The 463,930-nt window shown below is 36.3% G+C and overlaps 1 protein-coding gene across 1 annotated transcript; it reads right to left on the bottom strand.

Annotated features, from left to right (window-relative positions):
• Positions 1-50,810: 50,810 nt before the first annotated feature.
• On the bottom strand, positions 50,811-382,446 carry RALYL (RALY RNA binding protein like). Its single transcript, XM_026495820.2, has 7 exons — positions 382,176-382,446; positions 150,102-150,177; positions 126,299-126,331; positions 98,694-98,741; positions 88,122-88,285; positions 65,567-65,680; positions 50,811-51,055 (listed from the first exon to the last, which is right to left on the bottom strand). The coding sequence occupies exons 1-7, from the start codon at positions 382,429-382,431 to the stop codon at positions 50,811-50,813; spliced, it is 936 nt and encodes a 311-aa protein (XP_026351605.2). The 5' UTR covers positions 382,432-382,446.
• Between the last annotated feature and the right edge of the window lie 81,484 nt (positions 382,447-463,930).

Raw genomic sequence — 463,930 nt, 5'->3', positions numbered from 1 at the left:
TTTCAGTCAATTCCTTAAATTGTAAATTCTTAAAAACAGAGCTTTTGTCTTACTAGACTTTGTGTCTGCAGGATGCACTCAGGAGATGTGCATTGAATGAATGAGTGAATGAATAAACAATTATAAACAGTGCTCACCTTAAATCCTAATAAAATGGAGTGTATAGAAATGGATATGTAACAGACATAGTTTTATTAAATATAAGTGGGGGGAATCTAAGCATTGGCAGCTCCTAGAACAGAGAGAGGTTTTCTAACCAAAATAATACGCAAGTCATAATGGATATTACATAAATAGTTTTAAATATTTGTTCAATTGTATTGTGAGAAAGAGAGACTAAAGTGTGCTTGTTTTTGCTATCAACACTGTGCCTACATGGAAGGAAATGGGAAAAGAGAAATTGGATGTGTATGTTGATTTCAGATTACTTTGGACCTTAAATGCTGGATTGAGTATTTAGGTAATGGCAAGTCATTCAGGTTTTAAAACGTAATTTTTTTTTTTTTTTAAGCAGGGAAAATGATGCGATCATATCTGTGCATCAGAGAGCTTTAGATGGCAAGAATCTGTATTCTATTTAATGGAGAAGGTTGCAGATTAATAAATGGAAAATATACTGAGATGATAAAAGGCCTTTTTTTTAAATGCCAGACTGAGTAACTTGCACTGCATTACCAGTTAGTAGAGCAAGGTAAAAGAGTAAGTAATAAATGTCAGTAAAAATGTATTTGGTTTCTGGGAGTTTCTGATAATAGTTTTGACACTTTTTAAAAGATAAAGCTTTTTGTATTAACCACAATGAGCTAATCTCATTTGAATTGCTTTGAATCCTACAGTTGTCAAGAAGGAATTTAATGCATTAGTAAAAATACAATTCAGAAAAGCTAAAAAGAAAGGCAATCTTCTACATAGACTTAGGATAAATTGTAAGACAGTGACAATGGCTACATATTTTTTACTATTTGTCTATAAAGAATAGATGCTTTCAGCTTTAGAGCCTAACAAACAAAAATCATTAAAAAGTTAATAATACTTTCTCCCAAATATAAGGCTAAAACTAGAATTTTTAAGATATCTAAAAATAACATAAACAGAACACAATTCATAAAGAGAAGTTATGACTCCAGAGAGGATTTTTACTTCAAAGATTCTTTCACTAGAACAGAAAATTGACAGCAAAGCTAATCTTAGAGAGATGCTCTTTTTGTTTGTTTGTTTGGAGGCGATCAGAGAGAAGTGAAGTTGAGAGGGATGAGTGGCTTTAAATGGGACTTCTTTCTAAACTTTTAAAATTAGTCTGGCTCAAATAGTAGTAATGCTATATGGCAAGGGATCAGAAAACTGTGAAATCCGTGGAGGGCTTTCTTCCAAAGGCTTTCAGCCTCAACCTGAAAAGGAGCTATGTATTGGATTTGGGGGCATGGGAAGGACTTGTAGGCAGGATCATGTTTAGAAGGCATATTGTGGGCAGATTTCAGGTTATTTGGCATTTTATTTGTGACCAAAATAGTCAAGGCAAGTGTATCTTTCGTAGGACTTGTCTTACCTATGAACCCTCTAGGAGGCATATAACTTGGCTATATACCTGGGACAGCCTAATAATTTTGGACATTTTCTAGTAGGTGATCATTACAGATTTCTTTGACACAAATGTGTTCATGTGTGTATGTGTGTGCGTGTTGATGTGAAGGTGAACGCAAGAAGTATGGATAAGGATATCTGGAGGTTTGGACCCTCTTTTAAATATTGCTTGCACAAAACAGAAGATCTGTATTTGTAGAATTCCCCCTCTCCTTTGTTACTGGTATTACAAGAGGCAGATCGTGGCAATCCTTGCAACTGCCTGCAGTTCTCTTTCCAAGAGAAGTCATGGTAAATAAAATTTTTGTCCTTCTTCCATTTCCAGTAAATCAATTTAGCACACTTTATGGATTTTTGCTTTATTGTCTTGACCTTATCTTCCACCCCTTAATTCAGCCCTGATCCCCAATGAATAAGATCTTTTTCTACTTAAGATTAGCTCTGAGTGTTGAATGGTTTCCAAGGGGAAATTAGGAAGTAGGAATTGAGGACTGAGATTTGAAGAGAAAATGCATTTTCCAAGAAAGAATGTGAACTGATGGGTAAGTGGTACTTTGCTATCTATACTAATTGGGCAACATTGTTTGCTATGTCCCTAATCCCTAGGAGGGCTTTATTTCAAAAGTTTAGGAATACTTGTAACAATTTATAACAAGGTGTTAAAGTCTGCTGATTGTTCTTTCTGATAGGTACCTTACCCCAATTGCATTGATGTAATAAAATGACCATCTGTGGGTTTAATGTAAAGGTTTTTGGTTCAGGGAAACCAACATGTACCGTTAATACATGCAGTAGGGATACCACAGGCACCACTTTCTATTTCAATCACCTAATTTCTCTGCCTTCTCCATTTCTGCCAGTAACGTTTCAAGAGATTAACCCCTTCACTCTCTTTGTTCCCAGATCCTTGAAGGTTTTGTTCATTCCTTCAGTTTTCCATGATGTCTCTGTAGATGACTTTCAAAACAACACCTTCAGTCCTGGTCACTTTCATGATATTTAATCCACATGCTAGGAAATTTCACACTGGATGTGTTGATATTTTCTAAAAGCTAGCATGTCTAAAATAAAAAAAAAAACATTGTCTATCTCTTAATCCCTTCTTGATTCATCCATTTTTGTAAACAATAATACCATCTTCCAGTTACCAGGACTTGAATGATATATTTAAAGTGCTAAAAAGTGTAAAGATGGAAGAAAAATCATATATAATCCCACATTTTTTTCAATGCATTTTGTTTTTTTATAAAGGTGAGGTAACCCTGTGTATATAATTTTTATCCTTTTTAATTCTAAATTGTCTATGCTATCATTAGAAATTCTACATAATTTTAATTTAATGATTATACAATTTGTGAATGCTCTTGAGACATACTTAGATATATTGTCGAATTAATTCCCCAAACATTTGCCAGTTAGTACTCCCACTAGAATTCTATGGGAGTGATTATATATAAGAATTTAACCCCCACTGCTTCCTAGCCCCTTCAAATATTATTATTTTAATATTTGCTATTTTTGTCATTGTTAAACAGAATCTCAATGTTACTTTAACTCGCATTCTTATATTTATTAGCTAGTCATTGCAGTATTATAGTTGTATTATGGATTGGTCAGAGGAGATAACACAAACACATTGCTATAAAGTCCCAGTCTGGCCAAGGTTGCAGAATTTATCGGAAAAGAGATGGCTACAGAGAGCTGAAGCAGATGTGGTGTATCTCCTTGCGACTTTCTCATTAATCCTCATTTCCTGTGTGGCTGATGATTGTAGGGTTTTTCCAAAGGTGAGAAAGAATCAGAATTATCATTTCATCAGTTTCTGTTATACTCAGGATTACATCACCACTACTAAAGAATCATACCAACAGCTTTCCTGTAAGGTTATCTTGACAAATATCAAGCTCTCCTGGTTCCTGAGCCAACACATCATTAGCAAGGCCATATCCTCTTCCAGAAGGAGTCAGTGCTCAGGTGAACCGAAACAAGGTCCCTGCTACCAGGTAGCTGAAGTTCAAGAAAAGACTGATTGTCAGATTTTGTGAGTTGCCTATTTATGCCATTTGCCCAGATATCTACTGATGTGCTTAAAGTTTATTATCATTTTGATCTTTATCTAAATTAAGAATTTGAATTTTAATGTTCAAAACTTCTTATAGTTCATTTGATATTATTAACTTATAGATGTTCAATATTTTTTTTGTAATAAAATCTTTTCCCATGTGAGTTCTTTCTGCTTTTATGCATAGAAAGTTCCATCCAGAGAAGAGATAGTGTTAGTGAAGATCTTAAACAGAGAGTTTTAAAAATCTGATTAAAAATATTGACTCTATATACATTTGTCTGTTGAAAGGCATCTCGACTCCTTCCACGGTTTGGCTACTGTGGACATTGCTTTTGTGAACATTGGCGTGCATGTGGCCCTTCTTTTCACATCTGTGGGGTAAATACTCAGTAGTGCAATTGCTGGGTCATAGGCTAGCTCTCAATGGAATATTACTCAGAAATCAGAAAGGATGAATACCCACCATTTGCATCAACATGGATGTAACTGGAGGGGATTATGCTAAGTGAAATAAGTCAAGGAGAGAAAGAAAATTATATGGTTTCACTTATATGTGGAACATAAGGAATAGCATGGAGAACATTAGGAGAAGGAAGGGAAAAATGAAGAGGGTAAGTCAGAAGGGGAGACGAACCACGAGAGACTATGGACTCCAGGAAAGAAATTGAGGGTTTCAGAGGGGAGGGGGGTAGGGGATGAGTTAGCCCAGTGATGGGTATTAAGGAGGGCAAGTATTGCATGGAGCACTGGGTGTTATACACAAACAATGAATTATGGAACACTACATCAAAAACTAATGATGTACTGTATGGTGACTAACATAACATAATAAAATTTAAAAAAATAAAAATATTGACTCTAAGAGCAAATCTTTATTGTAATGAGTAATGTAAGGAGTGGTGTGTGTGTGTGTGTGTGTGTGTTAGTTTGTTTGCTTATTTATTTATTTAAGGTAGTCTCCATGCCAAGTGTGGAGCCCAATGCAGGGCTTGAACTTACAACCCTGAGGTCAAGATCAAGACCTGAGCTGAAATCAAGAGTCAGATATTTAACCAATGGAGCCATCCAGGCACCCCAAATTTTAGATATTTTTAAAAGTGCCTAAATAATTGCCCCAGATACATTTATTAAGTATTGTACCATTTTCATTGGTATAATAAACACGATAAATTATTAAGTTCTTATATATAAGCAGGGTGATCTATTCAAAAACTTACCTGCCATTTTTTCTTTCTTTTGTTCTCTTTTTCTTTGATTTCTTAACACTCTGGTTTAATTATTATGCAATGGCAAGTTTTCCTTTCTTCATTGCTTTCCTTCAAAATTCTTTTATTAATTATTACTGTATTTCTTTTTTATTTTATTTGTTATTGGTCCAGATGGAATTTAGAATAAACAAGAGTTCCATCAGAATACAAGTTCCATGATACTATCATTACTTTCCTCCTATGTGCAAGGCATGAGCTGGATGCTGGATGATGAAAAGCTAGAATAACATGCTGGTCTTCTCAAGACCTGTCATTTAGTCTGGAAGACAGACAGTACAACAATAAACAGGTACACAAAATTACAAATCAGGAAGTTCAGTGAAACATGCAACCAAGGTGTTTTGATAAAGAATAATAAGGTCAGGGCAAAGGATGGGGAGACCTGCCTCAGAATGGCATTTACCCTTAAGCTGGAAACTGGTGAGTGGGTGCGTGCTGCCCTTACAAAGAGATGGAGGAAGAGCATTCTAGACATGGGATTAGCAAAGGCAAAGCCCTAACAAAAAAGCCCTACAAAAAAGCTCAGTGCGTTGAAGAAACAGATAGAAGAGGTAGTGAGGTCAGCAGAACTAGACATCAGGGCCTCATCGGCGATAACAAGGGCTTTGGATTTACTCTAATGGCATTGAGATGGATTAAGTTTTTAAACAAAGATGTAACAATTTACATTAACATTTTTAAAAGATGACATTTAATTGCAGCTGCAGGTAGAAAAGAAGCAAGGAGATAAATTAAGAGGTGGTTTCTGGAATATTGGAGATGGATTTGAGAAAAGTAGAGGGTTGCAGGGTATATTTGGAGTTAGAAACACAAAATGCAACAAAATGTGGTAGACTGCAGATGGGAGGTGAGAGAGAAGAAATCTAAGATGACTCCTAGGTTTCTTGGTTAAGTAAATGAGTAGACAGACATGCCACTTACAGAGATGGTACTCTAGAAATAGGATCCACTTTAGGTGGAAAAACAGTTAAATTTTGACTCATGAGACATCCAAGTGAAATGTCCAATGAGAAGTTGGCTGTACAAAAAGAGAGGTCAGGACTGTAAGAATACTCTTAGGACTCATTACCATATAAAATGGCATTAAAAGCCAAAGGAGTGGATGAGATCTTTGAGGCTTAGGGAAAAATGTATATTGAATTAATGTATAAAGAATTGGTTTATTTATAACTTCAAACTTACCATCTAGGAGCATCTTATATCTATTCATATATTCATGCCTTTTATTCTATGAATAAAATTTTGTGGTGTGTGCTATGTAGCTTTGTACATTTCTTATCGATTTTATTCCCAAGTATTTTAACATTATAAAATGGAAGTTTTTCATTATATTTCCACAGTTATTATTATTATTTGTAAATTACGAAGTTGTGTAAGTTTTTACTTTTATTGGATATTTAAATTTCTTTAAACTCATAATTAAGCCTGATAGGGTTTCTTCCTACTTTCTTGAGCCATGGAGGTTGCTAATCACATTCTATCCAAACAAAAAAATGTTCTCATCCTTTCTAATGGTCACACTATTCATTACTGTTTCTTCTTTGTTGTCTTAGCTCTCTCTTCTAGAATGAATTAGAAATATTAATTTAAGTAAACAGTATTCTTATTTTAAATGCAAGTCCAATTGTAATATGTTTTCAGTATGAAGTAGAATGTTGTTTTAAGATGCATATTGTATGTATGTGTTTGCATGTGTGCACATGCACAAGTGTGTACGTGTGTGTATGTAAATTTTTGTCATAAGCCCTACTTGGTCATGGGGAATATTTTATATTTTGTTGAAATTTTTTTGCTAGTATTTTGATTTCTTCCAGATTTTTACATCTATATTAATGTTATTTTTTTGGTCAGGTTTTTGTATGAGAGTCACGGTAGTTTCATAAAATGTAAGGAAAAGGACTTTGGCATGCAGTGTTCTTTTTAATTTTCAATATTTTTTAAAACTTTTTTATTCTTGCCATCTTTATTCAGCATTTCCTATTGTTGTTAGCTAGACTAAGGGCCTTGAGAAAAGAAAATGTGTCTATGTTCACCACTGCATGCCCATTGTCAAGTACACATATGGAATATGGTAAGGGCTCAACAGACATTTGATGAGTGAATGAGCAGGTTTCTCTCAGTCTAGCCTCAGCTCAAACTCACATGGCTGTTTCTCAACCTAGAATGCAGGGATTTTTGGATTCTCTTCTTTATGGTCTATTCAGGGCTTAACAACCCAAATGATTCTTTTAATCTTTGAGTTAGATCCTATCATTCCTGTGCTCACAATCTTCTGCTGTTTTCCCATCTAATGCAGCATAAAACCTGTGAACTCTGAATCACCTCTAAGTCTCTATGATCTGAAATCTTGGCTTTTCTCTGGCCTCATTTGTTTTTCTTATCCTTGCTTATTTCAATCCAGCTACACTCCCTCCTTGTTGTTCCTGAACACACCAAGTACATTCCCACCTCAGGGAATTTACTTGATGTCTCCCCAGCTCAGGACACTTTCCCCGTAAATGGCCAAATGGCTCACCCCCTTACCTACTCCACATCTTTGCCTAAATGCAAAGGTAAAAACCTAGAACACACCCCGTTTCTTTTAATTCTCCAAACATTTATGGAGAAATAACCTGTTATGCACAAGGTAACATATATTCAGGATATAAAAGTAGAGAAGGTAGTCTTTATTCTTACAGATGCAACCAGATAAATGTGGGGACTATTTTGCATGCTCAGGCACCCCAAATCCTTGCAAAAATCATAATTAGATTCCTAGAGTGACTCTAAATATCTCAAGGGCTGAAAGGGAGCCTTTTCAATAACAAATAGGAAATTCACTTATAAATTCCTCCTCTGCAAAAATGCCTTTGAACATTAAAGTAGCGCGTCTTTCTTTCTCTAAATCATATTCTTTTCTGGGAATCTGCACATCTCTAGGAAAGGTAGATCACAAACTTGCAAACTTCTGATGGACCCAAAGGTCCAAATCTCCACCTCTTTATATGCTACTTATACTACTCACATCTCTATATAATCTGTGTGTACATCTATATCTACCCATGTATAAACATTGAGATATAAAGCAATACTTCTATTATGAAATATTAGAAGCCTACAAAACAACATAGAAATAATATAATGAGCACCAGTGTAACTTAGACTTTTATCAAACCTTAACATTTGATACCTGTTTGATTCAAAATATTTGATTCAAATAGATTTCCTAATAGATTAAGTATTACAGATGTTATTCGATACCCCCATTCTATTCACCCTTCTTTTTCTCACCACAGGTAATCCTGAATTTGTTGTTTTTCATTATTGCAAGTTTATTTTTTTAACTTTTACAACTACTAAATCCTGAATATAAATCACAGCTATGGTTTCCTTCACCTTCAGATTCATATGAAAACAAAACAAAACAAAAATAGAATTAAATTCCTATTTCATTTAAAATTCTCGATGTCTGGGGCGCCTGGGTAGCACAGTCGTTAAGCTTCTGCCTTCGGCTCAGGACGTGATCCCGGCGTTCCGGGATCGAGTCCCACATCGGGCTCCTCCTCTGGGAGCCTGCTTCTTCCTCTCCCACTCCCCTGCTGTGTTCCCTCTCTCGCTGGCTGTCTCTCTGTCACATAAATAAATAAAATCTTTAAAAAAAAAAATTCTCGATGTCTACCTTCTCTTGAAAATCAGGACACCTGGCCAATCTTTTGGATTGGTCGCGTTTCTGGATCAGGCAGCCAGTTGGAACTGGGAGGTGGCCTGTCCTCATCAGCACGGTTGTATTTAATGTCTACTAAGTGGCTTCATGCCTGTTTCTTTCATTTATATTTATCAGGCCTCTATAGGTGTTTGAATTTGTAATTTCTGTCCTCTGCACTTTAACCCATTTAAAATAGTTTCCTTCTTATTTATCTTCTGCTTCATTTCTATGTCAATTTATTTTGTCGTGTGTTTCTGCTTTGAATTTTTTGTTTAAAAGATGGAAGCAAAATGTGTACTTTCCCTTTCACATTGTCACCAGTGACTAGTTGACCTAGCTTCACAAGCAGTGGGTCTGTTTTCCCACATTTTTCTTGAGTTGAATGCAGTGAGTAGTAACTCTTTTCTTTCCCTTAGCATTTCTTTTTTAATGGAACTGGTGTCATTTGGAGTTAGAAGTCTGCACTCCCTTTGTCATCTCTTAAAAGTTCCCTTTTAAATTATTACACTAAATCCTCAGGGATTATAATCCCATATAATCTATACTTTGTTGATCTGGTATATATTTTATTCCATCTTTGTCATCAAAAGAAAATCTTAAGCCAGGAATGGGTAATGAATTAAGGGAAAAATACATGATTTCATACTGCCAGGCCTGTGTGGAGAAAATTAAATCCAATAACAAAGAATTATACATTTTAATTATTCATTTTACTTTGAGAATAGTTAATGAACATCTGGGAAAGTATGATACTCTTAATTTATGATAATGTCTGTTATAAATGCTACACTCTATTGAATATTAAGGACCTTGAAGGCTGGGAAAAATATCCACATGTGCATTTTCCTCATACACTGTACCTGCAACATTTCCTTTCTGGAGCATCAGACTATCCCAGGCAAATGTATTATTTGGCAACAAACCAAGAAATCACTCTGCTGATTTTTTTCCCTTGTAGAACTGTATGCAGCTTCTTTTCAGCTTCACTATTCAGTCGCAGCAGTCGCAAATTCTCCAATACTCATCATGGCCATGAAAAATAGTATACCACATTGTGATTTTCACATTTCTTCGAAAGGCAAGTACATTCCTGATCCAGCCCCTAGGTCCTAGCGTGTGAATTTTTAATTTTTGCTTTCATGATTTAATTTTAGGTGACCTTTATTGGGTGGAATTGTATAATTTTTCATTAGCTTTTATTTGAAACACATAAAGAAAGAGGATGAATTACCATAAAGAATTTAAAATAGGAAAATAAGAAAACATACCAAGGTGATTTTATTTATTTTATTCTTAAGATTTTATTTTTTTATTTGAGAGAGAAAGAGAGAGAGAGTATGAGAAGGGAGAAGGGGAACAGGGGGAGGGAGAAGCAGGTTCCCGCTGAGCAGGGAGCCTGATGTGGGGCTCCATCCCAGGACCCTGGGATCATGACCTGAGCTGAAGGCAGATGGTTAGCCGACTGAGCCACCCAGGCACCCCTCCAAGGTGATTTTAGATTGTCTTTAGTTTCTTTGAAAAAAAGAGGCCTTAATTCCACTAAGTGTTCTTGGTGACGTTACACGTTGTCTCTCTGCTCTTAATGAGGAGCTTGTAGCCATTAGCAGCAGACTTGTCTCACATAGCAAAAATGCCTCTGTTGAGGTAGTTTTGCTTTCTGTCCTAGAATATTTTCTCAAAATTCTACATTTGAATGAAAAAATGTGCCTTTTAGAAGGTAAACCAGAATGTGACGTCTGTCAAGAATTGAGGGCCATCTTGCTTTGTGTTACATAGCAAATTAATGTGTTCCAGAATACAGGTCACTCCATGAGAAGTGTGGGCATATAAAACATATAATATACATTTTAGTAAAGTTATGCTACTTTCATTATCACACTAATTTTATGGCATTACAGGGACAGAAAGAGTCAAACTGAATATTAAAACGAAGTGCACCCCCAAAAGAAAGATACACACCAACTTTGTTTTAAAAGAAACAGTATTTATTAAGAAATTATATGCTGAGCTCTCCTACAGTCTGTGAAGATGGCTTCTTCCATTTCCACAGCACAAGACAACAGCAAAGAGCGTTCGGAAAATACTTGCAATGCTTGGGAATGGAGCGTTCCTAGTAATAGGAGATGAAATGAAGTGATATACGCACTGTTGAAACTTTTGGAAACAAAGACAAGACAATCTTTTCTTTGCCAATATACTTTTCACCTGTATTGGCACTAAAACCTGTCCACGGGATCTCCTACCCAGACTGAAGTATTGGGTAATAACTGGACCATTTCAGTTGAGTAGAGAATGCTCAATTTAATCACAGGTCAAAGCAACAGAGTCCTTTAGCTATGGAATCACATCTGAAATATTTGCATTCTTTATTAATAAAAATGGTGCTTATGGAGGGCAGAAATATAACATTTTCAAGTATTTTATCATTATGATCTGAAGTACTTTAAACTATAAATTAAAGATAAATTATAAAAACTAGCTTACGATGTATCTTTTCTTACATGACATTGTTGGAAATAAGCTTTAAAGATAGAATTGCAGTATCACCTGACTTTATATATGATCAACAGTAAAACATGCTAATCATAAAAATAGCTTTTACAAATATACATTTGTATACAGTGTCTCCCTTACCATTCATAAATGTCCTTCACATTTTAAGACTTGAAAAACACAACATAATTAGCAAAGGGGAAAACACATTTACAATCTAAACCATAAAAACCTGACAATTATATAGCTTAGAACATAGAAGAAATGGAATTTCTAAAATTGAACAATACTGTCCATTTTATTTATTTGGGTATTTTTTAAATAAATTGAACCAAAGATGCTGCTATCCAGTAAGAAACCTCCTTTCACATTTCTGGGGGTTGTCACAGTTTCTCTTTTCTGCTTTTGTGGCATCATTCATTACTTCATATCACTTTATCTGTAGAAACTGAGAAAAGAAAAAAAAGTATTTTAAAATATTGAGATTTAGGTTTCATTGTTGATAGAATGCATATATGTAAGTTGGATTTAAGTTAGATTTTCAGGCTGAATCAGGAGATGATTAAAGAAGGACTTGATCTTTAGGAAAAATACTTTTGAGAACTCTAGGCTTTTAGATCCTTTGTTGTAGGCAATGCTAAAATTATTTACACTTACAGTATGCTATAATTTTTAAAAATCCAGTCCATTTATTGCCTGAGATCAGCAATTATCTTGCAACCGGAGCTCTTGACCAAGTCAGAGGGGAAACACTTGAAGTTCTAGGCTAGGAAAAGAGATTTGGGTTGCTTTTGACTTTTTGTGGCTCCTCAGAAGAGCGACCGTGGAATACTTTCCCCCTCTAACAGGCTTCGAACAGTGCAGTCGTAAGCCTTATACACATGGGATGGAGAAAAAGCAATACAGACCTTTAATCTGAGTTACATAACCTTGGTTGTAAAAGAAGAAAGCTACATGTGGGGTGCCAGGGTGCCTCAGTTGGGTAAGCGGCTGTTTTTGGCTCAGGTCATGGTCTCAGGGTCCAGGGATTGAGCCCCATATTGGGCTTCCTGCTCAGTGGGGAGTCTGCCTCTCTTCCCCCTCCCCCTCCCACGTGCATGCATGTGCTTTCTCTTTCTCAAATAAATAATTAAAATCTTAAAAAAAAAAGCTAGATGCAAGAAGGGCAGTGAAAGACTCATGGTGCAACCATGAAGCAGAGACACCATACAAGAGCCAAAATTCAATTGGTAGAAGCATCGAATTGAGAAAGTGAATATGAATATGAATATGAGGGTAAAATAACACAAGATTTCAGTAGTGGGAATAGGCATGGAAAAGACATGTATTTATCTTAGAATCCTATCAAGCAAAAAGTTTATATTAGATAGAAAATATAATTACACCTATTATCTCATCAACTTCAAGGTTTTTCAGTTAGGTGGAAAATCTGTGTATATGTCTTAAGAATCAAAGACAGGCAAATCGAGGTATCCATTTGGCTGGGAACTGCTGTTGAGAAAAACATCATGCATCAGTTACCCATCTCGGAGCAAATACCCTCTACCACCGGTTATCAAATCCCAGGAAAGGTCTCCAAATGTTTTTGTCCATTGTACTTTGGTATTAAAGTTGTCAGGGAAAACAAAGCGCAGTCAGCATTGGATGCACACAGTGCTTTACAGCTCCAGGAGTGTGCCTTGCTCCCTCACGGCTCGTGCGTCCCCGAGGTGGCAGAGGCAGGGCAACTGGCCTATGCAGAGCCCTCTCTTGCTGGGTAGTAGGACCCTGAACTCTCCCCCATGGAGGCTGAAATACTGAAAGTTGTGTCCAACAATCATTACCATACACATTTAAGCAGAACAAAGAGACACTCCTCCCATCTGAACCGGGAAAAATATTTCCATATAGGTGATAAAACAGACAGGCTTTGTGGGCTCTTTGTTTCTTGGTAAGGAAGTATTCCAGGCCCAAGACCTGTTCCCATGACTAAGCGGATGTTGAAAGACTGCGTGCACAGGCTGCTTTTCTCAACAGTTGCTGACTCCTGTGAATAGCTGGATGATTGGGTAACATGACCGTTAGAGTTTTGACGCCCATGATAGAGAGACTATGAAAAAGACTGAGTCTGGCAGTTGGGGTGGTGAGAATAGCTCTGGAAGTCTGCAGCTCCAGATCTCACCTGGCCAAGAGCCCTGGCTGAAAGGTATAAGTGATCTAGGATGGTACTTTTTCTTCCTTCATGGCTATGCATTTGTCACACTCAAAAACATATACATCTGAGTAATTTCAGTTAACTGAGATGTCTTCTTCCTTAGTGAGTACATATCTTAATTCTAGGAAGACATAGAATTAAATGTAAACTATTTGCAGAACTAGAAATCACAGTACTAATATTTTTGTGTTAAGAAAAAGTATTTGAACATTTGTTACTATAAATAGCTGTGTTACATAAGAGAATTTAGCCCATTAGTGTGACAGTCCTCGGATTTCAGTTTAGAAAATCCCATTAAAAAGTAGATTGAGACACAGGATTTCAGTTTTATGATTTGAAATCTTATGACCAAATCTTATGTTTGTGCATGATACTGGAAAGTCTAAGAAAACCTTAGGCCATGTTGATACATTGAATTCATTAAATTTTAAGAATTATTTCATTCTTAGAGAGATTTTGTTAAACTAGACAAGTGAATTACTTAAAAACACAATATAAAAATATATTAAATTTACAAATGTTCACAATGTTCGAATGCTATTTAATTAAGCAATCTGGGACAGCCATTTTTCAGAGGACTCGCAGTACTTTGTAAATCCTGCTATACTTAATCTTAATAATAAATGCCTAATAATTTTTATTTTAAAACTTTCATAAATCAAACAACTAAAAATAAAATATATACCCTAAATAGTCTATTTTCCAGACAAAAGCATTTAAAACTTATATCCTTAGGAAAAAAACTTTAAGGCCTAAGTACATTTTGATACTGTAATATCCTCTCTCTCTCACTCTCACTTTTGCTTCTCTCCCACTCCCTCTTTCCTTTGCTCGTTCCCTCTTCTTCCTCACTCAGTCTATACTATATGCTTACTGGTCACACATACATGTATTTCTAAAAATGAAAATGTTATTCAAATGTGTTCTTCATGCAGTTGCAAGAAGAGTTCATGTACACAGAGTCAGCCTTTAAAGCACAAAGTCCAAAGCAGGCGTGCCCTGTGTTGTGTGGTATAAAGGAAGCTTTATACATTCCCTGTATGCACGTACCCAAAATGATCCATTACCAATGTGAAAATGAAAGTCCTAACAAATACAATTAAATTTAACCTATAGAATGATGCTGACATGTGACCATAAGGCATAGTGGGTTTGGGTTTGGATTGGAAACAGTTGTGTGCAGGGAGGAACTAAAGCTCACTCTTTATATGATTGCCGTCGCCTTCTTTCCTGCGAGGCCTTCATTGATCTCTCTTATTACAGATGGAACATGCTTAAACCGCTGCAGCAGCTGTGTATGTAAAATTTACTAATTATTGTGTTTCTTCAGGTTAAGTCATGGCAGATGACATTAATTTAGTATATTCTTACACCATCGTGCTTGCCTCAAAAGAGGTAATGAATGGTTGTTTAGCAGCTATACATTTTAAGAAGAGAAAAACAGCCTGCAGATTTTTTGTGCATATTCCATTACCCCTGGTATGATTTCTCTTTACCCCTTCCTTTGCTCCTTGATTGTAAATGATTACATAAAAATAATTATCCTGGGAAGAAGAAAAGGAGGTTTGAAAATAATATATTGAAGTCTTACTTCCTTGCCATAAAGCTTCAAAGCATTTGCCCGTCCCTAGTACGAAACAAAAGCTTCATTAACTTTGCTTTGTGAGGTAGGTGTTATTAACCATACGGATACAAGTAATGAATATAATTCTCCTTATCTAAAAACAATGGCAAAATATATTCACTATGCTTTCCATAGATCTTCTAGTCTGAGAAAAGGATTGCTTTTGCTTCTAAAGGCATGGAAGAAAGGGGACAACTATGACATTCTTGTTGCCTTTTTCTCAAGAATGACAGTCATTTAAGGAGCTGATTGGTTTACTATAATGTGAAACTAATTGTGCTTTCCTTCTCTTGAATAGTGGGTAATTTATCTAGTGGCTATATAGAAGCCTGGATGCTTTTAAAACAAATTATCCTGATGATGAATGCTTTTCCAGCTCTCAATCTCTCCCATTTCTGAAAAATAACAAAAAACCACTCAGATGGGCCTGGATTGTACTGAACCAAGCAATTTACTTCTACTTGACAAAGATAATAAGGATAGTATTAATCCAAGAGAAAGCACATTTAATTTTAAACCTCATGAATTAATATATATATATATTTATTGATGTAAGATTGGTATATAACATTATATTAGTTTCAGGTGTAAAACAAAATAATTCAGTCTTTGCATATACTACAAGGTGATGACAATTAATCTAGTTACCATCGTCACCATACAATTGATCTCCTTCAGCCTTTTTGCCCCCAAGCCCCCTTTCCCCCTCTATAACCACCAACCTATTCTCTGTATCTATGAGTTTCACTTTATTTCTTTTTTTTTAGATTCCAAATATAAGTGAGATCACATGCATGGTATTTGTCTTTCTCTGTCTTATTTCACTTAGCATAATACCTTCCGGGTCCACTCATGTTGTTGCAAATGACAAGATTTCCTTCTTTTTTATGGCTGAATAGTATTGTGTGTATATATATATATATATATATATATAGTACATATATATATATATATATATATCCATCCACGGATACTTAAGTTGCTTCCATTCTCAGCTATTGTAAACAATGCTACAATGAACACAGGGGTGCCTATATCTTTTTGAATCAGTGTTTTCATTTTCTTCAGATAAATACCTGGAAGTGGCATAGCTGGATCACATGGTAATTCTATTTTTAATTTTTTGAGGAAACTCCATTTTGTTTTCCATGATGGCTGCACCAGTTTATGTTCCTACCAACAGTACACGAAGGTTCCCTTTCTCCACATCCTCTCCAACACTTGTTTTTTTCCTTTCAGATAACAGCTATTTTAACAGGCGTGAGGTGATAATCTCATTGTGGTTCTGATTTGCATTTCCCTGATGATTAGTGATGTTGAACATCTTTTTATAGGTACAGCAATATGTGGAATAAATACACTTTATTAACAGCTCTACAAAAAAATCATATTTTTAAAGAAGTCTTCTGACTTTTTAAAATATTTTATGTATTTACATGAGAGAGAGAGTGAGTGAGCAACAGAGAGCGAGCACAAGTGAGGGAGGAGCAGACTCTCCGCTGAGCAGGGAGTCCGATGCAGGGCTCCATCCCGGGACTCCAGGATCATGACCTGGGCCTAAGGCAGATGCTTAACTGACTGAGCCACCCAAGTGCCCTAATCTTCTGACTTTTTAATATCAGAAATGCTTCTGTTATTTTTTTTCTAATTGAGACTTATAACTAAAAAGTAATTAGAGAAATATAGATGACCCACATTTTCAGATAACATCTATAAAAGCAAAAAAACATGTGGAAAATATAGACTGTATAACATTTCGCAGAAAAGCAGAGTCTTGCAAGCAGGAATTATCTGTATTTGTTGCCATCACTGATCATGTTTGTTGAGTAACTGTTCAGCCATTCACTTTTTACAGACAATGTGAATACATTCGGCTTTTGCAAACCCTTTACTACAAAAAGATACAATTCAATTCAAATTTCTAAATAACACAAACAGGTTCCTGGCTGCTACTGTTGATTATAAGTTAAACTTGCCTTCTATTAATAAGGTCTTGGGACCAAAATTGCATTATACTTTCAGGCTAAAAGAGTCATATCACAAGAACCATAAATGGCATGAAAACTGAGATGGCTACTAACTCACTGAGATGGCTACAAGTGAAGGCAACTGCTCCGTTATGTAGTTCTTAGAGGCTTAATAGTCTCTGTTCCTGAGATGACGGCTATTTAGGATGTAGGGGCTGTGCGGATACAGGAAATACAGGCAAAGACAAACGTGTAGTAGCCCATCAGAAACCTGGAAATAAGATAATCAAGCTGCCTTCTGAGATTTTAACTCTAAAATCAAGACTTAAATGATCAGGGTAGAGAATATGCAGTGTCACTTAAGAGAGGCAGAAAGTTTCTAGGTCTTTGAGTCTTGACTACAACATAACTGAAACTTATTAAATCTGCCAAAGAAAAGTGTTGATCTAAAAGAGACTTGTTTGGCACTGCAAGTACAGAAAAACAGGGGAGTCTTAGGGGTCACGATCTTGGGGGTTGTGGGACTGAGCCCTGCGTAGGGTTCCATGCTCAGTGTTGAGTCTGCTTGTCTCTCTCCCTCCCCCTCTGTCCCTTCCCTTTCTCTCTTTCAAGATGAATAAATAAAATCTTAAAAAAAATAGGACAGTCTAGGAGGGTAACTCAGTTGTGCCCATTCAGGATAAGGTGTTCTCCACAGGAGAAGGCATCCAAATTCTGAAAGTGAATCCAGCCTGTGATGACAGATGTGGACACATCAGGCAATCTCAGAACATTCGATCAACTCTCCATAGGCAAAACTTCTGATTATAATTCTTACCAGTTTGTCTTTTGGAAGAGAATGCTCAAGCCAGAGGGCACAAGACTGGATGGACTCCCTTTAAGGGGTAGGTCCCACTATAAATTCATAACAGATCTTCTGATATACCAGATATTACTTTGCATTTGTCTGAGGTACTGTTCTACTCCCAGCATGCTGACAAATAAGTTTTGTGAGCCTATGAGGCTATGAATCCTTGGGGATCTGCCCTTCTGGCTGTCTCTCGTGGCTTCTCAGTACTTGCCGAGTACATTTCAAGGTCTTTCGTCGAGGCAATATTTATAAAGCTACATCTCAAGAAATACAGAACTTCATTGAATATGAGCAATAAGCAATCAGAAATTATCTAACCCTCTCCTGTTATAATAGGTGAAGATACTAAGGCCCAGACAGTTTGAAAGGCACACCAAGGTAGTTGGTAGAAGCCCTAACTAGACCCAGAATCTTGACTGCGATCAAGAATTCTTTCCATTACATGTCTGGTTCTCAAACTTCAATAGGCCTCAGAATTACTGAGTGGGCATAGTGAATCAGATTACTAAATTTCTGATTCACTAATGCTATGGTCTGAATGTTTGTGTCTCCTCTAAGCTCCTATGTTGAAATCCTAACCCCCAATGTGATAGTATTAGGAGGCAGGGTTTTGTGAAGATGATTAGGTCATGAGGCCAGAGCCCTCATAAATGGGATCAGTGTCCTTTTAAAAGGGGTCCCAGAAAGTTCCCTCACTTCTTCCACCATATGAGGACACAGCAAAAGACTGCCATCAATAAACTAGGAAATGGGCTCTCAGTAGATACCTAAGGCTGCCATGATTTTGGACTTCTCAGCTTCCAGAACTCTGAGAAATAAATGTTGATTGCTTATAAGTTGCCTAGCCTGTAGTATTTTGTTATAACAGTCCAAATGCACTGAGACAACTAGGTCTGGAATGAGGCCCAGGAAGCTGTATTTCTGATAAGTTTCTGAGTGATGCGGATCAGGGCATCCCACTCTTGGAGAACTACGTCACTCCACTGTTGAGCAGCAGTCTTCTGTGAGTGGGCCGTCTGCATTCCTACATGTCTCGCTGTGTGCTAACATCACGAAACTGTTTCTTCCCCAAGACCAATTCTTAGAATTATTTATTTGGCTGGCAATTCTGAGAAGTAAGGTAACTCATCTCTGGAATGCACCACATAGTTCTGCAATAAGTCTTGTCTGGACAAAAACAGGCTTGCTTACTGCTTGCTAGCTGGATTCTCTCTACTCGAGATCTCTCTCCTGTAGGGCACTGCACTGCACGCGGGCTTCATCTGGCCTTCTATCTTGGACTTGGGTCTTGAGTTTGGGGAACCAAGACAACTATCCAGATACTCCTACGTCTTTTGCCATGAATAGCAAAGTCTTTTGTCTCAGGAGTCTCCTGTCTTCCTATCAGCATCCATGGAACTATGGATATTTAACTTGTTAGGCTGAGTAGTTATTTTGGTACGATTTCTCCTGCTTCAGTTCTCCTACATACCATCAAACTTATTTAAGTTGGGTCAATTCTTGATTAGCTATAGGGACACTTGGCAAGTCATGACTCCACTGGCAAACTGTCTTGGGACATCCTCACTTCTTTTCTGTCTTCATAGCAACTTCTCTCTCCTTACTTATTATTATTATTTTTGCTTCTAATTCCTAACAGTTGTTTTATAATCCACACCCATTATCCTGCCCAATAATTTCCATGTTTTTATCTGATTCTCCATCTGTCTCTCAATGTTCAAGAAATAAGTGTAACTAAAAGACAAAATGGTCTTTTTATACTCTAGTGGATCACAAATATTCCAGTCGGTGGGCTTTGTTATTCCATAATCAAATGGAAAGATGAAAAGACTGGAAAAATCAGTCATTTACTATAATACAATAGACTTAAGTTACTGCATGTGTAATGTTAAGATATTTTATTTCCTCTCCTAAAACTGAAGAAAATATAATAGAGTATTATAAAACCAGCATAAGTAAAAGAAAAAAATTAATGTTAAAATAATTTAACTCCATGTACCAAGTCCAAATACACTGTGTTCCTCCAAATATTAGTGACTGCCAAGCTTTTGCATCATTCCTATTTTAGGTTAGTTTATGAGATTTACTTACAGACACAAGTTTTGATATTGAAGTGAAAATAGTGTGTTTACTAATGTAAAAGTACAATTAGAAATACCATGGATGTTTGGTTTGGTACATGACTTACTATATGTGATTTTAAAAAACCCACTGTTTTCAGAGTTAATGACATCATTTCCTATAACTAATTATAGCTCGCTCTAACAAGGACATTAGTGCAGTAACAGTTTTTAACAACTAAATAAAAGAACATTTGTGTTTTTGGAGTACATTTCATTTAACTAAAATCACACATAAAATGCAAGTAAGGTAAATAGTATGTTGTCTCTTGGATTCATTTTAGGAATAATTTTTTAGTGTAGTAGGATGCCATGATTTCAGGAGCTGTATATTGTCTTAACCATTCTCGCTCTGAAGCATCAGAGAACCAGAGTAGCAGAGTGGTTAATCAAGCAGGTGACCCAGGACTGTAGAGTGATTGTGTCCAACCTCCCAATCAGGGCAGCAGTGCCTTCCATGGTAATCATGGCTGATCGGTATGGAAGCTTTGGCCTGATTATCCTAGGGGATACAGAACTGTTTACCTCATAAGGCATCTTGCTCCTTTTGTAGAAAATCATAGAAAAGAATTTGCTGCCTTGAATCTAAATCTGCTAAATGGCTGGATTATATATTGAGTTGAAACCTGGAGAGTGTGGTGACAAGCCAGGAAGCTAGGCAGAATTTGAATGTTCTAGAAGTACTAGGAGGGTCCCATCTATGGGGTATGGATTAAGGTCAGATACCTGAGATGGCAGGAGAGAGGACGGCAGAGATCTACTGCAGGGAGAAGTGGATTGGTATAGAACTTTAAAGCAGGCAACTGAAGAATAAGACTTTCTGGTTTTGATTTATTTATTCATTTAATTTTGGGGACCCTGTTTGTTCCCAGGAATAAAGGAGGATCCAGTTATTAGAAAAAGCCTGGAGCAACTGTAATAAGCTTACAGCAAGAGAAACAGCAAGACTGTTTTAGAGTCTGAGGCGTTTGAATTACTTAGCTGAGGCTTCCTTAATTCATTCCATATAGAGACTGGGTTTGGGTTATTCTTAGAATCTGGGACTGGGCTAAATCTGTGGCATGGACCACAAATCATCATAATAACTCTTATTTGTGTTTAGAAGCTTATGAAACACTTTATATGTATAGTCTCATTTGATTTTCTTTATAAACCAGCAAGGTAGCTTGTTGGGCAAGAATCATCCTCGTATTATAGATTAATCCTTGGATCGGAAAATGTGTCTTGCCTTAATCAAACCCAGGCTGTTTTTGTTGTTGTTGTTGTTTTGTTTTTTAAAGGCCAGTGCTTTTCTTAATATTCTATTCTGCCCAGTTGTGGGAAGGAAGACAGTAGGGAAGCAGACTGGGTACATCATCAATTTTAGTTCTGGTGATCTCAACTGAGATATGAAAATACACTGGTGCCCTGATGATGAGAAGGAGAAAAGAGACAGAATTATTGGGAATGTACCAGGATTTGCACACAACTTGCTACCTGCCTTTCCTTGATTTGTAGCAGATTTGCCTGGATTTTCTTTTTAAAGTTCCATCTTGAACTAATTTAAAAACCATTTTAATTAAAAATTTGCTTTAGTCATCTGTCTAAAGGAGAACTTTTGTGTTATAAAAATGCATTTGATTAAGAAAAAAGAACATTTAACTTTACAGTAAAATTATCTAATGTGGGTTACAAAATTTTATTTAAAATATCTGTGTAAAATTTAATTAACACTGAAAAGGAGTTAATCATATTGCTAAATTATATGATTTACCAGAACTCGGATGCTCTGTTACACATACATAACACATTAACGTTTCTCTTATTTTTCCCCAAACTGCTCCCTGATACTTTCTGAAAATAATTATGATTGTGTTTCGAGTGTTCTGGGCTCACTGACAATCACATTTGACTAGTTGAATTGATAAAATATAGCAATTTTATTTGGCATATAACTTGTGTTTGATCACGCATCGATTTCTGACTTCTCATGCTAATTATACAGTATCCAAACAACCGCTGGTGACTCTCGATGTTGGAAATGATAATGATAATTTTAGGATAATACTCCGAATTGCATAAATTAATTCCAGTGCTCGAAGCCAAATGCTGATTAATGCTTAAGATTATTATGAACTTTGAAATTTCCCATATCTTACTGCCTTCTGTAGTTCTTTTAGTAATTAGTTTTGGCACTACAAGAAGAAATATTTAGAAATCATTTCATGTCTAACAGAAAAATGTGATTTGAAATTGATTGATTTAGAGGAATAATTTTAAAAGTCCTTGGAAATTGCATCGTTAATTCGTGATCCTTCAGAATAGCTGAGGTAAGGGCTGTCCTAGTTATTTAACAGTTCTCATTTAATTAAATTTGCCGTATACACCAAAGCATTAGAATATAAAAAATAGCTTCAACTTTAAAATTGAGTGAAATTAATCTGAGAGATCAACTGACATAGTAAAGTGATGACATACTTATACTATTATTCTACTAATAAACTCTTGTTTTTAATCAGCATATTTGAGAAACATAATTAATTTCAAAAAAGAAACCTTAGGACTTTAAGCTTTGGAATAGTTCCCAGTAATAGTATTATCAAAATACTCTTAGCATTCAAATTAAGCTGGATATAATAGAATCCTGGATGATTCAGAAGAGATTTCAGAGTTTTGTAGTACCTAGGACTATCGTGATTTTGAAAAATTCCAGAATTGTAACATAGATAGGAGGAATCAAAATTGGACTTAATCTGTTCTTTGTGTGACTGATTATGTCATATCCTCTGTAAGTTACCTTTTTGAAATAGGTTTTGGATATCAGCCCACTTATCTGTGTTTTCGGGGTTTTTTTAATTATAAAAGAATAGAGAATTGAAGAACAGTGTCAGTTATATGATTCTGTATGGGTCCAGATAAATAACCGCTGAGAGAATTTAATTCAATAAATTGATGAAATAATTCAATGTAAGCAGAGTTCTCTTCTAAAAGATTTCTATGAGCAAATCTTTCCCAAATCAAACTTTTTATTTGAAGAGGTTTTTTCCTTTATAATTAAATTTCTCTGGTAAGTCACACTTTATGGACCCGTACAGAATGCTATAACATTATCTGTTCATCGGATCTGACTGTGATAAGGCACGGAAGACTAACGATCACTACACTGGTTGTGTGCGAAAGAGAAGGGCCCCGTGTCTGCTTCATTTTCTGTTCTTTCACCTACACCTGGCGTTTTTTGCTGAGTGAACATGTTGTGGTATTACTTGGCACATAAATATATCTTACATCTGCACTGTACACCTGAAGCTATAAATTATTTCTGTAGCATTTTACAGACATCTTAATGAAGTGAAGTCTGAGGCATAAGGAAAAAAAGTCACTTGCCCAGGGTCTTAATGGAGTAGTAAAAGAAATCTAGTCCAGAATCACATTATTCTGCTCTTACTTGAGGGTCACGTTAAATAGATACTTGATTTGAAATAGACATCACAGAATGGATGCCCCATTCTGAAGGTAGGCAACACCACGCTCTCCCAACAAAGCTGCCTCTAAACACTTGGGCTGTTGGGGAGAGGTACTGGGAAAATAATGTTCAACTGAAGTTTTAGGCAGAATATCTCCACTGACTTTGTTTCTTTGTTTGGGCTGTAGGAACTGCATTTTGATGAATGGGGTTTTGGTAGATGAGTGCTGGGAAGCTGATAGGGCAGGCACCTATGACACTATTCTAGAAATTCTCTGTTTTGCTGAGATAAATATGGGTAAGTGAAAGAGAACAGAGAATTCATTTCTGGGTCAGAAAGAATTGCTTTACTTGTATTTACTTATATGTGCACATAGCTGTAATACATTTTAAATAAACTTTATTACTTTTTTAGGGGGCAATGGATAATGATATATTATAACTAGATTTCTATATCTTTTTTTTTTCTCATTGACTGAACCCATTTTGGATATGAAAAGAAATAACCAATTTTATCACTTTATATGCCGTAAGAAAATACCATACCTCATATAGAAAAAAAATCATTGAATGAGTGAACTCTTCCAACCTAATTTACTTCCAGATATAGTTACTTGATTTATGTTTACAGAGACGGTTTCAATAACAACATCCTTGCTTAGCATCAGCACATATGGAGATCAAATGTGGCCACAAATATCAGGAAAAAAAATGTATTTTGAATTTTGAAACCACTTAAAATTCTGGGCAAAAGTTAAAAATAATTGGCCTTGGTTTCATAGTTATTACTTTTTATGTGACTATTATGAGATTTCAAGCTACTTAAATTCATATTAATATTATTTTTCTTAGCACAAAGGTTAAGGACAATTTTTAAAAACAGATGACATTAAATATTTTTTACAGGACAAAAATTATCTCTCTTTAGCATACAGATACATTTCAGAGGAAAAAGATGCAGTTTAGATACTGAAAATGAGAAGCTATGTATGTGATTAAAAAAGAGCATTTTCAAATTATCATTAGACAAGTCACTATTTTTTGTGTAGAATTCGTACTTAATTCATATACACATTACTTTATAACCTTTCAACCTTTAACTTTTCTAATCAGGGAAGGTAACAGATTTTTTTGTCTTGAGATATGAAAGCTATCTGATTTACTTGTAATAATACATGACACCTATCACTGTAATTAATTATGAAATGTTTGTGTGACTGTGTTTTAGGGAACCTCCGTTGATATTAGATCATTTCTTTTGAGCTGTTAACTTCTTCCAGCCTATGGGTTTTATAGGTTCACCAAAAAGGTGAAAAAGGTAGATTTTTATCTGATAGTCATGTTTTTCTTTATTTACAGTTTCTATTTGATTAAAAAATTCTTTTTTTTAAACGATTTTTGTTTTTAATTCGTATCTACACCCAACATGGGGCTTGAACTTACAACCCAGAGATCAAGAGTCACGTGCTCCATGGACTGAGACAGCCAGGCTCCCCTTTATTAAAAAGTTCTTATTAAAGGCAGAGCATAAGGAATACGGTTGGTGATTCCGTATTCGCAGTGTATGGTGACAGAGGTAGCCGCTCTAGGGTGAGCACAGCATAATGCAGAAACTTGTCTAATCACTATGTGTACACCTTGTGTGTCAACTATACTCAAAAAAGAACGAAATCCTTATTTTTCTACTGTTGCATACAAATAGAACTCTGCCATGTTCAGAATTTATGTACCTAATTTCATGTACCATTGTGCTTCATGTTTGATTGCAATTTCAAGTGTTACCAAAAGTGTTTTTCTCTCGATGCAAAGTATTATGTTCATGTGCTAGGGAGCATGTTATGTTATGTGGCCTGTATGCCTCCCTCCCGCAACATTGTTTCCTAATGTGCACATGCTTTCCTGCACCTCATTTTGTTATTAAAGCCTAGCTAGCTATTGGCTGAAAATAAACTGTCTAATTCTCTTGGTTAAAATGGGAGAGTAGTAATTGTAAATCAGTTGTTAAAAAGAACATCAAACTGAAACTTTCTCCTTAATATATCTGGCTTCTTTTTTTTTTTTATTTAAAGATTTTATTTATTTATTTGATGGAGAGAGAGAGAGACAGGCAGCGAGAGAGGGAGCACAAGTAGGGGGAGCGGGAGAGGAAGAAGCAGGCTCCCAGTGGAGGAGCCTGATGTGGGGCTCGATCCCAGAACGCTGGAATCACGCCCTGAGCTGAAGGCAGATGCTTAACGACTGAGCCACCCAGGCGCCCCAATATATCTGGCTTCTTTAAGTAGTTTTGCCACTGTTCATTTCTCAACAATAAAGCTTTTATGCTTGACTTATTTGGCTAAGAATTAACGTGTGCTGAGGGCTTGCTACATGCCAAGCACTCTTTTGAGTACTTTAAGCGTTTTATTCCATTTCTTATTCACACCAACACCATGAGGAAAGTGCCATTATTATCCCCATTTTATGGATAAGAAAAACCGAGGCACACAGAAGTCAGTCACTTGCTCAAGTCACATAGTTTTTCATATCTGACTGATGCTAACCCAGGGCTTTATCTATACAGGATTTATTCCTTAACACTGTGTTATATATACTCTCTTCTGCTTTGTTTAAGGCAATTTAGATCAAGCCTAAGCTCTCAACATCATTTTTAATGGAATAGTTATACTGCAATATTTTAGTAGCTAATGCTCAACTACTTTTGTGCTATACACAGAATGTTTATGCAAAATTAATCGTATATAATTCAGTATTTTTGGTTATTTTTTTCCCATTCCCTTTGGACATAGTCTATGATATCAGCTAAGAATGTTGAACCCTTACCTTACATCTACTGAAAATAACACTAACAATAACAGGCCTCTAAAGAAGATATTTATCGAACTATCCCAGGAGCATTTGGGCAAGAGGCCAGCAGCTTCTTTGTGGACAATCAACCTATTCTACAAAAACAAATGTGTATAAAATATGTATATCTGTGTCCTTTTCCTTATACCATAAACGTTCCCTGTGAAAAATGAAACGGTCTGAGAAGGCAATGTCTGATTTTGATGGAAATCATTTGGCATTTTTAAAAGCATGTGGCAGACGGCGGCAAGGTGAGGGCTTCCCGGCTGCCAGCAGTGGGTAGGAACCCAGAGGGCCACCTTCCTCCTGAGAGTCTCAGGGCTCTGGGGATACACCACATGGAAACATTTTCGTTTTGATCAGTTCTGAGGCATCTAATTCTGTAAAGTTGGGAGTACTTTTCCAATGTAATGTCACAAGTCAATTTGCACGTGGAGTTCCCGCCAACTTCAAGTAGAAAATTGTGCAAGGCACGTGACTGCAGGAGGTTGATGGCCAATCAGGATGTCATCAGAATTACCATTTCATCAAGCGTGAGGTGCCGGTCAGCATGATTGAGCTCCGTGTTCCCAGAGAGGTGCGCAAAACTGCTAACGGCACCCAAGATATTGTTAGGTGGGAAGACACGTTAAAAACATTGACTCATAGAGTGAGAAAATTACCCTTCTCAGTGTTCTTTCAGTTTTCTGACTGCTTTAAAGAGAAAGTTTCTGCTGGTGCTAGTTCTGACATTTCTCTGTTACTGTCTTTTTTTGAACAAGAGAGAGAGATAAGAGATAGAGATAGAGGTACAGAGACAGAGAGAGAGAGATTGATCATGAGAAGCAGGAGGACAAGGTTTTTTGTCATATGAAAGTACTGAGCTGAATTTAAAAAATGTTCTGTTTTTTCATGCTATTTATCTTAAATATACCTCCTACTTATGAAAAGCAATACTTGGTTTTTCATTTTTTGGAATGGACTAAAGTTTAGTTTTAAAGATACATTTACTTTAAGTAAAAAAAAAGTCAACTTAATTTTTAAAATTAAGTTAAATTTAGTTAAAAATACGGTGGTACACCATTATACCAGTGGTGTATAGATATGACAAAAATCATAAGGGTACAACAAAAATTAAAATTAATGGAATTTGTAAGCACTAATATGTGAAAATATCTAAGGGCACTGGAAGCTTATAGACCCTGACTGAATCGTGATTCTGCCTTTTATTATCAGTATGACCTTGGGGAAGTCTCGTAGCCTTTCTAAAATCAGTTAGTTCTAAAATATCTATCCTTTAAGTTATTTTAAGCAATAAAGAAAATTATGTATACAAAAAACTCAGTGTTATTCCTGGAAGGTAGTGAAAATGAAAAAAAAATTATTGTTTTCTTTCCCCCCTTTTTATTGTTTTGACTCAGAACGAAATAAACATCTCTGTCTCCCCTCCTGTGTGTGTATGTGTACGTGTGTACACATTATATCCTACTTTCTCAGCTTTTCTGCCTTTAAAAATAAGCTATTTTCCACCTTTTTGAGACAACGAAGGTCCAGCTTGATTTCACAACCTATTTCATTCACATAGCTTTAAATGGCAGTGGTAGATGTTACTTCCAGTAGACCAGTAGACCAGAGGCTAGCAAAGTTTGCTTTTAGAAGCTGCTACTGAACATTATTAAAATGTATTCCTAAAAATGCGGCAAGATAGGAAATATTAAATATGCATGAGGTATCCAGAATACTTATCAGGTTCCAGTTGATAAGCTTTCTTATCAGGTTTCTGAAGGGCTGTACTTGCATTTCATCTCAGGCTACCCCAGAGCTTGTGATTTTTCCATGTTCAGAACCATTCTAAAGACAGTGAAGGTTTATAAAGGAAGAGCCTGAAGTAGAGTGTGGCTGATGGTGTGGCCTGGTTTGCACCTGTGAGAATTTTCATGGGTAGTGAAACAGCCAGAGTCCCTGACTGCTTCGGTGATAACGGTGCACAGAACAGTTGGGTGAACTAGAAGCTTCCCCTTTGCAACTTGAATACTGCCTGGCTTAACACTTCCACGCATTGCATGAAATGCATTATTTAAGCAATTAACTTCTAGAATATGGGGTAGGAATTTTAAAAGGTCAGCATCATTTAAACGATTAATCTCTTTTCCACTGTGATCCTGTCTGTTGAGCTATGAATAAAATTGGAAAAAAAAAGTGCCACTTTTTCCTTTCTTTCAATTTTGATTTAATGAAGTGCTTTCATACCTTTTCCCATTTCTTCTCTCACAGATTATTAGATTCAGTGTAGCTCGAGTAGGTATAACATTGGTTTCATCAGAAATACTGCTGTTAATGACTTTCTCAGCTCGCCCAAGTACAAGTTTCTTGCACTGGTATTTATCAAATGAAGGTAGTCTTTTATCTACTCATTTATTTTTATTCTGAAGAGTTTTTAAAGTTCATTATACTCAATAACTTTAAAACCAGCCAGGCAAAAAAAAAAAAAAATCAGTAAGTTTTATGCATAGGACACACTTGGTAATGGGTCAACTCTCTTTGGATCATTAAAAAAACCTGAAACTTGAAACAATATTGCTAGTCATTTGGCAGATAAAATGCTCAGCACTAAGTTCAACAACCTCTGGAAAAGGCAATGAGAGGTGAGTATCTATTACTAACTAACCCTTCGCCAGAAAGTTTATTAATCTATCCAGTAAATATAATGTTGGAAAATCAACTCCTGTAATTTGAATATACTTTAAGACTTTAGATGAATGAATTAACTGATGTATCTAAGAAAGAGCTGCTGATATTTTCATATAGAATATTACTTGTGCTTAACATTTTAAATTTAGAATAAAGAAACATATAGCTAAGGGTTCCAATGTGTTTATAGAGTCAGTATTATAGAAAATAGGAAGTATTACTAATACGCAGACCTGGGAAGAATAAAATGCTGAAATTTTTTAAAAAATTCAGTATTCATATACTGAGTTAGTGCCAGAAAATTCAAGGAATATATCACTATTGTGTCAGGAATCCAACATTCATTCTTTAATAGGATGAATGGGATTACTGCTATGTGCATTCTTTGAATATAAAGATAGTTAGGCAAGGTTGAAGACACTAATTTTCACCTGGTTAAACAAATGTGGTGAACACACTCACCTGAAGTGTTTGTGCTTCAGTGTCTGCCGTCTTCACTGACACACAATTGTCCGTGAAACAGGAAAGAGTGAAAAGGCGCCAGAGAATTGAACAGAATATGTCTCTAATACGCCAGGGTGCACAAAGGCAGCATTAGAAACCAGGGAGGGAATATAGACTAAGTGTGGTTTAAATTTTATGACTCTAAATGATATTACCATGGTTACAGTGCCATTTTTTATAATGCCCTTTTAACCAGTGCAATTTGTGGAATCTTTATGTTTCCCCCTAAACTGGAGGTAATTCTAGTTAAAATGATTCTTTAAAAGTCAAATGAAGCAAATCTACACCTACTAGGCAATCAGTGAATTATTTCTTTCTCATGAGTGGCTTAGAGAAAAATGGAAACATTTTCAAACATCGGTAATAAGCTTTGCTAAGCATATTCATAAGAAAAGGGTTCACATATTTTGGAATTATTTTCTTATAGAAATAAAATTCTTTTGTTCTCATGCTTTACATTAATTGCTCAAATTATTTTCATTTCTTAAAAATACTGTGCAAATATTAGCATTTCAAAACTTCACATATTGTTTTAATACTTTAATACATATTGTTTCCCTAAAGCTAGAAATTTAGAAAGCACTAGTCAACTATTGGTGGTTAACAAAATTTACCTTGTACTTATATTCCTATTTACCCATAAAAGGCCCTGTATTTAAAATATCTATCATATCTGTTTTCTTCAGTGAATTCCAAGTAGACCTTTTAATTGGAAAATTCAACTTTAAGTAACAATGATAGGGGCGCTTAACAACAAACTGTGTAACAATGAATTAATACTCTAGTCACTGTATTAGTTTTATGGAATATGTGCAGATTGAAGAATATGTTTTAGGATATAAATCTTTAACTCGAATGTAAGCTTCATCTGTGAATGAGGCACCCTCCACCCCTAAAAGAGGCATTTTCTTCCTTCCTTCCTTCCTTCCTTCCTTCCTTCCTTCCTTCCTTCCTTTCTTTCTTTCTTTTTCTTTCTTTTTCTCTTTCTTTCCTTCTTTATTCCTTTCTCCCTTCCTTTCTCCCTTTCTCCTTTTCTCCCTTTCTTTCTTTCTTTCTTTCTTTCTTTTTCTTTCTCTTTCAGCAAGGGAATGGAGAGGGGCAGAGGGAGAAGGAGAGGGAGCATCCCAAGCAGGCTCCATGCCCAGCGTGGATCCCAACAGGGGCTCAATCTCACAACCTCAAGAGACCAAGATCCCATTGATGAGGGTTAGGAGATGGGGATTGAGTAAGATCTAAAGATTAAAATACAAAAATCTAGAATTTGTTAAGTGTGATTTTGTATGGATAAGTAGATGATAGACAAATTCTTCTTCCTAAGATCATTATGTACCCTCTTTTATTTCTTGACTAGTTCCTTTCTTCGTAGTATCCCCACAGAAATGAAAATAATTTCTCCAAATTTGAAATCACTGTAATGTTCTCAGATTTCAAATGGTTCTCTTAGCCTACACACTCCTATACCTCAGTTCAACAGAGATGATCTCAAGAGTATCTTCATGTATGCTAAAAAAATATGCTGGAATTTTAAGACGACATAAGTTGAAAGGGACATGTATAAACCCTGTAATGAAATCTTTAAAATGTTTTCCTTTCAAAGTTATTAAAATTTCCTACAACTGGTACTTCCATTAAATTTTGTTACTTGAGGGAAGAGATTAAGTTTGCCAAACACATATACTTACAGCAGGGATTTTTATAAACATGATCTTATTTAATCCTTTCAATAACCTGCAAAAATTTCCTTTAACAGATGTGGAAGTAAGCCTCAGAGAGGCAGTGATTTGCCTAAGGTCCTGTAGTTATTAAAAGGCTTGCCCATCTGAATCTAAAACCCAAATAACCCTTCTGAATTGCTAACCATACATCTGGCACTTTGTAAGGGTAAATGAAAACACTTTTCTCCATTAAAAAAAAGGCAAAGAGACCAATTTCCTCTTGCCTTTTTTCTTAGAGTGTCTTTTTGGAGGTTTAGTGAATCTGGGTCTTTCCTCTAACCTTTGACCTAAAGATAAATCCCATTAGGGGCAAATCCCATTCTCCAATGATCACAGTGTAGCACCGCTTCAAGATCAGCGGCCAGATAACATCTAGGTATATGATCATGTTGAAGTTTACATGAGCCCTGTAATCCTGAAAAACAGTGAAGGTTAAGGACAACCCTCTTCCCTGTCCCCCCATTCCACCCTTTGTGTTTTGGGAAATGGCTTACCACAAAGAACCATCCTTCCCCATTTGACTTAGATAAGACCTAGTGAAGCCTGCTTGTTTACCCATGACACAGTTGGACACAGACCCTCCAAATTCCCATTCTTGGTCTCATAAATGATTAGCTGAATGATTCCATCTTAATGATCAATGAGAATAAAAGTCCTGTTAACTAAACTTTGGTTAAGTTCCTCTTCTTTTTCCAGGACTCTGAACTTTGGCCCACTATCAGCCTGAGCCAATATACAACTACTCTGGAAGGGCCCCTCTGGGACAATAGGCTGGCCCAAGGGTAAAACTTTGCCTGATCTATTATTCACTTTGCCACCCTTTCACCTAGTTTCCCCACATTCAGTTAGCTCTAGCTTTGTTTACTCTTCTCCATAAAAGGAAAACTCTTGTAGTTTAACTCGTGAGATGCTTGCAGAGCTTACTGTCATGGCTCTCTATTGCAACAACCCCATCCTCCCTTGCAATAATCCTTCCAAATAAAGCATCTTTTTACTAAATTTATATTTGTGTTTAATTTGACATATGTAAAAGGATAGCTCTGGATTTGGCTCTGAGAACTCTTCAGAGCTGTACATTGTCATAAGGTTCAGCTTTTGTCTCTTGGGGAGATAAATGTTCTGCTTTGCTGCATAAAATGCATGAGCTTTTGTCCAAATGACCAAGGTGGCCTTAACATTCTCCCCAGCTTGATTAAACTTTAGGCGGGTTTCTTCCTGTCTGGAGGACCCTGACCTCCATTTTCTTAGAGGATTTACTTTAGAGAATTTGTATTTGCAAATTCTCTCTGCCCCTTTGAGATGTAAATCTCCCAGCTTCTTGTCAATGTCACAATTTAGTTATTTCTTTCTCAAGAAAGAATTATTTCTTTGAAATGTACTCATCAAGGAAAGGAAGATAGCGCCCCTTACTCCCAATCTCTTTGAGAGGGTAGGAGCCTAATTTGGATAAGTGACAATTAACTAACATAGATGGCCTAATCACCTTGATCAACGTCCCTGCTAAGGTCTTCTAGTACTTTTCCACCAACTCACCCCAGGCTTAAAAACTCTGCTGCCTCTCATTTCAACAGAATTGAGTTCAGTCTTTTTCTTCCATTGCCGTAGTCTTGAATAAAGTCTTCCTTACCTGTTGAATTCTATCCAGTGCAATTTTTCTTTGGCACTAATATTATGGTCACTTTGGTGCTAGCTTACATGCAAGTAAATCTGTGAATATTTACTTAAAAATTACATTTTCTGTTCTATACTGGGAGGGAAGTGTCTTTCTGTTGGCAGGATTGTTTTATTTCTGCAACAACTTTCATCATTAGCCTTTAGTACTTCAGATTGCTCTATTTTCCTCTAGAACATTCTAGCATTTCTAGAAAAGCAGTTCTTTGTTTTTGTAAATTTAAGGCTTATTTTTGGACTGCCTCTCATTTCTAAGACTTTAGAACCTTTCTATTCTCTTCCTCTTTTGTTTTCCTCTGTACAGATACTCTGGGATGGTGAAAATATTTTATTTTGTTTGGATCTATACTCTAGATTTATTACTCTGCCTTTTAGCACCATTGCAGGCAGTTTGGAAATTACATGTCTACCACAATACTTTTCACATCTCAGAGCCCGTAGCTCTCCAGCCCACTTGCTAGTGACCACGTTGCTGTCCTAGCTGCAGTTGGAACCATAGCATCTACGTACTTACCCGGGCATGCTTTAGTTCTGAATTCTCTGAAGTTTATTTTCTTACACACTTGTGACTTTCAGCTTTTTGTGGGCTTAAAAATTGCAGATTGGGAGTGAGAGAGAGGCTTATTTCTTGGTTTGTTTTATAACGGTGTCCTAGCTTTGCTAACTAAATTCAGGTTACTTCAAATTTGCATTTTTATCACTCATGGGAGGTAATAATACAGAACCACTGAAAACTGACAGGACGAGTCAATACTGCTGTGTTGACTTTGATGTGTTGGTTTTAAGCCTCCTTCTGTTGTTCCTCGTCAGTGCCTTTAAGATGCACAGAAAGCTGCCTGAATGACCTAGTGACTAAGTTATAATGAAAACTGTTTGCTTCTCTGCTTTGTATAATAACCCTCTAAATCACAGAGGGCATGCATACAAAAGTAATATTTAGAACACGATCTGATTAGAATACACAATAAAATGTGCTTAAAAATGGGTGGGGGCTCATAGTTTGAGGGAATCTGAGGATATTTTCCTCTCTTTATTAATATTCATTAACATTAACATGTGCTAAACACCGTACTAAGGAAAACTACAAAATAAATTAATCTTCGAGAAATTCACAAATCAGTAAGCAAGGAAAATCACTCATTACAATATAGCAAGTTAAGTATGATGCGATACGTATACAGTGTGGTCTGAAGAAAGAAGCAAACTCAAATGTATCCGGGATAGGTTGGGGGCTTTGTTCAGGGATGGATTCATGACATGTGACAAGGCTCTTGAAGACACAGAATGTGTTGAGGAACCAGACAAAATAAAGAATGGGGAAGGATATTCAAGTTAGAAGTAACAGCATATACATATAGCATGACATAGCATGTCAAGGACCATCAAGTAATCCAGCATCCCTCTATCTACCCACCTCATCCACCCCCCATTCCCTACCATATGCTGGATACTATGTTCTGTGTGAGGGACCCAAAACCAAAAGACAGGAGAAAAAAAAAGATGGCGGAAGAGTAGGGGACCCCTTTTTCAGCTGGTCCCCTGAGTCGAGCTGGATATCTACAAGACCATCCTGAATACCACAGAATCAGCCTGAGACGCAGGAAGATATATCTGGATCTCCACAAATGAACATCTCCAGTGCTGAGTATTGAAGTACAAAGTGGGGAGCTGTGAATCTGTGCACAGATATCGGAAGATAAATGGAAGGGGGAGGGAGCCACTGTGCTCTGGCACCGGGAAGCAGTAGCCACCTGCACTGGGGAGTGGGCCAGACTCGCGGACCAGCACCTGTGAGAGAGCAGACTGAGACCGTGAGCCGGAGAACGCGGGTGTGACCAGACTGAAAACAGGAGCTCTGGAGCACACCCTCGAACTAGACTGAAACTGGGAGCTCGGGAGCCCACGTGGGAACCAGGGGCGGCTGGCGGTGTTAGAAGCACAAAGGACAGAGACGTGCCGGCGCTGGAAGCGAGGGCTGGGAGACTGGCTGTGGGGCGCACAACCCGGGATGCTGCAGGGATTTTAGCAGCACTGACAGAAACAGAGTTAAAGTGGCCAGGAGAGCTCAGTAGAGAGTGGACTGCAGTCTCTCTGTTCTGAGACAGAGGCTAGGATACGGCCACTGCTGCTCTGACTCTCAGAAGAGGCACAGCAAACTGCCAGGGAAAGCCGCCACAGAACAAAAGCCCAGAAATACCAGCTCACATTGTGCCCATCCCCACCCCCTCTCACAGGGGACAGGGCGACTCTACCCAAATAGGGTTGCCTGAATATCAGCATGGCAGGCCCCTCCCCCAGAAGGCAGCCTGAAAGAACAAGAAGCCCACATCCCTAAGGTCCTATAAAACAGGTGCATCTTGCTTGGGTGCTGGCAATAATTTGGGCTCTAAACATCCACGCAACCTCTCCTCATCAGAATTATAGGAAGGAGGAATCCCCCCCCACAAAGAAAAGAAACAGAGACTGTGGCCTCTGCCACAGAAATAATGGATATGGATATAACCAAATTGTCAGAAATGGAGTTCAGAGTAACAATAGTCAAGATGATGTGTAGGCTTGAAAAAAATATTAACAAAAATATTAACAAAAATATAGAATCTCTAAGGCCAGAAATGAGAGTGAATCTGGCAGAAATTAAAAATGCTATGAATCAAACGCAGTCTAAACTGGATGCTCTGATGGCCAAGGTAAATGAGGCAGAAGAACGAATTAGTGAACTGGAAGATGGGATGATAGAAAAGAAGGAAAAAATGGGAACTTGGCTCAAAAAAAATCCAATCTCAAGAATGTAGATTACGGGAGATTACTGACTCAACGAAACGTTCCAATGTCAGAATCATCGGCATCCTTGAGGGGGTGGAGAAAGAGAGAGGCCTAGAAGAGATATTTGAACAAATTGTAGCTGAAAACTTCCCTAATCTGGCAAAGGAAACAAGCATTCGTGTCCAAGAGGCAGAGAGGACCCCTCCCAAGGACAATCACAGCAAACTTACACCACTTCACGTCATAGTGCAATTTGCAAATATTAGATCCAAGGATACAATCTTGAAAGTGGCCAGGGGGAAGAGAATCTTCACCTATGGAGGGAGGAACATCAGAATAATGTCAGACCTGTCTACAGAGACCTGGCAAGCCAGGAAAAGCTGGCAAGTCATATTCAGAGCACTAAGTGAGAAGAACGTGCAGCCAAGGATCCTTTATCCAGCAAGGCTGTCATTCAGAATTGATGAAGAGACAAGGACCTTCGAAGACCGGCAGAAACTGAAAGAATATGTGACCACCAAGCCAGCCCTACAGGAAATATTAAGGGGGGGGGGTTCTATAAAAGTAAAAAGACCCCAAGAGTGATATAGAACAGAACTTTACAATCTATAGAAACAAAGACTACACAGGCAACCTGACATCATTAAAATCATCTCTCTCAATAATCACTCTCAATGTGAATGGCCTAAATGCTCCCATAAAGTGCCACAGGGTTACAGATTGGATAAAAAGACATGACCCATTCATTTGCTGTCTACAAGAGACTCATCTTGAACCTAAAGATACATCCAGACTGAAAGTGAAGGGATGGAGAACCATTTTTTATGCCAATGGATCTCAAAAGAAAGCTGGAGGACCAATTCTCATATCAGACAGATTAGATTTTAAACTAAAGACTGTAGTTAGAGATACAGAAAGACACCATATTATTCTTAAAGGATGTATCCAACAAGTGGATATGACAATTATAAATATCTACGCCACCAACAGGGGAGGAGCTAGATACACATGCCAACTCCTAACCAGAATAAAGAGACATATAGATAATAATACATTAATAGTAGGGGACCTCAACACTCCACTATCAGCAATAGACAGATCACCTAAGCAGAAAATCAACAAATAAACAAGAGCTTTGAATGACATATTGGACCAGATGGACCTCATGTGCGGGTTAGGTCCATCACCAGATGGACCACTACATTCCAGAATAACAGAATACTCATTCTTTTCGAATGCACATGGAACTTTCTCCAGAATAGACCATATACTGAGTCACAAAACAGGTCTCAACTGATACCAAAAGACTGAAATTATTCCCTGCATATTCTCAGACCACAATGCTTTGAAATTGGAACTCAGTCACAAGGAAAAATTTGGAAGAAACTCAAACACTTGGAAACTAAGAACCATCCTGCTTAAGAATGATTGGGTAAACCAGGGAATTAAAGATGAGCTTAAGCAATTTATAGAAACCAATGAGAAGGAAAACACATCGGTCCAAAACCTGTGGGAAACTACAAAGGCAGTCCTAAGGGGAAAATACGTAGTCATCCAAGCCTCACTCAAAAGAATAGAAAATTCTAAAATGCAGATTTTATATTCTCACCTCAAGAAGCTGGAGCTGGAACAGAACAGGCCTAACCCGCACATGAGAAGGCAGTTAATCACAATTATAGCAGAGAACAATGAATTAGAAACCAGGAGCACAGTAGAGCAGATCAACAATCAGAAGCTGGTTCTCTGAAAGAATAAATAAGATCGATAAGCCACTGGCCAGACTTATTCAAAAGAATAGAGAAAGGATCCAAATTAATAAAATTGTGAATGAAAGGGGAGAGATCACGACCAACACCATGGTAATAGGAAGAATCATTAGAAACTATTATCAACAACCATATGTCAATAAATTAAACAACCTGGAAGAAATGGATGCCTTCCTGGAAACCTATAAACTACCAAGACTGAAACAGGAAGAAACTGATTATCTAAACAGACTGATCAATTATGAAGAGATTGAAGCAGTTATCAAAAACCTCCCCAAAAACAAGAGTCCAGGGCCTGACGGATTCCCCGGGGAATTCTACCTAACATTCGAAGAAGAAATAACACCTATTCTCCTGAAGCTGTTTCAAAAAATAGAGACAGTAGGAAAACTACCAAACTCATTTTTGAGGCCAGTATTACCTTGATCCCCAAACCAGGCAAAGACCCCATCAAGAAGGAGAATTACAGACCGATATCCCTGATGAATATGGATGCCAAAATTCTCAACAAGATCCTAGCTGATAGGATCCAACACTATATTAAAAGGATTGTCCATCATGACCAAGTGGGATTCATCCCTGGGATGCAAGGTGGTTCAACATTCGCAAATCGATCAATGTGATAGGTCATATCAATAAGAAAAGAGTCAAGAACCATATGATCCTCTCAATTCATGCAGAAAAAGCATTTGACAAAATACAGCATCCTTTCCTGATTAAACCCTTCAGAGTGTAGGGATAGAGGGTACATTCCTCAATTTCATAAAAACCAACTATGAAAAGCCTACAGCGAATATCATTCTCAATGGGGAAAAGCTGGAAGCCTTTCCCTTAAGTTCAGGAACACGACAAGGATGCCCACTCTCGCCATTATTATTCAACATAGTACTAGATGTCCTTGCAACAGCAATCAGACAACAAAAAGTGATAAAACGTATCCAAATTGGCAAAGAAGAAGTCAAACTGTCTCTCTTCACAGATGACATGATACTCTATATGGAAAACCCAAAAGACTCCACCCCCAAATTACTAGAACTTATAGAACAATTCAGTAATGTGGCAGGATATAAAATCAATGCTCAGAAATCAGTTGCATTTCTATAGACGAACAATGAGACTGAAGAAAGGGAAATTAGGGAATCCATCCCATTTACAATAGCACCCAAAACCATACGTTACCTTGGAATTAACTGAACCAGAGACGTAAAGGACCTATATTCTAGAAACTATAAATCGCTCTTGAAAGACATTGAAGAAGTCACAAAAAGAAAGAAAAACATTCCATGCTCATGGATTGGAAGAATAAACATAGTTAAAATGTCTATGCTACGCAGAGCAATCTACACTTTCAATGCTATCCCGATCAAAATACCAATGACATTTTTCAAAGAACTGGAACAAACAGCCCTTAAATTTGTGTGAAACCAGAAAAGGCCCCGACTCGCCAAGGAACTGTTGAAAAGGAAAAACAAAGCTGGGGCATCATGCTGTCTTATTCCAAGCTATACTACAAAGCTGTGATCACCATGCCAGCATGGTACTGGCACAAAAACAGACACATAGACCAATGGAACAGGAGAACCCAGAAATGGACCCTCAGCTCTATGGGCAACTAATCTTTGACAAAGCAGGAAAAAACATCCAGTGGAAAAGACCGTCTCTTCAATAAATGGTGCTGGGAAAATTGGACAGCTACATGCAAAAGAATGAAACTTGACCACTCTCTCACACCATACACAAAGATAAACTCCAAACGGATGAAAGACCTCGATGTGAGACAGGAATCCATCAAAATCCTAGAGGAGAACATAAGCAGCAACCTCTACGACATCGGCCAAAGCAACATTTTTCATGACACATCTCCAAAGGCAAGAGAAACAAAAGAAAAAATGAACTTGTGGGACTTCATCAAGATAAAAAGCTTCTGCACAGCCAAGGAAACAGTCAAAAAAACTAAGAGGCAGCCCATGGAATGGGAGAATATATTTGCAAATGACACTACAGATAAAAGATTAGTATCTAAGATCTACAAAGAACTTCTCAGACTCGAAACACAAGAAACAAATAAACAAATCATAAAATGGGCAGAAGATATGAACAGACACTTTTCCAAGAAAGACATACAAATGGCTAACAGACACATGAAAAAAATGTTCAAAATCATTAGTCATCAGGGAAATTCAAATCAAAACCACCTTGAGATACCACCTTACGCCAGTTAGAATGGCAAAAATTGACGAGGCAGGAAACAACAAATGTTGGAGAGGATGTGGAGAAAGGGGATCCCTCTTACGCTGTTGGTGGGAATGCAAGTCGTTACAGCCACTTTGGAAAACAGTGTGGAGGTCCCTTAAAAAGTTAAAAATTGAGCTACCTTATGATCCAGCCATTACACTACTGGGTGTTTACCCCAAAGATACAGACGTAGTGAAGAGAAGGGACATATGCACCCCAATGTTCATAGCAGCATTTTCCACAATAGCTAAATCGTGGAAGGAGCCAAGATGCCCTTCAACAGATGACTGGATTAAGAAGATGTGGTCCATATATACAATGGAATATTACTCAGCCATCAGAAAGAACGATTACCCAACATTTGCAGCAACATGGACGGGACTGAAGGAGATTATGCTAAGTGAAATAAGTCAAGCAGAGAAAGACAATTATCATATGGTTTCACTCATTTATAGAACATAAGGAATAGCAGGGAGATCGGTAGGAGAAGGAAGGGAAGAATGAGGGGGGGTAAACAGAAGGGGGAATGAACTATGAGAGACTCTGGACTCTGGGAAACAAACTGAGGGCTTCAGAGGGGAGGCAGGTGGGGGATTGGGATAGGTTGGTGATGGGTACTAAGGGCACGTATTGCATGGAGCGCTGAGTGTTATACACAAAAAATTAATCATGGAACACTACATCAAAAACTAAGGATGTACTGTATGGTGACTAACATAACATAATAAAAAATAAAAAGTAAAATAAAATAAAAAACATAAAACAAAAAACAAAAGCAAAACCAAAAGACATCATCCAGCCTGCAAGGCGTTTTTAGTACTGTTGGAGAATGAGACATTTTAAAAAAGTAAGAGCTTGGGGCGCCTGGGTGGCATAGCGGTTAAGCGTCTGCCTTCGGCTCAGGGCGTGATCCCGGCGTTATGGGATCGAGCCCCACATCAGGCTCCTCCGCTATGAGCCTGCTTCTTCCTCTCCCACTCCCCCTGCTTGTGTTCCCTCTCTTGCTGGCTGTCTCTATCTCTGTCAAATAAATAAATAAAATCTTTAAAAAAAATAAAAAATAAAAAATAAAAAAGTAAGAGCAACAACGAAGTGAGTGTTCTAATAGAAGTCTGTGTGAGCAATGGAAATACTTAACTCTCCCTGGGACTATCAGGAAGGTGTCATATTAGAGCTGAGTAATGAAATAAAAATAGATGTTCACCAGTATGAGGAACAGATTGACATTCCAGGAAAGTTAATCCCTGCCCCTAACCCTCACCCAGTAGCCAACCTCTGTTTCATTTAAATGCAATTATGAAGTACTGTACTCATGTACAAAGCATTTTTCACTCAGCATAATTTTTAAAAAATATTTGTCTGCATTGTTGTATGTATCAGTAGCTTGTTCCCCTTTTGTTGCTGAATAGGGCCCAATGTATGAATATATAATCACACTTCATATATCCATTTTCTAATTGATGGACTGTTTCTAGTTTTCGGATATTCTGAGTAAAGCTGCTAAAAGATTCTTACGCAAGCACTGTCTAGACATATATTTTCATTTCTCTTGAATGCTTAAGAGTTGAATTGCTGGCTCATTATATCTAGTTTTATAAGAAATTGCCAGGCTTTTCTAAATGGTTATTACACTGTATCTTCCTACCAACCATGGCGGAGAGTTCGAGTGCTCCACGTCTCCACATCTTTGCCAACATTTCACTGCAGCAGTCCATTTGACCATTTTGCACATCTGGGCATGTGCAGTGTTACCTTTTTGGAGTTTTAATATGTATTTTCCTGAAGACTAATGATTTGGAGTGCGTTTTCATGTGCTTACTTCTTCTTTGGTGAAGTATCTATTTGCCCTTCCTTCTTCATGTACCCCGTGCTCTGTCTCAAGGCTTCTCAACCTTGGGGACTTTTGCTTTGGCGCCACCCCCTCTCTGATATAACTGTTATAGGTCGAGGCCCCTGTCTTTGGTATTTATAAAAAAAGCACTCTCGGTGATTCTACGTGTGCCCATGTTTGAAAACCTTACTGCTGTGGTCCAGTGGTTCTCAACTTCCATAGCTATCAGAATCACCTGGAGGGTTTGTTAAAAAACACAGATTGCTGAGATCCATCTCCAGAGTTTCTGATTCGATGAGTCTGGGTTAGAGTCTGAGAATTTGCCTTTCTTACAAGTTTCCACACGATGTGATGCTGCTGGTCCTGGGACCGCCGTTTGAGAATCACTGCTTTAGCCAAACCAACCAACCAACTTCTCAATAGACACCAAATTCTTTCAAGCTGTTCTTCTTGGTGTATTCTCTTCTCTCTGTTGAGGTCCCATCTCAACTCTTTGTGTTCCTTGCACATGCCTAAGAACCAACATGAGTGTCACAACCTTCATGAAGTCTGCTCGGATTCAGTTTCCTCTCATTTCTCTGCCACACTCTATTACCGTGATTCCTGTGGTAACTGTACTTATCACACTGTTTGGTAAATATCTGTTTATTTGTTCTGGCTGCAGCACTTCCCTCTTCCACACAGTGAGAGTACTGTAAAATCAGAAACCAACTAACAATATCTGCACATTACTGAGTTTCCACTATTTTATTTAAAAATTCCTTTAATTGTTGTTTTAATGAATGAGAGGCTGGATGACTAATGGAACATGTAATATACAAGGCTTCTCACATACTCAGGTTCTTTAAAACTACACTTGACCACTTGTTATTAAATTGGCAGCCAGATCATAGGAGTCAGAGAGCAAATCTACAGCAACAACTAAAAATAAAAGCCACATATCACAGGCTACAGCTAGCATTATCTATTTTTTTTTGAAAAAAAGAAAAAATAAGAAAGGGGACTTGAAAGGAATTCTTTTGAATTGAATAAGCCAGCAAATATAAAATCAAAGAAAACTTTAACAAGATGAAAGTGAAGCATGATTTTTCTCAGAGTATTACATTTGTTTCCCGAAGGCTTTCTTATCAAGTAAGAAGTGCTTTTTAAAAAAATTGAATCTCCAGAGATTTAAAAAAAAAACAAAGTTCCATATGAAGACTGTTGCTAGAAATGTTGTAAGGTTTTATTGAAAGATTCACTTGCGAACTGAGATGGTAGTGCTAATGGCAAGGCTAACAACGTCCTTGCTCTCATTGTGCCGCAGACTTAAAGTGCTATTCATCAGGTATCTCTTTAGCCCTTCCGAGAGCCCTAGAAGGTAGGTAGGATTATTCCAATTTCATAAATGACAAAACAGAGGCTGACGGAAGTTAAATAATTTGTTCAAGGCCAGTATTAAACCCATTTTTATGGAGGGTTGCCAGATGAATTATGGGATGCCCGATGAATTTGAGTTTCGGACAAATAACAGAGGCTTTTGTTTTGTTTTGTTACAAGTGTTTCTCCTGTAATATTTGGGACATGATCATATTAGAAAATTATGCATTGTTTATTTGAAATTCAAATTTAAATGGGTGTCCTGTATTTTTATTTGCTAAATCTGAAAGCCCTACTTTTATCTCACTCCAGAAAAATTGGCATCAGACCACTGCATTGCATTGCTTCCTAATTCTCTCTTACATAAAGGCAATCCCCAATTTACTGACATGAAATTTATGGGCCGAACTTCAAACAGTAAGCACGGCATCAAGGCCCTTTATGATCTGGTCTCCACCTTCCCGTTCTCCCATCCGGGGGCATCACAAGTGCCAAGGCTCGGAGGCAGGAGCTGAATGCTGTGGGCCTGGAGGTCGGAGTAGCTGCCAAGAAGTCGGACCCGGATCAGAGGCTACATGATGCAGGGCTTTGGCGACCACTGTGAGGACACACACGTGTTTCTCCTCTGAGTGAGGCGAGCAGCTCTTGGGGAGTTTCAAACAGAATGACATGACCCGGCTTAAGTTTTAACGGGAGCAAACTGGCTGCTGTTTGGAAAACAGGGATGTATTGCAAATACTCAGGTAGCAACTCAAGTGGCTGCTCTCCTTGATGACGGACTTCTTGTTGGTGGGTTCAGGCTTCCAGCGGTGCTATGCTGTGCTCTGGGTGTCAACTTGCAACTTGGAGCCGAGGAGAGGGGCTCACTGTCCCAGCTTTAAGGCGGAACCTGGTGTTCCATACGGAGACCTGAAGGGATGTGGCTCCAGGGGTACCTTGTGGGTGTTGCATCTTTGGGTGCAGATGAGGCAACGCTAGGCGCAGAGAGCAACGTTCTCTCACAAGGAGGGGCAGCGAAGGCCGTGGGGAGACGGCCCCCTCAAGGGGAGAGCGGGTGGTGGACAGGCAGCGGGAGCACATGACCGGACATGTTCCCGAGCCGAAATGAGACACTTCCTGGGATCCCCAGAAACAACTGGGAGAGAGTGGGGGTGGGGCTGGCAAGGTACTGCAACTGTGCGGGGGTCCAAATGAGGCTGGAAGACTTTGTGGTTAGTCTGACTGTGACCTAATTTATAGCATACCTGGACAGGTCTGGAGACATCAGGGTTAGCCAAATTAAATAAAAGAAGTTAAAAGGGAGAAGAAAACATAAGAGGAGATAGGAAAGGATACAGTGCCATACAAAAACCCCGATAAACACTTAGCAGATTTTTAACTAAATGTCTCCTTTGTGCCAGGCATGCACTTTTTAGACATTACCTCATTCATTGTTCACAACAATCCTCGGGCAGGCATAGATTAGTACCAAGCCCCTTTTACAGATGAAAAAAAGTTGAGCACATAAACAGCTTGTACAAAATCAGGCAGACTTGAACTATTTCTGTCAAACAGTAGGCAGAGTTCATGTTTTTTAAAAAAAAAAATTTTTTTTAAGTAATCTCTATGCTTAACGTGGCGCTCTCACTCATGACCCAGAGATCAAGAGTGAATGCTGTGCCGAGTCAGCCAGGCACCCAAAGTTTATGTTCTTACAAACAACTAAGCCATCAAGCCTCCTGGGGGAAAAATTATCCTAATGAGCTTGGCATAGTTCTGTAGCTAAAATAAAAATGACTGAAATCAAGAGAGATGCCAAGAGCAAGTCTGAAAATCACTATGAGGAACACTTATTACGGAGAGATCAGAGCTCCTGAAGAGGCAGGATTCCAGTGTGGAGAGCAGGAATAGAGATGTACACCGTCACTCCCTTTGCCTCCCACCAAGGGCTTAGCTGTCTCCCATTTCTGTGGAGAAGAGCTGGCCAGTTAGCTTCAGGGGCCGTGGCCATTCATGCCTCAGCAGCAGCCCACCCAGGCCAGGTCATTTGCAGCACACAGGCACCATGATTGCCCATCGTATCCCTAACTCTGTCCAAATTATGGATTGAAGATGAAGTCAAGATGAAGGTCTCTGAATGCTGCATGGAAATACAGACCCAAAACAAACAGGTTAAGTAACCACTCCCTTGCTTCCTTGTGATACATACCTCTAACTAATTCAGTTGACACTACCTTTAAGAGCGTGTCTCCCAAGTTCTTGTTGGTTCCCCAGCTAGCATTCAGCCCAAATGATGAAAATGAAGAGACTGATGCATGGTTGATAAAGGGGAGCATCCAGGTAAAGGATTTCATGTGGAAAAAAACAGAAAGTTTCAAAAAGAAGGTGACATTTTCAGCCTTGTTTATAAAGACCCAAAATAGCAATCGGAATGCTTTATACATTTCAGATCTTCAGGGGCGTATCAGAGTGCTTGCTTAGAGGTCTCTTCAACTATGGGGTTCAATTTGTGGTCCAGACCTTTCCCAATGTGCACAGAAATTCAATACCTTGTAAGCCCAGGTGACTTGCTTAGTTGAATGTTTTGTTAAATGCTGAAAGATGTATTACAACTTAGTACTCAGCTTGCATGCCTAAGTATTACACACTCTAGCCAGGTAATTCTACAGTGGATGCTTACTAGATTGACCTGATCTGACTGTAGGTAGTCAGCAAAAGCAAAAGTAATTACAAGTAGAATTCGAAAGAGCTCAAATTCTTTATAATCCATTTAAATGTTTGGTTTGTCTATAGTTTCCTTTGTGAATTGATGGTTTAGCTCTGCAGTTTCAAACCTCAGCCTGATAAAAGTACAGATTTCTGGGCTCTTTCCCAGATAATCTATATCAGCATTTTCAGCAAGCACCTCAGGTATTTGGGTGTAAGTCAACCAAGATCTTTGCTTTGGAAAACAATGAATAGCCTCTCTAAGGCCCTTTAACATATCTGACAGCTTTGCCTTGTCCTAGAGTGTTTGCAGAAGCCTTTTCCCATACACCTGGTAGAGTTCATTTGCCCTTTGGAATTAGCAGGGCACTAAGCACTTACTTTTCTCTAATTATTTCCCATTATGGCATAGACTACTTTTATTTCGGATCATGTTATTTTGTATAAAAGGCAGTAACAACTTTCGTGGACATGAAAAAACATAAAAGAGCCTGGAAGGTATAAACATCTTATTTGTGAAATTTCTAGTCATTTTATAAAAAAATATGTCTATCATCTATCTACCTATCGATCCATCAGTCTATCCATCCACCCACCTACCTACGTATATGAAGTATCTAATGTATTTTGGATATTAAATATATTTTCTATAAAATGAACTGGGAACAAAGGAGGCTGAGTTGAATACTCTTTTCTCAGCCTCAGTATGTCCCGTCACTTTTGGCATTCTTTGAGGTAACGTTCCAATCTGACTGCTGCCACGAGTCTTTCCTAGCTATGTGTGATTCCCCATTTGTAAACTGTATCTTCATATGGTTCTTACCATAACTTACTTGTCATGTAACTTACTTTTTTTTTTTTTAATCTGTAGCCTTTATCCTCAGTCAGTTTATATCCTTCTTGAGGGAAAACAGGATTTTCCTTCTTTATTTCCATAGCAAAAACCTCAGTGCCATTCATTAGCGTTCAATCAATAAAGATTTGCTAATGGATTTATTCAGAAACAGGAGTAGGGTAGTGGTGTGCTAGGTAAGTATAGTGCATTAATAAAGACTTCAATTTGAAATAATTCAAGTCTTTTTTTTTTTTTTTTTTTTTTTAAAGATTTTATTTATTTCTGTGACAGAGAGACAGCCAGAGAGAGAGGGAACACAGCAGGGGGAGTGGGAGAGGAAGAAGCAGGCTCACAGCGGAGGAGCCTGATGTGGGACTCGATCCCGGTACGCCGGGATCACGCCCTGAGCCGAAGGCAGACGCTTTAACGACTGCGCTACCCAGGCGCCCCTGAAATAATTCAAGTCTTAATTTTTATGCATTAATGAAATATGTAGGCATAGATGATTGCAGAATCACAGATTTTTTTAGCTTTGGCTGGCTGCTTATAAATTATCAAGTGCATGTCTATTATTTTTTACATGAGGAAATCAGTGTTTAGGGCACTAAGCTACCTGATAAAAAGGAATAATTTACTTCAACATTTCATTTCATACATAAAATAATCGTTCTAGTTATCTTTGCATTTTTTTGTAGCACCTAGTTCACACAGAACAGGCACCCAAATGTCAGCTGAATGGAAATCAATTTCACTAACTGGATATTTAGAACTAGCCAACGAATGGACAGCTCGTGCCTTCAGCTTCTCACATGCTCCACAAGGGGTACCACCACCTACAGCTGTCCCATTAGCTCATTTTGCTGGATCTCCCTTGCTTCAGATACAATTCTTGTTTCTTGTTCATTCCAGATTTCCTTTGAGCACCTGCCTCAGCATGTGGATTCTAGCTCTTCTTTCTGACTCCTACTGCATGTGTTAAAAACCTAATTATATTGTATCCTTGCTGAATCTGTAATCATATCTGCCTTTCTGAAAGAGAAGATTTATGCTTTTACTTTCCTTTTTAGGAACCACGGACGGTTTGGTTCATGTGGTCTGGAAAGGAGAAAACAGTGGACACCAGACAGGAATTTTCTCTTGGCCAATCAATCACTAGGAGGGACTCCTCAGTCTCCATTTAGATTGCTCATCCTCACTCATTGTTTTCCAAGTCTTAGAAACAAAGTGAGATACTAGAGCTAGGATTTAATTCTTCAGCACCCTAGCCCCCAGTTATAACACAAGGGACGAGGGAGAAAACTCAAGCATCTCCAGGCAGCCATAGTGCTAATGACTTTCCGTGTGTTTAGAGTGTAAACCAAGCACCATGGTTTGGATTTATTCCCTTGGCTTCATGACCAACCCTTGCTCCTTCAGATGTGGTGCTCCTGGAACACAGACTTAACTCGGAGTAAAGATCAAACAGAATGGATTTTAGATAGTTCTGATCTAACCTTACTATTTTGCAGAGAAGAACACTGAGACTCAGAGAAGTGATTTGTGTTAAGGTGATTCAATCGGATTGGATAGTGACAGATCTGGGACTAACACCAGTCATGCTTTCTCTTTCATGGCAGCTGACTTTTGGTAATTGTCTTTTTCTTTTACTTCTTTTACTTCCTCTTTTACTTTTATCTGATATTTGGAGTGATTTCATGCCCATGTAGATGACCAATCTTGCAGCTGAGTCTCGAAGTTCCTTGAATTCTTCATATGCAGTGACTTTTGCTCTGATCCCACTTCCATCACCTTCTCCTATGGGTCTTATCACTTAACTGTCACATGTCTAAAATATCTCAATCTCTAAGTACAACCTTCACTTTTCTCATATGCACTTCATTTTTTCTCCCTTGAAAGGCAGAGGACTTTCCCTTTATGCCTCTATAATCTCCTTGTCAGCCCCCTCCTATGTTGCCGTCTTCCCTGCTCAGGTTCAACTCCAGGATTCATCTAGTTAGTCAGTCTTTACTAATGTCCTCAGTGCTCTTTATTTGTTGTTTTTCTTTGCACTTATCTGACAAAAATCCAACTGAATGTGTTGGCTTTCTCCATGCTTCTACCAGGGTTGATACAAACCAATGGAGAAAACACCACAGCTGGGCTGATTGATGCCTCTACAACAGTGGTTCTCAAAGTGTGGTCCCCAGACAGGCAGTTCCAGACTCACTCAGCATACTGAATCAGAAACTCTTGGAATGAAACACAACAATCTATTTCAACAAGTTCTCCAGGTAATCCTGATATGCCCTGAAGCTCGAAAAAAAATACTACTGTGTTAAATCTTTTTCTTTAATCTCAATTGGCTATTAATACTAGCTGTCAATCTTTATATGTTTTCTAAATTAGTGATCCTCTTGTTTTACATACTAGCTTCTTTAAATCTCCAATCTCCTCCAATCTGTGGTCCTACCTGTCTCTTCTCACTCTCCAGAGATGATCACCCTCTGACTTATATAGTTTGTGCTTGGACTCCCTTAAACACCTGCCACCAAATCCTCAGACTTATTGCAGTTAGTTGCAGTGGAAGAGTGTTCATCTTCGTGTTGAGGGCCGGCCCCATAAACCTGTCCTCTAGATTCCTTTCCCTTCGGCATCAGGAACTTTCTCCCTTTCTCTTCATCAAGTTCTCTCTCTCCATTGGCATCTTCCACCCAACCTCATCACAATTTACATTCATACACTTGGGGATTTTGCTTTTAAGTATCATAAAAAGCACTATAGGATTTTAAGCAAGGGGGTAACATTATCTGATGTATAGTTTATGAAGATTTTGATCTTTCTTGTGTGGAGAATAGATTGCATGGGCTGAACCAAGAAAATCAGTTTGCCTGTAGTGGAGAGGTAACTAGCTTTGAGTTATGATTTGGAAGTAGAATTAATAGGGGAGGGTGGAGAGAATCAAAGGTAATCCTAGTCTTCTTGGTTTTGACAACTGTGTGGATAATGAAGTTGTTTATCAGAAGGAGGAAGGCTGGGAAGGGATAAGATGACTGGAAAAAAAACAAGAATGTTTTGGTCATGTTGAATTTCAATTGTTTATTGTCTCTCTATGAAGAGACAGGCATTTAAATGCTTGAGTCTAGAATTCTGGGAAGAGATCGGGAATACAAATTTAGATTTAGGAATCTTTGGCCTATAGGAGACATTTGAAGCTCTGTTATTTAATGAAGTCACCCTGGAAAAGTGTGTAGAACGAGAAAGTAGCCTATGACAAAGCCCTGGGCTACTCTAATATTTAAAATGGGAGTATGGAGTGAAAATTTATAACACAGGAAAATGAGAATGAGCAATTGGTATAGTAGGAGAATTTCTCAAAATTCTCCAAATCAATTCTTAGCCAAATTTTGCTGAGAAGTAAATGAAAATAAGAACAGAGAGGTAACCATTGGAAATGGCAACACTGAGGGCTCCAGAGACCTTGGCAAAAGCACTCACAACAGAATGGTAAAAACAGAAGTCTGATTAGAGTGGACTGAGGAAATTAAGTTATTGAATTAAAGTCTGGCCTGAGGAAAAGCTGAAATATCTGTTAGTCCTTCATTCTACCCTGCTTAATAGATTCCTGAAATCAAAACCATTCTAAAAAGTGACTTGAGTCCTTCAAGCTGATGCCAACTTCTGGAGAAAAAAGGGTGGTTATTAAAGACTCTAAAGACTATTTGAAAGGTTTAAATGAAGGTCCCATGCAATTTAAACAGAACTGGAATGTTAAAAATCAATACAGAGCTCCCTAAATGAAACTATTGATAGGGTGGTTACCATACCAAAACAGCCACCACCATGACAAAATTAGTTAAGTAACGATAGGTATTCCAATTTGTTAATTGGAATCTGATATTACCTGGGATAAGTCAAGTTTAATATGATTAGTCCATAGATATTTGAGAGTTGGCAACACGCACGCGCACGCACACACACACACACACACACACTTGCACTCTCATCATTTTTATTAGTCAATCCCTTTAAGATAGTATATTTAATTTCATGGGTGATAAAATATGAGAGATCGCATCCTCATCAGCATATATTTACGAAGTCCCTGATGTACGTACATAGGAAAGGACATCAGAAATGAGCACTATGATTATAACAACATTGGGAAAATAAAATATATAAGGAGTCAAGTCTTGGCTAAATCCCCAACTCATAAAAACTGGCTATCAAGCAGCACATGTACTAACGATGGTGAACTGGCCATATATCAAGGGTCATCTTAGTCTGCAGACTATAGAAACAACTGTTGGCCATACAACTAGTAAAGATAATTATCATCACTGAATGACACTATTTAATAAGAGAGGGAGCCAGGTTAGATGGTTATTTGTTGCCAGAATACTATATCCATGTACCGTTCACATGTAATTGCTCAAATGCAAGATTCCCTTCGTGATGGAGCATTTGGGAAAGAGCAATCTTTCATTTATTTCACTTTAACTACAACTAATCTCATATATAATATTTCAATTGTCTATTCATTTACTGTCATATTTTAAATTAGCAGAAATGTATTGAGCACTTATTATGTGCAAAGCACTGTACTGATGTTGCCTTACATATATGCATATAAGAATGAAATAAGCCCCAAATATTAAATCTTTATTTTAGAATGAATGAGTTGCTGACATGCTGGTGCTGTTACCAAAGGGTGTGAACACCAAATGTTTAGTTCCTACCAGCTCATGACCCCCATCTTCATCGAAGTCCTCCTCTATCCCATCAGTCATCTCTTCTCCATCCGCATCTGGCCCTCCTTCAGCAGGCTCCTCTGTAGAGTGATCTGCATTCTCTGACACACATTCATCTTGGATCAGCTCTATACTCTCTTCCAATTGCTTCTTCTGAGCTTCTGGGGGGGAGAAAGCAAATGACTACTACCTTGGGTTGCTCATGAGCCATTTGGATAAACCATGAAAAAACAGTCTATGAAAGGGTAAACTCTGTGTGAGGAAGATAAGGTAATATTATGTTCCAGTTGAATGTCTTCAGTCACGTAAATTAAGTACCTATACGTATCTATGTGCATGTTTATGTAAGTAATTTATTTTTAAATGGAATTATCAAAAATTAGGAAGTCCAGATGGCACTAGTATATAAAGAAATAAAGATTTACATAAATAGATGGATCTTCCTGGCTATATATATTCTTTTCTAATAGGGATAGTCTCTCTGAGGAGAAGATACAGCAAAAACAAAGGGCAAAAATCACATAAAACATAGAACTTGTTCACTCAAGAAGGGAAGATGAAGAAAGTTCATTGACAAGTTCAAATCTAGTGAAAAAGACAAAAATTCACTGAGGGGAAAAAAGTACAAAAGCACATGGGTTGTCTTTCAGACAACTTGTCTATGTGAACAATACTCGGACATTTTAGAGTCTAAATTCTGTTGGCAGTGTGGTTAACTGCAATGGTTAAGAATAAAATTCTGGTGTTAGATTTACTAGCTTTGTGATGCAAAGCCAAAATGGATAACCCTCCTTGTGCCTCAGTTTTCTCATCCTTACAATTAGGATAATTGCTTCTTAACTTCCAGGGTTTGGAATGGTAAATCAATGAGTTTAGTAGAGTTATTTGCAAATAGTAAGTGCTCAACAAATGAAGCTACATTCTACATTAATAGAATACCCTCTAATTACCAGGGTGTGCGCGTTCCATTTACAGAAATTCGCCCAGATGGGAATTATGCTGACAACATAATAAGTATTTCCCCTAGTGGTTGGTTTTCATTTCCTGTGACAATATCAAGAAGCATTGGGCATTGACTAAACAAGATCATTTACTGTACCTCCTTCTCTAACTTACCCCTCTGTATGCGTGGTTATCTCAAAAGCTGGGTGGGTTTCACTCATTTTGATTGTTATTTTACCAGACGATTATCCCATTATTTGATTTGAGTTTTAAGAGATGCTACTTCTTAAGCTTATTTATTTATATTTTATGGCAATAAAGATTGTTTATAGAGCCAAATAAATTGAGGCACATTCATTCCTAGTCTTTTTCATAATGTGAGTTAAAAAGAAAGTAAGCATTGGTATACATATATTTTGACTCAGCACAAATCTTTCCAACACAACTAACACGTAAATCAATAAACTGATAAAAATGATGTATAAATAAGCAGGTATCCTCTTCTATAAGTTGTATAAAATTTTAAATATAGCTACTCATATAAATACATGTGTTCTTATATTTTAATTCTCCAAATACTAAAGATTATGTATTGAGAATCAGGCAGAAGGGTAAGGCTGTGCCTGGCCCTGCTGTCAGAGCACAGGATTCTAGGTCCAGCTTAGCTACTTGCCAGTGGAATCATGCGCACTGGGCTTGAGTCTGTTTTGGCCACTTGATCAGGTCTTTGAAACATAGTAGGTCAACCTTTCCTCATCTATATAAAAGCTTTCATAAAAATACCTATCTCTGGGGTTTGCTGTGAGGATTAACAGGGCTTAGTTGGGAAATGTTTTGCACACTATGAAGGGAGACTACATAAATGTGTACTGTTACATACAAAACAGGAGACTGCACATTCCTCATTGAGAATATGTCAAGATAACAACAACACCAGTAAGCACGGAACGAGAGGCCTGGGCAAATCAGGGAATAACAGCGAAAATCTTGGGGGGCTGAGGCTCCATTCCAGAGGAGGAGAAGAGCTGGTGTGGGTCCAAAAAGGTTAAAAGTAATTACTACAGCCATCTTAAAATGACAAACCCTAGGCTCTTTTTCTTCACATTTGCTTCCCACATGTAGACACAGACTATACATTCCGTGATGTTTTTCTGTCAACTTGTTAGTTTCCCTTTTCTCCATAGAACATAACTAATGTAGTGATGATGTAAATTCTGATTTAAAGCTGCATCTTTCTCTTTGTGTATGTGAGTGTCCATATGAAAGCAAGTAGCATAAATTCCCTTTTCTCTGATGTTTACGTTACTTTTAGCATAGAAAGTCCTATAAAGATTCTAAACTGATTATTGTCAAACTTAAACAAAAAGGTTTAGTCTGGAGAAGATGACCCAAGTATCTGAATTAAAAGGAAGGCAAATCAGAAAAAAAAAAAAAACAAAAATAAAAATAAAAGTAAAGATAAAGATAAAAATAAAAATAAAAGGAAGGCAAATCAGGCAAGAGATACAGACCAAACATGCTGAACTTAACTGTTACTGAAAATTGCTCGGTTTTATTCATCTCGCCTTCCTTCCACGTATCATTGTCTTCTACAGGTCTTGACCTTTAACCTACCTACACACCTCTGGCGAGCACCGAGAGGAAGCTGTGATCCGCAGACTAGCTTGAGCCCTGAAGTTTTGAGTCTCCTGACGTTAATCACACCCCATGCTCTACCCTATGGTCTCTCCTCCTGCTGACGTCTTGGGAAGCACAATGTATCAGGCAGCTCTGATTTCGACCCTTCAGTCTTTCTTCTAAGACTGATTTTTTGTCACCTGGTCCCTCCCATTTTGCCACTCTGGGTCACCATGCTATTTGTTCAAAATACCCTTGCTCGGGGCGCCTGGGTGGCTCGGTTGGTTAAAGTGTTTGCCTTCAGGTCAGGTCATGATCTCGGGGTCCTGGGCTGGAGTCCCACATTGGGATCCCTGCTCAGTGGGGAGTTTGGTTCTCCCTCTGCCCCTCTCCCTGCTCGTGCTCTCTCTCTCTCTCTCTCTCAAATAAACAAATAAAATCTTTAAAAAAATACCACTGTTCCCACAACCTGGTTTTGGTATTTCGAGAGTGAGAGAGTAATGGACGTTTGGGATTGGACAGTTATTATCCTATACAGTGAAAAAAATGTCTTGAATTTTACAACTTTTCCTAAAGCCAGACTTTCTCAATTTTAGATTATTATGTTTATTTTTTGTTATGATACATAACTGTACTTTTGTGTAGGATTAATATTTTTTTTTTTTTTAAAGATTTTATTTATTTATTCGACAGGATAGAGACAGCCAGCGAGAGAGGGAACACAAGCAGGGGGAGTGGGAGAGGAAGAAGCAGGCTCATAGCAGAGGAGCCTGATGTGGGGCTCGATCCCAGAACGCCGGGATCACGCCCTGAGCCGAAAGCAAATGCTTAACCGCTGTGCCACCCAGGCGCCCCAGGATTAATATTATTTTGGAAATTCATTTGGTCTGACATACACATTTCCTCTTTAATGATTTCGGAAATATTTGTTCTCTGGGAACCCTTCATTTTTAATGTTGAAATTAATATTCCGGGTTTTCTCCCCTCTGAAAAATCTTTGACCAAAGAAGCATGGAAGATTTTCAGAGAACCCAGGTAGGATCAGAACTTAAAGATGAGTAGCCCTCATTTGGCTTTGTGTATCAATTTGTTGCAGTTGTATTTGAAATCCAAGCTGACCCTCCTGATTTTCCTACCTGAATGGGGTCCCTTCTCTCCCAATCAACCAAAGCCCAGATCAAATGCTGTCTTATAGTCTACTGTTATCTTATCCTCTTCTCAGTGGTGTTTAAGTTTCCTTACTATTTGAGCTATTGTCTCAAAAGGTCATTATCACACTCAAAGGGGATAATATGGATGTTAATCTTTTGTAAAGTGAAAGCGCAATACAAGTCAGTTACCAAGAATTGTTTAATTTACTCCGTACCCCTTACTAAGTGCCTTGCACATAGAAGAGATAACATAAGCTATTAGAGAGGATATAGGATTTGAGATCCATAATTCTGTTAATTACTAGTCCTATTAACTATGGCTTTCTTCTCTAAAAGATGAGCATGAAAATAACATCTTTCAGAGAGTTTTTGTGTACCCAAATGAGGAAAAAGAGGCGAATGTGTTTTCTAAAGTGTAAAGGCCACAAAAACATGTTATCATTACAGGGTCAAAAATAGTTCTTGAGTTGAATCTATACCGATTATTTGCTACAGACAAGAAGTTGATGTCAAGATCATTCATCACTACTGACCATTAAGAACCATACAGTACAAAGACAATTTTGGCTTCATTTCTGTTTAGATAGGCATAGGGTTTTAAGTTATTCCCTGCTTTTGTGTTTGTGTTACATATCATACACGGGACTCCTCTGACAGCCTATTTCAAAGCCCAGGGTGTATTAGAGTTCAATGCAAAAAAACTTAGGACTTATCCTCATTCGTTAACTTGAAGGCTAAATGCATGGAAAACATTATCTGGTTTGAGAAAAAAAAAAAAAACCTTTAATTACAATGGTAATCAATTCATCGCAGTTTAACCGAAATACAATCAACCTGTGATATGGTAATATGTAGTCATCATAGATTTTTGTCATTACCTCAGTGAGCAATGTTATAATCACTAAACAATGATAGATTCCAGGAATAAAATAACACAAGAAAGCACATCTTGTTTATGAAACTGTTGGTTCACAGTTTAACAAGCAGTTTTGATCCAGTAATTATCTTGTTGAAATAGAAACAAAGCAACTTGTTCTATTTTTTATGAATAATTAATTTTACTTCTACTAGGAGTGAGTAATATTTTTTAGTTTACTCCTGACTTTATAACGTTTCTTTATCTGCATAATCCTTTTCCACTTATCACTTTTCCTTTTTATTGGGAGTGTTGAATGTATATGTCGTCTGTATGTGTGTGCATACACATTTATGACTCTGTTACTTTGGGGCAGAAACATTTTTATTCATCTTTGTAGCCCTGATGGTTAACTCAGAGCCTTACATGCAAATGAAATATTTGCTGAATATATTCATGAATTGTTGTGGAACGCAAAAATGAACATAAATGTCTGGGTGTTAAATTCTTTTCAGAGTCAAAGTGATTGCTGAATTTGGCATCATGGTAGCAAAAATATGAAGCCACAGAGGTTAAAAGAAACATCTTTGCTACATATTCCATGAGAGCCCCATACCACTAAGGCAAAGTAAGATGTGGGGTCTGACAGTTTCTTAGAATAGTGTTCGATTTCACACGGCTAAGTCCTCAGGAGAAAAAGTACGAAGTCTGCAAGGGCTTACAAGAGGAGGTTTGTTTTTGAACCTGTTGTCTTCTAAGTCAGAGTGACGGGTGACCATAGCATTTCTTTTGTGGGTGAAGTGAGATTTAGATTTTTTTTTTTTTAAAGAATGGATTAGGAACCAAAAAGCTAGCAGCTTATGCTTAAAGGATATCTCTAATATTACAGAAATTATGGATTTCAACAAAAGAAAAGATTTATTATGGCTCCAAGTGAGTGAGTGCTTACGAAGTGCTGACCATGCAATATTCATTACCTCTAGGCCTTGAAACACCCTGCAGGGGGGGGCTTCCTTATCATTTTACAGATGGAGAAACAGGTGCTCAGGGTCACACCGTGCGTGCAAGAGTCAGAATCCCCACTTCAGCTTTTCTGACTCCAGAGCCTGGGCTGTTTCCTAATATTTCTCTGGAAGAAAGGCCTAATTTGACAGAGCTTTGAATCTCTTCAGTAACCAGGCAGTTTTAAATTAAAGAATGAAGAAAGTCTGTTTAGTTAGGGGCACACGCTCCAACTAAAGAATGGCTGTCAGAGGAAAAGAAGTGCAAGTGGTAGGTAGGTGCTTCTGTCTACGTGAAAATGCCTCAGGCTTCAGAAAGCCGTGAAAGAAAAGAATTTGATACTAAATTTCAACCCTCCTATTCAAAAGTTTTTTTGCACATCGCATGTCTATTTCAAAAGCTATATATGATTGAGAAAACAAGTTAGAATTGTTGGGATTTATGTTCAAAGCATTTTTATTAAATTCAGTTTGCTGCATAGCTATTATCATTAATATAACTCTGAAAATTGGTTGAGTTGGCAATTAAGTTTTTTGACAGGCCGGCTTAATTGCTAGCTAATTGCTAGCTCAATTGTACTTAGCAGATGGTTGGAAAGAATGTTGATACAAAACAGTCACATTATTCATTAGAGCCTGGAACTATTGTTTTTGCATACCAGTATAAGCTGTATTTTTTTTTAAATTCTACATTATGACACCTGTATATAATATGAATTTAACTCAATGATTCCAATAAATGCTATTTAAAAAGATGCAACTTATTATGGATGGTGTTACTAATAATGACATAAATGAGCATCAGGAAATTTACATAGGAGGATTGCTTTCCAGTTAAAATGTCAGTTACATAAGTACATTCCTGGAGAAGATGACCTCAAAGTTGTTCTCACGGAGTACTCTGGATTGTTGAGGTCACCACGAGTTCAATATAAATGATTTTAAAAATTACAAAGATACTGGGCTATTTAAACCTCACAGTAATTTTAAGGGATAGGTATTAATCCTCCCCCGCCCCCCATTTTATAGATTTCATAAAGACCTTTTCAAATATCACACAACTAGTAAGTTCTGGGACTAGATCTCTAATAGGATTGAACCTAGTTCTGTTTGATTCTTAGCCTGGGGCCTTTGATGTTTGGCTAGTAATCTATTTGCCACAAGGAAAATGAATTAAGGAGGAAGCAACTAGAAGTGGGGAGACCAGCTATCAGGTGAGGCATTGGAGGATGAGTGTTCTAACTGATTTGTGGTGATGGTTATACTGCTCGGTAAAATTACTAAGAAGTCATTGAATTGCACTCTTGGGATGGGTAAGTTTTGTGCTATGTAAAATATACCTCAATAAAGTTAAAAAATAAGAGTGCATCAGAGCAAGTGAGAGATGATGAGGCTTTGGCTACAGGTAATAGTATTGGGAAAATAGAAGGGATGGAGTAAAAAGATGCTAAGGTAAGGTTTTGGAACACTGGCTGTGGAAGGAATAGAAGATGTTCAGTTTGGCAATTTTGATTGACAGGCTTTATGTAGTGGTGATGTGAATAGAGCCAGGACATAGAGAGTAGCGTATATGAGATAAGGAAGTGAGGAGAAGAATTTCAATTTTGAAAGACCATGATTGAGTTATTACCAAGGACCTCAATGCACCCCTCAGCTTGACCAAACTTTAGACAGGCTTCTTCCTAACTATAGGCTCCTGACCTCCTTTTTCTTAGAGCGTTTACTTTAGAAAACTTGGCGATTGTAAATTCTTTCCATGCTCCTTTAAGATGTAAATCTTATACAACCTAGGCCTGTCTTTCTTAAGACCTAGAAGTCATTCCCTTGAAATGCAATCATCAAGAAAGATAGCCTCTGTGGGAGAATAGAAGCTTATCTTCCATAACAGTCAATTAGCAAACACAGATGGCCCAATCATACCGCCCAGCCTCCGTACTAATGTCCTCTAATACTGTTCCATTAGCTTAGCATTTAAAAATTATCCTGCCTTTTGTTTTAGTAGAGTGCGATTTCCATCCCATATTGCACTAGTCTTGACCCCTATTGCAACAGTCTAGAATAAAGTCTTCCTTGCCATTTTTAGTAAGTGTCCCGTGCAATTTTTCTTTTACAATTATCCTACGGATAACCATAGAAGTTTTCCATTAAGCAGAGGGAAAAGCTTTGATCCAGTTGCTGAACACAACTCACTCTCTTTTCATCCCTTTAAATTTAGCTTCTTTAAAGCATTTAATTTTTGTAGCCAAATATTTCCATAAGACTTGTTATGAAAAATAGCAGTTTTCTGTTCCTACCTGCTCACCATTTTCAGTTTTTTAAAGACTTTCCACTCAGCTCATTCTTTTAAATATATGTCCTCATATTTCTAAATAATATGCTTATACTGTGATTCTTTTTTCTTTTCCTTTTTTTTTTTTTTTTAAACAATACAGCTTTATTACATCACTGTTTCCATTGGTCAAGAGACCAATCACAGTCTAGCAGGAGTCTCTGTTTCAGGGTTTCATTGGCTATAATCCACTGAGGAACCCAAATTCTTATTGGCTGTGGGTTTCTTGATCAATTTTATGCTCTGTTGATATCATACTTAGAAAGCTGAAGATTGAGTTCTGTCATACAGTCCCCACTTACTTCCCCAACACTCTAGGGAGTTATACTGTAAATTAGATCAATTTTCTGTTTTTAAATACTTTTAGGTATGTAAATGCTTTGTGCAGCTAAACTGTTAGTATATAATAGATAATTTCTCTTTCCTGAACAATACTATTTTCTTTGGTGTTAAAAACTGCCTTAGGTGTTTTGTTTTGTCTTTTTCAATTTAGTTCTCTATCTACTTTAGATGTGTAAATCTCATTTCAACTAATTCACATCCCCACCCATTATCCATTAGATCAATTTCTTTTCTGGGCCTGTTGCACAGCTCATGCCAGAATCTCCTTTACCACCATCCTAAGGGTTCTTCTTGCTCTTGCCTTTGGGTTCCCCTGCTTTGGGAAAGCCAGGTGTCCCCTTTCTTGGTTTACCTCCTCGTTTTGGTGAAGTACTTCCTCCAGTACTTTTCAGAGAAAGAATGAATTGGAGGTACACTTTTTGATATTGATCTATCTGAAAATGTCTTTAATCTAGCCTCACAATTAAGAGTTTGGGTATTGGGTGCAGAATGGTAGCTTGTAAACCATCTTCCCTCAGAATTTTTAGGGCATGTTTTCATTGCCTTCTAGCTTTCAGTGTGGGGGCTGAGAAGCCCATTGGTATTCTGATTCCTGTTTCTTTAAGAAAACTATTTTCTCTCTTTTCCTGTCTCTCTGAAGTTGGTAGAACCTTCTCTTTGCCCTCACGTTCTGAAATATCACAATAAGATGCTTCGATGTGCATCTATTTTCATGCATTGTTTCGGGCACTCAGTGGATTCTTTCAATCTGATTAGCTGTTCTTCATTTTGTCCGTTTGTTTTTCTAAAAAAATGTTTTTGATGATCTCCCCTCTTTCTTTCTGAAACCCTGTTATTCAGATATTCATCCAATGATTTTCATATCCTTTCCCTCCTATTTTCTGTATCTATTTTCTTCTATGTTTTCTGGGAGAGTTTTGTCAACTTTATCTTTCAATCCTGTATTGAGTTATTTCTTTGTGCTATCATATGTTAATTTCTAAAAGCTCTTTTATCATCTTCTGAATATTCAAGTTTTAGTTTCATGTTCTTATTTGGTGAATGTAATTTCTTTCTTTCTGAGTGTATTAATCAGTGTTTTTTTCTTTTTAATGTTTTATTCTTTTGCATGATCTGTTTCCTCCAATCTCTTTTCATTTTTCTTTCCTTTTCTGATATCTTCTTTTATGTTAAGTGTTTTCTATTACTAGGTGATGCTTGTCCATTCATATTACTGGTGGGGTATTAAAATATCAATGGGAAGTTTTGTAAGCATAGGATATTGTTTTTGCAGTGTGACTTGGTTGACCATTTCCTTGGGTGACACCTATGCCGCCATCTTTAAATCTTTCCTTTTAGGATGATCATATTTCCAGTGAAAGCTTCTAGTGTCTTGCCAGTAGTCTGGCAGCTAAGGGGGAGGAGAATGCGTGGAATTTCTACAGTAATTGTGTAAACTCAGTTCTCTCCTTAATCTGCAACTGCATTCAGATTTGCTGTTTACCAGCTCTGAGATCTACTGTTGTAGCTTTTCTGTAGGAAACTTCATCAGCTTTCTAGTGGGTCAGGGACAGTTAGGAATGGTGATATAGGAATTTGATTCCTCAACAGACTTGCAGCCACTTATACCTCCTTTTCCAGAAGAATATGATGTCTTTAATTTTGAGCCTTTTGGCTCAAATTAAATTTCTTTAATTTTGAGCCTTTTGGGATTTCTGTGGTTAAAACTGGACTCAGATTTCTAGGATGTGCTAAGTCAGGTACATTTTTCCATCTGCTGCCTAGATTCTACAATTCTGTTCCCATTCTCTTTATGTCTAGCGGTTTTTGTTTTTAAATCCTATCATTTTAACGCAGTTTCAGGAGACAACAAAGCTCAATTTATAAATTTAATCCAATATCTGCAACCAGAAACATCACCAATTTAATCCAGAGTGCAAATGCTAGCAGTAAGGTATTCAGAACAGAGATAGTCACGTTACAGGTGTCAGAAATAGTCAAATTATGGTGAGCACGTTATAGGTGCTCCAGATCAGATCTGGAGCAAAGTTTTCCATTCTGAGTACCTCAATATATGGTAGACAAACTACAGAATGACCAGAGAAGAGAGATGACAATGGTTCAAGATGCAAAACCAAATTACATGAGAAGCAGCTGCAAAAATTATTGATACTTATCTAGAGAAAAGACAGCTTCAAAGATGCTGTGACAAAAATTTAAATGCAGCTAAGTTGAACATCTGTGAGCCAATTATGTTGACTCTCCATTCAAAGGTTGGGAGTGAGAATATTATAGCTCTTTTTAAATATGTAATTGGCCGTTATGTTCACAATGGATGAGACATTCGTTTGGTTTCAGGGGACATAAAAAGGATGACCAAACCAAGTGAAAACAAAAGACCTTTCGGTTTGGTGCCTTATCAGGAGAACCTATCGCAGGCGTCTGAGACATAGATATAAATAGGGACCAACCAAGTAAATAACATTCATGTGTGAACTGGCTAAATAAAAATATCAGCAAACAGAAGAGCGTGCCCTGTGTAAAGTGACAGCAATACTGAAAGATCCCAACTTTTCAAAAGCAGTTATGTATTTTGATATTTATTTGTAATACCATAATTCTTGGACATTATTGTTTAAAATTGTGTCTTTTACCAAACATATTGGGGGGATAAATTTATCTTATGGGACCTGGTTTGTGACCTCTCCAATGCTTAGGTCAAACTTTGTCTATTATCATTGGAACGTCCAAGCGAGACTGGATGGCCATGTATCAGGCACACCGCTGAGAATAAAATCGAATTAAATAATGTCTACTTGCCTTTTCACATCAAAGACTTTATGCCTGAACTTTGATTTTTTAAAAAATGTAGTTGCCCATGGATTAATTGTGCCTATTGCATGATACCCAGTTTCTAGTTTTCTTTCCTGTCTCTTTTATCCTTTTTGGTCATTTAACATCGCTGTGTAAACCACATGTAAATTGTGCCATTCATATGTGGCCATTTATATGTGGCTCTTTTAGAAGAATCATCCAGGAATGAGGCAGAACTGTAGGCTACATTGACATATAAGTGTTGATAAGTGTTTTTGTTGTTTTCAATAATCTACATAGTCACCATATTCCAAAGTTGTGTTTATTGAATTATTCAATAGAGAAAAATAACATAAGCCTCGTGGATTTATGCTAACTGTAACTTAAAAGTTGGGATAGTATGTTTGAGATCATAATCCATTCCTCTAGTTTATATTTGAGGGGTTGAGACCAGAGAAGTTCAATGACTTGTCAGGTTGTGCCTGGTACATAGTACAAGGTGTTGGGGAGTTGGAGAAGGAAGAGAAGACGTGACCTTATGCTCAGGAAGTTTACAGTCTCAAAGTAAGAGTCAGGACACCATACAAATATCTATTCGAAACAATTGAAGGTATAAGAATCCCCAATCAAGTAGTTATACTTCATTACAATTATTCCTCATAGCTTGGAAATGCACTACAAACAAAAAAGAAAAAAAATGGTAGTATGAAACTTGAATACTGGACAATCTCCATGTTGTGTGGTTTCCCCATCTTTGGTTCATGATCTTCCATCTCCTTCCTGCCAGTACTTTATGCTGGAAGCTTTCGTTAACAAATGACTAAGATTGGGAATGAGAGATGTATGAAACAGTAATAATGAAGAGTAAACGTTAGTTAGCTATGAAATAATTAGCTTAACAACCAAATAAGTATTAAAATGTGTGCTGCCTTAAATTCAGGAAGGAGATACTGAGTATTTTTTTCAAGAATTTTATTATATTTCTCTCCACTTTCTATAATCTAGTCTTGACTCTTTCCTTACAACCCTGATTTCTTTTCATAAAGAAAATATAGAAAGTAATCATCTTATCTCCATAAGTACAAATGCTGCTCAGGAGACAATTACTAAGTGAATGAAATTACAAATTAAATAATTCCATTTTCTTCCTAACATGTTAAAGTAAGAAAGACATAAATATCAAAAGACTAAGCCTATCATTTTAAAAATAACTCTCTCATGACTGGGAAAGTTTAAACACGTACAAAAATAAGGTGACAGTCTTTCATGAAAAGAAAATTCAAGCTTTGAATTTTGGCGTTACATTTATAGATGATCTCCCAAGAAGATATGTGAAAGGTATTATTCATTGCAGGAAACTGGAAAGTATAATATGATAGAATAAGGATCACATTTTTCTCTTTGAGGTGATTTATATTTAAATGAGTTCTCCATAATCCTTTAAACTGAAGTGCAAATTGGTTATCAAAGTCCTTTGCTGTAAGGGTTGTTTTACATAATAACGAATTTCACAGAAGTTCCTCAAAGGGAAATATTGATTTAGGCGACATCACAGGATATTTCAGTTACAGCAACACTTTAGATTAGTGCCACAGACAGCATATAAAAAACTTTCTAAAATCTAAATTTCTCTATTAAAAGGTGTAGGCAGTGTTTTGTTTTCTTCAAAGAAATACCCAGTAGCGTGATTTTTGGATCATATGGTAGTTCCATTTTTAATCTTTTGAGGACCCTCCATCTGTTTTCCATACTGGAAAGTTACAATCCCACCAACAGGGCACCAGGGTTCCCTTTTTTCCATCTCCATACCAGCCCTTGTTGTTTCTTGTCTTTTTGATACTAGCCATTCTGACAAGCGTGAGGTGACATTACCTGGTAGTTTTGATTTGCATTTCCCTGGTGATTAGTGATGCTGAGTCTCTTTTCATGTACCTGACGGCCATTTCTGTATGGCTTCTTTAGAAAAATGTCTACTCCGATCTTTTGCCCATATCTTTTCTCAATAGAAAATATGTTGACAATAGAAATTTTTAATAAAATGATTGTTTTATCTACTGTTTCTCATCCACGTTTAGTGAGAATCTGCCATCCATGTGCTAGGTATAGGGCTCATGTTTTTAAAAAATGGGTTGTGTGACTGAGTCTTTACTCTGTGCTAATTACTGTGCTATCCATATAAGTTACATCTGATACTTTGTTTCTTGCAATGTGAGGTAGGGATTACTATCTTTATTTTATAAAAGAGAAAACTGAGGCAAATTCAGTGGCACATGAAAATCTGAACCAGAGTTTCTCTCTCTCATTCACTAGGCTATACCACCAACTCACATCTGCTTTTTTTTTTAATCTTTGAGTCCTACTGGCTTATCACCAGAAGGTAAAAGCTCTAGTCCTCACCCCAGTGATACAGTGAACGCACAGGCAGGTTCCTCTTTGTTGTGTAGCTCAGAGGCGCCAGGATCCCAACCAGTTCTCATCAGTGAGGAGTAACCCGGGCGGCCTCATGTCAGTGAAATCCTGGGACCAGGTCCTGGCTGGAACCTGAGATTGCAACTATCAATGGGAAGAGCCCTGGATTCACTCATGAGACGGGTTGGAGACCAGGTCTATCACTCACTCACTAGTTTAGTGACTACTGAAAAATCAGTTTACTTCCTTGAACTTTTATTTTTTCATCTGTGAAATGAGGAGGCCGGATTTGATCAATGGCTTTCAAAACTGTATTTTTAAAAAAGTGACGCTTTTTCTTCCCCCCTGAGATGGAGAGTTGGACGCTTAACCGACTGAGCTGCCCAGGCACCCCTGAAAAGTGAAGATCTTTCAGCAAATGAAGTCTTATGTTGAAACCCAGTAATAAAATAGATACACAGGTAGAGCAAGGGCTGGACTTGGAGGAGGCATGAGTTCATGTACCTCCTGGGCCTCCTTATAACCCTCATCCTATCTCCAGGGAGCCCTTGGGGCACATGAGAACACGATTTTCAAACTGTGTACTCACTCATCTCTAACTTCATCCCAGTTCTCATGTTCTGTGATTTAAAGAATATCTGTAGCCACATGACAAGGGCATTAGAATTGTATTAGAAGAGAAATAGGGTGAAGGCTGATAATTCAAAGGAGAAGGGACATTAAATTGTAAAAGATATAATCAAATGACTTGGCCAGGGGTGGCCAGGGGTATGCTTTTGATGTGGAGGACCCTGAAACCGGGTACTGGTTTTACAGGGCCGTAGAATGTAGGAGCTGGGCTTTATAATCCTCATTTTTGAAATCTGTTATATTTCTACAGTTTATTTAAATACGAATATTATTTTAGTCTGACAGTGTTTTTCCAGTAATTGATTTTATTTTCTTAAAGGATCCTTGATATTGAGCTATTAACTTTTAATTACGATACTATTATTGCCATCAAAATATTTTTCCTTTTTAAAAAATATGAAGTTTAGACAAATTGGTTCATGTTCTCTAAAGAGTAAAAGCTCAGATTTGCATTGTTAATTCTTGGCTTAGAGACTTTCTTCATGTGTCTGTATTAACCTGCTAAACTGGGCCAGTGTCCCCTTGGCCCTGAGCTGCCCCTGTGATTGACACCGTTTCACTGGTTTAACTGCGACATGTGGCCACAGATCCTTTTCACTTACCTGCCTCCGCCTTCTGCTGCTTCTCAATTTTCTCCAGGCGCCCTAGCAAGGAGTCAATTTTCGTTTTGATCTGGGTTAATTCTTTCTTGATTGTCTGTAACTCATCTGATTTCACTGGAAAGGGGAAAAGGCAAAGAGCAACAGAATATGAAATGTACCATTACCCACGTAGAGCACAACTCACAGACACCCCGTGTTTTTTCAAGGTGGTGTCAAATCACATAGGATACTTTTCAATCTTATCAGTTTCTCGTTACTTCCAGTGATCCTGGAATACCGGAAGACATTGGCAATTACAGTGATTTTCAGTGACGTGGGCATTTGATACTAAATCTTTTCACTGAAAGTTATGCAAAGGGATGGAGTAATCCGGAAACATCTTATCATATAACTAAATGACACAAAACTCAGTTTTGGCAAGTAGTACAGTCAATCTGCACTGTCAAATGGGTTCAGACTGAGGAATGATGAAATCATGACAGGGATGTTAATACTGCTTTGAGGTCTACGCTGTAATACATATTTCAGTAGTAATTGATATTTGTAATCTAGTCCCCTGGTGTTTCATTGAAACCAGGATATAACGTTTATCTTCTGAAGAAATGTCTTAGATGCTAGAGAAAGTCTAACAGAACTCTTGCTACTTCACCAACTCTCAAAAAAAAAAAAAAAAAAAGAGGCAATGGGTTGTACATGTCCCTTGTTAAGCTGTGGGGCTGGAGGGAAGAAAATTCACTTAAGTTCCCACTGGTATTTGCTACAGTAATGGTTCCCATTCCAGGTTTTTTGGTACTTAGCATGGTTTCAAACAAAAGCAAGTGAGGACGAACACGAGGCTAGCTAACTGTTCATTTTGCCAAGCAAGTAAGGATGTTAAAAACAACAACAAACATCCTACTATCAACAATAATAATTATTTTAAAAAGAAGGGTTTGATAAAAAGACAATCTCCTATTTAAAGGACAGTACTCTAAATGACATATATTGTCATATATGTTTATGAACAATTCATGGCACTGGTCCTATTTCTCATTTTCTGAGAACCATTGGGAAATTTGCCATGAACCCACAATAACGAGAGATTGAAGATTTCAAAGCTATCGCTACAGAACATCTTCGAGTTTCCTAGAGCTTTCAGTGGGTGGGGATTCAGGGGTCCAGGCCTCAGCAGAGATGCCTCAAGATCGGGGGCACCGAGCTTGGCGTCAGCCGATTAATTCTTCTCTGTCACTTTTGCTTCAAGTTTATGATCTCAGCTTGGAGAGTCCCCAGAAATTCTGGAAGACACTGAGCATTTAACTTGGTTCTTTAGTCCTCAGGAAAGTTTTTCAATAAATAATAAAAACTAAATGCAATCTATGTTCGCTTGGGAGAGAGCTATTTGCCAACTAAGATATGTGATATAATATAGATGATAACGTATGCATCAATATATATTAATTGCTCAAAGGAAGCACAGACTTTTTTTCCAGTATAAAAATGAGAAAACTTTTTATTATAAAATCAGAATTTTTTTTTTTTACAAAAAGCAGATTTTTATTTATGATGCAAAGTAGCTTGCAAAATAAAAACTGCAAGAATCCAGGACCCCGTGGAGTGTTCCTATTATGAAGAATCAAACTGAAAGTAGAACACAGTTGAAAATAGAGAATTGCTTCTTATGTCAATTATTTCAGAGACATCAAAGCAGCATTGTGGAACTGCAGCTAAATTTGAAAAACATCATCTGTCACAATTGCAAATTGATTCCACTTTGAAAAATGATTTTCATTTCCTTTGATGGAAGCACGTCATGTAGTTTTACTTAAACCTATCAAATTTAATAGAAAATATTTTATCTTATAACATTAGATTTCAATGCAGGAGAAATGGGACTGTGGCTGGAACCTAATAGAATACATTTTTTAGTAAGTAGAGCCACTCCTCAGCCCAGGGATGAAGTTGACTAATTTTAATGTCTTTATCTCCTTAAAAAAAAAAATAAACAAAACCCCCACCAATACCCCATTTAATAGAAACTACATTACAAACCACTAGAAATCTGGGATCACTACATAGGAACTTAACATGTATCCAGGAAGTCAAGGTTGGCTTTAAGTCTCAACTCACGTCTAGCATTGTAGGAACACCTTTTATGATCTGAGTCAGACCATTAGAAGGTGTGGGTTTAGTTAGTTAATGGTATTTAAGCTTAGAGGCAACAAGGATCTGATCTGCACAAGTTCTGTCTGCTCTTTCTTGCCTCTACCAGGAAATTCTAAACCCATCTCCAGCCCTATGCAACTTGCCCACCTTCAATCTTGGAATGGCTAGCAGCAAAGGCTCATGAAGGTCCTGTAAAGCACAGGTTAAAAATAGTTTTGGCAGCTTCTTGAGCAATAGTGAAAGCTGTTTTCTTACTGCACTTCAGTGCTGTCCTTGGGAGAAGGCCTGCCACTTACCTGGCCTGGGTGGCTATCGTCCTGTTTCTACCTTTCTTCAGTTGGATTCACTATCTATAGATTGGGTATGGCTCTGTGCTATTGTGTCTGGTTTCCCGATGGAATTCTGGGATAAGCCACTCTGTATCTGATGTGCTTCCCTTCCGAACTCTTCTCTGCCTTTTTTCTCCTTTTTTTTTTTTGCTCCTGTTAACAATTTCTCTACTGCTCTGTGGATTACATTAATCCCCTACTCCATCAAAATAGATGTGCATGGATTTCTAAACTTAGAGTTTAAAACATTTTTGCAACTTTCATTTCTGATATTTTTTCAAAAAATAAAAGTGAGCACAGAATTAAGGAGAGCTTTAGATCCAAAGCTTCCCAGTTCACTTTCCTTTCTTTTTACATTTTCTTTCCCCTGCCCATTCTCTGCCCTCTCTTAATTGGGCTTCTACCTTCAATTTGCCCAGCCTATAGCATAGTGCCTTCATAGTAATAAGTCATAAACATTTTCTAATGAACACCACAAGAATGTCCCCATTTCTACAGGAAAAAGGCCAGAAACTCACACACATGTGCACAAACCAAACTCTACGACTGGTATTCAGGGTCTGCTTCAAAGTATATTTCCAGCTGTATATTCCATTTCCTCTCAAAGCATACTCTTCACATGGACAGAAAAGCTTAGGGCTTAATCAAGTAATGCATGGAACCAGGAAGACTCTAGTTCATATCAATGTCCCTTTGGGGAGCCACTTGTAATCACTAAGATTCAAGTTCAACATCTATAATTTTCATCCTTTGCCTTAGAGGCTTCTTATAAAAATTTAATGAGGTAATTCACATAAAACACTTAGCACCATGCCCAGAACATCATCACACCCAATAAATGATAGTAGCAGAAGACATTATTTCTATTACTATTATTATTTTTATTGATATGCTTATCCCAGCAAAGACTGCCTATCAAAATCTTATATGCCTTTTAGAGGTTCATTTAAGTCTCCCCCCCATGGATCCTTCTTTGACTAACCCTCTGGAGGGTGCATCTTTCACCTGTAAATTACTTAATGGCATCTCATATTTACTGCTAGACACATACCGTCTATTGATTTTTACTTAGTATGTCCGCTTTTCATTCTAAATTGTGGGCTTCAGGAGAGTCAAGACCTGATTAGATATTGAAGAATTTCAAAAGTCATGCTTTTGAATATTTTCTGTGTTTTAATAAGCTCCTTCTTATATTATTGATCGTTGAGACTCCTGATGCTTACCATGAGGTCCTGGGTTTTGAAGTCTGTCCTCCTTAATTAGAAAATTATATTAACAGGTTTAAGAAGATATCCTAAAATTGGATTAGTAAATAGTGAAAATTTTCTGGCTTTTCATCATAAACCAGATCCATAAAAATTATTCAGATTCCATATTAATAAACTAATCTGATCTCTGACAATACAACATTTCAAATAGAAGGAATTTTGGACAGTTGTTTGAAGCAAGACATAATAATGAATTTACCCCATCATAGACTCTCAACAACCAAACTTTCTTGAATGGAGAGACGACATCCAATTTCTTTTTTTCTTCCTTCCTTCTCTCCTTTCCCTTCCTTCCTTCCTCCCTTCCTTCCTTGTTTCCTTCTTCCCTCCCTCCCTCCCTTCCTTCCTCTTTCTTTCTCTTTCTTTAGCTCTTCTTTTCTTTTCTCTTTCTTTCTGTCATTCTTTTCCTCCTTGCTCAGTGTCTTAAATTTAGCTCAGTGTCTTAAATACAGCAAGAAATGAGCAAATTTCAGAAGATCTGTAGGTATGTGTGTAAGTAGGGAGAGCACTGGATGCAATTTCAACCCAACAACAAATCTTATTAAAAGCTTTGTGCATGTACCAGACACTAAGTTGGAATTGACTATCTAATGCAGAGACAGATAAACAAACAAGAAGCGCAAGAAGAAAATTAGCATGGAAATATACCCCACAGGCACTATGATAAAAGAATAAGAAGGCCCCATACTTTTGGCAGCCACACTTTTGTATTTTCTCCCTAATTCCACCTCAGTGGAATTCAAAATCTAATATCCTTATCTTCAAAGATGCACTGCATAGAATATAGTGCCTTTATTTTTATATAGAGTATTAGATCATGAGAGTCCGGAGTATTTTTTACTAAGAATGATATGGAATAATTTTAATTAATTAACTTGTGGCTACATAATTGTTATGTAAAAGTAACCTAATGTAGGTTACTTAAGCTAGGGGCTTGGGAAAATTAGAGCCAATTACTAAAGATTACAAATTCTACAATTTAAAATTTATTAATTTGAGAGTTTGAGAAAATTACTTTATTTCCCAGTCAGCTGCAAATTACGTTCCCTTGACTCATCTGCTTGCCTTTCTAATTGTCTTAAGCTCTAGTCACAACTGTTCATTGTTCCTTTAATGTGTCTTGTGTTTTCAGACATCTATACCTGTGTCTCTGTTGTTTTTGTCTGCCCTACACTCTCATCCCCTCCACCTGGTAAATGCCATTTAATTTTTAAATACTCAGCTCAGTTGTTGCCTACAGAGTAAAGTCATCCTCAACCCTTGAGCCTCTTCTTTGAAAAGCTCATCCTCTTTGTACTCATACTTCTTGCAAATGATACTTTAAATGATCTTTTCTTTAAATGTCTCTCTCCATGACAAGAGCAGGAACTGCTCTCATTTTTGACTCAAGTGTCTAATATATTTATTCAACAATATTCATGAAGATCTGCTATTGCTGGGCTCCTTCCCAAGAGCTGGGGATATATTCATAAACAGCAGAGACAAAAGTCCGTGAAATGATGGAACAGCCATCTAGCAGTGAAAGAAGACAACTAACAAATATCTTTTATATGTTTATAAATATAAATATAAAATGCAGACAAGAGGTTAGGGAAGAGCTAGCTAGGGAGTAAAATTTGTCACAGTAGTAAGGGAAAGTTTCACTGGTAAGGTGACATTTGAGCAAAAGTCTTAATATAGGGAGGCAGCAAGTCATGGGACTATCAAGAGATAGTGGGATGGAGGACTATATGAGGCTGAGGAATGGTAAGTGCAAGGGCCTGACACAGTAGTATACTTGATGTGCTTTACGGACAGCCAAGAGGACAATGTGGCTGGAGTGGAATGAGCAAATGGGAGAAGAATATAAAGAAGTCAAGGGGTAAGGGAGAGAGAGAAGAAGAGGGAAGAGGGATATGGAGAAGACTGTATAGAATCTTGTTGGTCAAAGTAAGTACCGTAAGTTTTATTCTAAGTAATATTAGGGGCTAATTGCTGCATTTAAAATTTTTATTTTTAAAAAATTCACATATAAGTAACATACAGTGTTATATTAGTTTCAGGTGTACATTATAATGACTCCAGAATTTTATACAGAACTCAGTGCTCACCATGACAAGTGTACCCTTAGTCTTCTTTATCGATTCCACGCGTCCCCTACCCACCTCCCCTCTGGTAACCACCAGTTTGTTCTCTGTATTTAAGAGTCTGGATAGCAATATGCAAAAGAATGAAACTGGACCACTGGCTTACACCATACACAAAAATAAATTCAAAATGAATGAAAGACCTAAATGTGAGAAAATAAACCATCAAAATCCTAGAGGAGAACATAGGCAACAACGTCTGTGACCTCGGCCATAAAAACTTCTTCTTTTTTTTTTTTTAAGATTTTATTTATTTATTTGACAGAGAGACAGCGAGAGAGGGAACACAAGCAAGGGGAGTGTGAGAGGGAGAAGCCGGCTTCCTGCTGAGCAGGAAGCCTGATGCAGGGGCTCGATCCCAGCACCCTGGGATCATGACCTGAGCTGAAGGCGGATGCTTAACGGCTGAGCCACCCAGGTGCCCCAGCCATAGCAACTTCTTACTAGACACGTCTTCAGAGGCAAGGGAAACAAAAGCAAAAAAATGAACTATTAGGACTTCATAAGATAAAAAGCTTCTGTACAGTGAAGGAAACAATCAACAAAATTAAAAGGCAACTGATGGAATGGGAGAAGATATTTGCAAATGACATATCTGATAAAGGGTTAGTATTCAAAGTCTATATAGAACTTATCAAACTCAGCAACCCCCAAAAAATAATCTAGTTAAAAATGGGCAGAAGACATAAACAGACATTTTCCCAAAGAAGACATAAAGATGGCTAACAGTTACATGGAAAGATATGCAGCATCACTCATCATCAGGGAAGCACAAATCAAAACCACCATGACAGGATGCCTGGGTGGCTCAGTCCGTAAAACGTCTGCCTTCGGCTCAGATCATGATCCCAGCATCCTGGGATTGAGTCCTGCATTGGGCTCCCTGCACAGTGGGGAGCCTGCTTCTCCCTCTGCCTGCTGCTCCCCCTGCTTGTGCTCTCTCTTTCTCTGTCTGACAAATAAATAATAAAGAAAAATCTTTAAAAAAGAACCACAATGACATAACACCTCACACCTGTCAGAATGGCTAAAATTAACAACACAAGAAACAACAGATGTTGGCGAGGATGCAGAGAAAGGGAACCCTCTCACACTGTTGATGGGAATGCAAACTTGTGCAACCACTCTGGGAAATAGTATGAAGGTTCCTCAAAAAGTTAAAAATAGAACTACCCTATGATCCAGCAATTACAATACTAGATATTTACCTAAAGGATCACTGATTTGAAGGGATACGAGAACCCCGATGTTTATAGCAGTATTGTCAACAATAGCCAAATTATGGAAAGAGCCCAAATGTCCATCAACTGATGAATGGATAAAAAAGAGGTGATACACACACACACACACACAACACATGCACACACACTGAAATATTACTCAACCATCAAAAAGAAAGAAATCTTGCCATTTGCAGTGACGTGGATGGAAGTAGAGACTATTAGGCTAAGCAAAATAAATCAGAGGAAGACCAATACCATATGCTTTCACTCATATGTAGAATTTAAGAAACAAAACAGATGAATATAAGGGGAAGAAAAAAAAGGCAAACTGGAAAACAAACTCATAACTATAGAGAACAAACAGGGTTGCTGGAGGGGAGGTGGGCAGGGGATGGGCTAAATGGGTAACAGACATTAAGTGGCACTTGTGATGAGCACTGAGTGTTGTATGTAAGTGATGAATCACTAAATTCTACTCCTGAAACTAATATTACACTGTATGTAAAATAACTAGAATTTAAATAAAAACTAGAAACAAACCAAAAGGATACTGTCTTCAAAGGAAAAATATCTTTTCCTCTTTTCTTTTAGCTAAATTTTATAATAAAAACTGCAAAAGAAAATTACAGACAAAAGAAAATATACTGTCAAAATAAAAAATATTTGGTTTTCCAGCTGCTGATACTTTGTTTTTCTCTGGGTGATTATGGGGCTTGAATTTAGAATTATTTTTCAGGATCAGCAAAATGATAAATGAATAAAAGTAAAGTCCCTGGAATATGTTACTCTAGCTGGCTTTTAGGCAAGGAGGTTACTAGCGAAACTAGGAATCAGTTTCCGTCCTATGGGTAATCTCAAATATTTTCCTAAACCGTCACTGTAGTTAGTATTTTACTCAGGAAAAAAAGGAAAAAGAAGCCACATTAAATCATTTCAGACATGCTCTCTCTAAAGAGTTCATTGATTTGCTGATAAATGTTATTACATTCTGATACAGTCAACAAGATAATGTTTGTGCTTTTTCCTGCAAGATGAGATATAATCCAAAAAGGAAATTAGGCATATGAGATGATACCATCTGTTTATATCAAAGAATGTGTGCATCTCTGATTTATGTGGTGAAAAATATTTCAATTTATTTTAGTCACCTGTGGGTCAAGTCTATTCTGGGACAAATAAAGAAGCTTCAGCTAACTGCCTAGATCAGTGGTTCTTAACAGAGGGTAATGCCCGCCTGGGATATTTGCAATATCTGGAGACATTTTTGATTGTCACGACTCAGAAAGGGTGGTGTTACTGGCATCTAGTGGGCATCTGGTCTCCAAAACATCATAAAACATACAGGACAGCTACCCCCCTCCAACACTACACCAAAGAATTATCTGATTAAAAATGTCAATAGCGTCAAACCTTAGAAACCCTGGTCTAAATAATTATATACCCTCCTTCACCAACACCATGCTTCTTGGGAACAATTTTGAAAATTTAAAACCATTTGTAAGCAAGTGGACTTCAGCAATAATTCACATTAATTTGTTTCTCTTTTTATTTATTCCCCCAGCCTTTGATAAATTATTTAAATATAAAAAATAAAGGAATAAACATAATTTGCACAGAACTTAATTTATCAATCACTTTTACATTTACTACTTCATCAGTAAAGGAACTTGGGAATCTGACAATTTATTTACATGACATTCTCAAGATCATATAACGACTGTGCGATGTAAGAATCCGAACAGGTAGAGTTCAGGCTCAAACCCAAGTCTTTTGACAAGGAGTTCTATACTCTTTATTGTGCCAGAGAGCTTCATTTGATGGAAGAAGTATGATGGGCAGTTCTAGCTCTCTCCTTCCTGATGCACTAAGGAACCATATTATTTTTAATTCAGTTACATCCAGAAAAAATGAAGACCACTGATTTCCATAAAATAGATTTTAAGAAATCTTTATCATTATCACTTCAATTTTTCTACTTCAGCTTCTTTTTGTCCTTTTCCACTTATTCATATATTTTAAGCTAGTTTAATATGCAGAAGCTAATTTGCCAACTTTGTAAATAGTTTTCAAAAGTCAGACTTTAGGGGTGCCTGGGCGGCTTAGCTGGTTAAGTGTCTACATTTGGCTCAGGTCATGATCCCAGGGTCCTGGGATTGAGTCTCACATCGGGTTCCCTGCTCAGCGGGGAGTCTGCTTCTCCCTGTCCCTCTGCCTCTCTTCCCAGCTTGTAGTCTCTCTCTCTCAAATTAAAAAAAAATCTTAAAAAAAACAAAACCCCCCAAAATCAGACTTTAAAAAATCTTGCTAAAATAAATTGAAGCAACTTGTGTAATTCTCCATTTATATATGTGAATGTAGTTTGGCAATTACCACATTCATGGATGGAATTTCCTAGAAAAAAAGAATTACACAATGTGCATATGTGTGCATTCATAATACCTATGCCTGCATACATCTATACCAATTCTTTCTATATATTTTTAGAAAGAGAAAATGAAATGAAAAATGAGGGCATTTTTCTATTTTATTCAATAGCTATTATTCAAATACCTGCTGTAGGCATCCATGCATCTAGTATACTGTTACCAGCCACACATATACCATCTTAATTAATCTTTATGATAAAAATACAAAAGTTGTATTATTAAAATTGTTTCATGGACTAGAACAGTGAATGTTAGAGAAGCTGAATAATGTTTAAGACTGCCTAACAATATGTCTAACCCTTAAACCCTTACCCTAACACTAACGCTAAACCTAACACTCTGGAGGGCTCTCTGAACTACAGGATCCCAGGCACATACCCTCACTCTGGCCCTACACCTAACCCTCACCCTGTCCCTAACCCTAACCCTAATACTGGCCCTAACCTGAGCCCTAACCCTAGATCTGTAGGACAAAAAGGAAGATGTGCTATATATATATTAGATGTAGTATATCAGATGTGGTGTGTGTGTGTGTGTGTGTGTGTATATATATATATATATATATATATATATATAATGTATATATGTGGTGTGTATATATATATATATATATATATATATATATATATATATATATATAATGGAATATTACTCAGACATAAAAAAGTATGAAATCTTGACATTTGCAATAACATGGATGGGGCTAAAGAGTATTATGTTAAGTGAAGTAAGTCAAAGAAAGACGAATACCATATGATTTCACTCATATTTGGAAATTAAGAAACAAAATAAATGAACAAAGGGATAAAAAAGAGGGAGAGGCAAACCATGAAACAGACTCTTAACTACAGAGAACAAACTGAGGGTTACCAGAGGGGAGGTGGGTGGGGGGATGGGTGAGATAGGTGATGGGGATGATGGAGGGCACTTGTGATGAGCACAGGTGTTGTATGGAAGTGCTGAATCACTATATTGTACACCTGAAATGAATTACACTGTATGTTAACTGGAATTTAAATAAAAAATAAAAAATAAAAAAATAATCTATTTGCACATTCCTAAAAAAAAAAAAAAGACTGCCTAACAAAGAGGCAATAAAATCAAGTTTAGAGTAGGCTTCCGGACTCCAAAACCATGCTTCACTTTTGTTTGATTCTTCCCCTGCCTCTCCAGGACATGAGCTGCTCATTATAATGAACTGCCTCCTTAACCTCATGGACTTCATAATTAGTGGAGGAAGTAAATGTGTAAGCAACTTATTATAATACATATGAACATGAAATCTGTAAAATAATGGAGGAGTAGGTGAAATGTACCTATCGCTTGATAAGGAAGTTATCTCCTACTTTTTGGTTTCCCCCACCAGATCGTAAGAACCTGAAACCACGTCTGTTTCATTTACGGAATATTAGTTTGGTGGTTATGTAGTCACGTAGTAGGAGCTGATGAATTGAACTTATGTCAACAATATGGGGAAAGACAAGTAAAATTCGTTTTCATGGGGCTAGAAGGCTGTGAAAATATTCATGAAAGAATGGGTCCTTGAACTGTGACTGGAAGGATGATTTAAATTTCAGCAAGCAAAAGAGATCTTCCAAGTAAAGGAAGCAGCAAATCTTAAATTATGGAGGTTGAAAATGAGCATCAACATTCTGGCTTCTTTCAGACCCAGGGGTGTAGGCCAGAATTTGTCCCCTTGTTTTCCTAACTCAGAATTCCAGAACTAATTTTCTCTGAGTTGTAGCATTTTTAAAGATGTAGTTCATAGTCAACTATGAAATATGTGAAAAACAAGAAGTAAAATGTGCAAGGCAAAAATAATACTGGTGACAAATATTCCACAAATATTGGAAGAGTATACTCTGCAGTGCGAAAGTAACTGAAAGAATGAATCTGTAATTTAAAACGGAGAGAGTAGATGCGCATACAGGTGACCATCACGTGAAGTCAGGGGTTTAAATCCTGTAATAGGAAGATGAACAACTGGTTTGGCTTTATGATGATGCCCTTGTAGCACAGAGGGGTCCAAACTTGTTTCATGTGAGTGCTATCACCTGAGCTGGGCCTTGAGAACCAGGCAAAATTATTAATAATGTTTGTCTATGTATGAGGTAGATAACACAGCTGATAACACATTTCTTGAGAGAAAGGAAAGGGCTTTCAGGTGGAGGTATATGAACATGCGTTTAAAAGCATTTAAATAAGAGTGCAATTAAGCTGGGGGAAGGGTGGTGGCAAATGAAGGACCAGATCAGATACATCTTGAAAAGTCACTGAAGAGTTTCGATTCTTATTAGGTAAATGGTAGCAATTTTGAGTTTTGAGTGAGGAATTGACATAAGTAATTTGTTTTGAATAATCCCGCAGTTGGGCATGGAATTAATGGGCTTGGAGGAGAGCATGGAGCCCAGAGAAGTAGTCAAGAGACCAGAAGAGTAGTCAGGGCTCTGCCTGTCAGCACATGATCTGGGAAGAAGCAGCACAAGCAGCAGCAGAGGTAAAAAATGTTATTAAGATCTTTTGATAGGATTTAATGCTCACAAACTTTTATAATCCCGCAGTGGACAGATTAGATCCTTTCTGGAACTTTTAGTGGAGCACAAAGAAAAACCTAACTTGTATAGAAGAACTGAGAAAACCATCTTAAATGCTCACAAGCTATATTGGTATTAGGAATTTATCAAATATTTTGCTATTTGCCTCCTTTTCTGGTTATATTAATGAGCCACATTAAAGCCCAGTGAAAAAAAGCCAAGAAGAGATGCTCACAAATGCATTTATTTATGATAAATACATTATAATATTTTGGTTGGGCTGCTTTGTATCTAAATATTAAGTTGTGATGTTAGCAAGGATTTATTACTCTGTTTATATAAAGTGCTAGTCAGTGTTCAGACTGCAAAGCCATGTGCATCTGAGAAACCAAGATGAGCTAAATGGGCCTGAATCTCATTCTCCTAAATTAATTACTGAACTAAATAATATCCAAGAATTTGGCTCTTTTTTTTTTAAAGATTTTATTTATTTATTTGACAGAGAGAGAGAGAGACAGCCAATGAGGGAGGGAACACAAGCAGGGGGAGTGGGAGAGGAAGAAGCAGGCTCCCAGCAGAGCAGGAAGCCCAGTGCGGGGCTTGATCCCAGGACCTCGGGATCACGTCCTGAGCCGAAGGCAGACGTTTAACGACTGAGCCACGCAGGCGCCCCAAGAATTTGCCTCTTAAAATAAGAAAGCATTGAAGGATATGCCAAGATCTGCATACTTTGTTCAGGTTTTATAAGCATATTACATCCATGTTATGGGTTGAATTCTGTCCCCTGCAAAATTTGTATGTTGCAGTCCTAACCCCTGATACTGTATTCATGAGACTGTATTCATGGATGGGGCCTTCGAAGAGGTAATCAAGTTAAAACAAGGTCACTAGATCCAATATTCCCCACTCCAATATGACTAGTGGACTTACAAGAAGGAAATTCGGACACACACACACAGAAGGAAGATGATGTGAAGACACAGAGAGAAGACGGCCATGGACAAACCATGGAGAGCTAATGCAGCCCCTTCCCTCACGGCCCCTGAAGAAATACACATGACACCGTGATCTCCAGAACTGTGAAAGGATAGATTTCTGCTCTTTAAGTCACCCAGACTATGGTATTTTACTGTGGCAGCCCTGGCAAAGAAATATAGTCATCATATAAATTTCTTAAACTATTATTTTTGATCAGATAGCACTTTGCTGAGAGTCTTCTCCCTCAGGCCAGGATGAAATTCAAACCCTTCAAAACTCTCCACAGTCTTCCATTGTCCTGTTACCCAACTTTATCTTTTGCTCTGCTTAATTACAATATCCTCATTTTCTTAACTGACATATCTAGCACTAAGTTTTTGTTTTAGAAAATAATAGTAATTAATAATAATAACAACCATTATTATTGCTATTATAGCTTATAATTAAGACTTATAATTAAAGCTTCTAAGAGCTTTATGTGTGTTGGTTCATTTAATCCTCACAGAAACTTTATGGAGAGGGCAATTAGGTGATCATTCTTATTTCCCAAACCAAGGTACAGCAAACAAGGTATCTTGCCCCAAAACACACAATTAGTAAATGGCAGAGCCACTGTTGGATTCCAGTTAAAGCAATTTCATACATCATACCCTTAACTACTGTACTCTGTTGTAACAACAACGATAATAATAACAAAACCCCTCCCTGAACATTGACTATGTGACAAGACTTGCCTAAGAACTTTATGAGCATAAGTAATTTAATTCCCACGACAACCTAGTGGATACATAGTATTGTTATTTCCATTTTCCAGATAGAAAATGGAGGAATACAGGGATTAAAGGATTTTTCCAAGGCCAAAAGTGAGTATGTTGTCTAACACGGATTGCACCCAAGGCAATCTGACAGCAAAGCCTCTGCTCCTCACCTAAGTACTGTGTCCTGGAAAGTAGGAGTCTTTCTGGTTCTATCTTTTCAAATCCACTTATCCTTCTAAACTTAACTCAAAATCTTCTATTAAGCTTTCTTTAAACCCTCCAGCCAACAGTAATTTCTTTCCTTAAAACCTAAAAGCAGAAGATATATTTTGGCCAAGGTAATGGTTGGATGGGGGTGTTTAATGATATTTTGCTGGATATTAACATTGTATCTCTGGTTGATGCTTTGTCTCTATATTTAAAAACATGCTTTTGAGGGGGGAAAACAACACCCAACACACTTCCTTAGCCTTGGGGTAAGTTCTCAACAACTGCTTCTTAAATTTAATTGAACTGTTTGTAATTTCCTATTAGGCGCTTCAGGGCTTTTGTGTTAGTCTATCACCTATTCTGTCATCAAAAGTACATTGACAGGACCCCAGAGACAACAAAACTTACTATGATTTTTCTTGATAGTAAAATAAATAAATAAATAAAAATTTAAAAAAATGGGGAGCCTGGGTGACTCAGTCGGTTAAGTGGCCAACTCTTGATTTTGGCTCAGGTCATGATCTCAGGGTGGTGAGACTGAGCCCCACACTGGGCTTCACGCTGGGTGTGGAGTTTGCTGAATATCCTCTCTCACTTCCTCTCCCTTTGCCCCTCCCCCCTTGCTTGCGTGTGCATGCACTCTCTCTATTTAAAAAAACCCAAAACTTAAAAAAATGATTTTTCTTGTTAGACATTAGAATTTAAATTAATTATTTTAAAATTGATTTAATATTTTTTTCCAGAGGGCACTCATTTTTCCACTAAGAAACTACAGCTAGAGCTTATAAGTATTCATGTCTTCTCTTTTGCAAAATGCTTAAATACAACTTCACATTTTGTTTATCTTATGATTCCACGGGACAGCACAAATTGATTACAATAGTTGAGGGGTACATTCCAAGACCCCCAGTGGATACTTGAAACTGCAGATAGTACTGAACCCTATTATACTTTGTTTTTTCCTATACATACTTACATACCTTTGATAAAGCTTAATTTGTAAACTAGGCACAGAAGAGGTTAACAAATAAAGAGAACAATTATAACAATATTCTTTAATAAAGTTATGTGAAAGTGGTCTCTGTCTTTCAAAATATTTTATTATATTACACTCATCCTTCCTGCGATGATGTGAGATGACAAAATGCCTACGTGAGGGATGAAGTGAAAGGGAAGACGCAGACGTTGTGAGGCAGCGTTAGGCCACTATTGACCTTCTGATGATATGTCAGAAGGAGGAGCATCTGCTTTGGCACCCTGGTTGGCCATGGGCAGCAAACTGTGGAAAGTGAAAGCACAGGTAAGTGGCGGGGGGGGGGGGGGGTAATTGCATAGTTCTAGTTCAATTTGATTTGTAAAGGGACAAATACCTAGTGGTAATTTAATTTTTTAAAAGAGCAATCCATTTTCAACACTTATCAGCATTCAACTTAGGCAAATTATAGTGCTAATGTATTTTTTCTTTGTATGCTTTTTTTCCACAGCAGAATTTAGTCATATTAAAATTCTGAAATAAGAAATGACAAATTGTCCAAGCTATAACATTAATTTCCTCTTCTGTACTTGCCAAGTCATTAAATATTAGGAAACAACTATTAAGAAAAGAGCAATGTACCTCAGTAAATATTCATTCACTTAAGCCAATATTAACATAGTATATTTTACATTTCACTAGAATTTTTCATTTATGATTTAAATTTGAAAATTATTGTTATTCCCAGGCACCAGGCTAATTATAAAAGTACTATTAAATAATAACACACATATATGTGTGTGTGTATAATATAGTCTGCCTATATGATTCTGGAAAGAATGTGCAATTGTGATTCTAGTTTTGCTTGCTAGTGAATTATATATAAATATTGTTTAGATTTATATTTCACTAAAATAACACTAATCTATAGTTAATTTTTATGAATTGAGCCTCTAAAAGTATAGAATATATGAAATGAAACATATATAGAATATTTGTTCTCTGTTGTCTTCCTATACTAATAATTTTGTTAAGATTAACATAACTTGAGAATTAATATATCCATGGTAAGTTTCAAATAATTATTTTACTAGATGGTCCCCTTACAAAATATTTTCATCCCATAAGTTATCTAATATTTCTACTTATTACTTAGTCTCATCTTTCCTGAGAAACAAAGATACTCTGGAATGTACACTTCCAAATGACTACTGGTAGAAAAAAAAACCCCTCAATTTATTTCCAAACATCTCTGGTTTATATTAAGAAGTCTAGTTTCACTTAGTCTTCCTGGAAGACTATCACATCTGTCACACAAAACCAGGGAGAGAAGATCAAATTAAACCACTGATTCTATCACTGGATTTAGGAATAGATTCTTATCAGGGTAGCTGGGTGGCTCAGCCAGTTAAGAGTCAGACTCTTGGTTTCTGCTCCGGCCACGATCTCAGGGTTGTGAGAGCAAGCCTCCTGCTGAGCCCCTAGTAGACCCAAGTTGAGCCCCGCCCCCCCCCCCCAGCCCTGTGTGGGATTCTTCCCCCTTCTTCCCCCTCCCCCTCTGCTCCTCCCCCTGCTCATGTGTGAATGTGTGCATGCTCTCTCTCTCTCAAATAATAAATAAACAAATAAAATCTAAAAAAAAAAAAAAAAGAATAGATTCTTATCTTACATATAGTTTATCAACAAACCATAAAGCTAGTTTGGATTATTTTTCCGAGTAACTGACTTTAGAGATTTGCTTTCCTATAAACATCCTTTCAGTATTTATTCCAATGTAAGAAAAAAAGTCATTAGATTTTTCAATACTTGGAGATTTATGAGGGGTACAAACTTCCAAAAAATAATATTAATTAAATTCTAAAATAAAATTAATCACTTAGGGCTGACATGGAAACCGGGAGAACATCCATATATACCTGGCCTCCTGTCTCCTGAAAGGAGGCAGAGGAATGGGAGCACAGCATCTGTACATGTGGAGGTGGTGGAGGGCTCTAAGTGTACAGGTGGTTTGGAAAAGAACTTGCTTGCCTCTACTAGAATGCAGAGAAGAATGTTACTGATCTCTGGGTTGGTGGGAGAGGAGGAAGGGGCTCCAGTAAATTCTTTTAGAGTGAACAGAAGGACTATACCTTGCACCTTGCAATATATAATCCTTGGAGAATCTGAGGGTCCCACTGACTCCAAAAGTGTTTCTTGAGGGAGGATGCATTGTTGGGTGTAGACAGCCTATCTCAATTTACACCTGAGAACAAAAAGGCCTTCTCAACACGTCAAAAGAGAGGTCCAAGATAGCTACCAGTCAATTTTATGAAAGATTCTATTGGCTCTTAGTCCCTCACTGCCCACGAGAAAAAAAACAGCTTCATGTGTGGTTTTGAGGAGTTGAGGAGTTCTATAAGAAAGCAAACAAGGGAGCACAGCTTTTTGTAGGAGAGAGATGAGGCCAACAACTAGAATAGGTGGACATTGTGGATGCAAAACCAATGTTCGAAAATGTTAATAAAAATGTCATGGCGACCTTTAAACGGAAAGACACGATTTATAATGGTTCAACTTATGATTTTTCGATTTTATGATGGTGCAAAGGCTATACACATTCAGTAGAAACTGTACTTTGAATTTTGAATTTTGGGGGCGCCTGGGTAGCGCAGTCGTTAAAGCGTCTGCCTTTGGCTCAGGGTGTGATCCCGGCGTTCTGGGATCGAGTCCCACATTAGGCTCCTCTGCTGGGAGCCTGCTTCTTCCTCTCTCACTCGCCTGCTGTGTTCCCTCTCTTGCTGGCTCTCTCTCTGTCACATAAATGAATTTTGAATTTTGGTCTTTTCCCGAGGTAGTGATATGTGGTACTATAGTCTCTCCTGATGAGGGACAGTGGCAGTAAACCATAGCTCCCAGCCGGCCATGTGATCACGAGGGTAAACAACTGATACACTTAACCATTCTGTACCCATGCAACCATTCTGTTTTTGACTTTCAGTACAATATTCATTAAATTACATGAGATATTCATTTTACTATAAATAGGCCTTGTGTTAGATGATTTAGCCCAACTGGACATGAATGTATGTGTTCTGAGCACATTTAAAGTAGGCTAAGCTAAGCTATGATGTTCAGTAGGTTAAGTGTATTAAATACATTTTCTACTTATGATATTTTCAATTTACCACGGGTTAATCCCCAGAAGTGATAAGATGTTGGAATATAAAAAAATGTTGAAATAATGTATGTAGAATATTAAGGGGGAAAAGAAACGTAATTTAAAAATTCTAGATCAATTCAAAATATACATATGTGAGGGAAACAAAAACTTTTTGGGATATGTATAGATTCAGAAATTATGCTATTAATTTACCCAAGAAAATTATTTTAGAAGCAACCTAAAAACTAAGAATTAAAGAATAGTAGACATAAATAATGAATTTTATAAAATTTTATATTGAGTCCTAATGGGTAGTAATGATGACAGACCCTGGGAGTTGACAAATAAGTACTAGGTACAGAATATTTGAAAAAGAAAAGATATATAATATATAAACATGCAACAGAAGCTGGGAATTAAAACTGTAATGTTTATGTATAAAACCTGAGCTTTTTGGTGGGGTAAGGGGTATAGAGGTAAGGTGGTTGGTGTAGAGAAAGTGATGAAAAGCTTTCAAAAGTTCGTCTTGGATGGCAGTTAGAATAGCTGTCTTTTGACTTTAAGAGATTAATTGGTAAGTATAGATTTATTTACAACTATTTAATATGTTAATATAACCATTAAGGAAATAGAGAGGCCCTAGTAGAATATCCAAATTAAGGCAGTTGTGATGGAAGAGATACGAATTAAACGAAAATTCATTAAGCAAGCATAAGGAAAGGTAAAAAAGAGGAAATAATAAATTATATACTTGAAAAAAGGATGGAAGGAATATAATTACCAATATATTAATCATTAAATGTTGAAGGATCAAATTTCCCTATAAAAAACAAAGAATTTCATATTGCTTTCAAAAACAAAATCCAGATATATGTTGTTTTTAGGAAATATACAAAAATAAAGTGGCAGCATGGGGCACCTGGGTGGTGCAGTCAGTTGAGCATCTGACTCTTGATTTTAGCTCAGGTCATGATCTCAGGGTCGTGAGATCGAGCCCCACGTTGCGCTCCACGCTGGATGTGGCGTCTGCTTAAGATTCTCTCTCTCCCTCTCTCCCTGCCCCTCCTTCCTTCTCTCTCTCTCTCCCTCCATCCTTCTCTAAATAAATAAATAAATAAATAAAGTGAGAGGGTTATGGGTTAAAATATGTTCCCCCAAAAGATTTGTTGAAGTACCTGTGAATGTGACCTTATTTGAAAATAGATCTCTGCCGATGTATTCAAGATGAAGTCATTTAGGGTAAGCCCTAATCTGATATGACTGGTGTCCCCTTAAGAAGAGAAGAGACACAGACTCAAAGACTCAAAGACTCGGGGTGGGTGGGGAAGCCATAGGACAGTGGAGACAGAGACTGGAGCGGTGCATCTGTAAACCAAGGAATGCCAAGGATTGCCAGCACACCAGAAGCTAAGTGGAAGGAACAGAACAGATTTGTCCTCTACAACTTCCAGAGACAGCACAGTTCTGCCGACACTCTGATTTCAGACTTCTAGCCTCCAAATATCTGTGGTTTTAAGCCATTCAGTTTATAATAATTTATTATAGCTGCCCAAGGAAACGAATACACATAAAAAGACCAAAAAAATAAATGGATATAGGAGGGAAATGTGAGTCAAAAGAAAGCCTTATCAGTAAAGGATCAAAGTATCGGACAAAGCGGAATTCAAAGCTAACAATAGTAAATGGAATATCACATAAACGTGAAAGTTACAATTCTACAAGAGGTTCCAGAGAGTCAGTATTGAAAAGGCCACATACTCAAGAGACTATGTTATGGAACCAGATGCTCTAGAACCTTCCTGGCTCTGTTACTGAATGGCTCTGTGACTTTAGAGATAGTACTTAACTTTTCTATGCCTTGTTTTCCATATCCATAAAATGAGAATATTAATAATACTTCATTCATTAGGCAGTTATAAGGAATAAATGAATTTATATATGTAAAATTAATAATGTAAAATGAATTAATATATGTATTTATGTATGATTGAAACAATAGCTGTCATAGAGTAAACACCAAAAAAAGTATTAGTGATTATTCTTTCTCCTATTATTAATATAAAACACTATTTAAAAACCATCCAAGCAACATGGGACATAAAACCAAACCACAAGAAAAGAAAAACTTTATAAAGTCACTATCATTACAGGGGATTTTAAGTATTTAACATAATTTTCCACAAAGCAGCAAATCGAGAGTAGACTGTATAATAAAACCAACAAGGTAAAACACACTCTGTTCTATACGAAAAGCAGAAAATATATTCTATTTTTCATTTAGAAAATCTGATTATTATGGAATCAAAAGAAACTCTTAATAAGATCCTCAAAAAAGATTTTTATAATCCCTATTCTCTCTCCATGATCTAAGAAAACTAGAAATCAAAAATAAAAAGGCCCAAACCAATGTGACCAGTTAAATACTAAGATATCTACTTTCAAATAACTTCTGGAACCTATTCCTATTCTCTGCAACAGTGGGTTATATGACAGTCAAGTGGCTGGTCCTACTCAGTTGCACTTACCAAAGAAAGGCCATCACCCAGTGGTTCTAAACCAGGGTGGTACTATCTCCTTAGGGAAGATTTAGAAATGTATAACGGTACACACAGTTGTTACAAAAACTGAGGAATGCTATTGGCATTTAGGGTTTGGGGGTCAAGAACACTAAAGTTCTACAAAGCTCAGAATATTCTTACACGGTATAGAACTTCCATGGTCAAAGTGCCAATAGAGCTCCCATTGATAAACACTGTTTTAACAGTGATACAGGGCAGAGACTCCACAGATGCTTACGATATTTCTATTGGAAATGAAGTTAGTATCACTATGTAAAAAAGTCTTCTATAAAACTAGCAGGCAATTCAATGTTCAATTTTTCATGGCAAGAACCAAATTCAAGAACTTTCTTTGCTTTTGATGGTAATCTGAGAGAGACTCTGTTTAGAGATTGCTGCAGAAACTAATTTTCTTTTATTACTAAGACTCAAAAAGGGAATTCATGTTTATCCACAAAATAGATAGATAAGTGGATAAATAAGTACATAGGGAACTGTAAATCAATTTAATTTGTTCTTTAGCTTTTATTAGCTAAGTCAAATTCCGAGCAAACCAAACTTGTGTCATTTACCAGAAGCATCAGTGCTTCTGGTAACTGTTTTTGCACATTCTCATGTAAAAACAAAATATTGCCCGGGTGTCCTTTCTTAGTATTTCTTAAGGTAAAAGGCAATGTCCTATAGTAGATAGTATGTGGGGGTGAAAATGAAGAGACATGGGTTCTAGTCTGGGCTATGTGACCTTCTCTGTGTTTACTCATCAATTTAAAATCGGGATAACAGTATTTGCCTTACTTGTCTTAAAAGGCTGGCATGCATAGTAACTACAAAGTCCCTACAATGGCCTGCCAATCTGGACTTGCCCTCTCTCTACCTCTCTCACCTTATTTCCAGCTACATTTTCCCTCCCTTACTCTGCTACAGCCACATTGGTTTCCCTGTTGTTCCCTGACGATTAACCTGAGGTCTCAGCACCGACCATTCCCCTGGCAGAACGCTCTGTCCTGAGAGTTTCAGGTTCACTCTCTCACTTCCGTACTTCCATCAAGTCTCTGTTCTAATGCCACTTTCATCGGAGAGAGGTAGCCATATACCATCCTACGAAACTTTCTCTTTCGCTTTATTTATTCTTTGATGTAGTGATGATCTACCGTGTAACGTCTCATATTCTAATTTGTTTGCTTATTGTCTGTCTCCTCTCTGCTACAAAGTAATCTCAAGGAATGCAAGAAAATTTTCCATCTTGTCCTTATGAATAATATTCTAATAACAAATTAGTTTTTCTGAAGCCCTCTGTATAAAAATTGAGCAGTGTGTTTAGTCAGAAAGTTTATATCTCTACTTTTCACTAATTAACGTGAAATTATGTTATTTTATTTTTTGTGACATAACATATACTTTCAGACACATAACCATAATGATTTAGCATAGTATGGGAAGTTACATTTTTAACATCTCTATTATGTCATTTGCCTATCTTAATTATCCCAGTGCTCAAATATTCGAAGCATGCACTAATTTTGCATACTATTTCCCTGAAAAGATAGTGTATGCACTCTCTTTTGAAGTGATTTTTTTTCTTCCCTAAAAGCACCATGTTCTATTTCGCAACTTTAATATGTTACAAACCAGGCGGGCCTAAAGCATGTTACTTGCTCTGATAAAAGTTTTCAAATTTGTCCTGGGTTTTTGTTAGTCACGTCTGTCTCCCCTACTGCAATGTAATATGATGCAAGGCTGAGTCTCTTTCTTAGCCATTTTATGTTTCTCTCATACTTTGTAACTAACAGAAACTCCATAATTATTAATTTATTGAATATAGGCATTAGTGCAATGATATGTCACCCCTCCCTTCTTAAACAGAAATAAAATAAGGAAGATTACTTACATTTAGAGCCTGATGAAGATGACCCACTGACGGTAGATCTCGATCCCCCTTTCATGGAAAAGACTCCTTTTCCCCTGCGAGTCGTTGTGACGGCCACTCGGGGACGCTTCAGCGGAATTACTGCACGGGGAGGTGGAGGCACGCGCCCGTGGTAATCGAATAACCTTCAAAAACACAAGCATGGCTGTGAGTTGGTTTATGCCTCAGTGTTCTGTCAAACGTGTGAAATGATTAAGAAAATGGCCTTGGAAAAACCGTCGATAAACATTTTTGTTACTGTTGTTCTCACACGGGTATTCATCAGAAATAGGATTCTAATACAGTCTCTGCGCTCTGGACATTAGAATCTGCCTCTCCAAAATGTATGAGAGGACAGGGAACTTGGCTCCAATGGTACTCTGCCATTTGTTGAAATCATGACCTTGTTCCAAGTATATTTCTTCGCTCAGTCTCACAGATTTATCCTTCTTAGAATAGAAATCTTCCTCTTACACATCAACACTTATTAACGCGCTAGTTTGAAAGGAGGAAAAGATCATGCAGAATCAAGAACAAGGCAAAGCAAATTATCGTCCCATCATGAAACAGCTCGTAAGGAAAATCATTTTGAAGTCAGTGTAGATTAACGAGAACAGCTGTGAGGGACAAATCAACATGGTACCACACCTGTCTCTAAGGACTTTTTAAGTAACAAAGGACTCTTGTGACTGTAGGAAAAGGGAGACTGGGTTTGAATAAAACGGCACCAGCAAGAGAATAAGATTTTGTTGACTGGAGTACAGTGGAAATATGTGTCAGGGTCTCTTTTTATTATACTGACCATTGCTAGGCATGCTAATTGAGACCAGTGATATTTGTATAATAAGCTACTGAAAATTTCTCTAACCAAAAAAGGTACCAATAAAAATTCTAGACGCTTTTACCAAAAAGTGAAAAATGATATTCACCACAATCAATGCATTTCCACTAAACAATGAAAGGACTAAAAGTATGAGAATATTTACTCATTTATATAAATACGTATTTCATAGATTCAAAAGCTTCATATTGTTCATACTGCGTACTCATAAACAACACATTTTTGCATACTTAGCACATTTGAGAAGCATAAAAAGTCAGAGAAAAACTATAAGGATATATTTACTCACTCATTTTTTTAAAAAAACTATTTACCAGTGAACCAGATGTGTTATCTTATCCACTATAAAGAGAATAGTGTTATTGACTTACAATGATCATTGATAGTATTTTATTGTGACATCATTATATGAATTACATTCTCATAATTGTTTTAAAACAGTCAATAAGAATAATCTAATATGAAAGTTAGAAAGGAATTTCTATAATAGGAAGAGAACAGTTTCTATAATAGGTCATTTTATAAAATTACATCTTATTTACGCATACAGCTGAATCCCCTTTAAGAAAACAATATATGAAATATAATAAAAATTAAGATAGGCAGGCTTCCAAATATTCATTCAGAAACATTCAAAACTATGATACTATGGGGGTAAAAAAGTAGCATATAAACCACGCTTAAAGCAGGACTTAGTACTGGGGCTGTCTCCTACATTAGAGAGCTAAAGTGTTCAAAAACTATTTGGAAGCATGCTGGGGAGAAACTAAGAGATGTCTGGAAAGGAAAAGAAATGAAATGAGACAGAGGTCAAGAGAGGTGCCATCCTCTGTGAATAAGCAAAGTCCATTAGAGCTGAAGAACTGCTAGCAAAGAACAGGTCATGATGTCAACACATTATGGTTTACTTCAAAAAGTGTAGGAGGATGAAGCTGGAAAGGGTTATGAATATCATCCATGCCACTAGGGGCTGGAAACTCAACAAGGTCAACTAAACCTGCCCCTCATTTCAATCACAAAACAAGGACTCCATTACTTATTTATAAGTTGAATTCACACAGCACCTTAAGCTAGTGAACCAAAACACGAATGCACTTTTTACGAGCTATAACACCCAGAGCTATCGAGGGGGAAAAATATGGCAATGACTCATCTCTTCCAGGGTAGATGCTGCCGCTTCAGATGAAAGGCAAGCTCTTTTGGAGGGACCATTTCCCCGGGCCATGAAAATGCAATTTAGCTCGTTCGTTAATTAAGCTAATCTATAAGTTGGGTTGAGAACATCTCTAAAGCACAACTAAAATATACAATAATGGAGGAAAGCTCTAATGAAAAGGCAGGCAAAGTAAAGCCACCGTCCTCTCCGCTACTTCAGTGACAACGTAATTCGAGAATATTTTACAGGAAAGTGTAATGTTTCTCACTATTTCTTATTGCTTCTCCCAGCCAAGGATTACAAAGCTTCCAGTGTCGGGCAGGCCTCATAGTATGTTGAGAAAACAGAGCTGCATTTGCTCATTGTATTTGTGACATACTTTTAGTACGCGACATACATTTTAGTCACATACTCAGTATGTGTCATGCGTGTCCTTTCCTGTCAATTCCTATAGTGTAGCCCTTGTTCTCTGAATATTTTGGTGATTTGCTTCAGAGGGCAAGGACTCTTTTCTCATCAAGGAATCAGGTAAGGTTTTACCAATTCTTTCTGCCACTCTGATGGGAAGATGTGCAATATCAGAACTTAAATTTTAAAACGAGATATGTCATTTATAAAACAACAACAACTAAAGGAGGGTATGGACACTTCACATGACAGCATAATTTTGAATTTTACAAAAGTTAATGGAGTTGAGGAGTTTCTTAATTTTCATTGGTTACACTTGAGTTTACCAGAAATAAAAGGAGGGAAAACTGGGTATTGTCCTAATGCACAAAAACATAACAAGATAAGGATGGGAAGTGGGGGCGAATTTTCTGGGATTCAGGGTAAGATGTAGGGTTCTTCTAAATGCAGGAGGAAGTAGGTGAGAGGTAACGCATGAAGGTAGACACAATCATTGGCTTTCTCATCAGAATTCTGTTTATAGAAAATCCAAGAAATTTTACATTTATAAAGTATTAGATCAGCAAAATTGTTGAGACAAAGGAAATTATAGACTGACAACAAAGATTGCAATGCAATAGAATTAAATGGAATCCAACTCCCAAAGGTGAGTTAAAAGCTTTAAATTTCTTCCTTCTTATTTTTTTGGTTCCTTCCACTCTTAGAATTACATTTCTTCTCCTTTTCTTTAATGATTCTTCATTTTCCCTAGTATGTGTAGAATATTGTTTTCCTCCTAATATTTATTGGTCAAATAGATTATGATTTATAAGGAAGCCAAACACACAAATTTTCCTTCCTCAGGCCTATTTTATTTTATTTTATTTTATTTTTAAAGATTTTATTTATACGACAGAGATAGAGACAGCCAGCGAGGAGGGAACACAAGCAGGGGGAGTGGGAGAGGAAGAAGCAGGCTCATAGCAGAGGAGCCTGACGTGGGGCTTGATCCCAGGCCTATTTTAAAATAAGAACACTAGGGGCGCCTGGGTGGCACAGCGGTTAAGCGTCTGCCTTCGGCTCAGGGTGTGATCCCGGCGTTATGGGATCGAGTCCCACATCAGGCTCCTCCGCTATGAGCCTGCTTCTTCCTCTCCCACTCCCCCTGCTTGTGTTCCCTCTCTTGCTGGTTGTCTCTATCTCTGTTAAATAAATAAATAAAATCTTTAAAAAATAAAATAAAATAAAATAAGAACACTAAAAGACCTACTCTCAAGCAGTAAATAAAATAAATGTACCCAGATTTTACTAAAACAACCCATTAAAGAAATCTGAGAATTTAATTTGCTTTATTTAAAAAACATTTCTACTTTTCAAGAGCTCATTTCTTGTTTGGAATTCTGTTTGTTTTAATAATAGCTGAGATATGTATTTTTATTACCTAGCTAAAGGTAAAATCTGGTAAATAATATTTATGTACCTGATAAAAATAAATATAGCTTGTCTCTAAGAAGAATATGGATAGTGGCTATTAAAAATTAGCTGTGTTTTAGACAAAGGCAATTTAATGGCATATTGACATATAAAATGAATATAATTTTGAGTGCTTGTTTTAGTAAAAGCTTGTTAGTATTATGCTTAATAATAATAAAGCAACATTTTTGAAAAAATACATGAAAAAACATAACTCCAATCTCATATTCTAAAACAACTACAATATGGGGCATGTGGGTGGCTCAGTCAGTTAAGCATCTGACTCTTGATTTTGGCTCAGATCATAATCTCAGTGTTGTAAGATCAAGCCCCATGTCAAGCTCCACACTGGGAATGGAGCCTGCCTAAGATTCTTTCTCTCCCTCTCTATAAATAAATAAACAAATAATAAATAAATAAAATAAAAATAAAAAACTACTATCATTTTCTAATCTTTTTTCCGCAACTATCCATATCTTTCACATAGTTGAGAACATAATATATGCATGGTCATGTATTCTGGCTAATTCTCCTTGGTTTATATTAAAAACATTTCTCAAGCCTGCTAACTGGTCTTCCTAATGTTTATTTTAATTGCTGTGGTGCATTTTCTCAAGCAGATATACCATATTCTAATAATCATTACCTGATTTACTTTGACGTAATACCTATTTTTCACTGTCAACTAATGTGATTTTAAAATTAAAAAATTCTTAATGTAATATTTGCATACTATTTTGTCACTGAGCACTGAATTTTATTTTTATATAAATTATTTAGATAAATAGATTTCAAGAATTGGTAATTACCTGTTTTTTTTTTTTTCTAAATTTCCCTCATGAAAAGAGCTCTTCGCTTTCCTTACTTGTGAATCAAAGGTTATAGTCACCATGTGCTTAATGCTAACAAAACAGGTTGTCTGGACTAAGGGCTAGGAAACTAGGCTGCCTACAGCCCGAACCCGAGAACAAGTTCGCCTCACTGGGGCTTTGCAGCGTATGTGAAGATCAGTAATTAAAGGATGAGAGATCGTCCTCTGTGTCTTGATTCAGCCTTGAACCCTTCTCTTCAGCGTGCGGAACTTCATTTTTAAGAAGGGATATATCTGAAATCCACGTGAATGATTCTTATAGCCTGCTCATTCTATCTGTTTTCTATACTCCTTGAATTACTCAAAATTCATAAAATCTGTCTATAATTTCCACCCTGACTTCAAGTAACTTTTGGTTTCAACTGAATTAGAAGATTTCAAAGGCACACTTAACTGGAGACCAGTAAATGAATAATTTACTATTGTTTTTTGTTATTAAAATTTTCTAAGATTTTCGGTGAAGTTGTCTTCTTGGATCTTGTGTAGATATTTCTTGAACATGCTTTTAAAGGCAAGCTGGTCAAAATCCTGAATGATCTTTTCTGCAATTTTTTGACCTTAATATAAACTTTACATTTTGCACAACTTTGCTATCTGCTATATTTTGTATATAGCTTTGGGTGATGAAAAAGTTAATACATTCAAAGAGCAGTTTTGGGGTTATAAATCGGTAAAATGATTCTCTTATGTATTGCTTATAATTCTGTAATGTGGGTATTGTTAGGTCATTTTGCCCCTGAAGAAAAAAAATAAAAAGATGAAGTCACTTGCCCAAGTTTAATCAGTCGGCACATCCACAGCTAGGCCTGAAACTCATGTCCTCTGCCTCTAAATCATATGCCCCTTGTCAAGTGTACCAGACCGTTATTTCCAAATGTTTTAAGTGGGATACTATTCTATTAGATGGTAATTTAAACTTGCATAATGAAACAAACATTGCCTCTTGCTAATACGTTTTTCCAATATTCATTAATATATGCTGTGCTCTGTAATTGATAAAATAACTGTAACTTGACGTGGAGTTTTTTTCATTAATTACAACTCTAGTAGCTTCTCTTCTGTTAAGTTACACAAGGTCAAAATTGTGCCAGAGTTGAACAACGCCCATTTTGCATCATTTAATATGCATATGTGTTTTCTATATGGTAAAGCACTTCCGGCATTTCTTTTTCTCTATTAACAGAAGTTTACTTATACTGGGGGTTATAAGCTGCTCAGTGCTGTTCCTGATACTACTGAAAAAAGATTGGATTAACACTGCTAATATCTCAGAAATTGAAAACATTCCCTGAGGGCATTCAATATAATTTTAGGTATTTATCTCCTTTTACTTCACTTGGAAGAATATAAATATTTATGTTTAGTTTTAATAACATGTAATGTCCTTCATTTAAAGTCAGACTTGACCTTTTAGAAGAAAATGCCATTTAATGCTGTAAATTATTGAGCAGTGCTTTGTGTAATATAAAAAAATATTTAGAATAACCATTCTAGTCTATTATTTAGTGATACTTTTCATGATCCCTGAAACCAGGAACAGACATTAACTTAGTCATCAGGAAAGTTACTGCTGGGCCAACATATCAAAATAATGACAATATGATGGTATTTTGTGTAAAGCAGTTTTCTAAGCTGAAACTATCTGAGGGTTGAAATCCCCAATCACATTAGAATTCTCAAGCCTGGCAGAAATCAGCTAGCCATAGGATAAGGATATATGGCAGTGACTAAGCTATCATGCCCTGGGAGCAGAAGGGAAAACAGTAAAAATAGAATAATCCAGAGGTGTCACAATGCACTATTTTGGAACAACTGGCCAACCAGTTTATTTCTCAGTCATAGGAACAATGCTATATGAATATTAGTAATAAAAAATGCATTCACCATCATTGTTACTGGTTACTGTTAGCTGTTATTGATAGCTAACTTTGACTATGCAGCAAAAATATGCCAGGATACACCAGGCACAATGCTGATCATTATTCATATGTTACTTCATTTAATCCTTAGAACAATCCTATGAGGCAGGAATTATTTTCTTACTCACTTCATGGATGAGACAACATGTTTTGTGGTATTAAATAACTCGCCCAAGTTTGCACCACTAGTAAAAAGAGAAAAAAAAAATAACCACAAATTCAAGCACAGTGTAATTTACAAGAAATTACTGTGGATAAAACTTAGCACTTTGTAAGCTATTTATATCGTCCAGCCTTCTTCATTCTGTTTCCCTTTTGTGATAATCTATTTTCATAGGGAACTCCTGACTCTATTCACTAGTGGCGGACACTTACATCTTTCTAAGCCAAGTGCAAAAAATGGAAAATAAATTATAAGAGAACAGATTGTTCAGACAGTCTGTTAGCAATACAACCATACTGATCTTTTGTACCCTTATAAGTCAAACAGATTTTATATAAGACAAATAAATGATTTGGGGAATTGTTCAGAGTTAGCTTTTTTGTGTAGTGAAGAATCATCTGAAAACTGTAAGCTCTATAACTCTTTGGCTGATAAATGCTCTTGCTCTTTGGCATGTAGGACAGATCTATCTATATCTATCTATCTATCTATCTATCTATCTATCTATCTATCTATCTATCATCTATCTATCTATCTATCATCTATCTATATCTATCTATCATCTATCAATCATCTGTCTTTCTATCTGTCTACCTACTTACCTACCTACCTAATGAATTTATTGAGCTGTAATTTATATAGAAACTCCATTTTAGGTAGAAATTCTTTAAATGTGGAAGGAAATAACAAGAGAGAAAACACCTAAGGGACTACAGTGCCAAAACAGTTTCATATTGACAGACTAAAAGACAATTGTATGTTGAATACTTTTGAAAAGACAATGTATACTGAATACATATTGAAAACTTTATCCATAGCAATTAGGACATTGTTTTGCATCCTGAAAAAAAAAGATGTATTAAAAAATGTCTTTAAGACATTTAAGACTGAGTGGCTCAGTCGGTTAAGCGTCTGCCTTCAGCTCAGGTCATGATCTCAGGGTTCTGGGATGGAGTCCTGCCTCGGGCTCCCTGCTCATCAGGGAGTATGCTTCTCCCTCTGCCCTTCAACCCGCTCATGCTCTCCCTGTCTCAAATAAATAAATAAAAATGTTTTTTAAAAAGTCTTTAGAATTGTCAAAACGTAAGATTTTCAAATAGTATGCAGACTATTTAAATGTTGTCTTTTCTTAATAGTAAATGGTATTGTTTTACGCTGCCAGATTTTCAGATCATTTTTGGGACAAGTTATTACGAACTATTTAATATTTACAATAAAATACTGTATTTTGTAGAAATTATAAAAATGATTTGAGAAAAGTATCTTTTAAAATTCATGCTCGATCACACAGGCAGACCTAGTGGAACAACTTGCTAAACTGCGTAGTTGCACATAGTGGTGATGAAGGTATGGTTGTGGTCTGATCTCCCTTTGGGTAAGGCTGCCTCCTTTTATTTTACTCCATAGACTAATATTACTCCCCTTCTGTTCTGCATACTCACATAGTTGGTTATCGAATCTAAATGAATAGTTTATAATTGTAGTTTTGTCATGAATTTACTGTATGACCTTGGGAAAACCAAAGTCTCTCTAAATCCAAGGAGATGAATTAAGAACACAAATTGAGTATCTACCATGTTTGAGACTTAATGATATTGCCTGAGGATACAATACTACGCAAACCTGAGCATCTTCCCTGCCTTCATGGAGGAAGAGAGGCAGACATGAATCAAATACTGTCATCACAAAGAAAGACAGCAGTAAAAAGCAGAAGTGTTATGAAGGAGCAACGCTGGGTGCTGAGAGAGGGGAACAGAGGAACCTAATTTCGTCTGAGAGTGGTGTTCATGCTGAGATTTGAGGGAGGAAGGCAAGTTAACTAGATGGCAGAGGGAGGAATGAGGAGAAGCAGCAGCTCGGAAGAGGGTGCTGAGGGAGGAGGGTACGTGGTGCTCTTGTGGAGCTGAGAAAGGAGCCGCGTGGCTGGAGCAAACAGAACCAGGCCCTTTCAAGGGATCATGAAGTTTCTTCCCCATTTAAAATGTCCATTACGAGCTATTTTTCCAAGTTTGCATTTTTATACCTTGGGATTTGTTTTTGTTTGTTTGACGAGAACTTACAATTAAAAAGCTTAAAAGATATTTACTTCATTTTTGTGTGTGTGGTCTAACGATCTATGTACAGTTGGCCCTTGATTTGCATATCTTAGAATTTCAATTACCCATGTTTTGTTAAATAACATGTCTCCCCACAGCACAGATCAAATTTGAGTTGCCACAATATATTAACTGTGGGTAATTTCATAAAGTCCAAACTTTGCTGCTAGTTTTTCAGTCCACAAAGCACTGTGCAAATAACAGCGGCAGATCAGGATCAGTTATCGGTCCCATCAGTTCATTCAAAGTCTGTCTGGTTGTCGTGCATCTGTAATTCAGCGCACATGCAGACGGTAACTGTGTAGTCGTATTGTCTCTTTGTTGCCAGTGATAAACCCACGTGGCCCTTGACAAAAATGGATAATCAAAAGAGGAAATTGGTCAACAAAGATGAAAGTGCAGCAAGGAGGAGAAGAGGGGTAACACTGGAAGTGAAATAAAATTAAATGGGACGGAACTGTAGGAGAGACAGCTGACTGAGGACTGTTGACACTTCTACCGGAGAGACTCTAGGTATCGAACCAGAGGAACTTCGGAAAAGCATACATATTGACATAAATGAGGAAAACAGTTGTGAAGTGATAAAAAAAAGAAGTGACATTGGCAAAAGAGCACACACTGAAGACCCCCTCTGAGACCGTTCACAACGCTGGCAAACTGTCGAAGCTGGTCCAGCCTTAGAAAGGAGTCTGACACCTCACTGAGGCACAAGATGGGTGCTAGCTCTGTACTGTACGTTGTACAAGAAGGCAAGCCCTGCTCAAACTGCTTTTGGGGAGGTCTTTTTACAAAGAACCAAAACAGGCTAATTCTCGGTATTCTGCTTTAAATTATAGTGTACTTAAAACGATTTTACTGTATTTCCCTATTATTTATACCAATAGTAAGAGAGTTTTTAATGTTTTTACAAACATTTCTAGAAGTGATGGAAAATTCTATTTTTTCCACAGATTATTAACATCATTTTGTATGGTTTCCTTTATGATCCAACACTATTATGCAAAGCAAAACTGCCTGTAATTTTTATAGAATCTAACCAATCTAACCAACTAACATTGCAATGTGTTATATTGAAAACAGATGTATTTTGGAAGGCTGGAGTCATTTTCCGAGTTTACAAAATCTCAGTCTTGAAGACTCCTAAGACATGGAAAACAATATTGGTTCATTACATTTTTAGAATGTTATTCAAATATTCCATAACTGAACTTTTGCCTTGAGAACCTCAGAAGTCCTGAAAGTCCAAGATGTACTATGCTTCAGTAAGCACAATGAAAATAAGAAAATCTGCCTATATTATATTTTTTGGGACTTAGTAAAGAATTTCCTTTAGTTTAGGGGCGCCTGGGTGGCACAGCGGTTAAGCGTCTGCCTTCGGCTCAGGGAGTGATCCTGGCGTTATGGGATCGAGCCCCACATCAGGCTCCTCCGCTATGAGCCTGCTTCTTCCTCTCCCACTCCCCCTGCTTGTGTTCCCTCTCTCGCTGGCTGTCTCTATCTCTGTCAAATAAATAAATAAAATCTTAAAAAAAAAAAAAAAAGAATTTCCTTTAGTTTAAACATCAGTCAAGAATACTTAGGAATGAAATCTACAAAACAGTTTAAAGAATTTAAATCAAAGGGAAACAAGAATGAAAAATTTACATACCGATTGTAGAAATCTTCTCTGTAGTAATCATAGTCAAAGACATAACCACTAAGGAGGAAACAAAAAATTAGTTGACATTTGTTCAACCACACTAATTTTGGTATTAAATTGTGAGGTTATAACAAGAAACTTATGTTATTTTTTAAATATTTATTTTTCAATTATGTATCCAAAGTGTTTTACAAAATAATGTCCAATTGGATATAGTACCATGTTAAACTACCATATGGCTGACAATGCAAAGACTGATAGTGGTTTGTATGGTTTGGAATGGAAGATGAGAGGCAGTAGCAAAAGAAAATGTTTTAATACTTGTAATTACGTATGAATGAAGGCCATTTTATCCTTTCTTCCTAAGGTATGTACAGTGAGGCTACACGATGAACTAAAGGCATGGAAAGGAAAGGCTTAATGACCCATTTGCTATAAGAATGCTAAACAGATATGTGGTTTCCTTAGAAATTCAGCATTCCTTTTCGTTCTAAAAATTTATAATTTAATACCCAGAGGAAAAAAATCCACCATGGCTGAATCTTAGCAACAATAATTTAATATTTTAGGGTACTTAAATAGCAATTAATAAGCACATTGCAGTGAAAAGATTAAGCTTCTAAAAGGAATATATAGTAAAAACTGCTCCCATCTACTTATATAATTCTTGGAATTTACAAAAAAGCCCTTTATATGGATTATTTCCGTTAATTTTAGTACACAATACAACTCTGTTGGATACAGTACCTAGAAGAAACTAAGGTGCAAAGGACAAAAGTGACTTGCTCAAATTTTTATCCCTAGTAAGTGATAGAGCCGAGACGGGAGAAAAACAAATCTTCTGAATCCATGTCTGGGGCAGTTTTTCATGGCACTGTGCAACCCTCCCCAGCCTACAAGAAGTTTACTCATAATAAAGGAAATATCTATACTACAGGGGAATCATTATTTTTAATGTGTATTCACTAATTTTTTATTGGTATGAAACACACATAACAAAATTTACCATTCTAACCATTTTAAGTATACAACTCAGTGGCATTAAGTATATTCACAATGTTGTTTAAAGATCACCAATATCCATTTCCAGCATTTTTCATTACCCCACACAGAAATTCCATACCCATTAAACAGTAACTCCCCATCCCCTGCTCCCCCTCAGCTCCTGGTACTTTCTGAATTTGCCTCTTCTAGGTACCGCATAGAAGTGGAATCATACAGGGGCGCCTGGGTGGCACAGCGGTTAAGCGTCTGCCTTTGGCTCAGGGCGTGATCCTGGCGTTCTGGGATCGAGCCCCACATCAGGCTCCTCCACTATGAGCCTGCTTCTTCCTCTCCCATTCCCCTTGCTTGTGTTCCCTCTCTCGCTGGCTGTCTCTAACTCTGTTGAATAAATAAATAAAATCCTAAAAAAAAAAAAAAAAAAAAGAAGTGGAATCATACAATATTTGTCCCTCTTAGCCTGGCTTATTTCAGTTAGCATAACATTTTCGAAATTTATCCATACTGTACCATGCATGAGAATTGCATTCCTTTTTATGACTGAAAAATATAATACTGTACATATGTACACATTGCTTTTTGTTTATTCCTCTATTGATAGACATTTGAGTTTTTTCCACCTCTTGGCTGTTGTGAATAGTGATAGTATGAACACCGGTGTGCAAGTATAGAGTCACTGCCTTCTTCTGTTTGGGGTATCTACCTAGAAGCGGAATTGCTGGATCATAAAGTAGTTTTATGTTTAACTTTTTGAAGAGCCACTGTATGACAAGCAAGTAATTTTATATTCCCCAATTGATCAATTTAACAGTCCTTTAGTTTGTAACTATTCTTATGTCAGGAGAATTGAAAGAACATATTATATAATCTTAACAACAACCTATAAGATGTAGAGTATTGTTCCAATTTTATAGGACGCTGAGGCCTAGAAATATTAAATACCCTATATAACACAGGTTAAGTATTCTAGTACGGCATAGTCATTCATGTGCTCATTTATCAGAATCTGATTAAGGACATGTGTGTCAGGAACTGTACTTGGCACTTAGGTTTAGAAGCAAAGTAGATGTCTAACTTTGATTAAGCACGAATTAGCAAACACAGATGACCTAATCAAATTGATTCATTTCCCTGCTATTGCCACTAGCTCACCCCAGCATTTTGTTTCAGCAGAGTTGAGTTCAATCTCTGTCCTCTATTTAGATAGTCTTGAATACAGTCTTTTCCTTACCTATTTAATCTTTATGTTGCAATTTTTTTTCTTTGACAGCGGTGGAGACAGATAAAAAGCTAATAAGAAAAACATTTTAAACAGAAAATACTTAGAAGTACATGAATGGGACAGAGAGAAACAGAAGGGGAGAACTATTAAAAGGGATTAATCAGGGCTGGCTGCTCTGAGGAGGTGACATGTAACTGGAGGCTTGAAGGATGAGCAAGGTCCGATCAAAAGCCAGGGGAGAAAAGGAACCGAGGGAATAGAAAGCACAAAGGTGCAAGTCAGGAAAAACCCTATGGATTCAGCAAAGCAAGAAGGCTCGTCCGGGGCTACGGCCATCACACCGACAAGAAATAACAGCGTCTTAGGCAACACTGCAGACAAGACGGACAGGGCTAGACAGATTCAGGACATGTTTTGGAGGCAGACCCAACTGAATTTATCACTGAGTCAGTTTAAGAAACTGGGCAGACTGTGTTATCCTTTCTCAACTGGGGAAAGATTGGGAGGAAGAGGTCCTAGAGGAAAATCTCGAGTTCAGTTTTGGATAAGATAGCATTTGGATGCTTGTGAGACAATCAAGAAACACTTTCACCGGTGCCTGAATGCTGTCTTACTGAGTGCAGCCCCAAAGAGAGGGCTCACTGGGGAAGTAAGTCTGGGAGGTGTGAGCATGTTGATGGCAATAAAGACATTAAAAGGTGAGATCTTTTTCAGGAGTGAGTGTAGAGAGAGGAAGTAGAGGCTGGTCCTAGGGATTCTAGAATTGTAGAGGTCAAGGGAAGAGGAGAAGATACAAAATAGTTAGGTCAGATGTGGATAGGAGACAGAGCTTGAGAGTAAAGAGCTCTGAGTCCGGGCCCTGGCTTGCCACTTGGTATGACATTTGTATTACTTTCCTAGGGCTGCCATAATGGAATACCACACAGTAGGAGGCTTAAAGAACAAAAATTTATTTCCTCACAATTTTGGAAGGTAGGAGTTCAAGGTCAAAGTGTCAACAGTTTTTGTTTCTTCTGAGGTCACTTTCTTTACCTTGCAGATCATACCTTCTTGCTGTCTCCTCACATAGCTGTCCCTCTGTAATGTCTGAGTCCTAATCTCTTCTGACAAGAACACCTGTCATATTGGATCAGGGCCCACCAATATGGCCTCATTTTAACTTTCTCACCTCTTTAAAGACTCTCTCTCCCAATATAGTCACGTTCTGAGGAACTGGGAGTTAGGGCTTCAACAGGTGAATTCTGGAGGAACACAATTAGCTTAAAACAACATTGAACAATGTATTTAATCTTTGCAGACCGCATCTGCAAAATGGAATAGCACAGCTTCTAGCACACTGTAATAAGTCAGTGAATTTTTAAATATTTTTCATAGAGCTGATATTTAAACACAGATTTATCTGAATCAAAAGTTAGTGATTTTTTCGATTGTGTCACATTTCATCAGACATTTGTTAATTTAAATAAGTTTAATAATCTTAATGCTTTAGCATATATAACTTTCTTTTTCCTCAGATGTTTAAAAGAGCATTTTGAAAGTTTATGAACATGATGATGAGAACATTTAATTAAAGATGTATAAATTCATCTTGATTTTTATATATGTCCTCTCTCTCGCTCTTTTTTTTTAAAGATTTTATTTACTTATTTGACACACACACACACACACACACACACACACACACACACAGATCGCAGAAGCAGGGGGAGCTGCAGAGGGAGAGAGAGAAGCAGGCTCCCGCAGAGCAGGGAGCCGGATGTCCGGCTTGATCCCAGGACCCCGAGATCATGACTTGAGCTGAAGGCAGACGCTTAGCCAACTGAGCCACCCAGGCGCTCCTCCTCTCTCTTTTTAAACTCCCCGAGTACCAAATATGACACATGGACCAATTAATAAATATGCTATTAATGTGGCTGACAATGATGATTCCACCCATGTATTTTATACCTTTAGGAAATACTTCAATAATTTATTAGCCTTCTGGAAATTTAAAAATGCATGAGAAAAGAGAAATCATTTTTGTTTTTCTTAGTAGCTGCTTAAATTATCTTGTCCAATCTGCTTATTTTTCGTTCAGTCCTGCCTGCTAAGACATATTTGCAAGAACAGGCTGTAGCCAAGCATCCTGAACCATTTGATCTCCGAGTCCCACTGTCTGCCATCAGGAACTCAATTTTACCTGTCACAGTTAAAATGAAAGGAAATGCACAAACAGACCTGTCTTGGTAATCACGACAAGACTGTTTTTGCCTTAATGGTTTGGGCTTTTAGCAGAAATGCCATGGTTGTAGTTGGCTCAGGTCATAAGCTGTAAAATCACGCTGGATTTCCAAGGAAGAGAAAGAGATTCAAAGAAATGAAAAGAGATAACCACAGGGCAAGTATGATTTGTGACAATTATGCTTTTCCAGTGTTCCTGCCGCCAGCTTTCTTTTTTTTCCCTCTTTCCCCAGATTTTGTCTCTCTTAAAAATCCCTTCATTCTCTTTCTGTGTGAAACTCTATTTGAAATTACCTGTCAAAAAATGGCATTTCCAGAAGCCATATTCAGGTTTTTGAGGCGTTTTATGTATTCTAGGATTTTACTGGAAGGAAAAACTTGTCTTTAAAGTTAAAAAAAAAAAAAAGATAGCCTTTCCTTTCCTCATAAACTGTTCTGTTCATGGGCTAATCTACTTTTTTCTTTTTTGGGGGGGCTTTTAAGGGAGGAACCTTTGCCACTTTCATTGTAGCAGCTTTGTATGACAGTCTGGTTCTTAGGCTACTGAAACAAAATGGTCATAAATCAGATGTTTTAGGCACTTTTTAAGAAGAAACTAAATCTAGGAACTGTCAAGGCTTCTGTTGTTTGGAGGCATGCCCCACGGCAAGGGGCAGGTACTCAACTTTTTAGAAAAGTGAAACAATAGTTTTGAATGTTTCACACAAATAATTTATATTTTTATTTTTTAAATCTGGTACACCTTCATGACTTTTATTCTACTTTTCAGTGTACTTTTATTCTAACTGCTCGGGTTCCCTCAAAACTTAATGGGAAATGGGAATTAGTAAAGTAATTGTTTAGAGTTGCACACTCATAGTCTTTATTTTATTACTGAAGATTAAATGACACCAAGTAACTTCCCTGGAATTTAATTTAAGCTTTTTCATTTACAGAAGAAGAAATCACAACTCATTAGGTTTTGCAATATATGAGATCAATTTTATCTAATCCCTTTAAGTTCATAAAACCAGCTTCATATGAATAGACTAATACACACAAGTATTTCTTTTTATTTTCCATTGCAGAACTTCATTAAAATATAATCTGACGAAAATGAATAAACTTCCCAGCACAAGGAGGGAGCATGTTAATGGTTTCATTACAGACATGCTGCCAATAGTAAGTCCTACTGAAGCCTTCTCAGTGACTATCTCTGGCTTCCCAGATTAAACCGGATAATCAATTACTGAGTATTTTAAGTTAGGCACAATACTGGGAGTTGTGGATAATAGTATGAGCAGAACATGGGTTCTGACCTCAAGGAGTGACAGTCTAAGTATAAGGGATTAGATAAATATACATATGACTATAATTTAAACAGAATTTGAAAAATGCCAAAACAGATATAAAAACTGCTAAGAGAGCTTATAGGCAGAAGAAATAGGATGTGGTTGGTGGGACAAGGTCTCAAACAAGGCTTTATGAAAGAGATGGCATTTGAATTGGTCTTTGTAAAGGTTAGGAATCAACAAGTGAATGTTCAAAAGGAGGCCCTTCCTGGGGGCGCCTGGGTGGCTCAGTGGTTAAGCGTCTGCCTTCGGCTCAGGGCGTGATCCCGGCGTTATGGGATTGAGCCCCACATCAGGCTCCTCCGCTAGGAGCCTGCTTCTTCCTCTCCCACTCCCCCTGCTTGTGTTCCCTCTCTCGCTGGCTGTCTCTATCTCTGTCAAATAAATAAATAAAATCTTTAAAAAAAATAAAAAAAAAAGGAGGCCCTTCCTGAAAGCCAAGAATTGGTGGTAGAAAAACGTGGAATAAATTCGTAGAATAGTGTTTCATGACGATTAGTCTCTGTCATTAGCACAACTTTTCTTCAGAGTACCTGTGGAAGTCATGATTGCAGAAGTCATAAGGTAGGCTAACAGACTGAATTTCCAGAGCATACTTCTCCAGGATTATTAGTAGAAGTATCCGCAGAGGTTCCCACAGGATCCTATTTCTACCTTGCCATAAAATCTGGTGTAGGTTTCCAAATGTCAGGGTATATATAGTTGAACAGATGTATAAATTTTGTCAAGATAATAAGTGGACAAAATCTATTTTCTCTTAGGGAATACACATAAAACTTAAATTTTACTTTGGAGCGTGTGTGTGTTGTGTATATGTGTGTGTGTGTAGTGGGTACACACACACACATACGTTAAAAATTCAAAAAGAGTGGAAAAAGCTACTTAGTCTAGGTTGCATTGACAGGATGGTTTACTACTAAGGACTTCGGAATTGAGGGAGGATGTGAGTGGGAACCTAAAGAATTATGACACATTCGTAGAGTTTCTGGCTAATGGTGGATCAGGACCCGGGAGCTCAGGAAGATGCGGTGACTAAGGCATTCACAAGGACAAAAACAATCCACCCAGCCCAGTTATGAGTTCTGATCTCTTACTTGCTGGGAGTCAAGCTTACTGTTTCACACACTTAAAGGATAATTACTTTAAGGTAGGTGTAGATAGTGAATTCAGGGAACAGGAGAGAAAAAGGAGGGAAAAAATTATTTTTCTGTCTTCTGGCTGAGTTAACACATGGATTGTGATTTTGGAAGTATCTTCCAGAATGGGGTTTGCTTGTTACCCTTCTCTATGCTGTGTTCTGTCAGGAAAGATGTTTACACATGGGATTCCACAATTGTGTTTAGTTGTCAATTCTGTCTTTTGATCTAGAATAAATGAAAAAAAAAAAGATTCCCTTCAATTCATGATTCCTTGATAAAGCTACAGTGAAAATGAAAACTTATTTTTTTTTTTTTTTGCCAACTGCATGACATAACTGGTAAGAGAACTATAAATGTGAAAGCAGGAGAACGAAGAACCGAGCTATTCTGAAGATCTGGCCTACAGATAAAGAGTCCTGACTGGACCAGTGAAATGGTCACCCAACAGGTATTCCTCGTCCCAAGTATATCCACATCGCCTATCCACGATATATGCTGCTAGTAACTTGAAAGCATTCTTTTTCCAAAATATCAAAAACAGGGGCGCCTGGGTGGCTCAGTCGTTAAGCGTCTACCTCGGCTCAGGGCGTGATCCTGGAGTCCTGGGATCGAGCCCTGCATCAGGCTCCCTGCTTGTGTTCCCTCTCTCACTGGCTGTCTCTCTCTCTGTCAAATAAATAAATAAAAACTTTAAAAGAAGAAAATCAAAAACAAAACAAAACCAACAAACTCTTCCATTACTCCCTGTGGCTTACAACGTAATACTCAGACTCTTCAATATTCAGTGCTCTCTGAAATGGGGCTCCTTCTTCAAATATGCTTTAATAATTCGCTCAACTACTTTTTCAACCATTCGGCGTTTCCCTGCACCCACTGTGGGTGGCAGAGAAACACTCCTTGCTGTCACAAGCAGACTTTCTTGGATCTCTACACAGTCTTCTGTATTAGCCAACTGATTGCTCAACAGTTTCCTGTTATAGGGTTTTGCTCAAGCTCTTCATCTATAACATGCTGTATCTTCTTTCAGTTGAATGGTATCCATTCTTTTTTTTTTTTTTAAAGATTTTATTTATTTATTCGACAGGATAGAGACAGCCAGCAAGAGAGGGAACACAAGCAGGGGGAGTGGGAGAGGAAGAAGCAGGCTCCTAGCGGAGGAGCCTGATGTGGGGCTCGATCCCATAACACCGGGATCATGCCCTGAGCCGAAAGCAAATGCTTAACCGCTGTGCCACCCAGGCGCCCCAGAATGTTATCCATTCTTGAGGGCCAAACTCAAGCCCCACGTCTTCCCCAATTATAAAGCTGTGGGGTTAGACTAAATTCCATGTATTCTGTTATTCTTTTTGCATTTACATTTAATTCTTGCTGGTCAGCTTTCTGCTTTTCCTGTCACTTAGTGAATCTATATAGATTTATTTCTGTTAACCTTTCCCTTCTCAAACCAATTTCTCTATTCCATTCATCATTCTTATCTTCCTTCTTTGAACTTAATCTAATATGTCTTAATTTCTTGACACTGGAGTTTCCAGAGTAAAATATTCCGGGAGGACTCATGTCAAAATCCTGTAGAGTATTATCTGTCTCTTTGTTTTAACTGAATTCGGCCATAAATACGCAGATTTCATTCTTACAGATTCTTATGCATACTTCTGTCTGAACATATTATGTAACAATTGACATCCAGGAGTGTATTTCACTAGATCGTGAGTTTTGAAAAGGCAGAGTGTTTGCAGTCACACATCTGAAATTATTTAAATTGAATGTTACATGTCTGTGGCAATTTCTGCAATAATATTTATTGTTATTACTTTTTGTAAGAAAACAAATATCTATATTAGAGTTTTCAAATACCTGAATATTAATATTAGAATGTTTAGACCATTATGGGGGTGCCTGGGTGGCACAGTTGGTTAGGCATATGACTTTTGTTTTTGGCTCAGGTCGTAATCTGAGAGTGGTGAGATCAAGCCCCACTTTGGGCTCTGCACTCAGTGTGGAATCTGCTTAAGACTCTCTCCTCTGCCCCTCCTCCCACTTGCTCTCTCTCTCTCTCTCTCTCAAGTAAATAAATCTTAAAAAAAAAAAAAGAATGTTTAGGCCATTATGATTGCTTTGTTGGGTTAGCCCTCTCTGTCAATAAATTGATATTTATTGCCTCTCAATTCTAAATCTTTTTTTTTTTTTTTTGGACTGGAGGAAAACCACAAGGCAAAGAAGAGGAAGCAGCTTCTTTTTCCAGGTTCCCATATGCTTTTCTTCTTGCTCATCTTGCACTGTTGTCAGCAGGATGTGGGAGAGCCAGTGATGCTCACTGGCACCCCAGCAGGAGGGTGCCTACCCATTATCCCTAGTCCACCAACACCCCAACAAACTTCTCTGCCATCCAGGAGGCTGCAGTCACACCCTCTCCTATGGGGGTGTGAATTTCATCCTCTGAGAGAGAGGCTCCTCATTTATTCCTTCCTTGGGTATTCTCCCTCAGCCACAGAGATAGTAGCTGTTCCCTACATTTTCCACTCTAATACTCTTTCGTAGTCTTTCTTTTACCCTTTTAAAGTAGTTAGCCATGTATTTTACTAGTTAATAATTCCTTATATTAAATTTTCTCTGTTAAAATGACTGGTGTGGTTTCCATCTTCTGTCTCCTGACTGGGCCTTGCTTGATACAACCCTGTTTAGGTATCCTTTTTTCTACATGTTGAGAATGATCAAATGTGATATACAGTCAAAGGGCACAGGTTGTCCATTTATAGACAAATGCTTTTCATAGCTTGTATAGTTGATAGTTTTATTATTATAATTTTTATCTTATTGGGTTACAATAATTTTTTAAAAGTTTTCCTTCAAGACTAAATATATCAACTGCACATATTCTTCATGGTAGAGTCTAGCTTATAAAAATGTTTGGGACTGATGTCAAAAGGGATAATAACAAGAGTAACAACGATGTTAATAGTTCTAACAATTAACATTTATTGAATGCTTAGCATTTATCACTAGTTTAACTGCTTTGCATATGTCAAATCATTTAATTGTCTTAAAAGTCCTATGAATTAGTGTTAATATTATCCCAATTGTATAAATGAGAGAACCAAAGCAATGATATGATTAATTAGAGTCCAGAGTATAAACCACATTGTCTATGGCTTACCAGATATTGGTGTTAAGAAATATTAGGTATTTTTAGCAATTGCTACCACTACCAGAAGTAGAAGCCAGGAATGTGCTACCACTACCATAAAGCTAGTGAAATCTTAGTGGGCATTAACTAAAGTGCAGGGTCTTTCGAAAAGAAGATAATAATTCCACTGGACTCTCACTTTTGAGACATCCCTGGAAACAGTTTAGTGTATTTCAGTAAAGTTTCATAAGGATATTAACCAACTGGAATGCATACAAATGAAAGAAATTAGGATAGCAAGAAATCTCAAAAATGACTCTGTATGAAAAAGGTTGAATTAAATAAGGCTGTTTGGTCTAGAGAAGAAAGCCTTTGGGAAAGAAGGCAGCTAACTGTTTAAATATTTGAAAGGTTTTCTAGTGGAAAAGGCACTGAATTTATTCACTGTGGTTCCAGAAGGCAAAACAAGTCTTAAAGAGTAGTAATTACAAGGAACAATGTTACTGCTAACTATAACAAAGAAATAGAATAATGAGTTCCAAATATCTTGAGTGTCTAGTAGTTTTGGAAAGAAAATAGGATCATGAAAAGAGAAATACCATGACAAAACACTGTAAGATCTAGTATAACACAGAGTAACAGATACATGTGCTTCAAGAAGAGCCTGAAAATCATTTGTTAGGGATTTTGTAGAGAAGAGAATTGATGCATTACATAGTTCTGGGATATCTTCCAAGTTGAAATTTCATGATTTTATTGAATCAAATTACTTCGTTAAAATGTAACATTTAACTCTTCACCTACAGGTTTTGGGAACATGGTGACCTGAATCCGGCTCCTTTTCTGTTGAGCACCAGTTGTGATCTGTTGGACTCTCCTCAGTCAAACTGATGCAGAATTAAAGAAGAAATCAAAATTGGACTTTCATATTATCTAGAAAGAAATAAAAAGAATGCTTCTTCCAAAACCTATGGGACATAGTAGGAACTTAACTCAGAAAAAGGTATGGTTTAAATGGGTTCATTGTTAAAGACGAAAGATGAAAGAGAAAAGAAATTAGCCTTAATCTTACTAGAAAAAGAGCAACACAATAGGCCAAAATAAACCAGAAAACTAATGTCAGGTTCAAGTCTGAAAATCTATTAGCATACTCTGGCACAAAAACAAAGGAAAGGAGAAAAAACATGATTTTTATCAGTAGGTACTGAAGAGGTATTTGATAAAATTAAGAGGCAATCCTTATAATATATTCTAAATAAAATAGTAAGAAGAGAACTATTTAAATAGATATGTGCCAAAAACAAGAAGGAATATTGAATGATTCTTCCACTCCTTATTGTCTTGGTTTGCACTCTGTCCGTTATTACCTTCATGTATAAACATGGCTGATTGTTGTAGTCTGTATTTTATCCTCACTGAATTGCCAGTTCTTATCCCCAAATGACACATTTGTAGAAGAGATCGTCTCCTTCATAACTATGATTCTTCAAAATTTTGTTTATAATATTCTCATCTCTAGATAAACTCTAGAAACATTGTCAAATTTTTCCCACACTGTCATTTTCCCCGTAATCTTTTTTAACAAATCATTTTGTCCCCTTCAAGAACTTTTCAGTTAAAGAACATGACTAAATAGTTGTTAAACATATTTTTATAAATTGAGTTGATTCCTAGGATGCTGGAGTCCAGAATCAAAACAAGGTTAGTAGCTACATGTATAAAATTCTGCCTGGGTTTGGTACGTGGTAAGACGTATTTTCTCTTGATGTCTTTCTGTTACCTTCACAAAAGAAAGATGACGTAGCTAAACACAGGATTCTTGTTACAATCTTTTCCCTCAAAAATATCTCTGTTATAGTCTTCCCAGTAGTACATATCAGAAAGAAAACTGAGTCTAACTTTCGTTTTCCTCTTAAAGTTATAGCTTTCTTTACATTTCAAACTGTAAAAATCTCATTTAAAAAATCAGTGAATTATATTTTTTCATTGTTGACTCTTTCATGATCTGTAAAATTGTTCTCTGTGGAGAACAGAGATTAAACTTATTTATAGATTATTTACAGATTAAACTCTATAAACTTTCATCCATTTCTTTTTCCTTGTTCTTGTTTTGCCACTTTCCTCTATTTTACTCAGGGGATATTTATCAAGGTTTTTCCTAAAATCACTTACCGGGTTTTTTCCCCAGTGTAGTATCAAATGTTCCATTTACTTCTTCGTCTGAGGCATCATATTGAATCTGGAGTTTTAAAGAATCAACTGCTATTTTCTAGATTAGTCTCTTCTTATTACAACCTATGGATATTTCTTAGAGGCACTTTCCTTCTGAACATTACTGAACTAAGTTAACAGACATTTTCTTTAATATTTTTCAGTTTCTAGAATTAAATCTTTTGTTTCTGTTTTTAAATTGAGATAAAATTGTCAAATAACATTGTATCAGTTTTAGGTGTACAGAACAATGATTTGATATTCTGCGAAATGATTACCAGAATAAGTTTAGTTAACATCTATCACCACACATAATTACAAAATTGTTTTTCTTTGTGATGAGAACTTTTAAAATCTACTCTCTTACTAACTTTTGAATATACAATACAGTATAATTAACTATAATCACTATGCTGTACATTACATCCCTGGGGTTTACTTATCTTATATCTGGATGTGTGTACCTTTCAATCACATATTCATTTTGAATAGAATTAAATCTTACTCAGAAGAGTGAGTTCTCTGTGAGCCCTCACAATATTGCTGGGCTTACTTGTAGTGAAGAATTTTTCATAAGCTTCCATGCTTTTTTTCTCATTAGTTCTTTTCTGTTTTAAGTCAATATTCAGTGTTTATGTTATTATGAATACATAAATATTATTTACAGTTGAGCAATATACTATGATTACATTTCTTTCTTGTACAAATTGTGGTTTATTTGCCTTTATAATGGCTTCATTTTTCCATGCTTACTAGAGATCTCCATTGTCCTGCTATAACCCATACAAGTCCTTTCTCGGTCTGCTACAAAGAGACCACCCTGGTACTTCTCTTCACCAGCTACTTGGGGACTTTTTTCTTTCGTGTGTTAGACACTTTCTTTTATTTGTTTATTTATTTGTTTGTTTGTTTGTTTATTCAATGATTTTGGTGAAACAAGCATCAGTAGATTTCTTAGAAAGGATTTGTTGTTAATCCTTAGATTTCTGAAAACACAGTTGATTCTGATTATTTGTGGATTCTATATTTGTGAATTTGCTAAGATTACCTGTAACCCCCAAATCAATACTTGCAGCTCTTTCACGGTCACTCACAGACATGCACAGAGTGGCAAAAAATTTGAGTTGCTGAGGCAGCACATTCCCAACTGAGACTGAGGTGATGTGCTGGCTTCTTTGTTCGGATCTGACACTGCAAATAAGTATACTTTTCATGGTCTACTTAGTGCTGCTTTTTTTTTTTTTTTTTTTTTTGCATTTCTGTGCTTTTCACTGGTGATTTTCCTGCTTTCAATGGCCCCTAAACAGATCCCTGAAGTGCTGCTTGGTGTTCCCAAGCACAAAAGGCTGTGATGTGCCTTAGGGAGAAAATACATGTGTTACATGAGCTTCCTTCAGGCAAGCACTGCAGTGCTGTTGGTCTTGAGTTCAATGTTAATGCATCAACAATATATATGAAATAAACTGTCTTTAAACAGAAAACAGACACTAAGAAAGCTTATGTATTAATTTGTTAACAGAAATGTTGTGACCAGAGGCTCATGGGAACCTAATCCTATATTTCCCTTAGGAGCAATGGTTCAGTATTTGCTAATGTAGTGGCTGCAGTGACCTGATAGAATAGAACTACCACAGAAATCCAAGAATGGAGTGGCTCTTTTCCTATCTTCATGCTTGCCTGATAATGTGTTTGGTAGGGCTGACAGTCTGCTTATATCACTTTCTCTCAGAATTCGGAGGGCATTATTGCATTGTCTGCAAATTCCTAATGTTGAGAAATTTGATGTCATTATGATTCAGAGTCTTTGTATGTAGCTTTTATTCCTCTACTTGAAGGTTGAAGGTCTTCTTCTTCTTCTTCTCCTTCTTCTCCTTCTCCTTCTCCTTCTCCTTCTCCTTCTCCTTCTTCTCCTTCTTCTTCTTCTTCTTCTTCTTCTTCTTCTTCTTCTTCTTCTTCTTCTTCTTCTTCTTCTTCTTCTTCTTCTTCTTCTTCAAGATTTTATGTATTTATTTGAGAGAGAGAGACAGAGGGAGGGAGGACATGGGCAGGGGGAGGGGCAGAGGGAGAGGGAGAAGCAGATTCCCGGCTGAGCAGGGAGCCAGTGGAGCTTGGTCCCAGGACCCCAGGATTATGACTTGAGCCGAAGGCAGACGCCTACAATCAGCCTAAGTGCGAATCATCTTTCGTTCACTGTGCTGAGCATTCTCCCACGCGAAACTTAAATGTTTTAGTTTTAGGACACTTTCTTTGATTACTTATTTGATATTGTCCTCTGTTTTCTCTTTGTGAAACAATTATTACTAGAGCTCTCGGAATAAGCCTCAAAGTATTTAAAATCTTTTCTTTACTATTTTCCATCTCTGTCTTTGTGCTCTTTTAAGTTTGTGTTCTAAGCTTTCATTGAATTTTTCATTTCTGTTAACAGCTTTTAATTTCTAAGAAATTTTTTTGTTTTCCATGTATTCCTTTTTAACAATACATTTTTATATAGATATAGTATCTTATCTCTAGGGATATTAATTACAGGTTTTTAAGAGGGTTTTAGGGTTTTTTGCTCATTTATTTAGTTTAGTTTTGTACTCTGTATATTTCCTCTACTGTGGAGTTCTGATTTTCTCTGGTTTTTTTTTCTTTCATGTTAGAGTATTTTCTCAAATATTTGGTGATCCTTTGCTGGTAGGTCATAATTCAGAGCATGGCACTAAAAACCTGACTGGAAGTAGTATGTGTGTGTGTGTGTGTGTGTGTGTGTGTGTGTGTATGCATGCGTGCACACATATGCAGGGCTTGTTGACTGGAGGGTCTCACTGGAGTGTGACGGGGGCAGAGTCTTAAGGGTTTACTGGGATCATAAAATGTCAGTATCTCCAGATCTTCTGGGATGGTCAGTTTTTTGAGATAATACACTGCTAAGTCTTAAAGAGAAATTTCATTCTGGTCTAATGTTGAAAATTAATGGCATTATAGGGTTGTCCTACTTTTTCCACAGGCCATTAAGATAGTGGCAGGATCTTTTCCCCAACTGTGAAGAGTTGGGTTGGTGTTAGGAATTAATGTGATTTCTGGCACTCAGCAAACATTTCACATATACCAACTTTCCTCCTCACAGTGGAATCTCTTGCAAAGCAAAGGGGGTAGCTGAAGACCAGACACAACGATATGAGCTCTTTTTTGAAGGCATGCTTTTTTTTTTTTTTTAATGAAGAAACAGGAAGAGAGAACAGGGAGGAGAAGGGGGGAGGTAGAGATGGGGGAAGAAGTAAGAGAAGGAGCAGATTGGGAAGAAGGAGAGGAGGAGAGAAGAGAAGGAAAAGGAGGGGAGGGAGAGAAGGGAGAAAAGAACAGGGAGAGGGAAGGAGAGGAAAGAAGAGGCAGGAGAGGGGGAAAAGGGGTGAGTGGAACTGAAGGAAGCTTGAACACGAGGTTTTTCGGTCTCCTGTGATGTGGTTACTAGTTAATTTGCCAGTTCTGTCATTCAGTGTAACTTCTAAGATACCTCTGGTGTAGCCAAATGGTACTACTAGTTATCTCCACAATAGAAACTAAACCTGCCCAACTGTATCCCATCATGACTTTTCATTTATAACCTCTTTCAAGAATTATTAAGTAATGCCTCACATCACAAATATTTGCTTCTTTTTATTTTATCTTAACAGATTAGAGCGGCCAAGCCATGCTCTGTATTAGATACCAACTTCTTTGTTTTTTATCCTCTGCATGAGATGATTAGGTCCTTAAAGGCAAAGACCGACTCTTGTCTACAACTTCTCAATTACTGTAGTGATGGACCAGCTTTTTATTTAAAGAATTTCCCAGTCATCACAGACTGATAATTTCATAAAATACCAAATCATATACTTAGATGCTAAAGTGGCATAAGAATGCAATCAAAGTTTCTAAATGCTTTTTCTTCCTTTCTGTATTTCAGTCATTATCCTGGTAAAAAACAATTCACGGACTGGCACTGTTTTAGTGAATCCACTATGAGAAACACTGCTCTAGGACACCTTTGTACCTTGGTTTGCACCTAGCAATATGATTCAAGAAGAATTTTGTACTGAATAAATTAATTCTCATCCAAATATAATTAAATTGATATTCAGAAATAAAGATAAAGATCTTGGATCTTGATTAGAATGAAATGGCATCATAATATCCATTTCTTGTTTTTAACCCTTGGTTTGTACTTTGAAGGTTTAAATGTTAAGCAATTAGCAATGACCTCAAAAATAATGTGAATTGTAGAATTTTTTTCAATATATTCAACATTTAAGTCTAAATAATTTGGTGCCACCCTTCATCTGCCGTTGTCAAAAGGAATGTTTTACTTTACTAAATTCTCCACCCATGATAATTTGGTGTTGTGATCTTTGTAATACTGAAGGAAAGCTCAATATTCAATCACAGTAATGGCAAACTATTTCTGTCTAGTAGGCTGGTTTTCAAACAGCAGCTGACATTGTTATCACATAATATTTTGCACACACACTTAGAGTGCCCTTCAAATAATGAATTGATGCACTTAATGAAATTAGACAGCTGTTCATTGTACAAAGGGCAGCAACGCTATCAAATTTTTTCTCATGAGCGTCAAACTAAGAACTGGTAACTGAAGAAAATTAGGAATGAATGAATTGATTTATTGGGAAGTGCCCTAATCTTTGACTCGGTGGTCTGACGTGGGAATTTGGAGTACTCCACATGCCAAGGGCCTGCTGAAATTTACGTTAAAAATCAAAGGCCCATGCTTAAGGAACACATTTTAAAAATAACTTCTTTAGAGAGCCTAACTTCTTAAAAGGCTTTCAAGATTTTTAGTATCCAATTGGGCTATAACATATACTTCATCGAAATGCCACTTGCATGATATAATTTAACAAGATCTGGGAGAAATGTCTCATCAAGTGTTTCATCTTTTTTATGCTTTTTACTGAAGCTAAGAGGAAGTTATAGTCGAGGGCTGTCTACTGTTGAGTTAAACCAGAGGCACTGTTACGTTATTTTGAAGTTGAACGTGGCCTGCAGGTTCTAATGGTAAATGTTGAATGTGATCTAATTAAAATTTCACCAAAGAAATCATGGTTTCTAAAAACATGAAACATTTGGGGGCCGATTTTTTATTTTAATAACTACTTTAGTTGGTATGCCAAAATATAGCTCTTCAATGTATTTTTCCCCCTGATAAGCTCCTAAAGCATAAGGGATGCTTGGCTTTTGCTAATAATTGGTAGCTATCGATTATACTGTGATAACTGATTTGTTCTGCAGAGTTAAGTAGGGAATCTTTTAAATCAAAAGTATTCTGTACTTTGAAAATGTCATTAAAAGTGTTGAAAAGGTCACATTTTGAGATTGATGAAAAAAAGATCAGCCATTCTTGGCTGGATGAACAGAATTTAATTGGGAAGTGAGGCTTTAAAACTTTTGCCAGCAGTTTCATAATGCAAATCTGGGATTCACACTGCCTCTGGAAGCAATAAATAACTTTTTATGTACATGATTATTTTCCTGAATAATTAAATTTATCATGTGGATGTTCATGATGATTCGGATGAATAGGAAACTTTGAAGACAGCATGAAAGTGTGAATGAAATTGACAGCTCTTTAAGCAAAAACCCGAGGCTGGGCTCCATTCCATAATGACTACCCATATGCTGTGTGTCTTTGTGGAGATCACATCACATCTCTGTAACTTAGTTTTCCAGTAGTAAAATAATTATAATTCTGTATATGAGAATCAGTATAGATTCATTGAACAACAGAAAATAAAGGCTAATCAATACTTTGAATCCTTTAAGAAGGGCTAATACTGCCAAGAAATTATTTAGATAAGCAAGTGTAATTCCATTGGAAGGCCTATTTTAGGTATATTTAAAAATAGGAAAAATGTTTTTTTTTTTTAAAAAAGATTTATTTATTTATTTGAGAGATAGAGAGAGAGCAAGAGCAGGAGGGGTACAGGGAGAGGAGAGAGAGTCTCAAGCAGACTCTGTGTGAATGTGGAGCCCTGTGTGGGGCTTGATCTCTTGACCCTGAGATCACGACCTGAGCTGAAACCAAGAGTCCCATGCTTAACTGACTGAGGCACTCAGGTGCCCTGGAAAAAGAGTTTCTTATCTTCAAGTAAAGTTAATTAGTTTTCTGTCCTTGGAGATGGGTTGATTTTAACTGAGTGGAATCAAGCACTTTATTTATTTGGAACATTTATTTCTAGTGAGTGTTTTCAGGACAGATTTTAAAAGTATATGAAACTGAGATCTTCCTTCTAACTGAATCAACACTCTTCATGTAGTATTTCTGCATATGACATGTAAGTGATCAGAGCCACCATTTCCATTTTATTCATATGTACATCCAATACACCTCTTTTATTGGTTAGACTATATGCTTACCCTTTTCAGTGTAGCTTGACACCTTAAAAACTCATGTTCCTCAAAAACAGTGCTGGTACTTGTGTATTAAGGAGACAGTGGTACTTGTGTAAGTTAATATACCTGTCAGAACTTTGATTGTTTTAAATTTGATTCCATAACATCATATAAGATTAGTTCTCCTCAGAAGTGAGATTTTATGTATGACAACCTTAGTTATTTATTTTCTTATGTATGGGTGTTTGACGTCTACAAATTAGTTCGGCTAATTTAAAAGTGTATGATATGAAGTGATCATAAATCCTTTGTCGATTTTAAAGGACTTCTTATTAGACTTGCCTTTTTAGAATAATTAAGTGGTGAGGATTGCTATGACTAAAAGTTTAGAGGATACAGTAAGATTATTTAGTCAATATTATTTAAGTTATAATTTTAACAGCATTTTTATCTTAAATAGACATCTAACCTGTATGACATCAGATTTGTTATTGAGTTGAATGGATTTAATGGTTGAATCTCTCTCTTTCTCTCTCTCTCTATCAAATGATAAATGGACTTTTAAATACCTTAATTTATTATGATCAAAGATCTCATCCAAATTTTGGGGGGGGGAGGTTGCCTGGGATATATAATAATACCAATTCTCAAAGTAAAACTGATACGAACTGTGACATTTGGCTTAATGTGACACTTTATTATATGAATGAATGAGACAGTAGTGGAAGTGCTGATAACACTCTTTTGAAATATCATCAGCCATAAAGTCCTGCACCACTGCTTTCTTTATAAGCAGAACTTAAATAAATCTATTTAATGATCCTATGTATTTTCTTCCCTCTAAGTAACACTATACTCCTGCCTGCTATAATCTGCAATTACTTTCTTTTCCCCGAGGAGAACATTTCACTGAAGAAATAAAAGTCGTTTCAGTCACCATGAGTCTCTCTGCTTCCTAAGACATTTTCAAATGGTAAGGACTGAGGAAGACTGTTTTTGATGACTCTACTCTATTTTATTATTGGAGAGTAATGAATTCTTCCTCCTTAAAAATGCGTTCTGGAACCTATGCATTCAAGACACCACTGTCAAAAAATATATATACATGATTGATGACCCAATTTATCGGTGATATTGTATATGCCATCACAGTGCAGTTTAAATGATTTTGACAAGTACAGAAGAGTGGCATTGACAGGTGCAGAAATAAATAATGGGTTTAAGCTTTCAAATGTTTTTACAGCATTTCCCTGAGTGGCAGGTTGATAAATTAAAATTACAGTTGTAGCATCAGGCCTGAGAGCACAACTGCTTTAGATTACAAAAATAGCGCCGTGGAAACTTTGTGTACTCTCCGGAGAAGCAGCCTGGAGGGCCTTGGGAAAAAATGAAACAAGTGCTGTTGCTAAAGGAATCATTAATTTTGTGGTAGCACTGTCTCAGTCTAAACAAATAAAAAAATAGATTTTTAGAAGAGGAAAATTGGCTTTATCCCCTTATCCCTTTTTCCCTGGAGACTCACAGAAAATTGAAACCATACCATCAAAAGATAGGCATTGAGCTGGCCATTAGTGGCTTCAGGATGTCAGATGGGCATATTTAAGAGCTTAGGGACAGTTTCTTGTTAACCTTCCCTTAGTTTTGATGCTACAGCTGGATTTCAGGTTGTCATACTCTCACCCTGATCCCACAAAGTCCAGCTGAGGAATCTGTAACACATCACTCCATCACTCACTGATTCTAATATTCTCAAAAAAAAAATGTTATTTTCATCAGGCATTTCCTTCCCATTATTTTTTTTCTTTACAGATCTTAGTAAATGAAAATTGCAAATATTTAAGGTGCACAACATGACTTTTTGACATATGTACACACTGAAACGACTGCCTTCATGAAAGCTAGTGAACATATTCCTCACCTCACGCGGTTACCTTTTCTGGTGATGAGAACGCTTAAGATCTACTTTTTAAAGCAAATTCAAGTATACATTATAGTATTAATAATTACAGTCATCACATTCTGATTCCCAGAACGTACTCATTCTACGTAACTGAAACTCTGCCTCCCTCATCCTCCCAGTCCCCGGCAGCCACCATTCTACTCCCTGTTTCTGAGTTCAGCTACTTTAGCTTCCAGTCATAAGTGAGATCATGCAGCATTTGTCTTTCAATGTCCGGCATCTGACTTATTTCACTTAGCGTCATGTCCTTCAGGTTCCTCCTTGCTGTCACAAATGGCAGGATTTCCTTCTTTTTAAAGGCTGAACAATATTCTATAATATGGTACTAAATAATATTTCATATATATAATAGTTTCTCTATCCATTCATCTGTTAATGGGCATTTAGGTTGTCTTGGCTATGGTAAATCATGAGACTACGAACATGGGGACACAGGTATCTTTTCAAGTTAGCAGTTTCATTTCATTTGGATAAATACTCAAGTGGAATTGCTGAATTATATGGTAGCTCTATTTTTAGTTTTTGGAGGAACTGCCACACTGTTTTCTGTAGTAGCTGCACCAATTTGCATTCTCCCCAACGGTGCACAAGGGTTCCCCTTCCTCTACATCATCACCAGCATTTATTAGCTTTGATCTTTTTGATGATAGCCGTTGTAACAGGTGTGAGGTGATTTCATTCTGCTCAAGTCATGAGTCTTTTCAAGTCATGCCTGAACTATCGCAGCAGCTTTCTACATGGCTCTACCATGACCTCACTTTGGATAACATCACTCTCCGGTTAAAAATGAAAAAGACAAGCAAACATACAACATCCAATGACTCCACTGAATCCATAGAATGAAAAGAAAGCTCATTTTCTTCCCTCTCTCAATCTTGTACTGAATTCTTAACCTCACCTTGAGGATTAACTCAGGTCCTACTTTTTGTCTAGAAAAATTTCTTGACAATGTGGCCATTTTCTTCAACTTCCCAGTTCTTTTTTTTTTTTTAAGATTTTTATTTATTTATTCGACAGAGGTAGAGACAGCCAGCGAGAGAGGGAACACAAGCAGGGGGAATGGGAGAGGAAGAAGCAGGCTCATAGCGGAGGAGCCTGATGTGGGGCTCGATCCCATAACGCCGGGACCACGCCCTGAGCCGAAGGCAGACGCTTAACTGTTGTGCCACCCAGGAGCCCCTCAACTTCCCAGTTCTTAAATTAAGCTAAACTTTTAATTCCTAAATGACTTTACAGCAGTCATATAATTCTGTTTTATGTTTTGATGCTCTACTGAAACCATCCATAAATTGGTATTGCTTTCCCTTTTTCATGCTCCTATTATTAAAGTTTTTAATATTGTGTGTGATATTTCTATAAATCTAAGTACCTTCTGGAACTATCTTCCTGTCTTAATGCTATTTTATTTTTTCTTGTCAACTGCATTACCAGGAATTGGATATTCAGTTGAATTCTGGGAATAGAGTTCAAAAGAGAGTGAAATCAGCACAGGAATGAAGTTCATTCCTTTAGGAAAAAAACTATTCATATAACTTAATTGTTGCACAGGATATTGATAGTAATTGGTATTTGTTTCCTGTTTACTAGGTGTCAGACACTGTTCTAAGCACTTTGCAATATTATCTCGTTCAAAACAGCCCTAAGAGTAAGTTATTACCTAAGGTGAGGAGATGAGGCTGGAGAGTTAAATTGCCAAAGGCACCTAGCTAGGAAGTAACAGAAGGGAATTCAAACCAAGGAAATCAAATTATAGAATTTAAACTCTTTGGGGCACCTGGGTGGCTCAGTCAGTTAGGCCACTGACTTCAGCCCGGGTCATGATATCAAAGTCCTGCATCGTCAGACTCCCTGCTCAGCAGGGAGCCTGCTTCTCCCTTTGCCAACCCCCCACACTTGTGCTCTCTCTCTCTCAAATAAATAAACAAAATCTTAAAAAAAAAAAAAAAGGAATTTAAGCTCTTAAAACAGGTAGTTAACAGTATAACAATGTATAGCACCTGTTAGTAAATACAAAGACTCCTAAAAGACCTGGGTGAAAGTAAAAGAGTGTAAATATTGGACCAAATAAGAGTGTCAAGATTTTAATAATGTCTTCATAATAACAGCAGAAGTATATTGAATGAAGATTCAAATTCAGTTTCAAGACTGGAAATAAAAGGGGAAAACATCCCCCAAGCAAAACTATTTTAAAAAATATAGCTACCAGCAGTTATATGAGGATCAATTGTAGATGTAAGGTGAGCTTTGCTGTCCTGGCAGTGTTCACTCCCTCTTGTTAGGACTTAGTAGAATGGGTCCACCACATCTCAGGAGATCCAGGAGATCCAGGCTTGACTGGGCCACGATTAGCTCACTCACTGAGCCTCGATGGATATAAATATAGTAATTTTGCTATTTTTATCTTTGATGTGTTTTGAATGTCTCTCAGACAAGCTCGAGAAATACTAATTCTGAGCTTTATCAATATTATTTTAAAATTATTCTGAGTTATTTATTTATTTTTAAAGATTTATTTATTTATTTTGGGAGGAGGGGCAGAGGGAGAAAGAGAGAGAAAATCTCAAGCAGACATCCCACTGAACATGGAGCCCAACTCAGGTTTCAATACTCACCCCACCCCACCCCTACCCTGAGATCATGATCTGAGCTGAAATCGAGAGAGTCAGATGCTTAACTGACTAAGCTACCCAAGCACCCTTGAGTTATTTAAATTAACCTAATACAGTGAAAAAGTCTGAATTTTTTTTACCTGTCTAATAAATAATCCTCATAATAAAGCTACCCATGCAAAAATTCATCAGCTGAAATACTGGTATGAACCAAAATTTCAATTCCAAAATACAACTGATTCATATTAAAAGTCTTCTTTTAAAAGGTCAACTTCATGCTGAAGAGGTAAGAAGAAATAATTCATATGGAAAATTTCATTTAGTGCCTTGAGTGTATTTTTAAAGTGGCTCAGTGTCTGCAAAGCGTCAACAGTCACTTGTACTTGAAGAGAACTCATGCGTCGTCTTGACATGCCCTTTTATACTGTGAATCTTAAACGTCAAACGAACAGGAGCTTCCTTCCCCTCATCTGTATTTTTCATTAAAAAGCTGTAAACGCTTTATCAAGGCAAGACTGGTTTTAAACTAAGATCTATATCTTAGAATCTTCATTGAGAGGATCACTTAGTTCTTGTTCACGTTCCTAAATGCAAACTTGATGTCTGTTTTCTCCCAGCTTATTTCCAAAATCAGAATCTATCTGATGCCACAGAAAGGAAGACATTTGTCAGAAGAGTTTTCTTAATTGCTCTAAAATGGAACGTATGGAGGGCGAGTAGAATATCACAGGCTTAGTATTCTTGTAACACTCAAGCCTAAGCTCCACACTAAAAAACAATTTTGCTTAACTGATGTGTTTCACTGTTGGGTGAGCGAGATGGGAAAGAATTTTAACTTTTTAAAAAGATTTTATTTTATTTATTTATTTGACAGAGAGATAGAGCACAAGCAGAGGGAGCGGGAGAGGGAGAAACAGCCTCCCTGCCTAGCAGGGAACCTGATGAGGGGGCTTGATCCCCGGACCCTGGGATTATGACTTGAGTCAAAGGCAGATGCTTAACTGACTGAGCCACTCAGGCGCCCCAAGAATTTTAATTTTTAAATCGATTATTTAAATTTATTTTACGTATAGTACACATATTTTTGTATCATATATTTATGATAAATGTAATATGTGTAATGCATATATTATATACACATAATATTGATAATATAAAACATAAAACATTTTAATCAACATTTAATAAAATTATTTATTAAATATTAAAATTATATTATTTAATAATTCAAAATTTAATAAATTTCCAGCCTCAGGTCTGGGACGACATCAGAATGAGTTTTGATGCACCTGAGAATAGGTAGTGTGCCCCTTGTGCACCACAGAACCTTCCATGGCATACTATCTGGTCTCTTTACATGTATCCTGGTCTCTGATGGGTGAACTCCAAGACAGTTCTAGATCAATGTGTCAACCTCCACCATATGTATCCCAAACAGGGAAAGACTGTGGGAAGTTATGTTTCAAAGATTTTCTGAGAAAATTCCAGGGACTGTAGATGTCTGTAAGGACAATCTATGTATGTCTGGAGGAGAAGGAGATGGGAGAATGCAACTGTGATGTAGACAGTGGTTTCCAGGCTTGGCTCGACAGCCTGGGAAAACACTGCATTTATTGGCCTACTCTGGGTAAACAGACTCAGACTCTGTGATGAGCCTTCCTGCCTCACTCTAGGCTAATTTTTTTCCTAATGACCTTATTTTATTAATCATTTACTGATGCATGTGAAAGAAAGCTCCCCTCATATCAATCTTTAGTTGAAGGTCTGAGATCTGAGATTTCACTTAACTTCCTTTCACAATTCTGTAACCTTTTTCCATAAGCAAATATTTCCTGTATTATAACTTTCTTTGACAAATTTTCCCATTGCTATATTCAGATTGAATTTATGTTGTGACATTTAAAAATTTTATTTCATAATTACTATAGCACATTTATGAAAGGAAGAATTTTGCTCGCTAATTTATATAAAGAAGAGATGCACATTTTAAAAGTATCAATATTTCTTTCCAGTTAAAAATTTAAATGACAATCATTAGATTTCATCATAAAAATTCAAACCAATTATCTGTACTTATCTTGTTTGATAGCTTATTCCATTCACAATTTTTGTTTTTTTCTCTCCATTATAAAAACATCTTTTGGTTTCCACATGTAACTCAAAGAATGCCCTGTTAAAGTGGAGTTTTATTCTCTGAACTACTTCAGAGCTCTCGGATTGACTCTTTGGAGCATTATAAATGAGCATACCTTCCACATCTGTAATAAAAGCTAATACTTATGAACAATTATGTGCCGAAAACAGTGCTAAGTACTTGATCTAAATTATCTTATTTAATCTCCGTATCACAAATAAGAACCCAAAGCTTGGGGGGTTCAAGTAATCGCCTAAACCAATACACATAGCTTGTAAGTGTCAGAGGCTACCAAGGCAAAAGCAACTTCTAGAGGTACATATTAACGAGTGCTTTCAGACCCTGGTGGGCAGTAGACTGAAGTATGCAATATTTAGCACTGATCTATTCATTAATATGCTTTTTATTCATAGAATTAAAATTAATGTGAGGTGTGCAAGGTCCTACAAAAACTTGATGCTATGGACTTACAGGTCAACTCATACCAAAGACCATGTACCATGCATTAATTCCTTTTGGTAAGTGACAGAATCAAAAGCCACAAATCTGAATAATGGTCCTCTATTAGACTGCCTTTGCCTGGTAGTCTCATATGTGTCCACTATGTTCACAATCATCCTATCCTCTTTACTAACAAGGTCAGGAGAAAGACTCATCCAAACTTTAGACAATTTTATTTAAAATACTTTTCTTGGAAAAAAAATGGAGAAGTTCAGCTCCATATTAAAGTATCCAGTCCACAGAACCATTTGGGTTACATGTTTCACCCCACTTTACTTTTAAGACTCACCTAAGGAACAGCAGTATCTTTCTACTGCCATGCCAGCTCTCCCATGTTGGGTACTTGCTGAGTTATATGGTGAGTTATATGTCATTCTTTTTTGGAAACTTTTTTTTCGTGGCTCTAATACGGAGTTTTAAACTCCTGATATGTTTAAAACAAAGATTACTTAGAGTCTGCCCTTGTAAAATAGAGGTATGAAGTAAAAAATGAATTCCATCTCAAAAAAGCTGGGAGAACAGGAAATGCTGTAGAGAAACTGCAGTAAGTGAGGCATGAAGAGAAGCTATTTCAGCCCTCTTGACTTGAGGGCAGGACACATATGCATTCAAAATAAAAGATTTCTTCAGGCTTAAAGATTTTTAACAATAGGAGCTGATGATCAATGAAGGAAAGAAGCCTGCTCTAACGATTTTTTTGGACCAGATCAACTTGACCTTTCATTTTTTTTCCATAAAATCCTCCAATAAATGCATCTACTCCATTTTTTCTCTCCCAGCATCCCTAACAATTATTTTGATTCTCATGATTCAACTGGCTTTCTCAAATGCTTTTATGAGGAGTCGAAAGGGGAAAGGAAACCATGTTGCTCAGGGAGTGACAGAAATATTCAGAGACTGTGAATAAAGTAATAAAAGAAAACGAATGTGATCATTAAAAAATCTACCCCATCCCATGTGTCTGGTCATTAAGCATGAGTATAATGGCTGCCTGTACGTGATTTTTTCCCCCATCAACTATGGCATGACTGCCTTTAAGCTATCATATCTTCCGGCATTTTTGATATTTTACGACATCAGCCATAATGCTGAGCATGCAAAAGTCCCCTAATGAGACGTTTTAATATATTAGTCAAAGGATTATTTGGTAAATCAAATAACAACTTTGCTGATTCTTAATTAGCAAAATGCTTGAAAACAGTACATGTGTATTCTTGTCAACAATGTATTATTATTAGAACATGTATTGGGACTTGGAGTGTTGGTTTTACTTGATCTGTTTCATGGCTCCTCAGCTTTGCATTCAGAGAAGGAGTGGAGTGGAGAAATAAAAGTGAAATGGGAGAAAAGGAGAAAAGAGAGATACAGATTTTGAAGGGAGGAAAAAAGGGAGAAGAAACATTAGGATAAATTAAGAGAAAATAGTAAAAAAATGAGTAGACAGACTAGATATAGTGAAGCTGCGGTTCAGAGGAATTTTTAAGACCAATCTGAGCATTATCTTTACATGATAAGAATATTGAATATTACTGTATACCTCGTTTGATTTTTTAGAGGATACAGGCTTTCATATGCATTCATTTGCTGAATTTCCAGGGTCATAAAATAGCTTTGTGAACATTTTGGTTAAGTCTTTATAAAACGTAGACAGCAATGTTCCTGGGGATGTGACGCATCCAATGATAGGGGATGACTCTGTATATGGAATTATATGACGATAATACCATCCCAGAAGACCTGGTTAAAAATCGATTAAAGAACTGAGATTTAAAATATTTAGACATATACTCACCCAACAGACAGGAAAGGCTCCTTTGACTCAAGTCTATGAAAAAATATGAAAAATTGATTTTAATATAACAATTTGCTATACACTTAAAAATTGCTTTTATAGGAATCTGACAAAATTATTATACTTGTTTGGAAGAAAATGTATACTTTAGCACTAATAAAAAGCTGTGAATAATACATGAAGATCTAATCTGGACTGATTCAAATTCTGGCTGGACTTGATGCAGAAGCTAATGAGAGAGACTTGGAATGGGAAAGTAGCATTTAAATGATACATTAAAATAATAATACTGTTAATCTAATTCTGATTTGCACTCTCTATATCCTCCTTTTTTTTTACAGTAATTTGTAGAAATTTTGATATATCTGTTTGTAGTTGTTGTAGTAGTAAAGAAGTTTATAATGTATTTAGTTACATATTGGCTGAGTAATTTATTTCCAGTAAATATTCTGTAACGAAGAGAGAAGCAGCATGACATTCATCGTCATGTACCAACAGCAGCGCATCTGGGGGTGTGTCTGGGAGGGAGTTAGGTCATAGTTTAGGATCTTAATGCTTCCTTTTAATGTCTCCTAAGAACCAGGTATTTTTTTGTACCTCCTAATATATTAAAGAAGAATTCTAATTCTGAAGCCTCTGATTAGTTGTGGCATCTTGAGCAAGCAACTTAAAAAACTTTCTGGGAATTACATTTCTCATTGTAAAATAGGCTAGGAGTGCTTCCAGTTAATTTTCTTATTTCATAAATCAATTTCTTTGCAAAAAGCAAATCAGTCAGGAAACTTTCCACTTTAAATATTTCCTAATTAAGAATTAAGGAGACCAGTGGGTAGGTGTATATTGGCCACTTCATTTTTATATAAGTCTCAACATATGATTATGGGTTAAACGTAAGCAAATATTAAAGACATTTTTATCTGAATCCTGGTGTTTTAAGATGATGTAATGAGCACTGGGTGTTCTATGCAACTGATGAATTCTACCTCTGAAACTAATAAAAAAAAAAAGCTCAGAGTTTGGAGATGTACATTTATGCAGTCTTTTTCTTTTCTGAATTCTGATTTTATTTGCACCTCCCTGTAAATTCTTTGCCATACTGTGTATTTGTTGTCCATATATATTTATAATATGAATAAGCAAACAGAACTAAGGGGGAAAAAATTAAAGATAAATATTGAAATATATTTGGATATGCTTGTTTTATAAGACATGACCAATGTTAACGATCAAAAGAAGTGACCTTGAAGAAATGAGGGGGATTCTATACAATGTGATGCAGGGGACTGGTGACCTATTTGGATCATCAACATCTTGACAATATCACTTCTCCCTTACTTTCCACTCAGCAACACTTAATAAACCGTTTCCTGCTGCCTACAGTGTCCCCCTAGCCTCTCACTGCTGCCTGTTTCTTAGTGGCATCGACTAATCCAGTAAAAGAAACACTGAATATCTTGACTCTTCTCTCTTTTTCATCTTCCAGAAGTATCTCAATTAGCAATGTCTTGTCAATTTCTCCTTTATGTGACATCTCCCTCTTCACTCTATTCCCAGGCTAATTCTCATTACTTACCCCAGCCTAGCCGGTCTCTCCAAATGTAAATTCTTTGTTCACAGTTGCTCCAACTTCACATGGTTTCACACTACATCTTCCTTCAATGCCCCCACTCGCATCATTTGTTTAAGGACTGCATACTGCTGCTTTCACTCAAGGTATCATAAACAGCAAGAATAAAAGGAACACCCACCATCTTGCCTTCCCCTGTGCAATTACTAAAATACTGAGTTCCAAATGTATTTGGAGTAGTACTTATTGATTTTCCTTTTCTTTTTTTTCTGAAGGCTTCAGACAAGCTGTTGTTGGATTGGAGCATATAGGGATATACGTTGCCCCACTGACACCAGTGGTTAATATGGTTAGTCCCACTACCTAGTTAATTATCTCCTTCTGCTTCTACCACTTCACTCCCTTCAACTATTTCCTCCCAAATGTTCAACAGAAGAATTCAGGGGAAGATTAAAAATTTTCAAAATTATACCGGATTGAGATTCTGACTGACGTTCTATAAGCCAGGTGTTGGCAAACCCTGCTCTACAGGCCAATTCTTGCTCACCGCCTGATTTTATATAACCCACAAACGAAGAACTGCTTTTACATTTTGTTTTTTATTTGAATATAGTTGACACATAATGTTACATTAGTTTCAGATGTACAACATAGTGATTGACTGAACATCTCTATGGTTATGCTATGCTCACAAGTGGCCATTTTTAAACGGTTGAAAAATATCACAGAAGAATAATGTTTTGTGACACGTGAAAATGATATGAAATTCAAATTTCAGAGTCCATAAATGAAGTTTACTGGGACACAGTCATGCTTATTCATGTACATATTGTTTCACGCTGCTTTTGTGCTATGGCAGTGAGATGAGCAGTTGTAACAGGGACCATATGTCCACAATTTGGAAATATTTACTATATGGCCTTTACAAAAAACTATGCCAATGCATGTCCTATGATGATATGGTTGGAAGGAACTGGAAACAACCTTTCAAAATAGGCACTCTTAATTTGAATACACATCAAGATACTGTTTCAGAACTAGAAGTTCAGAATAATTTGAATTCCTCACTGCATCACCAATTCTCTGTACCTACTACAGACAGGTCAACTCCCCTACAATGATCTTTTCACGTCACCATCTTTCTCGACAATTTTGATACCATAGGATGATGCCCAAACTTTTTGGTGTGTTACTTGAAAGCTTGTCACAAACATGCCTCATGCTAGCTTTCCTTGTTGCTCTTTATCACTTCTCTTACCAACCACGTTATTCCAGGAACTTTGTCTATTTATCACCTAAACAAATCTCCTTTGCTTTGGTGTCTCGACGCATTCTATTTCTATACCAAAATACTATTTTTTCTTCCTTTCCCTATGCATGATCTACTTATCTTATGAGTTTATTTAACTCCTTCACAATGCTAATCCTGACACCTTCATTTTACAGGCACAGTTCTGTCATTAAGCTTCTATTACTTATTATCTCCATTATGATGACATTCTCAGGACAATAGTCCTGGGTTAAATGGCTAGCTTCAAGTTTTAAGACTGGTAAGAATGTTAAACTTGCAAGTCTGCTTAGACAAGAAGCTCCTGGAAGTTCTGTGTTATATCTTCTAATGGCCGGGGGGAGGTGCTGGCTGATACTCTATCAGCCGAACAGAAAAGAAAGATCCTTGTCCATTAGTCATCCTAAGCCACTGAAGATGAGCCCTAGGTACCTGTACCCCAAACATTTTCAATGGTGACACAGAGCAGAAAATCTGTGAGGAGCCACCATCAGGCAATCCTATCTCATGTCTCATCTTCAAAATGATGACACATGGTAGAGGGAGGTGATAACTGGCCCACATTGAACGATGCTCTGTCATGTAACCAACCATGTCCAGTCATGGATTCATTACATAGACTTAACTTCCCTCGCCTTGAGTTGATTCAGAGATTTTTACATTTTTTTTCATTAATTATGTAGCCAACATCATAGCCAACTCAAGAGGCTGTTATGAAGAATATGAGAATATGTACTGAGAGCAAATAACACAGTTCTTGGTATAGAGTAGACTGTGACAGTTAAGACTATGCCAAAGAGAGGTTGTTAGTTCTAAGGGCAGAAACTACCTGAATACATGAAAAGCTCACTTTTGCAATTTTAGTCCTGAAAAGTGAAAAAAGTGCAAAAGAAGAAAACTACCAGGAGAAACATCCCTTTGGAGAAAATTGTTTATCAATGTAGTCCTTAGAAACAGATGATTACATTGTGATATGCCTAGAGAGAACTTTTTCTGAGTTTTTTTTTTTAACAAGGTAATTGTTTTGTGAAAAAAAGGATTGATTTTATCATTCCTGAGATTTACTTTTAACATGAACTGGGTAGAGAATTTAATAATACTTCATTCAGGATCCGCTAGAATGAGGAGTAGAATAAGATAAACAAACCATAGCCTTCAGAAAAATAGGCACAGTAAAGAACTAAGATAGAATGTAAAATGAAGATCAAGATTTGGAGCTAATGGATTTATAATGTTTTGTATTTAACAACAAAAATCTAAGCTGTATTTACTAAAGACCAGGCATTATTAAAAGGGCTTTATAAACACTGATTTATTCAAGCATCATAATATCCTCTGAGATAGATCTCATTTTACAGATGAGGAAACTGATACCCCAAAAATGCCAAGTGTCTTGCCTAAGGTCACATAGCTATAAGTGGCTGAGCTAGAATGTGAATTTCGGCATGCTGTCTCTAAAGTCCATGTGCTCATGTCTTGCCTTGTATATCGCCTTTCATCACTTTATTTTGGTTTGTTTCTGTGTGCCTTATGGCACTGTCACCTTTCCTTTCTTTATTGAGAAATCTAATCTGGTCTCGCATGTGGTCCACATGCTGGATAATCCCAAACTTTTGTCTTTAGTATCACTCTATATATGAAGTGTGGCTGTATCTATCCAACCATATATCTCCAGTTGTAGGTGCCTTCAACTTAACATGTCCCAAACTAAATTCATTGTCTGCCTCCCTCATTCTGTTCTTCATTATCCCTAACTCAATGGCCCAATCAGCCATTCAGGTGACCAAACTAGAAAGATCATAATATCTCTCTGCGACTTCTTTCCAATGACACTCACTTTCAGTAGATCCTCCTAGTTCTGTTGTTTTCTATTGTCAAAAGTCCTTTTAGTTCTTTACTTACTTCTCAATTCTTATTATTACAATTCAAGTGATCATCAACCTGCTATTAGAATAATCTCTTTAATGACCTTCCTTCCTTAATATTTCTTTGAAATAGCCATGTCTACTAGCAGACTCTTCTTTCTAAAATAGCTATCATACAAATATGATCCTGTAATTCCCCTCATTACACATCTCCAAGTGCTTCTAGGAAGTATTTTTTTCATAAAGTACCATAAGTTGGTTAGGAGAGCTTCATAACATTTCATCATAACATACGTAACATTCCCAGGGTATTTTCCAAGTTCCCTATTAAGACTGTATACTCCTTGAAGGTCGGAACCCACTTTACTTCAAGTACCTAGAATCGTGTTTACCTCATTAGGAGGTTGTCAGTAATGATCCTGTCAAATGACCTTCCCCCGTGCCTCACTCCCCTACCCCACTTCCATTATTTATTTATGGAGTAGAGTCTAAACCCTTTAATGTAACTAAAAGTTCATTCACAATCTTGTTCTAGCACCTTCCCAGCCCTTGTCTTCTACCACTTCAGCCTACAAATTCTATGCTCCAGCCAAGCTGAGCCAACTGCTCACCGTCAGGGTGGCATTCTGCTTTCTCACTCCCGGTGTTTGGGCATATACTGTGTTTTTGCAGAAATGACTTTACCTTGTTTTTATCAAACTAGTGGGTTTTTTTAAAAAAAGATTTTATTTATTTATTTGACAGAGATAGAGACAGCCAGCGAGAGAGGGAACACAAGCAGGGGGAGTGGGAGAGGAAGAAGCAGGCTCCCAGTGGAGGAGCCTGATGTGGGGCTCGATCCCATAACGCCGGGATCACGCCCTGAGCCGAAGGCAGATGCTTAACCGCTGTGTCACCCAGGTGCCCCCAAACTAGTGGGTTTTTTTTATGACTCGAAGGTGACTTACAAGTATGTTCCCCTATGGTATTTATATGATTTTGCAGTGATAATTGCAGCAACACCATTTACGACCATTGGATCTATTCTCTTTAGCAATGACAACCTAAGCCTGACCTACATTTAAGATGGATGTTCCAAAGGGCTTAAGGATAAAGATTCTGGAGTCAGAGAGCATGATTCCAGTTCTGACTGTAACATCTTCTGTCTGTGTGGCCTTGAAAAAGTAAGGCATTTTTCTTTGTGCCTCAATTATCTCATCTGCAAAATGGGGTAATAATAGATCTAACTCTTAGGGCTGTTGTGAGAATTGGATAAGTAAATAACTATAGAGAACTTAATAAATTAGGTAAGTAACTAAATGGATAAATACTTAATAGATTTCTGCCTTCATTGTTATTATTTTTTATCCATGAGTGCTCTGATTGTTCCTGAATTCATGGCCAGTTAACAGATAAAGGGAGTCCAGGCTGGGGAACAGGTTGGTGTAGCTGTTCTGTAACAATGAACCATGTGAGGCTATGTTGGTGAAGGAATGCAACAGATGGAAATGTATGCCTGGAACTCAGACAAGATGTTGGGGCTGGAAATACAGATTTAGGAGTCATGACATCTAAGCAGAGTTAGTATGTGCCATCAAAGGAGACAATGGGGGCCCCCAGAGAGAGAATGTGTAGAATAGGAAGAAAAAGATCAAGGCTTATATATAAGATATATCAAGATATATCTAGGCTTAACTAACAGGCCTCTAGGTGTGTAGATGCAAGATTCAGAAAGGGACATGATGGTGGTCCATGTCATTGTGAGTTAACGTTTAGCTAACCAATTGCCTATTATTTATGGAATAATTTGACAAGTTATTTTACAAATAGCTTAATAGCTTTTTTTGAATTATAGGAATCTTATTTTGATATTTAAAATTTAGTCTGCATTTCATCATTAATCATTTGTAATCTAAACATATCCACATGACATTTTCATCATTCCAAGGCCTTCTGATTTAAACAGGGTCTTTTTTTCAAGGTAAATGATTAAATGTGAGCAAAAGATGAGGATTTTGATCAGAGCTAAGCACTTGTAAAGTGATTCTTAGATAACTTCCTTTACTGAACATTTTACATACTAAAATATAACACGATTCTCTCAGTATTCTTAAAAATTCAACTATTGCCAGAAAACTAAAAAGCAAATAAAAGTCTTCCTTATGCAATAGGGGCAGGCTATTCATTGGTAATTGCAGGTGAATCCTCTGACATTCAGTAAAAATCAGAATCTGTCTGCAGTACTTACCTTGGCTATTCTCCTCTTCTCACTTAAAGAGAAAAAAGAAGCAAAAGCAACCAGAGATTACTGTGCTGGCCCACCAGGGCCTTGATGCCTAGAAGCTCTTGCCCGGAAAGCAAGAGGCTTGTTAGGAAGAGCACACGATGTTGGTGCACGGCACCGGAGGAAGCACTGGCCTGCACAGGCACCAACCTCCTTGCCTCCATCTGCCCAAGGAAGTCTGAGTACGACTCATCAGTTAGCGTCTTTGGTTGAACAAGAGCTCAAGATATTTTTGGCACTCACAGTGCATCGACCATAGTCCTTTCCCAGGTGTGGCTCCTACAAGGGTGTAGTGTTATTACAGATACACAAGGATTACCCCAAGTATAGCCTTTTATGGTGTCCTGTCAACCACATGGAGAAATTTGTGGCAAAGCAGGGCTCTGGATGAGACTGTGATGGGACAGTCTGAGATGGCTAAGAGTGGAAGCAATCATTTCCTTAAAAGCTTGTAAGCTCTTAAGCTGAGAGGTCAAATAGGTCTTCATTTTTGTGTCAGTTCTGACTAATCGATGGTGGCTGCTGGGAAGAAAGTGTTGATAAGAATTCTAAAACCTATTCAGGCCTCAGGGTGTAAGATGGTTGTAATTAACCTATGTCTGCCACAGAAATATAAAAGAAAAGGAGAAGAATGTTGTACAAATATGTATTTACCAACTCTGTGCTAATAGCAGCTACAGAAATTTGCTCAAAGATATGAAAGGAATAAAGAGGTACAAAGTCTGCAGCAGAACCCAGACTTCCAGACATATAGTCCACATGGCAATGTGTGCAAATAATCATGTACACGTAATGCCTTATATATGATAATAGCCAGGACTTTTAATTTTTCATGCTATTTTAAGCATTTAAACACATTTAATCTTCATAAGTTCCCTGTGAAGTTGTTACAATTATTTTCTCTATTTTATACATAGCAAATTGAGGCAGAGAGGGATTGAGTAACTTCCCCAAGATCTTAAAAAGCTAAAGAAGTCATACAGCAGGATGACAATTCAGGCAGTCCGATGAAGACGTTATAGTATATTTGTATCACTTTCTAGCGTATCATTCGTTGGCCATTAGAAGAGCGTCAAATTCACCTCAAAGCCGAGGAAAGCCAGGCTTCTTCACTCCTATTGTGAGATCTGTCTACAACGGATTCCATTTCTCTGGAGTAAAACGTAGCTTTCCCCTCAATTTCCTGTGATACCTTTTTGCAAGGGCTTTCATGCTCAATGGAAATTTCTGCTTAAAGCTATCATCAGACCTCTTGGTAAGTCCCATTTGCAGTTACCACCATCTGTGCTCCTAACTCCAGGGACAGCTTAATGGATGGCTGTGGGATCAACCAAGAATCTCAGTGGCAGTTTGGGCACTCACAATCATGACTTTTGCCACATTGGAAATTGAGGCTGCAGGGCTCATCTCCCTCGCACAGAGCGTAATGTATCTTCACAACTCTGTCAGGAGGATGGAGCTGCAGTGAGAGGAAGGGACATGAAGTATAAAGACGAACCTCATGGCCAGAAAGATTATTAACCATTGGCAGATTCTCCTGGGAGACTGGAAACACTTACTTCGAATGCCCTGGGGGTAAGGCTGGGGGGTGTGTGTGGGAGGAGTAGATATTTGGCCAAGGCAGAGTATAGAGTCTCACCCTCGCTCCACTCTGACTCCAGAATTAATGTCCCCACACCTCACATGGGAAAGGAGTACACACAACTGTGTGGATCTTTCCATTCAAATAAGAAAAATAATTTTCTGAAAAGAGAGAGTTTCAAACTCCATTATTTTCATGTTGGAGGATTTGCTCATCTCCGTTCCAAACCTGTGTAATGAAAGGAAGGAGATTTAAGAAAAACTAGCGAGTGGCTGCTCATCTGTCTCTTTCAATTGTTTTATTTAGCTACTTGCTAATAACTGTTAAATCCTACAGAGACCCAGTGGTCTGCCGAGAGCACAGACTGGGAAAGCGGGTGATCAGTCACCGAGTCATCCAGTTTCAAATCTCAATCCTCAGTCCTGCTTTTTGCAGCATCATGATGTCATTTATCTTTTTTCCTCCATTTGAAAGAAGAGATCAGACACAAGACAGTGCTGCACAGTCTTTCGATGCCAGTCCTAGTAAGTTGTGCAGAGGGTGAATGGCGCTGAGGACATAAACCCGCACGCACAGGCCAGCCCCGGTAGGCGGAGAGGAGCAGTTGGCTTTCGTCCTCACGTGCCTGCCTCCACCCCTCCCTCCAGGCCACACGCTGCATCTGGGCCCCACACTCTCACACTCACTCTGTTCCTGGGGGCAGCCGCATCCCCTCCTCTGCCTTCTCTTAGTGAAATGCTGGAAGCTCATTCAGCCCAAGCGGTCGCTGAAGTCGGATACGGGCTGGGGGAACAGCAGTCCATCTGTGCGTTTTGTTTAACTGCCTTGCTGCCCTCTTCCCCGTGATGAACTTGTCTGGCAGATTAACCTCCCGTCTCCGTAACCTCCACCTCTCTCAGACCCGGAATTTTCCCCCCTCAGGTCTTTGAAAACATTAAATCCTGGCACCAAATGTCAGAATTTAATGACCTCAACTGCCACATGCTGACCAAATTGTGGGATGCCCATCACCCATCACGATACGACCTCCTCCGGGACGCTGCTGAAAGTTCTACCTGACTGGCAGGGCTGCACCTCGGCTTCACGTGAGCGTCTCCCTCTAACCCTGCGGCGAGAGCTGTTTCACCAGAGCTTGGGTTTATAATCCCAGGTGCCATCAGTTTCTGCTCCCTGAGTGAACTACGCAGGATTGAGCCAGGACCCTGAGTCTGGTGGATGCAGTCTTGTTGGAAGTCCCCAGCAGTCTCCACAGTGCTGAGACTAGTAGTAAGTCACTAGTTAACCAGGAACTTTGAAGAACACTTCCCCCAACTGATCACGTCTTTCCAAAAACATTTTTATCACTGAGCTTCATACCACTTAGTCTACCTCACTAGTTGTTTCTTTTGAGTCCCCTTTGCTAGATCTTGACTTCAACTGTTGGTGTGTTCTCAAGCTCAGTCCTTGGAATTCTTCTCTCTTCTATCTTTAATTACCCCTGTGGTGTTTGGCGTCATCCAGGCTCATGGTTTTGGATACCGTCTACACAGTGATGACTCACAAATGTGCCCATCCAGTTTGGCCCTCTCCCTGAACTCCGGATTAGGTATTTGACTGTCCACTTGACATTTTCACTTAGATATCTCCACTTTAACAAAAACCAAACTCCCAATCCATACGGCGCGCCTTGGCCAATCCAATCTCTGCCATGAGTATTGCTCATCTCACTTAACTGGAACTTTGTATGTTCAGATGCTCAGTCCAGAAACCTTGGAGATTTCCATGGGAGCTAGTCTGCTCATTATCCATTCCTTCCTTCCACCCATTAAGATCTGGAGTCTCTGTCCCTCATCTTGTATATGAACTGGCCTTATTCCTTGCTCTCATAAATATAATGTGGCAGATGTGACACTGCAGAATTTTCAGCCTAGATTGTAGGAGGACAGGCAGCTTCTTCCTCCTTGAACTTGGTCACTATGAAAAACTGGTTAGTCTGAGACCACTGTGCCATAATGAAGTCTAAGCTAACCGCATGGAGAGACCACATGGAGAAAGATGTTCAGGCATCAGGGCTGTTCTAGCCAGTCCCAGCTGAAGTGCCAGATACGGAAGCACAGAAGCCATTTGGACACCACAAAGAGCAGACCCGCTCAACCAAACCCACCCCAGATTGCTGAATACAACAAATAATATGTTTTTTAAGCCAGTACATGTTATCTAGCAGTAGATAATAATATCCTTGACTTTGCTCCTTCTCTCACAGTCCACATTGTTTGTAATTTTGTTGGCTCTACTTTCAAAATATATCCACCACATAACCACTCTTTTCATCTCAGCTGTTACCACTTTGAGTCATAATCTCTTGCCTGTTTTCCCATGTTCCTCCCTTGCTCTTTCATAACCTATTCTCAACATAAAGCTAAATTGACTATTCAGAATTTAAGTGTTGTCATGGTACTCCTTCGTCTAAAGTCTTCCAAAGGCTCTCGGTTTCACTCTGAGTAAAAGCCAAAGTGCTTCAGTGGTCTGCAAGGCTTTACAAGATTTGGCACCCTCATTGCATCTCTCTGCCTTGGCCTCTCACCTCCTCCCAGCCCTCCGCTTTGCTTCATTCTACTCCAGAAACATCGGCCTTCTTGCTTTTTATTAACACCGGGGTGTGCTTCTGCTTTAAGGATTTTATGCTGCTAGTCCCTCCACCCAGGTGAAACTTTTCCCCAGGTAAAACTTACCTGTTCATCACCTCCTTCAAGTCTTTGCTCGAATATCACCTTCTCAGCTAGGTCTTCACTCACCACCTACTCAAGGTTGCATCTCTTCTCACCTTCCCACTCTCTATCCCTCTTGTCTCGTTTTACTTTTTCTATAACACCTCTTGCCTTCTAATGTATGCTTAATTTAATTATTTATTTTTATTTATTAACATTTACCTCACGCCTGAAGGCGAGGTCAGGGATTTTTGTCCATTTTGTTAACTAATGCATCCTCAGTGCCCAGAACAATGTCCTAGAGGTCCTTAATAATTGATAACAACAGAATTAGTGATTCTGTGTTTCCTTCTCCTCCACTAGATCCACTGAGAATCTCTAATATAGGCTGAATTTGGTAAATCCGTGAGCCAGATCTGTTAATAGAGGCTTAGAGATAAGTTATTCTTTCAGGCTCGAGATGGTGTGGTTCATTTAAAATTGCTGAGATGACAGATTCTTCTCCAAGTCTCTAGCATTCCTCAGAAGACTCTCAGGGCTGACCCCATGTGAAGTCCTTCATTTCTCTTTACCAATTCGTGTTGTCTCTAAACATTGTCTTATAACTGCTTGCCCGCATTATGCTTCACGTACGCATAAAGCTGTTCTTTCTTGCTTTTTGTTTCTTCAGCATCACATTTTTAAAAAATAATATATTTGATTATTCAGTTAAAATGGATGCTTAATATTACTTCTTATTCATAATATCTTTATGTTTTTTCATGCCAAGAGTTTCAACTTTTTTGATACTCTATTTAGTCCATATTTTCACATGCTGATTATGTAATTTTTCTTCCCAAACATTCTAAACATTAGATTTACTCTTTTGAGTTTAGATTAGAAGGAGTAAAAAAAAAAAAAAGACAATCTTCAGGAAATCAAGAAATGAGAAGTTACCATTTGACTTCAATTCTTCCAGAATTCTCACAATATCACAGTAATGTGTACACCCTGACGCTGTGGATAGTTTCATTAAGGTTGCTAAGCAATCCAACTCCAAATGCTATTTCGCACATGATTTTCTGTGGCTTGTGGGTCATGCTCTATTTCTTTTCCCTTTCTTCATAAATACACTCTGATATGTTTACTGTACTTGGACGCATTACCACTGGTTCTCCTGTATTGATTGATCCTCTCCGTTAAGAGTTTGGAACACAGAACCTATCCCCTCTTTCGCTGCCATGTCCCATGCTCTGTATACTAAGGACATAACCTGGGCTTTATTCCAAATTATTCTGTTACTAATTGTAGCTCACGTACGCTATGCCCTTTCAAAGCATCAACAGCAGCAAAACGACTGGATTACAGCTTTCAATACAAAGAGGGACAGTTATTGTCAGACAAATGCCATTGTCTTACTCCTGGTTCACTAATCTGTAGTCAGAAGAACTGCCATCACTACACATTCCTGATGACTTATTTTATTGCATCATTGAAGGGCTCATAAATTTTGACTTTTCATTTTTGAAGATTAGGTGACTTCAGCCGCTCTCCCCTGCACCCCGCTCCTCACTGTCCCCTCTGCACAGGGAGCTTCTAATCCCCTGGTGGCATTGACTGACTGACAGGCCACTTCCCGCAGTTAGCCCTGGCAGTCAACTGCTTCACCACACAAGGCTATTGGCCTGCCCTGAATGTTAATGAAGTTGCCCCTTTTAGAACACTAACTTTTCAAATAACCGCGGTAACTAAAGAAGTGTCGTTCCAAAGATGAAGGGCTGTATCTATTGAATTGATTTTGCACAACACTAAGCACAAAAAATCCTCACTGGTGCCTGTTGCAAGTGCTTCTGTGTGATGTTTATCATCCACCACTGGAAAAATCTGGCTTTTAAATCTCTCTCCCTCTCTCTCCCTCTCCCTTTCCCTTTGGTTATAAAATCCTCATTAAAGAAAATTTGCATAGGTATTAAATTTACAAGAAAAATATCACCCATATCTTCAGTGTCCAAAGAATTACAGCTAATATTTTGATCTCTATTTTTTTTTCTCTGCATATATTTGTTTCATTTGTTAAATAGTTTTGGTTGTGTGTTTATATGATGTTTATATAATTATATGCTGTTATATATACTGTTTATCTAATTTTGTTTCTTTGTTTACTCAAACCTTAAAGTTTTTCCATGCCATTACGATCACTTCATGAACATTGCATCTAATAATGTGCCCATACCCATTATTGCATAATATTTTGGCTGGATCAAATTGTTCAATGTTTTAAATAAAACTCAAAGAATATCTTAAGAATAATTACATATATTTTTACATTGTTTAAATATTCAGAATTATTTTCTTAGACACACTTTTGGAAATGGAATTGTTTAGTCAAAATATATGACTGTTTTAAGATACTGGATAGAGTTTGAAGGAAAAAATAGGAATAAACTTGATAATAAAGCACCTTTGCCTTTCTTTTGTTTTTGGATTAGAAAATAAACAGCAGAATACCAGAGTGTTAGAAACGGGAATGAAGTAAAAAATGGTTCAACTCAATTCCTTCATGTTCTAAGAGAGCTGAACTTAAAAGAGGTTGTATTGCTTATAATCACCTAGCTGGCATGGGCAGGTAGTACCAGATACATGATGTGGTTGTAGGTGTCCTAAGTTCCAATCCAGTGCTTCTTCTAGTGACCACAGAGAGCTTTTTAGGACTGAGTGACTCTGACACATAAGCAGAAGTTTTGCCAGAGAGAAGATATTCAAACAAATATGAAAGGATAAACTATAGAGCATCTCAGTTTCATTTGCGATGTAATATGCTTAACTCAGAACAAGCCTCCTGTCCTTTTATGACACCATCCAGTAAACACAAATGAAATATACATCACTGCTTGGGTTTGGAAGGAGATTCACTAGTACTGTGAGTATTCTGCTATTTAACAATACCGATAAGGTTGAATTATCAATCATGCTATCATTCCACTAGAAAGAAATTTTGAAAGTTTAATAGAGTTAATTAATTTCCAAAAGAACAAATTTTGGTGAGAAACATTCATCATACACGGCTGATTAATAATCTAGTGAGACTATGCTGTCTTTTTTGCCCTCATCTTTCTAGACATCAAAAAAAGAGGCATTTCAATTGGAAGAATTATTCTTGCATTTAGTTTATACAATTTTTATAAGAAATGTGTGGACCGTTTTCTAATTAATATATTTAAAGCCAACCAAAGCTAACAAACTTCACTTTTTTACTGGGCAAACTTGCTCATGAGTAAAATCTCAAAAAATCTTTCTATAGCTCAACATTTTCCATTAGTTTATAATTTGTGGTAAGTTTTTTTCAAACTTTAATTGATCAGGAGAAAATACATTTTTATAAAGATAACAAAATCAGATACTTTTTTTTTCAAAATTAGATACTTCTATAAAATACTTATATGTGATTTAAAAAACATTCACATTGTAAAAGTGAGAATAAATGACAGACGAAAAAAAGCTGTTTGGCTTCTCATTAATCCAATTATATCCACCTAGACTGTAGATATTCATTCATCTTTTCTCCTCTCCCCATTTTTTTTTTTGTACTCAGACATTCATCTACCTCACGGCACTTCTCTTATTACTTTTTTTTTTTAAATCAGAAGATAAGCAGTTGGTATGGTCACAGAGCATCCTTGTATGTGTGCTGGGTATGTTATAGTAAGAGCTGGGACTTCAGAGGAGCAATCAGTGAGGTGGTACACACTGCTCAGGAAGGGACATCATATAAGGCACTTCCCATCAGGTTTACACAAGCAACTCTGTAAATTATCCCTCTCAATTGTACTTCAAGAAAAATGAAAAATGGGACAACACCCTAGGAATTTAAAACTCCCTCCTGAAAATTAGGAAAACTATTTCCCCTCCCTCCTTTTCCCTTGATCATTTACACAAGAAAAGTTGTCATTGTAGACTTTCTTCCTTCTTTGAAATGTACATAAATCTCTTTAAAAACTAGGTAGGTCTTTATGACTTAGGCGTGTCTTTTTTTGAGGATGTGGGAGCCATGTTTTGAGATGTTTTGAGGACATCTCTGAAATGTAAGCATCAAAGGAGATAGCACCCCTATCTTCCAGTTTCTGTGGGAGGGGAGAAGTCTAACTTAGGTGTTGCAGGTTGCTAAACCACCTGTCATAGCGATACGAGAAGCTTAATTTTCATCTGGACAAAGCCAACTGCCAATTAGTTAACACAGATGGTCACCCCAATTACCAGGTGAATTTATAATGAACTATGCCTGACAAATGGTGTTTTCAAGTCCTCTTACTTGAGGATTAGTTATTGTTTTTCTTGAGAACATATATAGACTGGGTTATATCTGCTTTGCTATATTAAAGGGTGAGATTTCTTTCTGTCTTTGTGAACTCTCAGCAGATTACCAGTGATGTGCACCACATTTTGGATGTTTATTCAATAAGAAAGGCGTTTTCCTTCTTTACTACCTTAGTGGAAAGCATTTCTGGGCTGGGAAAAGATCTTGGTTTTCATTATATTAATAACACTGTAAAGAGAGGGTACCACTCCCACACTAAAGATTTTTTGGTCTTTAATTTTATTTGTTTAAAAATAGGACTTGAGACACATTTCAATTTCTTTCATGATCCTTCCATGTAGTCTTGTGGGAAAGGAAACACATCCTGGAATTTTGAACTTAATGTGTAGATTGAGAAGACAGATGAGATATGAGCCCTTGGTGGACAAAAAACAAAAACAAAAACAAAAGGAATGAAATAACTCTTTGAAATGAAAAACAACCAACTTAAATTAGCTTAGGTTGGAAGCTCAGGGCCCAAAGTTCTCTACCAAGACTATTCTAAAAAACAGGTCACTAGATCTAAAGATAATGACCAAGTAGATAAAATGATGAAAACAAATGAAATCAACACTGACAGTGGAGAGAGACACTTCATCTTGTGAACAAGAAGGACATTGTCTTTTGGAAGATAAAAATCCAGAAAGCACCTTCCTCCCAGGCAGGGAGCACTTACACATTGACCCAGCAATGTGAAATGACCATCATCCTCCTACGCTTTGTGGGGACTCGTGGTGTTTCTGTTGGGGCTCTAACCTTAATACCCCATCATGCAATGCAAGAAGAACAAAAACATAGTGAGACACAAAGAGCATATAGCATAAAAGGCCATAACACTTGAGTCCTGCTGATAAGGACGCTTTGGTTCAACAGAAAACCCTGTTTTCACAAATGAAAGAAAGCAACTATTTCAGGAGAGGCTGCAGCTTCTAAAGTACAGTAAAGTTGCCAGCTAGAAGGAAAGAGTTGCATGTCTTCATCTGCACCTGCCAGCTGTGAGGAAGAGGTGAAATTTCAGCCCCTTCTGTCCCATGCTGGGTTTACCATTTCTTTTCTGTTTCTCCCCATCCTAGGGGAGGATTAATTAACAGGTCAAGAGGCCCCTGTGTAGAAGGTCATAAACAACCAAGCATGGTCTTTTTCTTCCTGTCCTTGGTGCTGGGTAGATAAGCCAACCAAGGGGCTCAGCCCACTCTTGCTCTCTGTCTCCTCCTCCCATGCAGCTAATATGGGTAATTTTAATCTAGGCTTCTCTGGAGATGCAGCTATCTCGAAATGTCACTCTTTTTTAGTTTTATGCAATTTGTCATAAGGTGATAAACTGTCTTGGGAGAAGCAGAGAAAAGTCTGTGTGGCTTGCTCTTGGTTTTTACTGAGAGACTCCATAAGGAAAGTTCCATTAGTTTAAAAATATTTTGTGTGCATGAGTGTGTGTGTGTGTTTATTGCATACCTAGTACTGAAGGTACTATCTACCATGCTGTTTAGATATTTTTATATGTGTTAAGTTTCTCTGAGAAGAGAGAGTTAGGGAAAAATAGTTTCTTTTCTTTTTTTTTTTAAGATCTTATTTATTTACTTGAGAGAGAGAGAAAGCATGAGCAGGGGGAGAAGCAGAGGGAGAGGAACAAGCAGACTCCCCACTGAGCAGGGAGCCCAACTTGGGGCTCAATTCGAGGACCCTGAGATCATGACCTGAGCCAAAGGCAGACACTTAACTGACTGAGCCACCCAGGTGCTCTAGGGAAAAATAGTTTCAAACTGAAATACTTGCTTTTAATAGATGGTTACAGACGTTACCGTGCATCCCCTTTTAGCCTTGACTGCTGGGAATCTCATAGTTAAGTCTGATGCTTACTTCTTATTATTGCATAAGTTTTCTAAGTATAATTCGCTTGATCCTATCTGCCACACCCCACCCCTAACTCCCACCTAATTCGTGATCCTTACTATTTATCTCTTTCTAAAATTGTTTGCATGGTTTTGCTTCCTTTGATTTTATCATAAATCACCTCAAATCAAACAAATAGAACTGTACTCTTTCAAAAAGCCTTAGAGATGGATTCTCCGCTTTAAGAAACTGTACCATCCAGTCTCCCTTTACTGATACCACGTTCTTTCCACACGCAAGAAGATATTTATTCATGGATATTTATGCATCAAGAACATCACAGAAGACTGCAAATAGGCCATTCCCTAACCCAGCAGAGAACTTGCCTGCAGCGGAACTATTTTAATAGGGATGGTGTCAGCATTTCTCCAAACATTTTAAATTAAAAGGTTTATAAATTACATGTGCTTAGTGTCAAAATATGAGGGACATACTCTAAGTAAATGTAATTTTTCCCCCCAAAATATCTTTTTATTAGGCAGCTATAGAAAATGTTAACCTGTTTGGCTGACTGTACGAATTTTAGCCACATTATTGTAGCTCAAGGCTCGTTTAAAATAACTTCCTAAAATACCTTATTATAGACCTTTTTCTTTGAATAATCACAATAATGAGAATAACTACAATTTATAGAGCATCCATAACAGTTCCAGACTCCTTAAATATATCGCCTTTCAAGAAATTTTATGTTTCCTTCAAGCAGCTGAAGAAGCTGATGAGTAAGAGATGGAGTTCGAATCATCGATTACACTAAGCCAATTTGAGAAGGCAGCCCTGTCTGACACTCTTTCCACCAAACATACTTACATAAAACATTTGCACAATTTTAAACCATCCTCCAAGTGCGTGCTTGGGACCTTTTTCTGGTTCAACAGCATTTCATGTTCGCTTGAGAAGTGAACTAAAGAGAAGTCACCCTCAATTACCCAGATGTATGGATATTCAGCTTGGAATTTTAGAAGTGGATTTTTTTCTTTTTTTGTATTTTCTCTTGTGGATATCGGCGACCACATTTTTGCATGCTAGCAATTTGCCCAAGATTGAATCAGGAGCTAAAAGAGACTGTGATTGCTACATAGACCCAGCAACAGCTTACTTTCAAATTGAACCTTGTAGACGTGTCAGTACTGGGGCTTGTGCCCATTCCGGAAGGACAGGGTGCAGCAGCACAGGGGGTGGGAGTAACAGTTCCCCGCCCATCTCACATTCCACTTAAAAACCACAGAGTCCGTTCCCAGATGGCTTTCTCAGCGGGCCCACCTGATTAGGTAAGTGAAATGGAAGACTTTACTAGTCTCCCTTTACCAAGGGAGCACTGACACTGGATGTACTAAGCTTCTAAAAATGAAAATGTATGTCTATTATCCTTGACATTATAAAAGGAGACAGAAAATAAATAAAATAATAAACATTCCTCAACAAACAGAGCAAATCAGTGAAGAAGAGGTGTCCAGGATGCTTTTCCTCCATATTGATTTTTGCTATTTAGCATTAGCTGAAATTAACCTCTATTGCTTTTGTTTTAATTGTCAAGGTCCTAAGGAACATTTTGGGTCACTTGAGGGTCCCATGATGTGCCAGAGTCACCATGAAGGATGATAACACAACTCAAAGTAGGTCAAGTAGTAAACGAATCACAGAGATATTTTCCTGCAGAGTCATTTTACTTGGTCCAGGCTCTGAAAGTGTTTTGCTGTTTGAAGTTCCTATAATACAACCTGCCTTCATGGTTATCACATTAATTGTGGCGATCTTAAGACAGTGATGACTGCAGGTCATCCGGGGACAACCTTAAGGAGCCTTAAAGATACTTGTAGTGACAATCTTGATTTCCACGGTCATCTCTGTGAGGTGGGAAGGTTGCTATAAAAGGCAGTGGTCTAACCATATGTGGCATAAAGCCATATTTGGGAATGATACCTAGTGATATCCACGCAATGAGTGGAACGAAGCTTCGTTTCACGTCTTACTGCATTGTGCTCCCTGTGACTGGGAGGGCCGCCTCCAGGTGAGGGAACACCTGTACTTGGTCAGCTCTGATAAATAGTATTTTTGTTCTCTGATTGTCAGCTATACTCACATCAGAGAGGAAAGGTCTGTCTCTTTTACAAGCAGAAACAAAGCCATCATACAATTATTCTCATTTAGCTATTATTTAACATTAATTGGAACTTGGCATGCTGGGAAACTCACTTCCTGGGGGAGAATTTTATTTTAGAGCCGCATAGACACTGTGTGATGCACACAGCACATTTGAAGCAGCAATTTATTAAAAGTTACAATATTTTCCCTAGAGAATTGATTTGCTATTCACCATTAGGACTAGGTCCAATATTTATGGAATGTTCACAAATGATTAATTATGTTTCATTTACAAATAGCCTTTAATGGGAGACATTTTTATTACAAGTGCTATTCTAATGAATTGTCTGTCCTTATGAATTCATGTCTAAGACTGAAATAATTTCTTCTGCCTCCTTTCCCAACCCTGTACTTGAGCCTGCTGTTGCTTATCATGTCTTTCCTATTTCTTCTAACAGACTCATGTGATCATCCCCTCAGCTACCTAAGCTGGAAACCTTGGACATATCTGTGATTCTCACTCATCCTTCCATTCCATTTCCAATTGCTTACCATATTTAAATGGCTCCTTGTTGCCTGGACAATAAAAGCCTAATCTCCGTAATCTGATAAGCAGGCATATTAAAATCCTAATAGCCTGAGCCACCATATCTTCCAGTTATCTGTTCTTCACCAATTGAACTACACTAGTTCTCACCATGATATACTCTTCTTTATTTCTGTGCCTAGGACCCTGTTCACATTTTCTTTGCCTATCATGCCCTTCTTTCTGTCTACTGAGTGAATGCCTGCCTGTTCGGAAGTCCACTCAAGTGTCACCCAGACTTTTCACTCCCCTCCCCCTTGGCAGGATCAGTAACTCTCTCATTTATTTTCTTATAGAACTGAATGTATACATACTTTATTTATGTTCCTTATTTATATGTACATCTAACTCATGTATAACAGTAAATATTTTAAAGCTTTGGTATGTTTTTAAAATTTTTTGTGTCTTCCATGTATACCATGTTAAGTTAGCATGTGATAAATGCTTGGTGAACGTCCTTGGCTAAACTGAAAATCCTGTTAAAAGAAGTAACAGAGCAAAATAATGCCTCAGTGTGTATTCCATATAAATACCATTTTGTGGTTGATGATGGGATGAAATGGATACAGGTGAAGGAGAAAGTCTGATAGCACATCACGCACATCCCCAACAGAGTAAATAGATATAGAGACATAGAGCTTAGAGCACAAAGGTGTATCAGAGGTTACTAGTAACCAGAAAAATAATTTACTTTTATTTCGTTTGCTCTTTCCTTGCCCTGTAGCCTTGGCATTTTCCGTGTCATTTGCCTTGAAAAGGAGCTACCACGGTGTCTAAACCATAGTAGACACACAATAAACACGTCTTGTATGAATGAATGAATGAATGAATGAATGAATGAATAAATGAATGGAGAAATGAAATTATTCCAGCTCTTTCATTTCACAGATAAGGAAAACAGACCCAAGATACAAAGAATAGGAAAGCAGAAACAACCTCTTTTCAAGCTGCTACCATATGACCTACACTAAGGTATGTGCTTTCGCCTCCATTATTTAATTTTATCCTATGAAGGAAATTATACGACCATTATGTGAGATAAAGAACTTGAAGCTCACAAACTGTGTGCCCTATGATCACAAAAATCGGTTGTAACTCTTGTTCTTACACTATGCCTAGTGTAGAGGCTTTCCTTTGCCACCTGCTTGCATGATATTCATGGATAGAAATATAACTAATTATTGGTTTTGGTGGGCAGGAATCTCTGCTTTTTATAATTTGTATTGTTTAGATAGTAGCGAGTGAGTAAATACGGGGAGCTGGAATTTTCTTTGCCCAGCATGCCCTTCTTTCTGTCTACTGAAAGAGCCCTAGAAATGAAGGCTGAATACCAGAGTTCAGTTTCCAATCTTGTTACCTTAGTGGGGGTGAGTCCTTTATTGTCTTGGAAACGTAGTTTTCTCATTTATAATGCAAGGCACATAATACCAACCTTGTGGGGTTCTGTGGTGAACAGATGAACAGTGACTATGAAAGCACAGTTTGCCCACATAAAAAGAAGGTATTACTATTATGAAGCTTATGTGAGAATGAGAAAGTGTGTATAAAAAGGCTTTCTCAGCGGCACATTCGCTCTCTTTTGTTCCCTTTGCTACTGCTTTGTAATTTCACGACATCCTAGCCTTCGTTTGTGTAAACAGATGAGAACAGGATAAGTAAGCATTCTCCACTAATGTGATTTGTATACAATATATCAGACTAAATGAGCTTCTGCTTCTGATTTGTTTGAATTCACAATTCAACATAATTTAGTAATAGAGAAATAATAGTTAAAAAGACATCTGTTTCTTGTCATAAGCTTCTATTTTCATAAGAAAATCTAAACAGTCCGAGAACAGGGAAAATATGAAAACCAACATTACTGCATCGCGGTAACTCTTTGATGAGAAAAATAAGCCACTGGCTGTTTTGTTAATTACTGAAAATTCAACTTTTCAAATGTTCTGTATTAGCACCACTTCTACGCATACATTTAAAAATGAATCTGATCAAAAAAGAACTTGCATTTTTCAGTTTTATTAATATTATCCTTTACCTCAAACAAGGCACAGAAAGTATCACTTGCCTTTGGTTGGTAACTTCATTTCTTTTTTTTTTTTTTTTTTTGGTAACTTCATTTCTGACCTTACATATCAATATTGCCTTATGATCCTCTATCAAATTTGTAAAGACCTGCATCTTTCCATTTTTATATAAATTTTTAAGTTAAAATTAAATAAATCCACACAGTTAAAATAATAAAAGCAATTAAGACATATTTTTAATATATTCTTTAGGATCTCTGATGGTCATACATTAGAGAGCACTGGGGTGTTAGGAAAGAATAGGACCTTGAAACTCATCGAATTCTAACCCTTTTATTTCATAGTTTGGGAAATGAGACTGTGAGTGGCTGAAAAAAAGAGATATGCTAGTTCTCAAGAACAAAGACAAAAAAAACAGCTCCAAGCTATCTTTTGAGTGCTCTTCTTACTGTACTAGATCAGAATATAATCAATTTCGACAAGTGTAACTCAATTCTCCTTTATCCAAATAATATCGGGGGAAAAGGGGGGCCTTGCTCAACACTTACATTAGCTTCTGGGATGTGGACACTGATGGAATGAAGATACGTATCTGGGAGAAGACTAAATAAACTGGATGATAGGAGACCTCAGTAGCTTGGAATAATTGGCTAAATCTAACAAAAGGGAATTGAACAGAGAGAGAAATACAAAATCCACACTTAACAATACAAAAACCAATGGCAAAAGTCCATCAAACACGACATATGGCTTAGCAGCAGAATAGTTTTTGTCAAAAGTGGCTGTTTTTAAAGAACTTAAAGTTCAATGAGTTTACTCTTGTCTTCTTCCCAAAAGGAACTGAATTTTACTTAACATGATAGAAGTTTACCCAGAACAATAAAGAGGCTCAATGCCATCTACTTACCCACCTACACTTGAAATTATGGGTGTGGACACAGATAAACTGGGGCATGCAGAGGGGAAAGACCAGAATGTTAAGTTGATTCAGACCCAAGTATATTAGGAAAAGTTAAAGGTACTTAAGTATGTCTCTCTGGAGAAGGGAAGGACTGCATTTACTGTTTTAGAGAAATAGGGGTGAGATGAACATGTAGTTCGTGACAAAAAGGGCTGAATGATCGGGTGGAAAGAATTCAAGATATAACATCAGAAAGCATGAGTCTGAATTTTGGTGCCATCATTTACAAGTGGTGTGACCTAGGGAAAAATCTCTAAGAAAATGCATTTATCAGGTTCTTGATCTGTAAGATGAGAGTAGCAATATCTACAATGCAGGATGGTTATGAAAATTAAGTTAAATTAAACAACATAGGAAAAATATCTACAGTACAAGGCATACAGTACTCAAAAGATATTGACCTTTCCACCACTTTGTCAGTAGAGTCATGAGAGATTTCTATTAGATTTTACTACAGGAGAATCTTGTACAGGGGTTAAGTGGAGATAGGAAGGTTAGGTGTACAAGATCCCTGCCAATGCTGTGTGATATATTTGTATGTTGATCACCAGCATTTTGTTGTACTTTACGCCAGGAAAGACTGTTCTTTAAAACACTTGATTCCTTATAGGTCATATTGCCTTTTAAAGTCATAACAAGTTTCCATGACTCTGTCTTGCAAAATTGCTTACTTACCTATAAAGTGCAGAAAGGGGCCTCTTGTTTCCAGGTTTTGGTCTGTATGGTTTGGGTTCTCCTGCCATATTGATATCTAAAAGCAAAAAATAATATAGCACTGATTAGGAAAAATTAATCCATTTAAGAAAAGTAAATCATGAGGTTTTCTTTTTCCTTTTGCCATTTGCCTCTACAAATGTTATATGCCATTCTTTATTAAACAGTTATTTATTGAGCACCTACTCCAGCCCAGGCACTGTTTGAGCTATGTCATGTACCAAACAGGTTAGCTCCATGCCCTTGTAAAACTTACTTTCTACTGGGGGAGAAATAGATAGTAAACAACAAACAAAATAAGTAAGAAAAATATATAACATATTAGAAAGTGATAAGAACTATGAAAAAAGACAATGTTAAGTGAGGTAGGGAAATGAGGGATGCTTAGTAAAAATGAGAGAGAGAGAATGAGATATCCTTCTAAATTGGATTTTTGCCAGCAATGTCTCAGTTTGCATAAACATTTGCATGGAATAGAGCTTTGTTCACAAGAGGAATTATTAATTTCCCATGACAGTATCTTCCATCTATGTAGAAAAGGAATGTAGGAGGGTGGAATTGTACTGAGGGAATAACACCATGCACTCAGCAACTAGAATGTGTAGTTATAGTTCTTGGTGGTCAGAAGAAGAGAGAGCACATCCTTGGCCTTCATGAACTAAAACCATGATAAAGTCTCTAAGATAAGACATAGGATACTTAAGTACACGATGAAAGAGTATTTATATACAGTTGACCAACTTCTCTCTTAAAGAAATGTGTAAAACTGTTAGGGGGTTTTAGAAAGTTGGGTGACAAAGGTTCGGAAAATCACATAAAAAACAAGATTTAATAAAGTTAAAATTCCTAAAAATGATAAAAAGGAAAATCTAAAAAAAGGGCAAACTTCAAGAAAAGCTTTGAAAGAAGCAAGGGACATTATTTTGACAGAATAGAAAGGGAATGCTTCTCTGAGAGTGGACTAAATACACTGGTTTAGGGGTGGATGAGCCAACCAGCAGTGAAAACAACCAAAATTTCTATATAAAATACAGCTGACCCTTGAACACTGATGTGAACTGCACTGTCCATTTATGTGCAGATTTTTTTCAGTAAATACAGTACAGTGCTATAGATGAATTTTATGGTTTTCTTAACATTTTCTTTTCTCTAGCTTACTTCTATTGTACGAATACAGCATATAATACCGGTAACATACAAAAAATGTTTACTGTTTATGTTATTGGTATGGTTTCCAGTCAACAGTAGGCTATTAATAGCTGAGTTTTGGGGGAGTCAAACATTATACATGAATTTTTAAAAATATTTACCTATTTATTTTAGAGAGAGGGAGAAAGAGGTGGGGAGGGGCAGAAGGGGAGGGAGAGAGAATCTCGAGCACACTCCTGGCTACACGCAGAGCCCTACATGGGAGCTGGATCTCATGACCCTGAGATCTTGACCTGAGCCAAAATCAAGAGTTGGCCACTTAACCAACTTAGCCACCCAGTCACCCCCATATGTGAATTTTTGACTGCACAAGGGGTCAGTGCCCCTAACTCTCTTGTTGTTCAAGGGTCAACTATAGAATGTAACTTTTTTTTTTCAAAAAAAGACAATATTGAGCTTGTAAGAAAGTAAGGAGTTCATAGAAGCCTACATCTGAATGAAAGCAGGAACTCAGATGGAAGTGGAAGACTGACTCTACCTTATTCCTTGAAGACATTTGTTGAAACCAGAACTTGAACTTTAGCTTTCATGTCCTTGTGAACTAGAGGGGGCGGGAGACAGTGCCCAAAGAACATGACCATATAATCACTAAATTCAACACCCATTTACATTGAAATCCTTAATTAGGAAGAGATAGAAACTTCCTTCTTTTACCTAATTAAGGATATCTACAAAAAACAATCTCTAGAAAATGTCACAGTCAATAGTGAAACACTGGCCACACTTTCTTGAATATCAAGGAATTTTTTTTATTTTATTTATTTTAAAGTTTATTTATTTATTTATTTTTAAGTAATCTCTACACCCAACATGGGGCTCGAACTCATGACCCTGAGATCAAGAGTTGCATGCTCTTCCAACCGAGCCAGCCCCTAATATTAAGAAACTTCAAAGGGCATTCACTATTACCAATTCTGTATAATGCTGTGCTGGATTTCATAGTCAGGGAAGGAAGACAGAAAAACAGTATCAGAAATTGTGAAGGAAGAAATGTCATAATTGCTGATAATAAGTGGATCCACATAAACACTCCAAAGCATCCACAAATTATTATAATTAATAAAAGAGCTTAATAAATTTGTTGGATTCAAAGCCAATATATAAAATTCAACTCCATATCTCTACAAAGCAGTAAATGTTTTTAAAATATAATTCTAAAAGATATAATTTAAATAGTATAAAAGTAAAGTACCTGAGGATAAATACATTATAAAATTTTAAAGATGTTTATACGGAAAATTATAAAACTATATTGGAAGATTTTACAGTTACCTTACATAAACAGAGAAATTGGAAGCCTTGATACAACAAACATTTTAATTCTTCTCAAGTTAATTTTGATTCTATATAATTTCAATTAAATTACCATTCTTTTTATGTCTCTGTGGAGTTGGATAAGTTCATTCTGAAATTTATATGATAGAGCAAAAGGTCAAAACAACCCTTGGGAAAAAACCCAAAGGCGGCAAAGTTGCCTTAGCAAGTTTTATTTTAAGCTGTAGTAATTAAGACTATAGTATTGGTACAGATAGAAAAAGAACCACTGCACCACTGACACACACGGATGTGGATGTTTGAATTAGGACAGAGGTGGCAGAGCCGATCAGTGAGTAAGGATAGGCTTCCAGAGCTGTAATAATTGGTTACCAGTTACTGCAAGGACAAACATGAAATTGGACCTCTACCTTACACTATACAGAAAAATTAATTACCACTGGATTAAGAACCTAAATGTGAGAGGCAAAAATACATAACTTTTAGGAGGAAGGTAGCAGAATATCTTTATGAGATCAGAGTATGGAAGGATAATCTTAAACCAGACATAAAAAGCACCAGCCTTAAAATATAAGATTGATAAATTCTACTACATTGCAATAAAATAAAAAGAATTTCTGCTCATCAAAAGTCACATAAAGACAATGAAAAGAAAGGCCACAAACTAGATGAAGAAATCCTTGAGAAAGGATTTGTTTCTGGAATATATAAAGAACTCATTTACATAATAGGAAAAAGAAACAAACCACCAAATAGAAAATTGGGCAAAATCACAGGAGAGGGGGCGCCTGGGTGGCTCAGTCATTAAGTGTCTGCCTTCAGCTCAGGTCATGATCCCAGGGTTCTGGGATTGAGCCCCACATCAGGCTCCCTGCTCGGCAGGAAGCCTGCTTCTCCCTCTCCCACTCCCCCTGCTTGTGTTCCCTCTCTCGCTGCCTCTCTCTCTCTCTGTTAAATAAATAAATAAATAATCTTTAAAAAAGAAAAAAAAACACAGGAAAGGAACTTTACGGAAGAGGAAAGATGAATGCTAAATAACACATGAAAAGACACCCAACCTCACCAGTAATGGAGAATTCAATAATAGTATATGTGCTGCCGAAGTGAGCATAATAATGGAGAATTCAAATTAAAACACTATGAAACACAATTGATACTCACTAAATTTACAACAATTAACAAATTCTGACAAAATCAAGAGTTGGTGAGGTTTGGGAGCAACTGGAATATGTGTACATTGCAGGTATAAGCATAAACTGGTACGATTATTTTGGAAGATAATTCAGCAGTTTATAGTGAACTTAAAATGCCCAAGCCCTATGAACCAGAAGGTATGCACCTGGAGAAACTCCTGCATATGTGTACCATAAGATATATACAGGAATGTTCATTGCAGTACACCACGATGGAAAAAATTCCTGGATGGAAAAACACAAATATCCATTGATAGGTAACTGGATAAATGAATTGTGATATATTTACAAAATGAAACACTATACAACAGGGGAGAGAGAGAGAGACAGATACAGAGACTTAGAGCCACAGGCAACAACACGGAATCTCAGGAACATAACAGTGACCAAAAAATGATGTCATGGAAAGACACTGACAGAATGAATCCTTTTATGTTAATAAAAATACAAATTTAAACAGACGTTACATAGGAATCAAAATACATGTAATAAAATAAAAGAAGAGCAAGCAGAGATAAACAATAAATTTAGGATGAAGGTTACCTTTAAAGGGCAGAAAAGAATGTGGAACTTGGGTAGGCCATCTAGGAGACTTGAAAATTAATTACAATGTACTATTAAGGGTGCATGTGCAGTGGGAACAGCAGCATTCTTTATAACTCTAATATAGTATAAATTTTATTTTGTATATACTTAATAACTAATAAAGAATTAAAAAAGAAAATGGGAACAATGATGGTAAGTTGTGAATTGATAAATATTCAGGTCAGGGGTAGTGAGTTTTGGTGAACAAGTGGTTTCAGCAAAGATTGTGAACAAGGAAATAGCAGGAAAGAAGAGCAGTTGGGTGGGTGGGTGGATTATTGGATATGAATAGATTAGTAGAGACTCCAATTAGAACTTTACATCTAATTTGACTGGGATATAATTTTGGGTTCTGGGTAGAGGGCAGTTGTGAGAATGAATCATAAAGACAGTGACTCTTGTATGATTTGGGATAAGGCACACCAAAGATCAAGGCTGTCTGAATCTTTCAGATGTGACAGAGTTGGAACAAAAAACTGAGTGAAACAAAAGCAGATTTCTATTATTTTTATAAGCTTTGAAATGATGGTAGAAGACAGGTGTCCATGAAATAGAATAAGACACAATGTGTGTGTCTGTAGCTCAGAACCCATGAGTCTCCATTATGAACTGAAAATGTAAAACTATTCTCATAAATAAATAAAAAGCTTGAGACTTGTCTGTCAACACAAATATTATAACACTTTTTTTTTAATAATATGGTGTCAGTGGTTCTGAGGATAAACTTAGGAGTTTGACAGCATACACATACAATGGAAAGCCTTTCGTGAAAGGCTGTTAAACTCAGTATTTCCAGACATCAGCCTCTGTTCAAAAGTTTTAAAAAATGGAAAAGAAAATTTTTTGTTTCTTATAGACATAAAATAGTGTTCAAAAGTATAATTTTCCTTTGATCTTATTAAAGGAAATACTTGTATTTTATATATTTCATATTGCTATAGTGGAGATCATCCATAACTTGATGTTAATGGACAGGGATGAGGGTGAAAGGGGTTGGATGTGGTCCAGGAAGAAGAAACGGTGGGCAGTGAGCTCAACTAGTAGTGAACATGAAGTCTTGCCAAGCTCTGTATGAACGAGCATTGCCATTGTACTGAACTTTATAAATAACAAGATTTAATTGTATCTTCAGGACACACGGTTTATTTGGAAGCCAAGGCTCAGGTTTTCATGTCTCAAGAGCTGTTGGCCTTGAAGGGACCATGCAAACAGGGCAAATGTCATCTGAACAGTAAACTCTGTGGTCAATGCTGGGGAGACATCTGAGGTTTCCTTCCATGATTGTCGGACACTGGGTAATTTTCCCATAGGTAGAGCAAGAGAACAATAACCAAGGTTCACTCTTCCATCCCTCTTATAAGGTAGGGGCTTTGGAATAAAACATTGAGATACAGAAAATAAAGTTATTTCTTAAATTCCCTAATTTGGAAACAGAGCCATACCAAATACTAATATTTAGAAATCGTGTACTGTCCTCAAGAAAGGCTGTAGGTTTAACCATTCTTAGCAAATCTTTTTGAGATCATCCAAAAAATCCTAGTTAAATTCCTACTTGTTTTGCATAAGAACCTATAAAGGTACTTATATATCAAGAAGGTGGACTCTATTATCTGAGTATTAGAATTATATTCTTGTAAAGAGAGTCAGTAAAGTTAGGTAAGCGCCATTAAAAAGCAGTCTCTTGAAGTGTTTCTGTTTGAATACAATATACATCATACCTGTGTGGAAGAACTCCCCCAACCCCTTTCTGGCCTGAGGGACAAAGCAGAAGGGAGCTAAACTTTTACCCATGGATAGGAGATGAGTGGAGACAGCAGACCTCCACAAAGATGGAGGAAGGGCATCTGCATCTTGTCCTATGACATTGTGAGCCTCAGTAAGGACCAACTAACAGACTTATAGAACAGACCCCCTATCTGTTTTGAAGTTTTGATATTTCAAGTTAGTGTGAAAAAAATAGGTTGAAAAAAAATTCACTCCAAAATTATTCTTCTAATATTAAACCTCAGAATCAAACAACTGAAAAATACCCTGTTGGGCTACAAACTATATAGCTTCACAGTAAACTACTTAAAAAATACATTACACGTTCTAAAAAATTTAATCAGTTTTCCTTTCTTCTTTATATCTAAGCTAAATAAGCAATGCCAATATACCATGACAGAAATAACTATAAAGTCAGAGAACTGGAAAAAGTCAATGAGCTGAACCTATTCTGGTTTGAGGTAAATGAGATGAGGCAAGCAGAGACAGGTGCTGCTCCAAGCGTCATTCTCAGAAATGATATGCAACACACGTTCACGTATTTGTTTCACCGATTCTCGTTAGCATGCGACTAAGATGATGGTAACAGCATTCTATTAGTTTATGCTTTATGACTCTTGGGAAGATACCTCCAGTTCGACACCCAAACCCTGTGACTCTCCCGTCGGCACCCCCATTTTATGTTATGACATTGCTCTAATGGCACAGACAGTGCAGTGCTTGTCTTTGGTCTTGGACTTTTATCCTGCAGTGTTGTTCACCCGATAGGTGTTCAATGAGTCTATTGGTTGATTAAATTCATACAGACCAGAAGGTATATCCTTGCACAGGTTGTAGTGTGTCTAGCCAAACACACTTTGTCAGCACATTTCCTAAAGTGGTATTCGTATGAACTGTTTTGGAAGATGGTAATAGGTATGTTGCCAAACAAATAAATCATGGTAAAATAAGTTCAGTAAAAATGCTATAATATATCTCTTTCTTGGATATTTGTAAGCATATTAAAGGATAAGATTCTGAAAAAAGGGAGCATTCAGTTATGTTTAACTCATATGTTTATATCTCTCTCTATATATCTCTCTCTATATGAACACAGTACGTTTTGGATGGCACACCTGTGAACATCCAACAAAACAGTGTGCTCTCAGAACACTGGTTTATGAGATACCCTGAAATAGTTAGAAAAATATTTTCCATGTATTTCTTTGCCATGTTTCAATTTGGAATATCCTCATGCAAAAAGACAATTTAATCTCTTCAATTACATATTATTTACACTACTACAGTAAATGGACACTTGCTACTTACCTCTACCACTAGTGATCCCTTTTGGCATCTGTCATGTCTGCAGGAATTTCACCTTGATATCAAAGTGATGTCTAACTTACAGTAGAATAAGGCATCCACATTATCAATATCATCTTTTAGATGGAGAAAAAAACTAAAAGAAATATTTTTCAAAAAGAATTAGTTCAAAGCATTCTCTTGATTCTTGAGATTTGTTTGTTTTGTTTCCTTCCCCAGGTTTAAATAAAAGTTTAAATATTTCAGCCATGGCATAGAGACTGCCAGGAATAGTCGTTCAGAGTCTTTTATTGTTCACATTTAAAAGATTTAGGGATTCATTACTATTCCATTGAATAAAAATTCAGGAGATAAAGAAGACAGTCTGTTATGTTTGACAAGGGAATGCATGAGCCCTACAATTCTCTAGTATAAGCACCCTCCGTTAAAGAGTGTTTGTGCCTTTATTAGTTTAGACCCTCAAAACAATCTTGTGAATGAAGCAGAACAGGAATCATTATTCCCACGTCATGTACATAGATGTCTGAAGAACTGAGAAACTAAATGGCATTTATAATAATATCGTTAGCTCAGTTCAGTACAACCGTCTCTATTATTGAGCATGGCCCATGGGCCAGGCACTGACTGATACCTGTCCCTGTCCTGAGAGAGAGGACTGTCTGAGAGTCAGCCGCAGCCTCCAACTAGAGCTGTAAGACTCACCGTCTAGAACCTAGCCTACTCTCTCATTGCTCTTTACCAGATTTTGGATGTCACATTTGCTATGCCACTCAATCCTGGTCTGGCTGTGGAAAGTATTAGGAAAAGTAATATACTCTGAGTCCCCAGGAGTCTTGGCATCACGGAGGGAGGATGTATGATTAAAAGAATGCTGTAAGGAGATCTGTCTGGTGGCAGTGGGGGAAATACATTCGACCCAGTTGATTGCTTGAGATTTCTGGGCCAGGTAGGTTCACAACACTGTGGTTTGATGGAGCTGCCCGGAAGTGCTTTTACTCTAAGGAAAAAAACACGCCAGACTTGCAAATGCAAGCATAGCCTGCCGTGTGCTCTGAAATATGGACATTTGAAGTATTTTTAAGCCTAGAGCTGAAAGTGGAGCTAATTTGGTACAAAAGTAAATGGCTTTCTAATCTTGTTGTTTTTCCTTTCACGGAATCAAAGCTAGTTTTAACACTTGAAATATGTCCTTAATAGTATGTTAAAATATTCACTGTTATGGGAATGAAACTGTAGTCTAATTTTACTGGGCAGTCACTGAATTGTGACCATTTTAATGAGCCTTTGGACCCGGTTTCATAAATTAGTTCTGACACAGCACTATGGCACGTTGGCCTCTGGTTATTAGAATGCTAATGCAAAGATCACTGGTTGGCCAGATTCCCATTTGTTGCCAGAAAATGCTCTGTGCTCCCAGGGTCTGTCTGCAAGGGCAAATAAAAGTGGAAGCTTGAACTTATTACTCATTACTTGGTAAGTCCAATCACTGTATGTGACTTATTTTCCCCAATAGAAACTGAAGTGAAAAAAGTGGGCATGTATAGTTGATGCCCTTTTTTATTTACTGTCTATTGCATTCAATGGTTATATTAAGAAGAAAATAAAAAGGCCACAAATCATTCATTTTCATTGATCAAATAATTATTGAACCTACAGACTGTGCCAGGTACTGTGCTAGGTACTGGGTAAATGTATATGAACATGGTATTCTCCGGGATGTCACAGAAGACGAACCTGCAGCTGACCGCAGCTCATCCGATAAACATCACCATGAGGATGACTACTTCGCACTTTGGGAACGTGGTGTCCCACCCTCTATGACTGAGAATGGTCTCAACTCAAGAGTCCATTCTTGGTACATGATGTGGTTTCCTCCCAAGACACTGCTTATAGTGTTAGCAGTTTCACAGATGTACATCTATCAACCAGCTCTGCAAAAGCCTCAGCTCTATCCATTAAGCTGTACAGACCTGTTTCTGTCCTGTTTATTTTGCTTTTCTCATCAAAACTCCCATTAGCTAATTGTTAGAATACTTTTGGTTTGCCTGAAGTGTAAGTGGCCACGAAACCTGAGGAAATGTTGCGGCATTGGTCCATGTTTCCTCGATGTCTAGTTTGAAGTTACATAACAGCGAATACAAGCACACAGTCACACAGGTACAAAGCAATTTTTAAATCAAATTTGAATTTCTTTAATTCCTCAAACTTTCACCTTGCTTCATTTTTTCTCTATCACTTTATTTCTTATATTACCTTGGGTGTATTTTTTGAACAATGCTTTTCTATATTCTATGAAAATCTCTAAAAATCTCTACAAAGGTAAAAAGGAAGGACTGTATGTTTTATTAAGAGATAAAGGCTCCAGAAACCAAATCTAAATTTTGGATAAACATTCAACAGCAGCACCGTGAACTTAGGATCTTGCTTAACAATTTTACAAATATACTTAATGACCTATTGATATTGGGAGTAGAGATAACTGTTGTGATAAATAAGACCAAAATACCTGGTAAAAAATAATCTAAGCCATATATTCATTATCAGTGTGTGGGCTTAACAGTAGTAATTTCTTTGCATCCCAAGAGTTTAGTTTCATAGTTGAGGACAAAATATTCCTTAAGGAAAGTAAAATTCAGCCACAGAATCTGGATTAACAATTTCCTTGAGAACTCTCAGATTTCCATCAGCGAAGTAAAGCAGATCCCAAACTTTGGGTATTGCTTCTCTCTGTTCCCTTTCTTCTTCTCTAATCTCTCTCTTTTCCTATATGTATAGATAAATTTATTTTCGCCGTTCCTTTCTGTGATGACTTTGCTTTCAGCGTTTAAAACACTAAGGTTACTGTGTTTAGAGTATTTTATAATTCATAAATATAATGAAATGCCAAAGCTAACATTAGGTAGCTAAACACATTTTATGTCGAGATTAGTATACAACTCTGATACTCAAAGTTTGGTTGGCAAACAGACAGCATGTCTATCCTGTAGGAACCTGTTAGAATTGCAGAATCCAGGTTCGATCTCAGATCTAATGAATCAGACTACATTTAACAAGACATCCACGTAACTGCTATGCACATTCAAGTTTGAGAAGCAATGGAATCTAACATACTTAGCTTAAATCCCTTCCTTTAATTATTCTTTAAGGATTTTATTTTTTAAAACAGTTTGAAAATAAAATATTAAGAATTCTGAGCAGACAACATCACCCACCGTCAGAAAAATGCAAATCAAAACCCCAATGAGATATGACCTCACCCCTGTTAAAATGGCCAAAATCAAAGACAGAAGAAACAAGTGTTGGTGAGGAGGTGGGGAAAAAAGGAACCCCTGTGCACTGTGGGTGGGAATGCAAACTGGTGCAGCCACTATGGAAGATAGTATGGAGGTTCCTCAAAACATCAAAAATAAAACTACCCTAAGATCTATTAATCACACTATTGGATATTTACCCAAGGAATACAAAAGCACTAATTCGAAAGGATATATGCACCCCTATGTTTCCTGCAGCACTATTTACAATAACTAAATTATGGAAGCAGCCCAATTGCCCATCAACAAAGTGAATGGATAAAGAGGTGGTACACACACACACACACACACACACACACACACACACACACATGGGACTATTATTCAGCCATAAAAAAGAATAAGATCTTGTCATTTGCAACAACATGGATGGATCTAGACAGTATAATGCTAAGTGAAATAAGCCAGTCAGAGACAAATACCATATGATTTCATTCATATATGGAATTTAAGAAACAAAACAAATGAACAAATGAAAAAAAAAGAAACAAAGCAAAAACAGACTCTTAACTATAGAGAACAATCTGATGGTTACCAGAGGGGAGATGGGTGGGGGGATGGGTGAAATAAGTGATGGAGATTAAGAGTGCACTTAATCCTGATGAGCACTGAGCAATACATGGAATTGTTGAATCACTGTATTGTACACCTGAAATTAATAGAACGCAGTATGATAACTACACTGGAATTAAAAATTGAGCAGAAAAATAAAGCATTTAGGGAAGAAACTTGAAAAATGCTTTTTTAAAGGCTTAGAATGGACTAATGGTATCCTAATGTCAACTTTGATGATAACTACAGTTGCTAGCATTTGTATATCATTTAACATTTGATCACATTTTCACACTCCTTAAAAAATTTTCACAATGATCTTGTGATGTGGGTCTTATTGCAGATTTCCATTTATACAAACGGAAGTTGAGAAAGTATAAGTTATTTGCACAAGATAACATAGCTAATAAGTAGGGTGCCAAGACTCTGTATTCGGGAGTTGTCACTCTAAATAAACATCATGCTTTATAGATGAAGTTTGACTTTTCAATTAAAAATAGATGTATCACTTTTGGCAAGGCTTATAAAATTTATTGGCAAATTACTAAAATATTTCATAATTTCATTTATTAAAATGATAAATTTTTCACAAAGTCTTCATCAACATATATAATGGAGAAAACCATTAAACTCAATCTTACTGTTAAAATTCCATGAGACAGCAAAACTTCAAAGAGCTCTGTGACCCAAAATGCGAGTCTAGAAGAGCCAGAAATCAAGGAAATGCAAAGGATCTGACACCCTTCTCCAGAAGCAGGAAAGAAATAGATTACCTAATATTTAGCAACAAAGCCCAGTCTAAAATACAGATGAGAATACACAAGATTTAATGAGATAAAAATGCTTTTAGATATTGCCATGCAACAATACGTAGAGGATTTTAAAATGACTTCACCTGTATCATATCCTCTCTCTTCACACCTCATAACCTACTCCACTCACCCGCCTTTCCCCCTCCAGGTATACTGGTCTCCTGTTTCTCAGGCACTCCAGGTGTGTCCTCTGCCTTTGGCATTAGCCGCTTCCTCTCTCCCAGCTTCCTCTCCCCCTACATAATTCCACAGCGAATTCCCCCAATCCCTTCAAATCCTTGCTCAAATGTCACCTTCTCACCTATTTAACGTGCAGCATTTCATTTCCCTACACTTCTCACACTCACAATCCCTGTTACTCTGCTTGAATTTTTGTTTTCCAAAGGATTTATCACTTCCTAATGCATGACACAATTTATTTATTCATTATGCCCACTGTTTATCGCTAGGTGATACTCGACCCCACCATGCTAACATGCTGACCCCATGAAGCCAGGGATCTTTGTTTTGTTCACAAATATATTCAAAGCACCTAGAATATTTGGCGAATAGATGGAGTTAATAAGTGTTTGTTAAATACATGAATGACTTAATGAATTAGTGACTGTTTTATCTGAACTTCAGTGGCTCAACATGGCTGTCAAAGGTAGAAAGTAGAATCAAGAACAAGGTTATAATTACAGTGACCATATAGTTTAGTATCTACAGGAGTCAGTTCTGGGTGTGAATAGGGCAATGAAATTATTAAAATTATGTAATTTTGAAAATTTATTTAATTGATCAACAAACTGGCTTATTATATCACTGGTTCTATAAAGAGAGGTAATGAAAAAGATTTTTAAAAATTCTTAATCTGTTTAAAATGAAGAAAAATTAAAACAAATTAAGGTTGATTATCTGAATATGAAATAAAACGAGTAACTTCCCATGGTGCTTTGATCAGTTTATACTGTGTCACATTTTTCTGTAAAATTTGTTTTCAATCATCTTATTTTAAATTCTTCATAAAATTTCACGTCTTCCTCAAAGTGGCACTTTGCCATGAATGATTTTGACATTATTGACACTTTCAAATTATTCCAATCTGTAAATATAATATTTTTAATTGAGAAAATACTTCTAGAGGTGCTGAGGAAGATCAGCTCAGAACTATTTTAAGTGGAAAATATTCTTAATTCTATTTTTATGTCGATACGTGTAACTGTATCAGACCAAATATTTTCATAGGTATTGTCTTTTTACTTCCATTCATAGAGTACATTTCTTGACATTTTTATAAGAAAAAATTGTCAAAAATGTCTTAATGTTCTTTTGAATGTCTTAGGAAAGGTAGATGCCATACAACCATTGGCATTCTCATTTTTTTCTTTAAATTCAATTAGCCAACGTACAGTACATCCTTAGTTTTTGATATAATGTACAATGATTCATTAGTTGCATATAACACCCAGTGCTCATCAGACCACATGCCCTCCTCAATGCCCATCACCCAGCTACCTCATTCCCCCCAACCCCCTCCCTTCTGCCACCCTCAATTTGTTTCCCAGAGTCCAGAGTCTCTCATGGTTTGTCTCCCTCTCTGATTTCTTCCCATTTAGTTTTCCCTTCCTTACTCTATGATCCTCTGCACTATTCTTTATGTTCCACATATTAGTAAAACCATATGATAATTGTCTTTCTTTGCTTGGCTAATTTCACTTAGCATAATCCTCTCCAGTTCCATCCATGTCAATGCAAGTGGTAGGTATTCATCTTTTCTGATGGCTGAGTAATATTGAGTATATGTGAAACATATCTTCTTTATCCATTCATCTGTTGAAGAGCATCTCAGCTCCTTCCACGGTTTGGCTATTGTGGACATTGCTGCTGTGAACATTGGGGTATGTGTGCCCCTTCTTTTCATGACATCTGTATCTTTGGGGGAAATACTTAGTAGTGCAATTGTTGGGTTGTAGGATAGCTCTATTTTTAACATCTTGAGGAACCTCCATACTGTTTTCCAGAGTGGCTATACCAGCTTGCATTCCCACCAACAACTGTAAGAGGGTTCCCCTTTCTCCACATCCTCACCAACATTTGTTGTTTCCTATTCATTAATCTTCATCATTATACTGGTGTAAGGTGGTATCTCATTGTGGTTTTGATTTTACTTCCCCGATGGCAAGTTTCAATTTCATTTCATTTTGGTAAAAATAAAACTCCCTAATTATAAATAAGACTTTATAAAAAGTCAAAAGACTTCTCCCTCAAGTTGAGACATTTCGAAACATTATAATAGAAAAATGAAAATTAAATCTTGTATATCTTTAGAGTTGTCACTGTGTAACTTACTTACTCCATTCATTGCTTTTGTAAGAACTGTCTTCTCACTTAAGAGATTTGCTTTTAATAATCAAAATTCTTTACAGACTTCCAAATTTGAATCTTGCTGAACATGTTTTTTAAAGATTTTCTTTATTTATTTGAGAGAGAGAGAAAGCACAGCAGAGGATGAGGCAGAGGGAGAAGCAGATGCCCCGATGAGCAGGGAGCCCAATGTGGGACTCAGTCCCCGGACCCTGAGATCATGTCCTCAGCCGAAAGCAGACGCTTGACTGAGCCAACCAGGTGCCCCTTGCTGACCATTTTAATTAGAGATTTCCAACTAATTTTGAAGAAAATACAACCAAAATTTAGAGTATTCACAAAGTAGTTCTTTAAAAGCTCAAACATCTGAAATTCAATTGATGGATAGCAGAGAGAGATTTTGTAATGATATGCTAATGTTTTTATTTCGCAATCAGATTCATCACGAAAATTTCTGTAGTTCTGTTTCTTGACTCTATAAACATAAAAATATTTTAAAAATGTGATACTTACAGGTCAGTTTGTATAAACTAGTAGACTATCATAGCTTGTTTGATGCAATTATGATTTATACACCATAACCAGTTCAAAGTACATTTCTGCTTCACAGCTTTCATAATTTGCTAAGAATGTTATTTTTCTACCATGCTGTGTTCTACTCAAATTTGTATTCATATTATCCTGTAGAAATCATATAATTTTATTTTCAATGTTGAATTTTTAAACTAAATTTGCAATACCATTTACAAATAATGTCATCAGTTCCATGGTTTTCATTTAATAGTCAAAAATAAAGGTTTTAATCTTAAAGGCACAAATAAATTAGCCTAGGGCCCATTAAAAATGTATGAACAAAATAATTAATCATTGTTATTAAAAGGCTTTCAGAATAATTATTATGGCTAGAAATTGCCCATAATGTGGGAAGCCAGGACAATGTGATTTTCAAGAAGAATTGTTTCTTTCTGAAATATTTATTTATTTTTTTAATAGAGATATAATTGATGTATAGAATTATAATGATTTAATATATGCATATATGTGAAATGATCATCACGATAAGTCTAGTTAACATTCATCCATCACTACACAGTTACAATTTTTTTTTCTTGTAATGAGAACTTTTAAGATTTACTGTCTTAGCAACTTTCAAATATACAATATAGTACTATTATCTCTAATTGTCATGCTATACATTACATACCCATGACTTATTTATTTTATAATTAGAAGTTTGTACCTTTGACCGCCTTTACCCATTTTGCCTACCCTCCACCCTATCCTGCCTCTGGCAACTACCAATCTGTTTTCTCTATCTATGAGCTAGTTTTTGATTTTTTTTTTAGATTCCCACATATAAGTAGTATCATATAGTATTTGTCTTTATCCGTCTGACTTATTTCACTAAGTATAATGCCTCGAGTTCCATCCATGTTATAACAAATAACAGGATTTCCTTCTTTTTTGTGGATGAAAAATATTCATATATAGACATACACAATAATAGGCACACATATATCTAAATCTATATCTCCCTCTCTCTATCTATCCCATATTTTCTTTATACATTCATCCAGTGATGGACACTTAGTTTGTTTCCATGTTTTGCTACTATAAAAAAATGCTACAATAGACACAGAGATGCAGATATATTTTCGAGTTAGTGTTTTTGTTTCCTTTGGATAAATACCCAGAAGTGGATTTGTTGAATGATATTTTACTTTTTTCCTCAAAAGGAATTCTTGATGTTCTAGGTTAGGTACCAGGCTCAGGGGTTCAGAGGTACAAATCACTTGTGGAGGGCCTAAAATATAACTTTAATTACTGACTTACAGGCATTAAAAGAAAACATTAATATCACATATACATAGTGGGTTAATGGTAGCCATTTTATAAAAATATACTAGATTTTCTCTGAACTATAAATTTCTGAACTATAAACTAATCTGCACAATATCTATGCAATATCAATACTGCTTTCCCCATTGTACAGAGAGTAAAACTTTAGGCAAGAGAGATGAGTAACTTGCATAAGGCCATGCACCCTGTGTTCTGGCAGAACCCACATTCAAACTAGATTCTTTTTGACTCCAGAGGTACATTCCTCAAACTACCCAATTACCTGCTCCTGCTTTAAGGGTAGAAATTTTATCCTATTGCTCTTGGCAACCACAAATGCCTGAGCAAAAGAAAGATAGGGATGTTTATCTCCATTGGATATTGAATGACTACTGCAGGCAGTTTGCTACTTGGGTTAGCGCTTATTAGCTTTTGATGAATATCCTGCAGAGACAGGATCTTCAATGTGTTGTATTTGGGAAAAAGGCAGATCCTAGGAGCATTATTTAATAGTGACTGATTAGTAAGGTAGTTTAGAAAATATGTCTACAAATTCTTTCATACATATAGTAGGCAGAATAATAGTACCCCCGCAAAAAATGCAGAGTGTAATTCCCAGAACCTGTGAATATGTTACATTATATGACAAAGATGAAATAAACTCATTTTAAAATAGGGAGACTATCCAAGGTTATCCGGGTGGGCCCAGTGTAATCAAAGTGGTCCTTAAATTTGGAAGAGGTAGGAAGGAGAGAAGGTCAGAGTGATGTAATGTGAAAAGGACTCAGCTCACCACTGTTGGCTTTGGAGATGGAAGAAGGGAACCATGAGCAAAGGAATGTGGGAAGACTTTAAAAGCTAGGAAAGGCAAAGAAACAAGTTATCCCTGAGAGTCTCCAGCAAGGAACACTGCCCAGCTGAGACCTGTACTTTTACCCAGTGAGATCTACGCTGGACTTCTGAGCTACAGAACTCTAAGATACTAAATTTGCATTACTTAAATCCACTAAGTTTATGGTAATTTGTCACAGCAGCAATAGAAAACTAATACAATAGCCTTTCCTTCAAGAAGTAGAATATAATTCACCTCGGCCTGAGTGTGGGCTGGACTTGCTTCTAATCCATACAATGTGTGACTCACTTCTGAAAAACAGAATGTGGCAAGAAATGGTATATCACTTCCTAGATTAGGTTATAAAAAGACTGTGTCTTCCATTTTGGGTACACTCTCTCTTTCTCTGGGATTTCTTCCTCATTTCAAGGGAGCTGGATGCCGTGTCATCAGGCACTCTATGGAGAGGCCACGTGGTGAAGAGCCAAGCCCTGCCAGCCACCACATGGGTGAAGCTGGAAGAATATCTTTCCCAGTCAAACCTTTAGATGGTTGTACCCCTAACTAAAACTTTGATGGCAGCCTTGTGAGAGACTCTAAACCAGAACCACACAGGTAAGCTATGTTAAGATTTCCTGACCCACAGAAATGGGAGTATAACTAATATAATTACTCTAAAGCTTGTATTTACCTATTGAAAGAGAAGAGAAAAACAGAAAAGGAAAAAAATACTAATTAGGTGAGTATGGCTCCATTTCTCCAAATAAACTCCAATATGAATGTACGTATTTCATTGGAAAGTTGTGAGAAAGTCAATATTTTTAGTGTGACAATGTACACATACAAAAGCTGGCATTTTTATAAATATAATTTAGTCAACTTTCATTCAGATTATAAATGAAATTAAAATCACAATGTGGAGAATAAAATTTTTCAAAACATGCAATTTTACTAAGAATATATTCATCAATTTTTACACATATTTTAGTGGATTAGAGCTGTCAAAACTGTTGAGATCAACAAAGGCAATTAACCTCTAATTTTTTCCCCTGTTCTTTCTTCTATTTTGCTTTTCCCTTGAAGTCTAAACTTAATGGAACAAAGCATGCCATAAACTGAGGTTAAATAATGGGTTTTCTTATGTTGCTATATAGAAATATTCTCTAGACTACAGTTTACAAAATTTAATAACTTCCAGCCAAACATATGTATGTGTGTATATATCCATTAAACGAAGAAAATAACCATTTACTTCATGATACTTTTATGTTGAATTTCAAATTGAATATGATTATTGAAACAGAGCATCATTTTTTTTTCCTTTCTGAGTCTAATTTGTCTTGGCTAACCAAATACATATACTAGCCATGCTAAACTTACTACATGACAAATAGCCAAGTTTTCTTCCCATCCTCTTTTTAAATTTTGCTAACATTCAGATAACATATTTAGTACTCACAGCTTGTTTTAATTTTTTTAATTTTTAAAATTTTTTTTTTACTTTTTTATTTTTATTATTTTTTTAATGTAAAGTTCGATGATTCATTAGTTGCATATAATACCCAGTGTTGTTTTAAATGGAAGTGTTAGTTAATCAAATCCATTGCTCCTCCATTGTTAAAATATAATTTCCCAAATCCAGCTTAAATAATGACTAGTATATAAATCATCTCTACATATGAATATAAAAGAGAGGCATAAAACTGCACACTGGGGATTTTTTTCATAAGGTTGAATGAATTTCCCCATTTAAATGTTACAGTAGGGAAAATAGTATTTTTAAATAAATCAATGTCCATTATTTTCTCTGTGAAATCAGAACTAGTTTTATCTTTTGAAACGAATTCCTAAGGAAATTTCTAGTGGATAGAGATTATGTACTTTTATTTTGTAATGGCCACCACTGCTATAGTAATATTTGATACCACACTTGATTTGAGTTTAATTACCAGGGTATCATCCAATAATCATGCTATTAAATATTCCTAAACTCTATTCATATCCATCAGTAACAAATTGGGGTCTATATTTCTACCTAGAGGATACAGAAGCTCTTTCCTCCTTGATTTAAATTCTCCTTGTTAGTGTATCAATACATATAAGATCATTGCTTAATTAAGAGGGGAAAAGATATAACACCACAGGAAATTTCAAGTAAGAATGGTGGAGTTCAAAAACAAATGAGCAAAGGAAAAAAAAGAGAGAGGGAAGCAAACCAAGAAACAGGCTCCTAACAGAGAACAAGTTGATGGTTACCAGAGGAGAGGTGGCAGTGAAATAGGTGATGGGGATTAAGGAGGGCACTTGTGATGAGCACAGGTGTTGTATGGAAGTGGTGAATCACAATATTGTACGACTAAAACTGTATGTCAACTGAGATTCAAATAAAAACTAAAAAAAAAAAGAATGTTGGGTTCACATTCATTGTCCTTAAATGAAATAAGAAACTGTTAAAGAAGAAAAAAAATTTCTGTACATCTTCAAAAGAAAACAATTGTGGTTTTATTCACAGCGTAATCAAAATATGCTTCATTATGTAAAGGAAAATGTGCTTGTCTACAAATCAATTAGTTCTGCTAATGAAAAAAAAGAACAGCCTTTTAAAATGTATCTTTTATAATGCCTTTGCCTCACATATGAAGCTTAGATAAGAAATCACAAGAAAGCATCATCAGCAATATGAATATTAAAATGTGAATATAACTAATTATGCACAACGACTTCTCTCCTCAGGCTGGAGCTGAAGGATCAGCAGGTGACACTGCAGAAATTATTATGTTAATAGTCTAGTTGTCGGGAAGATAGACATGTGTTACTAGTGAATTCCTAAAATATACATGTAAATAAAATGGTAGTCAGCCATCAATACTTATTCTTGGGGAAGTGTGATTTCTGACTAGGATTTCACTCTCATTAGAACGTTTTCACATGTTTTAGCTTCTATGGGAAAGGGTAGGGTACCACTACTGAGGGGCTGTTACGTGTCCTACAGGATTTTACTGAAGTTGTCCCCATAATTTTGTGTGCTGATCTCATAATCTTTTCTTTTCATTTTGAGAGGTGCCTATCGATAAATTTATATTTCCTCAAGCCTCTTTTATTTGCTTTACTGTTTCTTTTCTTCTTAGAAAAGAAGAGGCACTTAAAAACATTTTATCACTTCATATTTCAAATATTCCTATTGTTTTTTGGGGGTGGGTTGTGGATGCCACAGGGGTAATAAAATCCATGGTATATTGGTCCAGATAATGTATGTCCCTTACACTTTATGAGATTACTAATCTCAAAAATTCAGAAAAATGTAGGTTGCCTCTATTTGTTTATGGCCATAAATTATAACAAATTTTCTGTAAACCTTTTTGGAAAAGCCCAGCTTAACTACAGCTCACATGATTTAAAACTCCGTCTTCAATACTTTTAGCTTAAAGGCATTTCAAATGTCAACACTCAGTAAGAGGCTTTTTTTTTTTTTTACAATATGCTATATTTTACCTTTTTAATAATAGCTGTCAAGTTGTAAAACATTTGCAGTGAAGAATGATTAAAATAAGTGGATTACAAATTTAGTCACAATATTATAGAACTAGAATCTTCTTGGATTTCTACTGTAGCCACATAGTTCTATTATTACCTTTGTATTAATATTTACAACACTTATGGTTCAATATTATAAGATAACATAAGATTGACAGATTACTTTTCGTATCTTACAGAGGCAATTTTTTGTAGACATAATACTCATATACATACTCTAATTCAACCATATTGCAAATTCTACTAATTCAGTAAAAACAATGGTTTGCCAATTCTATCAAGAAAATATTTAAACATTTTAGTTTGACCTCATAAGAGTGAGTTAAAGTCCAGTTTATTTATGGTATGGTGTTTGTTAGACATGTGTGCACAAAGATACTGTAAACATGAAGGAGGGACAATTGAGGTTTAAAGTCCTTGCTATACATCAGTGTCTTTGATATCTTGAAAACGTGCTTCTGTTGACAGCATGTTATTCATGTGTGTAGTTGTGACAGAAAGGACTGACATGGGGTCAACAATGATTTTCACAGTAGGTCTATACAAAAAGACTGCCACTTAGTTTGAGAGAGCATCAATTCATAGGAGAAATGCGGCTTCTTCATCTGATGGGCCACACCTGCATTTTATTCTGATCCATCCCTTCACTGGTAGCCTTATAGTAAGCATACTTACGTAGTTCTGCCATGTTCCAACAGCTCCTTCAAAATGCACATCTGCCCTCTCCCTATGTCATCTTGACAACTAAACCTCAATGTCCCATGGCGCCTAAGCATCGACATATTCATAGCTGGTCTCAGCACCAAGCTCAGAATCTAGACACCTGCAATCAAACTCTAGCTCCAATACTCACTAGACTGGAAACTTGGACAAATTAGCTAACCTCATCCATCAAAAAAATGTACTACCTCATAGTGCTTTGGGGAGTAATTAAATGAATTAGTATGTATAAAACATTTGGAGGTTGGCATGTAATGTAATCACTGGTTAGCTGTTGTTGTGAGTATTATTATTTTAAATCTTTCCTCTTCCTCTTCTCCTCCTTCTCCTCTCCTTCTCCTTCTCCTCCTTTATTTCTTCTCCTCCTCCTTATTCTTATAATAATTATTGTCCTCTACCTCTCCATGGCTCCTGGGTGGTGCCATCTATCACTCCTCTTTACTCCTCATCTCTCAGTCCCTCATTCAATAAAAGAGGAGGTGTTGGGATGGGAAGTGTTGCCTTTTGGGAGTGTGCAATACTTGTGAACTATGTGCACTCACCTTTCCTTTCATCATCACACTGAAAAAGGGGACAGCTATACGTAATTGGGGTATATCTCTGAAGCCAAGGTCAGGACATCCTAAGAAAATCATTGATAAAGTGTGAGGATTTTGACATGAAAGGAAGAATGATATTCAGCTTCACCACCGGATGTCTACATAATCACTAAGCTTGTTTGATTTTCCTGGGGCTACCTGCAGAGGAGAAAGGGAACTGGGAAGAAGGTAAGGTAGGACAAAGAGAGAGGGGCAGGAACGCCTCTTCAAATTCACAATTCAATTCCAGATTCTGCTTGGGCCCCCCAACATGTATGAATTATCCATTATGAGTGGTTCGGATTGGTAGCCATAGGCTTGACTAAAAGTGCCTCAACATGGGGGCAAAAAGATGCATATATCAGAGCATTATGGAGTGATTCCACTGACTGGGTATTAGACCAAAGACACAGTCTCATCAGAAACCAAACTCCTTGTCAAGACAGCCTGTTTAGGCTATACTATACTTATCATAATCACATGAAATAAGCTAAAAAGAAGAATGATATGGCCACAAAAGGACTAACACTTTTTCAAGGTCGGTTATGTAAGAAGACAATGTCCCTTTGTCTTCTCCCCATACAAGCAAAATAAGTGCAGGAAAGAAAGAGGGGACATAAAAGCAGGTGAACCACAGCCCCTCCTTCTGGTTTGAATGGCTGGTTGACCGTTTTCTTTTCTTCTTCTTTTTTTTTTAATAAACATTTTTATTATGTTATGTTAGTCACCATACCGTACATCCCAAGTTTTTGATGTAAAGTTCCATGACCGTTTTCAACCATGAGCAGAAGGGCAACATTCCAGGGTAATGTCACAGTAAAATAGGAAGTGCCCTTGTCCCCACACAAGCCACCACATCAGTTCCAGATAGATGTGTTCAGACTTTAACGTGTAAAAGCAATTTCTATCTTGTTAAAACCATTGCATTTTGTAATAGTTGCCCACTCTCTAACTAATATAGTATTGATATATTCTTTTAAAAATGATTCTTCTCTTTCACCATTTAACCAACAGCTCGTCTTAATCATGTTGAACAAAAACATATTTGCTATGTTGTACGTGCCATGTGATTGCCCCTAAATCCATTATTCTTTCTCTTAATTTATGTGCTGTAAATTTTTGCCTGACAAGGCCAAAACTCAATTTAGCTATCATTTCTTGTGGGCAATTTTTCCTGACTTCTTGGTCAAGATTCTTTGTCTCTGCTGTTTGGGCTTACCTCTTTCATAGTGTATAGAACATGATACTCACTGGTGAGTTACCCTGAGAGATAGTGCCTAAGAGTTTCTCAGCACATTGTAGGTGCTCAAAATTGGTTTGTGAAGTAAATGAACACAGGACTCAGAAGAAGGATAACAAATTCAGAATTACATTTAAGGCAATGCAATTTGGCTACAAATCCACATTTGTTATAAACAAATACATCAGACAGCAAGACCAGTTAGGATACTATTAAAACAATATGGATGCAAAGTAAAAAGGCTATAAACAATGGTAATATCTGGGGTAGGAAACACTGCAGAAAGGTGATAATACTTATTTTCCTACAACTCCCAGTACCAGTTACTTGAAGAATTCTTCTGTCTAGATTTCAATCTGCATTTCTTTGAACATTTGGCATATAAAATTTTTTAACTTCAGTGCCTCACTTAACTAGTTATTAGACAATGGGGAGATTAACTTATTGTGCAGTTCAATCCTCAGAGCAATGCTGCTGCCATTACAGAGAACTCTCTTTTCAAAAAGTAGCAAAACCAAAAATGATCAAGTTAATTGCAGAGAAGCAGATGTTAGGGCAACTGAGGATTGCCAAGGAAAGTAGAAAGGAGATGAAGGACGGCGTAAAGGACAGAAGAGAAAACTGGGGAAAATGCCTGCTTACTGATATTTTGCATTGGATGAAAACCCACATCAAAATATGACCAACAGGATAAACACTAATGTCTTGTATTAATAACAATGTTTGGGGATTTTTGAATATGGTTACATACTTCCATATTATTAATCAACTATTAATTAAACATTTGTATTCAAGTAGAAGCAGATTTTAGATTCTGATCAAAGGATTAAATATTAGCATAGTTTGAAGTCAGGATGCAAAGACAATGTATTTGAAGTGATCTATTCATGTAGAACGCTAACATGAGAAAGATGTTTTACTCTAAGATATATATAGATATCTATAAATTTTTGAATATGGTTACATATACATATATACCATATATATACATATATATGGTTACATATAACCATACATATGGTTATATATATCTATATATAGATAGAGGAGGATATAGATATCTATATAGGTTATCTATAAATATCTATATATATATATAGATATATTTTTTGCTATAGTAGCTACTGGCTTTAAAAACTTTTGAGACAATATATTGCTCCCTTTGTTTCTTAAGTAACTCACAGAATTTCAGATGTAGGAACACGGGGGAGGATTATAATGGATCATCTTTACTCTAGAGATTTTCCAAAGATTAAATATAAGAGCCAGGCTAGAACTAGATCTTCTCACTTTTCATCTGAGCTGCTCTTCTCCTACCTTACGCTCATCATACATCCTTATTACCCAAATATTATTCAGGCTCTAGTATCATGACTGAAAGTCTCATACTTTATTTGACAATTAGGTAAGCTGTGCTCAACATTCCACACCAGCCCTACTGTTTCTACCTGAAAATAAATGCTTGTGTTACTAAACTCTGTTGAATCATGGCCAAGAGTTAGAAAAAATTATATATGAAAAGAATGCAGAATCCTTCCAGACAGTAAGAAGATCAAATGAATTCATTGAAGTGGTGCTGGAATTTACCTGCAACCTAAGTGGGGTTACAGAATTATACCTTCCTACCAATCAGCTAAAAAGAGCTTTAAAGGGAATAAGATAAAATGAGACAAGGAGAACTAGTGATTCACTAAGTTGCAAAACCAATTGTCACCTGAAATATGTGGACTTGGCTTCTACTTTTGACAAAGCATATAGAATTCAACTCTAAGAAACGTGTCAAGGTATTTACCTGTAACTTGGTTGGAACCTAAAAGAAAGTAGGGTCCAAGGTTTCTCTTTGGTCACAAATATGTGATTAAAAGATAAATATTTATATCATGATCTTAGATTGTGTCTAACTACAGTGATAATTGTTCTCCTTACCTAAGTATCTTTAAAACCCTGGAAAGATGAAAAAAATAAGTAGAAAAATGATAAATCCAATCAAGTCATTATTTTAAGTTTTTAAATATTTAGTCCAATCTGTTTAATTTTGTTAGTTAGTGTAATTGAAATAATAATTATAACTTAATAATATTTATGAGATCAACTTAAAAATTTGGAAGCTAGATTATAAATCTTCCTTTTTAGGCATTTAAAATATTGAGGGAGCCAGACATACTAAAATTATATATTTAATGTCGTAAATGTTTAATGCAATATAATTACCTGTTTATAAATGGGATTAACTTTATAAGGAAATTCAGTCTATTAAAAGAATTAATTTGGACATTAATCAAGGAACAAGTACTTATTATTATTTTAATATAATTACCAAATGTATAAATTAAATTTAAAAAGTATGTAAGATGAATTAATCTAAATCTTAAGAAAATTAAGACTTGAATGTGTAACTTTAATAAATTGAAAATTGACTTAACTAAAAAATAATTTATTTAATTATCTACATACAAAACTCACTGAAGACATGAAGTGTCTTAAATGGTAGCCTATGATTTGGTTATTAAGTATATTTTACTAATTATTTGAAATGACTCTATTGTTGAGTGTATGAGATCCAGGTGTATTCTGACAGACTTCTCTATATTCCTTCAGCTTTATCACGGAGCTGGTTTCTTGTTGAGCTATCTTGAGGGAACACTAGACCATTTTCATGTAATTTCCTATTAGGGAATAAATAGAATTTATTTTTCTACCTACAAACTATGAGAAAGAACGCTTTTCAAGAGTTGCATTTGGTGGTATAGTCCAATAAATTGAAAAGGCCACAAAATTCCTCTTTATGGACCATGACTGTTCCCCTTATTTTCTTTTCATAGAATACCACACTTGGGTTATAATATGATGAAGGAATTGCTATGCCCTTTCTGGAGTAAAAAATCAGTCTTTGCAAAATTGTCTGATTTGAATCTGAGAATTTGAGAAAGGTAAGATTTTTCTCAATATACTCACAGCTTCACTAAAATTCCAGTTCTCTATATTTTTTAATATTCATATTTTTTCTCCCTGACATAAAATCCTATACCTATGCCAACTCAAATAGACAGTCATGCACTTGTGATAGAACTAGTATTTGTTGAAAAAAAATATTATTATTATTGTTGTTGTTGTTATTTGAGTGACTTCCCTCACCCTGTGAGAGGGGTCTATATTGCCTTTGGAGAGAATTCAAGTTGTTTTTGCAGGCATGCAAGGAGAAAAAGAGTCGACTTTTAAATTTTGATATCCAGAGTAGGATTTTTAAGACTGCAGCTAGAAAATAATCTTGAAAGCCAGACTTCATTGAGAGATAAAAGGATTTTCTCTATGCCCTTACTCTTTCTTAGTAAACATTTAGAGAGACACGTTGCAGGCTCAATCCTAGGTTCTTCCATAGCCTCGAGTGGCTACTGCTTCCACTAATCTGCCTGAACTATGAGGCTACTTGCCTCTGGAAGAGGAATAACGTGTATATGAAATCCACACCAAAAAATACAGACATGGAAATCATATGCTTTTAGCTCCATGGAGTATGGGAAGAAGAAAGGAATAGAAGTAGGAGGTAGGCAGTGAGATACGAACATTAGAAATCCAAGAACCGGGTTGAAGGAGAAGACAAGATTCCAGGGTTTTTGCCTTCTTTCTGTTTGGGATTCTCGAAGGAGAGATCCCAGAAGGGTATTGTTTTCATAAATAAGAGGTGTCTCATGAGAATAAAATTCTATGTGCCACCTAACAAGTGGGAGCCTCGTGAAGAAAATTGGATAGTTGCAGAAAAATAAAGAAGCTCCATTTTCTTTGCATTACTGAGCAGCAGACAGTAAATCCTGCAACTGACTTACATAGTAACTTACATAATCAATCACTTCCTTAAAACACACATGTTCTTAGAAACCACTGTACTGTGTCACAAAACACAATAAACACTACAGGGTTTCGGGGAAAATTCAGGTTGCTGCACAGCACTCCAATACTTCGTCAGTGATACGTTAAAAAAAAAAGGATCCTAATAAATATGATAGCACAGTGTTACACATGCTAAACCATTAAGAAATCCATAAGCATTACAATAAACATGGCAGTTTATTTGGAAAAAAGACCAGACATTTGCTTGTGGAAGTGGTCCTTGGAAAAGTCGCAGCTTGTGAGTTATGTGAAGTGGTGGGAGGAGTAGGATCTGAAGTCATAGGGAAGATTGTACATCAGATATGGATGGACTATGGGGACTGATGAACTGAGATGGTTGGTAGATGTTTGAGGGGTGCATGCATGTGTATGTGTGTGTGTTTGGGGTGTGTGTGCACGTTCCTACTTGGCTAGGTTCCGCTGGGTGCTTTCTACACTTACCTGCTTTTCCGAGATGAATTTATGTACAAAGAGAAAATTTGCGCTATGCTTAAGTTATTCCTTAGTGTATCCATTATTTTGGAATAGATTCACAGTTGAAAACAAGCCTTATAGCAGAACTGCCTGTACCTTAAGGTTTTAATATTATCATCCATCATTCATCATCTCTCAGATTTTGAAAAGGTCTAAATCAGGAGCACCATTCTGATACCAATCCTAGATCTCTGCTTCTCCAAATGAAATGATTCACTGCAACAAGTATCACAAAATAAAAGGCAATTGTGAACCAGAATTATTGACCCACCTTTAAAAAACCTGAATAACCTTGATATTTTTGTGAATAGTTTAGACCAGCGATTTTCAAAGTGTGGGTCACAAATAATACTTGGCTGATACATAACACTGAGCTGTGTTTTTAGTAAAACTGTTGTACAATTAAATGGAATCTAGTTTCTTCCCCCACAAAGGTCAGGCAGTTGGTGCTCTGGGTGTACTAGGATAAGTTTAAATTTGTCTCTTTAAATTATGGCTTCCTACTTTGCTTGAATGAGACGTAAAGAGAGAGAAGCAATGGCAGGAGGATGTCTGGCTCAATCCAGCAACATTTTTAGGCAAAACAAGGAATGCTTGGTTTGTATCTGGGAATCCATCACACAGTGGGATTCAGACTACCTCCCTGGCCAGAATGGGGACCAGAATCTTTGGGGTCAGGGGTGTTTCCGGGACCTTCAAGCTTAGAATTATGGATATTGGTACTAAGTCCATTCACACTGTTGTACAACAATCACCAACGCCCATTCCCAAACCTTTTTCATCTTTCCAAACTGAAACTCCATATCCATTACAAGGTAACTCCCCATTCCCCCTTGGACCATCCTCATGGTGGTTGTCAACCACTGTCCTACTTTTTTCCTACCATACCAAGTACCTCAAAACACAGTAATAATTGTATTGTGGAATAATTGTGGAATAATACAATATTTATCCTTTTGTGACTGGCTTCTTTTACTTAGCTTATGTCTTCAAGGCTCATCCATCTAATAGCATGTGTCAGAATTTCTTTTCTTTTTTAGGGCTAAATAATATTCCTCTCTTTAATTTCCTTTGGTGTTGACTAAATAAGTACATATTTATTTCTAGACATTCTATGTCTTGGTCTTTTTCATTGCAGCACTTAGGATAAGTGTGACCAGATGTTCTTGGTTGTCTTAATAAACTTTAAGCTATTCAGTTATCCCTCAGGCTTTTTTTGTTTGTTTGTATGAAGGAAGTAGTTCCAGCTTTCCAGCACTCAGTTCTATTTAGTAACTTTCCAGCTCTGAATAAAGCTGGTGACCAAAATGTTAGAACCCTTTCTTTAGACCAATATATCCTCAAATATTGAGCAGAAATTGACAGCGTTAGTCCTGGAAGTTCTTGAGTAGGTTGGCAGGGGAAGACAATGAGCAAGAATGCTACAGGGCATTTCCCTGGTAGTGTCTTTTATATTCCAACGCTCATTGTGGTCAAATTCTATTTCAAATGGAGGAGAACTCAAACGCAAAGTGAGCTTTGAAGCAGAGGAAAGAATACAGAGTAAAAAAATTCCCCATTTAGTTTCATCTTGTGTCAAAGAATCACTATCTTATTTCAGAATGCTGTCATTTAAAGCTTTGAAATGCTTTCTATAGAAATGATTACATTAATCCTGCAGTCAATTTGTCTGAAGTTAGCAAGTGTTACAGCTATCAAAAGTGCTACAAAAATAATTGAATACATTTTTAAAACTAGTAGATACTGTGACTGTAATTTATTTTCTTAGGATTGCCAGGAAATAGCAGAAAAGAAAGAACTCCATCAGGCACCAAAAAAAGGATGGACAAATTGAATAATGCCAAGCTTAATGTTATTCAATGATCTCACTTCGTCAATAAGTAACATCAACTTCTGCTTTCAATTATTTTTTCCCTTAGGAGCACAGAGAATTTAGGACAACTATCTGTTCTTTCCTGATGTAAACTATATGTGCACAAGTCAGCCTGATGGATAACCTAATCCGACTGCTGAAGGACAGACTGATTCTCTGTAACACTTCACCAGGACCAATGTGTAATGGATTATCCTAGGAAAGATATTATTTTCCCTTGGGGGATGTTCCATTATACCTGCATTTCCTTGCTTTTAATGCTTGGTGCACATCAAAATCATTGACCTGTAGGAACTGGTGTCTACCTCTCTCAATTTTCTCTAGATCTTTCTCACTCCCTGGAGCCACAGTTATGACACAAGTGACTAAAGGCAGAGAGCTGAAAGAACCTAAACAGGAAATCATCGATTATGTGGATGCATTGTTCTTCCTTCTTTTTTGCATGTAGTTAACTTCTTAGGATTAGCCTTAAAAAAAAAAAACACAAATATTTTTGTTTCAGTTAACTAACTGGGCTATACTAACATTAACAATTTTCTCATTTATTGTTCATGTACCTCATGTGTGTAAGTTATACTATATGCTGAGGAAAAAATACAATTTAATGATAGTTTGAAATGTCTCGGTTTTTTTTTTTAAAGTACTGTGTTATTTGAACACTGACTCCTTTTGTTAGCAGAAGCTTTTGCTGTTATATATAAAAATGCTAACCAATTGTCTACGAGGGTACTTGATGTTGTCCTGGATAGTTTTCCACGAAATTCATAAGGCTCTAGACCACCACCTGTCTAGAGCCTTGTCAGTGTTGCTCTATCTAAAAGTGTAATGGCCAAGGTTATCAAGCACGTATGAGCTCTTTAAAAAAGTAATCATTATATGACCATTAAATTCTAGTTTGCATCTTTTCACTTCTTCTTTATCTTCCTTCATCTTTGGCCCCTCCCCTATTCCCATCCACCTTCAGGCTTAAGAGAAAGAGAACCAAAATGGAAAAATATATATATACATGGCTTGGAAATAATAGGCCAGTCTAATTTCCAAACCTTGGATAATATTGGCCCACATTTTTAGTCTGCTAGCAACTAAAAGAATATGAAGTGTGGAAGTCTGTTCATCAAACCTGTTACACTAAACATTTTCTTCTGCTAATGCAGGACTATGGGAGGGCCTGTGTGCTATGGCACAAAGTTTCTTTTCAAAGTGACATTTTCTTCTGTCATAGTTACAGAGGCATTCTGGGCGACATTCCCCTGGAGGAGGCTACAACAAGCGGTTCCCCAGAGGGGCTAACAGTGCTGTCACCAACCTCCTTCTTGCATATCACACAGGACATGATGTCCTTTCTTTCCTATACCTTTTCTGAGTCTCATCCAGGGGGTGGTACTGGGGCAGTTCGTGACAGGGGAGTCAGATCCCTTTAAAATAGCCATTCCCCCCAGTCCATTTTGGGGACTACAACTTGATAAACTATCACTCCTTTTCTGATGGCCCCCTAATGAAAAGAGGAAAAAAAAACCCACCCACCCTCCTTTCTTCTTTCTCTCCCTTCTTCCTTCCTTTATTTTTCTTGCAAGACTCTTCAGGCCTCAGAGGACATAATCTATTAGTGTTTAATTATAATAGTAGCCCAAATAGGTGTCACCGGGCACTTCGGTTACATTAGGAACATAATCCTCTCATTACCTATGCATTTCCAGGTACTTGTCACCAGTGAACCATCTAGGTGAGACTAGGATAGCTTTCAATTACTGAAAGCTTGTGCCGGAATAATACAGAAGCTTCTCAGCCATGTGTGCACAGCCATCAACCTTATGCACTGTATTGTTCAATTTTTGGGTTTCCTTTTTTTTAACCTCTGGAGTTGTAATGCAAGTTCATAAATGTATTGATGTGTTTGGGGGGGGATATAAATGACACCTGAAAATGTTCCCTTTAAATTACAGACTTTCTTTTCAGAATAAATTATACTCTGTTGCTTTTGTTCTGCAACCAGTGAGAGAGAACTCTGCTCCTCCTTCTCCTGACCGTTAGCAATAACCCTCAATACTTAGTCTTTCATCCAGAGAGTAAGGGACTCCAAGTTTCAAAACTAACTCCCATGGATGAATCTAGATCTTTCAAAATCTTTCACTTAGCTTTTGAAGGCTTCTGTTTCCAGAAGGACATTATGCATACCTAAAATATGACACAGGAAACTAAGTTAGGTATCTTCCTTCACTAGGCACCTTTTCTAACTGCTCTTTCATAAGCATTATGGCACTCAGTACAATCACTGTCATACTTATCTAAATAGTTTGTTTGGCTGCAAGTTCATCAAGAGAAGGAATCATATCTAATTTGACCATGTATCAACACCCAGCACAATGTCTGACATAGAGTAAGCAATCAATATGTTTTTAATGAAAATATATAATTGATTTGTATAAAGTAGATCTGAAAATTAGTCTAACCATCTTGGAATCACACACACACATTTTATATGGACATGTTCTTTACTTGACATGTGTGCCTTCCAGTGGCACTAGTCTATGTATATTACGTAAAAGTCTGAAATAACCTATAATTCCATAGGGAAATCTGCTAGATGTACGTTATTCAGGTCGAAAGTGAAAAAAGGGTCATAAAATATCGCCCTTAAAAGTCTGACTATTAATGGTACATGGGCTAATACTGAGCAATCTTCATAAAGCTCAATATAATGTCAATAACTACTTATATTTGTTAACATACCTAATGAATTAAGATGAAATGAAACATTTACTTACCTTTAAGTTTACTGCACCAAAAAGTTAAGTGTAACTGCTAGGAATAACAACTAATAGTTTTTCAGTGATTCTCAATTTTAAAAGTAGTTCAAAGACAAATAGAATGGTCCAATATAATGTTTTCTTCGAGGATATGTAATTCAGAACCCACAATCAAATTCAACTGTGAATTACCTGAGGTTGAACCTCTAAGCATGTTGCTTGGAGGAATTACAGTTCAGTGGAAATGGAAATGCTTACCTAATAACAGTCATATATGGTAGACAATACGAAACATGATGAGACACTTCACAGATCTGGTGTTTCAGGTGCCTAAGCCATTCTTACTAAATACTTTTCATGTCTATAGATAGACATATACTATATGTGATAGAGATATATGATATTTGTATATTATATTGTCTTGTAGGTCATAATTTACAACAGCATTTTTATATTAGTCTTCTCCAAACCCATGTATTTAATTTGAAATTAATTAATTTATTTTTTACTCTTTCCATTTTTCTTCCTAGATACCTTGGTATAACTTATCATAATTACTTTACTGTAATGCTTCCCACAGTACCCATGTTTTCACCTTTATCTGTACCATCAGCATTCACATAATGAATTCCTCATGCATCATTTTTCCCTATTTCATGGACAGTGCTATTTGCAGTTAGAACAGCCAAGATACAGGGACTTAGATGAGACAATTCCTATAAGAATAATCAACACGTCTTTAGTGACTGACAGGAATAGAATAACAAAACAATAGAATGCATTTTGGCATTCTAGGACTAAATATATTGTTTCTAAAATTCTATTTATATATACCTATTGAATGACATAAACCTTTTTGCTCTTGCAGCTGGCTATTTCTATCCATAATGCCCAAAATATAACTCTGTTATACTATGCATTTTTAACAATAAAGAAACAGTAAATGACAAATTTTTATAAGGCTATACTTTAAAAATGAAAGACAAATTCATCTTTGGCATAAATATTCTTTTAAGGTAAAACAAATAAATACAGAAACTATAACCAAATTCATTGTTTTAGCCAATTTTAATACTTTTTTTTATTTTTATTTTTTTAAAAGATTTTATTTATTTATCTGACAGAGATAGAAACAGCCAGCGAGAGAGGGAACACAAGTAGGGGGAGTGGGAGAGGAAGAAGCAGGCTCATAGCGGAGGAGCCTGATGCGGGGCTCGATCCCATAACGCCGGGATCACACCCTGAGCCGAAGGCAGACGCTTAACCGCTGTGCCACCCAGGCGCCCCCAATTTTAATACTTTAAAAGATGAATAAAGATTTCTATTCTTTTTTTACTCTAAAAACTGTTTCATTTAGTAAATTAGTTTGTCAGAGATTAAAATTAAGTGGTGATATGCACAAGAGGAATAGAAAACGGAATTAACAATGAAATCTATTCAAGGATAAGCAGAGATAAATCTGTCTGCCCACTTGCTGATTCAAATAGACTATGCAGAATTTGTATGTTACAATCTGTGTGCATAAATCATGCAGTTCGTAAACAAAGTAAGATTTATTTGTAACAATATCCCCAAATAAAATGATTGTGTATATTTTCCAACAAAAAATATACTTTGTATGTAGGTCAAAACTCACATTTATTTTACAGCAATAGCAAGCATTCACTCTGCCTTTTAAATATTTTTGTTTCTCCTTCGAACATTTAATCCAGAGGTGGGTGACACCTTCCGTACAGGCAAATCATTCACATCTCTGGACTTGGCTGATAGTGATGGGTCAGTGGTTTCAATGCTGACTACCATTCTATCAAGAGCTCACTGTGGCCTATGTACAGGGGTAAGTAAAGACTTCACAGATATTATCCCATTTAACAAAATAACCATATGATGTAAATCCTGCTATCATTTCTAATATACAGATGAGCAAACAGGCTTGTGGGGGCAGGGAAGGATTCTAACGTTGGCGCACTTGATTCCAAAACCAACACTTCAAAGCTCTGACTAAAATTTAGCTCTTTTAAAAATAAATAACACAGTGTTATTTTTCCACTTTCTCCATCTTTAGGATTAACTTCATCTTTCAGTTTCCAGTACTAACACTAATATTGTATACTTTTTATTATATGTCCTCACATAAAGTATTATGTAGATAAATTCTACTTGATGAGGTAGATAGATGAGGGATAAAACCATGCAGTGTCAGAATGGAAGGGAATCCTAGAGTTTTAGGCTAGTTTAATTTCTTTGTTTTTCCTTTTCAAGTTTTTATTTAAATTCCAGTTAGTTAACATACAGTGCACTATTAGTTTCAGGTGTAGAATTTAGTAATTCATCACTTACATACATTACTTAAACACACAACCTTTGTGCTCATCACAACTGCCCTCCTTTATGCCTATCACCCATTTAGCCCGTCCCCCACCCACCTCCCCTCCAGCAGCTCTCTGTTCTCTATAGTTAAGACTCTGTTAACTATGTTTCTCTTTTTTTTTCTTTCCCCTACATTCATCTGTTTTGTTTCTTAAATTCCACATATGAGTGAAATCGTATGATATTTGTCTTTGTCTGACTTATTTTGCTTAGCATAATACTCTCTAGCTACGTCCATATCATTGCAAATGGCAAGATTTCATTCTTTTTGATGGCTGAGTAACATCCCATTGTATATATGCACCACATCTTCTTTATCCATTCAACAGTCAGTGGACATTTGGGCTCCTTCCATAATTTGGCTATTGTTGATAGTGTTGCTATAAACGTTGGGGTGCATATGTCCCTTCAAATCAGTATTTTTGTATCCTTTGGGTAAATACCTAGTAGTGCAATTGCTGGGTCATAGGGTAGTTCTATTTTTAACTTTTTGAGGAACCTCCATACTGTTTTTCAGAGTGGCTGCTCCAGTTTGCATTCCCACCAATAGTTTAAGAGACAACAGGTGTTAGTGAGGATGTGGAGAAAGGGGAACCCTATACACCGTTAGTTTAATTTCTTAATTTAGTAACATTAAGAAATTTTTGTGTTGTATAGGTAAATGAGAAAATATATCCTAGGGATCTGAAACAGATGACAGATGATGGGTACCCGGCTGGCTCATTCAGTAGAGCATGTGACTCTTGACCTTGGAGTTGTAAGTTTGGGCCTCACACTGGGTATAGAGATTACTTAAAAAGAAACTCTTTTAAAAAAATTGAGTTTAGATAACAGGTGACAGGATGAAAGCCAAGTATAACACTAAGTTATGTGGCTCTACCTTTGCTCTCTGAGCCATAAGCTAGTGATTCATTGGAATGTTCTCCATAATCTCCTTTTGCCTGATAGCAGGAAGCATCAGCATAGCAAAAATATCACTTAATTCTATGGTGGGCCACTGTTTCCATTTTTATTGGTTTTTCTGACTTTCCCCAAAACTAATATCTGATTCTGGGCCCCGAAAGGACTGGGAAAAAGAGCAAATCAAATTTACAAAATAAACATTTAAAAATCAGAATTATAAAATTAGTTTTGTCAAGTAAATTTTACATGTCACGTCCCTTTTAGGCATTACTGAAACATTAAAATGTATTTTAATTTATTTATACTAAAAGACATTTTTCCCCTCAGCAAATGTTCCTTTTGTTCCTTGGGGGTCTCTGATGTTTTTGTAGTATAATAGTTTTTTGGTGTTTTTTATTTTCAGTACTTTCTAGACATTAAGGGCTTTACATGAATAATCTCACTCATTAGATTGTAACTATCCTTTATTTTCTCTGATAGGGAAAGAAAAGCTTGTGTAGTTTAAGAAAGTTACCCATTTAGTAAATGGAGAGGCTAGTATTTAAATACAGACAGGGTTATTAATCATTCATGGTTCATTTAGCAAATATTTACCGGACACCTACTTCATCTTGGGTGCGGGTTTTAGGATAAAACAGTGAACAAAACATGTGATTCCATTCTCATGGCACTTCTAGACAAATAGGAGGGATAGATACTCAACAAAAACACACCTGTGAATACACATTTACCAACAGAGGTGAAGGTTACATAGGAAAAGCAGAGGGAGCTATGAAAGCCTATACAAGGGAAGTTTTCTCTAATTCTGAGCATAAAGGACAACTCCTGAGGAAGTTATAACTGACCTGTGGTCTGAAGGACGAGAAATAGGTGTTAACCAAGGATAGGATGGAATGGGTGGTTGGAAATTTAAGATCATTCTGTGAAAGGGAACAAGGTGAATGAAGTCCCAGCTTACTGAAGGATGGGAGGAAATGACATCAATGTGTCTGAGGCGCAAGAGCTACGTGGAAAATAGGCTGACGGTCAGAGGTGGACATGCCTGCCTATAAAGTACCATCTAGGTCGTTGAAGGACTTCGCTCTTTTTCTAAGGGCAATGGAAAGCCATTAAAAGTGTTCTATATTACTATTTTATTATTTTTTTGGTAGTTGAGTGTGAGGACTAGATTTGCATTTTACAAATATCACCCTGGCTAGACTATTAAAAAGCAAACTGTACCCTGGAAAGAACGGATGTGGGAGGCACTATTTGGAAGGATATTTCAGTAGCCTGGATACAAAATATTTAAGGCTTGCAATAGGTAGGTCGCTGTGAAGGCAGAGAGAAGTGGATAGGTGATGGGTAGTAAGAAGGGCACGTATTGCATGGTGCACTGGGTGTTATACACAACTAATAAATCATCGAACTTACATCAAAAATAAATTAATTAATTAAAAAAACAATTTAAGAGATAAAATCAATGAGGTCTGGTGATGGATTAAAGATGGAGGATAAAGGAGAAAGAGGTTTCAGGAGGATTACCACATACACTGCTTCCCTGTACTCCAAAATAAAGATTTTTAAAGCAGAAGACCTTACTCTATGCTCACAGGTAAAATACTTGTTGGAGCCTTATCCTTAAAAGAGGATTAACGATTCCACTCTGCTCACCACACAGTTACTGGGAAGGCCAGTGGGCATGAGCTCTGCCATCCAACTCAGTGGGTGCAGGTCTCAACTTATCCTATAGGCTCTCTGGCCACAGGCAAGCCACATTTTCTAAGCCTTCATTTCCCCTTCTACAAATTAGAGATGATAATACTAACACTTCAGGTTGTCATAAGAAGTAAATCAAATATTCCACGTGGCTTACTTGCTTACTTTTTGTCAAATGGGATTTTTCAACAAAGAAATGCTCCCGCTCCTCCTCCTCACGTCCTCTTCTCCTCTGCCTGTTTCCTCTGCATCTGCTCCTCCTATACCATCTCCATTTTCTCCTCTTCTTCCTCCACCCACCCAGCATCATTAACACCTTTCTCCTTCTTCTCCTCCCTCTTCTTCTTCTTATTCATTAACACACTCATTCATTCATCTCAATATGAGTTTTTCATTCCCTCCTTTACATTAATCCTTTTACTTCTATTCTCATTACCATCAATAACTATTGGACTTTATTATTTTATTCCTCTACTAGGATGAACTGTGTCATTGTTTTTAGTCTTGCGACCTCCAAATCATGTGACATACCCCTGTCAGATGAATGTTCCTTAACAGCTATTTTTCATTATGTCCCTTGGCCCTGCTCAGAACCTTTCATAGCTCCTCACTGATGGTGTGGGGAATGGAAATATGGTGGAGTTAGGTCTTTGGAGTCAGAAAGAGTTGTTTTTTGTTTATTTATTCGTTTTTGTTTTTGTTTTTTTTTGGCTCAGGCACTCCCCAATTTGAGGGGAACTTCCTGCATGTCTCTAAGGCTTGATGTCCTCTTCTATATGATGGAGGTACTAAGTCTCTACAGGCTTATTGTGAAAATCATCTAAGATAATGCTTTCAGATGCTTAGAATTGTGCCTCATTCATCACAGGACACACTCAATAGTTGGTAATGTTACCATCATAGAATGAATGTCACACTTAGAAGCATACAATTAAAAATCTTCCCATCTGACTCTTGTTTATATTTACATCTTATGACCCTCTTCTCAGCAGAGGCATTCAAGAGGAATTCTAGGGGGTGCCTGGGTGGCACAGCAGTTAAGCGTCTGCCTTCGGCTCAGGGCGTGATCCTGGCGTTCTGGGATCGAGCCCCATATCAGGCTCCTCTGCTATGAGCCTGCTTCTTCCTCTCCCACTCCCCCTGCTTGTGTTCCCTCTCTCGCTGGCTGTCTCTATCTCTGTCGAATAAATAAAATCTTAAAAAAAAAAAAAGAGGAATTCTAGGTTGGGAAATAAACGTAACCCCTCTTCATTCTCAAAATACCTGTACTATCTTTCATGTCTCCTTCTCTGTTTCATTCTGTACCTTCCTCCCTACTTTGAAATTACCCGCAGTCTACCTGTCTTTCAAAGTTTAAATACCAATGCAGAAATCATATTACTTGAAGGAGATTTTGTGCACTACCCTGTGTTGTGTTTGTGTCAATTTCCTGAGAATAAAGAACACCTCATGTATACTTACAACCCCTACAAGGCCTAGCAGAGTGCATTTCTCATTGAATAAATGTTTGCTAAGTATATGAATGAAGTCAATGCTGATCACTTAAAAGCTGAGAGTAACTTGGGCAGGATCCATGAAAAAGACTTGATAAATCTGACAAGAACATGAAAAATTGAGCAGATTCTTGGAAATTGGCTCTCTTATACCACAGGCAAGAAAATAGATCCTTTCTGCATTATCTATATGTATTTTGGATGTTTTATATAGTATGGCATATTTTGTTTTCAAATGTGGATTGAAGCCAATTTTTGTTTTATAAACATTGCTGTTAGAAATGGCATAGTGCTGTTTTATTTCTCTCTTTTGAAAGTCTAGAGTTTAGATCATATTAGGTTAATGATTATCCTTTAGTTATATAGTCAACAAAAAATCAAGGAAACTGTCAAGTAGTGATTAAAACATCTCTTTTGGACTTTCCCTTACTTTTCGACCATGAACTGTAAGAAAGACATTACATAGGACTACACTTCCAAAAGGAGAAGTTATCTAAGGGGGATCTGGATCAATTAGGACACCAGTGAGCAGGTTTGTCTAAACACGGAGTTATTCAAAATAACGGTTATTTAAGGATTTCTTGATTTCATATATTCAAGTTGCTTTTTAAGGCCATTTTATGTATCTGGATTTACTTTTACAATAAAAAAATACTTTGTGTTCAAATTTTGTAAAGAGGTAGTATTTTATTGTTTTATATCCAATGAAAATATAAACCTACTTGCTTGTAAAGCATAATTATTTTCATAATCCTCATTTTAAATTGAAAGGAAACTGATGATTTCAAACTAAGATTGCTCAGTATTATTAAATGTGTTTGCTACTTTTATATGCATCCAGGAGAAAAACCATAAAACATATTTATGCAGGTTGCTTACAACTAGATTAAGCTTTTCATCATTTCTAATGTTTATGAGCAGAATATATAGGAATCTGCATCATTCATTATGAGCTTCACGTATTTGGGCTCTGGCAGTTTTATTATCTCTCATAGTAACTCGTATTTCTAAATTGAAGGACTCATAGACATATACTACATAATGTTCACACTCAACTAGAACACGGTGAATGTAAAAAATACCGTTATTAAAAGAACTGGAAATTAAGTTTTTTAAAGAAACATCATTTTTTAATGTGTGAACAGATGTATTATCTACTGAAAGACATGACAACACTGGTTTGATTAAAGCATGCATTGAACTAATCTATTTTAGTAGTCCATTCCAATCTTATCAGGGTTCTTGTTTAATACTATCTTTTCTCCTTGGTAAACTGACTAGATTGATTGGATTCATTGTCCAAAATAATTAACTACCATTATCGCAAATCAAATTTCTTCTGTAATGGGAAAAGAAACAAGTGTGGCCTATATCCATTCTTGGCTGGTCTTTTGTCATGACAATGTATCTTCCTATATTATTTAATGACTTCTGCAATTACATTATATCTAGAAGGAAAAAAAAACTGCGCTTAAGCCACTTCCTGAAAGTTGAAAAGGACATTTTTGACCCCACACACTTAAATAACATTGGTGCTTGGATGCTTAACAAATAGTACTGGTTTAGGCAGTGGGAAACTTACAGAATACTCATTAAATACATACAATTAAAGTATATACAACCATCTTATTGGCCAAGAAATTCAGACCATGATAAAGAGCAGGCTGATTGCATATCAAGGAAAAAAAATGAATAAAGCTATGTTTCATAATTAATAGGTGATTGCAAAATGAAATATTCTTAGAGCTCATAATACTATTCCCATTATGAAAATAGCATTAAAGTGTTCCATTGGGGAAGATTAATTAAGCATTGTGAAATGCACAGAGTACTTCTACTCTGAGTTTAATTATGGACTATTGATTTGATAGTTATCTGGTGAAGTTCCAAGCACAAATTCCAGGGAAATGAGAACTTGCTTACAAAATCTTAAACAACATAATGTGTATAATATGGGGGGGGGGGGGATGATGAAACAAAGTCCAAAGGAATAACTGAGAATTTTGGCTATTACATTGATAAAATATGGAGGTAGATTCCCACCTACTCTCCTCCCTTGGCTCAGTTTTAAAATGGTTTGTCAAGTAACAGAGGAGAGGCCAAAACAAGTTGCTTTAGAAGTCCTCAATCAAGGCTTGTGGCTCTGGGCCAAAAGAGATCGAGGAGATGAATTCTAAATGAATGCCAAAGATGAAACTTTTTAAGTTTGCCAAAAATTGGAGTAGTAGGTCAAGGGCCTTGGACATTTTTCCTCTAACACAGATAAATAGATGGCGAACTGAAATCTTGGACAAATGTGCTTAGCACTCTAAGGGGTGAATAAATGATGATGAATTATTTCCAATTCAAACACAAAGCCTACCTTTTATATTGTTATTGAGTGACAGACAATGCAAAGTTTTTAAATTATGAATTTGGAATAGTCATTAAATTACCAAACATAAAGAGGAGTTCATGTTTAAACCTTTGTAGCCATGGGCATTTTTAGAAACTTCCAAGAATATTATGACTCCATCAGGTGCAATTTTATTAGAAAGGTAAATATATGTGTTAATTTATCTGTTACTAAATGTAAGTTTAAAGATATAATAAAAATGTGAGACAAAAAATTAAAACCAAATACTGGAAAATATTAATGAATTCATTCATTTATTCATTCATTAAATACTCACTGAGATCATGCCATGAATTGGATACAGAGCTAGGTGTAGTGATATGAAGATGTTTAACAAAATCTAGTTTTAGTCATTATAGTTTACTGGAAAAAGCTATGCAAATAAAGAAATAAATAGTATGGGAATTACTTTAAGAGAGAAATAAAGGGTGATGGGAAAGCATATAGGAAAAGGTTATGAGAATGGGGAGTACAGAAAAGTGGCCTTAACTAGGAAGGACTGTTGCAATAATAAAAGAAAGTTTGTGTTAATTATTTAAATACAAGAGAAAAATATTATCATTTGTATTTCTATTAAACCTTAACTTTTCAGTCACAGCTGTTATTTTTTTAAGAATGAATTAACTAGTGCTGAATCAACCCTTACTCTCCCAAATTAGGAAGGTGGGCAGGCACATTTGCGGGTCACCATTTCTAATGGGCAATAAAACAAACCCGTTTCTCCTCTACCAAATGAGAAAGTTAGCCTAGGTAACTCTGCAGTCTTTTTGCTTGATTCTGTGTAATTGTTAGGTTACATTTATAAAAAGATGGAGCATAAAATTAAATGAAAGTCCTGATAATTCTGTCCTCCCAGATCCTGGTAGGTCTATGACACACTGTGATTGTGATGAACATAACAATTTTGGTTTCTAACTGGAAGTAAATTAGTAGTTTGTGGTCTGCCCTGTTAATGGAAGTATAAGATATACGCTTATTTTAAAAAAGATGCCACTATCATCATAACTAGATAAAACTGGAAATTTTTCTACTAATTCTACTCATAGCAGTACCTGAACCCATCCGAAGTCTTCCTCAATTAAACAAACCTTAGATTCTTAGAGTCTTTCATGGTAAGCAAAGTTTCTTAGAGAAATTTAGTCACACTCATACTGATGCCTTGAGAGAGAAGACAACAGCATACTTTATTAGTTCAATGTCTTTTTTTGACACAAGGCTGGATCCCAGGACCCAGAGATCATGACCTGAGCCAAAGACAGATGCTGAACCGACTGAGCCACCCAAGTTCCCCTCAATGTCTTTCAAATTATCTAAAATTTAACATGTTTGATAAAATGAAAAAGCTATAATAAAAAATATTAATTGAGACTAACTTCATATCCCTCTGTGAAACAGGCCTTTTTTGAAATTGTAGGGATTTTATATTGTGTGAAAACCTGACACTTAATTTTAAAAAAAGCTGATTTAATTTTACTGCCTTCATAAATGAAAATGAAAATGTTTTCATTTTAATATTTATTTTATATTTAATATTAATGAATATTTATTAAAACATAGATGTGCTTTTTTATATATGGAGGTCTCACAAGCAATAGAACACAAATTATAATACACATAGCATATACGTTTATAGATAAAACTAGCAATATATCCCTTTTGAGACATTGTAGTTCTGATGGCTGTATGATGGCCCTAGTCTAAGCTGTCTTCTCTCTTTCATTCAGTGTTATCTAGGAACCAGGTCCTTCTTTGAAGGATGGCTGGACAGGGTAACAACAGTGGTCTGTGATCCAGAGAGAGTAAACTATCCACACCACAGAAAGCTCAAATCTATGACATTAAACTCATTAGCCTGGTGCTCTAAACAACTCCGGTAAGAAGCTTGAAATAAATTAACCAAGCACATAATATTTTGCTTTCAATTCTTTATCGAATTCCTTATTGCTCACCTAACAATTTTATCCTTTTTTCAATTACCAAGTCCAGAAAATAAAATGACTCCTCAGTAAAAATTCTTGGAAATCTCAATTATACTCAGGGGGAAAAAAAACCCCACATTGCATGGAGATCCTTTCAGAGTCCCTGTATTATTCTAATAGCTTCTCTTCAAATGTCCCATTCTAAGCTTTCATGTCAGAAATTTGCCAACGCTGAGAAAACAGTTTGTGCTGTAACTATTCAGGTCAATTTAATGTGCAGTACTCATTATTGACACAGATTGTACACCCACATTTGAAGCACTGAAAGCCCTTGAGAGAGCTTTCACCTGCAATAACTTTAAATGCTTTGGAAATGAGGTCACTTTTAGTTACAATTCAAGAATTTCCAGTTCATACAACTACTGAGTAGCAAGAATTATGGAAAGGACAACAAAAGAAGGGAATTTAAAAGTAGACAGTGAAATGACTTTATATGACCATTCTAATTATATTCCAAAATTTAAAAGTGGCATAACAAATTAGTGACAGATTTATTATACATGACACGATGTCTTAACTTCCATATTTTTAGCCAGTATATCTTGGATTGGGCTCAAGTTATTCCTTAAAGTCTATGTCTTTGTGATGTTAAGGGTCTGAAAAAAATCAATCGCTGAGTTACTGCTGAGATGAATAGCTACAAATCCGAGGAGAAACAAACAAATTGTTCTTCTAACTGATGTAAAATTGATCTAAGAAATAATGAAACCTAGCAGCAGAGTCAAACCTGGCTAGAACAAAAAATGAGAATGTAGAGAAGCAAGTTTTAATTCTGAATGTGTTATTAGCCATAAGTCTTTAGTTCTTAAAACATAATGATACAAAAAATCTGGAACCTTTAAATTAACTGAAAACTAGCATAGTTGCAACAGAAGTCTTTGGGATTTCATGTCATTTCTACACGTGCCTTAAATTTTGGGGAAACATTGTTAAATTACCCAAGACATAAAGTTTTTTTAGATTCCTTTTAATATCCTTAAGAAAGTGAAAATAGAGCGGTTAAGAGACAAAATAACTCTAAAACCCAACACCAAAAAGGCCTTTGCACATGAACACCATCCATGGACATTTGTGAATATGAAAAGGCAAGAGATATTTCATCAATCGACAATATCATAGTGATTTATTTGGGGGCAATTTCTACTTCCTGAAACAGGTACATAAGTAAGGCTATCTGCTCCTTTGATCCTTCAACAACTATGGATTGAAGGCTTTCTAGTGCCAGACCAGTATAAAGGAATACATAAAAAGATTGATTCTGGTAGCTTCTACCAGCCTCTACTCCTACACGAGGATTAGAAAAATAAATCAGTAGCAGGTGATTGTCTAAGCTGGCACCTGAAGGATGAGTAGTAGTTAACTAAGAAAGGAGGGAAGAGGGGCATCTGGGTGGCTCAGTCAGTTGGGCATCTGCCTTCAGCTCAGGTCATGATCCCAGAGTCCTGGGATGGAGCCCAACATCTGGCTCTCTGCTCAGCAGGGAGCCTGCTTCTCCCTCTCCCTCTCCCTCTGCCTGCCGCTCCCCTTGCTTGTGCTCTCTCTTCCAAATAAATAAATAAAATCTTTAGGGAAAAAAAAAAGAAAGGAGGGGAGAGTGTTCTAAATAGAAGAAGCAACATAAGGAGCTAATGATGGAAAGAATTCCTCAGAGAACAGAAAGAAAATTCAATATCATGCACTAAACTGAAATATGCAAAGTGGGGTGACAAGAAATGAATCTGCAAAGTAAGATAATACCTGATCAAGAAATGACTTGTAAGTCTTTTTAAAGTAAAAAAACAAACATTGCTTTCTTAACATACCCTTTTTTTTTTTTTAAGATTTATTTTTTTATTTAAGAGTGAGAGAGAGAGAGCACCAACAGGGGGAAGGACAGAAAGAAAGACTCTCAAGCAGACTCCCCACTAAGTGCAGAGCCCGATGATGGGCTCGATCCCATGACCCTGAGATCATGACTTGAGTGAAATCCAGAGTCAGATGTTTAACCACCTGAGCCACCCAGGCACCCCTTAAATATCTGACAAAGTTTAGATGGAAAAATAATATTAAGGCTTTCAGTTAATACTCATGTAAAAACTGACCCAGAATAACTGGAAGGAGCAACCAATAAAACCTTAAGTTGATAATACAAAGTGATGATACTTAGTTGTCAACTGAAGTTACCTCTAGACTTGCTTGGTTTCTCAGGAAATTTGTCAGTTAAAGTTTATTAAAATTAGAACAGACCATGGAGATATATACAACATATACAACAAAATCTGAATAACTGCATAATAACCTGCTTGGAGATCTATATTATTTTACTTTTCTAGAAGGAAGACAATAAAATATCCCAGACATAACAACCAATAGAATTCTATAAATGTTAATCATGACAAATAACCATAGGGGAGAAGTTTATAATTTCTCTTAAGTCATACCATTTTATGGTAGTCATAAAAAAACTCAATAATGACTGAAAGCTATAAATGACTTCATAAAGAGTAACTTAAACTAACTTTATGGCCACGTAAATATGGCAATGGTATTTGTTATGAAGCTACACTGCTATTAAGTACATGAAAAGCTACAGCAAGGTATAAAACGTCCACTAGAAAACACCAAGGACAAAAAATTGTTTGGCAGTCATATTTTAAGTATTGTTCTACAGCAATGATTGGAATGCTAGCTCCAAAGATTAATGGGATATAGTTATCATTGCAGCATACATTATGTATTTCCAGATTTAATGATCTGGTGTCAAAATGAAGTTATATTATCGTAACTGATATGGTTACACTGAATTACAATATATAGAACATTTTTTTAAAGGGTATTAGAGCAAAAATTTTTTAAGATACAAATTATCAAACTCTTACTCTGTGCTGGAAAGGCAGACTTGACCCCCATTTTGCCACCCAGGTGCCGGTGGTGAAGCTGCCAGTGGTAACAGCAGAAGGAGGGGCAAGTTTGTTTTCTTCATGTGGAGCTAGAGGGAAACACTGTTCCAGTCCCAGGCTGCCTGAGACATTTTGTCTTTCTTCCCTTGGAAAGCCCTCAAAGAGCATCCCCACTGTCCACGTGGGGTGGATGTAGGATCCTGAGGGCACCAAATGGCATTGGGTTAATCAGATTCTTTCCAGAGCGTTTGGAAGTTTTACACAAAACCCAAGTCACTCAGAAAATGATGGCAATTGGATTACAAGGTTGCATTCCTTGACTAAGACAGGCAAAGATGTGCAAATCTGGGTCTGACTGATGAGAGTGTTTCCTTTTCCTTTTTTCCCTGTCACTCCAGAAACCACCAAGACAGTCACTTCTGAGCAGGAAGCAACACTTCTCCCTCCAGCATCCCAGTCAGAACTTTTTCCTGAAAGAGGATCCATGTCTTAACCATGGCTGGGGTGAATTACAGCCAGTAGAAGAGCTAAAACTCAGGCCAGGACTGCCTTACTTTCCATAAAGTCTTACCTTAGAGGTCAAAGCACTGATCTCTGGTAAAAAGCTTAGACCTGTCCAAAGAAGCAAGGGAAGGAGTCACAAAAAAGTTGTAGTCCAATCTAGACTTGAACTGGGAAGACAGAGCAGCCATTCATTCCCAGAATTGTTTCTTCTGCAGAGAAAGGGAGGTCTTGCAGCTGGAACTGAAGGCCTCACAGTTCACGGCCAGGCTCTGGTCTAGAAGTCAGAATCCTGCACCCTGGGCCTGGTGTGCCCCACCACTAGCTGTGTGACCCTCAGTGGACCTCTGAGCGGCTCTGGGCTTCAGATTTCTTTCTGTAGAACGTGTCCTACTCCTCACTGGTATGGCAAGGTTTTGGATGTGTTCCCCTCTGGACCTGGGTATGGCATCCTAGCAGAATCTCTGATCATCGGGAAGAAATCTCATTTTTCTTATATTAGGGAGGAGTTATCTGGTGGTGTGTAAAAGAGACCCCACATAACAGTGGCTTAAAGAGGATCAAAGTTTCTTTTCCTCTAATGTAAAAGTCTGGATGAAGGCACTTTAGGGCAGTAGAAGGGCTCTTTGCTCATTCCCAAACCAGGCTCTCCATGCCACCTGTTCAGGCATTGTGCGGGCTTGGTATTGAACCTCACAGTCCAAGGTGAGCTGTGACTATCACATCATTGCCCCCAGAGCAGGACTGAGGACATGGTAGGAGAGATGCAACCCCTTCCTTTTAGAAATATTGTCCTAGATGTTGCACACATCGTTTTTCACATTGCACTGGTCAGCAGTCACCTGGCCCCAGGAAGGCAGAGAAATGTGGCCACAAACCCAGCTAATTATGGAGGAATCCATTTTCATGCAAGAAAGAGTGAATGATTATTAAAGGACAGCAATCAATCCCTGCCACTTTTTTTTTTCATTAACTTTCTATTATATTGATTTTTTTTCTAGGTTAGGGAATAGGTAGGTACTTATTGCCATTTTGTTAATTGTTTTCTGGCTGATTTTGTAGTTTCTCTCTTCTCTTTCTTCTTCCCTTGTGGTTTCATGACTTTCTTTGGTGTCATGTTTAGATTCCTTTCTCATTTTCTTTTGTGTATTTACTGTATGAAGTTTTTGCTTTGTGGTTACTGAGGTTCGCATATAATCTATGTTAAGCTGATCACAACTTAAATTTAAACACATTCCAAACTGTATTTTCATCCCCTTCCCCGTTTTTGGTTTTTGATGTCACACTTTTACATCTTTTTTATTTTATGTATCCCTTAACTAATTATTATAGTTACCGTTAACCATAACTTTCATGTTTTGACCTCTCAGAAACTCTATAAGTGATTAATCCACCACCTTTATCTACCTTTCCCAGTGAGACTTTTCCTTTCCTATGTTTTCTTGTTATTATTTACTGCCATTTCTTTTCAGTTTAAAGAAGTCTCTCAATATTTTTCATGAGGCTGGTTTAGTAGTGACAAACCCTTCTAGCTTGTACTTATCTGAAAAACTCTTCACTGTCCTTCAATTCTGAATGATGACCTTGCCGGGGAGCATATTCTTGGCTAGAAGTTTCTTCCCTTCAGCACTTTCACTGTGTCAAGCTCCTTTCTTCTGGCTTGCAAAATTTCTGCTGAGAAATCTGCTGGGAGCCTTATGGGATTTCCCTTGTACTTAACACTTTGTTTTTCTCTTGCTGCTTCTAAGATTCCCTCTTTAATTTTTGACATTTTAATTATAACGTGTCTGGTGTGGCTCTCTGTGGGTTCATTTTATTCAGAACTCTCTGTGCTTCCTAGACCTACACATCCGTTTCCTTCCCTAGGTTAGGAAAGTTTTCAGCCATTATTTCTTCAAATAAGTTTTCTGCCCCCGCTTCCCTTTCTTCTCCTTCTGGGGCCCTTATAATGAGAATGTTATTTCCCTTGATGTTGTTGGAGTTACCTTCATTATTTAAAGTTCTTTTTTCTTCTTGCTGCGGTGTCTGGGTGAGTTCCTTTGCTTTATGTTCCGGCTCCCTGATCCATACTTCTGCTTTATGTAGTCTGCTGCAGAAGCCCTCCGGTGCATTTTTGGTTCAGTTATTGTATTCTTCAATTCTCTGACTTCTGTTTGGTACTTTGTTACATTTTCCATCTCTTTGTTGATGTCATCACTGTGCTCATCTATTCTTCTGCTGAGCTCAGCGAGGACCTTTATGAACAATACTTTGATATTCTTTACTAGGTAGATTACTTAACTCCGTAACATTTGGATCTTTTTTCTGAGGATTTCTTCTTTGGTTTGGAACATACTTCTCTGTTTCCTCATTTTGCTTGACTCTCTGTGTTTGTTTCCATGTACTAGATGAACCAGCCAGCTCTCTCAGTATCGAAGGCATGGCCTTGTGTAGGTGATGATCCTTCTCATTCAACCTTGCCCTAGCCCATGGGAACCTTTGTGACCGTCTAAACTGCCTGACTTATTCTTGATATGACCCCATTGTTGAGGGTGTTCCAAGACCTGTCAGTGATTCAAGGGGAGGAATTTCATTTTGTACCTAGTTTCAGGCTGATTGGAAGCCAGGTCCTCATGCAGCAGCTTTTAAAGTATGAAAATATTTATAGTCCTGTGGGTCTGCAATTGTAATACCTGTCGGCTTCCAGAGAAGGAGATCTGGAAGTGTCTCCTGGGTGACAGTTGCCAAAATCGGGGCTCCAGCTAAGCATGTAAGCTCCTTTCTGGGAAGTCTCATTGGGTTGTAGCAAGGCCAAAGGTATGTGCAAAGATGGTGTCTTCCTGCTTACATTCCCTGGGAGTGCTCCCTTAGCCTCCAGATGTATGGGAAACCTGAAGCTTGTCCTGCAGGTTGAAGCTCCACACTAAATGAATATGCTGTTTTCAGAGGGAGCCTGGGGTTGTTTCAGTCTGCTGTGTGTGCAATGCCTAGGAGTTGGTGGCCTTCTGAGAGCTATCTTTCAGATTGTTATAGTCCCATAGGGCTCTAGAACACCAGTCCTCTTTGCTACTGGGGCCAAGTGATCCAGAGGTATCCCCTATGTGGACTGCACATGCTGTTGACTTTGAGGCAGCTGGAAAGTGCAGTGGGCAAGGCACATTCCTAAAGTCAGTGGGAAAATGTCTGTGTGCGCTTGCAGACTTCAGCAATGCAGCAAGAAAGAGCCTTGTCTGTGTGTGTGTGTGTGTGTGTGTGTGTGTGTGTGTGTGTGCTGGCTTTAGGCTGGGAATGGAAGGATAATCTGACTGCTTGCCCTGCCTGTCTCAGCAAGGTGGTGGGGATGTGTGCTCTCCATGCTCTCAGCAAATGCCATGACCACTCACCCTACATGTTCCAGCAAGGTGGTGGGAGGGTTCCATGCCCATGCTTGCCTATTTATGCTAGTAGGCTATGTGGGGAGTGCAGCAATGGCATCCACCAGTACCTCCCAGCATCTCTGGGGAGCATCTCAGCTGTCCCCACCCCTCCAGCTGCTGCCTCCAGATCAGCAATGAACCTCCCTCACATATAATTGTTTTTCTGTTTTCTTTTCTTTTCTTCTTTCTTCCTTCCTTCCTTCCTTCCTTCCTTCCTTCCTTCCTTCCTTCCTTCCTTTTAAATTTAGGTGTTTTTCAAACTGCTGTTTTTTGCTGGGTCTCAGGTCAAGCAAGAAGACATGCATCAGGGAAATTCAAATCAAAACCACACTAAGATACCACCTTACGCCAGTTAGAATGGCAAAAATTGACAAGGCAAGAAACAACAATTGCTGGAGAGGATGTGGAGAAAGGGGATCCCTCCTACATTGTTGGTGGGAATGCAAGTTGGTACAGCCACTCTGTGGAGGAAACAGTGTGGAGGTCCCTTAAAAAGTTAAAAATTGAGCTACCCTACGACCCAGCCATTGCACTACTGGGTATTTACCCCAAAGATACAGACGTAGTGAAGAGAAGGGCCATATGCACCCCAATGTTCATAGCAGCATTGTCCACCACAGCCAAATCGTGGAAGGAACCGAGATGCCCTTCAACAGATGACTGGATTAAGAAGTTGTGGTCCATATATACAATGGAATATTACTCAACTATCAAAAAGAACAATTTCTCAACATTTGCTGCATCATGGACGGCACTGGAGGAGATAATGCTAAGTGAAATAAGTCAAGCAGAGAAAAACAATTATCATATGATTTCTCTCATCTATGGAACATAGAACTAGGAAGATTGGTAGGGGAAGAAAGGGATAAAGAAAGGGGGGGGGTAAATCAGAAGGGGGAATGAAGCATGAGAGACTATGGACTCTGAGAAACAAACTGAGGGCTTCAGAGGGGAGGGGGATGGGGAAATGGGATAGGCTGGTGATGGGTAGTAGGAGGGCACGTATTGCATGGTGCACTGGGTGTTATACGCAACTAATGAATCATCGAACTTTACATCAAAAACCAGGGATGTACTATATGGTGACTAACATAATATAATAAAAAAAACATTAAAAAAAAGAAAAGAAAATTGCCTCTTAAAATAAGGTCGCAAACCATAAAAAAAAAAAGAAGAAGAAGAAGAAGAAGACATGCAAACTCTCCAAGGGGAATCTCAGTTTCTTAGCACATTGGGAGGCCCAGACATTAGTCCCATTGGTTATCCAAACCATATGTTCTGGAACTCATCTTTCTGGTACAGATTCCAGGGCTCATCTTTCTGGTATAGATGCCAATGTGGGGCATCAAAACCTTGCTCTTCTGGGAGTGTTTGTCTAGTGAGATCTCCCCTACTGTGTTGCTGTGCTGGAGGTGGGTTTTTTGCAAGACCACGTCTCTGCCTCTGCTACCATTTTTTATGTTGTCCTCTTATTCTTTGTTGTGGAGAGCAACTGATCTAGTTTTCAAATCTTTTTCAGAGGGAAATGATCCATATGTAGCTGCGGATGTGGGTGTGTCTGTGAGAGGAGGTGAGTTCAGGATATTTCTATGCCACCATTTTGGATGCCTTTCCCAACAGATATTTATCAAATTCTACTACCTAAGTCAACATTGGTAAAAATTAATAATGCAGGCAACTTAGAATTCTGGGTCCCAAGCCACTTTATCCTTTAATAGCCAGATATGCAAGGTAAGACTTACTTAATTGGGCCTGAAGTATATGGCAAATTACTACAACTGTTGATTTAATTACTGTCAGTAGTAATCTAGGAGAAATAGTATTACTAATGATTTGTAGCTTCCCCAAACAACTAAATATGTTAGATGGCTGTTTCCACAGGACAAAAACAACTCCTACTGTCTTTAACTTGATGGATGATTGTTTTCAGTATAAGAGAACTGGTTAACTTAGCATGGTCCCAATTTCCAGAGAACCATTTCCATAGAACTAAAAGAAGATCTCAGGACCAAACATATCTATGATCTTCATAATATTATGTCTTCATATCTTGTTCCTGTGCTTGCTTACTAAATTCTTTCTTAAATATTCAAGTAACAAAGAATATTTTTAAATTATAACTTAAATGATTTGTTTTTCTTTCAATTTCAAATAAATTGTCACATCATTCAAATCAAATCATCTCTCAAAACTTAGCTTGGTTTGGAAAACTGTCCTGATAATCTGAAAAATATTTCTGTCTAAATAGTGTATAAACAAACTCTAGAAGGCTTCATGGAGTTTCACTGCTAAAGCCTCTTTGGGAGATTCTGTACTCATTAATCAAATTTGAGTATATCATCTATGTTAGAAATGATCATTAGAAAAAGGCTAGTTGTATAAAAATAGTTCTGGGAGGATAAATTCAGTGCTGAGAAAAATTTTATGACCACTTTTAAAATCTGAGTGACCATTTTTCCTTTGGTACCTTAGCAAAGCCAGAAGTGAAAAGGCAAAAGAATTTTTCCTTGCATTCCAATTAAAAATAAACTATTTCTGATTTTGTGTGAGTGTATTTTTACCCTCACACAAATAACTGACACTATAAATTAGATAAATTAAATGTTCCAGGTAGGCCGTAATGCATTTACAGGTGTTGTATATTTTTGATATTTTATTTTATACTACATTTAATTATTATATACAATAAAATGCCAAAAATATTATAAACTCAGAGTACAGGTAAAGGATAAGTATGGCTACATGCTGTACATTTAAAGACAAACTTGAGTTGAAAGATACTGTTCAAGTATGAGAGGGGGAAAAAGGTATGAAATAGTCAGATATCTACACGAACCCAGCAGAGGTGACTTCAAAGTCAAGATTCCCATTGCCTGTGGAGCCTATTAAGAAGACAGATACTAGCAATTTGAAGAACAATGTGTGTTTATTTAAGGAAATACATCCAGCTGTTCCTCTAAGGCAGTTTCAAGTTCACTAGGGGTCAAAAGAATCATATAATATAAAATATAACACTTCCCAATGATAAGCAGCCTAAGGCATGAAACATTACAAAAATATATGCCACACTCTCTATAAGGCATTTCACAAAATAGATGTGGATTTTATCTTTAATTTAAATACAAATGAAATTCTAGAGATAATATAAAGTCAATGATGAAAGACCATTAAGACTTTGAGTCAATATTAACACATATATAATGTAACCCTGTATAACTAAAGGTGTCAGAAAGTCCATAGTCAGAATGGGAGTGCAATTCAGTAAATAATGCCAAGAAAATCAATAGCTACAAAAAGGAAAATGAATCAAAAGGTTATGCCAAACAATTTAGCTGTTCTGGACCGAAAAGAGTGTAACTACTCACAACGAATTACTAAATCACTGCAAAGCACTTCGATTTTCTAAGTTCTGGAAGCCTTTTATTCTTTTGCTGAAAAGACGCACACCAGGCAAATGCATTCATATGTGAATGTTCATTTGCATATATATGTAAAACTTTTCCTCAGGATATTTTTTTCTGTTTTTATATGATTCAAAAATAAGAATATTGGCCAAACAATGTATTTTGCCTTATGAAGTTAATTTCTTCATTTCCTCAAGGGACATATAAGCTTATTCTTTCACCCTAGTCAAGATAAATATTTTAATTTAACTTCATGTTTTCAATTTCCTAGAGACTAATATCAAAATTATAAATAACATTTTAAAATTGGGATGGAAATTAGAAGTGCTGTAGATTACTAGATTATTGCTTTTACATGTTCAGGTATATCTCTATTAGATTACATTAATCACATATAACAAAATGCTTAAAACAGTACCTGGCATAGAGTAATAATTCAATAGAGGTCAAATGCTATTCTTATCATTTTTGGTATTGTTATTAATTCATTTCAGCTGTCCCATTTTCCATTTGTATAAAAGCAAAATTCTAATCTTAAAATCATGTAAACAGAATTCAAATTTTTATAATAAACATTTTAAGTTTGGCGGGAGGTAGGCAATTTCTAAAATTTTGATGATCTTCAAAGCCTGGTGTGATGTGTCACTTGCAAAACAATGTCATCATGTTGACAAGCCTGAATACACTTACTTATTTATTTTTGTGTGTGAAAGGTTTAGCTTTACATATCCTGAAGAACAACAATGAATACACTCCCCTAATTATATTCTTTTAGTACATCAAGTGTTCCTCCTCAGCTTAACTATAATGCCCTTGATTTTTAATGCCAACTATGTTGGTGCTATGACTTATTTACCTGTCCCCTCTTTTTTTTTTTTTTTGCCACCTTCTGTGATAGCTGGTGTTTATATTTAAAAATATGAAACTGCCATATTTGACTTACAAAAATGACATTTAATGTGGTTCAACCAAACAGACAGACAGTTCAAAAAGTGTAATTACACCAGATCACTTTTTTAAGAAAGTTGTTTTCTAAGCTTCCAAAGGTAGGACATGTTAGGCTATATAAAGACTGTATTATCCCACTTTCCATCAATGCTTTTGAATGGTCAGCTTTTCTTATAATCATGAAAAATCCCCTACATTCATGACAGTATTTTAAAAAGATATATTAATATCTACTTTAACACCAATCTTACTTTGCTGAGAGCCTAGTTTCTTCACATGCATCATTTGTTCTCAGTAAATACAAATCCACATTATTTTTAACTGTAACATTCTTTGAGAGATGAATGCCATTCAGTAGAGAACATTTTTGTGAACAACTGGGGATAGAGTCAATGCTGTGGCTTTTATGTAGGTCTAGATATAAATGCAGCACAGATTCTCAGAAGATAGACACTAAAAGAGCAGGTGATATAGGATAGCCTAGTTGTTTTCTGAAAGTAGAGAAGTTAAAAGAAAATGTACAAATGCTCACCCTCTATAAAAGTGACCTCTGACTTTGTACAGCATTGCGAAATAGAAAACACATGGAATACAATGGAGGGGGGAGGGAGGGAGGAAGGGAGTGGGAGGGAGAAAGGGAGAGAATATGAATAAGTATTCCTCCAGATAGAACCAGTCACAGGCTAGAGCCTATAAAAGCAAAGCAAATGATTAAGGAGGTGAGGCAGACCAATATGTATTTCTACATAAGGTCAATCTGTATTAGGTGTGTTATTAGTCAGCTTTTGTTCCTCTCTGCTCTCAAACTGGTTAACTATGGTCCCATTGGGCATGCACAATCTTCTATCCATGCAGACATGATTTCATGGAGGAATGTATAAAGTTCTAAATTCTCAATCCATATCAGTTATAGAATTCATATTAGGAACTTGAGAGAAAAAAGACTGGAGAAAATTTCAGATGTCAGACCAGAATTCCCAATAAGCATCAATAATAGAGAAATCAAGGATTGAATGTAATAGTGTCCTCCAGAGAGCCTTACTTATCAAGCTCAAATCATTTTTATTTTTAGTGTAAGCTTAAAATATTTTTTTAAACTGAGACCATATGAATCTTCAAATGGTTCTGTAATAAATAACATCAACATTTGAGATACAAAATAATTTGTGAATTAAGAGTCATGGTTAATTTTATCTTCACAATTATATGCAGTATCAATATAAATATATGTTTTAAATAAGAATCCATTTTTATCTTTGATATCCAATTTGTAATAAAGAATTTCAAAAAATATTTAAAATAAAGATTTGTATAAGATAGAATGTAGTAATAAAGATGTGTGGGACAGCTAAGACAACTCATGTTCCAACAATCATAGAACATTAAACTTGTTATTCATCTTGACCACTGAGACACCAATTCTACATCATTTAAGATTGGCTGCAGTCCTATTTCTTCCTGCAAATGTTTTAAGAAGCCTTACATTTCTAGGTGCACCTGCTTGGGTCAGTCTGTAGAGCATGTGATTCTTGATCTCCAGGTTGTGAGTTTGAGACCCATGTTGGGTGTAGAGATTACTTAAAAAAAATAAAATATTTTTTTTTTTAAAAAAGAAGCCTTACAATTCTATTAAACTATAAATTAATTTTTTTCCTCACAGCATGGCTTTTATTTATTTATTTATTTATTTATTATTTTAAAAATTTTTTTTAATGTTTTTTTTTTTCATTATATTATGTTAGTCACCATACAGTACATCCCTGGTTTCTGATGTAAAGTTTGATGATTCATTAGTTGCGTATAACAGAATTAATATATCAAAAATACAGGGATATTTACAAGAAGATAAATCAGAAAATATTCTTGTTCGAATAATGTTTCTGACATCTAGGTGACCACAATTTGATTTTCTTTCAATTAATGACTGGATACCTCATCTAGTATGAAGTGTAATGCTTTTAAAACATCACTTTTATAATTTTCATTTTAATAAAAATAATGCAAGAGTCACTTAGAAAGGAATACTTGGGTGGCATCTGACTCTTGATGTCACCTCAGGTTATGATCTCAGGGTGGTGAGATCAAGCCCTGCATTGGGTTCCATGCTCAGCAGGGAGTCTGCTTGAGATTCTCTCCCTCTCCCTTTCCCTTTCCCTCTGCCCCTACCACTCCGCCCCCCCATTACATGCACACACTCTTTCTCAAATAAATAAATAAATCTTAAGATAAAAAAAGTCACTTAGAAATATGGATAGTGTTTCTGAAAAGTTAATATATATAATATCTTAATTTGGTTACAAATAAAATATATTGTTTAATTTAACTCTATGTCTTACTCCACCCATCCAATGCCTCAGTGCTTTTTTGATCTCATATCTTCATTAACTCTCTATTGACTCCTTTGTGGTTCTCCAATATCCCTCCTATCCCAGAGACTTTGCACATGCTGTTTCTGTCTGGAACTATCCAGTAAGAAGCAGAGTTTGCTCCCTCTTTTTCCTTCAGGTGTCTGAGTAAATGTCACTGTAATCATAGTGGCTTTTCCTTACTATCATATAGAAAACAGCAATTCCCCATCCTACCTTCTAAAACTCCCTTTCCCTCTTGCTTGCATTCTTTTTCTCCATAGTACTTAGCATCACATGGCATATTATGTATCTACTGGTGTGGCATCTTTGTTTAGAACTTTGTTTCATTCATTGCTACAGCCATAGCAGTAGAGCAGTGTCTAGAAAGTAATATAATAGGTGATCATATGGTTTCTCTCATCTATGGAACATAAGAACTAGGAGGATCGGTATGAGAAGAAAGGGATAAAGAAAGGGGGGGTAATCAGAAGGGAGAATGAAGCATGAGAGACTATGGACTCTGAAAAACAAACTGAGGGCTTCAGAGGGGAGAAGGGTAGGGGAATGGGATAGGCTGATGATGGGTAGTAAGGAGGGCACGTATTGCATGGTGCACTAGGTGTTATACGCAACTAATGAATCATCGAACTTTGCATCAAAAACCAGGGGTGTACTGTATGGTGACTAACATAATATAATAAAAATATTATTATGAAAAAAATAATAGGTGATCAATAAATATTTCTTTAAATGAATAAATTTCACTAGACAGTTATGGATCGTTATGGTCAAAGCATTGCATTATACTCTGAGAATGCTCCAAACAAGAATTAAAGGTACTTACCTGATGAAACCTTAGACAGAACATAGGAAGTGTAAATGAAATTATAAAATAGCATCTGAAAAGCGAGAAGAAAAGGATAAATTTGATGTGGGAACTGGAAAGACCTTTATGAAGGATGTGACAGTTGAGTGAAACCTTGATCAGGGATGATTTTTACACATGAAGATGTGGGTGAGGACCCCCCACCAACAGGAAGACGTGGGCAAAGGCACAGAGATAAGAAAGTCTATAATGAATTTTGCAGATGAGCCAGGAGCCTGATAAAGGCTAGAACAAAGTGGTATCAGGAAAGAAGTATGCAGTGAGTGATAATAATGTAAACATGTGTTTATAAGGTCATGTTTGTATTTTATTTTCCAGTTCAGTGATTCTCAACATTCGGGAATATGAGAGCACTTTTTTAAAACCGTGAAAAATAAAATCCCTATGTGATATAGTTGGCTTAAAAACCATATAAAATATATGGTATTAAAACCTATTACAAATTTAGTACCATCTTTTATTAAGCATATCATTGTAGAACCAAAAACTAGTATAGGCATATATATGTATGTATACATCCATGGGTGATACACACATAGGCATATATACAGGCAATGATTAGTATTCATATGAATTGTAGCGTCTCTTGCAGTAAATCCATGGTCCCATGGATCTGAAGCCCATAAGCCCGGAGCCACAGGCTAGGCAATGAGAACCCATAAAATTTCTTTGAGTAGAAGGACTACATGATGAGGCCTATGTTGTAGAAACTCTAAGGGTTAGAGACTGAAGACACCTTAGAAACCATCACTGCAGTCTGCTAAAGTTATAGAAAAAGAAATCGCAACCCACAGAGATAACAGACATTGGCCAAGATTACAGGTAGAGGACTTTGGCTAGTGTTCAGGTTCCTGAAGTGATCTCATCAAGCCCTTCCATAATGGGATCGAGAAGACGGATAAGCACTCAAACATATCACTGATAATCAAAAATGAGCATCTGTTCTTATCTGGTAAAATAAGATGAAATGTTACACACCTGAAATTAGCTGTACACCGTTCTCCTTGCTGTGGTATGGGGATTGTGATAGTTTCAAAATTCTGTATCTAATAGCATGTGGATTGTACTCTACTTTTTCTCTAAGTCTGTATTTCAGAAACATAATCATCTTTAAGAATGTACCTCTATGCCTCTTTTAAAAACAAACAAACAAAAAATGTTTGTTCAAGGTCATCTGGAATTTTGGCAAGGGAGGTTACAGATATACATGGTTTTATACATAACATTTTGAAAATTTAAACATAAACTACACACTTTGATAAATAGAATGATATAGTATGGATGAAAAAATTCAATGTTTAAACACTAAAGAACAAAGTTATTTATACTTCTGATGATTCCTGCCTCCACCTAATTTGTAAAAACAGGTCGACATACATTTAAGTTCCTCTTGAGGTACCTGTTTGGCTCTGGCAAAATCAACGTCCAACATATGCAAACATTTTTTAATACGACTCAACAAATCCCGTATCTAATTGAAAGTCATTATGCAGTTGTGCACAGGTGAGATCTGCTATCTGAACGAACACTGAAGCTGTTTCATTTTCCACAGCTAGTGCTCCACCAGAGGCAAGGAAAAGGGTGCTCTTACCTCCCTTTCCTTCACCTCTGTAGGGAATTATAAATAACCAACGTAGACATGAGTGATGAATGGATTTCAAAGTCCCACATGAATTTTCAAAGGCTTAGTGTAATTTATACTTTAAAATGTCTTTGACAAGTATTCTGGCTCACCCACCCCTCTCCTCGATCCCCTAGCATAGCCACATGCACCTTCCCTAGTCTTCTCACCGGGTCCTCTAAAAGAAAGTTGCATTATTCTTACTAAAGGGTATTATGGAAAGTTTCTAGGGAATGAGGAAATTAGGAAGTTTATTTATGTACTTTTTCAATTTTAAAGAAAATCATAAGAACACTTTCCTTCTTTCTCACATTGAGGTTTTGTTAAGTGTGCAATTATTGCCTTAATTGGATTACAATTGCCTCTAGGCTAGTTTATGCCTTTTACATGATCAAAAACACACACATAAAAGAAATGATTGAAAATGGAAATGCACTGGTTTTTGGTGATGGGATAATTCAGATATTTTTATATACCGATTGGATAACAAACAATTGAATTACCTTCCACTTTTGCAAATATTATTGGTGTAAGATAGAAATTCATTTAAGGATTCTATTTGCTTTTATTGCTAACCTTTCTGTATAATTTTCTGTTTTTGCTCTCCAATATTTTATATGATTAGAATATAGAAACAGTTGATGCAATATAATATAGCTGATACAATTAAACAGAAGTAACACATTAGATTTTTTTTTAACTAAACCATTTTGTACACCCTACTGTGTTCATCCTGTATAATTACACATCTTCTGACTTGTCTCATGCAATTCACAATTTCTTCCTGCTGCTTAATCGCAGACTTCAGCAAGCACATTTTAGGGGAGAGACTCAGTACAATTTTTCTATAATCTTTTATTTGCCATGTGCGTTAAGGTGATGATTACCTACGTGGAAAAAAATGAGGGGGTGTATAAAAGATACAGGAGGAAAGGTAGAAGACGGTTTTCAAGTACATGCATAATTTAGATCCATTCTTGTGGGAGGAAATCACAAGGAAATTAATCAGCAATATATTTGTAGACTTTGTACCAATCATTTTTATAACACACAAGCAGCAGTTATCATATGTTGTTTCTCAATCACAAGAAAGAGAGGCATCAAAAGGCAATCAGGCATAAAAATCAAACTGGCAGTCCTGGCCCTCAGAGGTTTCTATGGTGCATAAAACTTCTCTGAACAAGAGAAATGTTAGTGTTCAGTCTCAGGTGGAAATTGGCCAAAAATATTATCACACCTGAAAAATATTTCATTCCTATCATATTTTGGCCTTTTGCTACAGTAATTGTTGTCGATTGGCTTTCTGTATATTAAAATATTTGATAATACCTAAAGACATCATAGGCATAATGAAAAAGTACAGACTTCGACTACAGAACAAGCTGTAGTTACCTGTCTAAGATGGTAAACAGAGTCAGTGATAGGACGCACTGGGCTAAATAAGGTAATATTTACTTTGCTTTAGACAATAGGGAAGATAAAGTGATAACGAGCTGGGCTTACTAGAAAGAGAAGTGATTGGCAAGCTTTTCATGGCAGGCATATTGCATGACCATAAAACCCAGTTTTATTATAAGACTTTGATTTTAGCTAAACCTAATGGCTTTCAGTTCCACAATCATCTCTGTTCTGGACTTTAGGCCAGGGTAACTGTGCTGCTCTTTTTCAGTCGGAATCAATTCCTTTAGGGTAGATTACAAATGACTCCTTTTAACCCTTTGAAATGGTGTCGGTAGTGAATCATGTTACAAATATGCTCTGGACCAAGAAGTTTGGCCATGAATATCCTGGTACATATTCTGCTTGTCGTTCACAATTAACTCTCTCCCCTCTATTCTGAACTGTTTTATTTCTCCTGAGAGTTATCACTGACATTGGATAAATAAATAGAAGTTTCAGGCTAGCTTCCCAAGCCCTTCAATAGACTTTCAGGAAAGAAAATCTATCACTTCTGGAAAGAAAAAGAAAAGAAAAGAAGAGGATAGAAATCAAAAGAAAAGAAAAGAAGAGAGAGAGAGAGAGAACTATCCAGTGATCATGCCTGAATGAAGGCTGCTGAGCTAGACTGAAATTGGATTTGATCTGTTTCTCTGTTGATTTTGTAAACCTTTCCAAAGGTTTCCATAGTAACAAGTGAATTATCCCCTCTCCCCCCCAACATTTTCCAAGCATGTAAGAGAGAGAAAGATAAAGGTTAGGGAGAGAAAAGCTACAATATTTTTTCTACTATCAGGATAGATCTGAAGAAGTCATGATTAGTCTTTTAAGGAATCAAGTATGTTTCTCCCACCACAGTCATAAGAAAAAGTTGGGTCAGAATTTACTTACATCTCTGATGCCTGCGTTTGCTCCTGTACATGGTCATTCTGAAAAAATCCGACTTTCTAAGAAGTAATTGCTTTGACCACGGAGACAAAGAGACGGGTTGTGCTCCTGCTTTGCAGTAAGACTGTTGCTCACTGACAGAAGGTAACCAGCAATCACACAGTGAAAGCCAGGGTAATACCATTCTCATAAAATTACAGGGGAGACGCTACAGCTTGTAACTATTCTATCTAATGCAAATCTTCTGGAGAAAATTGTATTCCCTTCACCTCCCCTCAACTGATATCAGTGAAGTTCTCTAATAAAATCTGCACTGTTAAAGTGCTGTGCTTGAAGCAATGTTGAATTAAGAACAGATTCATGTATTTAGAAAGAACAGTAAGACTGAAAATACAAATATGAAATCTAAAAGCCCTTGTTTGATATTTATAGAAATTAAAAACTATCCTTTGGGTTCATAGGTCTTTTATGTGTCCTAGAATGCTTAGATTTGTATTTTATTTTTGAAATTCTACTAGATTCTTTCTTTCTCTGAGCTCTCAATGCACTTTGTATGTTCAATTATTAAAGCAATTATCACTTTTAGTTTTGCCTATTTCTCCAAACAGACTGCTTCCCAGGCAATGCAGGAATTGGAATATTTTCACGTTATCTCCCCAGGCCTCGAATAGAAGGGGCACGCAATAGGGTCTCAGAGTCGGTGAGTGCCTACTATGTGCTAGGCACTCTCTCCCTTCCCGAAAGAAGCTTTTTATGAGTCTTTTGCCCACCTACCCCCCCGCCGCATTTTTGTCCTCAGACCTCTATTTTCACAGTATTGTGGACATACCTTTATCTGAACACATTTCATACTGTCAATTGGACAGCACGAAAGCTCTGTCTTCAAATGCCTCGTACACTCTCTGCTCTGAGAGCAACGCCCGCCTGGCACCCCACACGAGTTCAGGAGCACTACCTCTCCCAAACACTCCAAAATTGTGTATGATTTCAAATTTCCTTCATGTGCTAATGAGGGTGTCTGAAATGCAGTTTTATTTAAAATACCGAAGAAATTATACACCGGCGGATAACTTCTATGTAATAAGACTTCCTGATTATACATTAAGCTTCCATCCTCCAGCTAAAAGCAGAAGACATTTTCAATTGCCACAATTCCTTTTCGGTGTTAACAAACTCAGTCTACTTATTGATAGCAGGAGACATTCTTCCTAATAGAAGAATTATTTCAGCGTCAAGAATATTTTCATATTTAAGTAATTACTACATTTTGTGATCATAGATTTCAAGAAGAGCATGTCAGCAGGTTTTTAGCAGTATGGCTGTACACTTCCTTTGACTTTTGATGAACAAACTGCAGTGTTTAGTGAGATTCTTTGTCAAAGACCACTATGGTTATATCTTACTATAAGACATAGTCAATTATGAAAGACTAGAAGGATTTTCCTTGTGTTTTTCTCTAGTAGTGAGACTAAAATATTTCAATAAATAAAATAAGTAGGCCTTTCCTTAATGACATATAATACACCTTATACCCACAAACTTTTGCCTGCTTAATTTTTCTCCATAGCACTTATGTATTTACTTTTTATTCTGTCTCTGCCTACTAGAACATTAGTTTTCAGAGGACAGGATTTATATCCAGAGGGCATGTCAGTGCCTGGTATTAAGTAGGCTCTTGATAAATATTTGCCGAATAAAGGACTTCTTGTGAACTAATTTAAATTATAAAGAAAATACAACTATAATTTATTTTTCAACAGATCTGGACAATAGTCAAATTCACGTTTATTGAATGAAGTTGCTTTCTTACTTGACGCAAACACTTGTCATTTCGTGTCTGTCTTTTGGCCCCAAAGTTAATTTAGATGAATTCACCATTTTGGATGGAATTGTATATACTCACAGATGTGAAGATAAATTTTAAATTTACTGAAACAAAGTCACAACCACTAAGCAAGTTCTCCTTTATAAAAGTTACTCATGCCAGAAGACCAACAAGCCATAAAATCTATTACAACTAAACAAAATTAAAACCATTTGTCCGACATATGTGTATACATACCTATGATATGAATAAGCATGTCATTGGTGATGATGAAGTGGAAATACCCTAATGATATAATGATATAAATGGTATTAACTTTTACATTACTATATGGTTCCATCACATGTGTAGTTTTTCTCTTTTCACATTGTTAGTGCTGTAGTATCTGTAATTAACATCAATCAGAATAATTTCTGCAAAGGCTATGTAACAATTTAAATTTGTTTGCATACACCACAAACCATCACGCAGCCTCACTCATCATCACACAGACACAGACACACATTAAAAGAAGTATCCTGACTTACACTCCTCAATGTTTATTTAGTACATTGTTGCCCTCCAATCTTGGGGTTGACTTTCTTAGTTTCCACATAGGGATTTTCATGTTATCACCTCTTTCTTACATTACTTTTCTTACCTCAGGGAATACAGAGCCATCCACTCTTGGGACCTCATATCTGTGCTAGTGCTTTAAACCATCGCAATTGGGGACCTCAACTACACCTGATGGATTAAGAACAACTTCACGAGCACCATGTTGCAGTACAGGCAGGAAGATGAGACGAAGGGAGAAGTAGCTGAGGGAAAGAGAAGGTCTTGGCTGGGAAATTGTCAGGGAGGAAGAAACGCAGACATACGGGGTAGAAAAAGTAGCTGAAGAAAAAAGACAGGTCCAGGCATCTCACTCTTTTTCCATGCCCTCTTCAAGAATCCAGACTGAGTACTGTTGTTTTGTACGTTCAAAATCAGCTTTATGCCTATAATGTCATAGGTCAAAACAACCATTACTTGCTTCATAAAATATCTATCTACTCCCTGCAACATGATTTTTTTTAATGGACTCAATCTTTTTTTTAAAAAAGCTTTTATTTATTTATATTAGGGAGAGAGAGAGAGTGAGTGTGCACGAGCTGGGGGGGAGGGGCAAAGGGTAAGGGAGAAACAGACTCCCTGCTGAGTAGAGCCCAACAGTCATAGGGCTTGATCCCAGGACCTGGGAACATGACCTGAGCCAAAGGCAGATGCTTAACCAACTGAGTCACTCAAGTGCCACTAATGGACTCAATCTTTATATTCCACATTTAAAATACAAATTCAATGAGTGTTGATAAATTGGGAAGGATGACTTATTATCTAAAATCAAGTGATTATGTCAATGTCTTCCTTTTTCATGGAAGGAACCATTTAAAAAATAAAAGTGCCTGGCAGAGTAAGAGAAGATGACTTTTAACATAAAAGAAAAACAAATAAGAAAGAAGGAAGGAAGGAAAGAAGGAAGGAAGGGGAAAGAAACAAAAAGAAAAAGAAGAGAAGAGAAGAGAAGAAAAAGAAAGAAAGAAGGAAAGAAACAAAGAAAGAAAGAAAGGGAGGGAGGGAAGAAGGAAAGAAGGGTGTGTATTGTGTGTGTGTGTACAATGAGAGCTAAAGGAAGTACTATGTGCTGCCGTGTGTCAAACACTGTGCTAAGTACACATCACGTCACATAATCTTTGCAATTCTGTTACTAAGCTATCCCTACTTTCCTTTTAGAAATGAGTAAGCTTTCCCCAAATGAGGGCAGGTGTGGGTAATATTCAGGGACACGGCATGACTTAGGTAGTTGTGCTGAGATTATTTTATTGGAAAATAGACCAATATGATTTTAGGACTGAATTAAGGGACAATACACTGGGTAGCTGCTGGAGAAGACTTAGGTAAAAGTGTCATTATAATGTCACTAGTAATGTATTGATATCAAGGAAATGATGTTTGCTGGAACTCGTCACAGGGAATGAACACTGTGGTTTAATGAGAGCTAATATTCATTTAGGGAGTGCGCGTTAGGTGTCAGGATTTAGGCTGTCTTCTGAGAGTTTTACGAGATTACTCCCTGAATACTAAAAACAAGCCTATGATGGATTCATCCACCTCTTCCTCTTATCATCATCATCATCATCATCATCATCATTATTTTTATTATTTTGGTTTCACCCTTTTTATTGTTTCAGTAAGATAAGGCTGAGAGATTCAGTGTTCTGACAGAAACCTCACAGGGAACAAGAGATTAATGCTCTGCTTTGAACTGGCTGACCTTCCTCTAGAGCCAATGAAATATAACATGCCATGTAAGGTTGAAGGGATACTTTCGGTAGCTGTTTAGGCCATAAGGGATGAAGACCCACAGGGACGTATTTCTAGAACAACTAATGGTGCTCAACTAACTCCTAAGAGGAATGAATCCAATTAACTGCAGGGCTTCGACTGCTGGTAGGGACATTCAAGTTCAGAAGCACCATGGACTGTTTGGGACAGCAGAGGTCTGCTCGTGTCTGCTGCAGTGGTGACTTCCCTTTCTCATACATGTCACCACGCCCACCTCTCCTCCTGCTGCCCCTGCCCTCATCCTTTCTTCCAAATAAAACACTGAAAGAACATTTAAAGAATACCAAGAGTATCCAATGATTGGCCCATCCAGAGTTCTGACATCCTTATTTGATTTAAAAATTACAATATGTATGTAAGTGATGAATCACTAAATCCTACACCTGAAACTAATATTACACTGTATGTTAACTAAGTGGAATTTAAATAAGAACTTGGAAGAAAACAATAAATAAAAATAAAAAATTATAATATGTGTTAATTTTGATAGAACTTCTGAGAATTTTATCAAGACATAGCATGTGGATGGTGCAGAAATATTTAACTTGAACTCATGATACTTATATTTCAGAAAATTACTAGAACAATAAAATAGTAAAACTGGAAAAGTAAAGAAGTGAAGTTACTATCCCTGTGGCATTTATGGGAGCATTTAGGCCATTTACATTGAGACTGATTATTGAGAGAGATGATTTTAATGATGCTATGTTGCCTGTAAAGTCTTTGTTTCTATAGATTGTGACTTTCTGTTCTGTATCACTCTTGGGGCCTTTTTACTTTTATAGACCTCGATGTGAGACAGGAATCCATCAAAATTCTAGAGGGGAGCATAGGCAGCAACCTCTATGACATCAGCCACAGCAACCTTTTTCATGACACATCTCCAAAGGCAAGAGAAACAAAAGATAAAATGAACTTGTGGGACTTCATCAAGATAAAAAGCTTCTGCACAGCCAAGGAAACTGTCAAAAAAACTAAGAGGCAGCCCATGGAATGGGAGAATATATTTGCAAATGATACTACAGATAAAAGACTGGTATCCAAGATCTACAAAGAACTTCTCAAACCCAATACATGAGAAACAAATAATCAAATCAAAAAATGGGCAGAAGATATGAACAGACACTTTCCCAATGAAGACATACAAATGGCTAACAGACACATGAAAAAATGTTCAAAATCATTAGCCATCAGGGAAATTCAAATCAAAACCACACTAAGATACCACCTTATGCCAGTTAGAATGGCAAAAATTGACAAGGCAAGAAACAACAATTGTTGGAGAGGATGTGGAGAAAGGGGATCCCTCCTACATTGTTGGTGGGAATGCAAGTTGGTACAGCCACTCTGGAAAACAGTGTGGAGGTCCCTTAAAGAGTTAAAAATTGAGCTACCCTATGATCCAGCCATTGCACTACTGGGTATTTACCCCAAAGATACAGATGTAGTGAAGACAAGGGCCATATGCACCCCAATGTTCATAGCAGCATTGTCCACAATAGCTAAATCGTGGAAGGAGCCGAGATGCCCTTCAACAGATGACTGGATTAAGAAGATGTGGTCCATATATACAATGGAATATTACTCAGCTACAAAAAGAACGATTTCTCAACATTTGCTGCATCATGGACGGCACTGGAGAAGATAATGCTAAGTGAAATAAGTCAAACAGAGAAAGACAATTATCATATGGTTTCTCTCATCTATGGAACATAAGAAGTAGGAAGATCGGTAGGAGAAGAAAGGGATAAAGAAAGGGGGGGTAATCAGAAGGGGGAATGAAGCATGAGAGACTATGGACTCTGAGAAAGAAACTGAAGGCTTCATAGGGGAGGGGGGTGGGGGAATGGAATAGGCTGGTGATGGGTAGTAAGGAGTGCACATATTGCATGGTGCACTGGGTGTTATACGCAACTAATGAATCATTGAACTTTACATCAAAAAACCAGGGATGTACTGTATGGTGACTAACATAATATAATAAAAAATATTATCATTAAAAAAAAAAGAAGTGAAGTTACCAAAATTCCTCATTTACAGATGTCTGGTCTACCACCGAGAGCTCTTACAAGTTTGCTGGCCGGAAAACTGCAGGGAACGGAGGGGCAGGACCTCAAGCTACTTGAACCAGGTACTCACAGAAGGAGTTTCAATCCAGGACACCCCAGAGTTAGCCAAGAGCTTTTCACTCTGAACACCCTAGTCTGAAATTATTTCTTTAATTAATCAGAGTGGTATATCAACTTTCCTCTGGTCAGTTTTTCTCAGGTTTGCACAGAAAGTTACCCACAACTTAACCTTTCTCTTATGTCATTCTTGTCCCTCTATAGCACAATGTACAGATGTGGACCTTCTTTACCTTTCCCTCACCAGTATGTCAGCTGTCCCTGTGGGAACTCTGCCTTTTCTCCACTCAGATGTGAGCTCTGCCTTCTTTATTGAAACATCTTCCTGCTGGTGCAGCCCCTATAAATTCTTGACAAAAGTCTTTTGCTCAGGTACTTTCAGAATTACATCCAAATATTTCAACCTCAGCACAATCACTGATCCATCTTTTTGACAATTTAAGAAAAAATATCTGTATTTTCTGTGCATGTCTATATTAAATGATTTGCTCTCTTGCCTAATGTTCTGGAACTGGATCCGTATCTGTTTGCCCAGAGTCAAGTGCTCTCCTTTTAGCGAATAATCTAAAAATAGTTATTAATTAAAATATTGAGTGGCTATCATATTAAAAAATCTTCTTGTCATTTTACCTAGTACCTCATTTTACTGATAGATTTATCATTGTTTTTTTTAAAGCAGGGAAAACATAAAACTTCCTAATGTTCAGCTCAAGTTTTCATTTGTAATATTGGTTCAAATGAGTGAGAAAATTTCCAGAATGATGCTTCTTTATACTGGACTGCTTGTACTTGACAAATAAGTCAACTGTACATTCCTCAGTTTGATTCATTAAATGTTTTTGTGTATTTGGGAAAAAAATTGTTCTAAGAGTTTTTGTAAACTATAATTGGATTTTATTATTAAGTCTTTTATTAATTTCTTTGGACTTTCTCTTGTTCCTTATGCTCCAATATCAAGGAAGTCTTTGAAATCACTGAATTTTAAAAATATTTAATACTTAAACATATCCAACACAGTTAAATGTTTCTCTTTTATAACTCACTCTGCAATTGACTTTATTTTCACTGAATCTCCTTGGTAATTGTTTTTAAGCATTCACGCATTTGCTTACTTCTCTTTCTTTGTATGGTTTCCATTCCACCTTCTTAGTTTCATTGTTCTTTTCTTTTAGCCTAAATTTGATTTTTTAGGCTTAGTTTTATCTGCTTAGTGGTCTTATTTTCCCATTCATATTTCGATAAATTTATTTGCATTGTCTCAAGGATAATGGCATTCTATCCTTTTAATCACATCTTTTAGGGGTGGCCCAAATATTTAATGGCTCCTAAAAGATTTTTTTAAGAAAGAAGACTAAAACATGTACAGCTATATTAACTTTGAATTTTCTACAGATTATAACTAGAAATATGAAGTAAGGGATTTATGCCTGTGTAAATAGTTTATCTCACTGCAAAGTACTTTAACAAATGTTGACTGTTACACACCAAAAATGTAGCAATCCTAGATCTAAAAAGTACAAAGTCTCTTCGGGGTGACAGCCATGTAAAGGGTACTATATCCATAACAAATTACCTCACAGATATGTGAACACAATAATAGAGTTTACTTGACTTGGGCATAATGGGGAATTGCTGTATCATGTTCCCTGGAGGTGTTTTATTTATGGAAAACACTTCCTCAATAGCTTACAACTCTGTCTCAGACAGCATCTTCATGGTGTCCTGGGATGGAGGGATACTACTGGGTTTACACGGAATAGTGGTGAGACAGTAAAACATCCTTAAAATCACAACAAGTTTCCATGATCATGAAAATTATGTGTAGAATTTCATCATATCAGAATTTACAAAATAAGAAATATATACTCTGTTATATCTCTCTACCTTTCTCTATGTATCATCTATCTATCATCTATCTATCTATCTATCTATCTATCTATCTATCTATCTATCTATATCTATTACTTATTTACCCATCTACCTAGCTATCTTAAAAACCAGAGTTGTGAGTTGGAGAGCTACCTAGCAAGACAGTGTCCAGGGTGCTTGTAGGATGAATGATACTTCAGTGGCTAGACTCTGGTTGGGGAAGATCCTTAAAGAAGCAGAGAAGATGCAGAATAATGATGATCAGCCAAGTGGCACCTGAGGCAGATGAAGGCAAAAAGTAGCAAATGTCCATGGAGAAATAAATGCTAAAAGTCCTCTTGCACAAATTGCTGATTGCCCAGGACATTGCCTTTCTCTTTTTCCGGGCTGATTCTTATCTCAATCGACTTCTTCCATCAAACTTGCCCTCTCTTCCTTCTTGCCTCTGAACTAGAGCGTCTGTTCCATTTTTTCTTCTGCTGTCTTTTATCTACACAAAATTATACTTTATAGGATATATGTGGTAGTGGAGTATAAGTAGGGGGTAAGTCACCTCAAACTCTTATTGGTATGAGGCAGAGAATAAGTACATTATGCTAAAAAAGGCTGTCTCACAGGATTTAGCACTTTATTGTATGATGCCTTGCCTTCTCCGCTTCAAAGAGGATATACCACATTGTGATTAGGACCACACATCTTAATTTCACATCGTCACCCCTAGAGTCAACCAACATTAGTTTTGTAATGGAAGCAATATAAATACATTTGAGATTTTTTAAAAATGAAAATAGTTCATTGATTAATTACAGAATTTGAATGAAATCCTATAAACAATAATTAAGTGCTTATTTAGTGCCAAGGATTTTACTTATGTGGTTTTATTTAATCTTGAAACAGCTATGTGAGAAAGAAATTGTTATCTCATTTTGCAGAAAGGAAAACGGAGGTTCAAGGGAGGTTCAGTTCACAGAGCTGGCAGGAAGCAGAACTAGAATCTGCATCCAAGTTTGTGATTTGCAAACGCCATGCCCAATCCATGATACCACTAACTTATATATTAAATGAGTAAATTTCAGCCAATGAAATCAAATTCAGAAAAAGTAGAGAACAGAGAACATTATCTAGAATTTTACTTCAGTTTGAATTGCTGGAGTTACTGTTATTCTTTTGAAAGATATATTGCTTTTAATGTGTAAAACGGGAGGACAAATTTGGTACATAGGATTTCAGTATGGAATGCATTCTGATACCCATCCCAGGACTCCAAATAAAGGATTCTAGAGATGCATGTAAAAGGATCCTAAAAATATTTATGTAAAGGCCCCACAGGAGCCTAATCAATGCTATTTATTTATATTAACTTAAGGTCCAGTATGGATTTGGAGAATGTTCTTCAAGGAGATGAATCAAGTGGGTGAGAAAGACCTAGAGAAAGTTTCCAATTAAAAATAGATAAAATTAGGGGCACTTGGGTGGCTCAGTCAGTTAAGCATCTGCCTCCACCTGAGGCCATGATCTCAGGGTCTTGAGATCTTGGGCTCCCTGCTCAGTGGGGAGTCTGCTTCTCCCTCTACCTCTGCCCCTTCTCCCTTCTTGTCCCTCCTCTCTCCCTACCCCCACTCATGTGCTCTCTCTCTCTCAAATAAATAAAATCTTTAAAAAAATAAAAACACAAAAGTAGGTGATAAATTTAAGTGTACACACCACACACACACACACACACACACACACACACACACAATCTTGAAAATATTGAGCTAGATAGTATGATGGTTTGTTTGTGGTTTAAAAACATAATATTTAAAATAGACAAAGAGCAATACAAAGATATGTGATTGTTGATGGACTTTTAAGACCTGCTGGCTAAATATGAATTTCTATTTATGGATCATATTCAGCAAATATTGGTTTCTAACGATAACATAAAAATCGTTACTTCAAAATTTCTAATCATTTCCAATGTAAAATGTGCATAAACTATCTTAAGTATATATTAATAGAATTCATTTCAGCCTGTCTACAAAAGTGGTATACACAGCAGTCCTGTTCTCCTAATTTCTTTTCTGTTCATATTTAGTTATAATTATCACATTGATGAGCGACTTCAGCCTGCTGAGTTGAATAGATTGAATTTTCAGGTATAATTTAGCATTACATAGCCCAAGGGTATTTCAGGAATCCAGCTCCAATCCTCATTTTGTGTGTATTTGTGTCTGCTAAAGGGCTCAGAACCACCTGGATAGTCTTTGACCTCACATATGTGTTCAAAGACAACTATTTGAATAAACTCTGCATTTGCCATTACCAGCACAGCAGTATGTGAAGAGTAAATATGTAAATGAAATTCATGATTCTCTTACTGTTATAAAAACCATTTTTAGATGTTTACTTAAACGGCCTTAGATACAGAAACAGGACTGTAAGTGGAAAAAAGGGTTTCAAATTTTATTTTCCAAACTGTCTCCTTTAGTTTGATGAACACTAAATCTCAAGCTATCTTTAAATCATGTCTTGGAAGGCTTTAGAAAACCCACCTGGACTGTACAGTAAATATGTAAATGCGTCATTAGGGGGCTCTTAAAATATGAACACAAATACAGCATGTGAAAAGTTGATTATTCAATTTCAAAAACCTTTGGTTCCCAACTTCTAGGACTTCTTAAAGAAATGTTTGTAAGAAAGTAGCATAAGAGAGAAGGAACTGGCCTTGTAACCACCTGATCTTGATTCAATGAGAAAAAAATGTGTTTTACTATTTTGGGGGGGGGAATACCTAACTAAAATGAAATTAATTTAACTTTAAATTTTTCCATATATCCAATATAGATACTTCATGCACTCAAATTGTGCCATGTGGATAATGTGATGGTGGGCAAAGATAGATGCAATTGTTTGGATAGTTTTTATTTTAGTGCGAGGTACAGACATAAATTGATAACATGAAAAATATATTTCATAAGTTCAAAAATAGGTGTTCTGACAGTAGATGTGGGGTCCTATTACAGTGTATGAAAAAACAGCCCTTGATTGTAAGTTGGTTCATTCTTCTCTGAGGCTCTGTGGATGAGAGCTGTGGAAGGAGTGCTGAAAGAATAGAGTCACAGGTGGCCACCAGGTATTAGTGAGAGGTATACCAAGATGGGTGGGAAGCTTACAGAAATGTGTGGATGTATAAAGTGGATGATGGTATATAATTGGTATTCAACAAATAATGCTGATAGAAGTTATTCTTACCAAATTGTAACAATACTCCAAACAATTGTTCATTATTCAAATTAAGACAATAATAGTTAATAGAATTCTATGCCTCATTACTCCATTCCACAAATACTTATGAAGCATATTCTTACACTAGCTAGAAGGGGACAGAGGAAGATAAAATAACCATGGTCTTAATCTTGAAATTTTACTTTCTAGTAGATATTATGTGAATCGTAAGATTTTTAAAAATAACGTTTAGTGAAAATACCAGTTAAAAATATCTGTCCAGATCACACAGGATAAATGTATACAGTACTCTGACATTCTAAATGCTGGTTTGAGTTTTGCAGCAGTGGCAGTGAATGGTGACAGAAAGTCGTGTAGTATGTCAATAAATATCTGACAAGAGCTAATTTCACACAGATCACTGGACAAGACATCTTGAGAAATTTCAGTGGAGGCAAAGCAAAGTATATCTATGCTGGAGAACATCATAGGAATGAAGCCAAGATAATATGTATGTAAGTTGGTGCCCATGGCCTCAATGCGTTAGTGACAGTTGCCCAACTATACTCAAACAGCTGAAACTAATAAATTGCTGAGTGCGAAGGCCTGACACATTCTGAGAAATAATGGTTAATAACTATGACTGCAGAAAATGGTAATAGAAAAACTTTTATAACGAGAACACCAAATCAAGGTATTTCTGGTTAACAGTCATTCCACTCAACATTAATCAACATCTGACAATCTTATTTTTTTCTCGAAAACTCTATTCCTTGGCTTCTATGCCATTGTTGTTTCTTATTTTCCTTACAAGTATCAAATTATATTTATAGATCAAACTATGCAAAATGACAGATTCATATTCTAGAGTTGCTGAAAGTGTTCTAAAGCTCAAGATCTGGAGCCAGACTGGCTTATTTATTTGGATACCAGCTCTGCCAACCAGCTGCATGAGCTTGGGCAAGTTGCTTTATATATCCATACACAGTTTCTTCATCGATAGAAGCTTCCTCATCTATAACACCCTCCCAGGATTATTATAAGAATTAAATGAGTCAATATATAAACAGTGCTTAGAACAGAGACCAGCATAAGCATTAGCTGTTATTATGAAATATATCTATGTAGATATCCAAAAATCATATATATCAAATCCTGCATGTGCAAAAAAAAACCCCATGCTTTTCTTGCATTGTTTCTGGCCAGATTCCAGCATGGAAAACTATAATCCACTATGTGTGACTTCATTTGTTACTGTATTCCTAGCAGCCAGCTCAGTGTCTGAAATATACTAGCTGCTCTACAAATATTTAAAAATGAATGAATGTATTAAATTTCTGTTTTTGCTGTAACAAATTACCACAAACTTAGTGGTTTAAAATAGCACAAATTTTTTTAAAAAAATTTTATTTATTTATTCGACAGAGATAGAGACAGCCAGCGAGAGAGGGAACACAAGCAGGGGGAGTGGGCGAGGAAGAAGCAGGCTCCCAGCAGAAGAGCCTGATGTGGGGCTCGATCCCATCACGCCGGGATCACGCCCTGAGCCGAAGGCAGACGCTTAACTGCTGTGCCACCCAGGCGCCCCTAAAATAGCACAAATTTATTCTCATAATTCAGGAAGTCAGAAGTTTAAAATAAGGCATTGGTCAGGCAACATTCTTTCTGAGGAATTCAGAGGAGAATTTGTTTGTCTTTCAACTTGCAGAGGTTGCTTCCTTGGCTCATGGCCCTGTCCACCTGTAAAGTACGTCACTCCAACCACTGGTTCCATTGACATAGCTCCTTTTTCTTCCTCTCACCTGCCTGCCTCTCTTATAAAGATACTTGTTTTTATCATTGGCCCGTTCAGAAAATCTAAGATAATACCAGCATTTTAAGATTCTTAATTTAATCATATCCGCAAAATCCCTTCTGCCACATAAAGTAACATATACATACAAGTTCTGGGGATTAAGATGTGGGTATTTTAGGAAAGTCATTATTCTCTCCATCATAGTCTGCACGCTAGCTCTCAGAGTCATGTCTATCCCACATACAAAAGTCTCAATCCATTTTAGTGAAAAATCAAAATTCAAAATCTTATCTCATCACCTCATAAGTCCAAAATCCAACTGGAAAAACTGCATTATATAATCCTTTGTGGCTCTTGGTTCCCCCCTCTTACTATAACCCTGCCCTCTGGGCCCATGGTTCCATCCTTTGGGCCTAGGTCATGCCCTCAGAGTCGTCCACTTTTTTGTCTTGAGAATAGTACATGTTTGTAATAGAAGAGTTTTGTCACACTATTTCCTGTCTGAGTCCAGCAGTCTTTGTTTATTTCGTCCTTTCTCTGTCCCTTTTAGTTCAAGATGGCAGTATTTCTGCTTCTATAACATCTTCAAGAACCCTGTGGTTCATCCATTAGACAAGCAGATCCTCCATAATTCTTTTGGAGAATTCTCTATTTCTGGCTTCTGCTAAGATGGCTAAGAGGGTCCATAAGACACATGATTATCTCTTCAAAGACCCTCTGTGTGACTGAACACACTGACCTTTTTGTCCTTTCAAAGCATTAACAATAGGTTGGCCAGCCACACTCTTTGTAACATCTCTGGATCATGCTTTCCTGACAGTGAATCTCCTTATTTTGGCACCTTTTGCAGTCTGGATAGACTGAGAATTCCTCACATTATCAAATCCCGGTTCCTTTTTGGTTAACAGCTATTTCCTGAATTTATCTCTTTCTTCTCACATTTTACTTTAAACAGCAAGGAGAAATCAGGTCATACCTTCGATGTATTGCTTGTAAATTTCCTCAGCTAAATATCCTAATTTATCACTTACCACATAACTGCATTACAGTTATCACATAACAGTTCATCTGCTTTCCACAAAACTGTAGAACACAATTTAGCAAGCTTTCTCCCATTATATAACAAAGAACACCTTTCCTGGTTTTCAATAACACATTCGTCATTTCAGTTTGAGTCCTCACCAGTATCCCTCAACTTAACATTTAATGTCCTCCTTTCTACCAATAGTCTGCTTATTATGAGTTAAGTATTCTCTAAGGCAATGTAGATTTTTTTCTATTATGCTCCTCACTTTCTTCTGTGTCCTTAAATATTCATTTTCTACTAACAGTCTGTTAAAAGCAATTTAGGTGTTCTGATCATATTCAAAATTCCTGCAGCCTCTAGCCATTACCCAATTCCAAAACTACTTCCTGATTTTTAGATATCTGTTACAGCTATACCCTGCTGCTAGGTACAAAAATCTTTATTAGTTAGATATTACAGCTGTAACATATTATCATAGTAATAGTGACTTAAAACAACACAAATTTACACCAAGATACATTATAATTAAAATGTCAAAAGTTAAAGAGAAAATCATAAATACCAAGAAAAAAACAACTTGCTATGTACCAGGCAGGGACTATCAGTTGATTTCTCAGCAGAAACTCTGCAGGCCAGAAGGGAGTGGTATGATAAATTTAAGTACTGAAAGCAAAAATTTTACAACTAAGAATTCTCTACCTGGCACGGTTATTATATAGAATTGAAGAAGAGATAAAAGGTTTTCCAGGCAAAATCTAAAAGAGTTCATCACTATTAAACTGGCCTTAAAATAAATATTAAAGGGACTTTTTTAAGCTTAAAGAAGAGTCACTAATTAGTAACAAGAAAACATATGAAAGTAAAAATCTCACTGAATCAATCTAGCTTTCTAGTATGAAGATTAAAACACAAAAATAGTAAAAAATAACTATAAGTTAAGAGATACCTAAAATAAAAAGAGGTAAACTCTGACAACAAAAACATAAAATCTCCCAACAAACAAAAGTCCAGGACTAGATAGCTTAACTGGTGAATTCTACCAAACATTCCAAAAAAATTTAATACCTGTCCTTCTCAACCCCCTCCAAAAAGTTGAGGAGAAGGGCATGCTTCTGACTTATTTTACAAGGCTAGTGTTAACCTGATACTAAAACCAGAAAAAGACAACACACACACACACACACACACACACAATTACAGGGCAACAGATGCAAAAATCCTCAACAAAATATCAGCAAACTGAATTTAATAATACATTAAGAGGATCAAACACAATGACCAAGTAGGAATTATTCCAGGGATGCAAGGATGGTTGAACATGCGCAAATTAATCATCGTGAATCACCACAATAACAAAATGAAGGATAAAAACCATATGATCATCTCAATAGATACAGAAAAAGCTTTTGATAAGATTCAATATCCATTCATGACAAAAAGTCTCACAAAGTGGATATAGGTGGAAAAGTACCACAACATAATAAAGGCCATATATGACAAGCCCATAGCTAACATCATACTCAATGGTGACAAGGTGAAATCTTTTCCTTTAAGATCAGGAACAAGATACAGATGTCTACTCTCACCACTTGTATTTTTTTTTTAATATTTTATTTATTTATTCGACAGAGAGAGAGACAGCCAGCGAGAGAGGGAACACAAGCAGGGGGAGTGGGAGAGGAAGAAGCAGGCTCGTAGCGGAAGAGCCTGATGTGGGGCTCGATCCCGCAATGCCGGGATCACGCCCTGAGCCGAAGGCAGACGCTTAACCGCTGTGCCACCCAGGCGCCCCTCACCACTTGTATTAAATACAATATTGGAAGTCCTAGCCAGAGCAATTAAACAGGAAAAAGAAATGAGGCATCCATATTGGAGAGGAAGAAGTAAAACCATCACTATTTGTGAATGACATGATTTTACACACAGAAAACCTCAAACACTCCACCAAAAAAACTTTATAACTAATAAACGAAATCATAAAGTTGCAAGGTACAAAATCAATATGCAAAAACCTGTTGTGTTTTTATATACTAACAATGAACTATCAGAAAAAAATTGTAAGCCCATTTACAATTGCATCAAAAAGAACAAAATACCCATGAATACATTTAACCAAGGAAGTGAAAGACCTTTACGCTGAAAACTGTAAGACACTGATGAAAGATACTGAAGAAGACACAAATAAATGGAAAGATATCCTGTGCTCATGGCTTGGAAGAATTCATATTGTAAAAATGTCCATATTGCTCAAGGCAGTCTATAGTTTCAATGCAATCTTTATCAAATTTCCAACGGCATTTTTCACAGAAATAGAACAAACGATCCTAAAATTCGTATGGAACCACAAAAGATCCCAAACAGCCAAAGTAATCTTGGGAAAGAACAAAGCTGAAGGCATCATACTTCCTAATTTCAAACTATATTATTAAGCTATACTAATCAAAACAATACGCTGTTGGTATAAAACAAGACACATAGATCAGTAGAAAGAATAAACAGCCAAGAAATAAATCCACGAATACATGGTCAATTCATTTACAACAAAGGAGGCAAGAATTTACAATGGGAAAAGACTGTCTCTTTAATAAACGGTATTGGGATAATGTATAGCCACGTGCAAAAGAATGAACATATACCACTATATTATATCATACACAATAATTAACGCAAAATGGATTACATACTTGAATGTAAACCGGAAACCATAAAACTACTAGAAGAAAACAGGCAATAAGTTCCTTGACATTGACCGTGGCAATTATTTTTTTTGGACCTGACTACAAATGAACAAATGGGACTACATCCAAAGAGAAAAGTTTCTGCACAGCAAAAGAAACCAGCAACAAAATGAAAATGCAACCTACTGAATGGGAGAAAATATTTGCACATCATATATCTGATAATGGATTAATATCCAAAATATATAAAGCTCTCCTATAACTATGTATACACACACACACACACACACACACACACACACACACACACACACACAACCAGAATACTACTCAGCCATATAAAAGAATGAAATCTTGCCATTTTGACAATATAGATGAACCTTAATGAACAAACAAAACCCAGAGATACAGAGAACAGATTGAGGGTTGCAGCAGAGAGAGTTGTGGGGAAGTGGACAGAATAGGTAAAAGGGATTAAGGGGTACAAACCTCCAGTTATAAAATAAATAAATCTTGGGGATGTAATGTACCACATGATGACTATAGTCAATAATATTGTATTTCATATTTGAAAGCTGTTAAGAGAGTAGATCTTGAAAGTTCTCATCTTAAGAAAAAAAAAGTGCAACTCTGTATGGTGATGGATGGTAGATCACTAGACTTTTGTGACTTACACTTTTGCAATGTATACAAATACCAAATCATGTTGTACACCTCAGACTAATATGTCAATTATGCTTTAGTTAAAAAAATTCCCGAATGGTGGACATGTAAGGATTCACTATAATAATAATAATAAACTGTAATATATACATTGTAAAATGCACATCTGAAATTTTTCATAATAGAAATTAGAAAAAACCCTACAAATATATTCTCTTAATTTCTGGGAATCAAAAATCAAAAATTGAATTGTACATCATTTTGCATTCCACCTGAATGCTTCAGAGTGGAATCTGAGGAACCCATTTCCTTGCCTCTCTGGATGCTGGCATTTCTTGACTTATGGCCTCTTCTTCCATCTTCAGAGTACATTACTTCAACAGCTGGTTCCATTGTCATATCTCCTTTTCCTCACCTAAGAGCTTGCTGCCTCCATCTTATAAGGGCCCTTGTGATTACATGGACCCACCCAGAAAAATCCATGATAACCTCTCCCTACTTCAAGATCTTTAATTTAACCACATTTGCAAAGTCTCTTTTGCCTTAGAAGTTAACGTATTCACAGGTTCTGGGAATCAGGACACGGACATCTTAAGGAAGACATTATTCTGTTTATCACTGAGTGAAAGATACCCCATCCTCAGGTTTCCTTGGTCATATTCTAGTGGTCCTTCTCTTATAACTATTCCTGTTACTACTTATTTACCAATGCATCCCTCTTATGTAGGTTGCTCCTCCCCATTCCTATTATCACCACCTTTTACCTCTCAAACCTCTCCACTAGTTATATAGAGTTCTCTCAACTCCAGTCTTTCCATTGGTCAATCCAGTTTTCACGTTGCCAACAGAATGCCCTAACGCCCTCACATTTTTGGTTCCTGGCTAAGTGGCTTCCAAATGACTATGGAATAACATCTAAAATTCTTAGCATGACATTTATGATCTTCCAAACTCTGGCCTCAATTTTTCTTCTTTTATAGTCTTAGCTTCTACTACCCTTCATGATATGGACAAGGCATATAAACCTAGGTTGTTCTATGAACTTACCTGAACATCGATAGCATTTGTTTATTATGTTTATTTTTGAAAGGTCCTCCCTGCTATCCTATTTAACTCAAACAAAATATCTGTCCTGAAGCTTTCTCTAGTATCTTCATTTTGGAATTTGTTTCTCCTTCTCACATATACTCACATAATAATTTATTTATAATATTGACCACAATCTACTATAACAAACTATAGAGTGATTTGTTTTATAATTAAAATTACATATTTCTGTCTGCCTCTCCTATAAGATTAATTATGAGGATAGAGTCAGTTTCATAGGTAGCTTTATATCTCCCATAGTGCCCAACACTGTGGGTGCTCAATAAAATGTTACATGAATTGTGAAATTATGAATTAAGAAACAATCCATCAAGAGATAAGCATATACAAAGTTGCTTAATAGCCATTATGTTGCAAAAAATAGTGCTTAATGTGGCTTAATGCCATGAGGGAAAACTAAATAAATCACCAAAATCCTCTTCTGTGATTCTTAAGAAAATAATTCTCTATTCCTTTCGCTACAGAAATGGCCATGATATATATGTAATACTTCATGTTTTGAATAGACCAGATGCTCTTTCCCCCGTGTGTGTGTGTGTGTGTGTGTGTGTGTGTGTGTGTGTGCGTGCGTGCGCCATTATAACTTTTATATTTCTCTTCCATTCCTGTATGGGAGTAAATTAACTCTTAATGAAATCGAGTGAGATAGAAGAGCCTTGTACCTATTGAGCCACTAATACAGGGCAAATACAACCACATAGCATAATGAGCAAATGGGAAAAGGTAAATTACAACTGCAAAGATTCACTATTTAGTGGTACAATGACATTTGATGGGTGCTTTTCTCATGCATAAAGTAAGATGATACTTATAATTACATGGAAGATCTTACTGGACTTAAAAGTAGAGCTTGTTATTTGAAAGTTTTCAAGAGTGGTGATGGAATTGAACTGGCAAAATTTATTTTCAGTTAATATTCGATGTGATCATTGCTAAGAGGGAGAAGATTACACTCTAATTATAGAAGAGGATAAAAGCTGTTCATCCATTTAGTGTAAACTTTTGTTCCTTGTACAGAATGCTGACCATGTTTTTTTTGTTACCAATTAGGAACTGGTTGCTGAAAACAGATTGACCTCTAGGTACTTTACTACAGAAAGGAATTTACTTGAAGGCATTAAGTAGCTTACAAGAACATTGAGAGGGATGAAGAAATGACCTTAAATTGAGTTTTCATCAAAGCTCGCTCAAATCTACACCGCAGAACTGAGCACCCAGAGGAGCTGCTGCCATTTCTATGCTCAGGAAATCACTTTCTGACTACAAAGTAGGCTCCAGAGTTGCCTAATTTAGAATCATGCCACCACTGCCATTGTTACAACTAATACACCTTGAGGATCAGGAAACAATTGCTTGTTCCTAAACCACACTGTACCTGTTACAATCCAAATCAGCAAAATAAATGACTCATGCTTTGCATTTTTAGTTTCCCAGTTTCTGAGGCAGAGCAAGTAATACCAGAAAAAGACTGGAATAGATGTTATATCCATGTCCTCCATATTCATCATTTATGGTGAGTTGGAATATAAGAAATGTTGTAATAGGTCCACTTAATACATTACTTTGCCTTCAATAGTGTAAAATTAGAACAAATATGAAACTTCTCTAAATAACAGTAACATTTAAAAACAAAAATCCTGTTATGTTTCTCTGTACATAAAATGTCTAAAAGCTTTCCTTAAATTAATAAATCCATGGGAATGGTACCAATGGATTGAACACAAGGAACAAGTGAGTCTCTGCTCATAAAAAATTTTACAGCTTCATCTGGGAGGACAATGACTGGAAACAGGACACCAAAAGCCCAGACTAATACTTCTATAGGTAATACCCATAGGAGTAGAATTTATATAAAAAAATAACATACACAAATAAGTGTACAGAGGATAAATGTGGAGCTTGGTACATTTTAAAGAGTGAACACATGTAATCAGCACCAAGATCCAGAAATTGTCCCCCCATCTCTTCCTAGTCACCTCTTCTTCAAGTCAACTATCATACCAACCTAATAACCCCATAACTTAGGTGTTTTTGAACCTTATATAAATAGAATCATGCCCTGTGTACTCTTGTATTTGGCTTCTTAGGTTCAAAATTGCTCGTGATATTTAAGCGTGTTGGTTGGACCAGAATATTGCATTCGTTTTAATTACTGAAGAGCATTGGATTGTATCAATACACTACAATTTTTCTTGCCCATTCTAATGTTGATAGAATTTATGGTGGTTTCTAGTTTGGAGCTACTAGAAATAACACTATGAATATATTTGTATAACTCTTTTGGTAAACATATATATCTGTTTTTAGGGGATATTATTTTTATCTAGGGATAGGAATATATCTAGGAATTCATAAGGTAATGTATCAGTCTTAATAGGCTTGACTAAGACTTTCTTTTAAATATTGTAGCTATATAATATTTTCCAAAGTGCTTATATCAATTCACACTCCCACCAGCAATGCATGGGAGTTCTTGATGTTCCACATCCTTGCCAGTGTTTGTCAGAACATTTATTTTAATCATTTTGGTGGGTGTGTACTGGGATATCACTATAGTTTTAATTTGCATTTCCCTAGTGATTAATGAGGTTGTTAACCATTGTGTTTTTGTTCTTTTGTATATCCTTTCTTGTAAAGTGCTATTTCAAGTTTTCTTCCATTTCTCTGTTTTCAGTGTTTCTTTTTTTTTTTTTTCCCTTTGATTTGATTTGTAGGAATTCTTTACAAATTCTGGATAGGATTCCTTTGTCAGATATATAGATATGGCAATAGAGATAGATACGTCAAATATCATCTTTCATACTGTGGCTTATTTTTCACTCCCTAAATGACATATTTGATGAAAACAAGTTCTTATTTTTAATTAGGTCCAATTTTCTACTTTTTCTTGTTGTGGTTATTAATTTCTGTTACCTTTAAGAGGACTTTGTGTTCACCAAGATAATGAAAATATGCTCCTATGATTACTTCTTGAAGTTTCATTATTTTCACATTTTGATCTCCAATATAATTGCAATTAATTTTTTCATATGGTGTGAGGTTGGGTGGGGGGGGTGTCAAGATTCACATTTTTAAATGTTACACCAGACCTGCATTTCTAGAATAAACCCAATGTGATCATTATACATTATCCTTTCTATAGGTCGCTGCATTCAATTTGCTAATATTTTGCTCTTGTTTAGATTTTTGGATTTACGCACATGAGAAAACTTTCACTATATTTTCCCAATCTCCACTGATTTTAGCATTGCTTCTTTTGCATGTGCTTTTTTTCTTTTTCTGTGTGGAATCTCCCCTTCCTGTTTTTCTTCCGAAAGAATTAGAGCCACTCTCCTTTGTGGTTTTCATAGCACCTGGAGCATTCCTCTGTTAAAGGCATCACCATTTGCACACTAGACTATAAGAGGAAAAAGAACGCCAGTATTTGTAGTTTAGGAGGTGCACTATGAATCTTTCTTAAATTAAATGGGGCTGTTCTTAATTCCTTAGGGATATAATCAGATAATTTGGAGGTCTTACTTTTCATTTTTGAATCTTATTGTGCCCCTTCTTAATTTACGCTCCCTTCAACTGCTTAATGATGACAATAAACTGTTCTTATTAAAATGCACAATCTAATTTTCCTCCAGCAAAAAGATTTAGAAAGCCAAAACATGATCTATAGTTTCAGCTAACCAGGGATGGCTAGAATGTCCCAGATTTGATCTCAAGAGAGACGTGTAGAAAAAGATAACCCTCCCTGTAATCCAGAAGGCCATACTTCATGTATGACAGAAACCAAAGGCCCTTTGGCTCTCCTTCTGTAGCAGTTCACCACAAACACATTTATCATTTCTAAATCTCTGATAAAGTTATCCTGACAAACAATACAAAATGTTTGCATTGCAATAAAACTGAAGAAAGTAATTTTAACTTTTACGTTTAATAAATACCAGCCATGTGGAAATTCTCCAAACAGTGCTTTAACCCTGCCTGTAAAAATGTTATAACTGTAAAATGCTTACAGATGCTAGATTTCTTTTCCTTTTAACCTCAAAATTCACTTTTATAAGGCTAAGGATTTTGGCAATCACAACATTCAAAAGCAGTTAGGTCATTTTTCCCCCCTGTGGATTCATATTTCTCTGACTTAGCTTCACTGATAAATTTATTTTAAAAAACATAGAAATAACAAATGCTACCTCCAAAAGCTGGGTTCTCACAATCCAGATCTTTGGATTTCACCATGTACTTTCTTTCTCCTCATTTTTCTAGATTTGTTTTAATTATTTAATATTTGGCTGTAGACCTTAGACTGATTCCATCTTCCATATTATTTAAATGTGATAATGGCAGATAATATTTTTAAAGTACAATTATTCTTTTACATTAGCAATTTATAAACTGCTTTATTTGCATCTTGTCATTGGACATGTATCTGGCTTTGTTTGTACCTTGTTATTTTGTCCCCTAACCTTCTCATTAAGATAACAGGATTCCAAGGTCTCTTCCAAATAAATTCTGTGTTGATGAACATGACATATTATTTAAAACATAAAGGAAATTTTATCCAGAACTGTTTTACACTACAGATATTCTTTCCAAAGTTTGAAAAAAAGGAGATAAAAGCTATGAAGAGTAGAGAAGTAGCTCACTTAATCGATGGCACTTGGAAGGAAGAGCTGAATAAATGAAAGAGAGGTCTATTTACCCATTTTAATATTTTTTCTTTGATTTATCCCAATAGAGAGTAGTAGAATTAACTTATATGAATTTATTATCTTTCTCATATTGTTCCCATCTTAAGGTATCAAAATGTGCAAAGCGAGTAAAGTGAATTGAGCAAAAAGGCAGTGGGAGAATGGAAACAGAAAATAAGAATCAAAAGACCTATATAATGGTCCTTTGAGAATAAGTCACTACAACTCTCTTAGAGATTTCAGTGAAACAAGGGCCCTCAAGATGTCATTGGGAAGATAATAAATACCCAGACACTAAAATGTTACAGCATTTTTGCAGAAAATAAAAGAAGTATTTAGAAGACTTCAATAGAACACTTAATAGAACTCTGAAGGAGACAATGTACTACACGTACTTTGAATAGGTTCAATAATTTTGTTGATTAAGCAACACATTTTTCATTATTATAATACTCTATCTCAAGCGACTGCTCCAACTAATAAAGATATTTACCAATATAAAACAGAAAGTTATGGAAAAACTTAGATTGCAGTGTCCTCAAAGGATCAGACTCTAAAATAAATTTGATCATCCATGTGGAAAAACAAGGCCCGTGTCTATCGGGAAATCAATTAACACAATCATTTTGTGAATTAAATAATATTGTTGTCTTTCACTGAAGTATTTTTTTTTCCCATTTAGTGTGCTTCCATCAGGAGTATTCTCAGGACTCATATTCACATTTTCAGTACAGGAGGGAGCACTGGAAATTGTAAGATATGAACTGAAATGAAATAGCATCATAGACCCAAAGATCATATTATGCATATGGCAGGTATAAAGTGATTTTAATTGATCTAATGGATCTATATAATATAAGAACACATATTTTATTAACTTGTAATTAACTAAGTTAAATTAAACCCCTAGAAGCTATATCTTTGGCTGAATTAAAAATTCTAACTAACATTAATTTTAGCCTTTAAGCTTGTAATATTTCAGAATACGGACAAAATGAAGACATGATTATACCTGGAGGATTAATAAAGTTACCATTTTAGTCATTTCAAGTACGTGAATGATGCTTGCTTATTTCTGAACCTGGCAAGACTATTCCTATATTCAGTCGTTAGGAAGGAAGGCACGAAATGTGTACAATGTTGTCATGTTACCTGGTGAGTTATGCAAAAATAAAAGCACATGTACAATGAAGATTTTAGATATCAAATGAAGGCAAATTATTTTTCTTTTCCCAAAATTATATGAAATAAAGAATCAAGTGCTAGCAAAGTGGATCCAATTAGGTCAATTACTATGAGGAAAATAATATATTTTTTTAAAAACGCAGTAGAACGAATTAATATAGGAAAATCACACACTGAGCAGTTTGTAAAACATGACATTCTCTTTCACACCTAGTCCACTCTATGTATGCTGTTCTTTTTGTCTAGTTCCCTTCCCTCTTTCCTGCTAGTACACACTTTTTTATGTCTCAAGACTCAGGTCACTGGGCACCACCTTTGTGATGCTTTTCCCAACTGTTCTGGGCACGATTATACTCAGTTCTGCTGTAATGACTGTTTTGAAAATGTAAACTTGTACCAAAGCAGTTGATATGGAGGAATAACTTGAGATTGTTTATATGCAATTTTCCCCATAAGAAACATGAAGTGAATACAAAAGATAGTGCCAGCTGAAACTGACCTGAGTAGGAATACAAAAGATGCACCCCCATGCACACCTCAAACATGCTACCTCAGCTCACTGGGTTAGAAGCCACATCCATCTGCATCTGCTACAACCTAACCTTGGATTTCAGCTCAACATCCTTCCTTTACCCCCAGTAACACAACTTCAATTCTTCCAATTTCAAAGCAAATTTGAGATTTTAAGGTAAAAATACCTTATGGACTGCATTATTTATGTATTTCCTGACTATTAGTATATACAAACAATGCTACCATTTTTATTAGGTTCTTAGCATTTAAAAAAAGTATGTCACTAATGAAATTATTGAGTGTTGTTCTCCAAACCTTGATTTTCTCATTGGCTCAGAAGTTTTCTATTGCACAATTTGGCATAGAACGTTGATTTATAGAAAAGCAAATGTCGTGTCATAACAGACACTTCCTCTTCTGTGATTCAGTGGTACTTAGGGTATTAGGTTGCACTTATTTGTATACTTACCTATTTTCTCCCCTATAATATGCAAATGTACTCAAGTGAGAGGGAATCAGGTACTTGAAAGAAGCTGTTGAATATCACTATGGCTGGAAAGTTCTGAGTAGGGCAGTGGGGTGAGTGGCAGCAGTGTAGAAACAGGTAGGAGTAGGGTAAGTGCAGGGCAGAGACCGGGCAGGAGCCTCACCTGGTGGGCTGGAGTTGATGGGTGATAATGGAGATGGAAAAAATGGACTGCTCTTTCTCCTTCAGCTCCAAATCTCCTTCAGCTCCAAATCTCCTTCAGCTCCAATCACCAAAATCCATTTGATCTCACTTCATAACTGCTCTCGTATTCCTTTTGTCCATGTATCTTAACAGTTCTAGCTCAAAGCCTCATTATCCCACCTCTTGATTACTGTAACAACCTTTTTCTCTTCTGCTATGGATTGAATGTTTGTGTTCCTCCCATCACATTCATATGTTGAAGCCCTAACTCCCAGTGTGATGTTATTTGGAGATGGGGGTCTTTGGGACATAATTGAGGTTAGATGATGTCATGAGGTGGGGGCCTCATAATGGGAATAGTGCCCTTATAGGAAAAGACACCAGAGAGCTTGCTCTCTCTCTCTCTCTCTGCTCAAGCACAAAGAAGAGGTCATGCAAGCACACAGTGATATAGTGGCCATCTAAAAGCCAAGGAGAGAGACCTCAGAATGACATCTACCTTATCATCACCTTGATCTTGTACTTCTAGTCTCCAGACCCGTGAGAAAATAAATTTCTGCTATTTAAGCCACCCAGTCTATGGTAATTTGTTTTGGCAGCCTTAGCTAATACGATCTCATAAATACAAACTCTACTCTGACATGTATATAAGATATGTACATAAGCTATGCAGAACTCCTGAAACTCTTGACTGGCTTCCCAAACCTCTGGGATAAAATTTAAATATCTTAACATGTCATACCAGTTCTGTCATAATTTTAAATCTACATAGCTCCCAGCCTTAACTCTTGTCAAGCCCAACCTCCACATTGCCAAATTATCTGTAGTTCCTAATGCACATATCATATACTGTTTTGCCATCAATACTCTGTTCACACAACTTCTTTGTTTACAATGTCATTTCTCTTCATCTGTACGTGTGAATCTTCTAATTATCCTTTAATAGCAGCTCAATCCTCAACTCCCCCAGAAAGCTTTGCCTCAAGCTAGTCTATGCTTCCATAAGTCTCACTGCATAGCCTCATCATTGCCTTGGATACATCTTTTTAAGTATTTGATTATAAGTTCCTTGAGGGCAGTGATCAATCACTTTCCTTTTCCTAATTCCTTCTATACTACCAGATACATAGTGGAAACTCAATAAATATTTATTGAATAAATGCAAATGTGCCCAGCATAGTGACTTTGCACAAGTTTCCTATCTTCAATAAATGATAGCTGTTGCCATTATTTCTGGATGCACTAATGCTAGTTTAGCATTGCACTTCCTCAGGAAATGTGAAAATAACAAAAGAGACTCAAGAAAGAACTCCATGTTGAAGGATATTCAAGTACTTTTTCTGACCTTTTGTAGCCTCCTTTCAAATTCTTTATCACACACTTGTTGTTGGTTGTATTACAAAATGCAACACATTGTGTAGGACAGAGGAGGTCTTGTGTATAGAAGGAAATCCATAAAGCTGACAATAAGCCATAATAATCAGGAGGTGCCCATTCTCATAGAGACAACAATAAAAAATAGTGAGAAAAGCAAGGTGGTCTTCTATAGTTTACAATATAGGTGGAATTTGAAATTTGGAAATAATGATTTTGTTTTTCCAGTTGGCTGATAATTTGAGATAAAAGTGATATCAGTTGACTTCACTCTGAAGAACACATTCTAAAAAAATCTATAGTTCTAGCAATCCAAAGAAGTTCAACCTCCCATAACTGGAGAACTGGAAAGTGTTTTTATTTTCCACTTGTGCTGTACATGCTTATTTCTTGAAAAATGCTATCTAAAGTGTGTAAAAGGAAAGTAGCTCAGGCTAATAATGTAGACTAGAAGTACATGCATTGAAGGTACATTCAAAATGTCATAAAAAAAGGCATCTCATGTGGGAGCCACGATAGCGGCTGCTCTGTTTCCCTTAAAAACTGTTTTAACTGAGAATGTAGATGAAGTAATTGCATCTTGTATTTTATTTTATTGCATAAAATATCAATAAATGCTGCTGGTTTTAAGCATTTTACATTCAGAAGCAATCTTGATTAATAATTTAATTAGATCTTTTGTTGTGATCAGTAAGAAAGAGGCAATTTATTTATTCTTGATACTACAAAATTATATTCCTTAGTAAGTAATCTCTCCTTATTTTCACATACCATACTTTCTTTTACTTCCTATTAAGATTATTAGGAGTACCTTGACCAGGTTTAACTGTTTCTATCATCTCCAATCTATATTAGTACTGTCTGAAAAGAACTGAACCGTCTTATTCATAATGCATTTTACTAATATCACAATTTTAACTCTTTATCAGCCTATTTAATAAGGCTAACCAAGAGGAAATTTTATCCAGGACAATGACAGCTGGAGAAAAACAAATTCAGCCTTTATGGCTGAACTCAAATGTCTCCACCTTGATGAAATCATTCTGCTTCTTCATTTCCTTAATTCCTCATTTCTTCCTCCAAAATGCAAAAGTGCATGACACTTATCCATGTATATGTAATCAAGCCTAAGCACCTGACAACACTTTGAGAGAATTAACACTTTTGCATTCATTTTGTGTTCCCCCATACCTTCAAGCACAGAAGGTCCTCAATAATCATTTGATTGAGGCTTGACTATGGCATAACTACCTATTATTTAGCTTAGAAGAATCCATAACACTGTTATAGGATCTGATGGGGACTATAAATTGTCATCTGCTATTAAGCATAACACATTGAAAGCCATGGAGAGAGATTCAGATATCTCATGGATTCACGATAAAATCAGTCTGCTCACGTGACCAAATGTTATTTGGGACATGGGGTTTGGGATATGGTTTTGACTGCAAGATGTTCATAAAAAAACCCACAGGCAAAAAAGCATTGTGCCTACAATCAGGCTTTGCACATTTCCTGTAATCCACAAACTGTGACTTATTTCTGCCACGTAGACATCTACAAAATCTCACAAGCAGTTTGGAGGAAGGAATGAACTACACTCTAATATCACAGTATAAGCAACCCAAATTCAATATCCATATTTCTAGATCAGTGATTCATTGAGTTCGGGATTTCTGGATCAGAAAAACTCCAAAGGGAAAAATATTCTTTCAAGTAAGGGCATTAAAATATAATATCTCCTATCACCATTGTTTCATAAAGAAAAGACTATCCAATGTCTATGAACTACAATGAAAATGCATGGGTAGCGTAGCACCTGTGGAAAGTGGTAAGCTAGAAAAGACAGACTTTTTCTAAGTGTCCATAACCATGAAATATTAAGGGATTTGACAGAGAAGACAAAGCCTTATAAAAGAAAAGAAATGTTTGAATTTGGTATTCTTTGTATTTGACATATGAATTTCATCAAATATTTGTTCCCTAAGTCAAATATCAACTTCCAAAATTTCTTTATTTATTGAGTACCCAATATATGCTAAAAAGAAAGAAAAAGGTTAGGATAGAAGATGAATTGTCCTGTCCACCAGGATTATTCAGTCTCAATGAGATGATAATAAAAACGACCCTTTTAGTACTTATAAAGTCCTGTGTGATCATCCCAACTGTGCAATTTGGTCTGTGGAAGAGGTACAAAGAGCCCAGAGAGAACGACAAGAGGAGGGACCATTTAGACTGATGTTGAAGAATATAGTAGGAATAGAGAGAGCAGTGGGCACAGGTCTAAACCCAGTCCTCCACTGAATCCAGGTCTAAACCCAGTCCTCCACTGAAACCTGCATAATGCGGTAGTGCCCACCTCTCTGTGGACCTCGGTGTAATCACTTGCAAATGAGAAACCTGATCTGTCAGATCTCTAAGTTCTCTCCCAATTCTGTAAGTTCGTTTTCTTTCTTTCTTTCTTTCTTTCTTTCTTTCTTTCTTTCTTTCTTTCTTTCTTTCTTTCTTTCTTTCTTTCTTTCTTTCTTCTTTCTTTCTGTGTTTCTTTCATTCTTTCAGAGAGACAGAGATAGCTGGAGAGAGCATGAGTGGGGAGGAGAGAGAGAAGCAGGCTCTCCACTGAGCAGGGTGCCCTATGTGGGGCTCCATCCCAGGACACCTGGGTCATGACCTGAGCCGAAGGCAGATGCTTAACTGAGCCCCCCAGAAGCCCCCCAATTCTATAAATTCTGTGACTTTTTTGATACCATATTCAACTCTGTATAAATCAAGGTCTTGGCAACTTTCTCTAACAGAAATGGATAAATACATTTCTAGAAACCGGAACTTCTTGGTAGGACGACATTATTAAAATTCTCACTTTTTTTGGAGTCATCTCTTTAAAAAAGATGAGAACCCTGATGTTTCCTTCCTGAATCTTCTTTGAAAGGGAGAGTCCAATCAGAATTTTTAACTGCTTTACAAGCATTGTGTTCAAAATGAGTTGAATGCCAGGCAGAAAGTGTTATGAGCAATTCTTTAAATGGGAAAACCATTAAAATCACACAAAAGATCTCTGAAATCCTTTAAGTGTCTTCTCAGGGGAGAAAAGTTAGAACTGACCTTGACCACAGCGTCCATAACCAGGATCCCAGCAGCAGTGGGGAATCAGTGCAAGAATTGGAAGGAGATGGGTTTTTCTTTTTTGTCAGTAGGAAACAGTTAAAGAAGATGCCTAAAGGGAGAAAATTAAACCCTGCTGTGGAGGAACAGGCTCTCAAGAATTTTGATATCAAATAAGCAAGAGTCAGCACCAACCGCCTAGGGGTGTTTTGAGACTAAATTAAGGAAGATGAATATAACAAGAATGAAAGGACTAAGAATCAGTGTAATGCACACTTTTAGTTTGCCAACTGCTCTATTTACAGAGATGCATTAAGAAGTAAAATATTTAAAGTTAGTGTTTGATGGCAAATAAATGAAGTTATGCTTATTTAATAATTACATAATCTTAAAAAGAACTTGTCATTTACTAGTCTATGGTATGGAGACAGGGAAAAAATTAGACACACTACTCTAGGAGTGATGGAAGCATGCCATTTACTTGAGGCCTGGACTGTAAAAGGTGAACTGTTTTTTATACTGAAAGAGTATTATAAATCCTTAACATTTACTTTAGATGAGTTGATCATAAACATGGTCAGAGGTATATGACCTTCCAAAATGGTAACGCCCAAATGGCCCTGCCCAAGAAGAGACTAATTATGATCCAAAGTAACTTCAGCACTTAGCCAAAGGGGGCAAATACTATGTTACCTTCAGTTTAAAATAACAGAGTCCAAGAGTGAGGAGTAGACCCTGTGAGATGGGACAGAGCAGGGATGGTGTGACAAAACCAACACTAGACTGGGAGTTCTGGCTTCTATCCCAGCTTTCTATCACCTGCTAGCTGTGATTTACCACTGTATTGTCACAGCTCCAAGGGCAGGACCAAGCTTTATGTTTCTTGCATATTGCATTGTACCATGAACTTTACAGAGATAGTAGAGTTGAAAGAGTAGTTGATGTGTGTGCTTGCAGTATAAAGTGTCTGGTGGAAGTTTGAATATTATGCTGAGAATAATGATCCTGGGCAGAAAGAATGTGAATGAATGAACGTGATGATTCATTCTTATAAGTGAATAAATGAGATGTTGAACGAATCACTTAACCTCAATCAGTCCTCCTTCCGAATAACTCAGTTATTAGTGAATCTCTCTGATTGTCTGTTGTTTACTTCTTGACTTCTTTATGGTGTTTGATTTTGTAAGTTCTTTAATATCATTCTCTGTCTTACTGGGTCCTTCCTGAGCTCTAACCCTGGAGTGGTCTCACTCCATTATAAACCAAGTTGTATTATCAATCACCATAAGTAAAATTACTTTGTTATCTTTAAATCCTCCCTCACATTCACCTACCATGATGACTGCTTTATCTAAACAGTGTCTCAGCAATCTGCTTCTCTACTTCCCACTATAATTACCCAAGTTTAGAGAATAACTTTGAAGGTGGCCTCACAGCCTTAACAATCTGACCCAAAGTGTCTTTTCAGCATAATATTTGAACTTCCGCCCTGTATAAACTTGGCACTTTATACTGCAACCACACAGATCAAATACCCTTTCAACGTTTAAATCAGTGGGTCTTTATCCCGCTGCTCTGTTTTAAATGACAGCCTACATCCTCTTCTCCAACACCCCTCCCCTACAGGCACCCCAGGGTTTTATTCCTTTTAAGACCTTTACTCAAAAACTTCTTACTCCATGAACACGTCTTTCTTTCAGGCTGAATTTATTAGTTTTTCCTCTGGGCTCCCACAGTCGTGTCCAGCACTACTGAAATGACCTGAAGAGACAGTGTGAAATAAAGTCCCAGTCATGTTTGAGTCCTCTGTATCTAACACAGTGACTACTCAATAAACATCTTCTGATCATCATATACCTTGACAGACACAGACTTCAGTGGTACACAGTGGTAGTAATTCATAAATCAAAACAACTACCGGCTAGTAACACATGCGTTTTCTTCATCCAAGGAGGTAAGCTATGGGAGAAAGGTGACACAGAGCCTACAAATATTTGCCTAAAAGTTAAAAATAGTAATGGGAAAGCTTAGGAAAGAATTCGTGTCTCAAAGGCACTATCTCGTCACAGAGCACCACACATTCCACAGCCTCTGTGGAAACACCCACTGTTCCCAATTCATTCTCAGAAAAGCACCACCATCTCCTACAGTGTATATGAATATAGGCACAAGGCTTCAGAAGGCATCCCTGTGCACCACTGACCACTAAGGTACTTGGAAGGGCTGGCTGATTTGGGGGTATGAATCAGGAAAGGTACAAGACAGGCCAGTTACATTCTATCATACCCACTGATTAAAGTTGGAACGGTTTGAGGGAAAAAAAAAAGAATAGCTATAATAGATTAAAAACATTAAATATTTTTAAAACATGAGTTCATAATGATAGTAGGAAAAATACTTCATCAGTCACCTTTAAATGATATTAAGGAACAAACTCGTTATTCTGAAAACGGATACATAATCAAGCATTTATCTTGATTTTCCTATGCCTACTGCACTGCAGCATAACCAGAATTGATCAGAGGAAGTTTCTTTTCACAGAAATATTACAGCAAATAAATTAAAAAGGAATAACAGAAAAATCAACATTTTGATTTGCATTACTGTCTTGATGGAAGTATTCCAATACTGTAAAGTATTCCTGTCAAAACTTGAACCTCAACCTGATCAAGTCTCTAGATGTAATTAACAGTTTATAGGAAATACAAAGGCAGTGGAAAAATTATTTTTAAAAATTAGAAGATTAAAATTAAAAGTTCCATAGGTCATTCACTCATTTTTCTTCCACAAATGAATTAAATTAAAAAAGTAAGAGAGGGAGACCCCATCTCTCTGTTTGAATAAACCTACTCCGCTTTCTCCCTTTTACTTAACTTAAATTTATCTTCACAATTCAGCGCTTATCTTCACAACTCAGCACTTATCTTCACAACTCAGCACTTAGCATTAGGGTCTGTAATCAGATTATTTACCTGTCTCTCCCGATAGAGCAGAGACAAGTAACTTGTTAATTTTGCATTATTAGCAACTACCAGAATGCTCAGTACATGGCACATCCCAGATGCTCAATAAATGTTTGTAGAATAAATAAATGAACGAACTCCAAGCACCATCAACTTGCCATTTCTCTCAGCTTTATAACTCCTTTTTTCATCTTACCTGATTTGGAAGTAGGGAAGGCAAGATGGAATGGAGTTCCCTTTAAGGTTGTCAAAGTAGCCAGTGTCTCCCTTTTGGCCTTATACAAAGGCAAGAAGGAAAGACCAAGATCATAAGTTTTGATGGTGAAAACATGACAATAGTAAATTTTCATAAACCAAAAAGAAAAAAAAAAAGCAATGGAAGGCAAGATGGAAAAGTTTTTCATCTGATTTCAGATAAAGGTTTGCAAAGTTAACCTTTTATCAGTATTCTCAGTACTTGCTACACATTAGTGTAGCGGGGGGATATTTAAAAACACAGCTGATCACATCTTCAGAGATTCTGATTCATTTGATTTTGGATGGAACTCAGGTATAAGATTTTTTTTAGGCTCCTGAGGAGATACAAGTGTGGGGCCTCAAGAAGAACGGCTTTGTATCCATTTTCCATGCCTTTCCATCCCACCGTGTCTCTCAAACTCTAACCTCTCTTTGAGTAGAGAGTTTACTGTTAGAGCCTCAGATACTAGTCCAGAGCTTAGCTCACAGTGTTAACTATCTGTGTGTGTGTGTGTGTGTGTGTGTGTGTGTGTGTCTGTGAACACGTGCATGCTCATTTCATATATATGTTTTGTTCATGTGAATGATTATGATAGCTCTTTTTCAAGACAGCATCTTCACTCTGGTGCTTCTCAGAAGTAATACAGGCCATGAAGCCAACAGAGAGAAAAATGGGTATTTCATAGCAGTGCAAAATGTGTTATGGCATGCTCAAGCTAATTCCTAATGCAAGAATAGAATCCCCCGGGGTTTCCAGAATCAAAGTTCTGTTATCTTTGCTTTACCAAGAAAACACATGCAGTTCCAAAGTCTGTCAATGCATGTGCCATTAAGGTGGCTGCTGGTTCCCAGTGTGCGAAGCCCAAACACATCTACATTCCAAAAAATACTAGATTAAGCAAAAACTGGTCCAGTATTGCTTCCCATTTCTTGTTACCAGATGGTTCCTTTCAGCATGATCTCTCATTTGATGATATAAGAGAGCTGAAAAATAGCTTAAATCAGATGGCTTAATCAAGACCTGAGCTCTTCTTTATTTTTTACTATGGGAAGTTTCAAACATATGCAGAAGTCAAGAGATTAGTGTAATGAAGACCACACACATCATCCAGCTTAAATAATTATCAGCTCAAAACGACTCTGTTTTTTATCTACTGTCCCACCCCAGATTATTTTGAACCAAATCCAGATGTTTGTTACATGATATTTCCCATAAGTATTTCAGCATGCATAACTAGAGAATAAGATTTTTTTCCTTAAAACCACAACACTATCATATCATTTACAAATAAGTGGCAATAATTTCTTAAAATCATCAAAAATCCAGGTAGTAGTCAGTATTTCTTTGTCTAGAAAATATTTTTCTTTATACATTGTTCAAATACAGATCCAAATAAGATCCATAAAATAATCACAGATTTAAATGTGTATTAACGTGACTGTAGCATTGAGCGCAAGCAGTTGCAAGAAGCAAGGTCGGAAATGAAGCACACTCCTATCATGAAAGGATGATAAACCAAGTGAAGGAGTTTGCACTTTATCCTGAGAGCAATGAGAAACCACTAAAATATTTTAAGGATTGAGAGACGTGAGTATATTGAAGAGGAGAAGTAACTGAGTGAAGTTAAGGGAGCTGGAAAAGAGGTCACGTGTTGAATCCTGGGTTTCCTAGCTCACACATGTCTGGATGGACTCTTTTGTTTTCTGTGGCAACTAAAATTGGAGGTCTTGTGAGATCATGAGGAAACCACCTTTTAAATTTGGGTAACTATAACTAGTGTGGGTCCACAAGAAGAGAATAAAATAAAAACCTGAACATGACCAAATAGAGCTGCTCCAGGTCAAGGAAAAGAGAAAAATAGAGTTTTGCAGAATTCCTTCTATGCTGGCCAGGCCAGTTTATCCGGTAACAAAAGGAGCAAAATCAAGAAATATAATAGCATACAATTAGGTGAAGTTCTCAGTTGTTTCTCAAAAAATGTATGTAATGAAAGGAAAAACGGAAAATAAAACCACCCTATTGCTATAGATGAAATCCATGCCTATAACAGGAAAGTTCAGAAAGCCTAGAAATTAATCCTAGACACATTCAAACAAAAGAATGGAAAGATTGTGACAGTAATAAAAATCATGCGTGATTTGAAGGCCAAACCATTAAACAAGACAGGACTACATATACTGTATAATTCACAATATTGTCATCCAAAATTTGCACAGCAAAAATGGAAAAGAAACACTGGCAGAATGAAATAGATTTATCCAAAAAGTGGGGAACTTTAATTCATATTTCCTGATCTATGGCTCGTCAAGTAGGCCAAAAATGGTAAGAATTTATAAGCTATATATATAAAATAAAATTCATATAGTAAAGCATTTTAGGTGCATATGAATATATTAAACACTACATTCCGAACATAAAATATGCACATTCTGGGGAGTCTGGGTAACTCAGTCAGTTAAATGTCTGCCTTTGGCTCAGGTCATGGTCCCGAGGTCCTGGGATCTAGCCCCTGTTGGGCTCCCTGCTCAGTGGGGAGTCTGCTTCTCCCTCTGCCCCTCCCCCTCCCCTTGCTTGTGCTCTCTCTCTCTCTCCCTCTCTCTCTCTTCCATTCACTCTCTTTCTCAAATAAATAAATAAATCTTTAAAAAAATATGCACCTCCTTTCCAAATTTTCTTGGACATATATTCAAAATCTGTTCTATAGTAAGCTTCAATTTTAACTTCAGTGAATTCCATAATTTATAAATAATATATACCTGTTTTCTGATGACAATATCAAATAAAATATGAAAAACTAAAATCCCCCTTCAAAAAATATCTTCAAATAAAAACCTGGAATTTAAGGAAAAGAAAAAACAAAATTACAGAATGTCTAAAATAGAATGAGTACAAAACACTAAAAAGCAGAAACTATAATATAGGTCAAAGTTGTCACTACAGGAAAATTTATAGCTTTAAATACTATACATCTAAATAAGAAAATATAAATTAAATGAATTAATTAGTAAAATAAAAAACACTAAAATAAAATGAATCTAATAAAATAGATAAGAAAAACTAATGAAGGTAGAAATTAATGTCACTTAGAACATTTGAAAAATTAGAACAGGTATCTTTTCTTCAGAAGGAACAATTAGGGGCATCTAGGTGGCTCAGCTGGTTAAGCATCTGACTTTGGTTCATGCCATGATCTCAGCGTCCTGGGATGGAGCCCAACTGGGCTTCCAGCTCAGCCGGGAGTCTGCTTGTCCCTCTCCCTCCGACCCTTTCCCTACTCTTGCTCACAGGCTCTCCCTGTCTCTCTCAAATAAATAAATAAAATCTTTAAAAATAATTTAATACTTTTTTTTTTTAAAAAAAGAAGGAACATTTAACCCAGATAAGCCAACTGTAGTAGAGAGAATCGAGAAAGTTGTAAAATGACTGGCTTATATGATTTCAAATATACTACCAACCAGATTTCCATGGAACAGATGTTTCTACTATTATTTAAATAGATCCAGAGCTTATGGAGACTAGAAAAAACTTTAAAACTTCAAACTTCATTGAAACAAACACCTGATAAAGATATAACCACAAGAAAAACCCAAATAAAAATTATGGGTCAATCACATTAATGATGATTGATGCAAAAATTCCATACTATAACCCCCCAAATGAGTATTTGACTAAATGACCCCATATACTTTATTCTTGGATAGACAAACTCCACATTGTAAAGATATTGACTCTCCTGTATGCATTTATAAATCTGACATAATACTCCCCCTCCTCAAAAGCAAGCAAACAAACAGTAAAACCCAAACATGACTTTGGGAGACTTCAGAGGTGATCCACAGATCAAGAGGAAAGATAAACACGTAAGAACAGGTATGATTTTGGGTGAGTGGGGAAAGGGAGCAGAAATAAAAGGAATATTCACATCCTATCAGATGTGAAAACATAAACACATGATAAAGCTATGATATATAAACTAGTTGGTACTAGTGTTTATATGGATATGTATAAGTGAAAAGCTAGATATACTTCAGAAAGTGCTTCAATATAATTCAACTAATATTGTGAAAGTAACATTTTGTATCAGTTAGAAAGAGATGTTTTATTGGAATAAATCATGTTGGGACAACTAAACTGACACAGGAAAAAAATACCTTATTTCTAACTAAAATATTTTCAAGTGGGTCACAGTTTTAATGATTAAAATAAAAATATAATCACAATTATTCTAGAAGGAACATGTCCTACTTTCTTTACAATCTTAGATTAAGAAACAGAGTCTCAGGGGCGCCTGGGTGGCACAGCAGTCAAGCGTCTGCCTTCGGCTCAGGGCGTGATCCCGGCGTTATGGGATCGAGCCCCACATCAGTCTCCTCCACTATGAGCCTGCTTCTTCCTCTCCCATTCCCCCTGCTTGTGTTCCCTCTCTCGCTGGCTGTCTCTATCTCTGTCAAATAAATAAATAAAATCTTTAAAAAAAAAAGAAAAAAAGAGAGAGTCTCAACAAGATACAGAGACAAAAAACTGGAAGACTGATTAGTTTAATTGCATATTAATACTATGTAGACTACACAGTTTTTTCTATATACAATTTTTAAAGTTATAAATAAAAATGGTCACAATGCAAATAAAAAGTTAAAAACTATGATATTGTGGTAACTTATTTTAGCAAAAGAGATTTGACAGATAAATAAGAAAACAGCTAATAACTCAAGTATGTATCAAAGAATATGAATATGCACATTACAGGAAAAACTTGTGAATATATGAATAATGGATAATTTCATTCAAATTAAAGAAATGCACATAAATCAATAAGAATATATATATATATATATTTACCAATCCCATTGATAAAGGTAAAAAGTTTTATAATACATATTTTTAATAAAGGATAGAAGATGAAACAGGCATTCTCATACACTGTGGGAATGGATATGAAGTCAACATATTTGGAAAATCTGTATGTCTGTCTACATGTCCCCTATGAGGTACTAGTTAAATACATTATGGAATATTTATTCAATAGGATATTGTGGGATAACAAGCTAATAAAGAAAAAAAATTCATAACATAATGAGGGGCCAAACAACGAGAATGACTATGTATCTTAAGAGTGTACCTTATATGTATAGACAATTTCTAGAATCAGACACAAGAAACTTTTAAAATTAAAAGATATTTTGCATATACGAAATTCAGAAATTTAAATACTACTAAAGGCTTATAAGCAAAAGTAATCGTTCTCTGCCTCACTCCTCTTTACTTTTGGTATTGATCTTTAGTGACAACTACTTTTCAACAGCTTTGAAAACTTTTGCCATTTGCGACAACCTGGATGGACCTAGAGGGTATTATGCTACGTGAAATAAATCAGAGAGAGAAAGACAAATAGCATATGATGATACTCATGTGGAATCTAAAAAGCAAAACAAATGAATAAATAAACAAAAAGCAGAATCAGACCGATGGAGAACAAAGTGGTGGTTGCCAGAGGAAAGGGGGTGGGCAGATGGGCAAAATGGGTGGAGGGGAGTGGGAGACACAGGCTTCCAAGTTATGGGATGCGAAGTCACGGGAATAACAGGTGCAGCATTAAGAATATAGTCAGTGATATTGTAATAATGTTGTATGGTGACAGATGGTATTTACACTTGGGGTGAGCATCCTTTAATGTATGTTGTACATCTGAAACTAATGTAACGTTATGTGTCAACTATACTCAAAAAAAAGAAAAAAAGTCCTCCAGGTAGTTCCTTGTATTTCTTTAAATGATGTGATTTTATGGCTTCTTTTGATTTAGCTACTTTTCATGATATCTTTTGATTTCATTCTCTCATATTCCAATACAGGCCATTTATACCATCACTGCCTCTCACTTTCCTTTCTTTCAATATAGTCATGTCACTATATTTATTTTTCTACCGTAACCATGTAAATGTGAATAATTTATGTCTCCTTTTCTTGCCCATTAATATAGATGGTATTTACTTTCCCACTTTACCTTGTCACTTGGCCCTGTCACTCCTCTCCACCTTCCATTCCCAAACACATCTATAATTTTAAGTTTTGACTGTTAATAAGGAAAGCAAGTGTATTTGATCTCATAACCACCCATCAACCACCTATCTTCTGAATTTCAACATGTTTGATAGAAAAGGCAAAAGCAATAAATAATGTTTATCTCATGGTGTCATGTGAAGCCAACTGGCTATTGTATTCCCTTCCTGACACAGTCAGCTTCGACCGTCCACATCTTCCTAGCCCATTCTCACAGATCTTATAGCTCTTTTTACTTGTTCTTGGATTTGCTGCCTGTCGATGTCAAGTTCTGACGTCTCAAGCATATTATGACACCGCTTAGATCCGCTTTAAGGAAGAACTTGCCTCAGCAGCTGGAAATGCTGCCAGCCCGCTGCCTTTCCCAGCGGACAGCACCGTCACACTCCCTCCTGTGCAGAGAGCCGCGCTGGCCAAGCGCACACTCCGGGGGGCTGGCGCTCCTCACGTGACCGATCCAGGCAGCAGAATAAAAGCCTTCCCATTTTCCGCCCAAGAGAGAACAATTCAGACAGACAATACCAACCTCAGAGCCTCCCCAAGAGTCACTGAGGTTGTTTCTGACTCTGCATCAGAGCTCCCCTCCTCCTTCTACCCAATCCTGCTTCCTCCAACCCTTTCAAAAGGTATCCATCCCAAGGGCAGTCCCTAATAAAGATCCCTCACGCTAACTTCCATCTCGGAGTCGGCTTCCGGAAGAACTCAACCTGCTGTTTTTGCTTGACCGACACCTTGACTGCGAACCTGGAGATTATGCCAATAAACGGGATGCCGCTACAACCTAAAACCACTAGCTCTAAAAAGGAGTTCTCCAGGAGCTGTTTCCCAGTCATCCCACTTGTAGAAAACTGTCTTCCTAGAAACAAGTCCGAGGCTCACTCCCTTCACTCATTTTCTACTGGACAGCCCTATCTCTCTCTTTTTTAAAAAGATTTATTTATTTGAGAGAGAAAGAGAGCACGCATGCAGGTCCATGAGTTGGGGGAGGGGCAGAGGGAGGAGAGAGAGGATATCTCAAGCCGACTCCACACTGTGCATGAGCCTGACGCAGGGCTCGATCTCACGACCCTAAGATCAGGACTGGAGCTGAAACCAAGAGTCTGATGCTTAACTGACTATGCCACCCAGGCACCCCAGCCCTTATTTCTTAAGGGAGCCACATCTGGCTGCGATCTGAAACAGAAAGTCAAAAAGAGAATCTGGTTCATATGCGACCAAGACACGGTCGCCTTTTTTGTCCTGCCCCAACTCCTCTCCCAGTGCCTCCCCTGTTCACCACCCTGTCTGAAGAACCCTAGACAAAAGATGTCTATCAATTTCCATTTTCTATTTGTCTTAGTTGGTTTGGACCGCTACAATGAAATACCATAGACCAGGTGACTTATAAACAACAGAGATCTATTTCTCACAGTTCTGGAAGCTGACCATCTGAGATCAGGGTGCCAGGATAGTTGGCTCTTGTTAGATCCCTCTTGTGGGTTGCAGATTGCTGTCTTTTTATTGAATCCTTACACAAAAGGTGAAAGAGCTCTCTGGGATCCCTTTTATAAGGCCCTAATTCCATTCATGAGGATGGAGCCCTCATGACCTAATTCTCTCTGTAATACCACCCCACTGGGCATGTGAATTTTGAGGGGACATAAATGTTCAGTTCATAACACTATTTACTTCCCTTTTCCTTAGTTGTATCTTTTTATAATTTTTAGGGTCACACAGAAAGGTTCCTTCTCCCACCTCTTCATCAGCTCCGGGTGGTCCGTTGTCCCGGGCCATCATCCAATCCATCCAGTGACAACAAATGCTAGCCTTGCTCTACATCCACTGGGACTGGCCACTCTCTAGCCCTGTTGCACAGTCTCATCTGGAATTGAATCCACAATTTCTGGGTCTTCTCTTTTCCTCCTTGGTCGATTCCCCCATTTTTAGGAAAGATATCCTCCCGTGATTCCTTGCCTATCCAGTATAGTGTGTTTTGCTTGCTTGTTTTTTGCTTTGTTCTGTTTTCTCAGAATGGGATTTTGCTCTGGTTCCTCACCTAACTCCCATCCAAATGAGTCTCCTTGAAATTTGTTAAAGGCATTAATCTTCAGATGGACACCCTTCCATTCTTTAAAAATTTGCTCATGTATACTCCTTTCAACCCTCTTATTAATGTGTTGTGAGGGAAAAGGTGTCCACATGAATGTCTCTAGCTAGGAGACTTTGATCACTTTCAAGAGAAGGATACTTCCTTTTAGTTGCAATTCTTTGGAGTTGTTGGAAATTTTTACTGTGACAGCACAGTCTTTTATTTTTCAATAAAAGAAAACTACTTTGACAAATGGTAACAAACTTAATAAGCAACTACTGTGTACTAAGCACTGCTCTAGACAGTTTTTGAGGTTACAAGAGATTGAGCAAAATTCAGCACCAATTTATAATTCAAAAAAGAACTTGCTAATGAAACAGCACAGCAATTTCTGGATTTGTCACTCTATGTTAGACGTCTGTGGAAGCCTATGGATTTTTAGTATGCTCTAAAAGTACAGTGAAAACAATCTTTAGTTTCAGCAGCTGAAATTTCTTACACTCTCATAATGCGGTCTCTGAAATAATTTTTAACATTATGTAAAATCTGAATCAGCAGCTTAAGGGGAGCTCATTTCTGCCACATAAAACATTTTTCCCTTGTCCTATGTGTTTTAGAATAAGTTCAGCTATAAAATTATAGTCAGAGTCAAGCAAAATGGATGAGAAAACCTTCCAGGCTACTTTAGATATTAAATGAGAAAATAGTCAATTGATTTATCTCGTACAGTTCCTTAAACCCAATGCATGTTAAGACATAATGAGTTTTTACTCATTTTATATGCATTTAAAGCATATTTAAAAATACACAGATAATGCTTTCTGTAATTTTCACAATTTCCCTAATTTATAGGAAATTCACTCTCAATTTTAGATAAGTTTATATGTTTACATTCATTTTTCAAGTATAATAATAGAATGTTGGGGTGGCAGAGGAAATAAAGGCACTGACACTTTTTGAATGCTTTCTAGTTACCAAGCACCGTGAAGCTATTTTCTAGACTGCTGGTTCTCACGCTATGAAATCAGAATACTAATATCTCATCTCTCAGGGTTCAGATGAGGACTAAGTATGTCTAACACACAGTCACTATTCAGTCAGTGATGTGACTTCCCTTCATAGTCCCATCTTCATGGATTAACTGAAATGAGATTGGTCATATTTCTATAATGGAAACAGCTATTTCAAGGAAACAACTATGTATCAAGGCTGCCAATAGAGTCGCTGATTAATACTGCCTAATCAAATGAGAACCTCAATAATATCGGAAAGAAAGCTGTCTTGCACCCCTAGGAAGCAGCTCTTTAGATGCATGGTGTAAGTAAGAGGATATGAGGCTGGGTCCACAATCCAGGAATGAAAAACATTCTGGCACCTTTATATTTGGTGCAAATCCGTCTCATTGCAATAAGCAAAGTAAAGCAAAACAAGTAAAAAACAACTGACTTTGATTTTTAACTGAGCCCCACGCTTTGAGCAACTATGACAAAAAGGTAAATTATTTAACGTCATATCCAGCCTGTAGCATCATCTGAGATTTGGTGATATATATGTACATTAAGTCCTAACTATTGCTGGTTCTCGGTGATGGCTAAGATAAGAATAACTGAAATGGGATGCTGTTATCATACTGCTAATCTCTGACACATGCTTCCAACACAAGTCAAAGCACATCACTTCTAAGCTGAAATTCAGCACATTCATCATCTATTTCTTCATTCTCTAGGTCAACAAATATTTATTGAGGACCTACAATATGCCAGACACTGCATTAATATGGGTGAAACAAAATAGACTCCAAAAACCTCCCCCCAAAACAAAGCAAAATAAAAACCTACTCTCAAAGGGCTTATCTTTTAAAGGGTAACGATAATACGTATCATAAATAAGTAAACTATACAGTATGTTAGAACATGCAAGTTCTATGAAGATTAAAGTGGTGGGAGCATATGTGGTAGGTAGAAAATGGGGGAGTTGCTATTTTAATTTAATCAAAGAGGTCTCCACTAGGAGATGACATCTGAGCAAAGACCCGAAGTAGAAGACGAAGCAACCCATGAGGATTTCCGAAGGAAAAGCGTTCCAAGTATAGGAAATAGCAATTGCAAAGGCGACGTGGGAAAAGGGAACTTCCAGGAGAACAAGAAAGCTAGTGTGGCTGGAGCAGGATGAGCAAAGGGAAGGCAGAAGGAGATGAATCTGGGACGGGTGTGTGTGTGGCTCTACAGGGCATTTCAGGACTTTGGTCTCATCCTCAGTTTGCTTATATTTATGTATAGATAATTATTTTTATGGCAATATTCATAAAACCCTGTTGGCTAAAAAATATAAACTTTTTTGTTCTGTATCATTAAAAAAATAGTGGCAGGGAATTAAAAGCACCTGAAAAAGAGTCTCCTTTATTAATAAATTTTATGCAGGGATGAATTTTTTCTAAAGATAGCTTGTTATTAGCATGCAAAAATTTCTAATATTAACCTCTGGTACCCACCAACAAGTTTCATACCCTGCTTGTTTTTAGCATTGGCCTAATTGGTGTACACAGTGATATTTATGCAAATGTGTCATAGACACTAACTTGAACAGATGTTCCGATTTTCTTTTTTAAGGCACTGAAAGTAGAAACCACAATTTTTGCTTTCCATTGAATCGACACAATGTCTGAATTCTGATTAAATAATCCTGGTTTCTTTGTGTGATCTAGAGTGACCATGTAATTTGTTACCTAAAGTAGGACATTTTGGAGGAGGGCAAATGCTAAATTGGAAGGGCATAAATCCGGTCTATTCCAAGCAATCAGAATATATGGACCCCAGAGACAGATCGAACAACAGTTTTGGAGTTAAGAAGATCGAGAATTGAATAACTCCCTTTATAGATTGAAACACACTACGTAGGCTGTTTTAGACCCATAAGGTGGAGTTATAAATCCTAGCATACTGTTGCTTGGGAGGATTTATTCAGATGAAAACACATGCAGGTCCAGTACAGAGCCATTACAGGGATGGGATCTAAGCAAACATGGGAGGTAGGAAGAATTATGTTCAATTATTAGAGAAGTCATTGAAAGGGGATTATTACAAAACTTTCCTGAGCTAAGTTACCCTAAGGCCGTAGCAGTACAGAACTATAGTTAACTCAGTGAGTATCGAAGTAACCAGCAGTGATTCTGGGCACACTGTGGCATACATAATAGTACCGTCCTTATTTCTTTAACTAAAATCATAATAATTGAAGTGATGGAATCATGAAACATAGTCTTACCACTATGAACAATGAACCTCCTAACAAAGAAAATCATTTTTAAGTTTTTAGGTAGCAGACTGACTTAAAATGGTAAGTTTTGATAACAAAAGTTTCTTTGGCAAAAAATTTAAAAATTTCCCCTCTTCTTAAAATTATAATACAATGCTATATCTACTTGTAGAAACACATTGGACACCAAATTGTCTTACACTTTACGTTCCTATGGGTAATCACAGGAGACTGGAATCTTTATGGGACTAGGCTCTTGAGATTGAATACGTGTTCAATTTTCATGTGAAATATAAATTTGAGGGTACTGGCAAAAGATTCTAAGATGCTTTCTACACAAAGACATTGGAATAGTCTCATTTTCTGAAATTAAAGGTATTCAGACCCTTTCTCTATGCTTTTCAATTACTTTAATCTAACCTACTTGTTTTTATTTCCCAAGCTTTATCCACAGAATATGACATTATGTCCCATCTCAATTACAATTGGCTCAACCCATTACCTACTTTGCTCCCCGAATTCACTTCAATGATTATCTTTATTTCATCTTATTACTAAAATGTCTATTTCTATTTTAACTATTTCACACACATTACACACATAGATATTCATAATTCAATTAAGTACATTCGATATATATTCAAATAATGTATGTAATTATTTTTACTAAATGAAAGATGTTTATCTTGTGATTATAAAACACTGGAATTGTTTTTTTTTCCTTCTGACTTATTTGAAATTCATACATTTAAATAGTTTTTGAAGAGATTTGTAAGATCATAGAAAATGATCTTCAACAAACTCATTTTAGCTTTGCAGCGAGAACCTACCCTCTGGCACCATCTATTGACTGCACTGCTTTGCTTTCTAATCAAACCACATGCAAATTAGTAGTGAATGAATAAAACATAAACTTTTCTTCCTCATTTTTCATTAATGAAGAGTAGCCTGAGCCACTGACACTGACAGTCGTTGATGCATTCAGATATGTCAGTAAATTTAATGTGCACCCTTGGAATCTGATAGTGCTTTCTCATCACTAATGAGAACTTACTTTAATGTGTCTGCAGGAGTCCACCTCCACAGGTGCCCACCTCTACAGGTGATGTTCATGCTGAAAGGTCTAATCAGAGGCCAAAATAATCTTCTCCAGGATTAAATGGCTCTGTCAAATGTCTCTCTCTCTCCTTTTTTTTTTTAAAGCATTTAAACTCGGCTGGAGAACCACAGACACAATTGTCTCTGGTGCTAACTTTGAACTTAGGCATTAAAAAGACAACCATGTGACGAGCACCAGTTGGGTGCTATTATTTAGCTAGATATTTTGACATGGACCATTCAACTTAATACCATTAATAATATCCCTTCCCAAATTACAGATGAGGAAACTAAGTGCAAATGATTAAACATCTTACTTTAGGCCCTCAACATTTTTCAGGTTTTTAATTCAAATTCAAAAAACTACAAGACACTTTTTCAGTCTTTCCCTAGCTTTGTTGCCTAAAATTTTTACCACCACCCACCCCCAACATTTCTTATCCTCTTTTACTGTTTAGTAATTATCACTATAATATATTCTGTTTATGTATCTTGTTTCTTGTCTCTCTCTCCACAGGATATTGGCGGCATGATATCAGAAATTTTAGCTGTTCTGTTCATGAGTATCATCCTAGCACTAGAACAGTGCCTGGCACAGAGTAGATGCTTAATAAACATCCCTTAATGAATGGAGGAGTAAATGAATGAATATCTAGTCAGTGGTGAAACTGGGATTTGAATCCAAGACTCTTTAAGTGCTCTTCCTATTGCTACAAGCTATGACACTTTAATCCTGCGCAAAACAAAAATATCTCCAAAATCTCATATTAACTTAAACCATATAAGGAACAAAGTTGTCTTTTCTTTCAACTCTTCCTGAATTAACTAGAGCAAGGAAACATTTAAAATGTTCCACTCATTTCTCCAATCTTCAATACATTTCTGCTAAATGACTTTCATGTACTAAGCACATGTTAGGAAAAGCTCCCTCTCTTTTCTGCCTTCAGTATAGATGTGTATGTGTAATTATATAAAATATCTGAAACTTTGGCAGGTCTCTACACTGCCTTCTTCAGGATGCAAGGAAGGAGATCCATAACTCAAAGGCGAGGACTTAATGGAGTATAGTTATAAAAAAGGTTCCTTTATTCATCTTTTTTTTCAGATGCTCCTAGGTGCTTATGATGAGAGCTCATGTACCTAATGAATTATGAGACAAAACAAGAGAGAGATAAATGCTTTCTCTTTTTCAATGAATGTAGTAACTAATTAGAAGCGACGATATAAGAAAAAAGAAACTGAAAACACAAGAAGACAAATTTTACAATCTCTGCTAGGTCACTTTAAAGAAACCCACAGCCTTACCCAGATTATTTCCAGCAAGAGTGCTGCAGAATTTATTTCTTTGCGGATAAAAGGGAGGAACATAGCCCTTCACTAAGGAGATGTTATCATATGAGAAAGAAGATTCTAACCTAGTGTCAGTTATCACGGAATGAAGAACAGAGACAAATACCCGGATAGAAAAAAGGCAGTTAGAAGAAAGAACTTAACCTCCTTCTAAGGATCCAATAGATTTAGTAGAGATCGTTTATCTACACTTCACTTGGACGGAAGTCTGGATTTATGAAGAGGAGTAACGAGGACAGGACATCTTTATTCTCTGAATCAGATCATCTACATGCTTAGACAGCCTTGAGGAACATGCTTAACTGAGCCTCAGTATCTTCATCTTTAAAGTAGCATTAATGACAGCAAATCTAGTTCTCAAGGTTGCCAAGGAATTAATGATTTAATATATGTAAAGCACTTACAACAGTTTCAGCACATACTGCACAATGTAATGTCACTATTACGGTTTTTAGTAGTATTTATTTCATTGTTTCCTCTTTGCTTGAAATTAATCTTTGGTTTATTGTCTCAGTTGTTGTATTTACTCTATTTTTAAAAGTCATAAAAGGTATAAGACAAAGGATTGTCTGGAATTCCATATTAAAAGAGTTAAGTACTTCCCTAGAAGTGTGTACAGGATGACAGTGGAGATGCACAACAGGTTAAAGGGAAAGGTGAATATGAGGTAAGTTGTGTCCAACAAATCCTATCCTGCTTCCATACGAGATTATTTTACCAATACAAAATTGGAGATTCTGGCTTGTAGTTTTGTTATGGATGAACATCGTAAAACTCTTTATGAATACCAGCATTATATTGTGTGAAGAACACAAGGTATGGAGACAGATTTAGATCTGAATACCCCCCCCCACTGTAATCATTACACAAGATAATTCTGTCCTTTCAAATACACCCACCTCTTATTACTGTGACCTTTTAACCTACTCTTTCCCCCCATATCCATGGTCTACTCCAGTCATCCTCATTTCTATCCTTCAAACATGCCAGACATGCTCACACCTCAGGACCGTTGTGCTGTTTCTTCTGCCTGAAATTTTTCTGTTCCCAAATCCCCATGAATAACTTCCTAATATCCTTCAAGGTTTGCTTAATATAATTTTCTCTTTAAAAATGTTGATCCTATTTCAGATCTTGAAGATCTATAGGTTTGGAAGACAATGATGGCTGCCTGAGTTTAAATCTCCCAGGCGCCTGGGTGGCTCAGTCAGTTAGGCATCTGCCTTCGGCTCGGGTCATGATCCCAGGGGTCTGGGATCGAGCCCCACATCAGGCTCCCTGCTCAGCGGGAAGCCTGCTTCTCCCTCTCCCTCTGCCCCTGCTTGTGTTCCCTCTCTTGCTGTCTCTCTCTCTCTCTCTGTCAAATAAATACATGAAAATCTTTTTAAAAAATAATAAAATAAATCTCCCTACTTACCCTCCCCTCAAAACCTATAAAACCAACGAGAGCAAATAAAACAGACAATCCTACTTTCAGCAGTAGTAGGAACTAGAAAATACAATAACCTTTACATTGTCCATAGGTAGAAGAAAAAAACATTCCAATAGCATTTCCGCACCTTCCCTGCAAACACATGGGTGCAGAGATAAAGACAGAGGAACTTTAAGAGACTCCATTAAAAAGAGTAGAGGAGTGAAGATGTCTGAGAGAAAACACAAATGAAACCATCAGTAAAGACAGGAAGTTCAATACCAAATGCCAAAATACTGAACACAGGTCAGGACTTGGAAGTCCCTAGCACTGGGCTAAGGAAAAGTGAGTGGCATTGGAAATGACAGCTGCAGGGGGTCACTGCTTCTGGGGAGAAAGGAGGAGATCAGTAAAGATGGGGAGGCATAATTTTTATATATGGACGTGCCGGAAAAAAGGAAACCAGAGGGGAAAGCTAAAGAAACAAAAGAAAAATACCCACAAATCTCTCTATTCACCACACTGTCATCAAAAACACAATTCATAAAAGAAGTTGCACAGCTTAGGGCAGAATTAGAACAAGTGCGCACTCTTATGAATGAGGGATACAGGAATAGAAAAGAGCACACTATATCCATACAAAAATATTATGAAAAATCAGTAAAAATGAATCAAAGCATTTCAGTTGATGAAAATTCTCTCCACAAAACCAAAAAAACTGAAGAGAATTATAACACAATACACCAAACTGAATTAAATATCCTCAAACACAACCTTGGAAATGATTTTAAGAAATTTTGAATTAGAATTATAAAAAATGAGAGCAGAAATGGATAAGAAGATGAAGAAATAAAATGAGAATTTACTGAACCCAGACAAGAAATAGAAGAAACATTAAATATCACAAACAAAGCCTAAATCACATGATGTCCAAGGCAGAATGGATTCTAAGGAAAATTTATCAAGGGCCTTGATGAAAGAGATAATCAACCAGAAAGGATGAAAATGATATAAAAAAGGAAAATGCAAAGGGTCAGAAAGTGAAACAGAAGAGGAGTAAAGGACGTCCAACATTTGTATACCTACCTGGTGTCCTTGACTATGAAAATCAAAAACCATGGAATAGAACTCATATCTAAAACCATAATCCAAGAAAACATGCCAAAAAATAAAATAAGATCTGAATCTGCATATTGAAAGGGCCAAGTAAGTGTCCAGAAAAACTGAACTAGAACAAGCCACTCCAAGATATATCTCGGCAAAACTCTTTGACTTTAAAGAAAAATATAACATCCTCAGTACTGCCAGGCAAAGAGATGACAGAGTACAAAGGCAGGAGACATAGACAGGCAATCAGACTTCTCAGAAATGAAATATAAAGCAAAGCCATATGAAGTGGCATTTTCAAGAAACAAATCCTGACAACAGCTAAGTTCTTCAAGTGTCAAAGCAATAGAAAAACAATTCTGAATGTTCAAAAACTCAGACAGTACATATGCTCTTCTGAAGGAATCTACTAGAGGATGCATTTCATCCAATCAAGTATTGACTAGAGAAACCCTTCCTTGTAAAAGGATTCATAGTATTTCACATTTTTAATTATAGGACTAAGACAAGACTGAGTCCTATAGATTTATAAAACTTAGGGTTTTTTTTTTTTTGAAGATTTTATTTATTTATTTATTTGAGAGAGAGAAAGAGAATGAGCAGGGGGGAGAAGCAGAGAGAGAGGGAGAAGCGGACTCCCTGTTGAGCAGGGAGCCTGATGCTGGGCTTGATCCCCAGACTCCGAGATCATGACCTGAGCCGAAGGTAGACACTTAACTGACTGAGCCACCCAGGTGCCCCCAGAACTTAGTTCTTAAACTCAAAGTCTTAGTCATAGGTAGAAGAATATACGTAAACATGATATGTTCTGACGAATAAAAGAAAAAGAAAACAGAAGAGAGAAGAAAGTAGGATTAGTTCATTGACTATTGTATTGCACCTGTATTAGGTAGGAGTCGAAAGATTTAAAAAAACTGACAGAAGAGATACTAAATGTTTATTTACCTACTTATTTTTTAAAGATTTTATTTATTTATTTGAGAGAGAGCACAAGCAGGGGGGTAGGGAGGAGCAGAGGGAGAGGGAGAAGCAGACTCCTCTCTTAGCAAGGAACCCAATGCAGGGCTCAATCCCAGGACCCTGAGATCATGAGCTGAGCCAAAGGCAGACACCTAACCAAGATACTAAATGTTTAAAAAAAGAGTAAAAAAAAAAAAAATTAGGATCACTATGTAAGTATTAAAAAATGCGACCACCAGTACAAAAATAGAAATCTTTATCAACTATAGAACATATATAAGCAAATTAAGAAACAAACAACATCAAACAGAAAGGACACACAAGACAGGAAAAACACAGTAAACATAAGACAACGTAATATACATAGTAACTACAACAAAAGATACTATGACAGAATTGAGAGCCATCATATCATCATGTCACTGAATTTGTTTAGGGTATACTCATTAATTTCAAAAACATATTTTTCAAATTGGTTGATAAGCAAAATCAAACTCTGTGCTGTATACAAGAGATATACCTTAAACACAGCAATTCAAAGACTAAAAACCAAAGGACTGTACAAGACAGGATGGAACCTAAGAATGCAGATAGTGCAACCCGATACCAGATAAAGTTCAATTCAAGCCAAAAACATTAAATGAGGAAAGAATAAACTTTATAGTGCTGAATTCCCCTGCTATTGCTCCAGCAATACAGATCTTCTTTACACTGATCTTTTTCCTTTTTCTGAAAAAATGAATGAACTTCTAATATGTAATTTACTCAATTAATATGTCTAATAATAACTGAATAAATTTATGACTAAGATGTCAGCCCATGAGAAAAAGAATTTTAGCTATCTTTTTAATTGGTATATGCCAAAGCTTTAGAATAAAGCCTAACACATAGTAAATGTTCAATAAATATTTGAGCATAAATAAATATTAAATGAATGAATAAATTTAATCAGTTTTTCTTACCTGTGAAATAGGAATAATAATGTCCTTGCAGGCTAGGTGTGAGAACAGGAGGAAATGCATATCTTCCAGCAAAGAGTCATCTGACACTTGCATACAGTTAATAATAACAATAGTAATAATAATAACAATAACAATGGTGATAGTTTCAAATCTAACTCCCGATGTCCTTAAATACTTAGGAATACTGGTTTGAAAAGAGCAAAACTTTTCCAGAGAAAATAAAAACTGAATTGATAGAGTCCTATCTGATTGTGGGTTTTAGATGAAATGTCTGCAATCTGATGCTCTAGCTTTCTCTGTGATATCCATTCCTCGATGTTCGAAGCACTGTTATATTGAGTAGTAGTAAAATTTAAGAAAGGCATAATACATCTTTGTTCAATAGAGTTTCAGTTACCATGGTACACATCATACATCTATTCCTGCCCTTCATTTACCAACTCATCACAAATTAAAATAATGAATTAATACAAGAAACACATGTGGTAAGCAACCATAAAATATACTAGTGACCAATATTGAGCCATATAGTTTTCCTTTAGCCTCAACCATTTCCCCATTTTTATTGTGTGTAAGTCTGTGAAAGAATAAGTTGTATACAACATTTCAGCATGTTTAGACATCAGTACATTTAGGACCCTCTGTAATGTGAATCAGTGCTAACTAGAGTAACAAGTGAAGCAATTAATACTTTGTCTCTTTCACATGGGAGAATCATAGACACACAGAATTCTGGAACTTGAAGTATAGAAACCATTAATCTTGTAATTCAATTTTACCAGACATATCCATAGCTCTATGTATATTTTGGGGGGTATAGTTTGATTGTATTCCTATTTTAATTTTTAGATATGACACTAAACTCAAGCTTCACGTGGACAGAGACAAGCAATAGCAGAATTGCTAGAAAGTCAGCATATACAGTCATTGCATCTGGGTGAAAGGGTGAGAAATAAGCTGTGAGGATGTTTTTCTGAAAGGAACATAGATATTATCTTATCCTTAAATAGATTTGAAGATGCACTTTAATACTGCTATATATTTTTTCTGCTCCACACATTCCAAAAAATACATGCCCCTCTGGGTGAAGGATTTTCTTTGTGCAAAAGAAACCAATCTAAAAAGTAAGTGTGGAATAGCCCTGTTTGTCAACAAGATAAATACTTGCAAAAGATCCAAGATTCAGTGGGCAAAAAAAGGAGAGAAACATTTCGGTGACAATGACAGGAGGAAGTGACGTGGCATTCTTGTGGGAACGTTTTACAGACGGGCTGGCCAGCTGGACGGAACACATGGTGATGCTGTGCTACCACAGAGCACCCAACTGACAGAACCAAGATGGCACAAGAGGAGAGATCCTTTAGGGTTTATTCTGGATACTTTGACTTTACGAATAAAATGTGTGTCTTTTCTTCTCTGGTACTAAAGCAACTTGCTTACATTTAACAAACTACAGGGGAAACGTGTATTTCCACTTTGAATCTATATGGTCTTGAAAGGAATTGCTGGTAAGGGTCATAATTTCAAATTTTAGGAGAGTACCTTGAAGAAATTTCCGAGCAAATGTCAGAATAATCACTTTAGACAGTATTGTTAAAAAGGGACATGTTTCTTTGTGGATGTGTGCAAAATTAAATATCAGTAATACATAATCCTAGTCAGTAAGAAAGAAGCAGTTCGTAAGAAGGTGTGTAATACTACAAGGCTCTCAGATGGACTTCTATTGGAAAAGTACACTCTACATTATAAAAAGAGGTCAAATAAACTGGGGAAAGTGGGATGGGGTGAAAGAACTGAAAAAAAAAAAATGGTACCTGAGAATCTCAAGTCAGGAACAAGCAGAAGTTCATAAAGCCAAACTGGTTTTAATTATGCTCCGAGTGAGAAAGCCAAAGATGCCATAAGCCCACAGATTGGGTCACGAGGCATTAAGTTAACTGTTGAGAATGAGAAAGTTTATTATCCAGTTCTTTATCTCGAGAAGAGAAGACTAAGAGTAACAGGAGCTAAAATTATTGAACACCTATATTTTAGGTATCATGCTAAGAGCCTTAAGTTGAATAAGGTCCCTCCTATATTTCAAGTGCCATTTTGTCCTCTTAGATCTAAAAAAAAAAAAAAAAAAAAAAAAAAAAAACCCAATGACCCTCAAATTATTCATATCCAAGGACAAGCTGACATAATTTCACTTTATATGAAAAGACCTATAGGTTTTTATTAACTTTATTTAAATCTCTCAACAGCATATGTAACTGCTACAAAGATGAATTTAATGTCAGTAGAACTGGAGTTTCCGCAATAAGGGAAGTGAGTATATCCTACCGCACTTGAAAGACTATACCCAGAAATGCTTAAAAAGAGATCACTGTGCCCATATAGCATATCCTGATAAAATTATCCAAGAAAACAAAACACCTGCAAACTTTGTCATGAAAAGAATAGCTCTTCTGTAAAAGTAGTATTTAGAGGGAATGACAACCACTAAAAAAAATTGGAAAGGATGGAAAGCATAATATAATTGGATTTATCTTCTCCCAGCAAAGCATATCAATTAAATACTCTTTCGGGTTTTATTTTGTCTTCAGTAAATATTGATAATAACGTAACATACTTCCTCAGAATTGTTGGGAGAAGTAAATGAGAAAACATGTATAAAGCACTTAACATATTACTTAACTCTTTATAAATGTTCAACAAACACCACTCACAGTAAATAGGATGTAAACTTCAAAATGGCAGAAATCAGGGATCATGACTATTTCACCTACCCTTATACCATCATTATCTGGCAAACAGCAGGTTCTTCCTAACTACATGATTAATACAGAGATCTGGACTTTCTAGGGTCAAAAGTAAAACTGTAAATGTATTTATAGGGTTAAAAGCTTCAACTCAATAAGTGTGGTGGAACCAAACTAGAGGAACATAGTGGTATATACCATTTTCCCACCATCTGGGTATCAGAACAAATTCAAGAAAATTGGAGTGGTTATCAAATTTAACATGTTGACCTCCCCCAAACCTTGGAGTTCTCCACTCAATCTGTAAACTACTGCCCTATGGTTTCCTTCCTACCTCTTTGACCTTTCCTTCCAAATTTTTTAATGAAGTGTTCACATTGTTTAAACTTTATTCCTAGGAGATTCCCTGTCTTCATGTTCTACTTTATCTGGTGATGTCTGTATCTAATTCTATGACTTCCCCTATAATTTACATACTAATGACTCTAAAAACTTTATCTCAAGTCGATTCCTAGTTGGTGAATTCAATGTCTAATCAACTATCTACTAAATATGTAGTAAATAGTATGTAGCATGTACTAGAATATTACTTTGACCATTATCGATCTAAAACAAATATCTTCCAAGTATTGCTAAGCACTTCCAGGAACCGGGCATATGGTAATCCTCTTCTCATTTTATGCCACAATCTCAATTCCAGACTCAACAAAAAAATACAATCTCAAATTAGACAGAAGGCATTTTGGAATTTTTCCTAACTATTGCTATTCCCACTGTTCTTGCTGAATGCACAACTGAATTCTATGATGTTTCAACCAGCCTGGGTCTTGACGGCTGAATTTCCACAACATATAGAATATATCTTTCAATTATCTAGAAAACCATATTCAGTGAGGTTTTACCCACCTATTAAAAATCCTTTCTAAGTAGTTACAGAAGTCTTATTTTGGTAAAGAGGGCTTACAAACACATTCGAGAGTGTTCTCAGCTCAGAAGCACTGTGATGATCCTCTGCTCCTGGGTAAAGTCCGTGGTTCACTGTCATTGTCTGTGGTCCTCGTTTCTATAGGTGTTTGTCATGATGACTGCATTCATCTTAGCTGATGATGAATAATGTTATAGCTACAAAGGACTGTTTGTTCAAGGCATGCTCATCCTTGGTGATGTTTATTTCCATTCAACATGAACCCTTTGGAGTCTATTGACATGGAAGGAGTTAGTTGCTCTTCCACTGAAAGGCCCATCTTGCCATTCTTACTGCTACTCATTCTCTTATCATCCCTAACTACTGACATTTTATAAAGCTGTCGTTGAGTCTGCTCCAAGTGGTTCCCACTCACTCCTGAGTATAATTTATGGTCCCGGGACCTAGAAAGAACTGATGGTTGCCAGTGGAAACCTGATGACTAATTTATTAATCCCTTAATTTAATTTTACATTTTTACTAAGTAAGTCAGTACACTCTGACCTGAGTGCTGAGCTTCTTACAGAGTAAGTCATGGTCTTTATGAGAATTGTTTTCATTAGTACTTATAGATGTTCCCCTTTTTTTCAGGTTCACGCCTGTGTTCTTCATGGCAAAGGCAGCTGAAAATGCGACAACTAGAAAAGTAAAATCTGTAGTGCAAACTTTTATTTGTTATTATTACCTATTATTATGGATGTCTTGTTTATTGTCGTATTCTCAGTGCCTTGCACATGGAAAGTGCTAGAAAATGTTGTGGTGAGTGAATAAATGTACTGAGTACATGAGGCTATGTTATGAGCCATAGAGAATATAAAATTGAGCACATGTTGTATTTTGGCTCCAGCAGCTCACGGTGTAATGGGGCAGACAAACATTTCATAAGTAGCTATAAATACTTAAGAAATGACAAATACTGGGGAATGACAGAGAGGGACAGATTTATTTAAATTGTGATATCTAAAAAGGCTTCGTGGAAGATATAGTGATTCAGCTGGGTTTCCAGTAATGCATTAAGGACTTTGAAAAGCAGATATGAAGACAGGGGGAGATAATGTTGCAGACAGAAGATGTTGGTCAAAAGCATGGAGACAGAAGGATAAATGAAGAGGCTATGTTTCGGGGCAGCATGTAAATTCTGTGTGATTACAGCATGTTATATTATTTATATATGTACTCTGATTTTAGTTTGGAAATCATGCACAAAAAAGATCTAATAATAAAAAAATTCTAATCTAATCTAGGTATTTTATTTTATTTTATTTTATTTTATTTTATTTTATTTTAGAGAGATAGTGCACACATGCACAAGTGGGGGGAGGGGCGGAGGGAGAGGGAGAAGCAGACTTCCCTGTGATTGAGGCGCTGAACTCGGGGCTCCACCCCAGGACCCAGAGATCATGAACTGAGCTGAAGGCACTTAACTGACTGAGCCACCCAAGCACCCCCAATCTAATCTAGTTGAATATTAAAAGTTGACACCAAGACTGGATCTTCATCTCATCTGCTGCCTTTACAACTACAACTATGTTGATGACTCCTAATTAATGAGGTATATTGCTTGGTAGGACCTGTGCTAAGTTATTTATATTCACTATATCATGTGATCATTAGTCAACCCTCCTTAGAATTCTATTTTGAAAACAAGGCTTAAAATAGTTAAGTAACTTGCCCCAAATCCAAACAATTATAAATGGGGGCAAGAGCCAATTCTGGGTTTGACTGATTGCAGTCTTTGACAGTTCTTTCTATAATGCCATGATGCCTCTATGTTAATAGTAACAACAGCTGAGATGCATACACACTCACCTGCCCTAATTTGGAATAATATGACCAGTAAAGTTAGCATTTATTGAAAAATAAGTTGTTTGGTTTTCATTTTCCAAACATCATTTGAAATTTAATCTTTAGTTTGTATTGGCTCATTGCCTGTTTTTAAGTTCTTTGCCATCGTTGTTGTTGTTGTTGCTATTTTCTTGCTTTAAATATCATGATGTGTTACTATCCTCTCTTATCTCAAAAACAAATAACATTTTTACCAAAAAAAAAATTATCAATGAAATTAATCAAGGCCTTGTTTTATTTGTATAAATAAATACAAGGCCTTGTATTTCAGTCAAACATCAAGTACATTTTTAAATGCGATTTTTATTGAAACATCTATCTTTTGTATTTCAAATTGTGCGCCTAAAAATAAAGAGCAAGGAAAAAGAAAAAGGAAAGAAAGATGCAATTTCTACTTTATTTACCTGATGTGATAAGTAGTCATCCCCTAACATCCAAACTCTAGGGGTCATCAGCTTGCAATTTATCTAGCTATGAACTTCACTTCTGAAACAGGAGATTTTGAAGTAATACAAATACAGTTTATAGCATATGTCTAGAAAAGTGCATTAAAATGGAGAATCACTCAAGACTGAGTTTCTAGAATTCTAATAACCACTGTTAATATTCAGGAAAAAAGTCCAATTCTATCAGTTGTAGTGAAGAAATTAATTTATGCTATCTAAATCTATGGCTAAACTCTCCACAATTTTATGGCCAGAAGAAGTACATCCAATTGCAGTTACTATCATAAACATTTGTGAGATAGATATTTAAATTGAAATCTATTCCATTTTGAATGGAATTGTGATACACATGGCATGAAGACATTACAGAGTTGTGCTCTGAAAATAGGATCATATTGAGTCAGTTACTTATTCAAGGCCACAGGAGTATGTGTAGTGGAAATTCAATGTCACTGAGATAAAAACACTGTACATTCCTCTGGGAAAAGCTTTCCTTCATTCTTATTCAAAATAATGCTTGTTTGGAGATATTCATAAGGCTTTCCAAAAAACTATCTTCTAAATAGTCTCTGTGCAGTACTTTACAAAATAATAGCATTTAACATTGCTTTCAGCTAGAGTAAGTCAAGGTCACTACTATATTAGAATATAATATATGTAAAGCTCAGATAGATAAAGAAAAGAGTAAATTGTGTGTTTATATATTATTATATATAATATACATATTATGTTATAGATGTATATGAATATGAATCCTACTGGATTTTCAGAAATCAAAAAAAATCAGTTGGAATTTGCTGAAATGCAGAGATGTTATAAAGACATTTATCTAATTTATCAACTTAGTGACACTATCAGTAAAGGAAATGGGGTGTGGGGATTATGATTTCATGCTGTCCTCTCATGATCACCAGTTTTCTCTAGAATGTTCTAAAACCTTTTATGTCTTCTAGAATTTTACTTGGGATTAGTTCATCAGTCGGTTGTTTATGCCATAATTTTTTATTGTAGTAAGAACACACAACATGAGATCTATCCTCAACAAATTTTAAGTGTTCAATACAGTGTGGTTAACTATAAGCATAACACAGAACAACAGATCTCTAAAGCTTAATCATCTGTATAACTGAAACTTTATCCCATTGAATAGAAAATCCCATTTTCTCCTTCCCCCAACCCCTGGCAATAGCCATTCTACTCTGTACTTCAATGTTTCTGATTATTTTAAATTCTTCATCTTAGTAGAATTTTTCAGTATTTGACCTTCCATGATTTATTTCACTTAGCATAATGTCCTCCAGGTTCATCCATGTTCTCATATATGGCAGAATGTCCTTTTTTTAAAGGCTGAGTAATATTCCATTGCACGTATATGCCAAAATATCTTTATTGATTCATCCATCAATGGATATTTAAGTTGTTTCCACATCTTGACTATCATGAATAGTGCTGCAATCAACATGGGAATTCAAATATCTCTTTGAGATCTGGATTTAACTTCTTTTGGATAAATACCCAGGAGTGGGATTACTGGATCAGATGGTAGTTCTATTTTTAATTCTCTAAGGAACCTCCATATGTTTTCCATAGTGGCTGCACCATTTTACTTTCCCACCAATGATGTATAAGGGTTCCAATTTCTTCACATTTTCACCTATTCTTGTTACCTTCTGTTTGTATGATAACACCCATTCTAACAGATGTAAGGTGATATCTCACTGTGGCTTTGGTTTGCCATTTTCCTGATTAGTCATATCAAGTACATTTTCTTTAAAGATTTATGTATTTATTTTAGAGAGAGAGAGAGAGCAAGAAGGAGCAGGAGGGGTAGAGGGAGAGAGAATCTCAAGCAGACCATGCTGAGCCTGGAGGTGGAGGCAGGGCTTGATCTCAGAACCCTAAGATCATGACCTGAGCTGAAGAGAAGAATTGGAAGCTCAACTGACTATGTCACCCAAGCACCCTTTGAATACTTTTTCATATATCTGTTGGCCATTTGTATGTCTTCTATTGAGAACTGCTTATTCAAGTCCTTTGCCCATGTTTGATCAGGTTATCTGTTCTGTTGTTGTTGTTGTTATTGATTTGAAGGAATTCCTTACATATTTTCCATATTAATCCTTATCAGATATATGATTTGCAATCTTTAGATTGTCTTTTTACTCTGTTGATGATTCCCTTTGTTATACAGAAGCTTTTAAATTTGATGTAGTCCCACTTGTTTATTTTTGCTATTCTTGCCTGTGTTATTGGTATCACAGTGAAGAAATCATTACCAAGGTTAATGTCATGAAGCTCCTAATATTTTCCTCTAAGGGCTTTACAGTTCCAGGTCTTATGTTTAAGTCTTTGATCCATTTTGAGTTCCATTTTGTGTATGGTGTAAGATAAAGACGAGGATCCAAAGTCATTCTTTTGCATATGGATTATCTAGTTGTCCCAACACTATTCATTGAAGAGACTATTTTTAGAATTGTGTGTTCTTAGAATCCTTGTTGAAGATAAATCGACCATATATGTATGGGTTTATGTCTAGATTCTCTCTTCTGTACCATTGGTCTACATTGTCTGTCTTCCTGCCAGTTGCATGTCTATACCCTAACAAGAAACTATCTAAAAACGAAATTAAGAAAGCAATCCCATTTATAAAGTGTCAAAAAGAATAAAATACGTAGAATAAACTTGTGAAATAGTGAAAGACTTATACCCTGAAAACTATAGAACGCTGATGAAAGAAATTAAAGACAACACAAATAAATGGAAAGGCATCCCATGCTAATGGATTGGAAGAGTTAATATTGTCAAAATGTCCATACTGCCCAAAGCAATTTACAAATGCAATGTGATACCTATTAAAATTCCAATGCTATTTTTTACACAAATAGAAAGAGTCTAAAATTCATTTACAACCACAAAGGACCCCAAATAGCCAGAACAGTCTTGAGAAAGAAAAACTGAGTTCCTTATTTCAAAATATATTATAAAACTACAGCAACTAAAACAGTATGCAGTCAAATGCCATTTGAGCTAATCGATAATACAAACATTTATTCAAATAAAACTTCTGCCCTTTTATCTCTCTCTTCACCTTCTGGCACTCCTAAACATAAATATTATTACATTTAACCAAGTCACTGAGTTCTCTAAGTCTACCTTTGTGGTCCATTACTTTCCTTTCCCTCTTTTTTTCATCTTCATTACTTTCACAGTTTTATCTTCTATATCACTGATTTGCTCCTCTACTTCATCCATCTTCTTTTTTTTAAAGATTTTATTTATTTATTTGACAGAGAGAGAGAGCACAAGCAGGGGGAGTGGAAGAGGGAGAAGGAGAAGCAGGCCGCCAGCTGGACATGGAGCCCAATGTGGGGCTTGATCCCAGGACCCTGGGATAATGATCCGAGCTGAAGGCAGACACTTAACCAAATGAGTCACCCAGGAGCCCCTCCATCCTTGTTTTTATGCACTCCATTTGTGTTTGCATCTTGGTTATAGCATTTTTAATTTCAGCCTGACTAGATTTTAGTTCTTCTATCTCTGTAGTAAGGGATTTCCTAGTGTCTTTTATGTGTTTTCAAGCCCAGCTAGTATCCTTATGATTGTTGTTTTAAATTCTAGTTCAGATATCTTACTTATGTCTGTATTGATTAAATCTGGGGCTATGAGTTCTACCTCATGTTCTTTCTTTTGGACTGAATTCCTCCATCTTGTCATTTTGTCCAGAAAAGAAAAGAAGAGAGAGAAAAAAGAACAAACAAAAAAACCCCAAACAACTAAAAAACAAACAAAAAACAAAAAGAAAGCAAAAAACAAAGAAAAAGAATAAAACCAAAAAGCTGAGAAAAACAAAAACACAAAACAAGGAAACCAAAAAAATAACTAGATCTTGGCTGTGTTTTGGTCTGTTTGTTAAAAGAATATAGATCCCAAAATAAAAATATAAAATAAAATAAAAGTAGAAAAAATTAAAATATATGAAAAATACATACAAAGATTAAAAATAATAATAAAAAATTTTAAAAGAGAGTTGGAAAATATAAGAAAATAACTGAAAAAGTAATAAAAATAAAAGAAATAAAGGATAAAAGTAAAAAGGCAGCTCAATTCTTTTTCCCTTAGAGCTAAAGCTTTGCAGTACTCTATGATCAATAAACTTGGAGCGAGCTAGATGTTTACACTGGTCTTCTGGGGGAGGGGTCTGCTGTGCTGATTTTCAGGCTTACTTGTTTCAGTGGAAATGCTTCTCAGGGTGTAGGGGGATGGGGCTTGGTGTACAGGCCACCAGGCCAGATTTTGATCTGAAGGTTCTCGGCGCCTGCTCTCTAGCCTCCGAGCTGAAGTTCTCACCCCCTACTCTTCAGTGAGCCCTCACAGAAAAGCAATCAATCACCTTATTTGTTTTCCCGTTTCTGTCTGCATCCTGCGTTCACCCTACCCAAGTTGGAGGCTTTTTATCTCAGGCACATGACTGAGTTTCAAAACTCCAAATTTCAGGGAGCCCCATGGTGTGGACCCACACTGATCCTCTCTGGGGGGCAGTCTTGCCAGGCTTGCCTGACGGTCCCTGGAAAGCAGCCCAATGATCCCACAGAGGTCTGCAGTTTACAGCAGAAAGCTGGCACCAAGACCCACTGCTCTCAGCCGGCTTTCTGGCTCTTATGTCTGGGAAAAATGCAACGCCTTGGTGCCACCCATTCTTCCTGCGACCCAGGGGATCCTTAGACCACCCTGTTACTCCTGGGATTCTTCTTCTTCTTATGTTCAGTTAGCCAACATACAGTACATTATTAGTTTTTGATATAGTGTTCAACCACTCATTAGTTGCATATAACACCCAGTGCTCATTACAACACATCCCCTCCTTAATACCCATCACCGGGGTACCTCATCACACCCCCCCACTCCCTTCTGTGACCCTCAGTTTGTTTCCCGGAATCCAGAATCTCTCATGGTTTATCTCCCTCTCCCTCTCTAATTTCTTCCCATTCAGTTTTACCTCCCTTTCCCTATGGTCGTCCCTGCTATTCCTTATGTTCCACATATGAGTGAAACCATATGATAATTGTCTTTCTCTGTTTGGCCTATTTCACTTAGCCTAATCCCTTCCAGTTCCATCCATGCTGATGCAAATGGTAGGGATCCATCCTTTTTTGATGGCTGAGTAATATTCCATTGTATATATGAACCACATCTTTATCCATTCATCTGTTGAAGGACATCTTGGCTCCTTACACAGTTTGGCTATTGTGGACATTGCTGCTATGAATATTGGGGTGCATGTGCCCCTTCTTTTCACTACATTTGTATTTTTGGGATAGATACCTAGTAGTGTAATTGCTGGGTCATAGGATAGCTCTATTTTTAACATCTTGAGGAACTTCCATACTGTTTTCCAGAGTAGCTGTACCACCTTGTGTTCCCAGCAACAGTGTAGAAGGGTTCCCCTTTCTTCACATCCCTGCCAACATTTGTTGACTCCTGGGATTTGGCCCCTCTTCACCACCTGAGTACCTCAACATCATAGAGGCCATGCATGAAAGACCCACAGCTAATATCATCTTCAATGGGGGAAATACTGAGAGTCTTTCCCCTATAGTCAGGAACAAGACAAGGATGTCTTCTCTGACCATTACTATTTAACATAGTATAAGTTTTACATCAGCAATCAGACAACAAAAAGAAATAAAAGGCAGCCAAACTGGCAAGGAAGAAGTTAAACGTTCACTATTTGCAGACAACATGATATGTTATGTAGAAAACTTGAAAGATTCCACCAAAAAATTGCTAGAACTCATACATGAATTCATCAAAGTTGCAGGATATAAAATCAATGTGCAGAAATCTGGTGCATTTCTATACACCAATAATGAAGCAGCAGAAAAAAGAAATCAAGGAATCTATCCCCCATTTGCAATTGCACCAAAAACAGTAATACCTAGGAATAAATCTAACTAAAGAAGTAAAAGATCTATACTCTGAAAACTATAGAACACTTATGAAAGAAATTGAAGAGGACACAAAGAAATGGAAAAGCATTCCATGCTCACGGATCAGAAGAACAAATATTGTTAAAATGTCTATACTACCCAAAGCAATATACACGTTTAATGCAATCCCCATCAAAATACCACCAGCATTTTTCACAGAGCTAGAACAAACAATTCTAAAATTGGTATGGAACCACAAAAGACCCTGAAAAGTCAGAGCAATTCTGAAAAAGAAAAACAGTGCTCACTTTGGCAGCACATATATTAAAATTGAAAAAGAAAAACAAAACTGGAGGCATCACGATTCCAGATTTCAAGTTATATTGCAAAGCTGTAGTCATCAAGGCAGTACGGTACTGGCATAAAAACAGACATATAGATCAATGGAACAGAACAGAGAACCCAGAAATGGACCCACAACTATATGGTCAACTGATCTTTGACAAAGCAGGAAAGAATATCCAATGGAAAAAAGACAGTCTCTTCAACAAACGGTGTTGGGAAACAAGACAGCAATACGCAGAAGAATGAAACTGGACCACTTTCTTACACCTAACACAAATTCAAAATGGATGAAAGACCTAAATGTGAGACAGGAAACCATCAAAATCCTAGAGAACGCAGGCAGCAAACTCTTTGACCTTGGCTGTAGAAACTTCTTACTAGACATGTCTCCTGAAGCAAGGGAACCAAAGCAAAAATGAACTACTGGGACTTCATCAAGATAGAATGCTTCTGCAGAGCAAAGGAAATCAGCAAAACTAAAAGGCATCCTATGGAATGGGAGAAGATATCTGCAAATGACATATCTGATAAAGGGTTAAAGTCTCTATAGAACTTATCAAACTCAACACCCTAAAAACAAACAACCCAGTTGAAAAACGGGCAGAACACATGAATAGACATTTTTCCAAAGACATCCAGATGGCTAACAGACACATGAAAAGATGCTCAACGTCACTCTTCATCAGGGAAATACAAATCTAAACTACAATGACATACCACCTCACACCAGTCAGGATGGCTAAAATTAACAACATGAGGAACAACAGGAGTTGGTGAGGATGCAGAGAAATTGGAATCCTCTTGCTCTGTTGATGGGAATGTGAACTGGTGCAGCCACTCTAGAGAACAGTCCTCAAAATGTTAAAAATAGGGTTGCCTGGGTGGCTCAGTCAGTTAAGTGTCTTTCTTCAGTTCAGGTCATGGTCCCAGGGTCCTGGGATTGAGTCCTGCATTGGGCTCCTTGCTCAGCAGGGAGCTTGCTTCTCTCTGCCTGCAGCTCCCTTTGCTTGTGCTCTCTCTCAAATAAATAAATAAATAAATAAATAAATAAATAAATAACATCTTTTAAAAAATGTTAAAAATACAACTACCCTACCTACAATCCAGCAACTACACTACTAGATATTTACCCAAAAGACAAAAAAATACAGATTCAAAGGGATACATGCACCCTGATGTTCATAACAGCATCGTCAACAACAGCCAAACTGTGGAGAGAGCCCAAATGTCCACTGACTGATGAATGGATAAAGAAGATGTGGTTGTGTGTGTATACACACACACATACACACACACACACACACACACACACACAAAAGAACGAAATCTTGCCATTTGCAACGACATGGATGGAACTAGAGTGTGTTATACTAAGTGAAATAAGTCAGTCAAAGACAAATGCCATATGATCTCACTCATATGTGGAATTTAAGAAAGAAAGAAGATGAACATATGGGAAGGCAGAAAAGAAAAAAAGGAGAGAGGGAAACCAGCCATAAGAGACTCATTATGATAGAGAACAAACTCACTGTTGATGGAGGGAGGTGGGTGGGGGATGGGCTAGATGGGTGATGGGTAGGTATTAAAGAGGGCACTTGTGATGAGCACTAGGTGTTGTATGTACGTGGTGAATCACTGAATTCTACTCCAGAAACCAATATTGCACTGTATGTTCACTACCTAAAATTTAAATTAAAACAAAAAACCAAAAGAACCCACATTTATGTTTCAGTCTTCTAATTCTATCTAAAACTCCTTGATTTTTTTAAAAAGTCTAATCTCATGTGCAAGTTTTTCTTCCTGCATTATAGAATTTAATTCTTTTCAAATGCAGATGGATTTATTAAAATATTTAGTTGTTTCTGATAATATTTGGAGTTCTGCTCTCCTTCACAAATGCATGCAGTATCTATGATGCAGCAGCCACTGAACTAGGCACTGGGAGTACAGAAAATCTCACTGTCATTTAGCACTTTCCGGTTTATTGTTATACACGCTATACATACTGTTCTGTTCTATGAGCTTAGTTTTCTGAAATATAAACAAAACATTTTTACATCCTAATGACAATTTTATTGTTTGCTTAGGTTGCCCTCATGAATGTTCTGGAATTTGTTTAAGAAATCTGCTAGTAATTTCTCTTTGCGCCAGATACTTCTGTATTTGTATGTGCCAGATATTCTTTACGTGCCCCCCCCCACCATTTTGCTGGATTTTAGCTTCGATTGTTGTAAATAGGGTGATCAAACCATCAATTATTCTTCTTTGACATAGTGTTTTTTAAATGCTGTGGGGCTAGACTGAGGAAACACTTCTAATCTGTTTATTTTGTCAAGTTGGATCTACATCTGTCCTCGAGAGGTGCTACTTGCCTTTGTCTTCCTTTACATGCTGCTGAATGAGGATGCTGTGTCTGGTGCTATGCAGTCATTTTGCAACTATGAGGAACAAACCAAGAACAAGTAGTCACTCCTTGGAAGATAATCTTTCTGAAAACATCATCTGTTCCTGAATTTTAACTGAGACTAAGAAGTTAATGGGAACTAGTCTTAAATGCCTTGTACCAAGTATGCTTCGTGGGCCAGTGCCACATTGCTATTTGACAACACTGAGTCCATGAGTCTAATTGTATAAGGGGCAATCATAAATCCACCCTCCTACATCATCTGCGGCAGTATCTTTTCTTTCTTTCTTTTCTTTTCTTTTTTTTTTTTTTTGTTTACTATATATGAGAAAAAAATTTAATCTCTGTATGTACTTGTTTTCTACTGATGCAAAAACAAATTGCCAAACATTTAGTGGTTTAAAACAATGCAGATTTAGTATCTCCCACTTCTGTAGGTCAGAAGTCCAGGTGAGCCAGGCTGGCTCCTCCGCTCCAGGTTTCACAAGGCTGAAATCAGGGTGTCAGCCGGCCTCGGCTCAGGGAGCAAATCTGCTTCCAGGCTCACCCAGATCGTTCCTGGAATCCAGCTGCTTGTAGTTGCAGGGCTGAGGTCCCATTCCTTGGGAACTGCTGTCAGTTGGGAGCCTCTCTCAGCTTCTTAAAACCTCCTGCCTTCCTCATTTGCATTCTTTGTATTCAAACCACCAATAGGGCCTGGAGCCCTTCTCCCACTTCAGGCCTCTCTGACCTCCCCTTCTGTTGGATCTGGGCTTCCTCCATCCACCCAGAGTTCCCCACTTTTAACAGCTCGGGTAATTAAAGAGCACCCACGAGGCTATTCCAGGGTAATAACGAACTTAAATTACATTTGCAAAAACCCTTTGCCATGATTCCCAGTAACTGATTCACAGGTTCTGGAAACTAGGATGTAGACATCTTATGGAGTCACTTTCCCTATCACACCATCTATGAAAGGTATTTTGTAAACCCAAAAATGTTCAATGTTCCCCTTGAGCAGTCCCTTGACTTGGCATGGAATAAATTTTAACTCAGTAACTTTAGCAGACAATTTGAAAGTATTCAAAAAAAATGAAGCATGGCAATCTTTTATGACTGACCAGTACTCAGATGTCAAAGGTCCAAACAGGTCAGTGACTATTAGTCCTTCAAACAGCAATGTTATATTGTACATTAGTTCCAAGGTCATATTTATGATGATGGAGTAAGTTAACAAAATAGAATTTAATGTAACTTGTAAGTTAGATACTATTAAATAACAAGGAGAGCCTACTATTTTATGTGAATTCTTTCATTAAAAAGATCTTTTTCTTAAATTAGAAAAAAAAGAACTCTGCTATTATTGAGGTTTGTTAGGTCTCATTTTTTATATCATAAAAATGTTGCAATGAACATCCTTGTATGCTTGCTTATTTTCTGAGAATGGATGCCCAGAAATAGTTTCCAGCCTAAGCATATGCACATTTTTGAAATATTTTTCCCACACTCTCATAATTATGTTCTCTTTAATATTTTCCAATATGTAGGTAAAATACCGTAGTTCATTTTTATTTCTATCCACTCAAACATTTATTGAGAATCTACTATCTAACAGGGGTGAACAAAATAGATGGAAATCCCTGCCTCCAAAGAGCATACTCACTAATAAAGCATGGCAGACAATAGTAAAATACATGTTACATAGTATTAGAAGGTGATATGAGCTACAGAGAAAAACCGGGGAAGGGATTTAGAGGATTTTATTTTAATAACAGTCTAGATTTTTTCTGTGGTCATCTCCAATATATTATAATTCTGAGCCAAAGTCCGAAACATAATCAAATACTCTGCTTTTCGTGGACTCAATCAGGAATTGGGTAATAGAGATGTCTATAATTGCAATTATATTTTATATATATGCCAGTTACATGATCTCAGAAAATTATCTTCCATATTTCTCTTACTGGCCACTCCACTGAAATGGGATCTTTCACCATTAATATTTTTGTTTTTCTCTCTGTTTTTTGCCAAATGTCCTTCATCTATCTTTCAATCTGAGATGGTGTATTCTCAAGCAAAATGCTATGTCTTTTCCCGTAGGCGTCTCTCTCTCCTCGTCTTCTCACCTGGGGTTTTCTTTGCACCTTAACCAAATGAACCCCCCCGCAGCTGTCCATCCCAACACATCTGTCAATAAAATTTCATAACCTCGCCTGTCACTTTCCATGGTGATTTTTTTTCAGAATCTAACTGCCATGTGGGCTGATATAAAAAAAGGATACCTACCCACTTTTTTAGTGAATATTAATAATTACCTATTATGTAGGATTTAAATGTTGTAGTGAGCAAACGCCATTCGCCTACCTTCAAAAGCATTTATATTATGACTAGGGATGAAGACAAACAAATGCCAACAAATTAGGACGTACTATAAAATAATTATGTCTGGGGAGATCACAGTGTGTTCTCAGGAAGGCTGTTCTAAGGAGGTATTACTTGATTTGAAACTTGAAAGATGAGCGAGAGCCATGGAGAATGCATCCTAGTACATGCTGTGCTGGAAGCAAACACTCCGAGCTGAGCAGACGCATAAAGGCTGGTGGCTATAAAATGAGACCAGGAAACAGAGACTTGAGGTAAAGGGGAGGTTAAGTACCAATTAAACCATACTTAGTAGGTTAGCAGTTAAAGTTTTATTTTGTATCCAACAGTCATTGAAGGGTTTTACACACTAGGTGACATCATGTTTATTTATATTTTTGTAAGATTACTTTGAGGTTCTAGAGAACAGACTGAAAGATGGGGAAGAAAGAAAGACATGGTACCAGTTAGAAGGCTAATAGCACAGTCTGAACTGGGAAACAGCAGAATGGATTAGCTACTGGGAATGGAGAGAGAAAGAAGTTGTTTCATTTGAAACAGGATTGGCAAGGTATGTTAATGGACTGGAGAGGGTGTGGGTGTTCAAGAGAAAGGGGAGTCAGGTTTCTGACTTGAACAAATGAGAGGATGGATGACTGCACCATGATTCAATTTTAGCTGTAATATTGGAGCTTATGGAAGAGGTCTCTGCTAGGGAAATAAAACTGTACTTACCAGAATACAAAGTCAGAAGTGAAGGAGACAGGGAAAAGGAACTGAGAAAGAGGGGCCTGAAGTGTAGCAGGAAACCTAGGAGAACACAATATTTCAGGAAGAAAGAAATGTTATGTGTATCAATGAGAGACTCTGTGAGGAAAAATTAAAAATTGTCCACTAAGTTGTCAATCTGGCCAGTCGATGAATTCAACAAGGCTTTTGTTTTTGTTTTTTTCCTTGGGGGGGGGGGGGGAAGGGGACGGAACTAGGTGACAGGTTAAGAATGAAAGAATGCATTACCACGGAGTCTTCCCGGAATCAATGCCTTAGTACAGAGGTCACTTATGAGAGGAATATCAGACACCTGAATTCTGAACAGAGAACTGGAAAAGCATGACGGTCTAGGAGAGGGATTATTCCAAAAGAATTGTACCACCTAATGAGAAAAAAAAAAAAAAGGGATCTTTGAACTGAAGAGAGGAATGCTAAATTTTAAGATTTCAGAGCCCTTTTTTACGTCATCCAATCCGGTAGAGAAGTGATAGGAATCATCCTTCTATTGCTGCAATAATTTAAAAACATTGTAACATACTTAGGATATCAAATTGAAGATACATTGTTAAAGAACAAGGGCATACAATGGGTAAATACATAAGGTGAAAGGAGGTAATGGTGCCAATTTCCACTTTTTCCAGAATCTGTCAGGTGTTTAAATTTTCCCTGGAATAGGGATTTGAATGGTCCTTCAGCATCACATGAAATAAAGCCTGTGAAACCATAGAAAACTGTAAGGTGTTCTGCAATAGCAGCAACTATATTATTTTATCTTATTTTTTAAAGATTTTATTTATTTATTTGACAGAGAGAGCACAAGCAGGGGGAGGGCAGGCAGAGGGAGAAAGAGACTACCCCCCCACCCCCAGCAGGAAGCCCAATTTGGGACTTGATCTCAGGACCCTGGGATCATGACCTGAGCCGAAGGCAGACACTTAAAGGACTGAGCCACCCAGCACCCCAATATTATTTTATTCTAAAAAATCATTGATCTAAGGTCAAAGGCTGATAACTCTGGTACTATATATTAAAACTTGACAGAAACATACGTATAATAACTTGATAATAGTTATCTCCTATTTTAAATACATTCAAAACTTGATTCAGACTTTCAAAGTTTGTATTAAATCAGTCATTATTAAACAGTGTTATGTTCTCAAGAAGTTATATCTTTATGCTTTTTTTCAGGGTCTTTTAAAGGAATTACTAAAATCATTATTCCTGAATTCTTATTTTTCAGCAATCTCAAATTTCATCTGAAATAATCTGTGGCTGGTTATGAATACTCACTGAATTTCATTTTCCCTGACAAACAGAACCTAAATTTTTCAGAGGACTATTCTAGGAGTTTAAATGTCTTTAATACATTGAATATTTACTTGGATGATTTTTTGAAAGAAAAATCAGAATGAGGAAATGTGAAGAAAGGACTCCATCGTGTGGCCAGAAGCTAATAATACAACAGCAGTCGAGAATGGGAGTTAACTTTCTATGTTCTTTAGACTTCAGAATTGTACTGACCAATCATTCAGGGGGTAAAACAAGGCAAAATTAGCATCATGTAGGCACACGGACGCAGCTGTCCTGTACCACATGCTGGAATTCCCACATGCAGCTCTCCAGCGGAATGTTCAACATTAACTTCTTTTCTGCGCTCATGTGTTCGGTAGCTTAAGTGAATGACAAAAACCTTCCAAGAGCTGTTTGCAATCTTTTGATTCCAGGTTCTCACCTCACACTCTCTCCGTAATGCACTCAAGCTGATAATTCTCTTCCCATACTTTTCTAAAAGAACTATCAAGGTCAACAATGATCTCAATATTAAGAGCATAGAATCGAATTCTGCTTACTATTGGTGACTTATCCCTGGGCAGTAGGGAGACCTAAGGAGTGAAATCTTTTTCAGAATACTAATTTAGGATATTAAGAACTACAAGGGCTGACTATGCTTGAAGTGTGAGGACATGGTCCACAGACTGAAATAATGCGTAGTAACAATTTACATAAAGAGTTTATTAAATTCTTCACCAAGATAAAAACTAATAATAAACTTAAGGGTTTATTACTTTCACAAAAACACCTATCCTCACCACCAAACTTCCCTTACAGAGCAAGGAATGCCTTTTAAAATTGAATATGGGTAGTAGTTATTATTTCATGTGGTTAACTAGCTAAAAATAATGTTTCATTGGCACATTAGTTCCTTACTAATGAACAACCTGCTACCATGAAGGTTTAACCGATAAATAAAAGAACAAATCTAACATCATGTCATAGTTGAGGAATGGAACTGAACTAATATTTGAAGACAAATAAAACAAAGAGCAAGTTCTTGTTTCAAAGCCACACTTAAATTTCTGTCCGAGCTATCACCATTATCATTTGTTTGTGAAAACTCTGCATATAGTAATTGACTTTTAGTTAGCCATAAGTATCTTGAATTTTTAAGCATATGTGTATGTACCACACCTTAAAAGAAGGGATATCCACTTAAAATTTTACATGACTACATCAGAAAACTGAAAAGAAGTGTCTATCTATGTTTATTTTTCAGAAGACTTCAGATCTTACACTAATAAATTTACTTAGAGTTTTTTCCACACAGGTAATATCTTGGGATGTATACCTCAAATCTTATGACTTGAAACATGGATGTCTATTTTTTTTTTTAATGATTTATTTATTTGAGAGAGAGAGAGAGAGTGCATGAGTGAGGGGAGGGGCAGAGGGAGAGAATCTTCAAGCAGACTCCCTGCTGAGGGCAGAGCCCCAAGACAGGACTTGATCTCATGACCTGTGAGATCATGGCCTGAGCCAAAATCAAGAGTTAAAGGCTCAACTGACTGAGCCACCCAGGCACCCCATGGATGTCTACTTTTCAAACGAAAAAGCATTTCTGCTTCCTTTTGTCCCCATTATTTTGTACATGGACTTATCATGACCCACAGGACTTTATGTTGGGAGGGTCTATATACCACATTGGTGTTTTGATCTTTCCCATAGGACAGTAAGAAAATTAGGGATTTATTTAATGGCCTTTGAAAGGGATTTCTCTAGAAAAATTATACTAATGCACATGAGACTCTGTTGAGCATATGACCTGACCCCTGGACACATTAACTCTAAAGACACTCTTCTTCTCCCCACATTTGTTATCGCCAATTTTTCTAGAAAGTGACTATAAATCAGCTTAGAGTTCAATGGCCCCGATTAGGTTCTAAAATTTTCAAAGCCTGGCCCAATAAATAATGAATGTTCATGCCTGAGACTGAATTCTGGGCTCAAGGAAAATCATTCTTGGGATTTATTTGACATTATTACCAATACAACAAATATTTCTCTATTCCTCCTGGAATAAATTTTGAACAAGCCCTTCCTGCTGAAATATAACTTGAAATAAGCTTTCCCTTGCTTCTCTCTAGGTGATTACCACCCACTGTTCTCTCTGCTTTGTGGCATCAAACACATCCTTCCTCTCATTCTTAGAGCGGGAAAGCTCCAATTTTCACACACTACTACTTTTACCTTGAATTGTTCTGTCCAAATTCTATTATTGATGCAATAACATTAATTCACTGTGGCTTCTCCTGATTAATTCTATGCATTTGAGGTTTTAACTCAAACATTTAAATTAAATTATTGATGTTATTAAGTATAATTATGAAGCTACAACTTCAGGAATAGCATAGAGCTATGGGTAGAGAAGCTTCTGCCAAAGGATGGAAGATAATTTCATAGAAAAGAAACTTGAAAATAAAGGCTATAATAGCACTTGGGGGTTTAGGAATCTATATATTACACGTATCTATGATAGTCATGCCTTGGAGGGGGATTGGAATTTAGAACCCACCCTTTACAGCGTACCCTCTCTTTGTGTCCTTGGGGTTCCTGCCAGCTATAGTCTAAATGAGTACAGCAAACTTTGAAGTAATTTAACAACCTTTTGTTTTAGCAGTGACGTTGGTTTTATAAGGTTCATTTACTTTATGAAAATTCTACAATCAGGTTCTTGTGGAACCTATTGACTTAGAGTTGTGGTAGATTGTTTAAGCTGAGTATGAAAACTTTATTTAACCCCACAAAACTTTCCTTGAGAGGTTAAGCTGTTATTATTCTTTTCTGGAAGAAGGCAGTATATAAATTCACACTGACGTTGACTGCCTATTTGTACAAAAGCCCACACTAACCACTAACCACTATCTGGTTTTCCTTTACTTTTCTCTTTTTCTTAAAAAAATATGATAGCACGGAAAGGGGTGTTGAAAGCTGATGCAGTTGGCAAATAAGAGCTAAGAGGTGAGAAAGAATCCGTAACCTTTCTCCGGGACTAGTTAAATTATGTAAAGTAAACTCAGTTTAATAAAAGAGTATAGGAAAAGAATAATAATCCATCTTAGAAAGATTTCCTCAAAATATTACAAAGTATCTTACAGTGGAACTGTATAAGATGGTTCTACTTAAAAAGGACATGTGCTTATATATATTTAATGATATTTTTGAAACACCTATTAGCCACCAGGCACTGTGAAGAGGACTGAAAATCCAGCAGCACACGAGGAAATGCTTCTTCTGCCTGGACTGGTCTTACAGGAATCTATGCTGTCATTCTTCAAGGACGGGAATCAGGGAGATGCGGTTTTACTGAGATCGGGAAACGGCCTCCTTTTTACCATCTAAAATATGTAAATATTTTCAGAAAAAGAAAATGAAAAAAGGAAAGAAGGGAAGAAAAATCTGACTGTGTCCTCCCTCTTTTACTAAAGCTAGCTCACTCTGATTTTATAGCTGTCTGTAGAAATAAGAAGTTGAATTAAATGGCTGAGGTCCCTTCCAGATTTAAACATCTAAGAACCTCCAAACAATTCTACAGGTAATCGAAGCAACCCATTCCTGAGGAAGATCAATGAGGTAGCGCCCGAGTCTACCTGGGAAGATGGGGGAGATGTCAAGAATAGGGCCCACTCCTCATGCGCTGGAGCCCATCCCTATGTGTCTTCCAGATTCTGCAAAGCAACTTCAAGCCAGGGAAGACCCATGTTGCCTCGTGGCCTTTGTGATGTTATTGGTATAATTTTAGAACAAAATTTGAGAATAGAAAGAATAACTTTTTCTCTCTTCTTGGAAGATTAATTCTGATACCAATATTAATACTTACACTGACAGTAGTGCTGATACTAGTACTAACAACAGCAACAACTAAGACTGAGTCTCTACTGGGTGAATTCTATGTGCCAAGCACAGCCGGTGCATGAACTTGAGAAAATCTCATGTGAGAGATAAGCATGGAAATCATGTATTTATAATGTATAGCTAAAATTAAAACAACATTCCTTCATAAAAGATATTTATTGATCTCCCACTACTGCCAAGCATTTATGAAAAGCACTGGCTAGATCCATGAACAAGACAGACTTACACGTCATAGTGACTTCTGCAGCACTGCTCCCAGCGTGGAGGGCCAGCTCCATGGGTCCACCACGTAGGCAGTGGCACAGGGCCTGTGCTCAGAAGGACTTGTACGTGATTCAGTGCTCTGCAGTTCAGAAATTATTAGCCAGGGGCCTCACACTTTCAACCCAGCAAATTACGTAGCTGGCTGTGACGAGAGGCACTGGCATTGCCCAATGGGTTTGCAGACATGCAGATGCTCAGGCTCCACCCAGACCTCCTGAATCAGAACCTGCAATGTCACAAGATCCCCAGGTGGCTGGTGTGCACACTCGGTTGTGACAAGCCCTAATACACACCAGATGTTCCCAGGCAGATTGCAACTGGGTCTGCATCTTCCTTTTGCCTATTACTTTGTGAGTTTACGCAGCTCTCAGAATCCTCCCTTGCAACATAGAGAAAATAATAGTTGCTAAATTAAGTAATACAGCGAATTCTTAGCACAGTGATGGGTACATGGAAAGTTATGGTAAACTTTAGCTTAGAAGGGCCATTATTATTACACTACGGCCTCACTACTTCTACTTTGCTGCTTCTGTAATTATTGGCAACAATATTCAGGGGCTTAAAATCTTGCCTAACTTATTCTCAAATGCATTACCACTTCATTGAAGATTGTTTGTCGAATGCTAGTACGTTAGTAAATGAGCTTCTTCTCGCCTTTTGTTAGGAAGGGGGATCCCTTTTTCACTTCGAAAGAGATTGTAAGCAATCCCCCTGTGTTTCTCAACAAGGCGACAGTTCTCTCTCCTAGCAGACCCCTGCCCAGTCTAGCCTGCAACAGACCCACCTGCGAGTGCAGGTAATTATCCCCCATCTAGGCCAACTAACTCAGAATCTCCAACGATGCAGCCTTGGAAACCTGTTGTTATTATTATTAATTTTGGTTATGATGTATTTATTTATTTATTTATTTATTTATTTATTTATTTATTTTTGCTTTTTTGCTTATAGACTGGGTTGGGTCAGGCAAAGTGTGAGAAGCATGGTTAGTTCTGCACCAAAGGGTAAAGCAGAGCCATAAATGGGAGAAAAATGGACCCTGAGCTCTGAGACAGAAACGATATACAACCTGTCAGGAAGGAGAGTCCAGTGTAGGTCTGGAAAGTGGTTCAGAAGGGAGTGATGAATTGTGTGAGGGCCTGGCAGCTCTGAGTGCTTGATGCCTCCTGCTCAATGCAGGGTGATGTGGCCTCTTAAAAGCTCTCAGGAGGGTCAGGTGAATCGAAAATCTTCTGCACCTTGTTCAGGGTGGATCTCACTTTACATCTCAGGCATGTTTCTGACTTTATTTTTTTTCTCCTTCCTTCCTTCCTTCCTTCCTTCCTTCCTTCCTTCCTTCCTTCCTTCCTTCCTTCCTTCATTCCTTCCTCCCTCCCTCTCTCCCTCTCTCCCTCTCTCCCTCCCTCCGTCCTTCCTTTTCTTTTTGTGGGGAGAGGGGAGAGAGGAATCCAATTTTCAAGGCGGATGATCTAAGTTTGGACCTAGGTCCCTTTACCAACAAGCTCTCTGTGGCTGTGAGCAAAGTATTTCTATTCTTTTGTAGTAAGTTCCTGATCTGGAAAATGAGAAATGGGCTCAAAATGTTGCCTATGTTTTCTTCCAGGGTCAACTTTCCATAATTTACAGACCTGGTAATTCTCTCTTTTTGTTAATTCTGCATAACTCAAGGGTCTTTCTGAGGTATCCTGTGGGAAACCTAATTTTTAATAGTATTTTCATCCATAATTCTTTTACATACCACAGTTAAGGAGTCGTTGTTCTAGTGGGTGCCTCTGATCATTACAATGCAGTTTCAACAGTTAAAAAATAACAATTTAGAACTTTTTTGCATCTCACTAGTCAATGGCTCAGTTACACATCTTTTTTTATTCGTTTCCCAGACTTCTACAGTTGTGTTTACTGGGATCAGTTACCAATGATCTACGTTGAACTGCTATCTACTCCAGTTACTGTATGACTTCCCATAACTTACTTAACTTCTCCGTGTCTGATTTTCCTCATTTAAAAAGGGGATAATAATAGAAGCTCACTCATGAGATTGTTATGGGGCTTTAGTTAGTTATTACATGCAAGATACCTAAGAGTCAGTGTCTTGAACATGGCGAGAACTCAGTAGATTTCTGTTGTTATCATGATTATTATCATTAAAAGTCAAGATATCACATGAGCTTTCTGCCAAAATTTTGGGATAACATTTGGAATCTATTAGTTCTTGAGAGAATCGCTACAAAGTAAGAAGTTCAGAGATATAGATTTTTAAAGAAGTATATCTTTCATGTTTCTGCTCTGTTTCCAACTAAGAGTTTACTGTGTTAAAATTGATATTTTTAAAGGATTCGTTTTCAGTTCTTACAAAAATAAAGGCGTTAGGGTTTCTGATCATAATTCTCTAAGACAAGCATAACTCTTCCTATTTAAAATCTTTTATACTGAAATTATGTGTTTACTTAGATATTTTATATTTTCCAGCATTTGATTAACTTCTTTACCTAAAGCAATTCATAAGCCCCTAATCTTTTCAAGAGCTTCCACATTTCATGAACTTAGATCACAAGCAAACATACTTTGCAACCATCTTCAAAGGAAAGAGTGGACAGAGTCCATTCTGCACAGTGCATTTTACTACCATCACTAAATTATATTTACTGGAAAATACAAGCAATTTACATGCAGTGACATTTTTTTTCTTTATACAGTGTCACTGTGGATTCATAAGCATGCATTTTAAAATGACATTAGCAATGCTGTTCCAAGCATATTGAACAAAAGTTGTCTTACTTTCTTTATCCCTTGTTTATTCAGAGAACATTTAAATGATTTTTGTAATTCTCCCCTTTACACCAAACCCCACAGAGCAGAACTCCCAAGTAGCACAGAGTTGTACATTTTCCGAAAGTTTTTATATTGTTGTAATAGAAAGAACATGAGATACCTCAAATAAAAGAACCATATTTACTCAAAAAGAAATACTGAAGCTTATTGTTTTTTAGAGTCCCTGTGTTTCCTTCTGAAATACAGTAATAGGTTGGCTCTATTTTCTTTCTTGTAGTTACTTCCCCAAGCAGGTAATGGCTGTTTACTGGCTTTATAAAATGCATTAGTGGTCTTGTTCTGGCTCACAGATAAGCACTGTATAGACTATTAACAAATCCTACAAAGGGGGGACTTCGAAACAGAGACTATGCTTTTTTTGCTGTGATTTTGTAACATTTGCCATTCCAGTAACAGAATATAGCTAGGTGTTCATGGGTTGGGTAGTAAATACACAGATAACCACGTGGGCCATTTTTGGTGCTGTTTTTTGTGATGACGACAACAACAGCAACAAATTTTTTCAAGTCTCACAAATTACACCAAAGCCAGAAACAATAAATAAATCATAAATGCATTTGACGACTAGAAACAAACAAAAATTCTTCAAATAGAAATCTTCTATGTGGCAAAGAAGACAAACCACAATCTGAGAGAAAAAAAAAATCAGTGTCTGTTAGAAGACGGGCTAATAGTACTATTAGGAAAAGAGTACTTATTACTAAGATACATGTACAAATACAATTTTTTTTAAATGATAGTGATAGAGCACGTGACTCTTGATCTTAGGGTTGTGAGTTCAAGCCCCACGTTGGGTGTAGAAATTACTTAAAAATAAATAAATAAACTTAAAAAAATGGGGATAGCAAATTTATTAAAAAGCAAAGAGCTTTTTAACTTAGGAAAAACCATTCAAGCTCACAAATACAAATCCCATATTTTGGCTATCGGGATGACAGTACTTTGTATTACTGGGGGTGTGAACCCAGCACAGATGTGGCTGTAACAGTAAAGTTTCTAAACTATCCTCAACGTTATAACATATCTACAGTATCGAGAAAATATGGATATACTGAACTACTAGGATAAAGAAAAAGTATGTACAAATATTACCAAAAACAGAAATGTAATATGGAAGTACTTAACAGAATGCTTGACCATATAATTATTGCATTAATCAAACATGAGATGGATTCATTAAGTAATATAATCAATCACTCATTTAATTTGCAAATTTTATTGAATGCACACTGTGAGGCATGCATTAAACCTAGGATACTGAGATGAAAATATTCAGATATATTCCCAAATTTCATGCAGTGTGTATGTGAGTGTGTATCTGTACACATCCACACATACAAATACACATACTTACATATTTCTACCCAAGTCTCTCTATGCCTACTGCCTAGTTATAATTGTCATAAGCGCTACATGTAGGGTGCCCCCTCTCATCAGTGCTTCCTCAGGACTTTCTTGGTTTTAAAATAGAAAGCCCTGTATTCTGGAAACCACTTTAGTCCCAGAAAAAGTAAGATGGGGTCACCTTAGGAAGAAAAAGTGTTGGCAAAATGGAAAAAAATGTGTATATCAGCATTTATTATCTATAAAAATAATCACTTTACCTCTTTGATATACATACTAACTCCTAGCAAGTTAATGACATTTTCTACACATCAAACCACAAGATAGTTACTATCTAGTAGCCCTATGGGAATAAAATATTTCCAAAAAGCACTCAGGGGTATTTTCTTAAAATATCACTTTCCGTATTCTGCAAGGTAGGATAACCTGTGATAAAATAACACCATGAATGTGGGCATTAAAATCCAAATGCCTAAAAGAAATGGCACTCTGGTAACAACAAGACACTCAGTACCCAGATCTTAGTTTCTACTGCCATTCTCCATTAAAAAGAATAGCTCCTTGTAGAAATGGCTGATTCTAGGACTGGGGCAGGTAATAGACAATATGAGCCTGGAGCATCTTGTAGTGTCAGGAAGTCAGGGGGTGTTACCACACACACACACAAACTGATGGGGATATGCCACAGAGTAGAGGAACCAAATCAAAGAGTTCCCAATAGGCAATTCTAGAACAATCTTGAGTAACTAAACAAAGTAGTATTGGATTTTTTTTAATGGTATTGGATTATAACCCCCAAATAAAATAAATATCCATGACTCAATACAAATACAAATAGTTGAATAAATTTATAAATGCAGGAGAATATCTAAAAATAAATTAGGTAGATACTCCAACCTTAAGACGGAGAGCCTAACTCCCCATCGTTTAAGTGTGGGCTGTGCATAATGATTTTCTTCCAAAGAATACAGTACAGAGGGGCGCCTGGGTGGCACAGTGGTTAAGTGTCTGCCTTTGGCTCAGAGCGTGATCCTGGCATTATGGGATCGAGCCCCACATCAGGCTCCTCCGCCAGGAGCCTGCTTCTTCCCCTCCCACTCCCCCTGCTTGTGTTCCCTCTCTCGCTGGCTGTCTCTATCCTGTCGAATAAATAAATAAAAAAAATCTTAAAAAAAAAAAAAAGAATACAGTACAGAAAGGGCAGTGGGGGACAGTAACTTTCCTGAGGAGAAACCTGAAACTACTTCAGCCAGTTGATGCCTTGATTGGCATCAACAGTTGTAAATATGTTGACAGTATATAACTTTGTATGATGTGATGAGAATGTCACTTTACCTCTGTGGCCTTCCTTTCCAAAACCTGTAACTCCGGTCTAATCATGGTAAAAACATCAGACCAAATCCAGTAAGAAAGGCATCTCACAACATACATGGTCAGTACTCCTCAACACTATCAAGGTCATCGAAAACAAGGGAAGTCTAAGAAAATGTCACAGCCAAAAAGATGCTAAGGAGACAAGATAATAAAATGTAATGTGGTTTCCTGGATGACATCCTGGAAGAGAAAAAGGATATATGGTAAAAACCAAGGAAATCTGAATGAACTATGGAGTTTGCTTAATAATAATGATCAATATTTGTTCATTAACTAGAGCCAATGTATTAGATATCAATAAGAGGAGAAACATGAGGGGGCTGGAATTATACAGGTACTCTGAAGTACCTGCTCAATTTTTTCCCCCTACAAATCTAAAACTATTCCTGCAAAAATAGTCTATTGTTAAAAAAAAATCCAGTACTGAACCGGGCACCTGTTACAGTGAACTTGCTCCCTCCAGCTGGTATTCTTAACCTATGCATTCACACCTAATGGGCTCAAGGGTTTGGATTTCAAGAAATGGTTGAGAAAGAGAAAGGAATTTCCATTTATCAGGTTGCTAATATAACAAAGCATCAGTGATAGGAACTTTGACATTTATCTTTGTCTTTAATTCCTTAAAACTATGAGGTAGACATGATTCCCACCTTACAGATAAGGAAACTGAGGTTGAGAGGTTAAGCTGATTAAGGAGAAACTGTAAATTAAGATGCTGTTTAAACCTGAGGGGTGTGATATCCAGCCCCTGACTCCCTTCCACCACTCCATGCCTCCAACAAATTGGAAGGGTTATAGGAGACCTAGTAGAAACTCCTAATTATATAGATCTCTTGAATGCATACAGTATGCAGCCAAGACGGACATAACTGAGACATTTTTACTAGCTTGAGGAAGAATGACAATTGAAAAGGTCACTGGACTCTGAGCCAAGGTCCTGGTTTAAGGCTCCTCCTTTCACACACTAACTGTGAAATTTGGGGTAACTTCCCTCGACTGTCTGGACTACAGATTCCACAGCCGCCTTAAAAAGGCCAATCAGACTGTACACTCCTTGAGTGGCTGGGCTTGGTCTTATGCAGCATTATACTCCCAGCGCCCAAAGAAATGCCTGTCCCCTTGCAGGTATGCAACATATCTCTGCTGAATTCAGCTGAACTGAAGAATCATGGCAGATTGGGGTCCATGGCCAGAGCCTTCCAGAGACCTTTCAGAAGTAGCTTGGCAAAGAGGTGTTAAAGCAGGCAGAATTCAGAAAATCTGTGTCATTCCTACAAAAATCTTGGAATCTTATGCATTTAGGATATGCACGCTTTACTTCCCTTTAAGAACCTCCTTATAGTTTAACCGGATCATGCTCAACTAGAAAAAAAACAGAAATAACCCTGGATGGAAAGATGAAACAACTGCATAGAAAATGAAAGCCTGCAGCCCTGGGAAAGCAACAGGAGAGGCAAGAGAGAACTACAGTATTGGTGAGTCAGGGCCGGGGAGACTGGACTCAAGAGCCAGCAGGGCTGGTCAGTAGCAGAGCCCTCAGAGGCACAGAAGCACCGACAAGACAGCAACGGTAACTCACCCTGACTCTAATGTTTGCAGGGGGAGGGGCAAGAGGGTAAAAGGAGGAACTGCTGGGGCCCTGGGCCCCTCTCTTCTCAATACACAGTCCTGCATAGGGGCTCATGTCTTCATGGGAGGACACCTTGGTCCACATGCCCGAGTTCCAGCCTCAACCACACAACCTCCACCAACAGCTATCCCTGGGCTACCCCTCGATCGAAGGGGTTTGTCATGACCCTTAGGAGAATGAACCTGAAGGAGGGGCTGTTGGAGTCAGCTTGGGTAAGGAAGCCTCTGGATAGGGGATTTTGGAGTCTTGAGTACAGCATTGTGGTTGACGATGGTGGTACTCAGTGTGTATTTGTGGATAGCTGCTGTCTGCAAACTTTTACTAGAATTCAAGCAGATAGCTACAAACAGTGAGAGTAAAAGCTTAGGAACTTTACAGTAGGGTGATGGTAATTTTAGGTCTGTTGAGGCTAAGAATAAAAACCTTGGGAGCCTACAATTTGTACATCTTTTAAAATAAATTTTATATCTGTAGGAATTTATTTTTTTATAGTATGTTATCAAATGATTTAACGGAGTGGGGGACAAAAATGAGCCCTTTCCCTCTTCAGCACTTGAGAAACACCTGCTGAGAAGGATACAGGTTCTGAGTGGGCTCACACCTTGGACCTACATATTCCTAAGCAGGTGAGGAGGCCAGAGTGGATCCCTGCACAGCTCAGGGCCCAGGGAAGCTGAAACAGTGGCCCACATTGACTGAATGGCCCGGCTTTCCGGTTTCAGAAAGGCAGACAGTGAAGCTTGCACGGTGATCAGGACTCTGCCTGGCTATGGGCTGCAGGCATATAGAAATGCATCTGAGAAAACTGTTGGATATCTGACCTGATCTCAAATTTTAAATGAACGTATGCTACTGAAATATCCTTTGTAAATCACAAAATTTCTTAGGAGAAAGAAAGAATATTATTGGTTAAGTGTGTGTGCGTACAAATTGGCTTCATCCAGAACCATACTAAGGAAAACGTTTTCAAACTATAGGTCTTATTATGATACCCCCAAAACACTAGTTCTGCATCTAGTAAGTTCCCCAGAATTATACAGCAAACATAATGTTGGGTCACTTAAAGAGATCTCTAGGCCACTTAGAACAATTTGGACAGTCTGTTTGGCTATTGACTGGTGGCTCGCAAATCTTCAACTGTCTGCAGATTTGACGTTATTCAACTTTGATCTAGAAATTATATTAAAGATACATATTTTCACTATTTGTATGGTTTTGTTTTAAAGATTTTATTTATTTATTTGACAGAGAGAGCAAGCGAGCACAAGCAGGGGGAAGGGAAGAGGGAAAGAGAGACCAGACACGCTGCTGAGCAGGGAGCCCGATGTGGGGCTTGATCCCAGGACCCTGGGATCATGACCTGAGCCGAAGGCAGACACTTAACCAACTGAGCCACCCAGTCACCCCATTTGTATGGGTTTTATGTTATGTGCATATATACATATGCAATTATATTTCCTTAAAATTGGCCTGTCACCAATGTTTCAGTCTTTCAGCATAAATTACTTTCATGCTTTTTTGCAAGGTGATTATCAGTCAAATACTCATTAACTGGGTGTATATTTAAATTAAATAGGAATTAAGCGGCCTTAGGAAGCTCGTTTCTTTTAAATATAAAATAAGTTTTGTTTTAGAAAAACCAAAACCAGATATATTTTCATAATCTCTGGTAGATGACATTTTAAGAGCAGGGACTGTTGAAGCCATGGATAAATTTTTTTTGCGGTAATAAAAAAGCATTACAGGAAAGTCTCAACGGTATATGTGTTACGGAAAAAGGAAAGAAGATTGTTAGTTTCTCTTAATATATTGAGAAAAAATCTTAAATTGCACCCTTCTCAACACTTTCATAAATCATTATATGGCTAGAGCACTTTATAGTTTCTAAAAACTGTTCAGATGCACAGGGTTTATCTCCTTTTATTCCCACAAGAATTGTATCCAATAGAGCAAAAAGATATCTGGCTTTATGTGTCTCAAAAATAGGAGGAAAGTGGTCAGCCAGTGACCTGCCCAGAACCACACCCGGGCCTGCTGACCCGGCCAGTATCCTTTTTTCACTATTCAAAGGTTCCCTCTTCCTGAACTGTCATTTTGCTAAATCAATACATTGCCGAGTTGTCTTTAACCTGGAACATAAGAGATGTATTTCTGCAATTTAAAAATCAGTTTGAAGGTCTGAATTAATATTTAATTACTCCCCTTCCAAAATGGCCATTATAAACGTTCCCAAATTTAGTACTGAATTACTGCAGTTCATATCTGTCCTCTGACCAGAGACGGTCAAAGGAAATTAAGCAGCACTTCTTCTTCATATTCTATGGCTTTTTAGGAGAAAGAAGAGGGAAGAAAAGAAGAATAGAAAAGAAGGAAAATTAAGAAAGACACAAGAAGGAACAAAAAAGAGAAATGCTGTTTTCTTTTATTAAACTGAGCTTAAAACTTTAAAAATCCATTATAGAATAATGAAAATGTAGCAGTCATGTGCATGACACTTTAGATTTATCATCCTTACACACACACACACACACACACACACCACTTCCAGAAAGAGACCATTAATTTTTCAATTTACATAAAAAGTTTTTACTGAAATAAAATGCTGATAAGTCATTAATACAATTGTGAGCAGAATTAGAACTCAATTCTGTGACTCCAAATCTTTCCACTATACCACACTGAGTTTTTTGCCTATATATAATTATAGGCCTCAAACATATATATGTATGGTGTATTATTCTTTAATGATTAGACTTTTTTAATACTCTTCTTGCAAAATAATATGCATGACACAAGACAACATCTATTAACTGTAAGAATCCCTGGCCATGCAAAGTCAGGATGGATAAACATTTAGAAGCATATGCCAGCTGTGTTGGGATTTTGTGCATGCAATGGAAAGACTTTACTTCTGTACAGAAAAACTTAAAACATATTGGTAACTTCAAGGGAGAATTAAAATGGTATCCAATTAAATTATTCAGTACTTCATATTAAGTTATTTTCTGTACACACAGAATTGATACTATACTCCAAAGCTATGCTCTTGTGTTTTTTAATTAAAAAAACATTAAAAAACACCTTCAGTCCTTCTCAATTCCAAGATTTTAGATGCATAGGCAACTCAACACTACATTTAGGGGCTAGTCTCAAGAGCAAGGTCACCAGTGCTTATGGCACATTCCTGCTCAAATAATTGAAGGATTTTTGCTGGCGATGATATATTCTCTTTCTTGTGACTGAAACTCGTAAATTCTCCACCTCAGGTTAATTTGCAGAGAAAGCTTTGTGAGAGACAGAAAATATCAGCAGTGTTGTAAAGAAAGGGGGGCTATCTCGTGTGTGTATGAGGGTGGACGAGCATCATGGGAATAGGGTAGCACCCAAAACAAGTGGGGGTGTTAAGCAACAGAAAGCAATGGAGAAGACATGAGCCAATTTGTGTGCAAAACCTCCTGAGATCGTAATAACATAGTATGTGCTGAGGAGGAGTTTGGAGGGCTTCAGGAGCGAGCAGGATGGGCATTAAGTGTGAGGTTGGCTCGCGCAGGGTGTACCCGCAGACTCATTAACTCCACAACGAGCTCTGGCTACCTAAGTTTGGCTCTGGTAGACTTAACCTGGTAGTGGAGGCATTTCAAGAGAAAGGTGGACGTCATGGCCACTGGCATCATAGTTGAGTGTTCTAGAGCAGGTCAGAAACCAGGGTAGTGTTCTTCCCCACTGGAGACGTGATGTGCTTGGTTCCTGAGGCAGGACTTCATGTGGTTGGGCCAACAGCACAGTGAATCAGAATAAGGCCACCAGCTGACCTGAGCATTTACAGGGCTCATCACTAGCACAGGAGAATCTAGGTTTGGAGTCAAAGGACTAGTGATGGATCCAATGGACCGAATGATACTGTGGCTACTGACATGAACCTACCTAGCACTGTCGGGATCCCCTCAACAACTAAACAGGGCTGAGCCTGTATACTGGGAACGTTAGCTGTGCAAGACTGCAGAAGTTAGAGGCTGATAGGATTGGGCAGCAGGTTAGCCATGGCAATGTGCAGTGGAGGGGGGTCTACAGAAGAGGGAGCAGAGCACAGGGCTTAAGTGGAGTCTGAGGATGATGATGGTGTTCGTTGTGGTGACAGTATCTAGCAGAAAGAGTTGACGAGAGGATTAAATGCTAGCTTTTATGGATTGCTTAGAATGGTGCCTAGTTCCTAGTAAGCCATATTAATGTCTGTAACTAAAAACAGAGTCAGACACAAGATGGTCTTTTATTAGAACGCAGAGATACACATGCCTGAAGTTGTGTACTAAGATGCAAACCCAAGTAAGAGGTATTGATTTAGTTCAAAGATAATGTTCTTTTATTGGAAATAATTAAATGAAGCTTGTAAGGTAGGACTTTCTCCCTATTTAACATTCAAAGGGAAAAGAGAAAGAGAGGAAGAGAGAGAGAGAGGCGAGCACTTCGGCTGAAAAGTTAAATGTTCTCCAAATCAATTTCCGAGACTTCCCTTGATTTACTTTATAATAAAAATTCACCTTTTCAAGGATAATGGGAGAGTTAGATCTTAGGAAGGTAATGGAACAAAAATTGTGTATGCAGGTAGAATGTTTGAAGAAGCCAATGTCCCAAGATAGTTTTGGAAATACCATATCTTTACCACATGGTGGCACCAAAGTGCTTTTGAAAGATTTCCCTCCCTGCCTTTATACATGTGTTGCATTTGCTGTTTTCCTTCATCTATCACATATAATAAGTAAAAGCTACACAGCATTCTTTATCCTCTAAAAGGGAACAGGAAGCCTGACAGTTAAGTTTCTCTTGGAAACAAATCCCGACTGTGACACATCGATGGATTTCAAATTGATGTGAGGTTAAGGTGGGGAATAAGAAGAGATGGAAAACAACCCTATGAAAATGCGCTGCAATTTTAGAGACAATAACCTCTTAAAGAGTGTGTGGTAAGTCTCCCTGTATTTGCAATACATATGTAGAAATACCTTAAGTGCTTTGCAGACATCCAGATTAGAAGTATGTAGGAATTCTTGCAAGGAAATAACACAGGACACCCTGCTGGCAGATGCAGTAAAACGCAATTATAGTTTTGGCACGAGGGGTACAGACAGCCCCCGCGTATTTCGTGTCAACCTCACGTTTGCAAGTAAGGCACTGGGGTTTACCTCGTGGAGTGCACTAACGCGTGTCCTCTATATAGGTAGCAAAGATTTAAGGTACAAGTGGTTGACACGACAAAAAGGCAGCCAAAATGGAGATCCTGTATTGAGAGACAATAAGCCTCACGTTACTTTGTCTATTTTCCCAACTTGCACAGCTTACAAGCCACCCGGAATAAAACATTTGCGCAAGTAGGACATGGAAACTCGTTATTCACCGTTAGAGGTTTGAATAGATTGGTCTAAAGCCGTGCCGTTAGGAGATTGGCACTCTATTTTATAAGAGGAGGATAATATCTGTCTTATTTCTAATCGGCCAGAGGAAACTTTGTGGAAGAAGGAGCTATGTATTAGCTTTCTCATTCAAATCATTACTGACCTCCATGTTCGGTTCTGCTGTTAGTAAGAGTGGGCAAATGAATAGAAAAATGCCAGCTAAGCACAAATGTTATTAAAAAAAAAAAAAAACAAAAGAAAACAAAAAAACAAAAAACCTGGGAAAGCAAATCTAGAGAAGGATGGTGAGGTTTTCCCTAATGTGAGCTCAGGGCAAGAAGTGTTTCTCACAGTGACATTTTAGCAGAGACCTGAATGAGGTGACAATGAGCCACACAGATACTGGATTTAATCAAATCATTACAAGAACATATCTGTAGCCTTAAGTGCGAGTATCCAAATATGTCAGAGAAAGTGTTCCTTATATTTAAGTTTAGTTTTCAAAATAGGAGCCTCACTTGCTTTGCAGGCAGCCAGGCTCAGGGTCACATCCCAGCTCTATGACTTTGGTGCCAGTTTCGGGGAGTTACTTGACCGTTCTCACCTGTGTTCCCTCTGCCCTAGAGCGGGTAGGATGACAGCCCACGCCTCACAGCATGATTGTGAGGGAGATGAAATATCACACCAACAGCCCAGTCCTTTCTTCTCTCCCATTGTCTTCCTAATTCTTATATTTCCTCAACCATCATACAGTAGTAGTAGTAGTATAATGTTCTATTCTTCATTCATTCGTCCAGTTGTCCAACAAGCATTTATTAGATTCTCATGAAACACTAGGCTGCCTGCTAGACACTGAAGTTTTAAAGATGAATAAGTCCCAGTGTAAGCCTTTTAGTCTGACGGGGGAAACAAACAAGTAGTTATAGTAGAATGGGATATTACTATCGAAGTCATTCACTGTGTCAGATGAGAAGATAGAGGAGTACTTAATCCCTCCTTCCCAAAAGAATTTGAAAGAAGATTAGAATTTAACCTGACAAAGATGGAAGAAGGAAGCTTTCTAGGTAATCATCACAACCCATCATCATCATCATCATCACATATAAAGAAGAAGTAATAGAGAGTGTGTACTTTTGGGGGAGAGATTATAAAATAGTTCTTTTTAACACCATTCCTCCTACCATTCTTTCTCCTCCCTCATTGGCTTTCTGGCAATTTCTAAAACCTGCTAGACCCTATCTCATTGAGACATCTGTAATTTCTGTTCTTTATGCCTGGATATCCCTACCGTCAACACTTCACGTGGCTGAGTCCTTCTTTTCCTTTAAGTCCCAACTTAAATATTATCATTTCAGTGAGAACTTCTCCGCCTCTACAGTACAAACTACTCGCCCCCATCATTGTTCTCAGTGACAGAAATCTGTTTCTTTTAATTTAGTGATCGCTAGCTGATCTCATTTTGTTGACTTTTTAAATTATCTGTCTCCCCTACTCAACGGGACATGCAATGAGGGTCAGGAAAAGTCTGTCATCCCAGCAGTTACTGGTTTTCACACACGTCATGTAAATTGTAACATGTCTTTAGTAGATAAATGGAAATGAGTCCAAGAATCAGAACAAGAGAATAGATTAAATAAGCAGAGGTGAGGAAATGCCATGTTAAAAGTTTGCACTCTATCTTAAAGGCTCTGTAAATTCCTTGAAGGATCTCAGCTGACAAATGGCACCAGTGCATTTTTATTACAGAAAATCACTCTGCTGAGAGTGTATGGGCATTGATTGGAATGAGTGAAGACTAGAGTCAGGGAGATCCACTGAGGGCCTGCTATGGGAATGCAGGTAAGAGACGTTGCAAAAGCTTCGGCTAGGTTAGTGGCTATAAAGATGGGATAAATAGATACAAAGCTTATTGCCAATGGACAGAATTTGGTGTGTAACTGATATAAAGGGATAACGTAGAAAAAGTCTAGAAGGACTTCAGATTAATGACTTGGGTAACTGAGTACGTAAGAAAATAAATGTGTATGAGATGAGAAGTAGATATTCAGTGTTTTGAACTTGAATATATTTCAGTCCGGAGCTCTGAGGAAAGGTCTGGGATACAGACTGGGAGTCAAATCCATCTGTGGCATTAGGGCATGTTTATGCCAACAGTACACGGCTATAAGACAACAAGGGGTGGGTGAACTCTCTTAGAGAAAGAGTATGCAGTGAGCAAATTAGAAGAAAAGAATAGAACCCTGGACGTGACATTTTTGTCTCCTCTCAACAACAGTTCAGCACCCACCCATGGACAAAAGTGTCTGTGGGAGCTATGGGATCCAGCACATCAGCCAAGAGAGACATCTGGGAGGCATCCCACCCACCAGTGCATCTGATAACAGGCACAGGGACCACAGTCCCAATGAGGACCCTGCAGTGGTCTATGAACTGGTTCTAGCCCCTCTTAGTCATGGTCTGGGAGCCCCTGGAAAATACTGTCTTAGACAATCACCCCCGGACGAGAGTGCCTTTGTGGAAGTCCTAGTTTCCAGAGAAATTCCAGCATACTACTGGACCAAAAATTACAATGTTGGAGGCACTGGAGAGGGTAATGACTTTACCCACATCTCCCACCCCACCCCCTTTCCCACCTCAAGGTGGCATGACTCAGGGCCAAAAGAGGTATTCTGAGCCCGTGATTTCCCTTACAGGGGCAAGTGAGAGCATGTGAACAAGCCCCCAGCTTCCCTGGCTGTGTGGGATGTTGCCAAAAAGGTTCATTTTACTCTCATCCAAAGTCATGACCTGCATGACTGGGGCAGGAAGAGGCTGGGAGAGTGACACACGGGACTCTCAGAGGGAATTATAGCAAAGTGGGTCCAACTAACTGCGTCATGGACTCCATCAAGAAGCCCAACCACAAGCCACTGGGAACACCTCACATGCAACACCCATCCCCACCTGGCCCATGGGCACCCCCATCACTCACTCCATGTACCTCATGCATACATTCCCCAAACTCTGCAGCCAGCTCCCTGTGCACACTTCTGACGGTGGCGGCACAGCAAGCTTTGGCAGCTGGCTAGTGAGCACACACCAAAAACCAAGCCTGAATCTGTGCAGCCAGAGAAAGGCCACAGACTTGAGCTTTAGTACCACCTTTCAAAGAACCAAAGGGAGGCCATCAGCACCCAGCTTGGCGCATTCATTGCAAGATCAAGAAAAGGCAGACAAGCTTAAGAATTCTGCCACAAGAGGGAGTAAGAAGTGTGGAGAAGGGTATCCACAGAAGGTCAGAGAAAGCATCAAAAGCCCTAGTTCCAGGGCTGGTGGAAGGCATTTCTGTCCCATAGGCAGTTACTAAAGACTGGAAGAGGTGTCTGCCACATCATATGCAAAGACAACAGTGCAAAACTTCAAGGAACATGAAAAGTCAAGGGAACATGACACCCCCAAAGGATCACAATAATCTTCCAGTAAGTGATCCCCAAAACATGGAGATCTATAATATACCTGATAAAGAATTCAAAATAGCAGATTAAAGGAAACCTAATAAACTATCAGAAAGCACAGAAAGACAATTCAATGAAATCAGAAAAACAACACATGAACAGAACGAGACATTTAATAAAGAGATAGAAATCATTAAAAAAAAAAAAACAACCCAGAAACTCTGGAGCTGAAGAATGCAATGAATGAAATAAATCATGAAAGAGAGAGATTCAGTAGAAGAACGGATGAAGCAGAGAATGAATCTGTGAAGTGAAAGACAGGATCTTTGTAATTATCCTTTCAGAGAACAAAGAAGAAAGAAGAGTAAAGAAAGCCTATATCATCCTTAAGATACCTTCAAAAGAACTCATGTATAAGTTATTGGAATTCCAGAGGAAGGGGGCTGAAAGTGGATTTAAAGAAATAATGACTGAGAACTTCCCAAATCTGGGGAGAAATCTGGAAATCTTTCAAAAAATGGTGCAAGGAGAACTGGATAACCACATGCAGAAGAATGAAATCGGACCCTTTTCTTAACTACTCAAAAAAATTAACTTTCAATGTATTGAAGACTTAAATATTAGACCCCAAACCATAAAACTCCTGGAAGAAATATAGGGGAAAAAGCTCCTTGACACTGGTCTTGGGAATAATTTTTTGGATATGACACCAAAGCACAAGCAATAAAAGCAACAAAAGTAAAATTTAGTAAGTGGGACTACATTAAACTAAAAGGCTTCTCTGCACAGCAAAAGAAACAATCAAAATGAAAAGGCAACCTATGGAGTGGGAGAAATTACTTGCAAATCATATCTCTGATGAGCGGTTAATATCTAAAATACATAAAGAATTCATGCAACTCAATAGCAAAAACCACAAACAAGTCAATAAAAGGACGGGGAGAGGAACTAAATAGACATTTTCCCAAAAAACACATACACATGGCCAACAAGTACATGAGAAGATGTTTATCACCATCAGGAAGATGCAAATGAAAACCACCATGAGATATTACCTCATATCTGTCAGAATGGCTATCATCAAAAAGACAAGAGATAACTAGTGCTAGTGAGGATGTGACAAAAGGAGAACTTTCATGCACTATCGATGGGAATGTACATTGGTACACCTGCCATGGAAAATGGTATGGAGGTTCCTCAAAAAATTAGCAATAGAAGTACCATATGATTCAGAAATCCCACTTCTGGGTATATATCAAAAGGCAATGAAATCACTACCTTGAAGGGATATCTGCACCCCCATGCTTATTGTAGCATTAGTCAAGATATGGAAGCAACTTAGGTGTCCATCAGTGCATAAATGGCTGAAGAAATGGAATACTGTGTACTATATGCAATATATATAATGGCGTATTATTCAGCCACGAGAAAGCAGGAAATCCTGCCATTTGTAACAACATGAATGGACCCTGAGGACATTATGCTACATGAAATCAGTCAGAGAAAGACAAATACTATATGATATCATTTATATGAGGAATCTACAAAAGCCATACTCATAGAAACAAGAGAGTAGAATGGTGGTTGCCAGGTTGCTTAAACCAACAAGGCATTATTTTTCTCACTTAACAATAAATGCGGAGCAGGACAGCTCCTAGTGATGGTCATCAACTTATCTGAGCTGAGGTCTATGGAATTCTCCTGTTTTGCTTGTTTGTTTTTTTCTCATGTTGTAAGATGGCAGCAGCGGCTTTGGTCCCTGCATCTGTGTTTAAGGCAGGGAGACAGAGGGGAGCCTGGGCGGCTCAGTTGTTAAGCGTCTGCCTTTGGCTCAGGGCATGATCCCGAGGTCCTGGGATCGAGCCCCGCGCGTTGGGGTCCCTGCTCTGCTGGGAGCCTGCTTCTTCCTCTCCCACTCCCCCTGCTTGTGTTCCCTCTCTTGCTGGCTGTCTCTCTCTCTGTCAAATAAATAAATAAAATCTTAAAAAAAAAAAAAAGGCAGGGAGACAAAGCAGAGTCAGCCTCATCTGACTTAAAATCCTATTGGTAGACTGGCTGTTGCACAGAAACTGTCTGAAAATCAATGTTTCAGGAAGGCTGAGAAAGTGAGTGTTTCTTTATTACATCATCTCTATTGGAAGAATTCATCTGCCATAGCATCAAACACATTTTTGGTTTTCCTCTTCTCTGTCTTTGCTTTCTCTATGCAATGTCATTCATTGATAAATATCATAAGTATGAGGATAGGATAGACAGGCCCCACTCCTAACTACCTATCAGACCAGGGGCCACAACTTCTTTGCATCTCCAATTTCCTTCCCTGTAAAGTGGGGATATAAGATTGATGTTATAAGATTAAACTTAGAAAATATATAATGCACTTTAGTGAAGTAATAATATATAGTACAGAGGTATAAGTGGTATCAATATTAAAAGTATCAAATATATGAAATGCATTTATATTATTCTCTGAATATATCTTAGCTCTGCCATGCTTAGTACAGAAACTAATCAAGGGAAGGAACCACATCACAGTCATTTTTGCATATTTAAGATTTTCTAGAGCCTTGCTGTAGACATTATAGGACCTCACTAAATGTTTCCTGAACCTGTTGCTGAGTTTAAGTCCTTGACAATAACCAACAGCACCAGGATGCAAACTGTTAAATAGAAACATACAACATTAAATGTAACACCCATCCCAATATAAATGGACATTTCAACAGGCTCTGCTTGATGTTTATTTCTAATATCATGTTGTCAGTTTGTTCAGGATGGCAGAGTCATGTCCATTCCAACAATGAGGTTTTGCATTAGAAAAACAGACTATGAAAGTAATTTTTTTCAAATTCCCTCTTCATTCCTCTCAGACATATCCAAATCAACTTGGCATAGGTCTGCTCCAACAGATGGGCTGTGCATGGAGCCCCAAAGGCCTGCAAATTCAGACTGTGAGATCTGAAAGGAAAGCAAATGTCAGCCATGAGGATCCTCCAAGGAAAACATTTTGCCTCAAATACCAACCTCTCTTTACCTATTAGCTTCTTAAAGAGCAGACCTTTCTATACAGTGTGTAAAAGCAAGAGTGTGTGCTCAGCAGGCAAATAACAGAAAGCGGATGGTTATAAAATAAACTAAGTAAGTCAAGCCAAGAGAAAAAGTCTGGCAGAAACCAAAAATGTGGAAACATAGCTCACGATCAGTCTATGATTTGTCTCTACAAAAAGTACCAAATGCTTCAGTTCAGCCCCCCGAGAGGTGCTCCTATTTCACATGGGTTAAAAAAAAAAAAAAAGTATTACATTTGATGAATTGAGGATGAGCCTTACTTAAAGGATAGAGTATAATTAAAGATTGCACTAGTTGCTTTGTTTTTAGGGAAAAAAAGCCAAATAATAAAACCAATATTAAAGCAAACAAGTAACAGCAAGTTTTCAAATTAAAAGTTTCAGGAATAAACAAGTCAAATAGTGATAGAAAACACTGGGTAGTAAGGAGGGCACGTATTGCATGGTGCACTGGGTGTTATACGCAACTAATGAATCATGGAACTTTACATCAGAAACCAGGGATGTACTGTATGGTGACTAACATAATATAATAAAAAAATATTATTAAAAAAAAAAAGAAAGCACTGTGAAAACCCACAAGGATATGTGCTTAGGATACTGCCCATCAATTTGGCAAAGACTGGCAACATAAAAACTAGATTCAAAACTGAAAGTGACCCTATCATCAAATTCGATCCGGCCAAGAGAACTAATGGGGTTGTACAGGTGATGACAGAAGCAATAATACATGTGTATCCTGCTAAACCCTAACCCAATTTCTCACACTACTCTGCAATAATGAAAGCGGAGTGTTCTTGGAGCAATTAGTTTGAAGATAAAGCACTTTTTAAAAAATATCTGAAGCAAAGCTTTTATTAAGAGATGCATACACATATATTTACATGTAACTGAATCAGTCCAAATGGTTATTTGAGGGGAGGGAGGCAGATAAAAGGAATGAATGATAAAATATTTAAAACATTAGATTTTTTTTCTAGCTAGATATATCAAAGGATGTAGGTTTTTTTAAATAACATTTCGCTAATATTTAAATATTGATATATTCACTATTGCTAACTTCCATGGGAGGGAAGCAGCTTATTTTGCAATACAGTTTCTTGACTTACAAAATAAATACAAAGTATCATCTTGAAATTTAATCCCATCGTACTACTTCTTTTCTTCTAGCCAAGATTATGCATATAAAATATTTCAGCACATGAGGTTTTAAAATTCTCTATTTATAATCATAGTGCATTTATGAAATTTTTAATGGTCAGTGATACATGATAATAAGGGATAATGGCAAGCTGGGTTGTTTAAATATTTATTAAATGTGTTATCCAGCCCTATGATAGAAATTTATTTTGGCATATAAAGAAGTTAGCTTAAGTTTGTATTTTTTTGGTGCAATATTCCCAAACCAAAAATTAGATATATTTGTCATAAATCAAAATGAAAGTTTTAAAAATAATTTTAATGCTACTTTTTGTTACAGAATGATATTTTTTATAATTATATATAAAGTCCTCTGCTAAACCTAACAATTGTTAATTATGTGTCAGGTATTTTAATTCATTCAACAAACACTGATTGAGTCAATATTAAGTGTGACATATTCATGGGGGATAGAAAAATAAACAAGACCCTTTTCCAGCCAATGGGCTTGTAATCCAGAGCTTGCTATTTATTTATTTTTATTTTTAAAAAAGATTTATTTATTTTAGAGAGAGAGAGAACATGCATGAGCAGGAGAGGCAGAGGGAGAGGGAGAATCTCAAGCAGACTCTGCACTGAGCACAGAGCCCCACACGGGGCTTGATCTCACATACCTGAGACGGCAACCTGAGCTGAAACCAAGAGTATGATGTTTAATTGACTGTGCCACTTAGGCGCCCCCCAGAACTTGCTATTTAGGCACATGCAGAAATAAGTATTCATAAAATAACGTGGTACTTAGGATAACAGAAGTCAGGGAGGACACAGCATTCCAGGCGGAAGTCTAGGGAGATTCCCTGGAGAAGAGGACCTCAGCACTCTTTCTAGAGGGATGAGAAATATTTAACTCAACAAAATGAAGAAGTAAGGCATTCTGGCAGAAGTAAGGCGTTCCAGGAACCCAGGCAGGGCATTAGGATATAGCGGCAGGTAACGTTACGAAGGAGGCTGAGGCTGGAGAGACATAAGGCACAGAAAACAGAGGTCTGTATGTCACATTCAAGAGCCTGGTCTTATCTTGCAGGCGATGGAGTATCACTAAACGATTTTGAGCAGACGAATGATGGGGTCATCTTTATGCTTTACAGCATGGGTGGGCAACCTTTTTCTGCAAAGCGCCTGACAGTAAATATTTTAGACTTCGTGGACCCTCTGGTCCCCATTACAAATACTCAACTCTGCTGTTAAAGCACAAAAACATCCACAGACAGTAAGTAAACAAAGAAGTGGGGCTGTGGGCCAATACTTTTTTTATGAACACTGAACCTCATATAATTTTCATGTGTCACAAAATAGCATTCTCCTTTGATTAAAAAAATTAAAAAATGTAGAAACCGTTTTTTGTTTGTGGGTCATACACAAGTAGACAGCAGGTCAGATTTGGCTCGCAAGCTGTCATTTGCTCACCGTTTAGACCTATCACTCCGGCCAGATCTGTGGAGCATGGATTTCAATGAGACAAGGCTGGAGTCACAGAGACCTAGGAAGTGACTATTTCAGTCACTCAGTACAAGAACTAGACAAGTCTGAAAAAAGATATTGGTAGTAGAGATTGAAAAGAAAGGGGAAAATCAAGAATATTTCAACACTAAATCAGTAGAATTTGGTAATTTAGAGATGAGCATAAGGGAGGTATCACAAAAAAAAAATACTCACGTTTCTGAAATGAATGACTGGGTAGAGGGACTATTCCCAAATACGACTGAGAATTAGGAGGAAGAGGGTATAGTTTAGGGCACATAGTGATAGATCCAGGGAAGTCTGAGAAGCTTAAGAGCTGTGGACATTAGGCCTCATGCCACTGGATTACCTAACGCCATGTTCATTCCTTTGCAAACTTTGGACTGTTCTCTCTGCTTTTATACTTAACATATAATACACTTCACTGTCCTGGGCAACTTGCATTCTTTCAAATTTTCTTATTTCAGAGAAGCTAGTCTTTCCATGGTTCACCTTCCTATGAAGTTTATACTCAGTTTATTAAATCTGTAGCCTCTTGTTTTCTATCCTACGGTCGTTTATATTACCTTCAGTTCTCATCCTGCTTCTTTAAGGAACTCTACCAATCTCTTCCATTCCACTCCCTCCATTGATACCAGTGAGAGTTCTAGTTTCTTTATACAAATCAAGTCCCAGGGAAGAAGCTAGGGCAAGAGCAAACCAAGAAAGTCAATGAAGTAAAAAATGCTTGTAAACTCACGGATTCCTTTCCTATTTCCTCAACTGGGAGATTCAGAAGTATCCGGGGGAGTTGGGACCACTAAAAATTTGTCTGTTGGTATCAAAGAACAGGTTGGAGAAGAACTAGAGATACTGGGGAAAATAACCCACTTCTGCTTCTTTAATGTGGGTTAGGTTGGCTTCACCTTAACCCTTGATCCCATCAGATTATCTGGTCACAGGGGTGTCAGAAACAATAAAGTAATTAAGGCTAGTGAATTTAGGGCTATTTAAATTAGCAAAAATGTAAGTGGGAAGAAGGTGTTTTTTGCTGTGCAAGATTGTTTCTCCTAATGCTGGAAAACTAATGGCCCTGGCCCAGACTCTCCTGAGAATTTAGAATGAGGTATCAGAGAGGCACATATAAGGAGACTTTGCCAGACAAGAGACACGCGGTTTTCAAATAATCGTGTCACTGAGAATAACACAATTGAAAAAGCTAAAATACAGATCAATTGAAAAATAGTAAATGATGCGAATACAAAGAACACAAAACTGCCAACAGCAATAATGAGGACAAACGGACAACGGAACACAACAGTGATTGCATAGACCTGTTTGAAACCGTCAGTATATTTGAGCTGCACCAAAATACCCGGAGTTTTCCTCAGTCTTTGCACAGAACCCAAGTAAATGGAATTGAGACTTAGGTGTCACAATTTGCATAGCTGATATTTTTTTTTGTCCATTTGATAGTAAACTAATAGGATACCTAAAACATTATTAGCTGAACAATTCACGTCATGCGTAAGAAACACGTGTGTCATTTGAACTTTGGTAACCAGAAGGAAAGAATGGGTAGTTTGAGAAGAAGGTTGGCTGAGTTTCTCCAACCCTGTATGGCGACCCTGAAGATTTCATTTGCTCAGTTTACATGAAAATGTTTCTATTTTGAAGACGGCTGCCTTAAACATTAGGCTTATACTACAAATCCCTCTTCCTCTGATTTCTTGGACAAAAACCAAAAACCAAAACCAAAACCAAAACCAAAAACCCCAAACCTTCTGATTTTAATTTCATTCCCTGTGATTTTCTAGCAGGGGGGAAAAGTATAGTTGCTAGAAGATGGGATTTTTTTTTGATGGCCCTCGGCAGTTATGTTTCCTATTTTGTTGTCACCATTTGCACTGTGCCTTCTTAAAAAAAAAAAAAGAAAAAGATTTATTTATTTATTTGAGAGAGAGAGTGAGAGAGAGAGCACAAGCTAGGGGGAGAGGGAGAAGCAGGCTCCCCACTGAGCAGGGAGCCTGATTTGGGGCTCAATCCCAGGACCTTGGGATCATGCCCTGAGCCAAAGGCAGATGCTTAACCGACTGAGCCACCCAGGAGCCCCAGGTTCATTTTTTAGAAAGCACAGTTACAAACATTGTGTCTAACATGCATATCCATGAAAGCGCATATTATCCACACTTTAAAGGGCCAATGGATGTTAGGAAACTTACCCAGAGACACATAACTTTAAGCGCTGCTGCCAGGATTCAAACCTAGTTTTACTGAGCTCCAAAGCTGCATTCGAATTACTCCACCATGTAGCCCCACTATAAATCAGTCACTTAGCTCTCTGGTAGGTACTCCAGTCCTTTGTGAGCTGCTCAGATTAATGTAGTTATCCCGTGTCCAGTTAATTCTGAGCACCAAACTCTGTAAATCACATCCCAACAATGCCTTTCTTTTAATGAGTCAAGAGGCAAGACATATAACTGCTTGCTCAAGGACATTTTCAACTCTTCATAAACACGGTTCAGTAATTTATTAACTTGGGGATACCATAATTTGGTGAATAAAAGTAATCATTGGGGAATTACCATTTTTATTGGAGTGTTTTTCTTTATTAGAGCTGCCAGTATGCAATGGGTCCTGGCACCCATTCAGTAAGGCTTACTGCCTACTCACTGCTCTCCATGTTATCTAGCTTTCATATTTAAATATGCACATTGTTCATTTTGCTTCTGTGTGGGGAGATTATATACCACAGAGTTAGTTAGCTCTAATGTCTATACTCTAACTTGTCAATGCTATAAAATGTTACTGGAGATGATTTCTCTTTCTCTCTCTCTCTTTAAAAGCAACCATGCTCTAAAAACTCAAGGTTAATAAAAGTGTGACTGGAAGATCAATTTTCTAAATGGAAGTGGTTCATTCAGGCTGAAACCCCAAGTTGATAGACTTCTCTAGTTTAAATATTCCATTAACGAAATAAATCAGTTTTATTTGAAGATTTCAATCTAGGATCAATAGTTGGAATCATTTAGGTTAAAAAAAAATCTCACAACTATTAACACGAAAACATCTCCTCTTTTATGTTAGCCAAAAGCACACTTGGTTTTACCTGAAGTAATGGTTGTGGCAGACAGAAGGAATAATGATTTGTGCTATTATAATAAATTTTATTCTCTATTAAAATTTTCAGGTTGATTGTTGTCAGTACCTTTTTTAGGTAGAGTAGAATGCTTTAGCTATTTGCCCCCAGAATTATTAATAGCAAAATAAATACTCAGAATACTGAAATTGTACTGAATTATGTTTATTTTTACTTATATATGGATTTCAGTATAATCTTGTTTATAAAATAAATCCTTTAAAGTCTCTTGGGTGCCCTAAAGGGGGTTCTTGAGTGGTTCAGTCAGTTGAGTGCCCGACTCTTGGTTTCAGCTCAGGTCATGATGTCATGGTTGTGGGATCAAGCCCCACATCAGGCTCTGCACTCTGTGTGGAGTCTGCTTCAGATTCTCTTTCCCGCTCCCTCCCACTCACTCTCTCTCTCTCTCAAATATATAAAATCTTAAAAAAAAAGTTTCTACTCAAGACCAAAAACAAAAGAACTTTTTTGTCTTATGATGAATAATTTAATAACATAGAATATTTTTCAGTGCATCATTAAATGTTAGACAACATGATCATACTGTTCAAAATATCCTATTTTGTCTAATTTATTGTAGACTATCATGATTCTTTCCATTTCTGACAAAAAGTTATTAAATGAGAATAACTATTTCAGAGATGTTAATGCTATCAGGATTGATTGACAGATGATATTGAAAGTGGGCTGGGAAAATGAGAAGCCAGATCTGTAAACCTAATGAGGATTGGGGTCAAGATACGGATGTAAAGGAAGCTAAGTAAAAAATGTTGAGATTGGTAAGAAGACATTGTGGGGGTTGATACAGAAAGAGATACAAAAGGCATTAAAATGGGTGCAAATGCTACCATGAATGAGACAGTGAGAAAAAGAATAGTGGGCCATGAGGCACGGCCACATGGAAGCTGAATGTAAACAAGTAGATGAGAAGGTTCCAAGAAAGAGTGGTGCGTACAATGGTGTGTTCATTCCAGGAAAATGGAGGCTAGATCTGAATTTAGGCAGCTGTGAAGGAAGATATTCACTTTGGAAAGGAAAAATTCATTTCAAGCCAAAGAAATATATGTGGTGTTCCCCTAGGCCTCAGGTGAAGAATGAATAAGCTATTATGACCTCTGCTTTAAATGAATCAGTTAATCAGTCTGGAGACCAAAAAAAAAAAAAAATACAATTTATGAAATTATGAACAGTCTGTGTATAGATGTTTACATTGGATACATAAAAACACAAATGGCTGATCTATTGAAAGCTTACCTTCTAACAGGTCCATGATTTCTGCTCTGTGAGAAGGTACATGGCCACACACTACGTAATATATGAAGTGTCCACATTCTGTTTCATATGATCCCCTATTAGAGGGTAAATGCAAAAAGTGTGTGCCTTTACTGCAGAAAAGCCAACTGATAATCCACCATGGATCTTTTCAAAAGCTCTGCCCAAATAGAGAGCATGGTGTTTAGTGCCAGCTACATTTTCTTTTGCAGGACTCTGATTTGGAAATTAGAGATGCGTGGAGAGTTTATCAGTTGATAGACAAGAAGTTAAGGTTTTTAAGACAGAACACATATAATGTTAAACAGCTGAAAGCTTGTGTTGCAGAAACTATTATCAATCAGAAGTTATGAATGAGCTGAATTCATGAGGTAGAGAAGATTAGATATATACGTGAGTCTGAATTAAGCTGTTGATAAAGTAAGAATTACAGAAGCAAAAAGAATGGATTTGAACCCCTACCTCATACCATATACAAAAATTAACTCAAAATGGAACAAGACCTAAATGTAAGAGCTAAAACTATAAAACTCTTAGAAGAAAACAAAGATGTAAATCTTCATGATACTGGATGAAGCAGTTTTCTTAGATATGACACCTAAAGTACATGCCACCCCCCCAAAATAGATAAACTGGAGTTCATCAAAATTTAAAAATTTTGGGGTGCCTGGGTGGCTCAGCCTTTAAGCATCTGCCTTTGGCTCAGGTCATGATCCCAGGGTCCTGGGATTGAGACCCACATCAAGCTCCCTGCTTAGTGGGAAGCCTGCTTCTCCCTCTCCCTTTCCCCTTGCTTGTGTTCCCTCTCTCACTGTCTCTCTCTGTCAAATAAATAAAATCTTTAAAAAAAATTTTTAAAAATTTTGTGCTTTGAAGAACATCAACACGAAAATGAAAAGCCAATGCACAGAATCGGGAAAATATTTTTATATCATATATCTGATTAAAATAGGCATTTCTACAAAGAAGATATGCAAATAGCCAATAAGTGCATTAAAAGATGCTCAATATCATCAGCTACCCTTCAGAGAAATGCAAATTGAAATAATAATGAGATAATGTTTCACATCTACCAGGTTGGCTATAATCACAGCAGATAGTAATAAGTGTTGACAAGGATGTGGAGAAATTGGAACACTTAAGTATTGCTGGTGAAAATGTAAAATGGTGCCACTTTAGAAAACAGTCTTGTCATTCTAGTTAAACATAAAGTTACCATATGACTCAGCAATTCTATTTCTAATTATGTACCCAAGAGAAATGAAAACCAATGAGCACACAAAAACTTGTACATAAATGTTCACCACACATTATTCATAATAGCCAAATAGTAGAAAAACCAAAATGTGTATCAACTGTCAAATGGATAAATAAAATGTATATCTACATGCTGTATCTTGTATGAAACAAAATATTATGCTAAGGGAAAGAAGACTGCCCAAAAGACCACATGTTGTATGATTTCATTTATATGGAATGTCCATAATGGGCAAATATATACAGACAGAAAGTAGATTAGCTATTGCCTAGGACAGGAGATGGAGGACAGTCACTGCTAAAGGGTATGAGGTCTCTTTACTTGGGTGATAAAAATGTTCTAAAACTGATTATAGTGATAGTTTCACAACTCTGTCAATACTAAAAAAATCATTAACTATACACTTTAAATAGATGAATAGTATGGTAGGTGAATTATACCTCAAAAAGCTATTACAAAAAAAAAAAAGCTGGATCCCATCAGTTTCTTAATGACTTTTTAGTGTCCATAAATTATAGCAGTGTCTTCTCCTGTTCCCTTGAATGCTGCTGTGTAACACAGATACTTATCTCCCCCATTTCCACATTTTCCATTTCAAGAAATCATCCTTGTTACCATATAGCATGTTTGCCTCTACTCTACGAATCCATACATACTAATAGAAGGTCTTACATGAAGATGCCTGCAATTTCACAGTCTACACTGTCTGAGTGTGTGTTAGGAAGCTACACCATTATGCAGAAAGCTTTCATAACAATTGAAGGGAAGATTCCGAAGTCAAAGGAGCAGAAACCATTCCTGTCTTGGGTGTTAGCAGTGGATGCTTAGCAGAAAACTCCCATAAGCTTATCTGGGGGACAACTTGGTTCAAGTGAAGATTTTCATATTTTTACATAATTTACAAATTTTACTTCAAAAAGAATCAATGTGTTCAATATATACTACAGGCATATTTTTGCTCTTCTTTCCTAACAAAATAATTTTGAAAATCTATAGAAAGGGTTAAGAGACTAGTCTAGGTTTCAATATTCCTGCTGTCAATGGCATCTACTGTGAAATCAAGTGTCTAGACTATAAGCTCAATGATCTTTCTATAAAAACTGTTAATTCATTTAAAACAGTTTTTGTGTGATTATGATGTGTGCTATGCCCAACTGTTCTCCTAATATAAAACTGATATACCAATGCACATAGACAAAAGACCTTGAAACACCCAGCAGTGCTTGTTAGTACAGTTAAAGCTATGAATTTCAAACAGTGTCTGTCTTTGTTTTTTCTGGTCCTGGAATTACAAATCCTGATTTAACCTTCAAATGGTGCCTGTTAAGGGTTGAATTATGTCTTCTGAAGACATATATTTTGGACACACTGTGTTTGATATGAATAAATTAGTTCAAATCCTGATCCCTAGTACCTTGTATATGTGACTATATTTGGAAACAGTGTCTTTACCAGGTTAAAATAAAATCATTAGGGTGAGCCCTAATCCAACATGACTGGTTACCTTAAAAGAAGAGACACAGATGCACAGGAAAAATGGCATGTGACAAAGCTGAAGTTGTAGTGATTCAACTACAAGCCAAGGGACACCAAGGATTGCTGGCTCCGAATGAACCAATACTGCTGGCACCTTCATTTCAGACTGTTAACCTCAAGAACTGTTAGAAAATAAATTTCTATTGTTTTAGCCACCCAGTTTGTGATACTCTGTTACAGTGGCCCTAGGACACTAATACAGTGTCCAAAGGTGACACACTGTACATATAAAATAAATCCACTGTGGCCTCAACTTTCTTTTAAGGGAACTAATTTCACCTTGGGAACCCAGACGTTTACAGAAACACAATTTGTAAAAGTATGGTATTAAAGATATCACGGGATATCTCTAACGTGAACACTTGAAAGTAACAAAATTATAACATTTGATCAGTGTATACTCTCTCTGTCCTTAGCATACAGATCACTTAAGATGCAGAGACAAATTTTTAATTATGTGGTATGGTAAAGAATAAGTATTTTTTGAAGCAGGTATATTCTACAACCTTGTCACAGTGACAATCAGCCAGTTCCGAGAAAAGCAAAAATATCTCCTTCCTTTGGGAATAATATAGGGTAGGGTTAACACAGGAGTTGGCTCTTTGGAAATAATATTTAGTAGGTCATAATTTTTAAAGTACTCCATTCTGTTCATTATCATATGGGCTGGGTGCAATTGAACATGAGAGAGAGCTTGTGGTTTGTTCGTCCCTTCCACTCCAAGTAACCCAGTCAATGTGCAGGAATCCAAGAGGGCATCCTCACTCTGATATTACCAAGAGATGTTGGCTGTTGGTTGAATGAGGTAGTCCACAGTTTAACAAAGGAGACAAAACAGAGATAACAGGCTATAACACAAACTGAGGACTGCTATAGCAGAACTGTTCACAAAATACTGTCAGCCGAGATGACATTTAAACTAGTTGTGTTGGGGATTTCAAGAAAGCCTGATGGAGAAAGGCACATTTTATAAGGTTCTATAAGGAAGATAAAGGCGCATTCCCCACATGATGGAAGGAGAGAGGCAGACCAACTTACTTTTCATATAACACTGAGCTGCTGAGATAGAAGATGCCCAGAGTATTTTCACTGAAGCCAAGGAAAAAAGCCCCAATGCTACTCAAATGAACCCTATAGGTCCCAATTTAGGAAACTACTAAAGATCTTTCAGAGAAAGAACCAGTTTTTTTATGAAATATTTCAAAAGACACTAAGATATTCATTTAAGAGATACGAATATGACTTTCAAGATTTTTAGATAATAGAGAAAATCAAGTGACCAACTTCATCTTGTTTCGGCACATATATTCACTCAGTGGCACAGATAATGGGGTTTTCTATGTTCCAGTGTTATATCCATGGCTAAGATATGGTCCTCTAGCTACTTACAATCTAGGGAAATGAGTGGGATATATCAGATATATCAACAATGACCTAATACGAGTCCCGCATTTGTAACTACATTGGCCTGCCAGAGAGGAAGCCCGCTGAGCTCCTGCACAGTACATTGGCCGTGAGGTTGTTAGTTATCTATATGTATGGGTATTATTCTTCCCACCTAAAATTAAAACCTCTACAGTTATGACCTCAAAAGATGGATATACTTTTTATTAAAATAGGTAATTATTGAATAATATGCCTCCCATATAAATCCTAAATTACCTCTCCAGTAATTTTTCTGATTAAAGGTATTAGAGATACCACTTACTGCCAACTTTCACGCTGAAAAAGAGTTTCTAAACTACTTTAAGTGTCTAATGTAGTATCAGATATGTCTAGACTTTAGGAGACAATTGAGTTTACCACCTAATAATGGTTGGTCAATTGGCCTTTACATATGTGAGGCTCACTTTTGCATGTCAAGAGCTGTTCTCAGTGAAAATAGAATCTGCATCTCAGAACTCTAATTCTGTTAGATGCCTATAGTGTCTGTCATACCCTATCCCCGTTCTTTACAATGATAATCTCAGAGTACCCGGGCTGTGGAATCCTGGACATGTTCAATCTCAACCTGCCACCTTCCCCACCGCCCTCTCTCTCTACTGTTCTCATTAGTGATTTAGTTATCAAATGTGAACCAGAGTCAGGAAAGTAGCAAGATTATGAATGAAAAATGCTCACATGCCACATCTGGATATTAGACATCTGTCGTGATAGCATGGAATACATTTATAACCATACATTTATGTTCTAGTCCCTAGATCCTACACAGTTCAAGGGTTTAAAAAATTATTTTAGAAAGATAGCAAAACTGAGCAGAACCGCAGGTAATAGCAAATGAGGAACCCCAAGTAAAAATCCAAGAGGATGCACAAATTTGCATATTAAGTTGGAGCTAGAAAATCCTTAGAGATCATATAGTTCAATCCTATTTTTAGAGTAGAGGAAACTGAGACCCATAAAAGCTGAAATCATATGGTTTAATATGTGTGAGAAGATGCACTCAGTCCTTTGTATATATTGTATCATTTGTGTGCGTGACCCTAATCTGGTAGGTATTGTCCCCATTAAACAGGAGGAAACTGAGACCAAATTGGTATGATTAAGTAACCTCCTGTAATCAGCACAAAGAGTTAGGGGTAGACTCAGAATTCCACTCACTTCTCTTTTCACCAATCTGTGCTCAGAACCACTTCATTACACTGAAAGAACAAGGGCCAGTCTGTAGTTTCTGGAACCTCAGTCTAATCTTTAAATAGATCCTTTTCTGTTTTTCCCCTGAAATGAACAGAATAGTCATTTCATTATTCTTATTTGAAAGTGAAAGGATAAGATCCAAACAAATATATTTAAAAATGCGTTATACGTAGATGAAGTGTAAAAACAGTCACTTGTGATAAAGTAATGTGGAGTCCAATGCTGGTGCTCTGAATGTAGATTTAGAGGTCAGCAATGCAGTACATTCACCCAAGAAGCATGTCTCCGTGATCTTCGAATATGTTACAAGCTAAAATGGGTATATTACATGAGGCAATGCTTATCGATTAGTGGACAGTATCTTTATTCTTTTGTGCCAACAGAAGGGTGATAAAGGCAGAAATAAATTTAATAACAAAAATATGATATTTAATTCTTTTTATGATTATTGTAACACTTTATGAAAGTTGTAATTTTAATTCTTTGTCCTCATAAACCCAGTAAGCTAAGTTTAACGAAAGTTATTGGCTCTTTCCTCTGTTCCAGGTGTTACTGTGAGATAATATATCCCGTTTTAATCATATACTTGACTTGGGGATCATTAATTATTTTTGTTCAATTGTATTCAAAAGCCCACATTCAATTGAACTTTTCATAGTGTTTGATGTTAATGATGACAACAGATTCAGTGAGATTAAAATTAGTGATTATTTATAGCAAAAAGTTCAACAGACTTTAAAGACATTTAAACAATACCTTTTGGATATCTTAAATAGTCAGGTCTGTATCAATTTATAAACTGTCTATCTATAGAGAAAATAAAAAAGAGAATGAAAGCCTTGGTTATTTCTGCGTAGAATGAACACTGTTATTTTTAAAAAGAAACTTGCTATCTCTAAAACTTTTAAAGTAAAAAAGAGTTCTGTCCCTGTGTATTTTCATGATAATATCTACTATCGTCTTCCTATGGCTTTTAAATAGAATTGCTGGTCTGAGGTATGGGAACCAAGCAAATTACAGAACGCTTATAGAGGACCTGAGTTTTCGGAAATTGTATTTTATAGACCATGGGTATTTTTGTTTGTTTTGTTTTTACTTTTCTTTCTCTTTCTTTCTTTCTTTCTTTCTTTCTTTCTTTCTTTCTTTCTTTCTTTCTTTCTTTCTTTCTTTCTTTCTTTCTTTCTTTCTTTCTTTCTTGTCTTCCATCCTGATTAGGACCACCAGCCCTCCCTCCCAAACAAATGCTCAGGTTAGCTGCTCACTTATGTGGCCAATAAAATAAAAGCTATAGCACAGATGAACAAAGGTACAAAAGTAGCAACTGAACAACAAAAGAGAAATAAACCATCATGAAGGTAGAATCAGAGGTGTCCTAACAATAAATAAAAGCCACAAATATCATGAGATTCAGAGGACTGTCACGGCAGATACTAAGTTCAAATTATTTATCTAATGATAATTCATAGTTTTGAGGTCACTTCTGACACAGTGGATGTGTAAATTTCATTTTCCATGAATTTTCCATGTTCTTTCCTTTCCCCCATCATTATCACACAGTGCTACACCAAAGTCTGGCTCAAAATGTGCCCCCTTTTTTTCACAATGTAGAAGGATTTTATGAATTATATCGTCGGGAGACAGTTCTCTATGGGTCTCTTGTGTTTCTGTATGTCTTATAAGAGATACTAACTAAACTTTCTTTGAACTATCTCTTCAAAGACCTTTGTACAGCAAACAGCCTAGGAAGATAGGATCCTATTTTCTCCCTTTGGAGCAGAAGAAAACCAGTTACTACCCATTAGAAAATATTTAGGGCTCCTAAGCAAGCTCTGTCCTGTAATAACAACCGCTCGGGCATGCATGCACACTCTTACCTCATCTGTGTTACTTCTCTGCGCTATGATGGCTTGAGGAACTGACCGACATATGCTGATTCTCACGCTTTTTGTTGTATTGTGAGTAATCAAATCCTCTGTCTCTAATCCAGGAGTCTTGGATCTTTTGTTAACATTACGAAATTGCAGTATCCTCTGACCCAAGAATCTTGGGTGTTGATACAGCATCCCTCAAACTGAGATAGGCTAACTTGTTAGCGTGTAAATTGGGTAAAACCACCCAGACTCTGCATAGTTCTTGGAAGGCATCTCTCATGAAAATGTCATTATAATAATGTAAATATTTCTCTTATATGTTGTTCAAGAAAGTGTTATTATATATTAATTTCATAATATACCGAAAGTTTTGGGTGTGCTTTTACTTCAAGGCTTCTTTTTTGTTTGTTTAAAATTTTTAAAATTTTTATTTTTTTATCTTTTTAAAAGTTTTAACTAATTATTTTTTAATAATAATTTTTTTATTATGTTATGTTAGTCACCATACATTACATCCTTAGTTTTTGTTGTAGTGTTCCATGATTCATTATTTGCGTATAACACCCAGTGCTCCATGCAATATGTACACTCCTTAATACCTATCACCGGCCTATCCCAATCCCCCACCCCCCTCCCCTAGACCTCTTACAGGATATAAGGATGTAAGTAAAATGCAGTTACCAATCTTTCGGAACTTACTATCCTAGGAAAATAAACCTAGAAATGAACTAGACATCTATAAGAATACCTATACTTAATAAGACAGCATATAAATGCCAATGAGAGTGTCGGTGGGTCATATAAGTGAGAAAAAAAATACAATGCAGGAATCTTAGAGTTAATTATTTCTTCCAGATTGGATTGCAGAAATGCCTTTTATATAAAAAGCTTTCATGACACGTACAGTCATTGCTTGGAAGTATCCAAGGACACCACAGAGAAGGCACTCACTACTTTGCAAAACACCCATTTCTGTATTTGATAGCTGTGGTTGTTAATATATTATTTCTTGAATTAAAAATTGCCTAAAGAGAAATTCTATAGTCTCACCTGCTTACAGCTCTAATCCTCCTTCTGCAGAAGCATCCTTCAAATGTTGTCTAATCTCACTCTCAACTGGGCTCTTATTCAGCCATTCATATCTCAGCATACATCTCCCTATGTGACATTTGCACAAATGATCATTTAAGCCCAGATACACAAGCTTTCGTTTCCCCTGTTAAATTTCATCTTACTGATTTCGACCTTGAATTCCAGCCTGTTGAAATAATTTTGAATCTTGATTCTGTTTTATGGCTAGAGCAAGGTTTTAACATAATTTTTAATCACAGGACATGCTACAAAAATTACTGAATGAGCTTTACAATTATATATTGAATCAATGAGTATACATAAGCTTAATGTTATTTACCTGTGGAAGTTTAGCAAGAACTGAAGAAAAAATTGAAGTACAAAACCTCTGAATACCATTGCATGGATTTCAGGTGATATTTCTCCTTGTTATTTTTAGGAAGATGATAAATTAATTATCTGACCTCTCTCTAAAGAAATGAGTTAGGAAGACTGTGTGTTCCAAAGTGTTTGGAGCAGAGGAGTTAAACCACACAGCGTTCAGTGTTATTAATGATAATGTATGGCTACTGGGGCTAAAAAGCTTTCATATGTTCTCTTCACTTCTCTAAGTAATTAGATCCTTTCATTAGAACACAATCAATTTATCGTGTTCAATGTACAGATAATATGATGATTGATGTCTTTGCCACCAGCTACATGATATAGAAATATTATATATGAATTTTTAATAATTTTACAAAACAGAATGTCTGAGTTTATTTTATATTCACATGCTTCCTTTTCCCTTTTGGCATTCTTATTGTTCTTCTCCTAAAATTTGACACAGATAGTTAATTTAAGTTGCCATTAGCCCTCTGGTTCTGACATTACCAGATATTATCAGCTGAATGTGACTAATAGTTGGGTTCTTGGCTATGAATTAAAATAATAAAATACATATTAGCTGTTTAAAAGTATTTTCCTGATACATAATCTGATGTTCTAACATATATATTTTCCCAATGAATTATGTTCTTTAATATTTCATAAAATATTTTATATAAATTATGCACTTGTGTATATACAATATATGCTACTTCTAAGTTCGTTGTAGAATCAATCTCATCTGAAGTTAGTAAATTTGTATTATTTTAGCTAAACAATACAATAACTTGATAATTTAACATAAAATTAATGACATGGAAATTAAATGTAATGTCTGTAACTGGCATATTAGACAGGCTGAATCTAATAATGTACAATTAGAAAAAAGCTTTATTTTTCTTAAATCTGTATGTCCAATATGTTTTAGGGAATCCCCCTCAGGTCCCTGAAATACATCTCCAAGAGATCTTATAGCATTAGAGTCATTGTCAATGATCAGAATTAGTCCTATATTGGGGGTAACAGTCACTACGTTCATGTACATTCCTTAACATAATGAGCTGGGCCAAGCTCTCTCAAGAATAATCTTACCGAGTGTTCCTCAAATACAATGTTAGTCCAAGACATTTCTAAGGCTGAGCACTTCATCAACTGAGAAGAATGATGCTACCCTGGACCTTTCGGTAGATCCCCCAGTTTTAAAGATGGTTCCCTTAGCTTAGAGGAGAAACCACCATTCTCCTTCTGTGTGTGTTCATATGTGTGTGTTGGGGGGGGGTGGCATCAGCAGAAAATAGAGGAGGGCATATGAAATCACACAATATTCTCCATGAAGCTGACAACTCTACTTCCGTGGCTTTCTCCCACCATTCTGTTGGATTTCTGGACCTCTCTTATACGGTTGATGGAAAGTTAAAATCTGTTGTTTGTTATGAATGTGCTTAGACATTCTTAGCAGATTGTGGACTATTAATTATCTGTTGTTCTCAATTTTGGAGTTTCAGCAATAATCTGAGACATCTAGAGAGTCCTATTCAATTGGTCCTTACCTTTTATATACATATAAGTACTTAATTTAAAATTTCAGTTAATAACTACAGCATGTGACAGTGTTTTGCTTGGAAAAACCCTTCATTTTGGTTTTGAATCATAAAAGTTCTCCTACTGAAATCAGTTTGGGACTGCTGCATACTATAACTCTTCCCTCGGAGATGAAAAATTCTGAAGTGTTACAGGAAAAAAAATACTTAATTTTGTTTACACACTTTTAAAATATAAGCTACTTATTTTTATTTATTATATCTTACAGAACAAGTACTGCTAGAACACAATTTGGGGGACTGATATTTGAAAATAACATTTAAAAAGTAATACAATGCTTCTGAAATTCAATGTGATCACTCTGAAGACGAAACAGATTGCAGGTTAAGGTCAACTATCAATGTCTTAAAAATGAATGATTCTCTAGGACTTATTTTCTTGCTACTCCATCTCAAAGAAGCTTGTGACTTAAGTTAACCTAGAAATCATCAGAAAATCTAATCTGACGCTCTTAACATTTAGCTGAAAAAGGCTGTATTTCAGTTTTGCCATCAGAATGAGTGAAGAAAAGGTCCACTTTTGATGTAATTTTATTCTATAACCCCTCCGTTCTATGAACAGATAAAAGGCAACATCAAGTCAAAATAAATTTGCATTTAACTGTGCTATATATTACTTTTTTTCTCCTCAAGCACAAGTATTGCTACTTGGAGCCTGTGCTGAAGTTACTGATTGTCGTGGTAATGATACGTTTAGTAGCAATCCATTTTTCAGGCTTGGACAGCTGAGACACCAATGTTGCTCCTTAATCCAGACAAAGTGAACCAAAATGAGTCATATAATTTTCTTACAGTGATGCAGGGATCACAAAAATATATTATGCTGTACTCCAATCATACTGGGTCAAAGCATATGAAAGAACATGCCTCTCCGATAAGTCCAGAGCGTTATCAGGCCATGAGATACATTTATAAAAAAATAGGAGTATGGGGTAAACTTTAGCCCCAGGACCAAAAGAAATCTGCAATGGACAGTTTTTTAAAGAAAAGAAAACATTAAAACATTACTTAGTATAATTTTCCAGCTCAACTTTACCGTATTAGCTTAGGATTGAGCATTTAATCAGTTGTTAAGCTTCTATGGACAATAACTATCAATAGTTCAAATTATAGGCTCATTATACATTTATTAATACATCAAAAGAGGGAAATCTTCCTAATTTTCTAACTGATTGGATCTTCAGGCTTTATTTAGGGAGTGATTAAGGAGACAGAATGTCGGCCTCAAGTATGGCAAAAATGAATTCAAACGTCTGCTCTGTAATCTTAGATGTTCATCATAAATTCTCCCGAGTTGGTTTTCTTGCGTGAAAATGGAAATCAAATACCTCTTAAGTTTCTTTTGGAGCCTAAATTTGGCTAGCATGTGGTAGTGTAAACAAGGCGAGTCCCCTACTGGAATCAGGAAAGTATTCTAAAAAAGCAAACTTCCTAAGGGATTCCGCACCTTTCCTTTTCCCACACCTGACGCCATGTCTCAGCATTCAGCAGCCTGGAGTGCAAGTGCCTGCTCACTGGTGTGCACCTTGCATGATGGGCACATTGAAGACAGGAGATGTTTCTTGTTTCTCCTTTGTTTCCAATATGCAGCAGGTGACTAGGTGCATTTGGCATGTGTTAATACAGATATAATAAGCATTTTCTAAATTAACTAAAGTGACAATGCAAACAACATGTAGATGTATTTTGGCTTATTTTCATGATTACTAAAGTGTATTTAGCTGAAGAATAAAATGTTCATCTAAAAATATTTTCTATTACAATGTGGACATGAAAAACAATAGCTGTTGACTATACACTTACATGTATATGTAATATATGTGTATGTGTATGCGTTTACACATAATGTATACACACACACGTTAACTGTATTTTCCTCATTAAGAACACTTAGGTCTAGTACCTCCTTCCAGTAATAATAAATGCATTTTATTATCACTACTATGAATCAATAATTCCACTAATAATGTTGACAATTATATTCATTAATAAACATTTACTGAGCTCATCCAATGACTTTAGAATGTACACAGCGCCAAATCAGACTTTTCCCAGAGGGCTTTTATTCCAAATTAGACAGACAGACCAGACATAAGCACAGAGAGTGAAGGTTAATGCATTCAGGAAAGAATGAGTGACATCATGGCATATACATCAATACCTAATACTTGAAAGGAAAGTGAGAGATCCTAAACTGCTTAATGCAATTTCGTCACCATTATAAAAAAAATACCCATAACAACCATAAGAACTCAAGCACACATTCTGGGAGAAGGTTGACACAAATGTCTCAAGTCAAGGAAGGACCCTGAATACATTAATCACTAACAACTAGTAAGGCAGAAACAAGGGTTGCATTACCCTAGATTCTGAGTAACATGGCATAGAACAGAGTTGCTCTAGGGAAAACTGTTCATAAAAAGCTTTTAATGGATGTGAAACATCACCTTTCTAGCAGTTTCTTTATGATCCCAAGAACATATGAAGAGATGAAAAGAGATGTGTTTTAGTGGACCTATTATCACTATATGATCTTTTTTTTTTGATTCATGACTTTTTAACACATGCTTTTGTCAAGTTTCTTTTGCTTCTGCATATCTCAAGTGATTACAAAATGATATTATTTCAAGGCAAAGAAAACTTGAAAGAAAATACACTTAAATATTAATAACTTTTTAAAAGAATAATAATAATGATAAATCCCCATTAAATTGAATATATCCCTAAATATATTTATTAAATATCTAAAGATATTTAAGAAAGGTAAAAATTTTTGTGACTGTGGTACATTTGTGTCTACAAATTCCTCTGTATGTGTTCTGCCATACAATCTGTTCTGGTATCATCCAGATTTTTTTTCTAATTAAAAATATATCCACTATCATTAAATATGTGAGTTAGCTAAACTTTGCAATCATGGGTTATATTCAAGCTCTGAACCTTTCAACTGAATAACTTCGGCTAGTAAGCTCCCCTATTCTAAGCCTCTGTTTTCTTGACTCTTCAGTGATAATTTACATCACAAGTTATTGCAAGGATTTAGTAATTCAAGATATTTTAACCTCCAATCAATGCCTGGCACCTAAGCAATACTATTTCATCAAAAATGTTAGGTTTTTTTTTTAGTAAGTTTTATAATTACGTAGGGATTTTCCTTCACTCTATTAGAAATATAAAACAATTTATTTTTACTACTATTATTATTATTTTAGAGAGAGGGAGGAAGGAAGAAGCAGAGCAATAGAGCCCCAATGTGGGCCTTGATCTCACAATCATGAGACCAGACCTGAGCCAAAATCAAGAGTCGACGCTTAACTGACTGAGCCACCCAGGCGTTCCAGAAATATAAAACAATTTAAAGATCATTATAAGATCTGAAAGTAAATAGGAAGAAAGTTTACTACATTCAGATACAGTTTTCATCAACTGATTTTATTACTCATACTCAGGAAATCAACACTTAATTCGGAAAACATTCCAACTCAACAATCTGAAAGCATTCTTAGCTTAGCCAGCCACGATTCTGATTTCAGTAAGTTCACATGTGAACTGAAGAGTAAGAAGTCTATAAAGTTATTTTATTTCATGAAAAGAGCATTGTTATTTGTCAGAAGATCAAGAAAATGTTGGATCAGTTTTACCAAAAAACAGAATACAAGGACAAGGAAATCAAAGACCAAATCGCTATCATCGATGTCTGTTACTAAGGCAGCTCAATGTCTTAGTGTGCAGCTGGATGGAGTTCAGGAAATAAGTCAAGAATGTCATTGATTATTTAGGAGTAAAGGAAGTTTAAATTAGTATCTCACAGCATTCCAAACTACATGTAGCTTTTAGTGTATTAAAATTGTATATTTAACATTGGTAATTACAATGAGACACAAATCTATAGCATATTTTATGAAATTATTTGTAGATAATTATCCTTATAGGGTCTAGGCCACAGTGATCATTATTCAGGGGTTGGGGATGAGTTCAAAGTCAGTTATTTTGTTAGCAGCTGAGAGAGGACAAGAACACAGCTCTCTCTTACTGATGTTTTCACTGAACACCATCCAGATTTTTAAATAGCTTTCTTACCATCGTCTGTGAATTATAAATAGGAAGATAATAGTAATGTTCCAGAAAATACTCAATATTTGTAGCAGTACAAATCAACTGGGCCATATGAAGAACTGACAGCCCAGAGATCCTTTAACAAGCAAATGCACTTTATTTCGTTACATTGCAGGATGGGGGAAGAGCTGTGGTTAACGCGCCAGCGCCAGCCTGATACACCATTTCCAGGATGGTATGATTCTTCGTGGATTTATGCCTTTGCACTATTCAGAAAATAAAAGTATAACTTGAATGAAAGTCCAAGTTACATTTGCTGTAACAGTAGTTATCATTACAATTCAAGCATTTCTTTGATATTTATTGGTCAAAATTAACCAGTTTTAAGTTGTGAGAGTCATTGTTGGAGTATGAAGTTATGGTTATACATACATGAACAGCAAAACCACCAGCGATTTCTTAGCCATTTAGTAAGGACTCGGATACACTGCAATTTATAGATAAGGAAATCAAATGAAGCTTTGTGTGGAAGTATTTTCTTAATGGTTTATACTAAGATAAGAATCAGTCATGTAAAAAGACACCTAGTTATACTAATTTCATATAAATGTTTTCAACAGATTCCCAGTGATGATTAATACCAACTTGGAAATTTACTTGATATGATTAGTCTTAGGCTATTTCAAGAACACAAATGATATTATGTAATAAAATATATCATAATTAAACTGCTCCAGAATTGTCCTCTCGCTATTGAACGGAATAGGTAACTACTCCGTTGTTGATTAAAAGTCTTTTCTCCATGGAATAATCTATTGAGAAATTTGTCATATATAGAACTTCTGGACAAATTCTCATAAACTACATTGCTTACTGTGTACCAGATACTATAATAAGCATTTTATATGGATTATTCCATTTAATAATATTAATATCCTATAAAATGGCCTATTAATATCTTCAGTAACAAAAGAGAAATAGAGGCTTAGAGAATTTCAGTAATTTAATTAAAGCAAAACTTGTTGCAAGAGGTGGAGCTGGACCTTAAAGATTCATCGTTATATTAATAGCTCTCTAAGACACTTAAACCTCACAGTTATTGAGCACATGTGGTGTGCCAACCCTCTGCAGAATACTTACTATGTTATCAGTTAATGCAGTCCTCACAATTCTATAAATTATGTGTGCAACATGATGGCATTATGTCACTCTGGGCATACAGAAATTGAAACTCCTGTGAGTCTCTGTGTACAGTGAGTGAACATCTAAAGTTACAATAGATAAAAACTGGGCAGGTTTTGTACATCACACACAACTATGGATATAGGGAAGCAAAGTTTCAGAAAGCAAAATTATGTGGTGGTTTTAAAACATGAGCTCATGTTTTTTTGATATTCAAATGGAGAGGTGAGGCCTATGTCAACGTCCTTTGAATCTGGCTCATCTGGAACCAATAGAAAGGAGAGGAAATGACACTGTGGTACTTCTGAGGCTAAGCCCTATGAGGCAATGCAACTTGGGTCTTACGTGCTGGAACACCTGCCCTTGGAGCCCAGAGTCTGCATGTGAAAAGCCTAACCATGGAGTCACTATGCTGTGAGAAGGCCAGGCCACACTGAGAGGCCCCGAGTAGATGCTATGGGTGGCAGTTCCTACCTTTGCATTATCCCAGATTAGACACCAGATGTGTGAATGAACAGAGATTCCAGATGACTCCAGTTCCCAGGCACTGAGCCATTATACAGCATCTAGTCTCGCATTCAAGTCTCCAGAATTTGTGTATCAGAAACACACCACTCTAGCTCTGCCCTTTTAAATACTGACCATACAATCTGTGAGCATAATAAAACGGTTGTCTTATCTTGATAAAGTTTGGGGTGATCTGTTCTGCAGCAATAGCAATTGGAACAATGTTTTTAACAATTTTAAAAATAATCATAATGCTAAGATATACCTCTAACAGCAGACATTCTTTAGCTGAAATAGACCAAGACTAAAAAGAACTTGAAAATATAGTTTAGTGTGTCATATAGACTATAAAATACATCTACAATTAATATTTCATTTATGGATTTCAAGAACATAATGAATGAAAGAACGGAATGAAAGTAAAATGATCTTAATCTGCTGTTGATTATGGTTGTTAGTCATTAGTCACGTGTAGCTAGTGACTATATTGAGATGTGCCTAAGTGTGAAATACACACCAGAGTTTGAAAACTAAGCATGGGGGGCGCCTGGGTGGCTCAGTCGTTAAGCGTCTGCCTTGGGCTCAGGGCGTGATCCCAGGGTCCTGGGATCAAGCCCTGCATCGGGCTCCCTGATCCACTGGGAGCCTGCTTCTTCCTCTCCTACTCTCCCTGCTTGTGTTCCCTCTCTCACTGGCTCTCTCTCTCTCTCTGTCAAATAAATAAATAAAATCTTAAAAGAAAAAAGAAAACTAAGTATGAAAAGAGTTGTAAAAAAACCTCATTAATAATTTACACAGATTCACCACCAAAATAATATTTTGGACATTGTCTCAATAGTTTTTACATTGATTACACATTGAAATGATACTATTTTGGATAGCGGGTTACATAAAATATATCACAAAGTAATTTTTACCTTTTTATTTATTATTATTTTTTTAAATTATTATTGTTTTTAATTATTATTGTTATTTTGACTCCTGAAGATTTAATATTTAACTGTGCTTCAACTGATACATCTATTGGACAGAACTAGACTAAACCATTATTCTTTCTTAAAAAAACTTAGACACTTAGTAAATAAAGAAATAGAGTGGAATCTAATTAATAATCCTCATCTTGTCACAATTTTTGGCAATTATGAAAAGGAAGACAACTGATTTTAGTTTATCTAATGACATCTATAACCCAAGTCACTAATTGGTGAATTTTAATTGCTATCACTCTAAAATAAGGAGAAAAAAAGACCTAGTTTTAGAAACACACACAGTAAAGCTAATGCTGTCACATCAGATGGTGAATTTTATTAAAGCAAAGATGCTTTATTTACTATTTTGTTGTGACTATTTAAAATTCTCATTATTTTAAATTCTTTGTTTTTACACTAAAACAGCTTGAATTAAAACTTTTCACATATTTTCTCATTAACTTTAAATTTATTTTCTTGCCCCTCTGACCTCTTATCAATGTAATTGATTTATATTTTCCTAGATTTTCACGCCTTTTAAAGCAGAGACCAGAGTGATAAAAATGTAATAAATAAAATGATCTTTAAACAGAATCTCAATATCTTAGGAACTGTTAAAAAAATAGAAGAACACATTGACATTTCAAAAATAAGAAGATTTCAGGATTTATTACAGTTACATCGTGGAAGTTTCTCTTTGAATGTTAAAATAACTGTGCACGTGTAAATCAGTATACATTTTAGCCTTTCTACCCCTAATCAAAACCCGTGCATACTCTAACCACAGGCTGACTCTTTTCTTCCACTCACGAAGGCTTCTCTTTACCACTCGCCATTCGTTCCTCTGTCACTCTTAACTCCAGAATTCACTCTGTCTGCCAGGCTGCTTGAGAGCTGCCACCAGTTTCATCTTAAAAGCCTGACATTTAGCCTTTTCTTCTCAGCTTCAGTCAATCAACTATTTGAACTTTGTGAATGTACCTTGCAAAATAGGTGGATAGTGTCAACCTGACTAAAAACTGTGAGATTGACTGTTTTCTTCCCTCGAGAAGTGTGTAATTATGCCAAATGCAACTGTTGGCTTGCTTGTCTGATGGCCTTTCCATCACGCGCTCTCCTCAGAAAGACCTGAACGCTGTCAGATAACAGCTGTGGGAAGCAGTTGGTGTCACCTCTGGGAAAACACCTGTCAGCCTCTATGTACAGTCAAAAGTTCAGTGAACAAGAAGACAGTCAAGGAGGCTCAATTACAAAAAAAAGAATTAGATGCCTATAGAACAGAAAGCAGATTGGCCAGAATTTCTGCCAATAACCACCCATCATTATGTTCTGGAACAGTGTAAAAGTCTAAGGTTTAGAGCTTCTGTTACAAGTTCAAATGTCTTTAGGAGCCAGGCAGGTGAAATATATTTCTATTATTATTGCTACTAGTATTATTAAAATTGCTGCTGGCATACGTGATATGCCAGGTATCATTTCAGGCAATATACAAGATATTCATTTAATCCTTACACAAAGGCTAGATGGTAGATACTATGATCCCCTATATTTTACAGATAAATAAAGGAAGGCACTGAGTAATGTGCCCTAGGTCACACATTAAGCAAACGTGGGATTCAGTTTCAAGCAGTCCGCTACCAGAGACTGTGGCCTTCACCTCCAGCCATACATCTCCTGGGAGTGGTGACACCTGTCAACCTAAAGACATCAGTTCTGACTACAAGAAGTCCAAATGCATCTGCCATCCCATTCAGCTACTGATTTGTCTATAGTCCCGGGCAAAATAAAAGTTGGCACAATTTTTCTAAACTCCAGCCACGTGTTCTCACGTAATGTGAAATAAACCTAAACATCTAACTGTGAAACTACGTTTTATTTATAGTTATCAAAACACATGTCTTTTTAAAGATCTTCTTTATAGTATTCCTTAATCCTTAAGTTCATTGCTTGTTTTATTTATCGTTTTAAGGTGAAGAAGAAACAAAAGTTTTACAGTATACATAAATAAAAGTTGTTCACTTCTTTAGTCTTAAAGGAAAGTTTTAACGAGTCTTTTTTTTTTTTCAAAATGACAAGTAAATGATTGAAGAAAAAAATACACTGTTGCTTATGGTCCATTATTTATGATTAAATCTATGGTCCATTATTTTATAATTAAATCTATAACTATAACACTTGACATTTTAAATATTAACTAGTGGGTAAACTACTATAAAATATTCTTCTTTTTTATAATTAATGCAGGATGTGATAAAATACTCACTTGGTTTGCATCCAGGATTTTGATTTCTAAAAAGTGTGGTAATCAAAGCTGAAGCTGCCTTCAATCACTTGCTATCTCAGAAGCTAGGTTGCTGACATCACTTCTCTTAATTTTCTTTTTCTTTCTTTCTTTCTTTCTTTCTTTCTTTCTTTCTTTCTTTCTTTCTTTCTTTCTTTCACTTCTTTTAATTTTCTAATACAGAGTCTTGGCTATGCAAAAGAAAATTCTCTCCTATCATCTTGACCTGCTTAATAAGTAAAGAAGGGAATGTCCAAGTCTGTATCCATTATGGCACAAAGGTACTTGCTGATACACCTGTGCATTAAGAGCAAGCTTCTGCTGCATCAGCGGACAACCCCCCAAAGAATGATCCTTTATTGACTGAACCGTCCTCCTCCATCTTGTGAAGAAGAATACTTTCCATGCTGCACTAGACAATTATTGACCAGTGCTAATGCCTAAAAATGTAAAGTAAATTGTCTCATGGAAAAATGAATTCTCAAACCAAACTCAAGAAAAACAACTGTGCCCTTTCTGGGATTCTATGGAAAGAAGCCAGTCTTTCAAACTATCTTTAGTTACATTTTAAAGGATTTTTAAAATGAACTTTCACTATTTTACATAAAGGCATGTATTTCAAATACAGTATTTTTAAATTTATATTTGATTATAAACAAACAATAGACACACATACTTAGCTTTGACTTATAAATAAGCAACAGACATACATGAGATTTTAATGGGAGATTCAGTAGGAAAATAAATAGAAGTATTTTAAATAAATAGAAAAGACTTTTAATTTCAACTGTAAAATAAAAATATAATGTTATTATTATAAACCACAGTCATTTTTTTCTTTTTAATTCCCAAATCTGAGAATAAAGACCTCTCTATTATCAAGGGAATGAAATGAAAGCAAAATCTTATTGTGATTATTGTGATACTGGGAGAAAATAGTAAAAATTTTCTGCATTCCAGAAACTTTTATATGTGACATAACCAATGGTTCAATTATGGACACAAAAGATAAGAATATTATGAAAATTCTTAATCAAGTTTAGTCTGAGGACAAAATAACAGAGACATACCCAAATATTTAGTTTTGTTGATGGTTTTAAAAATGCAAAATAAGGCATTATTTATTCCCATTTTCACCCATGACAGAGTTGCTACAATCATGTTGACCTACTGCCATAAACAACAAAAAACCTGAACAATTTATATGAAACAAATGTGTTCAGACATTGAACAGCAGACAACACAGGACTGAGAACACCAAGAAAAAGGACATCTGAAGTCAGTCTTATAATAACCCCCTCAGCTTCCTGCCAGGAGGCACTTGCTAGATCATTGCATAGGAAGGGCAAGCAAGAGAGGCAGCTGAGCAGACAGACTAATCTTTTTGAGTTGAGAGGGCAGTTGGGATATCTACAGCAAAGGACTGGAGAAAATGGAGCTTTGTGGAGAAAGAGATCCAGAAGTCTGCAAAGAGGCCTTCTCCTTGAAGTTCTTCACCATCCTACTAAGTATGTAGCAGTATCTCATTGTTGTTTTAATTTGCATTTCTCTGATGATGACATATGACTTTGGTGAAGTGTTTGTTAAGGTCTTTGGCTATTTTTAAATCAGATTGTTTGTTTTCAGCATGGACTTCAAAAGAGGCATTACAAGCAAGCTCACGATTTAAAGGAAAACATGAATGTAATGAAGAGGTAATGAAAGGTATAGTAAAAAAAAAAAAAAGCCAAATCGAACTTCTTTGGATTAAAAACACAGTATCAGAAGTGAAGGACTTAATAGATGGAATTAATAGTTAATTGGACACTATCCCAAATCAATCAGTGAAGACACAGCAGTATTAAATATCCAAACTGAATCACAGAGAAAAATAAATGGAAAAAAAATGAGAGGTACTTCAGAAACCTTCTAAAAATATGAAGATGTTTAAAATACATAAGTTGGAGTTCAAGAAGAGGAGGAAAGAGAAAGTGTATTTGAAAAATATTCTAAATTCAATGAAGCCAATAAACCTGTCAAAACCCTAAGCTAGATCAACTAAAAGACACCATACCAAAGTGAACCCTAATCAAACTGCAGAAAACCAATGAAAAACAGAAAATCTTAAAAGCAACCTGATGAAAGAAGACTTTTTTTAATACATAGGAGCAAAGATTATTATAACCGTCTCATCAGAAATTATGTGAGTCAGAAATTAACAGAATGACATTTTGAAAGAGCAGATAAAAAAAAAACCTGTCAAGCTAAAATTCTATATCCAGTAAAACTGTCCTTCAAGAATTCAGACAAAGTATTCATAAACCAGAAGCTAAGAGATTTATTGCCAGCAGATCTGCATGATGTTTTTCAGGTGGAGGGAAAAACAGCACCAGAGGGGAATCTGGGTCTACATAAAGAAATGAAGAACACTGGAAATGGTAAATATGTGAATCAGTACAAAATATTTTCCAAATTTTAAGTTTCTTAATTGTGTAAAGCAAAAAGTTTAAAACAAAGATAATAACATATTATGCGTTAACAATACATGTAAAGTAAAACATGAAAAAATAGCTGAGGAAGGGCAATAGAAGGTCATGGAAGTATACTGTTGTAGGGTTTTTATTTTATGTGTGAAGTGATGTAACAGGATATGAAGGCAGAATTTTGGTGGTCCTGCAAAAACGATTATGTGTTGAGTATTGGTCCTGGTTTGTCCCAGAAGTTCTGTTTTATGCCTTCCATACTGACATAATTATTAAAGAGAACACTTTTTCACTCTCAGAGCAGCCCTAGTTCAGAGAATACATTATATGATTGCTCTAATCAAGTAAGAAGATGTGCCAATACTTAGGCCATAAATACTGGTAAATGTGATGCATCAGAATCTAGTAGGGAGCCTATTAAAAATAAAGCTGTCTCCCCCACTCACAGCACTCTCCCCATCCTGGTAAATCTGGGGCAGGAATTGGGTCTTTAAAAATTTAACATATTATTTGATACAACTCAAATTTTGAGAACCGCTCATCTCTGTATTGCAAAAACCTTTCAATTATTATACCAATAGCAAACACCAATGTAAACATTTTGTGTAAGCTACTACTACTACAAGGCTTTCAAGGGATCCTGATGGTCTAAGTGTTTTTTCAAATACACTGCATAGCCCAGAAAGACCTCGGAAGGTCTTTAAAACCAAACCATTATTGGGCTTCTCAGTTCTACAGAAATCATGAAGAAAAAGTGAGAGCAAGTAATGATGTAGTTCAATTCTTAGGCTGATAATTTGAATTACTCTAAGATGTGATTAGGTCCATATTAAAGGAAAATGAGGGATGGAAAGAAGTTGTTCTAGGAGATGGGAGAAGTTTAAAAAGGAACTGTAAATAAGATAATCATATTCAGATAAATAAACACAGTCACTTTGAAAAACCTAATATAATCACAGACTCAAGAGTATGTTGGTTGTAGACAATAGCATTAACTCTCTTATTTTAAAAAGTTGGGGAAACTGAGGCTCAGTGAGTTTCAATAATTTAAATTAATTATCCAAAAATAATTCTTGGTTTTAAAAAAACTATATTTTGTTGGCTGGCTCTTATTTCAGTTTTTTTTTTAAATCCCATATTACCCAGTAAATTTTGTGTTATTTACTCTCAAGACTGGCTGTCTGAGTCTGTCCCTTCATTAACTTGCATAATTGAACCATAAAAGTCTACAGCATCTGAAAAAAAATCATGGGTATGAAATCTCATTCAGTTATGTTATTTCTGAATAGACATCCAGAGGGTCAAATATGCTTTTTTAAGTACATGAATAAAATGTCTAAGGAAAGCAAAAGTGACTACAGTTATATAATAAGTATAATGTATATCAAACAGAAAATTAAGTGATTCTAGCATATGTAAAGAAATGAAAAAAATCTTTGGTATTGCCATAGTTTCTAAAATCATTCAATATTTAAATTCAGTTTCTAATTCAGGACCACATCTCACTGTTTTGATTGTTTTTTCATAGTCCATACCCTGTCCCATCACTTTTTCACAGTGTGATTTATTTGGGTGTTAGTTTTTTGTTCCAATATAGCAAAATATCATCAGGATATAGTTTAAAAATTATTTTGTTGCAGGAGTACCTTCTCTTAAAAAGGTAAAGAGTAAAGAGTATAGCATGAGAAAGCATGAAATGTTCTATGCAATTCAAGATCATCATTCTTTCTTCTAAAGACATCCAAATGGCCTACAGTTTAATGGCCTCTATGATAAAATACACACCATAATACTTCCATTATGGATGGATATTAGTAGCCAAATGACTGAACTTTTGCCTGACCTAATTCAAATGAATTGGTTTTGTGTTCAATGTATTAAGGCACAAGGCAATTAATCCTCTTCTTAAGTTACTGGAGGAGGGATGGGATAAAGAAAAGAAGGAAACTTACAATTTTGTGATGTTATATTTACTTTATATAAATTACTTAATCTTAATAATCCTTTGAGGTAGGTGGTATTACCCATATTTTCAAGATGAGGAAACTGAGGCAGCTCAGAACGGTTATGCATTCAAGATTCACAGTGTAAATAAATAGCAGAGTTAAACTTTGAATCCAAATTAATGTGACTTTTAATCACCTCCCTGCACCAGTGTGGAAATAAGGCCTACTCAACAGCAGCTTCAGGAAAACTGAGTAGTTAATTTGTCCTTAGGAATGGCTGTGCTTCAGATATTTTTTAAAAATACCTAGCTAACCCATTCCCCCACCCCCCCTCCCCTCTGAAGCCCTCAGTTTGTTTCTCAGAGCCCATAGTCTCCCATGCTTCACTCCCCCTTCTGATTACCCCCCTTTCTTTAATCCTTTCTTCCCCTACCGATCTTCCTAGTTCTTATGTTCCACAGATGAGAGAAATCATATGATAATTGTCTTTCTCTGCTTGACTTATTTCACTTAGCATTATCTCCTCCAGTGCCGTCCATGTTGCAGCAAATGTTGAGGGCACATATTGCATGGTGCACTGGGTGTTATATGCAACTAATGAATCATTGAACCTTGCATCAGAAACCAGGGATGTACTGTATGGTGACTAACATAATGTAATAAAAACAATTAAAAAAAATACCTAGCTAAAATCGCTCTATGGCTTGTGTCCAAGGAGTCCCAAATACCTGCTCTCGCAAATCACTTTACCTTCCAGAACTTCCTGAATCTGTCCAAACTTGATCTCTTTTATACCATTTGCATTTCCCGACAGATTCCTGCTGCCCATGCCCAACCTTCTGGCTAAGTGAGTCAGACAATGACCATTTCATGTTGGGCAGCTCAGGCTGTGTGAACATGTGATATTCCGTGGTTAGTCCTTGGTCTCTAGCAAGGCCCCATAGAAATCAGAGCTGTTTCTCAAAAGGCAGGTAATTATTTGCAGAAGATGGCACACACGTATATACAGGCCAAAACCCAGAGGTCTGCTTGCTAGAGGTTCCATACAGGAATCCTCTTTGCCATGGATACTTCAAGTATCATTACTGGATCTGCTAGATAATGAGGCCTTTTTGGTAGGGAAGCTTAAACTGCAGCCTGAACCTGCTGCAGAGCCTTTTTTTTCTGGGCCCCACTCGACACTAGCAGCCTGTCACTTTGTAAATGGGTCAAAATTACACATGTACATAAATGGACCACGTCTTTTTGGAGAAGGATTGGAGGGAGAGTTCTGATGGGTACTTTCACCAGTGGTCAAGGTACTTCCTCAAGGGGACTTGGCCTCCCCTTAAATCAAGGAACTCTGGATCTGTGAATTGACATAAGTCTGGAAAGGGAGTGAGGAGCCATGGTTCACCGTTGTAGATATTTGAGTCAGGTTTACGGCTACCAGACCTAGAGCTTTTTCAGTTACACAGATCAAGTCATACTGCAGTGGTCTGTCCATTTATTTTGCTTGGGACACCATGATCAATTACTACCTCCAAAGATCTCCAGGGGCCAAAGTATTCTGATGATCTGTATGTCCTTGCTGCTGTTTAAAGTAGTTGTTTCCACCTTTCTCATGGACTTCTGCTGCTCTGAGATCCTATAATTCTCATTGATATCAGGGAACCCATTTTAATAGTAGTAGGCTAGGTTGCATAATGTCCTCCCTCCTTCTCTGCAAAGATGTCCATATCCTAATATCAGATATCTGTGAATATGTTACATTACATAGTAAAATAGACTTTGTAGATATAGTTAAGGATCTTGAGATGGAAAGATTATTCTGGATTATCTAGGTAGGTCCAATATGACAGGAGGTCAGAAGGAGGCACTGTGCTTTGAATATAAAGAAAGGGACTGTGAGCTGTCTCTAGAACCTGAAAGAGACAAGAAACAGCTTTTCTGCTGCAGTCTCAACAAGGAAGTAGCCTTGGTTTGAGCCCTGTAAGCCTTATTTCAGACTTCTGACTTCCTGAAATATAGTAGAATAAATTTATGTTGTTTTAAACTACTGAATCTCTGGTAATTTGTTGTGGTAGCAATAGGAAACTAATACAGATGTCACCCTGTAGAATAGTGGTTCTCAACTAGGATTAATTTTGTTTCCTCTAGAGCTCAATTGGCACTACCTGGAGGCATTTTTGATTGTCATGATTCAGGGGAGGGTAATACTGGCATCCAGAGGGTAAAGACCAGTTTATCAGGCCCTCAAAACAAAGAATTATCCTGTCCAAAATGTCGATAGTACTAGAATAAAAAATCCTGCCCTGCAGTTACGCCTGGCCATGAAAAGAGAGGAACCACAGAGAATCAAGAATGCAGGTATTCCCTCAATAATGTATTTCTCAAAGCCTCACTGAGGGCAATGTCTTCTGGACCTTCTCATGGAGCATAGTTGCACATGATAAATCCAGTCCAACATTTCTAAATCTCTTAAGTCCTTGGATGCCCTCCTCCACATCATGCTAGAGTAGCTATGGCATGTCAGCCTCATTAATTGTAGGCTACTGTCATGGAGACCAACTTTCAGTCAATGAACTACATAATCTTTCAGAACCATCTCTTGCTGCATAAGCTAATACATTAAAAAGCAGAATCTCCCTAATTGGTTGCATGAAAAGAAAGAAATGGTATTATGTGATATAACAGAGGTATTAGCTAACACAGTGAAGTTATCATATTGCAATATATAACTGTTTCAAGTCAATGTTTTACCCCTTAAACTTACACAATGCTAAATGTCAATTATATATCAATTTAAAAAAAGAAATTAAAAGAAAAATTAAAGGGGCACCTAGGTGGCTCAGTAGGTTGAGTGTCTGCCTTCGGCTCATGTCATGATCTCAGGGTCCTGGGATTGAGCCCGCATCAGGCTCCCTGCTCAGTGAGGAGTCTGCTTCTCCCTCTACCCCTCCCCTCCGCTTATGCACTCACTTTCTCTCTCAAATAAATAAATAAAATCTTTAAAAAAAATTAAATTACCTCCCCAACCCTGAATCTCCAGCAAGTTTATCCTTTCAATGAATTCAGCCAGAGTTGGGTTTTTATTTCATTCTCCTCTAACAACCTTAGAATCCATTCCGATTCATTCCTTAGGTTTCTGTTGAAATATGTGCAAAGACTCGCAATTCTTTTGGTGTGTAAGCTATTTCCTCCTGGTGATATTATGTACCTGTCCCTCTTGGAACATACTGAGATTTGATCTTAGTTACAGGTCTAGGAGCAATAGGAGGTATTGACATCCTCTTACAACATGTTCACCCTGGACAAGGTTATCATAGGATTTTCAAGCAGAAGGCTAGTCTCAGATACTGGAGGGAAAGCTACTTCTAATGTAATGGGAGTCTCAGAGTGATTTGGAAGCTCAAGAGCGTCCATTTCATCTGTGTCCAACAACAGATGTACCCATTCCAAGATTCAGAGTCCCATTCTTTATCAATCAATGCCCTAAATTTCCCGTGAGAAATTTGTTGAGACTGTGAATTCAACTAGCACTGTAATACAGCAACTCACACAGTTACATTTTGTGTTTGATTTTCAGCAATATCAACCCTACAACTACCAGACATAAGAGCTTAGTTTAGGGCTATTACAGAATCTCTCTGATTCTCAGATAGTGATTTAAGTTTAGAGTTAACAGGCCTGAGCTTGTCATTTTCTCTTTGTTATCCCTCAAGGGCACTCCAAAGAATCCACCCACACCACAGTTATCCTTACAGTCATATGGCCACATCCAGTTCCACATGGGCTCCCACAGCAGGAGCTTCAGTTAGTACCTCAACGCAATCAACCACAGGCATTCATTCATGCACTAATGCCATAAATATTTATTGAGATTCATTCTTTACTAGTTCTTTTTCTAGGAGTTGTTAAAGATTCTAACAACTTCTCATCAGAATGTTTAATGTTCTCAAGAAAAATTTTAGAACAGATTATTATTAAACAGATCTTTTTTCAACCCTTCATAATCTCTTATAATGCATTTATATTTGTAAAATTTCTAAAACTATTTAATTTTTTATTTTATTTCTTTAAAGATTTTATTTATTTATTTGAGAGAGAGAGAGAGTTCACAAGCAGGGGGGAGGGGCAGAGGGAGAGGGAGAAGCAGACACTCTGCTGAGCGGAGACAAGGGGGCTGGATCCCCGGATCATGACCTGAGCCGAAGGCAGATGCTTAACCAACAGACCCACCCAGGCACCCCTAAAACTTTTTTATATACAGCATAATCTTATGTAATCATAGGAATCCTCTTTAGAAACTAACATGAGTTTAGCAAGACTAAATGATACTAAAATAAATATTTCCTGTTTTGATATCAGACATAGTAAATAAGTTAAATGATACTGAACTTAAAAATCTTGATTTTGGCAAGGTATTTTGTAAATTTTTGTACGCCAGCCAAATAGACAATATTAGAGAAATTTGGCTATATAAACTCATAGGTTGGTGGATTTAAAAGTCTTTGAAACTCTGCAAACAGTAATAATTAACTTATTTTATCACCATTTACATATATAATTTATATAGTCCTGGAGAGAGATCTTCTAGGATATAATTTACCACGATCTTTTTCATTAGTCACCAGAAGGTAGGTTGCTCAAGTTTGGGAGAGGTTGCTAATATATTAGAAAATAGAATAAAGGGGCGCCTGGGTAGCGCAGTCGCTAGGCGGCTGCCTTCGGCTCAGGGCGTGATCCGGCGTTCTGGAATCGAGTCCCACATCAGGCTCCTCCACTGGGAGCCTGCGTCTTCCTCTCCCACTCCCCCTGCTTGTGTTCCCTCTCTCACTGGCTGTCTATCTCTGTCAAATAAATACATAAAAAAATCTTAAAAAAAATAGAATAAAAATTTTAAAAGAATGTTTTAAAAGGAAATTATAAAACAAAACTAACAAGATGAATGTCAGCAGTGAAAAATATAAAGCAATGATTTTACATTCAGATAAATAAATTGCATGAACACAGCATGAAAGTGCACTTGCCTAAATTGTATTTTATATGAACAAGATTTTAATATTTTTTGATTGAAAAATCATTACAATGTAAAATAAAAGCACTGCTAAGTAAGACATCCATTAAACTTGGTCGCATTACGATAAACATGATAAAGTGTAAGTTGAGAGATTCAGGCCTTAGGAAAGCCTTCCTTTCTAGAGTTCAGTCAATAATAGAAAAAGTCCAGATATTTGAAGTCCCCACTGTTTATAAAAGTTACCAAAAATTTGGGGAGATGTTGGGTTAACGTAGAGCATGAAATCAGCCATAATACCTGGCTTGCTAAAATGTAACAGAGGCCACTGGAGGCGATGAAAAGTTCCGGAGAAGGGTGCAGGCCTTTGGAATGGTGAGGCCGGTGGGACCACTGTGCCCTTCGAATGCCTGGGGGAGTTGCCTTCCCCCAAGCTTTCTTAGCCCATACAGTCGCCCTGTGACCTTAAAGACGCTGGCATTGTCCCCTAGGCTATGTTTGGCAGAACTCATAGAACACGTGGATTAGCATATCGAATACACAGATCAGCATATCATATCTTTGCGGTAAACAGATCCTCCTACTTTCAGTGAGACCCCTTGTCACACATCATGTGCTTGAGAAACAGTGATAAGGATTTGTGATTATCCTGCGGGATACAAAGAAGAGCAAAGTGTCTTCATCTCTGAGTGCTGACTCCCTTGCCTTCTCTCTTTCACAGCAAAGTTTGGAGTAATCTTTCATCCATCGGTACATGGCCATTCCCAGCAGGGAGAAACCAGGCAAGGACAGCAGGGAGATAATAAAAGGTTTAGACACAATTCATGGGAAGAATGTTGAAGGGGCTGGGACTGTTAGCAGAGAAAAGACAAGACTAGAACAATGATGGTAGGTAGTCTTCATACATCTGAATGGATATTAACTGCATAAAGGGTTGGGCTTCTCTTAAAGATGCAGATGGTGAGCTTGGGACAAGGGTAAACATGACAAATATACAGAATTAAGTTTAGTTCAAGGATATATTCCACAATAATAGCAACTCATTCTTGAAAGTGTTCAAAACAAGCCAAATTACTACTTGTAACAGATATTATAGAGAGGCATTTCTACAGAATATGAGATTGGGCTGAGGATATCTAATGTCCTCTTGCTTTCTAAGATTCATTATTCTGAGTTCACAGAGCACCTACTAAAAGGAGATTTATAGCAAGAGATGATAGAGAAAGGCAGAACTATTTAACTTCTGTTTTTGGACCATTTTTTTTTATCAATTATATTGAGCTTAAGGCTGGAATTGATAGAACCAACATGGTTAGAAAATTTAAATCTGAAAGAGGTAAGACAACTGTAAAATAATGCCTCGTCACTTGAAATTAGTTTATGCGAAGACTTTTTTTTTTTTTTTTTTTTTTGTATTGTGTAGCTACGTCTTCAACTTTTCCAGGAAAGTTCTCAAGTACACTTTCACATAAATGCAAAAATCTAGGAATTTCTGAGTACATACTGAAATCTTTTCATATCGTTAAACTTATGGCATCCAATGTAAAAATAAAAAAAAAACAAAGCAATTAAACATAGCATTTGGCAAAATCCATAATAAAGTATATCTCCCAAATACATACAGAATCATGTTATTAAAATGAGCAACAGATTTATAACACTATAAGCCTTAAAACTGAAAGAACAGAGAAGTCTTCTTTTAAAATATTAACTTTAACCACCGTTTAAGGCAAAGGAGCTTTATTTCTAGCAAAGCAATTTCGTGAACATAAAAACAACAAGGAAAAGATCTAAGTTCACCACAACATATTGACCACTGGGAATCAGGGGGGAAAAAAAGTTACCCAGTTTAATCACTCAGGTTTAGCTTACACTAAATGCTTTCAATCTGTCCCAAACTACTGGTGTTTCTAAGATAAAGCACAGAGTTTTCCCTTAGGTTCCTCTGCACAAAATTTTTCCAAGAGAGTCAGATTAAATGCAGAAAGACTATACTCATCCACATGCTTAACTATTTAAAAGACATCAAATTAGAGAATATAATTATATTAATCATACATAATTATTTTTCATTTCTAATATCAGTTTCTATGAGATTATACCTGTATTTTATATTTTAGGTGAGTTGAGTTTGCTAATAATTGTGTGGCTTTGCTGGATGAAATTGCTGTGATACTTATGGTAACTATGGAGTAAGGAAAAGATTTCTGTTTTTTATCAACCACATCCCATCCTTATCCCCAAACCCTTCCATGTGCTTAGGTGATTGGTGGCAAATTAGTGGATACATGGATACGTTCACCATTCTTAGGTTTTCTCCATTAAGACATCTCTTCTTGTTCCTTTTTTGAGATAGACATGTCCTGGAGTGGATTAGCTCCAAGACCTGATGGGACCTGACACAGATCTACTAAAGGAATTTCCTGTCCTCCTGGCCTCTGTGGCCTTGGAGGAACTGACTGAGCAGCTGGAAGCAGCAGAAACTCAGGTGTGAGAAGGCCGACGGACTCAGATTGTTCACAGTTAAACCCATTTTAGAGCTGAAGACATTGAGGCATAGATGAAGAAATTGTGATCTTGTAGTTATATCACATTGGCACTATTTCCTGACAACCTTTTTTATGAGTTGAAAATAGTCTCTTATCTAGCCAAGTAAACTTTAGAAGACTTGTATCTAGAGGATTAACAATCACATAGAGTAACAGGCTATAATTTGTTTTTTGTCTGAAGATTTTATTTTTAAGTAATCTCTACACCTAACATGGGGCTTGAATTTACAAGCCTGAGACCAAGAGTCGCATGCTCTACCAATTGAGCCGGCCAGGTGCCCCACAGACGACTTTGAAAAGAAAATTTGGACAAGTTCATGAAAAGTTTAGAATCATTTCAGATGTGCTCAAAGTGAACTTTCCAATGTGTATTCGAAGATTCTGACTGTAAATGTGATAAATTATCTTTTGTAGACAGTCATCTGATAGCTTTCACTTCTAAAAATGGGAATTTTTGATTTTCTTTTTCATATTAGTGATGACTGATGAAAATAATTGCTCCTATTCCAGAATCCAAACAATAAGAAACCCCAAATTACCAGACATGTTGGAAAAATATAATAAAAACGGTGTTCACACGAGGTTTTTAATTCTAAAGATGTGATTATTAGATTAAGTGGCAGAGAGTAAAACGGATGCTAAACATTTGTCTACTGTCTCCTTAGAAAAATTTAAGTAATTCTATAACACAACCCTCTTGAAATTAAATCTTCTTATGTGATATTCCTTCCTACTCAGGATAACGAATTTTTACTGGGTGGCTGTATCAGAGGCACAACTCTGATGACTGATAAGTACCTTGTACCCAGTAGCCTTTTCCATTCCATGAGATGTGTGCTCCTCACTTCCACAGTCATAATCAGACACGTTTGTAATTTATGAAAGTAAAATATAAGCTATATCTGTTTTCCCCCACCTGCTGAATACCTCTACCCTTCCCCATTTTCCTCCCCTTTTTCAAGTCAATGAGCTTTACAATGTTTCCCCTGCATTTCTTCCTTCTCCTGCTCTCCTTCCCACAGTGGAATGCTTTTACTCTACTGACACTGTCCTCCTCCAACACATCTTGGCTCTACAGAGATTGTTTAAAACTCTTAATTCCAAACAATTATTAAGATTTTCTTTAAGTCTATTTCCTCTATTACAAAAATCTTATTTAGCAATTTTATTACAAATTACCATTCTAATATTATCCATGTAGAGTCACACACACACACACACACACACACACACACAGAGGCATGCACATGAGCACACACACAAATGAACTTTGCAACTATTCATTGCTTACTACTGTTTCCTTATCATATCACCTTTTCCTTTCTTAAGGTCTCTGCTCTGATTCATTAAGAGACTTTTTTAAAAGATTTTATTTATTTGAGAGAGAGAGAAAGAGAGAACATGAGCAGGGGAGGGTGGGGGGGCGACAGAGGAAGGAGGAGCGGCAGAGGAAGAGGGAGAAGCAGACTCCCCACTGAGCAGGGAGCCCGACCTGGGACTTGATCCCAGGACCCCGGGATCATGATCTGAGCTGAAGACAGAAGCTTAACTGACTGAGTCACCAAGGCACCCCCTCCCATTAAAGTTAAACAAAGTTTAACTTTAAGAGTATTTTTAACAAATGGAAGGCATGATGGATATAGTTTCTAGGGCTAGTTTTCTTGCAAGCTTTTTGTTTGGTTGGTTTTGATTTTTTTCCTGACAGATAAATGGCATTTTTGCTGGGCCGTAATACTTCTGTGGTAACTTTTTTTATTCAGTATTAAGTCTATGGATGTTACTTTGTTCGCTTCTAGCTTTCAGTGTTGCAAGTGAGAAGTGGGATGCCAGATTATTTTTTTTTCTAAGTTAGTTTTAATTTTGAAAGAAAGTTTGCAACTTCTATTTTTAGGTATGTATTTGGAGAATTTTAGCTTGATATGTCCAACTCATTCCATTTGTATTCAAGCTTTCCTGGAACCCTTTCAATATGAAGACTCAGGGAAATTTTCTCTACTATGTCTTTCCTTATTGATTTTCCTCCATCTCTAACTTTTCCTTTGTATAAAGTGTTTCCTTGAAATGCCTTGTCTCTTACCTTTTTCTCATGGCCTCTATCTCTTTGTAATTTTGCTCTATGCTTTGGAATATTTCTTATTCTAGATTCTGATTCTAATCAGTTCTCAGCAATATTTATCCTTTAATTCACTTACTGAATTTTTAAATCAAAATATTTTTCCAGTGTTAGTTTGATGTAGATTCCTAGTTGTTTTTGATATGATTTTTGTTTGGTGAAAGTTACAGTTGGCCTCCCCCCGTTGTTCCTTCTCCCCAGCAGATGCCTGTGGAGATTACTGCTCTTGGTCTTTCTCTGTATAATTTTGCAGTGCTCTTAAGGGACCTTGGTTTTGTTCGTTTCTGTTTTTTCTCATGAGCCTATTTTCGTATGAGGATCAGGTCAAGATGATACAGACAGACTCTTATGTAGAAATAACCTGCACTTTCTGTTCCTATGGGTCTGTGATGCGCCAGCTGGCAAGTTCTCTGGTCCTCTGCTGAAGGCATCAGGAATTTTCTCGGTTACAAGGCCACTGCTATCCCATCTTCAGAGCTATTGGAGATTCAGCTCCCCTGTGTAGTTCATCTACTATAAATGAATCATCAGGGAGGTACTCCTCGGGACTGCCCACTGACCAGTGACTGCAATCCCTTTCCAGAGGCCACACTTCTCTGTAGGCCATGCTCTTTCCAGGCATTCCGACTCTCACATCCCAAGGACTCTACCATAAAATCACAGGCTCCTATATCGCACATAGAGTGAGTAAGGCCTGTGTCCAAGATTTCTCTGCATGGTATCCCCAGTGTCTGATCATCTCAGGAGATCAACATAATGCTTCTCCTAACTATAACGTGCACAAAAATTACCTGGAGATTTTATAAAAATACAGATTCCGGTTCAGGAGGTATCCATTTGGACCCAGGTGTCTCTCTCTGTAAAGTAGATGTTTCTGGTCTGCAGACCACACTCTGTATAACAAGGGGGTCGTTAAGGTAATTAGTAGTGATTTATAAAGAGAAAAGTGACACGGAGGTCTCTACTTGTCTCCATCTTCGTAAGCTTCCTTCTCCAACTCTTTAAGTGCCCTGCCTGCCTGCGACCCCATGAGGGGTAAGGCCCCTGGGCCACAAATTTTGCTCATTGCTACATGGTGGTCGATATTAAAGCCAAATGCCTGAGAACCTTGCCCTGTTACTATCATTTGCCCACTTGCCAGAGCCCTAATTACAACTGGTTGGAATTCATTTTTTTCATAACATTTTGATATTATTGGCTTCTTCAACTCCATTATTCACTCCAGTCCTAGGTTACTGACCTCTACTAATTTGCACAATCTGCTCTGGCTGTTTTGGCCACAACCTACTATAAAACAGGAAGTTGACTTAGCATGCTGGTGTTTCTGTGGACATTTCAAGTAAGATAATTGACATGGATGACCCAAATATTATTTATTTATTTATTTGTTTGTTTAAATAAGAAGTCTTATAAAACTAAATAACTAGCTGATATGCAATGCTAATTATCCTCTAAATATTGCTGTATACCAAAGCCTAAAGACATCCATGCATTCTAGAACAAAGAGTTGCTTGATTCCCCTCATCACCAAATATAGACTGGAAATATATTATGTGCCAAGCACTCTACAAGGTGATTGTGATTTAACAGTGAGCAGGACAGGCATTGCTGGCAACACTTAATAGTCAATATTGATTAGAGAGATTCAGAAATGTATTTTACCAGATTAAGGGAATTCATTCAATTATATAATATGCATATAAATAGAATTTGGTTAAAGAGTGTGTAAAGAAATCTCATAATTCTTTCCTTTGAAATGATTTGTAAGTTATATTAATATAACTTTATTAGTAGAAATATTAAAGTGGTGAATTTGGAGTTTATGTAGTCATAGTGTGGATGAGATAGGTTTTGCTTCTGTTTTTGATACCATTAAAAATGGAGTGCATCAACGTCAGTGCTGAAGATAACTCCAAGGAAGCAGAAAGGGATGGGCAGGTTTTAACCCTGATGGTCAGCTCCAGTTCACTCTCCTTATGCAAGTGACAGTGCAATGAGTAACACCACAAGCAAATAAAATAAATCCCAATCAGGGATGGCGTTACATGATAGATGGCAAACTTTCCTCTGGTGGAAGGAAATGGGCAAATTTGGGGGATCTGAGAGATGGCACAGCTCATTCTTCTAGTGGCTTTTCTGAGTTGGTGTGAGTTACAGTTATGCCAGGAGTAGCTTTTTTTTTTTTTCTTCTTCTTAAGATTTTATTTATTTGTTTGAGAGAGAGAGAGAACATGAGCAGGTTGGGGGTGGGGGAGAGAAGCAGAGGGAGAGGGAGAAGCAGACTCCCCACTGAGCAGGGAGCCTGATGCGGGACTCGATCTCAGGACCCTGTGATCATGACTGAGCCAAAGGCAGACGCTTAACCAACCGAGCCACCCAGGCACCCCAGGAGTAGCTTTTTATTGCTCTCCTTGCCCTTGCCTTTGAGGGTCCAGCCCATCTGGGTTGAGGCCATAATATATAAGTTAGAGAATATCTGGTATATGACATTGTGAAGCTTACAGTCTAAAAGTTATACAATGTCTTTAGACATCTATATTGTAAATACCTGAGTTATTCCTAGGTCTAAAGGATATCAAAATTACATCTGCACCTGCACCAGGAATGCAATATGTAAAGCCAACATACTTCAAGAAATATATGGAATGATGCTGTTCTTCTCTACTGCACGATTTGATTACTAATAATCAAACAATAGGAGACAGCAACAAAAAATGGGACTCGTAGGCCAAAATGCAGACAAAACTAAGGAAATGACTATGACCAATCTTCTACGGGGCTCTTACTGAACATTAAATAACAAAGTTATATCAGTGTCCTATAATTGTCGAATTTATCCTAACCAAAACAAGGGTCATTCAAGTGGAACTCTTCTAGAATGACTCTAAGAAGAGAAGCCTGTTGAACTGAACAACGATGTAGGAACAGCTCATACCTTTCAAATGCTCAGTATGCACCAGTACCCAGCTAACCATTTTACATGCGTGGGACAGGTACTTTCTAGATTCACCATTCTGCTAGTTACAAGGAAGCAGACTCAGAGGCATATGGTTCACGAAATTACCCAACTAGTAAGTGATGTGGTCAGGATTTGAATCCAAGAGGGTCTGGCTATTGAGTTTACGCATTCAATCACTAATGTAAGCAGAGGAGATGAGCAAATACTTGAAAGTTTTATTGGGCTATAGCTTCTGAAGCTTGGCTTAACTGTGGGTCTCTGTGAAATGTCAGGAGACAAAACCACCTTATATACTGAAATCAGAGAATCCCTGCTCAGGGGAAATCCGAAAGGCCTACCTGAAAACAGTTCATAGATACAGTCTTCAGTAATACTTCAAAGTCTTAGATGATTTTCTAATGACCTAACAACACAGTTCCTTTAGCCATTAGGTTTACAAAGAGAAACACAGAATGAAACACAATTTATGTGTGCTATTTTTTTTCTTTACTGGAGCCATTACCTAGACATTATTCTTTACATATTCTTTAAGTATTCATATATACCTAGTTCTAATTTAAAAATTAGATTAGCTGACACTTGTTAACTTCGGTATTTTCAGTGAGAGGTTTTCATGGTCTTTTTCACAACACTACCACTTACAGAAGAAAAAATGCAATAGCATATGCAATCTTAAATCCTACTACAGTCGGGTCCCTGGTTTAAGAAGGATTAGATTTCCAGAGACTGGCATTAATTAACATAATTCTTGATCTACTCCCTGATCTAGGTATTTAATAGCAATTCATTAAAATAAGAAAGGGAGAATCTTCTGAAAAACACGGGAAATTTCTAAGATTTCAGACTGCTGTTGCACTCAACCCCAGAGATGGTACCTTTGCTTCATAGACACAAAATCTAGTAGAAAGGATTCAGTGATAGAGAGATCCAGCAAGTGAGAACAGCTAACTGATCAAACCAACAGTCCTGAATCTAAAAGTTCAACTCTAAAAGAGTTGAAGTCCTGTCTTAGAGTATCTTTCCCCAATTAGATAAGCAGGGTGCTGGACTGCTTCTCTGTTATAGTCTCTCTGGGCATCTGTGCCTATGATCTCCTCTCTTCTTGACTTTGAAATCTGTCCTCCATTCTCATTCGCCATGGATACAAGATTTACCTAATCTGTATTACACCGAACCAGATTTTTTTTTTTTTTAATGCACAGTAAGCGGTAAGTCTCCCAGGAGAAGGTAACTCTCTGGCAAAGAAACAAACTAGGTGTTAGGGGGAGAAAAGCACTGGTACAGATACTAATCACAATTAAGAAACTAAAATAGCAATGAATAAATGAATGAATTGTCATGGTGGATTTCTTAATAAAAATATCATTATACCCCATGCTATGGTGCTTCTGTTATTGTATTTTACATATCTATACATTTATCCCTGGCACTAGACAGTTTTATCTTTTGTTGCTATTATCATTACTATTATTATTTGTTGTTGTTGCCCGTTGTTACTCAGATTCACTTCACCTTTTTTTTTGGTTTTCGTAATTTCTTCTTTTGAGAAACTGCCTCTTCTATTGTTTAAAGCCCAGTGGGAACTTGATTCAAGGTGTGTTGCCCTTCTCTTCGCAGAGGTAGATGGGTAACCAAGCTTCGCCTTTGGACACTCTGTAATCTGAATTGTGCATAAGAATGAAAACTGACAGGCACCTGGGCGGCACAGTCAGTTGAGTGTCTGACTCTTGGTTTTGGCTCAAGTCTTGATCTCAGGGTCATGAGATCCAGCCCCACATCAGGCTCCATGCTCAGCACGGAGTCTGCTTGAGATTCTCTGCCTCTCCTTCTCCTTCTGCCCTTCCCCTTGCTCTCTCTCTCAAATAAAATAAATAAAATCTTAAAAAAAATGAAAACTGAAAATGTGCCCCCATGAGTCCAGAAAGCAGTCATACTTTTTATACTTTGGAGTTGCTTTAGATTCATCATTTTCCATGCCTGGTTCTCCAATCTTCTCACAGCTGCAGTAAGCTCTCATATAGCCATTTAATAAATTCTGGTTTTGCTTCGGTTAGCCACAGTTGTATCTGTTTCTGGCAACTTAAAAAAACCCAATAACTTGTTTCCATGTGACTGGAGATCAGTGCTCTCTCTCATTATGCCTCCACAGCTCCCTGGCAACTTATCACCCACCCCTCCTTGTCTATGAGTGGTCTCCTGTCCCCACCACCCTTGCCCCTTCATAGGTGACCTGTGTTAGCTTCCTGCTCTGACCTGATTTTATCTATTATAAGTACTTGACCTTAGTCGGGTCACATTCTGAGATAGCTAACTTTTCCCTACCTGTATCCCTTATATTCTAAAATAAGATATCGTTGTTGACAGTATTTTTATTTTTATCAGCCAGATCTTTGCGTTATTACTCTTGACTCAGTAATTATATACTAAGACTTCCCATTCTATTATACCACTCTTAATCTTCCTATTATTAACCAATAGTCTAATCTAATAAGCTAAGTCAAAATGATTTACATGAAAAAGTGCATCAGGATGAATTGCAAATTTAATTCTGTCAGGTGTAAGTATTTTCCAAACTGCTGGCAAAAGCCAGGTGAGGGGCTTCAAAATTTTAAAAATAAATGACAAAAAGAGTCTCATTTCTGGCTTTTGAGTTATCCTTAGATATATTTTGTTGTATAGGAGGTTAAATATAATTCCTTTTTGCTTGTAAGAAAACTCCACGTCTACTTCCATAAGTACAATTATTTCTATATGTTTTTATACTGTGCATTTGTATGGTTTCAAAATAATTCTTACATTAAATACTTAAAAACTTGCTACAGAAACACTTCATGCAAATTACTAATATGAAAATAAAAAATACTATTTTATCATCTTTTCCCCAAATGAATAAAAAATACAGCTCAGTAATTCCAACAAAAATGTTAGATTTTGTACATGAATGAATGGAAAGTGCTATTTTGGGCCTCTGTTAATGAACATCCTATTAGTTTTCAGGAAAAAAGATGATAATTACATGAAAATGTGGTTAGTGTTTAATGGGATTTTATTATGTTATTTAGGGCCTAAAGTTATTGTTGACTGCTATTGTGTTCCTTCACAGTTGAAGTACAGTGCAGAGGGTAAAGGCTAGTGACCTTCACAGGGAAGAGAATGATGTGTTTCAGGTGCTGCTGAGCTCAAAGCACGGTACCAAGGGCAAAAATCAGAAAGTGCCAGAAGTAATTATAGAGGACAATCCTCACTGAAATTTACAGCACAGGTTGAAAAACTACATCCATACTACCTAATTATCTCTGTAGGAGAACTTTCATCTCCAGCGACCAGAAATTTTAAATTCAAATTTTAGTATATATAGGTCAACATAAACCCAGGAAAAAAAAAAAAACGCTCTGATAATTGCAAAACTGGGAAATAAATTAAACCCACAGAAGTGATTTCAGCCAACAGAAATAGTACAGAAGTCAGTTAGGCTAACAGAAATAGCGACTATCATTCCAAAACAAATTTTTAAAAACTATTCTTTTTTTTTTTTTTTAAAGATTTCATCCATTTATTTGACAGAGATAGAGACAGCCAGCGAGAGAGGGAACACAAGCAGGGGGAGTGGGAGAGGAAGAAGCAGGCTCATAGCGGAGGAGCCTGATGCGGGGCTCGATCCCATAACGCCGGGACCACACCCTGAGCCGAAGGCAGACGCCCAACCACTGTGCCACCCAGGCGCCCCTTAAAAACTATTCTTAAATGTAATACAAGAAATGCACTAATCTACAACTGAAAGAAAGCTTATAAATGAAACACATAAGCCAGTTCACAATTAGTGACTTCTCACCTTTTAAATGTCAGTTTTGCAGAGTCCATATCTTTCACAAGGAAACAATAGCCTCAAATGAATCATAAAGGTCAGTTGAAAGAAGAGAAAAAGGGTTTGATGCATTTTTTTTCAATACAGAAAGGCTGGGGTCACGGGTAATCAAGGGGAATTTGGCCAAGAACGCAGGTGCATCAGCTGGCTTAATTTCAAGAAAGAGATTTCTGTGCATGCAATTTCTGGATCCAGTATCATTTTCAAAAACAGTTTGAAATGAGCACACCAAGAGTCTGGGCTACTTTATTACCCCAAATACTCAGCTATTCCAATGAACAACATGTACTATTCTAGGGAGAAGAGGAGGTTACGAGGGAGTCTCACTGAGCTCTGCGGTGGGGCTGGGTTGCAGTTCAAGAGTACCACAGGGTACCTAACGGGTACCCAACTGGGTAGGAGAATATCCGAAAAAGCCAGCCTGGTTGATTGGTGCAACAGTTGTGTGCATAACAAACCAAGGGAAGTCAGCAGCTAAGGATGGGCTCAACTTCGGATAAGGAATTCTTTCTTCAGCATGACAGTGTGAACACCTCGAGCGCATGTCGATATTCTCAGAATTTGGCATAAAGATGCCCATGTCTGGGATCAAAGCCTTTTTTGCTATTTTTGCACCAAACTGAATAATTGGCTTTGGAAGAGTCTGAATATTATTCAAGATTCCTGGATTTTGAACCAAAACATTCTCTCAGATATCATTAGTTTAGCTGCTATTATTAGAGATCAGAATTCCCATAAAATTAAAACAGGGTTTTGTCAACAGTAGGCTGTGTCACAACCACTTTCCAAGCATATATGTGCTTTGAAAACAGTATTACTTCTAATGAGCAGAAGTCTAGAAAAGAAAAGTAAATTCTTGCAGACCTTAGTGTTGAGCTGAATTAGATTATATTTATTATACTCCTTAAAATACAAATACGAAACTAGGTATAAACTCTACACATGCATCGGGTACAGATTCCTTAGGCTTATGACTTATACGTATAAAATAAAACTCATTAGCATCGGATGCAGGTTCTTTAGCCTTCTGAACTATCTCATACCCTAGAGCTATCTTCCTAATGTCTGCATTATATGGCTTTTCTTGCTAAACTATTGCAAAGTCTTCCTTTGGCCACTGTGACTTGAAGTCTTATAACTTTTAACTTGACGCAAATGTATCAGTGGCCCAACTTCAGCACTGGCTGTTTTCTCATTAGCCCCGGAAATTACAGCTGTGATACTTGGTGCCAAATCTATGCAGATACAAACATTTGCAAATTCTGGCACTGAAAGAAATTGTTTAATATATGCAATTAAAAGGTGGTCAGTTATATGATCTAGAGTATGCATGTATCATTCTTCTTCAAATATCATAATAAATATACTAAAATACTCACAGAGCATCCACAAGCTCTAAGAATATATTTGCTAATTATAGATTATGATATAAAGTGATCACAGTGATACAAACAAAGTCACAATAGAGTTCTTTTCTTCCTCAGCCTCTGCCACTTTTCCCGTCTATTTTCAGGCTCCTATCCTTTCCTTCTATTCAGTAAGTACTGATTGCCCTGGGTCCGTGCCAGGCCTGTCCAATCATGGAGAAATTTACTTTGATAAACACATGCATAGTAAAGCTTTGCTCACATAAGGAGTAACCACTCTCAGTAATATTTATAAAAAGTGCCTACACAGAGAAAGTGACGCTTAAACAAAATGAATGAATTTCTATCACCTAAGACCATAGCGAGGATATATACTTTCACAGAAGTCCTTTTCTGGCATCAGGACAATCAAACTATGCTGAAAAACAATATTCTGTGTAGGTTGGAAAAATATTTTTAGAATAACTTTCTGCTTTCCTTATACATTAAAAGAGAATTGTGACAAGTTAGTTAGTTTTTTTTTTTTTTTAATTGTAAAAATGCTACCAAGTATCCATTTAGGTCTGAGACTATTTCCTAGATGCTTGGTAAATGGATTAGTCTGCTTTCTCTAAATTATTCTGTGTATCCACTAACACCCAAATATCAGTGGCTTTATTTATTTCCCAGCAAATCCCATGCCAGTGGTGGGAGGAGTTCTGCTACCGGGCTTGTTTCAGGCTGCGAGTGGTGGAGGGGTCTGCACTCTTGCGTTCTCAGAGGCTCTGGCTGAACCAACAGCTGGACCCAAGACATGCTGTTGCCTTAACAAAGTGCAGGAATGAAGGCAGCAAAATCAAACCATGTGACGAATTTACGCTTTCTCCTCAGAAGTACCACGTCCACTTAGGTTCTAAGTAGTCAAAACAAGGTTTATCAGAAACCCTGATGGCAGGGTATAGAAATACTCTTCCTACAGGGACTGCATAACAAGGGCGTGGAAGGAGTAGAAAATTGAGATCAATGTTACAAAAATTACAACTGCAAATGATGTGTTAGGAATGTGATTAAACAATCAAGATATTTTCCTGCCTTTTACAAGTCCCTCGTGGTGGCCAGAAGCTCAGTCTTTGAGTCAAGCAGCCCTGATAAGACTCTAGATCTGAGGCTCCTAAGCTCTGGTCTTGAGCAAACCCTCTCTGATTCTGTTTTCTCATCTGAAAAATTAATTAATATTATCTGTCTCACAGATTGATTCTAGGTGTTTAATGAGGTAATGTAAAAATCCTGAATATCCTTTTAAAAGTTTTAAGCTACTTCATATGCTTTCCATCTCTCCCTCATCCATCATCTCTACACATCATAGCACTTTGTTTTAATTCTGAAAAGTACAGGCAACATACAATTTAAATAGTCATTTTTAATACTATTTTGCATAAATCACTCTTGTCCTTAATCAAATAAAATGACCTTATTTTGTTTTTATCATTTGTCACATTGTCCCTGCAAATATATAAGATCTGAAAGCAATTAATCTGGGAAGGGAGTGAAAAATTCTATAAAAAAACATGCTACGGACGCAAGTCTAAGTGAACAGGTCATTTTAAGTTCTGTTTATCCAAAACAGTGAAGATTATAAACACTATCCTTGACCTGTTCTTTCTAGGGCAAGTCTCTACATGCCATTGTATTTACTTCACTCTAAACTGTTAGCCAGTAGCTGCAGTGTTATGGATATACTGTTGGGATATCAAAAGGAAGAAAATGACCCTCATATACTTACTGGAGAATCTACACGTTTAGTCTGGGGCTGTTTCCAGAGAATAAGAGGCCACAACTTAGAAGTCAAATCTCTTTTCAAAAACTAAAAGAAACCTTAGAACATATTACTAAATGAAAATTTTTAACCAAAATTACTTTTACTCATTCATATGCTCATTGATTAGAAAAATAGTTCTAACCATTACCCGTTAGTTAGATCTCTCTCCTCCAATGAGTCTGTGGCATAGAACAGCCTAATGAGGTTTCAGAGAACCCGTCATGAGTCCAACAAATGATCATGTATGCACAATGGGCTATTGGCCGGCCACCAGGAATGCACTGGTATATAAAACAGACATTGGAAGTGATAAATAATTACAGGAGAGTAAATATATTATACAAAGTATCTAGAGATAGCACATTAAGGCAAAAATGATATAGACTCAAAATCATCCTTGAAAATTTCCTTAAAGAAATAAAAAATATAGGACTCACATTATGAATGTTAACACATTGCCATACTCTATTTTTTTGGAAGAAACAATTTACCAAAGTTCTATAATGCGCTTAAAGAACACTTTTGACATTCACTTTTTATTTACTTGGATTTACTTAGGATTTTTCATCCTAGGGAAACAAGGTACTGTTGTATAGGAAGACCTGTTGCAAAGGAGTTAATAAAATGAGGGTGAAGATGATTGGTTTGTGATAAGGAAACAGAATATGTTGTGGCTAAAAGGGTTCTTCTGAGGCAAGAGAGCAAGACTCCCCAAAATTAGCAGGTGCTGGAGAAAATGACAAGTCAGAGGGCTTATAAATTGTAATTGGAACTATGTGTCTAGAATCTCTGACATTTGTTGATTGACACCAATAGTAATCAGAATATAATTTGGAATGTTTTATATTTTTGATTCTTTGTGCTCATTTGAAAATGTTCCTTGCATAGACAAAGACACCTGGTACCTGGATTTTTTATATTTACATTTACTTGTAATAGAAACATTGGACAGTAATTAACACAGTCACTTTGATATTACTTGCTTTTCAAAAGATGTACATTCACATTTGAGTGAACACATTCTGGCTGAAAAGCAAAACACAATGAATTGCCAGAAATTGAATAAATTGTTACATTTCCAGTTTCTTAAATGTGTGATACTCTAATTAACTTAGAGTGAAAAATACGGAGATGATTTCAGCTAATGATAAAACATTGTTGCCTACAAACACGAACAAATGTATTTCAGCCATGATTACTTAATTTTGCAACGGATTTGTTATTATAAAACTACTATTGCATCATGATAATCAAGTTTCTAAAAGAAACCTATTAAGTTTCAATTCAGTAAGAGAATTAAAGGAATATGAGAAAATAAAACTCTATTAAGAATGTGATTATGTCACATTAATTCTTTGTTTTAAAGGCTTTTTTTTAGAGTTTAATTCAGTATTCTAAAGTATTTTAAAATAGTTTGTATATGGAGATGATTCTTCTCACAGCAAATGTTTCCACAATAGTTATTTTCCCCACTTCCACCAGTTCATATCACTAGGCTAATAGTATATAAATATTTACTAACATAGATACACGTGTAGAAAAAGGAAATAGGCAGCAAAGGCCAAGAACATTAATTTTCTTAAAGGTCCACTGTCACCTATAGCTTGATTTTACTTGGGTTTATGACCTGATTTTCATTAAATTCTCATTCATTTTTTTTTCCAAGGCACAGGGCCAGGAAACTACTAATTTTCATGGTGTTTTGAGTACCTCAGAAAGGTTACTCTAGTTCCTTTTAGAGATTACTAAATAATTTATTTTATACCCTTTCAGGAAAACTTCTAATGTGCAGTTATCCTACTTCTACCTTGAAACAATATGAAGTACATAGCCAAGTACCCAAAATATGCTTCACTTGAGAAGTGGTGTGAGGTTCTTAGGGTAGATCTTCAAGAAACAACTTTCTTAGTGCCAATTCATGCTACTGGCCTTTCCTCCACATTTGCCAACAAGGAGAGGTGTCCGTACCTCAGCAAGTTATTGAAAATTTGAATGTTTTCCTGAAATTGTTTAGAATTTGCATTTTCATATTTAAGTTTTTTAAAAGCACTAGCATAAGATTTCTTTTTTCGTCATACAGTTCATTTACATATGTGTGTGTGTCTGTGTATGTATTTGTGTCAGTGTATGTTTATGTGTATGGACTGTTTTCCTTTGACTCCCCTACTCTACCCCATAATCTTTAACCACTTCATTCACTAGCCACTTCTCTGTTATCACTCAGTCTTATGTTGAAGACTGTAAGCATAATAACTTGCTTAGTTCAAAAGCTACTTCTTATATATAATGATTTGATAGAAGTATTTTTTTATAATAATATTTTTTTATTATATTATGTTAGTCACCGTACAGTACATCCCTGGTTTCTGATGTAAAGTTCGATGATTCATTAGTTGCATATAACACCCAGTGCATCATGCAATACATGCCCTCCTTACTACCCATCACCAGTCTATCCCATTCCCCCACCCCACCCCCCTCTGAAGCCCTCAGTTTGTTTCTCAGAGTCCATAGTCTCTCATGTTTCATTCCCCCTTCTGATTACCCCCCCTTTCTTTATCCCTTTCTTCTGATGGAAGTATTTTAAACATGAGGCTGTGTATTGAATTGAATCAACACGAACACTCCATTACGTGAAGCTGCAACGAGATGTCAACAGTTGGAATACGGAGAATAAAGTGGGTCTAATTTGGAAGCTGAAGTTAAGAGCAAGATCCAAAATCAGAGTAGCAGGTTAGAACAAGAGCAAGGATTGTTAAGACCAAGTAGTGTTAAGAAAGGAACCACAGACCTCAGAACAGGATTGTTTGCTTTTTCTTATGAAGGGTGTTATTCTCATCTGTAAAGTTGGGCTGGTTTGCTTTATCTTATAGGAACGGGATGTGTATATGGGTAAGGCCATATTGGGAGACAGATGCACTAGTTAATCTCCAACAATGAACCCATTTTGATGTAGCTACCACTGCCGCATACCCATTTCTCAACCAGACAAATACACATCTCACTGTAGTTTACACAACAAATAAACCAAAAGGCGTTCTAAATTCAATTGTTTAAGTGTAACCATCTTATTTCTATTTCCCAGAATTTTTCTGAAACCACATTGTTCCCAGTTCTGCCCAACTTTGGAGTGATTTTCAAACTCACTTTCTCTCACCTTTTTTTTTTTTTTTCATTTTCTATATCTAATAACCAAGCCATAAAACTTCCTCTCCTAAAAGTTTCTGACAGAGTTACTCCTTCTACTTTATTCAACATTCTACTTTTGAACTCATCAAAATGCACTCAAATTATATATATTTCTGTCATTCTGTAGCCTCCAGAAAAATGTGAAGATCTGTAGAACCAGGGCAATGTTTTATTCCCTTTGTGGCAGGCATTGAAAGCAGAGTTGAGGATAAATGAATGATTAAGTGATTCCTTTTCATTTGCACAGTTACTATTTTGGTCCAACCATGGAAGGAATGACATGAATTTATTTCAACAAATATTTATGCAGGACTGTGCACTAGCCTAGGACATGGGGATACAACCGTGAACAGCCTAGATGTGGTCCTCTGTTCCCAACATGCCTCCACTATCTTTCTATAATTATCTTTCCTTGCTCTCCAAGGCTCCCATTGCCGTTAAGTACTTCTATGTATTATCCACTTCCAAATTTTTCTTTTTGGCTCTTTCTTGCTCAGGCTATTCCTCTCAGCTAGAATATCCTTACGTACAACTCTACCAAGTCATTAATTAATTAATATTTTAACTCAAAAGTCATCTTTTAGAGAGGGAAAGCCTTACTTAACTCCACCTCAATTTCTTCTCTTATTTATAGCATGTTCATCATGTATATACAAAATAATCTATTCATCCCATGACTATAGCTAGATCTGGAGTTAAATGATTCTGAGGTAGAAATTATGTCTTACATTATTCCCATCGTTAAGCCAGCAACAACTATGCTAATCATGTTTTTAAAAAAGGCTTGTTAAGGGAAAATATAGTTATTTTGTCAAATAGTTTTGTTGTAAAAAAAAAACTCTAGATGTTTTTGTTATAATTATTTCAAAAAGGCTGATTTCATGTGCCATTTGCATTCTCCATCAGGCTTTATCTGGTGTCAATCTAAATTCCAATAAGAAGAAAATTAGGGAGGAAACTACAATAAATATAATAAATCAAATTTAATAAAACTTCCATTTTAATAAAAAAGTCGAGTGATTTGGAGGGAACATTAGGTAAAATTGCCATATTCTCTTGCTAGTCTTCCCTTGGTTTGTGCTTAAATGTCAGTAGCTTCGAAAATTCTCGTCTGTGTTTCACTTTCCTTGTTTTCCTTTTAGATACCAGGTTATACTTATATATGAGTGACAGTTAAGAAACTAAGACTCCATTTCAGTGGTATAATTATTTTCTTACCTTGAAAAAATGTTTTCTATGTTTATTAATAATATGTGTAAATTTTAATAGTAATATTTTTTATTTTAATAGTATTTTAAAATTTTAATAATATAACTGTTAAACAAAAAAAGGTTAAAGTTCACTAAGAAATTTGTAAAGTCTTTTTTATAGTAAACTTTATTTTCAATACTGGGGAAAACTTTCAGAATAACAGTATTTCCACAAACTCTGTTTATAATTTCTATACTCCGAAAATAATGACTAATTTATGAGTTTCTAAAGAACTACAATATTACTGTTATATAAACCCACTTTTTCTCTTGGAAAATAAGATAGGAAAATGTATAATAAATGAAGTCTATAATTTTTTTAGAAAAGAATAAACGTTATTTTAACTAAGCCTACATAAGCAAGTTTTTAAGTTCACTTTTAATGATTAAGAGATTCAACAAGAAATGGTATAATACTATCTGCAGTCTACCTATAAATATTTTCAATATCATGGAAGCAAATAATTTTGTTCACATATCTTGATTAAACTTTAATTGCTATGTTTCTGATACTGTTCAATTTTTAGAAAATATCTTTATTATTTCTTGTAATGCTTCTTTGGCATCTTTAAAGTGCTGAAAGAAACTAACCACCCATTTGGTTTTTATAACTTGTGAAAATAATCTTCAAAAGTTAAGCAGAAGAAAAAGGGGGCAGGAGGAGAAATTGACTGCCAGGTAAACAAAAATTGAGATAATTTTTTACTATCAGACCAGTATTAATGAAATACTAAAGGAGCTCTTCAGAGAGGAACGTGGAAAAGGAGGAAGGAATGAGGAGTAATAGGAAGGGTAAATATTCAGGTAAATATTAATGGTTATTGGCTGCAAAGAATAGTAAAAATTAATCTAAGGTTTCCTAAAATACATATAGAAAATATATTCTGGGTAGATGATGGTGGCAGCATGGGCTTTTGGTCTTCACAAATACTTCCATAAAAACGCACAGAACAACTAGATGAAAGCACAAATCCAAATAAAACATACAACAAGGCATTATATATCGGTAACAGCATTATATATCTATACCGCATCGGTAACAGCATTATATATCTATACCACGTTTTCTTTATCCACATATTCTTTATATCTTTTAACAAGATATAGGTTGTTTCTGTATCTTGGCTATTGTAAATAATGCTTCAGTGAACTTAGGAGTGCAGATATGTCTTTGAGATCCTGATTTAAATTCTTTCAGATGAATACTCAGGCGTGGGACTACTAGGTTGCATGGTAATTCTATTTGAGGGACCTCCACACGTTCTCTAGAGTGACACCATTTTACATTCCCACCAATGGTATAGGACAGTTCCAATTTTTCCGCATCTTTGCCAACATTTGTTATCTTTTGTTTGACTTTTTTTTTTTAAATAATAACCATCTTAACAAGTGTGAGATGCTACCTCATTGTGGCTTTACCCCCATTTCCCTGATGATTAGTCATGCTGAGCACTTTTTCATATATCTGGCAGCCATATGTATAATTTTCTAGAAGAAATGTCTATTCTGATCCTCTGTCCATTATTTGTTTTTTTGCTGAGTATTTATTGGAGATTCTTACATGTTTTGGATATTAACCCCTTATCAGACAGATGGTTCACAGTATTTCCTCCAATTCCTTAGATGGCCTTTTCACCTCTTTTGATTGTTTCTTTTGTTGTGCAGAAGATTTTGGTTTGCTGTAGAGGAGCCTTGAAGACATTATGCTAAGTGAAATAAATCAGGCACAAATACTGCATACTTCTACTTATATGAAGGATCTAAAACAGTCAGACACAGAGAAGGGAAGAGTGGAACGGTGGTCGCTAGGTTCTAGGGTGTGGTGAGATGGGGAATTGTTGCTCAGTGGTGTAAAGTCTCTGGTGTGCGAACCGAATCAGTTCTAGAGATCTGCAACGCAACACACTTCCAGTAATCAGCAGTACGATTTTGTGCACTTCAAAATCTATGAAGAGAATAGACCTCATCTTAAGTGTTCTTACAAGAAAAGAAAAGAAAATAAAGAAAAGAAAGACCCATTTCACAACAAATATAAGGAAATTTGTGGAGGCGATGGATATTTAGCGTCTTGATTGTGGTGAAGATATCATAGGTATATGCATATGTCCAAACTCAACAAGATGTATACATTAAATATGGGCAATATTTTTTAGATCAATCATACCTCAATAAAGCTATGACCAAAAAGAAAAGTAATCCCTAATAATCAAACATCATAACTATGTATCTACTTGATGACATCGCCTCACAGAGAAGGACTCCACGTGACTTTAAAAGTTTTTGCTTGTTACAAAGTAGAATATTCTTTATGGAAAAAAAATTAAAAATAAGAATATATTAAACCATTTTTGGAAATCATAATAATGTTGGTGCTGATGGTACTGATTGTGCGAGACTCTTTTATGTATATTATGGGATAATCAGGTAAGTTATTATACAGTGTTGTTAAGAAATGAGATTCCTGGCAATGCTGAAAGGAGATGGAGATGTAACACTGATGAAGTTAACTAAAATTCCTAGAGTCCTGATTTTAAACAGGAAAGATAAATATAGATATGAAATGATATTTTTCTTTAATGTCTGTGTTTGTGTATTTATGTGTGTGTGTGTGTGTGTGTGTGTGTGTATGCATTTCCTAGCTCTAGTTTCTGAAATAACTGAGAAACAGTAACAATTCAGTAGCAATGAGACTCCTTAGCACCCGAATATTGGATTTAAGTAACTCTTCCCATGGTACCAAAACTCTTTGGAAAACTGGCTGATTTCCTGTTTGGAGCAGGGAATGATGATCTTGGAACATTTTATCATACCAGAATAAAAGAAACTATCAAAGACTACTAGAGTTACATCAAAATGACCCAGGAAACAACGTGAATATGGTGGTGCCACAAGGCAAATTCAGGATAATCTGATCATTAATGGAGATAACAACTGAAAGGGATTGACACATTATGAACTATGCCTAATTCTTGAGCTCATCAAATTATTAAAGATTTTTAGGGGTGTCTGGCTGGCTCAGTTGGTAGAACATGTGACTTTTGATCTTGGATCATGAGTTCAAGCCCAATGTTAGGTGTAATGCCTACTTAAAAAAAATAAGAACTCATTTTAATCTTTAGAGATTGCTAGGGAATGATTTTACTCTTCTGAATGCTGGTTTAAAGGAAAAGAATCAAGGAATTACCCTTTTTCTTTCTATACAATAGTAACTTAGGGTAACCAAATACATATTGAAAGAAATTTCTCTTTTAGAATATTCTAGCTTATAAGAAAATAAATGATAGAAGTAGATTACTATATTACTACATATGTATATGTACATATGTATATGTAGTAATATATATGAATGAATGAATATATGAATGAATATATATATATATATGGCAGTTATGTAACAGTTATGTATTCAGTAACCATTAGCATCACAAAAAGGATATATATATATGAATGAATATATGAATGAATATATATATATATATATATATATATATGGCAGTTATGTAACTGTTATGTATTCAGTAACCATTAGCATCACAAAAAGGAAGAAAACAACACAGTACTTTTTGATGGGCAGGCACAGGGTCACCCATGAAGAAATCTTTAAACATTTCCACCTGAATTTGACCAAGCCTCTAGATATAATTAAAAATTTTCAGGAAATACAAGGAACAGAGAAGCATGTTAAATGATACTGCAGGGTGCAATCACCAAACTGCAGAACTTGTGAAAATTTATAGGACAAATGACCCAATTTTTTCAACAGATAAAATGCAAATGGAGATGGGGACTATATTAGGAGAGGCTATAAATTAAGAGACCTAGGGATATATCAATGAATCCCAATCTTTGTCTCTCATTTGGATTCCAATTCAAATAAATTAATAAAAAGAACTATAAGAGAGCAAATTCTGAAAACAGGACATTAAAAATTAATTAAATTAATTTGTTAAGGAATTGTAGAATTGCATTTGGTGAGATCATGATATTGTGGCTGTTTTCTTTTAAAAATCATATTACAATGCTGCTATGAACATTGGGGTGCATAAGGCCCTTCTCTTCGCTACGTCTGTATCTTTGGGGTAAATACCCAGTAGTGCAATTGCTGGATCATAGGGCAGCTCAATTTTTAACTTTTTAAGGGACCACCACATTGTTTTCCAGAGTGGCTGTACCAATTTGCATTCCCACCAACAATGTAAGAGGGATCCCCTTTCTCCACATCCTCTCCAACAATTGTTTCCTGCCTTGTCAATTTTTGCCATAAATTCAAATATATAATTAAATATGAATGGATTATTATAAGTAAATGCTATCAAGCTGTATTTTTAAAAAGATTATACTTTGCTTATAAGTATGGTATAAATATTAAGACACAAAAATCACTAAAATTAAAATAGATGGAAAATGATATATTATGTAAACATTAATCAAAAGGAAGTAAGTTAATTTGTATTAAGATTAGACAATGTTTTTCTGTAACACAGAAATAATTACTAGAGATAGAGATATATCATACTAATACAAGAATTAATCCATTAAAAAGATACAACAGTTTCAAGTTTGCATTTACCAAATATTATTGTTTCAAATATGCAAGACAAAAATTAAAAGGATGAAGAGATGAATATATAATCATAATTCACCTCTCTAAATAACTGATGGAAAGAAGACAAAAATCAATAATGATACAACAAATCAGAAATTCAATTAGTGATTTTTGCCTATTTGACACATAGAGAAGGCTATAAATAACAACAGCGGAATATATATTCAGTTTGTCAACTGCACATGGAACACTTATGAAAACTGATATATACAGAGCAAAAAGAAAAAAAGGCTTCATTGAGTTTTAATTAGTTTATTCTCTAGTTACAGTGAAATTAAGCTAAAGTCAATTATAAAAATTTTAAATTCAATAACACACTTTCTAAATAACCAATAAGCCAAATAGAAGTATCAATGTGAATTAGCAAAAACTTATCAACTAATTGATTCTGAAAGTATGATGTGTTAGATCTTGTAGGATGAAGCTAACGCTGTGCTCAGAAAGAACTGTAGAATTTAATGCATTTTTAGAAAAACAAAATGCTGAAAATCAGTTACCTAAGTTTTCATTTATGAAGTTATAGAAAGAGTAGCAAACTAAGCCAAAATGAGTAGAAGAAAAGAAATAATAAAGATAAGAGTACAGAGTAATGGAACAAAAATAAATCTGCAACAAAGAAAATACCCAAAGCCATAATTTGGTTATTTGAATAGATGACTAGACTAAGAAAGTTAAGGCAAAAATTACTAACACTAAGATAAGAAAATGAAAAGATCACTTAAAGATCCTAATGACAATAAAATATGAGAATACTATGAACAGCTTTATGCTAATGCCTTGGAAAATGAATATCATATTAGCAGATCCCTTGGAAAATCTCTCTCTCTAAAACTGGCACAAGAATAATTTTAAAAATCTGAATAGTCCTATGTCTACTAAAGCAATTGAATCCGTGTTAAAGATCTGTCCACAAAATACTCCCATGCCAATGGCATTACTGGTGAATTCTCCAAGTGTTTATAAAGAAATAACACGATTATGTGCAAACTCATCCAGAGAACATTAAAAGAAGGAATACTTTCCAATTCATTTCACGAAGCCACCATCTCCTCAATAGCAAAATCAGTAAGAACATAGCAAGAAATAAAATTGCAGGCCAATCTCTAAATCTCTACCATAAACACAGAGGTAAAAATGAAAAAAGAAAGAAAGAAGAAAGAAAGAAAGAAAGAAAGAAAGAAAGAAAGAAAGAAAGAAATGTTGCATTGATTTCAGGAGTGTGAAGCTGATTTAACATTTAAAGATCACTTGCAGTTTCTTCACATTGATAGAATAAAGGAGAAAAATCAAATATTCATTTCTATATAAACAGAAAATATACTGGATGTAACTCAATAAAAATTAACAGCAAACTATAATAACTTCCTTAATTTGATAGGGAGTTTCCACAAAAACAAAATCCTATGATAAATGATAATAGCAAAATATTGACAGCTTTCTCATGTAATGAGAAAAACATATCTGCTACCATTACTACTCTTCAGTATTATCCTGGAGGTACTAGCCAATGTAATAAAGCAAGGAAAGAAATGCGTATATATTGGAAGATAAGATATAAAACTCTATTTGTGAGAGACATGGTTGTACACACAGAATAACTCCCCAATATAAACTGTTAGAATTAATAAATGAACATAGAACATGTGTGAATATTAAATAAATATGCCAGTAATGAACAATTAGGAAATAAAATGTCTAAAACAGTACCATTTACAGTTGTATCAGTACTATTTACAGTATATCTATAGCATATATGTAATGTTATACATAAACTGACATTAAATAAAATTCTACATACAACATATAAAATATATTCTATATTCCATATAATTATATATATAATTATATATAATTTAATATACTATTTATTCTATGTCCAAAATGACATTTCATGACAGTGAGGAAAGAACAGGTTCTTCAAAAAAATGGAGTTAATTGGATATTCATGTGAAAATGATTGAATTTATTCACTAATAGGCACCGCACAAAAAATTCAATTCCAGAAGTATTAAGATCTAAATGTAAATAGTAAAATAAACAAACAAAAGCCCCTTAGAAGGAAATATGAGAAGATGTCTTCATGACCACGGATGAAGTAGGCAAACACTTCTTCAACAGGACAGAAGGAGCACCAATCATAATGGATAAGAATGAAGCCGCCTTGGGGACTTAACAGCCCACGCTCTCCTCACACGTGAGGAAATCAGAGCGCAGAAAGGATAAATGCTTGTTTAGGCCCAACACCTCAAAGAAGCTGAAAATGTAGTACTGGGACTCCGGTTTTCTGAATTCATTTTTAGAAGGTTCGGAGAACCGTTCAACAACAGGACTTAGTAGGATGCACTTTTTCTTTCCTCCGGTTTTTATGACACTTTCTATGTCCCAGGCAATGGTTTAAGCATTTTACATATTTTGATGCATTTAATCTTCATAACAACTCAATGAGATGGGTCCTTTTATGATTATGTCTATTTTACAGACAAAGGAATAGCACTGAGACCTTAGGAACTTGCCCCAAATCACACGGCTAGTAAGTGGAAAGCGGGGATTCTAACACAGGAAGTCAGAGTCTGCATAGCTGATCGTCATCTTTCACAAGCACTGGAAGCCACAATTTGAATTTCTGTGTTTTTCGTTTCAATTCAAATAAACTAGAAATTGCAGTATCTCAAAATGTTCTTGAGGTTTAATATCCTAATATTTTGCCACCTATTTCAGATGGTTTCCAAACTCTAAATTCAAATCTACATTTCCCCAAAGCCCTTCTTCAAAAATTCTTACAACACTGCATCCCATCTGAAAATTCCTGTAGCACTGATGTTGTGCATTAGCATATGCTTTATCATATTTCCCACCTTCTAATGTATGTTATTTCATATGTGCATGTTTTATTCCATAACTGAAGTGATTAACTTATAATACTTTATCCTTTTATAGCACTTGGTCTGCATTATATCATGCTTTATATTATACTTGCTATCTTCATTTGCAAGTATTTGTTATTTTATGTATACATATTTTACATCACAATTAGAAGATTTTCCAAGGGCAATAATCTATTGTATTGTATTATTTTACTTTATATTTTACTTTACTTTTATTTTTATTTTATTTTGATGTGGCATTGTGTTTCCATGCCCCTTTAGAGCTTAATATGTATTGGCAAACATCGAACACAATTCCACACAACAGTTGGAAGAATAAATGGTCATTTTACGTACAGTATTCTGAAATCAATTCACAAATGACTTTCAGACATTGTATTAACAAGTTTGAAAGATAATTTGAGGTATTGTATTTAATCTATCATTACGCTCAGCTTTGCTCTAGGGAACAAGTTAGAACTAACAAGATCCTTCTAAGTGTCACTCAGGAGTTTCCAGTGATGGTCTTAGTGAAGAAATTCATCTTGAACAGTATTTACCACTGCTTTCTTTCTTTTAAATAAATGATATTTATTGAAAGCACATTATGACCCAGGCACTATTATAAATTGTTAACAGGCTTCATTACTGATGAATTGGGCACCTGCAGTATGGTGACAGGTGGATAATAATGGAACCCACCTCATAGTGTGCTTCTGAGCAGCACAGGAATTAAAAGTAGGAAGTACTTTTAAAACTGCTTTCACTAATTTAGGTTCAGTGACTGAGTCAAATAAATAATTTTAGAGACATAAAGAAAATCTCCCAGGCTTTCTGTCACATGTGGGGCCATGTATTTCTGTGGTCAACAGACCATTGTTTCTATAATTTACTTTATCATGGAAGTTTGCTAATTAGCATTTGTTTACAGCATATTAAGTAGCTCTGTTTAATTACTAAAAACCTGATATGTGTATTGTGCTTTGCAGCCCTCAGAGTGTTGTTTTTAATATTTATTATCCGAGAACAGTGGAGGATGGGGATAAAGATGGAAGATAGAAGAGGAGGAAGACTTCCCAAACACTTAGCAGATATTATATGTATACTTTGGAGAGTAGAATTAAGGATAACTTACAGTAATTTTGAAAAATGTTAGGATGTCCCAAGACTTTTGTCTTCAGGAAAACATGCTCTCTTTAACAGCCAATCCATTATAAGATTTCCTTATATGTAAAATAGTATTAATGAAATGAATCATGTAGCATCCATGAAGGATGTTGGAAAGAAATTTTTATGTAATCTCTTTGAAAAAGCGAGTGAAAATTATATATACATAAAAATAGTATCACTAAAATCTACTGGTTTAGAATGGCAATATATTTCTGTCAACCACAGAAAAGAGTAAATAAAAATGAAATACTGAATATTATCTCATAAGTAATTCTTTACACCTCTACTCATGTATACCATTCAAGACCCTTCACAGCCTTGTGAACAGATTTTTCAAAACAAATAAAGTGGTCACCTAAATGTAACATTGTGCACTTGATAATCACTTTGAATATCTGGATGATATAAAATTTGTTGAGAAACTGGTTATTTAAAATACAGGGATATGCTGGCCATTTCTCTAGTGGAAAAAGAAAGCTGGAATGGAAAATAGTTTCCAAGAAAGAAAAATTCAAAGATTTACTAATTTAAATTTCAGCTAATTTGAAGGGTTAACTAATGATTTATACCTCGGGAAGTGAAAGCTTTGTCAAGCTATCAGGCTGAGAAAGTATGATGACACTATTCTTTTTGGACATTGAGGCAGACACTAAAATTTTTTCCTTATTTTTTTATCAGAACAAATGGTGATACGTTTATATAATGGTGCCTTGCTAAAAGTGGTCTTTATTACTGGCAGCATTCATTGGATGTTTTCCAGAAGATTTAGAAACCCCCACAAGGTCTGTGCACTTCTCAAAGGGCTCTGCAATAGACTACATTGTCCAAAATGATTATCTGTACTCATCATTTCAGCCCAGGCTGCCAGTCTGTCCTTACTAGATGTTCAGGCATCGCATCTCATTTGTACCTAAAAGTCTCTGCAGGAGAAAAACACTTTCCAAAACGAAGGAGAACGGATAGAGTGGTAGAACTAATGTATCTGTTAGAGAAACATCAACTAGGAATACGGCAATCTTACTTTCTTTGTTTTAACAAGCTTTTAGTGGTACTGTTAAATAATAAATATTTGAACATCATCCTGAGCATCTGAGTAGTCTCAGAACTGAGTATTTTTCACTTAACACCTTTACAAGGCTTTCTTTTTCTTCATAATTTCTAGTGGTGATCTGAAATGTCTGAATGAAAGGATTTAACAAAAAAAAATCACATCTCTAAAAGGCATTATATTCAAGATGTGAAGAGAAAGGACTTTAAGAAAAACAGTCTTTTCGTTGTTGTTGTTGTTGTTGTTTGAAATAAGTAAACACATAACATGTCAACTATACAGAGAGATCGATTTTTTTCTGGTGTGTGTGTTTTTAAGGATCAATACGCAAGAAACAAATAAATCATAAAATGGGCAGAAGATATGAACAGACACTTTTCCAATGATGACATACAAATGGCTAACAGACACATGAAAAAATGTTCAAAATCATTAGCCATCAGGGAAATTCAAATCAAAACCACACTAAGATACCACCTTATGACAGTTAGAATGGGAAAAATTGACAAGGCAAGAAACAACAATTTCTGGAGAAGATGTGGAGAAAGGGGATCCCTCCTACATTGTTGTTGGAATGCAAATTGGTACAGCCACTCTGGAAAACAGTGTGGAAGTCCCTTAAAAAGTTAAAAATTGAGCTACCCTATGACCCAGCCATTGCACTACTGGGTATTTACCCCAAGGATACAGATATAGTGAAGAGAAGGGCTATATGCACCCCAATGTTCATAGCAGCATTGTCCACAATAGCTAAATCGTGGAAGGAACCGAGATGCCCTTCAACAGATGACTGGATTAAGAAGTTGTGGTCCATATATACAATGGAATATTACTCGGCTATCAGAAAGAACGAGTTCTCAACATTTGCTGCAACATGGACGGCACTGGAGGAGATAATGCTAAGTGAAGTAAGTCAAGCAGAGAAAGACAATTATCATATGGTTTCTCTCATCTATGAAACATAAGAACTAGGAAGATCGGTAGGGGAAGAAAGGGAAAAAGAAAGGGGGCTAATCAGAAGGGGGAATGAAGCATGAGAGACTATGGACTATGAGAAATAAACTGAGGGCTTCAGAGGTGAGGGGGGGTGGGGGAATGGGACAGACTGGTGATGGGTGGTAAGGAGGGCACGTATTGCATGGTGCACTGGGTGTTATACACAACTAATGAATCATCGAACTTTACATCAGAAACCGGGGATGTACTGTATGGTGACTAACATAATATAATAAAAAAACATTAAAAAAAGTATTAAAACAAACTGGTGATATAAATGGTAAGCTACAGTCATAAACACATTATTATAATTGCTATGAAAGGTACATACTGAGTTTTGTTTTCTGGACAACCGGAAAAGATCTATTCTTTTACACATTATGAGTTATTTTCAAAATAATTCAAGCCACTATTTTCATATAGTGTACTTTGGTTAAAACTATTACAATATAACATTTCTGAATCAATGCAGTTTATTTTGTTATAATTGCTCTAAAGTAGTGATTCTTAACCAGTAGTGATTTTGGCCCTCAGAGGACATTTGATAGTATCTGGACACATTTTCATTTGTCACTACTAAAAGGGGGGCTACTGGCATCTGGTAGGTGGAAAGAAGTAGGGATGCTGCTAAACATCCTACAATTCCAAGAACTGACTCTCAAAATAAAGGCCTAAAGTTTCAACACCGCCAAGATTAGGAAACACTGTTCTAAAGACATACACTGCCATACACAGTTCACCAGAAAGTGCAAAATACAGGCACCATTTTACCTAATGACAGATAATTATAACAATGAAAAGTAAGTATAAAATATTCAGCAAATAGCTTTTAACAACTGCACTAACTCTGAGTGTAATTTTTATTCCCAGAAGACCTCACCCAATGCAATGTCCTGGCTAGAATAGAAAATTAATAATTGAGAAGTAAGTGAAGAAGTGACTGAACAGCTCAACAGTGAGAGGAAACTAAGGTGTATATTAAATAGCGTGCTGCATAATTAAAATGTGAAAACAGCAAGGGGCTCCTAGGTGGCTCAGTAGGTTGGGCATCCAACTCTTGATTTTGGCTGAGGTCATGATCTCAGGGTTGTGAGATCAAGCCACAAGGCGGGCTGCATACTGGGCATAGAGTCTGCTTAAGATTCTCTCTCTCCCTCTCCCTGTGCCCCTCCCCCTTCTAAGAAGAAAGAAGAAAGAAAGAAAGAAAGAAAGAAAGAAAGAAAGAAAGAAAGAAAGAAAGAAAGAAAGAAACGACGAGCAACAGCAAGTTAAATAATAGTTAACAAATAACAGATATCATTTTGAAGCCAATCTTCATTACACTGAACACAATATTGTATTTCTATACACTTGGGTTCATTAGTACGACATTCAAAACCCTTCACAGCCTGACATCAATCTTACCTCTTGCTATCTTCTCCATGAACCCACTTCTTCATCCACAAGGTAGATCATTCACTTCTGCCCAAATTAGAACTCCAGGTATAATGTTTCATCCACCTGGAATTATTTTTCTATACCTGTCCATCCTTTTAACACTGATTTTAAGTTTCTCCTAACACTGATTTTAAATTTCTCCTTCCCTAGAGTCATCTCTCATCCCACCTATATATCACTTTAACTAATTTCTTCTTCTCAGCAATTACTCACTCTACCATTATGGTCTGTCTGCACCACATATTCAAAATCTGTTCAGAATCTTACACCCAGAAAAAGAAGAGGATTCCTCCTAGTATTGCAGGCTGTGATCTCTATGTACAAATTTTTACCACAAGGTATATACTACATGCAGGCAATGTTTCAAGCACTTTACAAACACAGAAGTTCTGTATTACAGTCTGAACTAAGCCCTACTATTTCTATTTTACCGAAATGGATTCTTAGTGATTAACTTCTTCAAGTTACTCAGCTACATGTGGCAAAGACGCTCACTGCTCACTAAAGATGACAACCTGCTTACACGGTTGCTGGTGGGAATAGCTGCCCAGCCCTACCTGCATCTGGTTATGTCCGTGGCATGTAAGCAGATCAGAGGGGCACCGCTTTCAGGCTCGAGCTACAAAACTGCCAGAGTCTCATCACCCCTCTCTTTTTCACCTGTCTGCCGAGTGGATTTCTTTCTAGGCCCCTGGTAGCTACTAGAGAAAAGATCTCAGAACTTCCCACTGCCTGGTCCCTGGATGAAAGAGGAGAACAGAGCCTCCCCGCCAAACCAGCCCATCTCTTCTCCAGGGTACTGACTATATTTTATGTGAGGAGGAAATAAATTTCTATTATATTAACTACTCAAATGTCAGGGTTTATCTGATACAGAGGCTGGCATTCTTTAACTAATATACTATGCAATATTTGACCTATGAGAAAGATCAAGGTAAGTCGACGAGTTTACTTTAAGTACAAATGCATAGATCATAACGAACTTACATTCAAGTTTGCCCCAGATCATCCTGGTTTACACCTGATTTGACAGAATAATCGTTAATAGCACCTCTTCTCACTCTCAGAAGCACCTTGGTTTAGACGGTAAAGTGTACAGTCACTCTACTGATATTGATATGAAAAGAATTGCTGGCAAGAATAAATAGTAAAAATAATTAGGATCAGAACATGTTGAGCTTGATATACTACACCACCACTTGTGTGATTTAATGCAAGTTAATTTCTTTGAGCCTCAGTTCCTAGCCAGCAGAACAGGCATAAATACTCAGCTTACTTACCTCGCAGTGCTGTTCTGAGAATGAAAGAAGAGGATCTGTGCTTGAAAGAGCTTTGAGGTACGAGGCAAATATTTAACTATTAATAAGACAAAACTATGAGAGCATGCCATTTTAAGGACTGTAGTTTTCCACAAATAAAATCCCTCTTTTAACCAATATATCATTTACTATAACCTTTGAACAAAATATATATGTTAATATTTTATGTTTATTAAAGACTAGACTATATTTAGATAGAAAATTAAGCCTAGCCTATTGAATAACTACTTCTAGGGTGTCTGAGTTTAGAGAGAATGAATACCTAGTTTCCTTACAAAAAGACCACACAGTGCCTCTCTTTAGAGAAGCCCCAAACTGTAACTACTGGCTTTCCAGGAAACTTGTAACTGCACCTTCTCCTTCTTTATCCTCCTCCTCCCCTTCCACTTCCTTCTTCTCCTCCTTCCTGTCCAACTCCATTTCTTTGTATTGCTCTTTCAATGGGAGGAAAAAGCCCTTAATGAAACCCAGCTGTTTCTCCAACCATCCAACTTCCCTTCCAGCCTATGAGCCATCTGCCATGGAAGTATCGATACTCTAGTTGGTGCTAAAAAGATTAATATGAAAAAATACAGTCAATGGTATCAAGGAACTTTGCCTAGAGGAAGTAGAAACAAAAACCAGTTACAAAATAGTAAATATAAAGACAAAATTGAAAAGGAGATATGTGTTAGAAAGAGAAGTAAAACATTCCAACTATGTTTGAGGGATCAAAGTAGGTTTCCTTAAAGTAGTGATATTTGATCTGAGATCTGAAGGATGAGTAATCAAGTGAAGGGAGTGGAGAAGTGAGGAAGTAAGGTAAGGTGGTGGGGAGCTTAGTAGGGAAGAACATTCCTGCAAACAGCATGTGCAAAGGTCCAAGGGAAGGAAAGAAGATGATTTGCTCAAAGAATTGACAGAAGTCAATTCAGATGAGCATGGAACAAGGCTGAGAGGGTAGTGACATAAGTCTGCAGATGAGTCAGAAACAAATCACATAGAAACTTTCAGGCCATAGCAAGGGTCTGTCTTTTTTTCTGAAAACAATGAGAAATCAATGAAAGTTTTTAACAGAAGGTGACATCATTAGATTTGTATTTTGAAAAGATCACTTTGGATGCAAAATGGTAGCTGAGGATAAAAACACATTTGAAATCCATTACTCCTAAGACATGCTTCATAAATTGTTAAAAGCATTTGTCTGTTTTACTTCTTTCCTCTTACTCGGGATGGCTCTCCAGTATTCTCCTTTCTACCATTGCATTTCCATTACTTTCTTCATGATCAGGATTAAGAATATCCACCAGACATCTTTTAAAACTAACAATCTGTTCATCATGGTCCTTCTTTGAATTCCTTCCGCATTTGCAAGACATTTATAATGTAAGGAAATTAATTTAATTCTCTATTTTACATCTTCTTTTTCTAAGCTAGACTCTGCTCCTCAACAACAGGGACCTGTATTCAGGTTTCAAAGCGAGAATGATTTCTATAGATAAATTATGTTTTCGTTTTGGGTGCCTCCTACTATTAATAAGTGACTTCTTAAGTTCATATATTATTGTGTTTTTTTTTACAGATCTCATAAGAGTGAAATAATCCAAAAATAAAAAACACTTCACAAATGTTTATTTATAGCATGCGTGTAATCAAGCCAGTGTAATCAGTAGGAATTTGCACTGATCTAGACGTAGTCTCCAACCTCTGCATGATATTTTAGTACAAAAGGACACTTTATGCATGACCTCGCATATAAAAATTGTCAATGTTAAGCATTTAAAAAGTTTGTTTCACCTTTCGCATAATGAGTTTGAGGGAAAAGCTCTAATGACTAAATTTATATTTAAAAATGTAACAAATATTTCCAATATTAACAACTTAAAATCCAAATTCAATGGAGAGGATATATTGGTATTTTGCCTTTTATTTTTATTTATTTATTTATTTATTTATTTATTTATTTATTATAAATATTTTATTTATTTATTTGACAGAGATAGAGACAGCCAGTGAGAGAGGGAACACAAGCAGGGGGAGTGGGAGAGGAAGAAGCAGGCTCCCAGCCGAGGAGCCTGATGTGGGGCTTGATCCCAGACTGCCGGGATCACGCCCTGAGCCAAAGGCAGATGCTTAATGACTGAGCCACCCAGGCACCCCTAGTATTTTGCCTTTTAAAACTTAAATTTTATTGACTAACCAAACTGAGATACATTTTTACAAAGAGCTTTACCTTATAGAAAAATTAGTCAGAATAATTTCACAGCTGGATTCTGATTTTTTTTAAAGAATCCCAACTAATGTGAGCCGAAATGGAATCAATTGTTTTTTGCCACAGAAGGCTTAGAAATCCTCCATTACGTATCAAAGGCACGAAGCCAGGGATAAAAAAAGGGATATCCTCTTTATAACGTGGTGCAAAAGATGTGTGGAAAAACTGAACACATATAAAATCAACTAAGTTAAGTCATGGAAGTTTCCTTTTCTGTACAACACCCACAGGGTATGCTGTGATTAGTTTTTGGAAGGCAGCAATACCAACAATCCATCCTCCACCCAGTTCATTTATTTGAAATCCTTTAATGTGTTCAATTATCATAGCTCCAAACATTGGTTAAGGGTATTTATCAGCTAAATATCCTCAGAAAGCCAACTGTGACCTGGGAATGAAGAGACATCAGTGGAGAAAAGAAGAGAGGGCTGTTTTTGAAACATGTGTCACAGCCTGGGGACAGAACCTGGCATGGGGTCACACAGCACCAAAGTCTGCACGAGTTAACTTACTCAGAAATGGGAGAAATGGGAGAGGAAGGAAATAGGAGAGGAAGGAAACATGTTGACTTCACGATTAGGTCTGGGACATACCTTGATCATAGATTACAAAGAGGGAGAAGAAGAAGATGAAGAAGAAGAAGAAGAAGAAGAAGAAGAAGAAGAAGAAGAAGAAGAAGAAGGAGGAGGAGGAGGAGGAGGAGGAGGAGGAGGAGGAGGAGGAGGAGGAGGAGGAGGGGGAGGGGGAGGGGGAGGGGGAGGGGGAGGGGGAGGGGGAGGGGGAGGGGGAGGAGGAGAAGGAGAAGAAGAAGGAGGAGGAGAAGAAGAAGAAGGAGAAGGAGAAGAAGAAGAAGGAGGAGGAGAAGAAGAAGAAGGAGAAGGAGAAGAAGAAGAAGGAGGAGGAGGAGGGCTGGAGACATTTTCTGTAGTTTGAGGAATTAAGCATATTTGTTCATTTTTTTCTTAAAGATTTTATTTATTTATTCGACAGAGATAGAGACAGCCAGCGAGAAAGGGAACACAAGCAGGGGGAGTGGGAGAGGAAGAAGCAGGCTCATAGCGGAGGAGCCTGATGTGGGGCTCGATCCCATAACGCCGGGATCACGCCCTGAGCCGAAGGCAGACGCTTAACCGCTGTGCCACCCAGGCGCCCCTGTTCATTTTTTTAATTGCTCTGGAGTAGTAAGTATATAAAACTCTAAACCCAAGGAAAAAATACCATCTTACTTATTTGTTTTTGTGCTATCTGCTTTTAAGGGAAATAACCTCGGGAAACAAACTTTGCATTCAATAAAACATATGTTGGGTTCATGAACATGTTGATAAAATGGATGGACCACTGAACTAATTCAAGGCATCTTTTACCTTGTTATGGTATGGAATTTAGGACTCTCTGCCAACAAAGTAAGAATAAAAAAATCGGAGAGAGGAAAGTTAATCAAGACTTTAGACTGTAAACTACTTTCAAAATCCAGGTTAGAGTCCCAGTACTTAGAGCTCCAACTTCTGAGCTCCCCTAGTTATTCTATGCACTGTAATTTTTGGGTAGGATTCAGCAACTTTTAAAATAATTTCTCATTTTATATGAATTTGAAAAGAATACAAAATATACACTATTTGAATTTTCAACTCAGAATTTGATGGCAATTTCATGGTGAAAGATGTTTTCTCCAAAAGACACAGAATGTTTTATAATACAGATATATGGAATTATTGGTCTTAAATTTCAGTTGTACTAACATAGCTAAGTGGGTAAAATCATCCTCCCTGGACTATAATGGTTGACTTGCATTTGGTCTGAGGAACATTTCTATTTTTGCCAGTGGTGTTATTAAAGACATACAATGAAACCTGGCAAGGCAGATAAAGTTTTCCCTGCTACTCAACTGGGCAGATGGCCTTGGGTATAGAAGACATTAATATGGTAAGAAACTTAAGCATTAAAGATAAGGTGCTTAAGCTCTCATAAATGAGAGTTTTAAATATTAGAATCAATAAGAGTATTTGCATATATGGCCTTGGAAATTTGGAAATCAGTAGCAGTTTAAAGGAATTGACTTGATTACTCTGCAGCTGAGAAAGTAGTCATCCAATACAGGAAGTTCAGGAAGGTCATGGTCAACTGCAGCATAGAGCTGAGGGATGAAGTAGCTTTGTAGAAAATACTTTAGACTTAACTTTTCAGAGGACTTATCAGAAAGGTCCTTTTTTTTACTGATCCAAAGTTTTCTCCATAGATCCATTTTAAGCCTGTAGTCTTTTGACTTTATATGTTTTCCTTGGGTCAGCTTATCCATTTCTATAGCTTCAACACTACCTATGCTAATGAAATACAAATTACTCAGTCCAAATCTCTCCTCTTAGTTTGGACCTGATACCCAAGGTCCTACTAGATACATATACCTCCATAGCTGCAGGCATGCCCTTAACACATCTATTCAGTCCTGCACTCACCGTCTTACACAAAAACATTTCCCTTAGGAAATCACTTTCCATCCTCAACCCGAACATAGGAATTATTCTTGATTCTTCTCTCTGTCTCTGTCTCACCCATTGTGCCAACTAGTTATTTAACCTTAGTGATCCTACCTACTTTTCCTCATTTTTCCCTCTTCATTTCCATAATTTCCATTCCTCTTTTGGTAGTTTCCCACCACATGTCCCATTTCCAGTTTTTTATCACACTAATCAATCCATCAAACTGCAGATGGATTATTTTTTCAGTAAAATACAATTCAATGCACTGCTTTCCAAGTTAAAATCTTTCAGTGTCAAAATAGCCACTCATATTTCCATTTATTAAATGCTGGGTTTCATCATATTCATAGCCTATTCTTAGTTTAAGGATATATTTAAAGCCTCCATAGAACTGTAAGAACTCACCTATTCTATAGAATGTTTAATTTTTTTCTGGTACTACTGATGTTTAATCTCTAAATTGTTCATAAAGAGTTTTAAACACATAGTGGTATGAAAAGATCATTTCTATTTAGAAGAAGATATTTAATTATGTATCAAGATGAAATAAGATAATACAGGTAAAGTACTAGCCCAGTGCAAGGCTTCATCACTATTAATTTTCTTCTCATTCTAACAGAAAGAAGAATGCTTGTACAAGTTATGGTACATGAAGCTAATACCAATTTCATATGGCGGAGGTCTATTATTTGATCCATAAACAATTCACCTCAATTTAAGGGCTTGTGGGGCTTGGTGGGGCCTCCAAATCATAAAGCATTTATTTAAGAGTCAAAAAATTCGAGAAGCAAGCGATTTAAGTGACTACCTAAACCTAAGTTTTGCCTTGTCACTAAAAATAAAGGTACAATATTTAACGTCAGAAATGGATAGACCTCCTGGAAGACTGAGTCTTCTTCAGGACTTGATTGGGAAACCTGCTCTCTTATAAGGAACAACTGGAAGACGTGCCTGAATTTCTAGCAATATGGTTTTAGAAAAGGTGGGTACATTGAGACATTCGACCTGAAAAGCAAAGTTATTAACCATTATAAAGCACTTGCTTTGTATGAAAAGATATTCAGCTTAGACACAAGTAGTGTGAAAGACTAGATTTCAACTGAAAGAATAAAGTCTTTAACTTGGATTCAGGCAGAAAGGGTGATTATGGCTGATCAAGATATATGCTCCAGAGATTAACCTGAGAACACAACTAAGAGGGGCTCTGAGACAAACGACTAAAAATGAGAAATGACATCTTATTAGAAACACAATTTAATTCTGTGACTCTCAAAGCATAGTGATTTGGTGTCATCATTTTTTTTTCCTTGGGTTTTTCTAAGTTAGCCACAAAATTTTTAGTATTGATGTTCTTCTTATCCATTGCATTCTTCTCAATAGGAGAGTAATCACCTGAGCAGTGGTAGGAAATGGGATTCTGGAAAATTAACTATAGTTCATTACTAAGTGTAGAGTGTACAACTATTGATCTCAGGGTTGTCAGCTGGAGCCCTATGCTGGGTGTAGAGATTACTTTAAAAAAAAAGGTTCATTACTAAGTGAATTGGACTTTTAATTGACCTTATATTGATAATTAATTTTTTAAAAATAATGATTAAAATATTTCTACATGTATGTACTAGTTTCATAACAGTCAGGATACAGGCAATAAATGGGTATTTCTCTGACATTGGCTCGAATGTGGCCTTGAAATAAGAATTTCAACTTAGAAAGAAAAACAAAAATTGTCAGAAAATTCCCATTTCAAGGTAAATAAGCAGAATGGAGACATTAGTGAAATAAAGAAAAACAAATAAAAAACCCTTACCAATGTCTATTGGAAAGCTTTACCTTCCTTTAAAATACAAAAAAATGAATTAGAGAAAGGTAAATAAAAACTATATTCCTATATGTAAGTGATTATTTGTGGGTCTGTAGCAAGCACTTACGTAAAACTTTTTTTTCCCCTGAAGACTATCATCTCAGACTTCACTCTTGTTTTATTGAATTCTATGCCTTCCCCAACATTTTTCATAACTATGTTATGTGGCTTAATAATACAATGTTCTTAACACTCTTCTAACTTGATTTGTCTAATGCTTTTAGCTTGTTTCTTTATATTCTCCTTCATCTTTATGTCTGTGGACATAATAGAGGTACATCATAAATTTGTAATCCCAGATACTGATGAGGTCTATGAAAAAACTACATAAAATACAGCAACGGAATAGACAATGTAGGCAAGAGGGCAGAAGACTCTTCAATTTTAGATAAGTTGGTCAGGAAAAGCCTCTCCAGGGAAGGAAAATTTGAGTACAGCACACAATCAAGCAGGAAGCAATAAATGAGCAAAGACCTGTCTTCTGAGCAGAAGGAATAGCAAGTCCAAAGCCTCTGAGGTAGGAACAATCTTGGAACATCTGAGGCATATCAAGATGGCCAGCACTACTGACGTGGTACATGAAGGCAGAGAGGAGATGCAGTTGATGATGAAGCTTTGGAGGTACAGTATAGGACAGAAATCTTACCCTGGGTAAGATGGAAGAGCAATAGAGTTTTAAGAGCATGTTAATGACATCATCACATTTATGTTTTTAAAGGGACACTGGCCAGAGTGAAAAGAGGCAGACCAGTTAAGTGGCTCTTTCAGCAGTCTATAGAGCTGAGATATAATGGTGGCCAGGATGGTACATATCTGACAGGTGATTGTGATAGTGTCTGGGATATATCGAAGGCAAGAAACTTGATGAAGGATTATATTTGGAGTGTGGTGAGAACAGAAGAATCAGAGTTGGCACCTCAGTTTTTGTTTGAAAAATTAGATATAGTGAGGGTTCCAGTGACTGTGATGGAGAAGTGTGGGAACGAAGGAAGTTGAGGGTGTGAAAAATCAAGGGTTTTGTTCTGGGCGTATAGCGCTGAGAGAAGATATTGTATAATCAATTTAAAATATGAATCTGAACAATGAATCATGGAACACTACATCAAAAACTAATGATGTACTGTATGGTGACTAACATAACATAATAAAAAATTTAAAAAAATTAATAAAATATGAATCTGGACAGGATAAGAGATATACATTAAGGAATCACTGATGTAGTAATTATGATTTTTTTCTAATGCAGAAAAATAGACTAATTTTTATTTTTTAATTTACATATTTACTACAAAGTATTTCCTCCTATTTACATTTTACTTCAGACTATATTCTTTTCTCTCCTTTGAAAAAAACCTATATATTCCTTGGACATTAGACAAAAATTTGATCATCACACATGATTGAACAGGCACGAAGTACAAGATTCTGGACTAGATAAGAAAGAGTGGGTTATATTCCTTTTCCAGTTCTCCATTGACTTTTTTTTGCTATTTTCTATCCCTTCTCTTCAAATAATAAAAACAGGAAGTTATGAAAATATGTTAGCCCTCAGAGAAAATGCTGTAAGTACAAAAGGCAGAGTTATTTATTTATTTATTTTTTTGCTTAGCATAGTGTTTCCTGGAAGATAGATACCATTTCAAGTCAAATAAAGTTAAATATGATGCATATTTTTTATTTGCCTGCCCCTGTTAGCCTTGATGGAGGTAACAATCCTACAAAGCAGACTTGATCTCAAGTCTGTAAATTGGCAGAGGAAATAAGAAACATGTAAACCAATATGAAAACATGAAAATAATATAAATTACAAATATGCAAACACCATAATGTGTTAAATACGAGATAGATATTATGGTAGTACTGCTTTGTAACAGTAAAACCATATGCAGATACGTGCAAAGACTAGAGCACTAACGTGAAAACCATCAGGGAACATGACTTACCAAGTGGTTGGCCGGCAATGATCCTGGCATTTTCTCCAGCCACTGCAGCTCTGGCATGTCGCTCACTCATGTACTGTACAAATGCATAACCTTTGTGAACTGAGCATCCAACTATTTTTCCATACTTTGAGAAAATGGCTTCAATGTCAACTTTCTTGACAATGGCTGTATTTAGATTGCCGATGAAAACACGGGAGTTGATGGACTTGGGGTCATTCTTATTGGTGACATTGCTGGTCTGTGTTTTGCCAGTCATGGTTGGCTCACCTTGTTTTAATCCTTAAACAAACAAACAAAAATATTCAAAAGGAAAATAATTAGATTGAATGGATACTACTGGTTTTTAACATTTTTCAACAGTGTACCAGGCAACCTCAAATCCTTAATCACTACTGACTTTCTTGAGAAGAGAATTTAGTAATATAAAAGGTGAACACTGCATTACAAAATGCAGTAAGAAAACACTGAGAAACACTTAACATATAGTAGTTATAAATGAATTCCTGATTTATTTATCCCAAATTCAGCCTTGCCTAATAACTAAACCTTTTGTAGTTGTTTTTATTTTTAAGTCTATCAATTTTTCAGGAGCAAGTTTGAGGAATAAGCCACCTTATATTGTTGAGCACATGCATTTTTAGCTCTACATTTTCTGTAAAAGGTACATACACTGGATATTTCATTATCAGAACCTTTCTATCAGAAGCTAACAATACTTTCCACTAAATGCTGTAGAAGAGAAAAAAGGTTTAAAAATTAATTTAAAAATTTAACATAAGAAAAACATAATTGTGTAAGTAAGGGATTTAATCAGAGTTAATTCTGTACATTCTCTTTAAAGGAACCAATATCATATATTGGTTTTAAAAAAAGGCAGCATGTGTAGCTAGTTTTCATCAATGATCATCAAATTAGCAGACTGGGTATCTGTGTTGAAATTTCTATTCTCAAACTCATTTTTAATTCATTTAACTAACAGCTCCTATGTTGCCTAAGGACTGCCAGTATTTCTAAAAACTGTTTTCTGAGCTTGGCAGAGTATTTAATTGTGCTTAATTAAACTCAATGAAACTTTTATTTCTAAGTACTCCAGCACTTACAGATTTATTTTTATAAGTTTTCAAAAATTTATTCATTCATTTGTTTATTCAACAATATTTATTAAGCACATTTTTCCTTTTTTTCTTTCTCTCCCTCTTTCTCCTTCCTTCCTTTGTTCCTTTGTTCCTTTGTTCTTCTTTCTTTCTTTCTTTCTTTCTTTCTTTCTTTCTTTCTTTCTCTCTCTCTCTCTCTCTCTCTCTTTCTTTCTTTCTTTCTCACTTTCTCTCTCTCTCTTCCTTGCCTTGCCTTCTTTTTTTCCTTTCTTCCTTTTCTTTCCTGTCTTTCTGGCCAGGCATTTTCTTCTAAGGTGACTACCACTTTTAAAAAACCAATATGGTGAAACTAAAATTTCAACAAGGATACAATCTCTGACATTGATGATCATTGTTAAATATTAGCTAATTAATACATTTTATCAGTGATATACATATATATGTATATGTATATATACTTTTATATGAACAATCTCTTTTAAAACCTTATAGTTATAAAAACAATTAATAAATGCATCTTTTTAAAAAAATATTTTTAAATGATATCTCTAAGTTGAGCATTAAAGTGGTAGAAATCTTTTTTTAAAACATATTTTATTTATTTGACAGAGAGAGTGAGAGAACATAGCAGGGGTAGCAGTAGAAGGAGAGGGAGAAGCAGGCTCCCACTGAGCAGGGAGCCGGACTCAATCCCAGGACCCTGGGATCATGACCTGACCCAAAGGCAGACGCTTAACCATCTGAGCCACCCAGGCGTCCCAAAGTAGTAGAAATCTTAAAGGCATGTAAATTGAATATGTTTTCAAATTTTACTCTGTGCATTTAAACCAGCTACTTCTGAAATCAAGAGCAACCAAATAACACAAAAATGTTTCAAACTAGGTTGTTAATGATCGCATCTTGGATTATTAAAATTTTACTAAATATTAGATAGTCAACATTATACATAACTCTTTATAATGAAGGTTGAGTTTATAAACATTTAGATATCCCATAAAAAGTAATGGTATGGCATCATTAAAAACAAGGATTATGTTGCTGTCTTGTTTTGTTTCAGTTTAGCTAGACATAAGTGGTTGCTTTATGAATTATTCAAGCTTAGGGTTAAAGGAAAGGAAAGCTGATAATTTTTTTTTTATTTTTCAATTTGAACTATTGCATACCTCAAGACAAATGTCTGAGAATCAACTGAAAAAAGAAAAATCAAGATATACATATGTATTTTAAACAAATGATTAGCTTCCTCATATAATTTAGTGTATTTTAATCACACTGAAAGGGAAAACTAAACTAAAGATCCATTTTGGGGGCTCCAGAATCAATAGTTTTCTTTCTTACCACTTCAGGCCAACATCAGTAATGTAATCCATAGAAATACTATTATTTTCTTTTTGCTCTTATGTAATAAATATTTTTAGAAATATAATAGAGTTACTTTCAGTAATAAACAATGACTATGGTTGTTGTTTTATTTCCTTAAGAGGGATAAACTGGTTAAAATGTAAACTCAAGAACTGTTAGATTGGGTCAGACCTATGGCTGACAGAGCCCAGTGATCTGTCTTCGATAATAAATCTGAGACAGATTTTTTTTTAAGATTTTATTTATTTATTTGACAGAGAGAGAGACAGCCAGTGAGGAGGGAACACAGGCAGGGGGAGTGGGAGAGGAAGAAGCAGGCGCCCAGCGAGGAGCCTGATGTGGGGCTTGATCCCAGCACTCTGGGATCACACCCTGAGCTGAAGGCAGACGCTTAACCCACCCAGGCGCCCCGACCCCAAGTCAAATTTAAGATGAAGGTGCAGCCATACTAGAATTCTCACTGTAAATGTCAACGTGCTCTCTCTGACTGTATGCTTTTACTCTATACAAATGATTCTCAAAGCTGTAACTCCAAATTGCCAATTGTGTGACTCTACTTACTGATTCTTAATCACCTTAAAGTCTGTATGTGTCTACTCTCTCACACAAGATTACTTGCCAGTTTCTATCAGTGTTTATAATGATAGAGTTTTGTCACAGTGTTGTACATTAACATTTCAACATTCTCTGCAAAATTGTCTCAATTCATAGCATAACATTTAGCTTGTACTTCCCTATTACATAAGTCTTCAATCAGTTGAAGGACTTCACTTTCAGACATGATAGAATAACAGGGTTTTTAACCTCCCTGACTTCAAAAACTAGAAAACCAGGCTAACATAGATGACACAACTGTTCTCAGACATTAAACCGCAGGCATTGCAGAGCCATGACATATCAGAGAAAAGAAACATATTTCAGGTCATAGACCCGAGGCATGTGTGTATTTGTGTGTGTATGCATATGTGTATCACTGAAAGCAGAGACAGCTACCTTACTGAGTTAAGGCAGTAGAAATAAGAGCTCAGGGAGTCTGAGGAGGCAGGAATTTGTGAGGCAGATTTCTAGGAAGAAGAGAGCTATATAGACAACTCTAGTTGCCTTAGGGATTTTTTGAGTCTATGTTGTTCCTAGAATATGCTTGAAAAAGTTGAGGTTCTATGAGGTTAGTTAAAAAGTTATTGGAAAGCTGTCAGTTTCCAGACCCATAAAAGGCTGAGAATCATTCAAGTTCCTACCAGCAACAGTGGAGTGTCCAAACTGGCTCCCTCGAACAATACGTTCAGACGTCAGAAGGGTCAGACCTTAGTAATGGGGATAAATGATCCCTACAGTAAAAGATACTCTGGCACTACCCTAACAAAACTTAAAAACAAGTCTCAAGATGATCAAACTAAACCAAAAACAATCCAAATGTCTACCAGAGCAAAGCACAATACTTCTTTAAGAAAATGAAACTCAGACACTCAACAACATAAAATACAAAATCTTTAACATCCAAATAAAAAATTCCTAGAGATCCCATGAATCAGAAAATCTGACCCATAACCAGGAGTAAAATTAATGATATAAAAAAAGAATCAAAGGGAATGTCTACAGGTGAAAACTAGATCTAAAATAAAAAAATATACTTAATGGATATTACAAGTGATAAGACTCTGCAGAAAAACAGATTTGTGAATTTTAAGTTGTAGAAATAGTGACTATCCAAAATGTATTACAGAGATAAAACACTAAGGAAAAAAAAACTAGAGCAGAGTCTCAGTAAGCTATATGATAGTACCAAGCTGTTTAACATACATATACCTGGAGTCCCACAGGGGTAAAAATATTCAAAAGTACAATAGCTAACTATCTCCCAAATTTGATGAAAATTATATCATTCCACAGATCCAAGAATCTCATTGAATTCTAATCAGAATAAACAATAAGAAACCCAGACACATCATAATCAAATTGCTGAAAACCACTGATAAAAAGAAAAATCAAGAAGCTCTGAGGCACTGGAAAAATGCTTACATTGTAAAAACAGCCAAAGAGATGTTATAGCTACAAAGCAAATGACAAGAGAAAAATGGATATTTTGGTGAAAACACAACTAATTCTAGAACTTGCCTCTTTGTTTTTAAGCTAGAAGTTTGAATGGAGCTGGTGTTAAGTGTTTATGAAGGCTGTGTATAATAACAATAAACTATAAACCACTACTGCCCCACAGAACTTTCTATAAAGATGGAAATATTCCATACCTGCACTATCCAAAATGATAGTCAATAACCCCATGTGACTTTTGGGTGCTTAAATGTTGCCAGTATGAGTGAGGTACTGAATTTTTAATTTTACTTAGTTAAAATTAAAGCAATATTTTAATGAGTTTCTGTACCCAAAAAGGCTAAGAGGACTCTGGTCTTTTAAAAATATAGAGATTAATCTATAAATCAGAAGCAATTTGTTTATTTTTGTGTTATGGAGTATGCTTTTGGTCCCAGAAACTTACAGAAAGTATCATGGTATTAGATATATTTCAGAAGAAAAACAAGTAAAAATTTAAAAAGTTGCCATATGACAACTAACTTAAGAGAAGGGTTTTCATTCTGAAAATATCACACCAAGATGGTCAATACTCTATAAAATCATAAAGAATGTGCTTAGAATAGTTAAAGATCTGTCTTCGAAGGAGATTTCTACCCTTGAATCTAAGAGGGATACATTAATTATTAATTAAAGAGAACATTAAAATTTACTATAGAGAAAATATTTTTGGAGCAGACAAGATGAACACGGCAGTAAATTCTACTCTTCTTTTGATTTCATGGTCCTGATGTTCCAAACTTAGATTTATTCAGACACTCATACTGAACAAAGAACGAACAACAAAAATAACAATAAAAACAAGAAATACCCAAGTAGTCAAGAAAGTCAGCCAAGAATACTAATACATGCTATATTCAAAAACCTGGGAAAAGATGAAAAAGATACAAAAATGAATAAGAAAAAAATATCATGTCCTAAACGTTATAATCTGCTAAAGTCTAGAGCTAGTACTCAAGGAAGTCCAATAATAATACGGTAAAACCTTGCAAATGCTGCATGATTTACAAACTAAAGTTGTAATTTCTGGAAAGAAAGAGATCATATCCAGTTGAGAAGACCAGAGAAAACTTCCTGAATCAGAAGACATCTAAATTCCTCATTAAAGAATATTACAAAAATTCAATGAGTATATAGTTAGTTAATTTCTTAGCACGCACAAGAGGACAGTTGTTTTCCAAAGACTTTTAACACATCTAAATGTACTTGAATATTTTTTACATTTAAAACGTTGGTATAAAACTGCTTAGATTTATAATTATAAAAAGGGAAAAAGTGAACTGGAATAAACAAATGTATTTAAGCATCTTCTCTTGGACAAAATAAGCCAAAAGAATGTACCCCCAAAAGTCTGAATTTATTCTTCAGAAAACCATCCACAATTTAGGAAGACATAACATATCTACCATGGCAGTGACAGACTATACTTCAGTAGAATTCATAAACTTCATAAACACCTGTGAAAAATCTTCAGGTGTCCATTTGCCATGGGAAAATCAAGTATATGTGGTGATATCTCTATCACTCATAAACATAAACATCAATTATAATGAATGTTCAATTCTTAAATCACAAACTACTTCCTGCACTAAGCCAAAGGTAGCTTTTTAAAAGTAAATATTTTACAGAATATGTATACACGAAGGGAAATATATACACTTGAAGGGCGGAAAGGTAATTCTAACCTGAAGATATTTACTGTTAAAATTTTGGTATATATTCTTTGTCATTGCATTCCAGTACTTAGAGAAAAAGAATTGTAAATTAGGAAAAAAGTCATCATAATCTACATACCAAGTGCCATTGCTTATTATTTCAATACTCATTTTATTTTACTGTTAAATCATTTTATTGGCTATAACTTACACAGTCACATACTAATAAGCTCTACCATCATTTTCTTCATTCTCTTGATGAGCATTTAGCTTGTTTCCAATTTTTTCAGATCACAAAAGTACCTCAGACGAACAATGACAAATTTAATGGGATAAATTCCAAATACTAAAATTCCTTGGTCAAACAGGAAAGAAAAAGCCTCTAATTTAGTTATCAGTCCTCAGCTCTTTTCTAGAAAGTTTAAACACGTTTCCACTTTCATCTATATTGGCTGTTTTAAGACACTCAAAGTGTTTTTGATGCCTTCCAGCTCCTCCCTAAGTACTATGTTTAAAATATTTTCTGATTCATTAGGCTGAATAGGAAGAAGGGGCAAACAGACCATAAGCTAAATAAGAGAGGGATATTCTGATTTCTGAAATGAAGTAAATGAAATTTATGAGCTTAGCTAGACTGGTACTAATAATGGAAACAGCATAATTCTCTTGTACTCAGAAAAAAAATGAATTAGTCTTTGGAGCTTCCCAGGCATATCACCAAAGTCATTATTATTTAAAAATACAATAAAAAATTATTCCGATTTCCTTTGTTAAAAGCACACTTTATTAAGTCTACATATTATGCTTTAATACATTAATGTTACATAGTATGTGTTCAATGTTTATTAAAAATTTAACTGTTGATTATAAAGAAATTAAAAACACTAAAATATTTGACCTTTCAGCAGTTCTTCTATCTCAATATTGCAATTCAGTTACAACAACTATGAATAACATTCAGAGCAGAAGTGAAATTTCCTACTCATTAAGTTTTGCAAACATATTAATTATAGTCGCATCAACATATTCTTTATAAAACTTTTGTTTAAACTATGTACCTCAGACACTGACTGTAATATTGTGGCAACAGCACACTGTAAGAACCAAGAAACCCAGTTGCCATTTTCCTTTTTAACTACAGTTTGTGTGTAAAAATATTTAAAGATATAAAATACTTTGCTTTTAATAAGGACTCGCTAGTAATAAAGGTGATATGATAAATTTCACAGAAAATTAATATGAGATATTTTAGGAAGAAAAATGGTTTAAAATGCCACTTAGAGGAATATAGAAGGTTTTTTAAAATTAGGCAAATGATAGTATTTCATTCCATAGTTCAAGGCAGAACATAAAAATTTAATGAAATTACTGTAAGCAATAGAAAAAATAAAATTACTATAAAAATAAAAATGGCATTAAATTTGTAATGCAAACAATGTTAGCTAAAATATCCTAATAGCAGTGATTATGTTTGAATAGAACGATTACTACAAAGAAATAAGTATTTTTAATCTGGAGATTAAGAGTTAGTAGTTGATAGGAGAGCAAAAACAAATAAATATATATAGGTATAAATAATGTAACAACTGTAGTTACAAAAAGGTAATCATTTTGCATTGGTTATTCTAACAACTGGAAATCAATGGATATTAATGATTCAGCATTTCAAACTTAATTAAGAACTTGAACTATTAATCAACTTCAGTGTTAAACTGAATTAAAATTATTTTGGAAAATATAAATTAGTAAATGATTCAAATTTTATAAATAAGGAGGAATGATTGAGTGTTAAGCCATCTCTTGTAAAGCATTTAACAAGGTTCGGCAGATCCAACCATTATTTGGCAGAGGGTTATGGTCTAAAGAGACCATCACCTTGGTTCATGGGAGGACAGACACATCCATGTGTAAATCATAACCAATCTGAAAGAACACGGGTTAGGCCAGGCCAAGTATCAAGAGTAAAATAGGAAACAGATAATCAGTACAATTCCTTTCTTTCCTCAAGCATTAGTCAACTCGGGCTGCTCTAGCAAAATACCATAGCCTGGGTGGTTTAGACAGCAGACATTTATTTTTCACACTTCTAAAGGCTAAAAGTCTAAGATCAAAGTGCCAACTGATTCAGTTTCTGGTAGGAGCTTTCCTCCTGGCTTGGAGAAGGCCACCTTCTCACTATGTCCTCACACGGTAGAGAGAGCAGCTCTGCCTCTCTTCCTCTTCTTATGAGGATACTGACTCCATCATGGGAGCCGTACCTTCATGACCTCACCTAAACCTAATTACTCCCCCAAAACTTCATCTTCAAAAAACGTCATATTACGGGTTAGGGCTTCAACATATGATTTTTGAGGGGACATTATTTAGTCCATAGAAGTTCAGATCACCCAAGGATAAAAGCCTGCTTATGTTTGGAGTTTTCAGGAAATGAAACAAACTTTCTTTGAGCCATTACAGAGATTGTGACTGGTGTTAGATCTGTTATATCAGGGATCACATAAGCATTGCCTATTTGATCACTAGTAAGATTCCAATGTGATTTTTACAAATAAGGAAAATTATCAATTTTAAGTTAAAAAAACAAAAAGATTCAAAGAGATAAAACCATATGGTGTTATAACTCAAAAGTATTCACTTCATGGAGTTATCCTGAAGTATACTCATATTCTCTAGAATATGAACGAATTGGTATAAATCTAAGAAATGCATTGCATGTGTTCTTAAAAGCTTTCTCCTCTGCAAAACAGATTCTTCAGTCACACAAGTTGTCTAAGATGCCGACAATAATTACACTTCCAAGATAACTCCACCGGTTAATATGACCTAGGCAGAAGACTGTTTTGAGTTATATAGAGAAGTCAAATCAACAACAATAATTAAGCTCTTTCTACTTGACTAGGGAAAAGAAATCAATCATGGATAGTACGTTTTTGAGATGTAAGGGTTATACAACACTGACTGCTATTTGAACCATTGTTTGGCAGAGGGCTGTGGTCCATGAGGCACCATTACCTTGGTTTCTGCCTGGTCAACGACATCCATGTAGAAACCAAGACCAATTTGAAAAGACCCCTAAGTGGGCTGGGACTATGCAGTCAAAATAAAGTATGGAACAAGTAATCAGTGTCGCATCATTGTCACATAACCCTTCTTTTTTTTTTTTTTTAAAGATTTTATTTATTTTTTTGACAGAGATAGAGACAGCAAGCGAGAGAGGGAACACAAGCAGGGGGAGTGGGAGAGGAAGAAGCAGGCTCATAGCAGAAGAGCCTGATGTGGGGCTCGATCCCACAACGCCGGGATCACGCCCTGAGCCGAAGGCAGACGCTTAACCGCTGTGCCACCCAGGCGCCCCATAACCCTTCTTTTTTTAATGCCTTTTGTAAACATTGCTAAAAGAGGTTCTATTTAAGAGATTTTGAACTTTCAAAGATGGCCTGTAAATCATTAAACTATTTTAAAAGTAGTTACGCAAAAACTAGGGATGTACTGTATGGTGACTCACATAATATAATAAAAAATTATTATTAAAAAAAGTAGTTATGCAAAACTTTATATTTAACAAGTACGTAGCCCTTACATACCTGCCATTGGTTTAAGGGCTTATTAAATATTCACTCACAGTAGTTAGGAGAGGGTTCTACCTTTTCCCTTCATTTCCTCTGGGATTTGGAGTATTTCCAGGAAAGTGTTTCAACTTACATGAGGAAGACACCAACTTGGGTTCTATCTTGAGAAATCTCATCACCACTGTAACTATTCATGTTTTGCAGAAAGGAATAGCCACAGACCACTAAGACTTAGTCTGTGATTTATATTAAGAATGCTGGATAACACAGTACCTTAAGAATGCCCAGAGATAATTCTGGTAAATTTTTCCTCAGAATTTGTAAGATCCACCAATTTACTGACTCCAACTGGAGTTTCCCTGAAATAACATAAAATAGAACAGAATATACATAACTTTGTATTCACCTTCTTCTGCAAGTCATATGATAATAAATGGTATGATATCCTTCACATTAATGAACTTTAATAATGTAAATATGGACATTCAAAACAAAAGCATCATAATATTCACTTCTAATTGATGCATTATATGAGGCCAGCAATGGAGAAACAGTAAGAGGACTCTTCTTGGATATTCACTGGGATAAAACCGTGCTCTGTTCCCCATATTCCTCCACTGCATAAAACATCTTTCTCCATTTTAAAACTCTCAGGTCACTTAAAGCTAAATTGCAGGAGATAAACACTGTCATGCTCACAGGAGAAATTCACTCACTCCTAGTTAACAGGTCCATGCCATTCTTGTCTTCTTTGTTCAAACTGTCAATCATTGACAGTTCCCTCAGGAGTTAAATTCGGACCACTAAGTGATTTCATGTAGGCTACTAAACTGCCTGCAGAGATGAACAACTTTCAATCATTATTGATGTGGCTTTGGAAGACTGGCCCTAGAGTAAAAGGTTTTAAATCCCACAACCAACCCCCTGACACTTCCATGCTCTCCTGAAATAGAAATAAATGCCCCACAGTAGGTGCAATGGTGAATTGCCCTCCACAAAATTGACTATTTAGGGTTATATTAAGTAGCAATAAAAATGATATAGTGAAGATGTCTACTGTATGTCTAGATCACATCAAGTTCCTGTTTTCAAATTCCCTGCTATGAATGCAGATGCAGTGTTAGAAACGATAGCATCTAGCCATCGAGGTATTGCAAATAACTGATCAGAGTATAATTCCTCTTTGGTGGACTAAATTCTGTCCCCATTGCTGCAATGTTCTATGAAAATACACAAAATGTTCCAATTCTTCCCTACCCTTAGCTACTTAAGGCAGAATCTCCACAAAACATTAGAAAATCCCAGAAAATGTAGAAATTAAAAATTATGGATGCCCTTTTCTGAATGGAAGTTAAAGGTTATTATTAGTTATCACCTATTTATAAGCTTAGTAAAAAGTTAAGATCTGTTAAGACTTTATGCCACAAATGATAGTAAGAAGAGAGTAACTGTAGGTACGAGATAACTGTGCCACTTATGTGTCTTAAGTCACCAGACATTTGTAGTCTCCACACAGACTGTCTACTAGTTTTTTTTTTTACTAAGTTTTAATATTAGCATAACTAGTATAAATTATCAGACTTTCCGGGGGGGGGGGACTACCTTCATTTTTAAGAATGCCCTTGTTGAATTTATACATACAAGGATCATTAGCATTTATTAAACTAGTACTATAGTGCATTGTACAAATTATCTACAATATTTTTTAAAGTTGATTAAGAGTACATTTTCCATGATGAACACTGAAAAATTTACAGAATTGCTGAATCACTATATTGTACACCTGAAACAATGTAACACTGTATGTTAACTACACTGGAGTTAAAAAAAAAATAAGATGAATTTTTCAAAGTTAACCTTGTGACTGGGTGTCATCCCATGAAAAGTATAACCAGCTCTGCCTCTTTCTAGATGAGTAACTAAGCAGATATGTCACCTCTAGGATGCTCAATTTTCTATCTGATAACTTCTCTGGAGCTGGATTTCGACTCTGATTTCTAGTGCTTTCCACCAGGTCTTTCCCAATTTGCTTCTGCAGGGACCTCTGGAGATATAACACAGCTTCTAATAATATTATATCTGAGATCACTGTAATTTTGAAGTTAGCACGTTTTCTCAAAAGAGGTTCTTGTGAATCAACATACTGAAGAGGTTTTAATTAACAAGTGACACATCACAGCCGTGGTTGATATTTATCTTATACTCATGGAGCAATTGAGATTCCACAGGTATCTTGCCTTTGGTATTATGATCTAGTCCTTGAGTATAATGGCATATACATAATAAGGACCTGATATCATAGAAGTCCTGGCATCTTGGTCTATACATGGACTTTCAGAAATGACTTTCATGTTTCATCTATCTTCTGAGTCCTTGATTTTGTAAGCGAAACCCACAATAGCTTGCAGAGGAGCCAGGATGATTGTGTGGATCTAAACTTCACCTGGAGTGCACATTTCATGTACTCAGGTAACAACATTCAGTGTTGGAAAGGCTCTTTTTCAACATTTGTTAGAAATTTTTGAGTTACTGCTACAATAATTTTTATAATTTCTGCTATAAATAATGACACATCTGTGGGGGTAATATTCTGGGAAGGTCAGATGCCAGAAATTGGCCAGATCTACACAGACTGCTGCATGTATGCAGAAATATGATATACTGGGCTCTTCTTAGTACTCAAGCTGATGAGACAGATAGAAATCAATATTCATATGGTACATTGCACACACACTGATGGCAATGGGTCATAATTTACAAATGTCTATACTAAACCAACATGACAGGATGTAGCCAGAATAGCTCTTTGTCTCTCAGAACAATATGAAAATTGGATCTGCAGCTGGAGAGAACACCAGCCTGGACAGGGAGATGATCTACAGTCAGATATCCTCCTGGGGACCGAACCAGGGAAGCTTATACCGGAAAAGTAGAGGATGGTATCGAGTCTCCTCTTTATAGTCTTTGCCTGGCAGTTAACATCTTTTATCCTTTCTTCACATTAAAGAGACGCTTGACCTTGGCTTGACACGAATTTTGGTTCAATAGAATGGTCACTGAAGGGTTTCAAAACAAATTTCACATACAAATTTTTCTCAGAACGTATTATTACTTAAAGTATTTCAAACTATACTATTGAGAGATCATGTAGGTCCAAAATATAAGCAACAAAATAGCTTCCTTGGGCTGTTTCATTTAAGATATTTAAATATCTGGTCAATGAGTTATACAAAACTTTGCAAGGGGGGATAAACTCATTCATTTGATTTTATAGATAATTTTAGTGAGAAATATGTAGAAACAAAGTGAACTGTATCTATGTCCTGTATCTATCCTTTCATGCGGCTCTTATTTCCTTACTAAGTTAAATGCAGAGATGATGTATATTATGCATTATATTTATATGTATGTGTGTGTGTATATATATATGTATATGTATATATACATATATATATATATAAACATTTTCACATTTTATATAATTTAGCTCAGGGTTTTGAACACATCAGATGCATAACTCTTGTTGAATTCACTTTTAAATTTGTAAATGAAAATTTAAAAATGAATGAAGGGTGGGTAAATGTTTACTGTTCTTTTTGCTTCTTATTGATATTATTAGCTTGATTTAAACATCTACATCTACATCAACAGTACTACTCCAACCTCCCAACCAGGCAAATAACAATTTGATTTTTCTTTTATAATTTTGAGTTAATTTTAGAAGACAGTATTAACTGGTAAGTCCCTTGCTTTCTATCATTAAGTGACGAATTTTATTGAGAGTCAAAATTCTTGACAGAAGCAGCCAGAGATTCCGTTGGAGGAAAAAATCTGTAAAAGACTCTGTCATATCTCATGGGCAAAAAATGTGTTTTTTCCCTCTTGAGTCAACTGAAAATTTATTCCATCCTGGTATTTGTACATTCTATCTCTGTATATATGTAGTATACAATCATTATCTTTGCATATATAGGATAAATATATGTATTTTCAAATATACATTCATGACCTTTCTGGCATGACCCACCATCTAAATCGAATAGAAGAGCCTATGTACATTAAAATATATTTGTAAACCAAACAGGTTGAAATACACACTGGAAGTGATTATCATATTTCTGGAAAGAAGAAACACAATTTTAAGAATCAAAGCTATGTAAGAAATACTTTCGACTACTACTGTTAATGGTATGTATTGTTAAGCATCCTCACAAATTTTGCGAAGTTTTGAAAGGAATATATGCTCACTACTGAATTAAGGGACATGCAATTCCATATTTGGAATGGATCTCATTATTTTAAAATGGTGTATAAAGACATTCCTCTTTACAAAAACATTTTAGCATCCATGAAACACAACAGATTCAAACAGGAAAGAAGAGCTATTTAAAAAATTGGATGGGGAGTGGTTGTCTCCATTTTATAAAGAAAAAGCTTGTATTTTACTGAAGCATAGTTAGAAATAATAGCTATCACTATGTAGCTATTGTTTAGCTGATAGCTGTGTAGTTTATTTGGAAAAATAAAACTGAATATCGCTTAGGGTCATAAAAACAAACAGTAATGACCTCAGCTTTGCAAAGATTTATACAGACAAACATAGGTATTATAACTACATAAGTAGGTTTTATAGGCTTGAGAGTCCAGAAGCCAAAATGATTTTTAAAAGAGCACTGATACTTTCTTACCTACTGCATATTCAGCAGGCATTATTTGTAGTGTTATCTGATTATCTCTAAGTTCCCATAAAACACTTTATATGTAACAACCACTTTTAGAGGACCATCTTCTAGAACTCTAAGGGCTCTCCAGTGTAATTCTTCATTTATAATGAAACTAGCAACTACAAAACTCTGGCTCTTTCTGGGGTGACCCACATTTGTAGGCCACGATCCACACAAAGTCTGCTACGAATTTGCGCTGAGGGCACATAATGCCGATCCCTGAGACAAAATGGATGTACACTCTTAAATTTTAAAAACATTGGAGATCCAACAAAACATACCATTCAAAAGACCTTAACTCATTAATAGTTCTTACGACTCTTCAATGATAGCAAGTACCTGAGTACGCTATAATTTTTAGAAGCAGCATTGTATTGCCTTATTTGTAAAGCTAAAGGGAGTCAGAAAATTGAAGCAAGTGCCACACACTGGTGTTTCTTATCTTCAGAGAAGGAGTTGACATTAGATAACTTCTCATGAATATGAAGTTTCTTCCATATTTTCTTTTTTATGAGAGACAAGGAGTTTATATTATAGAGATTATCAACAATAAAGTTACAGAATACATGTGTAATTTAAAAAAATAAAGCATCGAAACCTTATTTAAATGTAACAAGATATTACATTTCTTGTTATCAAATCTCAAAGAAGAATGTTCAGGAACTATCCCAAGATTATGAGTTTGTCCACTGTAGAGTATAAACCTCAGTGAGAATCAGCAGCCACATCTCTGACAAGACACCCGTCATTTGTTAAATAGTCTTCCGGCTGGTAAGTGACTTCACTTAAAGACCATGGAAAACTAATCCTTATTACCTTTAGTCATTATGCACATTTTAAACACTTATAATAGCAGTATTTCAACAATGTCAGAGCTTACATATGTTTTGCTTTGCACATGTAGACAGTGTGCTAAGACAGGGAAGAGGCATAGTCTAAGTTGGGGAGATTGGTCAGAAGTTATAATCTCTAAGTGGAGAAATGAGAGTGAGAGACTGGGTTCAAAGCTAAAACAAACCAACAACCAGAGTAGGAAAACCTTTTAGATGCCTGAAAATTAAGAAGGGAAAAGAAAGGGCAGCCAAGTAAAAAACAAAACAAAACAAACAAAGAGAACTCTCAACATTTGAGGTAGACTGGATCCTGCCGGTTATCTGTTGGGCTATTAACAGCTGCCCCTTGGTGGGCTCCACATTTGTCATATGCTTTCCTAGATGGTTCATAAGTTATCACTGAATTAAAAAATATAGCAAACAAGGTAGTATTATCAATATTGTACAGACTGACAAAATTATACACACAGAAACAAACTTCCCCAAGGGGACACCAACTATGAAATAGTGGAGTCTGGATTCAGACCAATATCTGCCTCATTCCATTCCATCACGCTATTATTTCTTATACCATTCACAACACATTTCAAAATTTCAATACTGGAGGATTAGACAAGGAATTAGAGCAACTAAAACGTAAGGCTATTCCTTCTCATTCTGAGAAGATCCTCTTCTTTGAAGCATCACATTGAAACACTAATATCAACCCCAGCGATCCATACATTCATACATCAAAAGATGTGTCCATTCAGGCAGATAACCCCATTCCTCTGTAAACTGTAGCATACAATGCATTGTATTGTTTTAAAAGTTTCGTCTTTCTCCAACCAAACACATCTCATTTTATGGGATGATATACATGTAATCAACACGGTATGTATATTTTTTCTACAAGTAGGCAAACAAATGTTTAAGTAGAAAAATATTTTTGTAATCCCAAATTTAGTTATTCAAGAAACATAGTTATCATGTTCATTTACATGTTCATGGATATTTATCCTACTTAAACAATCTGATTGTAAGTAATCCTTAAATTCTATAAAATATATCTACCTAAGTTGAAAAGATTTGTCCGAACCCCTTTATTTACTTAAAAAAAATACTTTATTTATTTATTTGTCAGAGAAAGAGAGCACAAGCAGGGGGAGAAGCAGGCAGAGGGAGAGGGAGAAGCAGGCTTCCCACTCAGCAGGGAGACCCCATGATGCCGGCTTGATCCCAGGACCCTGGGATCATGACCTGAACTGAAGGCAGACGCTTAACTGACTGAGCCACCTAGGCACCCATGAACCACTTTATTATTATGATTTTTATAATGCATCTCCAGTCTGTTATAATAGGAGTAGCAGTAGTCTAAGAGTCATGATCTAAGGCAAAGTGTTAAATTTTCTGGATTCTTGATTTCTTACTAGTAGAGGAGAATAGGTTACACTTTTTATGAGATAAAATCCAATCACAAAGCAAACTGAAAAATTCTGCTTTAAAAATATAGATTATTTGCATAGTACTTAGCATATAGTACTAGTTTAATAAATGTTAATGATCAGCCTATCGTTGCACTTGAAAGTTCCTTTCAAGATTTTGTGTTTAAATTACGTTTTGTATTTATATAGCAATTCAAAGCTCACAAAAAAGCTTAACTATTATTATCTTGTTGATTCTTATAATAACGTTGTGACATAGACGGGACTTGCACTATTGGTGCTGTTTACATGGAAAGCAGCTCAGGCTAAAATATTCAGTGATAATGATCATATAGCTAAAGGGTTGAGTCTCAGGCCAGCTAACACCTACATGAGCTCTTATATTCTACAACATTCCTTCTCTTTGTGATGCATATTAGTATAAACCACTGGGTTGACTCAGTTGTTATTTTAGGGAAGGTCTCAAGCACATGGAAAAATGTTCAACCTTGCTGATGAGTTAGAGGATCTCATTTTTTTCTCAAGGTGTGTGAACTTGGTATTAAAATTCTATTCTGAAGGATAATAATCTTAAAAAATAGTGTGTTCTGAAGTACCGTAAGACCTTTTCATTGTCTAACATGCCGTCCTTTAATTTTTTTTTCTTAATCATTTCCCTTTACAATGATAGCGACAAGAGCACATTGACTCTAATGCATCAAGTTAACAAGCGTTTATTTAAATTCTTTGACACACAGTCTTAGAAATACCAGTCATTAATCTACTGCCAGGTATCAACTGGTGAAATATGTCCTTAATTTTCCTACTTCAGAAGGGATTAGCATTGTACACAAGGTCTGCCAGATCAAAAGCCTACAATTCTCTTTCACCTAAATGCAAAACATACTGTCATCAAGACCTAATATATACTGTGTGAAGCACACATTCAAACAAACTGCTTTTAACTGTCTACAGTAGTCCCTAAGTCATCGGCTAGAGCTCACCTCTATGAATACAGGGTAAGAACTTCTTTGCACCAAACATGCTGTGCCCTGCCATTGGAGGGTAAAATAAACCTCGATTAGCTGTTATGTTACTCAGACTTATCTCTTGTGTCACAGAGCAACAAAAGTGGCAAACAAAATCCCTACGTGCTTAATGAGACTGGACAATCCATCCTTGACGGCAAGGTAACAGACTTTGCACTTAACGCCTTTTTACTTCCTCCTGATTGCAAGATACTAACCAGATGCCCCAGCCCGAATTTCAGACTGGAAGCCTATTAGTTGATCCCACCCAACCACAATGTCTGCATATTGCTTCACTATAGAACTGCATATGTGAAGAATCCATAATTGGATTTTGGTATCTGATAATTAAATAATTACTTTTAGAATAAAATGGGGCATGAGTGGACCAATGATGCCTGTGTCTCACAAACTGAGAATTATTAATTCAATTCTGCACACGTGTAGTCAATAAGAATAAATCAGAACGGAATTTTACTTGCACTCAATTCTATTTCTAGATCTAATGGATAAATAGGTTTTGGGGATAGTATCCTAGTGATTCTAGAATGCCTCTGTTTAAGTAAAGGAGATAGGCAGGGAAAATGCAGAGTAGAAGCAGTGGAGGACAGTACAAACTCCACCATCATTAATTTGCCCACACAATGAAAAGCAAAAACAAAAAAACCCTAGTTCTGTAGTATGTTTTAGACACATTTTTCAAAGTACAGTGGTTTCCAGATAAATATCAGCTAGATGTCAGCTTTTCTCTGATTACATAAGTATATACAATTTTTTGTTAACTTGAGCTCTGCCTTGTGACAGGTTTCAGATGTAGAAACTCATATTACCTTTGTTACTTTCAAAAGAGAGCAAAATATCTGATAACATAAAAATTTAAAGAACAGATTGATTTAGGCTGAAAAGATTCAATCTAAAAATGATATTTCAACCAGGTAAAATTTTACATGTATTCTAGCTCAACTAATACATTTAAAGGCCACACACGGTATAGGATATCTTATAAATGTAGATTTTTTTAAATCTGTTGAATAATTTAAACCATATTTTTGGATAAAATACAAAGGAACTGGAAATTAGTCTACCGTGACTTAACACATTATTTTACTTAAATTTCAAAGTCATTTTTAATTCTGAGATTTAGAAAAACTAAATACTTTCTTTTCCTAAGACTAATCATTGTTTCATTCAGCTAACTAAATGTATTTTCAAACCTGAGGAAATCTAATGATCTAACACTTCACAAAATATTTTGATTATTAGTGTTTTAGAAAACAATAATTTGACCTACAAACTTAGTAATAATTAATGCGAAAAGTAAAACTTGGAAAAGTCCATTTTTCTATGAAGCAAATTATAGATACGGAAGCAATAAGAGAAGGTTAAACACATAGAATCTAAAATCAGGAAGCCTTGGGTTCAAATGTCAGCACCATTTTCTAGCACCAGTATGTCCTTGAGAAAGTTATTTAACTTCCTTCACCTTCATTAACCCTATCTGTAAAATTGGGATAATGATATCACTTTTCTCATAAAATTGGAATGGAGATGAAGGCAATTATTATTATACTTGGGTACATAGTAGACACTTAAAATATTAGTGACAGCATGGTGATCTAATTGGAACAGAGATGGTCATTAAGGAAGAGTAATAATGATGCATAGAAATAAACCAGAAGTTCCAGAAAATGGTATCATTCTAATGCCATGGTTAATTCGTTCAGTATTGACTTTGTCATTGCTACCATTAAATAGTGATTATGGAGCTCTGTGTTATAATATGCTAACAAATATAAAGAAGATACAAAAAATGCAAAAACAAACACATAAAAACCCACATAATAATAGTTACACATGAGTAAAAATGACAAAATAAAAATAGCCACCACATATTTAATGTCCCCATGCACAAGGTACTATTGTCAACATGATTATGAACTTTATCTTTTTTAAATCTACTGCCTAATAACATTTGTTAAATTTTAATGTACTTCCTTTCATAGCTTTTTATTTATTCTTTTTTGAGGTTACAATTTTTAAAATATTTCTGGGGCTCCTGGGTGGCTCAGTCGGTTAAGCATCTGACTCTTGGTATCAGCTTAGATCATGATTTCATGGTCACAATCTCAGGGTCATGAGATTGAGCTCCATGTCTGGCTACATGCTGGGTGTGGAACCTGGCTAACATTCTCCCTCCCCCTCCTGCTCCTGCTTTCTCTCTCTGTCTTAAAAAAAAAAAAAAAGGAAGATAAAAATATTTCCAATCACATTCAATTTTAGATTTTGTCACTTAATATTAAATCATCTAAAAATTTGTATATTATTCTATGTTCCTTTTTATTTTAGTTATTTCCTTTCCTGAAAAGATTTTTCACTGATAAAAGGAATACAATTTATTGTTAGTATATAACAAAGTGAAACAATACTCACTGATGGGTAAAACGGATAGCTCGTTGTTATCTCCCTTTGCATTTCTCCATTAGTGATTTTTAACACCATTTCATATATTTACCCTCCATTTGCTTTCCCTCCTTTTTCAATTGCCTATTGGTATCATTTGTCTATTTTTAAAAACTGGGTTCACTATGTTTTTCTTATCAGTTTTTAGGTGTTCTTTGCATAGTAAACATTGTAATTCTTTATTTTACTTAAGTATTTCCAAAATTATTTTTTATCTTGACTTTATGGTGACTTTCATTAGCAAATAATTACTGTTCTTTTTTTATAAAGATTTATTTATTTACGAGAGAGAGAAAGGGAGAGCAGGGGGAAGGACAAAGGGAGAGGGAGAGAGAGAATCCTCCAGCAGACTCCCCACCAAGCACGGAGCCCAATGTGAGGCTGGATCCCAGGATCCTGAGATCATGACCTGAGCTGAAATCAAGAGCTGGCTGCTTAATGGAGGTGCCATCCCAGTGCCCCAAGGAATTTTTATTCTTATGAAATCAGATATATTGATCTTTTTCATTAAATTATTTAGGTTTCACATCTTGATTAATATATCTTCCTATATTTTTCTAAGACTTCATTATTTAATCTTTACTTCTGGATCTTTACGATCTTCTGGATATTTTTGGTTTGTATTCATTATTTTTATAGGATTAGAGGTGTAATTGATTTCTTACAGATGGACGTCCCAATATGTCAATGCTACATACTAACTATACTATTATTTCTTCCACTGAAAACAAATGAGCCTTCTTAACACATTAAATTCTCATGTATAATTTGATATTTCTCTAGAATTTTTATTCTAGTCAACAGTATTTTCTCTAAGGCTGTGGCAACATTTGTCATTATTCTGATATTAAATGGACAGGTCAAAAGATTTCTTGGTATTCTTCCCTCTCAAATTCATTCTTCAAAATATACTCTAAATTAATTTGGCAGTTACTTTAAGGAATGAGTCTTTTATACAGGGGTATCCAGTCATCACATTGTACACCTGAAACTTACATGATATTATATGTCAATTATATCTTAATAAATCTGGGGAAAAAATGAACACTAGACATCACTTTTAAAGATGGGCACTTCCCTTTATGACTGGGAATGATCAAAGCATGTTGTCTATGACCACTCCTATTCAGCATGTCACTGGAGGTACCAACCAATTACATAAAACAAAACAAAGTGATAATTACACACACAAACACACACATGAAGAGTGGGTCTCTAATGGGAGTTGAATTAAATCTATAGACTAAAAAAAAGGCCATTTTAATATTAAGTCTTCCCAAACAGCAAAATTTTCAAAGCCATTTTTGAGGTAATTTTATGATATTCAGTGAAGTTTAAAGTTTTTGTGAATAACTTAACTCCCATAAATAGTATTTGAAATAATTTGTTTTTGTTTTTTTCCTCATGATAAATTCTCATTTGTTTAAAAACATGTAAAAATGAGAAAATTAAAACATACAGAATTAAAAATAATTTCAAAAATATAATTAATTCTGTTATATTTCCTTCTAATTTATTTTTTAATCAATTTTTTGCAAATAAAATTTTAGTATTTATTTTTGAAACACATTAATATTCTATCATAAGACTTTACTTAATATTGGACTTTAAGTATTGCTTATTTTTTCCCTGTTACAACCATTAATTAAATCTATATCTTTGTGTATTTTAATTTTTATCTTTATGATGAGTTCCTAGAATAAAAATGAGTTGGCGATGGGTTGTATGGGATTTATAAGTTTTAATCATGTTAGCGTAACTACATCTGATTTTCCCCTCCTAGGAAGAGCCAATTATTCCAACACCATTTGTTTAGCTAATGGTCTGCAATTCATCTTGTAGGATATGATATATTCTTATATACATCAGAATTATGGTAATTATTGTATGTATTGATCTATAAGTATGTGAACATCCAATGGGGCTGCTCTTCTACCTGCATTTCTTTTCAAACAGTATATGGAAATGTAACCACCTACTCATACATAAGAACTTTAGACTTATTTGTCATTTGCTAAATTATTTAAAAATATTTTGGGGGGCTCCTGGGTTGCTCAGTTGGTTAAGCAGCTGCCTTCGGCTCAGGCCATGATCCCAAGGTCCTGGGATCTAGTCCCAAGTCAGGCTCCCTGTTCAGCGGGAAGCCTGCTTCTCCCTCTCCCTCTGCCTGCTGCTCCCTCTGCTGTGCTCTCTCTCTCTCTCTCAAATAAATAAAATCCTCAAAAAAATATTTTTCAACAATCTGGAAAATGACAAATAATCTAAATAAAAATCGGCAGAGGACCCGAATAGACATTTTTTCAAAGAATACATACGGATGGCCAAAAGACACATTAAAAATATGTTCCTCACTAATCATTAAGGGAATGCAAATCAACTCACAATGAGCTATCACCTCATACCAGTATCAAAAAAAACAAGAAATAACAAATATTGGTGAGGATATGGACAAAAGGATATGGACAAAAGGAAACGCTCTGTGAACTTCTGGTGGGAATGTGATTTGGGCAACCACTATGGAAAACAGTAGCGTTTCCTCAGAAAAATTAAAAATAGAAATACCATACAATTCAATAATTCCACTACTGGCTATTTACTCAGAAAAAATGAAAACACTAATTCCAAAGGATACATGCACCCCTTTGTCTATTGCAGTATTAGTTACAATAGTCAAGATATTGAAGCAATCTACGTGTCCATTTATAGATGAATGGATAAAGATGTGGTGTATACTATACATATACAATGGAATATTTCTCAGCCATAAAAAAAATGAGATCTTGCCATTTGTGACAACACAGATGGACCTAGAGTGTATTATGCTAAGTAAAACAAGTCAGACTGAAAAAAGTCAAATACCATATGATTTTACTTATATGTGGAATACAAAACAAAATGAAACAAAAACAAATAACCAAAAACCAGATACAGACTCATAAATACAGAGAGCAAACTGGTGGGGGGATGGGTAGAAAAAGTGAGGGGGATCAAGATGTATAAACTCCCAGTTATAAAATAAATAAGTCATGGGGATGAGAAGTGCAGCATAGGAAATATTGTCAATAATATTGTGATAATTTTGTATAGTGACAGATGGTAACTATACTTATCATAGTGAGTGCTGTGTATTGTATAGAACTGTCAAATCACTATGTTGTACACCTGAAACTAATGTAACATTGTATGTCAACTGTATTTCAAAAATATTTTAAAAATTGTATTTTGATCAGATTGCTATGCAAACTACAAATTAATATGGAAAAAAATCCACACCTTTGTAATTGCCAATCTAGCCTTTAAAAACATGGCTAGTATATTGTCATTTGCTTAAGACTTTAAAAATTTTTTGAGTAAAATTCGAATATTTTTAATACATATCAATCCTGGCTATACAAAAGAATCACTTAAAGAGTCTTTTTTAGAAAATGGAATCCATCCCAGAGGTATTTATTTTATGAAGGAGAGAGACAGAGAAACACAGAAAAAGAGATGTAGATTTAAAAATTGACATAAATCTTCTGCACAGCGAAGGAAACAGCCAAACAAACAAACAAAAAAACACTAAACTTAAAGGCAACCTCTAGAATAGGAGAAGATATTTGCAAATGACATTTCTGATAAAGGGTTAGTGTCCAAAATATATAAAGAACCTATAAAACTCAATACCCCAAAACCAAATAATCCAGTTAAAAAATGGGCAGAAGACATGAATAGACATTTTTCCAAAGAAGACATCCAAACGGCCAACAGACACATGAAAAGATGCTCAACATTACTCATCATCAGGGAAACTACAATGAGATGTCACCTCATACCTGTCAGAATGGCTAAAATAAACAACATAGGAAACAACAGATATGGCGAAGATGTGGAGAAAGGGGAACCCTCTTACATTGTTGGTGGGAATGCAAACTGGCACAATCACTCTGGGAAACAGTATGCAGGTTCCTCAAAAAGTTAAAAATAGAACTACCCTATGATCCAGCAATTGCACTCCTAAGTATTTACCCAAAGGAGACAAAAATACGGATTCAAAGGGTTATGTCCACCCCAATGTTTATAGCAGCATTGTCAGCAACAGCCAAAATATGGAAAGAGCACAAACACAAATGACCACGGACTGACAAATGGATAAAGAAGAGGTGATACACACACACACACACACACACACACACACACACAGGAATATTACTCGGCCATAAAAATGAAATCTTGCCTTTTGCAATGGTGTAGATGGAGCTATAGAGTATTACGCTGACCTAAATAAGTCAGTCACACAAAGACAGATACCATATGATTTCAGTCATTTGTGGAATTTAAGAAACAAAATAGATGAACATAGGGGGAAAATAAAAAAAGAGGTGAATCAGAAAACAGACTCTTAACTACAGAGAACAAACAGGGTTGCTGGAGGTTGGTAGGGGATGGGTTAAATAGGTGACGGGTACTAAGGAGGGCACTTGTGATGAGCACTGGGTGTTATATGTAAGTGATGAATCACTAAATTTTACACCTGAAACTAATTTACACTGCATGTTAACTAACTGGAATTTAAATAAAATCTTGAAGAAAAAATAAAAATAAAAATTAACATAGATCAAGAGATCAATATAGCTGAACATTCTTGTACAATCATATTTATTCTAGTGGTTTTTCAGTTTCTATGTATTGGTTTTCATGTAGTCTGCAGGAAACGATCATTCTGAAATGTATTATGTTTTTGTCTTATTTCCTTGACCATGGACTTACAGAATAATGTTAAATAGGAAGTATTTTTATGACTTTAATTGGAATATCACCAAAGTCTCACAGTTTCATATAAAATTATGTTAGCTAATAAATTGTGTTCATTTGTGAGTACATACTGACATGACTCATTATTTCTACTGTTCTAAATCATCTAAGGAGAAAGTTCAATTTGATGTATAATGACATTTGAAAGGTAAGAAGTATGTATTTTTAAAATGTTATCTAACTTTGGAGAGCAAAAGAAGCACAATAATTACATAACTGTACCATTTTAAAGAGCTTTAGAAAATAATATATTTTAAAAAGGAAATAATATGTTAAAATTTGAATACAGGCTTAAAAGATACCTCCTGGCAAACTGCATGTTTTGTAAAAACATTTCCTTACACACAAACACAAAGCAGATTCAATGACTACAATAAATATTCCATATAAAAATGGCATTATAGACAATGAGTTATGTGTTCCATTCAAGGTTATGAACATGAACCTCAGAAGTACTAAAAGGAATGATCTGATCAAGTTTGACATCCAGAATTGAAGATTATTGTTTGATATCATCTTGTCATTCCAAATAATTATAATATATGTGAGGGAGGTTGTATATTCTCAACTTAGTCTTGTCAACAAAATTAATTATTTGACAGAACTAATTATTTTCAGAATCAAAATCTGCTCAGGGGATAGAAATTGCACTTTTACATGCAAACCTAGTTCCCAGGCCACACTGCCAGAACACCCAGGATCATATTTAATTTCCATTAGTGAGGTCAGTCATTGTTTTAATATGATTACATAATGTTGTAAAATGTCCCTTTTTTATGAAAAGCAATTAATTTTCATTTAGTAACATTTTGGATGCCAACTATTTAGAAGTGACTCCTCAGAATGCAGATTTTTTTCTACAAATATCCACAGTAACCCCCTAATCAGTATTAGATTCAAGGAAAGGACAAACAATACAACATAAAGACCTGGATTTAATTGCCATCATTAATACCGCATTAATTTTGAATATTCCCATTCATGCCAGGACACCAATACCCAAAAGAACTTTTCTAGTTCCAGAACTACAAGATAAGATGTTAAATAGCAGCACTTTAAAACAGTTCATTTAAAAAATTTATCTATCTATATATATATGGGAATGAAATAAGCATGTGTAAATGTGTTTTCATCAGATTTGATTACATACTGATTGTAGATGTTATAAGTTATTCAGCCCTGATTATCAGTAAAGTTTACCAGATGTCGTGAAGTAAACGGCCAGAAAAAAGGTTGCAAAATAAATACTGCATCTCTAAAAGACTGAAGAGCAACCATTTGCAACATTTTGAAAACTGGGTTTTTTAAATCATCATATTTCAGTTTTATAGAGAATTGTTTTAAGTATAACATACATGGCGATAAATTTATACTGTTTCAGATCATCCTGGATGTAGAAGAAAAGAAATTATTTAAAAATCATCTTGTTTATAGACTCTCAAATCAAGAGGATAAGTTGTTTCTCAAGAATTGCCAATAGCTTTATGATCTCTCAGTTTAAGTCCAAGGTTGGCCTTTTCCCTGTAAATGCAAGGAGTTGCCATGATTCCCTCTTGATTGGCTTCGCCTTGCCGAGGAGTTCCCCAGACCACACTGCAGAAATACAACGAAACAAATCTCTAGTGCCTGTGTTCAATGCTTTAAATAGGCAACTGCTTCACTGGTTAAAAGGTAGTAATGTGTGTAAATAAAATTGACATAATTCTCAGATCTTATTAATGATTTTCAATGTCTCCCATTTCATTTTGTCAGCTTTACTGAAGTATAATTGACAAATAAAAATTGTATATATTTAAGGTGCAAAACTTGATATTTTGATATATGTATACATCGGGAAACAATCTCACTTATATTTGGAATCTTAAATAGTCAAACTCCTAAAAGTAGAGAGTAGAATGGTGGTTTTTCAGAGGCTGGATAGAGGGGGAAATGGGGGGTGTTGGTCAAAAAGCACGAAGTTTCAGCAATGCAAGATGAATAAATTCTGGAGATCTGAAGAACAGCATGGTGCTGTATTAACAATACTGTGTCATATACTTGAAATTTACTAAGAGGGTAAACATTCTCACAGGGAAGGGGAGGTTGAAATAGGGGATAATGGTATTGTGAGGTGATGGATACATTAGTTAGCTTGATTGTGGTGATCATTCTGTTTCTTTAAGATTTGCAAATAAACCTTACATTTCACTAATTTAATTTTTACTCCAATTTTCACAAAACCAGTATTGTATTGAGAACACCTAGTTTGAAGAGGAGATTTAAAAAAGTTTATTATAAGCCCTTCCACCACAATGTAAGATCCACTCAAGAAAGCTGATCTTAGAGATGGTTATTGCAGAGTCCTTTCTACCACAGGTGGTATGAAATTAACAAATATTAGTAATAGTGTTACTGAAAACCTTCCTAAAGTTTGTAGGTGCTCAATGCATAAGACTGCAGCAATGGAAAGCACCAAGCAAGAAGCAAGTCTTCTTGATTTTTTTCACATATTCTGTACAATGTGAAAAGGCAAACTAAAAATTTACTCTCAGTCTTGGCTTCTTTTTTTTTTTTTAAGATTTTATTTATTTATTTGACAGAGATAGAGACAGCCAGCAAGAGAGGGAACACTAGCAGGGGGAATGGGAGAGGAAGAAGCAGGCTCATAGCGGAGGAGCCTGATGTGGGGCTCGATCCCATAACGCTGGGATCACGCCCTGAGCCGAAGGCAGACGTTTAACCGCTATGCCACCCAGGCGCCCCTCAATCTTGGCTTCTTACAAAAGATATTGTATTCTACTATTAAGCAAGTCTTTACTGAGCACCAACTCTGTGCCAAGATGTTAGTTGTTCTTTACGGAGAGCCATTTATATGTCAGAAATCACATAATGCTCTTAATGTCTTTAAATTATCTCAGTCAATCCTGATAACAATGTATAAGGTTAGAATTAATATACCCTTTTTAATACACCCGGAAACTGAGACTCAGAGATAAAGTAACTTACTTAAGATAGATGCTAGGTAGCTTTTAGTAGAAATAAGGTTCAAATCTAGTTCTGCATCATTCTGGAGGCTGCACGCAATACTGTACTGACACTCAATTGTCTTTGAAAGTCTTTATTGTTTTTCAGCTGATTTAATTAAGTTCCATAAAGGAAAAAAAAGTTGCTTGCATACTCTCCATATTGCATTTCTACCTTTTATTCACAGGATTGTTCCCACAGTAAATATGTAATAAAGTTTTGCCTAATGAAGCATGCATAGATAAAGTAGCATAAGAAGAGGAAAATATCAACAAAAAATTTTTTATCCCCTGAAAAAGTAGAATTTCACTAAACATAGCCAAGGAAAAGGAAAAAAAAAAAAGCTATGAATATAATTATCATGCTGGATATTTTTTGAACTTGTTCTTTTGGGATTGTATAAAGTTTGTCTTACCCCCTGAGGAAATATAATATTTCAGCTTTCTGAGTATTGTGGCCATAGTTTGCTTTCATATCTTTCATAATATGTAACAGCCTGTTGAGAAGTATGTCATCATTACCCTATTCCTTTTAAAAGAATATACTGAAAAAAAGGCAGCTCCATTTGGATATGAATAAGAACAAAATTTATGGAGCTCTATGAAGCTTTGATGATTAAACATAAATGTATATCAACTCCAGCATCTCCTACTTTCCCCAGCAGAGGTTAAAAGTATTATTAATGGGCATATTCAATACTAGGAAGGTTAGATGTGCATCTTGAGTGCTTCATTTGAGGTGCCATGTTAACAAGCCCTGAAAGGAGATCCATTAGCAGCTGCAATGAGGCTTTTTTACTCAAAGTAGGTAATTAATGGAATTATGAATAATGGTTATTATTCAATTCAATCACAGAAAATGACATTGAATATGAAAAGAAGGACTTGATATTGCCCAATAAAGTAGTTAGAATTTTGAAGAGCTAATCATATAATGGAAATAATATCCCAGGGTGATGATACTCAGTCTACAATACATAAACTCAGGACAGCTTATTCATTTAGAGCATGAAATTCTTTTATAAATTTCAATTTATAAATCTGGGTATTACACTAGCTCCTAGAGGTCACGTGATAATCACATGGCTCTTGGTGGTTAGTAATTACAATCGAGTTACGTTGACTTCTAGCTAATAGGAAAGACGATTTCTTTACTAGTCAAAAATATAAGCAAACTTGAAAATCGTTCAATTCCTTTTCAAAAATTGTCCGTATGATAGAGAAGAAAGAAAACACTTAATAATCTATACAGTGTTATCCCCACTTATATAATCTTAAGACTCGGGTACATTTAGAAAGGGTAGAAAGTTAACTTCCTTACCCAAACCCCACTCTTTCCACTGTATACATATGTACAAATCAGGAAAGAGTTAAATCGGTGAATTGATTTAGAGTCATCTAGTAAACCACAGCTATTAGTAGGTGTAGTCACCATGTTGGCAAAAGGTATAAACCCATACTTAGCTCCCTCTTTTATGGACCCGAGTGAATAAGTTGGTTCAGGACTTACAAGGGCCCTCTCTCTTGTTCTGCCTCTACGTGCAAGTTTGAAAGTGGTTATCATAGGGATAAGTTTCTATATCATGTCGCAGTACTTATTAGTTCTCTACCTACTACCAGAAGGTAGTAGGATCTCAAGATGTGAATGCAGGTTTTAATGGATGGTAAGAGGCTTCATCTCAGACCATTAGCTTAAGCAGTATTCATGGTCTAGTTGAGTTTGAATTAGAATATTGAACACTCAAGCAGCTATTATGATGGCATACTTGGGTCCTTACAGTCATCTTTCATGTGTTTAGCTTCTTTGGGAATTCCAATGGAAACAAGAAGAAGATTTCTGTTTTTGTGGGTATAGGGGCCATAATACCATGGAAAAAAACCATCGAAACTATTCTAACACTACACTGATTATTTATAATAAATGCCAAAAAAACAGGATAAGGTTAGGGATAAAACTGTTATCATATTACCTTGGATCCAAACGAATGAGTTTTGAAGTGTTCTTGGAAAATCTAGCTCAGGGCTAGAATATATATATATATATATTTAAATATATGTGTATGTATGGATATTTATAGATGTATATTCATAGACATTTATATATAAGATTATAATCACAGTTTTTTTCATAAACAAAAAACATAATGTTGCTTCACTAAAAAGTTCATTCTGAGAATTCTATTATGTTTTGAAATGATTTCAGCATATGCTTGGTAGCTTCATTTGCTTGGTTAGAGAACTGTGCGCAAATAAAGCCATGGTTAATGAGTTGGTTACTACAGAAGCATCTAAATAAAACTGAAAAGGACAAGATCCTGTCCTCCCTGTCAAACTTCCTTTTGAGGGCATCTATAGCATTCCAAATGTAGTCATCCAAACCAAAACTGAACACCTGGTGATAGTACTAACTGGCTTGCAAATGTTGGACCATGAATATATGTGATATTCCATATATAACCAGTCCTTTCATACCTTGCTTGTTTGCACAGAAAAGAGACTGGAGTCTGAAAAGCTCAATAGAAATGAATACCACAGCTAATTCTAAAATAACAAAATGAAAAGAATGATGAATTCAGTACCTTTTGTTTGTTTTTGTTTGGCAATTAATAGTGTCACTAACTGGAATCCTTTGCTTTACCACAAAGAGCAACTTCTCTAGTAGAAAAGGCAGATAATAGTCAATCAATATGTACTACATGTGTCAGACATAGTGCTTTCACTGTGTATCTTTAAGTATCTTAAATCTCACCGAACTATATAAAATATTTTAGAAATAAACCGATAAAGACTCAGAGAAGTCCATGTGTTTTTTAAAAGCATATAGTTAGTGAGCAGTGAAGTAGTCTATCTTCAAAGTCTATTATCTTTCAACCACAAATTACCAAATATAACTGGTAAGTCATGGTTTCCCCAGTCTCCCTGCTTCTTTTGAAGGGATGCCTTATGCATTTGCTTCTAATTGTATTAGTGAAAAAAGGACAAAGGTTAGAAGAGAGAGAAAAAAAAAAACAAACCTCTGCTTAATTTTAGGGTTGTAAAAAGTAAGACAAAAAAAGATAATTACCCAAAGTTTGAAGAGTGACGGTAAGTGAAAATGAAAGGTCAGTGAGAGACTTAAAACAATTTCCAAATACCATATGCCTTCCATGAATAAATTAGCTACCTGTTCCTAAAAACTTCCATATTCCAGATAAATACAGAAAATTATGAAATTGTTTATTTTTATTTCAAGGTATGTTTCTTTAAAATGCCACCTTTTGGTGAATATTTTTAAAACATAAATTAAAAAATAGTGTATACTAAAAACATATTTTTTTAAATCAACAGTTTTTAATAAACCATCACAAAATCAAAATGACACTTTTCAAATTGATGTCTCACAATATTCTGTATCTCTCCGAACTGTTCTAGTTATCCCAGGAAGAGGCAGAATCTGTGTACCACTTTAGGAGCTCCGAACAAAGGCATATAAAGCATGCACTGTTTGCTCATTTGCTGGTCAGTTTTTTTGGGGAAATCTGCTCCCCAAGGAAGAGCTGAAGCGAAAATCTCAGTCTTTATTGTGTATGTCAAATATGGATGTGTGATGTGTTTACTCTAAGTAGGTGTTGAAATTATATAATAAGGGGACCCCTCTGAGAGTTTATAATCTATTAAAGGGCAAATATAACCATAAATATGCAGGTAACACAAGAAACTATTATATGTAATGCCTTGTTAAAGATGAATTCATTCATTTATACAATATATACTCATTTGTATTATAAGTATTCATAGGAGAGGAAAACACAATCTCCTTATGGTATCCAGTATACTTTATGGAGCCTGAGGCATCTGAATGCTGAGTTAAAGAGAAGGGATTTCAACAGGTTAAAAAAACATGAACAGCTTCATAGAATATTCAGTTTGATGTGTACAATACATTCATATAAAGAAGTACTTTGGAGATAAATTAAGGTCAGACTGTGGAGATTTTAAATGCTAAGCAAAAGGAGTCTGAATGTAATTCAGAGAACAAGGAGGATTTATTGAGGTTTTTGTTTGTTTGCTTTTGGAGCATAGATATAATACAGTATATAAATATTTGCAAAAATATTTTGTAATCAAATCTCTTAAAAGCTCTGCTTTAGTAGACAATTGAATTACATGATAAGTTTCTTAAGAGTGGTTGCTTCTAAGGGCAGGGATTTTTGTTCTGGGTTTGAAAAGGAAAGTTACAGTTCATTATATATCATTTATTTTTACTTTTTTTGAATCATGAGTCTGTGTTCCCTATAATTTAAAAGTAAGGTAGAAGAGAAAAAAGCTTCACTACGATATATTTGAATCTTACTCTCTCTTAAATTAATACTTTGTTTTTGTCAAGTAGCAAGGTTAGAGTTCTCAAAAAAGTTGGTTATTTTATAGTTCTAAGTTAATACTGATTCTATAATAAAATTGTGTGATTTCTAGAAAAATGCCTTATTTGTATGAAAAATAAGATAATTTTGGGGGCACCTGGGTGGCTCAGTCGGTGAAGCATCTGCCTTCAGCTCAGGTCATGATCTCAAGGTCCTGGGATCAAGGCCCACATCAGGCTCCCCACTCATTGGCAAGTCTGTTTTTCCCTCTTCCTCTGCCCCTACCCCCCACCCATGCTCTCTCTCTCAAATAAATAAAATATATTTTTTTAAAAAGATTATTATTCATAATTTTACAGAAACTAGTAAAATGAAGAGGATCAAGGAAGTAAAAATAAAGGATTGAATCTAATGCTCAAATAGAGACATAGAATTGGAAAGTGCTATAAGAGCTGTAAGTGCTCTTGGACTACTTGCTTCTCAACTGAGGAATTGATTTTATGGCCTCCATGAGAGATCATCGTCAAAAATCTAAGACTATACACCAATTAGAATGGCCAAAATCCAGAACACTAACACCATCAAATGCTGGTGAGGGTATGGAACAATAGGTCTCCTTCACTGCTAGTGAGAATGCAAAATGGTACAGCCACTTTGGAATACCGGTGGTTTCTCACGAAACTCAACATACTCTTATCACACCACCTACTTATCATGTTCCTTGGTATTTACTCAAAGGAGTTGAAATTTGATGTCTACACAAAAATTTGTACATAGTTCCTTGGTATTTATTCCAAGGAGTTGAAATTTGATGTCCACACAAATTCTTATGGCAGTTTTATTCATTCTTGCCAAACGTGGAAGCAACCAAGAATGTCTTTTAGTAGGCAAGTGGATCATAAACTGTGGTACATCCAGATAATGGAATATTATTCAACACTAAAAAGAACTGAGCTATCAAGTTATGAAAAGACATGGAAGAAACTTAAATGGATATTACTAAGTGAGAGAAGCCATCTGAAAAGGTCACAAATTATATGATTCCAACCATATGACATTGTAAAAATGGTTAAACTCTAGAGACAGTAAAAAGATCAGTGGTTGCTAGGGGTTGAGAGGGTAGTGATTAGTTGGAGCACAGATAATTTTTACGGCAGTGAAAATACTCTGTATGATACTATAACGATGGATGTCTTTATTTGTCCAAACCCACAGAATGTACAACATCAGGAGTGAACTATAATGTAAACTATGGACTTGGATAACTATAAATGCATAAGTGTAGGTTAGGTCATGAATAATAACTAATGTACCACTGGTAGAAGATGTTGATAATAGGGAAGATTATGCATGTTTGGGGGCGGAGGGGATATGAAAAATGTGAAATATGTACCTTCCTCTCAATTTCACTGTGAACCTAAAACCACTCTAAAAAAAAAAATCATCTTTAAAATATTCTATAGAAGATTCCTGGGTGGCTCAGTTGGTCAAGTGTCTGCCTTTGGCTCAGGTCATGATCCCAGAGTTCTGGGATTGAGTCCTGCATTGGGCTCCTTGCTCATCGGGGAGCCTGCTTCTCCCTCTCCCTCTGCCTGCTGCTCCCCATGCTTGTGCTCTCTCCCTCTCTTTCTCTGACAAATAAATAAAATCTTAACAAAAATAAAAAAATCTATAGACTAATTCTGATCATAGGTAACTACATCTTTTATAAGATATCAAAAGTCCTTTTTTAAAAATACTCTTAGATAGTAGAAAGTTTTTTCCCTTTGGTTCTTGTTAAAACAAGTAGTGACCCTGAGAAAATGTTAGGGCCACTTTCCAGAGGCCCCCTTCTTACTCACTGACTCTAACAAACTCTCCTTTGAGACTTTAGTACAAGACTAACAGACGGGCAGGCTCTGCATGTGGACCATCTGCATTCTGCCATGTATACGGACAGTGACCATGTTGCCCTGTGGACCAGGAACAACGGGGACTGGGGCGGAGTGGCCCTGGATGAAGTTCAACTCTTCCTGCTCCACAGGACAGCGTGGCAGCATTACAAACACCAGTGTCATCACAATCTATGTACATTGTGGCCCCTGAAGAAGCGCCTTGCACAGCCGGCATGACCAAACCTGGCAAGCCTCTCCCTGAAAGGAGCACCTACTCAGTCTCCTCGGCTTGGTGAGAACCGCTCTGAGAGCTGCTCAGATAAGCTGAGTTCTGTCCTATCCCTGAGCATGAAAGTTGTCTAAGCCCTGAGACCAAGACCTGAAAGCTTACAGGCTGCTCAATCGGGGACATCGGGGACCAAGAACCCATGAGCTGGTACAGACCACGCAGCCGAAGACAGTGCTGATCCGCCCTCTATGTGTGGGTTTGTTTCCTCTTGAGACTTTCCACTACCTTAACCCTTGCAAGCTTCATCAGCCATGAGTAGATACAAAAGAATAACAAAGTGTCTGAGACTTCAGAACTCAGGAAAGGCGGAAAGAGTGTTAGAATAAGTGGCTCCCAGCAAAGCAACACTGGTAAAGGAGAAGGACAACAGCGTCCTCAAATGGGGAAAAAAGAAAGGAAGGAAAGCTGGAAGTGAGGGAGGGAGGAAGAAAGGGAGAAAAAGACGAAGTGAGGGAGGAAGGGAAAAACAAACAACTATCCCCATAGTTTGCTTTTTCCAAAATGTCATATGGTTGGAATCAGACAGTATGCAGCCTTCTTAGATTGGCTTCTTTCACCTAATTATATGCACATAAGTTACCTCCATGTCTTTTTGTGCAAGAAAGGAAAGAAGGAAAGAGAGAAGGAAAAGCCCCCTAAATAAAAAATCCTGCATAAAGGCTTAAGAGCTCCAGGGGCGCCTTGGTGGCTCAGTCCTTAAGCGTCTGCCTTAGGCTCAGGGCGTGATCCCGGAGTTCTGGGATCGAGCCCCGCATCAGGCTCCTCCACGGGAAGCCTGCTTCTTCCTCTCCCACTCCCCCTGCTTGTGTTCCCTCTCTCGCTGGCTGTCTCTCTCTGTCGAATAAATAAATAAAATCTTAAAAAAAAAAAAAAAGACTTAAGAGCCCCAAGAACTAAAAGACAAAATGTTGTTCACTCCTGAGAAGCAAAATAGATCTCAAAACACAGTAAACATGTAAAAAGATAAAAATAATTAGGGAAAAGAGAACAATGAGAAGGTTATGAAAAATCCAGGAGACAGAATATGCAAATACAAGACATAGGAGAGGGAAACACATTAACTCATAAAGAAGAGACAGAAATCCAAAAGATAATGATAAAAAAATCTCCAAGTTTAAAGAAAGATTTAATTTTGCATCACAAAAAGGTTAGTTCCAGACAAGATTATTTTTCCCCCCCAAAAGTACACATAGGCATATCCTGGTAAAGTTCCAGAGAAAATACTGTGACATCTAGACAAAAATAAAAGTAACTTACAAGGAAATAATGATATAGTGTTAGATTTCCTCAGTTATATCCCAGGAAAGTAGAATATGGCAGTGAGACTACTACAATGATTCTAAAGCTCAGACAGACACATGATATCATTAATAGTGGTTATCTGGGTTGGGGACAGGTAAGGTTATAAAGTACAAGGAAATGAGGAAAAGAAAAGTGAGCCAAATTTTTAAGGCTATTTTTTAAATTATTTTGATGAAAATACCATGTATGATATGATCCCATTAACCTCACCTGTATGTATGGGGATATTTATAGAGAAAGCAGTATAGAAAACAGCGAAAAAGACTTTTTATATTTGGACTTCAGAGTTTTAAAATTTTCCTACCTACACTTTCCTTCCTGTGTTAAAGTTATCATCACGTGTTACTCATATAATATTGAGGGAAATGATAAAAACTATTCTTATTTTGGGGGGGAAAAGTTCTCCCAAGTTTTGATTCCTCATAACTCCTCCCAAGGGTCTTCAGTTCTATTTGCAAAATGTCATGAAATAAATGAAATCCTTCTTCTACACAAAGATCTCTAAAAATATGAATGAACATTAGAAATGTATTTGAATGTAAATCTGAGTCATTTTGAATGATCCCTCTGGGATTCTTCTACCTCTGCTCCAGAAATCCTCTCTCCCTTCACAAAAATTGTCCACCATCTGTTCCCTTTCTCAAACTTAAAAATTTTCCTAATTTATCCTCAAATTATGCTCATATTTTTTCTTCCTAAAAATATTCTGGAAAACTTCCATTTCCTTCACATAACAAGTATGCATTCTCATTCCAAATCCTCTTGTAGCCCCTGACTTCCTTTCCACCTTCTTCCCACAGTCAGATGTCTTAACCGATTTGTCTATTCTCATTAACTGTGTGTTCTTATTAGACAGTTCCAGCCTTCAGTGCCTAGAAGAAGCATTACAACACCAACTAAAAGCTGCGTGGTCCAGGAATTTTTCCAGGTAATACCTGTAAGGTATATATTAAATATTATTTTAGAAACAAGAAGCTGTAGCTCACTTATTTCCCAGGCGGGCGCAGGATGACTTTGGAAATGATCTCCTTTATAGGAATCAACTAAGTAACCCTCTCAGTCATGTAAATGTATGGCAAGTAATCATCCTTGTGAGACGAGGGAGCAGGGAATAACTTGGCCTTCCACAGTCTGACTAAAGCCTCCCCAACCAATTGTCTTTCAGTAATGATAAATGAATATAATGGAGGAAATACCTCAACTTAAAGAGTCCAAGAAGCCTCCTGGGAAGAAAGAAGGCAAGGCTCAGAGGCTCATCCAGGGCCCAGAGGAGACTGAAGCTTTATATTCAGGAACAAGGGCAGCAGCAGGAATCAGGGCATTTGAAAATGGGCACTTCTGGGGTAGTTGGTTCCCAATTCTCCCTCTATGTGTTCTTGACACTAAGCAAGCCTCCAAACCCACAGCAATTCTGGATGCTGAGAAAACCTCAAAACGTTGGTAATAAGCTTTTTGCTCAAGTGTATAGGTGATAACTCATGCAATTAATTGGACAAGTACAATATCAACCATATTTGTAGCACTGAACTTGTGAAGCAGGTCATACAACTTATGCTGAAGGGAAAAAAAATCATATTTGTTACAATCATTTCCAGATATGAGGTATTTGTACCATGAAAATAACTGTCTCTGTAAAGTGAAGTTATAAATCATCTCATGATAAATTATTTCCCGTTACTCTACCTTGCACAGATGCTAACACTTCAATCATTCTTTCTCTATAAATGCTGTTTTGTTTCCAATATTAATGCAAACACAGAGTTAATGTTTCATAATCTCACTCCATGGATATAAACATCTTTTCTCTACTGACTTCACAGTCCTGTTAAAAAACACCGTTGCCTCAGTCACACTTTTCTCTGATAGTAAATCACTTGCTGCATACATCTTAGCCAAACTAGATCAATTCTATTTGCTTTTGTTTCTCATTAACACAGTTCAATAAATAAATTCATTATAAAGTTTAACACCCAATTCTTGTACACAAATGTAATAGAAAAGATGTTTGCAAACTTCTTCTGTAAAGGGACAGATAGGATAAATTTCAGGCTTTGCAGGCAATTTGGTATTTGTTTCAACTACTCGATTCTGCAACTGAAGCTTAAAAGCAGCCAGAGATAATGCGCAAATAAATTAGTATGGCTGTGTTCCAATAAAACTTTATATACAAAAACTGGTGACAGGCCAGATTTGACCTCTGAGCCATACTTTGTTGACCCCTGCCCTATATGAAAGGCTAGGAAATATTTTCAGACTTTAAAGGTCTTATTGTATTAACCAGCCACCAGTTACAAGTGTATTTATTGTATATCAAAGATTCAGCCAAAGTAGAAGGGCAGTGAAGCAGAACTTGACTTCTGTAAATGTATCCAAAGAATTCTACTAAAGTATACTAATCTCAGTTTTCTTCTTATTATCCCACAATCCAGGAACCTTGCAAGGGCAGAGCAGTGGGGGCAAAACACTAGGGTGCAGGCCATTTCAACTAGTGCCAATGAAAAACACCTTCCCTGAAAAAATTCTTGGTCTAAGTTCTAAACAACTATGTTGTTTATTTTTGAAGTTTAATGTTTTATTATTGCAAATGGTCGTGTTTTATAATTTGTCTTTTAAAAAAAACATTGTATTCTACATGAATTTAAATAATTTTGTGACACCGTCAGTCTCTGAGACATCCATAAGCATTCCTTTCAAGAGAGTTTCATTTCCATTTGTGAAGCTTTAGATCACGTGATCTCCAAGCACTGTGGTACTGTATATATCCCTGCACTCAAACAGTTGGTTAGATACAAACAAGAGTGATACAGACATAGAAATAAACCAAATTTGAGTTACTTCACCTTTATCATTCAATGAACTACTTGTTGTTTATATGGATTTGTAAACTTTCTGGAATTTATTGTGAAATGGAATTTTTATGCATCTCTTTCAGATTTAGTTTCATGTTAAGAATTTTTTCTGTTTTTGTGTATATCTTTTATGTGAAACTTTTTGAAATCAAAACTAATAAAAGTGTTCTTTCACCAAGTATGAGCATAGAGAGACCAACAAATACATTTACATTGTCTCCTGAGCATGAATATACAAAGAACATTAGTTTGGACTGTCATTGCAGATTTGTAGAAGTTAAAACCAGAAAACAGAATGTTATTACTTATTGTTCTAACTAAAATGTTTGTATAGTTCTTTTTTTTTTCAAAAAATGTATTAATACAATTTAGAGGTAATGCTTTTTTGTACTGAAAACTTGTTTTGTTTTTTCAGTTCTTTATATATACTGGCATGATATAGGTATGTATATACATGTATAGATATATGTATTGCACACACAAGAAGTTCAATACTAGAAAAATTTCACTGTTTTGGTTTCTTTTTTGGACTTTATGATTATTTGTTTCATTTCACGATTGTTACTGAGCATGTTTTGTTGAACAGAGGAGGGGAGTCTTAATACTCCACTCTGTGTGTCAAATATCCTAGGCACACTACCGGCATACACGATAACATGAAGAACTAGGAGGCAGATCATATGTGGCCCCGTAAGCCTTTGTCAGAATTTTGATTCTTACTCAGAAAAAAAAAAACCACTTTTTTTTTTTTTAATTAGAGGAGTCGCATGACATAACTTACATAATAAACACACTGGCAGCTGTCTTGAGAATACATTGTAATGGCTTACAGGAAAGCAAGCACAAAAGAATGGAGACTGAACAGGAGGCTACTGCAAAAATACAGACAAGACATAATGGCGGCTTGGCAAGAGTAATAACAGTGAAAGCTATGAGAGCAGGCTTCGTTCTGGATACATTTTGAAACTAAACCCATTTAATCTCCTAGAAGGTTTTGGATCTGAGATGAGAAAAAAAAGGAAGAAAAACCCCAAGGTTTTTGTCCCGAATAATCTGTAAGAATGGAATTGTCATTAACTGAGATGATGAAGACTTTAAAAGGAACAACACTGGGGAGAAGGTCAGAGATTCAGATTTGGAGGTGTTGAGTATGAGACGTCCACTCACCCCCCGAGTGGTGATGTGAGGTAGGTAGTTTAGTATATGAGTTTAGAGTATGGGAGAGAAGTCTGGATTGCATATAAAAATGTGATGGTTCTCAGAACAAAAAGAAAAATGAAATGCATCAGACAAAACTGCCAAAGGATAGAGTGTGCGGGTCCAAGGATGGAACCCCAACATTAGAAAGTTAGGACAAGAGGATAAATCAGCAAAGATGTCTGAGGGGGGCAACCAGAGAGGAAGATGCCATCCATGCAAATTATGCAAAACTACTTTAACGAGTTTTGCAAGAGTAAGACGTTGCCGGAAAAAAAGTTGGTGCAGTGTCTGTGTGTGTGTCTGTATGCAAAATATGCACTCAAAAACACTAGCCATTGTTAGTCATAATTATAACAATGTCATATTTTAAGATATACTTCAATTGATTGGCCTATCCAATTCACAGATCATTGATTAAACTAGTTAAAAAACTAGTTCCTTGCTTTGTTGTTGCTCACCGTGCTCCAAAATAACACTCACATATCACTTTAAATTAATGTTGATAATTACGTTTTAATTGGTTTCATAATTTTGTTCTCCTGTCTAATGAATAAACATGTTTGGAATTCTGTAGAATAAAAGAAATACCATGTACATAAAAATATAAAAATCATTTGAATCAATACTACAGATTGGCAAGACATTTCTTTCCTTTTTAAGTGCTCTGTTCATTATTCACGTTTAAGAGAAACAGTTCTACTAAACTACTCATCATTCTCTGTACACACCCTGACATTTCACACCTCCCTGCCTTGGCTTATGTTCTTTCCCTTGCCTGGTATCCTTCCACTTGATGAGTTCTTTCCCCTCTGAATAGCACATCCAGAATTATTAACTTCCTCTTGGGTTATCCTATAGCATTTTAAATATATCTGCATTATGCTGCAGTAGTAATTTACTAGATTGTATTCTATTTAATTGTTTATATATATAATTTACTTTGCCTTCAAGAACTCTAAGAAGATTGAAACCTCGTCTGTCCTTGTTACAGCTTTCTTACCATTTAGCCTTATTCCTGGCAGAGTGCGTGCTCGATAAATATTTGTTAAATGAATGAGTTGATTGGATGACCCTTTCTTCTTTATTTCTAAGTTGCTATCTATTTCAAGAAAACCTGTCAACTCAATGAAAGTTTTTCTGGAAAGAGAAGCTGCATTAAACAGACGCCAGTTTAAAAACAGATTTTAATTTAAGAAATATTAAAGTGGAAAAATTATTTTATTTACGTCTCTGAATTGATGTAATTCGGTAATGCCTATTCAAAAGGCAACCTATACATTAAGACAGAAACAGAAAACACATGAAATGAATGAATGAAAGAATGTATGAAATATTCCACAGTAGAACTATATATTCTATCTTGGAAAATGAGACTGCATATAAAAACGGCTCAGAAATGGCTTTCTATTCCAATCCTGTCTGTTTTGCCTCTTAACGATTTTGAAAAATATGATAGCTTCTATCTCTCTGTTCTTCCTTGGTGATAACTGCCCTCCCAATTAATCGTCTCATCCTTTTACATCAGTTATTACATTTCCCACCCTCAAGTTGATGATGTCCTTGTGTGGTTACATGCGAGCAGAATCAAGCTTAAGGACAAAGGAATATTATTTAAGTGATTTGCACTCATTTGTGTTGTTATTAAATAGAGAGCAGAGGACTATTAAGGGGACGTTAAAATTGTCAGAGTATTAGCATCCTAAGAAAGTCATCAATCAGTCACAGCATCATGGCCTGACTGACCACAAGCACTCAGAGGTCTAGTGACTTCATAGGGTTTACACTGCAGCAGCAACAATACTCTACATCCCAAGAAGAAGATGAAAGAAAAAGTGATATACCAGTACCAATGTTTGAAAATCTGATCTCTAGTCTCCAGAGCAAAACTTTTAAGGTCTCCTTTTCGAGGGTATTAACAAAGCATCATATCATGTTATGGAGGGATGTAAAGGAAAATAAAATCACATTTGGAGGTAACACTGAAATCTGCAATTAGAAACTGGAACAGAAAACTTTATCTTTATTTTAAATGCTAAATCTCTATGAAGTCTAAATTTCATGTTGATTTTATTCTAATTCTCTGGTTTATGTTTTCTCAAGATCTTTTAAAAGTATACTGTATGGTGAAGAATCACAAAATTATTATCATTTACATTAAGGAGGTTAATTAAGACACAATACAGAAAAATAAGGTATTAAACATCTTGCCAATCTAAGCATAAAATCTAAAGGGCTATGTTCACTGGGAAAATCGGCTCAGGACTTTTATTTCTAAACAGTGAATTAGTGACTTACAAGGGTGTCATTATTTCTGATAAAAGTGCAAATGCTATTAAACTTATGCCATGGCACACCAAATTATTTAGTTATAATGCAATTCTTCCAATCATGAGTGCTTTAGTGGAGATCATTTTATATCTACAAAAATGAAGATGAAACAGACACATGGTTCTCTACAGCAATTTTAAAAATAAAAGCCAATGCTGTGAAAGACTACTGAAAAACATATTCCTTGATAGGCACAGCTCTTTGCTGTACAACGTCTATGTTCTGTTGGTCTCTTTTCATGAGTTATTCAGCTCCTTGAGGGTAGCAATTACGGACTAATGAAGATTTTTAAGGTTGCTAAAACTTGAATGGAACTTGAGGGGCTACTTGGTGCTGAAGAGTACAGATAAAAAGTTCAATCATTTACTAGTAAAAAACAAATCTGTATTTGAGCATAAATGAGCACACAACAAAGTCACAAACAGTAACACTGGTTGTGCTAAATAGTCATTATAACCACGCCAGCATAATACTTTTACTACCGGCCATAGGACTGAAGATAGAAATAACTTTATTATACAGGATATTTTTGTTCAAAAATGCTATATAATATGGGATACTGTCTTAACCTCATTTGGAAAATTTAAAAAAGGGAAAAAAAAGATGTTATTCCTTTACTTTCTGTAATGTGATTCAATCGATTTTTTTTTAACTGTGGTTTTGTTAATTTCAGTGCTTAAGTACTAAAGTAAAACATAAGCATGTATTAACTAAAGAAAATTCACTAATTAGTAAGTTTGTCAAGTTTTGGATATAAGGTTCTAGAAGAATATTAGAACCTTTTTAAGGTTCTAATAGAACCTAAGAATATTAGTTCCTTTTTTAAAATTTCACGTTTTTTTTTTCCTTTAAATTAGGCATTAACATAATTAAAAATAGCACTTAAATATTCCATATTATGATGGTTGGCAATTGTATACATTTACACAACACTGCTCAAGTAAGATACAGGGCATTTCTAACACTCTACTATATTTTTTTATTCTTTAAAAATGGAAACCTCCAAGGGACTAGATTGTGACCAGTATCTGGATTCTCAATGGGGGAAGTATGAGATTCTTCCATGAAGTGCGTCCTAAAAAAAAACAAGGAACACTAGATTCTGGTCCTTCTTATCTTTGTTAAGTCTATCTTTAGCCAACATTAAATGTTTGTTTACTCTATATAGGGAATAACAAAGCAGTTGTTGAGTAGGCCACTGCCTCTTTAAATCAAAGGAACAGTTTTATTTAATGGACTTGTTTTGTTGGTAATATATTTAGGCAAAGATTTTACATCCTAGAGTCACCATTTTGGCTAATGCTCAGGTATTTACTATGAATTTTTTTTTTTAAAAGTAAACTAGAAATTATCTAAAGATATCTAATTGTATATAGATTAGTTTCAAATTCAAGTATTAGTATATTGAAATAATAACATACGTCAAATTCAGGTTCTTAAAATTTGTCTTTAAATAATTAAGCATATTTTTAATTTGAACCTGAAAATTTGCAAATATATTAATAACCTAACTTGAATATCACTGGAAATTTGGATTAGTCAAGTTATGCTCAGGTACGTATGTATGTATGTATGTATGTATTTATGAAGGTCACTGACTTTATTTTTTTATTTAGTTTATTTAAACAAAAACAAAAAACCCGGTTCATCTAGTCTTTTCTTGCCCATTCCCAGTCAAATTCCACTATCTGACATTCTTTTTTCTGTCTGTAATTTTTTTCAAAGTTGAGAATAGTTGACATACAATGTTACATTAGTTTCAGGTGTACAACAGTGATTCAACTTCTATGTTATGGTATGCTCACCAGAATTGTAACTACCATACATACTGTCACCTACCATGCTTCTATATTTCCTATACTGTGCCTTTTATTCCCACTTATTAATTTCATAACTGAAAGCTTGTATCTCCTATTTCCCTTCATCTGTTTTGCCCATCTTCCAATCACCCTTCGTTCTGGCAGTTATCATTTTGTCCTATGTATTCATAGGTCTGATTCTGCTTTTTGTTTGTTTATTCATTTGTTCTGTTTTAGATTCCACATATAAATAAAATCATATGATATCTCTCTTTCTCTGCCTTATTTCACTTAGCATAATACCCTCTAGGTGAATTCATGTTGCTGCAAATGGCAAGATCTCATCTTTTTAATAATTTGTAGTATTTCAGTGTGTGTGTGTGTGTGTGTGTGCATGCAAGTGTATCACATCTTTTTTATCTATTCATCAGTGGCTGGATATTTAGGTTGCTTTCATATCTTGGCTGTTGTAAATAATCCCACAATAAACAGGAGTGCATATCTTTTCAAATTAGTGTTTTGTTTCCTTTGAGTAAGTAGCAAATAAGTGGTATATTGGATCATATAGCATTTATAATATTTAAATTTTGAGGAACTTCCATGTTCTCCACAGTGGCTATACCAATTAACATTTCCAACAACAGTGTAGAGAGTTCTTTTTTCTCCACATCCTTGCCAACACTTGTTATTTCTTCAGAAAGTCTTTTAAACTTCTAATTCACAAATTATTTCTAGGTAGAAATAGAATGTAATATGAACTATTTTCTGTCTAACTTCTTATGCTTTGCATAATGTCTGTAAGATGCATCCATGCTGGTACATGTATGAGTATTTCCTTTTTTTTTTTTTTTTTTAAGAGAGAGATCATACAAGCTGTGGGAGGAGGGGCAGAAGGAGAAGGAGAGAATCATAAGTAGGCTCTACACCCAGCATGGACCCTAAGATCCTGAGATTTCAGACCTGAGATCATGACCTGAGCCAAAATCAAGAGTCAGACATTTAACTGACTGAGCCAGCCAGGTGTCCCTCCTTTCTTTTTTACTGCTGAGTGTTTTGTTGTATGAATATACCATTATTTTCATCCATTCACTTTCTACTCATTCTCTTGTAGACACACATTTGGATTGTTTCCAGGTTTTGCTTATTATAAATAGGACTTATATGAGCATTGATGAAAATATTTTTTTGATAAAATTAAAAGTGGGAATGGAAGGGAACATCCTCAATCTATTAAAGGGGGCCTAAGAAAAACCTACAGTTTATATCTTACATAGTTGTGAAATATCAATCCTCATTCTGCTGAGAAGAACCCCCCGCCAAGAAACATTAAGTCTTATATTATTACTTCTATTTCAACACTGGAATTGCTAGCCATTGCAATACTCTAAGAAAAAAAAGAGGCATAAAGATTGGAAAGCAAGAAGTAGAATGATCATTAATCACAGACAACATCATTTTTATGGTAAATATCCTTAAGAATGTTACAAAAAATCTAGAAAACTGATAGTGCAATTATGTAGTGTTATAGGATGCAGGGTCAACATACAAAAAGCAGTTATATTTCTATATAATCTAATGAACAACAGAAAAATGAGATTTAGAAAAATATAATTTACAACAGCCATACCTCTCTTTCTTAAAACCACTTTACTGAGATATAATTGACATAAAAATCTGTACATATTTAATGTATATAACGAGTTTAGAGATAAGTGTAATGAATAGGGAGGGTAGGAAGAAACCTTTAGAGGTGATAGAATGTTTATGGCACAAATCATCTCTTAAAAATGGTTTGTTCTCAGATTTTAATTGTCCTTGCCCTGGCCAACACTTCTATAGCTCCTTCTGCAGGTCCACTGAACTCTACGTCTGCTCTTCATAATACTTGGCATATATTCTGTGGCAAATATGCTCAGAGATCTGTAAACTCAGCTGACATTAAACATTATACTAATATGGGGTGCCTGCGTGGCTCAGTCTCAGTCAGTTAAGCATCCAACTCTTGACTTTGGCTCAGGTCATGATATCAGGGTCCTGAGACTGAGCCCCTGGCCGGGCTCTGTGCTGGGTGTGGAGCCTGCTTGAGATTTTCTCTCTCCCTCTCCCTCTGCCCCCCCCAACTCTCTCTAAAAACAAAAACATTACACTGATGTAAAAAATCATTAAAAGAATATGGAAATATTCAACTTACATTAAACCTTTTCCCCTGAACACTTTTATTTTACCAACTCCTCACTTTATAAGGCTATCCATCAGTTGCAGAGGAAACTAATTACAAACAAGACTATTAAATCTACCTTGGGCACACTTTCATGGTTGTGCTTTATTGCTCAGAATCAGCAATCTGTAGGGATATAAAAGTCATTTCTGCTATTACTGGTCCTTCTACCTTCTAGTAGGATCTCCAGAAAATGGCTTCTCTTTTAAGACCAGTAAGAACTCCAACACTTTCCTTCTATTTTGAACCCCTAGCTTATCACTACTTTTCTCGACTTTCTTTTCCCCATCTCCTCTTGACTTATTTGCCTACATCCTCCAAAATTCCCTGTACATTTTTCTACAGAGTAATTTCTCCTACCAAGCTTTTAAGTTGTTTTTCTTCCTCTATCCAATTTAGGATGTGCACACAAGTCCTTAATTACAAAGCCAAAGGCAATCATTAAGGTGCATTCCTAAACAAAGACAGTTGTCTTCCTAAGGGAATCCTGCAGACAAACCTTAAAGTAAGCATTTTTTCCTCAATGAGACAAGATCATTATAAGCACAAATGTACAGTCAAACTCAAGATCATTAACCCATTTTAGTTTCCTTTTGGTAATGATGATGAGTCATAGTCACGAGTTACGTACAATTAAAGTGCACCTTCCTCTTTTATCTTTTCCAGCTTTTCATAATGTTCCAAGTTTGAACTATATATTAGATGGGTATCTCTTGAATAGTTCAGAATAATGTTATTGTTTATATAGATTTAAATATAATTAATAATCAAAGTCGTTTTATTTGACAACAGTAAGAGCAAGGGGTCAAGAGTTGGGCAACACTGGTCAACTAGTTCATATGTGTTAGACAATTAAATTAGAAAACATTGTTGACTATTGCAAGCAGGGCATAGCCTAGTTGCTCAAGAAATATCTGTGAATTAGTTGATATCAATTCCTTTGGAAACAAAAATAGTTCCCAGTATGTGCACACTCTTGTACTCATTCTAGCTCTCTCTCTCTTTTCAGAAAGGTTAGTTCATAATGCTATTATGCAACAGTATGCATTTTTTCAAATCAGCTTTGAATTCCAAATCTCAGGATGCAAGTTCTGACTTCAGTCAAATTTAGTCTATAACAACCATTGGACATTAAATGATGCCCTGATGATCTGAAGTGGTTAAGTTTCCAAACCCTTGGCAAATTCAGTAATCTACTCTGAAAAGACTAGCTTAATGGAAAACAGCTGGAATGTTATTAAGAGAATATTTGAGGACTATGATAACCTTGTTTTTAATGTCTAGAAATTAGACTTGGGAGGCAGGGCACCTGTACAAGCTGTAGCCAAGTAATCTAAAAAGAGTGAGTGCACTTCCTGCTGCACTACACTTCTCTCATACAGGGATAATCACTAATTATACCAACAACAGACTAGTTTCCAGAACAAACACACCAAAAACTGTCAACTGACTGACCATCTTAAAGATATGAAATAAAATGATTTGAAAATAACTTACACTCATTACATCAAAGGAAAAAAAAAGGAAAAAAGAAAGAAAGAAAATAACTACACTCTATTTCCCAAAGTGAAACTAATCCTAAGCTTTTGAATGTCAGGCACTATTTGAATCCTAAACACAGCTTCCAGTTATTCTGGGAAAAGAAACTTGTACCTGTATTGTGGTTAATGAAATGCTTGGCCCATACTTCATTTTTGGTATATAAATGTTTATGCTATGTTGTCCATCTTTGATTACAATGTCTATGGGAGGAAGCATGAGAGATTGATTTCTGCACTCAAAACAGGAACCTCATTTTAAGTATACAGTCATCATATAATATTGGTATATAGTGATAATGGACAGTCAAGATCTCTGGGAAAAGGATGGTACACATAATTGGGAGTAATTTAGGAGAATTTAATAACGGATTGTTTGCAAAGGTGCATGAGATTAAGGGGAATCCATAAGACATGTGCAGAGCCCTGTGTGTAGTGTCTGAAGGGACACAGGGAGGCCATGGTAACACAGCCTGCAGAGAGTGCCTGAAGGAGAGAGCCTCGGGGCAGAAAACGTGCCCAGGATGGGGGTGGGGGACGGAATGTGAGTGTGCCAAGACTGTCCTGTGCAAATGGGTGCATGGTCATTTTAATTAGAGAACTCAGTAAAGTAACATCTAGAGCTTCTTAAAAATTACATAGGAACAGTTTCTATCCCCAAGAATTCTGATTTGCCTTATTAAGGTAGGGCCAAGCATTTGTAAATTTTAAAGCAAAAATAGATGATTCTGACATGTAGACACTATTGATAGACTGCTTAGCATTTTTGCTTGTGCTGAAAGTGATTATCATAGAAAAGTGGATATTACAGTTATTTTCATTTAGACATTTAATTAGATTTCCTTTTCTGTTCTCCTATGTCACTCAGTTGCTTCCCTCTGTCAGAGCACATGTTATACTGCTTTGTATTTTTAATTTATTCATCATTGTCTTTCCTCCGTTTGGCAGTAAATTTTCACCACCGGGTACAATCTTTTTACCACTTTAATCAGGATGCGTTTACGGTCTTAGCAGTGCTCAATCAGTATATTCTGAGTGGACACAGAGGTAGATTTTGTTAAGGAAAATAAGTGACACATACAACATATACAAAACTCTTGGTTTTCTTTTTAAAGTTTTTATTTTTTTTATTTTTTTATTTTTATTTATTTATTTATTTTTTTGTGACACAGAGAGAGTGAGTGAGCACAAGCAGGGGGAGCAGCAGGCAGAGGGAGAAACAAACTTCCTGTGGAGCAGGGAGCCCGATGTGGGACTCGATCCCAGAATCCTGAGATCATGACCTGAACCAAAGCCAGATGCTTAACCGACTGAGCCACCCAGGTGCCCCAAAACTCTTTGGTTTTTAAATCAAATTTGTAATTGACAATTAATACATTTTCTGGATGGCAAAGGTTTTCACTGAATTGTTCACCAAGACTTCATGCTTGAAAGAAATGAGAAGGGAGTCTTAAAATAGGGAAAGAGTGAAATGTTTTACCTGTGAACTTTTTAAAAAGTTCAACAAACATTTTAGTTGGGAACAATAAAAAATTAATGAGACTTATTCCTCATCTATGAAAGAAAGGAGTTTCAATTCTGATATTCCCATACTTGTTTGGTCAGATGCATTGATTGTTTAAGCCTTTTCGACAGGTGTCATATCTTCCTCTGGATTCTGAAGAGCGTTAAAATATTACTGATAGTCATTTTATAGGAAATAATGCAAGAAAGATTGTCTTTGCCCTGAGAATCAAGATGAAATGCTAAAAATCACTTTCTGTGAAGCTGTAATCCAATTCTTTCACTGAAAGTCAACTTTCGAAAGCTGCTTAGTATTTTTGTTGTTGCATAAAATGATTATACTAGGGAACTGGAGGTCCCCATTATTAAATTTAGACGTACAGAGTGTTTATGGTAAGAAAGACACAGGGCTAAATACCGAAGGAGATACACTGTCTCCCAACACTTAGAATGTGGTTAAAAAATAAAACACAGATACATGAACAATGTAAAGAAACAGAAGGCCATGTATGAGGTTAAAATGACAAACACAGCCATCACGTAGACAATAAGAAGAGAAAGAGTTGAGGCTTTATCAAGAAAATAAAGTATGAGTACGATCTGTACCTTATGAAGGGGTAAGTGGATCAGACAGAAGCTAAGAGTGTGACATGGTACAACCCGAAACTTTTATCACAATGTTTTACCCTGTAAGGAACATGGAGGCCTTCCCTGTGATCCTTTTATTCTATATTATCTTTCTGAATCACCTCACCTTCCAAAACCATGCCTTAATTACCACATAAAAATTGAATGCTGCAGAATTGGTTTTGCAACAGATGATTTACGCCTGAAGTCCGGGTGTAGTTATTGCAGTTACCCGCCGAATCTTTTCAAACTGAAAATGCTCAAAACTGAGCTAAAGCTTCTTTCTAAAGAGGTACTCCTTTCTGCAGTTGCTACATCATTGAATAGCTCCAGCATTTTCCCCAAATCAGTAACACATCAGAAGCCTGGGAGAGCACAACAAATGTGTTTGCTCTGGTTCCATGGATATCTTTATAACTACAGTAAATGTATTTGCGAAACGTGGCAATGAGGGAATAAAGATAGTGTTATTGATAGATATGGGTTGGAAAAGGTAGTCAATGTGAGACAAGAACATTCAGGTATCAAGAGAAATAAACCACGGGCTCAAAATCTTTAGAAATTATTATCAAGGAAACCTCTCTATTAACCTCAAGAGAAGAATGATTAAAAAAGCTGAAGGAATAGAAATTTGATGAGATTTTTAAAAAGCTGAAGAATAAAATGCTTCAACTTTCTTGATTTCGATCTTTTTGGAAAACAAGACAAGATCTGCCACAAAAGAGTTAAGGCATTGTGCACAGAAGTGGAAGCTTGAGAAGTGTTTTGAATATTTAGAAGGTTGATAAAAGTATTATCTAGAAATGATTCAATGCTAACTTTCCCTTGATATACATAATCAATGGGACATATGAAATACAATGACATTTGTCTCACATTTTAATCAGCATGCTTCTGAGCTCTCCATTAAGGTCAAAAACCTCCACTCCAGGCTCCTTTATTAACACGTACCTCTCCTTATTGACAATTTTCTATATGGACTGTTTCATATGCTTGTATGTCTCCCCTACCACTACCTGATCTCAGACTGTAAGATGCAGGAAGTCAGAGACTGTATCCACTTTTATCTACCATTTCACCCCTGACACAGCAATAATAATTCAAATATTTGTTGAACAAATGTCTGTTATTTGTATAATCCTTCTGACCTCTTAAACTGATTTATATTTCACCTTGTATTATTTAGTAACCTTAATGCCAAATTGAAAATCCTCTGTATTGTAACTCCTTTGACTAAACAGTTAGTACTTTTATACATCGTGCATTCAACCTAATACGTTGGGATATGCCAACCTAATACACTTTCTTGAAAGTGTTTATTCATTAATGCAACTGACTCAATCCACTCTAAAATAATGACACAACAGCAACCGCAGTAAGTTTAAAAAAAAATCCTGGAGACCGTACCTCCAATAATTTCTTTAGCCACAAAGTACAAAAAACATGTTCTTTACCAGAAATTTCTTTTTGTGCTAATTGTCTAATTTACAGCTAACAATTTATCACAATTTACAATCCTCATAAAAAAAAGAAACCATCATAAATCACAATCCTCATAAAAGATAGTTTTTTTTGCATATGTCTAAACACATTTTTCTATCTTTCCGGCCCTTCATTACGCTAGAGCTATTTGCCCTCAGAAATTTTATATTAGACACTTTCTGATGTGTCTAAGCTTGTTTTATACATTTTAAAATGTTTTTAAAAAGCTGTTACCTTTACATCAGTGGTTTTTCTATTTACTTCATGGAAAGATAGCTGAGTACAGTGTCTATCACATTCACCACACAAAACTTAGTTTAAATAAATAAAGATACTTCTAAAAACCAAAGTTTCCTCAGCAAACACACTTGCAGAAGGTACATTTGCAGAGATGTTTCTTTTTCTTTCTTTTTTTTTTTTTTAAGATTTTTTTATTTATTTGAGAGAGGGTGAGTGACGCCTCACAGGGCTGAATCTCAGGACCCTGAGATCATGACCTGAGCAGAAATCAGGAGTCTGATGCTTAATTGACTGAGCAAGCAGGTGCCTCGCAAAGATGTTTCTTTACAATGTCGTGAGACTGGACTTGTCACCTTCAAAAATCAAGAAATCAAGACAAACAAAAATCGAGATAAGCCTGAGAGATTATTACATACTACAATTGCAAAGGTATTTCATAGGTAGTAACCTACAGAATTTGAAATTGCATTGGAGGAACCTGTTGCACACATACAATTCTTTCAAGAGCTAGAAAATGTACTGAGCACCATTCAATTTGCTCGTGAATATGTATTTACCCAATTCCCTGGTTATAATAATGGATTATAACTGATTAATACACATTCCTAGTGGGGAAAAATAATTAGAAATTTATTTTTCCTAAAAGAGTCTTACTACTTTTATTACAAATACATATATTTTTTTTACTCAAACAATTCCAAAGATTTCCAAACTTGGGGTAAATAGAATAAAGACCTTTTATGGGCACAAGCATGAAATTACTGAAGTGGAAAGTATTGTCTGTTAGAATTTTGTCCCCAGGTGATTTAATCTTTCTACATTGAAATAATCTTTAGTCAATAGTTAAGTTTACTGCTAACCCTCCATTTCTTTCCCATTTTAAATTTTGTAGTAAAGATGGTGCCTGTAGTGGTGAAATTGGTAAATACCTGAAACTAATGCAGTATTGTGAACTATAAAACAAATCGATTATTGAAACAGGAAAGCAACCCATCTCTTATTTCGTCCCATACCTCATAATAAAGAGAATCTCATAATAAAGAGATTCTTAATGCCATCAGAAACAATAACTCCCTGAAATAGAAACCACTTGGAAAGGAACAGGCATTTCATATTAATAAACCAAATTCCATGGTGCCTGGGTGGCTCAGTTGGTTAAATGTTTGCCTCTGGCTCGGGTCATGATCCCAGGGTCCTGGAATCAAGCCCCATGTTGGGCTCGAATCTGCTTCTCCCTCCCTCTCTACCCTTACTCCCGCTGTGCTCTTTCTCTCAGGTGGATAAATAAAATCTTAAAAAAAAAAAACCAAATTCCATTTTATTCTTTCAAGCAGAGATTTTTTTTAAAAAGTCTTATTATAATAGCTTAAGATGATACTATTTATAATAATATTAATACCAATAACAGTTCATATAAAAGGAACTTATTTGCATAATATGCGGATTTCATATACTAGGATCAACATAATAAATGTAAGATAAATAATAATGGTTTAGAGACTATAAATATATAAAAATTTCATTTCTCAAAATGGCACTCACTTCATCTAACAGGGTGAAATGTTAAAATTTTCTCAATTTAAAATGATTCCTAGTGTTAATGAAAACTCAAAGGACATTGTTAAAAGATGTGCACAAAATAAACACACAAACAAAAATTAAATACATAGGATACTGGATGTTATATATAAAATACTTAACCATATAAAGATTATTCTCCTAAAAGAAGCAAAATAAATTAAGTAGAAGATTTCATTTGTTAAAACACCCAAAAATTAAAAAACAGTTTAAAGATCTATTAGTAAAAGTAATAAATATAATTTACATTTGAATATTTTGTACTAAATATTGCCAATTGCATATATTTACTTTTAAATTTTCACTTAGCTCTTTATAAAAGTATTTTAAAGTTTATTAAATACTACTACTATTATTATTATTATTATTAGCTTTTAGGATCTAAGGTATCCCTTCTAGCAGATTCGATTATATTCTAACATTATTGACCTAACTGGATTTGCTACTAAATGCAAAACTTTTTCTTTGATATTCTTTTATTTCTAAGTATAGAACTTAGAGTCTTCTTATGACGAGCACCAAGTAATGTATAGAAGTGTTGAATCACTATATTGTATACCTAAACTAATATAACACTGTATGTTAACCGTACTGGAATTAAAATACAACACTTAAAAAATAGATAAATTAGAGTCTTCTTAAGAATTTGTAGCACAGTGAGGGGCCTGGGTGGCTCAGTGGGTTGAGCATATGACTCTTGATTTCAGCTCAGGTTGTGATCTCATGGGTCATAAGATCAAGTCCCAGGCTCCCTGCTCAGCAAGGATTCTGCTTGAGAGTCTCTCCCTGTTTCTGCCCCTCCCCCCACTCTAACTGTCTCTCTCAAATAAATAAATCTTTAAAAAATAATTTGTAGCACAAATATTACATTACATACTGAGAATTTAATTCTTTTTTTTTTTTTTTTTTGACTGAACTCAACATCCAACATGGGGCTTGAACTCACAACCTGGAGATCAAAAGTCAGTCACATCCTCTACTGACTAAGCCACCCAGGTGCCCTCAGAGTTTAATTATTCAAAAAATCTGAATAAGGCAGTTTCAAAAGTCAGAAGGAAGCAAAAATAAATGTAACTATTAATATATGGATTATTCCAGAGTAATCTGGACACTCCTCTCCCCTCCCCCCATCCTCATAGATGAGCACAAGAATGTAAAGAACTATAAGAAATTAATTTAAAGCTTCCTAATTTTTCCTTCATTTTTGGCTGAAAGAGTACTAAAGCTGTGACTCACCAAGGTCAAGGATTTTGGTATGCCACAAGAAGAATTTGCAGCATCGTTTTTCAAAGACAATTCCATTAAAATAAATCCTTGTAAGTGAGCAAACTAGTAGGTAGTCCACATAAAACAATTTCCTGAACAAAATAAATGTTTTTGGAGCTGTCAGAATAAAAGAGAGATTTGGGGAAAGAATGAATAAGTCAAAATCTTTTTTTCTTTCTCATCCAGACTCTAAATAGTGGCCAGATTGATTCCACTAAATGATGTGAACTCATCTTTTTTTTTTTCATATTTGATCTCACATTCCAGGAAGCCTCCTCACTGCCCACTGAATGAGGCATTAAGTCTTCACTTGTATTCAAATCTCTCTATGATTTGATCTAACTCCTTCCAGTCTGACTTCCCCAGCTCATTTATGTATTTTATGTATCCCAGTCAAATGGAGTAGATTCCAAAACACTAAATACTTTTCTTGACCTTTTAGTTCTCATAGTTCTCTTTGCCTGGAATTCTCTATGTGCCAAACCATCCCCTCCTTTAGCTCAATTTAAAGCCTTTCTCAAATTCCCAGAGAGAAGAGTTCCACTTTTCTGAACTCCCTTGGGACATTTTTTCATCTTTCTTCTGCCATCATTTGTCCTCTTGTTTTATGAAAATTCATATTTTATCTCTCTTAAAAGAGAAAATGAGAGCAGCAAACCTTACACATAGTGGTATGTTATAGCCAAAGACACAAGAGCTTCTGATTGGCTGAATAAATGGTGAACGATTTGAATGATCAAAGGAAGGAATGAACTGGAAAAATCTATTTTTCCAAGTCCGTATGTATGTGACTGCCCAGAGGACAAGAAATTAGCCAACCCAGAGTAAACTATTAGAATATTTTGTAAAAAAAAAAGGACAAAGATTGAAGTACAGATCATGAATAAAGCCATAAAAGTGTTTCCACTGAGAAATATGCAATTCCACATAATAAACACACTCATTTCTATGTATAAGCCATTGCCCAAGTATTATAATTCAATATGCCCTCAGAATTACCAGATTTCTTTTATATAACTGACACTCCATAGTATTCTTTTTAAAAACAGCCAAGTAAATGTCCCAAGAACATTACCAATATAATTCATTTTATCCTCATAATATCCCTTGAGAAATGCTAGTATACCCATTTTATTGTTTATTTTATTTTTTTCCAAAGATTTTATTTATTCATTTGAAAGGGAGAGAGACAGAGATAGCACAAGCAGGGGGAGAGACAGAGGCAGAGAGAGAAGCAGACTCTCCACTGAGCTGGGGGCCCTGATGTGGGGCTCAAACCCAGGACCATTTGAGCCACCCAGGCGCCCCAAGTATCCCCATTTTATAGACACAGAACTGATGCTAAAAAAGGTTAGGAAATTGCCCAAATTCACAGTTAGGATATACAATGTCTATGCCGCATCTTTCAAATGAGGTTTGCTCTATTAAAATGCCCGCTTATTTATTTTTGTAGAATGTGGGTTGTATTACAATTCTATACGTCCAAATTTATGGTAATGTGACATTTGGGAGACTGAGAAACTTCTAATCCTTGCTGTTATTTTTTGTTTTACTTTAAAAAGCTTCAAATAAAAAACTGTATCATATTTCTGTTTATATCCATTACTTTTCAATGTACGAATTCAATACATTTTTCACCGGGTGTAGTGTAATTTGATTTTCTATTAAAACAAAAACAAAAACAAAAACACACAACTAGAAAACCAACATAACTTTTAGGAGAAAACCTACTTCTGAGACCATGCCCATGTACTTATCCCAGTTCCACAAAAGAATCTCAAAGTCAAGAGGCAATGCCCAATGTTAAGGAATAGTGACAGTGGTGAACACGTGACACCAAAATGCCCTTTCTGATACATCAACTGGGTTTGATTGGAGGAAGTCTACCATGACATCTGCACTTCAGGGAGGGTGAGCTCCTGCTTCCATGATCATGATCAACAACCAAAGCTTTCTATGCTAACAAGCCAAGTTTGATTGTAATTTGTTGGTGTGTAATCATCCCTCTAACATATAATTATACACAATGACTACTGAATTAGGGACAAACAGCAACAACAGAAAAGGACACGAATAACTTTCAGATTTAAAGAGGCAGGCTCTGGGACACAAGCTGGCATTCTGCTGGTGTGCGGCTGGTGTGTCATAAGAGCTACCCTGAAAGATCACTCAGAGTAGCATTGGGAAAATAAGCAGCATTCACATCTGATGTCTCTCACAACAGGCCGGCAGGCCACAATGTCAGTAAAACATCAAATTGCCAGCAAGATTTCATGTTGCTACTAAAATTTGAAGTGTGCAATTACTTTAATTTTATACCTTTCTTGTTCAGCTCAAAAAGGCTTTTTTTGGCAACGGGAAAAAAAATCCCTCACAATCAGTCACACTTTGGCCTTTCAATCCCACATGTTTCAAGAAAACCACCTCCTGTTTTTAATTTCATCTCAAACTCTATGACTACAAACATTACAAAGTTATATTTTTTGAAAACTCTGTCCTTGGGAATTCACTTTTCATCTGAGAGCAAGAGGTAAAGATTTCCAAAATCATGGTGCAGGGCTTAAGAGAACTATTAAAATGCTTCTGTCTATATTCTATGCTAAGAGATGCATGTCTTTATTCAACCAAGTAATTTAATAATAACCTATTTTGTAAAAGAAATTATTTTAATTTTTTTCTTAAAATAGATTAATTGGATTTCAATACAATTAAAAACATCTTTTCTTCATACATCAATAAAAAGGAACAAACTGCTGATAAATACAACAACATGGATGAATCTTAAAGAATACTATGTAAAGTGAAGGAAGCCACATTGGTGTGATTCCATTTATGTAACATTCTGGAAAAGGTAAAACTACAGGACACAAAGTAGATCAGCACTTGCTAGGGGCAGGCCACAAAGAGGCAGTGGGAATATGTGAGGGGATGGAATTGTTGTATACCATGATGGCGGTGGTGTGTACATAACTATATGACCTGTCAAAACCAACAGAACTGTGCGCTCAAAAGGGTGATTTTTATTGTATGTAAATTATTCTTCAGTGAACCTAACTTAAAGATTATTTTCTCATACGTTTCCACATTAATTTATCAAAACTCACTAGAAGAGATATGGGACAAGTATGGTCTTTATCATCTTACAGAGGAGTAACTTGATGCTCAAAGAAGATAAATAACTTACTGGAGGACAACCAGCTAATATGCATAAGATACCTTTTAAGTCTGGGTCTTCCTGATGCCAAATCCAGTATTTTTTCTATTAGACTACACTGCCTCTTTGGATACCCTGGAATAATGTTCAATTCAATTAAAATTAGTCAATTAAAATTAGTCCTCCGCTCCTACATTCCCCCCTCAAGGCATCTCATATTGAAATTTTCCATACTTACAAAGCAATATTGAATATGACCACCAGGCAAATTTTAATTTCATAATAAATTTAATATAATGGTGCATCACTCCATTTTGGCAGTGAAAATACCAGTGATTTGAGGCTTAATTAATAGGGGATGTTGTCTAGGGCATAGAAAGTAAATAGACCATTGTGCATTATATCAGATGGATGACTTCTAGAGAAATATGCTTCTCTCTCAGGAAATACAGTTTTGAGAGGAGCGCAAAAAAAATGAAATTGCACCCTGATAAAGGTACATCAATGTTGTAGTAGGGATGTTTGAAGGAACAGGACAGGGTTAAACTGAGAGAAGAAGTGAGAGGCACTTTAACATCAAAATCAAAGATACAGGAAGGGAAATGGATGTTTGCATATTGCTCAAGAACATGGAACCAAGATCTTATAATTTTAGGTTAAGTAAAATACAACTTCTTAGATAAATATCTGACAATAGTGAGTATGTAATATATACTGAATGAATGAATGAATGAATGAATGCATTATAACTTGAGTTATTCAACACAAGGATGGCTTGCTTTATGAAGCTGTCACCTACCACTTAATGAGGATTTGATGAGCTGCAGGGATGCTATGGAATTAGACAGGTGGTTAGAAAAACATGAAAGATTTTTTTTTTTTAACTACAGTATGGTGGGGAAAAAAAATTGGAGTAGAGATTACCTTGAATCCATGCAATTTGTGAGTGGGACTAGAAAGTCAGAAAAATAGAAAAAAATATTTTTTAAATGAAACCCTTTTCAACAAATGATGCTGGAACAACTGGATCTACATGCCAAAAAAAAAAAAAAAAAGAATCTAAACACAGATCTTACATCTTTTTAAAAATTAACTCAAAATGGATCATAGACCTAAATGTAAAATGAAAAACTATAGCATTCCTAGACAACAACATAGTTGAAAATCTAGTTGACTTTCTAGATACAAAACCTAAATGTAAAATGCAAGACTATAAAACTCCTAGGAGATAACATGGTTTGGAAATCTAGGTGGTGGCGACTTTCTAAATACAAAACCAACAGCATAGTCCATGCAAAAAAAAAAAAAAAAAAAATATATATATATATATATATATATATATATATATATATATAGGTTGGATTTCATTAAAATTAAAACTTCTGCTCTGGGACAGGCTCTCTTCAGAGAATAGAATGATTCACAGAATGGAAGAAAATATTTGCAAAATAGATATCCAAGAGAGGATTGGTATCCAAACTACACAAAGAACTCTCTTATAACTCAAGAATAAGAAAACAAACGATCCAATTAAAAAATGGGAAAAATAACCTCAATAGTCACTCACCAAAGCAGATATACAAATGACCAAGAAGAATATGAAAAGATGCTCAACATCATACGTCAACGGGGGACTGCAAATGGAAACAACAGTGAGATACCACTACACAGCTATTACGATGGCTACAATCCAAAACACAGCACTGAATGCTGGCAAGGAAGTGGAGCTAAAGGAACTTTCTTTCATTGCTGGGAGGAACAGAAAACGGTGTTGTGATTTGGGCAAATGTATTACTAGGGCAGTGAAAATATTCTCTATGATCCTATAATGGTGGATACCTGTCATTACACATTTGTCAAAACTCATAGAATATACAACATAGAGTGAATGCTAATGTAAATCATGGAATTTAGTTAATATCAATATCAATATTGATACGTCAATCTAACAAATGTACCACCCTCAAGCAAGATGCTAATAACGAGGGGGGGGAGGGCATAAAAGCTTATATAATCTTAATGCTTAGGAGTTAACAAAAGTTTCTAAAAACATTAAATTAAATGATATTTCAAAGAACCTAATCCAAGTTATCACAGATGTGTTAAATATAAACAAAAAATAATGATTTTGTGCCACGGACAACCTCCCTTTCTGATTTCTCTCATGACTATACATTTAATAGACTTGTGAATTAGCAGGTGAAAAAATACAATGTTATTTCAAATTTTATTTTACAATTTTACAAGTTCTTTGCTTCTTCCTGAAACCAAGATTTTGCAGACACTGCACTTACAGGATATGCTCATTTATCTATGTTTAACGTAAGTTATTTCTTTATTGTCAATTATGCTGAAGATGTAAAACAGAATGGCCATTCATTTTAGTTTGAATTATGTGGGCCTTCTAACAATGTATATTATTCTTCATTAGATTTCTCTTGGAAGACTCATTCTTGCAATATTCTCTTAATTTATATCAGTGAATATATTTTATTTATGATAACAGATAAAAGTTCTTAGTGGGTACATCTGTCGAGACTGGTCTTCTATTCAAATGAAAGAAGAAGATCCCACATTTATATTTATTAAATTTTATTGCAAGCTATCTAAAACATGGTTTCTATGTTTGAAAGAATGGAGTTTCAGGGATTATCTAAAAGTGCTTTTTAAAAATACTTTTCCCTTTAGTAGGGAAAATTCATGGTACATCGGTCCATTTCACACCTATGTAAATAATGCACATGCACTGAGATATAGTCAAAAAGCACTTTAACAAAAAAAGAAGAGCATATAAATTGCTTGCAATCCAATCCTACCACCTGTTATATCCACTATTGATATTTTGGAGTGTACTTTCTTATCATTTCACCTTGCCTGCATTATGTAGTTATATATATATAAATGTACACACACACACAAACACACACACACACACACACACACACACACACACCCTTTTATAATTCTCTTTCCCCTGGCCCCAGGCTCATTATTTTGAACATACTTCCAGGTCAGCAAAAAAAAAAAAAAAAAAAAAAAAAAAAAAAAAAAAAAAAATTACAACTTTTATACTTAGATTTGTTACAATAATAGTTTGAGTTTTAAAATTTCCAAATGGTAATACATTGTTAAAAATTTTTTATTTGAGTATAGTTGACACACAATGTTGCATTAGTTTCAGATGTACAACATAATGATTTGCCTTCTCTGTACTTTATGCTATGCTCACCACAAGTGTAGCTACCATCTGTCACCACATACTCTATTACAATCTCATTGCCTATATTCCCTATGCTGTGACCTTTATTCCCATGACTTGCTGATTTCATAACTGAAAGCTTGTATCTTCCACTCTCCTTCACACCCATTTCGCCCATCTCCTAAGCCCCTTCCCTCTGGCAACCATCAGTTTGTTCTCTGTGTTTATAGATCTGATTCTTTTTGTTTATTCATTTGTTCTGCTTTTAGATTCCACATATGAGTAAAATCGTATGGTATTTGTCTTTCTCAGTCTGACTTATTTCATTCTCATGAAAATTCATAAAGAATGAAAAGATATAAAATGCTATGAAAGTCTGTTCATTGTTGTCTCTCTCACCGCCCAAATTCTCTTCTCATCAGCAACTAATGCTATTATTTTCTTATAAATTTATCTGAAAAATAAGTTATACATATATTTGGGTAAACACATGTATGGATTTTCTCACTTTTTATATAGATGGCATTATATCACAGACTCTGTTCAGAACTTTGTTGTTTTTCTTTTTAAATTAACAATGTATTGTGGAGGATCGTTCACATCAGTAGAGTTTTCCCATTAGTTTTTATAGTTTCATAATATCCCATTAAATGGATGTACCATAATGTACCCAGGCAGTTCCTTACTGATTGGCATTTTATCTTACAAACAACGCAGCAACAAAATATCTTGTGCATTCTTGATTTTGCATGTGTAAAATATATCTACAGGGTATGTTTTAGAAGTGGAATTTCTGATCAAATGGTCTTTGCATTTAAAATTGATGGACAAGGCCAAATTGCTTCCCTAAAGGTGCTACCAATTTATCCTTCCACAAATATTTTGATTTATCATAATTTATTTAACCCTCCTCTGTGTTTGCACTTCTAAGCTGTTTACAATCATTTTCTATTATTTACAAGGCTCTAATGAGCATCTTAGGTTGTTAATAATATTTGTACCATCCTAAATTATTTCCTGGTGAATAAATCCTAAAAGTAAAAATGATGGGATTCTTTAAGACTATTGATTGCTTAAATTAATTTTCACTATGCTCTCTCACAAAATTATATCATTGTTTCTAATAGTTTTTCAGGTGAATCTCTTGAACTTTTCCACAACTTTTCCACCCTTGGAGTGTTAAACTCCAATATTCAATACTTTCAAAGTACCCTTCTAACCTTACAAGATTCGCATACCCTTGCTCCTTCTACACATGTTCTAGACTACTCAGCTTCAAATGTCTATCCATCTGCCCCATCTTATCTTCACTCCTTTCTCTATCTAGTCAAGATTCCATAATTCATTATCTTGGCTGCTCTCTAACATCCTTAACCCTTGGTTCCTATTTCCTATATCTGGTAAAACCTAAATTTCAGGTCAACCTAAGACCGAGATTTCTATGCTTTAGGGACTTAGCTGGCAGTGTTTTCTGGCCTTTCCTACAGTCTTCCAAGCAAGAAGAAAAAGTATGTGAGCCAGTGCCAAGACAAACTGGAGTGGTAGTTTTACATTGTACAACATTCACTTCTTATAGCTTCCCTGGTCTGTTCTCTGTCCTATTTCCCCAGAGATGGTATTTTAAGTCTTCAGCTCATTCCAAAACACACTACTCCGCTCTCTTCTTCCTCACTCACAAGAGATGATTTCAGGATTTTATAGAGAAAATAAAAGACTTAAGGGAGGAAGTATCTCCCTTCTCTTCAGGCTCCCCCCTCCCCTTGATTACAAACATCTCTGTCTCCATTCTTCCACTGAAAAGGGTGTGAGGCTGACATTGGCACTTCTGCTTAACCTCTTTGAATGACTTCCCTGCTGTTTGAGGATCAACTTCTTAAATAGACCTACGGTGCTCTTGGAGATTTGAGCCTTTGCTGTCTCATTTTTATGTCTCTTCATTTCCATTTACAGCTTATATGCCAATATAATTCCCTGATTTGCCACACTTGCCCTAATCTCTTAATCGTCTATTTAAAATGCATTTACTTCCCTTCACTTCCTGTTCACCAGTATGCCTCCTATATTTTTAAGACTCAGCTCAGATGTACTATTTTCTAGAAAATTTTCCTAGACCCCTCAGTCTTGGTTAGATGTCCCTTCTAGATGATCTTATGGACCCTTTTGTTAGACTTTAATCAAAGCATTTATGACACCATATACAATCACCTGTTTCACAGACATCTATTCCATTAATTAAAATAATGAGTGAATAAACTGACTTGTATTTGTTGTTTGGCTTATTGTCTTTTTAAAATTTTTTTTTATATCTTACTCTCAGACATTTCAGAGTTTCCAATACTAGATGCTTTGGTTTGAAAATACAATCAAATTAACTGATCATAATGATTTTTGTCCCCCAAAGAATTCTTTATTCTCATGCTTTCTTACCTCATGTTAAGAAAAACATGTGTACTGCATTTAGGATGGGGGGTGATCTGCTAAAAATCATCTACTTATGATATATAAATAACTATTTATCAACACTGTTATATGATTTTTTATTTTAATGCCATAATAAATAAAATAAAAGCCTATTTTTATGTTTTCAAGTTAACTAAAATATTCTTTATATGATACATCATTCTTCCTATCAGTCATATACTTAAGGTAGCATTACCAAGACTAGTAGGTTCCAAATTGGACCTACTTTTTCTTTTTATATGATTGCAAAATATATTTTATACGTGAAATGTTTTTTTTTTCCTTCAAGACAAATGCTTCAATGCATTTTTTTCCTTAAGAAGAAAGAAGAGAGAAAGAATAATGGAGCAGCTCTATAGAATAGAAGAAAGCATATAACAGTGTCATGTGAAGCCAAATTTGGAAAGAGAAATAAATTTCCGTTCCAAGATTCAAGACTTGATATAATCAACAATAAACATAAGAACAATTTTAGATTTGGAATAGAACCTTAACAGTGTCCTCTGCAATGGGTTGTAAAAAGATTCAATTTTGTGTCATGGTTGGAAATAGAGAATTGTGCTTTTATGACCTCATGGCTTAACCAATATGTACATTTCTACAACTATCTACTCCGGATGGGATATGAAGATGCAGGACTACAAGTTAATCATCTTTGACATTTGTAATACCATTGAAATAGAAAAAAGAAGTCAATAGTCACATACAAGTAACTATTAAAATAGCTGAATTTGACTATTTCAAGCAATTCAAAAGTTATTTCCTGACAAATTGAAGAATTAAATTGAGGTTAATTGGATGTTAATTTATTTGGCTATAAAAATAAAGCAGAAACCTAAGGTTTTTTCATATGATTTACTATTTGACAGTTTAAAAAATACTTATTAAGAATCTACTATATGGGTGACACTGCTTGGCACTGGGCTAAATGCATAAGTGAGATAGAGTCTGGTATCTTGTGAATGTCACCATGGATTTCGGAAGGCAGTTACCTAAACAAGTTCAATACAATGTGGTTAAGTGGTAATAACACAAAAGAACAAAAAGAGTTATAGAAACACCAAGGGAAAAAAAATACATTGTCTGAACTAAAATTCAGTTCAAGGAGTGAGTAATTCAAGTTCGTTAGTTCAAGATGAACAGAAAGGGGAAGGGCATGTGCAAATAATGAGACAGGCTTAAGAGAGTACAAATTTAGGTATCCATACCAAACACAGGTATCTGTAAGGATTGTAATTCAACCATAATCCATGACATATGTACTTAAAAAAGACAAATTAAACTAGAATTACTTTTAGTTGCTCTTTATTGTTTCCCAAGTATCAGGCACTATGATACATACCTTACCCCTAACTGTTTATATTATTCATTTCGGAAGGTGAGATAGATAGCTACATATCTCAGAAGCTCAAAGGAGTTAACTTTGGAATGAGAGTACAAATACACTCATCAATCACATTTTCAACACTAAAAATTTGAAGAAAGCATTACATCTTACCTCTTGCCTTGCTAGTTACCACCCATCATCTCAAAATATAACCATGTGGTCATCATTAATCAGTGTTTCAATGATTTAAAACAGTACACTGCAGGCAAGGCTCTTAGAGAATTTACTTTAAAAATATATTTTTTCTTAAAAGATGGCATAATTGGTAAATTATTAAAGAATTACAATTTCACTTTGGCATAAAATTGTGTTTGTTATCCATAAGAAAGGAAAGAGTGGGATTAATGTTGAGATAAAAGGACATTAGGAACAAGCAATAGCTGAGTGATGCCCATAACTGGGGTAATGACAAAGAGACAAGACATAAAATATGAGAGAAAGCATACAACACATACAAGCCACAAAGTTTTATAAATCTACAATGATGTCACACTATAGCAAAATTATAAAGTGATTCCGTTCTTGTAAAGAAATGTTTCTAAATGTTAATATGTCCTTTTTCTGGAATACTGCACAACAGCATGTCATATATAGTTAGAACTCCTCAAGACATCTGGTAGAGAGCAAAATGGCTAAGTAGATTACAGTTAATTCAGGAAAGGAAAATGCTATCCATAAAAACAAAAATGAAAACCACTCCTGTCATCAAGGAGCATTTAAAAATTTAAAAGTGCACTCCAATGTTTATATTATCCATAGCAGGGTTTAGAAAAATGCTGTGAAAATGACATCTTGTAATATCCCCTTATCTGCTCTATGAGTCACTGCTACATAATTTAGGGATAGGAGAAAACAGCTTTACTGCTTTTATTAACGCAGAGCAAATACAACTTCCAAACCCTGTATTACATTTATTCTTCAGAATGACAATTGGAAAGGAAACGAAGATTCTAAAAGTGTTAAAGTTGTGCTTGGCTATGAAAAGGGAATAAAATAAGATTTTTTTAGATAAGCATTTGCATTGTCAGTACAAAAATAAAATAGAGATTCTGAATTTTAGATTAGTCCTTATATTTTCTGATAGTTTTATAAACTCTGTGTATTGCAGAGAAATGTATGGATGCTCAAAGCAACCCCTAAAATCGAGTATCTACAGAGGGCAATTGTGATAATTCACTATGAAATGCACTTTAATATCTTTGTCAGAGTCAAATGCCTAAATGATAGGGAATGAAATTGTTAAGGATTTTCTGACTAATGCAACTGCACTTATTCTAAGATGAAATAACATAGACCAAAATTCCTATGCTGCAATGTTAACAAAAGACTGTTAATAATATGCTTTGCCCTTATGAATCCAGTTGCCTGTAAGTCAGTGTATCTCTTGTTCATTCGTATATTCCTGGCTCATAATAGGGATGCAATAAATATTGAATTAATGACTAGAAAGAAATTAATAAATACTTAGAGCATGCACGATAAGCAATAAATCAGTCATCATTCTCTTTAGAACAAGGTCAACAATCCAGCAATCTCAAAGATATAATCAAGTCAGGGAATGGAGCCTAACAGGGAAGACTGTGTGTATTGCAGCCAGATACCTAGAATCAGCACTGTGATTGTGCCACTTACTAGATGTCTGACCTCAGGCAAGGAGTTAACCTCTCTAAACTTCAGTATCCTCTGGCTTCCTCTTTGTTTTACCAGCAATACCAAGTTCAGACGGATGTTGCGTTAAATGAGTAAATAAATGTAAAGTGCTTAGAATAGTGTAAGACTAGAGATTGAAAGGTCATCCATTAATCTACTGAAAAACATCTGAGAACCTACAATGGTCCATCATCTGTGCTAAGCACACTGGGGTAGCCCCTCTTACAGTCTCTGTTTCGAGGAGCCCAGATGGGCCAGAGAGACAACTGCATTTTAGAGTTGTGTGCATTTTGCTTAAGTACAGAGAGGAGAGATAATCTAACACAGGCTGAAAGAGGAGAGAAGGTATAGTTGAGCTGAGTTCTGAAAGATGAGTAGGGGCTACATAGTCATCAGATAAAATTGAGGTTGGGGTTAGGGTTCCAAGCAGAGGAAGCAGCACGGACGTAGACAAGTTGGAGTGGAGATGCCATAAGAAAGTTGTTAGGCAGTCAGACTAGATGAACTGACCAGGTTAAACTCTTACGTAAGTTTTGGAGGGGTGACAAATGTCTAAGATTGCAAGCACGATGACAAGACAGATGTGGAAATGTATATGGAAATTGACTTAAGGATGATTTCAGCCCAGTTAACTTAGAGCTCCTAAAAGCAAGAAATTGAATAATTGAATTAATTTATTAATGTTTAAGAAAATAAGTAAATATAAGGAAGCTTTTGATATTTGATTCTCATAAGGGTTTCTGATTGATTTTGTGTTCTATCAGATTTAGGTGAAATCTATTTTTTGATATTTAAATCCTCTATGACATAATTCTTCAATATGAAGAAAGTGGTCCCAAATCCCATAAAATACTATCTTTTTCTCTCCAAATACGAAAATCTAAGCAATTTGGGATACTGATTTGAGCAGAAATCAGTTCTTTTGGAGGACGGCTAAATTGCAGATTTATTCTATTTGAATTTGTTTTCCCTTACTCTGGTTAAAGGTTTCTTCTTCTCTCATAATGTACTCTTTTTCCTTTTGGAAACAAAATCATCCCACTTTTCTGGTTTTGTATTCCGCAGTAAATACCTTATCTTCTAGACCAGACTCAAGGTATGCCTTTTCCAGTCCTGAAACCCTGAACAATTTCAAAAGAAAAAAAGGGTTAACATGAAGGAAGCACAGTGTGTTTTGAAAGGACATTGGTTGAACAATCAGGGGACGCCAATTAACTCAGTCAGAGATCTTACTCCCATAATAGGGCCTCTACTTCAGAACACTTCCTCAATCAATGTTCCCAAATTTGTTTGATGCTTGGCTCATTTTTGTCTCCTTTGCATGGCAGTGCATTTTATATTACACTATGTATAGCTTTCCCAGTTGAGTCCATAGAAAATAGCTTGTTTCAGATAATATGAATCTTTTATGCATTAATTTAGTCTTTCTGAAGCTGTGTATCCTAGTTTCTAGCGGAGCAAAACCTGCTGTACACAATTGTTGGCTTTTATTCATTCATAAAATAAAGATTTCCTGAGTACCTCCCACGTGCCTGGCACTGTGCTGGGAACAGGGATTTGGAAATAAATGAAACATAATCTGGTCTCTGCAAAAGCTGTAACTATTATAAGTGAGAATTAGGGGACAATCAAGGTACCAAAGACTAAATGTTAGGGGAGAGCTTCCTGAAGGATTACATGTATCAGTCAGTTCTTAAACTAGATGAGAAAGAATATGCCAAGTGAGGGAGGACACCAAATAGGAGCCATCAAAGATCCAGCCAGTGCATGTGGCCAGTCTGTTGAATGATCACTAGTCTCAGGCCTCCGGCTCCCAGTTCTAACTGCAGTTTCCATCTGGGACAAGGACATCACCTTGAACACCCGTCAGGCTGATCTGAAATGTGAGGGTCTTTATCTACTGTAGGAAAACACCCTCATTCCATTATCCCTGCCTCCACTTTAAGCATTGGTCCTTAACCTGTCAAGGGTTTCAGGGAGTTTGTGAAGCCCAAGAAGTTACATACAGCAGTCTGTATGTGTGTACAATTTCTGGGGAGAGTTTGAAAGCTCACATCAAATTTTCAAAAAGGTTTGGCCCACCTCCCTGTAAAAGCAGAGAACTTCGAGATCCCTAATTATGGGCCTACCTGATGCTGACTGCCACCACCGCAACCCTGCATCTATAGAACATGACTCTGGTCTGGATACGCATTCTGTCCACACTCTCTTCCCTACCTGGAAGAAGTTCTAGATCTCTCTCGCTGGTACCCACCTGGCAGGACCCTCACATCACGGTATATTCATTTTGTTCCAGGTAGAAGCATTCAGCCTGCCCTGACCAGAATTATGCTACTTCCGATATTGGAATTTTGGAAGCACATGAAATTCATTTATTATATCTAATCCTGAGGATGATTTTATACCCAAATCATAACTTCTGCCAGTCTTATTTTTATGACCGAATTAGTCTACACCTGCATTTGGCAAAAACAAGCAAACAAATAAGTAAAATTGTACAAGATTTTGCAAAGAGAAAGGCAAAGTTTTATTTCCACTTAAGGCTCTAAAACGTTCTCTTTGTCTGCTTATAACTACATGCTCTCAAAGCACACAAGATTTTTTTAAACCAATGGAATTCATTTGAGATGATATTAATGAAACCAACAGGCTTTAATTCATTTCTGAATGAGAGATGCTCATGTCATTGACACTGTGCCCCTGAATAAGGACAATATCACCATGAGTCTGAGACAATTGTTCAAGACTAAATTAACTGTCCTTTCCTTTCTCTGGGCTGCCTTAGCACTTTGAGTATATTTCTCTGATTGCAGTCTCTTGCTTTGACTGTTTGTAGATAATATGTGTTCATTTATCTCTCTTGTTAGCTTTTAAACTCTTCATGGTTATGGACTCTGGCTTGCTCTTGTTTATATTCCTTACCCATGAAATGTTCTCTTGGTACGCAGCTCAAGAAACTTAACAGGATAAATAAACTGTATGATAAAATGTTGCTTCCTTACCAATCACCATAACCATATTCTGGCTCTCTCACTGCGTTACTTTCATAGATATCATGTCTGAAGTGGCTTATACTGAAGAGTCTCTGGTTTAGGAAACTGTTAAGCACCTCTGGATGTTGTACTTGTAAACAGTCAAGAACTCTGTAGGAATATGTGTACACACACCCTCACACACATACCTCTGCGCATGTAAAAATATTACTTATTCATATAAAGTAATGTCATGTAATATAATATCACATATCAAGGAATTAAAAAGAGAATTCTTAGTGCTCAGAAGTATCAAATTCTATGACAGTCTAATTATTTAAAAGCTCTGATAAGACACAATATGAAATACTGCATTGCACCCATTTTAAGCAGGAAACTCAAATCAGATAAAGGTGGTTCCTTTAAATCAAATTTATAAGATCGGGAAATTGATTAACTTTTCCTCAAAGGAAAAATATCCAAAAATATATTAATTATAAGTATATACATATATAGAAATCCAAAGAAGAAAATTTTTCCTTCCTTTTAGATATTTGTATCTAATGAGCTATTATATTACATTTATATTTAGAAAAATAAAGGTCAAGAAAGAAGTGTAGAAAAATACATGAAAAGTTCAACACCAAATACAATAATGTTCTGTGAACAACACACAATTATGAGAACCATGGCAAAATTTCTTTAACTCTTGAAAAAAATTTTAGCTGGCAGAGACTCATAATGTAAACTACAAGATTACAGTATCTTCCTTCCAAAGAGTTTCATCAACAACTAATTTTTTCAACATCCCATATCTATACTAATAATCAATGTTTCCTTTACTTCTTACCAGTGAGAGGAGAACCAAAATAAATTCATCATCTGAACAAAAAGATCATATACTACTGAGCTTCATAATATTGACAACAATCTAATCACAGTAAATTCTGCCTCTAACTCATTACTGATACATTTATATACTTTGTAACAGCTGCATCTTATTTTAGGATATAAACACTTAGTATTGAGATAAGTAAAACAGAATGAACTACAAATCTGAAGACAGTGGAGGGGCCTCAGTTTCTGGCAGCACAAAACTCTGATTGAGCTCTAGTTAGCAACTTAGCAAAAAGAGAAGTGTCAACAACCAGCCAACTGTCACCCTGAACAAAGTTGGAAAGGTCAATATGATGCTTTGATGGTTAGACAGACTGCCTTATGGGTAAGAAACTTTAAAAAAAAAAAAGCATCAATAGAAAAAAGGAAGAATTACACTGCCATATCTATGGGGAAGCATTTATTAAATGGGTCAGGGAACACATATTTCAAGTAAGACTGCTGGCAATAAAGGGCAAAGATTCAGCCTGTAATAAACATCAGCCTGATGTTCACTGAAATAACACTTTCAGGGTTGCCCTTTAGAACATGGATCCAGCACTGGTAAATATTAGATACAAAAACAGTATGGCAAGTAAAAACCATGGGCATTTTGTAATTGTATTACAATAAAAAAACAAAGTACCAAATGGAAAGCAATAAGGAGTGACAAGTAATTGCCAAATATTCTTAATTTTGAGATACTAGTTAAAAACTCTAGCCATAAGGCAAATGTGTCTGGTAGCATCGACTAATATTAAAAGCACTCATTTTAATATATTAGGGATGGCAAAACCAATACTTAAAGAAATTTTTAAAATTTGTGTTATTCCAAGTACTTCGATGATTCCTTTCATTGCAAAAAATTCCCTAGTCTTGATTACAGTGATCTTGAACTTGCAACTTTTCTACCAGCTACTCAGAATTCAAGTCTCATAATCCAATGTCTACATAAGGTATTATTTAAGTCAAATCTTAATTCATAGTATCATTCAATAATTTGGCAAGTGCATCCACTATGTACACAAATAAATAAATATGATTAAACTGAAATTGTCATGTGAATTTCATTGATCAATGTTGCCAGACCAACTATACTGGAGTCATGAAAATTTTTTAGCATACCATAGTATCAACATTTCCCTCTCCCTCTCTCCCTTTCCTGGATTTACTCTCTTACCACTATCTAAATTGGAGAAATAACTTAAAGGCTGATGGGAACATTGAGCCAAAAATAAATGCTTATATTTTAAGACAATAACCTTTATCTTACCACAAAACCCAGCAAAGTAGCTGGAATACTGGAGGACTGCAAGTGGATTCAAGAGAGAACTCATCCAAAGCCAAAATTCACCCATCGTGACTCACTTCTACTTTCTTTGGCTCAAATTAATCACATCTACTCAAATAGGAAAAGGAGGAGATGATGTCAGAATTTTCCTAAGGTCTGAGAGTACTCGATTTGTTTGTATGCCACATAAACAGAGCTCATCCTCGGAGTAGAAATGTGTAAAAAGGGAAGAATGTAGATTATCAAATGCTCAATGTCTTTTTGGAACATGAGATTTGGCAGCTGTTAAATTGAGTCACTTGATAGAATCTTTAAAAATTTTTCACCCCTTTTGCCCACAAAATTGGAAAAATGAAGCATAATGAAACAGAACTTAATAAGATGTTATTTTCCTGCCGTTTAAAGTTAAATAAAATTCCATAAAGTGCCTAACTTTTGCATGAAATACACGTGGAAAAAAATGCAAGGATTTTTGCTCTTTTACAGGCCTTCAAAAAAGCAATTTAAAATTGAATAAAAAAGAAAGATATTATCTGAACTGTAGGTATTGTGAAAATTGTACTGTGAAAATTAAAATACTAGTTTGCGCCGCAGCCATAAATTACTAAACTAATTATCTAGTAGCAGGCATAACTGAATCATTCAAAGGGGTAATTAGCAATCAGACATAATGAGTGCTGCTACTATTTCTTGTCATACTGTATTTAGCTTCCATGCAGCCTGAAGGAACTGAATTATTTCCTATCCTTCTCAGAGGGCATTACTGCTATATTGAGTGCATCAGCCCATATTATTACTCCCAGAAGTTTAATTCTTCACTGGACTGCACATTTCTGATTTCCCCTGTCAAAAGTTTCCCAGTTCTCCCAGGTTCTTTAAAAGCAGTCATCTTCTTAGTCATCATTCCTTAATATATATGTAAACTGCGTCGAAACCAAATTATACATCTCCTTTGTTAGTTTTAATGAATTCTGATTTAGTAACTTATGCTATATTATTTTAAATGGTATTTTCTGGAGTAATATCTAAAGTTTTATTTATATGTATAAATTAAAGTACTTTAAGCACCTTTCATATACATTTTTAAAAGAATCATGAACAATGCTCTAACTCATTCATTCATTCATTTTTTCACTGAACAGCTTCTGCAAGTTCAGACTCAAGCCTCTGTCCTGAGACATGAAAATGAGTGAGATACGGTCCCTGCATCAAGGATCACACAGTCTACTAAAAAGAGATATGTACTTAAATATTTGCACTAAAATGTAGTCAAGGCTAAAAACGAGGACATAAAAGCAACTATACGTAATAGCATGCTATTCTCTGCCCCGTTCCCTCACTGCCTCCTCATATTATGAGCCGATGTGAAAGATTAGCTGGAAGAATACATTGATAATGCAAAGCAATTAGGGGAGAGAGTTTATTTTTGAGAAAAAAATTAAAATTTAAATCAGTCCATTTCTGAAATTCAGTTGAAATTTATTAAACACTCACTACATGAAAATGCATGGGTTCTGAACCTTTGCTTCAAAAAGCTAATGTTCTGAGTTAGTGATCAGAAATTCTCAGGTGGAGCAGAGTTGGGGAGCCAGGGCTGGGAACCACTGCATGAAGGCACAGGTAAAAGCAGCAAATCCCTTGCTCAGTCCCTGGGTTTAACCAAAGAACGTGTGGGGACATTTATGGCAGAAGGCAGAATACAACTATAAAGGAAAGGGTTTTGAATAATGAGAAAGAGGTTTGCAAGCAGCACTCCAAGAGGATCATACGCTTTTATTTTCCAGAAGCCATCAAGGAACATAGCGTCCCTGTCTTTCTCTGCTGGGGAGGGTGCTAAGTGCTACAAAGCCCCCCCACTTTTGCATTTGGGGAGAGGACTGCATCTCCTGAAATCCTGTTCTGTCTGAACAAAAACAGCAATGAATGAAAACAAAAAGAAAGATCGATAGAAATGCAGACATATTTTAGGAGAAGCAAAGTTCTGTCTTCAGGGACTTAGGTTTTAATATCCTGAGAGGAGATCATTCTGCAATCAGCATAGAAACAGTAAGACCAGGAAGAAAATCAAACCGTTTACAAGCAAGACCTGTGGTACGAGCTTAATATCCTGCTTTCATTCTTTGGATAGGATTGGATCACATGTCTGCTGGATACTTGCATATTATCGTTATGTTTGAAGATAAAAGTGGCCTGATACAGTGCTTCAGATTCTGAATGTCTTTTGAAACAATGCAAAGCAGAGAGAAAGGGGAAGAAGCTAAATGACTCCAGCACCCACCATGCAGCAAGCACAATACTAAAGCCCTTTAAATGCAGAGACTGAGTGAACATACATGAAGCTCCCATATCCTAAGATTCTCATCTGTGATGAGATTCTCAATCCAGGTTTCACCCTAAGACAACTAACCAGCTCCCCTGCTCACTGATGGACCAGACAGAAGGTTCAGGCGGTGAAAGGTGAGTCCCCAAACACTAACTGGGGGTACAAATCCCCAGGACTCAGGAAAGGCATGCCAGTTGGTCTCCTTGACTTCAGTGGGGGCTTTTTACTGACTAGGCTCAAGGATTCCGCAGTTCAGAGAGTCACAGGGGAAATACTCTGAAGTTACCTCCCTACTGCAGAAAAACGAACCAGCTTCTAGCAGTGCTTTGTGACATGAGAACCAATTCTAGAGTGTGAATAATCCTGTATTCAGGTCGCTCATGATCTCTCTTCATAAATAGTGTACTATGCAAGGAGCCAGAAACTGAATTGAGAAAAAAAAAATCTTTTTTAAATTACATTATTATTATTATTTTTTAAAGATTTTATTTATTTATTTGACAGAGATAGAGACAGCCAGCGAGAGAGGGAACACAAGCAGGGGGAGTGGGAGAGGAAGAAGCAGGCTCATAGTGGAAGAGCCTGATGTGGGGCTTGATCCCATAACGTCAGGATCACACCCTGAGCCAAAGGCAGACGCTTAACCGCTGTGCCACCCAGGCGCCCCTAATTACATTATTTTTAACAAATCAAATGGAAGCTCGATGGATTATTCATCAATTCTAACACGTCAACAACCAAACCACGAAACCTCTAAACTCTGCCTACCCTATACATATGTACACAGTCCCCCACATGCACACAAACACCAACCACAGAACACTTAGCATAAGGAACTAAAGCAATGTGGTAGGGTGGTGAGCTGGAGGGTAGCTGGTAATAAATGGAAGGTCCCTCCTTTCATCGATGGAGCCCCTTCCTAGTAATTTATCTGTTTGAACAACTACCATAACAAAAATTGACATTGACTCCGGTTACTTATGTATAATCACATTTACATATTATGCCATACAAAATCCTTCTCAGTACAAAAGCTATTGGACAGAATGAGGGCTCTCACTGCTGCTTAGCACAAAATTTTGTATGTTCTACCACCACTACCCACAACATAATGTACATCATAATGTACTCGCTTCCTTCACGTCTTTCGCGGTACAATCTTTTTATCCCAGTATAGTTAACGTACAATGTTATATTAGTTTCAGGTATACAATATAATGATTCAGTAATTCTATACGTTACTCAGTGCTCATCATGATAATGTACTCTTAGTCCCCTTCACCAATTTCACCCATATCCCCATCCATCTCCCCTCCGTTAATTATCAGTTTGTTCTCTATAGTTAAGAGTCTGTTTTTTGGTTTGTCTCTTTTTTCCCCCTTCATTTGCTTGTTTTGTTTATTAAATTTTGTTTCTTAAATTCCACATAAGAGTTAAATCCTATGATATTTGTCTTTCTCTCTGACTGACTTATGTCACTTAACATTCTACCCTCTAGATCCATCCATGTTGTTGCAAATCTTAAAACTATTCCACACGTAGAAGGCAAACATCAGGCATTCCTGAATGAACGAAAACGTACACGCATTTTTAGTTCTGGCTGTCCACATTAATATACATCCATATTCGTCTTCTTTTTTCATCTCTCCCCAAACAATCTGAATGAATTCTCTGTCCTGAGCTCCCCACAAAGGGTTTTCATGTAGTACCAAGTTTCTTGGAATAAAAGGGATCGAATTATTACACTGCAGTCATTCAATAAATATTATCAGTCTAAATGAAGAATGAATGAAGGACAAGAGCTTTAAACAGCAGGTTTCAGCCACCCCCCTGCTGCTGCTGTTCATTCTTAGCCCAACTTACCTACTCTCTCAGGTGAGTTGGGACTTGGATAAAGTAGGGTAAAGGGAAGGATTGGCCTATGGGCCACAAAGATATTAAGTCAGAAATAAAAGGAAACTCAAAGGCTAAGCAAGTCATCCACACAGGTTTTGCTCAAAAAAGAGAGAAACCCAGGAGCAATGAAAAAAAGAAGCCAGGATCCAGGCAAGAGGGTTTCACAACCAGAGTGCATTCTGAGAAGGTAAAGAAGGCAGCAGCTGCTCCCTATAGGAGCCTGTGGTTCACCCTGAGCAGGGGCAGATGGCATATAAGTTCTCGGGGCAAAATGCAAAACCAGTGACATAGGTAATGAAAAACAGTTACTGATATGTCAATTAGAGGCACACACTGAAATGCCTCCAAGTCACACCAGTAATCTACATGACTGAGGAGGCCTGTGCAAGGAAATGTAGACTGACAGGACTTGGAGGGGGAAGAAAAGCTCATGCCTTGAATTTTAAGTTGATACAGCCTATGGTTTATGATTCCAGCAAAATGCCAGGCTATCTGTGAATTACACAAATTAAAAAAAAATAATAATATACAGTGGGATAGTAACATTCCCGTCCTGGTTCTCCTACTAACTAGCAGTCCGGCATTGCCAAAATGTTTTAGTCTTTACAGAATCATGGAAGATAAAACTGGAATTGTAGCTTATTAATTATTCATCAGTAGGAAAGGCTCCTTGCATGGCCCCCCTCTGCTCACGGACATCATACTCATCTGAGGCTGTGCTTTTGTAGCCCTCGCTCCTGAGGTCTGTATTCACACCCTGCCACCACCAAAGTCCCTATTCTGTCACTCCACAGATATAGCCTTCATAATTAACACTCAAGTGAGCCATGGAAATATGTTATTTCCCACAGATACGGTCCTGTAGAGAATAAGTTGAAAAGCACTGATTTAGACTAATTACCTTATTATGCAGGTAAGAAAACAGACATTCCAAGAAGGAAAATGACTTGCCCAAGGCTATAGAGGTACTTATGACAGAGCCACGACTCAATCCAGTTCTTTAATTCACAGCCTGCTATTAAGATGACCTTAAGAGACCCTTTCAGAGATAGGTCAGAGAATATAACTTTTAAGTGTTTTCCTTCCTTCCTTCCTTTCTCCTTTTCACTACACTTTCTCATGTATACACACACACACTAACACACAGGCACGTGAATACACAGCATATAATTTTCCATTTTAAAAATAATTGTGACACTTATTCTTTCTTGGTTAGACCTTCTTGTTGTGGGCATTTCTAACAGTTCATTATGCATGCTGCTTCCCTAAGGAATGCGGAAACAACACACACAGAGTTTGCAGAGCAAAACAGAGAAAAACCATGCATTTTAGGAAGTACAAGCACAGCTATCAAGCATGAGGAACATAGAGAATATAAAGTTAATTGTGTGCATAGCTTGGCGTGCCAGCCAATTAAAATATCGTAAGAACTAATTTAATTTCTCCGAAGAGTTTTCAAAAACATCTAACAGCACGTTTAAATACAAAAGAGCAAAAGCTAAATTTGGTCTTTCCTCTTTCCTTGACATTGTCAACACAACTTTGAAATTCTATATTTTAAAGCATTATTTACAGTTTTAAACACACACTAGAATCAAAAATTGATTTGATTTGTCTTTTTCAAAAAACTGGAATAATTATCAGAAAAAATAAAAATATTAAGTGATTAAATAATTGTATACATATTATTTGAAAACAATTAAGAGGACATAAATGTGTGATTTAGTTTGGCATAAAAAAAAAACCCACTTAAAATCATTGATTTTGTCACAAGAGGGAGCCCATGTTTTCCAATTAATTCAAACACACTGCAAATAAATGAAATGAAGGTAATTTGATCCTGACCATATATGAAACTATCAATTTTATAGCATGATCCACTATGGATAACAAAACATAAATTAATATTAAATATCAGAAGTCATCTCTCATGTCAGGTTACCTGACTAAAAGATGAAGAAAAAAAACATTTAATGATTTATTTCCCAAATAAAATAAGGTCTATGATATGCAGGGTGCAAATGAAGTCTGTAATACAGTTTTAATACAAAAAGTAAAAATTCAAATACACTGTTTGGGTACTGTGCTATAAAAAGTACAGACCAGTTATTCCTGTTTCATAATTATGTACTAAATATCCTTCTAGAATATCTTAAATCTTTCTAGAACAGCTGTTGGGTGGATAGCAAACAAAAAGAAAAATACTGATTGCCAAGTCATATATCTTCCTGAAAGACATTTAACTTCCATGAAACTATAACATCTATAACAAAAAGATGTTTAGCTACCTTTTAGCAGAGTTGTAAGAATTAATGAGATAGCCTGAAAACATTTGGAACTGACATTTGGTAAACCTTAATAAAAAGCAGTTTCCCGCCACCTTTTGAGTAAATATTGTACATTTCCCTGACAATAAATACATCTAAGTCTTCCATATAAATAAACCCTTTCCTGATATCTAGTTCCCTTTCTACACACTGACTTCGAGCACCTATTCTTTTTTTTCTAACCTTACTATCCCAAAAGACTAGCATACATTGGCCACTATAATTCTTCCGTTCCACCGAAACCCCTTGCATTAATTTCCCAATAAATTCAAGCTACCAAAACTAAAAGACTTTTTCAGTCTTTATTTTACTAGATCTTTTTGAAGCTTATGATGCCTCTTCCTTCTTACATTTATTTCCCCTCTCTGATGATTCCTTCTGTTTCTTCCATCGGTTCTTCTTTGATGATTTAGTTATGCCCAGGGTTCAACCATGGACTCCCTGATTGTTCCACTCAAGGCTATGTCTCTAGAAATCTCATCTTCTTCCATAGTTTCACTACAACCTCTAGGAAGATAACACAGGTAGACAAATGGGTCTTCTAGAATGGTCTCTCCAGCATACAAATCTAACTATTTCTCCTTCCTGGTACTCCTTACCTAGATAGAAATAGGTGCCTGAAAGGTCAATGTGTTTTTCTTGGCTGGTACACATATTATTGGCTCACATAATGTTTTGCTTTATATTTTTTTTATTTTAATTACTTATTCACAAAAAGATAAGTAAGACAAAACACAAAATTCCGCTCCTCTGGCTTCTGTTGCAAAACTGAAAAAATGAAAATATTAGCTCCTCACTGTCAGCAGTGAAGCAGAACTACATAGCACGTTCACTCAGGTGTGGCATATCTTCCTCAATTCATCAGTATCCTCAGCGTATTTACCCATTTGCTGGCATTGGAGGTTGCCATTCATCATCAACTTTGGGTGTTTTTATTTAGTAGGCTAGAATTAAGAGGAAAGTAAAGCACTTTCTGTATCTATGCCAATAACAAAAGTATGAAAATTAAAGCAAACCACAGTGGTGTGTAACTCAAAAAAAAATTTTTTTTTTTCCCGAAGAAAGACATTCTCTGTCCAAAGAATCAACTATTAGGGAATTAAGCCAGCTGCTTGACCCAGTGCTGGCCTGGGAGGTTGTGATCACACAGCATGGCCTGAGCACCCACTCTGTTCTGGCAGGGAATGAAGGGTTTTGCATGCAGACATGAGTGAACGTGCATGAAGCTCCTGTATTCTAAGATCTTCATCTGTGATGAGATTCTCAGTCCACATTTCACCACAGGGCAACCAAGCAGCTGCTCTGATCACTGCTGGACCAGCTAGAGGCCTCGGGTTATGAGAGGTGAGTTCCCAAACATTAACTGAAAATAAAGCTACCCAGGACGTGCTAGTTGTTCTTGTTTTCATTTTGGGGTTTTTACCTAACTAGCATTAACAATTCCCCAATTCATAGAGTCACAGAGGCAATATTCCTTGAAGTTATTTCCTTATTGTAGAAGATCCTCTAATGGTGCTTTGTTGGGTGGTACCATTTGCTTCCTATGTGATGTTAGGCTTGTCAGTTAATCTCCCTGAGTTTCTCTTCTGCGAAGTAGGGCATTAATACCCATCTCATAAAAACTGCAGAGAGAATTAGCCAACCAGTGTAGTACAGTCACCCCTCATTGTATTGTACTCTGCTTTATTGTGCTTCACAGATACTGTATGTGTTTGTTTGTTGTTTATACAAATCGAAGGTTTGAGACAACCCTGTGATGAGCAAGTCTATCAGCATCATTTTTCCAAAAGCATTTGCTTATTTTGTGTCTGTGTCATGTTATGGTAATTCTCACAATATTTCAACTTTTTCATTATTATATTTGTTATGGTGCTCTGTGATTAGTGATCTTTGATGTTACTACTGTAACTGTTTGGGGTGTCACAAAGTGCACCCATATAAGATGGCAAACTTAATCGGTAAGTGTGTGTGTCCTTACTGCTCCGCCGACTGGCTGTTCCCCTGCCTCTCTTCATCTCTTCAGGTCTCCCTATTCCCTGAGACACAACAATATTGAAATTAGATCAGTTAATAATACTACAATGGCCTCCAAAGGTTCGAGTGAAAGGAAGAGTCAACAGATGCAGCAAACTTCATTGTTGCCTATTTTAAGAAATGACCAGGGCCACTCCAACCTTCAGCAACCGGCACCCTAATCAGATAGTAGCTATCAACACTGAAGCCAGGCTCTCTACTTGCAAAAAGATTATGACTTGCTAAAACCTCAGATGATAGTTAGCGTTTTTTAGCAATAAGTTTAGTTTAATTTACTTATTTATTAAATATTTATTTATTTGAGAGACAGCAAGCTCACGAGCAGGAGAGGGAGAGGAAGAGAGAATCTGAAGCAGACTATGCACTGAGTGTGAAGCCTGACAGGGCGGGGGGCAGGGTGGGGAGCTCCACGTCAGGACCCTGAGATCAGGACCTGAGCCAAGAAGTCCCTCAGGAAACCAAGAGACTGCTTAACTGACGGCGCCACCCAGGTGCCCGAAAGTATTTTTCAAATTAAGGTTGCACGTTGTTTTTTTAGACATGATGCTGTTGCATATTTACTAGACTACAATATAGCATAAACATAACTTTTATATAACTGGAAAACCAAAAAATTCTTTGGCCTCCCTTTATTTCAATACTTGATTTCTTGCAGTAGGGAACTGAACACCCTATATCTCCGAGGTATGTCTATAATGTAAGAATGTTAGCCGGCATGTACTAAATACTCAACAGTGTGTCCGTGATCTTTCATCTTTAAAGGCATTAGCATAATTAGCCCTCACAGCAGCCTTATAAAGTACGTCGTATGGCCACCTCCCTTTACAGGTGGGGAAACTGATGGGTAAAAGGGAAGGTCACACAGCAGAGAAGTGTCAGAATAGTGTTGGAAGCCAAGCATTTTGACCCCACAAACCCAAGGACTATACACTCGATCGATATAGTATGCTGACTCCACTCAGTAAGTGGTAGGTACATAGGTAGGTCAGTAGAGTGACGTACAAGTTCTTTCAGGACCAAACCCTGGCTGCTTTCTGTTATTCCCTGCCTTGATCTTTGCAATACAAAAACATGCATAGAAGATCCACCTCCCCAACTACTGCACACACAGCTCAGCACTTCCTTGCCTCTGCAAATCCCAGGGACGTCTTCGTATTCATTCAATGCAGCCCAGAAATTACCGAGTCAACCTCGGTCTCTCTCCTTCCATAGGAGCTCGGGTTGAAACTATCCCACCTTTGACAGTTAAGCACCTAGGAGTTAGGAACAGGATCTTACTCAGTTTTGTGTCCTCAGGGCTTTTTCTAGCTCTTGCTATGTAGAAGGGGAGCAGAAATGCCGTCGTGGGAGGAATAAAGCAACAAACAACTAATACAAGCCCCATAAAGGTTTTGATACTGAGGAAAATAGATTCTATACGCAGCACTTAAATTTGAAGCATTTAATTAGAATCAGATTGCAAGTGCTGAAATAAACTGATCCTAATTTAAAAGCAGAGTATCCATAAAATATTTTATCACTTAAATTCAGCTATGTCATCACAATGATGTATATTTATAGCCATCTTTCATATTTATACAAAAATGGGTGTGGAAAAAAATTGAAATTGTAGAGAAGTTTGGAAAGTAAAACCTTATAAGAGAGTAACCAACATCTCAAATGCATTTCCATAGGTTTTCCTGCTTTTCTTTTTGTCTTTCTGCTGCAAATGTCTACACATTCAGTGATATCCCCTTCTGTT

The sequence above is a fragment of the Ursus arctos genome, unplaced genomic scaffold (genome assembly GCF_023065955.2).
Source record: "Ursus arctos isolate Adak ecotype North America unplaced genomic scaffold, UrsArc2.0 scaffold_6, whole genome shotgun sequence".
Taxonomy (NCBI): domain Eukaryota; kingdom Metazoa; phylum Chordata; class Mammalia; order Carnivora; family Ursidae; genus Ursus; species Ursus arctos.
This window is presented reverse-complemented; position numbering and strand designations above follow the sequence as displayed.

Bases quoted from the DNA above. Each gene is read 5' to 3' on its own strand.
- RALYL (XM_026495820.2), bottom strand. From the start codon at position 382,431: ATGACTGGCAAAACACAGACCAGCAATGTCACCAATAAGAATGACCCC. The intron at 126,332-150,101 runs GTAAGTAAGCAA...ATTTTTTCATAG, and splicing joins CCCCTTTCTGCACTTTATAG to ACTTGAGTCAAAGGAGCCTT. The intron at 98,742-126,298 runs GTGAGTATATGT...TTTCCTCCTTAG, and splicing joins GAGCCTTTCCTGTCTGTTGG to TGGTTATGTCTTTGACTATG.